We start from the raw sequence: 453,132 nt of genomic DNA, 5'->3' as shown, positions 1-453,132 counted from the left end.
TTAAATGGGAGCTGGGTCAGATGATGTGGCGTACCCATTTACACCGCCCTCTACCCAGGTCCTAGCCATGTTCTACCCAGGTCAGGACCTGGGTAGAAGTCCCATGTAAAAGGGCACAGCGTGTCCCATCTACACCGCCGCTGACCCGGGTCTGACCTGCCGAAGACCCAGGGTTTTGCGGCGGTGTAAAAGGGGTATAACAAATTATTTGCTGCATTTAACAGCTAAATGGATTGGAATATAAAGGGCAGTAAGTAATAAATGTTAAAAAATTTACTTCCACATACAGAACTTCCATAATACAGGTATTTATTTAAAAGGTCTTACAGTAAAAAAAAAAAAAAAAAAAAACTGACACGTATAAAGCGCCCAAGGGTGCCATATTTTAAAGAAAGTTTACTACATTACCTGTGAGAGGGAAACTTTTCCCTCAGAGCAGAAATGATGAGATCTTCCACATAATTGTCCGTCTCTGTCACTAGGTCCACCACAGATGTTTTGGTGGTCACTCTTTTTTCCTCCAGGAGAGCTTTTCTGACCACCTATCGGAACATAAATGTCAGTTTTTTACCCTGACAAACAGTAGCTCATTGGACAAAAGTACAAGTAGCAGGAGAGCAGATGGAATCAAAGCCTTTTACAATCACATTATGTTTATTGCAGTAACCATTGCTTATGCTGGATTCATTGGGCCAGATGTATCAAGCTTCAAAAGTGATAAAATGGAGAGAGACCAGGTTTTAGCGATATCCATGCTTGAGCACAGGTGACTTAAGTATTATTTACTTACTAACAGTTTCTTATGTAGCACACACATATTCCGCAGCGCGCCACAGAGAATATTTGAACATTCGCATCAGTCCCTGGCCACAGTGGCGCTTACAATCTATATTCCCTACCACAGGTACACGCACACTAGGGTTAATTTTGTTGGGAGCCAATTAACCTACAAGTATATTCTTGAAATGTGGTAAACCCATTGAATCACGGGGAAAATATACAAACTCCACACAGTTAGGGCCATGGTGGGAATCGAACCAATTATTTTGAGTTAGACATCTCAGCTGAAGCTTGGATATCACTGTAATGCATTTTGAGGACCAAGGTTGGAAATGCCTGGATTTACAAGGTCAATGTACAAATGCTAGCACACAGATGTTTTGTAGTACTGGGAAATACAATTTCATTAAAAACAAGAACTATGCAATCACTTTGCATCACTCCACAGCACCATATGCAACAGAAACTTCCTGACACAACTCTTTGAAATACAGGACACTCAAATTGCTAGGCTCATTGTTAAATTGTAGTATAAAAAATAAAAGCTGTTTTTGTTTTTTTAAATGAATCATTTACCAATTTAAATGAATACGGTCTACTAATCTGTGTGACTTGTAGCCTAAGCCATATTCAGCACCACAACAAACAAAGAGTTAAAGGAGATTATTTGGAGGTTGAAGCTAGGGGGGAGGATAAACTATTGTATGTCGTAGTTGTATAAAAATAGCTCAGCAGCCAGAAAGACGACTCAGTATCGGTGTCAGACAAATTAAGCAAAAGGAAATAGAAATACAGATTCTATTAATAGGAGAGTAAAGTACTGCAGAATATAAAAGGACTAAAAATATTACATTGTGTCAGCAGAGACAGACAAATATGTATCAGTGTACCTATGGCTAGCTATTACTCAGTAGGTGGAGAACCAGAGAACTTCCTATGGCAATAGTGCAGACCTACATAGTACTATTAAATAGATTACTGGTTTTAACCAGATATCAGAAGTTTTCCCAAAAACATCAAATTAAAAGTACAAAAGCAAGAAGTTATTGAGTGATGTGTGTATGCCCTTGTTATGTGACCTTAATGTTCTAGGGGACAAATTCTGATCACACAATTTATAGTGTTGTTTTTGCTGACATCAGTATCCTGGGTCATGATAAAAACACTGGGGAGAAAATGAGAAATATAGGTGGTTATTTGAACATATAGGAGCAGCTTTTTGAACATGGGGTATTTTGCTAATAAAAGCATTGTCCTTTTACATAATAAACACATCAACAAGCTGCACTTTAGTAAATAAACACCAAAGTGTGAATCTCAGCAGTATCAGGAGGAAGCCTGCACTGAAGCGGTGTAAACATTTAAAGATATATGCGCCAACCTGCCATCAGAAAAGTCAGACAGGTAAGTGCACACATTGTTCACTTATGTCAGGCTAGAGCTCACAACTGGTCAAGCATATGAATTTGGCCTCCAAGCTGTGATGTCATCGGCACACACAGCCAGACATGAGAATATATTGGCTGTACTGCATTTGTGAAGGACAGAATTCACAGACATCAGGCATACACACTTGTCATGAACTGCAGACAATTTGTCACTATAATGAATAATTTTTCTAGTGCATACCCAGATTAAAAGCCCATACACACTGGGTGACTTTCAGCTGAAAGCCGCTCAAAACAGCAAGTTTGAGCGGCTTTCAGCTCAAAGCCACCCAGTATGTATGGCCCGGCGATGAACTGTGAGCGCTGCTGCACGCTCCCGCATCATCGCTGGGGAAGTCGCTCACCTGCTGGTATTACCAGCATATGAGCGTCTTTGCATAGCACTGTGCTATGCAAAGCCGTCCTTCCACCGCTGATGGCGCCAGGCAGGGGGACAGCAGCTCAGTGTATATGCAGTGTATATGCAGGGCAGCCGAGAGGAATGCCGAGCCCCGGTAAAATGTGTGTGTGGGGGGGGGGGGGGGGGGGGGGAACCTCCCACACTTAGGCCATGCCCCCACAATGTTTAGAGGTGGGTGAAAGAGAACTCTAAAAACTAATCTCAGCAGCAGCACACACTGACAGCAGGCTCAGCATGACCTCTCACGCTGTCAGTGAGACACTCATGCAGAGCCTGCTGTCAGCACAGCACATGCTGTAGAAGTTTGTGCTGCTGTTGCTACCCGGGAGGGGCGGAGGGAAAAGGGAGGGGTTGGACCAGAGCCCCTGCTGGGCACCTCCAGCAAGCCTGAGCCCGGGTGATTAGTACCCCCCCCCTCGGCTGCCCTGTGTATACGCACTCAGCAGTTTACCCCCCTAGAGATGATAGCAATCATCACCGTCCATACACACTGGGCATAATTGCCCAGCGTGTATGGACCTTAAGAGTATAAAACATGTGGCGAACATCTACTGAGCAGATAAATTAAATGGATTCAAGATCTATGGAACAATAGTACACAATGCAAATAAAATAATATGGCCGTTCAACAGCACAATCTAAAGCCTTGAGAGACTTTCTTGGTAGCCACCTTTTGAGTCTATTACCTGTATAATCACCTTGTCAATAGCCAAAGTACGGTTTAGAACCATGCAGTTTCACTTTATGTTTAATATTAAAGTTCCTTCTGCTGCATTTAAAGGAGTCTTATTGCCCTTGTAATATGACCTTTTGTGCTCATAATGCACAGATATATTGTCTTTATAAATGTTACAGTGCTTCATTAATAATCAGACAATGCAGGATGGCCTATGGAACTGAATTATCACTGGGTTGCCACTGGAGACTCCAATACAGGCTACCAGTCACATCACTCTCATTTGACTAACAACTATAAAATTGGCTGGTCACTGTATAGGTGCCCATACTCTATGCGACTTCTCCCCTCAAAGAAGTCTCATCCAATCCGGGTGGCAGGAGTGCACACAATGTATGGCAATCCCCTTTCCCCACCACTGGGAGGGGGTTTGACCCAGAGATCTTAAGGTGGCCATACATCAGAAAGATATTGTACCCAATCATACAATCTCAACTGATTGTAAGATGGATTGTATGCAGATTGTGTGCACATCTTATGTACATAATCATACAATCAATCAGCAGATGGATTGTATGACTGATTGTAAGATGGATTGTATGCAGATTGTGTGCACATCTTGTGTACACAATCATGCAGTAGATGGATTGTATGATTGATTGTATGATCGATTGTGTGTAGGTTGTGTGTCCAAAAACCACCAAGGACTGCCGGGGATTTCAAGGGAAATTGGACACAATCATGAGCGCAATCGATCTTAAGATCGATCTTTCTGATGTATGGCCAGCTTAAGATGGATTGTATGCAGATTGTGTGCACATCTTATGTACATAATCATACAATCAATCAGCAGATGGATTGTATGACTGATTGTAAGATGGATTGTATGCAGATTGTGTGCACATCTTATGTACATAATCATACAATCAATCAGCAGATGGATTGTATGACTGATTGTAAGATGGATTGTATGCAGATTGTGTGCACATCTTGTGTACACAATCATGCAGTAGATGGATTGTATGATCGATTGTGTGTAGATTGTGTGTCCAAAAACCACCAAGGACTGCCGGGGATTTCAAGGGAAATTGTACACAATCATGAGCGCAATCGATCTTAAGATCGATCTTTCTGATGTATGGCCAGCTTTACATGCAGCACGCATGATCTCAGGCTCCAATGCGCAATGGACTGTGCATCGGATCGGATCTCACACACATGCCATTTGGGATGATTTCACATCCCAATCCACCCGAAGCTGTTCAAAATCAGGCAGAAATTACATGCACATGAATGGTGAGAACATCCATCTATAATTTAATAAAGAGGTGAAGCATAGTGCCCCATGCAATTCATTGGCACATTCCTACTTTGAGGGATATTTTTAGCAGAAAATATATTAGGAATCTCTGGAAATAACTGCAATAGGTCTTTTTATATACAGGATACAGGTTGTTTTACTTATATGAGGAATTTTTTTGTTCTTTTGTTTGATTGACTGTTATGATTATTAAGCAACTTTTAATAGTAATTATCTATATTTTTTCACTCTCTGTACTAGTTTATATATTGGAGTTTGTGAGTATCCCAGAATACTAATTGAGAGCATCAGCTCAGAGTGGTGCAATACTTTGATTTTAATCATTATGGTCAGATTGATATCTTGACACATTGTTCTACAAAATATAAGTATCATTTTTTACACCTGATATTAGTATAACTAATTAAATGGCATATACTAACATTTGGAAAGTGAAAGTGGAGAAAGATAATGACCAACCATTCAGATCCTCAAACACAGCCTGACAGTTAGGAGGTGATTAGTTATTACTTTATCTCTCTCCAATGGCATACCCCCCCCCCCCCCCCCTAAGTTTTCACTTCCTGCATATTCTTGAAATGTAGGCATTGAAAGCACATAACCACCAAAACAGTGATCAGTGATTGGTGACCTCATACATCAGAGTTTCCCAATCGGCCCAGGTAAGTATATCCATGGTGCCAGGGGCGGATTTAGGGGTGAGGGTGCCCATAGGCACAAAAATAACAGCCCCCCCAATAGTTTTTTTTTATTGATTAGTTATAAGCCCTCATTCAAGAATAGCCAATTCAATAGAAAAATTAAAACGCCACTAAATGTCACCTTTTCTAGAATGTATACATATTTACGATGTATGACAGCTTACAGGGGCAGTATCTGCATGTCCTATCCATTTACACACTATTCAAGATGGAATATGGTACAGTACAGTACAGTGGAAGTATTTTGCAGTTAATGGTACATTTCATGCTGAGAGTACTATCACAAGCATCCAAGTGCCGCCCCTAGGCACGTGCCTAATGGGAAATTCGGCACTGTGTGGTGCTACATGTGACTACACCGCAGTCAGTTTGATTTAGCAAGCAGCGCAGAACCATAGATATACTTAAAACCTGTGCCACTGGGGAGCCTTGATCACCGCATTTGGGAACTGCGTCATACGCAGCCATCATTAAACACTTATTACAAGCAGCAAACGTGTGACAGTAATGCAGGAGGGAGCTGGGGCCACAGATGTAGGCATAGCCACATTGGGGGGGGGGGCGCAGGGGATATGGTACCTGAGGCACCCCTCTGTCAGGGGGAAACCCCAGTCAGAGCACAGTGACATTACTAGCATCCTGATTCCTGTCCCAGTGTGTTAGTACTGACGCTGCTGCTATTTATGTGACAGATAGATGACACTGTCAAACTTATTTTTCTTTGTGTATTTTAAGGTTAAGTTGTCTTTGTTCCACTACAAGAAAACGTTATACAATCATTGCCTCTCAATTGGGTGGAGCTATAGATAGTACGCATTGTTATACAATTAACTGTAATATACACAATCCATACCAGGAAGGACAGAATGCTCTCTATTGGACTGCCCTCATACGTTATTATTGCTGTCACCTGTATTGAAAGTCCTTTATTATAAATTCAATAGTTTATCACAGGTGACAATAATCATATATTAAGAGAAAAGTTAAAAATACACAGCATTTTGTCCCTCCTTGAATGGGTCATGCTGCACAATCTAACATACCACCCCCCTAAACCTTAATCCGGCCTTGGATGCAAGCCCACATAGAGCCTGCTGCAGCCCGTCACGGATGTAGGCCTGTGAAACATATATACTCAGTACTTGTTTATGCAACCGTGTAATAGGATGACCCCATTATATACTATGACACTGTTGCAAAGATACCATCCAGAAATCCTCATTGAGACTATGGTCAGGTGTAAGAGGCAGCTGTAATGATGTGCTCGTATGGAGACACTATGGATTCTCACTGCCATGCATGTGTGCTCCTATAGGGGACAGGCGCTCACCTGGCCGGATGTGAGAGCTAGCTGTACGGCAGTGCTCATGCACTCCTCCCAGGGGTCCTCTGCATCCAGCCCCAAACAGCACGACGGCTGCACGGCCTCTCCTCCCGCGGCGGCCCCATCCTGCAGCCGTCTCCCGGCGCTCTCGCTGGGCTTCATGTCTCTTGCAGGGCGCACAGCTGTACTGAGGCTGCTCCTACTAGCACCGCTGAGGAGACGGGATGGGGAAGACTCGTTAGGATGACCCCAGGGTGGGTTCAGCCGCCGTCCTTACTGCGCCTGCGATGTTATATAAGGGGAATATATCAATATCTGTATCCCCTCTGTATGCTGCGTGCAATGTCTGCTGGTGTTCAATCTCAACAGCAGCAACCACTATCCCTTCTTATTTCTATATTATTACACAACTGCTGCCCGTACTCTGTCTCCTCCCCCTGTAGTCCGGCCCCTGCACCGCCCGCCCCCCGTTGTTACCTATTGCAATTGTGGCTTTAACACGCAGCCTTCCAGGGGGTCATGTACTGGGCATCTGAGGGCAGATCATCACATATGTAATAGATTTACTCGCTCCTGCAGTGTCTTGGATATGCAGTGCGGACCATGTTTAGTTTGTCCCCCCCCCACATCTTTGTTGGTAAACTTTGCCACAGGTGATGTTCTACTGACCAGGGGGCCATAACTAGTGTATTTAGGACAGTGCATGGTACAAAGCACATTTTGCCAAGGCACAGACTACATCCACGTGACAGCCATCATGTGGCCCACCCCGCGAGAACTGCAGTGTACCACCTGATGCATTGGTGCACATACACGGTACAATATTCCCTGTGCGTTTTAAATTAGATTGCATCGCATGCGATCAAATGCCATTTGCATGCGATGCAATTGGGACCTAGTTCAAAAAGCACTGGCTGCACAGACTTTATGTGCTGTGCGATGCCCACAGGAGGGTACATCGCATCGCACAGCACCATTGTACCGTGTATGGCCACCTAATAGTGGCCTTGCACCCAATTACACTCAGGTGTGTAACTCCCGAAGGCAATAGCAAGGCCGAAACTAGGATTCCTGGCGGCAGTAATTTGGTGCCCCTCCTCCCTTCCAAAAAAACTAAACATCACCACAATAAGGCCGGTTTCTGTCTATTAGTATATAGTCTATATAGCAACATTTATAATATTGCAACAATTATTATAAAAGTACACAGCCACACATAATTAGATTCATAAAAGGACCAGTAGTACTCACTTATCACATTTGCTGGCAGTGGCAGCCTGGCTGGCCTCTTGCCATAGGCTTTCAGTGCATGCAGCATGGCCTCTGCTCCCTGCCCCTCTCCTCTCTGCACCTCCACCTGCCGGCTCTTCCCACCTCACATGCACGGTGTGACAGAGGGAAGAGAATGGCATGTTCCGCTGTGTCAGAAACCACGGAGTACATTCGCATCTCTGCACACGATCGCGTGTGTCCTGCGGTGCAGGCCGGCCCTGAGGAAGCTAAACTGCGAAGCGCGTGCCGGCTAGCGGTGCGCAGGCAGTTTCCTGTTGCTGACTTTGTTACTTTTCATAATTGATTGATCTAAGCGCATTGTGAGACCTAATAGCCCTTATAAGGGCTCATACCTGTTTATGTGCTCCCAGTAGGAATACCCTGCACAGGGTTCCTTCCTTACTCTGCACAGTGGAGATTGCCCTGGAGGTTTTAGTGCTCCTGTCATTTATACAGGTCAGCTCTATACCCCAGAGGCGCCACTTTAATTGTGAATAATCTTGCTCATTTAAATACGTCTTTAAACTCTTTAACTGGCCACCCGGGGTTGAGGTCTCCCGGACATTTGTGCTAGGGAGACACCCCACTGACCAGGTTTCAGACCAACTATTTCGGTGATTCTAACCAAATGTCACAGGGATTCCATATATAGAGTTTCTTCTATTTCCAGTGTAACAAGCGTCTCTCCCAGAGTCCTGATATATACAGGACAAAGACTATACTACTGAGACGCTAATACACCTACTGTGAATACTAATAAACCTGTGACATAAGGTTCAGATCCTACTGACATCTAAATAGAGGGTATATATCCCATGATCCCCAGGATCTATATCCCGAATACCAGTGACCGTGATTAGCATAAACACAGCATCTGACACATGAGCAAAAACAAATCACAATCTAGGAGCACGTATTCAATCCATTCGGACTAGAGATTACGAATCCAATCCGTCAAGAGATTTAGCGTAACAGAAGAGGGTGTTGTGCTCGTATATATAATTGCAGAACCCACTGTACGAAACTATCTCTGTCTCACACGCTACGCCTCAACCATTACTTCATTATTACAAGTCCAACAGCAACCACTGCCTGCCACCTTATCTTAAAGTGTGTCTACCCACCCTTGTATGTTATATGTTTTTAAGACATTTCGCAGCCTTTTAAAATTATTACAATAAAGGTTAAATTTTATTAGTTGATTCTAATTTTCTCCAAGGTGCACCCACCCAGAGGACACTCTTCTCTTTCTTCGTTTTTGTCCTTAAATCTCTGTGTCCAAGGGTAGCACACCCCGCCTTTTGATAAATCGAATTTTCAATTGATGAATGTATAGGGGTCCTTTTTCACATCTCAGTCTTGTGCGATTGACCCCCAAAACCCCCCTTTTCTGAGTGGCATTACCCTGAGCTTTAGCCAGCGTCCCACACTGGTCCCGGACCGGACCCACATCGCATGGGCGCCACCATGACACCAGCAATTACATGACACTGTTGTCCAATGATTTTCCTGTGACCATGGGCCTTATTCGAGTTCACTCTTTCAGACAAAATCCTTCTTAGATGGACAAAACCATGTGCACTGCAGGGGGGCAGATGTATCTTGTGCAGATCTAATTAGATTTGGGTGGGGTTTTACTTCAAAGTGAGATCTATATTGCAGTGTTAAAATAAAGCAGCCAGTATTTACCCTGCAAAGAATCACCAAAAAATCACCAAATCTATTTCTATCTGTACATGTTACATCTGCCCCCCATGGTTTTGTCCATCTAAGAAGGATTTTGTCAGAAAGAGTGAACTCGAATAAGGCCCCTTGACACTCTGACCCATGTGACCAAAGCTGTGCACAGGTACTTCCTGGACTGAATTGCTGCTGCAGCTTGCAGCCAATCACAGGCCAGCATGGGGTATATAGTTGAGGCCTCTGGCCCATTACCCTCACCTTGAACAACTTGTCTGATCCCTGTGTGTATCCAGTCCTCAGTGGTCTAGTACCGATCTATGATTACCCTGTGAAACAAGGGCGTAACTACCATAGGTGCAAGGAGTGCAGCTGCTAGGGGGCCCAGAGCTGAATGGGGCCCATCTTACTGTTTAAGTAATGTTTTACATATATTTAGCACCATCAGTTAAATAGGGGGCCCTTAAAAACTTTTGCAATGGGGCCTACGAATGTCTAGTTACCCCCAATCTGCTGCTACCACCTGCTGTTACCAAAGCTCCTTGGCTCTCTCCACCTGCCAGGTTACCTTCCTCGCTGTTTACCAACACCAACTCCCAAGGGAAGAGGATAGAGCACTCCAGCATCCCTTAGCAGAGTTTGCTACTGGTCTTAAAGGCCCATACCAACTTCGACTCCTAAGTCGACACAGGTGTGAACTCTACAGCTTCCTGAATATCCCGTGTTGGCTCCCAGGCCGTCAACAGCCGTGTCGGCTCCCAGGCCGTCAACAGCCGTGTCGGCTCCCAGACCGTCAACAGCCATGTCGGCTCCCAGGCCGTCAACACTCCTCCGGCTTCCAGGCCTTCAACGTCCCTCCGGCCCCCAGGCCATCTACAGTCTGTGTCGACTCCCAGGTCGGCAACACTCCCTCCGGCTTCCAGGCCGTCGACTTCCCTTCGGATCCCAGGCCGTTGACTTCTCACTGGCGCCCAAGCGAGGGCTTAGGGGTTTATATGTCGAGGATGGCTTATTTTCGGCAAAGAAGAGCCATCCTCACATCCAACTCCCTCACCGCATTCAATGTTTGACCGGAATCGATGATCCCTTTAAACGGTGAGGTTCGCTGCAAATGCAGTGAGTGCATATTGTGGTGCTGAAAAGAACCAGCAAGGTGGAAATGGTGAGTGAAGGTGAGGCAGTTTAACCCTCTTTGACTTGCTGCCCTGCTTAGCATAGCAATGGTGAATAGCCTCTTCATCGGGAGAGAGGGATGGGGTGCATGCCAGCAGCTCACAGTCCTGTGGCCACCAGAAAGTTTGAAGGGAGGGCTGGCACCCAGATCTTGGAGGGGAGGGGGGTGCCAAGAAGTCTTACACCAGCTTTGTTGAAAGTTATGATGTTATGTGACCCTGTAGTTACATTAGTGTAGCTTACTGACCTGTGAGGTGTGTGTGTGTGTGTGTGTTTTCTGTGTTTTGTACTCACCAGCCTCCTGCATGACAATTTGTACATGCTGACATTTTCCTTGGTGCAGCAGCTGATGAAAAATGCAAATATAAAAAAAAAAATCAGTGCTGTTTAATGATTTGTAATACAAGTACTGTTTGCCGAATGTGCATTATAAAAGATAATAAACACCATCCATTACATGCTAATGGCCTTGCTTACACAAATAGGGTGACATTCTATGGGGTGAGATTTATAGACTTTTGCGAATTTTTTCGCAAAAACGGCCGAAATCGCATTTTTTTTACATTTTCGCATATTTAATGAGGTCCGAAAATGTGAAAAAAGTGCGATTTTTGCCAAGAAGTTGGACACACTGGAAATGCGATGGCTGCTTTTCGCAGCACATCGCATCCAGATGTTTTCACATGGAAAAGTATACAAATCGCATATTTAATGGTATGCGATTTGTATAAAGTGTGTCTATAATTCGCCCACAAAACAGACCAGGTTCTGATGGGCGAATTAGCCAGAACCCTGCACAGATCGCAATGTTCTGTGCAGGGTTCTGGTGTAAAAAAAAAAATAAACAGTTAAAATAAAAAAAAAAAACGAGCGCTGGGTCCCCCGCCAGAGCATAACCAGCCCCGGGCTTATTGAGCCGGTGCTGGTGACATAAAATCAGGGTCCCCGACAAATAGGGGTCCCCTTGATTTAATGAAACCAGCACCAGGCTCAAGGTCCGGCGCTGGTTCCCAAAATACGGGGGACAAAATGACTAGGGGTCCCCCGTATTTTAAGAACCAGCACCGGACCCAACCAGCCAGCAGGGTAATGCCACAGCCGGGGGACACTTATTATATAAGGTCCCGCGGCCAAAGCATTATCCCCGTGGCTGGTCAGCATGGGCAGGGGTCCTGGGGAAGTGGGGACCCCCCCAATGAAGGGGTCCCCCCCCTCCGGGACTTACCAGCCCATGCTGAAAGTCCGGGGCTGTCCCCGATGCCCCTGGGCGGTGGGCATCGGGCTGATGGATTGTGTAAAAAAAAGAAGATAAACTATTGTTTTCTACTGGCGAACTATGAGTCCCAGCAAGCCTACCCCGCATGCTGGGACTTGGAGAACCACAAGTCCCAGCATGCGGGGCATTAAAGGGCCCGCTGGCACTTGTAGTTCTACAGTACAAAAAATAGTTAAAAAAAACACACTGACACCCTGAAAAATAAGTTGCAGCCGGATCCCACCACTGGAAGGGATGGCTGCCGGGCTGTGGCCATCCTTACCATTGTAAACTGCTTGGTGAGGCACGGCTTCCTGGCCGTTCGGGGTTTCACCGCCCGGCAGGAGTCGGAATGTGTAAAAAAGCCCTTATGGGGTTTTAAATACATGGCCAGAAACCTTGGACAAGCATATATTTCATTTAATATATTAGTGGAGAGGCAGTCATATTATCATATTAATAACTCTCTCAAAATACTCAGGAAGCCGGGGCCCACAATATGTAGTATAAGCGTTGGCACTCGGGTTGAAATAATATTCCTGGGACACAGGTAGCGTTGAACATTTCAATGTTGTATGCCATTTCAAATCCCTGATGGCAAGGTGTTAGGCTATAGAAACATACTACAATTATGTTCTGCGCCAGTGGTTCTCAACCTTGGTACTCAAGGACCCCCAACAGTGCACGGTTTCCAGGTCACCTGTCAGGTGCACTCGTTAGTCACTGACACATTTTAAAAGATCACAGGTGGAGCTAATTATTTAACCTGTGATTCTGTGTGGTGACCAGGAAAATATGCATTGTTGGGAGTCCTAGAGGACCGAGGTTGAGAACCACTGCCCTACGCCATGCAGTCAGTCACTTTAGTCGGTGTTTACATTGTAGAAATGACTGCGTCTGTAGCTACAGTATTTCATGACCTTAGAAGAGCTAAGTTCTTATAAGGTTGTGACTTAAGGTGGCAATGTTAATCGTATCAAAAGATTATATTGCTTGTCAATGCATGTGCCACTAACCCCTGTGGCACATGTCTTGCCTTTTCCTCTTTGGAGTGTAAACAGTATTAGAACAAATCATGTTTAAATTAAAACTGTATTATTGCTCTCTGGTTTGTATAGAAATTATAGGACTGTCTGGAGATAAGCTATTTGTACATAAATGGTAAGGTTTGATTATGATGAAATATATTCTTTGTGATAATTTTTTCTTTTTTTTGTATTTAATAGCAAAATCATTTTTTTAGACCGTTTTAGAGGATGCTAGAGGAGGCCGACGCCTCCTCTAGCATCCACAAAAAGGGTGAGATTTAATAGGATGAGAGATACAGAAAGTGAGAGATTTGGTAAGAAATCTCCAGTTTTTTTAAAGGGGCAATCATTTACACTGCAAAATTGAACTGGTTTTGCAGTGGAAATGATTGCCGCTTTAAAAAAACTGGAGATTTCTTACCAAATCTCTCACTTTCTGAATCTCTCGTCCTATTAAATCTCACCCATTGTGTCTGCTCTAAGGGGGCGGACATTTTTTGAGGGTCATTTTCATTAAGCCTGCATGGAGGAGAGCCGTCTGGGACCGCAGACAAGAGACGAGTAGATCTGCGGGTCCCAGCGACGATGGCGGCGAGCAGAGGGGTAAGTAGCGGGTTTGCAAAACATAGTTACGCCACTGTACACAGGATCGGCCGTAATCTGTAATGTTTGTAAATTTCTCAAGACTTCACAGCTGGTTTAAGTGTGTGCCAATACACTGACTTCATCACCATTGATTTGCTAAAGTAGAAAATGTTGTTTAATTTTCTTTGTATGCAATTATTAATAACACTGCCAATACACTATTTTATCTTGTGTATATTATATTTGATGAGATTATTTTGTTTACAAACAGGACAATAAACTTCCAGGTTAGCTTATATCTTACAAAGGACTGCAAAGAAAATATAAATGGTCCTGTTTAATTTTATGTATTAAATAAAGCAGAAATGTAAATGTAGGCTGCTAAAACAGTTTGTTACATAACTCTGTGTTTCCATAGCAACCATGTTCATTTGAGAAATATATTTTTCTCTATCGTCCATCCTGGTGACACTGCTCAACCATGGAATGTAGTGGGGTCCATAGGAGCTAGACACCTATGCTATGCCTTTAAGAGGGGCCCATGATGCATCCCAGAAACTGCAGTTTAGTTTTAGGTGCCCACCGCAGTGGGTGCATATGCTGTGGGACTGCAAACTTATTCACACTGTTTGCTGCGCTGCAGGGGATGACAGTAGGTCTGCCTGTCAGCTCCCTGTGTGCTGTGAAGAAAGCAATGGTTTCTTCCTGCTCAGCGCACTGACTTCTCTTTAGAAAGAGGGTCACCTGGGCACTGGGGGGGGGGGGACCTTAAATCATATCTCTGCTAGAGAGGGGTCATGGATGGCAGAACCCCCTTATGGCGCCGCCATTTTCAGTGCACTTCATTTTGAGATGGAGAACAAGCTGGTTACTCCCAAGTGATTCCCAGTGGAGCAGAGACTTGGTCTCGGTACTTGTGTAGTTTCACGGCGCCGCCGCGCGCACAGTCTGTCTCAGAAACTTGGCAGCTTGCCAGAAGCTCTGTTTAACTGTGCGCGTGCCACTCTAGCTCTGTCTGGCTGTGCGCGTGTCGCTCTAGCTGTAAGCTACGTATTGTCAGCTACGTTATCAGCGTAGCGCCGGGCAGCAGCGCGCTGCCCTGGCGCTGACAGGTCACTGTGGTACTCGTAGTTCCACAGTGAAATAGGCAGCCCTGCGCACCGCTGACAATGGGGGCATGTGAAGTGGACACCCCGGCACACCGCTGTCATGTCAGGGCTTCTAAACTACACAGCCCGGCACACCGCTATCAAAGGGGGTGTCCCCCATGTAGACGCTAAATTTTAGGCGCAAAACCATCTGAATCCACACTGCCTGCAACCCGCTAAGAAGGGGGAGTCTGGATTTAGACGCTAAAGCGTCTGAATCCAGGCTCCCTGCAAGCCGCTAAGAAGGGGGGGTGTCTGGATTTAGACGCTAAAGCGTCTGAATCCAGGCTCCCTGCAAGCCGCTAAAATGCGGGGTTTCTGGATTTAGACGCTTACGCGTGGTGGGGCATCTAAATTTAGACGCTAAAGCATCTGCATTTAGTTGGGTGATGGGGTACATCTAAATTTAGACGCTAAAGCATCTAAATTTAGTTGGGTCGGTCTAGGGGTACACCAGGGTTCGCAAATACTCGCTATAGCGAGTATTTTACCCACTTTGGAGCACCAGGGACTCATTTTTTTGTGAATGGCTGGGTCCACTGGGACCCAGCCATTTCGGCGTGCACGCCGTGTTAATATGTGTGACAAGGGCGGAGGGATCGGTTTCCCCCTCAGTTGTGATGCGACCATGGAGAAGACACAGCGACTTACAGCCGCTTCACACATGTGCTGGGAGCAAAAATGAAAGGGTCCCTGTCACCACAGAGTCTTAGGCAGCAGTGCACGGAAGCCATGTAAGCTGGCTCCTGCACTGTGCCTCAACAACAGATGGCTGGAGCCAACACCAGAAGCAGCTGCTCAGCAGGGGAACAGCGTTGCGGCTGGTGTGAGGACGGAGCACGAAGAACTGAAACCAGCATTGGGGGCCAGAACTAGGGAGGTGTAACACTGAGGACGGAAAAGGGCCCGTGCAGGAAGTAGAGGTAAGAGGGGTGCGTGGTCCATTTAGTAGGCTGCTTGGCTGTGTCATGTAAGGGGATTTATTGCTAGCAGGACTCGGGCTGCAGACTTCCCTCATCCTCTCCTACCTCGCGGTGCTGCTCTCTTGTGTCACTGTCACCTCCTCCAGGCTCTGAGTGCTGGCTGTTAATGGCCCAATTGTCCCCTCCTCCCCTCACTGCACGGCTGGCAGAGAGGCTGCAGCTCACCAATTAACAGGCAGAGCTGCCTGTAGGAGAGGAGCCTATAGACTCTGCTGGGATTTCAATAACCCTATCCCTCCTGTTCCTGCTGCCATTACTTTTACAATCCTGATTGGTGCAGCACAGGTGTCCCTATCCGACATTATGCCTTTTTCTAGTATATGTGCATCTTGCTTTATGTGAGTGGGAAAATTGCCAATTGATTACCCCCCCCCCTCCCCCCACAATAACCACAGTTTTGGGGTGCCCAAATCTGTTTGCTTACCAAATAAAAAAATAGGCTCAGACTGGCCCTTGGCTCAGGGTATATTCCATATGGAAGAGAGGAAAAGACTTCTGTATGTGCCATGCTGGGGAAGGGGAGAGGAGGCTTTATTCCGTTGGGACCCAGAAAAGGTGAAGTAGGACCCCGATATTTGTAAGTGAGTGGTCCCAGGGACCCATAATTTTTGGGGGTTTTCGCGATCACTGTACACTATTAAAACCTGTCCACAATGACAGTCGACATTAGTCCACTATCCACGCCAACCCGAAGCGTGGCGATGGGCTGCGGTACGCGTCCTACGACTTTTTCATACCCCCACTATCCACGTCGGCGTGGAGTTGATTTTATAAAGTGTGGCGAGCACAGCGAGCCCCCGAGCCCGAAGCGTGGTGAGAGCAGCGAGCCCCGCGAGGGGATGCGGATACCTTCACAGGTATCCGCATCCCCTCGCGGGCTTCACAGGTATCCGCCTCCGCTCGCCACGCTTCGGGCTCGGTGGCTCGCTGAGCTCGCCACACTTTATAAAATCAACTCCACGCCGACGTGGATAGTGGGGGTATGAAAAAGTCGTAGAACGCGTACCGCAGCCCATCGCCATGCTTCGGGTTGGAGTGGATAGTGGTGCTGTTTCAGGAACACATTCACACCTGCACACTCATACACCTGAGACAGTAATGACGACATTTTTGGTAACTGTTAACTGTTTTTTAGTTAAAATTTAACTGTGAGAACTGAGGTAAAAATGATTCATGAACAGTAGCTAATCAAAGTTATGAACAGTCAAATTTAGGGAAAAGTCATGATTCATGAGAGGAACAGGAAGGTGCTGCTGCATCATCTGCTGCAGAGGAATCAGCTGCAGATGTGGAGGCTGTCGGCTCGGCGCTGTCATCATCCTTCTCGAGCAGGGGGAGCAGGGTCAGAGCATGTAGGATGCGCTTGAAGGGGTCCTGGGCGCCTAAACTCTGCCTCCACATGAACTCCTGGAGGTACGAGTCCAGGTGATGGCGCGCGGTCCCCCTTTGGCGCTTATTGTGCCACTTACAGCTGCCCCACAAGCGCTCAATGTTTTGGGTGTGCACCCCAGTGTCAGGATCCACAAAGTTATATCTGTGTTTTACTTTCCCGTGCTGGTACCTGGCCTGCTCCAGCTGCTGCGTGTTATAAGCCCTCCAGCAGTCTGTGAACACAGTGGTGCCCGGTTCCACATGGGCCTCAATGGCAGCCATCAGGGTGGTCGCATCCCGCCGCTCCACCGCAGTGATGAAGCACTGCCCAGTCTCCCTCGAGATGCCCCAGAACACCCATTGCTGGGGCAGGAGCCGTCGCACATTGCTCTTCCTCTTCACGTAGAGGCTTTCATCCACCTCCACGATGGTACCTGGGCCTCCGATCCGCTGCTGAGGTTGCGCTAGCAGGTTCACCGTGCAGGCCTCCCTCATCAGGTTGTTGTATTGGACCGCTGTTTTCTGCGAGATATTGAGCTGGCGGTCACAAAACTTTATGCTGGTCAGCTCTTCCGCCCAGCAATAGATGAACCGGATCAGGGTCACGAAGCTGAGGTGAGACCCCCTGAACCACTGCGCGGACCTTCTTCCGGCAGCTGCGAATGTGGCAGCGCCACATGTGCTCCTTCACGCTCAGCCTCATGGGGTGGCCATTGGGGCAGGTCTGGGTCTGCGGCAGGAACTGGTGGGCCTGCAGGAATGCCACCGCCTCCTCCTCTGTCTGCGGCAGACTAAACAGAGTTAGACGCTCCATCGCCATAGTCAGGTTCGCCACTGCCATTATACACCTCTGTCTCTCACACAGTGCTACTACTGACTGACTACGCTAACTGCGTAGCGCTCTGACTGACTACGTTACGCTGTCCGCGCGGTACTAAGCACAGACTGTGCGCGCGAAGTGCCGGGAGTGTGAATTCAGACGCTAAAAGCGCCTAAAATGTTAGCGTCTACATTGGGGACACCCCCTTTGATAGAGGTGTGCCGGGGTGTGTAGTTTAGAAGCCCTGTTTGTGTCCTGTTTATATGCTACATTTCATTACATTATAGCTAGAGTGGCACGTGCAGCGCTACGTTACATTACATTACATTATAGCTAGAGTGTCACTCGAGCTTCTGGCAAGCTGCCAAGTTTCTGAGACAGACTGTGCGCGCGGCGGCGCCGTGAAACTACACAAGTACCCAGGTCTCTTCCTGGCTGTAGTTGGGTGCACTTTCTTCCCATTCTGCAGAGCTGAAAGGAGTGATTTGGCTGTCAGCAAACTACAGTGTGAGATTCCTCTAGGGTGCCGTGATTCAAAAAAGTTTGGGAACCACTGATATAGCGTATTAACCCGAAAGGCACATACAATAAACGAATAATGGATCATAATCACAGATGAGAAGTACATCAAGAGGTTAGTCAACTGTCGGGAACCCTAAACCCACTAACTCTAATAAAGTAATCCCCCCCCCCAATCCCAAATCAACCCCCCACAGAACCCTCGACCCTGTACAACCCAGCCCCAACTGAGGCGTTCTTGGATCCTGTTTGCTACCCTTCTACTTCCTAGACTATTCTAAATTTACTAAACTCCCTCCCCCCTGTTATCAGGATATTATAGCAAGGATGTTCCGAGGGCATGGACTTAGAACACAGGCCTATACGGATCAAAATAGAACTCTCCCTTAATCATAACCACTGTTTACACATCCGTTACATACAAAATGTAATGTAAAAACACATATTGGAGAATAAGAATATCCACGGCACAGGGGTAAATAGAATATACAATATGGTTTAAAGTAATACCATATTAACTATATATAGAGAAACCCACACATATGTAGTGTAAGTGCACCACACATCATATTATAACAAGTAAAAGCAGTAAAAATAATAAAGTCCAAAGCAGGGCATAAGAGGCATTTTAAACGACTATGGCCCTTATTCTAATCTGTGCGGTACGGCCCGCGTGCGGCCGTTCCGCCGATGTTTTCACTCTGCACATGCGCAGAGGTCACTCTGCGCATGTGCAGGCGAAATCGCCGCACACAAAAATTATACGCCGCAAAGGGGGCGTATAGGGGCGTGAGGGGCTTGATAGCCTCATTTACCTATGTATACGCCCAGCGTTTCATGGGCGTTCCCATGCAAACGCGGGGCGTATGCATGGTAATGAGGCTATGACGCCAGTGATGGGGGCGGAAAGCTGACATCGCCGGATGTCAGCTCTCCGCCCCCAAACAAGCTTTCACACGGACAAGTGTCCGTGTGGTCTCAGCTTGCGTGAGCTGGTGGAGCGTGCGGCCCTGCCTTCGATGGTCGCCGACCATCGAATGCAGGGGGCAGCTCCCACCATGGTGGAGGCGTACGCCCCACCATTTTTCATGCGGATCGCCAGCCGTCCGCGTACGGACGGCCGTGGCGATCCGTATTGTAGGCGGGGATTGATTTGTGCGGCCGGAGCAACGTATGCGGCTCCGGCCGCACAGATCTGAATAAGGGCCTATATGATTAGAGTCACTAATCCGGCCAATACTACAGCTCCTGAGATGACAGAGATAAGCAAATGACAGCCCAGCTCTATATTTTTTTTACACACTGCAGCCTGCACGGATCTGACTGATCCGTGCAAACTGCCTATACAAATTTGTATTAGCAAAATTTTGCCTGTTGGGTAATGTGGGAAATAACCAATGGGTTAGGTATTATAATGTGATCCTCATTAATCTTGAAATATTACCAAGGTATAGGTATTGATGTAAAGGATTTTAATCATAGGAACTTTTTTTCCATGAAAACCATGTGTCTACAAGCAACAGGTGCTGCAACAGTATCAATTGCTTACTGCATACTTGCAATGTTAGCAGCTGTCAGACTAGGTGTAGGCAGAGGTGCCGGTATCAATGGCTAAGGGTTGTGTACATGAACGATCTTAGAATTATAAAGATCCACTGGATAAGTCCAGTGGTTATCTTTAGACCTAGCCGGCTTGTAATGAAAAGCTGCACTCAGGTCTGCCGCCGTCCTCACTTCCTCTGTCGAAAAGCAGTGTAGGTTACCAAGATTAAAATGGATGATCAGATCATGGGAGATGAGCAACGGTGTAGAGCAGCTACCTGGGAATGCCGGGGTAGAACCGTTGAGAGCAGCAGTGCAGCTACTCAGAATAGCGGTGGAGCCAGACAGTGCTAGAGATGGGATAGCACAGGAGTCTTTGGACAACCAGGAGCAGGATAGAAGACTGCATACACAGGGATGTACAACAAAGCACTGGCAATTCAAGAGCTAGAGGGCAGATTTATACTACTGGCTGAAAGGTGAATGGTCATGATACTTTAGCTAACCGGAGTCTGCGAGGTCACTGGGTCCAGAGTTGTCAGCTGAATCAGACTGTCATGGTCGCGCCCAGTATTGGGCCTGGAGGGAGACTCCTGTATAGCAAAAAAACACATGAAGACTGTAATATGTGTAGAGCAGGGCTGGGCAACACCGGCCCTCCAGATGTTAGTGAACTACACATCCCAGGATGCTTTGCATTAGTTTTGCTATGTGGCCATGCTGAAACTGATGCAAGGCATGCTGGGATGTGTAGTTCACTAACATCTGGAGGGCCGGTGTTGCCCAGCCCTGCTGTAGAGGCAGGGAAGGTCATGAACATGCTTGGATTCATGTACAGTATAAGGCCGGCAAGGACTGACACATGGAGCCAAAGTATATGACATGCATCTCTATCCACAACACAAACAGGTGAGTGCCCGGCAGGGCAGCGCTGCCAAACCACGCATTATGACACAGGGTAGCAGAACTGTACTGCTCAGGATACGTACTACTTTAGGGAAAGTAGTTTAGGAGCTCAGTATAGCTCCCTGAGCTCTGACGTACTGGCACCTTGCTAGAGCAAGTGGATGATACTTATACCCCTGGGTTAGTTGTGAGAGGCTAAGCAGAGACAGGTGATTCTGGGGTAGATTTAATAAATGTCGATCAGAGGGATATGCGCTATCCCCGTGCCTTATGGCAGGGGATAGCGCTTCCCCTGATCTATGACACCCGCTAAGCGGGTGTCTAGCGTGCAGTGGTGTGGGGCAGGAGGCATAGAGCAGCTACGATATTTTTTACTGCGCGCCTGCCTCCTGCCTAATTTATGAACGGTCAGCATCACTGACCGTTCTGCCACCTGCAGCTATCGACTTCGACAGCTGCAGGTGGCGATGCCCTATGCACACAGCAGGGACAGCGCTGTCCCTGCTGCTGACTCTGAGCTGCGCTGGGTATCTCGGGAGAGCCGGCTGGGGGGAGGAGACAGTGCATCAGTATTAACTGATGCGCTGTCTCCAGGAGGGGACACCGCCGGAGGGGAGAGTTAGCGCTCCCCCGCTTCGGCGGACAAGATGTTGATACATCTTGTCGGTCTCCCCTTCTGCTTCGCCTCGCTAATGAGGCGAAACAGGAACTGTTATAATAAATCTACCCCTCAAGGGGGCTCAGTCTGCCTTAGGATTAGATGGAGCTTGGTCTGGCGATTGTGACCTGTCTCAGCAGTACTCAAGGCTAGGGGGGTTATTCAGAGTTGAACACTGATGTGTGCCCCCCCTTAATGGAGTCACATTGACGAAACGTGTTGAGATACTCCATTTATCTACCTGAACCTCAACAGTAAGTTATATCCTCATTAACTTTAACCATTTATTGTATCCTCACCACTTTTTTAAAAAGCTCTTGGGCATTTGGATTTTTTTACATATTTTTTTTTTTTACTTATACAGTATCTGTCCTTTCATGTATTGTGGGCAGTTTTAGACAATATGTGTTAAATAATCTTTTTAATTGATATTCCTCTTTTTTTATTTAAGAAATTCCTTTTTAATATATAAAGTATGAGTTTATTCTCGATCCAACACCTACTGACACCTTGTGAAAACAGAGGATATAACTTCTAACAGCGCCACAAGAAAGGAGATGGTTAGATGCTAGATAAACAGCAAAATAATTAAACTATACTTCCATTAGCATGAACAATGGGCCTTATTCTAGTTCACTTTTTCTGACAAAATCCTTCTTAGATGGACAAAACCATGTGCACTGCAGGTGGGGCAGATGTTACTTGTGCAGAAAGAATTGGGTGGGGTTTTACTTCAAAGTGAGCTCTATATTGCAGTGTAAAAATAAAGCAGCCAGTATTTACCCTGCACAGAAACAAAATAACTCACCCAAATCTAATTCTCTCTGCACATTTTACATCTGCCCCCCTGCAGTGCACATGGTTTTGTCCATCTAAGAAGGATTTTGTCAGAAAGAGTGAACTAGAATAAGGCCCAATGTTTCATCCTGCTTCAGAATATTCTTATCAAATGGATGGATTTCTCACCCAAATCCGGTTCATATGCAGGAGGAAAGAAAGGCTCATGATGGTGAAGTCAGTTTTAATACAATCCAGGGGGTAGGAACAGAAGGGACAATTACCAGCAGGTGTATCAGAATTTTTTAAGCAGTTCTAAAAGAGTTTTTGTAAATATAGTCACCAGTCTTATGCCCGGGTGAAAGAACTTAGACAAGCAAGTTGTCCTTAGTTCCTTTTTGTCACGATCACAAATGCCTGTCTTACCTTGGTTGCGGTAGTCCTTTACCTTACTGTTACTATTTTTACTACCAGCAGCGGCTCACCACTGCTATTTTAGGACTGAGCTGACGCCCTTACACAAAGGGAGTGCTGACAGCGAGATTGATTCTTTTACATTTCATCACCAATACTATGATACCTTGGCACTATTATATACTCTTGTTGTAAATATACAGTTGTGCCCATGAGTTTACATACCCTAGCACAGGGGTCCTCAAACTATTTTGCTCTGGGACCCCATCAGACAATAAAACTAATTACAGGACCCCAGCAAGTGACTGCAGAAGGTCATCACATCACATGTGTAGTCAGCAGACAACACATACATGGCAGCATTGTGGAGGCACAGAGTGATGGGAGTAGTCTAAAATAACAGACAAGTCAACAGATTTTTCAGACTCCTTGAATCACTGACTGATATTAGAAAATGTATCAGCCTGATGGTCAGCAACATGGAGCCGTGACCCCATGCTGAGAATGTCGGACCCACTTTGGGGTCAGGACCCACAGTTTGAGAACCGCTGTCCTAGCAGAATTTGTATTTTTCTGGGCATTTGTAATAAAATATGAATGATAACTTTTCTTTCACTCACGGTTAGTGGTAGGGTGAAGCCATTTATTGCCAAACAACTTTGGGTACTAGTGTAGTACCAGGGCGCCCAATTAACATACGTACGCAAGCATAAGGAAATCGCATTGCATAGCACGGCCTGTTTTAGGTAGTTAATATGGTATGGACATTTCGTGGGTAGCTTAGCTGTGCTTTCTGAATAAGCCTAGGCTGCGCAAATAGCGTAGTCAGTCAGAACTTGCGTAAGTGTTCCCGGTCCCTATTAGAATCAGTCTGAGGTGAATAACTGAGAGTGATGGCTGCATCAGGGAGAGCTGATAACGCAACTGAGGTTACAGCGATGGCAGGTGAACCAGTCACCATGTTCACCTTGCCAAATTCAGAGGAGGAGGCTGTAATCTTTTTCCAGCGCCACCAGTTGCTGCTGGTCATGCAAAATTGTGTCAACGGGCACCCGATGCAGCTATCCGTGAAGGAAAGCATGTGGCGCTGCCACATAAAGGGGTTCCGCAAAAAGGTGAGCCTCAGAGCGGCGAACTGGTTCCCAGGGTGCCGGTTACCCTTCCTCACCCTTGTCCGCTTTATCTACTCATGGGCGGAGGAGATGACAAGTGTGCCATTTTGTGACCGGGAGCTGCACATGTCTAACAAAACTGCAGTGCAGTACAATGGCTTAATGCGGGAGGCATGCACTATGGACTTGATTTCTCAGCCCCATAGGCAAATTGGTGGTCCCGGCATGGTGGTTGAAGTTGACGAAAGTCTCTTTGTGAGGCGCAAAAATCATGTTGGAAGGATGCTGCCTCAGCAGTGGATTTTTGGAGGGATCTGCAGGGAGACTGGTGCCTGCTTTGTCACTGCAGTTGAGAAGAGAGATGCCAGTACGTTGATGGCCGCCATCAACGATTTTGTTGCTCCTGGATCCATGATCTATTCTGAATGTTGGAGGGCCTACAACACCGAGCAGCTTCAGCCAGCAGGCTATGAGCACTCGTGTGTGAACCATCGGTTCAACTTTGTGGACCCAGAGTCAGGGGTTTACACGCAGAATATAGAGCGGCTGCAGGGGGGGGGGGGGGGGCGTGTATATGGCGAAACAAGCGCCAAAGATGCACCTCCCGAAAAAACTTGGATTCGTACTTTAGAAGAGTTCATGTGGAGGAAGACTCTGGGAACTTCTAATCCCTTTAGCCACATTCTACATGCTCTGACGCTGCTTCCCAATGCAAATGAACAGCCTTCATAGTGACTCTATTAGTCTTCTTTTTTTTCTTTATTATTATCTTTAATATTCTTGTTTCACTTGATTACTGTGTATAAATGTAATTAATTAATGTGTTATCTTTATTCTTCATTATTAAGTAAATTGAAAGTTAATCTTTAACACATATCCTCATTACTGTGTCAGAAGTATGGTATGGCAGGTGTGAATGTGTTCCTAAAATCCCCTCACTATCCACGCCACCCTGAAGCGTGGCGAGTGCAGTGGAACGTGTCCTCCCGACCTTTTTCATACCCCCACTATCCACATCGGCGTGTAGTTGATTTTATATAGTGTGGCGAGCCACCGAGCCCGAAGCGTGGCGATCATGTATAGTAATCCGCGTCCCCTCGCGGGGCTCGCTGCGCTCACCACACTATATAAAATCAACTCCATGCCGATGTGGATAGTGAGGGTATGTGCTTGCTAACATATCCCCTGCGTAGCAAATCGCTGAAGATGGGATGCACTGTGACGTCAGCCGTCCGATCCGAGCAGGCATTGGCCCGCCTGAATTCCCGCGGGAATGCCCATGCTCTGGGCTGGTGTCCGCCTCCAACCCCTCCTCCACCCGTGAGAATGCAGTGGCGAGTGTGATACGCCAAAAGAGTTTGCACAGGGGGTGTGCACATGTGCAAATACTTACATGTGCAGACCCCCCTCACGATCGGAATGAGTCCAAATTCGGCCCCTTTTGAGTGGTACCGAAGCAGGCCAAATATACAATGAGTTTAAAAGGTGGAACTCACAGACTTAATGAGATCAATTTCAACCTTCCGTTTTATTCGCAACCATCGTCAGGAATAACCAAATGGATATAGAGGCTAATTACGGTGTTCCTGAATGGGTTAATTGAATGTCTATCCTTTAATACCTTTCTTTAACTTAGGATGTTCAAATATTCATGAAACTGTAGTGTATCATATTATTGTTGCTACTGGCCATCCATCTTTTTGTTTGATGCATGGTTTTAATCATGTATGCTTGTATTACATGTTTTTGTGCACTAATGGTTAACCTGGACACTGATATACTGTAGTCTTTGCAGTGGAGGAAGCATTTGATGACATCAGTATTATGCTGGAGGGCACTATGGGTGTTGTCAAGGTGTCTGTCTAGTCTGTATAAAGGTAACCTGTTTGCTACATTTTGGTTATTGCTGATGGCAGTTGTTAATAAATCGACCAAAATCTTGAGCTCTGAGTGTCATTAAGGGGGTGATTCTAGTCCCTTCGGATTGGGGCGAATTGTTGGGGGACTGCCCATGTGCAGGGTCTTTTATGCACATGTGCAGGTCCCCTTTGTGAATGGCTTGCATAGTCGCTGAGCAGTTAGCGGACACAGGCAGGGTCGGGTGTCGCCAGTGGGAACGGCCAGCGTGTCATGGGCATCCCTATGAAAACACACAGCGTTCCCATGGGAATGTAGGGAGGTGGCTGACGTCCCCGCTGTTTTTGTCCCGGGATACACAAATAACATTTGTTTGCGAGCCCAGGAGAAATCATTCTGTGGTCAGCAAACATCGATTGATTTCTCGTGCAGCGCACACATTCACAAGTGCGAATCATCACAGCACTGGGCGCACTTTAAAAAAATAAAAACTTTGATTCTCCTTTGCCATCGATGTAGGGAAACCATCTGGTTCTCCCACATCGATGGCAAAAGTATTCAACATCGACCATAAACATCGATGATTTCAAATAATCGATGGCCATCCTGAGCTCTTCCACAGCACCTTACCCTACCATGTGCAGGCTGCCTGCAGAATCCATTCCAGTCCCGGCAGCCAGGCTGCTACAGACACACAGTCAGACTCGCGAGATGATGAAATCATCATCCTCCCGATAGTGTCTGCAGTGCACTGAAGCTCCGCAGCGGTGGACGACTGCTGGATGCAGCAGCCACTACACACTGTGAGTGGCAGCCGACACGGGTAGCTCTCCTACTCGTCCATTATACCCGCCGCCCGTCCGCTCTCCCGCCACCGCCGCCGCTACAGCTGACCCGGGCGGGTGTTTGTGCGTCCCCGTACCCTCTCCCCCAGCCTCCACCCCTCTAGGCGGCTTTGAAGGGAGTAACCATAGAGACACACAAGCCGAGGCAGATCGGGCAAGTCACGTGTCACCACTTCCGAGTTCCCCCAGCTGAAGGAAGGTAGCCGGCACAGCGCCAGCACAGTGAGACCCATACGCTGTTCTGCGCAGAAATAACTGGAGCTGCATGCGTCAGGAAACATTACCTGGCTGGTCGCCCCCGCAGGTGACAGGTGCGCTATTCACTTTCACCTTCGCGCGTTTATTTCCCTGTTTCTCTCTCGCTTCCTGTAATGTACATTATATGTAGGGGCCCCCATAGGCTTTCTGTCTTCTTTCCTATGCCGGCTTTCTACAAAGGTTCACCATCAGAGAATTGTATAACTCCTACAGATGTGTATGTTGTTGTGCATTCACTAGAGCTCATACAGAGAGCTTTGGTGATTCCATTTCTGTAATGGCCTCATGAATTATGTTGGTGGTAATTCTGTTAATAAAAGAATTTAGCGGTGGCTCTTACAATCGACTATATTTAGAGATGGCTGTTGCACCGACCAAGGAATGCAGGGGGGTTGCATGTAATGTATGTGCTTTTGGGGTTATTGGTGAACAAGGAGAAGGTGCTGCCTCACAGCCCTGAGGTCATAAAATCATTTCCAGCTAGTCTGTAACCAATTTTGCGTAAGTTTTCTCCAGATATCCCCATTCCTCTCGCACTCTAAAATCATACTGATCGACTAAATGCATTAACATGTAATAATGGGATGCAGTTGAAATCCCGGCGGTCAAAATCCTGACGCCGAAATCCCAGCACGTTGTCCCTCTATGGGTGTCCACGACACCCATAGAGGGAGAATAAATTAGTGTGCCGATCCACATTCTCCCCTTGTCGGTATTTCGGCGGTCGGGATTCTGACCGCCGGGATTTCGTACCAATCCCGTTCCCGTAATTATAATGTGCTTTGTGGGTGTGTGTGTATGTGCCTTTGCATAGTAGGGAATATAAATGTATAAGATTTAATGGGGGCAAGGACTGATACATTTTCAGTACTGCTTAACTCATGGTGTATAATGTTTTGACTGAATACTTCTAATAGATCGTGACATATTTTTAGAAGTAAAACATGACTATAAATGCATAGTTATCCTATTAAAACAAATTATTTTCACTTCAAAAATAGAAAGTTATCTTGTGGATGTTCTTTTTAAACTCCTGGTTGGTATTGCTACCGCTCTTTCTATTAATAAAACACAACATTGGCTTTGTTCATGCAGATAACATGGAAACCTCTTGAATACAACGTTTGAGGAGCTAAATGACACAGATCAGTGCTGCGCACACAGAAATCTTCCCCGACCTCCACACACATGGCAATATTGAAGACTGCATTTGGAATGGAGAATTCCCGCCTTAACCGAAGAAATGTTTTCCTGTTGAAATTTCTGGGTCTCATTTTTATAATAGTTTTTTCCTGCGAGTTTTTACTGTACTACTTTGTTATAATCCAGTGCCAATGGCCAAGACTGAAGACAATGCCCAGTCCACGCGAATCATCACCGCTGAAAGCCATGTTCTTATCAGATACTCATCTTCTTGGAGAAATCACTGGTCATTGGTTTGATAAATTGAGAAGGTAAGCTGTCCCTGTATACTGGAAGATATTTAGGAAAACTTGTACAGGTACCGTATTTTTCGGACCATAAGATGCACGTTTTTCTCCCACAAAATGTGGGAGAAAAACGATGTGCTTCTTATGGACCGAATATGACATGTGAAGCAGACAGCTGGAGCTTACATGGAGCTTATGTAAGGGGCAGCGCTCCCACTGCTCTGGGTGGGAGAGCCCAGATAGAGTGGGCGGGGAGCGCTGGGTCCTGGATACTGCTGCTGCTGCGATGAAATCTCAGAGTGCGGCAGCAGAGCCCGACTTTTGAGAGCGCGGCAGCAGTGCGCCCACATCTCAGAGCCTAGCAGCATAGCCGGCACCATGTGACTCCCCTGCTCCCCCACCACCTCCTCCTTCCACAGGAGTGCACCGTGGGCAGTGTTAGCTGAGAGCCTGGATGCGGTAACCACTGGGTCTGTGTCTACAATACTGTCTACAGTATGTGTGTGTGCATGTATGCTGCCTCTGATGTGTGTGTCCATGTGTATGCTGGCTCTGATGTGTGTGTGTGTGTGTCTATGTGTATGCTCTATAAAGTGCAATATTACTGTCATTCAGTCCACACTACTCTGCTTTGACTTCTTGCCTTTAGTATACCCACTTTCAGTACTCAAAACCCCTGCTAACTTCATGTTCGTAAAAACTGACCAGAAGAATTATAATGCAATCTTCGTCTCAATTATTACACTATTTGGTTCAGAATATTTTTTTCCTGTTTTCCTCCTCTAAAACTAGGCGCGTCTTATGTTCAGGTGCGTCTTATGGTCCGAAAAGTACAGTAATTGTGTGATAAAAATGATATATCTATTGAAAAGTATTTGCTTTTATTTTGTAAACTGCACCAGAAAAAAATTAGGCAAAAGTGGGTTTAATACATCACAGAATTCCAGCCTGAAAGATACTAACAAGCATATTTTATCCTGATGTGGTGGAGTTTGTCCTTCCTCTGTTACTTCTTGAGTTTGTATTTACTTTTATTACATGAGGTCACAAGTTTCACCTAGTTAGTAATCAGCGCGTTACATAGTTTTTTTTTTACACAATAAGAATTTTCCCCTCAGTATTTGTAGTGTGTACTGTAGTGCCCAGAACCTTTTGAAGTCTCCAAAGATTCAAGAACTTTTACATGTAGAACATACACATGTTCTCTAATTACATGATTGTTTCTTTTATAGGTAGTGCCTTGCCAACTCACCCTTTGGAAAAAATAAAAGATTAGGGACTCGCACTAGTATAGACACGTGTTTGTTATATTGGTTATGTCATATATGAGGGAAGTCAAAACTGGCCTTTGGAGACTTGCTCCTTGTTGGTCACTTATTTCACATGTGGGTCAATCACCCCGTATGTGTTTTTTATGTGACGGACAGTGGTGCACCCCCGAGTTATACCTGATTACATTTAACCAAAACAAGAGAAAAAAGGGTACTTGTGAGTTATCCGGGCTGCCGATTTTGTCCTTAAGTTTAGTTAACTTAATGACACCCGACCGACGCGATGCCCGCGATTTAGCCCCAAATCTTGGGCATCGCGTCGGTCGTGGCCGTTATAAGAGGCCGCGACGCGATGCCCACGATTTTCCATAGACAGTAATGTTAAAAGACACGATGGACCCGATTTCCCATAGACAGTAATGTTAAAAGACGCGATGGACCCGATTTCCCATAGACAGCAATGTTAAAATAAAATGACAATGTGAAATTGGCCAATATGGCCATTTCACATTGGATATGTTTTAAAAAAAAATGTTTCATGGCCCCCCACCACCGTTAACGCCACCCCGCTATTGACGCCAACCCGAAGCGTGGAGAGCGCAGCGAGCCCGCGAGGGGCGGCGGTACGCGTCCTCCGACCTTTTCATACCCCTACTATCCACGTCGGTGTGGAGTTGAGAATAGAATAGTGTGGCGAGCCACCGAGCCCGAAGCGTGGCGAGCGCACGCGGATACCTTCACAGGTGTCCGCGTCCCCTCGCGGGGCTCGCTGCGCTCGCCACGCTTCGGGCTCGGTGGCTCGCTGCGCTCGCCACACTATTCTATTCTCAACTCCATGCCGATGTGGATAGTAGGGGTATGAAAAGGTCGGAGGACGCGTACCGCCGCCCCTCGTGGGCTCGCTGCGCTCGCCACGCTTCGGGTTGGCGTCAATAGCGGGGTGGCGTTAACGGTGGTGGGGGGCCATGAAACTTTTTTTAAAAAACATATCCAATGTGAAATGGCCATATTGGCCAATTTCACATTGTCATTTTATTTTAACATTGCTGTCTATGGGAAATCGGGTCCATCGCGTCGCGGCCCCTTATAACGGCCACGACCGACGCGATGCCCCCGATTTCAGGCGCGATTAAAAAATCGGCATCCCGGATAACTCACAAGTACCGAAAAAAGAAACTCGGGTGGGGTGCGCGCTAGACTCCCTCAAGGTGTTATGTCTTACTGCAAAAACATATTAAGTTAATTGGTTAGTTGTATATGGCCCCACACATTACTGCCAACAGGAAGGAGGGAGGGGAAAATAAAGGGGAAAAAGGGAAAGACAGGGCAAAGAAATGTAGATATTTCTGTATTTGTGCCTTAGTTGCGAATATTTATCAATAACCTGCTGGGTTAGGTATAGATATTAGGACTCATGGTGATCAGAAAAATTCTGATATAAAAGTGACCTTCATATTTCCTTACACTTGGTCGTGTGCCAGTGTTGGTTGCTTTCACTCATCGTTTAGTGTTAAGGATTTAATCATGGGTCACCATAGTATCTCCACTGTTTCTATTCTTTTTTTAGAAAAGTTGGGATTTCTATGTCCACAGAACTTCTGCTGCCCACTCGTCTTGCTTATTGTATAGGACGAGGGGTGAGAGCCCTGTGTACATACGGGGTCCCAGAGGGATAGTGTAGAAGGATGATCCCTTTAGACAGATCTCCTGGGTGTCCCCCTGTTGCTTGATGGCATTGCAGGGTAGGCAGTCCAGGTATATCTGCCCTGACCCTCCTTGAATATAGGTAAAGGGATAGTATCAAATTTCGTGTAGATTGAAATACAAATATTAGAACCTCTGTGGTACACTGTACTTCTGCTGCTCACTCGTCTTACTTATTCGCATAGAACGAGGAGTGAGAGAGTCCTGTGTCCATTTATGGTTCCAGAGTTAAAGAAGAGAAAGGTGGCCCCTAAGACGGGAAATCGGGGTGCCCCCCTGTTACTTTTGCATTGCAGGGTAGGCAAACCTGATACATCCGACGTGGACTCACCTTATAAATACAGGTCAAATAGGGGTGCAGTGTTCATAGGGGGTGGATTTATGCAGTTTAGAAGTCTTTATCCTGAGAAATTATGTTTAATTATTACACATTTTACTCCTGCGGTCATATATTGCAAATATATGGTTCTCAGTATTTTAACTGCAATTATCAGTGCAATTGGTTGTATCTCCTATACATCTGTATTAATGAAATATCACTCATTGTCATAACAACCAGTTTTGCATGTGATAAGGGGACAGAAATTCCCACACATTGATTTCCAAAACAGGCTACACACACTGACTCTGTTGTCAAATATCTGTTTTATATAATGTTGCCTCTCACAGTGAATGTTTAGCAGCAGAATTTGCTACTTTTAACCAACATTTTATCACAGAGTTGCTATTGTTATACAATGTTGCCTCTCACAGTTTGGTGCAGGAATACAGATTTTGTAAGGTAGCTATATACTCTTTATTGGCCAGACAAATGCTGTGATTGGCCCTTTACTACAATAGTGGTCAATATAAGATATGCCCCTCACAGAGAAACACCCCTATTAGTGTATCTCAACAATTTAAATCTACATGTGTTAGATCGGGTACACAGATAAATCATGCAATGTCCCCTTAACTGGATGCTTTTTAGCCGATCAATGCCTTTCTGCACCACAAAACCAGGGAGACGTATGCAATCAATCAATCAATCCCTTTTACATATCACCAATTCATACTTAGAAACAAGAATAAAATGACATATGGAATATAAGCCACGGTAAGGACTATGTCCGCCGTGAATCGTAATACATTACCGCCCTTATAAGGCTGATGCTGAGTTTCCTTTCTCTTCTTTAACTCTGGAACCATAAATGGACACAGGACTCTCTCACTCCTCGTTCTATGCGAATAAGTAAGACGAGTGAGCAGCAGAAGTACAGTGTACCACAGAGGTTCTAATATTTGTATTTCAATCTACACGAAATTTGATACTATCCCTTTACCTATATTCAAGGAGGGTCAGGGCAGATATACCTGGACTGCCTACCCTGCAATGCCATCAAGCAACAGGGGGACACCCAGGAGATCTGTCTAAAGGGATCATCCTTCTACACTATCCCTCTGGGACCCCGTATGTACACAGGGCTCTCACCCCTCGTCCTATACAATAAGCAAGACGAGTGGGCAGCAGAAGTTCTGTGGACATAGAAATCCCAACTTTTCTAAAAAAAGAATAGAAACAGTGGAGATACTATGGTGACCCATGATTAAATCCTTAACACTAAACGATGAGTGAAAGCAACCAACACTGGCACACGACCAAGTGTAAGGAAATATGAAGGTCACTTTTATATCAGAATTTTTCTGATCACCATGAGTCCTAATATCTATACCTAACCCAGCAGGTTATTGATAAATATTCGCAACTAAGGCACAAATACAGAAATATCTACATTTCTTTGCCCTGTCTTTCCCTTTTTCCCCTTTATTTTCCCCTCCCTCCTTCCTGTTAGCAGTAATGTGTGGGGCCATATACAACTAACCAATTAACTTAATATGTTTTTGCAGTAAGACATAACACCTTGAGGGAGTCTAGCGTGCACCCCACCCGAGTTTCTTTTTTCTCTTGTTTTGGTTAAATGCAACTCACCCTTTGTACAGAACTGTTATGCACATTAGATTGGTAGGGTAAACTCTTCTTGATTCTCCTGACTCTCATAGTCACATAGTAGATAAGGCTAAATAAAGACTTGCGTCCATCGATTTCAACCTAGGTTTATTTCGCTTATCTCTTGTTATATGTAGTGTATTCTGATAGTTTTAAAGACAGATTATGATTCTTATTTGTAACCCTGGATGTTTTTAACCAATAAATGTTTGTCCAACCTTATTTTAATTGTATTTAATGTGTTAGCCGACACCACCTCTCCAGGAAGAGAGTTCCATAGTTTGGCTGCCCTTACCGTGAAAAAAAAATCTTCTAATCTAAACTCGTTCCCACGTGTCCTAGAATCCCTGCTTGACCCACCTTAAACGTCTGTTCTCTAGCGTAAACAGTCCAAAATTGCGCAATCTGCTATGTGACATTGAGTGCTACACCCCAGTTTATCTATTTGGACTCCTAGATCCTTTTCAAGTACTGAATTACTCAATGCCTCCCCGCTTAGGTTATAACTAGCTCACTGGTTAGGTCTCCCAAGGTGCATAACCTTGCATTTATCCACATTGAAACTCATTTCCCACTTTTTTGCTCACTCATCTAGTTTATTAAGATCATTCTGAAGCGCAGAGACATCCTCGGTTGATCTAATTACTTTGCTCAGTTTTGTGTCATCCGCAATGATGGAAACATTTCTGAATATTCCCACCCCAATATTGTTGATAAATATGTTAAATATAAAATGGGCCCTAGTACCAAACCATGTGGAACTTCACAGTACTGTATCATATTTGACTGTTCACAACCACTCTCTGCTCTCTATTTCTTAGCCAGTTACCTACCCATCTACAAATTCTTACCCCTAATCCCAGGTCCTCCATTTTATTTATCTTGTGTGGCACTGAATCAAAAGCTTTAGCAAAATCTAGGAAGACCACATCTACAGCATCTCCTTGCACATCATTTTATGTCCCCACATGGCTTAAATACATAAACAAATAAGGAGATATGAGAAAATTCACCCCCCCCCCTTCCTAAAACAAAATAAGATGATGCCGGCCATACATCCGCACCTTCGGCTATCAAAACCACGGCTCGCCAAACATTGATGATTGGCGATCATTGCAAGATATTGGAATTCCCCAAACCTTATGGGCAACTGGGACAATCCATCGCAATGCATCATTTTTTTAATATATTTTATATATAATACTTCTTACACAACTAAGTGGATTTTTAGTTTTAGTTAGTTTTGTGTGATATTTGTGTATTAATAATCAGAGCATTAGATATTAGTTACTTATTTTGTAGTCGTTACCTTATACCTTAAGAGCAAAAAACTAATGTTTATTGTGCAAATGTTTCCATTTTGTTTTGTGTTTGTTAGAGAATGGCAAATGGAGAGGGCCTATCAGAGCGCCATTTGGCTACTGCAACCCGATATTGTTTTCATCCTTGGGGATCTGTTTGATGAAGGAAAATGGAGTAACTCTAAGGTGAGATTTGCAACAGAGGCAATTGGTAGGCATCTTGCATACACCTTGTCATGTGCGAAACAACTTTCCCATCTCAGAATCCTCCTCTCATTATATTTGTACAGGCTTTAAAAAAAGCTGATCTTACTTCAGTCCTTTTCTTTAAGGTGGTAATGGCCCTGTGCTAATTATGTAGATGTTTTGCACCTCCTGGTTCCCCCGTGTACATAAGTATGGTCTGATGAGAAATGCAGGGGTTTGTGGCCATACTGAATTTTTCTTTAAATTTACTTAAACCACCACCAGCATTAAACACACAGTACAAATGCATGGGCAGTGGTACATAAAAGTTGCAAGTGTTCTGGGATGTGACACATGACTGTCAAGCGAGAGGATCCTTATCGTTGGGATGTGATCTTACTCATTAAACTTTCAGTTTGCTGTGTATATATAAAGATTTACAGTAGTATTATATTTTTATTTATAAGGAGCCACAAGTGGTACGCAGCGCAGTACAAATAGAACACATTAGAACACTACAGGGTATACAGAACTATACATAACAGTGACAGAAGAACAAAAACAGAGCACAATTAAGGAGCCCATACACTGCCTGCGACGTCTCGCAGCAGTGTACGGACACCCGATGGACTGCTTGCCGCCGGGACCTTCCGGCGGCAGGGACACATGCGATCCGTTGTGATGGATCGCATGCGTCACTGCTTAGCGCCCGTCCCAGAACGGGTGGTCGGACGGCCAGCCGGTCTGACCACCTAGTCGGGTCCGATGCGCACGGGACCGCACATCGGACCCGACTACATGTCAGGGAGAGGGATTTGGTCCGATTTAACGGGCCGATTGGTCGCAATCAGCCGAAATCGGACCAAATCGCCTTGCTGTATGCCCAGCTTTAGTAGCACAATCCTTAGTACATAATACAGCTGAAATATAGGGAAATGAGTGAGAAGAGATGCAGGTATAGATTGTATGTAAGAGCTGTAATTGAAATGCAAGAAGAGTGCTGTGAGAACAAAAGGGAAGATGGCCCTGCTCCAAGGAGCTTATAGTCTAGAGGGAGGGGGAGACAGACCGGTGACATGAGGTGCAGGTAAGGAGACCTGAGGCAAGAAGTGAGCATGGCAGGGATGGTCATAAGGCAGCAGGTAGTGAGAATAGACAAAGTAGTCCTCTCCCTCTTCTATCATATCCCTCCTCCACCTGCATCCTTGACCCCTAACAGACCTAGGTACTCTTTACTTAGTTGGGCGCCCATCGCGGGCATCGCGGCCAGTACATTAATGGCCGCGACGCGATGCCTGCGATCCCCGCGATTTCCCATAGGGTTCAATGTTAAATTTAGTGCTGCCCGCGATTTTACATTCAATGCTTCAATGGCCGCGATTTGGCCATAGGAATCAATGTTAAATGGGCCACAGAGCCCAAATAGGCACAATTAACACTTAAATGTCCCCCAAAATTTTTAACGCCACCCCACGATCCACGCCAACCCGAAGCGTGGCGAGTGCAGCGGTACGCGTCCTCCGACCTTTTCATACCCCCACTATCCACGTCGGCGTGGAGTTGAGAATAGAATAGTGTGGCGAGCGCAGCGAGCCACCGAGCCCGAAGCGTGGCGAGGGGACGCGGACACCTGTGAAGCCCGCTAAGGAACGCGTTTACCTGTGAAGGTATCCGCGTCCCCTCGCGGGGCTCGCTGCGCTCGCCACGCTTCGGGCTCGATGGCTCGCCACACTATTCTATTCTCAACTCCACGCCGACGTGGATAGTGGGGGTATGAAAAGGTTGGAGGACGCGTACCGCCGCCCCTCGCGGGCTCGCTGCGCTCGCCACGCTTCGGGTTGGCGTGGATCGTGGGGTGGCGTTAAAAATTTTGGGGGACATTTAAGTGTTAATTGTGCCTATTTGGGCTCTGTGGCCCATTTAACATTGATTCCTATGGCCAAATCGCGGCCATTGAAGCATTGAATGTAAAATCGCGGGCAGCACTAAATTTAACATTGAACCCTATGGGAAATCGCGGGGATCGCGGGCATCGCGTCGCGGCCGTTAATGTACTGGCCGCGATGCCCGCGATCCCCGCGATTTCTTTACCCACGACGCCCGCGATGGAGATCGTGGGCGCCGTGATAGGTAAAGAGTACCCAGACCTACACTGTGACCCATTCCACAACACACCCTGCTAGGGGGGCAGAAAGCATGCAGAATGAATAGGTATACCACAGGATTGAGGAACCATGGCTCTGGTACAACAGTGTAGTTCAGAAAGATACAGAAAAATAAATACAGAGTTAGGCTAGGTAGTGTGGGAAACAGGTGTAGAGGGACATATACAATGCAGAGATAACTGATGTGGAATCTGGCACACTGAAATGGTTACAGAGAAAATACGACTAGTGATATTAGGTTGCCCAGAAAGTACTGGCTTTGAGCATAGGTCTTAGAGACCTGCAGACATGGAGCACAGTGAGGGCTGTCCAGGCTGTGTAATCAGTATGTGTTGAAGTCCTTAGCTCACTGTTGTATGTTGATAGCAGTCTGTTTGGGTGATCTTAGAAGGTAGATGGGTGTCCTCCTGTCCTCTCCTGTTTTATATCTGGAAAATCTCCAATATTCTCATTAATATTTCCTCACACTTTACACTACACACAACAACTTCTCAAGGCAACCAGCCGTCCAGATTCAGATTAAATAGAACTGCCTCAGACCTGTTTCTGGGCCTTAATTGATCGCCCCACCCACAATCAAAGGTTTGCTGGGAAGTGTGAATAGGGAAAATCCAATACACCCCCCACTAATCTGTCTGATACCCAGGACAAACTGCGATTAAATGAGTGTGGATTTATTTCTATTTAGCAAAAAAATTGTTTACCTTTTGGAAAAAAACTGGAAGAAAGTAGTTGGTGGTTTATGCAGTGTAAGCGAAGAGAACTAAAAACCAAAGAGCTTAATGTGAGTCATGTATTTGCTTAGATCAGAGTTGGACAATCTTTTCAGTTATGGGGCCACTTAACAAGCTTTATTAAATGGTTGAGAGAAGCGCACATCATTTTCCTTTACATTACAGAGCTGTGCTCCTAGATATTTTCGTACTGTCCTGGAACGTCCTTATATTTGAGTTGTTCATCCAAGGCTGTGCACAATGATCTGAGAGTATGTGGCACAGATGTGGTAATGGTATACTCAGGCAGTGCATAAAAGTGGATAAATCAATGGGGCACATTCGGATACATTCGAGGATACTAAAAAGCTTTAAGAAGTGCTATTAGCAGCATTAACCGAATTATTCAACCAGTCACTAGCTACAGGTGCAAATCCAAAGCGCGGCTGTTGTATCTCTGCTCAAAAGCGGAAGAAACAAGGGTACTCTTTACCTAGCACGGCGCCCATCGCGGGCATCGCGGCCATCAAATGCACTAAAAAACGGGTGCGATGCGATGCCCGCGATTTCCCATAGGGGACAATGTTAAAAGTGTGATTGGACACGATTTTACTGTTCAATGCCTCAATGCCCGCTATTTTTCCATATAAAACAATGTTAAATGGGCCACAGAGCCCAAATAGTCCCCCTGAAGTGTGAAATGGCCCCCACAATTATTAACGCCACCCCACGATCAACGTGAACCCGAAGCGTGGCGAGCGCAGCGAGCCCACGAGGGGCGGCGGTACGCGTCCTCCGACCTTTTCATACCCCCACTATCCACGTCGGCGTGGAGTTGAGAATAGAATAGTGTGGCGAGCCACCGAGCCCGAAGCGTGGCGAGCGCACGCGGATACCTTCACAGGTAAACGCGTCCCTTCGCGGGCTTCACAGGTAGTAGGGAAAATAATGGAAGAAAACAATATTAAAAAAAAGAGTTGTGGAATATTTCTTATTTTATTTTAATGAATGTATTATTTTGCTTCACTTTTATAATGTTCTTGAGCAAAAGAGGGGGGAAATAAATATCACAGAACCATAACAGTAAAGTCTGTAAGAAGTTACATACATAGGGTGCTATGTCTGAACGTATCACAATATAAATATAACATTGAAACTTATAGTGTTGATATAGCACAAGGTACCATAAATTGATATTATTCCAAACCTGACATATTTCCATAAATGCGATAAATGACTCATACATGCAGAGAGGTTATGGCCCAGGACATCTCCATTATTGCCGGTTCACTAATGTCATCCGGGGGCACATCGGAGCATCATCGGGGAAGGAGGCAACGCTTAGAGCTGCTCCAAGCACTGCCTCCTCCATTGGTGTGAACAGGAAACCGGTCGACCAGATTTAACCCATTCCGCAAAGCAACACTGCAACAAACTGGTAAGAACCTTTTTTTTTTACTGGTTCGTTTTGCAGGACCCGTTAACCCCTTTTACATCGCACCAATTACCGGGTTGAACCAGCAAGAAACCGGCATGAACCCGGTAATAAGGTGCGATGTGAAAGGGGTATCAGTGACCTTGCAAAGGTATTGGTTGCAAAGTATGCCTTTTTAAGGATGACACAAAGATGTGAAAAAGGGTAGACGCATTGGGAGAGGTAAAACAAATGAGTAATGATAATCTAGTTTAACTTGAGGAGAATGTGGCAACTACAGTTTAAAGCAAACAAATGCTAAATATCCACTTGGGTCTCAAAAGCCTAAATGCTCAATATAGTATAAAGGGTACTAGAGAAAGGGACAAGCACAAGGCCAGTCGAGCAGCGCTAAAGATGACACCGATTGATTGGAAATATATGAAATGTTTTACTTGCATATGAAAAAAAACATTAAAATACATATTAATACAATACACTATAACAATGTAGGGGGGGAAAGTAAAAGTAAATTGGAATGAAGGTAAAAACAATAGCCAAGCCTCAATGGATATTATGCAATGTGGGGCGGAAACAATCACTGATTGCAGTTGGTTGATGTATATTACCACATGTGGAACAGGTCCAGGTTTGGTGGAGAATAAGCTGAGAGCCTCACAATGGATGCGGTATTGCTGGATCACCGCTGGAGGATATATCAATCGCTGTAACTCACTGGTGAATGTTACCCATTCAATGGGAGAAGTAGGTTGTTGTAAAAGTCACCGAGGAGTCCTTTAACCCCTTCCCGCCGCAGCCTGTTTTTGCCTTCCTGACAGAGCCCTTTTTTTCAAATCTGACATGTATCACTTAAGTGGGGATAACTTTTTTTTGCTTTTACTTATCCCAGTGATTTTGAGATTGTTTTCTCGTGACACATTGTACTTCAAATTAGTGGTAAATTTGGGTCGATACAGTCTGTGTTTTTTTGTGAAAAATACCAAAATGTCGTAAAAAATTGGAAAATTTAGCAATTTTCAAAATGTTAAATTTTCTGCTTGAGACAAATAATCATACCACTCAAAATAGTTAATAACTAACATAGACTATATGTCTACTTTATGTTTCCATCATTATTTCAACCTCCTTTTAATTTTTTTGGACACTAGGAGGCTTAAAATATGAATAGCAAATTCTCAAATTTTCAAGAAAATTTCAAACACTGATTTTTTTTGGGACCAGTTCAGTTCTGATGTGACTTTGAGGGACTTGTATGTGAGACACCCCCATAAATGATGCCATTTCAAAAACTGCACCCCTCACAGTATTCAAAACAGCATTTTGGAAGTTTGTTAACCCTTTAGGTGTTTCACAGGAATTAAAAGAAAGTGTAGGTGAAATTTCAAAATTTCATTTTTTTTGCAGATTTTCAATTTTAATACATTTTTTCTAAGGAACACAGTAGATTTTACTAGAGAAATGTGACTAAAAATTGATTCCCCCAATTCTTTTGTTTTCATAAATATCCTATATGTGGCCCTAGTGTGCACGTTGACCAAACCACAGGCTTCATAATAGAAGGAGGACCTACTTGATTTTGGAGCCTCCTTTTTATGAGATTATTTTTTAGGCACCATAAGATGCTAAAAGTTAGGAACCCCCCCACAAGTGACCCCATTTTGCAAACTACACCCCTCAGGGAATTCATCTAGGGGTATAGTGTACATTTCAAACCCCCAGGGGTTTCACCAATTTTGATACAACTGGGCTGTGCAAATGAAAAATTACATTTTTTTACACAAAAATGCAGTTCTGGCTCAAAATTTTTCATTTTCATAAGGTATGAAGGAGAAAAAGCACCCCAAAATCTGTGCCCCAATTTCTCCCGAGTACGGCAATGCCTCACATGTGACCAAAAAATACCATTTGGGTGCATGGCAGGACTCAGAAGGGAAGGAGTGATTTTTGGATTTTGCAGCTCAGATTCTGGTGGAATGAATGGTGGGTGCTATGTCGCATTAGCAAGACCCCCGAAGCACCAATACAGTGGAACCCCCCCACAAGTGACCCCATTTTGCAACTACACCCCTCAGGGAATTCATCTAGTGGTATAGTGTACATTTCAAACCCCCAGGGGTTTCACCAATTGTGGTACAACTGGGCAGTGAAAATGAAAAATTAAATTTTTTACACAAAAATGCAGTTCTGGCTCAAAATTTTTCATTTTCACAAGGAATGAAGGAGACAAAGCACCCCAAAATCTGTGCCCCAATTTCTCCCGAGTACGGCAATGCCTCATGTGTGACCAAAAAATGGCAGGACTCAGAAGGGAAGGAGTGATATTTGGATTTTGCAGCACAGATTCTGGTGGAATGTTGGTGGGTGCTATGTCGCATTAGCAAGACCCCCAAAGCACCAATACAGTGGAACTACCCCACAAGTGACCCCATTTTGCAAACTACACCCCTTAGGGAATTCATCTAGGGGTATAGTGTACATTTCAAACCCCCAGGGGTTTCACCAATTTTGATACAACTGGGCTGTGCAAATGAAAAATTACATTTTTTTACACAAAAATGCAGTTCTGGCTCAAAATTTTTCATAAGGTATAAAGGAGAAAAAGCACCCCAACATCTGTGCCCCAATTTCTCCCGAGTATGGCAATGCCTCATATGTGACCAAAAAATACCAGTTGGGTGCATGGCAGGACTCAGAAGGGAAGGAGTGATTTTGGGATTTTGCAGCTCAGATTCTGGTGGAATGAATGGTGGGTGCTATGTGGCATTAGCAAGACCCCCCGAAGCACGGTGAAATGATGAACCTAATAATCCATAGATGTGTGGTATATTTTAAAACACTCCTTTATACATAGGCCGGGTTTGTCGGGGCAAGTTTCACAGTGGAAAATAGTATCCTTTCTTATTCCCTTTTTATAGCAAACTTTGCACCTTTTTTGTGTCCTGCCCTTTTTTGCAGTGGAGGGGATTTCGTTAGGAAAATGCTGCCCTGGTACAATACGGGGGCCAGTACTAGAAGTAATGGGGCCCTCTGCCTGCTGGTTCCCAAATATTAGGCCCTTTATGACTTCCTCTTGAAAGTGCATAAATGTCCCCCTCTGGCTGGTAGAACGGAATAGCACGTAAGCGTTATACAGTGCCATCTGGATGATATACACGGCCAGCTTCTTGTACCAGATTTTTGTTTTCCGCAGGGCACTGTACGGCTTCAGTACCTGATCTGAAAGATCCACTCCGCCCATGTACTTATTGTAATCTAGGATACAATTCGGTTTTGAGGTGTGGGTACTGGTACCTCGTACAGGGACGGAGGTGGTACTGTCTCCGTGAATTGTTGTCAGTATAAGGACATCCCTCTTGTCCTTATATTTGACCAACAACATATTTTCGGTGCATATTCCCCTGCTTTCACCCCTTCTCATTACTTGGGCAATGTGCGTTTTTGGGAGGCCTCTTTGGTTCTTGCGCACAGTACCGCAAGCTGCTGTACCTCTTGAACCAAGGGCCTTAAACAGGGGAATGCTAGTGTAAAAGTTATCCACATAGAGGTGATAACCTTTATCCAGGAAGGGGTGCACTAAATCCCAGACAATTTTTCCACTAACACCTACGAGGGAGGGGGGGCATTCTGGCGGTTCAATTCTTGAATCCTTCCCTTCATATACCCTAAACCTGTGGGTGTGTACCCTGAGGTGCTTTCACACAGTTTATACATTTTTATGCCATACCTTGCCCTCTTACTGGGAAGGTACTGGCGGAATTTAACCCTTCCTTTAAAATGTATAAGGGACTCGTCGATACAAATACATTTTTCAGGGATGTACAACTCTGCAAATTTGGCACTGAAATGATCAATGACCGGCCTGACTTTGAATAGCCGGTCAAAGGTGGGATCATCTCTGGGTGGGCACTGTGCATTATCGGTGTAATGTAAAAATTTAAGGATTATCTCAAAACGAGTCCGAGTCATGGCCATACGGTAAAGTGGGGTGCTGTACAGAACATCTGTACTCCAATATTGCCTAATTTCTGGCTTTTTTACTATGCCCATATGTAACACCAGACCCCAAAACGTCATCATCTCTTCTGCATCTACAGGGGTCCACCTAGCAAATGATGACGTGGGGTTTTGAGCAATAAACTGCTGGGCATATAAATTACTTTGGTCCACCATTAAATTTATAAAATCATCAGAGAAAAATAATTTGAAAAAGTCAATTTCTCTGAGACCTGTTGAATCAAATTGGATTCCTGGGATGGCCAAAAACTCAGGAACCTGGGGCTCTAAATTGTCTGGTGGTGGGGTCCATACGGGATCAATCATTTGGGGGGGGTCTCAGCTGCTCTACGGGGGCGTCTTTGAGGGGGTCCCTCATCACTAGAGGAGGAAGAGGAGCTTAAGACGAATCCTTCAAATTCCCCGCTTGCATCACTGGCTGTGTCAGAGTCAGAGGCAAGCATGGCATATGCCTCCTCCGCTGAATACATTCTTCTGGATGACTGGGATGACATTTGGGATGACATTTGGGATGCCATTTTTATTTTTGTGTTTCTGTAAGTGTAATGTTTCAACACGTGTATCGTGTAGGGGGGGTACAAACTTTATTTCAACACGGGGGGTATGTAGTGTGTAGTGTGTATGTAGTGCAGAAAAAAAAATACTTTATACAGGAATTTGATCCCAATAAAAAAAAAAAAATTGAAGGGGTAAAAAAAAAAAAAAAAGGTCCTGCGCCAAAAATTGAGCACAGATGTTGGTCAGTAACGTCCGTCACTGAACAGCGCTCAAAGGCAACAGGACACCCACAAAAGCAACGTGGGTGTAAAAACAATAATAAAAAAAAATAAACCACAGCACTCCCCCAAAAAAAAACAATTTAAAAAAACTGCAGAAAAAAAATGATATCAACCCTGTGCCAAAAATGCTGTTCAGTGATGTACGTCACTGATCAGTGGCCACAGGACACCCACAAAAGCAACGTGGGTGTAATAAACCACAGCACTCTCCAAAAAAAAAAACAATTTAAAAAAACTGCAGAAAAAAAATGATATCAACCCTGTGCCAAAAATGCTGTTCAGTGATGTACGTCACTGATCAGTGGCCACAGGACACCCACAAAAGCAACGTGGGTGTAATAAACACAGCACTCTCCAAAAAAAAAAAACAATTTAAAAAAACTGCAGAAAAAAAATGATATCAACCCTGTGCCAAAAATGCTGTTCAGTGATGTACGTCACTGATCAGCGGCCACAGGACACCCACAAAAGCAACGTGGGTGTAAAAACAAAACCCCACTGCAATCCCCCCCCCCCCCCCCAAAAAAAAAACTGCAGATCAGTGATGCAGTGATGCGCCACTGATTAGCAGTGAGGGGCAGCAGGCAGACAACTGTGGGTGCAACCTGACAGGGTATATATAAAAAAAAAAAACCTGGACCCCCAAAAAGTTGCTGATCAGTTCATTAATTTAAACTGATCAGCACAAAAGGGGGGGCAGCAGTCAGTTGCACAGGCAGCACAACCTTTGGTGCAACTGACAGGTATATATATAAAAAAAAAACCCAAAAAGTTGCTGATCAGCACAGATATACTGATCAGCACAAAAGGGGTGCAGCAGACACAAAATATAGCACTCTCTGTCACTCTGTCACTATCTGTCACTATCTCTCACGATCTGTGACTCTATGACACTGCAGCAGCATCAGGACACAGGAAGTCACAAGATCCAGGAAGCATCCAGCTGCTGGCAGCACGCTACCAGCGGTGATCAGGTAAGTATCAGGCAAGGTTCAGGTATGTATATCACGACAGAGTGGCCGGTGACCGCTCTGCACGCAATTCCAGACCGGAATGGCGTCTGCAGCGCAGTCACCGTTAGTTTAAATGACGCGCCTTGGCTGTGATTGGTCCGTCGGTCTGACGGACCAATCACAGCCTTGGGGGCAGGTGGGGTGAGGTGGGGTGAGGTGTCGTCGTCACCGATGACCCCTCTTATGCCCCCTCACACCCGGCGGTGATTGACACCTGTGTTACCGAGCGTCTGATTCGCTGGTAACACAGGAAAACGCTGCGACTGGCTGTTCACATTGAACAGCCAATCACAGCGATCGCCGACGGGGGGGAGGCATCGCCACCCCCCCTGGGCATGCAGGGACATGTCTGCTGTCAGGGACAGCAGACATGTTTAAACTGTCACCGCGTCTATAGACGCGGGGACAGTTTAACCCCTTCCCGACATTTGACGTACATTTACGTCATGGTCGGGAAGTACTTCCCGACACATGGCGTAAATGTACGTCATGGCTTGTAACTGTCACCGCGTCTATAGACGCGGTGACAGTTTCAACATGTCTGCTGTCCCTGACAGCAGACATGTCCCTGCATGCCCAGGGGGGGCTGCGATGCCGCCCCCCCGTCGGCGATCGCTGTGATTGGCTGTTCAGTGTGAACAGCCATTCACAGCGTTTTCTGTGTCACCGGCGAATAACGTTCGCCGGTGACACGCGATCGGAGGTGATTGGTGCTGTAAAGTACAGCACCAATCACCGCGGGGTGTAAGGGTGACACTGGTGTCACCCCACCTCACCCCGCCCGCCCCCAAAGGCCGTGATTGGTTCGTCGGACCGACGGACCAATCACAGCCAAGGAGGGGGATTTAAACTAACGGTGACTGCACTGCAGACGCCATTCCGGTCTGGAATTGCGTGCAGTGCGGTCACCGTGCCCAGCTGCCGCCATTTACTGACCTGAACCGAGCAAAATACTTACCTGATCACTGCTTCATCACTGCTTGTAGTGTGCTGGATGCTTCCTGGATCCTGTTACTACTTGTGACTTCCTGTGTTGTGAACTTGTGCTGCTGCAGTGTAATAGCGTTAGATAGAGAGAGATAGATAGAGAGAGATAGAGAGATAGAGAGAGATAGTGTCAGAGAGTGCTATATTTTGTGCTGCTGCAGTGTGATATAGTTAGATAGAGAGATAGAGAGAGAGAGATAGTGACAGATTGTGCTATATATTTTTTATATAACTGACTGCTGCCCCCCTTTTGTGCTGATCCGTATAAATTAACTGATCAGCAACTTTTTGGGGGCGCAGGTTTTTTTATATATATATATATATACCTGTCAGTGCTGCTGCTGCAGTGTCATAGAGTGATAGATAGTGAGAGATAGAGAGATAGAGAGAGATAGTGACAGAGAGTGATAGAGACTGCTATATTTTGTGTCTGCTGCCCCCCTTTTGTGCACCCCCAGCAACTTTTTGGGGGTGCAGGGGTTATTTTTCCTATATATAACTGTCAGTGCTGCTGCTGCAGTGTCATAGAGTGATAGATAGTGAGAGATAGAGAGAGATAGTGACAGAGAGTGATAGAGAGTGCTAAATTTTGTGTCTGCTGCCCCCGCCTTTTGTGCTGATCACTATATCTGAGGTGATCAGCAACTTTTTGGGGGTGCAGAGGTTTTTTTTTTTATATATACCTGTCAGTTGCTGCCAGTTGCACTGTCAGTTGCACCAAAGGTTGTGCACCTGCTGCCCCTCACTGGTAATCAGTGTCGCATCACTGATCACCTTTTTTTTTTTTGTGGGTGCTGTGGGGTCTTTTTTTAATTTTTTTTTTTTACACACACTGTGATTTTGTGGGTGTCCTGTGGCCACTGTGCGCTGATCAGTGACGTACATCACTGATCATCTTTTTCGGCACAGGGTTGATCTATTTATTTATTTTTTTTGATCAAATTCCTGTTGCCTTTGAGCGCTGTTCAGTGACGGACGTTACTGACCAACATCTGTGCTCAATTTTTGGAGCAGGACTTTTTTTTTTTTTTTTTTTAACCCCTTCAATTTTTTTTTTTTTAACCCCTTCAATTTTTTTTTTTTGTATAAAGTATTTTTTTTTTCTGCACTACATACACACTACACACTACATACCCCCCGGGTTGAAATAAAGTTTGTACCCCCCCCTACACTATACACGTGTTGAAACATTTCACTACCAGTAACACAAAAATAAAAATGGCATCCCAAATGTCATCCAGAAGAATGTATTCAGTGGAGGAGGCATATGCCATGCTTGCCTCTGACTCTGACACAGCCAGTGAGGCAAGCGGGGAATTTGAAGGATTCGTCTTAAGCTCCTCTTCCTCCTCTGGTGATGAGGGACCCCCTCAAAGACGCCCCCGTAGAGCAGCTGAGACCCCCCCCCCAATAATTGATCTCGTATGGACCCCACCACCAGACAATTTTGAGCCCCAGGTTCCTGAGTTTTTTTGGCCATGCCAGGAATCCAATTTGATTCCACAGGTCTCAGAGAAATTGACTTTTTCAAATTATTTTTCTCTGATGATTTTATAAATTTAATGGTGGACCAAACTAATTTATATGCCCAGCAGTTTATTGCTCAAAACCCCACGTCATCATTTGCTAGGTGGACCCCTGTAGATGCAGTAGAGATGATGACGTTTTGGGGTCTGGTGTTTCATATGGGCATAGTAAAAAAGCCAGAAATTAGGCAATATTGGAGTACAGATGTTCTGTACAGCACCCCATTTTACCGTATGGCCATGCCCCGGGCTCGATTTGAGACGATCCTTAAATTTTTGCATTACAACGATAATGCACAGTGCCCACCCAGAGATGATCCCACCTTTGACCGGCTATTCAAAGTCAGGCCGGTCATTGATCATTTCAGTGCCAAATTTGAAGATGTACATCCCAGATAAATTCATTTGCATAGACGAGTCCCTTATACATTTTAAAGGAAGGGTTAAATTCCGCCAGTACCTTCCCAGTAAGAGGGCAAGGTATGGCATAAAAATGTATAAGCTGTGTGAAAGCACCTCAGGGTACACTCACAGGTTTAGGGTATATGAAGGGAAGGATTCAAGAATTGAACTGCCAGAATGCCCCCCCTCCCTCGTAGGTGTTAGTGGAAAAATTGTCTGGGATTTAGTGCACCCCTTCCTGGATAAAGGTTATCACCTCTATGTGGATAACTTTTACACTAGCATCCCCCTGTTTAAGGCCCTTGGTTCAAGAGGTACAGCAGCTTGCGGTACTGTGCGCAAGAACCAAAGAGGCCTCCCAAAAACGCACATTGCCCAAGTAATGAGAAGGGGTGAAAGCAGGGGAATATGCACCGAAAATATGTTGTTGGTCAAATATAAGGACAAGAGGGATGTCCTTATACTGACAACAATTCACGGAGACAGTACCACCTCCGTCCCTGTACGAGGTACCAGTACCCACACCTCAAAACCTAATTGTATCCTGGATTACAATAGGTACATGGGCGGAGTGGATCTTTCAGATCAGGTACTGAAGCCGTACAGTGCCCTGCGGAAAACAAAAATCTGGTACAAGAAGCTGGCCGTGTATATCATCCAGATGGCACTGTATAACGCTTACGTGCTATTCCGTTCTACCGGCCAGAGGGGGACATTTATGCACTTTCAAGAGGAAGTCATAAAGGGCCTAATATTTGGGAACCAGCAGGCAGAGGGCCCCAGTACTTCTAGTACTGGCCCCCGTATTGTACCAGGGCAGCATTTTCCTGATGAAATCCCCTCCACTGGAAAAAAGGGCAGGACACAAAAAAGGTGCAAAGTTTGCTATAAAAAGGGAATAAGAAAGCAAACTATTTTCCAGTGTGACACTTGCCCCGACAAACCCGGCCTATGTATAAAGGAGTGTTTTAAATTATACCACACATTTATGGATTATTAGGTTAATAATTTCACCGTGCTTCGGGGGTCTTGCTAATGCCACATAGCACCCACCATTCATTTCACCAGAATCAGAGCCGCAAAATCCAAAAATCACTCCTTCCCTTCTGAGTCCTGCCATGCACCCAACTGGTATTTTTTGGTCACATATGAGGCATTGCCATACTCGGGAGAAATTGGGGCACAGATTTTGGGGTGCTTTTTCTCCTTTATACCTTCTGAAAATGAAAAATTTTGAGCCAGAACAGCATTTTTGTGTAAAAAAATTTAATTTTTCATTTGCACAGCCCAGTTGTATCAAAATTGGTGAAACCCCTGGGGGTTTGAAATGTACACTATACCCCTAGATGAATTCCCTGAGGGGTGTAGTTTGCAAAATGGGGTCACTTGTGGGGGGGTTCCACTGTATTGGTGCTTGGGGGGTCTTGCTAATGCGACATAGCACCCACCAAAATTCCACCAGAATCTGAGCTGCAAAATCCAAAAATCACTCCTTCCCTTCTGAGTCCTGCCATGCACCCAAATGGTATTTTTTGGTCACATGTGGGGCATTGCCGTACTTGGGAGAAATTGGGGCACAGATTTTGGGGTGCTTTTTCTCCTTCATACCTTCTGAAAATGAAATATTTTGAGCCAGAACTGCATTTTTGTGTAAAAAAATGTAATTTTTCATTTTCACTGCCCAGTTGTATCAAAATTGGTGAAACCCCTGGGGGTTTGAAATGTACACTATACCCCTAGATGAATTCCCTGAGGGGTGTAGTTTGCAAAATGGGGTCACTTGTGGGGGGGTTCCACTGTATTGGTGCTTTGGGGGTCTTGCTAATGCGACATAGCACCCACCAACAATCCACCACCAAAAATCACTCCTTCCCTTCTGAGTCCTGCCATGCACCCAACTGGTATTTTTTGGTCACATATGAGGCATTGCCATACTCGGGAGAAATTGGGGCACAGATTTTGGGGTGTTTTTTCTCCTTCATACCTTATGAAAATGAAAAATTTTGAGCCAGAACTGCATTTTTGTGTAAAAAAATGTAATTTTTCATTTTCACTGCCCAGTTGTATCAAAATTGGTGAAACCCCTGGGGGTTTGAAATGTACACTATACCCCTAGATGAATTCCCTGAGGGGTGTAGTTTGCAAAATGGGGTCACTTGTGGGGGGTTCCACTGTATTGGTGCTTGGGGGGTCTTGCTAATGCAACATAGCACCCACCAACATTCCACCAGAATCTGAGCTGCAAAATCCAAAAATCACTCCTTCCTTTCTGAGTCCTGCCATGCACCCAAATGGTATTTTTTGGTCACATGTGAGGCATTGCCGTACTCGGGAGAAATTGGGGCACAGATTTTGGGGTGCTTTTTCTCCTTCATACCTTCTGCCCAGTTGTACCACAATTGGTGAAACCCCTGGGGGTTTGAAATGTACACTATACCCCTAGATGAATTCCCTGAGGGGTGTAGTTTGCAAAATGGGGTCACTTGTGGGGGGGTTCCTAAATTTTAGCATCTTATGGTGCCTAGAAACCTACATGGTGCCTAAAAAATAATCTCATAAAAAGGAGGCTCCAAAATCAAGTAGGTGCTCCTTCTATTATGAAGCCTGTGGTTTGGTCAACGTGCACACTAGGGCCACATATAGGATATTTATGAAAACAAAAGAATTGGGGGAATCAATTTTTAGTCACATTTCTCTAGTAAAATGTACTGTGTTCCTTAGAAAAATGTATTAAAATTGCAAATCTGCAAAAAAAATGAAATTTTTAAATTTCACCTACACTTTGTTTTAATTCCTGTGAAACACCTAAAGGGTTAACAAACTTCCAAAATGCTGTTTTGAATACTGTGAGGGGTGCAGTTTTTGAAATGGTATCATTTATGGGGGTGTCTCACATACAAGTCCCTCAAAGTCACATCAGAACTGAACTGGTCCCTAAAAAAATCAGTGTTTGAAATTTTCTTGAAAATTTGAGAATTTGCTATTCATATTGTAAGCCTCCTAGTGTCCAAAAAAATTAAAAGGAAGTTGAAATAATGATGGAAACATAAAGTAGACATATGGTCTATGTTAGTTATTAACTATTTTGAGTGGTATGATTATTTGTCTCACAAGCAGAAAATTTAACATTTTGCAAATTGCTAAATTTTCCATTTTTTTACGACATTTTGGTTTTTTTCACAAAAAAACACAGACTGTATCGACCCAAATTTACCACTTATTTGAAGTACAATGTGTCACGAAAAAACAATCTCAAAATCACTGGGATAAGTAAAAGCAAAAAAAAGTTATCCCCACTTAAGTGATACATGTCAGATTTGAAAAAAAGGGCTCTGTCAGGAACGCAAAAACTGGCTCTGTCAGGAAGGGGTTAAAGTCATGACGTATATATACGTCATGTGTCGGGAAGTACATCCCGGCCATGACGTATATATACGTCAAATGTCGGGAAGGGGTTAAAGCGAACCACCACCTTGGGTATCTCTGGATGGATAAGAGATTCTGGCTTCAGTGCACAGTAGATGGTAGGCACATATGAGTGCAGGGATGTGTTAGTCAGATGTCCCAAATAAGCTGTGCACGGTGTCCGCCACTGAGTGAAGGGGTTCCAAATGGAAGGAGAATGAAGTCCACAATGTTGGAAGCAATAAATTGTAGGGTCCAGAGGCTGGGATAGGCACCTAATGCGTTTCACTGCGTCCTGCAGCTTTATCAAAGGTGTTTTGGCTATGTACCTGGTACAGGTATTTATACCTTACTTAATAGGGGAGTGAGTAACACCTGTGGGATCCAATCATCGGTTTTATTATGCAATTTTTTAATAAATGAATGTGGAGGCAGACATATATTCATAGGAAAGAATGCATGATTATCATTTACAATAAATATTACTATAAAAAACGTTAGTAGCAGTGTATAAGTTCCGTTCACATGATCGGGGTCATGAGTTCACAGTACATATATACAGCTAAATGTTTTTTTCTGGTGGGGAGTGACTACCCCCACATTTTGAGCAGCAGCTTTTATTGAAGCAATAGCTCACATCAAAGCGCCTGTACATTCCCTCGGGAATATTTTCTTATAAAGGTTACTATAAACTACTGAGGAAAAAAGGTATTTAGGAGTCACTATTTCAAGTCAGGGAAGCAGTGCAATTTGAAGAAAGGAAAGTCCAATGCATAAGGAAGAGGAATCGGTAGCAGGAACAAAAAAATAAGTAATAGCAAAAACCTATCGCCTTTACTGTGTCCAGTTCTGGAGACCATATTTCCAGCAGGAAATAAATACATTAGAGAGCATACAAAGAAGGGAAACTAACGGATTTAAAAAGAGGCATATTGGTTGGGCTAAATGTTTCCTATCTACTGTCAAATACTGTGTTTCTATGTAAGGACTGGGAGAACATGGCTCCTATGTTATAATGGTGTTCCCAGATGGTGTGTAAGGAGCAGGAGCATGGCAGTGTGTGGCTCAGATGTAGTAATAGTGGGGCAGATGTATTAAGCCTGGCGAAGAGATAAACTGGAGATAAAGTAGAAGGAGATAACGCACCAGCCAATCAGCTTCCAACTGTCATATTTTTAAACACTGCTGATTGTCTGGTGTGTTATCTCCTTCCACTTTTTCTCCACTTTATCTCCAGTTTATCTCTTCGCCAGGCTTAATACATCTGCCCCAGTGTTCCCAGGTGGTGCAGTAAGGAGTCAGGGGCAGGTAGCTCTGGTATGGTATGGTAGTTCCCAGGTAGTACACTAATTTGTTTTCAGGCATTGCATAATGAAGGAGCCAAATGGCTCATATATACTGTTGTAAGAGTTCTAGTGCTCTTGTATACTTATTATTTATTTATTTCCAGTTTCTTATATAGCGCAGCAGATTCCGTTGCGCTTTACAATAGTAGACAGTGATAAAACAAACTGGCTAACAACAGACAGACTTGTGGGTTAGAGGGCCCTGCTGCAAGCTTACAATCTATACTTGGCGGGTCACCCATAGGTTGTGGAGGAAAAAGTGGCGTTGCACTATTGTGTATTAAATACTCTCCATGTAGTGTAATAATTTCCCTGTAAACACACCCAGAAAGAAGTCTTTACTGGGCATATCCCCTAAACCCTAGTGAAATTTATTTCAGCAGATATGGGACTATTGCAAATTAAATTTGTTCACATCGCTCACCCTGGTTTGGGATTATCATAAACTTCTCCCTGGGCAGTCTACAGCCAGTCTGCACTGTATGAAATGTACACTTCTGCATATGGGCACATATACACCATTTTGTTTGTTAGAGCATGTGTCCAATTTTCATGCAACATTTTACCCATAACAGCGGAATATTTAGGTTCCTCCGTAGTGGGGAAAAAAAAATTTCCCAATTTCTTTCCTGAGAAAGAATAGGGTAAATATTGAGTCTTGGCAGTGCATACATGTTGGAAGGTCTCTCATTCCGGATTTCTTCGTCATCGCTGATTATTTGCATCCATACATTATGCATTTATTGTCCGATTTACCAAAAATAGTGTATATGCTCAAGACATTTAAAATAAGTTTTACCAATATTCCATTCATGTAGAATGTCTGATTACTTCTGGGCCTCTCAACTGATGTCTGGACAAGAATACATATACATTGGTAGTTCAGATTATTAATGCAGCTCCCATTGACCATTTCCCCAACACCCCTTCTAAGCAGCTTGTCTTTAAACTTATACGGTGCCCATGTCGACATAGGTACCAAAAACCTCGACTTTTGAGTGTTGACCATGTCTATGTTGACCTTAAGCTTGTGTCGACCTAGTGACTTTTGACCATTAGTGTTCCACCTAGTGACTGTCGACCTATTATAACGTAACCACAAAAACACTAAACAACAATAGAATTTTCAGTACTTGTGTATTATCACGGTGCTCACATTTTCCATCGTAGGGCATTGTACAACCAAAAAAATCACGTCGCATTGCATTGTATGTGATGCGATTGGACCCAATTTTTAATCGTACAGGCACCCCGATGCCTGATTCCTATGTTAAATGCCCCCCCACTATCAACGTCAATGCGTGGCGAGCGGACACAGATGACTTCACATATATTCCGCGGCCCCTCGCGGGGCTCGCTGCGCTCGCCACACTATATAATATCAACTCCACGCCAACGTGGATAGTGGGGGTATGAAAAGGTAGGAGGACGCGTACCGCTGCGCTCGCCACGCTTCGGGTTGGCGTTGATAGTGGGGTGGCGTTAACAATGGGGGGGGCATTTAACATAGTCATTACCCATCTGGGTGGGTATATAATTAAAAATCTGGTCTGGGGGGGCATGTAATATGGGAATAAGCGCAAATCGGGCATGATCGCGTCGCATCGCATGCCATTATAATGGCATGCGATGCGACGCGATATTAAAAATTGTATACTCACGCCTGGGGAAAAGCTCAAATCAGGTCCCATCGCATACCTTAATTAGTGGCATGCGATGCGATGGGTGCCGTGATAATACACAAGTACCGAATTTTCAAACATAATAGGCATCTAACCGGATGGTGACACATCTATAGAAAAACATTAGTGAAAATACGTGGCAGGAAAAAGTGCCACATTTTAGGAAATAAATGTCTCGTTTCTACCTGATTTTGATAACTTATGCCATCCTCTGTGTTGTCTATAGCTGTGTACACATGCTTAGATTTTTCCCTGTTTTCGATTCAATTTTGCATATAGAAGCAAAATCAAATCCACATCGAATGGTTTTTAGGACACTTTCGATCTGCATTCGATTCGATGCACGCTCCCGTTTTCTCAAAATCTAATAGAAAAATCTACTGTGCAGCCAAGGAAATCTCTAATTCCATCCAGTAAATCGAATGAGTACATTATGAAATCGAATTGAATGCAAAAGTACAGATCTAATGCCAAATCAAATGGGATGATCTAATGCCAGATCTAATAGAAAATCGAATCTAACATCAAATATAAAGCAAATCTAAGCGTGTGTACAGGGCTTATGTCTGTGCAGAATTGTACACACAGGTGTTTGAAAAATAATGCTTGTTAAAGCCAAGAAAAAACCTTGCATGCTAAAAACAGACTTTGAATGTCCTGCTAATAATGAGGACAAAGCCTGCAGCATAGTGTGCTGTGTAATTGCTGAGCACTGCCCTAGAAGTGAATGCAGCAGACTATATCGAAGCTGACCTTAAGAAAAATAAGTAAAGAAATAGTCTTTGTCACACAGGATGTTATTCTGGTTGGTGCGTAAATTTCCGAATTCTTTCGGAGCGGACCGCACGCCACGCTGTGCGGACATCGTACAAAGAAACGTCCTCCGCATTCGGACGGACTCACACTTTAAGAAGAGGGCGTGTTTACGGACAACATCCAAACCTTGCGTGTGCGGTGGACACACACATATTCTGCACGGTCTTACAGCGTCTGCGCGGGAACCTGCCCGTACGCACCGATGCGGTGTATTATCGCAAAACTCACCACTATTATCGGAACTCACAAATTGGTCACATGACCCACTTATGCAATTAGGCATCCTCATTAAAAAGTGTTTGTTTGGAATTGGAATCAATTAAATCCTAATAGATACTTAAACACATTACTACCACATTCATTACAGACATTAACCCTTACATCATGTGAAGTGCTATTTATTCATTGTCACCCCTTTATCTAGGTTTTATGTATGCATATTATATCATAATTGCACGTGAAATGCAATATTCTACAAAGTGCTAATTATTACTAACACATACTAAAGGAAACTGAACAACAGTTTTAAACACAGTGTGTGTGTGTATTTTGTTGTTTGCATAATGTTAATTGCTCTACAATTATAGTACATTTGTGTATTGCAAGGATGTGCACACTATAATAACATACATCTATATACAGTATGTACCTTTTTGCTACTGAAAAATATGCTAAACAATTTACACATATACTGTTTAATGTCAAAAAAACACAGACAACTTCTAACTGTGAACAACTATTTATTTTTTAAACAAAATATTGTAAAGTAAAAAATAAAAACTTTACAGCAGCAGGTCTGTTAAGTCCTGCAGGTCTGCCAGGACTAGGTGCAGGTGGTCCCTCAGTCGCAGGAGGGCCCCACGGACACCCTCATCTGCTTGGGTAGGCTCATCTGTGGGCATGTTAAAGGGGGTAAAATTAGGAATGATATTCATGAATACATTTAACATAGTCATACATAAATCTAATAAATGCAAGGTGACATGTATATGTATGTATGTATGTGTGTATGTATGTATGTATGTATGTATGTATATATATATATATATATATATATATACTAGGCTGACACAGCCTGGCTGACTATTGAAAGCTGACTATTGATATTTTGTCAGTTTTTAAAGTAGGAAGATTTTTAAGTAGGGAGAAAGTTACATAGATTAAAGATTGGACTTATTCTGGAACGACTGTGATGTAACGCCTGTCTTCTTCTTATTCATCTCATTACAGGTATTTAACCTTACATGCCATTGCCAGTATTGAGTCACCATCACTCTGCCTGCATATTGCATTCTTATAGGTATTTAACCTTACATGCCATTGCCAGTATTGAGTCACCATCACTCTGCCTGCATATTGCATTCTTATAGGTATTTAACCTTACATGCCATTGCCAGTATTGAGTCACCATCACTCTGCCTGCATATTGCATTCTTATAGGTATTTAACCTTACATGCCATTGCCAGTATTGAGTCACCATCACTCTGCCTGCATATTGCATTCTTATAGGTATTTAACCTTACATGCCATTGCCAGTATTGAGTCACCATCACTCTGCCTGCATATTGCATTCTTATAGGTATTTAACCTTACATGCCATTGCCAGTATTGAGTCACCATCACTCTGCCTGCATATTCCATTCTTATAGGTATTTAACCTTACATGCCATTGCCAGTATTGAGTCACCATCACTCTGCCTGCATATTGCATTCTTATAGGTATTTAACCTTACATGCCATTGCCAGTATTGAGTCACCATCACTCTGCCTGCATATTGCATTCTTATAGGTATTTAACCTTACATGCCATTGCCAGTATTGAGTCACCATCACTCTGCCTGCATATTGCATTCTTATAGGTATTTAACCTTACATGCCATTGCCAGTATTGAGTCACCATCACTCTGCCTGCATATTGCATTCTTATAGGTATTTGTGCAATTGTATTAAGAATTAAAGTGAGTTAGAATGTAATAGTGGCTGGGATGGTATGTAACCTCTTACCATTTGTTTATCTTAGTTTTATTGCTAGTGGGAGAGGGGCTCTGGCTGGGTGGGGTCTTAATCAATTAACTTAGAAACAGCTTTTAGTATTTAGTGAGAATACTAGGCTGACACAGCCTGGCTGACTATTGAAAGCTGACTATTGATATTTTGTCAGTTTTTAAAGTAGGAAGATTTTTAAGTAGGGAAAAAGTTACATAGATTAAAGATTGGACTTATTCTGGACTTAAACTGGACAGAAACTGCCAACCAACTTAACATCTTGATATCAAAGTGATTCAGAAAAACAGAAACTACAGCAACTCAGAAAACCAAGGGACTGCTTTGAGTGAGCTCACTTCATACTCACAACATACTACTCCTGGCTATCTGTATGTTCATCCAACTTATCACTATTTCTGCAACTGCTAAAACTTTGAATATCACTGTTAATGCTTGTATTTGCACTGTCTGTTTTGAAAATGCACAGCTGTACCTCTAATGACTTCACCACTTCTGCTCTTCCATTGATAGTAGGTGTCCCCCATCATTTTATTCTTGGTCCTCTTCTTCTCTATCTCTATATGTCCTCCCTGGGTGAGCTTATTTGCTCACTTAACTTCCACTATCACCTCGATGCTGATAATACTAAAATATACTGCTCCTTTCCTGATCTCTTTCCCTCTATCCTCACTCATATCTCCTACTGTCTCTCTGCTATCTACTCTTGGATGACCCAGCGCTTTTTTAGACTTAAAATATCAAAGACTAAGCTGTCATCTTCCCACCCTCCTGCATAAAACCTGACCATCGCTTATCCTTACCTACTGTTTATGCTCACTTCTTTCCCTTCTGTGTCACCCCTGTCTGTCTAACCCTCCCCTTTTAGAATGTAAGCTCTCACGAGCAGGGCCCTCTCTCCTCTTGTGCCTTTCTTAGAATATATAAACCTCTGCCACCCTGATGATTGCTTCAGTGTCCTGTCCCCTGATGCAACTATCCATTTTTACCATGTACTTGTCCTAAACTGTCTTGTACTGTAATTTGATATGTGTTTTTGCTCCTAATTATGCTTTGTAAAGCGCTGCGGAATCTGTGTGCGCTATATAAGAAACTGTTAATAAATAAATAAAATAATATATATATATATATATATATATATATATATATATATATATATATATATATATATATATATGAGATATATAAATATATAGACATATATAAATATATATGACACATACATATATACATACATGCATACATACTAAATGTAAAGCCTGTTTTTGTCCCTCTACACTTTACTCTGTAGAAGGCCTCACAGTCATAGTGCTCCTTCTGAATCCCAACCCACCCATGACTAAGCTATGAGAAGCATGTAATGAGCTCCACCAATAACAACTCATCAAAAACAGTGTCTGTTCTCTGATGCAACGTGGCATGGGACTTAGTCAACTCTCAGGAATGCACAGTACACTTGTGCAATCATGGATGGCTTGGCTGCTGATGGTCTGCTCCATAAATCATTGTCATATTGCCAGTTAGGTGAAGCTGCAGCACTATCCCACTCCCATGCACAAAATCATTATTAAGACAAAATCAACCAACAATTATGTTGCAAAAATACATGCCAACCACAGGAAGTGGCTAGCTAGAGAAGGGCCCAGGGGCACTGACCACTTGTGACTCCATTCTAAGCCACGCCTGTCCATACTCCATTTATGCCATACTTAATCTAGTTTAAAAATATGAATCAACTATAAACTGTATTCACCTATATGAGGCTACAGATTGTACGCTTGCAGCATGGGCATGTAACCCTAAGGTGAGCAAGTCATCCCTTTAATCCAGGATCCAGATTAACTACACAGGTTCTGTGGCAGTAAAAATCAAGCTGAAAGCCATCCCCAGAACCTGTGTAATTAAGAAATGTCCCGGATGAAAGGGATGACTTGGTCACCCTATCTGTGTGTCTGTTGCTACCCACTTTGTTTTATTACTTTATACTATTGTAAAACACAATTGATTCACCAGTGCTACATAACAAATAGTAGTCCAAAAAATGAGTTATGATGCATTATGTATACATACCACTTTCATCCACCTGCACCACCTCACAGGCCTCGACCTCCTCCACTTCATCACTGGCCTCCTCCACCTCCTCCGCCACTACCTCCTCCTCCACTTCCTCCGCCACCACCTCCTCCTCCACTTCCTCCGCCACCACCTCCTCCTCCACTTCCTCCGCCACCACCTCCTCCGGCACCACCTTCTCCTCCGGCACCTCCTCCCGGGCCTGCCCCGCCTCTGCCTCCTCCCGGGCCTGTAGTGCTCGATCCCGTGCTGTGTTGGAGAAAAGAACGATTAGTGCCAATTAAGGGTCATTGGGGCAGATGTATTAAGCCTTAACAAGAGATAAATGCAAGGGTGATAAGGAGAGATAAATGTCCAGCCAATCCGCTCCTTACTGTCTTTTTTCATACGCAGCCTGTAGCATGGCCGTGATGATGTGATTGGATGGACGTTTATCTCTCCTTATTACCCTTGGATTTATCTCTTGTTAAAGCTTAATACATCTGCCCCATTGTATGCATCACAATCAATAATCCTATACAATTACATATTATATCCACATGACTGCATGTCAAAGAGGAAGTAGCACACATATAGTGTATGTCATTTTAAACTCCTGATCAGCCAGTTTACCTTATTGACTTTAAAAAGTTATTTTAAGCAATCATTTAAAAATGTGCATTTATTGTGTAAACACTCACATTGAGCTATCCTGCCCCTTATTTGCTGGAGCAATTCTTGCTGTCGCCCCTGGAGGTCTGACCATCGCCTCTCCAGCTGGGCGATGGTCCTCCGCACCTGGGTGCGGGCGAATATTCGGCGGCGGGCCGCAGCATAAGTACTGCGCTTCTGCCTATTACTTATAAAAGGGCCCGCACGGCCCAGCCTACTCTCCATAACGGAGACCAGTGCCCTAAACTCCGCAGGCGAGAATGGGGCTGCTCTCCTATAGGCTGCCATCTTAGCAATGGCGCAATACAAGCAATCATGTCCTGTAATTGGTTGTTCACAGTGAAATTTGTTAATAACTTTATTGATCATTTTTACATTAACAGCGTGTATGCGCCACAACAAACAGCTAAAACATCGCATGGCAAAACAACACTTGCTGTAGGTTGGCATCGCTGAGCTAACCTTGGCAGTACTTAGTATATTCAAAACAGACAGGGTGAAAGAAGTTTGAAAACCAATATAATCACTAAACATGGCAGAAAACAACAGGTGAAATAGTGTGCCACAATATACAGTTACACATATCTGTACAAGGTACTACATTAGTCAGCCTTATTGTTCAGAAAGCAATACACCACTAACATACAAAATAGTGCTATACATTTTCCCATACTCATGGTGCCATTTATGTACCTAGCATCAAGGCAGTATTTATAGGCCTATCACATGTGATTTGGATGCAAGCAGTGATTACTAATGCATGAGTTGTGGACTGGATTAACATATGGAATGGGTTAGTGTCATTTGTTGGACATACCAAACAAGTGCACAGTACAAATGAACATTTACATATAGATTTTATATCTGGCCAAAGTTGTAGGTGTTTATTGGTGTTCAAATCTGGCAATGAGTACAAAATCAGACTTGGAAAGTATGCCTGGTTTTGTACATTTGTTTGTCCGCTGGTATGGGTGTGGCCTAAGCGCCGCACGGTGTACGTAGCCGTACGGAACGCTGCCGCACAGAACGCAGGGTGGGGCTGATGTACGCCTATTACATCAATGTGTATATATATAGGTGTGCACAAAATACAACTTTGTGCTGCAAACATGTCTGCTTCTCAATCAGAGGGAGAACAGGAGCATCAGCGCCTCCTAGCTCGCCTGGACTCTATCACCACCAATGTGGCCCTCACCAGAGACCAGACATTGGGAGGTGAGCAGGCAGCTGGCCAATCTACAGCTGCCCAACCTACAGCTGGGCCATGTTCTGCCTCAGCAGAATCATTGGGAACACAGCAGGTGGCTTCCCAAGAGAGTAGCCTGGCCAGCACTTCAAGTACAGCGACTGGTAGCCGTGGGCATGGCCAAAAGAGGCCAACAGAGGAACCAACCAGCAGTATCATGGCATTCGAACCGCAGGAGCTTGCCATACTGGTACCCCTTGCACGGGATTGGATAGAGTGTCCACAGGAGAGGTTGACACACACAAGGAGATGGAAGATTTGGGAGGACATAACTGTGGAGATTAACCCCTCCCCTAGTGCCCTGGTATTTCCGCTCCCCCCCCTCCCCTGGTACCTGGCAGTGCGGTAGGCAGCGGGCGTGCCAGGGCTCCTAGTCGACAGGTCCCCGACTGGTACCCTGCTCCCCCATCCCCTGGTACCTGGCAGCGATTCATCAGAGCAGTGGGGCAGTGCAGTAGGCAGCAGTGTGCCAGGGCTCCTAGTCGGCAGGTCCCCAACTGATGCATGAAAGCATCATGCAGAAGCAGGATGCAGGAGGAGGCTGCAGCTGGTGCACAGACAGCGGGGGCACTGGGGATCTGGGCAGGTCCGTGCTCAGGAGGAGGAAGTGGGTCTATTAGGAGATTGTTATTTCATCGGCTGGGTCCCTGCCGCAAATGGGAATTAGTGGGCCCACTCATTACATATGTGCATATGTAATGAGCGGATCATTACATATGCGCATATGTAATTAGAGGGTCAGCTAATTCCCATTTGTGGCAGGGATCAGGCCGATGCAATGACAATCTCTTAATGGACCCGCTTCCTCCTCCTGAGCATGGACAAGCCCGGATACACAGTGCCCCCGCTGTCTGTGCACCAGTCCGGGACCTGTGGACTAAAAGCCCTGGCATGCACTCAGCTGACCGCTCTGCTCGGATGGATTGTTGCCAGGTACCAGGGGAGGGAGGGGGGGGTGCGGGGCTACCAGGGGAGGGGAGACACACATGAGGTATCAGCTGCAAGTTACCAGGGGAGGAGGAAGGGGGGGGGGGGTTCCAGTGGCAAGGTACGGGGGGGGGGAAGACTAGTGTGGGATCTTGAATATAGTTTAAGGTCCTTTCCCACTGCCAAAAAAAGGGCTTTAAATGTGTAGGACACTGCTTTTTACCCGTTTAACAAATACCAGTATTTGTTAAATGGGTAAAGCACCCTGGAGCTTTCCCACTGGAAAAGGTTATCAGTGTGTAATCTTGTTGACTCCTACATTATGTAAGAATGCTAATATACTGTATTTTAAAATGAAGTAAATGCTAGTTTTAAATCGTGCATTCTTTCTCTTTCGTCCATCCTGGTGATACAGCTCGACATTGGGATGTAGAAGGGTCTGCAGGAGCCAAGGCACTTAATGCTGAAAGTATTTGGGGGCAGGCTCCTCCCTTCTGCATCCCATGAGGCTCCAGTTCGTTTTAGGTGCCCACAGGAGGAGCTGCTGCAGCCACCTTTTTTTCCTTTGGATTTTTTAAAAAGAGTAGTTAGGTTTTTCATTATTTTATTAACTCATTAGTTAGAGCAGGTTTTCCCAGTGTGTTACTTCTTACAGAAGTATACACACACTGAGAGCGCAGCAGAGGTTGACAGAAATGTGTTCTGTCAGCTCTATGTGTGCAGAGAGACGCTGTCTGCTCCCTCTGCACATCGCTTAACCTCTATGCAAGAGAGGTTTTCCTGAGCCCTGGGGGTGTCCTGAACCGGCTCCTTGCATAGAAGGGGATCATGGGGGATGGACCCCCTGCGATGGCGGCCGCCATCTTGGAAGGGCTTATAGAATGAAATCCCACTAGGGAGGTGAGGTCTATTACAGGAGCCCAGTGTTGCTGGGCAACTCCAAGTGGTCCCATAAATAAGGGAGGCACTAGAGGTAAGGAGAAAGACTTGTGGGAGCGGCTAAAGGGGGAAAGGAACCAAAAAGGCTATCCTTCCCCGCTGAAGCAGAGACTTGGGCTCTTCCTGCTCTGTGTACTGGCGCCATTTCTCTCCATCTTGCGGAGCTAAAACAAGGTTTTTTCTTCAGAGTACAGAGAGTGCAGTTTCTCCTGGAAAGCACTTCCCCTGCTAATCGCTGAGGTCACTGGCAGCAGAAAGCCAACAGATAAGTACACTGTTACATGATTGTGCATTGCCTGACATTGTGCACTGTGTATTAGACATGACTGAAGGGTGTAATGCTGCTGCCTTGGAGGAGGGAGCGCGTGCCATGTTACTTAACTGCAAGTTTTAAATTAACATGTGAACAGATGGATCAAGGGGACTTCTGCCCCTCATGTGAGTCTGTGCCCAGTGGAGTGCAAGCCCATAGGTCTGAACCTGCGTGGGCTGCTGCGTTGGGGAGGTCCATGAATGCCTTAGTAGAGGCTTTAAGCAGGCAGAGGGATAACTTAGTGAAGTCTCCTGGCCATATTTCTTCCTCCCAAACTTCTATGGGCTCCATTGCCCCGTCTCAGGGGGACCCTGTTTTATTGCAGGTCATGCAGGACACTGCACAAGGTGTTCATAAGATGAACTCCTTTGTGAAACAATTTGCCAAATCCTCTGAGATTATTTCTCCTAGACACCCATTTTTTACACCCCCACTTTTGAATTTGGATTCTGACGAAGAGGGTGTGTGTGAGGAGGATTTGGGCTAGGACCAGAGGGAAGATGCTGAAGCTTCGGTCCCTGGTATTGAGGATTTGATCCTGGCTGTAAAACAGACATTAAATCTGTCTGAGGAAGACAAGGTGCCTGAGCACTGTTTTTAAGAAAATTCGCAGGGATTCTGTGACTTTTCTTTCTGATAAGGGTATGGTTTCCGTGCTGGGAGAAGCATGGAAACTCCTGACAAAAGATTAATTATGCCCAAGAGATTTTCTAATATGTACCCCATGCCTGAGGAACATGTGAAGTTATGGGAAAAGGTTCCTCTGCACCTGTGGCTAGATTTTCCAAGGCTACGGCTTTGCCGGTTCAGGGGGGTGCGGTCTTTAAGGATCCAGTTGACAAAAAAGTGGAAGGATGTCTTAATGCAGTTTTTGAAGGAGTGGGTTTCATGCTTCCACCCATTATTGCCTCTGCTTGGGTTGCCAAGGCAATGACTAAGTGGGCAGAAGCCTAAGGCAGTCATCTCCAGCCTGTTTCAGAGGCCTTTACTTTAGCTGAAAAGCTTAGATGTGCAGCAGAGTACATTTGTGAGGCTGGGGAAGAAGGTGCAAGAATGGCGTCCAAGGTTTCCGCCACATCTGTTTCAGCTAGAAAAGCACTTTGGCTAAAACCCTGTGAAGCAGACAGCGAGTCCAAGAAGTCGCTTAAACTTTACCATTTAAAGGTGAGTTGCTTTTTGGGACAGAGCTGGAAGCCATTATAAAACAGGCTACGGGAGGGAAGAGTACATTTCTTCCCACTACACCTAAGACTTCAGGATCTAAATGTGGAGTTTTTAAACCTTCCTTTCGCTCCTCCTTTTGGGGCGTCGCGTCCACCAGAGGACAGGCAGGAAGAGGTAGGTTCCCAGCCGGTAGAGGGAAGGCACCCAAATCCTGATTTGGGGCCTTTACTAAGAAGGATGTGTCAAAAAGAGAGGATAAGTCCTCTGCATGATGGGGCGGAGACACCCCGTTCTGGGCTCAGAGACAGGTGGAAAAATCCCACCACGGATCCTTGGGTTTATTCAATTGTTTCCAAGGGTTACCAGATAAATCTCAGGGGGGTTCCCCCAAAGAAATTTCTCCCTCCACCTTTGCCACGGGCCACCAGTATGTGGACTGCCCTCTTGGGGGCAGCATTGAAAAAGGGGTAGTGGTCCTGGGTACCTCAGGAGGAAAGAAAGAAGGGATTTTATTCAATCCTTTTCTTAGTCCCCAAACCAGACGGGTCTTTCAGACCTATTCTAAATGTAAAATCTTTAAATCTTCATCTATGAGTGGATCTTTTTCGCATGGAGTCTCTACGTTCAGTGTTATTAAGCATGGAGCCAGGAGAATTTATAGCATACGTGGATATAGAGGATGCTTACCTACATGTACCCATCTGCAAGGAACATCAGTCCTTACACTGCTTTGGGATAGGGGAGACTCATTTGCAATTCCAAGCTCTTACGATTGGTCTGGCTACTGCCCCAAGGGTCTTTACAGAAGTGATGGCTGTCATAGCTGCGGCCCTCAGACTGAGAGGAATAGTGATTATACCTTATCTGGATGACCTTTTGTTCAAGGCGGAGTCTGCGGAAAATTTTCAGGAACATCTGAACATTGCGACGCAGTTTTTACAAGATCAAGGGTGGGTGTTAAACCTTCCCAAGTCTCATTTGACACCCACGCAGAGACTGCAGTTTCTGGGGGTGATTTTGGACACCCACTTTCACAGGGTGTTTCTGCTGGAATCCAAGGCAGTGGACATTTGTCAGCTGGTGTTGCTGATTTTACAAGCTCCTGCCCTTACAGGTTGGCAGGGAGTGAAATTACTCGGCAAGATGGTGGCAACCTTCGAGACACTTCAGTTTGCCAGGTTTCACTCAAGGATTTTTCAATGGAACATCCTATCATGTTGGTCAGGGAACGCAAAGACTATGAAACAGGAACAGTTGGTTCTGTCTCAGGAGTCAAGAGAATCCATGATCTGGTGGACAGACACAGAGACTTTGCAGCTGGGGCGTTCCCTTTGCTCATGGGATTGGCTGGTGATCACAACTGATGCCAGTCTCAGGGGTTGGGGGGCAGTAGCCCTTCACCTACGGTTGCAGGGTCTCTGGTCCAGTAAGGAATCCAGGCTGCCAATCAATATATTGGAACTTTGGGCAGTTTGGAACACCCTTCTGCAGGCAGAGGATCTTCTGAAGGGGCGCCTCTACGTGTGCAGTCAGACAATGCCATGACTGTGGCTTATCTGAATCATCAGGGCGGGACTCGCAGCAAAATGGCAATGCAGGAAGTCTTGCGGATTTTCAGCTGGGCAGAGATCAATATTCCTGCTCTATCGGCTGTGTTCATTCCAGGGATCCAGAATGTAGAAGCGGATTTCCTCAGTAGGGCGGATCTGCTGGAGGGAGAATGGGCACTTCATTAGGAGGTTTTCAAGGAGATTGTGGATCGCTAGGGGCTCCCAGAGGTTGACCTAATGGCGTCCAGGAACAACTGTCAGGTGCCGAGGTTTTGTTCTCGGACAAGGGAACCGACAGCTTGAGCAGTGGATGCCATGATAGATCCATGGCATTTTGGCCTGGTATATGTGTTCCCCCCCATTTCCAATGATTCCGCGGGTACTGAAGAGAGTGAAGTCCTAGAAGGTGCAGGCTATTCTGATTGCCCTGGACAGGCTCAGGAGGTCGTGGTACTCCGACATCCTAAGATTGTCAACGGAATCTTGTCGTCTTCCTCTTCGGCAGGATTTGCTAAGGCAAGGACCGTTTCTACACCTGGACCTAGCTCGTCTCAATTTGACGACGTGTTTTATGAAACCTCCCTATTAAAAAAGAAGGGATTTTCTGATCCAGTTATCCAGACTATCCTTAGGGCTCGTAAGCCTGTGTCAGCTGCAAATTACCATTGGGTATGGAAAATCTACATCAGGTGGTGTGAACGTCAGAGAGTTCACACTTCTAGGTTCAAGGTTTCTAGACTTTTGGAAATCCTGCAAGATGGATTCTCAGTCGGACTTGGTTTACAGTCCTTAAAGGTGCAACTATCTGCATTGTCTATTTTCTTTCAGAAGAGGGTAGCTCTGTTACCTGAGGTTCAGACCTTTTTACAGGGCGTGACCAGACTTAAACCTCATATAGGCAGCCTGTGGCGCCTTGGGATTTGTCTCTGGTTCTGATATGTATTACAGAATCCTCCTTTTGAACCATTAAGATCGGCTGATCTTAAATATGTTTCTTGGAAACTGGCTTTTTTGTTGGCCATTGCTTTGGCTAGGCATGTGTCAGAGTTTGGAGCCTTGTCCTGCAAGTCTACATTTTACATTTTTCATGATGATGGGGCTGTGTTTCGAACAGTGCCTAAGTTTCTACCTATGGTACCTTCCTTTCACTTATACCAGGAAATTGTGCTTCCTGTGTTTTCTCCGCCTGAGAGGGCAAGAAATAGGAACAAATTGAAAAAATTGGACGTTGTTCACGCCTTGCGAATTTACGTGGAAAGGGTAAAGGACATTTTCAAATCTGATTTGCTCCTGGTACTGTATGATGTGCATAAAATAGGGTAGCCTGCTTCTAAGCAGACAATTGCTAGATGGTTAAGGTCAGTGATTGCCTTCGCTTACACTAAGGTAGGTAGACCTGTTCCTTCACGGATCAATGCCCATACCACCAGGTCAGTTGCTTCCTCGTTGGCTGTGCGTCATGGGGCTACAGCGGAGCAGTTGTGTAGGGCTGCCACTTGGTCCTCTGTTCACACCTTTACCAAATTTTACAGATTTAATGAGTTTACATCGAAGGATGCTTCATTTGGGCAGGCAGTGATGAAAACTCAGTCTGAGTGTACCCTCCCAAAGAACCGGCTCCTGAACGTCCCAATGTCGAGCTGTCACCAGGATGGACGAAAGAGAAAAGGGGATTTTTGTAAGAACTTCAAACCCCCTTCTCTAAATCCATCCTGGTGACACAGGGATCCCTCCCTTACACTCAGTAAGTTATACCGTTCATGTAATATATACAAGTTATACCGTCATATAAGATGTTCAGGCATTGTACTGAGTTATGTATCCTAGTGTGCTTTAGAAGTTGAACTGAAGCATCATGGGATGCAGAAGGGAGGAGCCTGCTCCCAAAGACTTTCAGCATAGGTGCCTTGGCTCCTGCGGACTATCCTACATCCCAATGTCGAGCTGTGTCACCAGGATGGACTCAGAGAAAGGGGTTCGAACGGTAAGTTCTTACAAAAATCCCCTTTTTTTGTAATTGCAGGAAAAGGGTTTTATTCCGCACTGGGTTCGTCTTTCAATATTATAAGACAAAATGTGGTGTGATCTAGGCCAACATATATATATAATTGGGCCCTTTTACAGGGTTAATAGTTATGGTTGGTGGTGCACCCACGAGTCATGGTAATGGTAAGTCAAACGGGCAGATGTGTTAAGCCTGGAGAAGATATAAACTGGAGATAAAGTGAAAGGAGATAAAGCACCAGCCAATCAACTCCGAACTGTCATTTTCAACCACAGTTCATTGGCTGTTGCTTTATCTCTTTTCACTTTATCTCTTCTGTAGGCTTAATACATCTGCCCCAATGGGAGGCAAGGGCAAACGCAGGATTTTCAGAAGGGGGTTTCCAGAGGGGGCGGAGCAAAACACGGAGATGGACACTTAGGTGACCCAGTATATGCCAGGTCAGATAAAGTAATATAGATAGACCAAATGTATATAAATAATAATATATATATATATATATATATATATATACACAAACAGCGGAGTCAACAGCAGTGTAGACCCATGGGCTTAGCAATGTATTGGGGCCCCTACCGATCCTCCAGCGGTAGGGGTGGGGGAAGCTTTGATGGCCTGCGGGTGGTAGGGGGTATTATGTCAACCGCTCAGCATGTAGGGCCTGGATCAGTCATTTCCACTAATTACCCCTTTACTGCACAGATGGTGGGAGATGAGAAGGGGGCATTGGGCTGAATGAAGGGGCCCTGATACATAACTTCCAGGGTGGTGGAGGATGTTTAATATGCAGAGGAGGGGTGTATAGTGGAGTGGGCTTATTATTCATAATTTTCTTGTGGAATGACAGCTTGCTTGACTGCAGATATCTCCAGTTCCCGGAAATAAATGTCTTAGATTTTAATGGAATTAAAAACGAGAGAATCCCACCTACCAAATGGTACTGGCTACTGGGGACTAGGGGATCAGAGTTCAGAAGGCAGAGCAATCTGCCAATGAGTACAGTATATAAAACTACATACCAGGTGTGTGGAGCTGGAGCAGTAACCAGCTGCTGGAAGGCTGATATCTCTGGTTCTGGGAACTGTAGAGACAAGCTACTAGTGTTCCTCAAAGAGGGAGAGTCCCAGCTTTTGGAATATACCCTCAGAAAAACCAAAAGTCAGACAGAACCTGAAATATCTGACTTGGATGAGCAATTAACAGGCTTGGATGGGGACCACTGCTTTGAAGTCAGATATCTCCGGTTCCCAAGGGCCGATTTTTAAAATTCTTGTACCTATGGAAAGAGAGGACCCTCAGCTTTCAGCATAGGGTCCTTAGACTCCTGGGGGGGTTTCTGGGTACTCAGAAACCCCCCCTGCGTGCGCTACTGGGAGGAAAAAAAGGAAAGGACTCAGGTGTTGGGGCAGTCTTTTACAAAATTAGCTAATTCCTTTCCTTTTTTCCTCCCTGTGTGACTTACCATCTCTGTGTAATTGTTTGAGGGAAGAATTTTCTCTGTTCATATACTTTGGCAGATGTATTAAGCCTGGTAAAGTGATAAAAAGGTAATATAGTGTAAGGTGATTGGGCACCAGCCAATCAGCTGTGTTTTAAAAATGACAGTTAGGAGTTGATTGGCTGGTGCATTATGACCTTTCTCTTTATTACCGCACAATCACAACTTTATCACTCTACCAGGCGTAATACATCTGTCCCACAGTGACTTGTTGCAACAGGATTTCATCCTTTGTGTTAAGGATATAGGCTTCAGTTCAGCAAGTTCAATTGCACCAAGCATTTATCAGCATAGGAACTGAAGCAGCATGTTCACATTTGTTATAGTGATGCAAACTTCAATATGATTGTTCCATTTATGTCTTGTTTGGGAAAAAGTGTTTTTGTGTAGAGTTTTTTTTATTGTGATTTAATTAGTATACAGTGGAAATAAAGCCCATCCTGTAGTGTATATGATAGATTTTTACACAAAGGCAGCCATAAATGGTTCTCAGTCACTCCTCTTCTCCATATGCACATTTATTTACTGAAGTCCTGCTTATACCAACATTTTCTAATGTATGCTGGATGTGATCTATTGGTTACAGTGACCTCATACACCCTTGCAGCTGCATGTTATGTTCTCCATTGACACCCTGCCAGGCACTGGCTACCACGGCGTGTCAGACCGAGTTATGTTGGGAAACCAACCTTACATAAATGTCTGATCCCCTTGGGATAGAATGAGAGTTGTGTTTATAGAGCTGGGCATTTCATCAATCATCGATGGGTCTAAGGGAGCCCATACACGCTCCGTTCTGGGCGTCCGTTCTGTACTTTTAAAGTACACATCGCATTGCATCAGAGGCGTAGGGAGGGCGGAGCCACCGGAGCTCTTGCTCCGGGCGGCGATTGGTCGAATGGCGCCGCCGGCCCGCCCCCCCTCCGCAGAAATGATCATCTGTGCTAACGGCGGGCAGCGTGCGCCGGCGGCTGCCCTGCCCGGCGCCTGCCCAGCTGCCCTGGCCTGCTCGCCCGGTCCCTGACGCTTAGGGCGGCTGACAGTGACTCACTCCGTCCAATCTAATTGCTGCTGGTGCTGCTGCTGCTCGGACAGGCTTCCGGGCAGCGCAGCGCAGCGCAGCAGCACTCAGACTCATCAGAGTCGCCTGCCTCGGCTCTCACTCCCTCCTCCGTCATCAGCCACAGCCATCCCAAGCGCTGATGAGGAGAAAGTTTCTGCTGCTGCCGCCCTGCTATCATTATTCAAGGTGGATTTCTTTTTTTATTTTTTACAGCTAATTAATGATGAGGTTTAACTTGGGGTTTGGGTGATTCGTGTGTCCTGGGGGAGGGGAGGAGGGGGGGGGGGTGCAAAGTGAATCTCTCTGGCATCTGCTGCTAACCTGCTGTGCTGTATATATATTTATTTATTTACAGCTGTCAGCATCTTATATAGCGCAGCAGATTCCGTTACAGTGTATTATATAGCGCAGCAGAATCCGTTACAGTGTCTTCTATAGCGCAGCAGATTCCGTTACAGTGTCTTATATAGCGCAGCAGGTTCCGTTACAGTGTCTTATATAGTGCAGCAGAATCCGTTACAGTGTCTTATATAGCGCAGCAGATTCCGTTACAGTGTCTTATATAACGCAGCAGATTCCGTTACAGTGTCTTATATAGCGCAGCAGATTCCGTTACAGCGTCTTATATAGCGCAGCAGATTCCGTTACAGCGTCTTATATAGCGCAGCAGATTCCGTTACAGCGTCTTATATAGCGCGGCAGATTCCGTTACAGCGTCTTATATAGCGCAGCAGATTCCGTTACAGCGTCTTATATAGCGCAGCAGATTCCGTTACAGCGTCTTATATAGCGCAGCAGATTCCGTTACAGCGTCTTATATAGTGCAGCAGAATCCGTTACAGTTTCTTATATAGCGCAGCAGATTCCCTTACAGTGTCTTATATAGTGCAGCAGAATCCGTTACAGTGTCTTATATAGCGCAGAAGAATCCGTTACAGCGTCTTATATAGCGCAGCAGATTCCGTTACAGCGTCTTATATAGCGCAGCAGATTCCGTTACACTGTCTGATATAGCGCAGCAGATTCTGTTACAGCGTCTTATGTAGCGCAGCAGATTCCGTTACAGCGTCTTATATAGTGCAGCAGAATCCGTTACAGTTTCTTATATAGCGCAGCAGATTCCCTTACAGTGTCTTATATAGTGCAGCAGAATCCGTTACAGTGTCTTATATAGCGCAGAAGAATCCGTTACAGCGTCTTATATAGCGCAGCAGATTCCGTTACAGCGTCTTATATAGCCCAGCAGATTCTGTTACACTGTCTTATATAGCGCAGCAGATTCTGTTACAGTGTCTTATATAGTGTCTTATTTTTTAAGTTTTTTCTTTTGAAATGTAACATGCAAACACATGTTAGCCACGCCCCCAATTCATTACCGGGGTAGGGGGGCGCGAAATATGCCCTTGCTCCGGGCACCATGGCACCTAGCTACACCGCTGCATTGCATGCCAATGCGATGCGATACGATGTAAAGCTAGTACAAAAAGTATGTGCAGCACATACTTTTTGTACTGTACTATGAGATGCGCGGGAGCGCGCATCTCATAGTACAGAACTGTGGGAGCACAGAACGGAGCGTGTATGGGCTCCTTTAGATATGCTGTTCAGAGTCGACTGTACAGATATTTGTATTATTAAATATATAATTCCAGTAAATGTGAAAGTTTATAGCATTTGGTTAGTTACATCAGTGGTTCTCAAACTCTGTACTCATGACCCCACACAGTTCACATTTTCCAGGTCACCCGACAGGTGCACTCATTACTGACTGACACATTTTAAAAGAGCCACAGGTGAAGCTAATTATTTTACTTGATTCTGTTTAGGAGACCTGAAAAACGTGCACTGTGTGGGGTCCGGAGGACTGATTTCGAGAACCTGTGGTCTACATGTAACAGTGCTGTCATCTACATGTATTGCAGACATAATTTACAGTATGTGACTGGTTGCTGTATGTTCATTCTTTCCCCCAGGCATGGAAAAATGATGTTGCTCGCTTTCAGTCTATGTTCAGACACCCTCCTCATACAGAGCTTATAGTTGTTGTGGGAAATCATGACATTGGATTTCATTATGAGTAAGTACACAGCTTGATTTTGTGACTAAATGTTGCAAGTGCCAAAGTGATGAAATCAGGAAGATTAGGCGGGTTTTGGAAATTCTGATTGATATATGTACCGTACCTCTGCCTTGCTGGTAATACAATGGAATGCCAATAATGTAGAAGTATGAAGCTCCTCCCCCTCTACTACCCATCAGTCCCCAGTTAGGTGCCCTTGGGAACTTGTCCTTCTGGACTGTGCTTCAGCTTATTTTATTCTATTTTCTGTACCCTTACCCACTTATATCAAAAAGTTGAGTTTTGCGTGCCCCTGACATTCAGTCAGGCAGGCAGTTTTTCCCAGCTTCTACAAAAGCCACTGCCATACCTCTGTAAGACACTGCAGCCCCTCACAGTTCTAAAGAGAAAAGCATGAGTGCAAGCACTACTGTGAGAGACTGCTGCGCCATGCACTCCCCGCTCTCCCCTGACCTCCTTTCCTCCTGCGCTGCAGCCTCCACGTCAGTGAGTCGGATGTAGTGGTGCTATACAGATGAGCAGGCACAGCACTACTGTGTGATGTTAGCCCACTGATCTCTGTTAACATGTAGGCAGCAGGGATGCTGAGGAGGCCATGAGGAGCCATGGCTTTTCCATGGACTTTTTTAATTAGGCTGAGGAGTCAGAGGGAGGCTGAGCTTATCTTATCAGCCAGGGTGTGCTTGTTTCCGTCCCTGTGGCTTGCCCATTGGTTCTTCCTCTTAATACCTGTTCCTCTCCGTAGGCAGAGCATAGGTGCCATTTTATTTTGAGGCTAGCACTACTACCAATATGAGGCTGCAGGCTAAAAGGATTCTCCTGCTCCAAACTTTCATCCCATCTAAAATCATTGCAAGGGACTGAGTACACTGGAGTGGTGCACGGGATGGAGAAGGCAGGGTTTCCTTTATTGGCTGGTTGTTGTATGATCTATCCCTTTGGCCCAGATTGCATCAAACAGGACCCAGCCCAGTGAAACTTTTTGGAGAGTTGCAGGTTGTTTTTCCTGGGAACACATTTTGCAAATACCATCCTAGGCTCCAACACAACGTTCCCTCTAATTTTATGAAGGCTGTGTGCATCAAAAGATATTGCCTGTGCAACTTTGGAAGAAAATTAAATTTTTTGTGCGACACACACACACACACACACACACACACACACACACACATGGAAAACGACGTTCAGCATATGTGTTAATTTTACTTCAAAATTATATTAAACATTTAAACATTCAAAACACCTCACACAATGTAGTTAATGGGTGAAACACACATTAATTGAGTTCATAACTGCAAAAAGGGGACCACTGCTGCTTTGTGTGCTCTGTTGTAATGTCTGTGTGCACGCTCGTCGAGTTGTGTACACGCGCACAGCTTAGAGCAGTGGTAGCCAACCCTAGCCCTCGAGAGCTACCAATAGTTCACATTTTCCAGACAACCTACTGTAGCTGCTGCACTCATTAATCGCTGACACATTTTAACCCCTTCACGACAGAGCCAGTTTGTGCCTTCATGACAGAGCCCTTTTTTTCAAATCTGACATGTCTCACTTAAGTGGGGATAACTTTTTTTTGCTTTTACTTATCCCAGTGATTTTGAGATTGTTTTCTCGTGACACATTGTACTTCAAGTTAGTGGTAAATTTTGGTCGATACAGTCTGTGTTTTTTTGTGAAAAATACCAAAATATCGTGAAAAAATGGAAAATTTAGCAATATGCAAAATGTCACATTTTCTGCTTGTGAGACAAATAATCATACCACTCAAAATAGTTAATAACTAACAAAGACCATATGTCTACTTTATGTTGCAATCATTATTTCAACCTCCTTTTCATTTTTTTGGACACTAGGAGGCTTCAAATATGACTAGCAAATTCTAAAATTTTCAAGAAAATTTCAAACACTGATTTTTTTAGGGACCAGTTCAGTTCTGATGTGACTTTGAGGGACTTGTATGTGAGACACCCCCATAAATGATGCCATTTCAAAAACTGCACCCCTCACAGTATTCAAAACAGCATTTTGGAAGTTTGTTAACCCTTTAGGTGTTTCACAGGAATTAAAACAAAGTGTAGGTGAAATTTCAAAATTTCTTTTTTTTTGCAGAGTTTCAATTTTAATACATTTTTCTAACGAATACAGTAGATTTTACTAGAGAAATGTGACTAAAAATTGATTCCCCCAATTCTTTTGTTTTCAAAAATATCCTATATGTGGCCCTAGTGTGCACGTTGACCAAACCACAGGCTTCATAATAGAAGGAGCACCTACTTGATTTTGGAGCCTCCTTTTTATGAGATTTTTTTTTAGGCACCATGTAGGTTTCTAGGCACCATAAGTGCTAAAAGTTAGGAACCTCCCCCACAAGTCACCCCATTTTGCAATCTACACCCCTCAGGGAATTCATCTAAGGGTATAGTGTACATTTCAAACCCCCAGGGGTTTCACCAATTTTGGTACAACTGGGATGTGAAAATGGAAAATTAAATTTTTTTACACAAACATGCAGTTCTGGCTCAAAATTTTTCATTTTCACAAGGAATGAAGGAGACAAAGCACCCCAAAATCTGTGCCCCAATTTCTCCCGAGTACGGCAATGCCTCACATGTGACCAAAAAATACCAGTTGGGTGCATGGCAGGACTCAGAAGGGAAGGAGTGATTTTTGGATTTTGCAGCACAGATTTTGGTGGAATGAATGGTGGGTGCTATGTTGCACCAATACAGTGGAACCCCCCCACAAGTCACCCCATTTTGCAAACTACACCCCTCAGGGAATTCATCTAGGGGTATAGTGTACATTTCAAACCCCCAGGGGTTTCACCAATTTTGATACAACTGGGCTGTGAAAATGAAAAATTACATTTTTTTACACAAACATGCACTTCTGGCTCAAGATTTTTCATTTTCACAAGGAATGAAGGAGACAAAGCACCCCAAAGTCTGTGCCCCAATTTCTCCCGAGTACGGCAATGCCTCACATGTGACCAAAAAATACCAGTTGGGCGCATGGCAGGACTCAGAAGGGAAGGAGTGATTTTTGGATTTTGCAGCACAGATTTTGGTGGAATGAATGGTGGGTGCTATGTTGCATTAGCAAGACTCCCAAAGCACCAATACAGTGGAACCCCCCCACAAGTCACCCCATTTTGCAAAGTACACCCCTCAGGGAATTCATCTAGGGGTATAGTGTACATTTCAAACCCCCAGGGGTTTCACCAATTTTGGTACAACTGGGCTGTGAAAATGAAAAATTACATTTTTTTACACAAACATGCACTTCTGGCTCAAGATTTTTCATTTTCACAAGAAATGAAGGAGACAAAGCACCCCAAAGTCTGTGCCCCAATTTCTCCCGAGTACGGCAATGCCTCACATGTGACCAAAAAATACCAGTTGGGCGCATGGCAGGACTCAGAAGGGAAGGAGTGATTTTTGGATTTTGCAGCACAGATTTTGGTGGAATGAATGGTGGGTGCTATGTTGCATTAGCAAGACTCCCAAAGCACCAATACAGTGGAACCCCCCCACAAGTCACCCCATTTTGCAAAGTACACCCCTCAGGGAATTCATCTAGGGGTATAGTGTACATTTCAAACCCCCAGGGGTTTCACCAATTTTGGTACAACTGGGCTGTGAAAATGAAAAATTACATTTTTTTACACAAACATGCACTTCTGGCTCAAGATTTTTCATTTTAACAAGGAATGAAGGAGACAAAGCACCCCAAAGTCTGTGCCCCAATTTCTCCCGAGTACGGCAATGCCTCACATGTGACCAAAAAATACCAGTTGGGCGCATGGCAGGACTCAGAAGGGAAGGAGTGATTTTTGGATTTTGCAGCACAGATTTTGGTGGAATGAATGGTGGGTGCTATGTTGCATTAGCAAGACTCCCAAAGCACCAATACAGTGGAACCCCCCCACAAGTCACCCCATTTTGCAAAGTACACCCCTCAGGGAATTCATCTAGGGGTATAGTGTACATTTCAAACCCCCAGGGGTTTCACCAATTTTGGTGCAACTGGGCTGTGAAAATGAAAAATTACATTTTTTTACACAAAAATGTACTTCTGGCTCAAAATTTTTCATTTTCACAAGGAATGAAGGAGACAAAGCACCCCAAAATCTGTGCCCCCATTTCTCCAGAGTACGGCAATGCCTCACATGTGACCAAAAAATACCAGTTGGGTGCATGGCAGGACTTAGAAGGGAAGGAGTGATTTTTGGATTTTGGAGCACAGATTTTGGTGGAATGAATGGTGGGTGCTATGTTGCATTACCAATACAGTGGAACCCCCCCACAAGTGACCCCATTTTGCAAACTACACCCCTCAGGGAATTCATCTAGGGGTATAGTGTACATTTCAAACCCCCAGGGGTTTCACCAATTTTGGTACAACTGGGCTGTGAAAATGAAAAATTACATTTTTTTACACAAAAATGTACTTCTGGCTCAAAATTTTTCATTTTCACAAGGAATGAAGGAGACAAAGCACCCCAAAATCTGTGCCCCCATTTCTCCAGAGTACGGCAATGCCTCACATGTGACCAAAAAATACCAGTTGGGTGCATGGCAGGACTCAGAAGGGAAGGAGTGATTTTTGGATTTTGCAGCTCAGATTCTGGTGGAATGAATGGTGGGTGCTATGTGGCATTAGCAAGACCCCCGAAGCACGGTGAAATGATGAACCTAATAATCCATAGATGTGTGGTATATTTTGAAACACTCCTTTATACATAGGCCGGGTTTGTCGGGGCAAGTTTCACAGTGGAAAATAGTTTCCTTTCTTATTCCCTTTTTATAGCAAACTTTGCACCTTTTTTGTGTCCTGCCCTTTCTTGCAGTGGAGGGGATTTCGTTGGGAAAATGCTGCCCTGGTACAATACGGGGGCCAGTACTAGAAGTACTGGGGCCCTCTGCCTGCTGGTTCCCAAATATTAGGCCCTTTATGACTTCCTCTTGAAAGTGCATAAATGTCCCCCTCTGGCCGGTAGAACGGAATAGCACGTAAGCGTTATACAGTGCCATCTGGATGATATACACGGCCAGCTTCTTGTACCAGATATTTGTTTTCCGCAGGGCACTGTACGGCTTCAGTACCTGATCTGAAAGATCCACTCCGCCCATGTACTTATTGTAATCTAGGATACAATTTGGTTTTGAGGTGTGGGTACTGGTACCTCGTACAGGGATGGAGGTGGTACTGTCTCCATGAATTGTTGTCAGTATAAGGACATCCCTCTTGTCCTTATATTTGACCAACAACATATTTTCGGTGCATATTCCCCTGCTTTCACCCCTTCTTAGTACTTGGGCAATGTGCGTTTTGGGGAGGCCTCTTTGGTTCTTGCGCACAGTACCGCAAGCTGCTGTACCTCTTGAACCAAGGGCCTTAAACAGGGGGATGCTGGTGTAAAAGTTATCCACATAGAGGTGATAACCCTTATCCAGGAAGGGGTGCATTAAATCCCAGACAATTTTTCCACTAACACCTACGAGGGAGGGGGGGCATTCTGGCGGTTCAATTCTTGAATCCTTCCCTTCATATACCCTAAACTTGTGGGTGTACCCTGTGGTGCTTTCACACAGCTTATACATTTTTATGCCATACCTTGCCCTCTTACTGGGAAGGTACTGGCGGAATTTAACCCTTCCTTTAAAATGTATAAGGGACTCGTCGATACTAATACATTTATCAGGGATGTATAGCTCTGCAAATTTGGCACTGAAATGATCAATGACCGGCCTGACTTTGAATAGCCTGTCAAAGGTGGGATCATCTCTGGGTGGGCACTGTGCATTATCGGTGTAATGTATAAATTTATGGATTGCCTCAAAACGAGCCCGAGTCATGGCCATACGGTAAAATGGGGTGCTGTACAGAACATCTGTACTCCAATATTGCCTAATTTGTGGCTTTTTTACTATGCCCATATGAAACACCAGACCCCAAAACGTCATCATCTCTACTGCATCTACAGGGGTCCACCTAGCAAATGATGACGTGGGGTTTTGAGCAATAAACTGCTGGGCATATAAATTAGTTTGGTCCACCATTAAATTTATAAAATCATCAGAGAAAAATAATTTGAAAAAGTCAATTTCTCTGAGACCTGTGGAATCAAATTGGATTCCTGGCATGGCCAAAAACTCAGGAACCTGGGGCTCAAAATTGTCTGGTGGTGGGGTCCATACGAGATCAATTATTGGGGGGGGGTCTCAGCTGCTCTACGGGGGCGTCTTTGAGGGGGTCCCTCATCACCAGAGGAGGAAGAGGAGCTTAAGACGAATCCTTCAAATTCCCCGCTTGCCTCACTGGCTGTGTCAGAGTCAGAGGCAAGCATGGCATATGCCTCCTCCACTGAATACATTCTTCTGGATGACTGGGATGACATTTGGGATGACATTTGGGATGCCATTTTTATTTTTGTGTTACTGGTAGTGAAATGTTTCAACACGTGTATAGTGTAGGGGGGGGGGTACAAACTTTATTTCAACACGGGGGGTATGTAGTGTGTAGTGTGTATGTAGTGCAGAAAAAAAAAATACAAAAAGATTCAAAAAAAATAATTGAAGGGTTAAAAAAAAAAAATGAAGGGGTTAAAAAAACAGAAATTGAGCACAGATGTTGGTCAGTAACGTCCGTCACTGAACAGCGCTCAAAGGCAACAGGAATTTGATCAAAAAAAAAATAAAATAGATCAACCCTGTGCCGAAAAAGCTGATCAGTGATGTACGTCACTGATCAGCGCACAGTGGCCACAGGACACCCACAAAATCACAGTGTGTGTAAAAAAAAAATTAAAAAAAGACCCCACAGCACCCACAAAAAAAAAAAAGGTGATCAGTGATGCGACACTGATTACCAGTGAGGGGCAGCAGGTGCACAACCTTTGGTGCAACTGACAGTGCAACTGGCAGCAACTGACAGGTATATATATAAAAAAAAAACCTCTGCACCCCCAAAAAGTTGCTGATCACCTCAGATATAGTGATCAGCACAAAAGGCGGGGGCAGCAGACACAAAATTTAGCACTCTCTATCACTCTCTGTCACTATCTCTCTCTATCTCGCTATCTCTCACTATCTATCACTCTATGACACTGCAGCAGCAGCACTGACAGTTATATATATGAAAAATAACCCCTGCACCCCCAAAAAGTTGCTGGGGGTGCACAAAAGGGGGGCAGCAGACACAAAATATAGCAGTCTCTATCACTCTCTGTCACTATCTCTCTCTCTCTCTCTCTCTATCTCTCTATCTCTCACTATCTATCACTCTATGACACTGCAGCAGCAGCACTGACAGGTATATATATATATATATATATATATATATATAAAAAAAAACCTGCGCCCCCAAAAAGTTGCTGATCAGTTAATTTATACTGATCAGCACAAAAGGGGGGGCAGCAGTCAGTTATATAAAAAATATATAGCACAATCTGTCACTATCTCTCTATCTCTCTCTCTCTATCTCTCTCTATCTCTCTATCTATAACTCTATTACACTGCAGCAGCACAAAATATAGCACTCTCTGTCACTAGGCCTCTCTATCTCTCTCTCTCTATCTCTCTCTCTCTAACTCGATGACACTGCAGCAGCACAACACAGCACAACACAGCACAGGATGTCACAAGATGAAGCAAGATCCCAAGCAGTGATCAGGTAAGTATTGAGCAAGGTTCTGGTCAGTATATGGCGGCAGCTGGGCACGGTGACCGCACTGCACGCTATTCCAGACCGGAATGTCGTCTGCAGTGCAGTCACCGTTAGTTTAAACCCCCCTCCATGGCTGTGATTGGTCCGTCGGTCCGACAAACCAATCACGGCCTTTGGGGGCGGGCGGGGTGAGGTGGGGTGACACCAGTGTCACCCTTACACCCCGCGGTGATTGGTGCTGTACTTTACAGCACCAATCACCTCCGATCCCGTGTCACCGGCGAACGTTATTCGCCGGTGACACAGAAAACGCTGTAAATGGCTGTTCACACTGAACAGCCAATCACAGCGATCGCCGACGGGGGGGCGGCATCGCAGCCCCCCCTGGGCATGCAGGGACATGTCTGCTGTCAGGGACAGCAGACATCGTCCCTCTGTCACTGCGTCTCTAGACGCAGTGACAGTTTGAAGTCATGACGTATATATACGTCATGTGTCGGGAAGTACTTCCCGGCCATGACGTATATATACGTCAAATGTCGTGAAGGGGTTAAAAGATACACAGATGGAGCTAATTAGCTCACTTGTGATTCTGTGAGGAGACCTGCAAAACATGCACTGTTGGTAGCTCTCAAAGACTAGGGTTGGCTACCCCAGGCTTAAGAGCATTGATCTTCAAACTGTGGCCCTCCAGATGTTGTGAAACTACAAATCCCAGCATGCCTTGCCACAGTTTTAACACTCCCTTATAGCAAAACTTTGGCAAGGCATGCTGGGATTTGTAGTTTTACAACATCTGGAGGGCCACAGTTTAAAGACCCATGGCTTAGAGGGAACACTGCTCCAACACCGCCACTGGGTAGGGGAGGATCCTGTGTTCATTCAATGTATTGTTTATTATTCTATTTTACCTACATGTTTTTTAAGCAATAAATATTTTTGTGTAGTTCACCCAGTGTGCCAAGGGTCGTCTTTATTCACCTATTCAACTGAAATTTACTGTGGTCTTCCACTTTTTTATCCATTACCAATTGGTGACAGCATGGAAATAGCCAAGAAGCATTTCCAAGTTACCCACAATTCCTCTCCAACTACCCTTTTCAGCTTTTTTATGACTGAAAAGTAAGAATCTCGCCTCCTGTGAATGTGTCCATTTCCAGATTTTCAAAAAAAGACAACTCTACCTGTTCCCAGTGGAGGCGACGTTACATTCAATGTATACTACTGTATTGTTCATCTCAGACCAATGCTTACTAGTGCATGGGTGAACAAAGCAGAGGGGAAATAGGTGAAACAGTTGGTAGAGAGTCTGGACTCCGAGAACAGACCTCCGCGTTTTAGCGGAACTTATTTGTGAGTCTTATTTGGATGAAGCCGCTAAGGATATCAGTCGGGTTAGCCCCTGTATTTATGCCTCAGCTATTGCAGCTCGCAGAGCTCTGTGGTTACAGTCCTGGCAAGCGGATGTACAGTTTAAATGGGCTTTTGATACTCTCCCGTATACTGAAGAAATCCTGTTCAGCCCAAAATTTGATAAATTGATTTCCCAAGCCACAGACGGTAAGTCCACATTTTTACCATCAGCTGCCCCGCCTACCAGATAAGTCAACATGGGACCCACTTTTTTTAGTCCTTTTAAGCTGTGCAGTCCTTTATGGCATAGACGGGTGCTTCCACACATGTTAGAGGTGGCAGGGCACAAGATTGACTGCATGCTTGTTAAAATCAAGCCTTCTCCAAAACAGGTGGCATGAGTGTCTTCCGATCCACCTGGGGGACCCACATATGGGTGCTTGTCTGCAGAAATTTCAACACATTTGGAGCCAGTTATCCATGGTTCTGTGTATTTGCCATATAAATGTAAGTTTCTCCGCCAAACCTGGTGGATTAACCTTGAACCTTGCCTCTATGTCCTAATCTTCTACTGCAAGGCCCATTCATGCACCCCAATCTCACACTGCTCTGCTTAATGGGGTGGCTATTGAGCCTGCTATGTCAAGATTCATTCCTGCTATGCCATGCGCTGGGAAGCCGGTCACAGCTACGCATTACCAACGCATGTGTTATTGTTATGTAACGTAGTGTGAACGACTGTGCTTTCTTTCAAGAACATTTAGCCTAATTTGATTGTTGATTTTCCTACAAGATGGGCCGTATTCTGGTCTCTGAATACGGCCTGGTCGATGCTTTTCGTTTCCCAGGCAACCGGACCAAGACCCGTCTTGAAAAAGTTTCCGGTTGCCTGGGAAACTAAAAGCGTCAACGTCACTTCCGCCCTCATGCAGTGTCTCTCTGTGGTCACGATCCCCGAACACAGAGCCAGCTTGTTCTATCTGCCTTCTCCAAACCACCGGAGCCCGTCAGCCCTATCTCCAGATGCAAGCACCAGGGGCTCCGCTCTACGGCTTATCAATCTGCCACACCCCGCGGAGTGTTTACCTGACGGACTGCTACATCACTTGCACCGGGTTGAGCCGCTGTGTCATCTGGCTCCCCGGCAACTCCAAATTCTACATCTATACAAGGAGGGTGAGCATAACTAATGGAGTATACCTGTGCCTGAAAGACTGTATTTATGAGTTATATGCGCTAAAAGGTCACATCTATACCAACAACCTTGCTTGCCTGACTGACTTTTACTGTGCGTGCTTTACCCGCTAAACAGACTATTTCAGTACTAATATTCTGGCTTCATTAACCAACTGCTGGCTCTATACAGCTTTGTTATTAACTCTTTACTAACCTAATACCGTGACCCTAACAGAGTTTCCTACAGGAATTGTTTTATTATAATTGATATCACTATAGACATTGTCTACTATATGGGAATTTATATCTACATATAATTCCATATATATTTGATACTTCTTTTTACCTGTGTGTGTATCCCATTTGTATGTGGTTAATAATTATATGCTTTTTCTTTACTTAAAATATGTCCAGTGTCCTTTTATTCAGTGTGGTTCAACAAGCAATACTCTAAACACAGCGGTGCTTAGTGTTAAACACCCTCTTAGCTAGATGGGTTTGGCTAGCTATTTGTCAGGCCATATGAGACAAACTGCTTCATCCATTTTCGCACACTCCAGCAGATCGGTGGGTGTGTCTTGGGCAGCACGCCATGGTGCCTACACTGTGCAACATTGCAGTGTGATGACTTGGTCCTCGATTAATACTTTTTTGTCAAGATATAGACTTTTGTGACTTAGGCCTGCTTTTTGCAGATTCCTCAGAGCTCTCCCTCCAGTGGGGAAAACTTTGGGACATCTCCAGTGTCCCCTAGTGGATGAAAGAGAAAATAGGAGAAGTCAGGGTAAGTGTAGGGACAGTGTCTTTAGGTCTCACCTTATTTCGGCGGGACCTCCCCCCTATGAATGTTTTTAAACAAAAACTCATCTTTTTCTCCAAAGGACAAATGGAGTCATTACAGTCTGATTTCTGCAATAGAGAGGGACACGTTTTTTGGCATCTATATATGACTAAGACTCTTACTTGCAAGTCCCCATTTGGGACAGTGATCATAGCCTTCTCTGGTTTGCGATAGTGTAGGACCATTTCCCGTGCAGAGCACTGCTCTTTAGGTTGACCACAGGACCATGGGTCTGTACTTAGTATATGGCACTAAAGGCTTCCCCTCTTGTGGTCAGAAGGGATGATGGTCATTTCATACGTAGATGACCTAATGAAGTTCTTCTATTTATTCAGGTCACCTTCTTTTCACAATAGGGTCTTTGATGGATCACGGATTAATAATCAATTATCCCAAGTCTGAACTGGTTCACTCACAGGGTTTTGTTTTTCTGGGCCTTCTGTTTGACATCGGAGCCTTCTGGTAGTTCTTTCTTGAAGACAATATTTTAGCAGTGCAGAAACAGGTGTTTGCAATCCTAGGGTGCAGACAGGAACTTGAGTGCATGTGCTTGTTAGGGATGATGGCACCCTGCTTCCAATCAGTGCCCTACTTGCATTTCCATTCTCTGGCTTTTCGGTCTCAGTTGCTGGTCCAGGTTAAATCTGCATCTGGAGACTTAGTACTTCAAACCTTTCCCAGCAACTCATTAGTCCCTACTTTGATGGATAACCATGAGTTGGCTCTTGTCCGTAGATGCATGCACTATAATAACCTTGGACACCAGTCTCTCTGGCTGGAGAGCATTAACCTAGGACTTTGGAATGAGGGAATTACTCCTTGAGTCGATTCTTTCATTGCTAGGCTAGCAATTGCAACAACCATCCCAGTTTTATTTAATCCTGAATGATGATTCACATCGCAAGTGTGAAGGGGCAGTTAAGCTTGATGTGCTGTCACATTGACTCCTACACCTCTGTTGGAGTACAACAGGAAAAAATATTCCATTTGTGTTTTTTTGTTGTAATTGCTGTATGTCTTTAAACTCCCATATACTATAGGTGTGTTCAGAAATAATGTTTCCCCCAAGTTTCTACTTTGTGTAGAGTTTATCTCAGGATGTGTTAGTTTTAGCATTGAAATACATGCTCTTGCTAAATCATTAGAGAGCTGCTTTCAGAGAAATGGAAGCCAATGAAATTTGCTGAATTTACTCCAAAGTCTGGTAACTTCAGAAAATAAGTGTTCTTGTTAAGGAACAAGGTAAATAAGAAAAGGATCACATGTACTCGCCTGTCATTTTTAGTCACAGCATAAAGATTCCCCACAACTGTCATGGTCATGATTAAACAATTCATACAATTTATAGACAGAAAATAGTCAGGGACATGACTACTATAATTCACCACTTGGCTATACTGTTATGTTAACCAGAGTATTTGTTTCCTAACAGAATGACACTGCACAAACTAAGACGATTTGAGAAAGTATTTAATTTCACGTCTGGAAAGATAGTCTCTCGAAAAGGAATTAAGTAAGTAGATATGGAGTGATAGGTTATTGTGGTGTTTTTTTTTATTTTTCTTTAAATTATTTTAATTTTTGTACTTGTGTAGTTTCACGGTGGCACTTTCCAGCGGACGATTCGATCCGCAATGCGATTTAGCACACCCCTAGACACCAAACCCAAAGCATGGCGAATGCACGCAGAAAACGAGCCCAAAGCGTGGCGAGCGCATGCGGAATACACATCAAGGAATCAATGTCCCCTCGCGGGGCTTGCCACGCTTCGGGCTCATTTTCGGTGTCCATGCACGAAGCGTGGCGAGCAAAGCGAGCCCCTGCATCTCCAGCATCACACCCGCCACCTTCCTCCACTCCGTTGTCCGTTAGCATCCCTACTTGTTTGTTTTTATAATTAAGTTGAGAAATGAGAAAAAACATTTTCAAACCGTTTTATCACTTAAAACTTTACAATTCTTTGCTTGTTTACTCCCCCATTTTGACTCTCCTTTTCAGCTTTGTTTTAGTGAACAGTGTAGCCCTGGAGGGTGATGGCTGTGTGATTTGCAGAGCTGCTGAGAATCAAATCGTTGAAGTATCTCGGCGCCTCAATTGCTCCCGGATGGTGAGATTTACTCATTTTCTCATGCAGAGAAATTAACGCTTAAAATAAGAGAGTATGTTTAAATATTTAACCCCAAACACTGTTATGCCACGCCAAAGAAAGTGGGGAGGTGGCAAGATACTAGAATTGTACATCACCCTAAGAAGATGGCATGCTCTTCTGCTCCATGGAAGGTTTCTGTCCTCCATGAGTTCGCCTTAGTGCACCTGCATTACAATCTGACAGGTGTACTGCACCAGTCAAATTACACACCTGACACTGTCCAAAGAAAATGTAAAGGCTGATCATTGGCCATTCTGGTTAAGGTTTGGAGGATGCTGTGATTTTGGCCTATGTGTGTGACATACTTCATAGGTTACAATGATGTCATAAGTGATGTGACTGAAAGGCTCAAATTCTCTGATATGGATCGCTAATTTAAATCAATGCGTATTAGGCTGAGCTTGTGTGGCCATCTTACAGTAAGATGGTGGTGGTGTTGTATGTAAATAATGTTCCATAAAAGTGGTTTCCACTGAATTCTTATTGGGGCAATTGTTTTTGCTCTAATTACATTTGTAGCTTTTTTTCAGTTTATTACCACCTATGACATTGCTCTATAGCAGACATGTCCAAACTATTGCCCTCCAGCTGTTGTGAAACTACATGTCCCATCATGCCTTGCCACAGTTTTGCTATTAGGGAATTCCAAAACTATGGCAAGGCATGCTGGGGTGTGTAGTTTCACAACAGCTGGAGGGCCACAATTTGGACATGCTTGCTCTAAAGCAATTGGTACATGGTATATAAATATATCTGTTCCTGGAGTTCCCTGCCTTCCTTATATCTATACCTAATTCAATATTCAATTTTATCTGTAAAATATTAGGCATTACTTCAGGTCTCTTCAGGTGTCCATTGCTAAAACATGTTCTTTTTTTTCCTTATTGTGTTGCTTTATATCTACTGCTTTAACCCCTTCAGTGGTGGGTTTTGCTGGGGCAGTTTGTACGCCGGAGGCAGGGCTCCCCTGACGCCACTGCCCCAGCCGCCACTCACAGCAGAAACCTCAGGCGGCAGGTTCGGGATGACTCAGGCGCCCAAACTCCAGAGCACTCCCAAGTCCCACCGAACCGCCCCGAACATCTCCGATCCTGCTGCCTGGGGAAGTGGCAGGGGTCAAGGGAGCGCCGGCATCCAATTGCCGGAGCAGAGGTGATGGGGTGGGGGGGGACCCTAGAGGTGGTGCGCCAGTGGGTGCTACACAGCTGGAGGCACCACTGGCACACACCTACTGCATAGTGGTATGTCCGGAAATTTTCTGGGACAGCCCGCTGCGGCAGCGCATACCACAACAGTTAATGGCCATTCTGGCTCTGGTTTTCATTTATAAGCAAAGTTTTGTCTATAGTGTAGAGATGGGAAACGCTGTAAGGGATTCTTTGGCAGAGTGGAGAAACTTTGAAGAAGGAGAAGTGGGAAAAATTAAAAAGTGCAATACTAAAAGCAACAGAACTTTGTGTCAAAAGAGTTATTAAAAACACAAGAAAAAGAAACCAGTGTGGTTCGTGAAAGAAGTAGCAAGTATTGTGAAAGCAAAAAAGTTGGCCTTTTAGGAAATATAAGCAGACGCAGAATAATGAGGACAAAGAGGTGTATCTTGTTAGACAGAAGGAGGCTAAGCAGGTAATCAGATGTGCAAAAGCACTGGCTGAGGAGAAATGACCCAGTCAGTGGGTAAAGGGGGGGAAACTTTTTTTAGGTAGATAAGTGAAAAGAGAAAAACAAAAAGTGGAGTAAAAAGACTAAAAACAGAGAGTGTAAGTCTTCTTGAGGGAGACAATGTAATAGCAGATCATATGAATAATTATTTCTGCTCAGTATTCACTGCTGAAAGAGAGGTGAAGGGGCCACAGTTAAATTGCAAGTATAGTCAGAAAAAGAGGGAGAAACAAGTTCATTTACAGAGGAGAAAGTTCTAACAGAACTCTCAATACTGAAAGTGGATACATCCAAGGATACTTAAAGAGCTTAAAGGGGAGCTGGTAAAACCATTAACAGAATTATTCAACCAGTCACTAGCTACTGGAGTAATCCAAGAGGACAGGAAAAAAACAAATGTAGTCTCACTGCCCAAAAGTGGAAGCAAGGAAGAGGTAAGCAACTATCGACCAGTGAGTATGGAAATTTATGGAAACACTTAAAACAAAGAGTTGTAGAATATCTCAAACCCAGCAACTTACATGATCTGAAACAGCATGGGTTTTTCCTGGGGGAAGATCGTGTCAAACAAATCATATTGACTTTTTTGACTGGGTGACTAAAGTAATAGATCAAGGTGGGGCTGTAGATGTAGCTTATCTAGACTTTAGTAAGGATTTTGACACTGTCCCACATCGCAGACTGTTAAATAAACTTGAAAGCTTGGGATTGGATTTTAAGATAGTTGAATGGATACGAGCATGGTTGCAGGACAGAAAACAGAGAGTTGTAGTAAACAGAGTACAGTCAAGAGGGAAAGGTTACAAGTGGGGTACCCCATGGATCTGTACTTGGACCAGTGCTTTTTAATATCTTTATTGGTGATATTGCAAATGGAATTCAGGGTAAAATGTGCCTTTTTGCAGATGACACAAAGGTATGCAACAGGGTAGACACACCAGGAGGGGTACAACAAATGATCGATGATCTAGGTAGATTAGAGGAATGGTCAAGAGCATGGCAACTACAGTTTAATGCCAAAAATGGCAAAATCATGCACTTGGGTCTCAAAAATCCAAAGACTAAATCTAGTACAGCGGTTCTCAAACTGTGGTTCCCGACCTTCTTAGTATGGGGTCACGACTCCATGTTGCTGACCATCAGGATGATGACTTTTCTTTTCTCAGTCAAGTGTTCAAGGAGTCTGAAAAATCTGTTGAATTGTCTGTTATTTTATACTCCTTCCATCATGTTGTGCCTCCACAATGCTGCCATGTATGTGCTGTCTGATGACTACACATGTGATGTGATGACCTTCTGCAAAACTTGCTGGGGTCCTGTCATTATTTTTATTGTCTAATGGGGTCCCAGAGCAAAATAGTTTGAGGACCCCATATCTAGTATAAATGGCTCTATAATGGAAACTACTGAAGAAGAGAGGGATCTAGGTGTTACTATTTCAGGGGACTTAAAGGCAGGTAGGCAATGTCACAAAACGTACCAGGAAAGACTAAAATATCTTAATATGTATAATTTAGAGCAGAGAATTGAAAAGGGGGACATGATAGAAACTTTGAAATATATAAAGGGCTTTAACAAGATACAGGTGGGAGACATTCTTCACAGGAAGAGGATCAATAGAACACGAGGACATGCACTGAAACTAGAAGGAGGAAGATTCAGAGGAAATTTGAGGAAAACTTACTTCATAGAAAGAGTAGTGCATAAGTGAAATAGCCTCCCATCAGAGGTGGTAGAGGCAAATACAGTAGAATAATTTAAACATGCTTGGGATAAGCATATTGATATCCTTACAAAAAAATAAGGATCAAATATGGTTTGAGGTAACATGTTTAAAAAAGGGGCAGACTAGATGGGCCAAGTGGTTCTTATCTGCCGTCACATTCTATGTTTCTATGTAAGGCTGATTGAGGGAATGCCAAGAGTGTACAAAACTGTCATCAAAGAAAAAGGGGCTACTTTGAGGAATCTAAAATTGTATTCGTATTCTTGATACGAATGACTACGACTTGCATACGTCGTATGCAAAGTCGTGTTCTGGAAGGGAATTTACAAAGCAGTCAAATACTACTGCTTTGTAACCCTCCGATGTCGTATTAATTCGTATTAACGGCCGTATATACGGCCGCTAATACGAATTCCTATAGGCAGTCTGCACGGATCAGTGAGATCCCTGCAGGCTGCAAGGTGTAAAAAAAAAAATTGGTACTTGTGAGTTATCCGGGCTGCCGATTTTTTGATTGTATGCCTTAAGTTAAGGCATACAATCAGATGCGATGCGATGCGATATCGCATCGCATCGCATGCGACCATCGGATGCGATGACCCGATTTTTCCATAGGAATCAATGTTAAAATGATTCCTATGGAAAAAGGGGTCCTTTTCATACCCCTACTATCCAAGTGGGCATGGAGTTGGATATAAACCTGTGGCGAGCGTAGCGAGCCACCGAGCCCGAAGCGTGGCGAGCGAAGCGAGCCCCGCGAGGGGACGGTATTCTGTGTCCCCTCGCGGGGCTCGCTACGCTCGCCACGCTTCGGGCTCGGTGGCTTGCTACGCTCGCCACAGGTTTATATCCAACTCCATGCCCACTTGGATAGTAGGGGTATGAAAAGGACCCTTTTTCCCATTGAATTCCATGTTAAAATGGACTCAGTCCATTTTAACATTGATTCCTATGGAAAAATCGGGTCATCGCATCGCATCGCATCGCATCCGATGGTCGCATGCGATGCGATGTCCCGATCCGACCCGATTTAAAAATCGGACGCCCGGATAACTCATAAGTACCAAAAAATTTAACAAAAACGGCGTGGGGTCCCCCCCCCCAGCTATAGCCAGCACCAGGCTGAAAGAGCCGGGCCGGTAATAAAAAATCAGGAAACCCGGCAAATAGGGGTTACCCGTTTTTTTTTTAAACCAGCCCCAGGCTCCAGGTCCGGGGCTGGTTCCCAAAAGACCGGGGACAAAATGAGTAGGGGTCCCCCGTATTTTAAGAATCAGCCCCCGCCTATCGGCCAATCAGGATCAGACTTTCTCGGCTAGGCGGCAGAATCATTCAGAGGAGAGGCGCGGAAGATTACGAGGGTCACCAGGGACAGCACCAGGCTTAAGCCTGGTCATGTAAGTCCTGGAGGGAGGCTGACTGGTCAGTAGGGTGATGTTTTGGCCGCAGGACCTTATATAATAAGTGTCCCCCGGCTGTGACATTACCCTGCTGGCTGGTTTGGCCTGGGGCTGGTTCTTAAAATACCCCTAGTCATTTTGTCCCCCCGTATTTTGGTAACCAGACCTGGAGCCTGGGGCTGGTTTAAAAAAATCGGGGAACCCCTATTTGTGGGGTTTCCTGATTTTTATTTTTTATTTTTTTTATTATTACGGCCCTGGCTCTTTCCGCCTGCTGCTGGTTACGGCTGTGGGGTGGACCCCACGCTGGTTTTTTAAATTTATTTATTTATCTATTTTTTAACACTGAAGCCTGCACGGATCTGACTGATCCGTACAGGCTAAAGCCAAATACGACAGGAAAATAAAGTGTATTTTCCTGCCGTATATTCGTGGCCGTTTTACACTAATTAGCGGCCGTATTTTCAATACGGCCGCTTAGTAAATCAGGAACCACCATTCTTTTGAATGGTGATTCCTGGCGTATTCTATCGATGGTGTATTCATTCGTATTTGTAAATACAAATACGAATGTCCCATAAATATGAATATGAAAATTCTTATTTTTGGCATAGTAAATGCTCCAAAAAAAATCGTATTTTCGCATGGAAAAAACGATTTTTTTTTTTCCACAAATTTCCCCCAATATGTTTATAGTTAATCTGACTCTCTGGGGTGCATATCCTGCTCCTTATGGTCAGGTTTAGCTGCGCATAGGGTCTAAACTCAGCCAAACTAATGGGTGCGCCACAAAATGTCCCATTTGAGCTTTCCAACGGGTGACTTTTCGCAAACCTCAGCTCACCACCTGGCAGGGAATCCTTTGAATGCAATCCTTTGTATTGTAGCATTCCTGGCGATTAATCCTCTGGTTGATCTGTAATATTAAGCTTTCACAAGTCATTTCTGTATAGCAGTATATCAAATGTTCTACAGCTGAAATGTTGTCAGTTTGTATAGTACATACCAGTTCAACCAGTTCTCTTTGGGCCCATTTTCCATTTTGAAATGTAGGGCAGGATGTAATAGCGTCTGAGTTCAGCAGCCGTGCGGTATGCTGGGAAACATGCTGCTCTATTGGTTTTCAAATATTCATGGAAAATTGCATGAAAACTTTCCATTGGCCCAACCGTTAAACTTCATACCATTATTAACAGTAGGAAAGTAATGAAAGTTAGCATTTTACAATAGATGGACAACACACTACTCATTTAAATGTATATGCATTTGACATAATATACCAGATTGAGTTTTTACTGCTGTATGTTTTTATTTTTGACAGAAAGATCATCCAGACTTCGTGACAAAATGTGGAAATCTTGACCTGTTACCTTCATCAGCCTCCATCCTTTTACAGGTTAGAAACTGACAGTGACAGAGCATCATATAAACAATTTACTTTGAAAACTAAAGGTGCTGTGCCATGCCCATCCCATAGCATAGCACATAAAGTCTGTGCAGTCCGTGCTTTTTGAACTAGCTTCGGATCGCAGGCAATTGGCATGCGATTTCTGTGCAATGCGATCTAGTTCAAAATGCATGAAAATATTGTACAGTGTTTGGGCATCTTCAGAGACTTGAATTCATATTTACACGTTATCTTTTTTAATTTCCCAATTTTTATCTGTAAAGTTTAAAGTGGTCATTTTGAAGTAATAAAATAAATTAATGTATACCGGTGAAAACAGCCATTTAATGACCTCACTATGGGAAGCATTTCTGGGTATATTGTGTGATGTCTAATTTTCTAAAGGCTGCATATTTGCCATAGTAAGGGTCCTAGACGCAGAGCTGGGCGACCGTATATTGTCAGTGATTGAGACCTTTTACTCCTTTTTGTCAGGACAGTAAAAGAATAAAAAACAGGGGACCAACCTAATGTGAAGGTTGTAACTTGGGGCGTTTATTATGGGCTGAATCTCAGCTGCTGCTAGGGAACAGCAGTCAATCCTGCCTGTACATATTACCCAGTAGAAAAATAAAACCTTTTTTTTGTAATGCATCACACTGAAAGCTCACCCACACTGATACAGATCCCAAAGTGGTTGATAGGACATCACAATGTGTGCCGACTAACTCACAAGGGGCGTGTCTAAGAACAGGGTACTAAACTTAAGGAAACTAAACTGAAGTAAACAATTATGCCACAGAAAACAACATTGTTATTCAATGAAAAAACAATTTGATACAGGTAGGTAGTGTAATATTAGAGCAACACTAATGACAGATACATATTTAGCAATAATTATTAATATAAGCATTATCTAAGCAAATACTGACACATCGAGAACAAGCACACTGTTCTCCAATAAAAAATTAATGTTGACCCTTGCAATCTACAGGTTTGGGTTCTTGGGAAAATAATTTATATAAATCACAAAAATCAGTTATACAATATTATTTCATTCAAATCATAGGGTTGTGCAGTTTGTAGGATATATATAGAATCCACTTTATTTCTCTTTAAAGGAATACAGCATCACGATTACTTCCTCATCTTGTAGCATAAAGACGCCATGCTATATTTATCAGGAAAGCGGCTTGTAGTTTTACCGATATAGAAAGACCACATTGTAAAATCTAATACCTGGCTGCTGGAACAAGTCAGAGAAATTTTAATTTTGATATTTCTTACCAGACCTAGCATTTATTTTTTTTCCTGTTTCTAGATACTGTAACTTTATGCCAGTGTATTAAGTTTAAAACCACAACACCTTTATGGATAACTGTCCTTGATGTTTCTGCCTCTTTTGTAACAAGTCATAATTGGAATATTCATTATTGCTGAAAAAGTAGGATCAGTATTAACTAAAGGCCAGATCTTTCTGGCAGTCTTAACTAATTTCTCAGAATTAGTAGTGTATTGGTTTTTCCATATGATCTGATTGACAGTGTTCACCCACTGTTTTGGTTGTAAACATAGATTTCTGGTCTTCACTTACCTCAACATTTTCAGATGTCATCCCTTAGCAGAAATTAAGTCTTCATTCGATAAATATGGTTGACTGTGTCCATTCTGTTACTGCAATTTCTTAGGATTGCCTGAATATATCCAATTAGCCGCTATAAACTAGTGTGTACTATAGCTTTTCTTTTTTTAATATATTCTTTATTTTGGTTTTTCAGAGAAAAATGTAATTGTTTCAGACTTTTCAAACCTGTAAATATGTACAGACTAAGATATTATCATGACAAAAAACAGCATTATATTTACAGCAGTACAGTGAGTGCAATCATTTGAAATCATCCAAAGATACAATTTTGTCCTTGATTTTGTCCTTGTATATTAGAGAATAGCATCCTTGGTATTGGTGCTGGATGGTGTCCCGACAGTCAGGATCCCGACTGTTAAAATACAGACGCACGGGTTCCCGATGGCCACCGGCTATTCTCCCTCGTGGGGGTCCACGACCCCCACGAGGGAGAATAGAATAGGTAGCGAGCGTTGTGAGCCCGCAAGGGGCTTTGTTGCGCTTGCCACGCTGTCTGAGTCTGGCCAGTCGGGATCCCGACTGTCGGAACCCTGTACCACACCCCTTGGTATGTCTAGTCTTGGTATGTCTAGTTTGACCATCTGCACTTAGGACAGGCATGTCCAAACTATGGCCCTCCAGCTGTTGTGAAACTACACATCCCAGCATGCCTTGCCATAGTTTAAGCATTTCCTAATAGCAAAACTGTGGCAAGGCATGATGGGACTTGTAGTTTCACAACAGCTGAAGTGCCATAGTTTGGACATGCCTGACTTAGGACATAATGCTTTGAACTTTAGTTGTATTGATAGAGACCCCCCTGGGGTCTGCATATTCATATGGGTAATAGATAAGAATTATTACAAAGCACATATGAGCTAATAAATTTCACAATAAGTTAAACAATGTGATTTGTAAGCTGATATTTGGCTTTTGCAGCGTTTGCTGAAACATAAGAAGTTACACCTAGGTTTGAGGAAGTGCTGTGTTTCCAGACAGTGGTCAGTGACCACAAGAGGCAGCTAGAACCAGATTTCGGACCATGTAAGGCATAAGTTATTTACAGACAAACAGCATTAGGGGGCAGGAATATGGGAGGTCTAGGGTAATCCAGTTTACTGGAAGACCACTCCTTTGTTACAAAATGGAAGTGCACGTCTGCTACGCAAATCATGTTTGAACCAATATTCTGATTGAAGCCCAACCCTATTGAGGAGGGTCATAATGAATATGTATGAATTTCCTGTAAGACCTACCCCTGAAGGGAGGTTCCATGCTTTTGTTACTATGTATAAATATGTGTCCGTGCAAATAAACGATAGAATACTTGCAATGATGAACCTGTGTTGTTTATTATTCTTGTGTTCTCCTGATCAGATCAGTAAAGGTAAGGTAAACCAGAGGTGACTGAATATATCGAAGGTAATTATTTCACGCTATTATATGGGGGCTGCAAAGTCCGGGATGGCAAGCAAAGGGGAGATATCTAATGGTCTCAGTTCTATGCTGGATAACGCAGGGAGACTCTGACACAACCCCGGGTAAGCAAACAGAAGATTGGTTGCTTTACGATCACTGTTGCTTAGTCAGACCCTCTCTGTGCATCAGTCTAGCCACGTTTATATAGAACAAATTATACATTTATGTCACCCTTTTTACGCCATTTTTTAACCCGAAATATTCAGATCACACACATTTAACAATGCATTGTATTTTGAAATAGTTTTTTGTGACAGTAGAAATATTTCTTATACTGTTCTGTCTAAAGTAAATGTTGAATGAAGGCTGGACCACTATGGTTACCTTCACGGAACCAGCATGAAAGATTACACCCTGTGGTATCACTTCGGTAAAGGAAATCTGAAAAAATGTTTTGTGTTGTCTGACTGTCTGGTAAATATTAAGGTGAATAAGGTTCAGTGTCATCTAAAATTTCATGCTAAATTGTGCTGTGTGTACACAGTGTTATAATTGAACCAATTAGGACACAGCTCTTATGGATTAGTGGTCTCTATGACCTATGTCACTACGTGGAACTTGTGTAAAGTGTAGAAATAGTATAGTCCTATGTTATAAGATAAAAGATTATTATAGAGAATCACAATTGCGGTAGCAAGACCAACAGATTTTAAAACTACAGTTAATGTACAAAATGATGTGATCAGACAAACTTTCCTAGTATTGGGTTGTCATATTTGAAACAGAGGTTTTTGAAATGAATATACCTGTAATGAGGTTTTTTAATAGAGAATAAAGAAAGGAGACTTGCAAATTCACATTGTCACATTGCTCCATGTCACACCTTGTTCAGATTGTAAATGTAGTATTGTATTTTGGTTTGATAATTTTAGTGGGCATTATTTTAAGACAAAAATAACGAGTATAAATTCAGTCAACTGTTCAGGTCACTGATGAACACAAAGTAGTAGATTTTGTTATTATTGTTGGTTGTCATTTAGAGACAGAATTGGTGGAAAAAAGTTGAAGGTCAAATTTATTCTTGGTGTTTAAATGCATTCAAAATAGCAGCACTCTCACAGGTACTATTGGTCAATGTCTCATTCATAGAGCTAGATTGAGATGGTGGAAGGGGTTTGTTGATTTTCATACAGCAGCCTTAGACAGATCCATAACAAATCCGAAGCCAGTAATACACAGTTATACTTCCTTGCACAACATTACATCCTGCCTCGCCGCAAGTGGATAAGGCCACACTCATTGGATTTGATCAGTCCATTGGAGAGGGAGCAGGAGCTTGAATGGAGCGTTCCGATTGTCAGGTTGTTGCAGATAAAGAAAGGAAGGGGAGCCAGGTTATACACGGTTATTGGTTACAGGATTATTTGGGTATTTGAGACTTATCACAACAAGTATAATAGTATATGTACTTACAGCATTGTGATAAATGAACCCACCAGAGCACAATATTACTCAGTGTAGCGCAATCAGAACTCATACCACATACAAAAGACAGAGATGTATTTCACAGTCCAGATGCTTCCTGTGACACAAAATAAAAAAAAGGGGAACTAATTCCAAGACCTGAATGAAATGCTTAATATTTTTAAGTCCTCTAGAATTTAGTTATAATAAGCTATTGTTATGTATATGTATATGTATATATATGTGTATGTGTAGATTTTTGTTGAATAGATTTAGAGCACATTGTCAGAAGCAGACCATTTAAAATGGTACAGTAGAACACTATAATGACAAATGCTGCTAACTATAGATTGTTAGATGTTTTGTGCCAGGGTTTCTTTTTTCTTTTTGAATCACGGAACCCTAAAGCATTAAAATGTTTTCAAGGCACCCCTAGGCCAAATGTTTCTTATTCAGAAAATATATAAAATTATGTACATTGTGTTTATGTGTCACAGTTATCTGGTGAGGGACAGGATTTGCTCCTGTTTGTCTACATATATTATAATTAGCAGCCACCAGCACTGTTTTGCCTGTTACATTGCACATAACTGATATGAATTGATCCTGGTCCATCAACCCAAGGCACCCCTGCAAGTGTCCTGAGGCACCCCAGGGTGCCTAGGCACACAGTTTTGGGAACCACGGCTTTATGCCCTGAATTAAATTAGTTCATATGTAATATTAAGTGTAATTACAGATTTTTAAAGATTTAGAGGAAGTTGGAAAAAAAATATAGAAAAGAGGAAACATGTATATGTATTAGAACAAAGCACCCGTATAAAATGTTCAACTTTAGGGACAGACCTTATAGTTGATCATCAAATAAACCCAAAAGGTAATGTTTTAGCACAGATAGATATTCAAGGAAAAAGAACATCTTGACTAACCTCGTGGGAAGGTATGAAGATGCAGTACTCCATGTTGATCTTCACACAGGGCAGAAACTACAGTCTCTTAGTAATACAATTATGTGTAATGTCTGTGTGTGAAATAGAAGTAGCAAAAAATGAATTAAATGAGGAAGTACATTAAAAGGTACTTGGGTGGGCGGACAGACACTCCTACTCCAGAAGAGTAAGCCAACCCCTTAACCTATCAATGGTAAATGAACGCCCATACTAAGTATAATTCCTCACATCACTAACATGTTGTGTTAACCTATTAGGAGCTGATATTCTGCAATTTATGAACTCATCAAGGACAGGCATGAAATAAAAGTAATAGAAGTTGCTGTATTCTGTGCTCTTTTAGAAAGTTTTCCTTCAGACTTTGCTGATACCATGCTGCCCGATTTGGAAAGAAAAAAAAAAATGAATATTGGATGTCAGCATGCAACTGCAATGTCCACTCACCACAGAACAAACAGCAGCCAGCAGCCATCAGCAAATAAGTCCAAGCCTTCCTGTGGTCTGGTGTCCTTGTGCAGTGCAGATCTCCACAGCAATACACCTGTTCTGTCCAGAAATATGATGTCACCGGTTCTGGTGAAGTTCAATACAGACTGGTACAATAGAATCATTGAAAGACTGCTAATAAACTGTCTCATTGTGCCTAAAATCGACACACCTTGCTGGATCAGATCCCACCATCAGGGGCCTGGTTTACGGTGAATGATTGGCCAATGCACTCTGCTCTATGCTTATCATCAAAGACTCACAAGAACAAAATGCCATAAGGAGACAGTGTCCCTACTCAAGTTTCTAGAAGAACAAGACTGCAGGGCATCGAAAGACAAATTACAGCTCTGCAAACACAAAGTCATATTCTTGGGCCACTGCATTTCTCAAGGCATCAGATACCTGACAGAAGAGAGGAATAAGCTCATACTGCAAGCCAAGGTACCAAAGACTGTTAAACAAATAAGGTCATTCCTATGCCTGGCTGACTATTGCAGGGACTGGATCCCTCTTGCATCCGTTTATATGCAAACCTTGTACGATGCTATAAAGAAGTCCATGCCCATCAGATGAAGAAATGTCTCAAGCAATTCAGCAACTAAAGGCAGCCATAGCTTCTTCACTGGCTCTAGGCTTTACAGACTATTCAAAATCCTTTTTCCTCTACTGTCATAAGGAAAAGGAACACGCACTGGGAGTCCTTACGCAGCTACATGGGACAAGACCTCTTGCTTACTACTCCAGCAAGCCTGAAAATATTATCCAAGAAGCACCTGCGGCTGTATTAAAAGACATTGTTCTCAATCATGAACTGACTATACAAGTACCACATGTGGTAACTGAAATTCTGCAATAAGCCAGAACTAAGCACCTATCAGCAGCCAGACTCACCAAGTATGAAGTTCCATATTGAGTGCAACCAATGCGACAATAAAGAGATGCATCTTAACCCGCCAACAATTCTCGTGTGAACATCAAATGTTCAAAATGAGGGAGAATATTGGAACAAGCACCTTCTACAAGCACACCTTTATCTACAGCAGCCCAGAGAATGGAAGTAGATTCGGAAGAAGGTGGAGGTGAGAAGCGAATATTCATGTCATAAATTTTTCCCATGATTGACTTGCTTTGATGAAACAAGAGACTCAGACATTCCCATACGTCCATGACACCCCCATACCCAATGCTCATTATGAACTGTATGTTGATGGGTCCAGATATTATGAAGATGGCACACCCTACACTGACTATGATGTCACCACAGAGATTGAGGTGGTGATTTCTAGAGCCTTACCAGTACAGATGTCAGCATAGGCAGCAGAACTTGTGGCCCTCACTAAAGCATTGGAACATGCGAAGAACACAACAGCAAACCTTTATACAGATTCCAGATACAGCACGCTGACCTCATAAAAAAACTTTTCCAAGCATTGATGAAGTCATACAAAGATGATACAAGCACACACAGGGAACCAGACCAAAGAAAGCAATCTAGCAGATGCTGAAGCAAAGCAAGCTGCAATGACAAGTCCACAGAAAGAAAGAAGCAGTTACAGTACCAAAGAGCACAGAACTGCAGTATATGCCTGAACTACAAGTCCAACTGACTACTCCAACATCTGCAAAGCTCAAAAGCTGAAAGTTAAATTCAACGATGCAGTTTGCTAAAATGTTATTAAGGCCCAAACCTGATAAGGGTCTGAGGCTGTATTTTGTGCCTAGCAGCTACGATAAGTGACAGTAATATGGTTTATGGTAATGATAATGAAGATACCTGATTACGTTTCTGATAAAGCAGAGAAGCCTCAGACATGGGCTGACTCAAATAGTACAGGCCCATTACCAAGTAGCAAAAATTAAAATTAAGAGACTGCTGGGTCTGTTCACTTTCCCCTTTTAATTCAAGATCCATGCATTACCACAGAAAAGGACCTTGGTATGTTTCTGAGTGCTGAAACTCTAAATCAAATGGTCTTTCGGGTCCAAACGGTCCTCCCACATGGGGTACCAAAAAAAAAGAAAAACAAATTATACCCAACAATAGTGATATACTGTTTAAACGATAATTATCAATTAAAAGGAATATTGTCAGAAAATAGCGCATAGGGAGGGACAGTGAAGTCACCATAGGCACTCCGGATCCTCAGTATGAGGTCCAAATTCACTGTCCAAATGTATTATTATTATGCATAAGAAAAGACAAATAGGATGGTCTACAAAGAATTGCAGACAAAAATAGCATGGGTGGTTAAACAAAACAGGCCCTGATAAGTTCTCCTTCCCTTTGGATGGAATCCACTGCGCTGGTCCCCTTCTGGCCAACCGGTTTCGATAGACTAGCTATCTTTTTCAAGGCATGGGATCCAAGCGTTGGTTAGGAGTCCCATTAACTACTATAGAGTTGATAAATATTAGCATCACTGGGTATCTTTGTAACTCCTCACTAGCTAATAGACTAGGTAGACATTCTGATAAGTAGAATGACCAAAAAGGATTATTTTTATGTTAATGCCACAGATCAAAATTATTTGTAAATATTCAGATAGTACCGTGCAGCTAAAAAAACAGATATGTGTTTGGCTGTACCAAGAGCATGTTATAATTACCAGTCTGATGTAAATTGAAGATACTATAGAGCAGCGGTTCTAAAAAAAAAGTGGGTCCCGACTTTCTCAGCATGGGGTCATAACTCCCTATTGCTGCCCATCAAGCTGATTATTTTTCTAATCTCTGTCAGTGTTCAGGGAGTCTGGAACATATGTTGAATTGTCTGTTATTCTAGACTCCTCCAATCACTCTGTGCCTCCACAAATGCTGCCATGCATGTGCTGTCTGCTGACTACACATGTGATGTTATGACCTTCTGCAGTAACTTGCTGGGGTCCAGTCATTATTTCTATTTCCTGATGGGATCCCAGAGAAAGATAGTTTGAGGAGCCCTGCTATAGAGGAACACAGCTAGAGTCAAGGATTTGAAGAAGCAGATTATTAAAGGGAATTCAGGATGGTTAATTTAGCTTAATCCAGCAACATGGTTCTCAGGAATCAGTAGATGGGTTATAGGAATTCTCATGTTCGCCCTGAAAATTATAGGATTAGGTATATTTGCTTATATTGCCTTCAGAATACTAATGTGTGCTTTTTCTGTCCAATAGCATATATACAGCTTTCTGCATATTCATATCCATAATATATATATTGGTAATTGTAAAGGATTATTAAATTGATTGTGATATCATTTACAAAATGAGGGAATGATAGAGACCCCCCTGGGGTCTGCATATTCATATGGGTAATAGATAAGAATTATTACAAAGCACATATGAGCTAATAAATTTCACAATAAGTTAAACAATGTGATTTGTAAGCTGATATTTGGCTTTTGCAGCGTTTGCTGAAACATAAGAAGTTACACCTAGGTTTGAGGAAGTGCTGTGTTTCCAGACAGTGGTCAGTGACCACAAGAGGCAGCTAGAACCAGATTTCGGACCATGTAAGGCATAAGTTATTTACAGACAAACAGCATTAGGGGGCAGGAATATGGGAGGTCTAGGGTAATCCAGTTTACTGGAAGACCACTCCTTTGTTACAAAATGGAAGTGCACGTCTGCTACGCAAATCATGTTTGAACCAATATTCTGATTGAAGCCCAACCCTATTGAGGAGGGTCATAATGAATATGTATGAATTTCCTGTAAGACCTACCCCTGAAGGGAGGTTCCATGCTTTTGTTACTAAGTATAAATATGTGTCCGTGCAAATAAACGATAGAATATTTGCAATGATGAACCTGTGTTGTTTATTATTCTTGTGTTCTCCTGATCAGATCAGTAAAGGTAAGGTAAACCAGAGGTGACTGAATATATCGAAGGTAATTATTTCACGCTATTAGTATTAACAGCAAAATTGACAAGACAAAGGAGATAGAAAGGTGGAAAACCTTTCTGTGGTCTGTTTGATCGTTTATATTGGCAGTCAGAGTTATGGGCTTTATAGGTGGTAGTGGTTTTTAAAGTCGAGCCAGGTGGCTGCGTAGTCTGAGTGCTTTTCTAATGCTGAGTAATATATATCTGTCAGGGCTCGGGTCTTTGGTGATCCCGGCTGTGGCAGCAGTGGCCCAGTGGAGGATGCTGGGAACTTGAACACGGGAGGCTTTAAGTAAGGACGGTTCATATGAGTATCACTGGCACTGCGGGCACAGCTAGGTGGGGGGAGTTGACGAGACTCTCGTCAGAGGCGCGGAGTCTAACACCACTGACTGTTTTCACCAGGGACCCCCGCAAGGAGGTTTGGACTCTGCTATGTTCAGTGGTGAGGTCGGGGGCCTCTTACCTGATTTCCCCACAGCTAACTGGCTAGTCACAGGAGATGGATAATGACTAGTGGCAGCGAGCTTGGAGCTTCAAACTTGGTCTGCATTGGCCTGGGAGGCCGGAGAACAGTCGACGGCCTGGGAGCCGGAGGAGTGTTGACGACCTGGGAGTCGAAAGAAGCTTGTTGACGACCTGGGAAACTCCTTATCAATGGAATGAGGTGTTCCTTCGTTTGCCAGTGGGATTAAAATTAATGCTTATGTTCCTAATTGGATACTGTGAGTGCACATCTACTTTTATAATTGCCAAATAAATATTTGACCATCTGCACTAAAGGTACTCTTTGTTTCCTTGGCAATATGTTTGCTTTATTGGCTGAATAAAACCAAGGTTTTATCCACAGATAAATATTCATGGAAGTGGAAACAACATCACCAACTCTTATAGGGACAGTACATGACTTTGTTTCTTTAATACACATGGTGTAAATTGGGAGCGCTGTACTGAGTGTTTGCTTTTGTGTTCTATTGACCTGGGAGTTGACACGGGAGTTGACGGCCTGGGAGCCGACATGGCTGTTGAGGACCTGGGAGTCAACACAGGAGTTGACAGCTTGGGAACCGACACAGGGTATACAGGAACTGCAGAGTTGACACCTGTCGCAGATGGAATGGCCTTTAAGAGCAGTAGCAAACTCTGTTGAGGGATGCTGTAGTGCTCTTATCCTCCTCCCTTGGGAGCTGTAGATGGTAGACAGCGAGGAAGGTAACCTGGCAGGTGAGGAGAGCCAGGGAGCTTTACTATCAGCAGCAGATGACAGCAGCAGAATGCACAGGGTAACCACAGAGACTCTGAACAGGATCCTGGGGCGAAATGTATCAGGGTGCCATTTTTGGTCATCTTCAAATCGAATGTGCAAAAATCACACTTTTTGTAATAAATTCGCAAATGTAATAGGGTGCGATCTTTGACTTGCATTTTCAGTTCGCATGCGATTTTGTGCGATTTTTGGTCATGTAAAGTGTGATTTTTAGTCATGAAAGTGCGATTTTCTGCGCATGTGTGATTTTTTTTATCTGTTCTAGTGTGATTTTGGAGTCAGGTTAATGTGTGTCACTGCTTGCAGGAACTGGCTGGTAGCGTGTTGGTCCCGGCAGCGTCTGATGTCAGTAAGTGGCGCAGAGAGCGGACATCATCTCCGGCGTCTGACTTCGGGCAGATGGCGCCAGCCAGGCAAGCACGAGGAAGCCGGCATTTGACGTCATGGAAGGTGCCGGCCAGGATACCGGCATGAGGTGCCTGCAGGAGGAAAGCCTGTAGGAGGAGCCCGGGGGAGATTTAAGAAACCCTGCTTCCCCCAAGAGGTGTTTGAGGAAGACTCCTGTGATACTACAGACTGGGTAAGGCCCAGTGAACAGCGGTGCTGTGGGGGCACTGGTGATATATATCTCTTTGCATTAGAGATTGTCAGTAGCATTGGTACAATAAATGGAAGAGAGAAAGCAGCCAGCTACATCAGGGTAAGCCGGAAAGGGTGTAGTATGACCAGTTACTTATATTTGATTGTTGTTTATATGTAGATCTGAGACAATCAAGGACAAAGGCTAAACACAAAAAACTGCATACAGCTAAATGCACACTATGCGATAAAATATTGCCCGACAAATGCACATGATCAATTTGTGATAAATGCAAATGGTCTCTGAAAATGGGAATGTCTCAGATGTCAGAGATGGTGTCTATGCTAAAAACTGCCCTAGCTGACACATTTGTAACAAAAGAAGACCTACTGTAGCTAAAATGTCCTTAAAAAGGCCTAGAGAGCTAGTGTCAGAAGAATCGGATGATTCAGCTGAGGGTCAAGCATTTATAACAAAAGAGGAGATAGAGGAAGGTGAAATTATGCATGAAAAATCTGAGCTGGATTTTAATCCAGACTTGCTTGATAATTTATTGACTAATTGACAAATCCTTAAATATTGAGGACACTCTAGAGCAGTGATTTTCAACCTTTTTACCTTGCGGCACACTAAATAAGATTTTTAAATTGCCAAGGCACACCATGAGATCCCCACAGGGCAAAACACATTGGCCCCCACAGGAAAAAAAACAAACCTATTGGCTCCCATACAACAAACAATCACACTGGTCCCCACAGGTAACACAAATAAAATACACTGGCCCTTTATATGAAAATAAGAGACCAGTAAATAACAGCTGAACTGGTGGTGGCTGTAAACTGGTTTGGGCATCTCTAGATCTGAGGGCACATTTGAGAACAGCTCAAGGCACACTAGTGTGCCACGGCACAGTGGTTGAAAAACACTGCTCTAGAGGAAGGCAAATTACAAGATTTGCTATTTAAAGATAAAATAAAGAAATCTAAGACATTTCCTTTATCTAAAACTCTAAAAGAAGTGTTGGAGGATGAATGGGCACATCCGGACAAAAAAGTAGCAGTCCCACTAAGGGCCGCGAAAATGTATCCATTTGAGGCACAGCAGGTTAAAGCATGGGAGGAGGCTCCTAAGGTGGAAGCCGCAATTGTAAGAATATCTAGAAAAACCACTCTCCCATTGGAGGATGCTAATGTGTTTAAGGACTCCATGGAGAGAAAGATGGAGATGAACTTGCGCAAACAACAGGGGCAGCTATCAAGGTGGCATCTGCTATTGCAGTAACGTCAAGAATTTTGAGGTCCTGGTGTAAAGATCTAGAGTCTGACTTATTAGATGGCATAAAAAGGTCTGAGTTGTTGAAAATAGTGCAAAATATGCAAGTGGCTGTGGAATTTGTTTGTGATGCATCTTTGGATGCAGTGCGCTTAGCAGAAAGAACCAACGCCAATTCAGCGGTTGTTCGCAGAGCATTGTGGCTTAAACCATGGGCAGCTAACGCCCAGTCAAAAACAATTTGGTATCCCTTCCATTTCAAGGGGAATATCTGTTTGGACCGAAATTGGATGGCATTATAAGTAAAATTTCTGGTGGGAAATCTGTGTGGTTACCACAGGATAAAGGAATAAAGAAACCGTTTAATAGAACACAGCGTTATCAACCCATGGATTTTAAAGATGCCAGGGCATATAGGCCAGGCCAGGAAACTATAGAAGGCCTTGGTTTGGGAATAGAAATTCCTTTCGAGGACAAAGAGGCAAAAAGGAAGAATTGCCTTCAGACAAATGTCACAATGATGCCAGAGACCAGGTCGGAGGCAGGCTGTTATGGTTCAAACAGGCCTAGCTACGATCCACGGAGGACCGGTGGGTACGAGAAATCGTATCAGATGGATACAGAATAGAATTTGTTACAACACCAGGAAAGTGGATGGAGGAATCACCTATTCCGGTGTGTCAGAAGGAAAAAGAAGCGCTGCTAAGCAGCCTTCAAACCATGATGGCTCAATGTGTGGTGAAAAGGGTGCCAAAGGACCAAATAGGTCAGGGATGGCATTCCAGATTTTTCGTTGTCAAGAAAGCATCATGGGGGTTCAGAACCATATTGGACCTCAGGAGATTCAACTCTTACATTCGAGTGCAGAAGTTCAAGATGGAATCTGTAAGGACCATTCTACCAGATATCAAACAAAATTCCTTTCTCACAATAATAGACCTAAAAGATGCATACCTGCACATTCCAATTTTTAAGGACACCAGAAGTATCTAAGATCCAAGCTAAGAGGGATCACATACCAGTTCACTGCACTGCCGTTTGGACTTTCCACATCCCCAAGGACGTTCACCAAAGTTCTTGTGGTATTAATAGCCAAACTCAGAAAGGAGGGAATTACAATATGGCCGTACTTGGACGACTTGCTTATCATGGCAAAATCAGAAGATTTAGCAAGAGTTCATACAAAAAAGGTCTTCGACTACTTAGGACAACATGGATGGCTCATAAACATGCAGAAAAGTTATCTAAAACCAACAACAGTTGTTAAATTTCTGGGGGTTATGATAGATACAAGATCCATGACCGTCAGGAGGAACAAGTTAAGACAGGAGATCTTGGGCATCCTGGCAAAAAGATTAGTGCGGTCCGAAGATTGCTTAAAAATCCTAGGTCTGATGGTAGCGGCGTTAGATACGATCAAGTGGGCAAGATTCCATACAAGAGATCTACAAAGCTGTTTCCTCGCACAGTGGAACGGAGATGGAAAGAATTTAAGTCAAAGGATATCTCTTTCAGAAAAAGCAAGATCAAGCTTAACATGGTGGTTGAACATGGACAGACTGCGACAGGGAAAATCCTTTGCGGTGAAAGACCAACTGATAGTTACAACAGATGCCAGTCAGACTGGATGGGGAGCAGTTTGCGGAAGCATAACAGCTCAAGGAGAATGGAACATACCGGGCCCACTCGAACTTAAGAGAAATGAGGGTGATGCTGATGCCGTGCCAAGCTTTCCAAAATCAGTTGTGGCAGAAAGAAATGATTGTTAGGTCGGACAACCAGGCTGTAGTCGCATATATAAATCGGCAAGGTGGCACAAGAAGCGTAAAACTGATGAAGGAAGCAACAAAGGTACTGACATGGGCAGAACATCATGTACAAAGTATTTCAGCAGTGTTCATTGCAGGGAAAAGAAATCAATTGGCGTATGCACTGAGCAGGAATCCAATAAGACCAGGAGAAATGTTTGAGATAATAGCGGAGCATTGGGGTCGGCCACAGATAGACTTGATGGCAAAAAAAGCAATGCAAAAGTACCAGTGTTCATATCGAGACATTGGGAACAAGAAGCTTGGCAAACTGACACCCTGACATCCAAGTGGGGGACAGGGCTGATGTATGTGTTCCCTCCATTTACGGTCATTCCGAGATTGGTGAACAAAATACAGAGAGAAGAGGCAACAGTCATAGCCATTCTTCCATACTGGCCGAGAAGGGCCTGGTTTCCCAAATTGACAAGGATGGCAATAGAAGAGCCATGGAAGTTACCAGATCAAGGGGGCCTCATACAACAGTGGAGGTACTTTCAACAACAACCGAGGCATTGAAACTTGATGGTGTGGTTGTTGAAACTAGAATCTGGTAGACAGAGGTTTTTCAAGTAAAGTGGTGAATACACTTTTAAAAGCAAGAAAAACGGCCATGATGGCCTATCTAATGAATATTTTAAGATGTTACAGCATCAGGTTGCCCCAGCTCTTGTAGAGTTATTCAATGACCTCCTTCAAAATTGTACTCCGTTCCCACACCTCACGAACACCCATACGGTTCTAATACCCAAGCTGCATAGAGACCCCCAGCTAATAGAATCGCGCAGGCCGATCAGCCTAATTAACACTGACATCAAGCTCTTAGCCAAAATATTAGCGAACAGAATGCAGAGCGTACTCCCAAGCCTGATCTCATATAGTCAATTAGGATTTATCCGCAGCAGGCACTCTGTAAGGGGCATAAGGACAGCAATTGCTGCAGTGGCAGCGTCATCTTTAGCAAAGACACATAATAACATTCTACTGAGTCTAGACACAGTCAAGGCTTTTGACACAGGTCTTTGGCCTCATCTTATTATGACCCTTGAAAAAAGAGGATTTAACGAAATTTTTATCAACTCTATGAAATATTTATACACATCACCTATGACTAGAATCATAGTTAATGGTACGTGTAGTGCGCCTGTGGAAATGCATAGGGGAACCCGACAGGGATGCCCCCTATCGCCGTTACTATTCAATTTAACATTAGACCCCTTTCTGTGCCTCTTGGAATCTGACACAACCTTTTAAAGGAATATCTGTGGGTACCAAGGTAGTCAAATTAACCGCATTTGCGGATGATGTGCTTTTATATATTTCAAACCCATTAGAGTCCCTTGCCCATATTTTTGACTTATTTAGGATCTTTGAAGAGGTATCAGGTTTTGCAATCAACATGAATAAATCTATAGCCCTTTCTTTAACTGCCAAACCTTTCCCTCGTGAATTCCTAGAAAATGTCTCCATAAAATGGGCAACTGACTCGCTTACATATTTAGGAACTCAGATACCCCGTCAGTTATTAAATTTTTATAGACTAAATTATACCCCCCCTGTTCCAGCAAATATATAGGGAGCTGGAAAGTTGGAAGAATTTACCAATTTAAAATGGTATCATTCCCAAGAATAATGTATCCACTGCAGGCGTTACCATTATTTATCTCCCCAAAAGATATAAAAACCCTTAACCAAAACTTTAGGGATTTCATATGGAGAGGGGGAAGGCCCAAACTGAGCCTGAGTCGGCCTCCCAGATATAAGGCAGTATAACAAGGCAGCAATGTTTCGATACGTTTCCGACTGGGTGTCGGGATGTGAGGGTTACACATGTACTACGCTGGAGAGGGAGCTGTTAGAGGGGAGATGTCTCATGTCGTTCTTACATCTCCACGATCAGGAGGTCTCCTCGCATGTAAAAGAAAATCCATTATTATGGAACACTAAGAAAACGTGGCATTGGGTGAGACGCCAAAAGGGTCTCAACTCATATAAGTCACTGCACCTTCCACTCTTGAATAATCCAGACTTTCAAGATGGCAAGGCTGCATATCCTTTTAATATTTGGAGGGCAGGCGGGATCACCACACATAGGGGCAGATTTATTAAGCTTGGAGAAGAGATAAACTGGAGATAACGCAGAGAAAAGGTAAAATGAGATAAAGTATCAGCCAATCAACTCCCAACTGTCTTTTTCAAACACAGTTGATTGGCTGTGCTTTATCTACTTTTACCTTTTCTCCGCATTATCTCCAGTTTATCTCTTCTCCAAGCTTAATAAATCTGCCCCTTAGTGCCTTGGTAGATCGACCATCGCATAAAATATTGACATACATGGAGGCGGTGGAAAAATATCCTTGTCTGTTGGGATATCCCCTGGCCTTCTTACAGGTTAAACACTACCTTAGTTCGGTTATCCGTCAGTTCTCTAATGGCGATTGGAGTAATCCAATAGATACTATGTTGCTCCAAGGCCCTTTGGAAAAAAAGGCTATAACTCGTTACTATCAGCACTTCAGGACTATATTGGATTACTCCAAGTCAGGGACGGGAATGACGCAGTGGACCTCAAAGTTTCCAGATTATGAAGCAGAAGATCTTGTTAAGGCGTTAATCAAATCCTGTACGACAATATCTTCAACTATGTATGTTGAAATGTTCCTCAATATCTACCACGGAGCGTATATATCTCCCCATAGGAGTTATCTTATGGGTAACAAAGAAACCAGCGCATGTTACAGGTGTGGGGAGTTGGAGACGGATCTTTACCACTGCTTTTGGGCATGCCCGGTAGTGAGGGGATTCTGGAATCAAATAAGGAGGTATGTGAAATCTCAATTACTGAATTATGTTCCATTGACTGCTGAATGGGCAATACTAGGTATAATCCCACCAAATCTAAGAGTAAGCAAAGGAGGTTAAAGGCTACTCTTGGCCATTAGTGCAGCAGCCCGAAAAACAATTCTGCAAGAGTGGACGTCCACATCCGCTCCGTCTCTCCCATTATTTAAATGCAAATTATTCCATTAATTCAGAATGGACTGGGTGGAAACGTCCCTAAGCAAGGAGTCTAGAGTGGAAATTTTTTTTCAAATGTGGGAAAGTTACATCAACACACTTTCCATAGATATCAGGATGCAGATTCAGGAAAGCATGAAACATACATCCTGGTTTCTACTGCGGTCTTTGGCAGAAGATCCTCCAATAGATCTTGGGCAATAGTACCGAAATAGCTGCGGGGAGGGTGGGGGTCATGGGGGAGAGAGCATTATTATATTGTCATTTTTCGTTACGTCTTATTTGTTCTGATGTTTTCAAGCGATATATGTGCAACTAAATATTTGATATGTCAACTGTATGTGATATACAACAACAGACATGAGAAGAATTGCATCAAGAAGTCAAAATAAGAATTTTTATTTTGTAAATCAAAATATGTTATTGCAGGCCCCGTGGGCGGAAGAACCATTTCTACGAGGAAAAGGTTGGGTTAAGACAAACCCACATTTTTTGCCTAAAGTAGTCTCTCAGTTCCATATTAATCAGGAAATTGTGTTGCCATCCTTTTGCGTCAAACCTAGAAATGACAAGGAAGCCAGGTTACATAGTCTGGATGCCAAAAGAGCTCTAAAAGTATACCTTGATAGGGTAGAGTCTTGGAGGAAGACCAAAAGACTCTTCTTAGTGACAGAAGGCAGGAACAAAGGATTAGGGGCTACAAAAACGACTTTAGCCAGATGGATTAAAAATTGCATAACACAGGCCTGTAAAATTAAAAACCTAGATCCACGTAGAGGGATCAAAGCTCATTCGACCAGAGCAGTGGCAGAATCATGGGCCGAGAAAGGAGAATCCTCTATAGATGAACTGTGCAAAGCAGCGTGTTGGGCCTCAGCTCACACATTCACGAGACATTATAGAGTGGATGTGGGCTCATCAAGTGATGCTAGATTTGGACGAAAGATATTAAGTGCTGTAATAAAAGAAAAAGAAGAAAGAGAGAAGTAAAACTGGATAAGAAACTAATTATCCGGTGGAATAGGAGAAGATGAAATTGAACCTTGTATCCTTTTACGAATTTAAATTCTATACTTAATATATAAGTTAACCCACCCAGTGAAGTAACTGCTAGTGTATTACCCATATGTTGGCTGCCATGGGGAGGTAGAGGAAAGTACGGATTCTTACCGGTAATACGTTTTCCTCTACTCCACCATGGCAACGTTATTCCCACTCATATGATTATATGATAATGTTATGTACGTATATTATTGAAGCTGAGAATTGAAAGACACTGAGCCTAGAAGGGGAGGTCCTTATATAGGGGAGGTGTCTTTTCTTTCCTTTCCAGGTAGGGGAGAAATAGGGGACCTATAGGGGAGAAAACCCATATGTTGGCTGCCATGGTGGAGTAGAGGAAAGCGTATTACCGGTAAGAACCCGTGCTTTCAAACACATATCCCATTATAAGAAACAAATTGGTGTTTCTGAAATGTCTGACTACAACACTGTGCCTGTGCATCATCATATGAGGCAATGTGTATATGAATTTCTAAAACATGTATATAGTAAATAATATTGTCACTCAGGATCACATTCACAATAATGTTTGGGCCTGCATACACATGCACAGGTGCAACACAACAGCATTAAGCATGTGAGGTTGCTTCCATGTAAAAAAAAAAAAAAGTGAGAAATTAGTACGATGAGTCAGTTCACATGGGATGGTGCTATGGGTATCCAATCATATACTAACTGGTATGTTGTTAAACATGGTAAAGCAAAGGAAAGGCTTAGCAGTGGTTGCCCATAGCAACATTCCATCTGTGTTTGTAAGTCCAGCTAGCAGAGAAGTACAGTGCAGCCATGCAAACACTACAGCAACATAAGCAGTATGTTATGTAGGCTATACAGTACAATGTGTTTGGCTCAGGGTCCATCATGGCCTGCATACTTACATAAAGCAGCAGAACACTGTACATGTTAAGTGAAGTGATATTCCGTAGTCGCCATCCCTCTGGCATGTCTCCTCGATAGAATTTGGCATAGAGGGAAGACTGACTCAGTATATAGGAGTCATGGCAGGACCCGGGGTAGCCTGCCAACACACTGAGAATACGCATGTTCGCATCGGCCACCACCTGCACATTGAGGGAGTGATGGCCATGTCTATTCACAAACACGTACCCCCTCCTGTGCGGTTCCCGTATCTCAATGTGGGTGCAATCTATGGCTCCCAGCACATTAGGAAATGCTGAGAGCTGATAGAAAGCCACCTTCAGGTCCTGCTACTCGGACTCTGAGCGTGGAAATGAAATATATGTTCGCCACCGCTTCTTTAAGGCAGATAGCACTTGAGTCAAATGTCTGGAGAAAGTGGCCTGTGTGATCCCCAGTGACCAGGAGCTTACTGACTGGAATGACCCAGTAGCAAAGAAGTACAGGGCGCACATTAATTTATGCAGTCCAGGCACTGCATAATTACTACCAGCCAAAGGCTCCAAATCATCCCTCACCTGCTCATATAGGTTCAAGAGGTTTGTGTGAGTCAGCCTAAACATCTGCACAACCTCTTGATCTGAGAGGAAGGCTAGGTAGACCTTGTACGGTAAGTCCGTGCAGCACGAAGTGGAATGGGCACCTGGTTCTGGCCCTGCACCATCCTCCTGGGCAGCTCCAACACCACAAGCTCAAAGCCACACTGTCATATTTATAGGGGTGGTGTGAGCAATTCGTTTTTCACATTTGCAAACATGCCGACATTAAAATCGCCTGCCTTTTAAGCTAGTCTATTTTTGGGATTTTTGGTAAGCTGACACATGCTATTTTGGAAATCGAACCCTATTACATATGCGATTTACATACTTTATAATGGGAAAACATCTGGATACGATTTCTAGTGTGTGTAAAAAAACGCCAGGTTAAAATGTGCGCATTTTCGCGGTAAAAGTGTGATTTTTTTGCCGCAAATCGCACCCTATTACATGTGCGATTTTTGGAAAATGTGCAATTTCGGCCGTTTTTTGACCAAAAATCGCACATGTGTAAAAAAAACGACCACTATTGCATTTCGCCCCTGGAGCTTTGGAACGCTGAGGACTGGATACACACAAGGATCAGACAAGTTGTTCAAGGCATGTAAAATGGGCCACAGGCCTCAGCTATATCCCCCCTGCTGGCCTGTGATTGACTGCAAGTTGCAGCAGCAGTTAAGTCCAGGAAGTACCTGTGCACACCTTTGGTCACATGGGTCAGTGCACAGGTCAGAGTTTTAAGGTCACAGGGAAATCATTGGGCAACAGAGTCATGTGATTGCAGGTGTCATGGCGGCGCCCATGTGACGTGGGCACGGCCTGGGACCAGCGTGGGACGCTGGCAAGAGTTCAGGGTAATTCCACTCAGATCCTGCCATGGAGAGTACCCACGAGCTGGTGTGGAACGCAGACGCATGCGCAAATGCGAACGCGCACCTCGATTTCTGACTATCTTCCATGGCTCTATAGAACTCTATTCTCTGTAACCATTCCCAAATCGTGCGAGGATCTGGAAACCGTCAATGGACCAGTATCACAGCTCTTTCTGCTTTGTTAAGATGTTTAAGAAGAAGTGTGGGAGAGTAGCCAGAATTCAAGATTAAGGGGGGTTTGGAACCTCGTACCGAAGCTTTTTTGGGAGTTTGTTTCACTTGCCTCAAACAGGCGAAACCTAAACCTCGATAGCAGCCCTCTTTTCCAGCAGGGAAAAATAACAAAGCATCAGTTTTTCACTCCTGATGTTTCTCCAAGGCTAATTGGATACACCCAGTGCCTGTTTTTACCTATGGACTGCAGCCCCCCTAGGTAAAATCAGTCACTGTAGTGAAGCCAGATTCAGTCCTTGAGACTGCACTGACTTTACTGTGACTGGCAGTGACTTTCTATTGGAAGTCAGATCTGCCAGTCACCCAAGGCCTTTTTGACTTCTATGGACTGCAGTCTAAGCAGCTCATAGAACCTGGGGGTATGCGCATGCGCAGTACTAAAGATATTGCGCATGTGCCGGTCCCGGGGCCTATCATCTGCATTGCAGCTACGGGGAGCATCAGCAAGGCAGCAGTGTGTGTGGGGTGCTGGCATCGGGGCAACTGGCAGCCCCACTCCTACAATTAGTTATGGGCTGCCACTGGATACACCCCACAACAGTCATAAAAACTATAAATAGAAAAGGCAAAAGGCACGGTTTTTAAGAAGGTGGATGGTGACTTATTATTATTATTATTATGGTTATTATTATTATTTATAAAGGCGCCACAAGTGGTACGCATAACCGTACATATAGAACACATTAGAACAGTACAGGGTATACAGAACTAAACAGAACAGCAACCAAAGAACTCAAACCGTGCGCAATTAACAATTGGCAGGACAATTCTTAGTACACAATACGGCTGAGCTATAAGGAAGTGAGTGAGAAGAGGGTCATATACAGTGCAGAGAGAGAGAAGCAGGTGTAGAGGGACATATACAGTGCAGAGAGAGAAGCAGGTGTAGAGGGACATATACAGTGCAGAGAGAGAGAAGCAGGTGTAGAGGGACATATACAGTGCAGAGTGTAGAGGGACATATACAGTGCAGAGAGAACTGATGTGGAATGTGGCACACTGAAATGGTTACAGTGAAAATGTGACTAGTGATATTAGGTTAAACAGAAACCAATGGCTATGAGCATAGGTCTTAGAGACCTGCAGATAGGGAGTTCAGTGAGGGCTGTCCAGGCTGTGCATGAGGATGTGTTGGAGGTGGTAAAGTCCTAAACTCACTGTTGAATGTTGATAGCAGTATGTTTGGGGTATTTCAGAAGTTGATAGCCCCACCCAGAGCAAAAGGTTTGCTGCAAAGTGTGACTAGGGAAAGTCCAATATACCCCCAATAATACACAATCCCTTCCTGCCCAAATACAGACTAAAAATTAAAAATAATGGGGCAGATGTACTAACCAGCGTTAAGTGCATTTCGGCACTTAACGCTGGCTAACTGGGGGGGTGATTAAGTTTACCCAATGTATTACTAGCGCACCTAACGTGCGCTAGTGACAGCCCGCCGACTAACGCTCGGCGGGGCTGTCCCTGCAATCCCCCCCAGTGATTAGCGGCCGGGGAGATGTATTAACAGCCGCCCAGGCGTTAAATCGCCCCGGACGCTTCTCCAGCACAGGGCTAGCGTTGTCCTATCCCCCACTGTGGGGACAAAGCTAGCCCTGCTTCTGGCTTGGGCTGTGCTGGAGATCTTGCGGTTTTAGCGGATCTCCCGCATGCCCAGAAAGGCGGCCGGGGGGGGGGTGTGTGTGCCACGAGAGCGCATGCGCGGGGCGCCGATAAGGAGAGCCATTCACGCTGGGCATAACGGCTCTCCTTATCGGCTTGGGGGGAGGGGGGTTAATACATCTGCCTATAAAGTTTGCCCGCTTCTCCACGTTATGCTGGCGAAGCGGGACTCGTTATTTAAAAAACGTTATAGGCAGGTTGACACATCTGCCCCAATATAAGTTATTCATTCAATACGCAGGGATATTAGGAGTATGATTCCAAGTTACCTGTGGAGGACAAACCGAAGAAGGGAGTTAGATCAGATAAAGGATCTCCGGTATATCTACCATATTCTTATTAATATTTCCATACACTTTACGCTCCCACACCTCACAACAGCACACAACACAGCCGAACACACTTGTAGGTAAGCTTGGCTGGATTCACCGCTAGGCAACCTAAGCGCTCATCTAGGGCACAGCAGGTCCTTAGGGATCCGTGAATGGGCCTCTTGAAATCCTCCCCTGCACAGATGCCACTCGCCCCTTTCTCTTGGCCAGTCGTCCACCCACCTTCTTCCCTCTGCCGCCCGATGTTCAGCAAAGATCACATAGCATATGCGCATGTGCAGGTCCCCTTTGTGCACGGCTTTGGCGACTTGCATAGTCGCCAAACTGTTTGCAGGGATCGGGACGTGCCAGGAGTGTGCAGGGACAGGTGTCACCCATGGGAATGCCCAGTGCTCCATGGGAGTCCCCATGAAAATGCTGGGTGTTCCCATGGGAATGCGGGCAGGCTGATGTGTGCCAGGGCGGGTGGCTGAGGTCACAGGACCTAGGCCGCCTGCCCTGTCTTCGTCCCGGCACACGTAAATAAGTCCGTTCCACTGAGTTTTTTTTGCCAGAAATCATTTGACGGTCGGTGACCATTGAATGATTTCTCCTGCATCGGACACATGCGAGGGGATGTGTCTTCGGTACCCATCCCCTCCCATGGGAGTGGGGGGAATCGGCGGTGCAGGGTGGGCTGCTCTGGCACTCTGTAAACTGCGTTGTTTGCAGCTTATCGAGTCAACCAGAATCAGGCCCATAATGCCGCAGGTGCAGTGGAAGCTTATAGTGTGACTGCAACATATTCGTGCATACGGGGTGAGCCTCTTGTGCACAGACACACTCTGTCGGCCACCTACCTTCATAATCTTCAAGCTGGGTGCCTAGGATCCACGGCCTCAACAAACTAGAAATAAACACCTACAGTAGCAGCGTGCCTGAGCTGGCCCAATCTCCATTTACTCTGCCTAATCCAGCCTGTTCTGGCCCCTGCCCCTGCAAGCATAGAGTACTGCATGCGGAGTGCAGCAAGCCAGAGAAGCAGAGCCGGCCATTGATCCTAACTTCCAGGACTAGTAGCCCCTACTCACATACCGTACAAAAGTTCATTTAAGTACTGTTATTGTAAGAGATACAAGGATGGGGAATGGGGGTGGGGGGTGGAGGTAGTTGGGCATATTGTATGTAAAAGATGAGGGGGGGGGGGGAGCACCAAACATAAGGAGTGGGGTTATTAACATGAAATATAAAAGAAATGTTCTTCAGTCTTTTGCCTATTTACTGATTTGATTGATCGTTTTTCCAAAAGTTTTCTCTTTTTTCCAAAAGTGGTGTACTGTTAGGATTATTATTTTATATTAGCATAATGTTGCTTATATATGGTACCAGTGACTCCTGCCATACATCGTTATGCTTAATATGTGACTTTATACCTTTTTTTCTTTTGTGACATAAAATAATCTTGAATACAGTTCTTCATACACTAATAGCAAATTAAAAATCGGCAGCATAATGTCACAAATTTTTTGGAAATGTTCCGTTCCTTGACATTTCAGCGGAGCTATCCGTTAGCTCTTACTAACTGGGGTGTATTCAATGCTGCAGCAAGCGGCCGGCGAGGGGGTTAAACAGCGAGGATTGCAGAAAACCAGCGATCCTCGCTGTTTAACCCCCGCGTCAGCCGCTCGCTCTATTCAACGTTCTGGGGAAATCCTCGCCGTCACAGGACGGCGAGAATTCCCCAGAACAGCGAGACCCGCGGCTACTGCAGAAAACTCGCAGTTTTTAGCCGCGAGTCTCGCTGCTTCTGGAGCCGCATCCGCCAATTCTCCCTCGCTCAAAAAACGGAGCGAGGGGGAATTGGCGTATGCGGAGGGTGTGTTGAATGCTGTCAGGGTAAGTGGTGACAGCGAGCAGGAAGCCCTGCTCGCTGTCACCACTCGCAAACAGCATTGAATACCTGCCAATGCTGTTGGACTGACTATAAAAGCAATAACACAAATCTATACATTTGTGAGCCCTCATTCATTTTTTTTTTTTTTTAGCATTATCCACTGTATAGGAAAAGTGATTCTGACTGTACCGGTGAAGACTCTGCTTCTCTAGAAGAAAAGAAGGTTTTGTTTAAAGAGAAATATGATGTTCTCTCACAGGATGCTTCCCAAAAGGTTGGAGACTGAGCCATTGCCTATTGTTTTTAAAGTGTAGTCCGCATGGTCAATACCGATGAGTGACGCAGCATGAAAGATCTTGAACTTTATGTAGTAAATAAGTAATCCATGATGCCTGGTTGTGTCCATGCTGAATTATAGAGTTGCTCTGTTGTGTGTGTATAAGACTAGGGTCACCTTACACGTAGGGACTGATACTAGCGTTCAGTGTACAGAGTTTAACATACTCTAATGAAAAAGTAATTTGCCTTCTAAAAAAGAAAAGTAATGCATCAGCGATCTGAGTGTTTGTCTGAAAACACATCATCAGATCATCATCACAATCAGTCTGTGGAAGATACATTTTGCACAGACTGATCTTCATACTTGCCTACTTTTTTTTTTCTTCCTCCCCGGGAGAAGCCCCCAGAGGAGACCAGATAATACTTGTCGGGGGGACAGGACCAGGCTGACGTCAAGAAACCTTTGGCCATCAAACACAACAATTCACAAGTCCCTCGTCATGGACTAGCGAAACCCCAGTATTTGGTGCAGCAGGGAAGGGGGTTGCAGGGCGATGTGGGAAAATTGCCGACCATCCGGGGGGGCCGGGAGGGGGATACAATTTTCAGGAGCCTCCTGGCCATTCTGGTAGGGTAGGAAAGTATGCTGATCGTCTGAACCGCTCTGCCTGGTCCAGGACGTTTGTGTTCAACGTTTCAGGGCTTAAGCTTGGCATACCTATGAAAGAACGGTCTTGATTGCCTCCCCACTTCACCCTCCAAACTGTAGAGCTAAAGTGGAATGTGAGCCACTTTGCAGGACCTCCTTCTGCACATGTGCAGACAACCATTGGATTTGTCCATAACCTGACCGGTTTGCATACAGATCTGAATCTGGCACCTTGTACAACAGACTTTCCCCAGTTTGAAGTGGCATTGCACATACATATGTCCATGCGTAAGAAGCTTTGGGGTCTATGCACTCACCATATTGAACAGGCTCAGGTGGTTTAACCTTTTGCAGTACAAATTTTTTATTTATTTTTGCAATTCAGAGTCTGGTTTAAATGTTTGGATTTATTTAATTCAGAAAATGGTCTACGTTGAACGAAGTTAATCTTATCTTAAAGTGACTCACCATTGGATCTGCTACTAGCTCTAAGGCTGTTGAGCCTGACTAGACGATGGACTTGAAAAGGTTAAAAAACTTGATTCTGATTTGCAAAAACAAGCAAGCAACTGGGCGAAACCATTGTTGCACTGCAAGTGGGGATTTTAGATTTCTGTGGAGTGAGTCCAAACTGAAATCTAAATTGCATTGTAAAAATGAAGCTGTCTGATATATGTGAACTACATGCAGCCAGTATTTACCCAGCACAGAATTTTTTTTTATTTTATCCCCTTGCCTAACAAGGTTTGTTCTACACACAGTTACTTGCTTTATTTACAAATCTGAATCAAGGCAGCATGGTTAGCATTTCTGCTTCACAGCGCTGAGGTCATAAGTTCGATTCCCACCATGGCCTTAACTGTGTGGCGTTTGTATATTCTCCCTGTGCTTGCGTGGGTTTACTCTGGATACTCCAGTTTCCTCCCACAATCGAAAAACATACAGGTAGGTTATAAAATGCATCGTTGACTATTTGGCTGGTAGGTAGAAATTCCTTGTAGACCACGGTATCCGGACTATTTGTCTACAGCAAAAAGATAGACAACCATTAGGTAGACACCATTAGTTAGACATGCCATTAGGTCGACACTGCCATTAGGTCGACAGTGTCTAGGTCGACAGTCAAAATGTCGACATGGGTTTTTTCACAGTTTTTTTTGTGCCGACAGGCGGTATTTCATGCCCTACCATCCACTAGGGCGTGGTGTGAGAATAAAATAGTGTGCGATGCGAGGGGCTGCGGTTCACTACAAACTGTCCATGTCGAATTTAGGTCAAAAAGCAGTGAAAAACCCCATGTCGACCTTTCGGCATGTCGGCCTTTCGGCATGTCGGCCTTTCGGCATGTCTAACTAATGGTGTCTACCTAATGATGGTTTATCTTTTTGCTGTAGACAAATGGTCCCGCTTCCGTAGACCACACCCTTCAAGTAAGGATTTGGTCTTTGATTTGCTCATTCGGCCCTTTATTGGGCGAGACGAGGATGGTGTGTGCCACTTTGCGTACACTCTGGATACCAAAAAGCAAAGCGCAAAAATCACCTATTATCACTATCAAAAAATAAAAATTAGGCTCACTTTGCACACGCTTCAAACGTTTATGGGAAACTGAAACATTTTGCTAATTTCGACTTGTTGAAGGACGTCCAGAGTGTGGTTCCTCTTTTGTCTTCTCTGCTGTCCTTGAAGAATTTAAACCGGCGGTAAATGTGCGCCTTTGAAAAGGATTCCTCCCCAAAGGCTTTTTGAAGAATGGAAAGCATCTTGGTACCCGATTTTCCTGTTTAACACAAAACTTGTTTGCATATCATTGCTTGATGGTATGCTCCATCTTCAACCTCGACCGAAGTAAAAAACAGACACTACGTTTACAGCTTAATCCATATACTGTAAAAGCTCACTGGCAACTACCGCCAACAGGAATGTTTGGGAGCAGGGGGTATGGAGACCTGCGCTTTGGTACTGCTAACTGTGGGTGAACTATGCAGTATGAGTACTCGTGCAGGCTAATAGTGTGCTGTGACAGAATAAACTGATTTAACCAATAGAGATTGTGGGTGGGTCAAATCGCACAGGACAAATCTCAATATTTACACAAATATGGGATAGAGAGAGACCCCCCGTTAGCTCTATATACAAATTTATTGTGTAACGCTTGGGGGTGTGCTACCACTGGGACAAAAAATTATGATAATTGAAAGAGGAAAGAGCAGTTTGTCACGATAGTGGTGCACCACAGTAAATAAGAACGACTTAAAAAATAACTTTTATTAATTCAACATATAAAAGAGAGGATGCTGCGAAATATGACAGACTACATAAAACATATAACAAGGACAAGTGAACAAATAGTGCTAATTTAAAAACTAGGGCTCATGCGGCGTCCCTTAGCACTTAATTCCTTTTAATCATAAGTACAAAACGTCTCTTCCCTAAGTGTCGGCTGGACCGCCTGTTGACACCAGGGGGACGTGCTATCTTAGTATATACAGCTTAATCCATATACTGTAAAAGCTCACTGGCAACTACCGCCAACAGGAATGTTTGGGAGCAGGGGGTATGGAGACCTGCGCTTTGGTACTGCTAACTGTGGGTGAACTATGCAGTATGAGTACTCGTGCAGGCTAATAGTGTGCTGTGACAGAATAAACTGATTTAACCAATATACTGAGGCAGGTACTGAGTGAAGAGCTGTAAACAAGTGAATAAAGTAAAATAAATTTGCTTTATTTGGCTAATAGTACAGGAAGGAAGGGGGTGGTGATGAACCTAGGCTCAGGGCAGGGGATGGGCAGTGGGGGCAAAGTCACTGGGAGAGGCTTGCAACAGTTCCACTGGCAGGTAGTCGTGGAGCGGGAGGCTAGCGTCCCATCCTCCACGCGGTGCACGCTTACCTTGCTTCTTACGTCCCTCGGTGTCGGCTCTCTTGCCTGCGTCAGCTGCTGGTCCCCACAGTGTCTCACGGCTCAGGGGCGGCTTGCGAAACAGGACGGCGTCACTGGACTCCGTCTGCTTGCTGACCGAATCCCGGGCCGGGCGCTGTGCGCTCAACTCCACTTGACTGAGGAGACTTAGTGAGGGTTTCGGTATGTCTCTCCAACGCGTGTCAACCTTGCGGCCTTCTTCAGGGAGTTGCTGTGGTTTGAATGAGATGACCGGGGGTATTTCAAGGGGATCCTGTGGGCGTGTGTCAAAGCTGTCAAACGGCCATCTTTGATGTGGGAAAACATGCCCTTAAGTCTGTAGTGGATTCCCGCATTGTGAGAAATAGTCTTAGACGTATAGTGAGTAATATGTGCTTTCTCTAGAGAAAACACATATATTACTCACAAAGATGGCCGTTTGACCGCTTTGACACACGCCCACAGGATCCCCTTGAAATACCCCCGGTCATCTCATTCAAACCACAGCAACTCCTGAAGAAGGCCGCAAGGTCGACACACGTTGGAGAGACCTACCGAAACCCTCACTAAGTCTCCTCCGTCCAGTGGAGTTGAGCGCACAGCGCCCGGCCCGGGATTCGGTCAGCAAGCAGGCGGAGTCCAGTGACGCCGTCCTGTTTCGCAAGCCGCCCCTGAACCATGAGACGCTGTGGGGACCAGCAGCTGACACAGGCAAGAGAGCCGACACCGAGGGACGTAAGAAGCAAGGTAAGCGTGCACCGCGTGGAGGACGGGACGCCAGCCTCCCGCGCCACGACTACCCGCCAGTGGAACTGTTGCAAGCCGCTCCCAGTGCCTTTGCCCCCACTGCCCATCCACTCCCCTGCCCTGTCCTCAGCCTAGGTTCATCACCACCCCCTTCCTTCCTGTACTATTAGCCAAATAAAGCAAATTTATTTTACTTTATTCACTTGTTTACAGCTCTTCACTCAGTACCTGCCTCAGTATATTGGTTAAATCAGTTTATTCTGTCACAGCACACTATGACCCTGCACGAGTACTCATACTGCATAGTTCACCCACAGTTAGCAGTACCAAAGCGCAGGTCTCCATACCCCCTGCTCCCATATTATCTTTTTGGAGGGTGGCCTCCCTCCCTTGGAGACAAGCAGCTACCACAAGGTTGCATCAGTGAGCGCAGTGTCAACCCGCATACCCCCAACAGGAATGTTTAGTTGAGACACATTCTGGCATTATAGAAAACATGGAAAACATAAAAACTCCTCACAGATGGGGCCCCACGGAATTAAAACCATGATACCACTGTTGCGAGACAGCAAGACTAATAAATGCACCAGTGTGTTGCCCACATTTAAATGTCTTGTTATTATTTAACCATTCACATATTCTAGTTTGCCATTTTGATGTGGTGGATCAAGTGTCCAAATGTTTATAGATTCTCTGTGCTCTTTTATAGCTGCTGCAGTTGGTTCAACCAAGGCTGATCTTAAGTGGCCACACCCACAGTGCTTGCACCGTGCTCCATGGAGATATCCCAGAGATCAGTGTACCCTCGTTCAGCTGGAGGAATAGAAATAACCCGAGCTTCATGATGGTATGGCTCTGCTAGGCTTTTGAATATGTAAAGATAGATACGATTATATTAATTTGGGTAACAAAGAATACAATGGGGGAAATTTACTAAGATGTGTATTCTACTTCACATGTGATGTTGCTATGGGCAACCATTCAGAATCTACTTATTTATTTAGCACCCTTTAGAAGATAGTAGACAGGGTCTGATTGGTTGCCCAGAGCAACATCACATGTGAAGTAGAATACACATCTTAGTAAATTTCCCCCAATGTGTGTGTGTGTGTATAGATAGACAGAGGTGTTGCTCAGCACTCCTTTGGGATAGCATTTATTTTTTGTAGGCACCGGGTGCCTTCCCAGGTAGGGATTCAGTACTGAATCCCGGCGGTCGGGATCCCGGCGTTCAGAATCCCGACGCCGGAATCCCGACAGCCAAAATCCCGACAAGGGGGGGACGTGGATCGCCCCCCCTTGCGGGCTCGCTGCACTCGCCACGCAGCGGGCCCAGTGCCTCGCTACGCTCGGCACACTAATTTATTCTCCCTCCAGGGGTGTCGTGGACACCCACGGAGGAAGAATGTGTCGGGATTTCGGCGGTCGGGATTCCGGCGTCGGGATTCTGAATGCCGGGATCCAGACCGCTGGGATTTTAACTGCATCCCCCCAGGTAGTAGTATATATGTTCGTGGGTACAGGCCCAGGTAAAGGTGTTTCATTTCATTCAATCTTCTTCAGGAAAGTACCGTACATTTATATAGACAAATACAATCACAATTTGACAAATACACATAGACAAATACAAATACACATAGACAAATACAAATACACATAGACAAATACAATCGTTTAATTTGTTCATGATGTCATAACCTTGGGACCCGGGGATGACGACCGTACATAACACTTTCACACTGTACCACGGTACAGTGTGAAAGTGTTATGTACGGTCGTCATCCCCGGGTCCCAAGGTTATGACATCATGAACAAATTAAACGATTCCCATGGAAACATACTGTAGTCAAATAAAGTTGAAACAACTTGTATACAAAAAAATCCGGCAAACATGATAAAAATACATTATGCGGCAGAGCGGCATCATTGTTATATATGCATACAGTACAGAGAATGATAGTGAGACACCGAGAAACAGAGTATCTTTTAAATGAAACTGTTGAGAGATAATTGCTCGTTGAGCCCAAATGGTGCACCATCTGTACTGTATGCATATATACCAATGATGCTGCTCTGCCGTATATTGTATCTTTTCCATGTTTGCCGGAATTTTTTTTTTTTATATAGAAGTAATTTACAATTTCTTTGAGTACAGTATGTTTCCATTGTAATTTTTTATTTATTCATGACTTCATAACCTTGGGACCTGTCCGACGGGATATGACGCAGCATTTTCACACTGTACCACGTGGGGATTGTATTGGTCTCTATAAGTGTTCTGTACTTTCCTGAAGAAGATTGAATAAATCGAAACATTGTCCCTTATCTTGCTCCTCGGTGTCCGTGGCAGCCATCGGAATCCTCTTCAGCGGCATCTCTGGTCCCAGGGATGCATTATGCCATTGACGTCACCGGCGCGCTCGCACAATGCATCCTTGGGATCGGGGATGCCGCTGAAGAGGATTCCGATGGCCACTGTGGACACCAGGGGACAAGGTAAGTATGAAAAAAGAGGTGGGGAGGGGAACCAAAAAAACAAAACAAATACGGAATATTGTGAAAAATCACTGTTTTCGGAATATATCCGTTTTTTGGAATATACAATAAGGGAGACTCGACCTGTACTTGTGTCCTCTGCCATAAGTGTTGAAATAGCCATTCAGTATATTGAGGCCTATTGAGGCAAATGCTTTCAGATACAGAAAACCTAGCACGCATGTTTTATGTATACACTGATATATTGCTCAGGAATAACAAAGAAATGGGTAAATGAGTGTATAGTTAAGCACTTTTTGTTTTTTTATTTAAAGAAACCATTTTATTGTGATATTAAATACTTATTTATCTGGATTTTCTTTAAGTTCTCTCTACCTACAGACAGGTGTATTTTTACCTCTGATATTAACCTTTGTTTTTTATTTTTAAAACCCCTGGGCAATGGATTATGCTGCGCTATATAAGAAACTGTAAAAAAAAAAAATGCAATCTGCCAGCTTCCTTTTATTTAACAGGGATTTTTCAGGGGTCTGGGTAGATAAATTCCCACTATTAAAATATCTCTCTTTTTTTGGTTGCTGTAATCACATTAGCTCATAGGTCCAGGAACGTATTCTGGTTGTATGGATTAACCTGAAACAGGTGGAAAAAAAAAGAGGCTCTAAAAGAATAACCCCGAGCACCCTTCTTCTACTTCCCTATTAAATGAATGGGGCGAATTGAATTTTTCCTATGGCCTATTTGTATAAAGCGGCTTGGAGCTGAATATGTAAAGTGGCACTCAGCCAGTATAAACACGGGGCTAAATGTGAGCGGTGCTCAAATCCGTTGGGCAAAGGTAGCTTACTGTAGCCGCCACTTTGTACTGTAAACATAGCCATGTGGCTCAAGGCATGTTTATATCTGTCCCTTAGAAAGAGACAGAGTTGAGGAAAACTGAGAACAGTAAGGGACTTTCTGGTATTGTGCTGTTCTCAATAAGCCATACAGTACTCTGTTTTTTCTCATTTTACTCCAAATAAGTATGTTTGGGGCCTTGCACTATATACAGGTGTATTGCCTTATGTCGCCATCATATGAGCATGAGGAACAGACAGTATGAGGAATATACATGTGTATTGCCTTATGTTGCCATTATACCAGTACGAGGAACAGGCAGGACACAAATCACAGTATGAGCTTGGGATATAACCTTTATGGCTACAGTGGGTGTTCTCAGTACTATTTTCCTTTATATTTAATAAATATATAATTGCCACACACCAGGTGCATTATTACCATGGACATTATCAGATGTTAATGAATAAAAAATACTTTTGGGTCTACTTATCGCAGTCCCCATATTTAACATGTTTGTGATGAGAATTTATTGGGTACGTTTGTGAAGGGAAAATGTAATTTTGTCGATAGATGCAATGTTTTTCTTGCTGGGACAAGCTCTTATAGGAACCAAAGAGATGGAAGCAGATATAGATCACTGTGCTTCCCCGTCCGGCAGTGCATTTGTTAGTGAAGGAAGATGACAAGGTTCTCTTATAGAATAGCCAATCGGTTTACTTCGATTTTGCACAGATCCTCCAAAAATGGCTGTTCTTATGGGGGTTTCTTTCCATTTAGGGGGGTATGCAATCTGAGATCACGGCTGTCGATCCTCGCCGATAGCCCTGATCCTGGCCCGTTTGCGGTCAGATCGACTGCATAACGACAGATGGGATTCAATGTCCCGCCTGCCGATGGGCGCAAAGGGGGCGTGGCCGTGAAAACGCCCGTGGATTGTCGATCTGCGGCCCAGATAACGACAATCCACGGCTGTTATCGGCAGAACGGGCCCGACAGCTTCTGAAGTTGGGCCCGTTCTGCCATGATCCTGCATCATTGCTGTCGTTAATGACAGCATTTCTATTCCTTATACCATATCATTTTTATGCACAGTATTTAGGGAAATTTAGCATTATTCAATGCTGAAAATTCTAATATCATTGTGAGATTTCTACTATATTCTGGAGATGACGTGTGTGAGTTCCACGAACAGCTACAGTGGCGAGTATGCTTACTGTTGTGAAATACAATGTTTACATCACCCATGGGAAATAGTGACCTTGCCAAAATGTCTACCCGTCAGCCTAAAGCCAACAGTGACAGACTCATCTGAAAACCACAATTAGTCTCACCATGCTAAATGCCAACATAATTAAGCGGACCCATTCTGCCAGAGTATGGCTAGTGCTTCAGCGGGAGGTTGTTTGCCTTGGGACCATGGGTATTGCAGGTCCTCTGAGCCAAGCACCATGGAGTTCAAATTTCTGGCGTGCAGCACGGAGAGGCTCCTCCCCTCCTATGCCCAGCTTGCCACAGGCCAGACAGTTTGTTTCCTTGGTGCCTCAGGAAAGGGCACACTTTTAGGAGCATGCAGTTTTTAGCTCTGAATTCACTTTTTCCTCTACCTCCCCCATGGCAGCCATGACAAATGGGTTCCTCCCCACTGGGTAGTGCTTCGGAAAGGGAAAAAAAAGACACCAGCCCCTATAAGAAGGCACCACCTCCTATCTCCAGTGTCTTTTTTTTTTTTTCCCTTTCTGGGTAGTGTGAGGAGGTGGCTTACCCTGGGCTGTAAAGATTGTGATCCCTCTGCGGCAGCTCCGGTGGACCGGCAGAAGGGGAGGGCAGGCAGAGCCCTTAATGGAGGTGAGGAGATCTCCTGGCCGCATGCGGACCCCTCCGGGGGCAGCTACAAGTGGCGGCGTCCGCAGGCATGTTGCTCATGGCGGAGCGGGATAGCGTTGCCACAGCACGCCTGGCCTGGGTTAATCCATGGTGAAAGCGGGCGGACGTCAGCAGTGGTGCGTGGCACCGGCTGATGACGTCTTCCGTCCTATTAAGGGCGGAAGTAAGCCGGCGTCTGGGTCTGTGTTGTGCAGCGGCGTGTATGCAGCGCGTGTGATGGCGCCTTGAGAGATGCGGTTTTCTGTGCGGACTGTGGTGAGCCCTGAACTTTCTTTTTTCACAGCGGTATTACTTAGAAACACAGTGAAAGTGTGGCATGGTTCCAGCCTTGAGTTCCATGCCACACTAAATGTCTGGGTCCCTGGTGTCTGAATAAGTTTGTTCTTTTTATTGTGCAGGGAGTCGGATATTGTCTTGTTTGTGGAAGCATCCAAGTGTGTGTTCTGTTTGGAGCAGGTATACTCAGCAAGGATTTTTTGTGTTGCTGGGTTTTTTGGTCCTATGTATGAGAGATAATTGTTATCTGTTATTAAGGGCCTTATTCTGGTCTGTGCGGCCGGAGCCCCGCCTTCCGTACGGATCGCTCACTCCGTCCGAATGCGGTAAGCTGCTGACCGCACGGAGCACGAGTGGATTTCTCATGTATACACCTGCTCCATCTCTGGGAACCTCCCCCATCATTCGATGGTCGCATACCATCGAATGCAGGACTGAGCGGTCAGGCAGCTCCAGCGAGCTCAGACCACTCGGGCATTTCTCCGTGCAAAAGCAGAGATCTGGGTGGGCAGCTGACATCCGGCAATGTCATATGTCCGCCCCCTACACGTGCGTCACGGCCGCATTACCATACGTATGCCCAGCGTTTTCATGGGAACGCCCATGAAACGCGGGGCGTATGCATATGTTAATGAGGCCAAACAGCCCTTCACGCCCCTCTCCTCCCCCTGTTCGTAGTGTAAACAATTCATGCGGAATTTGGACGTATGTCCCTTTCGCACATGCGCAGATATGCCTCTGCACATGCGCAGACACAAACCATCGGCGGAACGAACGCACGCGGACATGTCCGCACCAACCAGAATAAGGGCCTTAGTGTTCAGAGCGCACCGCTGGTTGTAAAATGGAGGAGGAAAATCGTCAGGCAGCTAAAAAATCAGGGTAAGCCACAAGCAGAATTATTTTTGGTGTTTTTTTCTTTTAGTTTTGGTTTTGGAAAATCCTTTTTTTGTGCTCAAGGGGAAGGTGCATTTGGATGTGGAAGGATAATGAAACATGGTGTTTGGGCTGTTGCAGGTCAGAGGCCAGAAAGGAGAAGGAGAGTAAAGCCAAACACAAGAGGGTGCACTCATCTAAATGTATTGCATGCGATAAAGCTTTATCTGAAAAGCATGTGGGCAGCCTCTGTGAGGAGTGTAAGGCCCCTCAGCCTCTACCCATGGCTCAAATGACGAACCTGGTGTATATGCTGAAAACAGCATTAGCGGGGACATTTGTCACAAAGGAAGACCTGAGCAAGATGTCAGGGAAGAGAAAGCATGTGGTCTTAAGTGACGAGTCGGATGACTCTGTGGAGGACATAACCTGTGCTGGGTCAGGATCTGGATGAGAATCAGGACATATTTATTTATTTATTAACAGTTTCTTATATAGCGCAGCATATTCCGTTGCGCTTTACAATAGCAGACAGTGAAACAACAAAACAGGGTATTTACAGACAGTCAAAATGTAGGAGGGCCCTGCTCGCAAGCTTACAATCTATAGGGAAATAGGCATTGATACATAAGGACAGATACTGTATTCTTTATTGCATCGATTCCACCAGAACGCAAGGTTCTATGACTGGTTCTGGAATTTGATAAGCTTGCCTGAAGAGATGAGTCTTCAGGGAACGCTTATAGGTTTGGAGACTGGAGGAGAGTCTTATTGTGCTTGGGAGGGCATTCCACAGAGTGGGTGCAGCCCGAAGAAAGTCCTGCAGTCGGGAATGGGAGCGGGTAATGAGTGTGGATGAGAGACGCAGATCTTGGGAGCAGCGTAGAGGTCATGTTGGATGATATTTTGAGATAAGAGAGGATATGTATGTTGGTGTAGTTTGGTTTATGGCTTTGTGTGTAAGTAAAAGAATTTTGTATTGAATACGGTAGAATACAGGTAACCAATGAAGTGACTGACAGAGTAGCTTTGCAGACGATGAACGTCTGGCTAGGAAGATTAGCCTTGCAGCTGCATTCATAATGGACTGTAGTGGTGAGAGTCTGTATTGGGGAAGGCCAATAAGGAGACTATTGCAATAATCAATGCGTGAGATGATGAGAGCATGGATTAGAGTTTTTGCAGTGTCTTGTGTAAGGTAAGGGCGAATTTTAAATGTTTTTTAGGTGCATGTGGCATGATTTTGAGACAGATTGAATGTGGGGTACAAAGGAAAGTTCTGAGTCAAGGATAACACCTAGGCAGCGAGCTTGAGAGGTAGGAGTGATTGTCATCTTCTCAACAGCGATAGAGATATCAGGTTGGTAACTACTATTTATTGGCGGAAATATAATTAATTCTGTTTTTGAGATATTAAGTTTGAGGTGGCGAGATGACATCCAGGATGAAACAGCAGAAAGGCATTCAGAGACACGGCTCAATACAGATGGGGACAGGTCCGGGGAGGATAGGTAGAGCTGAGTATCATCCGCATATAGATGATACTGAAATCCAAAGGAGCTGATTAGTTTGCCAAGAGATGAGGTATAGATTGAGAAAAGCAGGGGACCTAAAACTGAACCCTGAGGTACTCCAACTGAAAGAGGTAGCGAAGAGGAGGTAGAATCAGAGAAACGAACACTAAAGGAGAGGTTAGAGAGGTAGGATGAGAACCAAGAGAGGGCTGTGTCTTTAAGACCTATGGATTGTAGTGTTTGTATGAGAAGTGTGTGGTCAACAGTGTCAAAAGCAGCAGAGAGATCTAGAAGAATTAGTAGTGAGTAGTGGCCTTTAGACTTAGCAGTGACCAGATCATTCACAACTTTAGTCAGTGCTGTCTCTGTGGAGTGTTGGGCACGAAAGCCTGACTGATGCGGGTCCATTAAGTTGTGCGAGTTAAGAAAGTGTGTGAGGCGAGTATAAGCAAGTCTTTCAAGTAGTTTGGAGGTGCATGGAAGTTGAGAAATGGGACGGTAGTTTGAGAGAGAGCTTGGATCAGAATTCTGTTTTTTTAGAATCGGAGTAATAACTGCTTGTTTGAACAATGAAGGAAAGACACCAGTAGAGAAAGAGAGGTTACAGATTTTAGTTAAGATTGGAATGAGCACAGGAGACAGAGATTTACTTATTTGCGAGGGTATAGGGTCAAGAGGAGAGGTAGTAGAGTGGGAGGCAGAGAAAAGTGCAGATACTTCATCTTCATTTGTGGGATCAAATGAAGCAAATGCTTCAGAGGGCTCAGGTATGGAATTGAGCATATCACCAACTGAGTTGGAGCATACCAATTCATCTCTGATCTTGTCAATCTTATCCCTGAAGTAGGAAGCAAGATCTTGTGCATGGATAGTGGTTGGTGGCTTGGGTGAGGGAGGGTTGAGAAGGGATTTAAATGTATTAAAAAGTCATTTTGGGTTAGAAGCTTGAGCAGAAATGAGAGTTTGGAAATATGTTTGTTTGGCAGTTTCCAGGGCATAACTATAGGACTGGTAGATATTCTTATATGTAAAGAAATCCATTGGACTGTGAGACATATCACAGGATAAGTTGGAGGACTTTAATCCAGATATGATTAATAACCTGCTAGAGCTTATTCATAGGGCTCTCAATATTGAGGACCAACAAGAGGATCTCAACTTACAAGAATTGTTGTTCAAAGACAAGAAAAGGAAGGGGAAAACTTTTCCCTTGTCTCAGACTTTTAAAGCAATTATTGCTGAGGAGTGGAAACACCCAGATAAGAGGGTGGCTGTATCCGCTAGAGTAACAAAGATGTATCCGTTCGACAAAGATCAGGTGTCGACATGGGAAGAGGCGCCAAAGGTTGACGCAGCTATTTCTAGAGTGTCAAAGAAAACTACACTTCCCTTGGAAGATGTCAATATCTTCAAAGATCCTATGGAGCGTAGGATTGAGTTGGGTCTAAAAAAGCAGTACATTGTGGCAGGGGCTTCCCTGATGCCGGCGGCTGCTATGGCAGTTACTTCTCGTGTAATGCGGGGTTGGTGCCAGCAACTAGAAGCGGACATTTTGGATGACATTAAGAGGTCTGAACTGATTAAAACAGTCCAAGATATTCAATTGGCTGTAGAATTTATGTGTGAGGTATCTATGGACTCCATACGCCTATCAGCTAGAGCAGGAGCCACAGCAGCAGCAGCACGTCAGGCTCTGTGGTTGAAACCATGGGCAGCTGACGTGCAGTCAAAGAATAAATTGTTATCCCTACCATTCCAAGGGGATTATCTGTTTGGGAAACAGCTTGACGAACTGATTACCAAAATCTCGGGGGGCAAATCAGTCTGGTTGCCCCAGGATAAAGCAGTCAAAAAGAGTGTTCCAGCGAAATTTAATAGATTTCAGCATCATGAATACAGAGATTCCAGGGCCTATAGGCCGGGAAGAGCTTATAGGAGAGGAAACTGGATGTCTAGGGCGTCCTTTCGTGGCCAAAGAGGGAAAGAAGGGAAGGCTCCTTTTCGAAAGGAGCAACAATGACGCCGTAATACAGAAAGTTGGCACCAGGCTCACTCAGTTTTATCAGGCTTGGCGAGAATCTACCACGGACAGGTGGGTTCTGGAAATAATTCAGTCCAGCTACAGAATAGAATTTATGAGACTTCCAGGAAGTCTTTTTGTGGAGTCTCCAGTACCCAACGACATGGAGGAGAGACAGGCGCTATTTGCAAGTCTGGAGGAAATGCTAAGGCAAGGAGTAGTCTAAGTGGTTCCGAAGGGGCAAGAAAAGCAGGGATGGTTTTCTCGCTTCTTCGTGGTAAAGAAGGCGTCAGGAGGCTTTCGAGCCATTCTAGACTTAAGACGCTTGAACAAGTTTGTATTAAGCCGAACATTTAAGATAGTCAGTGAGATCTATAATCCCGGACATAAAACGCGCGGATTACATGACGTCTATAGATTTGAAAGACGCCTATCTACATATACCTATCTACGCAAACCATCACCGGTTTCTCAGATTCCGTTTGCAGCAGGTCAGTTATCACTCGACCTCCCCAGAGTTAGTGCTCAAATGTTTGGAGCGCCATGGATGGCTAATAAATTTAAAAAAGAGTCAACTGGTGCCAGATACTCAAAACATGAGAGTTTCTCTCACGGTAGCCAGAAGAGAAAAGTTGGTACACAAGTGAGATCAATTATGAAGAGATCAGTTGTATTATCCCAAGACTGCATGGAGATGCTGGGATTGATGGCGGATGCATTAGAGCGAGTACCATGGGCAAGGTTCCACACAAGGAAGTTCCAAAGCTGTTTCCTTTCACAGTGGAACAAGAACAACAAAGATCTTACCCAGAGGATAATACTAACAAGGGCTGCAAAGTCAGATTTGGCCTGGTGGTCAGACGTGGAACGACTAGAAGCAGGAAAGTCATTTGCAGTAGTGAACCAGGTTACGGTAACAAATGCCAGCCAAGGAGGCTGGGGAGCGACATGCGGTCAGTTCATTGCACAAGGACGGTGGTCGCCAAGGTGGCAAGCAGCACATTCCAATCTCAGGGAAATGAAGGCGGTGGTCATGGTGTGTCAGGAGTTCCAGGACCAGCGTGTAGCCAAAGATGTAAATATAAGATCAGACAATCGAGCAGTAGTCTCATACTTAAACCGGCAAGGCGGGACGAGAAGTCGACGCCTCATGGAAATAACATTCCACTTATTGGAATGGGCAGAGTGTTATGTACACAGCATGTCGGCAGTTTTTCTAGCAGGGAAAGACAATCTGGTTGCAGACTCATTAAGCAGAACGGAGTGCCTGCCAGGCGAGTGGGCGATCAACGACAACCTGTTAAGTATGATAGTAGAAAAATGGGGGTGGCCACAGATCGCAACAAAAAAGTCCCAAGGTTCTTTTCAAGGTTGAGATCCACGAGAAGAGCAGGTGGATGCTCTGACAGCAGAGTGGAACACGTCCAGAGCATATGTCTTCCCGCCGATTCCAGTCATTCCACGCCTATTGAGGAAGATACAGAGAGAGGAGACTGAGGTAATAGCAATACTTCCGTATTGGCCAAGGAGGGCATGGTTTGCTACAGTGATGCAAATGGCAGTGGACGGACCATGGTTCCTGCCTTTGTGGCCCAATCTCCTAGGCCAAGGCCAAGTACGTCAACCGCAGCCACCAGCATGGAAACTGACGGCCTGGCTTCTGAAACCGCTACACTAAAATCTAAAGGCTTTGGTGATTCAGTAATTAGCACTTTACTGAAAGCAAGAAAACAATCAACATCTAGAGTATATTATCGAGTGTGGAAGAGATACTTGTCCTGGTGCAGTTCAAACCAACATATACCAAGTGAAGTGGCTTCAGTACTTGGGTTTTTACAGGCGGGCTAACAAATGGACTTGTCAGTAAGTACGTTGAAAGTGCAAGTATCAGCATTGGGAGCAATGCTAGATTGGGATCTGGCAGAGAACAGATACATACGCAGATTATCCAGGCTACGAAAAGGATAAAACCAAGGTTTCGATCGCCAGTGGCGCCGTGGGACATGAATTTAGTTTTAGGAGTTTTGACGGAAGCACCGTTTGAGCCGCTACAAGAGGCTACGCTGAAGTTACTTTCATGGAAAGTCAGTTTTTTTGTGGCAATAACCTCTGCAAGGAGGGTGTTGGAGTTGCAGGCACTCTGGGCGGAGGAGCCTTTTTTAAATTTTTTTGACGACAAGGTAGTGCTACGAACAAACCCTGAGTTTTTACCTAAAGTCGTATCGGACTTTCACATTTAATCAGGATATAGTCCTGCCTTCTTTTTGCGCCAATCCGGCAAATGTGAAAGAAGAGCAGTTACACAGGCTGGATGTTGTTAGAGCTCTGAAGATTTATGTGCAAACTGCAAGAAACATCCGAAAATCAAAGAATTTATTTGTTTTAACGGAAGGCGTGAACAAAGGTCATGCTGCATCAAAAGCTACATTGGATAGATGGATCAAGGCCTGTATCTGTAAGGCATATCAGATTAGGCAAAAAGAGCCTCCAGTGGGACTGAAGGCCCATTCCACAAGGGCAATTGCATCCTCCTGGGCAGAGAAGGGATCCGCCTCGGTATTGGAGTTATGCAAAGTGGCCGGATGGTCATCAATTCATACCTTCAAGAGACATTATCGTGTTGATGTGATGTCATCATCAGATGCTATGGTCGGGAGGAGTGTCCTTAGCGCAGTGATATAAGAAAAGGAGGCTGAAGCAGAACCTTATTATTTCATTTGAAGTCTGGAGTGAAGTAACTCTGGTTTGTGAGTATGCCCTCCCATTTATTAACTGCTAGGGTATTACCCATTTGTCATGGCTGCCATGGAAGAGGTAGAGGAAATATCAGATTATTACCTGGTAATATGTTTTCCTCTACTCCACCATGGCAGCATATATTCCCGTCCCGATATTTTGTGGCTGTTAACAATGTGTTATGCGGATTAATGATGTTTTTTGTCTTGAAGCTGGCGAATGCAAAGACACTGGAGATAGGAGGAGGTGCCTTCTTATAGGGGCTGGTGTCTTTTTTTTTTCCCTTTCCGAAGCACTACCCAGTGGGGAGGAACCCATTTGTCATGGCGGAGTAGAGGAAAACATATTACCAGGTAATAATCTGATATTTTTCACAGCTGCAGCTAGCGCATTCTATATACAATGCTACTGCATACAGCTTCTCCTGTGCTGTTGCCAAGCTAGATGCCCAGGACCCTCCACTGGGAGACCTGACGCTGCGCTGAACCCACGGGCAGATGGTAAGCGGAGCTCCGGCAGACCAGGGTTGTTGACCACATTCGGCGGCGGCAGGCAGCACTGGAGGTCCTGGAAGCAGGGGCTCCGATCATTCGGACCCCGTGCTAGGCCACCAGAGACAAAGCATTGCGCGAGGCAGTCCCCGGAATGGGCTCCAGAAGGGAGACTCAGAATGTCCCATAGATTCACCCTCCCAACCCTCTGCATGGGTCTCATTCAGCTTCCCGCTGAGGGCTTGTCACTCCCTCTCTCTCCTTTAGAGGTCCGCCTCCCTTCCTCAGCATGGCGGCCATTTTCTATTAGCTGAGGGGCTGCTGCTACCACTGCATGGTAGCAGTTTACAGTACAAGAGAGTGAAGTGCATTTGTGCACACCTGAGGTAAAGAAGCTTTCTGCAGAGCTCAGGAGAGAAATCCTGCCTTCCTGACAAGCACTGCCGTGGGCCAGGTTCTTGTTTTGCTACCTTACCTCATGATATTGGTGGCTGGGATCAAAATTGTACCCCCCTCTCTCTAGATACATATATAATATAGATTATAGAGTGATTGCTTTTTACACTGCATTGGAGGGATCTGTAGCAAGGACTCCTTGCTGGGTCTTTTGAGGGTTATACCTTCTAGATACTTAGTACTGCTGTTACCTTACAGCAGCTACTTCTGTGGTGGACTCAGTTACAGATACCTGCACCACTTACTTATTTGTTGTTTACCAATCCAGTGATTTTGCCCCTGTCATTACCCATTTTCCTTCTTTGATCTGGGTGTGAGTATTTATGAAATCCTTTTGCTATATCCTCTTGCGGAGAAAGTCTTCTAAAGGTGGGTCCAAATCCTCCCACAAGGGAAAGGAGGGCTCCCGGCTTTATGCCTATACTTGTATAGTTTGCAAGGAAAATGTTTCTGCCTCACCGGCCTTTGTGATTGTTGCTCTGCCGATGCACCCCGGGTGGTGGTCTCGGTCCGCATTACCCTGGAGGAACCAGAATGGGCAGTTTCCCTATCACAGGCGGTGCGTGATTTAGCAACGCAGCTAGCAAGTACTAGATCAGAGCTGACAGTGAGTGTTGCAATGAAGCAAGAGTAACTGGCTTGGGTTTAGGGCTTCTTACAATCTGTACAGAGTTTAATGCAAGTTAAAACTTGCTTTGGGATCTTCTGCTAAACACAAAAGACCCTCCCGCCCCTCCAGTACTTTAGAACAGACGGATGAACTATTGCCATTAGATGAGGAGGAAGAAGAGATGGGGAGATCCAGTCCAGGGAGGAGCATATAAAGTTTGTCAGAGTTGAAGCACTGGTAAAGACAGTCAGGGAGGTTCTGCAGATTACGGACACCGACCCTCCGCCACCATCTCAGATCCCTTTAAACACCAGAAGACAGTTACAGTTTTTTTTCCTCCTTCTCCGCAGTTATAGGACCTCTTTAAGGCATAGGCTCATCCAAATAAGAAGTTCCTTCTTACTAAGCATTTGTTCTTACCCTATGATAGAAAGCATTGGAAATCCCCACCTCCCATAGACGTGCACATTGCTTGTTTAGTGCAGATATCTACGCTCCCCATTCCTGAAGTTACATCCCTTAAGGAATCCACTGGCAGGAAAATTGAACAGTTTTTAAATCCATTTATTCCAAAGCTGGATAAGAAGTTCACCTGGCTTTCGCCGCAGCTTGGGTTTTCTTGGCTATTACTAGCTGGTTGGATGCCCTGTCTGGGGCAAATTTATCCAGCACCTTCCCCAGATAATTCCATTCTACTGAATCGAAGGCTTTGGTGGTAATCACTGAATTTAATCTAGTTGAAAGGATCTTAGCTAAGATTTTAACATCTGTTGATAGTAGCGAAATGGGTCTATAAGATTCAGTGAGGGTTGGATCTTTATCTGGTTTTAAAATTACTATAATGATGGCCTCTGACATGGAGGTTGGGATAGTACCGTGATTGAATTGTGTATTGAACAGATTCAGTAAATATGGACCGAAAAAATCTTTACATTTTTTATAAAGTTCTATGGGTATTCCATCGCTTCCTGGGGCCTTATTATTAGGAATTGATGTTATAGCATTTTCTACTTCTTTTAGCGTAAATGGAGAATCCAGTGCTGCTACTAAATACATAGATAGGGTAGGGAACGTAATCTGTTGAAGGTAATTATCCAGTTGTTGTTCTCTATATGTTGCCCTTGAGGCATATAAGTTTTTATAGTATGTAACAAACGCCTCAAGAATATCCGTAGATGTATTACATAAATCTCCTTCTAAATTATGAATCTGCTTAACCGTTATATTACTCCTATTGTCTCTCGAGAGAAAGGCCAGATATCGTCTCCCCACATCATTTTGTGAGTATAGATTATGCCTAGAGAATAACCGCCTTCTCCTAGATTTCTCCTGGAGATAGTCAGTCCATCTCTTGCTAGCCTCAGTCCACCGCTCTTGGTCTGCGGGGGATCTAGACCTCAGAAATTTCATTTCTAATTGGCGACACTCCTTCTCCAAATTAAGTTCCTTCCTTCTGCTTTCTCCCTTAATCCGGGCTACCCTCTTAATTAAAGTACCTCGGATTGTTGCTTTGAAGGCATCGTGTTTTACCGTGGGATCAGGATAAGAGGTATTATGTTCATGAAATTTATCCCATTCAGAGATTAATTCAACCCCTTCCCCCATTAATGACAACCAAAATGGATTCAATTTCCAAAATCTCACTCCTTGAGGGACTAGGCTTTCCAGAGTCAATACTAATGGTGAGTGATCAGATATTCCCTTTCCCAGATAATTCACCTCTGTAATCTTAGACATCAGATCAGGTGATACAAGGGCCATATCTATACGGGAGAAGGCATTAAAAGATGTTGAATAGCAGGAATATTGAGTATCCTGTGGAAAACGAAATCTCCAAATATCTATTAATCCTAGTTCTGATATCATTTTTGAAAAGGGTGTTGGAGACGTTCCTTTAGCATTAGCTTGTGTCTTAGGTCTCCATCTATCAAGTATAGCATCCATAATGTTATAATCACCGATACAAAGAATAGGTGTTGTATGTGACATCGCTATAAAGGAAATTGCTTTTCTCAAAATTTAATTATCATAGGGTGGGGGAATGTATATGGCGAGTATGTGTACCAGAGTGGAAGTAATAAATGCCCTCAAAAACACGTATCTGCCATATTGGTCTATTTGGCTACAATCTAGACTGAAGGGAACGGTCTTCTTAATCAAGACTGAAACCCCTCTTGAGTTCTGAGAAAATGTAGAGTGAAACTGCCATCCCACCCACGGTTTCTTTAGGGCTAGTACTTTGCTTCCAGTTATGCCCCTTTCCCACTGCAGCTAAAAAATGGTAAATTGCCGATTTTCAGCGCAATTTCCCGGTTTAAGGCTGCAGTGGGAAAGTGACAGAGTTGAAATACCGTTTAAAGTTAAATGGTATTTCAACACGTTTTTAAAGCAGAGTCCTACACGTTAAAATAACGTTTAAGAGGCAGTGGGAATGCCTCCTAAACGTTATTTAGCCTCCAGGCAGTCCCAGTGCCTGATAAGACCTTAGTAGTTCTCACTTTGTGCATGTGTAATGAGTGCACGTGCATACTAATGAGCTGCTCATTACATATGCGCATATGTAATGAGCAGCTCATTAGTATGCACGTGCACTCATTACATATGCGCAAAGTGAGAACTACTAGGTCTCATCAGGCACTGGGACTGCCTGTATCCTGCATGGACCCCCGCTGCCTCCCCACTGCCCACAGGTAAGTACAAGGGGAGGGGAGGTGGGGGTACGGGGGGGTTAGGCACTATTTACACTGGGGGGGGATTAGGCACTCTTTACACTGGGGGAAGGGGGGGTTAGGCACTCTACATTTTACACGGTTCACTGCAATGGGAATGGTACTTAAATGGTATTTAAAACGGTAATCTGCTGCAGTGGGAATGCTAATACCGTTTTAAATACCATTTAAGATTACCAGTACTTTAAGCTGGTCTGCAGTGGGAAAGCAGCATAAGATAGGTCTCAGAAAAACATGCAATATCTACTTTATGCAATTTAACTTGTGTGAGGACCAGAGCTCTCTTAATCTTATTATTTAAACCTCTCACATTCCAACCCATCAGTTTAAGATCCTTGTAGCTAGTCACCATCTATAGGCCAAAATTTATAAGGTCTAAGGATGAAAAAAAAAAAAAGTAAATAAAAAAATTTCAGAGAAAAGACGTCAAACCTGTTAAGGAGACAAAATATTGTCCTTCTTGCATATCTAAACTGTAGCACGTGGGATATCATAGTAAAAATATGCAGTTATTATATCACTTAATAGCATATGAAGCAGGGCTGTGGAGTCGGTAGATAAATGGCCCGACTCCGACGACTCATACGGCTGACCCCGACTCCTCGACTCCTCTGTATTAATATGCGAATGTATTTGATACATTCCTTGAAGGAAAGAAAGGCAACATACATATTATTACTACAGAAACTAGAGGCTAGGAAGCCAACAGTCTACTGTATTGAACAGTTTAAGCAAAGGACAAACACAATGTTTGTCCGCTGGTTTGCTTGCTTGTCACCGTTCAATTCACGGACACAAGGAACGATTTCTTTACCGAATCGTTACTGGCGACGAAAAATGGAGCCTGTACATCAATATGAACCAGCTTAGCCAAGGTAAACAAACAACCCCGCGCATGAAACAAGATCTTCATCCGCGTAAAAAGATGTTGTGCGTATGGTGGGAGAAGTTTGGTTGAATTAATTTTTCGAGGTATTGAAAACCTTATTGAACGTTTGAAATAAGTTGTAAACTACAAGGGAAAATACATTTATAAGTATTGGTGCTCCGAATTGTGCGTTGCGTGCCATATAGTGAAGCACATGAAAAGCATGCTTTTTCATGGTCACTTAACGTGTTCGTTTTGCGGTTACGTGAGGCACTGCATGCATTGGTCTTTATACTTACAGTAGAGAAGTCATTAATTATAATTTTCGGAGTTGGAGTCGGTGCATTGTTTGCCGACTCCGACCCCAGGTACTCAAAATTTGCTCCAACTCCGACTCCACAGCCCTGATATGAAGCTTATTTGTACATTGTGTGCACACCAGAAAATACATAGCATCCCTGGATAGACTAACACAAAACCATCCCTTCCTTTTGTAAAACTTAAGGATAGGGGTCAAAAGACTCAGGATCAAGAAATTAAACCTATCAGCGAGTAACACATTTAACAATCCAACATACTTAAGTTGTAGTGCATAAGACATCATAGAAATTGTAAGCAATTGTTGTATCATGTAGATAATATATGGGACATATTTGCCCATCACATGTAAGCAAAAAATAGAAAACTTTACATGACAAACTAACACAGACCCATCCCTTCCCTCCCTGTATATCCATAATAGGCTAAGATATACCTTTACCCGGACTGATGCGGGAAAAAAAATGAGGAAAAAAAAATGCAGCTGAATGATTTATCATATAACACCAGTATTTCAGTTACTATCTCCTCTCCAGCCATTTTTCTGCTTCTCCAGGCGAATTAAAGAAATGGGTTGTATTATCATGAATAACCCTGAGGCGGGCTGGAAATAGCATGGCATATTGGATTTGTTTTTCACGTAGTTTCTTCTTAACTGATACAAACTGTGATCTTGATTTTTGTACATCCATGGCAAAGTCTGGATACACTGCTTGGTGTGTTTCAAACATCAAGGGGCCATGTGTGCGTGCCAGGCGTAACAGTGTGTCACGATCTTTATAATGTAGCATTCTGGCTATAATTGTTCGAGCTGGCGCTCCTGGAGGCAATGCCCTAGAAGGTAGCCGATGTGCCCTCTTGATTGCGAATTGGGCAGAAAATTCCTCTCTGCGAAAAGATCTCAGCAGCCAATCCTCGAGGAATTTTTTCGTTTGCCAGCCTTCCGCTCGCGGATTCCAACAAGTCTGATGTTATTTCTCCTTAAGCGTCCTTCTATGTCTGATAGCTTAGATTTGACCACAGTCATTTGAGAGGATAATTCTGCTATTGTGTTTTTTAATGGGGCTGTAGCATCTTCAAGGTTACCAACCCTTTACTCAGCTTCACTCACTCTGTCGCGCAGTTTTTGCATATCATGTCGTATGAGTGACACGTCGGCCTGAACATGGCCTATTAGCTCAGTGACCTTTGTTTCGGATTTAGCAATCGCCTGGAGTATTTGCTGCGTTGATTGTGCGGTGCCCACCTCATTAGGATCTTCAGCGCTAGTTGACGGAGGGGGAGATAATGCTGACGTGTCCTGCTGTGTTGATGTATTTGACTGTGAGTTTCTGGCATATTTTGCCAGGCGTTGGGATGTGCTGGACGTTTGTCCTGTTTTTCCCATTTTTTTCCCCCTTTTCTGGCGACTTAGGAGATGTTGCACAATTCAGTGCTTAAATCCATTTATTCCAAAGCTGTATAAGAATTTCACCTGGCTTTCGCCGCAGCTTGGGTTTCCTTGGCTATTACTAGCTGGTTGGATGCCCTGTCTGAGGGGCATCCAAAAATAAGGTCCGTTCTGACCTTATGGGCCTGGTTGATAACATCAGGGAGGCCAGTGTCTATTTAAGGGAGACCGCCTTGGATTCAGGCTAAGCCTTTTCTTGGCTGCACAATGTGCATTATGGAATTGCTCATGGAGAAGTGGACAAGTGAGTCCAAGAAGGCCTTAAAGGCCCTTCTGTTTTCCGGGGAAGTTCTCTTTGGGCCGAGTTAGATTTCTGCTCTTAAGCCTTACATGGTTCTAATTTACATGGGCAAAACCATGTGCACTGCAGGTGGGGCAGATGTAACCTGTGCAAAGAGAGTTAAAATTGCATGGGGTGTGTTGAAACTGAAATCTAAATTGCAGTGTAAGAATAATGCAGCTAGTATTTACCCTGCACAGAAACAAAATAACTCACACAAATCTAACTCTCTCTATACATAAAGGAAAAGTGACCGCTTATTGAGTCAGCTGCAGCCACCTATCAGAGGAATTGTGTATATTTGCATAAGAAAGTATGTGGTGGTGACTCCTCTAGGTGTAGCTGCTGCACTCAAATAATATATACAACAATGGAGTAAGATTAATTTTATTACAAAAATTTTTTTTAATACTTTTCATATAGACCTAAGTGCACTTCAATTAATATTACATAGAAGACACACAACATATAACATATACATAAAAAACGAACATGAGGCAATCCTTTTTTGAGAGGCTTAGTTGGCTATAAGAAAAAATATTTGCCAGTTGGTACTAAACTGAGGCTATGATGTCAATCAGTTACCAGTCGTTTTTATGTATATGTTATATGTTGTGTGTATTGTATGTTCTATTAATTGAAGTGCACTTATGTCTTTATGAATTTTTTTTTTATATAAAAGAAAGAATCATATATATTATCTGAGTGCAGCAGCACCACCTAGAGGTGTCAGCTCATAGCTGTCACCACCATATACTCTCTCTATACATGTTACATTTTTTTTTTTTACAGAATCATTTTTATTGGGTTTTCAAAATAAAGGGAGGGGATGCAGAAAAAAGAGAAAGGAGGGGGTGGGGCACAGGGTACACATACTAATATGCAGAACGTAGCAGTCCAAGTGTATATTCATCAATAATAGGTGAAAAAAAAAAATCCTATTGGAAAAACATAGAGAAAACACAACTGCACATGTGACGAATGTCATGAACCTCTAGAGAGGAACTCCAGCCAACCAGACCATCTCTTAAGCAATGAGGTATGGGAAGGGGAATACTGGCAAAAAATGGTTTCCATAGTGTAATTGTAGGAAAGCTTCGTTTTAATGAGGTCCACAGGGGGAGGGATCGGTTGTTTCCAAAACTGTGCAATGGAGGTTTTAGTGGCAATAAAAATGTGAGTGATTAGATATAGATTATTAATGGGGATTGAATCTAGAAAAATATGAAGGAGTGTGACCTGTGGGGACAGGGAGACTTGAAGGCCAGTCACCTTTAGTATGAGGTCCTCAACCCAGGTCAACGGGTCCCGAAGCAATGGGCAAGACCAAAAAATGTGAATCACATCACCTACTGATCCACAACCTCGCCAGCATGACCTAGACTGTGCTGGCCAGAATTTGAGTAGTCTGGCAGGGGTTAAATATATACGGTAAAAGTTTTATATACATTTCAACATGGGAAATACATTTAGACATTTTAAAGACAGATGAAAACAGGTGGGACCACTCTTTAGCTTCTAAGGAGAAATTAAGATCACGTTCCCAGTTTGAATGCATCAGAGTTTTATCAGGTTGGGTGGAGTACCAAAAGGAGATGCCTCCCTTCCGGTAAGAAGTGAGACGAGAAAGGATGTGAGGGGGCACTTTTTTAAGAGGGGTCAAACAAAAGAGGGTATGATTGCAACCAATGCCTAATTTGTAGGTACTTATAAAAATCAGCAGCTGGGAGAGAAAAGGAGGTTTGTAGTTGTGAGAATGTCTTAAGGACACCATCTGAAAATAAGTCACTGATCCGTTTGGCGCCCTTGTTACTCAATGTAGACAAGTTTAAATCAGGAATTAAGGAGGAAAGACCTAGTTATGTCAAATTAGGTAAAGGTAATGGTAACAGTAAAAGTTTAGAGCGTTTGCCCCATGCTTTGAGGGTGTCCACAGAAGCTCTAGAAGCCTGCGTAGGAACCGATCTAACTTTGGGCGAGCACCATATTAGATCTATCAAGGAGAGGGGGTTTAACATGCTCGATTCCAGGGCCACCCATGGTTTAGGGCCAGAGGGTACTGACCAGTCGCTGATTTGGTTTGTTAAGCATGCCAGCTATTACAATTCTAGGTTGGGATAGGATAGACCCCCAAGTTCCTTGGGCATCATAAGGTACTTTTTTGCAATTTTAGGTTTTGCATTGTTCCATACATAATTATTGAGAACTGCCTGGAATTTATTAAGCCAAAAGGATGGCAGGAGTCTGGAGATAGACCTAAATGGATAAAGGATCTTGGGGAGGATCGTCATTTTAACTGTAGCCAGTCTACCCATCCAGGAAAACTCATGAGACAGCCAATCCTTAGTGATGGCCGTTATTTGTTTCAAAAGGGGGCCATAGTTAACCTCTGAGAGACTCCTTGGTAGCTGGTAAGCGTATACCCAAATAGCATAGGGAGTGGGTTTGCCAGCTATATTTATACTGCAAAGAGGTAATGTTACAGGTTACATTTTGAGAACAAATTTGTACTGCAATCAGAATGAGAAAAAGGGTCTTTGCCTGGTAGATAGGGTCTACCACCATGACTGTATTCTGTCTCCCCTACTAACTTTTCTACAGTCTGATTTGGATGGGGACCTTCGGTTGGCCAAAAGGCTCCTTTTGAGCCATTACCGGAGGTTGCTCTTCATTTTAACTTGGATAACTTTCTACCGGTGATTGCCTCCGCACACATTCTGATTTGGGGGCTCTATCTGTTAGAGACCCTTTCCTTGTGTTTCATCCTGATGGGACTGTTCTGCATATTTGTTTGGACTATTCCAAAAGTTGTTTACCTTTTTTTCATATTAATATTAATCAGGAAATTGTTGTTCCTTCTCACAAGACCGATTCATTGTTTGTATTGTATGACGATTACAAAAGAGGCTGGCCAGCTTCTAAATAGACTATTGCTCGCTGGATTTGGTCAGTCATTCGAGAGGCCTATTTACTTTCCGGTAAACTGGTTCCGCCAGGTGCTGCCTGGGCGGCTGGATGGAGTACATCTGCTGATCAGATTTGCAGGGTGGCCACATGTTCTTCTGTACACACCTTTCTCAAATTCTACAGATTTGACTATTTTGCTTCTGCAGCATTTGGCAGGGGAGTTCTCAATGCAGTTCGGGAGCGTTCCCACTCTTGAGGGACTGCTTTGGGACGTCCCATGGTCCCACTATAACACCATTGGCTGACAGAACAACAGATTTTTGTGTTACCTGTTAATTCTGTTTTTCTGAAGCCATGTTAAAACACTGGGCGCCCACTCTTCTCTGCTAGAGGTCTCTCTCTCCTTTGTTTGTCACCTTATAGCTGACCATGGTTGCTGTCTGTGGGTGTTTGGGTTCTGGTTCACCTTTCCTGTTAAGCTTTGGAAGAATAAACTGGCTGGCCTGGGGCAGGTTGGGTATAGGATGGGAGGAGCCTCTCCCTGCTGCACTCCAGAAGTTTAATCTCCTTGGTGCCCGGTCAGAGGACGACCTGCAATACCCATGGTCCCAGTGTTCCACCATGGCTTCAGAAAAACAGCCTTAACAGATAAGACCAAAATCCTGTTTTCTTAGACTCCAGCACTCTATTACATTTACCCTCTTGTGTATAACACCTTCCTCAGGAGAGCAGGGGTGCACTCATCAGTTGCAGAATAGATATATATCCTTTACTGGGCACGTTGGCAAATAGTTGCTGTTGACAGAAATCTTGGTGTTTCTATTAAAATATGGATCACAATCTGAGCACCATATATGAATGATACTGCTAGTTCTTGGATGTACTCCATTTACCAATTGTAACTGGAGTGATTGAGGGGTAGATGTATGAAGCAGTGGTAAGGGAGGAGAAGTGATAAAGTGCCTGGTACTTTATCACTGGCCAATCAGCTCCTTACTGTTCCTTTTTTAACCCAGCTTGTAACTTAACAGTCAAGAGCTAATTGTCTGGTGATAAAGTATCAGGCACTTTATCACTTCTACTCCCTTACCACTGGTTCATACATCTACCCGAGTGTGTTTGGTTATGATTATGTTGTACAGTATATTGGACGTCACAGAGTCCACTGAGGACTGAATCCATATAGTTTCTATCCCACAACTGGTGAGTGCACATTTTGCTTTATCTTGACTGGAGTGGTTCTCTCCATGTTCTTATATTGTGTGATATCTCAGGATATTGGTGATCTAGTTTATGTAATGATTGTTTGTTCCACATGAATGATTTCCAATCACTTACAGTCCATTTCTTGCGCAAACTGGAGGTGTTTAACCATGTGTACAGGTAGATATGGCAGACAGACAGTTCTTCTGTGAGCTGTATGTAGGGTTACCACCTAGTCCCTTTAATTCCGGACACATATTAATTACACAGGTTCTGTGGCTGGCTGACTTCAAGACTCCACTTCACCTGATTTTAAACTGCCACAGAACCTGTGTAAATTACATGTGCCCGGAATTAAAGGGACTAGGTGGTAACCCTAGCTGTGTGGTGTACTGTTTGTTGAGAGGTCATCTGAATTGAGGATACTGAATTAATGTTATCTGGAATTTGTCCATCTATGGGACTGAATAAGTCGGTTTGCCTTGTTCCACTCGAGCATCCATTAGTCCTTTATAATCACAGGCCTTGCACTCATTTTAACAATTGCCACCCTCAAACAATTGTTACCTTTATTTTTTTTTGAAGGTGATAGTTTTTCATTTGATGCCGCAGGTCAACTAGTGTCTATGCTGCTTTCCACTAGCCATATAGAACTACTCTAAATATGCATAGGGATGAAACTCTCATGTGCAGCATCAAAACTATATCAATATTTTTAATAAACGTCAATGGAAATCATACAAAGCATTAATTACTTTAAACCGTGTAATTTTTCCAGTTTCTAATTCAGTTAATGCAGTATATTTTAGATTTCAGTTTGGACACGTTCTTTTCACATCTATATCTCTGCACGTTACATAGGCCTCCCCTGCAGTGCAGTATGGCTTTGCCCAAGTGCAGATCTACTTCTTATTCTCAGTTCAGAATCAGGACCTTAAAGTATTTCAAGAAAGGGCACCCATTTATGGTGCACTACAAAGATTACAGTGGAAAAATCTATACCCCACGTAGCCTGGAGGTGACTTTTGAGTAATTATCTTGCAGTAGGATGAACTATTGACTGACTTGTCTTAGGCTAAAGGGTATTATTGGAGCTGCAACATACTTTGGTAGCCATTTTGATCTAGGATGCTGACTTCATCTTCCATAAGACTTTCAGTCTTCAGAAGTCCACTGTTGGTTGGAGCCCAGCGTAAACTCTTCCTTTTTTATTTTATATATTGCCAACTTGGCCATGACTTTCTTATTGTCACTTCACTTGTCCTGCAGCTTAAAGTCCTCTCTTAATGTTGGAAATTGAAGCTGTGAAGACCTGCATACACTAGTCTTATTTGGCCACTTTTCACACGATTTCGACAGATTGGGCCAAGAAAGAAAAGTGTCTAAATGCCGTGAACTGTTTGGGGGCCTGAGAATAGTTTGAGAACCTATGCTCTATAGAAAGGTTTACCAAACTCTGCTCAAGCAGGGATATCCTTAAAACCTTGCCTCTGATGGCGGAGTTGGTTTATCAGTCTTCCTTTGTTAATGGGTGAAGATCATTGACAAAAGGTCCACATGACACTTTCACTTTTTTTTGGGTGTCACTGACAACTACTGAGCCCATGGACCCCCAATTGGTGTAGCGCTCCGGGCACTGCTGCACCAGGCACATTTTAACATCCATGGATTCTGATTGGTTACGTATGAAAGTGAGAAAGCACAGTACGGAATGTAAGCGGACACCTACCATTGCTGCAGACAGCTTTAAGACATTTATCGCTGACTTAACATGAAATGGTATAACATGAACAGTAACAGGAGTTGAATTGCTTACATTTTAATAATATGGAGAAAATGAGGCTATTCTTAAACTATTGACCAGCATTGTGTGTGTTGGCAATTTTATGGACAGTAGCTCTGGCGCACTAATATAGGTCATCTGAATCTGTAAAAAAAAAAAAAACAGAAATGAAGAGGCTGATGAAGTATATCACTAATGAATTGATGGGTAAACAATGTGATGTGACTGACTTTGTACATGAAATGAGTTTTGGCACTTGCAGCGATACAGGCATTACCAAAACATCTGCACTAGTGACTTGGTTGAGTGTGGCAGTTGTTAAAGGATACACAGCAGACTAAAACCTAGCTCAGCTTGCCTATTTGTGATGTTAGTCCCGATGGATCAGGCAGTGTTTATGGAGAACACACTGCCCTATGCGTCTCTACATAGATCTACAGATATATCTACTAATGTGTACCCAGCTTTAGGGGTTATCTTGACGGGATATGGTTACTACTAGGTCGACATGCATTGGGTTGACCACTGAAGGTCAACATGTCATTAGGTCGACATGGTTTTTTTTCAGCTTTTGTAGCTGGCATGTGTCGACAGGAGGTATTTCATGCCCTACCATCCACTAGGGCATGGTGGGAGAATAAAACACTGTACCCGAAGCATGGTGAGCGCAGCGAGAGGACACAGTGTACTCTTTTAGTGTCCTGTGTCGACATTTGGGATACAAAATGTGAAAAATCCTATGTTGACCTTCTTGCTTTCCACCTAAGCCCTTGTCGATCTTCAGTGGTGGACCCAATGCATGTCCACCCTATGATTCATACCCATCTTGACCAATTTTATTTGAAGAACTGTCATGTCACATGACGAACTTTACAAATATTCTGTAACTAAAGGTATTGTAGTGAGGGAAGGTAAAAGAAAAATAATGTAAAATCTGAGCAAACACTTGTAGCCTGTGAAAGACAAAATGGAGCCTACTTCCAACAACAGCTTAGACCAACACTGGTGCATCAACAGTACAAATTTATCAAATATTTTTACTCCTTTCAAAAGTTGATGTGTTGGACTTTTTCCCACTTACTTGCAGTTGGGGTGGCTACCTTTGCTAGCGATTGTTTTCCATGGTCTTGCATGTACTACAGGCTATGGAGGATCTCAGTGACTGTGTACACTGGATGATATGAAGACTTTTGTCATTCCGAGCTGCCAACTTTGTTCATTTTAGCATATAGTGCAGTGGTTCCCAACTTGGGTACGCTGCAAACGGGTTGGGGTAATATTGCTAATAGTGGAAGAGGAAGAAGTTTCCTGTTGCTGTAAAGATGAACCAAGTTGCATCACTTCTGGTTCTATATGCACGGTCTCCTTGTGCTTTTGCCCAACTAGCAATCCACTGGGAGCTACCCGTGGTGCCCTCAAACATCATTGTTCATCTTCCCTGCACTGGCACAGTAAGTAGCAGCATTATTCCTTCAGGTGTGAGCAGGAGTCCGGGAGATAGTACACACAGCCAAACAGGTGGACCCAATTCCTGACTGCACATTACTCCTGTGCTGCTCCTTAATATGAGGACATACACACTGCTCACTTCCACTTCACTCGTCAGTACTAAGAGGAGGTACTCCTAAATGAAAATCCTAATCAAGGGGGGTACGGGAAAGGAAAAATGTTGCGAACCACACGTCTAATGTGTACCCAGCTTAAGACTATATTTGATAAGCGTCTCTGTACTATTGATGTGATAAGTGTGATACACCTTGATACTATTATCCTAGGAGCAGCTTTAGGTTTCTGAATTAAACAATATTATCCAGAACATATTTCTGACACCAAAGCCATCAGTTTCTATGATGGGTCAGGGTCATAGGGTTGACAGTCATTATGTCGACACAAGCATTAGGTCGGCATGGAAAAGAGCAGCATGAGTTTTTCATGTCTTATGGTGTCTTGTCAACTTAAGTCGACATGTACGCCTTATCAGTGTACCTCTTCGCTTGCCATGCTTCGGGCATGGTGCCTCGCTGCATTTGGCACACTACTATTCAATGGACATAGGGTGAGAATTTAATAAAAGTCTGAAAAAACAACCTTTTCCATGCCAACCTATTGCTTGGGTCGACCTATTTCATGTGTCACTTTAATGCCTGTCGCGCTAATGCTTGTAAACCTTGTGACCACATCCCTCTTGGATCATGCACATCCATAGTGACATATAATGTTAGTTACTGTAGGAAATATTCAGTCTACTATTTTGCATCCAAATAGCCTGTATACAGGCAGTTTGGCTGCTATGGTTAATCCCAATTTGGGTGCAAGTTGGAATTTGCCTTAAAAGACCAACTGAAATTGAGTTAACTGACTAGCAATGAAAATGGTATCCGGATGGCTGACAGACCATGTCTACGTCATCGACATGGTCAAAAGGTTGACAGAGAGGTAGTCTTTAATTTTTTGGTGTTTTTCATACTTTATTGTTCCCAATCAGAGGCTATGTGGATGGTAAAATGTGACAGCGGTACACTTATACCCCTTTCACACCAGCCTAAATCTCCAGGCCCGGGAACAATCCGCAACTATCGCTGGTGCGTAAGGTTCCCGGGAAAATTTCCCAGGATTGCAACCCTGCTATGGAGCAGGGTTGTTCCCGAGTTTAAGTGCACTAGCACCCGAGCATATACCTTTTACCTTTAAAAGTAATTTTATTTATGCTGCAATACTTTTACATTGGTCATATCATGTTTAATAAATAGTTTTTTTTATCTGTAAAACCAGTCCAATTGGTTTTAGAATATTTTGCACACATACGTAGCGCTGCTATTTGTACATTTTCTTGTTTTCTTCTAGTCTCTAAAGGGATTGACATGACAATCCCTTTACAGCAGCAGCTCAGTAAAGCTTTCTCAGTCAAGCGCCACCATCTCCCACTAGGGGGTGGTTGTTCCGGAGAGCCACACAGGTGGCAGGTGCAGAGGTGCCTCATCTGCGCCCACCACTTGTGTGGATCCTCGGCCTGCACCGAGGACCAGCAACCGGGGTGAGTACTTCCCACCCCCTTCATACACCAGAATATTCCTGGTGTGGATCACATGCTCAGATGTCAACATTGTCCCGAAATGTTGAAGACTCTTTTCTAACTTTTGCTTGTGTCAACTTTTTTCCCCAGTGCTAACCTGCTATACCCCTATTAATGAAAATGTAGGTTCTTCTGTAAAATAAAATGATTATATAATAAAAAATACATACGTTAGTACATGGCTGTATATGACAACGTTTGTATCATCATGTGAGACTAGCATGAAGCTACTGAAAGCAAACAATGGAAGCATAGTCGCCAGTAGACCACTGTAATGATGCAAAACTCCTGCAACACTGATGCTGGCAAACTGTGGCGTCAAACATACTGTACCTCTAGCTGAGAGAAAGTTGAAGCGCTTCAAATAGGGTCTTTTTAAATGTTTCTTCTTGCCATTATGTAATCCCTATCAAAATAGATGCCATTCTCTTAGGTGTGATGTGTGTTGACGGCAGGGTGTATGTCCATCACAGAGAACAGATGCGTTCAAATCCAACAGGCTGTGGTGATACATGTTTTTTTCATTTTTTAATTGTAATATGGCATGAGCCTCTTTCCCCTTCAGGCGATTGCATTTCACTTCCCCATTATCGCCCAGCAGTATAGACTGCGCAGGCAAAGAAATTTTGAGCAAGCCATACACACAGTATTCTTGGCCTGTGGCCAAATTGCACTTAAGGGGTGTACACACGGTGAGATTTTGACTAGTCAAAATCACCTTGAAGGTTAGCCAAAATCTCCCTTAGTCTATGTACAATCCAAAATTGCAGGAGAAAAAATATCATTACTTAGACAAACTTGCTTAGCCAAAATCTCTTCCAAATGGCTTAGTCAAAATTGTCCATTAGCCAATATCTCACTGTGGCCTTAGTCAAAATCACCTACAGTATTAACCACAATTCAACACTGTGCCCTTATGCCTTGGAGAGATAAAGTTGACAGAGATATAGCACCAACCAATGAACTTCTGTCATTTATCAAACAGTAACATGGCAGATAAGAACTGATTGGCTGGTACTTTATCTCTGACCACATTATCAGTATATAAACCCCATGGTGACATTTTATTAGTAATTTTCTCTTTTGTTTTACACCCCCAGGGCATTATCACAGCTGAAGACTTTTCGCTTGAAAAATGTTTTCTCCCCACAGAGAATACAGTCATCTATACCTACTGTGTGGCGAGTGCGCTGCTTTCTCTTTACATAATAACTTATTTGTTGCCACTGAACATTTGGAAATCCCTCTGTTACGCAACCAAAGAAAAGCCTGTGTAAAGACGCAAAGTGTCTACGTTCGGCCGAAACCGCCAAGGATTACGTGAAGATTTTTTTTTCTTGAATAGACCAGTAGATTTTACCAAATATATATTTATTAAATGATGTACCTGTACAATATGTGACTGTTACCTATAAATTAAAAAAAGAAATTTCCTTCATTGATTCAATTAGCCATTTCACCTTCAGGACAGTATATCTGCCCCATGTGACGGCACTTTAGAATCAGCCCATGGACACTGTTTCCTTCCAGTTTATTTGCATCCTAGTTCAGTAGAATAAATGTGATTGTCTATGATAATTATTGGGTAAGATTTCAATTCGGTAAAACTTCAGCCTCTTGTCGTAAGTCTTTAAAAATAAGTTAATGAAATGGGATGTAAACATAACTACAGATAGCAAAGTAACACACAAATAATATATAAATATCCTTTACGAAATGTTAAAGTTTCACTCATAAGAAACAGTCCTAATGCTTGTTATTTCAGGGGCATAATCCGCGGAACAAGATATGACGGTCTAAAAGTGGTTGCCATATGTTGCAGGATATTCCAGCACATACCCATAAAATACACCACTCTTTACTTTGGTACTCATTCCCACAGGGTTTAATGTGAGACATCTTTGCAGTCAGACACGTTATGTGGCAAAGAGCTCCAACCCAAACATCATTACAATCTTTTGTCTTGTAAATTAAGCTTACATTTTGTCATTTAAATGTCAAGCCAAATGGTTTCCTGGCCCAGACTGACAGGAAAACCACACTGACCAGAGTCTATGAAGGCGGGACTAAAGGGGAAACCTGCGTAACAACAGTAGCTGATAAGCGGCTGTGAATTACAAGCAGAATATGTATTTCAGAGCTCTTAAGCTAGTACATATAAAATGTCTGCTCTCCATACAAAAAGTGATGTTTTTGTTTCAATTACTGATGTGACAGGAAACTACATATTAATTCTATGCTGACCAATTTAACTGATTTGCTTTCCACATATCACAATGGTGGAGCATGCAAAGGAGTTGCAATCTCCTATAGTGCCCAACCAGTACTAATATATATATTTGAGAACTGGTTTTGGTTATGAAACTGTTTTTTCAGAATATAATCAAAAAGCTACACTGTCCCTCAGCCCCTTCAGTAAATAAGCTGAAAGGTCAGTTCCAGAGTGTAAATCATCTTTCTAGCTACTGTATTACCAAATTCTATGACCTGAAGTCAGGTGAATGGGGTGGTGGTGGGGCGGAGTCCAGCATTGACTGTGATCAGATTTTCTTCCAAGGTTTAGTGTCCAAATGCTTGCAAAATATTGCGTAGGGCCTTCCACATCCACATCATTCAGATGGCGACAAAGGGAGGGCTGATGTTATTCAACAAATCTTAAGTGATGTAGTCTAGTAAGACTCGTCCTAAACGCTGTTATTGCGACAGTAATTTTAGACAATGTACAGGTTATCTCTGACACAGATAATCTAGACTCACATACATAAAACACCTAGGTATAAAATATAAAGCCGTGTAGTAGTTACTAAAAAGGACATGCCTTATTGCTACAGCAGTTCTTGCTCATATTATATTATATATATCTATATATATATATATAATATTAGTATTGTACCACAACTTCGTTAGAGAACATTTGCATAAATTATTCAAGTTTGAGAAATATATTCACACATATCAATTCTATAATATTTAAAATAAACCAACTTTCTAATGTGTCTCTTTATTAAAAGAGAAATTAAAATGTCATCTTGTAATTTATCAGGCTAGACAAAGATTTCCACCTTTTTGTTTCCCCTCCTCGTCGTGCTGCTGCGAAAAAGGTAGACAAAGTTTTAACCAATGCTGCCATAGTATCGTTTTCTTTTAACATTCACAATATCATTGCGGCAGTACTGTGAATGTCGGATCCATGATGCAAAAATGATCAAAAAGGTTTTCTAAAAGAAATGTTTCAAAATAAGAATAAAATCCTTGGTTCCCACTGAAACACCAACTAGGCTGCAAATATGAACAAAGAAATGGATTCCAATATTTTTTTTTTTTCATTTTAAAGCTGAGTCTCCACTTCCTCCTGCGCCTGCACGTAAAAACAGAACAAAAGGAAAAAAAAAAAGGCATGTTTGCTGCAACAACTGGTCATTGTAGGACCTTATTTGTAAAGGTAAGTGGTTAATTTGCATAATTTATAATTTTTTTTTGTTTTCTTTTTTTTGTACTAAAGAGCATTTCCTTCTTTTTATATAAACCAGAAAAAAACTAAATTCTACAGATAGTTCCTACCCGCAGTCACAGCTGCAGGCAAGTTTTGACATCAAGCTGTACAGCGCAATCAAAAACATACTTACATCTTAGCTCATTTTACAGGTACAGCCATAATCAAGGCACAAAGATCTTCTACAAGTATTATTTTTTTCAATAAAGTTGTACAAAATAATATTACATTTTACATCTGTACATCATAATAAACCAGCAGTTAAAACAAAATCAAAAAGAAAAAAAAAAAATTCTATATAGAGGACTAACGCCCAACAATGATCTAAGGCTAAGAAGATCATCTATGGACAGAACGTATAATATCAGTGAGGGTGGTAATTTTTTTTCTTTTCTGCCTTGACATGAGAGGCTGAAAGCAGCTGCAGTATGAATGCCTGAGGTGTGCAGAAACACTTAGCCACAATATACCATAAAAAAAAGGTAAAAAAATTGCTTAACTTTGCCTCTTCATTACCTACTTCATGTACTGTTCCCGAAACATTCTTTAAACTATTCAGAGTCACAAAAGGCCTGCAGGCTACTGCTCTGCAATGTCTTACAAGCCTCCTCCTTCACCTGAAGGCATAACGAGCAGAGGTCACTTTTACCAGTTGACCTGCAACTCAACAATGCTAAAATTTGTGACACATTAATAAATATCTCTGGTGCTGCTACATTGTGTGTATAATTCCTCAACAGTTTTTTTTTGTTGTTTTTTTGTTTTTTGTTTTACCTGATACAAAGTGCATTATTTCTCTTTTTTTTCCCTCCATCAAGTACTCTTCAGTGTCATGTTAAAGAAAAATAGCTATAATAAAATAAAGAAAACCCACAAAGGGATAAGTCCGAGCATAGTGCCATCTCAAAGATGGGTACACGGTACATGGGCCGACGCCCGTAAGAAATAGAAAAACAAAACTAAAGAACAGAGGTAGCCTAAGGCTTAGTGGAATGGTATTAACCCTTTCTAGTCCAGAGAGCCACTTAAAGCAAAGCTACTGTTCAAAAATGTTTCTCCCCTATTGTCAGCCTAATATTAGATTGGCACCTCTAATCCTTACCTCTAGCAATAACTTTCTACATCCCATCCCTCACTCTAAATTGTATGCATGTGTAAATGTATGTATGTATGTATGTATGTATGTATATGTGTGTGTGTGTGTATATATATATATATATATATATATATATATATATTGATGTGAACATTAAAAAGATGCAGTGATATTAACAAATGAAGCTTTGATATTGCCTCTCAGGACATTCCATCTATTCATTCCAGAGACCGCTGCTTGCAATGTTATTATTCCTGTAGTAACTGGGAGTGTATAGAGGGAATACTATCACCTCTTAATTAATAAAGGATAAGAAGTTTTTTGTTGTTGAAACTTCCCTCCAAACAAATCCTGCTGAAATGACGGCGATGTGATCCCAACGCGTTATTGTGGTGAATGCACACTAACATGGGCAGTTCTATGTATGGTATGTTACACTGCACAAAGTGACTGACATTCTTGCCAACATCATGTATATAGTAATAGTGTATGTGTCACCTTGACACAGCGGAAGCAACAACCACGCTGTGGGCTGAGCCGATGTTGATGAGTAGGCAATCCCATCAATTCAGTAGGAATTATTAACATCACTGCGGAGTGAGGTACAAAGTGCCTCAACCTTCACTGAGTTCTTGCAGAATGAATATGCTAAATATAGGTTCAGCCCACAGAATTGCTGACTTCATCGTATGTAGGTCACAGGGACATTTTGAGTAACAGCAAAGTCTACTCTAATTAGAGTGAACATGTATTATCTTTTTTCCTTTATACATATACCCTGGATGAAGCAATAGTCAGTTCACTTTATGAGCATTAGTCCCTTTTAACAGGAAGGTGTATGTGACGTGACTGCCCGCTGCATGCTCAGCCTAGCAGGAAGAGGCATGCAGGAATTCTTTAGATGGCAAAGCTGCAGAACTGACAGTCTGGGGCACATTACATATGTTACGTTAGTCCTGGGTGCTATATTATGTTCCTGCCTTTTATAAAAGTGGCTACGCAGGTGAAAAGTGCTAGGGTACATGAGTTGCAAAAGCTAAAGTCTATGCTCTGAAAAAAAGGCCAATAGGTATCCTAGTTTACGGGAGTAAGCAGCACTGGTTTAGTGGAATGGTAAAAAAAGAAAGAAAAAAAGTGTCATGTGAAAGGAAAAACAAGGACACAAATCGCCCTTGTTCATAAACCGAAAGTAAAAAGTTGGTAAGAAAAAAATCCTTGCTGAAAAAAAATATCAAAGAAAAACTGAAAGAAGCCTAGAAAAAAAGTGCGCTGTAGGGATTTTCCACCCTGTGTGGAGCAGTACAGAGGAAAGAGACAGAAAAAGTAGCAAAGGATTTAAAACCACAGGCTCCACGGTGAATACGATTACAAGAGTTCATATTGGCGGAGGTGCATTCTCTGGATGATATCTCGACAGTCATTGAAAACTCTGCGAATGTTCTCCGTGTCTACGGCACAGGTAAAATGAGGATAGCAGTAATGTCTTCCGTCACCACTCGCCGTGCTTATCCTCTGCAGAAACACAAGAAAAACATGTAAGTATAGGTAATGTCAGAGCTATATTTACAAGACAAGATATATTGCAGGGAAATCTGGAGTAAAGTCCCCCGTACACAAAGCAATTTGCCTGCAAATTACAGGTGAATGACAGGAGGACTGATCGCACCAGAGCCTCTGAGTTGCACTGGCTGGAGAAGCAATCTGCAGGATTGCTGCTGAGCTCCAAGAAGCTTTGCCAACCATTACACAACTAGTTCAATGCTAACATGAGCCCCAAACTCCTGTTCTAGAGTCAATGCTTAAGGTGCATACACACTAGAATTTTTGACCAATATCATTAATTTTGGCCCTTCTGAATGATACTGGTCAAAATATCCTTCAGTGTGTATGCGGCAAATAACAAATGATGATGCGCATGCCCACCAGTTGTTCATCAAGGTTGTTCGTCAACTGTGCATGCAGCTCAATTTGGATATAAAAAAAAGCCTATAGACTGTAGCTAGATCGTTTGTCTTTTGTCAACATCTTTCGTCCAGGACACTGGGTTCAAGGTAAATTGGTCATCAATGTCTTTCAGTGTACACAATGAAAGATATTTTGACCAATATCGTTCAGAAGGGGCAAAATGAATGAATTGGTAAAAAAAAATTGTACAGTGTGTATGCATTATGCTTTCCCTATACCAGTGGTTCCCAACCCTGGTCCTCAAGTACTCCCAACAGTGCAGATCACCCAGCAGGTGCACTCATTATTCAGGCACATTTGAAAAGATCACAGGTGGAGCTAATTATCTCACCTGTGATTCTGTGTGGAGACCTGAAAAACGTGTACTGTTGAGGACCAGGGTTGGGAACTACTGCCCTATACAATGCAATTTCTCGAAAAGTATATACATGTGTGTGACCAGTCCCAGTGTATACTATCCTGCTGCACATTATTACATGCTTCGAAGTGAAGATTGTGTGTCTCGACATCTGTTTTCTTAAAATGCACAACTATTACAATACATATACACACACAGTCACATTATTATGACCACGTCTTGCATTTCATGTAGCCCATTAACCCCTTCACTGGTAATCCTGAGAATTTTTCGGGCTATGCCTTAATGCCCAGGCTGACCAGCCCAGGCAATTCTCGGGATTGCCAGTGATTATCACCGGCCATCGCTGAACTCAGCTGGCTTCAGCGCTGCCCGGCTCCCTCTCCACCACCACGCCCCCAGCTCACCCAGTGCCTCCTCTATCAGCATAAAGTTGTTGAAAACTATCGCTGAAAAACTGTGGTAAATAGGGGCACACATTGTTTGATTTGGAACGAGGGAGAAAATTCGATTCGCTCGAGGCTACCCCAAAAAATGAGGTAGCCTCAAAGTGGAGAAATATTGGCTAAACCACGAAAAATATTCACTGCTAATGTTTCTTTGGGGCTAAATGGATGATACCACCAAAGAATCCTAGTTTTCTGACCTGTGTGTTAACACTGCTGGCTGTGTGAAAAATGCCTACTTATCTGTGATTTTTTTTGAGAGCCAGCTAAAGTCCCAAAAAAGAAATCCTAATTGAGAGCTGCCAGCGCCTATGATTCCTGCTTCAAAACCAGGGTATCAGACAAACACTGGAGATCTACTAGATCTTGTGTATCAAGGAACACAGTTTATCGCTCTCAGAGACCCCTGTATGATCTTGTGGAGACGCCTATGGCTAGAAGGACAAATATGAAGCTCTCGGCGTGGTTTGCAGCTTCTTTTTGTTGCTCCTGATTACATCTAGCTCAGGGGCCACTTTAAACATAGGAGTAGATGCATCAAGCTTCTTGGAAATGCCAGAGACACTGCCCTGATTGATCGCTATGGGCAACTTACAAACTCTCCAGAAGGCCTGATACACACCGCTGTAGGGGTGTAAGATATCCTATAGTACATCCAGCTGCACAGTATTCTACAGTCTCTGAAAGTCTGAGGGGGGGTATGCAATCTGGGATCACGGCTGTTGTTCTCCACCAACAGCCGTGATCCTGGCCTTTTTGCGGTCAGATCGACCGCATAACGACAGATGTGGATTGTCGATCTGCGGCCCGGATAACATCAATCCACGGCCATTATCGGCAGAACGGGGCCGACAACTTCTGAAGAGGGGCCCGTTCGTTAATGACAGCATTGAATATGGAGCCGCCGCTATTTTAAAGGTAATACACTAGTATTACCAGTCACAATTAAGCAACCTGAATTATTATACAATTAAAAAATGATTAGATTACACTTTTTTTGTAGAATATAAATGAAAGCAACTTCATGTAAATGATAAATGAATGGTGGAGAACAGAACCAAAATAACCCACTCCACATCCAATACTCCTCATGTCATAGCTAACAAAATTGTGCGGTGTGAGATTCCATGGAAGATATTTATGTTGATTCTTTACGTTTTAGTGAGTAGTCTACTAACTTTTCCTATCGCAGATCAGAGGGAAACCAAGACGACAAAGTTTAATTTACATTACATTTTAATACTTACTAAAAACTCATCTCGGATGAAAAACTTGGCCCTCGTCACTTTGGGATCCTCTCCTGCATCTGGTGTTGCTATAAAGAAGATTTAGAGAAATAAAATGTTAGCAGACAACTGCAGAATACACATGTGAAGAGCATTTATACAGTGCTACCACATTACGCGGCACCATAGAGCACAAATGTAATTATTCCCACAACCCCATGCATACCTCCCAACTGTCACGATTACAGCGGGACAGTCCCGATTTCGGGTCCTGTCCCGCTGTCCCACCCGCGGCAGGCATTGTCCCGCTGCGGGGGGTGGCAGTTGGGAGACCCCACAATCTAATAGAATAGACGCTGTGCGCATGCGCACAGCGTCTATTCTCGCATGAAAATGAGGCCGCGGCTAATTAGCATAAGCCGCGTCCTCATTTGCATACGCCCCGCCCCTTTTCGGGAGCTCGGTCCCTATTTCATTGAATTAGAAGTTGGGAGGTATGCCCATGCCCCATTTGTACCTTATGGTTCAAACTCCCTACCATACAAGCATACAGTAGGGCTAAATATTGCTCACATAGCTCAGTACAAACACTGATATGGTTTTGTTTGTGAATATCTATTTTTAACCACAGTCATTTGCTATGTGACTCTGCACAGATGTCAGGACGGAAGTACCCAGACCAGACAGAGATGGGGGTCCAACCTGCTCCTACAACTGGAATCAAACAAAATGAATGCTGCGTTCTCATTGCCGCCCCTGCAAAATCTCAGGTTTTTCTTGCCGGATTTTTGGCGGGGCAAAGAGCTTCTCAGCTCAACAGACCCCCGTCATACTGCACCTCAGACCCAGGAATTTCCAGTGTCTGCCCCTTTCACACTGCTTTCCATGGTCTGCCTTCCAACAAGTGTTGCAGCTTTGATTGGTGTTGGGAAATTTGTACAAATTGCTGTGATTGGCTGTTTAAAAAAACTGCTTTTATTGGCTGGCTGTAATATCACATGATTACATCCCACAATGAGCTTGTTTTTTTGGCATCATGTGTGAGAAATAGGGGTCTGTGCTGTTAACATTGCCATACACCCGTGTATTACCCAGGAAAAACCCTGCAAAAAAACATGTGTCTAATTCCCAGGGCATAACACCCGGGAATTTCACAAAGACCTTTTCACACTGAGACAGGACATGGGAAATAACTGCTTGCCCTGGCAAATACCCGGGTTTTTGTGGCAAGGAGAACGGGGTATAACTCTTGTCTCACTGGACTCTGCTGGTACTGGTGATGATCCTGCAATCTTGTCTGTGGTGATGATTATGTGCAGCAAACACCTACAGTACTTTGAAACTACAAATCACAGCAGTCGCTGCTGTCCGGGACCAGACTATAGTATAAAGAAAGCCTGCTGCAGCTTTCGGGATATATGCTGCCCCCGACAGGAGAGGCCTTCTGGGAGGTGATGCACAGCTTATAAGAGAAGGAGGACTCCGTGAGTACAATTCTACTGTATGTTAGTGAGGGTCATGTCAGGGGGGCTCTTTCTCTTCCATTTCCGCCCATTCCATATCTCTCCACCATTTCCAACACTCTGGGCAGTATTCAATGCTCTTTTGCGAGCTGTGATGGCGAGCAGTGTTCATTGCTCGCTGTCACAGCTCGCAGGTCAGTATTCAACAGCGAGGTGGAAACTGAGTGTGCGGCCACTAAAACAGCAAGGCTCGTGGCTAAATACAGCGGGCTCCCAACATTAGCCGTGAGCCTCGCCGTTTGGGAAATCCTCGCTGACCTCAGACAGTGAGGATTCCCCTGGAAAGTTGAATAGGGTGATTGGCCGGTGCAGGGGTTAAACGGCAAGGATTTCTTGTTTTTGCCGTTCAACCCCCTTGCTGGCCGCATTGAATATGTCCCTCTGTATCTCTCCCATTTAAACTAATTCCTTTCCTATTCTTCCTCTCTCTTATCTACTCCATTTCTTCTATCTCACCCATCTCCCCCATTCCATCTCTCTCATTTTTTCATCCTATACCTCCCCTCTCATCTCCTCCTAGTCCTGGGGGGGGGGGGGGGGAGACGCCACACACCAAAAGCGCCCAAACCTGGATGTCTACACACATTACACAACTTTAGCTGTTTTGCACAGATATAACCATGTAACGTGCTAATGGGCTTCTGATCGGAGCAACAACTGAATAGCTCTATTATTATACCCATTAGGAGAGACATCCTCTTCTTCCCACTATTCTTCCTCAACACCCCCCACTCCCGCCTATTCCTTCTGTTTCTCACTATCTTTTCTCTCAATTCCTTCTTTCTTTCACTTACTCCTTATTTCCTCCCTCTTCCCCGTGGGAATCGCGACACGAGAAACCTGCCTATCTTGTTAGTCCGAGGCCTCACAATTGCTGATGGCAGCCCTGTATCTCCATACAAGCTCTGGAGAAATCATTCACATAGGATAATGGAGAATGTTAAACCAAGATTCTACTTCCTCTTGTTGGTAGTTTACTAGAAGTACATTATCCTAGACCGGTACAGTGGTGAACATGTATGAAGCAGTGAAAATAGTGGATAACAAAGCCAGTGGAGAAGTTGCCAATGGCAACCAATCAGCTGCTACTTATAATTTTATAGAGTGCACTTGATAAAGGTTTGCTCAATGCTGATTGGTTGCCATGACACACTTCTCCACTGGCTCACTGCTTCATACATCAGTATGTTTTTAGCATGCAACCTAACTTTCATTCTTACCATCGTCGGGTACAGTGTAACGCACGTATTCTGGGAAGTAATCTTCTATTTTTGATTTTCCCGCCAAAACTTTTTCAGCCAGCATGTCTTGTTTGTTCAAAAATAAAATTACGGAAATAGTTCTTAACCACCTGTTGAAAGGAAAACTATTTTTCAGACAGATTCTGTACCTTTTATCATGATCAGTGACTGAAGACTTAATTGAAACCAGAACAGAGAGGTGAAGAATTACTTAACTGCACTATACTGGTGAAAGAGCCCCATCTCTGAGGACTGTCATGCGCCCTGATTTGTGGGGGATAGTTGGAAGACTTTGCACTGCTGTATGCTATAGGATAAAGGGTCTACACAGCATGTAACATAAAGAAACATTTAGGGTGTTGCTACTGCCCCCAGTGTGCTATGGCCATGCCCCCCTGTATCTCGTACAAAGACTTTTAATGTATTTTGGCAGGTATGATATACAGGTTCCAGGGACTTCTAATGATTCAGTGCAAATCTAAACAAGTTTGTACTTGCATTAGAGCTAATTGTACCCTGATTCTAGATCTTTGCAATATACTGGACAAAAAAAAGACTCAGTACTTTCAACATGCATACATTCTGAAGCACTAATTACATGATATAAATGATCTGTTTCCCTAACACAAGATAATTTATGAAATACTTGTCTGGAGACATAAGTGGGAGAAATAAAATGGTCCAAAAAAATAATAAAAAATTTCATTAGGGGTTTGTACATTCAAAATACATTTTTACCGCCTATGAGTTTGCGGAATGTAAAATTGAAGTGGTGCACAACAACAAGGTATATTAAGTGCGCGCAAAGAATTTTGGGAGTAAGAACTAAGCCTTGGAGAGGGGGGAGAAAGTACCAGCCAATCAACTCCTACCTGTCATTTGTCAAACACAAGGTTCTATTTACTAAGCTTTGGATGGAGATAAAGTGGACGGACATAAAGTACCACACAAACACAGCCTGTATTGTGGCAGTTAGGAGCTGAATGTTTGACACTTTATTTCTGGACGCTTTATCATTTATGGCATTAATATATAGACCTCATAGTCCGTAGCATGAGAGATTGGAGTGGATTGTCTGGTATTTTATCTCCTCGGCTTAGTACATCTTCCGCATTATGTGCCAAAGATGTGCAGTATTTACATTCCTTATAACAGTGGTTCCCAATCCTTTTTGAACCACGGCACCCTAGAATATCACAATATTTTTCACGGCACCCCTAGGTCAAAAGTTTCTTGTTGATCATTTTATAAAATATATTAAATTAAGTAAATTGTGTTTATATGTTATCCTTCGGATCAACTATGTAGTGAGGAACCAGATTTGCTTTTGTTTGCCCACATATTTCATGATTGGCGTCCACCAACTCTGCTTTTGCCTATTTCTTTGCCCATGACTATTATGAATTTGTCCTAGACCACCAATACAAGGCACCCCTGCAAGTGTCCCAAGGCACCCCAGGGTGTCTAGGCACACAGTTTGGGAACCACTGTCTTATAATCTATTACAGGCAAAACACTAAATATCTCCTTTATCTGACTATAGCATTGAAATATATATGACACCCGGCACAAAAATAGATTATTAACAGCCTTTGCTTGGACAGATAGGGTGGTGGGATGCCTCAGCGGAACCCTCAGCTGGGTCCTTGGGTGTTTTCCAATGCACTGCCTATCTGACGAGGGCACTACTTGGGTGCTGACCAACAGATCGAGTCCAGGGTTGAGGACAATTTAGAAAATATGTAAGGCACTATACCTGTTGTTCCAGATACTTTTAAACAGGTCCAGTGCTTCTCGTAGTCGGTTTGTGTTATTATCTTCTCTTATAACCATGTTATAACTGCTACTCGCAACTACAAAAATTATAGCTGTGACATCTAGAACAAAGAAGAATAATAAGTAGAATATTCTGCATCTATCAGTTCATTAATGAAGCAAAACAGAGTTACTGTGCACAGATAATAGAGATAATATATTGGCATTGTTTAAGACAAGTGCATTGCCTAAGAAATAGTTGCATTAATAAATGCAGAAGATACCCCCAAATCCATGCTTCAGGCAAGCCCCAAAAGGTTTTTCAACAAAATTCAGATTTGGCCAAAACCTTAAAATCAATCTTGACATTTCTGCGATTTCAGTGCACAGGACAAACAGTAAGAGTTATCACTGACCTAAGAAATGAAATGACAAATCAGACATAGGGGTCTATATTCATTGTCAGGCGGAAGCTATTCCACCAGTTTGCGGATTTACAGAAAATCATTTGCTGAGAATCAAATGATTTGCCAGAAAATATGCCACCAAAATAGACCCAAGACCAACACTGAATATTCCCCATAACATTCATGCCTTGCTTAGCTGTAATGTGATAACCGATATCACTGGCTATTCATTCTAAAGTGGTGTATGTAAACATACTGTATAAAGTGGTCTTTAAACCCTGTGTAGACTGTGCCATGAGTACCTGCATTGATAATTATGAAAAATTAAAAGAGAATGGGAACCATTTTAGGGGAAAAAAATATAAATATCTTACCATTAAAACATTGGATCCATTTTCTTCTCTCATCTCTTTGTCCTCCTACATCAAACATGCTGTGGAAATATACAAATAACACAGTTAGCAGGAACAGTTCGCAAGGCTTTAGGAGACACAGGTGGTATATACCCATAACATACTCTATGTGATGAGCTTTACACTAACAGAAACAGGGAGGTGTTCCAGTATAATCTGCAGACATAGAGCCTATATTATTGAAAATGACAGTTGACCAAATAACTTTCTATTCAACACAATAAATTCCTCAACTAGTTTATTGTCACCAGTCCAAAGTACAGAACCTCTGGGATTCTATAGAGGATGCAATGAGTGTTTGCCAGAGGAACAGGCTGTTGGCCTGTTTCAGTGATGTACGTAAACCCGGTGGCTTACCTACATCTCAGATGCCACATTGCACATACGCAGGTCTCCTCCTGTGTATCATTTTGCAGTGCCCCCAAGGCAAAGCATGACTGACCTACTAAAGCCATTTGGGGGCCAGACAAGGCTACCTGCATGTTGGCCCATTTTCTGGGAGTGACCAGGATATTGTCTGCATCTTCTTGGGCCTGGCTTGCAGGAGGCGGCCATTCTGAGTACTTTTAAGTTTAAGCTTACTTACTTGCTCTCCATCTGTGGAAGAGAAGGCTGGCTTTTATTGGACTGTGGTCCCTTTTTTCTGTGATTGACATCCGAAATATTAGGAATGGAATCCTAGTGGTGCTTGTCACTAACTTGGCCTGATCGCTTTATATCTCTCTTGTCAATTCCAATATATATGTATGTATCTATGTGCGTATGTGGTAATCTGACTGATCCCAGCCCGTGCCTCCCCAACCAATGTTTTTGCCGAACTTCATGGCTTTGAACTAAATAATCAGAACATTCAGTATTTTAAATGCCACAAGTCTTGTATGAAAAAACACCAAAGATAATGAATTATAAAGGGAGTACTCACTGGAAATTTACTTTGTCTACTTGAAATCGCGTTTCAAAAATCCCTGATGTCAAAACTCTGCATCTTAATAAATCCTGGAAGATAATAACACTGATAAGAGACATACAATATATTACATCACACCACAATATACTAGTCCAACAGGATGAAGACTGGTAATGTCATTATTCTACCACCATACAATCCACCGCACTACTGCTTTCCCGGGAATGACTGGGGTAATTCCTGGGAAGTCTATGTTAGATCAGAGATTATGTTATTAGTACACAGACCATATTTGTGTAAGTGCTGCCACAGCTAATCCACATGACCAATCCTATCATATAGCACTCATGGATGTTATAACTAGCATACGATACTGCTCCCAGTTGCAGTACAATACATGATTTCTTGTTGTTTGTTTAGGCCCGGACCATTTAATGAGTCTTCCAGTTTACATAAGCATCAGCATTATGGAGACTGTAAAGGTGAGCACTTCTAAGCTGGGCTCACACTATACAATTCGATAACGATATCGGTAGTGCTAGCTGATAAACGATCTGGTGCAAACACACTGAATGGACACCCATAGAGGGAGAAAGTGTCGGCATTTCCACCGCCGGGATTATAACTGAATCCCTGCTTTAGTGCTCAAAAGGGTACTTATTTCCTAGCACGGCGCCCGCAATTTTGATTGTATTGATCGGGTCGGAAAAATCGCATGCCAACCAAATCGCATGCGATCGACCCGATTTTTACATTGGAATCAATGTAAAATGGTCCCTGAGACCCGATTTTACATTGATTTCAATGTAAAAAGCCCCCAAACCCCCCATTTTAATAGAAACCCCCCCCTAATGTTTTAAATGCCCCCCCAATGTTAACGCCACCCCACTATTGACGCCAACCCGAAGCGGGGCGAGCGCAGCGAGCCCGGGAGGGGCGGCTGTACGCGTCCTTCAACCTTTTCATACCCCCACTATCCACGTCGGCGTGGAGTTGAATTTATAAAGTGTGGCGAGCGCAGCGAGCCCGAAGCGCGGCGAGCGTAGCGAGCCCCGCGAAGGGACGCGCATAACTTCACAGGTATACGCGTCCGCTCGCCACACTTCGGGCTCGGTGGCTCGCCAAACTTTATAAAATCAACTCCACGCCGACGTCGGAGGACGCGTACCGCTGCGCTCGCCACGCTTCGGGTTGACGTCAATAGTGGGGTGGCGTTAACAATGGGGGGGCATTAACCATACTTTATAACCATACTCAATGAGAAATTGGCCATATTGGCCCATTTCCCATTGTCCCCTATGTAAAATAGCGTTGATCGCATCCGCGGCCCATTATAATGGGCCGCGACCGACACGATCAACCCGATTTTGACTTGAAAAATTATTTAACATTATTTTCTATGGGAAAATCGTGTTGATCGCGTCGGTCGCATCGCAGCTCATTATAATGGGCCTTATTATAATGGGCCTATATTATTAAAGTACCTCACACTTAAGGCATACAATCAATGAGACGGGCGCCGTGCTAGGAAATAAGTTCCCTCAAAAGTTACAAAAATAAAATAAATTAGTGTTGTCTGCAGCATTTACAAGCATGGACTTGTAAATGTCCATGCAGAATACTATAGGGTCTAAGGGAGCCATCAATATATCCAGCAAATATGCAAGAACACACTTTTGTACAAGATGGGTGCATTGTGCAATAGTGCTGAAAAAGTCACCCAAACTTTTTCACTGGCTGAACTGGCTGAAATCAACCCAACTTCACACAAGTGTTTGGAACCCTATGAGGCAAATCTGTGATGCCGTAAAGTGCGACCGCTGTTGCGATGACTCACACCTGTGAGATAATCAGACAATACAATTGATGCCTTTAACTTTAAAATATATATATATATATCTTAAAACCGGTGTGTACAAGCAAGGTAAAAATATTCCTATTTAAGGTGTTCACTACAAAACATCTTACCTGATCTGTTGGTGTGTAGTCATTTAGCCTGACATTATCGATTTTTTCTAGAAAGCTAAAAACAAAAACATAAATGGTTACCAATGGAGACATACATCTGTTTATTTCAAATGTACATATAAACATTACACATGAAATCTGTATGACATACAGTATGATGTTCTGTAAGCCAAACATAACATGATACATTAGAAGTTTGATTTGCGATATCTTTGTCTTAACCACTAGGTGGCAGAAGAGAGCTACTGCCTCCAGGACATGCACTGAAAGCTGAGGAAATGCTTATAGCAGCAGCTTCTCATTGCTTCCAGTGTGATTACACAAAACATACTAGGCCTCCACAGTGATCTTTTTTTTTTTCGCTCAAAGTATTAACTTGCACTTCTGATTTCCACATTAAGCACATAAATGACCAGCATACACTATATAGCTTTATACTTTCAGCATTTCACAAAACAATGTACAAAATATACTGGATATTTTGGGCTAAACAGCTTGATTTCATAACTATGACAAAAAAAATGTGAAAAACCCCATATCAACATAATGCTTGTGTCGACCTAACCCATGTTGACCTACAGTCATGTCGACCTTAATGCATGTTGACCTAATGGTTGTCAACCATCGTGCTGTCCACCCACTGATCCATACCCTACTATTTTGCCTTGCGATACGGACTACACGGGAGCATGCATCGCAAGGCAAAAAAAACAGTGTGATTTAAACTGGAGGCAATGGGACTTGAAGTAAAAAGTTCAAATTTAATGCGAGAACCGCACCGTGTGTGGGCACCATAAGTACTACTGCAGCCAGCTCTCTAGCAGATCCTTCCGGATAATCCAGTTTTACAGTGAGCATGCGCTTTCTCGCTCACTATGCTACCTATCACCATAATAACCCTCCTCATTGTAGGGTAGGCTGTGAATTAGCAGCATTGTTGCGCCCGTGCAATGTAAAATAGCTGTACATTTGTGTTAAACAAACAAGTAGTGTATACAACAACAATATTTGGACTGGCAAAACAACTTAAAACATGTATAATTAATTACAGAAACCTATTTCATGTATTCACTGTTGAGCAGTGGTACATATGTAGTCCAGTCTTCTGTATTGCCCTAGCGCATCACACACATGCAGATGCGTACTCATGTGGGTGCCGGATGATGCTCTGACAGTTGGGATACCGACTGCTGGTGCTCCGACAGGGGGGATCCTGGCTCACAGAGGCAATTCTCCCTTGTGGGGGTCCATGACCCCCATAGAGGGAGAATATAACCTGTAGCGAGCACACAAGGGGCTTCTTTGCGCTCGCCCCCCTGTCGGGATCCCCACTGTTGGAGCCCCGTACCACACCACTCATGTGAGGTGTGGCTATTAAATAATGAGATTGTACTATAGGGGAACATTTACGTAGGGGAACATTGACATTGGGCTATCAAAACTGTTTTGCAAGTGTCACCGCTCTCGCATGGATAGTTTGCGGTCACACAGAAATTGGGTTTTTGTCATGCTACATAAAAATGCTTAGATGAATAGTAGAGCAACGTGTTAACTTCAAATTTTTAGTTAAATTAATCAGAACACCCACAGTATCTTTCCGTCAGCTAACGGTGGCTTACCAGGCCGATTGTATGTCACATGCACGTGTGTTTGACTGGCACAAAAAAATGTAGTGACGGTCATGATGATGTGGAAGATGATTAACGTCCTGGAAGGCCTTGCATTCCAAAAGCAAGAAAAAAAACATTGTCCTGTGCAACTTCGCTATTATATGGAAATTATCGCATTTCAAAGCCAATGGAGATATCGATTTCCCCAGCGTTTTAGACTAGTTACTCAGGTACAATCCAGTACTGTGAACAACCGCATGAGTGCTATTTTGTTCACTACAAGCTGAGCCATGAGGGTTTCAGGACTGCAAGTCTGCCCATACCTTGAGTGGAGTCACGTTTAGTACATTGTTTTGGAGAATCCACTTGATAAGCTATTACAGTATCCCCCCCACCATAGCCATTTGTATTCACTATGTGATATCAAAAGAACAAATTAATCCAAGGAAAAAGGGGAACAGAAACAGTTCAATGGTTTGTTACTTCCTGCCCCAGACTATATCTAATGCCGTGTTCTTACTGCCGGGGACTGACGTGCTGGGCCCCCGTTCTCACTGCAAGGCAAATTCCCGGGTAAAGAAGTTCTACCCGGGAATTTGCCTTTAAACACAGGTTTTTCGGCAGTGTGAACTGGTCAACCCGTGTCTGCATATCCGGATCTCAGACACGGGTAAAAAGAAGGGTTTTACCCGTGTATGAAATCCGGATATGCGACCCGTTCACACTGCCAAAAATCCTGTGTTAAAAGAAAAATTCCCGGGTCTACATGCTAGACCCGGGAATTTGGCTGCAGTGAGAACGGGGTATAAGCTGTTATTTGCAGGACTCATACATGGAATTCATTTTCATCCCCCTTCCTCTCTAAGCCCTGAATGTCATGCGCTGGATGCAGACTTTTATCATAGTGTGTGGGCTTGTCCTATGGTTCATGGCTTTTGACCCACTAAAGCCAATATAGTTCATCGCAGTATGTTCCTCTTACTCCAGAGTGTGTCATGCTAGGATGGTTGCTAGGATACAGCAGCTATCCAACACATTTAATAGCTGTAAGTGATGCTAGGAAACTCACCTTGCCAGGCTCCTGCACCCCCCCCCCCCCCACCTCCCATTCCGGGCTTTTGGAGCTGGCCCTGGTTCCCAAAATACAGGGGACAAAGTGAGTGGGGGTCCCTTGTATTTTAGGGACCAACATCAGGATTTTGGAGCTGCCCTTGTTCCCAAAATACTGGGGACAAAGGGAGTGGGGGTCTCCTGTATTTTAGGGACCAGTACCGAACTCCTGAGTCAGCCCTGGTTCCCAAAATACGAGGGACAAAATTAGTGGGTGCCCCCCATATTTTAGGGAACAGCACCATGCTCTTGAGCCAGCCCTGGTTCCCAAAATACAGCCCCCCACCACCAGCCCGCACCTCATCCAGCCTGCTCATCAAACTTGTAACACTGAGCAGCAGTCACAGGCTGTCAGTATGGGACAGCCTGATCCGCTGTCCTATCATATCTGTCTCAGTGACAGGGGTGTTATTTGATGTGGGCTGAAAGCATGTCCTCGTCACTGAGGAAGAGGAGTAGGTGCCGCTTCCCCATTGTATTTCAAAGGGATTTTCAGCCTCTTTTATCCCTGTGGCTTAGCCCCACCCCCAGCTGCTGACATTTTTCAATTGTCTGTGGAAAGCGCAGCTGCCTCGCAAAACGTCTCTCACCTGTCATAAATTATAATTTTTTTTACAAAAAAACATATTTTTACAAAGTAATATGTTATGTTATAAATATCTTTGTATTTAAAAAAAAATCATTTACGACAGGTGAGGCCTTACCTCCTGACTGCACATCCCTGATTTCATCCTTTGTTCTTAGCATGTGTAGTAGGTAAATGGACCAGAGTTGTCTTCTGCAATTTTCTTCAAGCATGCGGCATTAATAAATGCTGGTATGCTTGCAATGATTGGCTGGATGTATCACATGCACAATGCAATGCGACATGCATCCCACCCAAGATGGGTTTTAGAACTGATTGTTATTTATCACAGTGTGCCAGAAATGTATTTGGGGTCTCATTATAAGTATAGGTCAGTGTAAAAATGGATTTCTAGGTCCACTTTGAAAAAAAAAAAAATCTACACCCACACCTCACATGCAATAAAAATGGTTATTGAAGGTGCAAATAAGACTTGATGGGGCAGGATTTTAGAGCAGGAGGAGGGGGGAACAAAACAAAACAAAAACTTTAGTCAACTGGAAGCAGAAGTTCTACAGGTATAAGAAGTGGTGACTATGATATGCTTCATTTGTGTACAACGTACGTCCTATAGATTGTGTGCACCTGGATGTGCACTGGATGGGTCAGTTGAGGAGGCACACTACAAAGCTGAGGCTTCTTAATGCTTATGCGGTGTACTGTGGGGTCTGCTATGTTAAAGCCTCGTTAAAGCTGTGGCAACAACTAGAACTCCACAGGCTTCATGTGTGTGCTTTATGTCTGCATGAATGACCACTTGCAGTAGGACATTGCTGAATATTAAGCAGAAGTTAGAAATGAAATAGCCTGAAGGTATTTTTTTTTACCTGCAAAAATAGATTAACAAACACCCCAAATGTACCCAGTATACTAAAATGTTGAGCCAGCAAGATTTATGTGGGAAACTGTGAAATCTGGATAGAATTCATACACATGTGTCATGGTATCTAAATATTGACACAGAAAAAGTTTAAACAGCATGGAATTACAGTAACACTGACATAACCGGAGGAAACGGAAACAATGAGGTTCTTAGGGGGGCTCATTAATTATATAAACTCTGAGAACTGTCCTCGCACTCAGTGATTTACTGCCTCCTCCTGGCCCCATGTCAGATAATACAGTATGAAGCAGCAGGATCTACCTGAGAGAGGTGATTCTCTCTCTCTCTGCACAACAATATAAGCATTACTAACTGTGTCAATGTCAGTGAGGTGTACAATGCCTTGAAAAGTTATAAAATGTAGAGTTATAAATGGCCAACCAATCAGCTCATAACTGTCATTTTTCAAATCCTGTCTGTAACATGACAGTTAGGAGATGACTGGTACTTTATGGGGGATATTCAATCACAGACGAGCATCTTCCCCGACAATATTGAGCAGGGTATCTCGGCAGAACGAGCCAGACATCACAAGCAGTCGGGCTCGTTCTGCCGAGAACGGCCGGGAAGTGACAAGCTGCCGGCTGCAGCTCGCCTCTTCCCAGCCCCAACTCGCTGCCACACCCCTTCTCGTCCCACTGCAGACAGGACATTGAATCCTTCCTGCATGTTCTTGGTCGAGCTGACCGAGAACGGGACGGTCACGGCGGTCGAGCAAACTCGACTGCTGTGACCCTCACATTGAATACCCCCCTATCACTCTCCATTTTATCACCTTTCAAGCTTAGTACATTTGGCCCCATGTGATAGAGAGGCTTATGTCAGGAGAAAGGACTAAATAATAAGGTATCATTGCTATAGTTTTACTTAAAAAAATAAATAAAATAAAAAACACTAAAATGTTATAGTTAATTCAGTTCAAGGGCGGGATGTTATAACATCCGCGGCCCCCCTTCGCCGGACATCGCATTTTTAATAACGGCATATGCTATAACATATGCCGTTATTCATGCAAGGGACAGCTCTTGCGGTAAGAGCTGTCCCTTGCGATGCGGTGCCGGCGCTGGACTTCCGGGTCTGTGACCCGGGAGTCCATCTGCGCATGCGCAGACCCCGGCGCCGGCCGCAGGGCACGCTGGGAGGGATCCGTGACGGATCCCTCAAACAGCGCTGCGGTAAGAAGCCCATAGGCTTCTGCAGGGATTCGCCAGCTTTAGCTGGCGATTCCCTCCGCAGCGCTGACACTGCGGAGGCGCCATATAGCATATAGAAATGCGGTAGAAACCCCGAAAACGGGGTTTTTACCGCATTTCTGCTATATAGCATCCCGCCCCATGTCACAAAATATAAAATGTGTTCTCTTGGCTAAGCAGTTGAGACACTTATTTTCTAGCTTTGGGTCAGGAAGGATGGTAAATCTGGTTAGACACCGTAAGGACATGCCCATATACTGAATGTGGTAATGGTGTGAAATGCTATGGCCTGCAGGTGAGCACCCAGCCCGAACTGTGTATGAACAGTGGCGGTCTTTACCTATGAGCTGCAAGTTTTCTGTGCTACTACAGGATGTGTCTACATGCACATAGCCCTCCTAGTCGCGCCATGTATCAACAGCGCTGGGCCTCTTTTTTGCTATTTTTTCTGTCAGTGTAAAATGGAGTGAATATGACACACAATCAGCTGCTGCTGATTACAATGATATGCAGCATTTATCCAGTGTGTGACTGCCACTATATCTGCATCAGAAATGGAACTTTACATTGTTTTCCTGGAAAACAACATTTGGATATACGTACCATGAAGTGCCCCAAATCACTACTCCAAGATCTATAACATTTCACATAAGGAATGAAAGGAGACAAACCAAAGGCGGCCTTAGCAGGCTTCAGTTTTTGCCAGACATTATTGGGCTAGAGAGAAAAATTAGCCCTACTTATTGTGCTTGTAAAAATCCATGTTGTTGGTCCTGCTGTAAATGGCCCTATTAATGTTCACCAAGCAGATTAGGATTTTGTTATTTTAAGTGCAAGATGGCAAATCAGAGAAGCGTAAACATCAATAGAAAAATCTTCTCAGCCTGCTGCAGTGTGGCCTAGATAAATGTTGTAGTTGTGCCAGCAGCTGACATTTCCCATCTAATGCCAAATGCTGGTCCTCTGCCAAAGCAGCCACACTCTTCCTCTCCAAAGCCTGGTATTGTTACCAGTTACAAGTATGCTTTAAAGTGGCTCACTGTCACCAATTAGTCCTACTTTATAAATTCTGTGGAGGACTAGTTCTTAAGCTTGCGCTTTCTTCATGCATTGGTTGTTTAATACTATTTTTTGCTGATAATTGTTCCTGCTTTGCAGAGTGGATAGAATTGCTGTGTTACATTGATGGAGGCATGAGCTTGGTTCATTTCATGTGCCTATCTCTCTGGATTTTGTATGATCTTCCATGTGTCTGTGAGCTTACCTGAATACCTTGAGTAAACCCACACATGCACCATACAAGGAAAGTGCTGTGTAATATGAAGACACTGTACAAGGGAAATTAAATGAAAGCGGTACATCTGTCAGAACAGACTTAGGTCTACAGTCATTAGGTCGCCCCCGGAAGGTCGACTGTCCCCAAGGTCAACAGGGTTAAAGGTCAACAGGGTTAAAGGTCGACATGGCTCAAGGTCGACATAACTCAAGGTCGACATGGTTTTAGGGCGACAGTCATTAGGTCGACATGAGTTTTCACTGTTTTTTTTTACCCGAATGTCGAAAGTCGACATGGACACATGGAGTCGAACCGCAGCCCCTCGCGATGCTTCGGGCACGGTGCCTCGCTGTGCTCGGCACACTATTTTATTCTCCCACCACGCCCTAGTGGATGGTAGGGCATGAAATACCGCCTGCCGGCACACGTTGGCTCAAAAAACAGTGAAAAACTCCATGTCGACCTAATGACTGTCGACCTAAAACCATGTCGACATTGAGCCATGTCGACCTTGGGGACAGTCGACCTTCCGGGGTCGACCTAAGTCTGGTCTGACAGATGACCGTTTCCCAATTAAATACAGTGTCCCGAAAATCTGATTAGAGCCTAATCCATCATGAAAACAGCAAGCAATCATTTAATTTAAATGTAATATACCATTGAATTTCAGATAGAATGCACAGGAAATGTAGGGATGACGGGTGCCATTATTGGCAGTCGTACAGTAACAGCAAATCACCAGAAGAATGCCACCACTCCTATAGAATGTAAGCTTGCGAGCAGGGCCCTCCTACCATTTTGACTGTCTGTAACAAGCCAGTTTGTTTTATCCCTATTTCCAATTGTAAAGTGCAACGGACTTTGCTGCGCTGTATAAGAAACTGTTAATAAATAAATAATATAGAAAACATACTGGGCAGGTGGGGGGGGGGGGCTTAGCGGTTCCGCGCATGAAAAGGGAAAATACGAATTTGATCTATTCTACGCAAAAACGGCAGAATCGGAATTATCGGAAATATTGTCCGAGATTAAATACCCACATATATTGCTCATTTTCAAAGCAAAGACACTGTCAATAATTGTGTATATGTACTGTATACACACACACACACTCACACATACATACACACACACACAAAGAAACTCCCCTACAAATCCCATTTATTTGTCCCTGCATCTCCATTACAATCTGTGCTGCAAGTATGGGTCATAGGGTCGACAGGGCTAATGTCGACAAACATTAGTTCGATAGTCAAAAGGTCGACATGAGTTTACTTTTTATTTCGATGTAAGTCCACATGGACACTATCAGTTTACTGCGTCCGCTCGGAACATTATATTCTCCCTCCACACCCTAGGACAGTGGTTTCCAAACTGTGTGCCGTGGCTCCCTGGGGTGCCTCGGGACTCATGCAGTTGGTCCAGGACCAACTGGAATTATTAATAGTTAATTATTTATGTGCAAAAACCAGTGCTGGTGGCTGCAAATCCTGCCCTTTACCACATAACTGACCCTGAGAATCGCGTATAAACCCAATGTAATTGTTTTTTTTTTTTTTTGGCCTAGGGGTGCCGTGAAAAAATTCTGATACTCTAGGGTGCCGTGATTCAAAAAAGATTGGGAACCCCTGCCCTAGGATATAAAATACTACTTATGGGCACAGAAATAAAACAAAAGTGGAAAACGTTGAATGTTGTGATGAATGAAAACAAAAATTTCCACTAACCATAGAATTTATTACATTACTGCCATAATGAAATTTGACAGAAAAACACAATAGTAATTACTGTACAAAAGAAAGGGAAAGGGAAGAAATGATCACACTTCATCTGATCTTCAGTCTAATGAGCTTTATCCGGTGAATGATCTGGTGTTGCAGAAAGAACACAACTAATGTTTTGCAACCAAGCTTGGAAAACTGTGGATTAAGTGCGCACAAGTCTAAACTACCAAACGTCTTTGTAATCCACTTTTACAAAGACAGCTGTTCAATTGTGGAGGATTAACATTTGTACCATGGTGTAAATTGGAACCAAGGAGTTAACAAAGACAGGACTATCTTACTGACAGTTATAAAATGCAGAGATAAGCATGGGGAGGCTGTAAATGATAAATGCATATACAGTATACATGCACAGACAAGAAGGCCAAAGTGTTCTAAAAATAACCTCAGTTGTATATCCTTCCAAAAAAAGTGTACTACGTAAACATGGCTGTGCAAACCCAAGTACCTGTTCTACGTCTAACCACACATGTATAAATAGGACAACGTTACATTAAACAGAGTATTTCATGCTCTTTCAGCTCTACTCTACCCAACATGAGACATCATTATTCAATATTTTATTTACAAATACAGGTAGTCGCTCCCGTATCCGGAGATCTCTTATCCAAAATATATTAGAATATTTCAGATTCTCCCCCCCCCCCCCCCCCGCTCTTTTTTAAAACCTACCAAGTCCCCCGATATCCACGACGGCCTTCTGTATCTTCTTCAGTGGTCCCATTGCACGGGCTCGCCTGCAAACTCGTGCAATGCACCCCTGGGACCGCTGAAGAAGATCCTGAAGGCCGCCGTGGGACCAGGTAAGTATGTTAAAAAAAAGCCCAAAAACTTAAAAATCCATTATCCGTGGTCCCGAACATTTCAGATAAGGGATACTCAACTTGTACTCTTAATGTCAGACTCTCTCTATATATCCTATTTAGCATGTTTGTGCAGGGTGCCGTACGGGATCCCGACAGTCATTTACCCGACGTCGGGATCCCGACTGTCAAAACGCTGACAGCCGGGTGCCCGATGGCCACCCGCTATTTTCCCTCGTAGGGGTCCACGACCCCCATAGACGGATAATAGAATAGGTGGCTCGCATAGCAAGCCACTAAGCCCGCAGCGTTGCGAGTGCATCGAGCCCGCAAGGGGCTTTTTTGCGCTTGCCATACTGTCTAACTCCGGGGAGTCGGGATCCCGACGTCGGGATAATGACTGTCGGGATCCCGACTGTCGGAGTCACATACCACACCTGTTTGTGCGTATATAGTATTTATAGGATGATATCCAATTTGTTTTGTATATTCTAAACAAACAAAAATGGCCTAATAATTAAATTAAAGATTATGTAACAACATTAATAAACCACATCATTGTTCTTCATATGCTTTGGCAGTGCTTGTCAAGTAGATGCTACAATGGCAGAAACACTCTCCTGACTCAGTGCCCCTCTGTGAGGTGCCAAGCAGGTAAGAAAGTCATGTCTGATATCCAGTTCCTTCCTTTTACCTGTAAAGAAAACAAACTGCTGAAGGTTCCGTGGCCGGGTTAATTTATCTCTGGCCTACTGTAGCTGGAATGCACTAATCTTATGACACATGTAGAGGGTTTAGCTACAATAAGCCATTACAGTAGTACCTCCTGTATCCAGAGAAAATAAAGGGGGGCGGTACTCAGATGTCCCCAGTGCTTTGTTTTGGATTACTACCTCATGGACTGTCCTGAATGGTTTACTTCATCCATATACCAGTGGATAGGAAAATGCAGGGCAGAGGCGTCAGCTTCTAAGCCTTTTATAAACATTTGCATAGTTAAGTACAGCACAGAAGGCCCTAACAGTCATCTGCAGCCCTGAGTGAACAAAGGAAGGTCAGAAATAGAACTTTTTTATTTTCTTAATTGTACTAATTAGCTTCCATTCCATTGAATAGTATAGTTTTGTTTGTTTATGTTAAGTGTACCATTGAAAGAAAAGTTTAATTATAACCCTTTCACACCACACAAATAATCCGGGTCAATCCAGGGGTTGCTGCTAGGTCAACCTGGGTCGGCGTAGCCATGTCGAATATCCCGGCAATCAGACCCGGGATAAAAGTAGTGTTATTCTCGGATCGGGTCCCCATTCACTTCCATGGAGGAGGCAGCACTGTGGTTATGCTGGCACCGCCTGAATGCGCTGCAGCTCCTCCCTGTCACCAGAGGATGTCAGCGATAAGCCGAGTCAATGTGAGCAGCAAACATCGCAAATGCCGGGTTGCTCGCGGTATAGACCTGTGTCCCAATTTCAGGTGAAAGGGGTATAAGTCTGGTGCAATACATGTTACTAAATAGTGAGCGATAGTAGTATTGGCAAGAATGAACAGCATCTTTTTTCGATTTCAACTAATATTATTATTTATTTACAGTTTCTTATATAGCGCAGCATATTCCATTGCACTTTACAATTGGAAATAACAGTGATAAAACAAACTGGGTAGAAACAAACCATCATATCACAGGCATGTCCAAACTGCGGCCCTCCAGCTGTTGTGAAACTACACATCCCAGCATGCCTTGCCATAATTTAACATTCCCAAATAGCAAAACTGTGGCAAAGCATGATGGAGGACCATAGTTTCGACATGCCTAATCTATAGAATGTGTTATTTGTCTTATAGTGAATGTGTAACTATTAATATTGTTGAGAGAAGTCCTATTTTTCTTCACCAGTTTTCCAAAGTCTGGCACTGCAACCTAGGTTTAATGGATTAATTAGCACATCAGTCAATTTGATTAAACATTTGGACTAAAGCATGGACATCCTCAAAACCTGAACTGTACTCTGCTCTACACTTTCGTTTTACTGTTTGAAGACCATATACTGTATACATTGATTATGGGGTTGGCCGCAGGGTAGCTGAATAATCTAATGCATATTTACCAAGAGCACACACCCTATTGAGGGGTTCTTACAGATACCATTGGTTGATGTAGATGTTCAGTTTTATGCATACAAAGGGTGATTTAAGGCTGCAGACACACACAGCGGCCACGTGGGACCAGTTTTCAGGAACTGCAGTCAAGCACTTGTAAAGCACAGTTGTTTACAAAGTACCTGTTTTCTGGAACTGTAGTCAATGTAATAGGAAAAATGAGTGCTCATAGCTGTCAAGCATAAACATGAACAAACAGAAGTGAATCTTGTCCCTCACCACATAATTCATCTTGAGGGTGAAAAATAAAAACGGATTTAATTTAATATTTTCTTATCCATGTGTCTAAGCGAGGGCCAGATGTTATCAAGCTTCAAATAATGATAAAATGTAGAGTGATAAACAATCAGCCAATCCGGCTGCTAAATGTCATGTTACCGGCTGGGTTTGGAGTCTCCTGGAGCGGATTGGCTGGTTGTTTATCACTCTCCATTTTAGCACTTTTTGAAGCTTGATATATTTATTTATTTACAGTTTCTTATATACAACTGGCCCTGGGGTGATGTGAATTTTTCATACTCTAGGATTCAAAAAGTTTTGGGAACCAATGGTATAACAAGAGGGCACATATAGTGGAGCACGTGTGTTTAAAAAAAGTTGTGTGTTTAAGAGGAGAGTGTATATAATACCCCTTTTACACCAAAAACCCTGGTCGGACCCTGGTCTTTGAATGCTGGAGTATCCAGGGTCTGACCCTGCTTTATACCCCATTTACACAGCACTTTGACCTGGGTCGGACCTGAGTCTGCACCATTTACACTGAACCTGGGTCAGCCCAGCCTTAAATAATATATATATATATATATATATATATATATATATATATAATATAAATATAATATATATATATATATATATAATATTTATATTATATATATATTATATTTATATAAATATAATATATATAATATATTTATAAATAATATATATTTAAGGCAGGGCTGACCCAGGTTCAGTGTTTTTTAGGGGGTAGATGGGGAGTGCTGTCCCCGGGTGCTGGGAGGAGGGGGGTCCCTGCGGTTGCTGAGGGGAGGGGGGTACCTGTCAGCCTGCGGTCGGATCTCACTCAGCAGAGGGGATGATGTGCGCCGCTGCTGTACCTCTCCCCGCAGCCGCGAAGTTCCTGCGGCGAATGTACAGTCAGTGGCGGGGGTCCCTCTGGCGCATGGGAACTAGTACTAGTTCCCATGCGCTGGAGGGACCGCCGACACTGACTGTCCATTCGCCGCAGGGACCGGCTACCGGGGGGTGGTACAGCAGCGGCACACATCATCCCCTCCGCTGAGCTCTGACCGCAGGCTGACAGGACAGGTACCTCCCCTCCCCTCAGCAGCCGCAGGGACCCCCCTCCTCCCGCAGCAGCTGGGCACATCTTCCTCATCGCTGCACGCTGTGGACCCACTGCGGGTGCCTGCACCCGCAGCGGGACTATTTACACCGCCATTTATACGGGTCCTATCTGGGTTCTATCCAGGTCAGGACCTAGGTAGAGGACCCGTGTAAATAGACACGGATATACCCCATTTACACCGCCGATGATCCGGGTCTGACCCGCAGCTGACCCAGAACTTTCGGCGGTGTAAAAGGGGTATTCGTTTCAATCAGAACAATAGACAGATAACTAGGAGGAAGATTACTATGGTAATTAAAAAGGATGTCGGCTAGACAACTTACATACTTGCTGAGATGTTTCAGTAAATCGTTCCATTATATCAACTGAACAGTGAGTGTTGCTCCTATTTATCTCTATGGCTGGCATTGAAACTGTCTAGGCGCGCGCACACACACACTCTTACAACTGTCCAATATACTACTGCTCTAGTGTCTGTATTTTCTGGAATACAATTATAAAATCGCCAGAAGGTGGCAATAGAGTCCTAGAAAGTAACAGGAGGAAGTAAGATAGACAGAGGATGGGGGTTCTGATCATATAACAGTTATATAGTAATAGGCTTCTATACAAAAAAACAAATGCAGTTAGTTGTAGAACATATTAAATAAAAATGTAATCCTTTATGGTACAATGGCACAAGGTTCCAGAGACGACGAGACGTGTGGCATGTGAGTACATAGTGCCCCACAAGGCTGCCAACTTTTGCATATGTTCCCTACTAATCTGAAAACTGTCTTTACCAGTGGTTCCCAAACTGTGTGCCTAGACACCCTGGGGTGCCTCGGATTGGTGGTCTAGGACAAATTCATAATAGTCATGGGCAAAGTAATAGGCAAAACCAGAGTTGGTGGCTGCCAATCATGAAATATGTGGGCAAACAAAAGCTTATCTGGTTCCTCACTACATAGTTGATCCGATGGATAACATATAAACACAATTTACTTAATTTAATATATTTTCTAAAATGATCAACAAGAAACTTTTGACCTAGGGGTGCCGTGAAAAATATTCTGATATTCTAGGGCGCCGTGGTTCAAACAGGATTGGGAACCACTGGTCTATACAGTGGTTAAACTCACAAACTGTATTCGGTATATGGTTATTCGGTCCACAGCACTAAGGTTGACACATGGGAAGGTCGACAGGGGGGTTTTCACCTTTTTTTGGAGTCGACATGTGTCGGCAGGTGGTATTTCATGCCCTACCATCCACTAAGGCAGGGGTGGGGAACCTTTTTTGTGTCAAGGGTCGTTTGTATGGGGGCCATATGTACAAATTTCTCTTACAAACTGTCCTGCTGCAGCCGCCCCACGCTCCGGTGGCTGCCGCTGATTAGAACTGAGAGTTTCCGGCTGCTCTTGCTTAAGAGGAATCTCGCGAGAATTCCCCTGTACTTGACTCCCGGCAAAGCCGCCTGGCGGGTGAGCGGGCCACTCAGACTGGCTACGTAGCAGACAGCTTTACATAGCGTGAGAGTCGCCCAGTGTGTGGGAAGAGTTTGAGAAAAACAGTTTTAATGGTTAAATGAAATACCTAGAGGTGCATGATTATTAATTCTGAGGAGTGTACCAGAAGTTTTGCACTGGATTTGACATTTGCACCATAAGAAAACAAAAGAAAACCCACCTTTTTAGCTGCTTGCAACAGATGGAAGGGGTGCACACTTCATCTATAAAACAATGCGAATTACATTGCAAATGAAAGCACTAGTTTGTCCTGACACGAGCCTGCAGGCCCAAACTGGCACTTCATTTCAATGAACTCATTGAGGGCAGCTGAGTACATATGATGTTTTCAACAAAACACCACCACACTGGTGAGAAATTGTGGTTTTATATTTATATGCAAAATGATTACATCATATCTTAGGCATTGGGGATTCGAAAGCGGATTCTGAGCAAAAGCAAGTTAATGTAACATGTTCTCTCACAGAGTTCCTGCTTCCTGCCAAGGTGGTTAGGTCACACCCACTCCTTACACTATCATATGCCCAGTACTGCTGCCAGAAAGACCAGTGTTACAGGAAACACTGAGAAGCTCTAGCTGTCAGAGTTTTACCTAGTGACAGAGCCTCAGCTACCAGGAGGATAGCTGCAACACACAGCATCACACTGAAAGGCTCCTATCTGTGCTATATAGTATTATTTAAAACATCTTTCTGCACAAACTACTAATGAAGGAAAACTAATAAATAAAAATAAGATACAAAGGGCGGTATTCAATGTGAATACCGGCGACGCGCAGCGAATCCTGTTTAGGATTCGCTGCACATTCGCCACTGCTCGCTGCGTCCTGGAGCCTCGCCGGCTCCGGTATTCAACGAGTCAGGGGCTCGGGGGTTAGGGGTATATTCACTACACCCGATCATGCATATGTAATGATCGGGTGAAGTGAATATATGAATATGTAATGAGCGGCTCGGCTCCGGCCCCCTTGCTGGCTGGTCTGTGTAAAAAAAAAAAGTTTTTTTTTTTTAAATTAAATATATATTCATGTGCTTACAGCACATGAATAAAAACAGCATGCCCCTTCTCAGAATAAAATTCCAGATTTTTTGACACCAATTGTAAAAAACAAAACACTTTATTTTAAAAGTTCACCTTCCACTTCACCATAAAAAGATAGTGATTGCTACTCGGTGAATCATGGCGAAAAAAAAACCTTGAAATGTATTCGCCATCTGGTCATTGAATAGGGTGATTCACCGTTTTAGTCAGAAATTCGCCTTACAGCACAAAATCGCCATAAAAAACCTGGCGAATCAGCCTCATTGAATACCGCCCAAAATGTTTTCCACACTGCAAAATACAGTAAACTATTTGTAGTAATGAAAGCAAACACTACAGTAAATGCATTTGAGTGTACTGATATGTACAATGTGCATTGTGCCCAATTACTGTAGGTACAGCCACTGTAATGCCAGGATGTAACTAATACACCACCATGGTGCTCCATGTGCAGATTGCATTTACCTACTTACATGTGTAACCTTCTTCTATTCAATATTTTTTAATGCAGAGCTCAACAAATACTGGTTGCCAAATCGACTAAGATTTTGGTCCTGTTTCGCGACTGCACATATACTTTTACGTGCACGTGCAGCCGCTCGGTGCGAGGCAAACTACTTGTTCGACGTGCCATTTGCACCTAGCAATGCAGGCGGTGGGAGGCGTTGGAGATGGGTTGCACCCATGGGTACACCTAGCAATTCATGGGCATTCCCGTGAAAATGTTGGGTGCTCAAATGGTAATTTCCAGATGACGTAGGGGCGGGCAGCTGACGTCAGCGGATGCCAGCTGCCTGCCCGCTTCCCGTACAGGGCACCTGCAGAGAGGTGTCTTACATCTGCGAGCACTGTGGAACTCATTCAATGATTGGCGACCATCAAATGATGTTTATGCTAAACATCAATTAGCACACGTGCGGGGAAACTCAGCGTGCGAGCGGCGTTTCAATGAGAAAACAAGGACTACTCATCATCATGGACAGTCCCTCTAGGAGAGCAGGAAGGAAAGAAAATCCTAGAGAGTTGAATAGGGCAAGTAGCCGGCGCGGTGGTTAAACAGCGAGGATCGCTTGTTTTCTGTAATCCACGCCGTTTGAACCCCCTCGCCGGCTGCATTGAATACAGGCCGTACTCTCAATAACACTGCCCCCACCCAGGTTATCCATCATTGGCTACTGCGATATAGCCGCACACATATACATAATATACAGGACTCTTTGGAGAGCTACAATCTCCAGTGTGTTGTTTCCCTGACAAATAACACACAAGGGCATTGTAGTGAAATCAATATGTATCCCTCTCCAAGAAAAACACTGATGCAACAGACCTGCTTGTTTGCATCTTCCCATGTCTAGTCAGGATTAACCCCTGGAAGTCTTGCAATTATCAACTGCCATAAGATGCAATATACTGAATGCCGTAGCCAATCAGTAACTCATTAATGTGAACTGTTTGGGCCTACAACACTTGTACAAAAATAGACAAGGACCAGATTCACTTGACACTATTGTACAGTGTTATAAATGTAGCTAAGGAGATTGTGTCGCACACCAGTTATTTTTTTTATACTGCAATGTATGCAGAAATGTGCAGTAAGAGCTGAACACAGGAACAGACCAAAAATAACAAAATCTTTCTCCACAGATTGCCATTCCTCACATCCCTGTTCTCCATAGAAGTGGATGCTGCAATACTGTGCAATCCGGTCTCCTAACAGAATGCAGTATCCTCTATTTCTCTTTTCGCCTCTGAGAGCAGATCTAGTCATGTGTGGTTTGTGAGGTTGGCTTAGGGGCGGCTCCTCAGGCACCCACGGCTTGCTTTCTGTTACTGACCTTTTGTTTACTGCATATTGCTGGGATACTCGCTTTTGATTCAGTCTGACACACGTGACCCTCAGCCAGTTCCTGCTCTGCAGTGCTGCTAAAAATAGCTGCAGTTTGCCTTGGCTCCACAGCTAGTTTAGAGAGGCTTGCACAGAAAAAGGCCTCAGTGAGTGGGAGAGTGACATACGGCTGTCTGCATCTACATTTCCATGACTATGACAGCATGTACAGCCAGGTACATGCAGATAGGGTAGATTTTAACAAGAACCAGTGTGCAACTTTTACGGTTTTGTTTATCAGTATTAATCCCAATTCACCTGCACAGGTGTAAAAACCTGATATTCTGTGTTCTTTCAAAACACATTTTGTTGCATCGACAAGTAGGTGATTCAAGAACCGAAATGTACAGCGCAATAGATGGGCAGCTAATGGAGGGATAATATCCAAAACATCGGTGTCCCCACACTGATAATGACAGGTAAGTATCGAAGTACAAGTAGGACAAATCCCGTTTACCAATGTATGTCATAAAGCTGACATACATCGGTGAATAGGAGACCCATATACTCTATAAGGGGCGTACGGTACCAGTCTCATCATCTCTCTAGGCGCTGGTGACGGGATTTTTTTCTACTTGTATTTCGACATTTAGTTGCATGAGGTCACATTTTTCAGCTCCACATGGCGTCTCCAATCTGTGACTCCATGACTCCTTGAGAGTAAGCTTCCCACCTATGGAAGTTTTAAACTTGGTACACACTATACGATCGGAGACACCTCCAATATCACTAACTATACAACAGTGCGGCCAGGCGAACAATCTAGCGCTAAAACACTGAATGATAGTTATTGTCCAACGACATCACCTGGACCCCCCGCTAAACATGCAGTTGAAGACTATATAGTCAGATTTGATCAGACGAGGGGACAGCTAATAACTGTTCGCATTACAGACTACATGCACTTTCCTTTTTGCCAAGGTGCTCACAGTCTGACTAACAGGCAGAGGGTGTTCCGGGGGGACCCCCAGGGTTTCATTGGCGTGCCCCAAAAAACAGTGGGCATGCCCATAGAAGCGCTGGGCAAGCACCATTTAACACAGGTGTTCCCTTGCTAAACGAATAGAAGTATATTAATAATAATAATTAATAATATATTAGTAAAAGAAGTATATTCAGATTGGTTGCCCATAGCACTCCCATCTTTGTAAATTTCCCTCAAAATATGTTAAATTGAGTGTGGACTGTATAGAAGGGATACATCCATATACATAGTGATAAAAAACAACTCAAATCCCCAGAGCATATAACAAAAGAAAAAAAGGGTTTATACAATACATCCTTTACCCTTGAAAAAGAAAACACCCGCAAATGAATACTTATGGGGTGATGATTACAGGTAGAATCATTAACAGACTACCCGCCTGAACTAGCAAAAAGATCATGGGTCCCAGAATTCCACCTGTACTAATCTGAAGGCTGCAGTACCTGGAGATTTAGCCGTTTTTCTTTTTTATATGAGTGAATTTGCAGGCAAGGTGTAATGTAACCTGCAAAACAGGAAGTCACCCACTTTTATTACATGGTGGGAGGAAATGATCATTTTACAGGTGTACCTCGAAGGTAATCAATGGCTTGTTAAGTGAACAGTAGGGACACACTATAAACCATTAGATGTAAAGATCATTTTGTACATTTACTGCACTTTATCCTTCCCTTAGTATTTAGTGTGAAACAATTATTGCTTTACATAGTTGAAACTATGCATCAAAAAAGGGTATTTTAATTATTTTACATCTGATCGTATCGGGATCGAAAGCACGGCTGTCGACCATGTGTACACACCATTAGAGGTGAGGAGCAGGGTACAGTTGGGTACACACTAGTAGATATATCTGCAGATCAATTGATCTAGAGCTATATCCACAGACAGATAGGGCAGTGTGTTCTCCATACACACTGCCCGATTCATCAAAACTGCAGCTCAGTGCCAACCACTTGTGATGTCAATCGCGGGCGGCTCCTGGCACGGGTGTATGGTCGGCTGGCAGCTCACCCATACACAGAGTATGATGCGCTGATATATCTCTAGATATATCGGGCATCGGCTGTGTTGCTGAGCCGACGCAATATATCTCAACGTCACACTGGCTGATGGTGCATCGATATATCGACCATTCAATTGGATCACTCGGTGTGTATGCTTTTTTCCCATATAGGATAGTAAATTTTACCATACTAAAACATTGCAGTCAGGACATATATTAAGTTGAAACATGGATTTTAGTATAACAGTGATACCATCCATGCATATGAAAGCACACCTTCACCAAGGAATAGTGCATTGCTGACAATGCTACCAGCACAACTGTGGCCTGACCGAAGAAGCATCTAATTTAGGTTGGCGGTAGCCGGGGAATGTAAACTGAAGCATAAACATAGGCTTCACAGACAGCGGTGAGTTACTGTACATACATACTAACTCCAATAGACACTACGTAGTCACTTTCTCTACGGTGAAAAAAAAAGTTTTAACCAGTATGCAAAATAATTTACTGATATATCAGCCTTACTCAACTTACCAATGGGGCACACCCTCTTATCAAGTTTTTACTGCTCATCCCTTTTTTGCGGTTTCTTTTTTAACTCTTGAATGCCTGATAAAATCAAACTGAGTGGAAGTTTCCTGCAGTTGTAATGGGGCCAAGAGCTTTCCATTAGCGTTGTCTACATGCAGATATTTGTGATCTTGACAGTATATTAAATATTCTTGTTGTGTGGTGATTGCATTATATTGGGAAGATTATTATTTCAGGAATTTGTATTTCTTTGAAGTGTGCAACAGATATTATAGTGTGCAATATGATTGGGAGCTAAGAATCAAATGATTCCTCCACACAACAGTTTGGATCGAACAGAGCAGAAAGATGTATTACTGTGATAGACGCAGGACAGTTCTTGAGGCATCGTGCCCGAAGCATGGCTAGCGCAGCGAGCCATTCGAGCGGACGCGGCGCAAAGATACAGTGCCAATGTCGACATTCAGGACAAAAATGCAAAAACGTGAAAAACTCATGTCGACATTTTGACTGTCAACCTTCTGTGGTCAACCTAATGCACTAAGTCAACCTAATAATCTTCACCCATTCTGGAATGTTAAATGTGCACATTATTTAATAAGCATCACATTAATCCTTTTGGATGAAGACTTTACACCAAAAGCAGTATCATCAATTATAAATGTTACCTAATTTACAGTCTGTAGGGAAATGTGGATAAATCCATTATGCCGCTAAATTGAAACATTTGGGCATGACAAACGCGGTAAGTAATAACCAACAATAAACAATTTAATAGGTCCATTGGGCCAACGGTTTGGTGCGCAAAAATAAATAAATAGGATTTTAGATACCTACCGGTAAATCCTTTTCTTCGTCCATATGGGATACTGGGGTTCAATACTATGGGGATAGAGATCCTCCGCAGGAGAGACAGGCAAATAAGATCTTTCAGTGTGGGTGTACTATCTCCCCCTCCACTAGTCAGTTAATGAAAAACTGTGCCGAAGGAGAGCAAATTATGTGAGGAGGTTAAGTTAACAAATACATGTTGTTAGATTCGTACCAGCACACCGTAACAAAAATATCAAAATAGGTGAACAAAGAACCTATGATAACACCTTACAGGTGAAACGTCACACGTTTCACAAGGCAACAAGCCAAACACAGGAAAACCGTTACCTGATGATAGGTAACCGCTTGCAGCAAAAAAACCAACGGGCTATAGTCTGTTTAGATGCTGGGGCACCCTTCTTTTGTGCATCATAGAGCACAAACAAACCATCTGTCTTCCGAAACCTAGAGGTTCGCCTGACATATACCTTTAGGGCATGAACAACATCCAAAGAAGCAGGAATCTCTGGATGAGCCAAACTGGATTGAACCACAATCGGTTAATTTAGGTGGAATGCCAACACAACCTTAGGCAGGAAATGCGGCCTGGTCCGCAACTCTGCCCTGTCGCCATGAAAAACTTGGTAAGGGCTCTTGCAAGAGAGGGCTCCAAGTTCGGACACCCTTTTGACCGAAGCCAAGGCCAGCAGGACCACAGTCTTCCATGTAAGATACCTTAATAACCATAACCCTGATCCAATGGTTCAAACCAGGAAGACTGTAAAAAGAATAAAACGACCTCCAAGTCCCATGGCGCAGTAGGCGGCACAAAACGGGGTTGAATTCTGAGTACCACTTGAAGAAAAGTCTGGACCTCAGGTAAAGACGCCAGTTTCCTCTGAAAAAAGACAGATATGGCCGAAACCTGGACCTTTAAGGAGCCTAATCTAAGTCCCTGGTCCAAACCTGCTTGAAGAAACCGCAAGAAATTGCCCAGTTTAAACACAGCCGGAGGTAGGCTCTTCTTTTCACACCAGGCCACATATCTTCTCCAAATGTAATGATAGTGGGATGCCGTCACCAGTTTCCTGGCTTGGGTCATGGTAGATATGACCGAGGGATGCAATCCCTTGTGGCTTAAGATCTGCCTCTCAACCTCCAGGCCGTTAAACGAAGATGGTGTAAGTCCTGGTAAATGAACGGCCCTTGAAGAAGAAGGTCTTCCCTGAGAGGCAGGCGCCAAGGGCCTTCCACCAGCATGGCCTGAAGATCCCCGTACCAGGCTCGCCGAGGCCAATCCGGCGCCACCAGGATTGCCCCTGCCCTTTGATTTCAGATCCTTTTTAACACTCTCGCCAGTAGCCGGAGTGGAGGGAAAAGATATACCAGCCGGTATTTCCAAGGCCAAGTTAGGGCATCCATTGCTTCCGTACAAGGATCCCTTGTCCGTGAGCAGTACCTGCTGAACTTGTGGTTCTGTCGAGAAGCCATGAGGTTTATCTGTGGGGTCCCCCACAGATCTGCAATGGCACCGAACTCCTCCTGATGCAGTTCCCATTCCCCAGGATGAAGGTCGTGGCGGCTGAGAAAATCCGCCTCCCAGTTGTCCACCCCCGGTACGAATATGGCGGACAACACCAGAACGTTTTGTTCCGCCCAAGAGATGATCCTGGCAGCCTCTCTCATGCATGCCATGCTCCTCGTTCCTCCTTGGCGGTTTATGTACGCGACCGTGGTCGGATTGTCGGACTGTACCTGCACAGCCCTGCCTTGGAGCATGGGGGCAGCCTTCAACAGTGCATAGTAGACCGCCTTCAATTCCAGTTTGTTGATATGCAACCTGGATTCCAATGGAGACCATCTGCCTTGAAGACTGACTCCCTGAACCACCGCTCCCCATCCTCTCAGACTGGCATCTGTGGTCCACAGAGGCCAATCCTGGATCTGGAAACAGCCAGAAGATTTGTCGAATCTAGCCATCATTGGAGCAACAGTCTGGTCTGTGCAGAGAGGTGAATCCTCCTGTGCATCTGGCGGGGACACCCTGACCACTTCGTCAGGATATCCAGTTGGAACATCCTGGTGTGAAACCTGGCGTATTGTATGGCCTCGAATGAGGCCACCATCTTGCCCAACAATCTTAAGCAAAGATGGACCGACACTTGAGGATTTGCCAACACCTCCACTACCAACTTGTTGAAAAATCTCTGGAGCTCCCAGAAGTGCAGCCTCGCCTAAGGCACATTTTTCTAAACTGACTAGTGAAGGGGAAGATAGAGGGAGGAGCCAGTACACCCACACTGAAAGATCTTATGTGCCTGTCTCTCCTGCGGAGGATCTCTATCCACATAGTATTGAACCCCAGTATCCCATAGGACGTTAGAGAAAATAGGTTGACCGGCAACATTTTGCATAAAACAATGGTGTTTTATGAATAGGGCTAGGCCCCCAAAATTGGCCCTCAGTGAGAATAGGGCAAATCCAGATTCTGCCTAAAAAACAGAGGCAAGTGCTGATCTTTTGCCTGGGTGAAAATCGGCACTAATTGACTAACCCCCTAAGTCAAAATATCTGAAACAACTACATTTTCCACTTTATATTGAAATGTAAGAATTTAAAGTCCCATGAATAACCTGAAAAGGTGCAAATCTAAGCAATTAACTGATCAAGGGTTTTATTTTTCAAATCATTTTTAGGTTGTCAAAATCTCAAACTAATATAAGTCAAGCATTATATAAATAAAAGAGGCCCTTCTCAGGTACCTAATATTGTGTTTAGAACATAGCTGTTCTTCAGAAATAAGATTTGCTTGGACTACAAAGCACTGGCAGCAGACTTTCGAAGACTGGGATAAAGTCTTACAGAATGATGACTCAATTTGTAATCTTTGGTTCATCATTGAAGACTGTCAAGGTGGCAAGCGTTCCAGAGTATGCAGGGTTTATTTATTAAATGTTGGTGTGCTTTCGCCCAAAATTTAAAAGTGCGATACTTTAACTATAAAAAAAAACATTGTCCTTTGTGACATGGACTGTAAAACATAGAGAAGGATGAGAAATGGTCTTCCTGGATCCTGAGTTGGCAATTTTCAAGGGTGTGGTATAGGTGGTCTAGGTTGACCCATAAAGGCCTATATGTATAAGTCAACAGAGGCAAAAGGTCAATACAAAAAGGTTGACACATGAAAAGGTCAACTTTTTTGGTGTCAATGTAGACACCTGATCATGTGGACCACCCAATTATTGTAAAGCTTTCCTCGACATGCTTTCGGCAGTGCCCGGCTCATTTATTGTCCCCAATTGGAGTTTAAGTGTATGGTACCAAAAAGTAAAATAATAAAACGGATAGAAAACTTGTGTTCCTTTTCATGTGTTGACCTAGACATTGTTTGACTGCCTTCCGGAAACCAATTTACAATGGTTACCTTAACTTAAAGAGTTACTGCAGTGCCAGGCAAAACCACCTTGATGGTCAAGGGTGAATCCTACAAGATATGGTTATGACCCCATATATATCTCATTAAAAAGCTACCTTTAGGGCACTGCTGGCCATTCCATTATTTAAAGCCTATTGTATTGTTCCTTTCCCCAGACTTAAACCCCAGCAATCTGTATTGGGATGAACTGAAAGGGGGGAGATAAAAAACACATTTGTGAACTTCTGGAATGGTGTTCAGAAGAACTTCCCGAAAAATATTTGTTGTTTCTACAAAAGGTGGATTCTTTAAGGAGTAAAAAAAAAATTGGTAAAATGATTCTATGATATTTTTATTTATCTTTAATTATGGTTTGCTCTATGCTTTGATTTAGGAATACATTAAGAATGTAAGTTGTAAAATTAAATAAAAAATTGAATTTTTTTTTTTTTATCAGTAGTGCATGAGTCGTAAGTCAAGCCAGATCAGCGTGGATGTGTGTGCACGGCAAACCTCAAATTATAGGTTGGAAAAACAAATGGGCAAAAGAGCATAGAAATAAACTAGCAAGATGAAACCATATACTAGTGAAAGAGGTGCCCATTAAATTAAAGCTTGTGAGCAGCGCCCTACATTTTTGACTTTCCGTAACTACCAAGTTTTTTTATCCCTATTCCCAATTTGTTCTTAAATAAATACTAAATAAAGTAAAGGGGCAAACACATGGGGCGATGTCCGCCCCATTTCTAAGCGATCTGACTAGACCGTTAGAAATGGCTCACTGATCGCTCCATGTGTATGCCCTGCAGCAATGGCGACGTGCCCACGCAGGGAAAGACCATTTTTGCACTGGCTTTCCTGTCAGAACACGGGGCTTTGCGTATAAACAATAGGCAAAGCCCCGCTCAGCACGATCGCTCAGCACACAGCATTGCGGGGTGCCACTGAGTGATAATGCTTAAGCCCATCGCTCACCACGGGAGACGGGTCCATCCTGTGTGTACGGGGCTTTAGGCTGAAATAACTGGCAATTAAATACAAAGTCACTGTTCGCCATGGAAAATATGCAATTCCCAAACCATCAAATGATTTCTTCGGTCTGTGCATATGTGAGTAAGTTAAAACCTACCGGTCATCTGCGACAGACAGGCTAATTAGGGCCAGTGCTTATGTCACAGACCCCCCCCCCCCTCTTAAAACGCTTGGCCATGCTTGAGTTTTTCAGACACGCTCTAAAAAAACCCGCCATAAATGTCTCGTTAACACAAAAGAGAGTGTTGATGATGGAAAGACTGTCATACTATTTGAGATATTGCTGCTAGTAAGATCAACAATTTATCAATCGAACAATTTATGAGATCATCAAGAAATTCAAAGGTTAGAGGGTCAGTAGTTGTAAATAAGGCTTCATGGCACCTAAGTACGTCCAGCAAGCGCCAGCACCATCTCCTAAAGTTGATTCAGCTGCGGGATCTGGGCACCACCAATGCAGAGCTTGCTGAGGAATGGCAGCAAGCATGTGACAGTGCATCTGAACACACAGGGCCTTATTTTGGTTCATTCTTTCTGACAAAATCCTTCTTAGATGGACAAAACCATGTGCACTGCAGGGGGGGCAGATATAACATGTGCAGAGAGAATTAGATTTGGGTGAGTAATTTTGTTTCTGTGCAGGGAAAATACTGACTGCTTTATTTTTACACTACAATATAGATCTCACTTTGAAGTAAAACCCCACCCAAATCTAATTCTCTCTGCACAAGTAACACCTGCCCCACCTGCAGTGCACATGGTTTTGCCCATCTAAGAAGGATTTTGTCAGAAAGAATGAACCAAAATAAGGCCCACAGTGAGGCATAAACTTTTGAAAGGGTGGCCTGCGTCACTTCACTCAGAAAAACAAAAATCAGGGACAGACTGAAATTCTGAAAAAAGTTACAGGGATTGGACTGCTGAAAATTCATTTGAATCCTCCTTCAGATTGTTGTTTGGTGTATTTGGAAAAACGTTTGTCCAGTGAAGGAAATGTGAATGCTTACATAAGTCTTGTATCATGCCAATAGTAAAGGATCCGGAGACAATTCATATGTGGAGTAGTTTCTCAGCCAAGGGAGTGGGCTCACTCACATCCAAGATGATGAACAATGCTTTTTCAAGCATGGTAGTTATTGCTCTTGCCTTATGCCAAGGTGCTCCAGGTGACTTGGGGGACCAAAACATCAAAATTTTGAGTCCATTGCTAGGCCAGGAAACTCCACAGACCGGGAAGATAGGCGACTAGTCAGATAGTTCGATTGTGGACAGAAGTGAATTGATCGAATGCCAGGGTGAATTGCAGGGGTCTTAAAAAGTGCAAACACTGACACTTTGCATACACTTATAGCAATTGTCAATAAAATCCTTTGGCACTTATGAAGTACTTGTAATTTTACTTCAGCATATAATGGTAACATCTGATAAAAAGGTCTAAAAACACTAAAGCAGCAGACATTTGTGAAAACCAAAACTTTTGAGCTATGGCTGTACCGCTTACCAATGTGGTGCCACACATCTTGCATAGTCAAATCAGAACTCAAAGTGCCCATGCATGGAGGAATGTGCTCCGTGCTTTTTGTACTAGATCCCATCACATCTAGTACAAAAAGCATGCGATGGGCTAAAGCAGCGTGCATGCAGTAGTATGCGCTGCACATACTATTTGTGCTGTGTATCGCTCTGGAAAACGCAGCGTGCATGGGTACCTTCATGGGATTGTCTTTCGGTCTCCTAAGAAATGCTTGTACAGACAACAGATTGTTAGATTTATACACATGGGTCATTATTTCCACCTGCATGAGCTGATATAATAGCCTAGCACAGTGCACCTAACAAACTAAACAAGCTAAGCCGGTGGTTCTTATTACCACAACTCTTTGTGTCCAGTAAGTTATTTAAATACAAGGAGAAAACAACTGGATATTTGCTATAATTCAGCTTAGCGATTTATTAAAGCATGGAATGGAATACAAGTAAATAGTGCATTTTACTTCAAGCTGCAAAAAGTGAAAATGACAATTCCTGGGACGAGTTATACAAAGAGTCAGCTGCTCTGGGGACACAAGACTGCATGTGAAGTTGTGAAGCAGGCATGCGGAGGCATCCAGCAGTCCTGTTTTGTCATGCTATTTCCTAACCAGGCCCAGCTAGGCAGAGCAGAAGGAAGCCTGCTTGCTGAGAACACAGCCATTTCTTTCATCCGCTGTATTCTCAAGGAGTTCCGGTGGAATGAATGATTAGCTCTTTGGCAGGGAAAAGGTTAACACAGCTTCCTTGTATTCAACACAGTGTTTGTGTAGATCTTCATATGAAACAGTGCTTTCTCTGTTCGTTATACAGAGCTATATTTAGTGCTAATCACTCATCATAGCTACATGACATCCCTTTCCTTTAGCAGAGTGTAGCAACATAAAGCAACACGGCTCTGGTAAGAAAAGCATTAGCACCACTAGCCTAGTTAACCAGAAAGGATCACGCTACTTTATAAACCCAGTTATGACCAAATCAGACACTACTGAACAAGAAACCAGTGCAATGCATACATCTACACATACAGTATGCATATGCACTACACTATAGAATTGTTTTTAATCAACTGTGAATTCAGCAAACACAAGGAAAGAACTTTTGTTCTTCTGTAAGCTTCACAAATGTTTCTGTTTTGCCACAAACGATGCTTGCTATCTACACAGACATGAGATCGGGTTTGAACTGTTTATTTACTGGGAGTCACATTCAGCCCACAATCCTTTCATGTGAACAGGAATCATTTCCCTCATTGGTCCGTTAGTGTTTCATACACTATACCAGGATGATCTTGTAAGAAACGGATCTCTGGGAATCAGAATAGACCATTATTAGGGGCCGATTCAGAACAGTTTGTTTGGGTCCGAATTCGTCCCTGATGTTGGGGGTTTGTGCAAACCCTGGGAGCGAAAGTGTCGCGTTTCACACTAGCTGACCCGTTCACTCGGGTACAAAGGCAGCAGAAGGGGAACGCCTGGTTTTATGGGCGTCCCTACGAACGCAGGCGTGGAGATGTCTGCTCAGGGCCGGTGCCTGATGTACCTTGATGCCAGCGCCAGCCCTGAATTTGGCAGATAGCGGCTGGAATAACAGTAAGTGTATACTGACTTATTAGCGAAGGGGAGAAAAATCATTCGATGTTGAGCGACTATTGAATGATCTCTCTCCCGTTCAGCCGCATGAGAGGGGATGTGTTAGCGGACACATCACCTTGCATGTTAGAGAGGGGATTCCATTTGGTGATGCAGTGTTTGCTAGGCTGCGAGTATATGCAGCCCGGCACACAGGTCTGAATCAGGAGCCAAGCGCACACAGCTGAAGATGACAGATACAATCATGGAATTTCATAGCCTACATTTTACTACAGATACAAACTGGGGAAACCTTTGTGTACCTAGGTCGGCATAAAAGGGCCTATAAAAATTGCTATGTTGTCAAAGCACTGTTATATGAAACTCTAACATGAGCTGGAGAAAAGACCTTGCCCTCATCATACCGCCTTATTATCGGAACAGGCAGAAAAAATTGCTTAGCACTGATAATAATGGTAACAGTACCTGTAAGTCAGGCTGGAAGTTGGGAGCAAAGGAAAAGAATAATTAAGAGTGAGGGGAAAGGGGGGGGGGGGGGGGGTGTACCGTTGTAGCAAAAGCACACAGTCATAGTATCTACCCTTGATGCAAAATACCAAAAAAAAGTATTTGTGCCCCATGCGGTGCGACATGGTTAGCCCTAGTGCATTTTCTTTGCTTTTATCTACTTTGCTAGAATATCAGCCCCAACATATGCAATCCTTTGTAACCCACCTACAGGTTGTATACCCATTCTGTCCAAACTAAAGGGCAGTTCTTACAAATGTGGATTACAACATTTCATAGCTCCAGAATCACTAGCCACATGCCGTGCAAATATTAGGGATAATATGCAAATTTTAAAAAGATTAAGGGAATATTTATTAAAGCTTGAAGATTGTGAGATATAAAGTACCAGCCAATATGCTTATGCCTTTCATTTTGCAGGCTTTTTTTTATTTAAAAAATGACTTTTAGGGGCTGATTGGTTGGTACTTCATCTCTGACAAAATGATCCCTCTACAAGCTTTAATAAATGGCAATTAAAATAATATACATAATATACAAGTTTTTCCACTTTCTACAATATTACCAAAACAATTATTGAATGTCCCTTAACCCACTTTAATTAGTCAATTCTCAAGTTGCAGGAACAGAGACCGAATACAGGTAGGTAGTGGTCATTTTATGAACTAGTGCTATAGACCCTTTTTATATTGTCCAGTATGCTGCCTTCAAGCCACGTGAGGTCAGCCAATGGGGAATGCTGCTTGGCAATTTATCTAGCACACAGGGTGCTTTCTGCTTGAGTCACTGCATGCAAAGAATTTGTTTTATTACCCAACTGCAATGTTAGTTTTGCATTAGTCAGTCAGTGTTACCTAGTCAGACCAGGAGATTTTAGAAAGGCCACTAAATCCATAGAATCTTATACTCTGAGATACAGGTTCAGTATCCCTTATTCAAAATGTTTAGGACCAGAAACATTACGGATAATAGATTATTCCGTATTTTGGAATATTTTTATATTTCAATTATGTATCTTGCATTTATGTTGTACAAACACATGAAATACACACAAATTTATTTTATTAGCGCATAAAACAAGGTTTCAAAACATGAAACAAAGTTTGTGCACAATCTCAGATACTGAATTTGAATGCCAAGCAATCATTTTCTGGCACATATGTAGTACCAGTTACATAGCATTTCCTCAGCAGTGCCAGTTACATATGTCCCCTGTAGTGCCAGTTACAGATGCCCCCAGTAGTATCAATTACATATCTTGTCCTCAGTAGTGCCAGTTAGTTGTCCCCAGTAGTGCCAGTTACATATCATGTCCCCTGTAGTGCCAGTTACAGATGTCCCCAGTAGTGCCAATTACATATCTTGTCCTCAGTAGTGCCAGTTACATATAATGTCCCCTGTAGTGCCAGTTACAGATGTCCCCAGTAGTGCCAGTTAGTTGTCCCCAGTAGTGCCAGTTACAGATCATGTCCCCAGTAGTGCCAGTTACATATCATGTCCTCAGTAGTACCAGTTACATATCATGTCCTCAGTAGTGATGTTACAGATGTCCCCAGTAGTGCCAGTTACATATCATGTCCTCAGTAGTGCTGTTACAGATGTCCCCAGTAGTGCCAGTTACATATCATGTCCTCAGTAGTGCCAGTTACAGATGTCCCCAGTAGTGCCAGTTACATATCATGTCCTCAGTAGTGCTGTTACAGATGTCCCCAGTAGTAACAGTTACATATCATGTCCTCAGTAGTGCTGTTATAGATGTCCCCAGTAGTGCCAGTTACATATCATGTCCTCAGTAGAGCTATACAGATGTCCCCAGTAGTGCCAGTTACATATCATGTCCTCATTAGTGCTGTTACAGATGTCCCCAGTAGTGCCAGTTACATATCATGTCCCCAGTAGTGGCAGTTACATATCATGTCCTCAGTAGTGCTGTTACAGATGTCCCCAGTAGTGCCAGTTACATATCATGTCCTCAGTAGTGCTGTTACAGATGTCCCCAGTAGTGCCAGTTACATATCATGTCCTCAGTAGTACTGTTACAGATGTCCCCAGTAGTGCTTTAACCCCTTCCCGACATATGACGTACATTTACGTCATATGTCGGTTGGGGGTGAATCAAGCCAGCTCACGGAGTGAGCTGGCTTGATAGAGAGCAGGTAATGGCTGTATATTACAGCCATGTCCCTGCTCTCACGGCCACGAGCGGCGAGTTCGCCGATCGCGGCCGTTTAACCCTTTAAGCACCGCGGGCAAAGCGCCCGCAGTGCTTAAATAGCTGATCGGAGGGGGGGCGCCCCCCTCCGGCGCCGATCGGGGCCCCCCGCAGCGCGATCGGAGGGTGCCGATCGGTTGCCATGGTAGCCAGGGGTCTAATGTAGACCCCTGTGCTGTCCGTGTATTCATACCTATTACATCCTGCCTCAGGCAGGATGTAATAGGAAGTGCAAAAAATCACTACGTTCAGCCATAGAGCTCTATGGCTGAACCTAGTACAGGCGATCGCGCCCCCTAGTGGTCAAGTACACTAGGGGGCCTTGTAGTAAAAGTAAAAAAAAAAAAAAAATAAAGTTTAAAAATAAAAAAAAAATAATAAAATATTAAAAGTTCAAATCACCCCCCTTTCCCTATTTCCCAAATAAAAATAAATAAATAATAAAAAAAATAAACATATTTGGTATCGCCGCGTTCCTAAAAGTCCGATCTATTAAAATATAACATTAGTTATCCCGCACGGTTAAAGGCGTAAACGGAAAATAATCCCCAACGCCAAAACTACGCTTTTTGGTCGCATCGCCTACCCAAAAAAAAATAGCTAAAAGAGATCAGAAAGTCGCCCATATCCCATAATGGTATTAATTAAAAAGAACACTTCAGCCCGCAAAAAATGAGCCCTCACCCAGGTCCGTAGGTGGAAAAATAAAAAAGTTATAAGCCGCAGAACATGGCGACGCGACGCAAATTCGAAAAACCGTAACATTTTCTATTTTTTTTTTTTAGTGGTAAAATGTAACGAAAACTATATAAGTTTGGTATTACCGGAATCGTAACGACCCATAGAATAAAGATAACCCATCATTTTAAACGAACTATGAACTCCAAAAAAAAACGTAACCAGCGCAAAATTGTGGAATTGCGTTTTTTTTTTTTTTTACCCCACATTGAATTATTTCCTGATTCCCCAGAATATTATACGGTATAGTAAATGGTACCATTAGAAAGTACAACTTGTCCCGCAAAAAAAAAGCCCTCATGTGTCTATATAGCCGGAAAATTAAAAAAGTTACGCTTATTTGAACACAAGGAGGAAAAAAAAAAAAAAAATTACCTTAAAAGGCAATGTCGGGAAGGGGTTAAGAAATATTTTTTTTTCCCACTTGCTGGAATGTATGGTTTTCGGAATAATTTGGATAATGGATATTTGGAAAAGGGATACTCAACCTGCAATTCTGAGATTAATAAATGATCCACTAGAACACTGAAGGCATTCTGTACCTGCCACCAACATACACACAGTAAAGGCAGCCATTTTGTCTTTTGGACAAATATTTTTAGAAGGGATGTGTCGGATGTGTTCCCGGTGGCGGAAGAAGCCTCCATTGCAATGGCGACGAACGACGTTGTGTCACTTCCGGTTCCTTCTGCATTGTCACCAGTCTCCTTGTGCTTTTTCCCAACCAGGAATCCACTAAGAGCTATCTGCACTGACATGGGTGGAAGAATCAGCGGCACTAATCCTACAGATGTTAGCGGGAACCCCAGACACAGTACACAGGAATACCGGATTCCTGACGGCTCATGACTCCTCAGCTACTTTCTAATATAAGGACACACATACCACTCACTTCCACTCCACTCGTAAGTGCTGTGGAAATTTTAAACGGAGAGGAGGGGGTACTCAAACGAAAAGCCTAATCAAAGGGTATGAGAGATAAAAAGTTGGGAACCACTGCACTAGTGGATATAGGCTCTTACAATTTGGCCCTACGCCAAATACATTCTACAGACCTGCACAGTATTTTTCTATGCCATACTGACTAAACGGCATTGAATACGGCTGAACACACTGCGATTCTGACTAACTTTCTATTCGATTTTGACTATGCAGTCAAAATTAAATAGCCAGAATCACACTGTGTATCCACAGCTTAAGACCTTGTCCAATAGGTTGTGTACATCTGCACCTGTGTGTAGGTGATGGGATATTGAGATTACAGTAATTTACTGACAAGCAGGTAGCTAAATTATACAAAAGTCTCACTTGCAGACAGTGTATTATAAAGTTTTGAGAAACAGCAATATAATCTTAATATACTGTAATATTATTAACCTTTTCTGGTTCACATTACTAACTTTGTTACTTCACTTGCAAATTACCTGATGAAAAGGCCAGATGGGGCCTTGAAACGTTGTCGTATCCACTTTGAACACCGTCTCTGAGTGCCACCTATTTCTTCCAGGTGATCCTGGTAACAATACCCCTCTATATTTATGAGGAAGGCACTGGGGCACCTTACTATATTCTCCGTAAGTGCCGAACAAATCTCTGGATATATATATATATATATATATATATATATATATATATATATATATATATATGCCCAGGTTTTGTTCATGCTTTCCATGAGTTTAGTTTAGAAGATGCAGACAGAGTTTCTCTTTCTGTAATGGTGTATACACATCCTATTGTAGTCATTGGGTCTACTGTTGTTAGTATATCATGATGGTCCTTGTGGGTGGAGAAAGCTGACCTTTACTAAAGCTGTGTATACATGCTTTGATTTTTGCCTGTTTTCGATTCAATTTTGCTTATAGAAGCAAAAGTGAATCCACATCGAATGGTTTTTAGGACACTTTCGATCTACATTCGATTCGATGCACGCTCCCGTTTTCTCAAAATCGAACAGAAGAATCTACTGTGCAGCCAAGGAAATATCGAATTCGATTCAGTAAATCGAATGTGTGCGATGTACCATGAATGTAAATTCGATATCTAATGCAAAAGTACAGATCTAATGCCAAATTTAATGGGAAGATCTAATGCCAGATCTAATAGAAAATCGAATCTAACATTGAATCAAAAGCAAATTAAAGTGTGTGTACATAGCTTAATTCGTACTTTTCATCTACGTCAAGAACACATGCTACCCACCACTCTGCATCATACACTCAAGTGACAAATCCTTTAATGTCTTTAAATTCGACTTCGTCCTCCAGCAAACAAACTCGTTCCACTTTCGAAGATGTAGTCTAGGAATAAACTTTAGTTGACAGAGTAGTTGTTTATAAGGGAATAAAGGAATGTAGTTTCTGGGTTCAAGCAATTGTGCGGGATTGCTCAAATCGAACTTCCATTCCAGGAACTTCTCTTCTGCCTCATGGTCAGCTGAACTGGCTGGAGACAGATGGGACATTCTCAACGGCCCAATCAAAAAATTGTCGAGGTGTCATTATTTGTTGATCGTGCGGCCTTTGGAGAATGGCTCGTGCAAGCTAATCTTTTTTTTTTTTTTACAGTGCCACCAACTCTCTCCATCACATGCCCCTTTTCCATGGGAGGTGGCTGAAAAGTGCCACTCGCTGGAATTCCAAAGTCTTGCTCATGACAGCAAATATTAATGAAATTCTTTCGATTTCGAGAGGCAGCTCCATCTGAGAAATAAATGATCTTTGTAACGATAGGATACTTTTACTTAAAAAAATGACATCTACATCTTCGAAAGTGGAAAGCGTTTGTTTACTGGAGGACAAGGTAGAATTTAATGACATTATGGGATAGATGTACTAAGCTTCAAAAGTAATAAAATGGAGAGTGATAAACCACCAGCTAATCTGTTCCTAACTGTCATGTTACAGGCTGGGTTTGAAAAATGACAGGAAGGAGCTGATTGGTTGGTAGTTTATCACTCTACATTTTATCACTTTTCAAGTTTAGTACATCTCGCCCTAAAGGATTTGTCACTTGTGTATGATGCAGAGTTTTGGGTAGCAACCCAACATTCTTCTAGTTCATCACTGTGATATACTATATAACAACAGTATACCAAATGACTACAATAGGCAGGCTTGCCTACCCCTCCCAGCGGGATGCAGTTAAAATCCCGGCGTTCAGAATCCCGACCGCCAAAATCCCGACACTTTCTCCCTCCAGGGGTGTCCACGACACCCCTGGAGGGAGAATAAATTTGCGTAGCGAGGCACCGGGCCCGCTGCGTGGCGAGCGCAGCGAGCCCGCAAGGGGGGGCGATCCACGTCCCCCCTTGTCGGGATTTCGGCGTCGGGATTTTGAACGCCGGGATTTCATACTGAATCCCTCCCAGCCCCCCGGGAAGGTCGGCAATCCTCCCGCAATTGCCAGGCAGCTCCCGCACCCCCCTTCCATGCCGCACTAATTACAGAGTGTACGCGGGTCCGCGGCAAGGGGCAGGATTAAAATTACGCAAATGGTGTCATTTTAGGGGCTTTCAGTCATCAGCCCCCCCCCCCCCCCCACACCTGGAGATCAGTCTGTCCTCTCCAGACTTCTCCCGGAGAGGCTATTTGAAAAGTCGGTAAGTATGACAATAGGACGTGTGTACACCATTACAGACAGAGAAACTCTATAAATAAAGGTTATATTGCTGTTTTGTTAAAACTTTATAATACACTGTCCGCAAGTGAGAATTTTGCATAATTTAGCTGCATGCTTATCAGTAAATTATTGTTGTTATCTCATTATCCCATGGGAGTCCCAAAATGAAATTTGGTACATGATTAAAAAAATATGGGAGAACTTACTTAAAAAAAAAAAATGCCTTTTAAAAAAAATGAGTTGAGGTCAAAGGTCATTGTGGAAAGTTCTTAAACTTTTTTTTAGTACTACCTTACTAAATTAACATTGAAATGAAAAGATCTGGTCATAAGCTTCAAAATGAAACTAATTTCATCTCTCTGGGCAGTATTCAATGAGAAAAATTTGCCGTGTTTTATGGCGAGTTTGTGCTATTTTCGCGTTGGAAGGAGCATTTTGCTCTCCAAAAGTGAACCACCCCAATGTGATATTTTCGCCGTCTTTAAGTGATTTTCGCCGTGTCTCTCCGTGTAGCAATTCTCCATCTTTTCATGGAGAACTGGAATGTGAACTTTTAAACTAAAAGTTTTTTTTTTTTAATTTTGGTGTAAAAAAAATCAGGATTTTTTTTCTGTGAAGGGGCATGTTATTTTTATTCATGTGCTTATAGCACATGAATATATATTTAATTTAAAAAAATATATATTTTTTTAATTTTTTTTTTTTTTTACACAGAGCAGCCAGCAGGGGGCCGGAGCTCTCGAGCCGCTCATTAGATATTCATATATTCACTGCACCCGATCATTACATATGCACGATCGGGTGCAGTGAATACTGGGTCCCCCGCTGGCTATAGGGGGGGGGGCAGCTTGTGCTGCCTGGGTCCCGGGGAGCCCTCCTCCCCTCCACATATGTTCTGGGGCAGCCAGGGAGACTTTAATCTCCCTGGCTGCCACGGTCCCCTGGCTCCCTGCCAGCTCCCTGCCGCGGACGCTCGTCCGTGGCAGGGGTTAAGACTCGCCGCGAGTGGCGGCGAGTCTTAACCACATTGAATAGTGGGAGCAGGAGTGGCAGCGAGCCCTCCGGAACAGGGCGAGTGCATGGCGAGAGAAAAAATCTCTCGCCATGCACGGAGAATTTTTGTCATTGAACACTGCCCTCTGTCTTAATTAGACCTTAAGTTACAGGCAAAGAAATTTGCAGTTCTGGAGGCCATATCTCCAGAAGGATATAAATACATTAGAGACTGTACAAAGAAGGGCAACTAAAATGGTGCATGGCCTACATCACAAAACGTACCAGGAAAGACTAAAAGATCTTAATATGTATAGTTTAGAGCAGAGAAGGGAAAGGGGGGACATGATAGAAACTTTCAAATATATCAAGGGTTTTAACAAGGTACAGGAGGGAGACATTCTTCACAGGAAGAGGAGCAACAGAACACGAAGACATGCACTGAAACTAGAGGGAGGAAGATTCAGGGGAAATGTGAGGAAGAATTAGTTCACAGAAAGAGTAGTTGATAAGTGGAATAGCCTCCCATCAGAGGTGGTAGACGCAAATACAGTAGCACAATTTAAACATGCTTGGGATAAGCATATTGATATCCTTACAAAAAAAATAAGGATCAAATATGGTTTTGAGGTAACATGTTTAAAAAAGGGGCAGACTAGATGGGCCAAGTGGTTCTTATCTGCCGTTAAATTCTATGTTTCTTATTTTGTTCATTTTTAAATGGCTCCCCCTCCAAAAATATCCAACCTATGATGTTAAAATTTGGTGTAGATTAGATTTCCCCCCATCCTACTGGTACACCAAATTTTATAAAAATCACAGAGGGTCAGTAAAATGTTTATATATTTTTTAGTTGATATGATATGGAATGACCCTACACAGATTTCTATTTCTAAGCTCTGTAATAATGAACAATACTAATACACCATCTATTGTAGCATATATGTATGTAGTCTATTAGGAACAAGTGTCACTAATATTGATGCATTATTGTGTATACATAGCGATATTAAAAACCACTTTGGAGTGAATACAATCAGATTATTATTATTGTTTATTTATATGGTGCCACAAGGGTTCCGCAGCGCCCGACATAGATGAGCAAAGGAACAAAACAAGAAAAATAGTGATTTACAGTACAAATGCAAATTAGGACAAGTACATGGTAAATAAATAAAAAAGACAGTTGCAGCAGCCGACACTGATGCAATTATAACCGTGGCAGAGGGCTCTGCCCGTTAGAGCTTACATTTTAAAGGTAAGGGGCAGATAAACAGGATGAGAAATGGTTAGATTTAATGAAGTGGGTCTTGAGAGCCCGTTTTAAGTTTTGTAGGGAGGTGGCAAGTCTGATAGGGAGTGGTAGATAATTTCAGAGACACAGAGCACAACGACCAAAGGGAAAGGGGAGCCAGTGCAGGGCTTTTTAAGGCCCCCATACACTATGCGATTTTCGGCCGATTTCATCCGATTTCAGCCCTTTGGGCCGATAAATCGGGTGAAATCGGACCAAAATCGCATGTGTTTGACATCTGATCTGATCTGCGGGCCCGCGCGCATCGGATCGGATCACGGCGTTGGATCTGCAGAACACAAGATATATCGGAATTTGAGCCATCATGGGTGCTTTTTAGCACCCACAATGTTCAGATCCGATATATCTTTATATACAGCCCCCCTGTCTTACTAGCAGCGCTCCCCCCCCCCGCATTGACGGCTCCCGGCGGAGGTAGTGCAGGCGGGGACCGCAGGTGTCGCAGAGCAGAGACCGTCGGCGCAGCGGGAGAATAGGAAGAAATCCTATTCAAAAGACCGGGCGGCCGCTGATTGGCTGAGCTTAGTAGCCGCCCTGTCTTTTGAATAAGATTTCTTTCTATTCTCCAGGCGCAATTGACAGTCTCTGCTCTGTGACGCCTGCGCGGTCCCCGCCTGCACTACCTCCGCCGCTGCTAGTAAGACAGGGGGGCGCTGCGGGGGACACAGAGTTGGCAGTACAAGAACCGGGCAGGAAAAGCTGTCAGCGCTGGAAAAAAAAGCCCCTACAATGAATGGGCAGCTTGTGATAGGCTGAGCGCTCTCTCAGCCAGTCAGCAATTGGCTGAGAGAGCGCTCAGCCAATCACAGGCTGCCCATTCATTGTATGGGCTTTTTTTTCCAGCACTGACAGCTCCTGCCTCCCCCTGCCCGGCTCTGTCACTGTCCCCCGCAGCGTCCCCTGCACGCTGCCTTAGCAGCGCCCCCCACCAGCAGCCCTGTTCTGCAGCCCCCCCCTGCTCCCCGGTTTACATGTGATAAATCGAGACGATTTATCACATGTAAAAAATGGCACATCAAGTGCCAATCTTATCAAGCTCCCCCGGGGAGCTGCTGGGGAAGCTCAGGGGGAAGTCGGGGGCAACTTGTCCTCAGGACAAGTCGCCCTAGTGTATGGGGGCCTTAAGAGGGGAGGTGGACAATCAGATGCAAGGTTATGCATCTGATTATATTATAATAATGTAATTTGTACTTTTATTACCTGAGATATGGTTGTTACTTTGCATGTAACATTGTCAATTCATTACAGATTAGGAACAAGTGTCTCTAATATTAATGCATTATTGTGTATACATCTAGACATTAAAAACCACTTTGGAGTCAATACAATCACATGCAAGGTAAGATTTAATGAAGTGGGTCTTGAAAGCCCATTTAAAGTTTTGTAGGGAGGCGGCAAGTCTGATAGGGAGAGGTTGAGAATTTCAGAGATACGGAGCACAACAACCAAAGTCCTGGATGCGGAATGGGAGGAAGTAACCAGTTTGCAGAAGAGGCGACGTGCATTTGTGGAGCGGAGAGGGCGGGTGGGAGTGTGAAAAGGCACAAAGTCAGATATGTAGGTGGGAGAGGAATTGGTGATGGCTTTGTACGGGAGTGTAAGGAGCTTGAATTCTATTCTGAAGGGAAAGGGGAGCCAGTGCCGGGCTTTTAAGAGGGGAGGTGGACAATCAGAGGCAAGGTTATGCATCGGATTATATTATAAAAAGTTAATTTGTGCTTTTATTACCCGAGATATGGTTGTTACTTTGCATGTTCCATTGTCAATTCATTACAGATTAGGAACAAGTGTCCCTAATATTAATGCATTATTTTGTATACATATAGACATTAAAAAACACTTTATGCATCCGATTGTAATAAGAAATTTGATTTATACTTTTATTACCTCAAATATAGTCATTCATTTACATGTTCCATTGTAATGGTTACAGATTCGGTCCCATTAAAAACCACTTTGGAGTCATTACAATCAGATGCAAGGTTATGCATGATTCACTTGTACTTAGTTTTTCAACAAACTGAAAAAGTTTTTTTTTTGGGGGGGGGGGGGGGGGGGGGGGAACGTAGATTCTGTAAACATACTGATAATTAGACAAATAGGCCGTGGCATATACAGTGCACCATACATAATAAACATAAACACAGGTAACAATGTAGCGTGGAGAGCAAATGATGAGTGTTAGGCTGCCCAAACACCTATGCAATCGGATTCAATGCAACATTGAAGTGCGATGTCCATCGAACCTGATCACATCTTGTGATGCAAAAAGTGCCCCAGTACAGCACTTGATGTCGCATGCCACCGTGGGATGGCACATCGGGTGATGGAAGAGAGTGAGCAGAGGGCTGCCCAGTGTTTTAAACAATTCTGCAGCCACCGCTGACCACCACCGCCCGCTAGCCTACTGTGGTGGGAGAAGTGTGTAAAACACTGGGCAGCCCTCTCATTGGCTGAGCTATCTCAGCCAGAGGACTGCTCATTGTTTTAAACACTTCTCCCGCCACCATTGACCCCCGCTGCCCACTAGCGTTCTGCTACAATGCTGCCCTCTGCCCTCCCTCTCCCACGATTGCCAGTGGTCCCTCCACCCCTCACAAGCAGATTGCATTCAAGCGATCACATGTGGTGAAAAAATCACATGCAATCCTGCAATTCGATAGATTGTGCGCAGCACATAAGATCTAGCGACGCAACATTCGACGGCGTGCCCGTGCATCGCGTCAAAACATCCCTTAAAAATGCAGACAATCATTCGATTTATCGGCCAGATGTGGTCAACATCGAATGATTGCATTGCAATATCTCACAAGCGTATGGGCAGCATAACAGTATTGTCAGGGGCAGTGCAAATTACAGGTTGTGCAGATTAAAACATAGGTGGACAGGGTTATATAAAATTAGGAGGTGAATCTATTGTTAAGGCTGAATTAACGGGGGGTCATTAGGAGCTGATTTAGGCAAGTGTTGGGAACCCTCACCATCTGTAACATAGTTGTGCCAGCAATATACTCCATTTCCATAGTGTAATTGAAAATTATTTTTTGGGATAACTTTTAAGAGCTCGGGAGGTGCAGACTGTTCCCAGCACTGAGCTAGGGTTGAACAGGCTGAAATAAAAATATGTCCAAGAACATCTCTCTTATGGAGTGGGACACTATCTGGGAATATATTTAGTAATGCTTCTGAGGGGGTAGGTGGTAACGAAAAATCAAGAACTAGATCAAATACATCCTTTCAAAATGGAGGGGCAGGACCAAAATATATATGTGGCCAATTTCCCCACATTGCCTCCAACAGAGCTTAGAGCATGCGGGCAAGAAGGCATTTAATCTATCTGGGGTCAGGTAGAGTCTATATATCCGTTTTATATGCATGTGCATGTATGTGGTAGGGAATATAGATTGTAAGCTCCACTGGGGCAGGGACTGATGTGAACGTTCAAATATTCTCTGTAAAGCGCTGCGGAATATCTGTGCGCTACATAAGAAACTGTTAATAAATAAAATAAATACATTTCAGTGTGATTTAAGCATCTAGACATGGAATAAAAGGTAAGATTTTACTCCATTGGGCGACTAAAAGCGTTATACTAGGTCCTTTTCCCTTTTTTTTCTGCACGTTTGATTTAGGGGTAACTGATAGGTCTAAAAGCATTTTGTACCAGAACGTGATGTCCCCTTTTGAGTTGGGTTGACTAAGACGGGTATAGATCTGTGGGTTTAGAGCGTTAAGCTGGTTATCCCTATAATGAACACTGTTCCACCATTGATTGATTTGAAACTAGTGAAAGAGTTCAGAACTGGGTAATGTACATTTTTGCTGCAGATGAGGGAATGGCATTAGTTGTTGGCCATCCAGGATATCTCATAGTTATGTTACTCCGGAGATAAACCAATGGGCAAGTTGGGTATCAATTTTGACAATTTCCTCAGTGAGATGTGTGGAAGCTGTGACGTGGGTAGGGAGAGTTTAACAGTCCCATACCACTGGCGGAGAGGAGAAGCGTACTTAAATTGGGCCTAAGTGGTTTGGGGAACCCATAAAAGTTCCTCAACAGGGATTGATGTACAGATGGTGCCGGCCTCTTTATTGCAGGGGCTGGTGATACTTTCGTCAGCCCCCACCAATCGACGGCTCTCGCCAGGGGGCGCGTGTGCACGAGACTCTCGCGTGCCCCCGTGGCAACGGAGCTTGCCCCAGGTCCTCGCCGCATGTCCCTCTCGCCACCTCGGACCCCCCTAACCCTGCCCATCTCCCTGAAGCGGAGATGGGTAGGGACCCGCAGCGCCGCCGTCGAGAGACTGAGACGCGTCCGAGTTCAGTGTAGCCCCTGTCCGCCAGCGCTCGCCAGAGGGGAGGGTCTGGCGAGCCCCGGCCAATGAAGATTGGGAAAATGTCGAGATAGGGTCCGAGACAATGAGGAGGAATTCATCCGCAAAAAGGCTTAGCATATGTATAGAGGGGCCAATTTGTACTCCAGGAAATGCAGGGTCGTTGTGGATTTTAGAGGCTAGGGGTTCAATGGCCAACACAAAAATTAAAGGGGAGAGAAGGCAGCCCTGCCTTGTACCATTAGAGTTCAAAAAGGAATTTGATAGAAAACCATTGCTGAACACTCAGGCCGAGGGTATACTGTATAAGGCATGGGCAGACGATCGTATTGTCTTAAAAGCCGAATCCGGAGAGGACTTCACGCACATAAACCCAATTCAAATGATCGGAGGCCATCTACGCATCTAATGATAGCAGCAGAAGGCCCTGATCCTGCACTATGGAATCAATCCGATTAAACACTTTATGAGTATCTTCCGGGTACAAACCCAGTCTGGTCTGCGTGTATCAGCGAAGGTAGATAAGCTTTAAGCCGCACAGCGATAAGTTTTGCAAATAATTTTATATCACTATTCAGTACAGCTTTTGTGAGGTAGTTGTGGCAATAGGCAAGGTATTTTCCAGGTTTAGGTATGGTTACAATTTGTGCCTCTAACAGTTCCCAGGGGAGGTAGCCTAGGAAAGTAATGGTGTTAAAAAGGTCTGTCAAATACAGTGAAAGGATGTTGCGGAAAATAACATAGAAATCATTAATAAACCCATCAGGTCCTGGGGCTTGACCTCAAGGTAGAGACTTAATTGCAGTTTCAACTTTGAGAGGGGTCCAGGGAGCATTTAGAGTATCTAAATGAGCGGCAGTAAGTAAGAAGGGCAACTAAAATGGTACATGGCCTACATCACAAAACGTACCAGGAAAGACTAAAAGATCTTAATATGTATAGTTTAGAGCAGAGAAGGGAAAGGGGGTGCATGACAGAAACTTTGAAATATTTCAAGGGCTTTAACAAGGTACAGGTGGGAGACATTCTTCACAGGAAGAGGAGCAACAGAACACGAGGACATGCACTGAAACTAGAGGAAGGAAGATTCATGGGAAATGTGAGGAAGAATTATTTCACAGAAAGAGTACTAGATAAGTTGAATAGCCTCCCATCAGAGGTGGTAGAGGCGAATACAGTAGTACAATTTAAACATGCTTGATATAGGCATATTGATATCCTTACAAAAAAATAAGGATCAAATATGGTTTGATGTAACATGTTTAGGGGCAGACTAGATGGGCCAAGTGGTTCTTATCTGCCAACAAATTCTATGTTTCTAGGTTTCAAATTTTAAGAAAGGGCAGGTGTTTGCCATCTAAAAAGGAGGAAGTGGAAGCTAGTGTGGGTTTCAGGGTCTTGGGGTAAATTGTAAAGCTGGGAGAAATAATTAGCAAATTGGTTGGATATGTCTCGCGGGTTAATGAGGTTTTCGTTTGAGGGCGAATGGACAAGATTACTTCTATTTTTAGCATATGCCGGATTTATTCCCAGATAAGTCAAATTTGACGTAACTTATTTAGAGCTGATTGTGTTTGCGCTAGGAGCAATTTCTGTAGTTGGCTGCAAACTTCTGAAAGTTCTTTCCAGAGGACAGGGGAAGGGAAAGATTTATTTTTGCAATCTAGATCTTTAAGTTTATTTTCCAATTCCATTTGCCTTTGAATATTTTGTTTTTTAAGGGTTGTGCCAGCCTGGATAGCCGCACCTCAGGTGACCGCCTTAAAGGCAGACCAGTGATTTAAAATGAATGTGTCCCGGGCATATTTAGTTTTGAAGTAAGAAGTAATGCTATCAGAAAACATGGCTTTGGACAGTGGGTCTACTAAGAGGTGTGTGTGTGGGGGGGGGGGGGGGGGGACTATGAGAATTCAATAGCCATTTCCATGATATTGGGGCATGGTCTGAGCAGGTAATAGGAAGAATTTTTATCTTTAGACTGCTGTAGTGTCCATTTATCACATAAGAGCAGGTCAATTCTTGAGTAGGAATTGTGGACAGGGGAATAAAATGTGTATTCACGGCCAGTGGGGTTATGGGTTCTCCATCATAAAGGCCAAATTCGTATAATAGGTTACGAAATGCTAAAGAGGGTCAAGTGAGGGATTTAATACTAATTTGAAGTCGCTGATAATCAGTAAGGAGCCTTTAATGGACCTACGAATGAATTTGCGCAGGAAAGGGACTTGACTCGAATTAGGGGCATAGACAGATACAAGATTAACCGGTTTGTCTTCTAGTATCCCCATCAAGATAAAGTAACAGCCATTCCTATCAGCAATTTGAGAGTGTTGCACAAAAGATATGTTATTGCTTAAGAGTATAGCAACTCCGTTACGCTTAAAGGGACCATTAGCAAGGAAACCTAGGGAGTACCTGTTATCTTTAAATAAGGGGGTGTTCACAGATGAAAAATGACCCCACAATGTAACCCCACAATGTCAGCTTTTGTTTAAGGAAAAATGTAGGCGCTAGCCTACCTTTATTAGGGGAATTTAGTCCCTTGACATTTAGAGAGAGAACCCTAGTCATTGTATAACCATTGGGAGAAACAGATGAGCATGGAAACTAGTAATTTACATAGGGAGAACACAACAAATAAAGTGCCTATGGCCTGAGATAAAGTGTAGTATCGAAGTGAGGGGAAAAAAATGCAACAACTGGAAGGGGAAAGAAAGTGGTAAAACAATGATAGGGGAAGAAATAACCAAAACTGTCCAGTATAGCGGACCAACATGACTACTGGAGGGAGAAAAATAAGTGCAGTAGTATGGGGAAAGTAGGTGCTTGTTGAGTGGCCTAGCCACATCACCCATATACACCTATCAAATAAATAGTAAGTCAGTTAATGTACCCAATTACGAAGAGCAACTGAGTAACAGTAGGTAGAAGACAAGGCTGTAAATGCATTAACACATGAAAGAGCATAACAGGCTTAAACTTTGCCACTGTATACGGGGCTAGGTTGAAATGTGTAAAACCGGAAGACAGCAATAATAGAAAAATAAATAAAACAACATGACTAAATATATGCAAGTTTGAATATAATAAGGAATAATACTTGACCATGAGTCCATGTCCCAGAGGAGTTTGGCTGCAAAATGGTTGTGCCACAAGAATGTCCTACATAGTCGTTCAGGTGGTTGACAATTTTGTGTGGTGTGTTGAGTTTGGCTTGGGAGCAGGAGGACAATTCACCACAATGTCCCATTTGAGGAGGAGCTTGACTCCTGCATCTAGGAAACAGTGTAGGAAGAGTTCTCATGGGTAATTTATTTATTTATTTACAGTTTCTTATATAGCGCAGCAGATTCCGTTGCACTTTACAATAGAATAAGAAGCTTTACAGGAAACCCCCCAACGGGAGGGAATTTCATAGGCGTGAGGGATGCTGTGATCGGGGCTAATGATCTTCTTCTAGCCAGTGTCAATACAGAGAAATCCAGAAAAAGCTGTAGGCATCCCAAGGTATCAGAGTCGCTGACTGATCGCGCAGCTCTCACGAAGTGGGCACGGAGTAGAGTTTCTCTAGGAAAAGCCGAAGAGACTGTACGAGGTCTGGGAATCCGGTGAACACGATAAGAATGCAAGCAGAAATATGTGTCACCCAGGGCAGTAGAAAGCCAGGAACGTGACTAAATAATCCACTGAGGCTGACAAAATATAATTGTAGTTATAATAAACGTAGGCGGCCAGCAATGGGGGCAGAGAGGCTCCAGCAGTGTGAAACCGACAGAGTTAAAAAATTATTATAACTGGTGCAGACTAATATAAAAAGTGCAAGATTGGCACCGCTAGGGATAGAAGAGTGCACAGCTGTTCTACAGGGCTTGATTCCCAAGGTGGCCAGGGGTGGAAGTCAGAGGGGACCAGGTAGTAAGGTAGTTGCTTACCACCGATTGCAGGAGACCGCTTGTGCGAGGACCACAGATCTAATCCGCCACTGCATGGAGTTAGGCCACCGGGAGCTGAAGCAAATAGAGGCCCAGGATTCACAGAGGATGAGAAATGAGGAGGGTACACTGCGCTGTACAATATGGAAATAACTGAATTAAATTAAAATAAATTAAATGCAATTAAAATTAAAATCAAATACCGTAGTGCAGTGGTTCCCAAACTTTTTTGAACCACGGCACTCTAGACTATCAGAATATTTTTCAAGGCACCCCTAGGTCAAAAGTTTGTTGTTGAGAAGTTTAGAAAAAATATAAAATTAAGTATATTGTGTTTATATATCAACCTTAGGATCAATTATGTAGTGAGGAACAATATTCGCTTTTGCTTGCCACATATTTCATGATTGGCGGCCACAAACTCTGCTTTTGCCTATTGAATTTGTCCTAGACCACCAATCCAAGGCACCCCTGCAAGTGTCTCGAGGCACCCCAGGGTGCCTAGGCACACAGTTTGGGAACCACTGCCATAGTGCCAATTATGTTTAAAATACAGTGACATTTAATAAAAAAAAACATGTAGACATTATAGTATATCATGAAAAAATAAATGAATAAAAATGAATGGATAAAAAAAAGGTCTGTAGTATAACAGAGGAAACCAAAAATTAGTATCAGTAATAATTAGTACAGACCTTTTTTATCCATTCATTTTTATTCTTTATTTTTTTTTTCATGATATACTATACTATAATGTCTACATGTTTTTTTTTTATTAAATGTCACTGTGTTTTAAATCTAATTGGCACTACGGTATTTGATTTTAATTCAATTTATTTTAATTTAACTCCGTTATTTACATATTGTACAGCGCAGTGTACCTTCCTCTTTTCTCTAGCAATTTATAAGGGGCCGACTACCCCTCACCCACACTGCAGCTTGACAAGGCATCTCATATACCTTGCGCCCCTACCACGTGTTGATAACTCATTATCAACCCTTCTCTGTCCATTCACAGAGAATGAGGCCGCAGCGCCTCTGCAGGCACAGCGGGACAGGCTGGCTGCAGGGGTAATCAGAGGGCGCTCTCCGCCGGGAGAATCGCCACCTCTTGTGGAGCTGGGACCGTGACTCGGGGAGCACTGCAGGCCGCAACCCGTAGGAAGGCACCAGGTCCTTCCCTGGCTCCTAGGTCAACACAGCAGGCTCCTGAGGTCGTCCAGAGAGGGTGAGGGCACTGAAAGATGGGCTGGCCGGGCGCTGAGAGGGCTAAAAGCCCAACACAGGCAGGATCAGACTTGTTACACATCCGCACCTAATGGCTTCCATGCCATGACCCCACTTCATTTGTACTTTTATGGTCATTACTTTGCATGTTCCATAGTCATGGTTACATTCACACTGTCGACATATTAACATGTGTATTGTCGACCGCACCCCACCCCCTTGAAATTCTGGTGTGCAAAAAGTTACCGTGGCCCACACCAGCGATGAGCAACAAGGCAACCCTCCCAATCCTTCACCTTTGACCTCCAATTCCTTCCCTCCTTTTTTTGTTATAGCTTGGTACAATGGGGTAGATTTATCATGGCAGACTATTAGAAAAGTAAGGGAAAATGTTTATTTTGATGTAAAAATTTGTACTTGTTTCCTAGCACGGCGCCCAATATATTCATCTTATGGCATCTTATGCGATCGCATCGCATGCCATATAGCCGCATACGATGCATGCGATGCGATGGTATACAATTTTTTATTGTACAACTACCCTGATGGGTCCTTACAATGTTAAATGGCCCCTCATAGTCAACGCCACCCCCACGATCAATAGCAACCCGAAGCGTGGTGAGCACAGCGAGCTCACGAGGGGCGGCGGTACGCGTCCTCCGACCTTTTCATACCCCCACTATCCACGTCGGCGTGGAGTTGATTTTAGATAGTGTGGCGAACGCAGCGAGCCCCATGAGGGGACATGGAATACGAGCCACAGCATGGCGAGCGAAGCGAGCCCCTCGAGGGGACGCGCAATACATGTAAAGTAATCCGTGTCCGCTCACCGCGCTTCGGGCTCGATGGCTCGCCACACTAACTTAAATCAACTCCACCCCGACGTGGATAGTGGGGCTATGAAAAGGTCGGAGGACGAGTACCACCGCCTCTCGCGGGCTCGCCACGCTTCGGGTTGGCGTTGATCGTGGGGGTGGCGTTGACTATGGGGGGCCATTTAACATTGTAAGGACCTATCAGGGTGGTTGTACAATAAAAAATTATATACCATCGCATCGCATACACCGTATGCGGCTATATGGCACCAATTTTTACATCAAAATAAACATGTTCCCTTACTTTTCTAATAGTCTGGAGCTGCACACTAAATCAAATCAAAGGTAATAGGATATCGGCCTTAGAAGTCAATAGAGGACAATGTAATTATTTAGTCGGCACGGGGCGGTGCAATTTATATGTTGCTCTAACGGGGCACAAGTGCCACATTTCTGCTCACAGCCTCTCTGGAGGGCAGAAATGTGCAAAAAGCCTGCAATTTGGGTGCCCAAACTGCACTTTTCCGATTGTTTAGACAATTTCTGCGGCTAGACCATGTGCTTTTTTAGTGTGATAATCAACGAATGCCCAAACGTACTGACGTCGAGCACCCGTTAATTATCACCGTCCGTAAAAATGAACTGCTCCTAAGATCTCAAAATCACCTAAATGTCCACAATCCCTTTAAGAATGTCTAGTTTACCTAAATCTCAGGGCATTGCTACATGCTAGACATTCAGAGCATTCCATGCGTGTTCTTTATCATGCAATGCCCATTCAGTGTACTGTACTATTTATTCTGCTGCCCTACCAGAAGAGATAATGTGCTGTGTATGCGGTTTTAGATCAAGGTTTGGTGTATCTATTCTGTTGGTTCTTTGCAGAAGTCATTGTTTAGCATTGTTTTCCAGAGCATGTAAAGCACGGCAGGAAAAAGCTGCAGTCTGAGATAACTACCGCAGGATTAGAGCACAGATCAGCAAGATCCCTACACCTGTGTTTTCATATGTATTTGCTACACTATATCTTCTGTTCAAAAGCCAAGAACAATATTTTCTTAATTCATCCAATTCAAGATAGAAATCGAACTTTTACAAGAAGTAGTCTGATAACTAAATAGTCTAAAGCTTATGTTCCCACAAGATTTAAGTTCCCATAACCTGCCCTAGAGAAGTTCACTACATGTCAAGTGTTTAAATGGGTCTATTCAATGGGAATTTAAACCTACTTAACCATTTCAATGAACTTCATACCAACCAAGCAATCAGGCTTTAAAAGACTGGCATAATCACCACAAGGAGAACCAGTTCCTCCGGTGATGCTTAGAATAGCAATCTTCAAAAGATGTATTATAAAGTTAAACAGAAAACAGTATGTTCACGTATTAAAGGTTTAAATCTATTTTTACCTAAAAACAGCTGATTACAAAAGAAAAAATATGGTTCACAATCTTCAAATCAAGAAAAAATAAATAGTATTACATTTAGTTATGTAGAACTAAAGTCTGTACATCCTGTAACATTCACCTTGCTCAACCGTGTGTACCCTGTGTATTATCCAATCAGATCACTGTTATATTTACGGCATAGACAATCAGAATATCAGAACGTTCACATTGACAAGAGATAGATCTACTTATGTGTGACATAGCGCTCAGGTCACCCATGTAATTGTGTAAGCGCAGGGCTGCATGTTACAGAGGTGCTGTCATTATGTGAGGTGTGTAATGCACAGTTATACAGAGTAGCCCAGCCCACAGCCGGGACCGAACAATGATACAAAAAAATGGACATGATTTTGGAGGTAAAATTGTGGTAGAAATAGGATTTTTTAAGAGCAAGCTACAGTACTTGCTAATTGTTATCGCGTTTACTCTGAAGAAAGTTTTAGCTGAATTTTCATAAGACAACACAACGTGGCTTGGCTGTGACAGCTTCTTTGTTCATTTGTATTTTTATTGTGTATAACACCATTTTGTCTTTGCTTCACAATTGTGGAGATGAACATAAAAGAAGGAGACATATGGGAACACTTACTATTGTGCGCAGTCGATAAGTTGGTATTCATTTGACCTCTCATAGCAGGCCTTCACACCATCATCATCCCAAAGCTTTTGTGCGTGTTCAAAAAACTCCTAAAAAGGCAGAAAGAAAGTAATTTAGACACAAACCAATTCTGTTCTAAAAATAATTGAATAAAATGAAAGTCCAATAGTTATTTGAAGGATTTTATACCAAAGAATGCTGGACTTTGTAGTCAAAACTACTGTTAGAGAACATAAATTAATGCATGTTTTATAAACCTATGACATTTGCAAGAAGGATTGGCCAGCGTATTGGGTCTATTTTTACATGACTGCTGTAGTCTGGGGCTGGGCAATGAAGACCATTAGTTAATATGTCAGTAGTGTAGCCAAAACAATACACGACAGATAGTTGTATATGGTTAGCACCACAGTAATAACCGTACCGCATTTTCTTACAATTTGCTGTGTATGAATTTAATCTGTACACAATACACAACACAGTTCAAATTCTCCAACATGACCCATTCCATTAGGTACAAAATGCTCTGCTCCTGAAATTCCCTCTTACTGTATGATTGCCGTCACCAGTGTTGAAAATACCCTTCTTATCGATTAACTAGTTATACACAGGTGATGGCAATCATACATTTAGCAGACATTTACTACAACACCCCAATATCAAAAGCTTGGACATACCCTATAATGGTGTATAGAAACCCTAAAACAAATGTATTTGTGTTTAAATAATGCTACAAATGGTAAGATACCACCAGCTCTGTGGAGTTTGGAATGCTAATAAAAAAAATACACACAATCCCGTTGTAAAAAAAAAGATCATATGCATAGCCAGTGCTAAATAAAAACAAAACATAACTTGTCTGTAATAACATTAGCACATATATTGGCGTGTATAACCCGTACCACACACGCTGAGCATTTAAGTGCAATAAAGAATGAAAAGAGTTAGTCACACAGTCACAATGCATCTAATGTGGTCACTTCTGCATAGCTTTTTGTTTTGATCTTAAGAGCCACAACAATTCAGTTTTTATTGATCATTTGTTTAATAAAATAACTTTACCATGGAATGGCAAAACATTCACTCAGTTGTCTGTGCTAGTTTGACATCATTCTAATTTTGGATATCACTTTTGCCTGTGGAGAAAGGATAAATTCTGACTCAGAGTTGACGCTTCCTTAGGCCTTGGATAACTATGTACCTAATGGAGCAAATATAGGCCCTATATGATTTTAGCCCGATAGCTCTAGATAGCTTCTACATTAAAGCACAGATAGCTCTGTGTGTATGTCCCTGAGCGAGGGAGCCTGACTAGATCTAGACTACATTTAGTCAAGTTGTAGTCAGATCTCCAGTGTTCTAACCACAGAACAGCGGTAAGCACATATCTCTTATCACACAATGCTGGTGCATAGCATGTGCATCAGCGATGTGTGCTAAACTACATCGCTCAGCCTAGGGCTGAAGTCATCCTACTGTATGTGAATGCCCCCTAAGTCAGTAAGGAGACAGATTTGGGGTTTCTAGATGACTCGAGTACACTTGTAAATATCTGAAACACAGGTCACATGGAAAATGGGTATGCAATATAAAGTACGTGTAAATTCCAGGTCATGTGAGGTTTACACATTATTCAAGCCATAACAGGTATCAGAAAAAAAAGAGAGGTAAAACGATCAGTGTCCCCACTGTCCTCAGAACTGCATTTCATAACCTTACATGTTCAGACGCTGCCTTGAAATGTCCCAAGTACATAAAAAACAATATACGATGAGTGTCATCATTCTGTTTAGCTGGCTGTATACAGTAGTTTGCCTTGTTTACAATGAATACACTGATCTCACCAAAGAGGGGCATTGAGGAGGAATACTGTGAAATCAGCAGGGCTATTTTTGGCTCCTGGTCATGCTTACAGAGATTAGCAGTTTCTATTGTGCTAGTTTAATAGTTTGCACATAATGTTTTATTTACAGCGAATGTGCTAACGTAAAAGTGTGTTTTCAGCCATGCTAAATATATACAGGGATTTCATAAGAAGTTTTTCCCGTTGGACTCGAAAACACACACAAAAAACATTGACCGCTAAAATCGACCAAGCAGATGGCTCTATAGAAAATCCTTCAAGTAACTATCAAAGATAAAAGTTTCTTCATATTGGCTATTAAGGCACAGTACAACATATCTAGCCATTTTTATTGGATGCACATACTACAGTATATAGATTCATCTTCTGGGGTGTGTTTTTCCTTTCAGAACAAGCTAAAAAGCCGAAGGTAGAAATGAAACAAACCCACCCAATACTACAAAAAACCCCAGTATGGTAGCATAGTGTTAGCATTGCTTCCTGGCAGTGCCGAGGCTCTGGGTTCATGGTTTATTGAACACGACCGTGGGCTTTGCACAAACAAAATCGTTTATTATCAGACAGCCTGCCCTGGCACTTCAGAAAAGTTCATATCAGGTCAGAGGGAAAAAACAGGAGAGAAAAAAAGTCACCAGGAATGTTCTTAATGTTGTACAATATTATTATGTGACTTAACTTCAAAGGGGAACATTTGCAAGAACTGGTACAAAGGGGAAAGGTGCTACAGATAATCACATTCTCACAACAATTTATCTAGTACATATTAGAAAATGTGAGCAAATATCGGAGTGCTATTATCTAGAACACTAGCAGTGTCACTACTGGTGAAGACAATGCACCGACATACTGTACTGCTGACGGTAAATGTATTTTTGACAGTAAAAGGAATGAACACTAACAATGGTTCCACAAGAACTTGATAAGCTGCACAAGATCAGATTCACAAATAGGTATACCAAGTTTAACTCCGTAAACACTATCTACTGTAAGCCGTATAAGAAATAGTTTAGATTGGTGGTGTTCCCGCTGCATTTTCTATAATTGTACATAGTATTATTTAGTAGTTATTAGAAGAAAACTATTTGGGAGCAATCATGTGAAAAACTAGTTAACACTAAGGGGCTATGTATCAAAGCTTGGAGAGACAGAACAATGGGTGATATGGAGAGATAAACGTCCAGCCAATCACCTGCTAACCGCCATATTACAGCCTCAGTTTGAAAAAAGTCCGTAAAGAGGTGATTGGCTGGACATTTATCTCTCCTTTTCACTCTTGCATTTATCTCTTGTTAAGGCTTAATACATCTGCCCTATTATGAGAGAAAGTATCACTTGATCAGTTCCTGTCACTTTTTTAAACAGAACCTTTAAAGCAGGTCTGTCCATCCTGCGGCTCTTCAGCTGTTGCAAAACTACATATCCTAGCATGCATTGCCACACTATTGCTGTCAGTAAATGCTAAAACTGTGGCAGGGCATGCTGGGATTTGTAGCTTCACAACAGCTGGGGGCCGCAGGTTGGACAGGCTGCTTTAAAGTGTAAGGCAGAAGCGGATTGATTGGCTGCTACTGTACATTTCACAATTGTATCTCTGTCCGAGCTTTGATAAATACCACCCTATATTATACACTGTTTATTTATAGCTGAATTAATATAAGCAAGCAACCAAAAGAAACAAATAGACATAAAAGTACCTAAAACAGGCAAATAGAGAACATATCACATGTCAAGAACCCTTAGAAATGGTCTTAGTTCAGAGTAAAATTTAGACACATTCTTCAGCGTAAAGGCATAAAATATTATAGAAACGCTCAATTGCCTTTCTAGGTTTTCTATGAAATATAAAACCGATTCACGACATTTGTGCTCAGTAAACGTTTAGTCACCGCAGTATTCAGTAAAATTTGTAGACAATAACTATGCAATTGGAGAGTGTGTAATTAATATATGAGGTAGGTACTACTTTGTAAGAAACAAATGAGAATAATGACACGTTGTACAAATAATGTCAGATCAATTTCTGTTCATCATATTTTCAGTAAATCATACGAATGTGCTAAAAACCCAAGTACACACATGCTTTACAATATGACATGATCAACTACAGAATAATAATATGAGGAAGGGCATCTTAAAGCTGTGAAACTTACCATTCTTTAAATAGGTTAATCATACAAAAAGTCACACAACCAAGTTAAACCGACACTTCCCTTTAAGACTTAAGTATTAAAACGACCAACATAGAATTCCAAACAATATACCGAGATGTCCATCAATTACAGGCAACTCTTGGCATCCCCAAGTGTATCTAGAAGGCGGTCTACTTCTATTCTGTATATTTGTTCCCAATTTTTGAGGGTTGAGTATTCCTTTAAATAGCGGTATATTGGAGTGATGGGTGTTTCAGCGTTTAGTCATTTTTCGAAAGTATTTAGAAGGCCGACTAGTGGTCATAACAGTGTAGGCCAGCTCTCTGCAAACAACCCATAAACCAGTAAAGGAATTAAAGGTGGTCTATGTAGCCCCCAGAAGAAAGATGAAGTGGATGGAGTACCAGCCAATCAGCTCCTAACTGCCACATTACATACTGTGTAACCAGTTAAGTGCTGGATAGCTGGTTTTATCTCTTTCTTCAAGGGTTATATTTACTAAAGGTCAATTTAAAATCTATTATAATCAATGTTGGGCTTTCAGGGCTAAAACACACATTTACTGATGAATGTCGATTTTTTGCATTTTCATTTTATATGTTAATGTGTGTCAAAGCCTTAAAAGGTTATCATCAATTGAGATCAATTTTAAATCAAATCAACAAAGATTTTTAGTAAATAAACCCCCCTAGATGTATTAAGAAGGAAATGCTGTGGGGGAACAAACCATTGAATCCAAAGACCTAATGTGCTGTCATTTTTCAACACCTTCTTTGATTAAACATTCACTTTTATCAATTCAGCCCTCCTAAATAGCTTATAATGACATACATTATACTTAAAATAAAGCTTTACATTAAATGGCTTGGAGTACACCTAGAAAGGCACTTGCATGCCAAAGCATCAAAAAAAGCATAAAAAGTTAATTCAATCAAAAGTTCAGGAAAACCATGAAAACGTCCAGTTCAAAGAGCAAGGAGTAAAAATAAAAAAATAAAAAATAATTGACACTACACTAAGGTTTTGTCCTTTCCGACCACCAATCTCCATTCAATAAAACTTTCCCTATAAATGAAATACTTTTATTGCACTGCTGGTAAAAACTGCACGTGCTACTTTTCTTTGCCGGCATAAAAAATGCCCTTCACACAGTAAAATCCTGTAACTCTTGACCTGTTCATGATATTACCGTTGTACTATATAAATAGGTAGCAAACCATTGGTGTGCTCCTATGCTCCTGGGAAACGTTCTTTTTCTGAAGTAGCCAAACTTGGGCCCATGCATCATTCTCATAACATTATTTCAACACACTGCACACTTTACTGCGTCATTCCTATTGGTTCCTGTCCCAGTAGAGCTTACAATCTATATTCCATGCCTTTCTTTTACATAACAAGTGATCAAACCCATAAACAATACTGTAATCTATTGATTCAGTAATAATTAGAAGTATGACCAAGGCATGAGGTTATTTGTGCCACAGTGTTTGGAGTTTTTAACTAACCTACAAAATGGCTGTTTCCAACATATGTATGCAAATGGCAACTTTAATAAATTAAAACCTAATAAGGTTTGTCGTCTTATCAGGTAATTATCTATATTGTTGTTAGAAGTAATTTTTCTCTACACTATACTTTTACTGTTAAAAATATTAAAAGCTTATAAACAAGTGGTAAATCAACCTACTTATTCATATTGTTATATTGGGAACTGTGTGTTATCCTGTAGGCCAGGCATCTCCAAACTATGGCTCTCCAGCTATTTATTTATTAGCAGTTTCTTATATAGCGCACACATATTCAGCAGCGCTTTACAGAGAATATTTGACCATTCACATCAGTCCCTGCCCCAGTGGAGCTTACAATCTATATTCCCTACCACATGTACACACAGACATTCTAGGGTTAATTCTTTGGGATCCAATTAACCTACCAGTATATTTTTGGATTGTGGAAGGAAACCGGAGTAACCGGAGGAAACCCACGCAAGTACAGGGAGAATATACAAACTCCGCACAGTTAGGGCCATTTTGGGTATTGAAGCCATGACCTCAGTGCTGTGAGGCAGTAATGCTAGCCATTACACCATCCATACTGTAGCTATTGTGAAATTACACATCCCAGCATGCCTTGCCAAAGTTTTGCTATTAGGGAATGCTAAAACTAGGGCAAGGCATGCATGTGTAGTTTCACAACAGCTGGAAGGCCATAGTTTGGACATGCCTGCTGTAGGCAAATGTTTTCTAGCTACCAAAAGTTTAAATACATTATTCAATACATCCAAACATTTAAAGCGTTACAGGTGAGGTGTTTACAAAAAACAAACTTTGCTTAACCCATATGCAGTTTTTTTATTATACAGACTAAATGGGCATCCCCCCCTTGAACACTATACTCAGTACTGTAATATCTGGGGAGGCAGACAACTGCGCCACCTGTATTATCTGCGCTAACTGATGGCAGACATCGCAGCACGAAGGTCCAATCTCATGTGGAAGGGAAAACGACCTCATACAGGTCATAAAGGTCCGCCAGTAAGATTGTACCATGTTACAGTTTGGTTACACCACTGGTCCTTAACAATATGAAACACACTTCAATGCTGGAGATTTGCTCTGTGTTGCAGATTTTGTGGCTTCTAATATACGGCCAGAGTTATTAAACAGCCGGCCAATCAGCTCCTACCTGTCATTTTTCAAACCCAGCCCGTAGCATGACAGGTAGGAGCTGATTGGCTGGCTGTTTCTCACTCTCTACTTTATGATATTTTGAAGCTTGATACATCAGGCCCATAAAAACAAATTCAAAGCAAAAAAAAAAAATGTTACCCACCACGTGGCATTCTGTTATTATTGCCCCTAGTACCTCTACAAATAGAAAAGGGCTGAAAGCACACACAATTAAACATACCAGAATAGTCACATTAAGCCATGTTTCCTTATAAGAGCCTATGGCGCACATGTTTGTATTGGGTAGTCCATGCACACTACACAGAGAATGCAGTCACAATCTCACCTTGTCTTGAAGGACATGCTAACCGACTGGGAGCCTAAGGCTCAAAGAAAAAATGTGACTTGGCCTCAGTCACAACAGAATAAGACCTTTGTATTTGGCCCTTTACAATTTCTGGTTCCAAACTGTAAAGACTTACCACAAATAAATATACTATAAAACAGAATGAAGAGGTCATGATGGTTCCTTACTAAAAGTAATGAGCAAGGCACAGCTTGCAAATGCGTTTTACATGCTTTACTAAAACAATCATACATTTTACTCCCATACTGTACATCCAGTTAGAAAATGCAGTTTAGAACATTCTTTTTTACACGGTCCTAACTTTAGTCCAGACAAATGAGCATTTTCTTACTTCTGGAACAGAAAACATTTAACATTTTTATTTTGCTTCTTTTAGAGAAACCAGGGTAATTACAGAATGGAAATAACTGGAGAGCGCTATATTTAGAGTCCGCATTAAAAACGCTGCAGGAGCAGTTTGAAAGACAATTGTAAATAACAACATACAGTCTTTTGTCCCAGTAATAACATTTCATTGATGTACTAATGTGCACAGTTGACAGTACTGACATATTTGTGGGGAGTGTGTGTGTGTGTTTTGCCACCCAACTCTTTCTTTTTAAAAGTGAAAACAGATAAGGTTCCTTTGAATTTCAGAATGGTCTCCTGCGGTTTCCGTGAACAAACCTGAGACTTGATCAGTCCCTTGGCTTAAGATCATGTGCAATACTCCTCTGTGGCAATACCCAAAGTCCCAAAATGCCTGAGGTACCGCAGCAACAACGTCCAAACAGAGAAGTGTTACCACTTAAAATAAACCACCACCATTAGCTGCCTTTAATTTTTCATCAGCACTTTCATCAAATCGTTCATTAGCACTCATGTTATGGCAGAGGATTCATTAAAGCCATTAAAGAGCAGCTACCTTAGTACCCAAAGGATTTGCTTAATGATAACAATGTCAGCCGCCTTATACACCTGCTCTGGTGCCAGCTTCATTAACTGGCCACCCTAGGGAGGGGACAAGTTCCACTGCACCCCCAACTGAGTATGTTTTTCTGCTGTAACTTCTACACATGCAATAGTCTTGCAATTATCTCGCAATTATCTTACTAATTAGTGAAGTATTTTAGTAAGCAAAGTCAACAGTTTGCATGCCTGCAGTTACCAAGAAACCGCTAACAAGCCGTCAGTGACATAAGGCATAAAATGCAAACTCCAACTCAAAGTTCGATGTCTCTGTAAACAGCATGTTCCGTTCACACAAGACACATGCAATGATAATGATGATACATTGTAACCAAGGCTAATGGTGCTAGTGGTTTTCCACACTGCCGTTGCTACACTAAATATGTATTAACACCTTTTATTTGTAAGAGATATAGAGTGTCTGCAACGACGTACAAGGGGTAAACAAAGAAACATAAAATGACAGGACATGGGTACACTGCATGGCCATGGCAGCTGTTCTTTGTATTTACCACCTTCACTTACCGCTCCCCAAAACTTCATAATATCTGTACAGTGATCTTATATTTGGGGGACACTAGGGCTGTATCCCCACTGTTTATACTAAACCAAAGGAGAGGGGCACATTTTCTTGTAATGCACACACTTATTTAAAGCCACAAGTAATAACAACTTCCCCACACAATGCTAATATTTCAGGAACTTGCTGGAATTAAAGTTATGGGAAACACAGCAGTGAGAATGTGGGAGGGATTCTTTTTATGCATTCCAGTCTACAGTTCTGTAAGTCTATTGAAGGGCATTGTAGAAAGTCACTCAGAGGCTAAACATTTGATAACAGTAGCTATGCAGGCACTTTGCTATATAGAACGTTCACCTACAATGTCATATGTGGAGAGCAGTTTTAGAATGTTATGGTTTCTATGTATTTCTAACAGCAAACAGTCCCTTCAAAAACTATTTTCCTATTAAAGATTTAAAATAAAAACGTACAATTTTATTCCATAAAACTGAAGTAAAAGTTAATTTTAAATGCTATAGGTGGGATCTTCTTTGGTACAACATACATCGTACCTGTATTCTTACTATGGACAGAAAACGGAGACTGCTCACAATACCAAAAATGTATCGCTACAGAGGGTCCACTGCAGTGTTTGTTAGCATTATCACAGTCATATTCAGTGTGCAATACCTCTTAGAAGGGGCACATACTGCACATTTTTAAACAAATCAAGTTTTCTCATTGGAAACTGCTAAACCTTTTATAATTTAGGTTTAAAACTAGGTGCTATGCGACACATATGCAACCTTTATCTTCTGAACCCATAGAGATTAATAAGAACTTGCGTACAAGAAAACCAAGCTGCCGTGGGGAAATTTGTTGATGATTTGTAAACAGCATGTCCTTGGGGGGACGTGTCAGAGCAAATCTGTGGTTCTATATAGTAGAAGCTGGTTCCAGGGGGAGTCATTAGATGCCACAAAACGCAAAGCTTGTCCCATATGGACATTCACAATGCAGAATAGCACCCTTTGTAGTTGTGACAAAGCTAGACATATAGAAATATGTATATACATGACAAAGTGTGTGTGTTATGTGTGCAGTTACAGTATGTCACATATAGCATGATGTGGAGCTTCCTGCTGGGAGGGGGACAACGACGACAAAAGAGCAGTTCTATACATAACAGAATTAAACATGTGCAGTGGTCACTTACTACATAACGGAAAATCTCCAAAACTGTATATTTTTGTTATGTGTTTATAATCGCTAATTGAACCTGATTCAATGTGTTTTATTTTTATAAATATGTGGATTTGTAAATACATTAATACAATATTAAGTTTAAATAAGTGTTGTTTTGCAGTCTGATATAAGAGGCTATTAAATAGCGAGACTGTACTGCGCAATTTAAAAGGCAGTGGACGCCTATAGACTATACCAAAAGCTTTTTGCAAGTATCACCACTCTCGCACATATATATAGGGGGAAATTTACTAAGATGGGAGTTCTATATCAGATGGGATGGTGCTATAGGCAACCAATCAGATACTATCTATTCTGTTATAGAAAGTGCTAAATAGATTGTTATTGGTTGCCCATAGCAACATCCCATGTGAAATAGAACTCCCATCTTCGTAAAATTCGCCCATAGTTTGTGTCCACACGTTGTTCAAAGGAGCCGTGTTTTTACCATGCATCATAAAAATGCTTATTTTAAAAGTAATTTTTACATTGGACAAAATGCCAACTGAATCTGCATGGTAGCCGAGGCCTACTGGTCAGACTATGTCACATGCACGTTTGTGAGTGGTACAAAGGATTTAGGTCTATACATGAAGCAGAGAAGAGAGTGGGGAAGGGAGCCAGTGGAGAAGTTGCCCATGGCAACCTATCAAGCTTTGAAGTAACATTTAACAAGTGCATTCGATAAAATGATACATGGCAACTGATTGATTTCCAATTTCTCCACTGGCTTACTTTTTACGTTCATGAATAGACCCCTTAGTGACACTTGTGAGGACGTTGAAATGTGAAAAGAATTGAGAAAATTGTTCGAACTGCCACCAACTCGGCATCTGAATGATATCAGAAATGGTAAACATCGACAATTTTATTATTTATTTATTAACAGTTTCTTATATAGCGCACACATATTCCACAGCGCTTTACAGAGTATAGTTGAACACTCACATCAGTCCCTGCCCCAGTGGAGCTTACAATCTATATTCCCTACCACATGCACACACAGATATTCTAGGGTTAATTTTGTTAGCAGCCAATTAACCTACCTGTAGATTTTTTGGTTTGTGGGAGGAAACTGTAGTACCCAGAGGAAACCCACGCAAACACGGTGAGAATATACAAACTCCACACAGCCATGGTGGGGATCGAACCCATGACCTCAGCGCTGTGAGGCAGTACTGCTAACTATTAGACCATCTGTACTGCCCCATAATTAATACAGATACACAAATTTAGCATCAAGGCCTTAACAAGACAAAAATGTTTGTGCTTAGATGGATCGAAGGCTTCTTACTGCCAAGCAGAAAGCAAATTTGTACAAACATTTTTGAACAAATTCAAGATTCACATGTTATGAACTAAGTAACTACCTTTGATGAAACATGATTATTCCAGTACCATCACCAAGAATGATGCTCATTCACTTTGCATTTTGTTAATTCATAAAAAAAAAACACTTTTACACAGTATTGCGTGTGTGTGTGTGTGTGTGTGTGTGTGTGCGCATATCTTGACGTAGGATCAGCCATACCAAAATGAATAGTAAGTATTTAACTCTCTGCGCACGGAGGGGAGCAGCTAACTCTCTCTACCAGGAGCTACCTCCCTGGTGACAGATATATAGAAAAAGAAAAAGTAGTAATGAGCGCTCTCTTGGTGGAGTTGGAGGGATCCATTTAAAATGGGGATATCCTGGGAGCTAATACCAGAAAATATACCTTTATATGTGCGGTACCCTATTGCCAATGTAAGCTTAAAGTAAGCAACTCATCCTATCTTGAAACACAGAATGTGGACCAAAAAAATTGTTAAAATCAACATCACCCCTTTATTTGGATATAGGGTGTTCAAAGATTTTGTATTTTGGAAAGACTTTCAGAAAGACTCAAAATATCTCTATTTTGTATTTTTGTTCTTGCTCTCTACAGTATTTACATCTACTGACATACAACTATTGGGAGGAAATAAGGTTTCTGTAAAAAGCCCAGCTTGACGTGGTTGCATCGGACGCAACCACATCAGACAAGTGGTTAAAAGAGCTCCAGACAAGCAGGACCTTCACAGTTGCGGAGACTTTCTCTTCTCTGTATCCAATTTTCATAGTGTATGACATCCTGGTGAACACTGATTGTGTAAGAGGGGCGTATGTGTGAAGCAGTTGTAACCATTTTATGGGCACTAAGTGAAAAAAGCAGTAACGCATGCTCCTCGTTCATTTCATCTCCATGTTGGTCATGCATGCAGCTCAATATAATGAATTTAACAACAGCAGCATACTCCTGGATCTGGCCACTGATGATAAAACTTTAGATCATTTGTAAATGTACTGCCTTGAAAAGTTATATAATGGAGAGTGATCAACAATGTAAGACCTGTGTAAGCAGTAGTAGCCAAGTGTATAATATTATTGTATATTTAATCGATACTAACCTGGAACATGCTGCTGATTTTATTTAGCTTTTTAAGAATAGCCCATTTTATAGTGACTCTAAGGGGCGGAGTCCATCACAAACAAGCTACTCACAGTAGACGGAGTTGCACAATTTTCAGTCAGTTGCTGTAGGTAGATTCTGTTCGCATCTCCATAGGGCGAGTGCAGAATCTGCCATATACAATAACACTTGGAGGCAGCTAATACCCGTACAGGCAGTTTCTTCTGTAAGTGAATTAGACACTAAGGGGCAGAGTCAACTAGGCATGGTAGGTGCCTGAACGGATTCCTGCAGCAGTGCACACTGACTGACAACAGGCTATTTGCAGCCTTTGGAGACGCATCTCGAGCTGCCACTGGATGAACAATAAAGATTAAAAAAAAAAAAAAAGGTACTTGTTTCCTAGCACGGCCACACCGATTAAGATCGGGGTGGTCGTGCTGAAAAAAATCGGGTCGATCGCATCGCATGCGATTTGGTCGCATGCGATGCGATCGACGCGACCGACCGATTTTTGACCCGATTTTTTCATTAAATCCAATGTAAATTGGGTCCCTGGGACCCAATTTTACATTGGATTGAATGAAAAAAATTCCAAACCCCCCCAAATTGAAGCGCGTACACAGCGCCCCACGATAGACGGCAACCCGAAGCGTGGCGAGCGCAGCGGTACGCGTCCTCCGACCTTTTCATGCCCTACTATCCACTAGGGCGTGGAGTGAGAATAGAATAGTGTGGCGAGCGCAGCGAGCCACCGAGCCCGAAGCGTGGCGAGCGCAGCGAGCCCCGCGAGGGGACGCGGATACCTTCACAGGTAATCGCGTCCCTTCGCGGGCTTCACAGGTGTCCGCGTCGCCACGGACACCTGTGAAGCCCGCGAAGGGACGCGTTTACCTGTGAAGGTATCCGCGTCCCCTCGCGGGGCTCGCTGCGCTCGCCACGCTTCGGGCTCGGTGGCTCGCTGCGCTCGCCACACTATTCTATTCTCACTCCACGCCCTAGTGGATAGTAGGGCATGAAAAGGTCGGAGGACGCGTACCGCCGCCCCTCGCGGGCTCGCTGCGCTCGCCACGCTTCGGGTTGCCGTCTATCGTGGGGCGACGACGGGGACATTTATAATGTGAAATGGGTCATATTGACCCATTTCACATTTTTTTACATTTTTACACCATTTCAATGTTAAAAATTTTTTTAACATTGAATCCTATGTAAAAATCGGGTGCATCGCGTCGGGACCAATGTTAATGGTCCCGACCGACGCGATGCCCCCGATATTTTACCGTTCCCGACAAGATTTCAATGTTAAAATTTTTTTTAACATTGAAGTCAATGCAAATATCGGGGGCATCGCGTCGGTCGCGTCGGGACCAATGTTAATGGTCCCGACCGACGCGATGCCCCCGATTTTTGTTTCCTAGCCGGCAAAATGGACCTGATTTCAAAAGAAATCGGGTCCATCGGGGTAATCGTGTCCCTTAATTAAGGGACACGATTACTTAAGATTGTGGCCGTGCTAGGAAACAAGTACCAAAAAAAATCCTAGCTACAATTTCACAGAGACACTTGCTCACAGATTGTATAAATATAATTTTCAGTATCAAATGAAAGGAGATATTCAGAATTAAACAATAAAAAAAGTTCACGTTTTAGTTCCCAATTTTAGGATAAACTTACAAAGGTATTTGCTTCATCTTGGCTCTCTAAAAAGGATGTATACCAGTATTGGAGAACCATCCTCCTAGTCAGTCACAGAAAGGCAGTAAGCATCAACAGGGGAGGACAACCATAGACCTGATCCATAACAGTGGTGGGTATTAAAGGTCATATGTTCAAAAATAGTGCCACGGTGGCCATACCAGTAGTGTTCATTCTAGCACCTGCTAGCATTGAAAACCCATGCAGTTCCTGTTCCCTGTCTGGGGTGTTGTGGTCTGCTGTGGTGTTTCTAGCACAGGTCTGGTTTGCATATCAGTGCTGATATACAGACCACACTGTGCTAGATGCACTACAGCAGACAGCGACACCCCAGGCAGGGAAGAGGAACTGCATGGATCTCAAAAAATCTCAAAACTACTGAGGAGGAAAGGGCTCTAGAAGTCTCTATTTCAGGTTACAACTTAAAGGTAGGTAAAGCAACTGTAGAAAGCAATGAGGAAGGTAATGCTGTGTACACACGGGGCGATAGGGGCTATAATCGCAGGCGACCATATTGCCAGTGATTGGAGTGCGCACCAGCGATAAATCGCCGGGTGCGCGCTCCCGTTTTCTGCCACATTGTAATCGCTGGTCGCAGGAGCTTGCTCCTGCGACCAGCTAATTACCTCTGCAGCTCCCCCAGCAGAGGTTCCTTTTCATCAGCGACCATCTCTGGTCGCTGATGCAAAGGAGACACTGGGCAATATATTGCTCAGGAATATATTGCTAGCAATATATTGCTGGGCAATAAATCTCCCCCCCCGTGTGTACGGGGCTTCAGTCAGATGCTAGATTGCATAGGGAGAAGGGATTTGCAGCAGAAAATAGTAATAATGCCACTGTATATGTCATTGGTACGACCTCTTCTAGAATACGGTGTCCAGTTCTGGAGGCAAGATCTCCACAAGGATATAAATACATTAGAGACAGTACAAAGAAGGGCAACTAAAATGGTGCATGGCCTACATCACAAAACTTACCCAGAAAGATGAAAAATTCTCAATATCTATTTTTTGAAACAGAGGTGGGAAAGGGGGGACATGATAGAAACGTTCAAATATATCAAAGGTTTTAACAAGGTTCAAGAGAGAAACATTCTTCAAATGAAGAGAAGTATTGGAACACGATACGCACTGAAACTGGGGGAGGTGCAAGAGAAATCTGATCAAAAATTAAGAAAAGATAGTGGACAAATGGAATAGACTCCCATCAGAGGAGGTAGAGGCTAACAGTAGAGCAATGTAAATATGCATGGGATAAACGTAACAATAACCTTACAAAGAAATGAGGATCAAACAGGGTTTAAGGGTAACAATATGTCTAAAATAGGGGCAGACTCCTGTCAATTTCTATGTTTCTATATTACTTTTGTAACATATTAAACATTAAAAAAAACTAAATCTTTTTGTTATCACAATTTAAAGCAATGTAGCCTAGGACTTTTAGAAGCACATGTAGACCTGACAAGTAAATCTAGCACTGATTAAGCTGGAGTACGAGATGAAGAAACCATTTCTGAGGGGTCACACATAAGAGGGTTTAAAAACAATTGCTAGCTAAAAGCGTAAAAAAATGACTATGGAACTGCCCTTTACCGCTTCAGGCAATACTGAAACAGACACAAAGCTAAGAATTCACTTACATACAGTTTTGATCCATCGGTGTCAAAGGGTGTTGAATAGGCTTTACGAACCTGCACAACATGAACACCTGAGGCCTTACCGAAAGCAATAAAGAAACAAATCTATTTAACACAACCACCTCGTCTGGAAAATTCATCTTATTAGATCACATTTTGCCCCACCCTAAAACTCACAACAATCTGCATGTGCCGTGGCAATGTTCTTACTTGCCATACACCCCTTTTGACTTTTACAAATTGGGACTATAGAATGACATTTATTTTTACAGCAACACGCTGTAGAGTTTTAATGCCAGTTTCCATATAATCAATATAATTGATTGGCTGGGCATACACTACTGCGATTTCTGATATGCTGGGCAGTGTATGCCCATCCAATCACACGCGAGGAGCCCAGGCCGGGTCACGTGTGATCCATCACATGCGGTCCTTTAACTTGTGATGGATCGCATGCCGGTCGGGAATCTGAGGTCGGGCCTGCATGACGGTCTGGCCACCGGCTCAGGTCGGATGCGCATGGGGCCATGAATAGGACCTGAGGGGACATCACACTGAACCAATTTTGGCTGATTTCTCTACCCATTCCACCAGGAACAGGTGAAATCTGCCAATATCGAGTTAGTGTATGGGGACCTTCAGGCTTGCAGTCTAATAAGTAACAGAAACATAATAGTATTCAATAACGGGTAAAATTATGCCGAAATACAACATTGTTTACTTGATATTTAAACGGTTTAAAAAGCATTTGTAAATGTGGTCAAGCAAAGTGTCAAATACTGTACTGTGATGTATTCACCAAATGCGATAAGCATTAATTCTAAAAATAAATCTCCCATTCAATAAAATGATCTAAATTTAACACTTCAGCCTGATTGCGTTGTATTTGCTTTCCTCAGATTACGTAGCAGCTGTACGTTTCCTTTACCTCATCACTTCACCTGAGTTTGTGTCTCAACAAACACTCAATGTAACATGGAACAAAAGGGCTCACGCAAGTAAACAAACCTGATGTGATTAGGTGCCTACGCTGCCTGCTGTAAAATGATGATGGTGTACAAGTGCAGTTTACATTAGGTGTCACAAGCAGGCCCACTTCTCTACCCCATCTCATGTCTACCATTCTCCAACAGCCCCGTACTTCCTTTCTAGGATTTTTTTTGTATGATTTCTTAACGGCGGGTAAGTGTCCCCCGCATGCAATGTCTTAATGTAATATATGTAATTCCCCCCCCCCCCCATCATCCCTGCTTGATGCTGCACTGTAATCCACAAAAAAGTCCTAGTGTGTGTAAGCACACATGGCCAATAAAGTTTATTCGATTCTATCTAAATTATACAGAAATACGGACCTATTTTTGTACTGTAGCTTGTTAAGGCACAGCTGTGAATGCATTACAGTACAGTACATCCTTAGATCAGGCTCAATTTCCAATATCTTCAAGTATATATGGTCAAATAAACAGGTATAGGTCCTATAAAGGTTGACATACTTTAGGTCCACAAGTGAAATAGGTTGACATGGCTAAGGTTGACAAAGTTGGAAGGCCAACACAAGCATTAAGTCGACAATGGAAAGATCGGTGAGAATTTTTCACTTTTTTTGTAGCGAAATTGGACACAAGTCGACACGGACACCGTATCAGTGTACCGCTGCACTCGCCATGCTTCGGGCACTATTATATACTCCCTCCATGCCCTAGTGGATAGTAGGGTATGAAATACCGCCTGTCGGCAAAAGTCGATTAAGAAAAAAAAACACTGAAAAACGCATGTCGACCTTTGGACCTTCACATTGTCAACATAATACTGGTCTCAACCTACCGACCATGTTGGCCTTAGCCATGTCAACCTATTTCACGTGTTGCCCTTAGCCCTCGACATAATGTATGTTGAATTTCACAGTGTTGAACTAGGGTTTGTATCCAACATGACTTGCATTTACCCAACATCAGATTTAGGTGTTCTGAAACAATTACAATTTCTAATCAGTCAAAGTATAACTGCAGAAATTAAGTGAAATTATATTGTAAAATGATGTTAGATGAAGTAAATCCATCCACAATTCTCATTCCATTTAATCAATCAAAATTGGGAATGATTTCAAACAAAACCATACCTGTAAAAAGATCTTAAAGTCTGTACCAAAAGAAAAAAAATGAACCCAAAATGACTTCTAGAAAAATAAAAAATTTAAAATACACATGTTCTAAGCCTCAAATGACGTTTGACTTCATTATTAAAACATTTTAAAACTACATTTTTAATCTAAATATAATTTACAAATATGACCAGAACAATTTTATAATGAGGGTTATTTGATCAAAATTTAGGGCATTTCAAAACAAGACAAGACATTAAACAATTATTTTAGCAGAAGATATTTATTCTTAAATACAGCACTAACTATTCAATATGACTCACCATACTGTATCCCAACTTTCCACCAGTCCCATATCCCAGGTAGTCATGCTCCTACAGCTGCTGTTGCCTAATAATAATTGCAGGGTCCTCTCAAGAGGGAACCAGTCACATGGTCAACCGTAAAAATATTGCCATTTATAATGTTGACACTACTATGTAGACATGGGGCATTTATGTTGACATGCTCAGAATGTCTACATCTGAAATGTTAACATTCTCCAATAGCTGCTGGTTATGGTTGGGCACTACCGGGCATGATGAATGTCAATCTAACAAGCAACACCCATGTCAAGATCATGCTGAATTCTACATTTTTGAACTCCTGAATAAAAACCCATCTGAGACTAGGATTTAATGGGTAATATTTAAATGGGTCAAGTTCATATATAATCTGCAATAAAGCAAATATGACCCCCAAGAACAGTGTCTATTGTTGTTACTTGATAATTATGTGACTGCAAGCTCCAGTAAGAGTGTTTTGGGTTTTTTATAGCTCACTTACAGTGGCATAATAGTACTGGCGCCAATGTAGATTTCATAATAAGCAGATTTGTTTAGTAAAAATGTGCTGTTTTTATATAGTACATCAGCCCAAAAATTGTTACACAACCCTACTTAGTGCTTACACCTCTAAAAGGTGGCATTCAGTACAGTAATTTCTCGCAGCAGTGTATGGGACCTTCCCGGGCAGCAGGATTGCATGCGATACATTGTATACGGTACTTCTGCATGTGATGTATCGACACATGCAACCCCGTTCCACGCCTCTGGGATGGGGACAGAGCCATAGGTCAGATGTGCAGACAGGTCCGACCTCCGACGCACACAGGACCACGCATTGGATGCGATGTCAAACACATGCGATTTGGGCAGATTTCAAGGCCTGATCCTTAAAAATCGTGTGAAATCATCCCAAATCGTACAAGTATTTTATCAATTTTAAACCAAGAAGCATAATTATAAGACCCCGCTATGTTGAAGGAATATATTGTGTACGCAGGTAGTTAAAAGGTCAACAATGTCGACAGCTATGATCTTATGTTAAAAAGTAGACCGGCATTCTCAATAGGATATAAATGGCCGCATTCAATCATGTAAACATTTCATCATCGTCTACCCGATTAATGGCGACATTTCACCACACAACCCATGCACATTGTGAAATGCAACTTTAGCATTTACAAAACCACTCACAATCAACAGTTTTTGTATACACCAGGCACATAAAACATTGGTTTCTTCTGGTGTCAGCATGCTACATATACATGTAATTTTGTGATCTCCTGGTGCAGAACTGGCATATAGGTTATGATAATAGACCTGGGTGCATCAGTGTTTTGACAAGTTTGACAAACTTCAAAATGCATTTTAAATGCAGGGAATTTTATACATGTTCTTTGTGGAACTGTGTCTAACTTTGCATGAGGCCCCCTGCAGTGGTTACCAAGAATTACAGGTGCATTAAATGCTATGATTCTCTTTTCTGTGATCTCACAATCACACTGCCTCTAGCCTGGGAGGAGCAGCTGGTTATTGCATCTTCCTTGCACAGTTGCAGAGAAAGTAAAATATAATGGAGCTTAAAGAATGATGTGACAGGACACAGTCCTAAGGCTGCATTTCTGTTGCACAGAGCAAACAAAACAATATTACAACACAGAGGCCGGGCAGCGCAGTCCTCGAACGCTCACAGAAATCCAGTAACAATAACAAAAATGGATATTTTGGTCTATGAAATGTAAATGGTTACCGATTGTTTGGAGTAGAGTAGACTAACAATTATTAAAAAGTAGCCAAATGCTCTAGAAAAGGCATGTCCAACTTTGGCCCTACAGCTGTTCTGAAACACATCCCAGCATGCCCAGTTTTAGCATTCTTTAGCATCATAGGTATAAATATTAATTAAGCCCACAAAATATATATAACTTTTTTGTAGACTGAAAGTCATAGGGGGGTATATGCGTTTTAGCGAGCTATGATGGCGAGCAGTACCTATAGCTCAGATTTTCGAGGGGTGGGAGGTTTCTTGTGCGCTCCTGTGGTGGCTGCTTGTTTGGAGAAAAAAAATGGAGAGCCTAACTTGGTGCCTCCCCTGTATGGACAATTGATGGATGTAAAATAATGATATAATAATGGAGTGATACTTCCTTTTTCGGAGATTAGGTATTCAATTCTCTCAGCTTTTGATGGTAATTCCTCAAGATGTTAACGACCAAGATATGTGAATGAAAAATTAGAAAAAACAACAATGTGTATATCTGCCACATAAAATATTTTCCTCTTTTCAGTATGGTGCACAACAGAAAGGTGCGCACCTAACTTACACAATATAAGTTGGTAAAACACATATAAAGGTATCTTTGTTAATGTTGATAATGGGTAGCGTACAAGTACTCACAGTGTAAAGGCTTGTCTCACTCGCATAAAGGTATCTTTAGATTTTCTTGTATAAAAAATATTTATTTTGACAGAAGACCAGATAAAAATTATTGTGGGCACAGGAGAATAGGCAGGGTCCTGAGGCTGTTGGAATAGCCCGCAAATTAACTCGATGCGGAAAAGAACAGATGCTGAATGACAAACAAACTCGCCCCAAGTCTTAAGGTGCCCATACACTGCCTGTGACATCTCGCAGCAGTGTACAGACACCCGACAGAGTTTTACATCCATCAAGGTGCCAAGTTAGGCTCTCCATTTTTTCTCCCATTAGTGCCTATAGCTCGCCATCAGTATTCAAATGACCCCCCTTCACTCGCCATTTCCACCTCACTGGTTATTTTCAGCGAGATGAAAACGGAGAATGCGGACGTCAAAATGGCGAGGCTTGCTGCTATATGCGGTGAACCTCGCAGTTACGGGAAAACCGAGCGGTTTACTGACAGCGAGGATATCCCCAGAACATAGAAGAAGGCGAGCGGGTTAAACGTCGAGGATGGCTTGTTTTCGCCAATCCTCGTCAAAAACAAGCCGTCCTTTCCAAATAAACCCCCTTGCCGACAGCATTGAATACCTTCCATAGAGTAAACTATCCCTCATGTGCAAATTATTCATGTATTAGGATGTTTATTATCCTTTTTTACATCCCCAGGAACATCTGGGAGAATCCAGAATGTCGTAATGAAGCAAAAGGTCTGGGGGCTTAATGACTCAATGTGTGCCTTTATGGATCACTCTGCTACATAATGCCACGAAAGAAATACACCTCTCCCACACACACTTGGGCTTCCCCTTCAGGATCTCACAGGAGACCACTGATATATGAGGTATATACATAACACAAGTTAATGTGAAGGAAGTGCTCTACTTTCTGCACAACAAACAGGAACAATGGTTCTGTTAGCAAAACAAAAATAAACAGAATTCATTAATCAAAAGATGAAAAACAAATACATCATGTTTTGAGCAGAAAAATAAAAACAGAAATTTAGTTGTGTACACCAAGTATCTAGTGATCATAATGTAGTGTAACACTGCAATAAACATGTATGAACATCAAAATGATCTAGTGAAGAGGGAGGGAGGGAAGGGGTACAGAAAACATGAAACCCACATTACATATAGCAACACACACATATAAACACGCTTTATAAAATAATATTTACAGTCATATCAGGAGAATATAAATATAAACTGCAAAAGTTCCTTTTTATTTTCAGCCTTCAATTAGTATTTTAAGGACCTGCACTGAAACTGGAGGGAGGTAGTTTCAGACAAAACATGAGGAAAAATGAAAGGGTAGTGGATAAGTGGAATAGCCCCAGTCAGAGGTGGTAAAGCAATTTCAGCATACTTGGTATAGATATCAGGATATCCTTACTGCACATGGTTTTGTCCATCTAAGAAGAAATGGTACTCTTTACTTAGTTGGGCGCCCGTCGCGGTCATCGCGGGTACATTTATGTCTAGCCGCGACGCGACCGACGCGATGCCCGCGATTTCCCATTGAAACCCATGTTAAACATGGAAATCGTGTCGGTCGCGTCGCGGCCGGCCATAAATGTACCCGCGATGCCCGCGACGCGATGCTCCTGATTTACCATAGGAATCAATGTTAAAAGGCGCGATGGACCCGATTTTACTGTTAAATGGCTCAATGGACCCGATTTGGCCATAGGAATCAATGTTAAATGGGCCACAGAGCCCATTAACCCTTAAATGTCCCCCCCAATTTTTAACGCCACCCCACGATCCACGCCAACCCGAAGCGTGGCGAGCGCAGCGAGCCCGCGAGGGGCGGCGGTACGCGTCCTCCGACCTTTTCATGCCCTACTATCCACTAGGGCGTGGAGTGAGAATATAATAGTGTGGCGAGCGCAGCGAGCCACCGAGCCCGAAGCGTGGCGAGCGCAGCAAACCCCGCCAGGGGACGCGGATACCTTCACAGGTAGACGCGTCCCCTCGCGGGCTTCACAGGTGTCGGCGTCGCCACGGACACCTGTGAAGCCCGCGAGGGGACGCGTATAACTGTGAAGGTATCCGCGTCCGCTCGCCACGCTTCGGGCTCGGTGGCTCGCTGCGCTCGCCACAATATTATATTCTCACTTCACGCCCTAGTGGATAGTAGGGCATGAAAAGGTCGGAGGACGCGTACCGCCGCCCCTCGCGGGCTCGCTGCGCTCGCCACGCTTCGGGTTGGCGTGGATCGTGGGGTGGCGTTAAAAATTGGGGGGGACATTTAAGGGTTAATTGTGCCTATTTGGGCTCTGTGGCCCATTTAACATTGATTCCTATGGCCAAATCGGGTCCATTGAGGCATTTAACAGTAAAATCGCGGTCAATCAGCCTTTTTAACATTGTTCCCTATGGAAAAATCGCGGTCATCGCGGGCATCCCGATTTGCCCGCGATTTTTACCCCCGACGCCCGCGATTTCAATCGCTGGCGCCCATCTAGGTAAAGAGTACCGAAGGAATTTCTCCAGAAGGAGTGAACCAGAATAACCCCCTAAGAACTATGGCACTCATTCTGATCTGCTCGGTAAGTGGCGAAGCTCAAACAGTTGTAGTGACACCCCCCCCCCCACCACCACCACCACTGTATCCTATCGCAACCATGCAATGAAAATACATCCCCTCGTATGTGCCGCTGCTGGAGAAATCAATCGATGGTTGATGACCATCCAATGATTTCTCCAGAGCTCGCAAATATAAGTGAGTGGAGACTGGTATACTGATATATATTTGCGGGCTTCTCCTGAAGACAGGGTGGGCAACATGCAACGCCAGCCGCACGCCCATGGGAACGTCCATGCAACTCTGGGCGTTCCCATGAGTGACACCTGACTACGCCGTCACACCCCCACGGGCTGCACTGCTCCGTGCAAACGGCTCGGTGACTATGCAAGTCACAGAGGCTGCTCACCCAGATATCCTGCACATGTGCACAAACCATTATGCGCCCAAGAAAATCATCGGTACCCCGTGCCACCGAAGTAATCAGAATGAGGTTCTAAGGATCAAAAAGGGTTTGAGGCAACAATAAGGTTAAAAATGCAGTAGGCAGAAAACTCTTGGAAAAGTGCAAACCCTGTTTAAAAAAAACCTAAAAAAAACAACAACTCCTAGTTGCCCCTTGGAATAAGCCTTTACTTATTTTTTTGCTTTTTATAAAAGGAATAAAAACTCAAAGTTCTAAGAGAAAACAAGAATAACTCCATATTCCACAATATGAGGAATGGAATACCATAGCTCCAGGTGATACATTCCTAATAATTTTACAGTCTCAGTAACAATATAAATGTATCTATATATTAATAGCAGAAGGACAACTTTTATGAGTGACGCATTTCTATGGTGCTGTTGTCTGAGTAGTGCACATGATCTACTAAATTAAAGGTTGTGGTCCACAGCTTGCGGACAATGTTTTGGCATTGTCATTAGCTGCTCCAATTAGGAGATGTAGCTAAACACCCACTTGCCATTTACTGTGCATCATCACTTCTCTCTGGAAAATGGTAAACTTTCCCTGTGAACCTTCTGGGTGGCCTGAAAACGGTGACAGTTATTTGCAGCCAACCACAGAGCGGGAATTTTTAAATTTCAACTCCTAAGGGGGTAAAATATTCCACCCAGCAAACCTTTACCAGGAAGATTACCTAGTTAGTCCAATTGTTTCTCCCATTTAACCCTCTCCACCTATGCAGCATCAAAAGGTTTTTGTTCTCAACCAGAACAGAGGCCAACCACGAAGCCCTGGGAAAACAGACGCAGTGAGAAGAAAAGAGTACCCCATACGTAAACCACCGCCACACTTCCTTCGACGGCATCTTATCCTTCGGCACCCTAATACTTATTTTAGTATAACGTGCTGATGCAGCTACGTTTATATACAGTCTGGAACTATAATTCACAGTTTACATGTTTTGCGGTTTATATAGTCTGTAACCGTGTGCTGTCATTTCCCTTTTGATGCCATATACATAAAGGGCTTACTAATAATAATAAGAAGAATAAAAGAGCACAAAAGCAGAGGACTCCTCTAGACCCAGCAGAAATGGGGGCTCAGTTTTGATAAATGGTGTAGGACAGTTACGAATGCAAGCAAGAAGTTCACAGACATGCTTTATTTCTTCGACCTTCCACCTGGTCTCGTTCCCACCACACTGCGCCCCCCAATGGCAGGACAGACATGTCAATCACCAGTGATTGCATTATTATTACTGGATGGCTGATGAAGCTGCTGCTCCACAATATTCACATGAATGCGGATATTGCTGAGGTCCTACAATTGTTATTCCATATTAAATATTCAGCATACCTTAGATTGGAAGTTCAATTTGGTCAAACAGAAAATGACATGAAAGAAAAGCAAAGCATTATGTTAGAAGTATAATTAAAACCAACAAAATAAAACAAGCCACTAAAGCCAAGCTACTTTAATGTGGATGTACTACAAATAACATTCATTACAATATCAGTTTATTTGTTTCACATGTTGTAATATTAGGTCACTGGGCCCAAGTGCCCATTACTTAGCATGAATTTCTGCTCAAAGTATGGTACCGGGCACCTTAACTGTGACGGCAGATGAGAGAATCTGCTTTACACAGCTAGTACTCTGGATTTTAGATGTGACATAGGTGATAATTAAGGGGCACCTGTGGCACAAACAACTGAAAATATTCTTCCTGTAAAGGTCATCATGATAAAACAATGGAATTCCCCTTCCTATAGCGTAACACATGTGCCTTATAGTGATATTTACATAAGCACAGTAGCAAAAACTCTATCAGTTCTATGAACAACTGCATTGCATGAGAAATATAAAAATAGTTATACTTACAATAAACAAATTGGCATAATTAAAGACATAAATAACAAGGCAATGTAAGGCCAATAAACTTTTGAGAATTTTTTAAGATTTTGAAACAAAACACATACAAAAGAAAACGGGGTGGAAAAAGTTATTGGGTTTTGTGCGGTCCTTATCCGTATAGTGTGATGATTGATGTCATTATGGGGTCACCTCGTGCATAAGAATGGTATGTATCAGTTACAGATTAAGGTCCACATGGGCCTGGAGCTGAAATTTATTATGGACCTATGGGGGCATTACAACAGAGTGGGAAACCAACATGGTGGGGTTGTAACTACTGACATGGTGGAGAGGCCAGGGCTTAAAGTGGTTCTGGAGAGGTGATGGAACACAATTCAGGCCAGTTTTTGGCAAAAATCTAACTTTGTGCTCTACCTCTGATATTTTACAAAGGGACAATGGTCTCACAAGGAAGGGACATGGTTGTGTGTAATCTAGTACCCTCTCAACAGCCTGTGTTTTTGTGCGCCACTCCCAGAAAACGCTGGGGTGCAGCCACAAAGTAAAGTTACCTTGCTTCTAGCCTATCCCCCCCCCCACCAACAGCGTAACCTTAATCCCCCCGCAGCCAGACCATAACTCTTCATGTCTTCATGCTAGTGCCTTACCACCGTGCCCTGCAGCCTAACCCGAACCCCACCAAGAAGCCTAACCCTAAGGCTGGAATCTACAGTATGGATTTCTCTACGCCATAAAATCCTCCCAGGGAAGAGTAATTCAGGGGTAGATTTATTATAGCGGCGCCTATCGCGCCGCTATAACAGTTCCTGCTTCGCCTCATTAGCGAGGCGAAGCAGGAGGGGACACCGACAAGATCTATTAACATCTTGCCGCCGGAGTAGGGAGCGCTAACTCCCCCCTCCGGCGATGTCCCTCCTGGAGACAGCACATCAGTTAATACTGATGCGCCGTCTCCTCCCCCCCCCCGGCTCACTGCGCATGCGCGGGATCTCGCTAGTCTCGCGAGATCCCAGCGCAGCTCAGCGCCAGCAGCAGGGACAGCGCTGTCCCTGCTGTTAGGTATAGGGCATCGCCGCCTGCAGCTGGCGAAGTCGACAGCTGCAGGCGGCGGAATGGTCAGCGATGCTGACCGTTCATAAATCTGGCAGGGGCGCAGTGCAAGATATCACCCCTGCGCTATGCCTCCTGCCCCACACCGCCGGCGTTAGAGTAAACGCTCGGCGGGTGTGATAGATCAGGGGAAGCGCTATCCCCTGCTATAACGCACGGGGATAGCGCAGATTCCCCTGATCGCCTAGTAATAAATCTACCCCTAACTGTGGGTAAACCTAGTGGCTAATAGCTTCTGCCCCAGAGTTTCAAAGCTGGGACAGTAGGTCACCCTAGTCCTGTGAGGTGTGTAGGTGTTTACACACTGTCTGTAGATGGCCTGTGCCGAGTAGGCATGATGCAGCAGACATCTATCAAGATGAAGGTAAGTGGAGGTGTTGTCTATGGCAATCAAACAGCGTGTAACCTTCTCTTACCTAGTACATTCCATGTAATGATAGACACGGATTAGTTGCTATGGGTAACTTCTCCACAATTCCTTAATATAGAAAAATTATTTGGCGCAGTAGTTGCCTACATTACTATATCCTGTGACACCCCACTCAGAGTAAAGGGGTGTACACACGGAGCAATCCTTCTAAGTGATTTTGACTACATAGTCAAAATTGCTTAGAAGGTTAGTAAAGATCTCTGTCTAGGTTAGACAAATCTCCCTATAATATCGCTTAGAAAAAAAAGTGGTCAGACAAGAACATTTTGACTGAATCGCTGGCTGGCTAGTCAAAATCGCTGGTGTTCACTGCTGAGGGAGATATTCACTAGGCGATCTGCAATGAATACCAACCAAGTATGTTACTCTTCTAGTATAGTCAAAATCGCCCAAAGACAAAATCGCTGGTGCATTTAGTCAAAGTCGCTTACTAGCAAAATCGATACCCCTTAAAGCATCGGTCCACCTGTGCACTTTCCATTGATGATAATGATCTTAACCTGTATGAAAATACATAAAGGAGCTGTGGGTTGATCGGGGGGGGGGGGGGGGGGGTTCTTTTGGATGTGACAAGTGCAAAACAAAACTAGGAACCCAGCACCAGAACATACATTTGCCCACCACCCCGTCGGGTGATATGCTGTGTCGAGGTGTTGAGAAACTTTTGGCTCGCCCCCATGGAGTCCCATGATTACTTGCTTTGGCACAATTACTATACTTTTTTCAAATAATTCCAGTTCATATCTCAAATGACATTCGAAATTAATTTCCTAATTGGTGTTGGTGATTAAGCCATCCAGAATGAGATTTTCCACCTCAATTAGAGGCTTCCATAATACAGTCAAAGTTATCCTGGATATGACCAACTATTATACTACCGATCAAGGTCACATTTTTTTAGTGTGTCAGCACTGATCCCAATGAGCATGGGAAAGCAACCTAGTCACTGTACTTTCCTGTGTCATTGTACAAAATGTCTCTCTTACTAGGTATCCATTTCATCATCAGATACATAGATTATGTAACACATCTTTTCCACAAGAGCTCATGGTGTTTTTCACATATATGGAAATATTTCCCTGATTTGGCGATGATTTTATAGATAGGTCACAGAAGAGTTCAACAGTGTCGCTGTTAAAATACAACTTTGGATTCTTCTTATGGATTATAAGCTTTTAGGTATGTCTTGCCCCCTTATGTAAACCACTGTCAACTTGCTTGAATACTGAAGCATGTTATTAAATAATAACACTGTATTCAGTTTGTAAATGTACATGCTGGACATGTTTTAATTTCCTTTTCATGAAATTATAATAAAAAAAAAAAAAACAAAGCACAAGAAAAAGAGTATCAAATACTGAAGTACTCCACTCAGAAAAAGAAACCCCAAACTTGTGTGACTAATAACAATAACTGGCTACAGGAATGTGTATGTAACTGATTCTAAGCATTACGCTGCCATGGACACCCCACTAGATGAGGAGAAACAATCTTTAGTAAGTTAATATTTAATAATAACCCAGCACATAATTTCCATTAGGAGGGAACTGGTGAAGCGCTTCTTCACAGGTAATTGCTGTAATGATCAACAAGGACAAATAAACCACAGTATGTAACTATATTCTTTGTATTTTTTTTATTGGTCAGATCTTGAACATTCGCCCATATAAGCTGACCAACCAGACAGAGAGGATGTGGTTTGAATTTCCATGTTACTGATAATCATTGAGGCCGGCATGAGTATTAAACCATACAAAGAAGAGTTAGGCAGAAGTATCAATTCTACGATACAGGAATATATGGGATTTAAATATAAATCAAATTAAGAGTCTTCAATGATCAAAATCTAGATTTCCTTTTGGAAACCCAATGCACAAGGTAAGTGTCCATGGAGGCCCATAAAGCTATAGATTAACCGTGAGGGAACTCAAGCACTGGTAATATGTCACCAAGCATCCTTAACAGATATCAGACATTTACAGTATACCCTGCACGCGCCAATAAGGTCCAATGCAAAACTTCCAATGTAGATGATCACAATTTGCCATTCTGGAATGACAAATAGCGTACATCAGGCTGAATTCTAGTCCAGAAGTAGAAAAAAAAAAGACAACAAACGTGTGTAGAAGGATATACATACTGGTCTGAGAAGCACTGCTGCATAAATGTGCTCAGATCACTCAAGCATTTCAATGTGTCCAAGTTCCAAGTTGCACGGTTAAGCTGACCAGAGCTATTTGGAGAAATTTAACTCTCCTTTTTAAATCCCTTTGATTGGTAAATTTTGGAATAACAGATTGAGTATCCCTCATCCGAAATAAGATTGTTCCGGATTTCATACAATTTTATTTTATTTTTTTACATACTCGCCTGGTCCCCCTACGTCCACGGTGACTATCGGATTTGTCTTCAGCGTCATCTCCGGTTCCAAGTATGCAGTGAGCATATGCACGGATGACAACAACGCCGCACTGGGGATGTTGCCAAAGATTAATCCAATGGGCGCTGTAGAAACTGGGGGACGAGGTAAGTATGACAAAAAGTGCCGCGGGGACAACCAAAAATTCTGAAAACCTAAATTGTTTTGGAATATTTTAGTTTTGGGAAATCCGGATAAAGGATATACATCAGCCCTACTACAGGTGCAGTTTCTCCATTTGAGGATGACCTCCTATGTGAGCAGCTGTGAGTCTGTGTACGCTGACATGAAAAATCCATAATGCATCCATTTTGCATGCATTAATAGCAAACACCCAGGAACTGCATTTACTTTATATCACAATGGCAGCAGTGCATGTTGTGCACACACTCTGTGAATTGCATGGTCCATAGGAACATTTTCCTCTGCAATCAACATTGCACGCTACTAAGTCAGGCCCTTAGGGTTCATATGACCAAAGACAGTTCTTCAGCTTATTTGCACGCCAATGGGTATTTGTTTCAGTAAAAGCCAGCAAGGAAAGGAGGGGTATATGAGGAACATCTGCATGTCCCCAAACTTATAGATTAACTAACCTATTCAAACGGTTAGGACAGTTTATTTAATATAATATAATGCATCAAATCAGACTATAGAGTCATATCATCTGTGACTACCTGTTCTGCCTCAATAATTAGTGGTGTGTGTGTGTGTGTGTGTGTTTGTGTGTGTGTTTGTGTGTGTGTGAGAAGTAGGGACCATACAGGTCTTGCCATGTGACTAAAATAATAATTCCACCTTTACTGATGTGGCACAATGCACAATCAGACAACATGGTTCTCCAGCTCATAGCCGTAAAGATAATATGGTACTTATGTATTATCTGGGCTCCCATGTTAAATGCACCCCATTTTTTCATACCCCTACTATCCAACTACGCATCGAGTTGATTTTATATAGTGTGGTGAGCGCAGCGAGCCACCGTGCCCGAAGCGTGGCGAGCGCAGCGAGCGGACACGGTCTCATAAGAAAAACGGGAGCCCAGATATTACATAAGTTCCGATAATATATATATACTATGACATAGCTACCAAAGTCATGATGTGTGTAAATAGCCAGCAAAGGCTCCACTTGGATGTGTGTGTTACTCCTTCTCTACACAGGTAAAGCTTTGTCCAACAGCATATATACCTTGTATATATTTTATACAGTGGAACCCTACAAAGGCCATGTTGTCTTTTTCTGAACTCATTTAAGCAAGAAAACTGATAATACTCCCATAAAACAATATTACCCAAAATCTACCTTTTCTGCACCCACCCTCTCCGTTTAAGTTACAATGCCATATTACGTTTTGATTTAGATGTAGGCAAGTCAGAAGATACTGGGCATTTATAATAATGTAAAATGACCTCTCTGCCAGCGAGGCTGCACTACATTGGTCTCCTGTGCCAATATCTATTCAGCATGGATAAACAAAAGTTAAACAAAAGCAAACATGTTTAACTATTACATACAGGCCTTGTACAAACGAAGCATTGCATAACGCATGTCGCTGAACTCTCGCCTTCACACATACACTAAAAACAAAAACATTTGTTTAACTCAAAAGTTCATTTCAGGCTACAGGGGGAAAAAGGTTTGTTATGTTTTAACAGGTTTGTAACTCACCTTTAAAACAAAACAACAAAAACTCACCACTGCATTTTACCATTGTTTTCACAATTATACAGTACAATATGCAAACTTGTGATTACTAAAATATAAATCATATCTTAGTCTGGTATAAAATGTTACTGATTTAACATCAGGCCTGTGGAGTCAGTGTAGATGGAAGAAATATACAGATTCCCGATCAGAATGAAAGCTTCTTATTAAAATATCAGGGATGGCCGTGTCCAGGTTAAAACCAAAAAAGGTAGCTATGCACAGGGTCAACAGTGTAAAAGGCTGATTTTTGACCTACCATCCAGATTCTCATTAGCACATGTACAGGTTTGTTGTCCGTGCTACCGGGGATAGGCTGAGTACTATCGATGGCCCGGACTTGAGGCCCATACACACTGGGCGACTTTGAGCTGAAAGCCGCTGAAAACAGCAGCTCAAAGCCGCCCAGTGTGTTTGCCCCAGCGGTGAGCGCTGCTGCGCGCTCCCGCATCATCGCCGGGAAAGCCGCTCCTCTGCTGGTAATACCAGCAGAGGAGCGGCTTTGAGGACGGCTTTGCATAGCTCTGTGCTATGCAAAGCGGTCCTCTCCCTCCGTCAGCGACAGGCAGGGGGGAAAGCCGCTCAGTGTGTATGCACTGAGCGGCTTTCCCCGCAGCAGTGATGGTCATCATCGCTGTCCATACACACTGGGCATAGTCGCCCAGTGTGTATGGACCTTAACAGTAATGCATGGCATATTAGAAGCAAGGTGTCTGCCTGATTTTATATGCTGTATGCACACACTGGTCAATGATATTTTATGTTTTATGCTACCTTTAGCATTAGGTCAGTCTGTGCCTCTATAATAACTTTTATATTTGGCAGTACGGATGGAGTAATGGTTAGCATTACTGCCTCACAGCACTGAGGTCATGGGTTCGATACCCACCATGGCTCTAACTGTGCGGAGTTTGTATATTCTCCCCGTACTTGCGTGGGTTTCCTCCGGGTACTCCGGTTTCCTCCCACAATCCAAAAATATACTGGTAGGTTAATTGGCTCCCAACAAAATTAACCCTATAATGTCTGTGTGTGCGTGTGGTAGGGAATGTAGATTGTAAGCTCCATTGGGGCAGGGACTGATCTGAATGTTCAACTATACTCTGTAAAGCGCTGCGGAATATGTATGCGCTATATAAGAAACTGTTAATAAATAAAATAAATAAATAAAATATTATATTTTTCCATGATTCTACCTGCAACATAGAATGGTTTTCCAGATGCAAACTACACCCACTTTGGCTTAACACTAAAGCTGTGTACACACACACACACACACACACACGGCGGATCAGAACTATTTATAATAGCATTGTATAATTGTACACCCGATTTTGCGTTCACAGCAGTCATTCATCACATCTTCCCATCAATGACATGCAGTAGCGATAAATGACATGGCCGTACACTGGATCATGCAGGGTGTATGGCACACGTTATGTATTGTTACACCACATTGTGATGTCAGCTGAGTTACATATCCACCAGTATGTACCCAGCTTAAATCTGCTCCAATGTTACTACTGTAAATATGTCACATAATATACATAATACACATTTGGAACATAATACAGTATTCAGGAATTAGCCAAAGGGCTCAATCCAATTAGCCACGTCTGCATTCACCGTGCGAGTAACCAGCTGAATGCCACACTTACGGTATAGCACAGATTTTTATCATAGCACCACAGGGCTGCTGACAACATTCTGAGAGTACGAGATGAGATTGGGCCATGAGATAAGCTAGTTGCAGTGCCATGGCATCTACGCCATTGCAATGGCAACTAGCTCCCTTCACACTTAATTGAATTGAGCCTAGAGTAGTAAAACAGAAGACCCCATGTTTAATATTCCAAACAGTAATGTATCTCAATGAAATCAAACTATAGCAACAAAGTATTATTTCAATGGATCCCTACAGAGAGAAACAGAAAGCAATAATATACTTCAGATTTCTAAAAATTAAGTAACTAGAATTTTTTAAAAGCTTATTACACATATATATATATATATTGGGCTATTAATATTGTTTTGCCGTCGTTGACACTTTATCTCAGGTGCCATTTATTTTATTTCAATCGTCTTCATTTATAGGATTTCAAATCCACACTGCTGTACTCCACTTTGTGAACCAACCCTAATTGGAAATTGATTTTAAACCGATGCATGAAATACGATTATTGCAGATAGTTCACAAGCTTTCTCCCAGGGCTTTAGCAATTTGAGACATGTACTAAAGGATACCTGAAGTATGAATGGATAAAAAGAGTATGCCTTACTTTTAAATAAGCATAAGCCTTAATAAGTAAATTTTCATAGCCCTTGTATATATCCAATGGTCAAACAAACGCAGTAACACTATAAAAACACCCTCTTTTGGTTCACTCCATGCCAAGCCGTTTTCTTTCTATTTTTGTCCAGAGCAAAAGGCATAAGCACCATAGCAGCAGGTGTTTCAACTGCTACAAAGACTACAACTGTCCAGCAGCAGCAGGAAGGGATTCAGCTGCCCTACTTGGCTCCCCTTTATTAAAAAAGCTATTTGATGCAGACTATTACTCAAGAACAGATCTGTGCTTCTAGCTCAATAAAAGTAAGTATGTTTTTTATTGTAATTTAAATGAATTGGGAGTGTAGGAGACAGAAGCTGTAGGGCTTGGAAAAGTCAGCCCAGTGCAACATTGCAAGCATGTGGAAAGGGCTGTGAGATAGAACAGGTAAATTGGTACAGTAATAATAACGGCTGAAACGGTAGCATCTAGTTACGTGCATCCCCTTCTAGTACATACTGAAATATCTTATTTGTCATAAAACAGCAAGACATGTTTCTATATGTTACAGGGAGGACAGCTGGAACTACAGATGCGTCCTCATATCTAGCATCAACACAGCATGCAGCAAGCAATGCTGGTAGCGAGTGAGCTGCCAGGTCCAGTGAAACTCTGCTAACATCAGGCATTTTTTGAGGAATATGCATCTAAAGCTGTGTACACACAGTACACTTATCGCTAGCAATATTGCCAGCGAATGGAGTGCGCGCCGGCGATAAATCGCCAGGTGCGCGTTTCCGTTTTCAGCCCCCTAATGGCCGCTGGTCGGAGGAGCATACTCCTACTCCTCCGACCAGCGACTTTCCCTGCCTCTTCTCCCGGCAGTGTGTCATTTTCATCAGCGACCCTCTCTGGTCGCAGATGAAAACTGGACACTGAGCAATTGTAGCACTTTGTATACATATTCAGAGGCTCTACACAGATGTAAAAGTGTTGTATAACAGATTAACCAGTACAGTCTTCTGGGGCATCTTAGCTGTATCGCAACTTAAGATGCATTTTCTGCTAAAATGACACCTGACACAAGCAGAGTCTCACGGGCCCTGGCTGAGGATGTTTAGTGCGACTGCAGCAATGAAGTATGAGGATAAATCTGCATGGCCAGACTGCAGAATTAACAAGTTAAAACAGATAACATACAAGATGCGTGCAGTAACTTCCCAGTGACCTAACATGTTACAGCTGCCCCCAGTGCCACGGAAAGGCCAGAATGGAGAAGGTTACCGGGGCAACCACGCCCACTACACAAATCCTACTGCTATGCTGCTGGTTTGTGTGCACATTATGGACAGTAACAGTCAGGTAGGGAAATAGACATTTCTTCGGCTCCCAAGCAAATGGGAAAACTTGAGGGTGGTCAGAAATTGTTGGTGTACATTGCATAAGCCCAATGAGGCACGCAGATACCTTAACTGCAACTCCACAAAACAATCACTGATCCGATATGTAAAATGCTGCCCAGTATTTCTATTTACAAGGAAGAACTGCAAATAATTGCAGAGAGGCGGCGGGGGGAGGGGTTATTGGGCAGAAAGAGCCCAGCAAATTTAAAAAAGAATAAAAATACCCATACAAATAAATAGCCAGCTGCTGATTGGCTTAGTGAGCTCTCAGCCAATCAGCAGCTGCACAGAGGCCACTGATTGGATGAGAGAGCTCTCAGATAATCAGTGGCTGCCCATTCATTTGTATGAATATTTTCTTCTTTTAAATTTGCACGGCTGCCCCAGCCGCCTATTTGTGTCCCCCCACCTGGCACCTGGCTCCCCCACCTCCCCACCCCCACATATGATTTATAGCATGTAAAAAATGGCACATCAAGGTGCTAATCGTGTCTGATCTGTCCCGGGGAGCTACTGGGAAAATTAGGTCCGACTTGTCCGAATGTAACAGGTGTTTTTATATGTTGTTTTGTATGTAGATGAGCATCTATATTGATTGAGCCGATTATATATTTTAAATTTTTATTATTTTGAGAAAACCGGTTTGTAATACTAAAAAGAAGTCCTGCAGTAGTCATTGGGGATTTGCCCTCAAAGTGTGGGCTCCATATGAGATCTTGTTATACACTCAGCAGTAACTTTATTTGATACATCAGCGCTTTCTCTTCATTCATGTGGCAACAACTAAATGCATAAAAACAGGTCAAGAGTATCAGTGGTTTTTCCGGACAAACACCATCTAAATGACTGACTGTGGGACAAACACAAAAGTCTCTACTGTTTACAGTGCAAAGCAACAAGTGGGAGGCAGCTCTGTTGGCAAAAACACTTCTTTAATAAGAGAAGCCAAAGAAGAATGGCTAGACTGGTTCAAACCGTCAGGTAGATAAAAGTCAGTCAAAAAGACAAGAGAACATCACTGAATGAACAGCATTGCGAATCTGCTGATGTAGTTAATCCACTCCAAGAAGACCACCTTGGTTCTAGGCTGGTATGAAAAGAGGATTAATATAAGGCTATAGTGAGCAAAGAATTTTCAGAAGTCTATAATATCATGGTTAAAGGCTGATGATGGTGGGGAAATAGGGCCTTATTCTAGTTCACTCTTTCTGACAAAATCCTTCTTAGATGGACAAAACCATGTGCACTGCAGGTGTGGCAGATGTTACTTGTGCAGAGAGAATTAGATTAGGGTGGGGTTATACTTCAAAGTGAGATCTATATTGCAATGTAAAAATAAAGCAGCTAGTATTTACCCTGCACAGAAACAAAATAACTCACCAAAATCTCTCTACACATTTTACATCTGCCCCCCTTCAGTGCACATGGTTTTGTCTATCCAAGAAGGATTTTGTCAGGAAGCGTGAACTAGAATAAGGCCCATAGTGTGGAGAATGTTTTCTTGACATCATAAATTGGGCCTCTGAATACCAATGATCCTCATTTAAATTCCAAGCCTACATAATAATTATTGCCGCTGACCATGGACATTAGTCAACGGACACAACTGAAGCATCTTATAATGGCTACTTATACCAGGATAACATGTCACAAAGTCACATATCAAGCTGGTTCCATGAACATGACAATGACCTCAATCAACAGTCTCAAGCTAAAGCTGGGTACACACCTAAAGATTTAGCTATCCAATCCATCTGGTGGGAACAAAAATCTGGAAATGTAATCAAACATTTGCTCCCAAAACTGGGAAACAGATGGTCATTCAGACAAATGAGTTCAATCATTTGATTTAAGAAATTAATACCAACAATTTATTATAACCATTTTCCAGGATTTGGGAGCCAATGGTTGTCATATGCTTCCATATATTACCAGATGTTTGTTCCCACCAGACAGATACATCTGTTGGTTTGTACCCAGATTTATAGAGAACCTTTTAATATATGTGGTCAAATGGGAGGTTTAGCCATCAATTCAGCATGTACCATCATTTTGTGTTTCCATTACCATGTTGAAATCAATGTGTTATTGTCAAATGGGTACCGCTACCCAGTACTAAAAAGCTGTACCTATTCAAGTGGCCTCTGAGAGTATACTGTCCTAGTTGATGACATTGATGTAAAGAGATTAATACACACACAGTTCGATATGAGCTACAGTACCAATTTTTACTATATACTGTAGTCGAGATTGGTAGAAAACAGCAAATATCGCACAGTGGCACAGATGAATTAAGCCTTATAAAGACAAATGTGAGGGTGATAAAGTGATAAACACCCAGCCAATCAGCTCCTGACTGATATTTTTAAAACGAAGCCAATAACATGACAGGAGCTGGACATTTATCACTCTGCATTACCCTGGGGTTTATCTCTTTTTAAGGCTTAATACATCTGCCCCTGTGTGTACAATTGACACTTGCTTCTAAACATGGAAACAGACACAAATTGGTCCTACAGACAAATTGGTCAATGTAAGGCCTATACACACTATAAGATATGAAAGACGAAAGATATTGGTAAAAATTTCCCTTGCGCTGATCATGAAAGACAATGTGCATACACATTGAACACTGGGTGCAAATGGCATGATCAATATTGGCAGATTGACCTGCATGTCCGGAAGATGTTAATATTGTTAACAATGAGCAGGGGGGGGGGGGGGTCGCATTGTTAAAGATATTAGGCATACACACAATTGAAGATTTTACCATCAATATCGTTCAGAAGCCCCTTTATGAATGAGATTGATGCCAATAATCTTCTAGTGTGTACGGGCCTTATGCAGGGCCAGCTCTACCATTAGGCAGCTGCCTAGGGCGCCAGGTTCTGGGGGGGGGGGGCACCACCAAGTCTGCCTACCAAAAAATTAAGAATGTTTTTGAGGATCCTTTTGTACTTAATGCAGGTAGTAGCAGTGGAACCTCTAACCTCCATACTTTTCCTTGAGGCATACTTCCCTACTTCGCTGCCCCTTACTCCTTGTACTCTGTTGTGGGTGGCAAAAGGAGGCCTTCAGGGAAAGTAGGGGACTTTCCCACCTTCCTGGGGGGCTGGAAAGTGGGTATTGGTGGCAGTATGGGGGGACGACGACAGTAGGTCGAAGTTTTGCCTAGGGTGCGGAGAAGCCTTACACCGGCCCTGGCAGATGACTGCTTTTGTCCATTTTCTAGCGTTTGGGAGAAAACGGTTGATTGTAATTTGATCCCAGAAATTTTCAGATTTTCATTCCAAGCAGCCAGATTGGAAATATAATCTTCTACTGTGGATGGGCCTTAAGGCTAACCCTTCTTAGGCACAGGTGGCTTAATTAGTACCTTTGTTTGATTATACCATCTATACACAGCCAGGGATATCCCTAAAATCTGGACTGTTGGGGTGCCCTAGGGTTTTTCTTTGAGAGCAAGTTATCTATTGATATTGGCGCCCATACAGTATATATTACCAGATATTTGTCTCAACCAGCCAGATTGGACAATAAATCTGGAGGTTTATGGTCAGCTTAAACTAGTCACAGAACATGTGTAAATTGAATGTACTGATTAAAAGGGATAGTACAGTATGTACAGACTCTCAACTCCATTCCTCAATTACTACTAACAGGACATGTTTTATGGATTCCTTTGATCATGTACAGGTGACAATCTACATTACTGGGTTAATAATTATCGCACCTGCTTCCACAGATGGAAATTCTCAAATTGGTAAAACTGAGGATTTAGGTTAAGAATCCCAAGTATATTGCTACCATAATGGCGAGAAAATGGCAATTTTACAGTATAAAAGGGAGACCTGCAAACCATTATAACCTTAAAAACCTTTACAGAAATTTTAAAGAAAGCCAATGTATTGGTGAGTTCAGCTTCCTACACCATCAAAGGGCGCTTTTAAACTGGAGGATCCGGACAGGAAGAGGTCAGACGAACCCAAAGCCACAGAACCTGAAGACAAGTTTCTACTTGTCAGCAACCTGCATGACAAGCTATCATAGGAGAACAGCTTCAAGCACAGCTTAACAATGAAGTAAGCAAGTCTGAGTTTCAACTGTGAAGAAAAGATTTTAAGCTGCAAGTTGGAAATCAAACAAGGAGGAGGAAGCAAGATAGTCTGCGGGTCTTCTGCTTGATCCTGGGTTGGCAACTTCAGCAAAGTGGATACCACAGCATTTTTTGTTCCATTGCAAGCATGCCCCTTTTTTATTTTTTATTTTATTTAGCACTTTATTTAGCATATTCTGCTTATTGCCTCTGATGGGCCAAGCAGAATTAATGGGGGCCAAATTATGTACACTGGATCAGACCAACAACTGTATTGCTTTGACAAGAGCAGGGTGTCCCAAAAAACTAAATTCCCCCCAATTGACTCAAAATATACATCCTGGCTACAGCAGAACCATATCCAAGGAAACAGCCAGCATAGTTTCTACCCAGCTGGTTTGGAGTAAACTGGACTGAAGGGTGAAAGCGCAACACATATTGGCCTTTATTCAGATCCGATCGCAGTACAAATTTGTTTGGAAAATGGGCAAAACCATGTGCACTGCAGGTGGGGCAGATGTAACATGTGCAGAGAGAGTTAGATTTATGTGAGTTATTTTGTATCTGTGCAGGGTAAATACTGGCTGCATTATTTCTACACTGAAATTTAGATTTCAGTTTCAACACACCCCACCCAAATGTTACTCTCTGCCCCATCTGCAGTGCACATGGTTTTGCCCATTTTCCAAACAAATTTGTACTGCGATCAGATCTGAATAAGGGCCATTGTGAGAACTACAACTGAGTTGGGATGAAGGTGCAAAACAATATTTGATAGCCACTGTTGAATGAATGCAATAATGTTCTGCAAAAAGTGGGCTACTTTGAGGAATTTTTATATTACAGTATTGGCCCAGGATTGTGGAAAAGAAACAAATTAAGAGAAGTAGGGACACAAAAAATTTGGCGGTGGCAGGGTGCATATTGTTTTATAGTTTTATTTAAGACTACAAAAAGGTTTTAATTGTTTTGTAGTTATTTTTTGATGGAACTTGGCTGAGGTGAGCGCAATTTATGTTTGTGCATATTTGTGTGTTATAATGGCCAAGGGGTGGAGATAGGGCAGGGATAAAGTGTTACAAAAGAACGGGTTATAAAAGTTAAAACTAGGCCTTTTCAGAGCACTTATAAGGTTTTGACAAATAAACCATGAGTTTCTATGGGTTGGGATCATTTGGTCTATTGCATTATGGTCGAAAGTCATTAGGTCGAATCCATTAGGTCGACATGCTAAAAGGTCGACATGATTCTAGGTCGAAAGGTCATTAGTTCGACAGGTCATTAGTTCGACAAGGTCATTAGTTCGACATTGTCTATGTCGACATTCACAAGGTCGACATGGGGTTTTTCACTGTTTTTTTACCTGAATGTCAACACAGTCGACATGGACACAGTTTAAAGTGCACTGCATCCCCTCGCATCGCTCGCTGCGCTCGCGATGCGTCGGGCACGGTGCCTCGCTACGCTCGGCACACTATTTTATTCTCCCACCACGCCCTAGTGGATGGTAGGGCATGAAATACCGCCTGTCGGCACATGTTGGCTCAAAAAACAGTGAATGTCGACATAGACAATGTCGAACTAATGACCTTGTCGAACTAATGACCTGTCGAACTAATGACCTTTCGAACTAGAATCATGTCGACCTTTTCCCATGTCGACCTAGAGTCATGTCGACCTTTTAGCATGTCGACCTAATGGATTCGACCTAATGACTTTCGACCATAATGCAGTAGACCAAATGACCGCATCCCGTTTCTATGGTCTTGAATTCTCTCCCTCTGGCACTGCAATACCTGCATGAAATGTATTGCTACGACGGATTACATGAAAAGGGACACATCGCATGTCGTTTACCAGCGACTGCATTCCTGTGCACCTCACATCAGTCGCAGATCCTACGGTCTACCATGAATATTTGTCGCAGCCCATAGTCCTTGCTAGGATCACATATGATACATTGTATGCAAAAGGACCTCATACAATGTATCGTATGCAATCATGTCCCCAGGTGAGTTGGCACGGTATCGCATGTGATACCTCCTCTTAGTGGATAGAGGCCTTACAGCAGGCATAAAAAGGTTCGGTACTTATGAGTTATCTGGGCGCCCGATTTTTTGATTGTATGCCTTAAGTTAAGGCATACAATCAGATGCGATGCGATATCGCATCGCATGCGACCATCGGATGCGATGACCCGATTTTTCCATAGGAATCAATGTTAAAATGGACAGAGTCCATTTTAACATGGAATTCAATGGGAAAAAGGGGTCCTCTTCATACCCCTACTATCCAAGTGGGCATGGAGTTGGATATAAACCTGTGGCGAGCGTAGCGAGCCACCGAGCCCGAAGCGTGGCGAGCGAAGCGAGCCCCGCGAGGGGACGGTATTCTATGTCCCCTCGCGGGGCTCGCTACGCTCGCCACGCTTCGGGCTCGGTGGCTCGCTACGCTCGCCACAGGTTTATATCCAACTCCATGCCCACTTGGATAGTAGGGGTATGAAAAGGACCCCTTTTTCCCATTGAATTCCATGTTAAAATGGACTCTGTCCATTTTAACATTGATTCCTATGGAAAAATCGGGTCATCGCATCGCATCGCATCCGATGGTCGCATGCGATGCGATGTGCCCGATCCGACCCGATTTAGAAATCGGGCGCCCGGATAACTCATAAGTACCAAAGGTTCCCGTACACGGTACAATAGTCCCTTGCTTTTTGAACTAAATGGCATCACATGCGATTTGCATGCCATGCGATCGGGAACTAGTTAAAAAAGCAGACACTTTATGCGCTGTGTGATGGGATGGGATGCCCGCAGGAGCGCGCATGGCACAGGACCATCGTACCATGTATGGGCACCCTCAGATATGTATCGAGATAAGAATCACAGGTTCTAGTCAAAGTATTAATCATAGCTATGGCTAGTGGCATATTACAAGACTTGCAAATTTTGGCTTTAGGTCTTTACATTCATAAAGCATCCGATTTAACAAATATATAGCTCTTTGTTGATATGTTCTACTTAGCCCCCCCCAGGAAAGTAGCCAAGTCTCTTGAATCCTGCTCCCCCACAAAACCAGTTGAATCCAGCTACTGGTGGTTCAAGGGGCAATGGTGTCATTCGTTGCGGGCCGTGATGACGTGAACAAGTGTCCACGCCCCCCCCCCCCACTGTGCATCATGCTAAGCCCCTTCCTGCACCTCCTGGATAATATGTAATATGGTCAGGGGCTGTAGCACAGTTCCAAACGGATTCACTGGCAGTTGGTGTGGCTCCCCTATTAGAATTTTGGGTACTTATGTATTATCTGGGCTCCCATGTTAAATGCACACCATTTTTTCATACCCCTACTATCCAACTACGCATGGAGTTGATTTTATATAGTGTGGCGAGCGCAGCGAGCCACCGTGCCCGAAGCGTGGCAAGCGCAGCGAGCCCCGCGAGGGGACGCGGTCTCATAAGAAAAACGGGAGCCCAGATATTACATAAGTACCGAATTTTGAAATGTGCTGCTGCCCCTCCTTTGCAGCCACCACTGGATATGGTTATTGTATTGAATGCCTCAGCTTGTACACAGCCTCAAAATCAGATGTGACCAGACGTATCCCAGCTATGTTTATTCCGACACTAAAGTAAACAGTACTAGGATAAATAAGAAAACATAAAACATTCAAAGTCTACTATTCAGCAAAGGATATACACTTAATTGTGCTTTGCTGATGAACTTGCATGCTATCTTTAATACGCTTGCCACTTACAACTCTGTCACCATGAGAGGAAACGCGATTACAAATCTATGACATCAGCAGTTTTGATTTGCAGGTGCTTTGCCAACTATGACAAAGTATTTCAGTCAACAGTTGGAACAGCTGAATCTTGCTGTTTGGATAAGTGAAGCGTAATGGTCAGAATGGCATTTAGCCGAATAGGAAAGAGGAAAAAAAAATATCTTCTTCTGTTGACCCAACTTATATTGTCCAAATCAGCCAGATAAGTGTACAGTAGCTATCAGAAGAAAGGATTCATATCTCTCTCATATCTCTCTACGGAAGGTGCTGCAACCCAGCGGCACTTCTTTAATGTGGAAGTTAAATCAAAATATACGAATGCCAAAACCATGATCTTGCTCATATTAAATAACTATGTTAAGTATACACATCTATTCCTGCAAAAACATAATGCCACAAGAGCACTGTAGTGATCCACTGTCAACATTTACTTATGCAAGATCTTCCAGCCCATAGTTACTTAGTAACACAAACATCTAGCACAATAACATGACCTGCGCATACAGGATATGGAGAATTTTATGCTAGTCCAAGAAACCCATCATATCAGGAGTGGGGCGAGGGGGGGTGTAAAATAATAATTTTGAAGAGGAATAGTAGAAGTACATAAGGCACATGTTTAATAGCTTCTCTATAGTTTCCACACTTGTATTGATACTGCACTCTCAGGAAACCAATATAACTCCTCACTCTAAAAGGGGTATTTATCAAAGCTCAGCAAAAGATACAATTGTGAGAGCAAGTACTAGCCAATCAGATTTTGCCTCATGTTCGTTTTTATAGTTAGGAGCACGTTACTGTACTTTATCTCTCACAATTTTATCTCTGAGCTTTTGATAAATACCCCCCTTAGGTTTCAGTGTTTATACTTTCTGGGGGAAAATCAATAAATTGTAAAATTTAACATGCGAACAGAGGGGACTGTGCATATGCATGACCGTGATGTGTCACTCATTTAGAAGGCGAGCCAAGGCCAGGTTCTGCTTTTCCTGGGCACAGCAGAGGCGTTCCACCACCCTTTCGAAGTGAGAGTAGATGGACGCAGGTGGGCAGCGACTACCATTATCTTAAGATGCCGCGCTTAATCACCAGTGAATGCATCTGTTACTTTTCTTCAGATGCCTCCTGTGGCAATAGAATCCATGTCAGAATCACGGCCCAAAGTAAATAAAATAAATTAGTTTGCATTAGTTTGACACTGACAAACACTGACAAAAGCTCAACACAAGCAATAGGTTGACATGGCTATGGCCGGCACAGGAAACGGTCAACATGTTTTCTCGTGTTTTTTTTCAACCCTAATAGCTTGATCATACTTTATGATCCATGTTGACTACAATTGGGAATTTCTATTCCAACCTATTCCTTGTGTCGACTTTTTGGTTATGGCAACCTTTTCACTGTCGACCATTCGAAGGACTGGCAACCTAGACACTGTTAACCTACTGATCCACAACCCTATTACCTGGTAACTGTGCCATGCCAACAGATCCATCAAGTAAAGCCATACAGCAGAAAAATTGTAACCACCAGCTGAGATCAGAAACTGGATGTCATGCCTATAGATTGTGAGCTTGCAGCAGGGCCCTCCTACCTCCAAGTCTGTCTGTTGTTACCCAGTTTGTTTTATCACTGTCTACTATTGTAAAGCGCAACGTAATCTGCTGCGCTATATAAGAAACTGTAAATAAATAAATTGGAGATAGCAGTATGATGAAAAGATGGAGGAAACATATGGACATATTTATTTATTTAATAACGGTTTCTTATGTAGCGAACACATATTCTGCAGCCGTTTACAGAGTATAGTTGAACATTCACATCAGTCCCTGCCCCAGTGGAGCTTACAATCTACATTCCCTACCACATGTAACGCACACTCATTCATTCTAGGGTTAATACTGTTGGAAGCCAATTAACCTGCCTGCATATTTTTGGAATGTGGGTAGAAACTGGAGTACACGGAGTAAACCCACGCAAGCACGGGGAGAATATACAAACTCCGCACAGTTAGAGCCATAGTGGGAATTTAATCCATGGCCTCAGTGCCGTGAGGCAGTAATGCTAACCACTACACTGTCCGTACAGCCCTAATATGGTCATATGGGCAGTACTTCGGCAGCAGTGTGATCGATTAGCACAGAAGCCACTGGTTTCCAAATGCAATAGTAATAATAATCTAATGGATAAGTGATAAATTGGTAGGTGAAAACACACTAACCAATCAACTGAACGGTTGAGGTGCTTTGAGGACCACATTTGGGTCACACTGTCCTAGGCTAACATCTCAATGCTACAGCTGCAATGACAAATGTGTGATACTGGCTGAGTATCCCTTATCCAGATGGTATACGATCATTAGGTTGACATACTAAAGGTCGACATACATTGGGTCGACCACTGAAGGTCAACATCTGAAATAGGTCACTATGGTTGGAAGGTCAACACAAGCATTATGTTGACAATGTCTAAGTCGACAGTCAAAAGGTCGACATGGGTCTTTTAATTATTATTTTTTGAGCCGACAGGTGGTACTTCGTGCAGTACCAAACACTAGACGCTGAAGGGAGAATATAATAGCGTGTCCGAATACGGTGTCCATGTCGACCTTTTGACGGTTGACCTAGACACTATCGACATAATGCTTGTGTAGACCTTCCAAACATGTCGCCTTATTTCAGGTGTTGACCTAGCCCATGTCGACCTTCAGTTGGTCAACCCAATGACCCATACCCATCCAGATGTCAGTTATCCAAATTATTACGAAAACCAATTTCCAGAATATACTTTGTTGTTTTTTTGCTTTTTTGGTAAAAGCACAACTGGGGACGGGATCTGTAAACTGGCACTACCGGGGACGGGATCTGTAAACTGGCACTACCGGGGACGGGATCTGTAAACTGGCACTACCGGGGACGGGATCTGTAAACTGGCACTACCGGGGACGGGATCTGTAAACTGGCACAACCGGGGACGGGATCTGTAAACTGGCACTACCGGGGACGGGATCTGTAAACTGGCACTACCGGGGACGGGATCTGTAAACTGGCACTACCGGGGACGGGATCTGTAAACTGGCACTACCGGGGACGGGATCTGTAAACTGGCACTACCGGGGACGGGATCTGTAAACTGGCACTACCGGGGACGGGATCTGTAAACTGGCACTACCGGGGACGGGATCTGTAAACTGGCACTACCGGGGACGGGATCTGTAAACTGGCACTACCGGGGACGGGATCTGTAACCTGGCACTACCGGGGACAGGATCTGTAAACTGGCACTACCGGGGACAGGATCTGTAAACTGGCACTACCGGGGACAGGATCTGTAACCTGGCACTACCGGGGACAGGATCTGTAACCTGGCACTACCGGGGACAGGATCTGTAACCTGGCACTACCGGGGACAGGATCTGTAAACTGGCACTACCGGGGACAGGATCTGTAAACTGGCACTACCGGGGACAGGATCTGTAACCTGGCACTACCGGGGACAGGATCTGTAACCTGGCACTACCGGGGACAGGATCTGTAACCTGGCACTACCGGGGACAGGATCTGTAACCTGGCACTACCGGGGACAGGATCTGTAAACTGGCACTACCGGGGACAGGATCTGTAAACTGGCACTACCGGGGACAGGATCTGTAAACTGGCACTACCGGGGACAGGATCTGTAACTGGCACTACCGGGGACAGGATCTGTAACTGGCACTACCGGGGACAGGATCTGTAACTGGCACTACCGGGGACAGGATCTGTAACTGGCACTACCGGGGACAGGATCTGTAACTGGCACTACCGGGGACAGGATCTGTAACTGGCACTACCGGGGACAGGATCTGTAACTGGCACTACCGGGGACAGGATCTGTAACTGGCACTACCGGGGACAGGATCTGTAACTGGCACTACCGGGGACAGGATCTGTAACTGGCACTACCGGGGACAGGATCTGTAAACTGGCACTACCGGGGACAGGATCTGTAAACTGGCACTACCGGGGACAGGATCTGTAAACTGGAACTACCGGGGACATGATCTGTAACTGGCACTAAATATGTGAAATACATTGATTGCTTGGCATTCGCATGCAGTGCTTGAGATAGTACACAAACTTTGCTTTATGCACGAATAAAATATATTTTTGTGCATTTTGTGAGTTTGATGTGTTTATATAACATAAATGCAAGACACCTCACTGAAATATAAAAATATTCTGGATAAGGGATACTCAACCTGTATCAACACCATTAGAAAAAGTGAACATGGCACAACATTTAACAAATGTGACGTGGCTGCATTTAAGAGAGAGCTACATCAGCAGGCCCAGGTTCAAGTAAGATACAACTGTAAATGGAGCATTCAAAGCTTTGAAGAGAAGTGTATTTTTACATTATGACAACCTCATTAAAAGGAAAAACGATAATTGTATTAAAAAATATATAAAACCTTTACACATTACATTTGTGTTGCTCTCCTATTTTACTGCTTTTGTGATGTGTCTATACACCTGTTCTTTTATTAGCAAGCCAACTTGCTGAACTTGAAAGGCATAAAATGCTTCACATTTAATGTGGTGTCTGTGCATAGAAGCACGGTATCACAGATAAAAGAAGCTTCAAAATAATGCAATTGCGAATGGATTTAATGTAAGGGTCTTGCACTGTCCGTACAGCCCTAATATGGTCATATGGGCAGTACTTCGGCAGCAGTGTGATCGATTAGCACAGAAGCCACTGGTTTCCAAATGCAATAGTAATAATAATCTAATGGATAAGTGATAAATTGGTAGGTGAAAACACACTAACCAATCAACTGAACGGTTGAGGTGCTTTGAGGACCACATTTGGGTCACACTGTCCTAGGCTAACATCTCAATGCTACAGCTGCAATGACAAATGTGTGATACTGGCTGAGTATCCCTTATCCAGATGGTATACGATCATTAGGTTGACATACTAAAGGTCGACATACATTGGGTCGACCACTGAAGGTCAACATCTGAAATAGGTCACTATGGTTGGAAGGTCAACACAAGCATTATGTTGACAATGTCTAAGTCGACAGTCAAAAGGTCGACATGGGTCTTTTAATTATTATTTTTTGAGCCGACAGGTGGTACTTCGTGCAGTACCAAACACTAGACGCTGAAGGGAGAATATAATAGCGTGTCCGAATACGGTGTCCATGTCGACCTTTTGACGGTTGACCTAGACACTATCGACATAATGCTTGTGTAGACCTTCCAAACATGTCGCCTTATTTCAGGTGTTGACCTAGCCCATGTCGACCTTCAGTTGGTCAACCCAATGACCCATACCCATCCAGATGTCAGTTATCCAAATTATTACGAAAACCAATTTCCAGAATATACTTTGTTGTTTTTTTGCTTTTTTGGTAAAAGCACAACTGGGGACGGGATCTGTAAACTGGCACTACCGGGGACGGGATCTGTAAACTGGCACTACCGGGGACGGGATCTGTAAACTGGCACTACCGGGGACGGGATCTGTAAACTGGCACTACCGGGGACGGGATCTGTAAACTGGCACAACCGGGGACGGGATCTGTAAACTGGCACTACCGGGGACGGGATCTGTAAACTGGCACTACCGGGGACGGGATCTGTAAACTGGCACTACCGGGGACGGGATCTGTAAACTGGCACTACCGGGGACGGGATCTGTAAACTGGCACTACCGGGGACGGGATCTGTAAACTGGCACTACCGGGGACGGGATCTGTAAACTGGCACTACCGGGGACGGGATCTGTAAACTGGCACTACCGGGGACGGGATCTGTAAACTGGCACTACCGGGGACGGGATCTGTAACCTGGCACTACCGGGGACAGGATCTGTAAACTGGCACTACCGGGGACAGGATCTGTAACTGGCACTACCGGGGACAGGATCTGTAACTGGCACTACCGGGGACAGGATCTGTAAACTGGCACTACCGGGGACAGGATCTGTAAACTGGCACTACCGGGGACAGGATCTGTAAACTGGAACTACCGGGGACATGATCTGTAACTGGCACTAAATATGTGAAATACATTGATTGCTTGGCATTCGCATGCAGTGCTTGAGATAGTACACAAACTTTGCTTTATGCACGAATAAAATATATTTTTGTGCATTTTGTGAGTTTGATGTGTTTATATAACATAAATGCAAGACACCTCACTGAAATATAAAAATATTCTGGATAAGGGATACTCAACCTGTATCAACACCATTAGAAAAAGTGAACATGGCACAACATTTAACAAATGTGACGTGGCTGCATTTAAGAGAGAGCTACATCAGCAGGCCCAGGTTCAAGTAAGATACAACTGTAAATGGAGCATTCAAAGCTTTGAAGAGAAGTGTATTTTTACATTATGACAACCTCATTAAAAGGAAAAACGATAATTGTATTAAAAAATATATAAAACCTTTACACATTACATTTGTGTTGCTCTCCTATTTTACTGCTTTTGTGATGTGTCTATACACCTGTTCTTTTATTAGCAAGCCAACTTGCTGAACTTGAAAGGCATAAAATGCTTCACATTTAATGTGGTGTCTGTGCATAGAAGCACGGTATCACAGATAAAAGAAGCTTCAAAATAATGCAATTGCGAATGGATTTAATGTAAGGGTCTTGCTAACAAGCAGAATATATCCTCTATGCAGCGGGAATATTTTATAAACGCCACCTCCTTTGTTCCCTGTAACTAAGTTTCTGGTGACTTCAAATTTCTGTGTTGCTGGGGCCCTGAAAGAAAATGAGCATCCACAAAGAAAATGGCTTGTAGCAGCCTGAAGATTTCACAATAGGATTGCTTATATAATGGTGGCAACATTATATTCCATTCATATTTTAAGTGTTGGCAGCTATAGCAGCATGATGAAGCAGGTTGGGCTAACATATTATGGCGCAAATTTGCTATAAATCAAAGTTATTACCAAAGCTTCAGTATGCGACCAGCACATAGGGATAAGTATGGCCAACATTATTAATACATAACAGTATACAAGCTTAATCTTAAGAACAGCGGTGCATATTGGCAGGCTATTGTGATAACAAACTTAGGGGATCTATGAACTTTTATATTATAGCCCAGAGGTTCCCAATCTTTTTTGATTCACGGCACCCTAGAGAATCAGAATTTTTTTCAAGGCACCCCTAGGTCCAAAAAAATTAATTTGATTGGGTTTATATGCGATTCTTAGCGGCAGTTATGTGGTAAAGGGCAGGATTTGCTTCTGTTTGTACACATTCTATGATTGGCAGCCACCAGCACTGGTTTTGCTCCTAAATAATGAACCATTAATAATTTGAGTTGGTCCTGGACCACCAAGCCGCGGCACCCCTGCATGTGTCCCGAGGCACCCCAGGGAGCCATGGCACACAGTTTGGGAACCACTGTTATAGCCTATTATATGCAATTTGCTGTTGCCACCGGATCTTGCACCCTTTGTGGGTTTCAGCCCTGTGGGTTTCAGAAAGTGAGAGATTTGGTTAAGAAATCTCCAGGTTTTTTTTTAAAGTGGCAATCATTTACACTTCAAAATCAAACTGGTTTTGCCGTGTAAATGATTGCCACTTTAAAAAAAAAACCTGGAGATTTCTTACCAAATCTCTCACTTTCGGAATCTCTCATCCTATTAATTTTCACCCAAAATGTCTCACTGCCCAATGGCACAGCGAGTACTTTTGTGCAAATTCCGGACACCGTAAAGTGCATCCGCTGCCCCAATGATTCATTGCAGCTAATAGGTTTGACCCTTAAGCTTTGGAGAGAAATAAAGTGGATGGGGGTAAACTCTCATCCAATCAGCAACTGCCACATCACAGGCTGTGTGTGAAAAGTAGCAGGAGCTGGATGGCTGGTACTTTTATCTTGTGACACAGATACTCTTGAAAAAAATGTTAGAATATAACCTACAATCAAGATTTAAACGGATTATGAATCCTTGCCTAAAATGATCATCATAAATTCTGTCTGTGCATGTAGCAATTAATTCATAGCTTCAATTCAGGAATGAACAGTCGCATCACACTCAACTACTGATACCATTCTGTATTTTCTTAAGATGTGCAAGTTTGGTGCGTGACTTTTTTTAAATTTTTACTTTTACTATGCGTTTCTGAGCTCACTACGAAGCAATCATATGTATGTGGGTTTTACCATCTGACTCATGCACCTGTACGTATTAGAGATGGGTCGATCGCGAACGAAGTGGATCTTTTGGTCGGTTCCCATAAAAAAAGAGTAAGACGCCGATCCCAAAAAGGTGAACTGTCATTCTTTTACTTTCAGTTTAGTTTTTCATTGCATTACAATGCATTTGCCTGAGCTCAGCACTGCCACCTGTGGCAGCTGAGATGTACTAACTCCGGAGACTGAGTACAGTGCTGCCACTGCAAGTGAAAGACAGAATAACAAAGCTGCTGCTGCTAGGGATGGCCATCAATGGTTGCCATCAATGGAGATTCTGCACGCAGCCATAGATCAGTGTTTTAAGCTGTCATGTATGTTCTTATTTGTTCAGCTCACTATTAAAAAAAAAAATACACATTTTTTTTATTTTACCGTTTATGGCAATAAATGATTGTAAAACAAATTATGCTTCGTTATTATTAGATCACCCCTTTTTTCAAAGTGAGCTGATGATCCGTCTAAAAGGTCTTTTCACGGAATGATCACTTGATCCCAGCTCTTTCTAGTGACCCGTTTTGCCCATCTCTAGTATGTACTGATGCAGTTTCTTCTTAGGCTACTTCAGTTTTTTTTTTTTTTATAACAAGACTAGAACTGACAATGTGGCATACACATGGGGTAGTGAGAGTTAAGGGAGTATTGAGTATAAACATCCCAATTGTTAAAAAAAAACAGTACATACAGTATAAAAAACAGTATATGGATTAAATTGATTTGTTTTTGGCCAATTTCTGGAATAAAAAAAATTCTGAAAAAGTTTGTTGTTGTCTTTTTAACATGCAGACTTTTCAACAAGCCTAAAGTGTGCACATAATCTAAGCAACATAACAGATATGAGAAGTAAATACAGGTTGAGTATCCCGTATCCAAAATGCTCGGGACCAGGAGAATTTTGGATAACGGATTATTCCGTATTTCGGAATATTTTAATATTTCAATTATGTATTTTGAAGTATCTTGCATGTATGCTGTATAAACACATAAAATACACACAAATATATTTTATTACCACATAAAATACACACAAATATATTTTATTTGTTCAAAAAACAAGGATTCAAAACATGAAACAAAATTTGTGTACTATCTCAGATATTGAATTTGAATGCCAAGCAATCATTTTCTTGCACATATATAGTGCCAGTTACATATCATGTCACCAGTAGTGCTGTTACAAATGTCCCCAGTGAGTTTTTAGCAAAAAAAAAATTCACTTTCTGGAATGTATGGTTTTCGGAATAATTCGGATAACGGATTCCCTGGATACGGGATACTCAACCTGTATACATATAGCTTTCTATTCCCAGGACATGCTACACATTTTATTGTACCTAAATTTCAAATGATGTGATAAGAAACAGCTAAAGAAAATAAGTTACACACAGTATATGTGGTGTGCCCAGTACAATTTGCCGTTTTCCCGCTTTCAAATTTCATATCAAATTTATTTTTTTTTTTTTGGTAACAGTTTGTCCCATATTGTTCCTGTTGGCATTAGTAGTGCTCCAGAGTATCTCTGGCCTAGATAAAATAGCAAATGAGAACGCAGCTTGTCCGAGCACGATAAGAACTAGTAATGCCACACAGACAGGAGACACAAAAGAACACATTAAGGAATCAAAATACACTGTAGAATTCACTGTAGCACACTCCTAACTCAGCTGAGAAAATATATGGTTGTCAAAAGGGGAATGAAAGTGACTGTGAGAAACTGAAGGGAAGACTGGAAAGGAAAGATACAGTGCACAATGTAACAAGTATAGTCAGCTATACAGCCAAGACATGAGGAGAGTGGATGTTCGAATAAGACATTAAAATAAAGGGAAATACATGAACAGTGACAGTGTATCGGAAGGAGAAAGTGCTGCAGCTTCCGTATGTATTTTCACCCTTTCAAAAGAGGCCCTTTCACTTTAGCCGTATTCTTCTCAAAAGTGGGGCACTCCTGCCTTAAGCTTTTACATAACACTGCAACAATATCCCTGCAACAGTGTATTATGACAGATGGGCTCAGTAGTATATAAGGAAACATTGCAGACCAATCTACCGGAGTGCACTGAAATATGAAGCGTATTTAACCAAATAGCAAAACTTATGTAACAATCACTACAAAGGACCTAGATCACTGATCCATTTATTGAGGGCATCTGAAAAAGCAAAAAAAAAAAATGGATCTCACTATTTAAACGTTATAACAAGATCAGCGCAGCCTGCCTTTTTTAGTCACAGTGTGGATGAGTCCGAGCTGCTAGTTACTGGAGCAGTGACAATGGGTAATGTACATGGCAAGTGGTGAAGAGCTGAAATATACAAAATTAAACCTAGAAGCCAAGAGAGACAAGGGCAGACCAATGGATCCATTGGACATATTACTGGCCTTTCCCCAGGATACAATTTGTTCCTTCCAAAAACACTATATACTTCCTTTATGTATTGTATGTTCAATAACCAATTACGTTTACCAAGCATCTGCTGCCCTTTCATATACTTCATACTTTTTTTAACCCGATCATATAACCAACATTTCTAATCACCAGTTTCAAATCATATTCTATTGTTAGTGAAGTCTGTACAAGACTGCCTCTTACATATAAAACAGTAAAAGAAATAAACTGCGCAAAAATAAAACATAGCTACTCACAGATAAATATATGGCCCTATCCACTTGTCTAGCTACTGTACTTGTGAGATTTCAACCAACAGGTGCTGTATAAAATAACTTCTAAGGAGCAGTTCATTTGTTTTGCACGATCATGTATGAGGCTGCACTGATCAAATATTTTTGCTTGCACCATACTGAGGTAAAGTAGGATTTGAGTGCAGGTCAAAGTAGCCTACCCAATCACTTAACATACAAAATGCTGCTTGACATAGCTAATCCAGTGCATAAAGACATGAGAAAGGGGCCATCACAGGTATTAATGGGCAATTCAATTCCAACCAAACAATGAAATCACCCTGTTAGGCTGGGTAGACTAGGTAATATTTTTGGCTGATTTGGCGCCTTGAGACAAATTGTAATGGTCCACATCATCCAGTGTGTACAGACTATAGTGCGCTCCTGTGTATCGTAGAAATGGCGGCTTGCACCTGGGATTTGGACAAGTGCAATAAGCCGGGTCGCTCACATCAGACGGGTGTGGGGGAGGAGGCAGCGTTTGGAGCTGATCCAGTCTCCAAGCGCCGGCTCCTCCATAATGTGAATGGTAACCAGGTCGCTCGACCCGGGTTAACAGTTCACGCTGCACAGCAACCCGGGTTGTGACCAAGGGTTGACATGCCGAGTTGCACGTACCAGGAATTTGGTCAGTGGTCCTTTCACAACGCAAATCAACCCTGGATGACACGGAAATAAACCGGGTGGTGTGAAAGGGGTATTACTTGGTACAGCTAACAATGTGCCCTTAGCAAAATTCAGAATATAGCAAAAAAAAAAAAAAAACAGCAAATGTATATTTGTGCGTCACATATTCCTACATTTAGAGGGGAAGCTGCTTTGATAAAAGCCAATAAAGGCTGAAACGTTAGCATAACACAGCTATGTGTATTTGCTTGTCTGGGAGAGTCTCAAGTGCCGCGGCGTGTGTGTTTGTGTATATATATATATATATATATACATATACATACATACATATACACACACACACACACACATATATATATATGTAGTCTTGCCTTAATTAAATGTAAACCACATGACTAGGAAACTGCATCATTGCCTGTACTTCGAGGTTCTGATGAACTGGTAGCATGGACGCACTTTCCAACTCACGTCTATTTAAGGTAAGATATTTATACAGTAAAGTTGGTCACACCTTAATAAAGAGGCTCCACCTTGAAATGTTGGAATATATGACACACAAATATACATTTTCTGCACCAATCACTGATGCCCCTTTCAGACCGCACAAATTAAACGGTATATTGCCGTTTCTTTACCGTTTCAAAACGGTAATAGGTGCGGTCTGAAAGGTCCAGAGTGAATTTACCGTTTTAAAATAACCGGTATTTTAAAACGGTAAAAAAGCAGGGCCCTACACGTTTCAGACCCCCTTTTTTTTTTTGCAGTCTGAAATGGTACCCAGGGAGCAGTGGGCACTATTGGTCTCCATTGCCTGCATATTTAATGAGCCGGCCGCTAATTACATATATGCATATGTAATTAGCCGCTCATTACATATGAGCATATGTAATGCACTGCCGGCTCGTTAAATATTCACTGCGCTGGTTCAGAGGGACCCCAATGTGTTTAAGAAAACCACCGTGCCTCGTGCTTTACGATCCCTGCTGTCGGCTCCTGCTCCTGTCGGCTCCTGCTGCTTATTAAAAAAAAAAGTGACTTTCGGAAAATCACTGCCCCGTAGGAAAGACTGTTTAAAAAAACTGTCTTTGGTATGGGGGCAGCCATTTTCCGAAAGTCACTTTTTTTTTTATAAGCAGCAGGAGTCTGCACAGCCGGGATCCGCAAGGCATGAGGTACTGGCTGCACGGGGGCAGGTGGGTGGGTGTTAGCCCTATTGGTTGGGGGGGGGGGGGGGGGGTGTTAACTGTAACACGCTGCCACACAGCGTGTTACGGGGGGGGGCGGGTTTGCTGAAGACCGCACTGGCTTTGATCCTGTATTTGGAAAGTTTCCAAAAACGGGTCTGCCAGTGTCAAAAAACGGCACTTAAAGTTTTTAGCAACGTTTCAAAATACCTGGTGCAAAGCCAGTTTTGCGGTCTGAAAGCAGCATGAGTTTCACTGCAGTCTTTTTTTTTTATATATAATTTGCCAATTTATGTTGAATCCCCAAGGGGTAAACTTGTCCTCCATTACACAAGGCTTTACAGTTATCAAAACGGTCTTAATTCAAACATCATACGTCAAATTTTGGGGAGTGTATCCCCGTATTCTGCAGACTATACGATACACAATATATTGTTTGGTCGTTTGTACAAGACTGACCAGTGTGTATGCACTATATAATTTGTCCAGGTGTTTAAAGCGAAATTGGGACGACCATCATGTTGGTCATCATCTAGTGTGTACCCAGCTTTAGAAGGAATGTACTTTGGCTTTCACATCTCCTACACTGAGGATAGGAGTTGGAAGGCAGCAATGACAACAGGCTTAAGATTCATTATCTTGCATTATACTTGATTCCAAATATTTATATGCAGCGAAGAGTAATGCGTGCCCAATGGAACTATTCAATTGTTTTGCCGGGCATGACTGCATTGCTTATCAGGCTTGTTGCGCCACTGAGCATAGATGTGTAAAGTGGCTAAAACTGTGCAAAAGCCTTGTTAGCCTAAACAGTTGGCAGCAATCAGAAATCATGCACATGTCTGATTGGACAAATACTAAATTCGCTGCCACTGTGCCTTAAACAACAATTTGATTCCCCCATGTTACATGCAAAATAATTTCCACCTGAGGCAGGAAGCCAAGCAACTCAAGATTTTCACACTATTAACCCTAGTAGACTCCTGCTCAGTAAAGGAGCACAGAGAAGGGAACAGTTGAATTGTCATACACACTATGGCAGGGGTTCCCAATCTTTTTTGAATCACGGCACCCTAGAGTATTAGAATTTTTTCACGGCACCCCTAAGCCAAAAATAAAATAATTAGACTGGGTTTATATGTGATTCTTAAGGTCAGTTATGTGGTAAAGGACAGGATTTGCTTCTGTTTGTACACCATTTATGATTGGCAGCCACCAGCACTGGTTTTGCTCATAAATAATGAACCATTAATAATCCTGGACCACCAACCCAGGGCACCCCTGCATGTGTCCCGAGGCACCCCAGGGAGCCACGGCACACAGTTTGGGAACCTCTGCACTATGGGATTGCACTAACAAACCATGTAACCTTTTATTTTCCAAACTGCTCAACTAAGATCCTTGAAATGACCAACACGTCATCTTCATGTACAAATCCAACAGCTTTTCCAAACTGGGTGGCCAACATTAGCTTGCTTGCTTGGCTCCATGGCTGCTTATGTGAATATTCAGTCAATAAGGCACATGTCACATTGTCTCTCTCACCAATTTCTACAGATGCTGACCTTGCCTAAAAAAGTTAAAACCATCAAAACTAAATCGTCTGTAGAAATCTATTGGCTCTTCCCCAAAAGGAGCGGAGATCGGGAGTGCTGTGCCTCCATGGAAACAATTATTTCATTTGAATAATCAGTGGCAGCTCCAGATGTGGGGATGCAGCTAAGTTTAAATTTAAATAGGTGTCACACTAACTGCCACTGCCACACAGCACCAACTGGGACTCCCTGGCAGGTGGTGTGTTTCAACGATTTAAATTTTGAACGTCACTGCAGCCCCACTGCTTAACAATAATGTTCCCCTACCCCAAGATACGCTGGCAAGGTACTGCTTTTTAAATCATAAAGAAAAATTAGAGATCAGAGTCTAAAGCTTCTAAACACAGCACACGCTCAGCGCAATATCACAACTCCATGTTTTTTTCTACCAACCAATAAATGGCACACAAACGGTAAACATTAATCAATAAAAGCAGCTAACATTCTTTCACACAAAATTGCACCAAGACAAAACCATGTTGAACTTAAAATCAATATTGTTTAAACATTACATTCTGAATGTATGGCTTCGTCGGTATGGCAACACTAAGCAAACGCAGTCAATCTGATAAGTACAATGGCTTACTGGCAATTATTCATTAATTTATGACTTAAAAAAAGAGGAATTAAATACTTCAAAGCAGAGCACGACACCAAAGACATTCTCAGTTTCTTATTCCCAGGTTCTGATTTTCCCCAGACACGCATGGTTCCAAATGTTTCCTTGTTTAAATAGATTGGTCTACACTAGTTGTTGGTTCCACTTTGGTGAAATATTAATGTTAATGCTAATGTTCGCAAATTATCATTTTACACAGTCTGTACAATGGAACGAGTCTTATTGTGGCCAATTACTTACTCAAAACATTCAAGTTCTGGTAAAATAAAAATTCTTATTGCCAAAATGGCTAGGGCCAATGTGCCCTCAACCTTACACCAACCACTTGTTACATGAAAATGCTTCCTCGAGTGTGGGAATGTAAATACTGTATGTAGTATGGAGCCACTGTCACCGGTAAAGGAATTCCCTCTATAACAACAAAATCAAATGTAAGTCCTCACGAGCAGGGCCCTCTTTCCTCATGTGCTGCTTTTTGAGCACTGTGTTACTGAAGAAAAGGTTTTATTACGTTATCTTAAAACCACAAATATTCTTTTCAAGGTCTGGTGATCAGACCTTGAAAAAGACTCCAGGGGGAGTTTAAACACGTTGGTCATCAGGAGTGGAATCCTGTGATTGGAGGTTGGGTCGCCATTGGTGTTTGCAACAGGATATTACACCCAAGCACTTATAGAACCATTTGTCAGTTCCAACAAAGCAGGTAATTGACCATTAATCCAGCCATTCCAGGAGAACATTCTTTTATTCCTATACAGATGTTGCACGGTGTTAAGTTGTATGAGGGGACTGCTGACATGCAAGAACGTTTTTCTTGAAGCGCTAGAGAAGTTGTGGGTTACATTTTATTTTGTGTATTATTATTGGTGAAGGGTTGATGCGAACCTTCGTAAACACGCAATTTGTCAGCAGCTGAGTGCACCTTGTGTTACACCACTTTGATACTACAATGACCATGAACCATTTGAATTGATCCACCAACCCAATGCAATGCAAGGGATCCAAGGCCCTAATGGGAAAATGATAGAGGCCACAAAGCCAGTCACTGAGTTGCTGTAAAATTACTGGCCCTGTTGCAATGTATGAATCTAGCACCTCCTTTATACACGATGGCTTCTGGCATAGCAGATAGAACATACTGGGCATATGTCCCTCAGAAAGATGACAAAGCACCAACCACACAACATGCTGTAATGTCCAGGAAGTTCAGTAAAAGTCAATGCAATAAGTGAGAATTGCACTAAAAACAGGAAACCTAAAAACCTTACTGTTATTCAGTAGGTCTGTATATAACTTTATTACTTAAGTCACAAACAGATGCTGCCTGCAAACTTCTGTTTATTTACAATATACTTTATTTCTTCTGAGGTGCTATTCCATAGATAAACTTTCATTGTAAAAGATAAAATAATATTCCTATGCCTATGTTTGGCAGTTGCATCTTAAAGTCCTATTTATTTAATGAGACTAGACTATAAACAAAGATTAACAATAAGGGAATACAATGCCACGCAGAAGCAAAAATCTGCTGCTGGTCTGTATCCTCTTATGTAGTCTTTTCAAAATCACAGTGTAGACTGAAGGCTACCGCACATCTAAAGTCTGTTCCACCGATTACGTGACCTGTTTGGCATCCATGAATGATTGGGGATATGTTGTGTGAAATCGGGGAAAAGCTTACTTTTTGTAGTTAATAAAAAGAATCGAGATCAGTTTCAAGGCCTTTACACTAAACGAGATCCCCCGCTGTAGATATGAGCAGAGTGGCGGACCCAGGCATAGGCAAATGCATACACACCTGACGATGCCTGATCTGGGGTGAGCAACGGCAGGGGGAGGGACAGCCATGCTGCCGCTGCAGGATGGCCATTGTTAACGATGACCTTGCTCCGGACATGCTTGGACGAGGGAAGGAGTCATTAACGATGCGCAGGAGTGCACATCGTTAACAAGGAGAGTACACACTAGCCGATATTGCCCACAATAGCACTCAGAAAGCCCTTTCTGAACAATATTGTGACCAATATTATTTCCAATTCATTGACCCAGCTGTCATGGGATTTGGACAATTCTTTAATTTCTCAGTAATATGTAGTAGTAACATATGCCCAATGAGCAGTGGTTTGTAATCTGCAATGTCATTAACTTTGAATGCATCCACTAGTAGAAAAAATAGAATAGTATGTAGACCAACTAATGCATAGCAGTAAAAGATATAGGGTGAGATTTACTAAGATGTGAAATGCACTTCACAGGTCATGTTGCTATGGGCAACCAATCACATCCTGTCTACTATCTTCTAGAGGGTGATAAATAAATAAGAAGTAGATTCTGATTGGTTGCTCAACATGACCTGTGAAGTGTATTTCACATCTTAGTAAATTTCACCCATAATGTCCAAAAACCCCTGATGAAAGTTTAAATAATAAACTTAAACACTGGATTTATTCATATTGACCATATGATATAAAGCTAGAATTTAGTCGTTAGCCATACTTACCAACATTCATCAATGAGCAGCTGCAATTATGGAATCTATCGTTGACCCTTTTGCTAACACTCTGGAGATGTGTATACCTGCAAGTACAAAACCGGTACCTAAGGGAAGCAAAACTGATTCTACATTGAAAAGTGCCCCATATGTAGAGATGTGCCCTAGCACATCTTTCAGCTTAGCAGCTGCAAAAGCGGGCAATGTGCACTCCCCATCCATGGGATCACATGGCATATGCTCCAGTGAACGGGTCGCTGCTTGCCCCCAAAAAGTCACAAGAGGATTCCTCTTCAATGCTTTTCTACAGGAGACAGGTAAAAATAAAATACATTCCCTTTATATTATGGTGAATCATAATGCCATCTACATATACTGGATAGTGGTATGTGTCTTTTAGAATCAGAACCAGCTTTATTTGGCCAGGTATACTTATGTATACTAGGAATTAGATTTGGATTGCTGTGCAACAGCCAGGTAGGTAACATGTAACCATTGACAGTACAGATATATATAACACTTACAGATATGTACCCTGGGGAGGGTGATGGACACGGACATGTGGAGACACGGGGAAAATATATATATGCTGGGCTGCGCAGCACCTAGGCAGACATCAGTATATATCTTGAGTCAGTGAGGCCTGGGGCTGAGCCCTCTCTGGGCTGAGGTCCACTGCTGCTGCCCCCAATTCTAGAGCCATACCTCCTCCTTGGGGGTGCTTTTATGATCCTGCATCCCCCATTGGCTTAAATGGAGACTGTTCCTACCCAGCCCCAATTAAATATAATGGGAGCGGCAGAATCACGAATGCAGAAATGAAAAGGATGACAAACCGTTGCTTTCTCTGCACTTTTAAATTGAGTAAATATAGAGAAAAGTATAAAACTCTGTACACATGGGGCGTTGCCGCCTCCATGCTGAGCGAGGTGCTTAAGCACAGATCGCACGGCACACCAGCGTTGCATCTGCGATGTGTGCTAAGCAGTGCTTTGCCGATCTAGCAGTATAGACAGTGCATGCATGGTCTATCTCTGCGGGAGATGGCGATGTGCTGTCACAATAGGGCATACACACAGAGCAATCCGTGCTTCATTTCTAAGCGATCTAGTCAGATCGCTTAGAAGTGGTGCTTAAATTGCCCCGTGTGTATGCTCCATAACTATCTCCAGCTAAAATTCTGGAGCTGTTTAAGTTTATTATATAGAGTCAATTGAAACTACTAGTTTATATAAAACTTTCATTGTAGTAGGAGATAAATAAAAGATTGAGACAAGAAATAAGAGAGTTCTCTTTAAATCTACAGTATTTTGAAAATCTATACCTGTATTTTGTTTTCTATGGTAAAATAGTTTGTATTAGGACAGGGGGCATAATTGCTGCAACATTAGTTTGTTTATTGCAGTGTAACAAGAATAAACACTGTCCTGGACAACCCTGGAGATCTAAAGGAAAGACATTAATGAAACTCTTGTATCACCAGAGAGATAGAATGTTCTCTCAAGGGGCAACATGCACATAAATATTTTGAATGATTACTTATCAAGCGTGCATTTATTTAACTCTATCAGGCACTTATTTCAAGAAACATGACATATTTACAGCCAGATTCATTTTATGAGCCTAACCTGCCGGGCTTAATGAATACTGTACCTCTGACACTTCTGTTCTAAAGCTCGGAAACGTGAACGCAGTACAACTAAAGCAGAATAAGTGATTATTATTCAAAAGAAAAGTAGAGTGCAGCCTTTTAGTTTTATTCAAAAAGCCTATCTCCGGTTAGTCACCGAGAGGTCCAGACGTTGTTTGTAGTACGTACATGATTACATATCACAGCTTACATATTCTCCACTGAGTATACTGTATGTGCCATGGGTTAGCAAGTATGAAACACGTATGGGGCCCACACACACGGGGTGATAGGGGCAAATCCGCGCATTGCTATGGCCCCATGATTAAAATCCAGCATACTGGAAAAAATGTAGTTACATCGCCGGAGAACACTGGACCGGACAGATTGCTCAGCATACATCACTGTGTGCTGAGCATTCTACATTGCTCAGATCACTCAGCAACATCTCCCCATGTGTAGGCCCCTTTAGTTCCTATAGAACCCCACCAAAACATCTCTCTCAGCATTTTCCAGAATAATAAGAAGTGAATTGACAAACAGCAGGAGCACCACAGGTATGGGAAATAACCACTTCCATACACAGTGACAAGACTTTTACTTGAGGCGATTGGGGACAGGGGATAACTACAATCTCTATATTTGCTTTTGGTCCTATTTTTCTATGTTAATTTTTGCCATTGGGTAGTACAGGGCGTGTTTACAAGGATCCAAATAGGACTACAGACATTCCTAACTTAACTACCTACCTGTTTATCGACCACCCAGACTTACGACCCGGGCCTTCGTTTAGCGTCCGTGCTGTGACTGCTCGGACTTACGACCATGCCTGCTCGGATTTACAACCTGCCCGCCTACCCTCTCGCAGTTACAACCTGCCCAGACTGTTTAGCGACCCGCGTCTCAGTAGTATTAAGGGGTTTTATATAGGTTCGTTTAACAACCAATTTGCTTAACAACTGGGTCGTAGGAACGGAACCTGGTTGTTGAGTGAGGAATGTCTGTATGTACACCCTTGAGTGGGGGTTCTTACTACATGGGTAATTACAGCTTACACTGTACAGTACTGTGTGTGTCAACAAAAATAATGCTAATACATTAACCGCTAACCCTGAACTAACCCCACCTAATACCATAAGCCAAACTGATAAACCAACCCTCATACCCAAGCCCCAACCCTCAAACTATCACAAACCACTAAAACAACCCTAATAACCTATTCCAAAGAACAAAAATCCTGACCCTAATACACTAATGGGCAGACCATATGGTTCTAATCTACCATCAAGTTCTATCTTTCTATGCAACATCTGCAATGGATATACGTTATCCATCTACATTACATTCTTTTATATTACGTTTTGAAAAGTTCAAATTTCTGTTTTTCCCTCATTTTTTGTTTCTTTTCCATCTTACTTCCCAACTCATTTAAATTTTTCCCTTTTTATGATTGAAGTTAAGTACTTTTTCTTTCCACAATGGTTGACAAATGTGAAAATAAGTGGCGGTCTCTACCTTAGTGCCTTAAGTTGGGTACATATACTGGCCTTAATTGAGGACACTGATGGAACACTTAAGCTGGCCATAGATTTGAACGACCAGCATATGATGCAGATCGTATGATTGATCGAATTATCGATTGCATGTGCTAAAACCACATGGGGCGAGATTTAGTGGGTTGACAGTTTTTGAGAAAATGCAATTTTTTTTCTCAACTCGCCCTATATCGCTGTTTTTTAAAATCACATTTTTGCCGCGAATTCGCATATTTAATGAGGTGTGTATTCCGGCATGAAAAGTGCGAAAAAGTGCGATATAGGGTGATTTTCGGAATGAAAAAGTGCGATTTTTAGTCATGAAAAGGTGCGATTTTGGTGAAATGTGCGTGAGGTCCCCCCTCCTGTACATAACCAGCCCTGGACTCTTGGACCGGTCCTTGTTCCAAAAATACGGGGGACAAAAAATCTGGGGGTCACCCGTATTTTGAAACCAGCACCGGGCTCCAACAGCCCGCAGTGTCATGCCACAGCCGGGGGACACTTTTTACACAAGGTCCCCCGGCCGTACCATGAGCACCGTGGCTGGTCAGCCTTGGACGGGGTACCTGGAGGAGTGGGGACCCCCCCCCCCAATAAAGGGCCCCCCCCCAGGCTTCACCCATCCAGGGCTGAAGCCCGGGGCTGTCGCCGGCGTCCCTGGCCATTGGACGCCGGCCTGATAGGGTTAAATTCACATTCCTAACATTGCTTAATACAGGAGAACTACAAGTGCCAGCAGACCTCCCCCGCATGCTGGGACTTGGAGAACCATAAGTCCCAGCATTCGGGGCATTAATGGGCCCGCTGGGACAACGCGACAGAAGCGGTTAGCTGCATCGGAGAAAGACGGTTCTCCCCGCTGTCAGTGCGGGGGTAGCCGGCTCTGCTGCAGAAGGGAGACCAGCGCTGGATCCGGGATCGGTATGTATATTGGTGTAAAATTGAAGTTTGTGGATGCGTATGTAATAAAGTTTTACTTTTCTGTGTGTGTGTGTTTTATTTTAACATTCTTTTTACAGGTGGACTACAAGTCCCAGCGGGCCCATTAAAGCCCCGCATGCTGGGACTTGTGGTTCTCCAAGTCCCAGCATGCAGGGGAGGTCTGCTGGCACTTGTAGTTCTGCTGTATTAAGCAATGTTAGGAATGTGAATTTAACCCTATCAGGCCGGCGTCCAATGGCCAGGGACACCGGTGACAGCCCCGGGCTTCAGCCCTGGATGGGTGAAGCCTGGGGTGGGACCCCTTTATTGGGGGGGGGGGTCCCCACTCCTCCAGGTACCCCGTCCAAGGCTGACCAGCCACGGTGCTCATAGTACGCCGGGGGACCTTGTGTAAAAAGTGTCCCCCGGCTGTGGCATGACACTGCGGGCTGTTGGAGCCCGGTGCTGGTTTCAAAATACGGGGGACCCCCAGATTTTTGGAACCAGGACCGGTCCAAGAGTCCGGGGCTGGTTTCAGAAATAAGGGGGACCCCTATGCTCTTTGTCCCCCGTATTTTTGGAACCAGGTCCAGCTCAATGAGCCTGGGGCTGGTTATGTTCAGGAGGGGGGACCCCACGCCGTTTTTTTTTTTTTTTTACTTTTACCATACACAGATCACAATGATCTGTGCATGGTTCTGACAAAATCGCCAGTCAGGATCAGGTCTATTTTTTTTTTTTATGTTTAGACCATTTTTTTTGACGATTTCCAAATTCGCATCTCATTAAATATGCGAATTGTATATTTTTCAATGGGGAAAACATCTGGATGCGAATTCCGGAGTTAAAAAAAAAAAAATCGCACTTTCAGAAAGTGCGATTTCGCGGCAAATCCTGCATTTTTTGCCGATTTTCGCATCTCATTAATTATGCGAATTCAGGAAAAAGTGCGAAAAACGGCCGTTTTTGCGATAAAAATCGCCAAAAACCCAACATCGACCTCTAATAAATGTCACCCATGATCTTCTTACGTCCACAACCTATTCTGACTGATCATAGGAGCGCCCTCAGGACCTGCAGAACCGCAAATCGCATAGTCATCGTACATAAATACCTCATAATGTGCACACATTGTATGATCTGTTAAAATTGTGCGCTTAGACCTAAAAAATAGTTTTTTTTTTTTTACATCGTTTCCTTGCTTTCAGATATACATTTAGTGGGTTTTTTGTTTTCCAAGTGCGCATTACCACTTATTGCAGTACGGGTCTTTACTCATTTTCCTGCACATCTTTTGTATCAGAGAAGATGCTGTACATCACAGCAGAGTGTCTATTGTCGTTCCAGTGGCACTCCACAGTATATCGCATAGCATTGGCTCACCACCAAGAGTGCAGGTCAGTTTTCTCAGTGAATTTCTAGGCCATATTCTCTTGAATATTGGCACAGCCTACCAACTGTATTTTTCAGACCATAAATGGTTCTTTATTTTTCAACTGAAAAGTCTGTGAAGGATTCATCCACATAGTCAGATCTTTTGGGAAAGACACAAAGATGTTTTCCTACGGTGCTTTGAGAGAGATGGATAGAAAATATTTTTAACTAAAAAGTTTAATTAAGATTACCAATTGCACAATTTATGCAGCCACAGCCAAAAAGATTTGCCGGTAGCCATGTCTATTCCCATTTTGTCAGTCATATATAACTGCATGTAGTACAGTAAATTAATGAGAAACGAACTCCAAAAATAAGCACAGATTTGCAACTCCAGTTCTAAAAGAACACTTAAAGATATATGGGGGTATTTAATCTACTTATTTAATGCGGCCATTTTTGTTTGACTTTTCCAGGAATGCAAGTTTGAAATAGTCGAGAAAGGCTGCCATTTCCACTAAAACACATGGATCCGCGAGTAATTCACTGATGCACGTTTTTTTAACTATGCCAATTTTTTTGGGCAGTCAAAAAAATCAGCACTTGGCTTGAATACGTTGAATGTAAATGTGATCGAAAATCCACAAAATAAAAAAATTGCAGTGTTTTTACAAACAGAAATTAAGCAAACGTAACCTACTGCAATAAAATATTGGGGGCTGGTTTATTAAAGCTTGGAGTAAGATAAAGTACTAAAAAATGTGCTTCGTTCATATTCCAAGCACAGACTGACATAAGTCAGGAGCTGATTGGTTGCTACTTTATCTGATTGGTTGGCAAATCATCAACCCTTGATAAATCTGCACCATATACCTGTAGCTTAGGGATATTGGTCATAGGGTCGACACCTTAGAACAGTGGTTTCAAACTCATCGCCCTCCAGCTGTTGTAGGACTACACGTCCCAGCATGACCTGCCAGTTTTAGCAACCCATTATATAAAACCTGTGGCAGAGCATGCTGGGACGTGTAGTTCTACAACAGCTGAAGGGCCATGAGTTTGACACCACTGCCTTAGAAGGTCGACTTGGGGTTAGGTCAACAGGGTTGTTAGGTCTACACAAGCATTAGGTCGACATGGGGAAGGTTGACCGTCAAAAAGGTCAACATGGGGTTTTTCAGGTTTTGTCCTGAATGTCGACAGTATCGACATGGAAATGTAACATTGCATTGCGTCCCCTCCGCCCGGCACACTATTTTATTGTCCCACATAGTGGTTGGTAGGGCGTGAAATACCCCATATCGACCATTTGACCTAATGCATGTGTTGACCCAATGGCCCTGTCGACCTTCTGAGGTGTTGACCTTGGTGCAGATCGACCTTCAGTGGTTGAACCAATGCATGTTGACCTTCCTCTTGTCGATCTAACGACTGTATACCGTAGCTTAGTAATGTAAGCAACACATAGCTATGTGTATGGAGGCTGCTTACTAAACTAATCTAGTGCTAGAAACTTTCCTGAAACTAAAGTGTATGGCACAAAGCTTACCATCCACTCAACAATGTCACACACATACTCCTAATTGGTCATAAATGTTTTTCATACAGTACGAGTAATGTATAGTCTGGACCAATCTAGATTACCCCTACAGTACATTCCCCTCTACAAACTTAGGTTCCCGGCGCATGCACCTCTGAGTTCTGGTATTATGTGTGCTATAAATATATGCTCCAAGTAGGTCATCAGATACTTGTCAGCTAGCTATACAATACTTAGCATATTTGCAATGCTTCAATCTTTGGCATGTGTTAGGTGGCAAAAATGTACATTCTGGTATAATAAACCACCACACAGATTGCCACTTACTGGTATTATTAGTATTATTTTATTTATATAGCAACACAAGGGATCGGCAGCGCCCAATTACCGAGTACATGAATGAATACGGAAACTAGTGACTTACAGTTCAATATAATAGAGAACAAGCACAGGGAGAGTACATAATACTACAGATGCAGCATGACAGTCGCGCCCCCCGCCATCGCTTCCAGACGTCCCCAAAATTGGCAAGTGTTTGCCATTTTCAAAGGCCAAACAAGATTGGACACATGCATTGGCATTCAAAAAACCTTACAGTTCAGGTATGTAAACAATATAAATACATTAGAAAACACAAAAGGACGAATGTGTTATGCCCGGTACACACCAGGACGACCCACTCACGATGCAAAGAGTGAGCGGGTCATCAGTGTCTCGTCCGACCCACTCACAAGCACACGGAGCCCATGACCATGTGCATCGTGAGCAGGTTCCGATCCGATCGCGACCCGCACCCAGGTGTATTGTCGTTTTCAAATACTACCTGCTGCAGGAAGGATCTGAACAACGACCGACCCGCGGGGCCGTGCATCCGATCGGAACAGGACAGAAAAGGGCCCAATCAACATACAATATACATCCAATCGGTCGGAATTGGATCTAGATTGATGGGATCAGACCCTCGTCGTCCTGGTGTGTACCCAGCATAAGTGTTATAATTTGCCCCGGCAGTATAACTCTACCGGTATGGCCGTTACCAAAGAGATAGTTGATCTCTATGGCAAACACATGCTCTCAGTACACACTTGTGCACTGGGTGCACCTGTAACACAGCATGTTCTATTTTCAGGGAATGAGGTTATAAAGAAGACATATTTAAATACAATCTCTATGATAAAGGCAATTTTTTTTCTAGTGTGTAGAATCCGCGCAAGTTCAGTAGCAGCTCCAAGATGAACATACTTCAGACACTGGGGGGTATGCAGTCCCGAGTCTGGACTGTTGGTACGTCCAGTCGGGACCCAGGTCCATTTTCAGCCCGCTTGCCAGTTTATCGGCAGGTGGGATTCAATGTCCCGTCTGTTGATCGGTAAAAAGGGGGCTTATCTGCGTAAATGGATGTGGATTGTCGATATACGGCCGTGATCTTCACAATGCACAGTCATTTTCGGCAAAACGGGCCCAACTGCTTTTAAAGTCGGGTGCGTTCTGTTGATCTGCCTCTTCAATGCGGTCGGGAATGACAACATTGAATAGGCACCCACTGCTATTTCACCCATCGGAAATAGGAGTGGGGATAGAATACCGCCCACTAGCTCGCTTAAGTCTTAGAATTAGAACACACACAAATGTTCATTTTACCAATACAAACATTAACTGGGCAATTCTGAGGCTGGTACACACCATGCATTGTGTATTCTGCCAATATGTTGGCCTGACGTGATCATAGGTTTACCAGAAATCATCAGGACTGTAATTTCATTGTTGTTCATCAAATAAGATGTTGCCCAGCTGGCAATGTCTGTATGTGACTGGGCATTTCAGGGGCACTGATCCAAATCCTGCAAGGAGTGGCCGTACTGCTCAGCGCATATCTCTGGGAATTGTAGGAGGCACCGTATCCCTGACCTGCAACTCCATGGTGTGCATGTTTTGCTCAGGGTGTGTCATCAGGCACTGTAGGATGCACCTGAACCTCAGTCCTGGACCTTCAAAGTGTAGCTGTACTGTTCCCAGGGCATTGCAGGAGGCATCTGATCCCAGTCCTGTACCTCTATGGTCTGGCTGTACTGCTCAGTGTGTGTATCTTCTGGAATTGTAGGAGGCACCGGTTCCCAGTCCTGCACTTCCATGTTCTGGCTATACTGCTCAATGTGTGTCACCTGGAATTGTAGGAGGCACCAGATCCCAATCCTGCACCTCCATGGTGTGGCTGTACTGCTCAATGTGTGTCACCTGGAATTGTATGAGGCACCAGATGTCAATCCTGCAACTTCATGGTGTGGCTTTACTGCTCAGTGTATATCATCTGGAATTGTATGAGGCACCAGATGCCAATCCTGCAACTTAATGGTGTGGCTGTACTGCTCCCTATATCACATGGCATTTCAGGAGGCATTTTATCTCAGTCCAAAAGGTTTTACTCAAACAGAGCAATATACAACACTGCCAATAGTGCACAGCTGTTGTGAAAAGAAAAAGCATGGACTTTTCTATAATTGTAAAATGACATATTGTGTATTTTATAAGGTGGTTTCAATGATGTCAGACAAGTTTGTATTCCTAAATGATTTTCAGATTTCCCGAGATATAAACTTTATCATTTGCAACATTGTTTCAAGTTCACAGTCAATGTAAATGTGAAAAATATAAACAGGATTAATGTTTACTTAGTGTGTGCACTAATAACGCAATGTAAAAAACAATGACACAGGACATCTATTACCATTGTGTAATGCCTCTTTTACTGCTTTGGTACAGTAAACAAAAACACAAAAAAAAAAATCAATACAGCTCTTAAGAAACAAAACAGCAAAAGGCTGTCCTGGCAGTATCCCTGCATAAGTGCGCGGTCCCCAAAACAGAGACCCTCTACGCCAGGGCTGGGCAACACTGGCCCTCCAGATGTTAGTGAACTACACATCCCAGGATGCTTTGCATTAGTTTTGCTATGTGGCCATGCTGAAACTGATGCAAGGCATGCTGGGATGTGTAGTTCACTAACATCTGGAGGGCCGGTGTTGCCCAGCCCTGCTCTACGCAATACTGTAGTTGTGAAATTTAAATATGGACCTCAGCACCTCTGAGGGATCCTCTGTTAGATAGGATCCAGGAAATAGAAATGAGAAAGAAAGGGGGGTTTCAGAGGGCTCTAGAATAACACAGCAATTTAGATAAAAGAATTGTATTTAATACAGAAGGATTAAGAATGGAATTTCACATGAATCACCCTATATCGGGTGTAACAAATAAACACAAGTGTTACAACAATATGCCACTTCTGGTGGGTAGATGAATTGCTCAAAAGATGTTCACAAATGTATGCACAACTCTGGTGGGTTGATGGTGGAAAGCCCAACGCGTTTCGTCATTCTCATGACTTCAGGGGCATTTTCATCAGGAGCAACAGAGCGACCGATACAGCTATGTCAATCCAAATCAAAAATATATATCCAGATAGAGTTTCTCATAGATAACTAGATAGATAACTAGATAGGCAAACTCCAACAGAAGCAAAAGAGCTTGATTTACTCCAGAAACAAAAGGTGATAGGCTCAGTGGTATGAGACCCACACAATAATGAAGTCAAGAGGGAGTGTGCACAGCTAGAGTCCACCTCAGTGAATGAATATGGATATAGCTGCTGGCTGAACTTGGGTGGGGTGGGGGTGGATAACTTAGAATCTCATCTAGCTGTTTTACTGTACCCTACAATTGCAAACTGTCAATGTTGCATTGATAAACACTGGATACATGCTGTATACACAGCATATGGTTATGTTCAGTGGTATTGCAGCTATAACTGTGAAGTAGCAATATTTATTTAGAAAGCAGGGGACTTCTTCCCATACAAATTTTTGCAGAACCAACCTCATATCCGGGAGGCTTTCATACAGTCTGAAAAGGAAGTCCAACGGAAGAAACAAATGGAGTGAAATAATTCCCATAAATTGACTACCATGACAGGCTACCCACCACAGTAACAATGTTTACCCTCTTATTGCCACAAGTGTATTATAAAATCGGCAGGATTTGAATGCCAGGATTGAGGCTTCCAATCCCGGGATTCTAGGATTAGTACCCACATTGAAAATTCACTTTTTAAAAAAGCAAAAAACTGGGCAGCGCTGAGCACCTTAGTATATGGCTCAGGTGCTGCAGGCTGACTGCTACTGACCCCCTGGCGGTACCGTTGTGCCTAACAGCGTGCAGTGCTGACAGGTATGGCGGCGGCCGTGCTGCGCAGCGTGACCTCTGACATCACGTCATGCTGGAGATGGTTGGACGGTCCTGCTGCTTCCTATCCCCACCACCGCTGTGTAAGTGACAGTGCAGGGCAGGGGGGATAGGGAGGATTGGCGGGAGATTTAGTAGGCCTTCATAGTGATATATGCAGGTGGGCAGTTTGGGATGCGGGGTCTTTTATTTTATTATTTAATGGTAAAGTGTCACATCCCGGGATTGAGCATTTTTTAAATCCTGAATCCCAGGATTGAAAAAATGCCCCGGGCTTGGCATCCCTATCTATACAATCTCAAGATGGATTAAACAAACAGGACCAAGCATAAAGGCCAAATAGCAGTCTGCATTGAAAGCAACCTTCTGCAACAGATGTATGTGAACTCTACTGAATTAGAGCCAGATGTACTAAGCTGGAAAAGTGATAAAATACAGAGTGATAAACTACTAGCCAATCAGCTCCTACATGCGAGGTCACAGGCTGTGTTTAAAAAATGTCAGATAGTAGCTGATTGGTTGGTGGTTTCTCACTCTCCATTGCTTAGTTCAGTGATGGCTAACCTTGACACTCCAGCTGTTGTTGAACTACACATTCTAACATGCCCTGCTAAAGTTTTACCATTTGGCCATGCTAAAACTGATGCAGGGCATGCTGGGATGTGTAGTTCAACAGCTGGAGTGTCAAGGTTAGACATCATTGGCTTAGTACATCTCGCCCTTGGGCTGTTAGCAGAAAACAATTTAAACTGATCCAACGTAATGTCTTGCTAATAATGTAGCCATTCACTAATACATAGAGGTGTATGAAGGTCACTCTGCTCACTTCTACACTATTTGCTTGCAGTATAAAGCTAAAGATCCTGTGCCCAGATCTGCAGTAAGAGATGTACAAGAGGAAGCGGAAGCTGGGCAGGAAAGGAGGGGGAGATGACAAAACGCAATGACACAAGAGAGAGTCCCTGTCCATTACTGTATAGTCAGTCCATGCAGAGAATACAAGCTTAATCTGTTGAGTCTAAAGGACTTCATGAAAACCAAGGAGGGAATATGTATGTATGTATGTATGTATGTATGTATGTATGTATGTATGTATGTATGAAACATTCTTTTGCTACATGGTGAGCATGTGTGTACGTTTTGCAAGCACACACACAACGGGGAGTTGGGAACACTTCAGCACAGGCACCTGTTTGCGGACATAAATTAGCCAACAAGCTTCCCTCATTTTAAAAAAAAAAAACTCTTTCCAAAGAGCTGCTATTTGATCTTCCATAATTATGTTGTTTTTGTTTTTCAATAGGTTTGCCTGAAATTTTCAAGGAATTTGAGGAGAGTAGTGGAAAAAGGTAGAGTGTTTGTTTGTAGTAAATAATACTAGATATTTTAACCCTAGTGCTACAAATACAGAGATTTCCACTTTAAATACAGTAATGCTGGACTTTGCTAGTAGGAAAAGTGAAATTCATTGTGGTTTATTAACATTATATTAATGGAGCAAATTGGTTCCCTATAGCAGTGCGGGGGGGGGGGGGGGGGGGGGGGGGGGGGCTCGTCAAATTACAACTCCCGACATGCTCTGCCCTCGGCCAATGTGAAAAATGAAAGCTGGGAGTATAGTATTGGAACAATGTTCCAAGACTGTAAAGTGATAAAGTGGAGAGTGATAAACCATCAGCTAATAGGCTCCTAACTTCCATGTCACAGGCAGTGTTTAAAAAAAAATGACAGGTAGGAGCTGATTGGTTGATGGTTGATGGTTTATCGCTCTCCATTTTATCACTTTTTCAAGTACATCTGGTCCAATAACATTGTTTTTGTGAAACTGGAAATCTGGCCAGAAAAAAAAGTCTACAGATTATTTAATTACAGTTTCTTATATAGCGCTGCAGATTCCGTTGCGATTTACAATTGTAGACAGTGATAAAACAAACTTGGTAGATACAAACCTACATGGAGGTAGGAGGGCCCTGCTCGCAAGCTAACAATCTATAGGGATAATAGGAGGGATACATAAGGATAGAATTCCATAGCATGGCAGTCCCGCCAGATTACAAGACAGGCCTGATGGGATGCAATTAGATATAAATGCTACTGGAAGTTGTGTGGGGGTCCTGAATATGAAAAGCTTGGAATTAAGAGGGCCCTGCTACAAGCTTACAATCTATAGGGACATACAGATGGAGCCGGCCTCATTCAATGGCGGCGCCCGCCAGATCCTCTCCTCTGGCGATAGGGATTGGGACGCACGCGCGTCCCAGTATCATGGCGGTTGGGCAGCGTCTCCCTGCCCGTCTCCGCTTCAGAGAGGGGGCGGGGGCCGCGGGGCAAGCTCTGTTGCCATTGGACGCACAAGCGTCTCGTGGGCACCCCTGGCAGGAGCCGACCGCTGGCGGGGGCTGGCGATACTTTTGCAAGCCCCTGCAAAGATTAGGCCGGCTCCATCTGTAGGAGGGAAACACAAGGACAGGCACCAGTAATAGCACAGCAATCCCACCAAGTTGCAAGTCCAGAAGGGAAGCTATATACAGTAATTCATAAGTGCCTCAGAGGGTTATGCATGCGGTACTTAAAAATTAGAGGTGAGTTTTCAGGGAACACTTGAAAGTGTGGAGGCTAGTAGAGAGTCTTATTGTGTGTGGAAGGGCATTCATTCCATAGGGTGGGGGCAGCCCAGTGAAAGTCCTGTAATAGTGAATGGGAGCTGGTGATCCGTGCAGAGCAGAGTGGCGGAGATGGGAGATATTTTGTGATAAGTAAAGAGATCTATGCTGGTGCAGAATGGTTAATAGCTTTATATGTGAGTAGAAGCATTTTATATTGAATACGGTAAAATACAGGCAACCAATGGAGGGACTGGCAGAGCGGATCAGCAGACGATGAGCATCTTGCAAGTAACAGTATCAGCCTAGCAGCAGCATTTAAAATGGATTGCAGTAGCGGAAGTCTATTCTTGGGAAGACCAGTTAGGAGACTATTGCAATAGTCAAAGCGGGATATATAGAGCCATCCTCATATATCCCTTTAATAGGATTAAGTGAGCCAGAGCTGTTGGACTTAATCCTATGCTAATCCGCTACTGCAATGGTTCCCAAACTGTGCGCCGTGGCACCCTGGGAGACTTGGGAGACTTGCAGGGGTGCCCTGTGTTTATGGACAAGGACCAATTCAAGTTAGTTATATCCAATATAATAGTCAAATTATGGACAAACAGAAGTACACTTTGGCCATTACAGCATAACGGATCCTAAGGATGAGATAAAAACACAATTTATTTAATTGAATATTTGTTTCTGACTTTCTCAATGAGAAACCTTTAGCCTAGGGGTGCCGCGAAAAAGTTTGATGCTTCAGGGTGCCAGGAGTCAAAAAAGTTTGGAACACCCTGCCCTACTGTATTGTTCTATGTATTGTACTGCAGCTGAGAACAATAGGCCAGAGATAACTAGTTGAAAAAGGCTCCATCTGTATGTTAATATTGTAATTAGCCACAAATATCTAAATGTATGGGCATTAGATCCCAATCTACCAGAATGTGCAGTAGATGCAGTTTTTTTTTTGCCAAATGCAGTCAATTTATTAAAGATTTTTATTGGCAATCTACACTTATGGGGCCCCACGGGCTTCAAATCAGTCCAACTTAGTCATCCATGTGCATCTCCAGAATCGAGTTTCGAGGACCATTTCTCAGAGGAAGTGTCCCAGGGATACAGTCTTGAAGCTCTGCTTATAATTTGAGGTTTTGCAGCATAGTGCGGTATCGTGTTTTGACCAACAAAGTATCAGAATTGCCTTCAAACTCCATCATATTGTCCAGGGTTAACAATTATGAATGCTGCAGCCAATGCTAAAAATAAGCAATAGGAAGAGGACTCTTCTTAGAAAGTAAGTGCATACAGGTCCATTCAATTACATTATTCTAAGGAGGCCATGCATCAGAAGGTGTTTAACCCTTTGAGTGCCGTTACTGTGTGAAATTAACAAAATATACGCTAAAAATGCCAGTCAAGGAATAAGAATCACTTTAGTTAATGCCGGCAAATGATCTGAAGTTAATTGACGTTTAGTTAAATATCGCACACCGCACAAAAGGGTGAAAAAACGCTGTAAGCGAGGCTGCCATTTTTAGTGGCTATTTTGGACATCTCTCATAGCAAAATTGGCACTCAATGGGTTAATAGGTTTTATTTATGCATGCAGACTAATTCTGAGTGCATGATTTTAACACCCGTGTTCTAGCACTCCTGTTTCCTGACCCAGGCACAAGAACTAGAAAGGGAGAGGAAGTCCTCTCTAATGCAGCCAAGTATTCTGTACTGAGCAAGCATATTGGAGGATGGGACATTTCATACTGTACAGCAAACTGTGCTTGACAGGTTTGGTAGAAGTACTATGGGCCGGATTCTGGCTGACCGGTCAAGCTGCAAAGATCGCAGCTTACCGAGTCCCAGACTGCCCGCCCCACCATAAAAAGCCCCGCCCCTCCCGCCACATTCCCTCGCAACCATGCGAGGGGATGTGTTATGAAAACACATCCCTTCACATGTGCTCGCAGCTGGAGACCTCATTCGATGGTCGCAACCTTCAAATGATTTCTCCTGGGCTCGCAAATATAAGTCAGTGGAGACTGACTTATATTTGCAGGCTCCGGGATGAAGACAGGGCGTGTGCCTCACGTGACGCAAGTCAGCCACATGCCCCCACCCAGCAACACGGCCTCATTTACATGTGAACGCCCAGCGTCTGCATGGGATCGTCCATAAAAATCTGGATGTGGGTGTTTATGGTAAGGAAATGTTAAAACAGGTTTGTTTACTGCATGGTGCAGTAAGGAACAAGAAACTCCTTTTTGGGGCACACAAAATATGTTGTAAGTAGCTGATAATGCCATAATATTATCTTATTTCTGAAATAAATGATTTAATACAAAAATGACATATGTTGAAAATTGGTAGGTAATACCTAGTGTGTGGTTTTGTAGGGCATAAACATCACTGGCACAATAATGAAAAAAAAAATGTTCAGCAAAAATAAATTCGGAATAAATCCGGCTGAATATTACCAATATTTCTACAAGATTTCCACTGATGGTAGATTCCGCTACATTTAGACATGAGGAAACGGTCAGTCAGAATTGTGAAAAAACAACAACAAAAAAAAAGTGTTATTTTTACAAATGCCTGTAACAAGAAAACAATGAACGGTGTTAAAATATTCTAATACTTTATTTCATGGGCAAATTTTGCTTCTCATAATAATAAAGGGGAGTATTTATAAAAGATAGAATTATCTCCCAGCACCTCAACCCTTCCACATGTAATATGCACACAAATATAATGCAGAAATTCTTATCTTAGAATGTTCAAATTGATGGGATAAGGTTCCTCCTTCAAATCTCTCCAATGAGTATCATGCGAATGGGAGATATAAAGAAACCATCATAGCGCAAACAGATTTATTCACATACAATGCACACTTTAAAAAAGAATCCTTAACAAAGGATTTAACAAGTACTATAAAAGATGGAGAACTATAGTCAAACAGTTCTCATAAAAGCATGAAACATAAAAGGCAATCCACTCCAGATATATCCCATAGAAAGAAGGTAAGTCAAATGCAAGTTACCAGATGGTGTGGAGATTCAGTGGGCCACTAGAATCTCATATGAGCAATATGCACGACCCTGTGCTGATCCTGGACCTCTGCAGTTGGTCACCGGGCAGCAAGTTCCTTCTTCTACTTCTACCTCCAGGGTGGGCTTCCTCCGGATCTCCTTAAAGGGCCAACGCGTTTCGACCACGTCCGTGGTCTTTTTCAAGGCTTCAGGAATGTTCTGAACATTCCTGAAGCCTTGAAAAAGACCACGGACGTGGTCGAAACGCGTTGGCCCTTTAAGGAGATCCGGAGGAAGCCCACCCTGGAGGTAGAAGTAGAAGAAGGAACTTGCTGCCCGGTGACCAACTGCAGAGGTCCAGGATCAGCACAGGGTCGTGCATATTGCTCATATGAGATTCTAGTGGCCCACTGAATCTCCACACCATCTGGTAACTTGCATTTGACTTACCTTCTTTCTATGGGATATATCTGGAGTGGATTGCCTTTTATGTTTCATGCTTTTATGAGAACTGTTTGACTATAGTTCTCCATCTTTTATGGTACTTGTTAAATCCTTTGTTAAGGATTCTTTTTTAAAGTGTGCATTGTATGTGAATAAATCTGTTTGCGCTATGATGGTTTCTTTATATCTCCCATTCGCATGATACTCATTGGAGAGATTTGAAGGAGGAACCTTATCCCATCAATTTGAACATTCTAAGATAAGAATTTCTGCATTATATTTGTGTGCATATTACATGTGGAAGGGTTGAGGCGCTGAGGTGCTGGGAGATAATTCTATCTTTTTCACTGTGTTTTGGGAGGATTGTGGAATACCTCCATTTTATCTCACTAGCAGACTTGCTGCCCACCTGAGAGCGCACTATCTGTGATTCTGAAACCTCTTTGGAGTATTTATAAAAGCTTAAATATAGAGAAACAAAGTACTAACCAATCAGCTCCTGTCTTTCATTTTACAGACGGTTTGAAAAATGACTAGAGCCAATTGGTTGTTAGAATCCCTAGCCAAGCTTTGAAATATATTACACCGATACCTAATAATTATAATGAATATAATAAAGTTCCAAGTGAATTTGTCAAAATAGGTGTGAAAATTGCAAAGCAAACCTTTTTTATTCCTCATAATCACCTGTAATGTTTACCTTATACAGGAAATATATATATATTTTTGACACAATATTTTTATTTGAATTTATATAACAAATGAGAGCGACGCTGGCATTTTTAGTGGCTATGTTCATCTCACAGAGAGGTTGGCGATCAAATGGTTACACCTAATGTCTGTATAACTTTTCTCCCTGATTATTTTCTGCTAGTATCTGGCTGCTAGTCATTCTTAACTTCCTAATTGTAATCCTGAGATATTGTACCACTCAATACTGTACATCAAGAGGCAATGTGTGCCGCTCCTGGTAACCTAACTGCATAACTCAGAATCAACTGTGCAAGTCCTCCACTGCGCTCCACACATTTAAGGAAGTACTTCATGATTTAAAGGCAAGGTTTGTGACACGTGGTTTGTATATGGTAGCATTGGACAGACTTGCGCTGATTGAAGACATGATGCTGCCAGAAGTGGGCTGTATTCCTTGTGCATATCAACTGTATATCTAGACTGTGAGATCATGCAAGTAATAGGTTTTCCCATCATTGTCTCAACAGCAATATATATATATATATATATATATATATATATATATATATATATATATATATATATAATTTTTTTTTTTTTATTCCAATCTACACAATGCACAGCTTAAAACTAGGGCAAACAGATGCCGGAAGCCAGGTAGCCAAGAAGTCTAAAATAAATGACTTCATATGCCCCGTGCTCATAGATTTTATTTGCTTCCCCTTAATTGTACATTAATGTCTATACATGAGTTAAGAGCAAGGTGTGACTAACAAGGAGCGTAGAAGCCAGTGGGATAGCCAAGACCACTCCTAACTTCTTCAGAAACTAAATGAATCTAATGTTCCAAAATAGACGTTACATGTAAACCATAGTAAGTAAAAGACTGCTGAACATTATGGAAGATACCCAAATGCATGATTTCCGGGATTATTTCTATAAAGATGTTCAGCATTTGGAAATTATTCTTAAAGAACCTTTTTTAAAGTTCAGAATAGGCAAAATCCAACAACTCACTTGTGGTCTCCTAGGTAACAAGATGCTTGTAAAGATTTATTGAGTCACATATAACAGGATGTCAAGTTTAACAGGAAATATAAAACATGCCACACTATTCACACTTAAATCATGAACAGTGCCATACAAAAATCTATGTCAAAAGGGAAATACACATGCAGCAAATATATGCCACACTATACAGGCCAAAATTTTAGAAAAAATTATAGATAGGGTATATGGATGACACAAACGCCTTAAAAAAGGGACGCAAGGAGTTGGAAAGACTTTATACATTAATTTTACTCCTGCAGATCATCATCAGGATGGGAAAAAAAAAAAACTTTATGCTTCACAGAAAAACGTTTCCATTTTTGTGTTTGGCTGTCCTTTAAGTGCCCTTCGTCACAATCATTACTGTGTGAACGCATTGAGCTGCCCTCTATCCCTGCACTGAGCCTCTCCTCTCGCATGCTCTGAGCTAGAGATTACAAGAGAAACCGCATGTATTTATGCTTAAAACAGGAACCTTATAGCATGCTCCTACTGGATCTGAAAATTTACGCATTATCATATTTGCCATATAAAAAGCAAATACAAAAAAAGACTAAAGTGTACAAAATGCTAAATTTAAAAAGAAAACACATTTCCATAGAAATTTGTTTTTGTCCTGAACAAAAGTAAATTTTTCCTTACTTATGCAACAAAGTGTCAGAGATCTTCTGTCCTAAAACTTTGTTTTGTGAAAGAGATGTATTGCAGTGTAAAGCCTAGTTATAATTACACTGTCTCAATTTTAAAAAGCTGAAAGCACTCACTATTAATCCAATGTAGGTATCAGACGATACAGCAAACTGATATACAATACAAGTAATTATTATTATTATATTTTGCCACTGAACCAGTTGACATATAACTATTTAATGTAGTTCAGTGGTTCCCAACCCTGGTGCCCAAGTACCACCAACAGTTCACGTTTTCCAGGTCACCTGTGGAAATGTGACAGTTGATGATACAGTGCACTGCCTAGGTGACTCGGGAAAACCTGAACTGTTAGGGATACTTGAGGACCAGGGTTGGAAACCACTGATATTGTAGTGGATACCCCACATACGTTCTCACACAGGTGTGTCCACAAACTGAAAGGTCCAGCTCTTCAGGGCTCAAACAAACAGACATAATTATAAGTCACCTAGTCAAGTGCAGATTGCAGAGTGATCATGTGACTGCATTCTCTGCCAGTAATGGATGACATCCAATAATCTCCTACAAGACGGTATTCATTCATATAAGCTTTGGGTCTATAGCTTCAGTAAATTTGACTTAAAAATATTGGAAACAAAATCACCAAATTGGCAGAACAATGCATTTATGGAAATCTTAAGAACACATGAAAGAGCAGAAATCTAAAATAGTCATTTCCACAATTTTAAATCATTCAAGATAAAAAAAAACAGCCCATAGCCAATCGGATCATCTACACTCTCTCAGCAAAAGATAATTTTAGGACACATTATGAAGCTGTTTTGGGGGAGGCAATTCTACATCAGTGGGGGTATAATGGTCTATGATACAGACAGGGTTACAATGAAGACAGCTATAGACTGACAGCTTGATAGAAGGAGCATAAATTCCCACACTTTCAGAGTATGTTAGTGATGGGGGGAATTTAATACAGGAAGATTTAGAGGCACCTCTGCATAAATAACCTGCATAACACCCAGCAAGTTAAAACCTCTACACAAGCCAACAAAACTGCAGGTCACCTTATAAACTGGGCAACGTCTCTAATGAGGGGGGAACTGTAAATCTTGGAAATGAAAGACCGGATCATAGTGAATTCAGAACTACTGTAGCTGCATCAATGACTTCAGAACTATATGTAAAAAAAAAAAAAATATGAACAGGGCAAGTATTAATTTGTAAAATCTCTCCCAGTTTCTGTAACACAAGTTTGCAAAAACTTAGCTTGTTGTCAAAGTTCTGTATTAAGCAGAATGAAATTCTGAGAAATAAAGTACTAACCAATCCAGTTCTAGTTTACATTTGGCAGGAGCCGATTGGTTAGTACTTTATCAAAGCTTGGCAAGAGAATAATTGTGAGCACTAAATACCTCCCTATGAGTTGCATATAAAAGAGATTTTGCTTTTGATCTACTATCTTATATTAAATTGTATCCCCTATAAAAGCAAAGGATAAAACATTTTGTCTACTCGTCGTTAAATTGAAAACACACAAACTTCTACATATGATCCCAATTATACCTTGAAACCTTAAAGTCTTCAAAATGACCACATAAATTAGGCTTAAAATAATTTTGCTGTCGAAAACAAACATCTACTTGGCTTACTAAAGGTGCCCACACACTATCGCGACTTCTCGGAGGGGAGAAGTCACATTGAATCCTCCTTGATCCCCCGGGAAGGCTTCCCTGGCGGCCGAATAGCATACGATACACAGTATGCGGGTCCTTTTGCATACAATGTATCCTATGTGATCCTAGCAAGGGCTGTGAGAGCAGATACCTATAGTGCAGCCCTTGTGACCTCCGGCTCCGATGTCCACGGGACAGTGCATTAACTGAGATCAGACATAGGTGATTTGACACACTATCAGAATTATCTGCCCGATGAATCAAAATCAGATGAAAAGTGCCCAAATCGCACGAGTGTATGGGCACCTTTGGTGAAAACCAATGATAAATAATATTTCACAGGTGCAAAATTAAATAAATAATATATATTATAAACACATATAACAACTTGCGTTTTTTGAATTTAAATGAAGCTATATTGAGTATAAACTTTTTTTTTAAGTTAATTTTCTGTCTGCTCTCTGTATTGTTCACAAAATCAGCCTCCAATCAGCTTTGAGGAAGGAAGAAGTTATTGCAATACTAACTGTTAACGGTGGGAGGAGTAAAAAAAATGCAGATAAACTAAAACATTATTAAGAGAGGTCTACCGAATTACAAAAAGGGTTTTTCACTGGAGCCCATGTAAAGCGTGGGACAGTCCCTTGTTAACAAAGTCATCGGCTATGAGTAGTGGGTGTTTGCTGCACTTTGCAGAGCGCACCCACTTGTAGTGGAAAACTGTTTGAAGTTGCATATTCTTTAGAGAGAATGCATCTGTCATACGGTCTATATTAATTACTTGCATTAAGCTCTACCTTAGATAAGCACTTAATGTGTTTTTAGCCACCTCATGTCAAGTCATGTCAAGTTGAAGCAGCGTAACATGCTTTCATTCCTTCGAGGACTTTGCATTCAGTAAAGCAGGCATGTGTGCATTAGGGTAGGAAAAGGCACCCTTGTAGCAAAATCAGGAACACATACTGTAAGAACAGTTTTAAAATAAAGTGTCAAAACTTGCAAGTTCTGTAATACCAGTTAGACCTTGATAACTGTTACAGCAGCATCACTATTAAGCATTAATATTATATAATTACACTAAGCTACTGCTCATTAGGGAAAAGGGCAAATGTAGTGGATACTCCAATTGAAAAGGGACCATTGAATGTTCATATAAATGAATACAACATCCAACCTTCCGACGCGCAACAAGTATCTGAAATGGGCACAACGTCCTCTATGTACAGAGCTGTAAATAAAAGATCTCTAACATCATACAAGTATTCATTTGGTACCCTTTAACGCTATGCTGTCTCTACAATTCTTACTTCTCATTGCTCAATGTGTGCCCTATAAAAGCAGCCAGGAACCACATTCCACATATAGACAAAGTATAAATTGTATAAAAGTTAAGTTACAGTTACATGTTACCATTTTATGCAACTTTAGATGCGGACTCGCCATTACATTTTTGCAAGCATCATTTATAAGTGCTATTAAATGGAATGTAGCACAAATATATTTGCCAGTATATATACATGCAGAGATCTTGAATAAATACTATGAACTATGCCAAAATTATTAAAAGTGGAAGAGGCAAAGAGACTTCGTAGATACAAAAACAAGCCAGAGTGGTAAAACTAAAACTCCCTATTCTTTGGCATAAGAAAGAAGCTCCCCAAAATCGAAGATGTATCATGGTGAATAATATGACTACCTCCCAATGTACACACGAGCAACTATTAAAAACTAACCTACAGTATTCAAAATGTCTACAGCATTCATTGTAAAACAGCATATGGTATAATGATCGTAACCGTGAGGCAACCCCTGCAGTAAATGATGCTAAGTGATTGGGCCAAAAAAAAACAAAAAGGGATCTCTCTGCAGCCAAACAATGCACTATATACACATTTGATATATATAGATATATATATATCTATATCTATATATATATATATATATCGAGAGAGAGAGAGAGAGAGAGAGAGAGAGAGAGAGAGAGAGAGAGAAAGAAAGAGAGACCAAAATAATATGTAAAATATTGGATCACAAATTAATGTACTTTGAGACACTCCAAACATTAAAATGTTTACACAGTCATCACAAATATAATCAAACTGAATGAATATAAAACATTTAAAACAACTTTTAATTATGTGTATGCAACCCTTTTGGGTTTACAATAAGGGGGCCTGAATTTTTAGGCAGCTAAAACTTTTTTTCGATAATTAATCCAAGAAGTTATTGTAATCTATTCTTTAGTTACAATGCAAAATAATCATGTATTTTTGTAATAAAAAAAAATGAAACAAGTAAAAAAAATATATATAAAATAAATCTGCACATGCTAAAAACAAAACAGGAGATATGTTTAATGTATGAAATATCTACCTTGATTTTTTAGGCAGTAAAATGTGCAATAATACCAATTAATTTCTTAGGTTTTATTTTACCAACCAATTTCTTGGGTTTTCTTTTTATTTTATTGATTTGTTTTTTATGCATGACAAATCTGACTTTGTTTGTGCAGAATGTATATTGCAATATTTGTACAGATTTCAAAATAGTGATGAAACACTGCAAGAAAATACCTGCTAATTTAAGTCAAAAAGACATGGGGGACACACTTAACCTCACAACTGCCAATTAAACTTGCAATGTTTTTCTCTCATTTTCCTCTATCTGATAATTAGAGCACAAGGGACTGTCTACTTAGCGTGTTATTGGTAACGTGTGCCACCATCAAAACACAACACAGAGTTTGTAACATACTACTGTATTTGTATTCTTTGCACACTATTTCCACAACCTACTAAGAAATTGACTATGTTCTTTATATGAACTTTTACCCGTATCTAGGTTGTTCTGTAATGCAATTTCATTTGAAACCATGCAGAACCTTCAATAATCAAACATGGTTCTACAGAGGACTAGATATATAGGGCAGTATTTATCAAAACATAAGGAGAGATAACATTGAGAAATAGAGTACTAGCAAATCAGCTACTTCCATACATTTTACAGACTGTAGAAATGAAAGTTCGGAGCTGATTAGTTGGTACTTTATTTCTCAGAATTGTATTACTCTCTTAGCTTTGATACATACTAATTTAGTGACCAGATGGACTGATCGGTAGGCAAGGACATCAACATGTATTTCCCGCATTAAGCAATGCAAAATTATGTGAATACTGCACATTAACATACATGTCTTTGTTTTATCACGCTTTGAGTAAATACGTATAGCAAGGTAGGGGAGGAATTAAAGTCTAAACAAACACATGTGACTGAAGGGCATTCATATCATTTTGTTCACATTTGCTAATAGAAAACAATACAACAATTGTGATTTTTTTTTTTGGTAGTACATAATGAAAAACAGAGACCTCTGTGTTAATCTCTGATTTCTAAATTAGACGAACCTGCCTTTAAGTCAGCGGTGCCAAACTTTATGTGAGAAAAAAAAATGAATGAAAAGTACAGGATGGACTTATTACAACAATTTTACCAAATATTTAAATTTAAAAAAAAATCAACATAGTTTTTAACTGAATATAATTTTGTTCTGAAACTAAACCACCATGTCAGATTATTCCACTATCACACTACAACTATTTCTTCTCATCAGTGTATTGAGAAAGATCAAGGAAAACACTGAAGTTGGCAAAACTACTGTTAGAATGCATTTCAATTTGCAATCTAACATTTGAGCGGAGAGAGATTTTCAAATGTGCCATGACATAACCTTTACCCCAAATGTTTCTCTGGCTATTTATATTACATAACGTAAACCCTTGATCTATAAATGTTAAACTCCTGTTCACCTATTATGTATAATTATACAATGAAGTAGATAATTCACTAGCTGTTTAACCCCTTCCCGACATTTGACGTATATATACGTCATGGTCGGGAAGTACTTCCCGACACATGACGTATATATACGTCATGGCTGAAAACTGTCACTGCGTCTAGAGACGCAGTGACAGAGGGACAATGTCTGCTGTCCCTGACAGCAGACATGTCCCTGCGTGCCCGGGGGGGGCTGCGATGCCGCCCCCCCGTCGCCGATCACTGTGATTGGCTGTTCAGTGTGAACAGCCAATTACAGCGTTTTCTGTGTCACCGGCGAATAACGTTCGCCGGTGACATGGGATCGGAGGTGATTGGTGCTGTAAAGTACAGCACCAATCACCGTGGGGTGTAAGGGTGACACTGGTGTCACCCCACCTCACCCCGCCCGCCCCCAAAGGCCGTGATTGGTTCGTCGGACCGACGGACCAATCACAGCCATGGAGGGGGGTTTAAACTAACGGTGACTGCACTGCAGACGCCATTCCGGTCTGGAATTGCGTGCAGTGTGGTCACCGTGCCTGGCTGCCGCAGTATACTGACCTGATCCGTGCAAACCGTGCAAAATACTTACCTGATCACTGCCTGGATCTTGCTACTTGTGTTGTGCTGTGTTGTGCTGTGTTGTGCTGCTGCAGTTAGCTAGAGAGAGAGAGAGATAGAGAGAGATAGAGAGAGATAGAGAGAGATAGAGAGAGATAGAGAGAGATAGAGAGGCCTAGTGACAGAGAGTGCTATATTTTGCTGCAGTGTAATAGAGTTATAGATAGAGAGAGAGATAGAGAGAGAGAGATAGAGAGATAGTGACAGATTGTGATATATATTTTTTATATAACTGACTGCTGCCCCCCCTTTTGTGCTGATCACTATATCTGAGGTGATCAGCAACTTTTTTGGGGGTGCAGGGGTTTGCTGCAGTGTCATAGAGTGATAGATAGTGAGAGATAGAGAGATAGAGAGAGAGAGTGATAGAGAGTGCTAAATTTTGTGTCTGCTGCCCCCGCCTTTTGTGCTGATCACTATATCTGAGGTGATCAGCAACTTTTTTGGGGGTGCAGGGGTTTGTAAATTCCTGTCAGTGCTGCAGTGTCATAGAGTGATAGATAGTGAGAGATAGAGAGAGAGAGTGATAGAGAGTGCTAAATTTTGTGTCTGCTGCCCCCGCCTTTTGTGCTGATCACTATATCTGAGGTGATCAGCAACTTTTTTGGGGGTGCAGGGGTTTGTTTTTTAAATTCCTGTCAGTGCTGCAGTGTCATAGAGTGATAGATAGTGAGAGATAGAGAGAGAGAGTGACAGAGAGTGATAGAGTGCTATATTTTGTGTCTGCAGGAAATATATACCTGCCAGTTGCACCAAAGGTTGTGCACCTGCTGCCCCTCACCTTTTTTTTTTTTTTAAAGGTTCTGTGGGTATTTTTACACACACTGTGATTTTGTGGGTGTCCTGTGGCCACTGTGCGCTGATCAGTGACGTACATCACTGATCAGCTTTTTCGGCACAGGGTTGATTTTTTTTTTTTTTTTTTTTAATAAATTCCTGTTGCCTTTGAGCGCTGTTCAGTGACGGTCGTTACTGACTAACATCTGTGCTCAATTTTTGGTGCAGGACCTTTTTTTTTTTTTTTTTTTTTTAATAAATTCCTGTTGCCTTTGAGCGCTGTTCAGTGACGGTCGTTACTGACTAACATCTGTGCTCAATTTTTGGTGCAGGACCTTTTTTTTTTTTTTTTTTTTTTTCTGCACTACATACACACTACCTGGTTGAAATAAAGTTTGTACCCCCCCCTACACTATACACGTGTTGAAACATTTCACAACCACAAACACAAAAATAAAAATGGCATCCCAAAGGTCATCCCAAATGTCATCCCAGTCATCCAGAAGAATGTACTCAGCGGAGGAGGCATATGCCATGCTTGCCTCTGACAGTGACACAGACAGTGATGCAAGCGGGGAATTTGAAGGATTTGTGTTAACCTCATCTTCCTCCTCTAGTGATGAGGGACCCCCTCAAAGACGCCCCCGTAGAGCAGCTGAGACCCCCCCCCCAATGATTGATCCCGTATGGATCCCACCACCAGCCAATTTTGAGCCCCAGGTTCCTGAGTTTTTGGCCATCCCAGGAATCCAATTTGATTCCACAGGTCTCAGAGAAATTGACTTCTTCAAATTATTTTTCTCTGATGATTTTATAAATTTAATGGTGGACCAAACTAATTTATATGCCCAGCAGTTTATTGCTCAAAACCCCACGTCATCATTTGCTAGGTGGACCCCTGTAGATGCAGTAGAGATGATGGCGTTTTGGGGTCTGGTGTTTCATATGGGCATAGTAAAAAAGCCAGAAATTAGGCAATATTGGAGTACAGATGTTCTGTACAGCACCCCATTTTACCGTATGGCCATGACCCGGACTCGTTTTGAGATGATCCTTAAATTTCTGCATTACAGCGATAATGCACAGTGCCCACCCAGAGATGATCCCACCTTTGACCGGCTATTCAAAGTCAGGCCGGTCATTGATCATTTCAGCGCCAAATTTGAGGAGATGTACATCCCCCAACAATTCATTTGTGTGGACGAGTCCCTTTTACATTTTAAAGGAAGGGTTAAATTCCGCCAGTACCTTCCCAATAAGAGGGCAAGGTATGGCATAAAATTGTATAAACTGTGTGAAAGCACCTCAGGGTACACCCACAGGTTTAGGGTATATGAAGGGAAGGATTCAAGTATTGAACCGCCAGAATGCCCCCCCTCCCTCGTAGGTGTTAGTGGAAAAATTGTCTGGGATTTAGTGCACCCCTTCCTGGATAAAGGTTATCACCTCTATGTGGATAACTTTTACACTAGCATCCCCCTGTTTAAGGCCCTTGGTTCAAGAGGTACAGCAGCTTGCGGTACTGTGCGCAAGAACCAAAGAGGCCTCCCAAAAACGCACATTGCCCAAGTAATGAGAAGGGGTGAAAGCAGGGGAATATGCACTGAAAATATGTTGTTGGTCAAATATAAGGACAAGAGGGATGTCCTTATACTGACAACAATTCACGGAGACAGTACCACCTCCGTCCCTGTACGAGGTACCAGTACCCACACCTCAAAACCTAATTGTATCCTGGATTACAATAGGTACATGGGCGGAGTGGATCTTTCAGATCAGGTACTGAAGCCGTACAGTGCCCTGCGGAAAACAAAAATCTGGTACAAGAAGCTGGCCGTGTATATCATCCAGATGGCACTGTATAACGCTTACGTGCTATTCCGTTCTACCGGCCAGAGGGGGACATTTATGCACTTTCAAGAGGAAGTCATAAAGGGCCTGATATTTGGGAACCAGCAGGCAGAGGGCCCCAGTACTTCTAGTACTGGCCCCCGTATTGTACCAGGGCAGCATTTTCCCAACGAAATCCCCTCCACTGCAAAAAAGGGCAGGACACAAAAAAGGTGCAAAGTTTGTTATAAAAGGGGAATAAGAAAGGAAACTATTTTCCACTGTGAAACTTGCCCTGACAAACCCGGCCTTTGCATAAAGGAGTGTTTTAAAATATACCACACATCTATGGATTATTAGGTCCATCAATTCACCGTGCATCGGGGGTCTTGCTAATGCCACATAGCACCCACCATTCATTCCACCTGAATCTGAGCCGCAAAATCCAAAAATCACTCCTTCCCTTCTGAGTCCTGCCATGCACCCAACTGGTATTTTTTGGTCACATATGAGGCATTGCCATACTCGGGAGAAATTGGGGCATATATTTTGGGGTGCTTTTTCTCCTTCAAACCTTGTGAAAATGAAAAATTTTGAGCCAGAACTGCATTTTTGTGTAAAAAAATGTAATTTTGCCCAGTTGTATCAAAATTGGTGAAACCCCTGGGGGTTTGAAATGTACATTATACCCCTAGATGAATTCCCTGAGTGGTGTAGTTTGCAAAATGGGGTTACTTGTGGGGGGTTCCACTGTATTGGTGCTTGGGGGGTCTTGCTAATGCGACATAGCACCCACCATCATTCCACCAGAATTTGTGCTGCAAAATCCAAATATCACTCCTTCCCTTCTGAGTCCTGCCACTTTTTGGTCACACATGAGGCATTGCCGTACTCGGGAGAAATTGGGGCACAGATTTTGGGGTGCTTTGTCTCCTTCATTCCTTGTGAAAATGAAAAATTTTGAGCCAGAACTGCATTTTTGTGTAAAAAAATGTAATTTTTCATTTTCACTGCCCACTTGTATCAAAATTGGTGAAACCCCTGGGGGTTTGAAATGTACACTATACCCCTAGATGAATTCCCTGAGGGGTGTAGTTTGCAAAATGAGGTGACTTGTGGGGGGGTTCCACTGTATTGGTGCAACATAGCACCCACCATTCATTCCACCAGAATCTGTGCTGCAAAATCCAAAAATCACTCCTTCCCTTCTGAGTCCTGCCATGCACCCAACTGGTATTTTTTGGTCACATGTGAGGCATTGCCGTACTCGGGAGAAATTGGGGCACAGATTTTGGGGTGCTTTTTCTCCTTCATACCTTCTGAAAATGAAAAATTTTGAGCCAGAACTGCATTTTTGTGTAAAAAATGTAATTTTTCATGTTCACTGCCCACTTGTATCAAAATTGGTGAAACCCCTGGGGGTTTGAAATGTACACTATACCCCTAGATGAATTCCCTGAGGGGTGTAGTTTGCAAAATGGGGTGACTTGTGGGGGGGTTCCACTGTATTGGTGCTTGGGGGGTCTTGCTAATGCGACATAGCACCCACCAAAATTCCACCAGAATCTGAGCTGCAAAATCCAAAAATCACTCCTTCCCTTCTGAGTCCTGCCATGCACCCAAATGGTATTTTTTGGTCACATGTGAGGCATTGCCGTACTCGGGAGAAATTGGGGCACAGATTTTGGGGTGCTTTGTCTCCTTCATACCTTCTGAAAATGACAAATTTTGAGCCAGAACTGCATTTTTGTGTAAAAAAAATGTAATTTTTCATTTTCACTGCCCACTTGTATCAAAATTGGTGAAACCCCTGGGGGTTTGAAATGTACACTATACCCCTAGATGAATTCCCTGAGGGGTGTACTTTGCAAAATGGGGTGACTTGTGGGGGGGTTCCACTGTATTGGTGCAACATAGCACCCACCATTCATTCCACCAAAATCTGTGCTGCAAAATCCAAAAATCACTCCTTCCGTTCTGAGTCCTGCCATGCACCCAACTGGTATTTTTTGGTCACATGTGAGGCATTGCCGTACTCGGGAGAAATTGGGGCACAGATTTTGGGGTGCTTTTTCTCCTTCATACCTTCTGAAAATGAAAAATTTCGAGCCAGAACTGCATTTTTGTGTAAAAAAATGTAATTTTTCATTTTCACTGCCCACTTGTATCAAAATTGGTGAAACCCCTGGGGGTTTGAAATGTACACTATACCCCTAGATGAATTCCCTGAGGGGTGTAGTTTGCAAAATGGGGTGACTTGTGGGGGGGTTCCACTGTATTGGTGCTTGGGGGGTCTTGCTAATGCGACATAGCACCCACCAAAATTCCACCAGAATCTGAGCTGCAAAATCCAAAAATCACTCCTTCCCTTCTGAGTCCTGCCATGCACCCAACTGGTATTTTTTGGTCACATGTGAGGCATTGCCGTACTCGGGAGAAATTGGGGCACAGATTTTGGGGTGCTTTTTCTCCTTCATACCTTCTGAAAATGAAAAATTTCGAGCCAGAACTGCATTTTTGTGTAAAAAAATGTAATTTTTCATTTTCACTGCCCACTTGTATCAAAATTGGTGAAACCCCTGGGGGTTTGAAATGTACACTATACCCCTAGATGAATTCCCTGAGGGGTGTAGTTTGCAAAATGGGGTGACTTGTGGGGGGGTTCCACTGTATTGGTGCTTGGGGGGTCTTGCTAATGCGACATAGCACCCACCAAAATTCCACCAGAATCTGAGCTGCAAAATCCAAAAATCACTCCTTCCCTTCTGAGTCCTGCCATGCACCCAACTGGTATTTTTTGGTCACATGTGAGGCATTGCCGTACTCGGGAGAAATTGGGGCACAGATTTTGGGGTGCTTTTTCTCCTTCATACCTTCTGAAAATGAAAAATTTCGAGCCAGAACTGCATTTTTGTGTAAAAAATGTAATTTTTCATTTTCACTGCCCACTTGTATCAAAATTGGTGAAACCCCTGGGGGTTTGAAATGTACACTATACCCCTAGATGAATTCCCTGAGGGGTGTAGTTTGCAAAATGGGGTGACTTGTGGGGGGGTTCCACTGTATTGGTGCTTGGGGGGTCTTGCTAATGCGACATAGCACCCACCAAAATTCCACCAGAATCTGAGCTGCAAAATCCAAAAATCACTCCTTCCCTTCTGAGTCCTGCCATGCACCCAACTGGTATTTTTTGGTCACATGTGAGGCATTGCCGTACTCGGGAGAAATTGGGGCACATATTTTGGGGTGCTTTTTCTCCTTCATACCTTCTGAAAATGAAAAATTGTGAGCCAGAACTGCATTTTTGTGTAAAAAAATGTAATTTTTCATTTTCACTGCCCACTTGTATCAAAATTGGTGAAACCCCTGGGGGTTTGAAATGTACACTATACCCCTAGATGAATTCCCTGAGGGGTGTACTTTGCAAAATGGGGTGACTTGTGGGGGGGTTCCACTGTATTGGTGCAACATAGCACCCACCATTCATTCCACCAGAATCTGTGCTGCAAAATCCAAAAATCACTCCTTCCCTTCTGAGTCCTGCCATGCACCCAACTGGTATTTTTTGGTCACATGTGAGGCATTGCCGTACTCGGGAGAAATTGGGGCACAGATTTTGGGGTGCTTTTTCTCCTTCATACCTTCTGAAAATGAAAAATTTTGAGCCAGAACTGCATTTTTGTGTAAAAAAATGTAATTTTTCATTTTCAATGCCCACTTGTATCAAAATTGGTGAAACCCCTGGGGGTTTGAAATGTACACTATACCCCTAGATGAATTCCCTGAGGGGTGTAGTTTGCAAAATGGGGTGACTTGTGGGGGGGTTCCACTGTATTGGTGCTTGGGGGGTCTTGCTAATGCGACATAGCACCCACCAAAATTCCACCAAAATCTGAGCTGCAAAATCCAAAAATCACTCCTTCCCTTCTGAGTCCTGCCATGCACCCAACTGGTATTTTTTGGTCACATGTGAGGCATTGCCGTACTCGGGAGAAATTGGGGCACAGATTTTGGGGTGCTTTGTCTCCTTCATACCTTCTGAAAATGACAAATTTGGAGCCAGAACTGCATTTTTGTGTAAAAAAAATAATTTTTCATTTTCACTGCCCAGTTGTACCACAATTGGTGAAACCCCTGGGGGTTTGAAATGTACACTATACCCCTAGATGAATTCCCTGAGGGGTGTAGTTTGCAAAATGGGGTCACTTGTGGGGGGGTTCCTAACTTTTAGCATCTTATGGTGCCTAGAAACTTACATGGTGCCTAAAAAATAATCTCATAAAAAGGAGGCTCCAAAATCAAGTAGGTGCTCCTTCTATTATGAAGCCTGTGGTTTGGTCACCGTGCACACTAGGGCCACATATAGGATATTTATGAAAACAAAAGAATTGGGGGAATCAATTTTTAGTCACATTTCTCTAGTAAAATGTACTGTGTTCCTTAGAAAAATGTATTAAAATTGCAAATCTGCAAAAAAAAAGAAATTTTGAAATTTCACCTACACTTTGTTTTAATTCCTGTGAAACACCTAAAGGGTTAACAAACTTCCAAAATGCTGTTTTGAATACTGTGAGAGGTGCAGTTTTTTGAAATGGCATCATTTATGGGGGTGTCTCACATACAAGTCCCTCAAAGTCACATCAGAACTGAACTGGTCCCTAAAAAAATCAGTGTTTGAAATTTTCTTGAAAATTTGAGAATTTGCTATTCATATTGTAAGCCTCCTAGTGTCCCAAAAAATTAAAAGGAAGTTGAAATAATGATGTCAACATAAAGTAGACATATGGTCTATGTTAGTTATTCACTATTTTGAGTGGTAAGATTATTTGTCTCACAAGCAGAAAATTTAACATTTTGCAAATCGCTAAATTTTCCATTTTTTCACGATATTTTGGTATTTTTCACAAAAAAACACAGACTGTATTCACGAAAATTTACCACTAACTTGAAGTACAATGTGTCACGAGAAAACAATCTCAAAATCACTGGGATAAGTAAAAGCAAAAAAAAGTTATCCCCACTTAAGTGAGACATGTCAGATTTGAAAAAAATGGCTCTGTCAGGAACGCAAAAACTAGCTCTGTCAGGAAGGGGTTAATGACACAAATTATTACGTATATAAACAACTGGTTAATCTAATAAAGTGGGCAAAACTTACTTAAACTTCTAGCTTTTGGAAATCATCCAAAAACAAGTGTCACATGGGTGTCTTGCAGACACAAAGAAATGAGCCCTTCAGAAGCTTGTGTGTGATCGGTCTGAATGCGAGTTATTGAATTCCTAAGTGCCGTGATCTCCCAGACACGGGTGCACAAAATACAGCATGACACTAGTGTACATGAAAGGGGTATTAAAATGTTATAAGAAAAATAAATAATTATACTTTACAAAACTTAAATACATAATTTTGTCATCTAGATTAGGACCTGATATTATATTTTATAATAAAAACTGGTTACAATTACAAGAAGATAGTTTACTACACTGTACATAAAAAGTACTTACAGGTGGAGTATCCCTTATTTCGGGACCAGAAGCATTTTGGATAACGGATTGTTCCGTATTCTGGTATATTTTTATATTTCAATGTGAAATCTTGTGGTATCTTGCATTTAAGATGTACAAACACATCAAACAAATGAAATACACACAAATATATTTGAAATTTTTTCAAAAAACAAGGTTTCAAAATATAAGACAGAGTTTGTTTACTAATCTCAGGCACTGAATTTGAATGCCAAGAAAAAAATTTTCATGTTCTTAAACATATTTAGTGCTACTTACACATCATGATCTCAGTAGTGCTTATACCAAAAAAAAAAAAAGTACATTTTGGAATGTATAGTTTTCAGAATATATATGTGTAGGAAAGAGAAAGACAGAATATATATGTGTAGGAAAGAGAAAGTTTGTCCCGAATCTGGTGCACCAGATTCGGGACAAACTTTCTCTTTCCTACACATATATACTAATATTTTTTGTCCAATGGTAGAACACCCTCGTGACTTACAGAAACTTATTTGGTTACATTCATTCTGAGGGTCCTCTGTCATCTATACGTGTCCTGTGCGATTGGCACCCTATCCCTTTGTGCCTGGTTTTCAGAATTTGGATAAGGGATACTCAACCTGTATTATTTGTGTGCCAGACATCAGTATAGGAGCTCTGACAGCCATAAACCCAAATGTATCACATAAGCCGTAGTCCCACAACAACAAGATAATTTTGTCTAATGAACCTTTTATACTATACACATAAATTGCATGGGAGATTCCTATAGTAACTTTGTCCTACAAAACACAGAGTCTAGCATAGTATGCAGCCATGACACTACTCTAGGGTTCATTCTAGCACCCGCCATCATTGAAAACCCATGCAGCTCCTCTTCCCTGCCTGGGGTGTCGCTGTCTGCTGTAGTGCTTCTAGCACAGTGTGGTCTGTATATCAGCACTGATATGCAAACCAGACCTGTGCTAGAAACACCACAGCAAAACAGCGACACCCCAGGCAGGGAAGAGGAACTACATGGGTTTTCAAAGATGGCGGGTGCTAGAATGAACACTATACTCCACTTTACCGCCAACCATAGCAGGCACCAGAACAATGCAGATGAAGAAAGGTGATTATGTAATGTACCATGAACACTTTCCACAGCTACTAGCGCAATGTGCCCTTAATATGTTAACGCTACAAAGGGCATAAAATAGATCAATAAATCAGTATTAAAAATGAAACCAGTCAATTCCTGTAAACTTGAACAAATGTCAGTCAGAACTTGGTCAACATAAGATTGGTAAACGGGTGCACCGTAGTTACTGTGACGTACCCACACACACAGTTTTAGAACCGTGAATAATAAACATGTGATGATGCAACTAGTGATGACACTTCTTAAATGTTTTAAGCACCTATTTTGGAAAAGTATAGAGTAATGAACAATGCAAAATAATAATATAGTAACACATACCAAGTGAATATGCTAATTTATTATGCACGCATAGGCTAGATTCCCCATCTAAAATATACAAAGGATATTTCCACTGCAGAAAAAGCATTAGTACTTTACAAGTAGTAGTAAAAAAAAAAAAAAATAATAATAATAATAATAAAAAAAACAAAATCACAAAAAAAAAAAAAAACAGTAAAATCAGGAGCGGTAAACGCAAATTTTCTTGCAAAAAAACAGAGTTTGGGGGACTTTGTTTTGCCTGTCTGAAGCCCATTAAGTGGCGGCTCATGATTGCTTTTTGGGGCTAGTTGGATAGCCCTGGGTAAACTCATCAGCCACGAGAAAATATTGGGGCTAATTGTATATAACATATAAGCAGTTCCTAGCACAGGACACACGCTTTATAGTATCTTGGCTCTATAGTTTCATATGGGGATTTCATTTTCAGGACAAAACCCATACTTCAGAGAAAAGGTCACTTTCTTTTATTATACCGTCGACTGAGTTTTCTTAGTGCATGTCCCGTAAGAAGCAGGACAATCTAATCTGACATTTCATTAAACAGACTTCTGCTTATCAAGTGTGTGTTTAAAACAAACAGTCAAATAGTTTATTTTCTTTATAAATCAATAGTGTCAGAGTTTTTGTTATGAACCATAACAACCCCCATCTGATGTTATAGGCCAGGTTTAATGCTTGTGTCCTATGCTAGGTTTCCTGGTGGCCCTGTGAATACATTGTAGGTAACATTTATATTGCTGATCCTTGGTTTTAACTCTCCCTATACACAATCTGTGTAAAACCAGGAATAAAGTGCAATCTACATATCATCATTCATTAAGTTCAGGCTCAAAAAGCAATTTCTAACATTAACATATCCTGTAACCAAGAGTAATGGTCCAATGATCTGGCACAACCATATTTTTCACCTATATCATGTACTAATCAAACAACGTAGGACACAGGAAGAATACAACTTGGTGTCAACATACTGGTAGAAAAAGGATTAGAGACACTGTGGAGGGTAGTTTTTAAAGCTTTGAGAGAGATACAATTGTGTGAGAAGTTACTAGCCAATCAGCTTCTAATTTAAATTTTACAGGCTATGGGCCAGATTCTCTAAGCTTCAAAAGTGATAAAATGGAGAGTTATGAACAGGCAATCAGCTCCTGCCTGACATTTTCCAAACACAGTCTGTGACATGGCAGGTAGGAGCTGATTGGCTGGCTGTTTATCACTCACAGGTCATCGCTCTCAAAGCTTTTATAAATACCCCTTAAGAATTGCTCTATAAAGGTTCACAATATTGTGAAGAACAAAAGGTGGACATTGATAATATATTATATTAACCAAATAAATATAACAGGTCCGACAAACTTTACTTAGACATAGGAATGACATTCTGGAATGAGGCTATCGCTCTCGATAACAACCTCTGTGGCAGAGGGAAGAGGTGGCAATTACCCCATGCAGTCAAAGCTGGTACTTTTATATACACTTTGTTTACAAGGTGTACAAATATGGGAAACGGCATAATGGAGTCTATTACAAACAGAGTAACGACAAATGACACCTTGTTCAATCCAAATAGAAGATGTTTCCTAAAAAAATAAAGCAAAAAATAAAAAAGAATAGATAGTGGGAAGACCAACATCCAATCTTCACAGCATTTTGACAACACGCTGTACATAGTGTAATATAGAATGTAAAATAATTATGGAAAAGCAAAGAACTTGGATTTGTCCTTCTGTGAGACATCCACATCTTATTAATGATATCATGTGCAATGAAGATACTGTACAATAAAATGGGAGCAACCAATCAAACTAAAACAAAATCACTTGTTTAGGCGACACATTGGACGAAATGAAATGATCTCCGAGATGCCGGATTTGGCTCGCAAATAACTGCTGGAGAAAGTCCTGCACATCGGAGTATTTGGAGGCGATTACATGTAGCCCCTTATATCTGCAGGTATCACAACATCGCTATATCCATTTTTAGGAATCAGCTGCAATTTTTAACACTTTTACTTCAAAGTGTTTCACCTGCAATATCTTTGTTAAATCTTAGACACAATCAGTTTAAAAACAGTGCGACTACACATTGAGAGTCACAAAATTCTAAAACAAGTCGCAATTATATTTATTAGACAATCCTGTAACCAAAGTAATGTACAAGTTGATTTCATTAATGATACTAATTTCTTCCCTTAGGTTTACTTATTACTTTGACTTCGCAACAATGCAAGATTCAGGCATTCGAACATCATTTCCGTATACACATCCGTCCATGTTGATGCCCTTATTGAGTATTATAAACTTTCAACATCTGTAATCTACAACATGGCTGCCAGGCCAATAACTGTGCTAGATGAGGAGCCAAACAGACATCTTTAGCTCAGGTAAAATAAAGTCTGTATCCCACCAACAAGCCCCCTACAAGCCTTCTCGAAGACTCTCATACAACATGAACAGGAAATATACACAGGTTTTAAACGACGTTCTGCCGAGGCTCCGCCATCGGCACACAGATTCAGGAGGTGATGACACCGTCTTTGCAGATTATAAAGAAAGTCACTCAACAACAAACATTACAACACAGTCTCCTGAAACCAAAACTAACTGTAAAGAATGCATTATGTAACAATAAAACTTTCTTTGTGTGCAACCATTCCAATGTTTGCATAGTCAGATGAGAGCAGTTGCTGTATGGTAACTATCAATAATAAATCACATAACTTGGGCATAACAATTCTAACAAATCACTTTTATAGGTCTGCTCAAAGAGTAGGCTAAAAGGTGCCCATACACGTTACAATTATTGTACACAATACCGCATCTCGGTTTTGCGATGATATGAGATCTAGTACAAAAAGTATGTGCAGCACATACTTTTTGTACTAGATCTCATCTTATCGCAAAACCGAGATGTGGTATTGTATACAATATTGTATACAATAATTGTAACATGTATGGGCACCTTTAGTCAAGTATCGGCATCTGTTATGGAACTAGAAGTCTCAGCATACCTTGACATGCTCTAGGACTTATATTCTGACAAGAGCTAAAAAAAAAGGTACAAGTCACCAACCTCTGTTCTATAATTCCATTAAGTATATAACTTGCTAACCATTTCCATATTTCATGTAAGTTCAATACCGGTCACTATACAATACAGGTACAGAGCCAACAAATTCATGAGATTTTAAAAACAAAGCAGATTTATGTGCCACTGACACTATTCAAGCACTGACAGAGGAAAACCCATAATAAAGACTGACTACAGTGAATATATGTGGTAATTGGCTCTATTCTATAAACCGGCATGAGACATAAAATAAGTTGCAACAAAATTTAACAGTGATTTTAACTGTGGATCTTGCAAGAAAGGTCTGGCAGCTGCCGTAATAAGATTATTTGATTGTGTACTGTACTGTACTATAGCCAATACCTTCTCAAATGATCACTTAAATGGGCATTTCTTACTTCACTTTTTTTGTTGTTATTAGCAGTAACTGGTTCACCCTTCTGCCATCACATACCAGTTATTCTCACATTGAAAAAAAATCCACACAAAACTATAAGCAAAATCCAAACTGGCATTACAATAGTAAAACATTTTACCTCAATATACCCGAGAGTATACAGCCAGCTTAAATAAGTAAGTAACAATACATGGTTGCTCCCAGCACACTTAAGTAGCATGAACCAGTTATCTTACCTGTGTATAATCAAAATCTGACAGTGGAGCTATACTCTTGATGTAGTCAATTCGGAACTGGTTTTCAGGGTTGGCCAGTGGAACTGGGGGTATTAATGTGCCCATTGCCGATACTATTGTCTGTGGAATAATAAAATGAACATCAGCACTGTATAAGTAACTAAACAAAACATGGTTGTGTTCTTCACTACTCTAATAGCAAAAGGGCATAATACAAGTGTGTCCTGTGCTGAGAGTTAGTAATGTACAGTACCATGAATTATTGCAACAATAGACTGGTCAACTCTCAGGATTCAAGGGCTCTTAAAGGGTACTGAATAGCAATACCAATTTAATCATACAGAACTAGTTATAATGATGGTATACATACCAATGCCTATAGCACGGATGGTGTAATGGTTAGCATTACTGCCTCACAGCACTGAGGTCATGGGTTCGATTCCCACTATGGCCCTAACTGTGCAGAGTTTGTATATTCTCCCGGTGCTTGTGTGGGTTTACTCTGGGTACTGCAGTTTCCTCCCACAGTCCAAAAATATACTGGTAAGTTAATTGGCTCCCAACAAAATGAACCCTAGAATGTCTGTGTGTGCGTGTGTGCGTGTACATGTAGTAGGGAACATAGATTGTAAGCTCCACTGGGTCAGGGACTGACGTGAATGTTCAACTATACTCTGTAAAGTGCTGTGGAATATGTGTGCGCTATATATAAATAACTGGTAATAAATAAATAGGAATAGCACCTTTTAGGACAAATACAAAAGAGTAACCATACCATGGGGTCTATCCAATACATAGCAGGTGCGAGTTAGGGTGCGAGTTAGCCCAGCAACCGCCGCACTTTAAAGCAGACGGTTGGGTTTAATTTGGGCCACGATGGGTGCGAGATGCAGGTCCGTGTTGGCACTATAACACCACAGCAACAGCAACTCCATTATTTTGCAGGTAAATGGATTGACCAATGTATGTTCTAAACTTTTGTACATATGATATACTAAACTTGAACAATTTCACAAGCGGTCTACGTGGAAGCCTAAAGTAATACATATAGAGGGTGATTATAATACAGACTTAGGCCACACACATGTGAACATATTAAAGCTCAAGCACTGTGAAACATGCATAATTAGAACTCACCACAATGGCGTCTTTAACGTTTTTCCGAATGTCCTGAATTTTCTGTCTCTTTTCTCTGTATCGGAGATAAAATATGTAAGCAAAATTTCCTTACAGACACACACATGCTTGTTGTACATTACTTTTTAAATTCTCATGCTAACACAGCTCTTAAATCATTAATTTTGTTCATGAAAAGCTACCTGTCAAAAACCATGGGGTCAATCCTATGGCTTGCAAAGGGTGCAATGTGCCATTGCTGCAGCATTTTAATGCAGGCAGAGACACCCAAACTCGTACGCTGAAATTAGCCCACCTTCGCAAAAAAATAGTTTGAAGCCCTATGGGGAAGCGAGCACTATTGTGTTAATGTAGGCCACCATAGAGTGCAGCTCCACAATATCATTCTGTGTTTCACACTTAGGAGCTGATTGGCTTGATACATCAAGCCCTAACTACCATGTTACAGACTGGGTTTGAAAAATGACAGGTAGGAGCTGATTGGCTGGTTGTTTATCACTGTTCTTCATCACTTTTTTTAGGCTTGATACAGTAAAAAGTTTTCCTTTACACTGAGGGGTTCATTTACTAAAGGTAATAAAAATGTGATCAGATTGTGTCTGTCATTTCTCTATTGCATCCTAGAAAATAATAGGCAATGGGCGACATCACCACTTTTTAGAAGCTTTCGAAAATTTGTGAGATTAACTACCAGCGAATCAGCTTCTGCTTTACATTTTACAGGCTGTGTTTAAAAACAACGTCATGAGCGGTTTGGTTGGGACTATCTCTCACAATTTGTTTTTCTCCAAGCTTTGATATTTCTTAAAACTCAGAGATAAAACAGTGAAAGATAAAACAATGAGATAAAAGGCACTAGCCAACCAGCCTCGGCCTGTATTTATCAAAACTCTGAAAAAGATAAAATTGTGAGACAAAGTACTAGCCAATCAGCTTCTACCTTACATTTTACAGGCGGTATTTGAGCCTGATTGGTTGGTACTTTATCTCTCACTCAGAGCTTTGATAAATGACCCCCCTTAATGTTCTTTATATATAAGGCTGACTTGCTGCTTCATACACCAAGCTTCATAAGGCACTACGCAGCGCTGCAGCCCTGGCAACTTCTGGGACCATGTCAGTACATGAGGGAAGGTGGGAGGGATTTCATACTATATACCAAGTCCCCATACCTTCAGGTAATATAATGGTATTAAGTCTGTGGAAACAAGAACTTAACATCGACTGAGTAATATAAATTGTGCCCAGTCATCACTGCTACTGAATAAATACATATGATGGCTGACCATTAACACTGCAGTCAACAGTGACACTAATTCTGATAAGTCATAAAACCTATTGCTGATGGTTACAAAAATGGACAGAAGGACCATCAGAAAAAAATGACTACATGTGAAGGGAACTGTGTGATCAGTCCCAGCTACATCTGACACTGCAGCGAGAAATGACTACACATTAACTATTTGAGAATTGTGATATCTGACTTATTTAAACGGTGTAGACTGCAAAAGCGCCACATCCTCAGCTGTTATTGTTACTGCCTCCCTCCTGCACACACAGACACAGAATTTAGATATTTGCTGCTATGTAAAAGTGTAGTCGCCATGTTGTTGCTACACAAGGGCCTGTCAAACGCTGCAGTAGCAACAGCAGAAAATTCAGTAGAGAAGCCTACAGGGTAGGAAAACACACAGTCGGGCATGCACAATGGAAGTATTACGGTGTTTTACTGCAGGCTGTTTAACTATCAATTTGCTAACACATAAGAAATAAAGAGATCATAGAGAGACCAGAGACACAGAGCAATATTGAGCTGGAAGAAAATACATTTATATGATGCAGCATCCTTACTCTGAATTAAATCCATTGACATGGAGAATCCTCATCTGTTTCACAATCGTGCTTTTTCCTGACTCACCAGCACCTGCCAAAACATATACATAATAATGCACACTGAGAATGGTAGCAATCCGTCCCCTTGCAGCAGGCCCTGGGCTCCCCCATACACCACTGCAGAGCACAGCACCTCTACATGGACTTAACAACAATGTGCTGATCATCAGTCACACATACACAAGGCCAATGCACACATGCTGTATAGGGTAGTACCACACCGGGGAGAGTACACACACATATACAGTGTAAGGGTACCATCAGCACTGTGTGCTCAGTAACATACATATAGCCGGCATGTATATAGGACTTGGTACATGGCGGTGGGGACCAATAGGAGGACCCGTGTAAGCAGCATGTGTAATAGGATCCAGCAGCAGCAGCTCCCAGCCTCTGCAGCACGCCGCCTGCCCCTGATGGTGGTGGTGCCCCATGCCCGGCCCGGGCTGCACCTTACCCAGCAGCAGCAGCCGGTGTGTCGCCTTGTACGCGAGCCGCTCCTTCTGCAGCTGCTTCTCTATCTTCTTGTTGGCCTCTCGCTGCGCTTTCTCATCAATGCGCTGATCCTCCGTCTTGCTGTTGCCCAAACACCCCATGTTATATCTCCTTCTCCTGCAGAGCCTCAGGAGGATGTGTGTACAGCGGCGGCGGGGAGGTGTATATGCGCTGCTCCCTCTCCACCGATTCCCCCGCAGATGTCCGTCCAAGTAACAACAATAATAATAATAATCCTATATAAAATGAAAAATAAAAAAAAAGCGCAGTAGTCCTATGCGGGCACTGTCCCAGCACAGCAGCCTCCCCTAGATCTCTATGTGAAAGAGGAATTTATATTCCTGCGACGGGAAGACCGCCGCTAAAAATAGTCCTGGTGCCTCTCTCTCTCTCTCTGATCAATCAGTTTGGCTTCCTCCCTCTCTCTCTCCTCTGCCCCTCTGCTCCCCTCCCCGGCTCCTCTCCTCCAGGTGTCAGCAATGCCGGGGAAACATCGCGTCGCCAAAGGAAAATAGCTATGAAGGAAATCAGTATAAAAAAGGAGAGTCTATAAATAACACAAAGAGAGAGAGAGGGAGAGAGAGAGAGGGGGAGAGAGAGAGAGAAAGAAGAGCTCCTCCTGGAAACCAGCCTAATGCTGCTCTCCCTCCCCTCATACACAATCCTATATTCTCTGCAAATTTCTGGCTATTTTTGTCTCTCCAACTCAGCACTGCCTCTTTCTGCAAGACTAGGAAATAAAGCCATGGGCACACCACTCCCCCTGAGCATGCATATGTACACATGCAGCCTCCTCCTTCCTCCTCCTGACACAGCCCAGCCCGTCACACAACGATGCACATACTGTATATGCATGCGTGCAAAACCTATCATCAGCACATAGTGCATGCTGGGCTTCCCTAGTCTTCCTCCCGATCATGTACTGGACGCTTCCTCCTCCTCCTCCTCTGCAGTAACCCTTACTACGCTACACACACCCGCTCTGCTGCTGGCTGCTACAGCGCTCACTCCCTATCGATACGCTCCGGGCTGCGCAGGCGGGCGGCATCTAGTGGCTGATATGTGGTACTACTGTATCTGTACTCGCAAGCTTCCAGCTGCTGTAGTCCTGGCACCGGTAGTGTACTAGTATGTCGCTAACACCGGCTGGACGAAAAGAACCATTACCCTTGAATTTAGGGCTTTGGGCACTCTCGAGAAAATAAGTCCTGGCTTTTGGAGCATTGAGAGATAACTGAAAAGTGGACAAAAAGGTAAAAAGTTCAATAACAAGCAAACATGTTTCAAAGATGTAAGGTAGAACGTTGGAAAATGAATATTAAAAAATAAAATTATTAAAAAGTAGATACAGATGCAAATCTATTGGGATTGCAGCCTTTTCTTTAATCCAAAATTATCTTAAATTATTTATATATTTGACAAATACTATATCTATCTATCTATCTATCTACACACACACATATATACATACATAGATACACACACACAGTATCTATCTCAAACAATATATTCATCTATCCATATGCACACACACATCACTGATCTTGTTTGACAGTGTTATTCAGTGAATATGCATCATTGATATCGGTGTAACCTATATTGTAGGGGTGCAGGAAAAAGCCAATGTACTCATGCTTACATGGAGCATATAAACCGCAGGACACTGCCGACACAGGACGGGACAGTCACAATTTAACAGGACTGTCTTGCGAAAATCGGCAACAGTTGAGAGGTGTGCATGTGCACAGAGTTACATTTGAGTGAGGTATGTTGAAACTAAATCACAGTGCAAGACTAAAAGCAGCAATTATTTACCCTGCACAGCAACAAAATAACTCACCCAAATCTCTCTGCACGTGTTACTACCCCCCACCTGCAGTGCACATGGTTTTACCCATTTTGAGAACAAATTTGTTCGGCAAACAGGTCTGTTGGGTTGGGTACCCGCTAAATGATTTGTAATGCATTCATGGATACCAGTGACCACTCTCCACAACTATCATGTAGTGCAATCAGGGCCAGGGCCGCCGACAGGGGGGTGCCAGGGGTACAGCGGTCCCCGGCCTCTGAAGGGGCCCGGGCACCTGCCCACAGTGATACGTCACCACCCACCCGCACGCATCCCCCCACCTTGCGCCGACGGCCAGGCGCGCACAATAGACAGTGCAGCCTGCAGAGGGCCAAACCTAGGATAAAGAGGGTCTCGGCGCTCTGCAGGGGGTGTCCGGGCAGCACAGAGCTGTGACCTCCTTCTCCCTGCACTATGATCCTCTTCCGGGTGCAGGGGGAGGAGAGCCCGGCGCAGCAGTAGCAGCGCCGGGTAAGGGAGGGAGGGGGGAGCCGCCGGGGGGGCGCAGTCTCCCACCGCAAAGGACAGCTCTTAACGCAAGAGCTGTCCTTTGCCATAATTATTGCATAGGTTAGAGCATATGCAATAATTATGTTTGCGGTAGCTGGCGGTAAGGGGGCGCGGATGTTAGAGTATCCCCCCTTGGTGTGTTCAGTTTTCAACAAAACCAAACAACTTATCTCCAACTAAGTTGCACTAAAGGGACTAGGACAACCTTCCTTTATTAAATTCCCAGCTATCCTCTTTTCTGTGCCCTTCATCTGTTCATTCAGATCATCCTGCATAAAACATTACCCAGAGACTAAACACTGTGTCTTGTTGCCATACTTACATTACATATAATGTTTGTGAGATCATTTACTACAAGAGGGAGCTGCAATACATAGGTCCCAATCTTAGCAACCATACTATTTATGTTCTGAATCAAAGCAAAGTTTTTATTAACGCTCACTACTATACTCATTACTAACAAGAACCATGCCTCGCCTATAAGAAAAATCACTGAAATGCGTACCAATACCTTTAAAATTTTTGCAATAAAATAGTAAACTACTATAAAAATACTCCTGGTTTTAACAATCTGATGCATTGCATTCCTACATCTAAAATAATAAAATCACATCTGCTGACACGTCATACGTACACTTACCTACAGACATAGCGCTGTGATCACTGAAGGTAAGCCCAGCTGGTGGTAGGTCATGATCCTTGATAGGATAGGCTTCCACCTATTTACGTAGGATCACGGCACTACATGTAACCCCACACCGCTTTTTCTGTTGTTATCGTTGCATGATTAAAACAAATACAAATTATTGAACACTATGCGTTACTATTGAATATATTATTTTTAAATATTTATTTGTTTTGACTAATCAAAAATATATAATTATCCGGTAAGAGCCGGATTGTTCACACTAGCAGTCTGAACACAGCATTATTTTACTTTACGTGGAAAAATGGAACAAGTATTGTAGAAATACTTGTTAGACCATTAGGTCTACACTGGCCAGCCATATTATTAAAACCACTGACAGACGAAGTGAACACCATCATCTCGGTACAATCGTACCTCTCAAGGGGGAAAAAGAATACTCAGATATTGGAGTTGATGTGTTGGAAGCTGGGAAAATGGTCAAGAGGATCTCAGGGACTTCTAAAGAGGCCAACTGATGGCGTCAGAGCATGTCATGTGGCATGTAGTGGTGAACAGAGCATGTCATGTGGCATGCAGTGGTGAACACCTACTAAAAGTGGTCCAAGTTCACAATGTCATGGGCATGACTAACAGCAGTGTAGGCCCTGTGCAAACCAATGCACTGTTGTTTCTACCCACCCTGACTCAGTGAATGGCTACTGCCCACCAAGCCTGTGTGTACATGGCTGCTACTTGCAACCCAAACCCCATCCCCTGACTATGTGCATGGCTGCTGTAACCCCCCCTTATTAATACAAAGGCCTCATAACACCTAGATAAAGTCGACTGGCAAGCCACAGACCAAGACATATTGCTAAAGACAAGCGATTTGGTGAAGTTTTTACAACTTCACTTGTAGCTTTATTTCTATCCTCCACAATCCCAACTCTGCCTGTAATTACTTTACAACCAATTTGTGTTTAAAAAAGAAAAACATTTGTAATGCCATTATTTGCTTGGCATTGCAAATACTTGGGTTAGAAATTGATGTTTGCATAACTAAACAGTGTCATTTTACACCTTTCAAAAACTATACATTTGCCTCACTGGTAACCTGTGTAAATTAACCATAGTCTACAGAATTAACCCAGTGTGAATTAACTTTGAACTACGATCTTATGCATTTCTGCAAATCTATTGCTTTTTCTCTTATTCAGACACCACTTCTATTTCTAAATTTTTAACCCATATTTTCTTCATCTACACCAGGGATGGGGAACCTTTGGCCCACCAGCTGTTGCTTAACTACACATCCCAGCATGCACTGCTACAGCTATATGGCCATGCTAAAACTATAGTAAAGCATTCTGGGATGTGTAGTTCAACAGCAGCTGGAGGGCCCAAGGTTCCCCATCCCGATCTACGCTATGTCCAGGCTTGTAACACCACCCAACACTTCTTGTCTACCTAAACCTTTAGTTTGCCCCATGTTACTACCTCTATCCTTCTCTCTTCCTCTCCCAGCCTCCCCACTGCTTCCCTTTCCACTCTCGCCTGTTATCTCACTGACATTCACTTCTGCTCCACAACAGGCCCTCAATCCCACCTATCAGCCCTGCTCTCTCTCTCCTCCCACGGTCACCTCACCTCTCCGCAATCAGTATAATACATTATTCCCTCTTCTCGACTCTCGCAATTTCCCTTCCTAGCTCAGTGGCTAACACCATCATTACACTCTTTGTATCCCAGCCTTCCAAATAATTATCTTCTCAGCGCTATAGCAACCCTGATATCATTCACATCTCTCCCAAAAACTCATACCCCTTATCCTGTGCCCTATGGAATTCCACATTATTTGTAACAAACTGATCTCCATTCATGACCTTTTCAGTTCCAATGCCCTTCATCTCTTAGCCATTACTGAAACCTGGATTATCCCCCTCTGACTCTACTTCTCAGGAAACTCTCTCTGCTGGAGGCCTCACATTCTCACACCGACGGAGGGTAACGATTACCCTCTAGCTGCTCCTATCAACTCATACCCCCAGAATCATCCTTAACTTACTCCAAATTTAAGGTCCATGCTATACACCTCTTCCAACCTATACATCTTTAATTTAATGTCCCCCCAGCACGCCCTAGTGTTATTTCTGATTTCTCTAACTCTCCATTTTCCCACTCTGACTAAACTATCTTTCTGCCTTTCCATCTCTACCTCATTAGGCTACCACCATTAAGCGTAACATTGAGGCTATTGACACCACCCACCTCCCTAGCCTCTCCTTCTTCATCTCTCTTCTTTCCCCCATTCCCTCTCATGCCCTGAACAAGCCACTTTCCTATAATGCTTCCCTTACTTCAGCTCATGATTCTGTCGCTCCACCAACCACTATTCACCCTCTCAGAATAATACCTCAACCCTGGCAAACCAGGTGCACCGATATCTAAAAAAATGCTTGCGTCTTGCTGAGAGACAGTGGAGGAAATAACACACTCTAAGGCAGACTTCCTCTATTTCAAACGTATGCTTTTATCATTCAGTGCGTCCCTTGCTAAACAATCATACTTCAGTCTAAAAACCTCTGGCGCCTCTTTGCCACCATCAACACCCTTCTCTGCCCACTTTTCTCTCTGCTCTTGACCTTACCACTTATTTCTCATCCAAAATTGAATCCATACGTCAGGACATCACATCCCACCAGACCATCAGCAATCAACCAAATCCCCTTACCATCCCTCTGGAAGAAAATTTTGGGCTGGCATCTGGACGTGGGGCCCCCCGGGCTGTTCTGGCTGGACTGTCTCAGGGCATCACTACTTAAATACACACTTACTTTTTATATCATGCTTGTTTATTATTCATGTATGCACATTTTTTTAACACACTCTTTACCTCTGAACACATAGTAGGGACCTTCAGTAGTCCCACACACATTTATGTGTATACAGTCAGAAAGTCCCATTCCTCTTTTTGACATAGTCTCTTCCCAGCATATTTCCACTATGCAGTCAGCCTTTTCCGGCAACAAATCTTGAGCAACGGGTGGGAACATGCTGCTCACATCTTCCTCCTACCTCACTGACTATTTATTTTCTTTCATGACTCTACCTTCTTCCCACTTCCAAGCAAGTGTCCCTTAATGTTCTGTTCTCAAGATTCCAGTTCTCTCATTTTGTCTCTATACATGTCCTCTTTAGGTGAACTCATTGTCTCCTTTGACTTTAAATATCATCTTTATGCTAATGATACCCAAATATATTTTTCCTCCCCCTCTCTCCTCACTCCTATTTCCAACTGGTACTCTGCTCCTTCTTCTTGGATGTCCGAATGCTTTCTTAAACCCAACTTGTCTAACTACTCAGCTGATCATCTTCCAACCCTCCAACACTATCTCTCCTACCACAATATAATCTATTCGTGGAACCATTTCCTCTAGCCCCCATTGTCTTGGAGTAATCCTTGAAATCTCACCTTCAGCGCTTCTCAAAAACCTAAAGCTTTTATCTCAAAAATATTTCCAGGATCAGACCTTTTCCCACCCAGGAAGCTACCAAGACCCTTATCCACTCTTGTCATCTCCAGACTGGACTAATGCAATCTTCTCCTATGTGGCATCATTCACAAATTGCTTTCTCCACTTCAATCTATCCCACAACCTGACTCATCCTCTTTACCAAACGCACTACCTCCACTCACCTACAAGCCCTTCACTGGCTTCCCTTCACTTTCTCACTTAGAAAGCCCTCACCCACTCCTCTCCCATTTACATCTATGACCTCATCTCCCCTTACATTCCTCCTTGTCCTCTTCGCTCCACTAATACATGCCTCTCCTGACTACTGATTTCTTCTTACCACTCCTAATAAGATGTCTCCCTTTGGAATTATCTACCTCTCTCCCTTATACTTTCCACCTCTCTACAAAGCTTTAAACAGGCACTCAAGACCCACTTTTTAACCAAACCCAGACAAAACTCACTTCAACCCTCTATTCCAGTGATTCCCAACCCTGGTCCTCAAGAACCCCCAACAGTGCACATTTTTGCAGGTCACCTGGGAGGTGCACTCATTATTCAGATACATTTTAAAATATCCACAGGTGGAGCTAATTATTTTGCCTGTGATTCGGTGTGGAGACCTGGAAAATGTGCACGGTTGGGGGTACTTGAGGACCAGGGTTGGGAACCACTGCTCTATTCCATGCTCACTGTCTCCCCCATGTACCCCAAAATGTCTTTAGGGTGTCTCAAAGAAGATACATCCCATAGGAATACCCCATAGCGGCTGTTCATGATTAGCAATCGGACACACACACTGAACAGCCCAAAAATACTCACAGGAATCCAGCTTTAGAGGCACCTAAACCCCAGCTTGGTCTGTGGTTATATAATCTGTGCCTGCAAATCCTCCTGTGGTCTCGCAATGGCTGATGGGATGGGAGCTGTTGCTGATGGGCATGCGTAACAGCTCCCATTTAAGCCAATATTAAGACACTGAAGGGCTGCTCAATATGGAAAGTAGCTTTACAGATGCCAATGTGATGCCTCTTCTGCTCCTAATGGGTGGTCTGATGCACATCCACACCACCTCAGGGGGGAGTGGTCTGCCAAAATGCCTGGGCCCCTAGAATTATAGGGGCCCTTGGCCAACTCTCCACTACCCCATAAGAAAAGGTGGCCCTGATCCAGGGCGACAAAGGCTCATTGATGCACATGGCGAAAGAAAGCCAACCTATCTGGTCTATTCTAACAAAGAGCTACTGTAGCACAAACCGCTGAAACAATTAATGCTGCCTATGTTCTAACACAGTACATCATAGCTAAGTGCCCATGCTGACCCTCTCCACCACCGAAAGCGATTTACAAGAGTCATGTGAGCAACAGAACCGGACCATGGAGAAATGAAAAAGGTGGCCTGGTCTCATGAGTCACACTATCTTGTGAACAACCATGTGAGGGAGGGAGAGAGTGTGTGTGTCGACAATCGAAACATTGTTGCTGTATATCCTTTCATGGCAACAGTATTGCTTAGGATGTGCTGGATCTGTGGGATGTGCTGGAAAAACAGGTCCATGCCACAGGGTTGGCTTGTTGAAACCAAATTTTTTTTGGTTTTGTGTGTTTATTTGAAAAGTTATTTTCCATTTTGTATCACTTTAAAGTCTTTTTGGGGGTCTGCGCACTGTCCTTTCTTGTGCGGTGCTAGCTGATTCACTACCCAGTTGACCACTCTGGGTTGGGTTAACAAATTCTAAAGGTAAAATTTTAGTGTAGCGCTCTGCTTCTTTGGTGTGAGTAGTGTGATTGGTATAGGATTTGATGACTAATTAATAGCTGTGTGTGCAGAATACATTTTTACTTCAAATGGTGCAAGTACTGTATACATACATTCACATTTACAATTAAGGAGATATTACAGGATATTCAGTACAGTAAATTGGAAATAATACAATACAGTAATAGTGCAGATTATTGTACTGGTACTGTGCGGGTTTTCTCTGGGTATGGTGGTCTAGCTTTAAAACAAATCTGTCCGACTCCTGTTAGTCTGGACTTCTGTGGGTATGGGGGGATGGGGGTTGGGGTGTCCTCGGGATTTGAAGGGGTATAGGGAGGTTACAGTTCAGGTTTGGGTTGGTGTGCTCCTACGGCTGCAGGGTCCCGCTGCGCCGTGTTCCTGATACTGCACTATTAGTGACCGGCTAACGGGTGACCGGCTGACAGGTGTTGCGAGACCACAACCTAGACCACCATACCCAGCGAAAACCCGCACAATACCAGTACAATAATCTGCACTATTACTGTATTGTATTATTTCCAATTTACTGTATTATTTCCAATTTACTGTACTGAATAGCCTGTAATATCTTCTTAATTGTAAATGTATGTATACAGTACTTGCACCATTTGAAGTAAAAATTTATTCTGCACACAAACCTATTAAAATTATTCATCAAATCCTATACCAATCACACTACTCACACCAAAGGAGCAGAGCGCTACACTAAAATGTTACCATTTTGTATTATTATTTAGATTTAATTATAATAAGTAGGACTTATTTTTATTATTTTCAATTGCATAAATCTCTGAATTTACTTTGTATTAATATGTACATGTGTATATGATTCTCTACATATATTCAGATGTAATGGGAATATGCTACCAACATTTTTATTGAAAGATGTAAGGTAAATCAAAACCTAACAATAATGTTTAAAAGCATTAAAACATGGTTGATCAAGGTTTCTAATACACAATTCATTTTTCCCAATAAAATATTAATGCAACCCCCCCCCCACCCACAAAAAATAAAAATAAAAAAAGGTTTCAACAAAAAAATATTCCAACCTTGCCATGTCATAGGAGGTCCCACCTCAGAAGTTACAGGACCTACGGAATCTTCTGCTATCGTCTTGGTGCTAGATACCACAGGACATATTTAAAGATCATGTGGAGTGAAGGTCTCAGTGGGTCTCAGCTGTTTCTCAGGGTGGCAAATATAGAAAAAGCTATTAGAAACTAATAGAATAAAATTAGAAATGCTACATTACACTGTTTCCCAGGAACGCTGTAATGTTCCACTTCTTATGCAAATACAACGGCAGTCACACAGTGAATATAGACATGCAGCATATTTTAATCAACAGAAGCTGCTTGTGCCTCCTATTCACTCCATTATTTAATAGAAAAAGTCACACACAAAAAAGATGCCTAGCGCTTCATTGTCACAAGGAGCTCACAAATTATTTATAACGTGACTTGTGTTGCATGGAGGATTTTATGTTGAATTTTTCTTATACTGCCCATGCGCCTTGATTGAGTTTGAGTCACAGTAGCAATTTCAGGTGCAAGCACACAGAGAGGGGGGTATTCAATGTAAGGGTCACGGCAGTCGAGCTTGCTCGACCGCCATGTCCCAGTCCTGTTCTTGGTAAGCTTGACCGAGAACATGCAGGCAGGATTCAATGTTCCGACTGCCGGGGAGCGAGGAGGGGACGTGGCCGCGAGTTGTGACCGGGAAGAGGCGAGCTGCAGCCGGCAGCTCGTCACTTCCTGGCCATTCTCGGCAGAACGAGCCCGACAGCTTGTGATGTTGGGCTTGATATGCGGAGATACCCTGCTCAATGCTGTCGGGGAAGACAGCATTGAATAGGACCCGGCGGGCATCTCCCCGATGGGAGACGCTCGCCAGTGATTGAATATCCCCTCAGAAACTAAAATTGCCAAAAGAATGGTGCAAATTTGATTGTGTGTCAGATCATGGTGTCTAAATGTAATTTTAGCATATCAGGATGCTGCAAGTGGGCACCTCATTACTTACACATACGGATGCAGCGGTACCCCCACAAAAGGGCATTGCAATATATGGCATGCGACCAGCAGAATACGCAGACATGGAATTTGCCCCTTAGTGCCATTCACAGCTAAGGAAAACTTAGGTTTTCTGTAATACACTGGGATATTGGTCATTGACATAGCATTAACCTCTGAAATAATGGAAGTCGGGATGGGATGTACCAGATACCATGGTTTTCTGCAATGTAGAGGTTATTGTCCAGTGATCCCTAGGCATCAGACAACAACTTATTTGGTGGATGCTAGTTTAAAAGGGGGGACTCTCCTCTTTCAAATTAGTTTTATATGTACCAGGGTGGTACAATAAAAGACATTGTCCCCACACCAAAGAACTTTGCCCTCAGTGATGTCATCACACAGGATGACACTGTCACTAGTGCTGCCTGTTCCCTACCAGTACACCAAGGTTAGTTGTTTTTTTCCAATTTCCTTGCTTGACTGCAGGTAATGAGGCATAGGAATAGCCCCACTTGTCATCTGCAGTGAAGTGATTAAACAGAAAACAAACTTTTATGACAGTCTACTTCATCAAGGTCTGTACAGTATGCTCTTCAGAGGTCTGTCCAGTAGAGCAGGCATGTCCAAACTATGGCCCTCCAGCTGTTTTGAAACTACAAGTCCCATCATGCCTTGCCACAGTTTTGCTGTGAAATTATGAAATTTCAAAAAATATGGCAATGCATGCTGGTTTATGTAATTTTGCAACAGCTGGAGGGCCACAGTTTGGACATGCCTGCAGTAGAGGATGGACCAGGGATTACAAACAACCTGTGACTAATGCAGAAGCTTGCTTAATTCTGTGCTGAAAGACACTTTATAAATCCAATTTCTAAACAAAATCAAAGTTACTGTAATCTTTTTCATCGAATAAAAAGTTAGCAGGTGTCAGGCTAAGACTAGACTTATTCCATTGTTGAAGAATTCTGCTCCTTTATACTGTGCTGCCAAAATCTCTGGTAGGCTAAAAATAAATGAGAACAATAACTTAATACCGGAAAGTTTGCACAATATGCCCAGCTTGGCACCACAGGGAGTTCTGAATGTAACTGTATTTTCTATTTATACACATATTTTAGACTTTCTATACAGTATATTTACAAAACGGTTGTCTCACTTTTAGTAGACCGACACAGTTGTTGTTTTTTCTTCTTCTATTACAAATGAAATTGTGAATCAGCATGTAATGAATTGTATAACCCTATATAATAAAAGGCTAACTAAGCTCCTCACCTCTTTAGGGAAAATTCAAGATGGCACCCGATGAAGCAAAACAATTATCGCTCCATTTGGCCGCACACAGCTGCTGACATTGCTGTCATGTTGTTCTGTCATTTTGATGGGCTGGGAACTAGTTATTTAATATATAACAAATCCAAATTCATTCATAAAAGGAACTGGGGCTATCCTTGTTTATTAGGAATTTTCATACACAAATTCCAGGTGCTCACAAAAAAAAAGCTTCACTTTAGAGCGTGTGCACTCAGGTATGTGTCACATATACTTATACCCACATTTTTAGCCATCTGTTTTGCTAGCAAAATACGCAAATACTGTTAGTAGGGATGCCAATCCTGGGGCATTTTTTTCAGTCCCTAATGGTGTTGGCCTCCCTAATGAACCCCCCCATTGCCCATGCCCATGGGGCATTCGCACATTTACTCACATGGCGGAGGTTCTGGAGTGCAGCAGGGAGCAGTGCGGTGAGACCGGGCAACAACCAAATGATTTCTCCTCTGTGCGGGCACGTACGAACGGATTTTGTGTGTGTGTGTGTGTGTGGGGGGGGGGGGGGGGGGGGGGGGGTGTTTGCATTCACCTGGGTGGCGTTTGCATTCACCTGGGTGGCGTTAACCTGCTCGCTGGGCTCCAAACACACACATCCTAGCGAGCAGGTCTGAATCTGGCCCCTAAGTCTGATTGCCTCTTACTCTCGGGGTGCATGTGGGTGTTTCATACCAAAATATGCTAAACAATCCGGCTAGTCAGGATGCTGCCCAACCTTTTTCTTATAGTCATAAAGAACAAAAAAATCTTGGCTTTAAGGGCCATGCCATTTGATATTGATGTCAATATTTTCTAGTGTGTATGCCTAATATGCTTTAACGATGCGTGCCCACGTGCACGGTTAACCATATTGATGCCAGCTGTACATGCAGCTCAATCCCCCAATATTGTTCATGCGGTTTGTGCAGATGTGCGACAAACTGCATGAACGATATATCCCCCCTTTAGCCTCCCACCTCCAGACCCTACCCACCGCTCACCTCCTGAGGACACTCTGCGCTGCCGCCGCTCACTTTCTGAGGACTCTCCCTGCCCGGCAAAAACAAAAGAGAAACCAGCTGAAGTTGTGGATGAGCTGCTGCAGGGTTTCTGCATTCTGCTGATAAGTATAGGAATGCCACTGGCAACCAATGCTTGCACAGTGCATATTGTATGCCACTAGCCACCAATGTTAAGGACAATGGCCACAAATGTTAGGGCACCGACAACCAATGTTTAATTATAAGGGCACTGACCACCAATGTTAGGGCACTGACTACCTAGGTTTTTACTCTTTACAATCAATCAGCCTGGCGCCCACTGCCCAGGGGCGTCAGGGACAGCCTTGGGCTTCAGCCTGAGCAGGTGGGGGGGGAGGGGGAATCCCTTTATTGGATCACTCCCCCAGGGACCTGGCCCAGGCTGTCTAGCCACAGAGGTAATGCTTTTGGCCGTGGGACCTTATATAACAAGTGTCCTCCAGCTGTGGCATTACCCTGATGGCTTTATGAGCCTGGTTTTGCTTTCCAAAATGGAGGGGGCCCTACTCCTTTTGTCGCCTGTAGTTTAAGAACCAGAACTGGGACAAGAGCCTGGTGCTGGTTTCTTGAATATAGGGGGACCTTATTTAATTTTTCCTCTGATATTCGAGAAACCAGGAACAGCTTAAAGAGGCCTGGGCTGGTCATGCTTTTGTTTTTGAAATAAGATCAGATCTAGCTTTGATTCCAGATCTTTCTTGATGCATTCCCCTGGAATTATGTACAAAATAGTCATTCTTCCAATTTTTCATTTCTGGAATAAATACTGCAGATACTGTATCACTGTAGAATTTAATCTTACCCAAGAATAGATCTGAAAATATTTGATCACTGCCAGGGAACTTTTTTTGCCCCTTGATAATTTATGTATGTCTTATCTTATGGGTACTGTACGTTGAAGTAGACATCCTTAATATCAAAAATTTACTTTCATTTGAGTGTTCTTACAGATTTCTTCCAGAATTGGTATACCTGCAGTTTTGAAATCGAAATTTAAAATAGGTCTGAGACTTCCATCTTGTTTTCAACTAAAACAGATTGTAATAAAATCCCCACTTATCTTTGACTGACTGGTCAATCTTTCTGGACAGGTTAAATAATTAGCCATTTTATTTTCTTTAGCACATACTCAAACTCTTCACTTTGATTATTGTGCGCATGAACAAATTTCTAATTGAAAATATAATTATAAATGAATAGGAAAACCTAAAATATATGTTCCAAGGAGGTATATTTTTTATAAATCTATGGGTATTTAACCAGGATGAAAATCCGTTTAGTACATCATCCCAGTATGTTTTCACTGCTGGGATTTTTAGAGGTAGACCCTCAACTAATGGCATTCTGAGCAAAAATGGACTTTGCTCTTCTCAAGGAGATAATCTGGTATTAGTGAATTTAGTATTGTTAAAATTGCAAAATGCTTTCAAATACCAAGTACTGTATGTGAAATTTGTGCGTGTCAGACTGTACTGTAACTTGTGCTGTTAATAAAGAAAAATATTTTAGTGGAATGCTGGTTATGTAGGGATACTGGTCATGCAGGGATTCCCGTGGCATACAATTGTTTGGAGAATCAAAACGATCAGTTTGTATGCACAAAGGAAAAAATACAGGTGTAAAAGACAAACTTTATGATTGATCGATATAAAACAGCCGGTGACTGCACTGAGTCGGGAGAGTATATCACTGCTACCACACAGTACACACAGTTCGATGGTGTCTATTTTTCTATCTGATTTTCCTTATATAAGCAAAATCAAATCAAATCGAACAAAAATGAAACGCTTTCAATTTGATCCCGATGTTGGCCTCAAAATTGAATAGAAAAATAGACTATGTAGGCAAGACTATATAGTCCAAATCAAATGCATTTGCCATGCTATGCGATTCGATCCCAGTATTACAAGACAAGCTTGAAGACACTGGACTCAACCCCAGCTGGAGAACTGAAGGATGGATAAGAGTTTAGCACTTATCAGGTACTCATAGGATCCAAACAAACTCATTTTGAAACCCAATAATTATTTTAACCAATAAAGGGAGAGATTCACCAAACTGAAAATGCCGTAAAAACCCAGTTTTTGGGGTTTTTACCGCATTTTAATATGCAGCAAAGCCCCACCACTGGGGCTTTACTGCGGGGGGTTACGCCAGTCCTAGATGGCGTAATCCCATGGAAGCCTATGGGCTTCCCTTTGCGTCCCCCGCCGATCCGCGACGCACCCCCCTCACCTGTGTCCGGGCAGCCTCCTGCTGTGCTGCCCGGACCAGTGATCTCCTCCTCCCTGCACCTCTTCCGAGTGCAGGGAGCAGGAAACTGAGCCTTTACAGCCGTGTAAGGGTGCAGGCAGGGAGGGGGGAACCCGCTGCACATCGCCGGCCATCGCATTTGAGTTAATAATCGCATATGTTAGTGCATATGCGATTATTAACAATGCGAATGCCGGCGATGTGCAGCAGGGGTTATTAGTGAATCCCGCCCAAAATGTCTTTAAAAATGACAAATTATTCTCAATTGAAGGTATTGGTAATAAGTAGCATACATATATTCTTCAGAAGTCATTAGAGATACAATCATCTAGATCAGAGGTTCTCAATTCAAGTACCTCCCCCCAGACACACACTCGAACAAGTAATGTTTTGGGGCTTTCGGTCTGTGTAAACATGATCTGATAATTACTGACCCAGGCAACTGCTTCTCCCATGTCATACACTTCCTCGGCTCACTGGAACTCAGGAAGCTGCATGGTAAGTCATGGCTTCTGCCAGCTTACTGAAGGGACTAGCTGCACGGTGCCCAGTGCCAAGCTTAATTGCATTTCACACTGCAGCCCAGATCTTCTTGGTTCCAGCTGTAGTGCATTGTACAACATTGCCAAGACTCAATTTTTTTAATAAGCCAGTTTTAAACATTTGTACTCCCATGCATTTAATGTTTACACATACCAGGCCCAATATTCCTTACCAAGTATACCCTATGTTATCATTGTGTAAATGTATTTCAACTTCACCAACATTTCTTTGCATAAACCAAGTAACCTTTTATCTTTCATGGTAAATTATTACTAGTTCTTTTTTCTATAATGTAGTTTTCCCTGATTACATTAATTATTTAGTTTTTCGTTTTTGATAACCAAACATAAGCCTCCTAAACGTGGCAAAACCCCCAACCCGGTCTCTTAGGTGGCCTTCTTTAAGCCCTCCCCTGTTAGGCCCAAGAAAGTCGGCGAAGATGGTCAGCAACCTCACAAAAAGAATTTGCCTAGCCCCTCGGGGTCAGCTGCTTCACCAACAGAAAAATCTGTTCCAGGAGCGATTGCCCTGGATGATAACCAAGCACTTACTGTGGGTTCTATGAAGCTACTGCTTTCCCAATTTAAAACAGAGGTAGCCGAAGAGTTTAAAGCTACACTTCGGGAGTGTCAGAAATCAATTGACGACCTTGGTGAACGTACTGATCATATTGAAACCAAAATGGAAGAAGTTGTCACCTCCCATAATGATCTAATCTCTTCCCACGATGCCCTAGAAGCTGAGGTTGCTGCCCTGCGAGATAAAGTTTCAGATCTGGAGGACAGATCGAGACGGAACAACATTAAACTGCGTGGAGTCCCAGAAACAATATCAAACAGTGGTTTGAATGACTTCGCTGTCAAGATCTTCCAGAAACTTCTACCCGACAAGTCCACCACAGACCTTTTGATAGACAGGATCCACAGGTTACCCAAAGCCAGAAGCGCCCCGGTGGACTCCCCGCGGGATGTACTGATGCGGATCCACTTTTTCCATGTGAAGGAGGCGATACTTAAAGCTGCCAGACCGTCCGAAGATGCCTCCAGAATACTGGGGCCACTCCAAATCTTTGGAGATCTATCTCAAGCTACTCTGGCTAAGAGACGTTCTTTCCAAACCATAACAGCTGGTCTACGTAAAGAAAATATCCTCTATAGATGGGGGTTCCCCACGAAACTGCTAATCAATCGAGAGGGTACTACTATTGTGCTGTCTTCAGTGGATGAAGGGAAACGTTTCCTCTCCACACTGCAATCAGTGAGCTCTTCCCATCCCCCATCGCCTGAGCGCGGACTCCAGCGGGACTGGTCTGCGTCAGGATCTGATCACTAATATTGCTCCAAGTGGTAAAGCTAATACTTCTATACGTACCGCATGTTTACAGTTTTTGTGCTAACTTATAGAAATTTATCTATTTATCAAGCGGTCATCTATCACTGTTTTTTTTTTCTACGGAAGATGCCCCACTGTTATATTTGTTATATTTGTAATTCCTTCTGGTTTTCTTATATTTCCTTGACAGGTTGTTATTGTTCTACTATATGGTATTTAGTCTGTTTTAGGTGCACTCTTTATCTGGCCTAGAGAAATTACCTTCTGACATGTAGTTTATCGCTTTCGACCACCCGGATTCCCTTAGGGGATCTGTTTGTTGTGACAATCCCTATGTTCTTAACGGCCGATAATAGCTTAGGCTTCATATTATGTTATTATGTTACATATTGAGTAACAGACTGGGTATAGATCCAGGTGTACATATGTTCTCCACTACCCCCCACACCTCCTTAGAGTGTCGCCATGGCACGGCGTCCAACTTTACCCCCGGATGGGGGTCCCCACCTCCTTTCCCTTTTCCCTCCCCTCCCTTTTTACCCCCCTGTTGTCTCCCCGGATCACAATCAAGATGTTACTTACATTTACTCTAGTACAACTTTTTGTCTGTATCTGACGCCTCAAGCTGCCCTTCCAATTGAGGATCATGGTTAATGTTATCTCCATCAACGCCAAAGGCCTTAACTCCCCTAATAAGAGGAGGCTAGCTCTTCAATATTTTCATAAACATAAAGTCCATATTGCAGCTGTCCAAGAAACACATTTTATAAACTCAGCCCCCCCATTATTCCATGACAGAAACTACCCGCACTGCTACATGGCTAACGGTCCATCTAAAAGAGCCGGAGTTGCGATTTTATTCTCACAACACTGTACATTTTCCCTCTCATCCCAATACTCTGACCCTGAAGGTAGATTCCTAATTTTAACAGGCTCTCTCGACAGTCGAGATGTTACTATTGTGTCCTGTTATGCCCCTAACACTAGGCAACTCCCATTTTGTAGAAAACTCTGCACCAAAATCCAACAACTGCTTAAGGGAGCCTTACTGCTCTTGGGAGACTTTAACTTGGTTCCAGATCCCGCTATAGATAGTACGTGCGCTCGCCCCGGGTTCTCCAGTCGGCCCCGCAATCCCTCTAAGGGTCTCCGCCAGTTGCTAGCAGAATATGATCTCTTTGATATATGGCGGGTCAAAAACCCTTCAGTAAGGGACTATACGTTCTATTCACACGTTCATGGCACCTACTCGAGAATCGACCTTGCCATATCAGACAAATGGTCTTTAGACTCTTTTCACAAGGTCAAAATCCTCCCCAGATCATGGTCGGATCACTCCCCGGTTTATATTGAGTGGGAAATAATGAGTAGGAAGACAGCCCCCGGCCCATGGCGCATGGGCCGTCAGACTTTGGTTCAGCTGGAGGCTCAGCAGGCTATCCGTTCGGCAATAGACTATTATGTACAGGAGAACTCCCCTGAGACCACCTCTACCTTTAACCATTGGTGCGCTCTTAAAGCGGTTGTTCGAGGTTCAGCAATCCAAATAGCCGCCAAACTGAAAAAAGATTATAAGAAATCTTTAGTACAAGCTGAACTGGAGCTCACTACTCTTGAAGCTGCCCATAAATCCAACCCAGCTGATAAATCACTGTTTAAACTATTAAATGAGGCTAGGGATAAAGTTAATGGTTTTTATCTGGCAGAAGTCCAACGTAATGTCAGTAGACTAAATCAGAGATTCTACCAACTTGGAAACCGGTCAGGTAGACTATTGGCTAGAAAGCTAAGAGGAAAGAGAGCAAAGGAAAAAATTCACATGATCTATTCTGGCCGGGGTTCAAAAGTATATGATCCAAATGAGATAGCCAACGTCTTCTCAGAGTATTACTCTAAACTCTATAACTTGAAGGATGACCCCTCCACCCCCCAACCACACCACGAGAAGATCCAAAGCTTTCTGAGCAGGATCAACCTCCCTGCGTTGTCCCCAGAGACATGTCTGTCCCTTAACGCACCCTGGTCACTAGAAGAGGTCCAAACTGGTATTGACTCCTTACCATCGGACAAGGCCCCCGGACCCGATGGGTTCCCATCTAATTTCTACAAAACTTTCAAAGCCCAATTGTCACCAGTGTTACTCAAGGTATTTAATGAGGCCTCTTTGGTAAAACACTTCCCCTCTGAAATGCTGGAATCCCGCATCATTACCATCCCTAAACCAGGGAAACCCCAAACAGCAGTCCAAAACTATAGACCCATTGCGCTTCTCAACTCAGATCTGAAATTATATGCTAAATTAGTTGCTAACCGCATAAGCCCACTACTCCCCTCTCTCATTAAAAATGATCAGGTGGGTTTTGTTTTAAACAGACAGGCCCCGGACAACACGCGCAGGGTGCTAGGTGTCATCGAATTCTGCACGTCTAAGAAAACCCCACTTTTAGTCTTGTCATTGGATGCCGAGAAGGCCTTTGATAGGCTCCACTGGGGATTTATGCAGGCGGCCCTGGAAAAATTTGGATTTAATGGGCGGATTCTAGATTCGATCCTAGCTCTTTATTCCTGTCCCTTCGCTAGGGTATTTACAAATGGCTGTACTTCCTCAGGTTTCAAAATTTCTAACGGTACCCGCCAGGGGTGCCCGCTTTCCCCCTTGATTTTTGCTTTGGCGGTTGAGCCTCTAGCTGAACATATTAGATGTAATGACTTTATTAAGGGCCCTGTAATAGGTGGCTCGTCTCATAAAATTAGCCTTTTTGCGGATGATGTCTTAGTGTGTTTATTAGAACCTGAAAACTCTCTGCCTGCTCTACACAGGGTGCTACAAGACTACTCTGAAGTTTCATTCTATAAATTGAACACTGGCAAGACGGAGGCTCTACCCCTGGGGCTCCCCTCTGATATTATCACTAGGTTAAAAGAAAAGTTCAATTACTCATGGCAAACCCGCTCACTGAGATACCTAGGAATTAATTTGGCACTAGAAAACCATCTACTTGAGTGCAACTATAACCCCCTGTTGAGGGCCTTTGCGGAGCTGACTGGAGAATGGATGATGCACGATGTATCGTGGCTGGGGAGGGTGGCTGCGGCTAAAATGGTCCTCTTACCGAAATTGATGTACTTATTTCGTTCTATCCCAAGACCCCCTCCCAAAAACATTCTGAACAAATTTAACCAACTTCTAGCTAAGTATATCTGGAGAGGGGCCAAACCAAGAATCGCAAAGAAGATTTTGGTGCGGTCTAAATCTGAAGGTGGTTTTGCCTATCCCGATATTGAAACTTACTACTCCTCTTGTATGCTGAGCCAGGCCAGGGATTGGTTTGATCTTAATGACCCAAAACCGTGGGTGATATTGGAAAGTACTTACTCCCATCCTACACCTATCGCTGACCTGGTATGGCTCCCACATACTGAAACGAAAAAATTCTTAGCCCTGTGTAAATCTATTAAGGCCACCCTAGAAGTCTGGTATAAAATGACAGCTTCTATGGAAAAGACAGCCCTACCGGCCCCCTTTTTATCATTAAAAGCCTTGAAGTCTTTAATCCCCAATTTGCCAGTAGACAGATGGATTAATCAGGGAATAAGTTCAGTGGGAGACCTGTTTGTCGGGGATAATTTTGTACCCTTCAACTATTTACAAAATAACTTTAACATCCCCAAACAGGACTTCTTCATCTATCTACAGATTAGGAGCTGGTTACATTCACATCTAACTACATCTAATAAAAAACCAGCATTCCCTGCCTTTGTTAAAGCTAGGTTAAGCGCCTATTCCCACAAAGGCGGCATTTCGTGGTGGTACTCCCACTTACTCTCTATCAATGTAAGGGATAAACTGAAATCTCAATCCCTATGGGAGAGGGATTTGAACAGATCTCTAAATGAGGAAGATTGGGAGAACATCTTTAGATCATGTTTCAAGATATCTCGATGTATAAATCATTCTGAAATGTTTTTCAAGCTTATCCACAGGGCCTACTTCACCCCAGCCAGGTTGCATAAGATTTGGCCATCTTCCCCTAACTCCTGTTGGAGAAAATGTGGGAACATCGGAGATATTTTCCACATATTTTGGGCGTGCCCATGCCTGCGGCCTCTCTGGGGGGAAGTATTCCAGTTAATGAGTCTGATATCAAACCAACCTATTCTTCCTGACCCGGCCCTAGCGCTGCTCCATATTTTCCCAATACATTTCTCAGCAGCTGACAGGTATATGCTGGGGCATGTCCTCATAGCCACCAAGACAATTATTGCTAAACTGTGGAAATCGGATACTCTACCATCCATAGAGGCTATCCGGAATAAGGTCCACAGCCACTTTATATACGAGACTGCCGATGCCAAGTACTCTTCTTCCCCAAACTCATCAGTTATGAAATGGCATGGCTGGTCGCTTTATAATGAAAAAATGGGTCGCCCGACTACACACAACAGCCCTCCTGATTTATCTGTACTAAATTCTCAACAGATAAATGCTAATCGGTAATGTGAAGATGTACTGTTCTATACAGATGCAGAATACACGGTTTGTGTACTTTTTGTGCATTATTCAGATCTGATGTGATTTGTGAGACAACTATTATTTATTTATTTACCATTCACTGTTTTCTTTTGTCCCCCACCCTCCCTTCTTTCCTTCTGTACCCCCCCCCCCCCCCCCCAGATACCCCCTGGAAAAATTCACAATAAAAATTTAATGTTAAAAAAAAATAACCAAACATAAGTGGGGTGATACGGAAAAATGTATCTATATTATGCCTCTGATGGGAATCTCTGGGAATAATTCCTCAGGCTGAGAAACCCAAGTTCAGAATAAACACTGGTAGGGACAGTCTGTGCCGTTCTCTGACAATCTAGTTGGAATTACAGTACTTTGCTAAATCTTCAAGAAACAGCCTATAGGTGAGATGCAAGAGTAAATGGGGGATCGGACAATTACATAGTTACATAGTAGTTAAGGCTGAATAAAGACTTTCATCCATCAAGTTCAACCTTCATTATTGAGGCCCATAGACACTTAAGGTCCATACACACTGGGCGACTATGCCCAGCGTGTATGGACAGCAATGATCGCATTCATCGCTGGGGGGAAAACCACTCATTGCATACACACTGAGCGGCTTTCCCCCTGCCCGAAGCAGACGGAGGGTGGGGGATGGGGCGGCGTTGCATAGCTGAGCACTAAAGACTTTCATGAAAATATTCCGGTACTTGTGTAGTTTCATGGCGCCGTGCGTCTGAGTCCCCTTGCGGGGCTCGCTTCGCTCACTCGCCAACCGGAAGTAGCACGGCACCATGAATCTACACAAGTACCAATATTTCATTATAAAAGGATATTTACATAATGGGCGGGGTTTTTATTCCAAGGGTGGAAGCAGGGGCCCTTTAATTTCAGTGCATTTCTGTTATTGGGGCCTGATTCAGAACTGATCGCTGGGCTGAGTATATTCAGAGCCCAACGATCAGAAAATCGCCGCCCCGGCCGTTACCGTCATAATGTACATTGGTGGGCAGTGGCTGCAGTAATGCATACATTGCCGGCCTGCGCCAGCAATATATGCATTTCCGCTATACCACATTGGTGGGCTTTGGTGTCATAACGCATACATTGTTGGCCTGCGGCAGCAATGTATGCATTATCGCCATATAATACATTGGTGGACAGTAGCTGCAGTAACACGGCCTTTGCCAACAATGTATGTGTTGCATTTCTGCCATAATATAAATTGGTTGGCAGTGGTGCCTCATATAAATATATATAAGGAGACAAAAGGGATACCCAGCCAATGACCAGTGTGTACACCCTACTTTGGTGACAGATATATCTTTCAGAGATTTTGGCAAAGTCTTTGCCAATGACCTGTCAACCTAGACCCATGTAGTTCTAAATGTCGACATGGAAAATGTCGCTCAGACAAGGTACTCCAATTAATCTGTTTATTTTAAACAATTTGACTGTTTTTGTCATTTGCTCCTATACAGTGCCAGATTTTAAGTCCAACCAACCAACTAGTTGGATGAAATAGAGTCTAATGCAGGGGTCCTCAAACTATTTTTTGAATCAATGACTGAGATAAGAATAATCATCAGCCTGACGTTCAGCAACATGGAATGCAACCCCATGCTGAGAAGGGTGGAACCCAATTTGGGGTCAGGACCCACAGTTTGAGAACCACTGGTCTAGTTATACCCCTTTTACACCAAGGAATAACCCAGGTTGGACCCAGGTCGGACCCAGGTCAATGTTGGTGTAAAAGGGGTCAACCCAGGTCCAGTAACACTGGTCTCCTACCCAGGTCTTGACCAGGGTTGAACACTGGTTGGACCTGGGTCGTGGGTGGTGTAAATGGTCCCAACCCAGGTTGGGACATCCGGGTAGTGCTGAAAGGATACCAGAAGTGCTGGTCGCCTTTCCACAGTGTGCTGCAGTGGCAAAAGACAGCAGCCAGGAAGGATACGGGCAGTGCACACAGAAATCATAATTGGGTGCAGTATCATTTATATTATAATTTTTTTTCGGGGGGGGGGGGGGGGGACTGGGGGGAGCACATGGGAGATTCGGTCGGCTGCTGCAGGGGAAGGGGCTGGGGAGAGCACATGTGTGATGCTGCACTTTTATACCGCTATGTAGGCTTGAGCACTGAATAAAACTTTTTGAAAAATATTTTACAAAATAAACAAACCAACATAGAAATGTCTTTTAATTTTTATTTTAAATCATTAAAGGAAGGTTGGCTGGCAGTTTATCATTTTTAATGTCATCCATAGGGAAAAGCAGTGCTGACCCAGGTTCAGTGTAAACGGCGCAGACCTGGGTCCGACCTGGGTCACAGTGCTGTGTAAATGGGGTATAAAGCTGGGTCCAACCCTGGAAACTCCTGTGTTCAAAGACCAGGGTCCGACCAGGGATTTTGGTGTAAAAGGGGTATTAGTGTATGGCCAGCATTAGGTTGCATCTGTGTGGGTAGTCTATATCTACATGTGAGATAAGACCCATTTGCGTTTAGATTTCAGTCTTCTTATTGTCCTGACAAGTGTCTACATAATTTATTGATGTTTATGACAAGTGTTTACATAATGATTGTAGGGCGGGCTGTATCACACTGCATTAGCTACACTAAAGGGTCAAATTTTGTCATGAACTCAATTATGAATACCTGCCATATGGGTGCGACCGGGCTTTCCTAAACAAAATGATATGCTTTGTCTCTTACACCATTATCTACACATTCCTGCCTTCACTATTATCTGATTTCATAACTCCAGAAGAGACTTTGGTTACTCCGTGACCTCTCTCAAAGTACAATAGAATTCTCTGATTAGCGATCCATACTGTTATTTTTGCAAAAGCAAATTTTGGTTTAACTTGATTATATCAACTGATTGTATGTGGTGTTGCGTGATCTGTGCAATCCATTGTTCTTTATATTTTTTCCCCAAAACCATAAATAATGACGACCGAAAAAACAATGGAGTACGAACCAACATTTTTAAAGTGATTGGTTAATGGAATCAATGGCTGCTCCAGCCTTTGTATGTCAGGGGGGCAGCCGGTGAAGCAAACCTCTCACCTTGGTACTGCTTGTATGACTATGTTAGCAGGGAGCACTTCTATTAACAAACTACCCTCTGAGGTGTGGGCAGAAACTCAACATAACTGGTGCCGGCTTGCCCACCCATGTTAACCGCATTGCACCCAGCTAGAGACTGCTGTTTACACCAACTAAACTAAATTTTTTAGGCTTGGTAACCTGCATCTCAGGACCAGGTAACAGCTCCAGGCACTCCTTGAATTCCACCCACTGTCTTATACAGACTGGTAGATTTGACTGAGGGAGCTGCATCCATAATGTAAAATCTGCCACTGCCTGGGACCCAAATAATTAAGAGCTCAGTGCGATCACTAGTATTCTGGTGCACATGCAACAATTATGAAAGTACAAAGAGTAGAACTGAAGTTTCCCACTGAACATCTGCAATTTGAGAGCCGCTGCAGTAGAGGGATTAAGGATCAGTCCCCTCTGAGACGTATATAGACATATATTATATATATATATGACCTCTGTAGTTATATAATATTGATGTTATCTGAAGTTCTTGTAAAGCCCAGTTATATAAGACACATTAGATGAGGTTTCTCCAAATATAAACACATCACAGTCCTTTGAATATATTCAACATAATTAACCCCTGGTGACTATCACAGGATGGAAACAACTCCCACATGGGGATTGAACATTTATACATTTTTTTTATTAACTCCTTATTATGCCATAAACATAACAATAATCTTAAATGTTGTTGTTACACATACTGTACTACATTACATGCACCTGCCTAAGTCAAACACTGTAGCTGAACAATGGAAAATGTAAGAGAAGTGGCAAAGTTTATAGACCCAGCCTTCCAGTACTGTAAGAAATCCATGCAAAGGAAAAGTGTATGTGTAAAAGTGTCTAGGTACAATTCAAATATGCGTGTGGCGCAATTACGCCAACAGACTGACCAGACAGGTTCTCTTGTATGTCCTCTACAGCAAAAATACAACTATTTCACTACTATTAACATGGTGCGCTGGGCTATTAGAAAATGTACAGGAGGGGATTACCTGTTTTTTACACTTTCATTTCAGAATACGGTTTGCACTCTCTCTGCCAGAACAACCATTTTCTTTTGCTTTGTTACCCCTGCCAGCCAGCAATCATAAGTGATCCTTTAAGGCTTGGTTGGTTTATTCAAAGCTTCAAGACCAGGGCAGTCTTTTCATCAGGATACGCAGCTATACAGAAAATATATATATATATATGTGTTGCACTTTGTTAAAAACTTCTGGTCCTGACGAAGGGTTCATCCCGAAACGGCGTTGACCGTAAAGAAGGAATAAACTTCACCTGTTTGCACCAAGTCCCGGAGTGACGCCCATCATTGGGAGACTGTATTGGTGGTGAGCACGCCACAGGGGAAGGCACCCGGGCACAGTACACGGTCAGTAAGCGGGGAGTGCCGGACATTCCAAGGCTATATATATATTTTATATATAATAATTGCTTAACTGTCCTGATTTTTTTTTTGTGTGCTTTGCTTTGGAGTTACAAGGTTTAAAAATCAGTGTGGTCAGTTGTTTCACTATCTATTTTAATACAATAAAAAAAAAATGAAACCATTCCATGTACATCTTTAAATATAGGACGGTTTTAGGAGTTTGGATCAGTGTATTGATTTGTATATCGTATTACATGCATGTCATATTGGCAGCTACTGTATATTTAGACCCAGCGTCCAAAAATAATAACAAATTTCCTCTTCTGGAAAAAAGTAGCTGCAGCTTTATTTGAATTATTTTCACTGCAGCTCAATTTCAAATATAAATTTGGTGTGAACAATAAAAAAAAATGAATATTTAGATTTTCTCTGTCCTCGGTTATTATATTTAGGATTGTACGCTAGAATCTGCAATAGGTTTATAAATCCAGTACCAGACCTAAATATAATCAATACATATTAGCCAATTCTGTAAAGGACCTCTGATTGGCCATCCCTGCATGTCACATCGGGATCTCTCTTTTTAATTTATTTATTTACAGTTTATTTTACAGCGCAGCAGATTCCGTTGCGCTTTACAATAGTAGACAGTGATAAAACAAACTTGGTAACAACAGACAGACTTGTAGGCAAGAGGGCCCAGCTGCAAACTTACAATCTATAGGGATATAGGAGGGAAACACAAGGACAGGCACTAGTAATAGCATAGCAGTCCCACCAAGTTACAAGTCCAGAAGGGAAACTATATAATACAGAAGTGCCTCAGAGGGTTATGTGTGGAGAACTTAAATAGGATAGGCTTGCCTAAAGAGGTGAGTTTTCAGGGAACACTTGAAAGTTTGGAGACTAGTGGAGAGTCTTATTGTGCGTGGAAGGGCATTCCATAGGATGGGAGCAGCCCGATGAAAGTCCTGTAATAGTGAATGGGAGCTAGTGATCCGTGCGGAAGAGAGACGGAGATCTTGTGTAGAGCGGAGTGGCTGAGATGGGAGATATTTTGTGATAAGTAAAGAGATATATGCTGGTGCAGTATGGTTAAGGGCTTTATATGCTAGTAGAAGCAGTGGTCGAAGTGGGGCGGTATACGGGGGTATGGCATACCCCCACTTTAATCTGAAGATAAAAAAAAAAAAGTTTTTTTTCCCCCTCAGGATGCTCTCTGATCACTCAGCAGCACATATTGTGCTTTTGTAATACCCCTGTACAACGGGGCAGTCTGGCAGGGGACGTTGATGGACAGGGGGGTGTCCGAAGGTGCGCACTATATTCACTCTTTTCTTTTCCATACCCCCACTTCAAAATTTCCATACCCCCACTTCAAAATTTCCACTTCGACCACTGAGTAGAAGTATTTTATATTGAATACGGTAAGATACAGGCAACCAATGAAGGGACTGGCAGAGTGGATCAGCAGACGATGAGCGTCTTGCAAAGAAGATCAGCCTAGCAGCAGCATTTAAAATGGATTGCAGTGGTGAGTATCTGTTCTTGGGAAGACCAGTTAGGTGACAAAGCCATAATTCTGGTAATCATGGCTGGAGTCGCATTCTCCTATAGAAAATTCTTATAAATGGAGTTTCGTACTCCCATAGATAATCAATATAGCTTATATTCTGTAACCAGCTGGAAAACTGCTGAATCATCATTATAAGTATTTTCTGCCTTAGTGTGAACGTGAACACATATTCTCCAAAACCACAGAACAAACAACATTCTATGTGATATGCCAGTACTGTATGTCTGGTTTTTAGGCCAGAGATGGCGAAAATAGACTTCCGGTCAGAATGGCTCCTATCTCATAAAAATCTGCAAATAATGATTTTTTTTTTTTTTTTAATTTTTATTGAATTTTGAAGTATGCAAAATAAACTGCCGATACGGACATAGGGCATTGCAGACACAGACAATGGAATCCACTAGCGATAAGACAACAACACATGGTGCTAATACAACAATGATGCATGTAAGCAACAGTAAAATACGGGTAGTATGTGTGGTCGAATCAGGAAAAATCTCTGCATTACAGAATAAGTCAAGTCCTATTGCCCAGGGGCGCCATCTGGGTTCCAGGTACTATCGGGTATCAGACACATATACATGCAGATTAAAATACCACACCAAAATATAGCAAAAGTATGACAGTACGGATAGTAAAGTCTGAAAGGACAGTATATTTCCCAGCTAAGAAAAGTTACTAAACTATAAGAAATTATCGCAGCAGAGTCAAAAGTCCGGTCCGACAGAGGGAATGAAAAATATAAATAAGTAACCCACTATCTAAGTATGCTACCTATACTACCCAAAGCAAAACCCCCAAAAAGCCCAAAATAAACCTCCCCAAATAACCCCCCACCCTGTATGACCTAACCCAACCTAGGTATACCTGGATCCCGAAATACCTACCCTCCCCCAAGCTATCTATGCTACTTTCCCTAAAAGGGGATAAATTAGTGGCCTTTAGCTTATATTAGCTAACCTAGCCTACATCCTAATTCACCCCTTCCTCCCACCCACCCGCCCTACACTAAGTATCTATCTAAATGCCCCCCCCCATATACAGATGATAAACAGAACGAATGCCTAACAGGGGCAGTACAAAGCAGGATCACATTACTTTAAGATAGGATTTAAACATCGCTTCAGTTTGGCAGCTATATGTGGTATAATCATTTAGTCCGGCCAGGTGTCAACGTGTTTCAGGTGTGTAGGTACAATGATTCTAAAGGCAAATCCAGGACCTGGAGGGTAATCAGAAGGACAACCAAGAAGGATAAAGTATGGTCTCCACAATTGTACAGATGTAGTTAGGAGAACTAGATCATTTCCAAAGGACACCGCAGCATCTTCCAGCTGCATAGATGTAGGATTCCAAGCATGTCGAGAAGTATGCAGGTGTTTTCAAGAGTTCTCAGCTGACAGGGGAACAATAATAGTTGCTGCAGGAGTCTCAGGTGTATGGCACTGATGTAGAATCTTGTTGTCCCTGGCATTACACTCCCCGAACTCAGACAAGATAGGGGAATCATCCCTCTGCAGTGTAGTCAATTTATTAATAAGCCTGTCAGTAGAGGCGTATATGGCCAACAGTATTTGTTGGACAGATGTGTCCATTGTTAAGGCGATGACAGTCCCCACTAGGGTGTAAATTAAAGGAGAGCAGGCAAGCTGCTGCTGAAGGAGTCTTGTTAAACGGTGGAGGCGGCTAGCACACCTCCAATCCTGCGCAGGTTAATAGCAGCAGCACAGTCAAGTCACAGGGACGCAAGTCTCATATATTGCTACAACCCAGACAGACAGAGGTTGAAGCAGGAGGAGGATAATGGTGCCTAATGAGCTGGCCCCCCCAAGTCCAAAATGGCTGCGGAGTTTACCTTACCCTGACAAAGTACAGCTGGGCTATGACATCTCCAGGCGGCAGGATGTAGAAGTAAGTGCAGTAAGCCAGCACATGCAGGGCGGCAGAACAGCAGCAAGGAGACCCGGATAGGGCAAAACAGGAGCTAGGGTGCCGGGAGCGCCGGGTCTTAACATGCAGAAGCAGCCGCAAAATGGCGCCGATACCCGGCCCCCGCCCAGGATTCACACCACGGCAGGTCAAATATCTCGGGAATGGAGGGCTGCGCTCAGAAACCACGGTGACCAGCGTGTGCCCGGAGGTCTCCTCCACCACTGTAGGCGGCCAAATAGAAGTTAGCTTGTGCAGGATGGGTAAGCAGGATCAGTATAGCGGGGAGCAGCAGGAGAGCACGTCCGCTCACTCAGCCGTCGAAGCCACGCCCCCCTGCAACTAATGATTTAATCAGATGACTATATATGTATTTATTCCGTGTCCGTATTAAAATATGTTATGAAACCCTTGTGTAATGGGGGGAGGTTAATATCAAATATATCTGAATTGTATGGCACTGTATGCCATTCTATCACATATACAATGGTATACGATTTAAAATTGTATAAGCACCCTAATGGGTTTTCCCATGTTAAAAGTGGCCCCTATAAGTTAAACGTGTTGGGTGCTTAATATGTTAAAAGCACCCCCCAACGGCACCCCCACTATCAACGCCAAGTGGGCAAATCCATTTACATGCACCTGCCCACTGAGCTGTTAATCACTGGCGGCTCCTGGCACAGCTGTACCGGCGGTCAACAGATGGGACTGCCCACTTGTGATGTCAGCTCCAAGAGATCGGGAAGTTTGAATGGAGAACACGCTGCCAGATCAGTTTGTAGAGAGATATATATATAGATAGATATATATATATATATATATTTGTAGATCAATTGATCGCTAGAAATGTCAGGCATCGGCTGTGTTGCAGAGCCAACGCGATATAGCCGAACGATGCGTTCACAGATATATCGCTCGTACACACTGGCCTAGGGTGCATGGATATATCAGCAATTCAATAGAGTGGCCGATATACTGGTCAGTGTGTCCGCACCTTTACTCTTTATCTATATCAACTCCCTGGAAGGTTTGTCTGTCTGTCAAGGGCATTACAGTGTATGCCATAATGTGTAAAGGGCATTATTTGGTTATTAGGCAGATATTGTTTTATTTTAGTAGTTCTTCGGGTGTTTTACTTTGCTGAGAGTAGCTCACACCCCAAAAAAAGTTGGAGACCACTGTTTTACAATTTTATAGAGCATTTGTCAAGAAAGGTGAATGAAACATTAATCTATGAGAAAAGGGAACTGAGCAGTGACGATTTCAGTAAGAGGGACAATTTCAGTAAGAGAAGAATGGTAGTGCTCTACACTGCACACAATGGGCAAGAGTGGTACTGCAGTAGCTGTGTTGTAGGGATGATTAAATGGATCTGAAAATATAAGATGTGTTTGTCTGGTGGTGAATGCTGTGCTGGAGGAGATTTTGGTACTCTTTACCTAGAGGGGCGCCCGTCGCTGGCATCGCATGCCATTATAATGGCATGCGATGCGACCGATGCGATGCCCGCGATTTTACATAGAAATGCGTTTTAAATTGGAAATCGCGTCGGTCGCATCGCATGCAACCAAAAAATTGCATGCGATGCGACCAACGCGATTACCGCGATTTTACATAGGGAACAATGTTAAATGGGTCAATTGACCCGATTTAACATAGGGAACAATGTTAAATGGCCCACAGACCCCAAATAGCCACCCTGGGCCCCCCCAATTGTTAACGCCACCCCACGATCAACGTGAACCCGAAGCGTGGCGAGCGCAGCCAGCCCGCTAGGGGAGGCGGTACGCGTCCTCCGACCTTTTCATACCCCCCACTATCCACGTCGGCGTGGAGTTGAGAATAGAAAGTGTGGCGAGCGCAGCGAGCCACCGAGCCCGAAGCGTCGCGAGCCCCGCGGATACCTTCACAGGTATCCGCGTCCCCTTGCGGGCTTCACAGGTATCCGCGTCCGCTCGCCACGCTTCGGGCTCGGTGGCTCGCTGCGCTCGCCACACTTTCTATTCTCAACTCCACGCCGACGTGGATAGTGGGGGTATGAAAAGGTCAGAGGACGCGTTGATCGTGGAGTGGCGTTAACAATTGGGGGGGCCTAGGGTGGCTATTTGGGGTCTGTGGGCCATTTAACATTGTTCCCTATGTAAAATCGCGGTAATCGCGTCGGTCGCATCGCATGCGATTTTTTTTGGTTGCATGCGATGCGACCGACGCGGGTTTTTTTACCTGCGATGCCTATGATCAAAATCGTGGGCGCCCTTCTAGGTAAAGAGTACCGAGATTTTAAATCACTCCACTGATATGATAAACCACTTATCTTACTGTAATTGCCTATATGTACTGTACTGTAATGCATCTTCAGCTGGACTTATTTTTTATCTGTCTCCATCCTCTACCTCCCACCTTCCTTCCCAGGCAATGTGCAAATACACTGAATGCATAGTGCTGATGGTGTTATGAGGGGTACTGAGACCTAAATTACTGATGGGGGATTTTACAGATCCCTGCGATCAGATAGCCGCCGGCTAGAGAAAAATGCTACCCTTGCAAGGCATCACTATTGATTTTATTTTAGTTACAATAGAAACCCAGGATTTACCTATGCATCAGGTTAAGAACCTGCCCAAAAACAGACCTCACACATGATGATAGAAACAGTCATACCATACTAACATGGAAGAGGGAGAGCTTAATGCAGTGGTTACAAAACCTCCTCTCTTGGCAAACTAATCAGCTCTTTCGGATTTCAGTATCACTTGTATGCGGATGATACTCAAATCTATCTATCAGAGAGTTGCCACCACTGGTTTTGGGTCGAGTTTCTGAATGTCTCTTTGCCATCTCTCCTTGGATGTCTTCTCGCCAACTCAAACTCAATATTTCCAAAACGGAATTACTTACATTCTCGCCAACTAAGAACAGTTACCATCCTGATATCTCCATCACTGTTGACAACTCTACAATCTACCCTACCCCACAAGCTCGTTGCCTAGGGGTCATCCTTCACTCTAAACTGTCCTTAGTTCCCCACATTCAATCTGTCGCAAAATCATGTTACATGCATCTAAAAAACATATCCAAAATACAACCCTATCTCGCACAAAACACTTCTAAATCTCTTATCAATGCACTCTTTATATCTCGCATTGATTATTGCAATAGTCTTCCCAAGAACAGACTCTCGCCACTGCAATCCCTTTTAAATGCTGCTGCTAGGCTGATCTTCCTAGCAAGATGCTCATCGCTCTTCCAGTCCTTCCATTGGTTACCTGTATTTTACCGTATTCAATATAAAACACTTCTACTCGCACATAAAGCTATTAACCATACTGCTCCAGCATATATCTCTCTACTTATCACAAAATATCTTCCATCTTAACCACTCAGCTCTGCACAAGATCTCTGTCTCTCTTCTGCATGGATCACTAGCTCCTATTCACTATTACAGGACTTTCATCGGGCTGCTCCCATCCTATGGAATGCCCTTCCACACACAATAAGACTCTCCATTAGCCTCCACACTTTCAAGCGTTCCCTGAAAACTCACCTCTTCAGGCAAGCCATCATATTTAAGTTCTACACGCATAACCCTCTGAAGCACTTATGTATTATATAGCTTCCCTTCTGGACTTGTAACTTGGTGGGACTGCTATGCTATTACTGGTGCCTGTCCTTGTGTTTCTCTCCTATGTCCCTATAGATTGTAAGCTTGCAGCAGGGCCCTCTAACCCCCAAGTCTGTATGTTATTACCCAGTTTTATCACTGTCTACTATTGTAAAGCGCAACGGAATCTGCTGCACTACAGTATATAGGCAACTGTTAATAAATAAATTGTTATTCATAATCACACCTAGGATAATACGTTTATTAATACATTTGGAAAAAAAATTACAATTAAGTAAATTGTGCTTACCTGTCATCCTTAGGTTCAATTATGTGGTGTACAGTTGTGCTTCTGATTGTCCACATTTTATGATTGGCAGCAACTAGAACTGGTTTTGCCTGTAACTTTGATTATGAATAATTGGATTGGGTCCTAGTCCACCAACCCGAGCCAAGCCTGCAAGAGCCTCATGACGCATCATGGAGCCTAGGCAAATAGATTGGCAACTGCTGGCTTAATGTACACTGCTCAAAAAAATAAAGGGAACACTTAAACAACACAATGTTACTCCAAGTCAATCACACTTCTGTGAAATCAAACTGTCCACTTAGGAAGCAACACTGATTGACAATCAATTTCACATGCTGTTTTGCAAATGGAATAGACAACAGGTGGAAATTATAGGCAATTAGCAGGACACCTCCAATAAAGGAGTTGTTCTGCAGGTGGTGACCACAGACCACTTCTCAGCTCCTATGCTTTCTGACTGATGTTTTGGTCACCTTTGAAAGCTGGCGGTGCTTTCACTCTAGTGGTAGCATGAGACAGAGTCTACAACCCACAAAAGTGGCTCAGGTAGTGCAGCTCATCCAGGATGGCACATCAATGCGAGCTGTGGCAAGAAGGTTTGCTGTGTCTGTCAGCGTAGTGTCTAAAGCATGGAGGCGCTACCAGGAGACAGGCCACATTAGGAGACGTGGAGGAGGGCAACAACACAGCAGCAGCCAAGCTACCTCCGCCTTCGTGCAAGAAGGAGCACTGCAAGAGCCCTGCAAAATGACCTCCAGCAGGCCACAAATGTGCCTGTGTCTACTCAAACGGTCATAAACAGACTCCACAAGGTGATATGAGGGCCCGATGTCAACAGGTGGGGATTGTGCTTACAGCCCAACACCGTGCAGGATGTTTGGCATTTGCCAGAGAAAACCAAGATTGGCAAATTCGCCACTGGCGCCTGTGCTCTTCACAGATGAAAGCAGGTTCACACTGAACACGTGACAGAGTCTGGAGATGCCAAGGAGAACATTCTGCTGCCTGCAACATCCTCCAGCATGACCGGTTTGGCAGTGAGTCAGTAATGGTATGGGGTGACATTTTTTTGGGGGGCCGTACAGCCCTCCATGTGCTCGCCAGAGGTAGCCTGACTGCCATTTGGTACTGAGATGAGTTCCTCAGACCCCTTGTGAGACCATATGCTGGAGTGGTTGGTCCTGGGTTCCTCCTAATTTAAGACAATGCTAGACCTCATGTGGCTGGAGTGTGTCAGCAGTTCCTTCAAGACAAAGGCATTGATGCTATGGACTGGCCCGCCCGTTCCCCAGCCCTGAATCCAACTTCTGGGGCATCATGTCATCCATCCACCAACGCCACCTTGCACCACAGACTGTAAAGGAGTTGGTGGATGCTTTAGTCCAGGTCTGGGAGGAGAACCTTAAGGAGACCATCAGTCACCTCGTCAGGAGCATGCCCAGGCGTTGTAGGGAGGTCATGGCCACACACACTACTGAGCCTGAACTATTTTGACTTGTTTTAAGAACATTACATCAAAGTTGGATCAGCCTGTAGTGTTTTTCCACTTAAAGGGGTGACCTATATCCAGACCTCCATGGGTTAAATAAATTTGATTTTCATTGATAATTTTTATGTGATATTGTTGTCAGCACATTCAACTATGTAAAGAACAAAGTATTTAATAACAATATTTAGTACTTGTTTAGTTTCACGGCGACAGATATATTGCATGTGATTTGCGCTGCGATTTAGTACCTGTTCATAACCCCACTATCCACTACGGCATGGAGTTGATCTTATATAGTGTGGCGAGCGCAGCGAGCCCGAAGTGTGGCGAGCACCGCGAGGGGACTCTGATTACTGTACATGTATTCTGCGTCTGCTTGCCACAGAATACATGTAAAGAAATCCGCGTCCGCTCCCCACGCTTCGGGCTCGCCACACTATATAAAATCAACTCCATGCCGTAGTGGATAGTGGGGTTATGAACAGGTACTAAATCGCATCGCACATCAAATTGCATGCAAATCATATGCAAATCGCATGCGATATCTGCCGCTGTGAAACTAAACAAGTACCCAATATTTCATTCATTCAGATCTAGGATGTGTTATATTAGTGTTCCCTTTATTTTTTTGAGCAGTGTATTATATGTAAATAAGGAAATCATTAGTTGCCAACACCAAATGACTGCAAGAAAGATATTGCTACCATTAGCCAGCCTGATTTACATTTGTACCGGATCAATGTACAATCCATATGATGTACAATGGTTGGATAGTACACTTGACATAAAAAGTAGTGTTCCCGCTAAGCTTCTTTTGCAGGTCCCAGCCTGGTGTTTAAACTTCTAAACGCACGCTGCCCCCTTCCCTGCTGACATGCCATTGAGTGACCAGGTTCTGAAAGCTGCTACTGCAGAAGCAGCAGCCTGTCGCCGTGGACACGGAGCCGCCAGGTGTCTCATCCAGTATCACTGCCAGTTTAGCTCAACAGCAGAAATGAATACAGTTCTGCTGTGCTGCCTGCTCCGTGAATGCGGATGGCTCCTCCCCCTTAGCATGTGTAATGAGCAGGCAAGAAGTAGATAGTGCCAACAGTGGTGCGCAATTAAAACAGTGTGCAGCTAATGTGAATTCACCAAGGGGTATAACATCCAAATACACCCACAGGGGATACAACAAATACAAAAGACGGTGTTTCACATACAGCGCTCAATGTAACCATAAAAATAAGACTGAATATCACCATAGAATTCCACAGATTTCCTTGATGGAAAGCTCAATCAGGATAGGCTTGATATCTGAAATAACATCTACCTAGCCTCACAATTTATTGTGGGCAGGTAGAAAGATAGAAAGCAAACATAGTGCAGATTAACCTTTTAGTAACAATATTTTTATTATTTGTCCGCACTTACTCAGTGAAGACTTTTTAAACAGCGTAGGATATCAAAAACCAGGCAAGGCAGCTCACAGTCCGATGAGTATAACTTCCCAAGGCTAACAGCCAGATGGTATAATTCGATCAGGTAAATGTAATACCTATAACGATATCCACCAATTCTCACAATCCATGTGAGTTGGTGGAATAAAATACAATATACTGTAGTGCAAATTATCTTTTGGTTAAAAAAGACATTTAATATATGTCCACACTTACACAATGTAGACTAGTAAAAAAGCATAAGGAGTATAAGCCAAGGCAAAGCAGCTACAGATCAGATGGTAAATGACGGAACACACGCAGGTCCATATACCCGTCCGGAGCTTTGGGGGATGGTACCACAGTCCGTTCCTCAGATCGTCAATAGAAGCTTCTTCCTGGCGGGGTCCTTATCCAAACACTCAACGCGTTTCGGGATACCTTCTTCAGGAGTGTATGGTTCCCTGAGTCCATGGGCATATATTTATAGTCCATATCATTTATTAAGAACCCGGTACAGGTGCGATTCCGCAAACCACATACCGGATATCCGGGTACAAATCCCGGAAACACGTCATGTTTTGCGTGTCAAGAGACAATAATATAATAAAAAAGATGGCGGTGCGTGTCACCGTTCCGTGACTTGGAACGCAGCACAGATATTAAGCTACTGAAAGCGTGCATCCTAATTGGATGTTAGCGTGCTGATCCATAAGCAGGAGGCTAATGTTAGGTGTTACATATCACCAATTTTATGGAACGCACATATAGTTTAAAGAAAACATATAATGATCCACAAAAATATATAAAAATAGATCTAAAAGAACAGCCATCTTTTTTATATATATCAAATAGTTGCATAATACAGTACAATTTAATATGTATCATAAGAATATGGCTGATAGAGAAATATATGAAAAATATAAAAAAACATATATAAAAAAAAAAAAAACTTTTATAAAAAAACAGCCACTTTCTTATATACTTACAGATAAACAAACATTAAAATTAATATGGATAATATTACACTTGAAATATATTTTTCTTTAAATGATCTAAAAAAGAGAAAAATGTGAATAGACAGATATTGCATATATTGTATAGAATACATAAACCCATAGTGCAAGAGAGAGAAGGAAAGAATTTTCAGGTATAAGGGGAACAAGAAACAATGAAGTGAAAAAATGGACGAACTGTATTTAAATGAGGAAAGGTTTCAATTCAAATTCACCGTTGAGGCCCTGTGGAACCAGGGTCCTCAAACGGTGAATCCACCTCATTTCTGTTTGAGACAGTTTCGTGTCTATTTCACAGGATCGCCAATTAGCTGTGACTTGTTCAATCCCCCAGAAATTAATTAATTTACATGGGTTACAGTTGTGATGGAAATCCATCTCGCAGAACACACATATAACATTAAAAAAGGTTTACTAAACCACACTGTCTGCCCACTTTAAGATCCATCACAACTGTAACCCATGTAAATTAATTAATTTCTGGGGGATTGAACAAGTCACAGCTAATTGGCGATCCTGTGAAATAGACACGAAACTGTCTCAAACAGAAATGAGGTGGATTCACCGTTTGAGGACCCTGGTTCCACAGGGCCTCAACGGTGAATTTGAATTGAAACCTTTCCTCATTTAAATACAGTTCGTCCATTTTTTCACTTAATTGTTTCTTGTTCCCCTTATACCTGAAAATTCTTTCCTTCTCTCTCTTGCACTATGGGTTTATGTATTCTATACAATATATGCAATATCTGTCTATTCACATTTTTCTCTTTTTTAGATCATTTAAAGAAAAATATATTTCAAGTGTAATATTATCCATATTAATTTTAATGTTTGTTTATCTGTAAGTATATAAGAAAGTGGCTGTTTTTTTATAAAAGTTTTTTTTTTTTTATTTATGTTTTTTTTATATTTTTCATATATTTCTCTATCAGCCATATTCTTATGATACATATTAAATTGTACTGTATTATGCAACTATTTGATATATATAAAAAGGATGGCTGTTCTTTTAGATCTATTTTTATATATTTTTGTGGATCATTATATGTTTTCTTTAAACTATATGTGCGTTCCATAAAATTGGTGATCTGTAACACCTAACATTAGCCTCCTGCTTATGGATCAGCACGCTAACATCCAATTAGGATGCACGCTTTCAGTAGCTTAATATCTGTGCTGCGTTCCAAGTCACGGAACGGTGACACGCACCGCCATCTTTTTTATTATATTATTGTCTCTTGACACGCAAAACATGACGTGTTTCCGGGATTTGTACCCGGATATCCGGTATGTGGTTTGCGGAATCGCACCTGTACCGGGTTCTTAATAAATGATATGGACTATAAATATATGCCCATGGACTCAGGGAACCATACACTCCTGAAGAAGGTATCCCGAAACGCGTTGAGTGTTTGGATAAGGACCCCGCCAGGAAGAAGCTTCTATTGACGATCTGACGAACGGACTGTGGTACCATCCCCCAAAGCTCCGGACGGGTATATGGACCTGCGTGTGTTCCGTCATTTACCATCTGATCTGTAGCTGCTTTGCCTTGGCTTATACTCCTTATGCTTTTTTACTAGTCTACATTGTGTAAGTGTGGACATATATTAAATGTCTTTTTTAACCAAAAGATAATTTGCACTATATTGTATTTTATTCCACCAACTCACATGGATTGTGAGAATTGGTGGATATCGTTATAGGTATTACATTTACCTGATCGAATTATACCATCTGGCTGTTAGCCTTGGGAAGTTATACTCATCGGACTGTGAGCTGCCGTGCCTGGTTTTTGATATCCTACGCTGTTTAAAATGTCTTCACTGAGTAAGTGCGGACAAATAATAAAAATATTGTTACTAAAAGGTTAATCTGCACTATGTTTGCTTTCTATCTTTCTACCTGCCCACAATAAATTGTGAGGCTAGGTAGATGTTATTTCAGATATCAAGCCTATCCTGATTGAGCTTTCCATCAAGGAAATCTGTGGAATTCTATGGTGATATTCAGTCTTATTTTTATGGTTACATTGAGCGCTGTATGTGAAACACCGTCTTTTGTATGTGTAATGAGCAGTTGGCCGGGATCTCAAGACGCCACAGCGCTCAATACATTGTGCGCAATGTGTGCTGGGCCAGAACGATGGTCACCAGCACCACGTAGAGGAAATATTTTCCCTGCCCATTGATCAGAACCCTGCCCTAAAAAATTCCTAGAGTGAACACTAAAATGGCTACACATGGTCTTATCGTACCACAAGACTAGACAAATGGCAAAATAATAGATCACACATGAAGTGTGGATGAAAGATGACCACATAACGATTAATATTAGTTATACCCCAATTGCATATGAGATATTCTGACCAAAGCGGGACCCATGTTTATTTTGTAGTCAGATTTAGATGCAGCAATGGCATTCGATTGACCTTGATGTTTAGAAAACAGTTCTAAAAGTTTATCATTTCCAATTTCAAAACCATTTTACTTAGTTCTTCAACATATTATATATAAGAAATGCAAACAACATGGGGAATTGTCTTCAAACGCAAAGTCCTTTCCTGTTAATACTTTCTCATTTATACTTCCTTTTTAGTTTGTGTTTTCTATGAAATGCTCAATATTATGCACTTATTGAATACGAACAATGAAAAACTATATATACTGTATATGTAATCATCTTCTAAAAGGTATGCACGTGATTAACAAGAGGGCATTTCTCCCATCTGCACTAAACATATTTTTAAAAGATCAGGAAAGTTCTGCTACTTGAAAGACAATTTCCAATGCTCCCAACATTTCTGCATAAAAAGAAGCTCTCTTAAAGAATAAATTACAATTTACTATGTTACGTATTCTGATTTCTAACAATACACATAGACATTGTGTTCTTCTGTTTATAGTCTGCATGAGTAGATTTCATTTCTGCACTTTAAAAGCAACATTGTCCTGTATAAGTAGCAGCAATTTTAGAACAGCTGTCCATTGATCAATGAAAAACTATATTGTGTGTAAATAAAATTATATTTGAATATTCCAATACCAAGTTCACAAACCGTACAACCACTTCCCAAGCAAAATAAAAGAAATCCAGATGATTTCACGCATGCCTTTTATACCGTACTGCAGCGCATGAGACAGTCTCTTACCATTGCTGACAATGCAATCCCCATCAAATACTGTACCTTCCTACTTTGCAGAGCTGAGAGGGCAAATCTAGGGGTGTCTAGCACATTGTAAGTCCTAGGCTGCACCATACCCACACTCCCTCACGCATTATATTGCCCCTGAGTGCAGTTTGGTTCACCCTTTATGTAGTTTGGTAAATTACTGCACCTTTTAATGTATATGAATATATATTGTATGTATATTTTAGAACTTTGCTCAAAAATACCTTTACTTTTGGAAAATGCAAGGTGCTACAATGAAGACTATATCCTTGAAGGCAAGAGTCAGCGGTAGCCCAAGCAAAGCACATGGAAGCCTATTTAACAAGTATTTAAGGATGACAATACGAGTTACCAAAAAAATAAATATTTATTGTAATCATGCATATTGGGTAACAGCATGGTGTGTGCAGAAGGTACTTGTTTCCTAGCACGGCGCCCATCGCATACCATACTTAGTGGTGTGCGATGCGTACAATGCGATGTGATATTCATGTTAAATTAACAGGAGTGCTTGTACAATGAAATATCGCATAGCATTGCATGCCAGCAAATGGCATGCGATGTGATGCGATTTTAAATTGTACAAGCACCCCGATGGGTGCTTTCAATGTTAAATGCACCCCCATTGGCAACGCCACCCCCACTATCAATGCCAACCCAAAGCGTGGCTAGCGCAGTGAGCCCGCAAGAGGCGGCGGAACGCGTCCTCCGACCTTTTTATTCCCCCACTATCCACGTCGGCGTGGAGTCGATTTAATATAGTGTGGCGAACGCAGCGAGCCCCACGAGAGGACGTGGAATACGAGCCCGAAGTGTGGTGAGCGCAGCGAGCCCCGCGGAATACATGTCAAGTAATCCGTGTGCGCTCACCACGCTTCGGGTTCGCCACACTATCTAAAATCAACTCCACGCCGACGTGGATAGTGGGGGTATGAAAAGGTCGGAGGACGTGTACCGCTGCCTCTCGCGGGCTCGCCATGCTTCGGGTTGGCGTTGATAGTGGGGGTGGTGTTGCCAATGGGGGTGCATTTAACATTCAAAGCACCCATCAGGATGCCGCTATATTGCATGCGATGCGATTGTATAATATGTAAAATATTGGGCGCCGTGCTAGGAAACAAGTACCGTGCAGAATATCTTTTTCACATCAAGCATGGACATGAAAAAAATCCAGGTCGTCTGTCGGTGTAAATGCGTCTAGTCTGAGTCGGATAGGCTGCGGGGTGAAAGGCTGTTCATGGGAAACTTTACCCAAGTTACGTAAAAAACAGAAAAATAAAATCCTTTTAAATACCCCTTTCACTTTGAGGCATGTTGTCAGGTAAAACCCTGGTGTTGACCAGGGTCAAAAAATAAATAAAAAAGTCACGACAAACCCAGTTAGGCCCATTTATACAGAAATGCAGCCTGGGATTTTCCGGGTCCTTGCCTCAGTGTGAAATGAGTATCAACATGGGTTGAAACAGTGTTTATGATCCTAGTTTAGACCTGGGTATAACGATGGCGACATTTGCCAGCGAAAGCTTTTATTTTTGATTCTGGGAGATGCAAATACTGTATTAACATATGTAGGCATCACTAAGTTAGCAGGCATACAGGACACACAAGTCTGGCCTTCTTGGCTAAGGAGAATAAAAGTTCTCCTATTTTAAAAAACAATGAAAGCAAGGCCCCGGACTCTGCAGCCCCGGACCCAGGGACCTACTGACAGGATCAAGGTAACAGGGACGTGCAGTCAGGGGAGGCAGTGCCTCCCCTGTCATTAATGATTAAAACAATACAAAGAAGATACTTATGACACAAATTCTGTGTCATAAGTATCTTCTTTATATTAATTTAATCATTTGCATTGTTATATAATGTTTAAATTCAAATCGGAGGCACCTTAAGCGGTGCCTCCTGCTTCCCATTATATTAGCTGGAAGCAGGGGGCGGGCAGGGGGCTGAAACAAGCGGCGGGCTGTAAAAGCCCATTTAAAAACCTATTGAAAGCGGCACCGTTACAAGTGCCTCAGTGACAGGGGATATGCTTTCAGCCAATATGAAAGCTTGCCCCTGTCACTGTAGCCGATGTGATTGGGCACAGGCAGCAGTGCTCAAGTGGACTTCCGCTGCCGCACAGACAGTCATTATTTTTTTTTAAAGATAGCGGCAAGTCCAGGATCGTCCTGAGTGGAACAGCGACAGTAAAACACTCATCTACCTGGGTGCTGTCATACTCCCTGCCACAGCCGCAGAGTCACGCACCTGTTCCACAAAGCCAGGACACGGGGCAGTGACTGAGGCTGCTAACCGGAGACCAGGCAGCAAGGAGAAGGAGACTTGCAGTCAGTGAGTACTCACACAGCTGCCTGCACGGCAGAGACCGCTTAATCAATCCTGCACCCGTGTTGTAGAGGAGGACACGGTCCGGTGTCAGCGGCGCGGGTGGGGGGGGGGTGTGAGGTTTGAGGGGGTGCGATGGTGGCTGTGACTGTGCGCCTCTGTTCACAGCCACCACCGCACGTCACTGATAGGTAAGTATCTGTATGTGTGGGCTTTGGATGTATTAAAGTTTTATTTTTCCTGTGTGTGTGTATATTTTATTATTTTTCATACTGTGGAAATACAAGTGCCAGCGGGCCCTTTAATGACCCGCATGCTGGGACTTGTGGTTCTCCAAGTCCCAGCTTGTGAGGGAGGCTTGCTGGGACTCATAGTTCCACAGTATTAAACAATAGTTAATTCTTGTTTTTACACTGAATCAGCCCAGTGACCACCGCTCCAGGGTCACCGGGGACAGCACCAGGCTTCAGCCTGGTCAGGTAAGTCCCGGAGGGGGGGGACCCCTTTATTGGGGGGGTCCCCACTCCCCCTGGCCTGGCTGACTGCTCCGTAGGGTTAATGTTTTGGCCGCGGGAAATTATATAATAAGTGTCCCCCGGCTGTGACATAAGCCTGCTGGCTGGTTTGGTCTGGGGCTGGTTCTTAAAATACGGGGGACCCCTAGTCATTTTGTCCCCTGTATTTTGGGAACCAGCCCCGGACCTGGTTTAAAAAAAACCGGGGAACCCCTATTTGCCGGGTTTCCTGATTTTTTAATACTAGCCCCGTCTCTTTCAGCCTGGTGCTGGTTATGGCTGTGGGGGGGGGGACCCCACGCCGTTTTTTTTTTTTTTTTGCCTATACGAATTCGTATTAGTGGCCGTATATACGGCTGCTAATGCGAATGGTTTCATCATCAGAGGGTTACAAAGCAGTCGTATTTGACTGCTTTGTAAATTCCCCTCCGGAATACAACTTTGCATACGGCTAAAACAGCCATATGCAGTCGTATTCATTCATATTAAGAATACGAATACGAAATTTTGTATTCTTAGTAAATTTCCCCCATTGTGTTTTTTTCTTTTTTTTTTCACATTACCTCGGATCATCCATCAGAGTATACAACATCATTCTATGAAGGATAAATAGCCCCAATAGGACCCAAGGATTGTTCCTTTACTTTTTGGATAGTATCCCACTTAAATTTTTTGATGCACATTGATTTGTATCCATCACCAACATGCACGATAGATAATTAACACTTACGATTGTTTTTGTTATTCACAATTTTTTGTTTGCACCATTGTGGGTTTCTTGGTGAAAACCCTTACGAATTTAAAAAACTCCACATAGCTGCTTTAGCGCACAATTTCAGTTACACTAACAATTTTCCTAGTCCATTTGAGATGTCAGTCACCAGCAGTGCCTGCACCAAGTGTTGCCTGTACACACAGCCAGATGTGCCCATATATCTGTATATGTAATCAGCCAATGGCTGTGCTGCAGGGCCAGCGTGATATGTCTAGGAAGGACATAAATCACAAACATATCAGGGTATACATCCACTCACAGGCTAGCGATATATAAATGGACTCATGCCTTTTTTTCAACATCACAAACTATGTCTACATATTGGATGTTTAATTGAGTAGGCGATAGGATACACACTGAGCAATTTCAGTGTCACGTCTGGCAAGTTCCAAAATCTGCTGTCCTGTTTTATTATTCATTTTGGTGGAAGGGAACAGATCACGGTACTTGTATATTATCACGGCGCCTACAATTTCCATCGTAGGGCATTGTACGACCAAAAAATCATGTTGGGGCGGCGGTACGCGTCCTCTGATCTTTTCATACCCCCACTACCCATGTTGGCGTGGAGTTGATTTTATATAGTGTGGCGAGCCCCGCGAGCCACCGAGCCCGAAGCGTAGCGACCCCAGCGAGGGGACGCAGATGACTTCACATATATTCTGCTGCGCTCGCCACGCTCCAGGCTAGTGCGCTCGCCACACTATATACAATCAACTCCACATCGACGTGGATAGTGGGGGTATGAAAAGGTCGGAGGACGCGTACCGCCACTCGCCACGCTTCGGGTTGGCGTTGATAGTGGGGTGGCGTTAACAATGGGGGGGTCATTTAAAATATTCATTACCAATCAGGGTGGGTGTACAATTAAAAACCGGGTCTAGGGGGGCATTTAACATGGGAATAAACCCAAATCGGGCATGATCGCATACCATTATAATGGCATGCGATGCGACGACATATTAAAATTGTATACTCAGCCCGGGGAAAGGCTGAAATCGGGTCCCATCGCATACCTTAATTAGTGGTATGCGATGCGATGGGCGCCGTGATAATACACAAGTACCCAGATCACAAAAAAAGTCTACCATATATTATAAGTTGAGAAAACAGTTGGTACCTTTCAGTACTTTCAACAGATAAGAATTATCTATTCTACTGCATAGATTACATGACCGTTGATGCTGTGCTTTTCTATGTAATGAGAGAAAGTGTTTGTGTCTGCCCTTTATGCAAGGCCAGAGTTTTCTACTTCGCTCCACTGAATTTGGTGTGGTGGATTAGGTTTCTGCCTAGGTTTGAATTGCATTAGGGCCCTGAAGATCTACGTGGTGGCCACCAACTTGGCTGTGGAGACTGAATTGAAATTTTCGCTCAAGAAACTTTTCTCAAGATGTCTCCCACTGCTGAAAAATGCACGGATCTGAAAGTACGGTCTGATATGTAACAGTGTAGGGGGGGAAAACCAGTGATCCAATAGAAAAGCAGTGAATCAGAGGAAAAACTGTCACACTGCACCTGCACTGACAGTTACTAGCCATGGTCTCTAATGTTGGTCTGCAGAGATTTCTGCTTGCCAATGAATTCTGACACCACAGTAGTTTTGGAAGCTATACTGATTTTGTTCTGTAATTCAGTCTGTTCCTGATAGATATAGCATGTCCCAAAGAGATCAGATGCACTAAGCTTCAAAAGTGATAAAATGGAGAGTGATAAACAGCCAGCCAATCAACTCCAACCTGCCATGTCATAGACTGTAAATACGAGGTAGCGTGGTTGGCGCTCAAGTGACACCTGTGTAAAGGGGCTGCAGGACCAGAGTTGTCCAAGCTCTTAAATGCAGTATGAAAAACAGGAATGGGTACTGCGCTCGCCTTCTTGGGTGCTAAGGTGGTGGTTAGTCAGTAACTAATACCCAGTTTTGAAGAAATTGATATACTGTCCCAATATTTAAATACTGGTGTGCTGCTGTGGCTAACGACGGAAGAAATAACTATGCAAAAAATATGGGTGTTTAAAGAGAATAATTTATTAATGAGTAATTAACAGTGATTCATGAGGGATGTACCCTGCTGAAAAGTGAGGGGTAAAAATCACTGTGCTGCTTCCACTCACTTGGAGTGGAAGCTTCACAGTGATTTTTACCCCTCACTTTTCAGCAGGGTACATCCCTCATGTATCACTGTTAATTACTCATTAATAAATTATTCTCTTTAAACACCCATATTTTTAGCATAGTTATTTCATCCGTCGTTAGCCACAGCAGCACACCAGTATTTAAATATTGGGACAGTATATCAATATCGTTCAAAACTGGGTATTAGTTACTGACTAACCACCACCGGGATGCAGTTAATTTGCCGGCGGTCGGAATCCCGACACTGGAATCCCGACCGCCGAAATCCCGAAACTTTTTCCCTCTGTGGGTGTCCACGACACCCATAGAGGGAGAATAAAATAGCGTGCCGAGCGTAGCGAGGCACCGGGCCCGCTGCGTGGCGAGCGCAGCGAGCCCGCAAGGGGGGGCGATCCATGTCCCCCCCCCTTGTCGGGATTCCGACCGCCGGGATCCCGACCACCGGCAAATCGTATCGGATCTCCACCACCTTAGCACCCAAGAAGGCGAGCGCATTACCAATTCCTGTTTTTCATGTCACAGACTGTGTTTGAAAAATGTCAGGCAGGAGCTGATTGGCTGGCTGTTTATCATTCTACATTTTTATCACTTTTGAAGCTTAGTGCATCTGGCCCTGGAGCTGATTGGCTGGCTGTTTATCACTCTCCATTTCAGCACTTTTGAAACTTAGTGCATCTGGCCCATAGGCAGAGAAGCAACTGGTATGTGTTCCTGTGAGGACAAGGTGAAACTCCTTACACTCTCGGACTCACCAGAGTCACTGAAGTCTCGGATTGCTGGAATAAACAAGAATTTAAAAGTGTTTTGCTCAGACATTTGAAAATGTAACTGCTCTCCAAATAAGATCCTTTAAGGTGCCCATACACTGTGTTTTCCCTTGATCACAGGTCCTTTTTCAGCCAAAAAGCAATGTCCGGTAATTGGATACCACAAAAATAAATACGCCAATAATTTAACACAGAGCGATTTTAATGTTTTTTAAATTGTGTATGTAGTGTATATTTCACTTAAACTGGTTTTAATTAAGATACAATTAAAAGGTACATTTTAGATTTAATTTCTGATGGTGTGTACACACGGTGAGATCCCCTTGCTATTCGACTTAAGATTCGAGTGCTATACAATCTTTGCTATCTCTGTACTATTTACATACAATCAGCTTTAGATTTGCACTATATAGTCATTGCTGCCCTGTCTATCTGGGTTTCGATATGTGCTGCCACAGGAGCGCGCATCGGGAGCGCAAGGTAAAAAACCTGTGCGATCTGCATGCGATTTTGACTATATAGTCAATATCTAATGTCAAATCTCACCGTGTGTACACAGCATTACTCTTTTTCCATCAGTGTGCCAGCAAGAGAGACAATCCTTTTTCTTTATACCATAATAATGAACATTGGTCATTAATCGCCAAATCCGGCTATTTTTAGCAGCTGAAACCACATAAGGGCTGATAACGCCAAATGTGTTAACATTGGCTTCATGCTGAATTAAGCCCACCCTGGGTGTCCCAATTTTGTATCAAAACATTGATCTTGTAATCAGGAAACTAAAAAGCTGCAACGTTACTGGTTTACCATGTATTTAAAATATACCAATATTATTATTCTGAGATGGCAAAGATAATGTTGTGAACATGCATACATTTATTAATTTAAAAAAAAAACTATAATTAAGCCTTACATATACATTCATTTATTTAGTAAGAGTTTCTTATATAGCGCACACATATTCCACCGCGCTTTACAGACTATAATTGAACATTCACATCAGTCCCTGTTCATGTGGAGCTTGCAATCAATATTTCCTAACATGTACACACACAGACACTCTAGAGTCAATTAACCTACCAGTATATTTTTGGATTGTGGGAGGAAACCAGAGTACCCGTAGGAAACCCACGCAAGTACGGGGAGAATATACAAACTCTGCACAGTTAGGGCCATGGTGGGAATCGAACCCATGACCTCAGCACTGTGAGGCAGTAATGCTAACCATCAGTACTGCCCATACTTTTGAAGGGTGCCGGATGGCTCCCCGACAGTCGGGATTCCGACAGTCATTCCTCCGACGTCGGAATCCCGACTGCTCCCTCGTGGGGGTCCACGACCCCCATAGAGGGAGAATAAAATAGGTGGCGAGCGCAGTGAGCCCACAAGGGGCTTCGTTGCGCTCCCACCCCCGCTGTGCAGTCGGGATTCCGACGTCTGAGTAATGACTGTCGGAATCCCGACTGTCGTGGAAATATACCACACCCCTTTTGAAATGATACTACCAATATTATAGATGAATGAGTTGGTATAATTGTCTTTAATTCTGAAAATAATGCAAGGAATGTGCATTAAATATAGTTAATTGATTAATATGAAAACACACTTTAAAATGATAGCGCATCATAGTCTGCATAAGGATTTCAAAAGACTCAATAAAAACATTTTATTCAGGTACATATGAAGAAATTAATCTCACCCTGTAAAAACTAGTACCAGATGACTTACACTTAAGGAGCGTACACTCTAGATATTTTAAAAGATATGCACAATAACAACATTTTGTGATGACTTTTTTGTGTATATCGTCGAGTGTGTACACAATATGGGGCTAATTCAGCTAACTCCACGGATTACCGAAAATCACTTAATCAAGAACTTCGTCTATGTGCAAGGCATTAAACTACAATCACATTTCTAAAAATGTGACTAAAGTACATTGTGGGGTGGCAACCGAGCATTAAATGTAGCCACTGCAACCCAGAAACTGGCCACTCCATGACTGGCTTCGAAGCTAGGCCGCAAAGCCAGGAGACTACACCCTAATGTGCGAGTGCTTCGATGTCTAGTCTTGTGCGCGCTGTATAATAATGAAAATGCTACATTTGCTTCCCATAGATGGTCCCAGCAAGCGTCTCTGCCTGGACTTACGCTGGACGGCCCTGTGTCATCTAACATGTACCCAGCAGGAAAGGCACACATTTAACATATATGGAGAGAAATCCTCAACTTAATTTGTTACTATACAGCACACTTGTCAAGATCAGTTCTGTTTATGAATAAATACAGTGTCTGTGATCAGAAAAGCCATTAAATAAATAAAAAGTACGTTTTTATATATACAGACTAGTTTTATCAATGATATATATACATTTCTATTTTTACACACCAACACAGATCAATTAAAAACGGCACTAAATATATAAATATATATTATGTAACAAAGTATACAATAAAGTATCACTACAAATAGCTGAGATGTTCAAGTGATCACTTAGTCTTTGCTGCCACCACATGGACAAAAGTAGCCAGAGACATTATAATAATAATAATAGAAATGTAACGATACATTCTGATATTATAGTATTTATATGGCACCAGAATATCACTGGTGGTGCACAATTAAATAAAAAATTAGAGCAGACATAATAAAGTCCCAGAACCCAGGGAAGGCTCCACAAAAGTTTTTGTCAATAAAATAATAAGGGGAAAACTTACTATGCAGCGCTTTTCAAAGCCACTGTTATCTTTTACTTCCAGAATTAAAAGGGCCAATTAAACGGTTTTGTATTTAATATTATTGCTCCTTTAACGACAGCATTTGAGGCCGCTGGAGATTTTGTGGTTTAATAAAATGACACAGTAAATTTCCTCTTAAATCTTATTATGTAGTTACAGCGGTTCCCTGTTTTCTCTCCTGTACCCCTTTATAAAGTACCTCCCTCCTCTCAATTTGAAATATCCAAAGTACTTATGAGTGGAGTGTGAGTGAACGGTATGCGTATCCTTATGTGTGTCCTTATAATAATGAGTAGCGGAGGAGTAGTGTGCGGTCAGGAAACGGGTCCCTCGGTCTCTGGCTGTATACTGTCTCCAGGGTTCCCGCTAATGCCTTTAGAATTAATGCTGCTGCTTCCTCCACCCGTGTCAGAGCGGGGCAGATGAATGCTGAGGTCTGAGGGCAGCGTGGGTAGCTACCAGTGGATTGCTGGTTGGGCAAAAGCAAGAGGAGACTGCAGATGGAACCGGACACGACACAACACAACGTGGTTCGTATCCGTGGCAATGGGAGACTTCTTTTGCAATATGGAGATTATTTTTTCCGCCATTACCAATATTATTTTCAAGTACCACCCACCAGTCCCGCAGTGTACACCAGGTTGGGAGCAGCGATCTAGTACATGGGGCCTAATTCAGACCTGATCGCAGGAAAATTTGTTCTCAAAATTGACAAAACCATGTGCACTGCAGGTGAGGCGAAGGTGTCATGTGCAGACAGAGTTAGATTTTCTAGAGTTACTTTGTTTCTGTGCAGGGCAAATGTTGCTGCTTTATTCTTATACTGCAATTTAGATTTCAATTTGAAATCTAAAGCCCGTGGCACATGGGGCGATTCCTGCTAACCAGCATGCTGAGCGATGCAGGTTAGGTAAATTGCCTTGTGCTTTCCAGCGGCTAGATCGCCCATACATTAGTAGTGATGTGTGCTAACCAGTGTTCTCTGTTTAGAATACTGGCAATCTGACGTGTAATCAAGATCTAGTCAGGCGATGACAGCGCGTGTGACTGCTCTGCGCAGTCGCTCGGAGGAATACACACAGAGCGATCCATGTTTAATTTGTAAGCAGACAAATTGCTTAGAAATAGGGCTAAAATCGCCCAGTGTGAATGCCCCCTAGCTCTCTGCTCATGTTACATTTGCCCCACCTGCAGTGCCCATGGTTTTGCCCATTTTGAGAACTAATTTGCCCTGTAAGCATGTCTGAATAAGGCCCATGGTCCAATTTTGAAGATATGAATACAGTTGTCTTCGGTTTGTAATAATACAATATTTCATATTAATATAATTAACATACACCTGTCATGTGAATAAGGAACACATTTTAAAGTTACAATAGAACAACTTTCAGATGCTAAAAATAAGTTAAACCTGTAGCACCCTGCTGTCCAAATTTATTTAGCAGACTAAGGGCAGCTGAAGTCGAGTTTGAGAGCATTTGCGTCGAAAGATATAAATTCTTTGGCTAAAAAGAACTCCATTGTGTTTATCAAGGGCACATCACGAGAGGAGGAGTAATGTATACAGTCTACATCCGGCCCTCTCCTCTCTAGACGGTAGTGACTGGGCACTAGGATCACTAGGAGACCCTAGCAGGTCCATAAAGTCTAGTGTGCATGCACAGGTTTCCACAGCACAGCAGTTTATGCAAAGCACACAGGCCTCTGAGGTCCAATGGAGCCCATACCGCACACATTTCTTGAAATGACAGCAGCTGCGCATTAACAACTAGGAAAATGGCCACTGTGATTTTCTTATTGCACACGTGAAAAAAAAATGGGTGCACCCATTATAGGTACACTTTATTTCTATTTACGTACCATAGGTTAAAGTGGATAACAAACAATATAAAACTTTCAAAATGTTACATAAAGTATTGTGCATGGCAAAAAACTGGCCTCATATGAATGTTGGCCCATCTAATAACATCCATTGTGAACAATATGGTGATAGAGGGCAATGTAAATTCAAGGAACTGAACTGTCATCAATGAGGGCCATGCTGCTCATCTACAACCTACCACATACTGTACATTCTTCTAAAGTTCATCTACAAGCTTCCACATATTTGACTAATATACCCTAACAATAATCAATGCAGACATTTTTCAAGTGCACCAGGACTGCCACCACTTCCAAATGGCAGCAGAATGGGTAAGAGTGGTCATAATCCATCCAAAACTGAACATTCTTTTGAAATGTCAAGGCACAGAAGCATACATAAGCAGCACTGCACAACAAAGAAGTCAGCATAGTCACTTCCTTCATAAACTCGTTATTAAGCTCAACAGAGGCCACTAGAGAACCTTGATTTCTATGACTACAACAGTGGTCTTTGACAGCTGGAGTTTTGAACAATTGCGAACTGCTTTTGAGAAAGAAGTGCTGAACCAATGTTTAAGTGGTTTGCAGAATTTTGACGTGAGAAATGGTGCCTGGAAGTTGAGGTGCGCAGCACCCAACCGGAGTCCACCATCATCAAGGACAACACTGCTACCATTCAGGTAATAAGTAGTTGAGGTACACCCCAGGGTTATTGTGGTCTAGTAAGAGAAAGATATATTGATCTCATTGGGATTCATACACCATTAAATGTTTTGGCTCGAGCAAGGTTTCTGCACACTGGGTGCCTCATCAGCAGACACAAATGCAGAGATGATCCGTGACAATGAATCCTGGATCTACAGTTTTGATCCCGAGACCGACAATGATCTGCCCAGTGGACCCCAGTTGGTGGGTGCACCACCACAGAAGTTTTGACAGGAGTGCAACATTACCAAGCAGATTGTACTGTTTTTGTGGCCAAAATTGGTCATGTAGCTACCGTACTACTTCTGAAACCGTGCACTGTCACTGGTACACCAAGCAATGCCTGCCACAAGTTCCAGAAATGTCTAGTTGCCATCCAAGAACTCGCACTAGTGCTGCATTTCTCCATCACAACTATGCACTTGCCCATGGGTCCAAGAAATACTGTAATTAGATTTTCTGGCCTATAACACACCCAGGAGCTTGATCTTCCACCATACAGTCCAGACCTTTTTTCTTGCTACTTCTTAATTTCCCCATAAATGAAGCGCAAGATGCATGCTATTCTTTTTGAGTCGCTGGAAATGGCAACCCTCATTCAGCATGTACAAACCATACCTGCTTAGGTCTAGCTGCTCCACCAAGTGGTTTGAGCACATGCAAGTTTGCATAGACTCCTCTGGCGAACACTTTGAAAAAAATGTAATGTTCACTTTGTAAATAATACATTTTGTCCATCCGGAAACTTATTGCACACCCCTCTTATGTGAGAATTAGGTCTGTGGGCTGTCATGGAATTGCAATAGAAAATAAGTGAAATTTTTAATGTTGCAAATAAAACAGTCTTTTTTTATGGCATATTCAAGCCTTTCGCAATGAGGAACTTTAATCTTGACCAATAAAATACCATACATACTGTATGTATATCTTTTGAGACATCCCAGTTATAAATTCAAAAATATTTGTAGTTTAATCGTGGGTCTAAAGGTCGATACACACTGGGCAACAGCCCAGCATGTATGGACAGCGATAATCACTATCATCGCTGGGGGGAAAGCTGCTCAGTACATATACATTGAGTGGCTTTCCCCCTGCCTGGCGCCATCAGTAGGGAGAGGATGGATTTGCATAGTGCAGCGCTATGCACAGCCGTCCTCAAAGCCGCTCATCTGCTGGTAATACCAGCAGATGAACGGCTTTCCCGGCGATGATGCAGGAGCGCGCAGCAGCGCTCATCACCAGGGCATACACACTGGACATTTTGAGCGGTTTTCAGCTCAAAGTCAACAGTAAAAAAAGGGGGGTAGAAAAGTCCCAAGGCGCTATTTATCCTTGCTGCCACTGGACCAAAAGGAGACCCACTGTAGTAGTCCTGCTTCAAGAAAAAAAGGAGGTCTGGTGGCGCTGAATATTGTGTAGTCCACAGGATGATGTTATCTCGTAAAGCAGAGAAACAAAATAAATGGAAAACTTGTGTTAGAATTAAAAAACACAATATAGAGTGTTTAAAGTGAGACACCCATAGAAGGGGGATCCGTACCCAGACTCACCTGTGAGTCTGGATACGGATCCCCCTTCTATGGATGTCTCACTTTAAACACTCCATATTGTGTTTTTTAATTCTAACACAAGTTTTCCATTTATTGTGTTTCTCTGCTTTAGCTCAAAGTCACCCAGTGTGTGTGGGCCTTTATGGTAAATTTTGTATCAAACCATTAAGTACTTAATTTATTGTTTTCTACTAAATGCAGGCCTTTGTTTTACGTTCTGTAAGAAATTGTGTTGTAATATTGACCTTGTAGAGTGTATGAACTAATGAACCCAGCTGGAGTTCATATTGGAAGGAATGCTATTCTATTGTTAGCTGTACATAACACCTTTGAACAATGTAATCTAATGCCCTTGGGCTAAGTTACCTTATCATTTCATATCTCCAGTGGCACTGCACTCTTATTATTTAAATTCTATTGTGCTTGATAATGCTTTTGAGTTTTATATTGGTGGATAAATAATTTTTCAAGAACAAATCCCAACAAATCCCACTTAGCCTTCTGTTATTCAGTATATAACGAAATTATTTATTTCAGTGTCGCCTTAAGAATAAAAAGTCAATCAAGAAATCTTGTTAAAAAGGTAACCACCCTAAGGCCAGTATTCAATTCTAATTATCGCTATGTGCAGCGAATCCTGTTTACGATTCGCTGCACATTCGCAGGGTTCTGGAGGGCTGGAGCATTCGCTGCCAGCTGTCCCGCTCCCCCTATTCAACGCCTCAGGGTCTCGCTGCCCCTGACGGCAATCGTTAACCTCCCGCCAAATGCCGCAGAGAGCCGGGGGGGAAGGCAGGGAGATGGTGGCCTCCCTGCCTGCACTGGAATGTGTGGGGGAGAAGGAGGGCTCCCGGGGACACAGGAGATCTGGCAGGGGACGTGGTGGAGGGAGCGCTGCGCTGGTCCCACTCCATGCATATGTAATGAGTGGGACCAGTGTGCAGTGAATATGTAATGAGCGGCTCCTCGCCCCCTGCTGACAATGCGTTAAAAAAAAAAAAAATATTAAATATATATTCATGTGCTGCAAGCAAACATTGAATAGGGCGAAACAAATTTTCAGTGAAAAAGATTCACCGTAGATAGTGAAAACAGCCCGATTCGCGCCGCCCCCCCCCCCCCCCCCCCCAAAAAAAAACCGGGGAATCAGGAGAACTGAATACTGCTCTAAGAGTTTGAAAACATTGTTCTATGCAAAATATGAGTTTTCATTTTGCCAACTTATATTGATGCAACCAACAACAAGGTGCAGAGTCAAACGTACAAGTGATCCCAGCAAGGATGTTTGGCCAGTTATAACCTGCATGCAGGTCGTGCATCCCAAAGTTGGTTCCTAGTGTGGCAGACTGGGGAGTAGTCAGATATAGTTTGGTATAAAAAGCTATTGCAGGATGAAACATTGTGGCTCGCAATACAAGGTCTTCTAAAGGGTGCTGGGTGACGGCCCGACAGTCAGTATCACAATGGTGAGTATACCAACATTGGAATCCTGACTGTTCAAATGCCAGACAGTCGGGATCCTGACTGACAGGGGCTATTCTCCCTTGAGGTGGTCCACGACCCTCATAGAGGGAGAATAGAACCTTTGGCAAGCGCACAAGGAGCTACTTTGTGCTTGCCCCTCTGTTGGAGAACCGACTGTCAGTATACTGACCGTCGGAATCCTCACTGTTGGCCTTTCTTTTCTATCTTTTATTATTCCTTAGTGCAATAGGTAATTACGTAATTATCATTCTTTCCTCTCCTGAATTTTTAATTTATATGTTTTTGTTTCTATTGAGGTGATGCACGTGTACATGCATCTAACTTATGCCCGGTACACACCAGGAAGACCCACTCACGATGACGCATAGCGCATGACCCGCTCACGATGCACGACCCGCTCACGATGTGCATCGTGAGCGGATTCCGATCCAATCGCGACCCGCACCCTGGAGAATGGACGTTTTCAGATCCTACCTGCTGCAGGTAGGATCTGAAGAACGACCGACCTGCGGGGCCACGCATCCGATCGGGATCGGATTGGGACAGGACAGAAAATCAACATACAATCTACATCCAATCGGTCGGAATTGGATCTAGATTGATGGGATCGGACCCTCATCGTCCTGGTGTGTACCCTGCATAAGATCCAAGGAGCCAGAGAGCACATACCAGCAGGAAAAGGGTTCCAAACAGCACAATTGGTACATAGTACCTAACCTCCAGACACTAACATATTTGGTTTCTGCTCTGATATGACCTCACAACTCTCATCTGCAGCTTTACACAGCTCCAATGTTTATGCAGCTTTGAGGAGAATCACAGTTTAAAACTTTGGGTACCTGTATAAACATAATGCACTTAATTTAATATTTTTTTCTGAATATCTCAATAAGAAGCATTTGGCCTAGGGGTGCCTTGAAAATATTTTGGTGCTTTAGGGTGCCGTGATTCAAAAAAGTTTGGGAACCACTGCCTTAGTCAAAAACACCCACTCAACGCAAGCATCATTTCTGTCTTGGAACATCTTTGAATGCACTATCGAAATGAGCACCAGCCATATAGCAGGTGCAGTTTCCTCATCAGAGTACGGCCCCCTGTATGAATCCACAGGCCTTGCAAGTGATTGTGTACTACAGCTCCAATCTCTACATTGTGAGAGGTGGAGTAGAGTGCACACAATAGTGAAGCCACTGTGTGTCCTGCAATATTTAAGTGTCCAGTCCTAGAAGCGAAACAAAATTAAAGTGACTAGTCTCGGACAGATTGGAGGATGGAAGAGGGGGCCCAAATTATATTTTTGCACCTGGACCATCCACTCACAAGTTAAATGACTCGGTGTAGGTGTAAGTTATCATAACACCTCAGAGCTAAGACATCCTGCATCGCTGCAATAAAGTGGTTATGAAAGAAGTCCTGAGAAAAGGGACAGGAGAATTACATTTGTTACTGTATCCTTCAGGTGTGTATCCACTACAAAATTAGCTAATAGATAGCAGTCTCTTTAGTCACAATATTTACACAGATACACGCACTACATAGGACATCTAATTTATTCCGGAATTCCTACCATTAATGAACACAAACAAGAATAATAATAAAAAAAAAAAATTACAAATGAATAGTATATAAAAAGGTACTTGGAAATACTTAGCCTCTGTTAAAAAAAATTAAATAAAACTGATCTGTAAATAATGGTCTTGCTGATTCACTTGGTATATACTGTAGCAATCGGTTAGATTTATTTTTGGTTACAACTTGTGCAAAAGGAGAAGTTTAAAAAAAGGGAAAGATAAAAAGTAAAAACCAGTACAAGATTTTCCATGAAGATAAGCCACTGCTATTCTTTGCTCTGGGTATGAAAAATGGGGAACAAGAAACATGTTTTGTTATATAAGGTTAACTTTACATGTACAATAATAATTGCCTGGTTAATGTTTATAAGACTATTGCACTGATCAAATTCATATTGTTTTCAGTGTTGCTAACATACACTTCACTATCCCTATGTCCATCTACTATACAGATATTCCATGAAACCATATATTCATTCATGCATTCTTGCCCCAACATTTCCTATTCTATTTTCAGATTTTCTCAGACAGGGGTCAAATGGGTGCAAGATGGGTTCTGTGAGCCATTCTCATGGTGAACTTGGATAACAAATTATTTATGCAGTTTAATTCCAAACTCACATTACTAAGAAAGTAATCTGTTTTTTTTTTTGTGCAGGCGCAAAGGTATGGAAAATCTATATTTGATGTTAAAAATTTAAAACAGAGTTTAAATCAAATATGTATTTGTACTACGCTGTCTACAATATATTTATTAGTATCAGCTTGTCACATTGGGGTGTAGGGACTTCATCAACAGTCCCGTAACGGCACAGAAACTCCTTCTGATTGTGCTTAAACAGGTCCAAACACTGCTTTGAAGCTGTGATTCGATTCCGCTTGTTGTCCACAGTGAGAAAATGCGGCAGCCATCTTGCTGATAGCTTTGGCATGCCCAAATGTTCATGTAGGATGAATGCATTGAAATGAGATGCCTATGATCTCAACAATCTCTCTGATCTTCACTTGCCGGTCTGCCAATACCATATCATGGATATTGTTGACCATTTCATCAGTAGTCACCTCAATTAAGGACCTGGACACACTTCATCGAGGACAGATGTACAACCACACTTGACTTCAGTGAACCAATATCTGACGTTTGTCATTGAAGGTGAAAGTTCCCCATAACAGGCTTCCAACTTCTTTGATTTGCTCACACGTCTTCCCATCAAAAAACAAGAATCTAAGTCACTGATCGGTAATGCACTTTCTCCGTGGTTAGAAAAAGCTCAAACTTGTTCACTTCCAACTGCTACCAAAATAAAAAGTATATGAATGTATCTGAAATTCTGACAGTCGTTTGACAGATGACACTAAACAATGATATACAGGTTTGACACCCGTGGTACCATCTGTCTTCAAACATGGGTAGTTTTCAATCACCCCTTGTACTTGAGAACATATTTTGGCAATGTATTCTGTTGACTCTCTATTCCCTGGGATCTATTGTAGCATCTCACTGAAAGCCAAAAATAGTGGTGGAACATGGATCAACATAAGTATTCAATGCCTGAGGGTCTATCCCATTGTCTTGATACTTATAAGTATACTTTGCGCAAACACTTTCCACTTCTTGTGTCTCCTGGTGGTTAAATTTTTTTCTGTTTATTCACCGCTCCATAACACTCGTCCACCCCAATTATTTTTAAGAATACTTTACAAGCCTTTTGTAGCTTTATGTTCCATTCATTTTTGCAGATATTGCCTGTGAGCCTCTCTGAGAATTTGAGAGATGCATATTTGATACTTTTATTATTGTTAGTTGAACAACTTCTTTGCGTTTCTGGATTTTTTGAGGAGCTTGGTGGTGTATCCTCTGCTACTTCTAGCAGGGATTTCAGACCATAGAAAATATAGAGGTGAAATTCATACATTGTCTTTAGAGACTCCAATTCAACAATGAAGCTTTAGGTGCTACTTTTTGGCTAGGACGGTCAGAAACTGAAATTCTGAGAGCCTCCATCTTCTTCTAGCTCCCATGTAGAAAGGTGGATATCTGGTTCAGTGAGCATGCCAAAGACAACTGAAAAGCTTGGGGTACTATTAGGAGTCACCTCAATTTAAGTCAATTGTACCCCACTCAATGCAAACTGAGCTCTGAAATTCGTGTTTAATGCAAGAGTACAAGTGGTTCAAGAGTAGACTTTAGGGTCTATATAGTCAGACTTGGAGAGAGATAAACAAACAAATAGCCCTTAACTGTCATTTTCAAACTCAGTCTGCAACATGGCAGTTATGAGCCAATTGGCTGGTACTTCATCTACTTTCTCTCCCTCCGATGCTTAGTATTATAGACTCCTATGTCTGTATTGTTAATGACAAGATCTGGGTGCAGTATGTTCTAATGGGTAGGGAAATGGCTGGATCTAGCTGATTAAGTGGCCATTAATCGGGAGAAAACAAAAGGAGAGGCTGCTTAGATAATCAAAAACAAGTCTAATATGAAAATAAATGTTCAGTCCCTATTGTATTTTAATGAGATGTTAACATGGACATTGGTCAATTTTGTAGAGCCAAAGCAGAAAGCTGTATACGTAGGCGTGTGCTCCACAAAAAACATGTAAAGTCTACAGTTGGAGCCACACTCATCTAGCCTGCCTATTGCATTTGGCCCGCCAACTCTCCACATCGTGCCTAGTTGCAAGGCAGCGAAATAAGTAGCATAGCTTGGCATATGGCATTATTGGATGAGTGCAATAACAGCGATCATCCACCAGATGTCGCTTTTTAAAATCACCACTACGCATGCATAGTGTCTAATGCAAAGCTATAGATAAACTGTTTAGTATGTTACCCTTCTTTTTTTTTAATAAATACTACTACATTGACGTGCGTCTCATTACGCTATTTATAACGGTCTATGGGGATAAGTGAGTGAGTGAGTATACAGTACTTTTGCAGAGAATGGGATGCGTGCGAGACACTCATGCGTCCCCTCCTCGGCAAACGGCATGCCAAGACAGGTCGCTGTGGCGTGAAAGCAGCAAAGACAACAGCGGATCCATACTGTAGGTCCCACTTGTGTAAAGACACTGCTGTCTGTGCGTCTCATTAAGCTACACTGGTTAAACACAGATTTACACTACAGTAGGAATGTCATACAGTACAAGCAAACCAGACTCGCTACCGGGTGCAAGCCAGGGCTTCAAGGGAGCCTACAACTACGTAGCTAGCAACGGTATGAGTTGCACTTGTGTAAGGGCACCGCTGTACATGCATCTCGTTACGCTTCACTGGTTAAACCAAGAATTACGCCAGACTTGACCACAGAGGGTAAATAAAATGGCTACCGGGTGCCAGCCAGGGCTTCAAGGGAGCCTACAACTACGTAGCTAGCAACGGTATGAGTTGCACTTGTGTAATGGCACCGCTGTACATGCATCTCGTTACGCTTCACTAGTTAAACCAAGAATTACGCCAGACTTGACCACAGAGGGTAAACAAAATGGCTTTTGGCATTCAGCCATAGCTACATGGGAGCCCACATCTATGAATCTAATCGACAGCATAGGTTACACTTGTGTAAGGGCACTGCTGTACGTGCGTCTCATTACGCTACACTGGTTAATCACAGAATTATGCTACAGTATGAATGACATACAGTACGAGCAGGCCAGACTCGTGCACCAAGTGGGTTAATAAAATGGCTATCAAGCGTGAGCCAGGTTTTCGTGGAAGCCCACATCTATGGAACAAGCAACTGCATAGGTTTTACATGTTTAAGGGGAATACTGAAGGTTCATCTCATTACGCTAGTTAACACACAGGGGTTGCTGAGAAAGGCACAGTTGCTGCAATGATCAACCCACACCGCTGTCCAGGTTTGGGCAAACCAGCTGTGCAACAGGGAGCTGATCCAGCTGAGCCGGGATTTCTCACCATCACCTCCCTGCAGTCTGGCAATGAAGCTCTGGCTGCAGAGGAAGCCAGAAGCCCCTGCAAGCTAAGCAGACAATTGTAGGGGACCCCAAAGGGGGTTACTTACATACTAAGTAGCACATTGCGTACGGAGTAGCACATTGCGTACGGAGTAGCACATTGCGTACGGAGTAGCACGAACAGCATTTAATGTACTGGTCTGTAACAGCTAAAGCTATATGTAATATCTCTAGAAGTATAATGGGGAGAGATAAAAGCTCCTCCCCAAGTTCCTGATGCCAAAACACTGTGCTTAGCGTCTCCATATAGTTCTTCCTTGGTGGGTCTGAATTAACGGGCCCATTATAGTCTATGTGTCCATTTTGCACCCTGATATCTCCAGTTCTAGGTGGAGTTCTAGAGACTCGAGACTGGTACCATATAAAATAGGAGACTCTTGGCTTTCGGGACAGACTGGGTTCTAGTTTATGTGATACTGGCAAGGGAAGCGTCAAGCAGCGTCCCTTCCATTTGTCTACCCAATTTGCAGGGGTTTCTGGCTAGGATACGTAAGACACTACTTACAGTATTCATACTGGCTTCCTTGACTGTGAAAAGAACAAGTCTCCCAGGGGCGGGGAGAGGTGGGGGTGACAAGTCAGCATCAACCAGAATCTCATTACGCTAGCTAAAACACTGACAATGGGGAAGTTGAATGATAATCTGTCCTTCTCTAATTTTATAGTCCAGCATGTGTTAAAGTGTCAGCACCGTTGGTGTAAAAGCACGCTGCTATAGAATTGCTATAGCCGAACCCTACCGATAAATTAAAATTGGTTTAATGCCTAATTTAACCAGTTTCGGTGGTCCAATCAGCTCAGCACCAGGTTTTTATGGAAGAAAAGTCATTTGGCTACCAGAGAACATAAACCCTACATTTCTGAGACCCCCACAAAGGGATGCCCATACAACACTAGGCGGGCGGCGGCGGGGATCGCCTATGGAAACAAACAGTGTTTTATAGGCATCCCCATGAAAATGCTGGGTGTTTTCACAGGTGATCCCAGTCAGCCCTGCCCCAATATTTGCGAACTATGAGCTAAAGCAATTCGAAAAGGGGTGCTGCACATGCGCATTATAGGCCATGCCCAGTCCAAAACCATCGGGACGGGGCCGAACACATGAATCAGAAACACCCTCTTTATCATAATCGATATGCAAGCCCAGTGTGCAACCAGAATTAGTCAGGGATTTCAAAAATACAGTGAGGCAGACATAATGCAATGCCTATCTTCTTGATACACCAAAATGCCTGATAATTTTATTATTCATAAGAATTAAATTATAGCAGGTATCATGCTAGTTGTAGGCCAAGCATTAGAAATGACGGATTCTAATACAGATCTGAAACTTTAGGCCTTATTCTAGTTCACTCTTTCTGACAAAATCCTTCTTAGACAGACAAAACCATGTGCACTGCAGGTGGGGCAGATGTAACTTGTGCAGAGAGAATTCGATTTGGGCAGGGTAAATACTGGCTGCTTTTATTTTTACACTGCAATATAGATCTCACTTTGTAGTAAAACCTCACCCAAATCTAATTCTATCTGCACAAGTAACATCTGCCCGCCTGCAGTGCACATGGTTTTGTCCATCTAAGAAGGATTTTGTCAGAAAGAGTGAACTAGAATAAGGCCCTTTATGCCAAATTGGTTGCTAATTGTATCAGCCCGTTACTCCCTTTCCTTATCAAACATGATCAAGTTAGCTTTGTTTTAAACAGCCAGGCCCCGTTAGATGTTATTGAATTCTGCTCTACAAAAAAGGCCACCCTAATAATGTTATCGTTAGACACAGAAAAGGCCTTTGATAGGCTCCATTGGGGATTTATGCAATCAGCCTCAGTAAAATTTGGTTTCAACGGACAGATACTAGATTCCATCATGGCTCTCTATTCCCATCCCTCTGCTAAAGTGTTCACTAATGGGTGCACCTCCTCCAGATTCAAAATTTCTAAGGGTACCTGACAAGAATTCCCACCTTCTCTTCTGATATTTGCGCTGGCGGTCGAGCCTCTGGCTGAAGGTATTGGATGTAATGACGACATTCGGTGCCCGGCAATTGGCAACTCACCCCATAAAAGTCTTTTTGCCGATGATGTCCTATTATGTATACTAGATCCTGTAAATTCTCTTCCTTCCCTTCACGGCGTATTACAGGAATACTCAGAAGTCTCAGAAGTCTCATATAAACATATAAACTGAACTATAGCTATTCGTGGCAAACCCACTCTCTGAGATATTTAGCGATTAATTTGGCACCAGAAAAACACATTATTGAATGTAACTATAACCTCCTGTTTAGGGCGTTTGCAGAGCTGACTGGAGACTGGATTCTACACAGTGGGTGAGATTTAATAGGATGAGAGTTTCAGAAAGTGAGAGATTTGGGAAGAAATCTCCAGTTTTTTTAAAGCAGCAATCATTTACACTGCAAAACCAGTTTGATTGTGCAGTGTAAATGATTGCTGCTTTAAAAAAAACTGGAGATTTCTTCCCAAATCTTTCACTTTCTGAAACTCTCATCCTATTAAATCTCACCCAATGTCTCTTGGCTGGGGAGAATTGCAGCGGATAAAATGTTCCTTTTACCCAAATTAACGTAATTCTTGGCTAAATATATATAGAAGGGGGCCAAGCCTAGGATTGCAAAGAAACTTCTGATTCGCTCTAGGATAGAGGGAGGTGTTGCATATCCAGATATTGAAACTTACTACTCTTCATGCTTGCTAAACCAGGCTAGAGATTGGTTCACTGCTAAAGACCCTAAGCCGTGGGTGTTTCTAGAAAGCACTTACACCCATCCTACTCCTATTCTTAAGGCCCCCTTACATTATGCGATTTGGGCACGATTTTGCCCGATTCGGATGAATCGGCCCGTGAAATCGTCACAAATCGCATATGGAGACATCCCCTCCGACCTGATGCGCGGCCCCGTGCGCATCGGATCTGAGTCGGGAGGTCGGACGGGCTGCACATAAGATTTGCTAAATCTTATGAGCTGCCCGGAGCCATGTTCCCCCGCAACAGGGGACCTACCAGAGCCGGGCGGAGGGATCAGGCGCAGGGACCCGGGCACAGGAGGAAGCCGCTGCCATCAGCGGGAGCAGGGGGGGGGCGGCGCAGAGTATCAGGGAGCCGGGCAGGAGAAGACGCTGCAGCAGCAGTGCGAGTGGCTAGGGCAGCAGCAGAGCACTTCCACAAAAAAAATAGCCCATACAAACGCATAGGAAGCCATTGATTGGCTGAGACCTCTCTCAGCCAATCGCTCATTGGCTGAGAGAGGTCTCAGCCAATCAATGGCTTCCTATGCGTTTGTATGGGCTTTTTTTTTTTTGTGGAAGTGCTCTTCTGCTCCCGCCACTCGCGCTGCTGCTGCATCATCTTCTCCTGCCAGGATCCCTAGTACTCTGCGCCCCCCCCCCCCGGCCGCTCTCTGGTCGCCACTGCTGTCCCCCGCTCCCATTGTCCCTGCAGCTTCCCGGGAGTTACATGTGATAAATCGCATGCGATTTATCACATGCAAAACTTGGCACATGAAGTGCCATCGCATGTGATCCCTCCCGGGGAGCTGCTGGGACAATCGGGTCCGACTTGTCGTCATGACAATTCAGACAAATGTAAGGGGGCCTTAAGTGTTCATTCTAGCACCCACCATCTTTGGAAACCCATGCAGTTCCTCTTCCCTGCCAGGGGTGTGACGGTCTGCTGTGGTGTTTCTAGCACAGGTCTGGTTTGCATATCAGGGCTGATATACAGACCACTATGGCGGGTGCTAGAATTAATACTATATTCCTATTGCAGACCTACTGTGCCTTCCACCATCTGCAACGTGGAAGTATTCCGTCCTCTGCAAATCTATCAAATTGACCCTTGACAGCTGGCATAAAATGTTAACTTCTGTAGAGAAGGCAGCATTACCAGCTCCTTGCTTATCTCTACAGGCATTGAAGTCTATAATCCCCAACCTAAAAGTGGATAGATGGATTAAACAAGGAATAATGTCAGTTGGGGATTTATATGTTGAAGACAATTTAGTGTCCTTTACATATCTACAAGACAATTATCAGATTCCAAGGCAAGATGACTTTTATTTATTTACAGATAAGAAGTTGGCTTCATTCTCACTTTCCCTTGCCAGCCAATAAACCTAGTTTTCCTGCCTTCCTTAAAGCTAAGGCGACCGCCTCTTCTCACAAAGGAGGCAATTCATGGTGTTATTCACAATTACTTTCGGCTAATGGTACACATAAAGTGAACTCCCAGACCAGAAGAGATCTGAACAGAACTCTCGATGACTCTCAGTGGTTGTTGCAGCGTTTGACTTTTATTATATAGGATATGTAACTTCCTTGGTTCAACAGATGTTGAATCTATAATTCCTATAGATGATCCTATTTCATACTTGCCAACTTTCTGGCTGCCCTCTCCGGAAGGGCAGCTCAGTGAGGGAGGGGGGCGGCGCAGTGTGAAAAAAGGAAGAACCACAGGAGGGCTGACTTGTTTGGAGGCGTAGCGAGAGTGACTGCACTGCACTGCGTGGCCGGGGCTGAAATGAAGCGTCATTTGACCCACGCACCACCCTTTACCTCCGCGAGCCAAGGGAGGGGCAAACAATTTCCTGGACGCTCCCGGCCCTATTTCTGCCTGGACAAACTAATCAAAAAAAAAAAATACAAATTTCTACACACTAGAAGCATTACTTAGTTAATAACCATTCCCCACATCAGATGTATTTTGGACCTAGTGACAGCTTGTTAAATAGACACAACCAGACAAGGAACCAGGCTGACACGGAGGACAGGTCCTTACAGGAAAACTCATCACTCACAAGGCCATGAATAATACCTGTTAATTATTTACTCTCATGTATTGTTGTTTCTAGCACCATCAATGCTATACTAGAAACAACAATACAGGCGGTTTCAGAAAACTAAAACACCAGTCTCCATTAATTGGTATCATTTTATTTTGTGTAAATGAGGTTTCCTCAATTCCTGTAATTCTGTGTTTTGGAAAACTTCAATGTCAAACCTTTGACATGGTTTCCAAATGGGTACGTGGAGATATGCATTTTTAATTTCCAATGCTTACAGCCCAGCAATGACCTCCTGAATGGATTCCATTTCGAATTTGTGGTAAGCAGGGTATGGGTTCAAGGTCTTGAGATTCAATATAGTCCGAACTGTCTGGCTTTGGTACCACAATAAGACTGGAATAAAAAGCATAGGCTCTGTTTCCCAAACCTTTTCGAATTGGAGTATTAGAAATGTTGGTACTTATGTATTAGCCGGGCTACGTTGTCGGCATAGCCATTGCCGGGCGGGGGGATCACTAACAGCGGCCATTGCCAGACATGGGGGGTTCACTTACAGTGGCTGGGGGTGAAGGACGGGCGGCGGTGATTGAGCGGTGGCTGGGCAGGGGGGGGGGGTTAGATCTAGGCGGCGGTGCAGCAATGGGCGCCATTCAGCGTAGTCACCGCTGGGGGAGCATCACATGCTTTCCCAGCTCCCCCAGCGGCACTATGTTAATAGCATACATTGCTGCCTACTAACACAATCATATCCCCACTATCCATGGGGATATGGGCGTGGAGTTAATTTAAGAAAGCGTGGCGAGCGCAGCGAACCCCGCCAGGGAGTGTAGTCTTCCTAGATAATCTAGACATTGAGGGGTTAGCTGGGGGGGTTTTCTACTAGAGATGGGACTACAGTGTAAATACCTAATTTATTTTAAAACATTTTGATAGCCAACATATTTTGATCAGGAGTCTGCCATGCAGTCAAAAAGGGACCCTGTTCCTGTGAATCTGGGAAGGTAACCATGGTTTTATTGGATGCACCACTTTTAAAATAGACACCAGAGCTGGAGGCTGAGGGTCAGTAAGATTAAAGGTCCATTTAAGTGTCCAAATAAGTACATCTATGTCCTGAGCATATATTCTCCAGCTCCTCCTCTAAAGGATTTTCTGGGTCAGACCCATGTAGAAATTTCCTTTCCACCGAGACAGATCCTTCATCTTCCTCAGATACGTCAGATTGTATTAATGAAGGAATACTCCTCTTCTTTATAGGAAGGAGGCCGAAGGTTAGGGAACCGTGGAGAAAAACACAGTTTTGGGGGGGGGGGGGGGGGGGGGGCATCCCAATAAAACGGGACGGCCCCACGAAAAACGGGACTGTTGGGAGGTATGGGGAGGATCCTGCCACAAACAGAATTTTTAAAGTGCCCACTCCTATCACCAATCTATCCCCAATGTATGAGGACTGCAGTGTCTCCTGGTGGATGAAGGAAAAATATAATCTGTTCTTCTAGTACAGTCTGGTGTGCATGGAGATGCAGGCCACAAGGTGATAGAGACACCGCAACAGCGACGTCCCAGCCAGGGAAGAGAAACTGCACGTTTTGAAAGTTGCACGGTGCTAGAATGAACACTAAAATTGCATTAAAAATATAAGTGGTGCTGCTGTGCTTACTGATTATATCCAATTAGTTGCAGTAAATTTCCAAAGCTATTGGATTGACCCCCAGGGTTATCCAATTAGCCTCAATACCCATTACTTATTGCATATAATGCTTAGGGTGCCTCAAGCACCCCAAGCATAATCCCCAATAAGCAGCCTGTAAATCCCCAATAGCAAATAGGTCCAGAAAGTTATCCTGGATGCCATGTGCCATCGCCTGAAAACGGGACCTTTTTGCCTGAAAAAGGACTCCAATTGCATAGTCCCATAATGACCAACTCTCGAATCTCAGTATAAGACCATTTTTGATCAGGCAAAAAAAGTATCAGGGTTAATTTAATACCATTCTTCAACTGCTTCCATGTGTAGCACAAAACCTCATAGGCCAGATAACCTGTTATGCAGCCAAAACCCCTCTATAAAGCCTGATGGGGTTCAATGACATCCAATATTGCCACCAGACTGAGAAAGGTAAGTAAAACATAGGATTTAAGATAAGATAAGATAACAATTTATTGCCATTGCAAGCAATATAAAAATTGACCAGCAACGAAATTACAATCCAGAACAAAGTAGGAAAACACTTAACAATCAAGATAAAAATGAGTAATTGCCATAGGGAAAAAGCTATTTCTCATACGTGTAGTTCTAATCTTGGGGAACCTTAGCCGTTTCTTTGATGGTAAAAAAGAAAAGATATAATTATGAGGATGAGAAAGATCTTGCATAATACTCTCTCTCTTATGCTGGCAGTTTTTAACAAAAATCTCCTCGGTAAAGGGCAAGTCACAGCCAATAATGGTCGCTGCAGAATGAATCACCCTATACAACTTCTTAAGATCTTTTTTTGTACTATTTTAGTACCAACCGGTAAATACTTTTCTCGGAGTCCATATGGGATACTGGGATTCGTCAAAGCGTATGGGAGACAGGCACACAGAAACTCTTTGACTGGGTGTACTGGATCCTCCCCTCTACTTCCTCCCCACAAGCCAGTTAACATGAAAACTGTGCCCAAAGGAATGGAAAGTATATGAGAAAAGGATATAACTATGTGGAACATATAGAAAGATAAAATGTGGTGATATGCAACAAGCCCACCCATAACACAAATGGCCAAGAATGTTTTTGACAAATATGAACCATAACTCAACGAGAACAGTAACAGGACCAGATATCCAGGGCCAACAAAGCAGCAAGATACCGCACTGAAGTGGGTGCCCAGTATCCCATATGGACTCAGAGAAAAGGATTTACCAGTAGGTACTAAAATTCAATTTTCTCTATAATCCATATGGGATACTGGGATTCATCAGAACGTGCAGAGATTGCTGCAGCACCGATTTCCTAAACTGAATGTCCTCCTTGGCAATGGTGTCAAATTTATAAAACTTGACGAAAGTATGTTGGCTCGACCATGTAGCTGCCCTACATAGCTGCAGAGCCAAAACACCCCGGGCAGCCACACAGGATGATCCCACCACCCTGGTAGAATGAACCCTAACTGTTGCAGGAACGGGCAGGCCAGCCACGCCATAGGCCTGTTTGATAGTAACACAAAGCCACCGAGCAATAGATTGCTTTGAGGCCGGATTACCTTTTTTCAGATTATTACCGGGCACTGACATGTCCTACTAGCAGTATAAATAGCCTTAAGGGTAGCTTCTACTTTTTTTTTATCAGAGCTGTCCATAAGTGACGAGGGCCCTAGTACCGGTAGTACCACCCTTGTACATTTCCACAATAGGGGGCTCCTCCCACATTTTCGGCCTGCCGGCTCGAAGGGGAAGGCAGACACAAAGAGCTTTGTAAGCTTAAAACTTTGTTCAGGGGACATCCAGGCCATCTTGAATGTGCCCTCTAAATCAGCCTGTTCTGGATAGACAAAAGGCTGCTTTTTCTGGGCCCCAAAGAATGGATCACCCACCACAGACTCAGTTAAAGGGAGGTCTAATACCTCCCGAACGGCCATAATGAGTGGTTCAGTGCCTCTAGGCATAGGCTGAGAGTGCTGTAAGGGCTCATCTAAATCATACCCACCATCTGACTCCTCATCCGTATCAAGAGGGTCAGCATTTGTGCCCCGTTTCCGGGATTGCGCAGGATTGGGGGTTAAATTATACACTCTGGCCGCCAGATAGTTAGGTCCCGTCTCACTCTTTGTGTCTGAGTAGTGTTTGCAGCTAACTGTGAAGCTCCTGAGAGTCAGACTGCAAATTCCCACTGGGCTGGGGTGAGACACCACTGAGCCTGGGAGCTATACAAGCTTCACTTGTGATGTAGAGCCAGGAGAAAATTTCACCTGCATAACATACAGGTTATTTTCCTGACCATGTTGGGGGATAACAACCTTCACCCACACACTCACAGTGATTGTATATAGACGTACTGCATATAACAATATGTGACAAGGTATATGCTCTAGTTCTATGTAGCACAACCTATAGAGTGAAACAGCTTAACAAGCCTGTGGGTACGACTCAGAGGTACTGAGGGGGACCTGTACACCAATAACCTAGCTCACAGATTGGAGAGAGATGGTAAAAGTATATATAAACCACAGAGGTATATATACAGTTATTAACCCTTCACAGCGGTTAAAAACGCAAAAAACCTGTGCTGTCACTGCTGCAGAACCTCCATCCATTCCCCATTACTGAGGAGTGTCCCAGGTGGTGATTAATGGTGATTACAGAGCCAGGGAGAAGCAGGAAGCTGCGGTTTGACACCCTCAGAGGTCAGGTCCCACTCTGAGTTAGCCCCGCCCCTCTGCATAGCGATGGGGCTACAACATATATTTAAACTGGTATATGGCAATACGAGCCCTGAAGTACAGTGGCAGCACCTAATTCCAGTCAGTGACAGAGCTGCGTGGTCCCTGTGCAGGGACACGCGATGTGACGCATCACATACCGGGGTGCCCTCTGAGGGAACTCCGGGTCCTACTCTCAAAAGATTTCTTCAGGCTGAACTATTTAAGCCCCGAACAGCAGATCCAAAATAACAAACAAAATGAAACTGAAGAACTAAAACTGGAGAAAAAAAAATCTCTGGAGCTTCACAGTGAACACCCTTTCTTGGGGGCACAGGAAAGGGTGAGGCTGAGGTTCTTAAACTGGCTTGTGGGGAGGAAGTAGAGGGGAGGAGCCAGTACACCCAGTCAAAGAGCTTCTATGTGCCTGTCTCCTGCAGATAGCACTCTTCTCCCATACTTTCTGACAAATCCCAGTATCCCATATGGATGATAGAGAAATACAGATATTATAATATAGGAATAAGAAATTGAATGTATGCTGAATCAGAAAGTGGAAATGTACCTCTTATTACAGTTAGGTGTGAGCACCACTTAGTGTACCAGATGGAGAATCAGGTAAGTAAAATCTATAGAAGTGACAAAAAGAGCCTATTATCAATAATTCATACAGAAAGTCAAAATTTGTTAAATAAATGCGTACCAAAAATTCAAACTATTAGAACACAACATAGACAACATCCAGTCAAAATTGAATTAAGCCTATACCGAAGTCCTCCATATCATATGAGGATTTGGGCAGAGTGAATATTAACATGGGCTCCTTCTATAGGATGTGCTAAACAGGCCTGAAGGGAAATGTTATGGGGGATACACATGGGCAATTTCAGCGATCTCACTAAATCACTTTGAAAATGCCCCTACATCGCTCCATGTGCAGGGGTCATAGCAACAGCACTGTTTGCTGAGAGTTCTACAATGCTCAGATCGCTCAGCAACATCTCCCAGTCTGTAGGCCCATTTAGATTTTAAACAAATGCATTTAATCTAACAAGACTTCATCCACTGATTGATTGATTGATTGATTGATTGAAAAGAGATCTTATAGGATTGGAAACATTCCCGCTTCGCTAATGTTATGTGAAGTGCTGTCTGATTATACTAGGGTTACCACCTCATCCCTTTAATTCTGGACACATACAGGTTCTGTGGCTGGCTGACTTCAAGACTCCATTTCACCTGGTTATGACACAGAACATGTGTAAGTAATATGCGTCCAGAATTCAGAGGATGAGGTGGTAACCCTAGATTATATTCTTATTAGGAAATGCGGTCTCTAGGTCTACAGTAACTAGTCCAACACATGAAATAGGTTGACATGGTCATTAGGTCGACAAGTAATTTTCGGGGTTTTTTTAAGGTGGTTTTTCACACTTTCCTATCCAAGTGGGCAGAGTGAGAATATAACAGTGTGCCGAGCGTAGCAAGGTCCTGCGCCCGCAGCATGGCGAGCAAAGCGCACCATGTGAGGGGATGCAGTACCCTTTTACGGTGTCCATGTCGACTAAGACACTAAAGAACACAGAAAACTCATGATGACCTTTTCCATGTCGACATAATGCTTGTGTTAACCTATTTCATGTGTCGACCAAGTGTCTGTCTACCCAATTCTGTCAACCCTATGACCCATACCCTCTTATTAGTGTACTGAAACTGACTCTGTGATTGTACGATTAATTAATGTCGGACAATTGTTTAGAAACTATATAGGATCACATTACAGCAGGTTAGTAGAATTCAAAAGTGGTCAAAAGACTTTCTCATTAAAAGAGGAAAAAAACTTGTACAGGCAGAGACTGAAGTAATTACACTATCCAGACACTTACTACTTGCACTAAACGAGATGGTATCCATTAGTGTAATGTGTCTGATGTCGTTCATAACATACTTGGCGGCTTTGAAAATGAATTTCAGGGACTTTGTGTAAGAACACCTAAGCCCCACTGCTCCAGGACCCATCTTCTTCTCTAGGAGTCAGGTTCCATCCTGTGCACTCAAACTACACTTTATTACTCTATTAAAGTACCAGTTACCTGGTGGAGCAGGCAGGGTGCTTAGTTGATGTCCATAGAAACTGCAACATGATCCTCCAAATAATTAGCCAAGAATTTGTGAAGGCAGGCCAAAACCGCGCGGGTGGATAAAGCATGAGCATCTGCAACTGTAGTTCATTTAAGCAATGCAGACACACACTATCAGATTTGCGCTGTACAATAATAGACCATGTCCCCCCTCTGGCATGGGGCGGGAATAGCCAAAAACTGTTGAATCAAACGCGAGTCAGAATGGATATACAGACTCAACACCCTTGCACCGACCGGATTGAATGAGACTTTGAACGCCTTGCATTGAACGCCTTTATATAGAGCACCGTTTCTATATACAGGTTGAGTATCCCGTATCCAAAATGCTCGGGACCAGGAGAATTTTGGATAACGGATTATTCCGTATTTCGGAATATTTTAATATTTCAATGATGTATTTTGAAGTATCTTGCATGTATGCTGTATAAACACATAATATACACACAAATATATTTTATTACCACATAAAACACACACAAATATATTTTAATTGTTCAAAAAACAAGGTTTCAAAACGTGAAACAAAATGTGTGTACTATCTTAGCACTGAATTTGAATGCCAAGCAATCATTGTCTTGCACATATATAGTGCCAGTTACATATCATGTCCCCAGTGATGCTGTTACAAATGTCCCCAGTGAGTTTTTAGCAAAAAAAAATTTTTTTTTTTCACTTTATGGAATGTCCGTATTTCGGAATAATTCGGATAACGGATACTCGGATACGGGATACTCGACCTGTACATGTTGAACTTTTTTTAAATCGGTTATTTGTGTTGTCCCGGTCCCCTTTTTTTCAAAAGCTGTATATTCTGGAGTATCGTCTTAGGACATCTATATAAGGAAGTGTAGCAACCAGTATTGCAAATCAAGCATATTAATGTATATCCATTAAGATGCTTTTGTCTTAGAACCTTATATAAGGTAACAATTGTTAATAGGAAACAATTCACTTTGGATCAGCAGCAGTGCCGAACTACCATACACACATATACATATTACACACATTATTTGTGTAAATTTTATAATTAAATACATTAGATAAAAAACAGACAATTCATAAAAATAATCATAAAAATAAAAAAATAATAAATTTAAAAAATAATAAGATATAGAAAATACAGTACACTATACAACTAATGAACAAATAGTAATTAGCAATCCTAATTGGGATCAAGACTAGGCGTTAGTGGCTTAGGGGTGCACCGCTGTAGGTAGGTATTAAACGTAGTTTGGAGTTGAATAATAAATGCTGTTTATATTATTGTTAGAAGGGTGGTTAGTAAAGCTCAGTCCAATGCAGGTTATTGTAATGAAGATGAGATTAGCAGTAATCAACAGTCATTTATGACGATGAGATGAATGAGGTAAAAGTCAGATGCGACTAATTTCCACACCAATATGAATGTATATACCAGCGACAGTCTGATAAGCAGCACTGGGGTGCAGGGGATTTTAAGTTGGTTATCTCACCCTGTTTCGATAGTGGCTTTGAATGGTCTGTTGGTTGCTCCGTGTACGGGGGCGGGCAGCCGCCGGTAGTTGTCCTCTGTGGGTCACCTTCGAATAGGTGCCGGCGGGCATCGGCTTCTCCTCCCGATAAATGGAGCGTCCAAGGTAAGCAGACTGCGGTGATGTGAAAGAAAGGCGCTGGTTGGTAGTGGAGACGCTGTAAAGCTGTAGTCAGTGTAGTTACACCTGGGTCAGCGGTCAGCCTCTAACGTCAGTATACAATGACGTCAACGCGTTTCGTCTCCTGCGTTGTATGGAGACTTTCTCAAGACGGATACTCGCTGTTGTGCTTGTATCCTATTTATACGTTTACATGTGCAATGAGGAGCTCAATTAAGCCAATTATCCTATTATTATAGATAATTGGCTTAATTGAGCTCCTCATTGCACATGTAAACGTATAAATAGGATACAAGCACAACAGCGAGTATCCGTCTTGAGAAAGTCTCCATACAACGCAGGAGACGAAACGCGTTGACGTCATTGTATACTGACGTTAGAGGCTGACCGCTGACCCAGGTGTAACTACGCTGACTACAGCTTTACAGCGTCTCCACTACCAACCAGCGCCTTTCTTTCACATCACCGCAGTCTGCTTACCTTGGACGCTCCATTTATCGGGAGGAGAAGCCGATGCCCGCCGGCACCTATTCGAAGGTGACCCACAGAGGACAACTACCGGCGGCCGCCCGCCCCCGTACACGGAGCAACCAACAGACCATTCAAAGCCACTATCGAAACAGGGTGAGATAACCAACTTAAAATCCCCTGCACCCCAGTGCTGCTTATCAGACTGTCGCTGGTATATACATTCATATTGGTGTGGAAATTAGTCGCATCTGACTTTTACCTCATTCATCTCATCGTCATAAATGACTGTTGATTACTGCTAATCTCATCTTCATTACAATAACCTGCATTGGACTGAGCTTTACTAACCACCCTTCTAACAATAATATAAACAGCATTTATTATTCAACTCCAAACTACGTTTAATACCTACCTACAGCGGTGCACCCCTAAGCCACTAACGCCTAGTCTTGATCCCAATTAGGATTGCTAATTACTATTTGTTCATTAGTTGTATAGTGTACTGTATTTTCTATATCTTATTATTTTTTAAATTTATTATTTTTTTATTTTTATGCTTATTTTTATGAATTGTCTGTTTTTTATCTAATGTATTTAATTATAAAATTTATACTTTTTCTAAAGCAGTGTGTCCGCTTCATCTTTGCACGTTGGTTACTGAATATCTGTATTTCTACAGACCAATTTATAGTTAGCAGCGCAGAGCACACCACTTCTTCTCTCTTTTTTTCTTTTTTTAGTACTAAACTTTGTGGGTATAGGCAATCCCCACAGGTGTGAACTGCAGCAGCTACTACTAATTGATTCCACTAGAGTTATATTAAAGAGCGCTGGGGTTCCTGCAGACTGTGTTTTTGGTTTATCCCCAAACTCACAGCCTGTAAGGTTATACCTACATTATTTGTGTGTGTGAGTGTGAGTGAAACCTCCCCTCAAACATTTCCAGTAACTTTCTCACATTTTGGGAGTATTAAAGAAACGCTGGGAGTGAAAACAACTGAAGATTCACATTTTTTTTCCCGGACCATCCAATTAGATTACCCAACAAAAATATAAATTTTGTCCCAAACACACACAGGTTCATTAAAACCTGTGTGTTTTCGCTAGGAACAGCCCAGTTTACGGCTTATCAGGGATTTTGGGGGTTTCTCAGGATTTTGCTTCAAAATCCCTGATAAGCCACAGCTCACCACAGCTCATCAGGGTTTATTGAATAGACCTGGTGACAATTGAATTCCCCCTTTCGCTCACAGCTTCTTCGCATTCCACTAACTTAATCCATCTTTCTGACTAGCTCTCCTTCCTTTTTCAGCCCCAGTTTTTTCCTCTATATTACCCAAATAAAAGAGGATTCAAAAATAAAAACTTAAATAGCACTTAAAAATATGATCATACTAGATGGCGTGAAATGTAATAGGGTGAGAGAATCAGAAAGTGAGAGATTTGGTGATAAATTTCTTTTTTTTTTTCCTTAAAGCGGCAATCATTCACACTGCAAAACCAGTGGATATTTCTTACCAAATCTCACTTTCTGATTCTCTCGCCCTACTACATCTCACCCTTGGAATTTAAGAAAATGATGGACAAAATGTAATACAGTAGGTTGCAAAAACTCTACAATCACCCTATTTAACAGGCTGGAGGACATGTAAACTGACATCAAGCTTGAAATAACTGTTCACAAAAGCAACACACATCATCAACAAGTTGTTCATGTAAAATAGACAACTCACCTGATGTAATAGGTTGAGAGTCGTAAAATCACACAACTCACAAAAATAAACTTCTGTAAAAATAGATTGTTCTCAGGCTGGAGAGTTAATGTGTGCGTTTACTGTAAATCCACATCCGTGGCCATTGGTTTACTGTAAATTCTGTGCATACAGTGCAGGAGCTTTTACAGCCAACATGTACTCTACACTGCATCACAATCATGGTCCTAAATGGGCACTCTATGGGGGGTATTCAATCTTGGGTTCCAACAGTCAGAATCCTGGCCCATATTCGTCCAACTCAACAGTTTCTCGACAGGCGAAACTCAATGTTCCGTCTGTTGAAAAAGGTGGCATGTCTGCAAAAATGGCCAGGGATTGCTGAGAAACGGCTTTGAATTTGACAATCCACATCAGTTTCCCAAAAAACTTCGCCTTCAATGCTGTCGGAAATGGCAGCATTAAATAGGCGGAGGGCGCTATTTCCCCTGTCGGAAATAGTGCCCAACATTGAATACCACCACATCTATTTAGAAAAAGGTTGAAATGAGCACCAACTATTTAAAACTGGAATGGTTCTAAACTATTGGGGCAACCATCTATTTTATGTAATTTCTTTGTATTGTACTTTATTACTCCAGCATATTATTGTTCTGAAGTCTTCACAAAGATTATAATTCATGTAAATGCTTATGAAAACTTTGACTTTAAACCATTGTATTACTGCTTGATGTATTGTATGTGAACCTGGCACTTGATGCTTCAATATAAACATTTTACCCAAAAAGATTGAAATGCGAGTTATAAATTAACAGGAAAATAAATGTGAATCCAATCCAGTAAGTATACTCTGTTAGACTGACAATTAAATATTGAGTCACTCTCATAGATTTCAGCCCCAGTTTATCTTCCATTTATATTCCCAAACATATGTACTAGAAAAACACATTTGAATAGTGTTCTCTGTGGATGATGAAGCGGAGTGGCTTACAGAATTACTAACTGGAGTGCAGACCAGGTGAAAATGTTAAAGATGTAAAGAATTGGATAGAACTGAAAGTAATGCATACTGAAATAATAAATAGGAGGCCGAATAAAAAAACAAAACACACATTTGGGCAAGTTGGAGAGAGTTGTAAAAAGAGACTTCGGAGTATAAAAGAAATAAACAAAATAAATAAAAAAAATAAAGTGAACAGGAAACACATTAACCCCTTCAGTGGTGGGGTTTTTAGGGAGCGCTCCCCACTGGGCAAGTTTTTCTGGGGTGCGCTCCCTAAAAAAAACACCGCTGTGTCCTTGGGTCCGGGCAGCGCCACTGAACTATCAACCCTCAATCAGCCGCTGCCTGGCCCTGCGCCCTGGCCCTACATAGCAACCCGGCTTGTCATAAGATGGCTCCACAGGCTGTAATTCAATAGGTGGGGGGGGAGGTGAGCCGGGGGCGCGGCGGTGGAGAGGGAGCCGGAAAGCCACCTGAGTTCAGCGATGAACTCAGCAGCACTGCCCGGCGCTAATCGCTGGCAATCCTGCGAATTTTCCGGGCTTACCAGTCTGGGCATTAAGGCATAGCCCGGAAAATTCTAGGGATTACCAGTGAAGGGGTTGAGAGATTGAGATCTCTACAAGATGAAACACTACAAGATGCTCCCTGCATTATATGGTGGGCATTCCAACACACCGTGAATTATTTGGTGGTCACTGGTGCTCCATGTATTATATGGTGGGCATTGTGATGCTTTTTGCATTATATGGAGACCATTGCAACACTCTGCATTATATGGCATTCCCCTTGTCTTTTACTAAAGCAGTTCTGTTGTGGTGTGTACTCAATTGATATTTAGCTTCTTATATCAAGAGGAATGGCATACTGTACTAAGAGGAAGCATACATGCATTATTCATGTAGTATCAAAGTATTGATTGCTACTCACTGACTTCACCTCTACTGGACCACGTGCATCTGTATGCACTAATTCCAGCAGTACTCTAAATCTGTGTGCTGATTTAGGATAGGGACAATGCACTTGCTTAAGCTTCACACTTTGGTCTTTCTGATTTGTTCACCGACAACCCATATAGAAGGTTCTACAAATTGTTGTACACTGATGTCAAAAGTTGCCATCACACAAGTTCTTTTGTTACACACAGATCCTATACAAATTGGACTTTGTATCCCTCATTTTACAGTACACCGATGGAAATCAAACTATTTTCCAAATCTGGTACAAAGAACAACAACTATGTCTGTAACAACAGCTTTGACTTTAATTATCATTCATATAGGGGGTTATTCTGATTAACACGGAAAGGCACAATCACTCTCTAATGGACAAAAACCATATGCACTGCAGGTGGGGCTGATGTAACATGTGCAGAGATTTAGATTTGGGTGGGGGTTTACTTCAAACTGATATCTACTGTATATTGCAGTGTAAGAATAAAGCAGCCAGTATTAACCCTGCACAGACACAATAAAACACAGAAATCTAACGCTACCTGACCGGATACCCATATATGGTCATGGGCCGGTTACTACTGGGCCAGATTCATATGTTTTGATCACATGCTGTGAATGAACCACATACAGGATACGAACTGAATTGTATTTGTTTGCTTTTATCTTTTGTATACAAAATATTATAAAGGTAAAACCTGTTATAAATAAATATTTTTTACATGATATGCATATTAGTATACCATAAGCGCACTCTGTACCCTCTCTTTGTTCATCTCTAAATTTTGGGTCCCGTCTAACAGGGGATCCAACAGGGTTGCTGCTCCAGGATATCAAGGCGCAGATTGGGGTACCCCCCCCTTCCTGTGTCAATTACCGCGGTGCAGGAGAAGCAGGTATCATAGAAAACGAATAACCCACACCCATCGGATTTCTTGCTGCATAAATGATCACTCAGACGCCAAAAGCTTTAAAGCAACGTTTTGGGGCTTGTTACAAGCTTGAGGACGGGAATAAACCCCCGAAACGTTGCTTAAAGCTTTTGGCGTCTGAGTGATCATTTATGCAGCAAGAAATCCGATGGGTGCGGGTTATTTGTTATATATATATATATATATATTTGAACAGCAAGAATGGTGTAATGCTTACCATTATTGCCTTACAGCAGCGAGGTTATTGCCCTAACTGTATGGGCACTTGCATATTCTTTATGTGCTTTCTTCTCGCAATCCAAAAATATACCAGTAGGTTAACAGATTACCAACAAGAGTGTACAATGTACATGTAGAAAGGAATTTAGATTGTAAGATTCACTGGGGAATGTGAATGGGCAAAATATTCTCTGTAAAGCATTGAGGAACAGGTGTGCACTATAGAAATAACTGAAAATTAATAAATAACATGGCGCACGCTTTAAACATTAGCCAGATAGGAAACTTTGCAACTGCAGATTTCAGTGACCTTCCTTCTTTATTGATGGTTGCATCATGACCCAAGAAACCCAAATGTTTGCTAACTATTATTTGGAAACAATGAAAAAAATCAAAGTGAGAATACAGGAGTGTAGTGTGGAGCCATGGCGCACCCCCTTAATATTTACACAAATGCACACATTGCCTCCGACATTGACCCCTACGGAGAAAAAAAAGCCATAAAATAGCCCTACAAAAGGGGGAAAAAATTCCGCCAGTGGAATAAAAGCACACAAATTAGCTCCTAGTCACAGACATCTAGATTTAATAATTGCTCCCACAGGAAACAAAATAACAAAATTGATTCAGTGGGGCAGATGTATTAAGCCTTAACAAGAGATAAATGCAAGGGTGATAAGGAGAGATAAATGTCCAGCCAATCAGCTCCTTACTGACTTTTTTCAAACACAGCCTGTAACATGGCAGTTAGCAGCTGATTGGCTGGACGTTTATCTCTCCTTATCACCCTTGGATTTATCTCTTGTTAAAGCTTAATACATCTGCCCCATTGCCACCAGTTAGAAAAAAAAATAATAAAGCAAACATGAATTCCGCAGCCCCCTACAGAAGACTTACCTCACCTTCTGGTTTGTTACAGTTACTTTAGCTGCAGAGTTAATCACAGGAGTGAAGCCTTGAGTCACTCCAGAGAGTCCAGGCCAGGTCAGAAAGTTAAAATTTGGTCCCACACCTTCCATCCATCCATGGGTCCTCATTACCATCCTCAGCCCTCATCACCTCAGCATCTCATTACCTTCCCCAGCCACATACACAGCCCCCATCATCTTTCCTCAGCCCCCCCATTAGCTTCCTTAGCCACATTACCTTCCTCATCTACAGCCCTATTACCTTCCTCAGCCACAGGCCCACCACTTTCCACCACAGCCTACCGTGTCATGGATATGATCATGATGTGTTTGCCTCAGTACAGATGAGGGTGATATTCGGCGAGATGACCCATGATGTCAGACCCCTAAATCACCAAGTGTAGGTGCACTGCAAGCACAGAAGAACCCACTTGCCAGGCCAAGCTTCAAGGGAGCATGGGTAAGGATCAAGGCAGCAGCCACAAGGCCCCCTTTTAAGCTTTGGGCAACTGGAGCTCGTGCTCCACCAGAACACCCACCCTACACTCCTGTGTGTATATTTCCCTTTAAAGTAAAAGTAAGAGAAAAACAATTTGTTCATGATCAGAGTTTTACTAAAGAAAGAAAGCATATTATTTTCAGCAGGGACACTCTCTCTTAGAGTCTTCTAAAAGACCCCAGGTGACAAAAGTTTTTGCCTCAATCTCTCTAGCAAATGTTCTTCAGGGTGGTGAGCATAAATAGAAAATAAAATGCCTATTAAGTAAATACCATGTGTGCCAGCCACTCTAGTATTGGCAAAAACATTGGCAACAATTTGCAGAATGCAATCCCTAACTTTTTATAATGGCTTAGTCAAAATGATAGTTTCATACTCTTGCACTACATGGGGGAAAAAGACAAAAACCATCTAAAAATAAGACGTGGTATGAAGCGGACTAGAAGATGGGGTAACAGAAAATGCTTTATAATTATGTTCTAACCTTATCTAACTATATATAAAATTTTCTTTTGTACAGCATCTAATTACTTGCCTTGCGTATTTCCTGCATGGGAGGGGGGGACCAAATGATCGCGTCAAATTTTACTTCAAACTAACAGGTTTTTTTTTTTTTTTTAAAGACCTGTCAATGCAAAATGTACCCACCATCATACAAACACACACACAGGATCTGTGATGACTTCCCAAATCAATGTTTTTTTTAAATGATGGGTGCGAAGATAAGGTATCTTGTTCTTACACTGTGCAGGTAAAATAAAATCTGCGGCTAATTGAATCCCCCCCCAATCTACCTGCATCGTACTGCACTAGTTTGGATTCAACTTTCAGATGCCAAACGGTTAATACTTCATTTGATTTTGCCAAAGTGCTGAAACAGTCACAAGAAGAGGAAATTGATGATCAGTTAAATATAGAACACAAACATATTTACAACATGTTTGTATCTTTTAACAGGATGAAGAGAACAATATTGTACTATTAGGCTATGAAAAAATTGCAGCAAGTAATGCATGATAGCAATAGATATGGATTAAATGGAGCATCTGGTGACAGATATAGGTTAGGTGATAATAGCTCGGGTCTTTCAATCTGAAAACCCAATCTGCACCAGTCAGACCAATACAGTTTGCTTCCTCTGGCTCTCGGTTTAACCTTTTTTTTTTTTTTTTTAAATGTCAGAATTATGGCAGGTAATGGGGTGCATGAAGTTTTATTTGAAGGAACAGGGCAAAAGAATGCTTTAGAAGTGCTAAAATTACCCTGGGAGAGGGTCCACATCTACTGTAACAGACAAACCATCCAAGGCAACACAGCTATCTATGCAAGGTCCCGAATTAGAGCTTTTGGATGTTTGGAGCAACGATTTTGCTATGATTCATTGTATGAGCATGGTGACCGGGATTAGTTTTAGCCGTACTACTAGGAATAAGAAGTTTAATGATGGGAGATCATCCTAAATAAATCATTCAAGATGCCCAGGAATCGTGCTACTGTGTCTTAGGCACAATGCATTTTAAAAGGATGTCGTTAGCATCCCGATGCTCAGAATGTTGGCGGACAGAGAACTGGTGCTTGAAACCCCGACAGTCAAAATCCTGAATATATATGGGCCAGGGAGGGTTAGGCTGTCGGGAGGAAGGGTTAAGCTGCAGACAGGGATGGTGGGTTAGGGAGAGGGTAAGGATTAAGTTTATGATCTTTAAGGGAAAAAAATGATGGTATTCTCACTTTTGGGATGCCAGCTTTGGTATTCCAACCGACGGCAGCCTTAACACCAGGATTCCATATAACACCCATTTTAATAGGTGCTTTATTAACTACTTGCACATTCTAACAACAAAAAAAAAGGTTAGTTGCACAGGGCAGTACCCACTAATGTAAGCTCCACAACCACATCCATCATCAGATCGGAACTGTCCAGTAAGGCTCAGGACACCTGGATAGTATGTAGAAAGAGCAGCAAGCCATGGAAACTATCTGGCATTGGGCTTAAAAAATCCATCCAACCAGCCCCAACTGTCATTGTTCAAACCCGGTATGTGGCATGGCAGTTAGGAGCTGATTGGCTGGTTATGTATCACTCTCCACTTTTTAAAGATTGTCCCATCGGATCCATTAACTTGATGGGTCTGACAGTTAAACCCACAAAAAGGACTATGTACATGTACATTTATATCTATAAATAGCACTCATCGTCTTGACACAAAATTACTACTGCCAGTTGCTTTTAGATACAGGATGAGCAGTAACCATGCAAAGTTGCTGTGGAATTTCAAGCAAATTATATGTGGTGCCAGAACAGGGCATGTCACACAGGCACAAACATTGAGTTTGTCTCTTGCTTCACTGTAGCAATCATTCCGCACTTTATTTGTACATTTCATATTTTATCTTCTACCATTGCAGACGCTCTCTCTGAAAAGTGAAAATACTTCCCCCTAGAAATGTATCCACTCTACCTGCAGCGGCCTATAGACTCATCTACAGCAGCATTAAAATCTCCCATACATAACAGGTATTGCAGAGAGAAACTCATAGCACTAAGTACTAAAAACAGGAAGGAATCTACGTCACTAAAATAACAAAATGGAGAGGCATGTGAAGTACCAGTTAGGCACATGCAGTGCCAACTAGGCAAGTAAAGGGTCAGTCTGAACTTTAGTAGTTACTTAATAGAGATTCATGCATCCAAATAGAGACCACTCTTTGAATTGGTGCCACCGTACCCATGACATTTTAATTAACAAATACCCTACTTCACACATAATGGGTTTCCAAAACAAATGCAATACTAGGTTTCGGGGTTTCCATGGGGTGTGGTATATTAGCCCGACAGTCGGGATTCTGACAGTCATTAGTCAGACGTCGGACTCCCGACTGCACAGAGTGGGGAGCGCAATGAAGCCCCTTGCGGGCACGGTGGCGAACTGCGCTCGAAACCTATTTTAGTCTCCCTCTATGGACCCCCACAAGGGAGCAGTCGGGATTTCGACGTTGGATGAATGACTGTCGGAATCCCAACTGTCGGGGAGCCGTCCAGCACCCGTTTCCATGGACCTCTTCATTCTGTGATGTTTTAGGCCCTTCTCATTCCAGGTTAGGATCCTCAACATAGATACACAATGTCATATAATAACTGAATAAGAAAAGAAGTGAAGGAAATGTAACAGGTGAGCCTATACATATAGACCACAGGACATTCCTAGAGAACTTAGCAGCATACGAAAATAAAATAAACCAAAGAACATGCAACCCACCCACTCCATGTACCCAAACTGCTATACCCAATCTGTAACCCACCCTCCCCAGCCATACTATCTAACACAGGGTTAGGGCGAGGACAGTAAACCAAAGTCCATGTAATTTCTAGCCTTAGAAGCGGCCACAGAGGCAGAACTCTGGGAGGCAATGGAGTCATCTGCCGCCGGGCTCCTGCTCCCAAGGGGGCACCTCTCCTCCCCTGCAAGTGTCTCTCTCTCTCTATATCTATCTATCTATATATATATATATATCTACAGACAAATATAGAGAGCGATATACTGTAGATATAAATTGAACACATATAAATCAGAACAGATATATATTAAGTGGTGGCGGGCGGGGGCACAATATATATATATCTTGCCTCCGGGCAACTGGAGCGAACTTACGCCACTGGGCGGCCATGGGATATCTCCCCAAGAAAACTAATATAAACAGGATACTACCAAAACAGAAAATAGTATGCGGACCATACAAACTATGGATGTCTACATTATGCTACAGCTAAATGTTTAAGAAACATTAAAAAAAAAAAATGAATAATAGTACTGTATATCACAATAATAGAGATTTAGTCCATAGCCAGGAGCCCAAAAATCTATCCAGGATGCAGCTTCACAAAAGTCAAGGTGTTTTCTGCAACCAGAAGCAACACACATACAAACAGGGAATAATATTGCATAGGAAAGTTATAAGTCCCAGAGACATTGGGGTATATTCAATGCCATGAGGGCGAACTATGACGGGGAGCAGTGACGACAGCTCACCCCCAGTATTCAACCCACCCCCCTTCACTCGTTTCCACCGCGCTGGTTCTTTTCAGTGAGGTGGAAATGGCGAGTGCGGCCATCAAAACGGCTGGGCTCGCCACAAAATGCAGCAGGCTTTCAGTATTTGCGATGAACCTCACCGTTTTAGGAAATCCTCGTGGTCCTCCCTGAAACAATGAATACAGCAAGCAGCTGTTGTGGGGTTTTGACAGCTAGGGTGGCTTGTTATTTGTAAACCTTGGCAAAAACAAGCCACACTCACCGCTCCAACCCCCTCGCTGGCGGCATTGAATACCGCCCATTGTTTTAATTGAGTAAATTTAGAAGGTTTCTGGACATGCCACAAAAGAAGACTGGGTGGGAGCAGTGTGGGATTAGTTTTCCAGACAGGCAGCTGCCAGGGCCTGGGACTATCTGACCATCATTCATTGCAAAAGAGAGAACAGGAACAGCACAATCAGTACAAGATGGGTAAGACTAACATGGGAAAAAGGTCAGCATAATAATGTAATGAGGCCTATGTGGCCAGGAGAACTAACTGCCCATGTAATGTAACACTGCCCCTGCAGGTGAGACAAATATAAAAACCTAGAGGGCAGGAATACAAAAACTATAACACAGCTCCTACAGAGGAAATAAACACAGACTGAGAGGGCAGAAAAGCTAATTATACGTATATTGTAATATGATAATGTACCCATAGGTGACATGATAAGCAGACTCAGAGGGAAGGAGTACCAGCAGTGTACAAAATGTAAAACAGGATGTCATTGGACCAGCAGACAGGGAGTGGAGCCTTATCCAAGATGGAGAGTGGTGATTTTCAAGGGCAATCCACTGCCCATCTCATCAGTGGCGAAGTGACACCAAGTCAAAACCAATATAGGGCCCAAACACCTATTAACCAATGGCTAGTCCCTAGGCTGTCAGGTATTTTGGGGTTCAGCCTAGTCAGCCTTGTGTATAATACGGACCTACTGAGGCCCAGCAGAGGACAACACTCTTAGGCACACACAGCACACCCATCACACAAGGTTAATGTTACTGTAGATGCTAGCCCAGATTACTAGAAAAGCCACAGGAAGTAGCAGCAGGTTCTGCACAACTACAAGACAGAAGACAACTCTCCAGTGCACAGGTTGGCAGTAGGCGGTTGTGTGGGAGATGTCCAGTGGCCACAGGGTGAGGTACAGGATCTACGGTGTGGAGAACACTGCAAGATGTGACTCACTTGACTAACTTTATGCCTGGTCCGGACACACCCTTTTTTATGATGATGTTGCAAGATATTAGTAGTAGGAGTCAAGCACATATAATATTTTACAGAACAGTTTTGCATAAGCCCGAACCAGCTACAACCTGTTCGGTTAGTACTTTAGGCCTGATTCATGACTAAGTAAAGCGAGCACACTACTGAGCAAAACTATGTCGTATTACAGGTGGGGCTGCTGTAACATGTGTAGGGCGATTTAGGTAAGTGTGGGTTATGTTTTCAGTGCAGGGTAAATATCAGCTGCTTTTGTATGTAGCCCACAAACATTGGACAGCTTTATTTTTACACTGCAATTTAGATTTCAGTTTTAACACATCCCATCCAGATCTGCACGTGTTTTTTTATTTACTTACAACACAAAATCAGCCCCTTTTGGAATTTATTGGCCAATATTTTTAAAAGACAATCTTAGTCATTGTGCAGTTGCACCAGGAGTACTCTTGCCAATCTGATCACACCTCAGTCAAGTCAAGTTATCTGGTTTCCTATTGTGTTTAAAATACTGTACACTCGACATGTCAAGTTATCTGGTTTCCTTTTGTGTTTAAAATACTGTACACTCGACATGTCCCTATACAGGGAATTTAAGTTATGTCCATACCTGACTATCTAACCTCTCCTCAGTTCTAACCCCAAATACTATTTACAGATCGGAGAAAGGGTTAATGACTATTACTATATTGTAATATAAAAGTGTACATCTAAGTGACTTTGCCAGTCTGTAGGCTTGGCTAATGTACCCCCCCCCCCCACCACCACCACCACCACGCCCAATCCATTAATAAAAAATGGCATGACCTAACATTCAAAGGGTACAGAAGTCTGAAAGCAATTGTAATCTTCCTGAACCAATCAGAAGCTACTATCAGTCAGTTTTCCTGTTTTGGAAAGTGCAGAGAAACAGGATTAGGAATCGCATACAATGTATATAACTTGTAGTATAGAAAAGTGGTAAAAGAGGTGACAAGGAAACAATATGCATACTGCACACAGTTCAGCAACAGTTTGGTTTGCTTAAACTACAGTATGTGCTGTATTACATCCTTTCTGGCGGGTCGCCAGAACGTACGCGCTGGCGACCCGCCAGCAGCCTCGCCAGCGAGGAGACTGAGACGCGCGTGCGTCTCACGCGCACGCGCGTCTCAGTCTCCGTCGCTAGCGCGACGGAAACCCTGTCCGTCTCCGCCTCAGGGAGACGGACAGGGTTAGGGGGGGTTAGGGGGGGTGCGGGCAGGCGGCGGGGACCCCGGGTTACCGCCGGCAAGCCGGCGGGGACCCGGGGGAACGGATAGTAGCGCCGTCGGAAGGGGACGCGCGCGCCGCTCGTGCGCGCGCGTCCCCTTCTCACCATCGCCATGGCGCTGGCGGGGGATGGCGGCTGGCGACGCCAGCGCCATCCCCTGCAAAGATGGGACAAGACCCATCTGTAACACCGCTTTCCTTGCATCGCACCTGTATAACCGTGTTATGATCACACATTGTGCTTAAATACTTGGTACCAGCTCTGGGTTCTTTCACCATCCTAAATAAACCATGTCGGTGCGGTCTTTGTTCCAGCAGTAATTGGGTCAGCTTTCTTACCACAGCACTGCTTGAACATATGACTGCACAGCATCAACCTACTTCAAGGCTCCTAATAAATAATACATAGATTCAAGTGGAGAGCGAAATGCAGCACAGATCCTGTGCACATTTACAGACAGGGCCGCATTTACCAAGCAGTGCTTACAGTTTATTACAGCCTGTTGACTTCATTAAATTAATACCTATCATCATGTAATTTCTGAGGAGTGGGACATTGAAAATCCATACCCATCTCCCTGTGCTAGAATACCTGCAAATATTAGGCCTCAGAAATTGATATTCTTTAAGCATTGTTGTATGAATCAATTTGGGAACCTCCAGGTGGAAGTTTTCTTGATAAATGCACAAAATCATGAACTCACTCACTCACCCATTGCATAATACTAACTACATATAGTAAATGAAGATAAATAAAGAGGTAATGTAAACATTTACATAAAAAGATCATTATATCTAAACATCAGTTTAGAACAATTCTAACTAACCCCTATCTTATATTACACACACACACTATATATAGGACCTTATTCCAGTACATTCGGCCATGGGTCGCACGGGTTCGATGTCTCAGCAACAAGCATGCGCATTTCTTTGCATGTGCTGGGAGTGTGCAGCCATGGCGAACAGACTGGGGGGGTGTGGGCCGGCAGAGCAGGGCACCCACCCATGGGAAATCGCAGTGTTTCATGAGCGTTCCCATGTGGTGGGTAGCGGACATCACCGAATGTCAGTTGCCCGCCCAGTTCCTCCCGAATGTGCACGCATATATAAGTCACTTTCTATATGCGTGCACACACCACATCTTTCGATGGTCATCGACCATCGAAAGATGTGTGAGTTTCACCCGGCCTGTGAGTGGATTGTTTATGTAAAACATCCATTCGCAGGCCATGCGAAAGTGCACGACGTGCGAATGGGGGGCGGGTGGCCTGCCATTCACAGGGTAGGTTCTGGTGGACTCGCAAGGGTGCGATTTTGCATTTGAGCGAGTCAACCAGAATAACCCCCATAATATATAATCATCTATATAGATAGCCTATGACCTCATGCTGAAATAAATAAATAGGGGGCTAAACACTCACCATAATAAACTAACTCACCTTAATACATAAATAATCAAATAAATAATGGAGTTTTAGTTCCTAGACCTGTGTTAGCTGCTTCCTTAGTGCTAATTCAGGAGTTGCGTTGGTGATCGGCAGATGACAGATGAGCTTTAAAACCAGAAAACAAGTTCATTTTAGCTATGTGTCAGCAGTTGCCAGGTTCTTTAAGAGACTGATTATTAGAGTAGGAATGGGGTCCCTTGGCGATGGGCTGCAAGCTTAAATGCATTGATCAATTCATGAACTAAAACCCTATTATTTATTTAATTATTTGTCTATTAAGGCGAGTTAGGTTATATGAAGCAAAATTTTATAGAAAAATAGACTAAATTGAACAGAGTGTACACTACATAACTCTTTAAGAATGAATTTGAACAGTTTATATTATTCCATTTAAATTACAACTGCAATAACATATGTTTTAGCTCAAAACTGAGAAACGCTAAAAATTCCTTGTGCTGGTCAACTTGACTAAACAAACTTTTGGTTAATTTACATTGGAAATTGTTTATGCCATGGGTCTGAATGCCCTATTGACATTTTCATTCATGGCATTATATAATTTGTAATATATTGTAAACTGAATAGTATTATGGACCTGTCATTCATTGGTTACTAGCTGTTGTGACCAGGTTGCCATTTTTCCTCTCTTTGCCTGTGCCCCTCCTTTTCTCCAATGCACCCCTCTTGTCCCATGCCTTATCCAGCCCGCTCCATGCCTTCCCTTTCCCTCTCTTGTAATCCATCTCTCTTGCCCCCTTCTGCCTCATCTCTCTGCTCACTTTCTACCATCTTTTCCAGAGCCGACCCAAACCATTTTGATGCCCTAGGAAAGATTTTGGCTGGTGCCCCCCATAGAACCACCGCTAGTTTCACCTCTCACCCAGCTACCCTCTCCCACCCCAGCACGAATCATCCAGCAGCACAGATCACAGCAGCCAGCATCACCCATCTACCCACATCCATAGCAATCCTCACCCACAGAGCCATTATTAGACATTTTGGTGCCCTTTGCCAGCAAGAGAACTGGGGTTCACACCCCCATATTTTAAATCGATCCAAAAAGTAGTTTGATCTTGCTGGGTAGGGGTGTGGTCATACAACCGTAACCCCAAGTCAAATTATGCCACATAGTAGTCCAACCTCTTTTGCATTACATTACAGGACAGTGCCCCTTATTCACACAGTAGTATCCCATTACCTTATCTATTTTAGACTTTTCAGTAGTGCCCCTTATTCATTTTGCAAGAACGGCAATTGGTCCTTATTCACATTACACCACACTGTAATGTTCCTTATACACATAATGCCATGCAGTAGTAGAACTCCTCATACACTTAATGCCTTACAGCAGGATTTCCCAACCACGGTCCTCAAGGCACACCAACAGTGCAGGTTTTGTAGATATCCAGGCTTGAGCACAGGTGACTTAATTAGTACCTGAGTGATTCTGATTAAACCATCTGTGCTGAAGCCAGGATATCTCTAAAACCTGCACTGTTGGTGTGCCTTGAGGACCATGGTTGGGAAAGCCTGCCTTACAGTAATGCTTTAGCTAACAGCCCCTGCCCCCACTGTCACTGCCTTTCCCCACTTTCACATGCACAGACAGTGTTCATTCTAGCACCCTGCACCTTTTAAAGCCTGTGCAGTTCCTCTCTCCTGCCTGGGTTGTAGCGGTCAGCTTTGGTGCTTCTAGTACAGTATTTTCTGTATTGAGATACAGTCCCCAATGTGATAAGGACACCACAGCAGATGGTGATAGACCAGGCAGGAAAGAGGAACTGAACAGCTTTTGAAAGGTGATGGGTGCTAGAATGAACACTTCACAGAAATCCAGAATCCATACTAAATATATAGGGAAAGCAACCCCAATCCCAACATCAACTCTTGTAACAAGCTGCATAAACCTAACCTTCCCTGCCCCCCAGCCTAACTCTTACCCCATCCTCCCCCGCAGCCTAACCCCTTTCTCACGCCGCAGCCTAACCCTAACCTCTTCCTTCCGCCGCAGCCTAACCCTAACCTCTTCCTTCAGCCGCAGCCTAACCCTAAGCTCTTCCTCCCCCTGCAGCCCAACCCTAGCCTTTTCCTCCACCGCAGCCTAACCCTAAGTCACCCCCTAGTGCCTAAACCTAACCCACCCTACACACATATGATTGGGATGCCGGTAGATGGAATTCCAGCATTGGGATCCTCATCGATGTCAGGATTTTGGCAGAGGTCTTTTGGCCTCTAGTCAGGATGTCGACATCAGTTCTCATTGGCATCCCGTCAGCAGTTAGAATATCTTACAAATATATTCTGACTTCTACTATATTACAAAAAACATTTAAATAAAAATACACTGAAAAAGCCAAAAGGCTGTGATTGAGAGAGAGAGTGACTGTGTCGGTAGCAGGGTAAAGGTATGGAGTGATGGGCAGTGACCAGGGAACAGAGAGTGTAGAGTGGTAGTCTGTGGGTGGTAGCAGGTGTGAGAGGGAACAATGGGTGTGGGGTGAAGGACTGTGACTGGTGAGTAGTGGGTGTGCGGACTACAGGACATGAGAGGGGAGAGGAAGGGCAGGAGAAAAAATAAATAAAGAAATTAAATATACTCACCTGAAATCTATAAGATGAATTAAAAACAATCCCCTTCCCTAGCACAAGTCCACAGCTCCACCAAAGGGCTTTCTTCCATGTGACATTGAGTGCACATAAAGGATATCATCAAATCACACGCATACCAGGGGTTTCCACATTGATTAGAACGCAGGGAGGCTGAGCTGCAGGGAAATCAGGGCCGTTGGTGATAGCTGGTCCTGCCGGTCCATGAGGAGCAATGCAATGCAATCTTGAGTGGACTGTGATGTGGCTAATGTGTGGTCTGGTGCGCATCCGGACCACCCAGTACTGCCTGTGTGTGCCTGGGTGTAAGGGAAGCAGGCCCTGGAGACAGCCCAAGTCTTTAACAGCTGTATCCCCAGCACTAACCATGGTTACACCACTAGCCAGAACCCCCTACCCACACCTAGGTGCCCCCGCTGCCTTATCTATAAATCAGGCCTTGGTGGTAGGACAGCAAAAGCATCATCCCAGCCCTTCCCCTGCTAGGGCTCAAGCCCAAACTAGGGCTCAAGCTTAAATGGCCCTAGTTTGCCTATGCCTAGGCAGTATAAAGAAAATTAGGGCTGATGGCTCAGTATATAACATATAAGAGAACTGAGGGCACAGTATACAGATATTTAGGGCTGAGTACAGTGTGTATATATAAATGGTTTCAAACAGGGTAACCTTTCACAGTGCGCAGAACCACCAGGGATCCATAAATTCCCAGGGAGGGTCCCCTGACTTTCATCATGGGGGAGCCTGTCATAGCTGCAGTCTAGGTACTGTAGATATGGAGCTAGTGGCTGGCATGCAGGGAGTTGGGGGAGAGCAGAGCGGATTCTGCCGGAACCAGGTAGATGATATAACTCTGTGCACACCCCAGCAGCAGTCAAGCCATGCCCCCAGAATCTCTGTACACACTTAGCACAGTACAGGGAGGTAAGTTGCCAGGAGGCACTGCTGCTTGGGTGGGCTGGCCCTGCAGATGTCGGTTTTGGCGCTTGCCGGGTGTAGGGACAGACGCTGCCCAGCAACTCCTACTGCGCACACTCACTAGTACAGGCAGAGCAGCCAGGCAGCTTCTTCTGTCTGTCTCCCAGTCACCAGGCCTGTAAGGAATGTGCGGCTGAAGAGCTTTTAGCCACCCGGTGGGCAGACCTCACCCCTCCAGCTCAGCTTGTGTCTGCCTCCACCGACTGTGCCGCACCTGCTGCAGACAGTATATAGAGCTGCCTGATCGGAGAGGAGCCACTATGCATATGTCCCAAACAACTGTCGGCCCTGCGGTAGGCTTGGTATGCCATTAGGCATACCAAATGCCCTAGGCAATTGCCTATGCCTAGAGCCTGCTCTGATCTTAACCATCGCAATATCAATCTTTGCTCCTTTTTTCATCTTCCCTACTGCTAATCCTGTTGTAGTTTGATATAAAAGTCCTGCCATCTTTATAGTCTCAGCTCTAGATTGATAATGCTGATATATTGGCCTGTGACTGTGCAATGGAAACCAAACAGAATTAATAGGGGTAAGCTGCCCAGTATCCTTTGTGCATGCAAACATCCCATTATCATTAAACTGGTTGTTCAGGAGTGGTTTGGTGATTGGAGGCTGGACGTTGGGTCAGGCAGGTAGTCCAGAGTCTGGCTCAGCGGCACACTGCTCCCTCTGCTGCCATCTTATATGACAGAGATGATGTAGGCTTAAGAGAGCTGTGGCAACAACCATCCTGGGCCACAGCCAGTAGGGTTGTGGTGTAGGTGGGGATGGGTCATACAAATGAAGGTGGAGCTGTAGTAGCAGGGTACGGAAGGGTGGTCGATATAATTACAGCAGTGATGGACAGGATTAGATTACAGATATACAATCTGTAAAGCAGGTTTGTAACTAGCAAAAACAGCAAGCACCTAAATAAAACCATGCTGCACTGCAGATGGGGCCAATGTAACCTGCTGAGAGATTAGATTTGTGAGGGGTGTGTCCACACTGAAATCTAAGCTGCAGTGTAAAAATAACATTAGTGGGAAACATGTAAAAAGGTACCCAGTATTTATAATGCACATAAAAAAATCTAAATACATCTGCTCCCCTTACATGGCAATATGGTTTGTTCCAGACACAGTTCCTTTTTTTTTTTTTTTTGCTTAAAACCCGAATCAGGCCCTATGTAAGCAAATGTGAATATTTTCTGAATCATAAATTGACCGCTTCGGAGTGACTCTTAACATAAGGTCATGGAAAATATAAAATACAACTCGATAAGCTTTGTTTTTATATTTTATCTTTAGTTTGTTAGTTTTAAAAACCTTTATCAGCAATGATTTTCTCTTCCGCAGCGGTGATTGCACACATGCTTATTGAGTGTGAGCCAAAGACATTACACATGCACCTGCTAGTAATTTATTAAATAAACAAATTCTGGACTCTAATCCACAGAGTGCCAAAAATAGACTACAAGACTGCAACTAACCATCACATTACTAAATAACCCAGTTTCATCTCAGAAACCTTCCCATCCTCCCATCTGTTCTCAAAATAGTCCGTTTACTGTTTTTTTTCTTAGTCAGGGAGAAGTTATTGTGTTACCATTATTCCCAAGGAAAAGAGGAAAGAACTTGCTCTAATACTGGGCGTACACAGTGCAATTACCTGCGCAATTCAGCCAGAGAAACGTACTAAAGAAACCGCAAATAAAAATCGACCGGACATGCAGAATTATCCAGGTGGTGCATGCATTGATGCAGCGGACTGACTGAAATTTCCCATGTTCCTTCACATGTAAGGAATGGAGAATATCTTCTCTTCAGGGGAGAAACCCAGATATCGTGCTGCCCTACACTCTAAAAGCCCCCATACACTATGAGATTTGGGCCTGAATTCACCTGATTTCAGGGGATCGGGCTGAGAAATTGGGTGAAATCATCCCAAATCGCATGTGTGTGACATTCGATCGGCGGTCACGTGTGTATTGCTCGGAGCGGGAGATCATATGTGCTGCACATAAATCTTATGTGCAGCCATCAGCGGCAGATCGCAGGTGCTTTTTAGCAATAGCTACATATTATATCTGATGCAATGTAATGGGTATTACGGTGTATGCCATGATGTGTAATGGGAATTATACTGTGTGGTATAATGTGTGATTGTCATAATGACAGAGTATGTAATGGGCATAGCAGAGCATGACCATGTTTAATTGGCGTAATCCTAGTACAGTGTCCAATTTAAAAAAAAAAAAAATGTTTCTAATGTAAAATTTCTAATATAAAATGTGCCCTCCCGATTGACAAAAGTGCCCTCCCCGGTGGTCAGCACCCATCCCATGCAGATCGCACAGGTTTTTTTTACCTTGCAATACCAGGACAGCACAAATGGAAACCTAGATAAACAGGGCAGCAATGACTATACAGTGCAAATCTAATGCAGATTGTATGAATTGTATGTAAATAGTACAGAGATAGCAAAGATTGCACCGCACTTAAATCTTAAGTCGAATAGCAAGGGAATCTCACTGTGTGTACACACCATTAAGTCGAATAGCAAGGGAATCTCACGTGTGTACACAGCATTAAGTCGAATAGCAAAGGAATCTCACTGTGTGTACACAGCATTAGTCTTCAGGTGCTTTAAGGTTCTGCAATGACTTCTGTGAACTAAATCAAGTATCCTGGTTTGATTCTTACCCTATGCCCCGGGTTGGGGAGTTAGAAGAAAATTAGCCAATAGTCAGTATCTTACTACACTTATATTGACAAAAGGTTATTGGCAGATTCCGTTAACAGATGCTGCTAAGGCAAAAACAGCCTTCTCTTCCCCAGAGGGCTTATTTCAGTATAAAATGCTCACATTTGGTTTACATGGTGCCCCAGCAACCTTCCAGAGAGTAATGAATAAGTTGCTGTGGCGCTACAAGGTAGAAGATGTTTTAAAGTCTCTACAGGCTCACGGGTTAACTGCCAACCCTGAGAAATGTGCCATTGGTATGGTAGAAGCCAAGCATTTGGGGTACATTGTGGGCAGAGGACAGGTTAAACCTCAGCCTCCAAAGAGTCCAAAGACTCAATATAGTATAAATGGCACTATAATGGAAACTACTGAGGAAGAGAGGGATTTAGGTGTCACTATTTCAGGGGACTTAAAAGCAGGTAGGCAATGTAACAAAGCAATGAAGAAGGCAAGTCAGATGCTTGGTTGCATAGGGAGAGGTATCAGCAGTAGAAAGAAAGAGGTAATAATGCCACTGTATAGGTCATTGGTATGACCTCATCTAGAGTATTGTGTTCAGTTCTGGAGGCCATATCTCCAGAAGGATATAAATACATTAGAGACTGTACAAAGTCTGTGTGATCCTTGTCACAGTATAAAGAACTTAACTTTACAGTAACTGAGAAAAAGAAACAGAGCAAATATAACAGCCCCACAGTTCTCAACACACAATACAGTTGAGATGCAAGGAAGCAAATAAATAACGGACATACTACTAGTTGAAGGCAGCCATTAGAGGTGATGAATGTTTCTTAGCTAGACGAAATGTGGGTATTTCTGGTTGCTGAGTGAAAGAGAGCTGTAATGGAAGTGTAAGAAAAAAGGGCAAGGAGAACAGGATGTAAGAGGTTCTCATGGTGGTGGTGTAGGGATTCTACTACCTTTGAGTAAAAGGTAGTAACCTCTTTGAACTTGTCATCTATCAACCACTCTTTCCCTATAGACAAATTCCTTGGAAACGTTGCCTCTTCCTCTCTTTAGACTTTCCCTCCCTTATACCCAGGTGACTTTAACATACCCATTGATGTACCCACTTCTACCTCTAAACTCCTTACCAAACCATGTAAATGGACACTCCTTTGATCTGGTCTTCACTCTTCTTTCTTTTAACCACACTCTTTCTTCACCTCTAACTTCCATTGCTAGCATCACCAAGCATAACCTAGAAACGATTGACTCTAGGTTACTCTGGATATTAGCCTCTCTGCTACATTCCAAGTGTCTACTTTACTTATGCTCATTCTGTTGCACCAGCAGTCCTTACTCACTTTTGCAGATTCACACTTCAACTATGGCAATTTATGCAAACTTCTTCCATTACAAAGTTATGCTGATTCCGCAGTGCTGCTATTTCACTCCCTTAGCAATTTTATTTGAAGACCTTTAACTCCTACCAATTATCCAATCCCCATCATTTCTATGCTACAGTACTTTCAACTATCTACTATGCATCCCCTCTTCACTCTGTTATTGACTTTACCACCCACCCACTCACTATCTAAATCTGATCCCATACTTAAGACATCACATCCTACTAGACCCTGTTTCCTTCTTTTCTAGACTGCTTTGTCCCCATCTTTCTAATTGGCCAACTCTGACTTCTTTCTCTCCATTATTTAGAGCGTAATACCCCTTTTACACCGCCGAAAAATCAGGGTCAGACCCGGATCTTCGGCGGTGTAAATCCCTAACGCCGTGTCCCTTTACACGGGACTTCTACCCAGGTCCTGACCTGGGTAGAACACTGCTAGGACCTGGGTAGAGGGCGGTGTAAATGGGAACGCCGGGTCGGATGACCCGGCTCCCATTTACATGAATGGGGAACGTCCAACCTGCGGACCGCAGCGTCCGCAGGTTGGACGGGTTGTCAGCCTGACACTGACAGCCGGCGCTGCTGTCTGCTATACCCTGCAGACAGCAGCGGCGGCGGGGGAGGGAGGTGAACGGATGCCTGTGTGCAGCATCCATTCACCTCCTGTGCGACGGCGGGGGGAGTGTGCGCGGGGACTGAGGGCAGCCCAGCAGCTTACCTTAGTGCTGGGCTGCCCCCAGCAGCGTTCCGGTCCGGCGGCAGCGGTGATTGGCGCTTGGAGCTGACATCATCCTGTCATCTCCAAGCACGGGGGGGGGGGGGGGGCAGGTGCGGGCCGGGCTGTCCGCCCGGTGTAAATTGCACTAAACGCCGGGTCGTACCCGGCTTGAACCTGGGTCTAAAAAAGCCGTGTGTGACCCGGCGTTTTGGTGTATAAGGGGTATTCGTCATGGCCATATCCCATCCCTCCTTCTCCCTTCTCTCCTGTTGCCTGATTCTACCTTGACCATTTCTTCAATCTCTCCCTCTGATCAGGTATTGTGTCCTCTGAAATCAAGCATGACCTCATCCCCCCATTCTTAACACACCTCACCTTTGATCCCGACACACTCCAATTTCCACCCCAACCACCCTATCTCCTTTGCCTCTAATCTACTTGCAAAAATGATTTACAGTACAACTGCCTTACCACCTTTCCTTCCTCTCACTCCCATATTGTCCCTTTTCGGGATGGCTTTCATAACCTCCACACAACAGAAACCACCCCCACTAAAGTCAACAATGACCTCCATGCTGCCAAATCCAAGGGCCAGAACTCTTAACTGCTTTTGACACATTGGACCACCCTCTACACCTGCAAATCCTTCGCTCCTTCAGTTGTATGACACTGTCCTCTCCTGGCTGTCCACCTACCTCTGACTGTTCTTTCTCATTCATTTCTAACGACTCCACTTCTTCCCCACTTCCTCTAGCAGATGGTGTCCACGGAGGATCTGTTCTTGGACCTCTCAGATTCTCCCTTTAAATAGCCTCAATAGATAATCTCTTCAGCTCTTTTGGCTTCAAGTTTCATCTCTATTCTGATGACACTCAAATCCACCTTTCTCCCACATCCAGCAGGGGACACTGCCTTATACCATGGGGATTGGAATGTGGTCTGGAGGAGCCGGCACTTTAAGAAAATCTGTCCTGCTGGCTACTTCCCCTCCCATTCCTCATCAGACTCCAGTCTTTGGAAAAAAGTGTCCGGAGGAGTCCCGGCCACGTCTCTCTGGAGACCGAAGATTTTTTATTTTTATTTTTGTAGCAATAGTCTACGGTACCTTAGGGGGGAGCCAGGTCGGCGCTGCTTGCAGGGCACCTCCTGGACTCGGCCACCGGAGTTATCTTTTGAAGAAATCCCGGGGGACCGCCGCAGCTGCACGCGGCTTGCGTTACGGTCCCATAGGCTATCCCACACACCCCTTATAGGATTTTTATTTTTTGGTGTGGTCCTGGCATTGCTGGGATATAGGCAGCACCCGGGCCCTGTTCCAACTAATTGTTGGCGAGCAGCGGCATGACTGATATGCGGGGCACGCTTACCTGAGCGTGTGTAGGTTCTGGCCGGCGTCTTGGTTCCGTGTGCACTGTTCCCGGAGGGGAGGTTTACAGGGCGGACGGCTGGCTGGAAACAGGAAGTAGGCCTTAAAGCCGGAAGGGCAGTTCACTGAAGTGAGTCTGCCTTCTGGTCGGCGTAGCATACAGTCGATAAGCGGTGTCTGGTCTCCTCAGCAGCGGCAGCTCCCAGTGGCAGGGTACCTGCGCTGTATGATTCGTTTGTCCCTCTCCTATCCCCAAGAAAGGTATTGTGGTCTGGGGAGTTGGACTGGGGGGTGGAAGAAAAAGCAGGGTTGCTGGAGCTTCTCACCTGTTCCCTGACAGACACAGCATAGATTTACTGTGGGTGTGCACTGTGAATGATCATGGCTGAAAGGAGGGCTTCTAAGGCTTCTCTCAAGCGTTATACATGTAAGAAATGCAAGGTGCAGTTTAAACAGCATCTAGAAGGTGTGTCTGTTTGTGAGTCATGTTATAATGCACCGCAGTCTGCAGGTATGCATCAGCAGACGTCGGACTTAACTGCAGTTCTGGCAAATCTAACAGCAGAACTGGCAGCGTCTCGCAGAGAAAGAGAAGTTCTGCATACTCAGATACAGTCCCTATCATCAGCCGAGCCTCCCTGGGCGACATCTCTTTTGAGGTCAGTAGATTCTTTAGCAAGATCTTTTCCCTCTGTTTCTCAGGGCTCTCCTAGGATTAGGAGGGCTGAGGTTTTATTTCAGTCAGATGAGGATAATTCCTCGGCTGAAGAGGGTGAAGTTGCTGGAGAATACTTTGAGGCTCCAGTGGAGGAATTTATTGAGGAGGATCCTCAGGGCATGGACGCTCTTATAAGGACAGTAAAAGAGACCTTGGAAGTCTCTGATCCAGAGATCCCGGCTCCGGTGTCCATTTTTGGGAAGATTCCTAAACGTCAGGTTTATTTTCCTGAATCTCCTGAACTGGATAGAATTTTATTGGAGGCTTGGCAGTCTCCAGATAAAAAGTTCCAAGTTTCCAGGAGGTTTAAAATTTTGTATCCCTTTGCACAGGATTCTAGGAATAGATGGGAATCCCCGCCTCCGGCGGATACATCTGTGTCCAGGCTGTCAAAACGCACAACCCTTCCTATTCCAGGGGCTATAGCGCTAAAGGAAGCTCCAAATCGTAGACTGGAGTCTACTCTGAAGTCTATTTACTCAGCCTCTGGTTTTCTCCTAAGACCCGCTTTGGCGGGAGCGTGGGTGAGTAAGGCGGTTGAGAAATGGGCAGCCCAATTGGCGGCGGGCCTGAAAGGTGATAGGCCTAGATCGGAGCTGATACCTTTGGCTGAGTATATCCAGGATGCAGCTGGATATTTGGTGGAGGCCGCCACGGATTCAGCTACCTTAGGTGCCAAGATTTCTGCATCCTCGGTGCTGGCCAGGCGTTCTCTGTGGCTCCGTTCTTGGCAAGCGGAAGCAGAGATTAAAAAGGCAGTGGAGGCTCTTCCATTTAATGGAGAAATTTTGTTCGGTCCTGAGTTAGACAAATTAATTTCCCAGGCCACAGGTGGGAAGTCGACTTTTTTGCCGACTCAGGCACCAGCTTCCAAGAGACCTTATGGCGGTCCTTCCTTTCGGGCCTTTCGAGGTGCAGGGGCGAACAGAGGTAGAGGCAGAGGGTTTTCTGCCTTCAGAGGTAAACGCGGCAGAGGAGCAGCCGTGTCTTTGCCTGCAGCGCCCTCAGCTCGCCGTCAGGAGCAGAAGCCCCCTGAGAAGCCCGTTGCATGACGGGTTGCCCGACCATCTGGGGAGTTCCCAGGTGGGTGCAAGGCTGCTGTCATTCGTAGGAGTTTGGCAGCAGGTTTGTATAGATCCTTGGATTCTCCAAGTTATTTCAGAGGGTTATCGACTGGAGCTTACAGCGTTCCCTCCCAAAAAAAAATTTTCTACAGGTCTCCCGTTAAGAGAGCAAAAGAGAGAAGCTCTCAAGCTGGCAGTAGAAAAACTGGTACAATCAAGGGTAATTGTGACAGTTCCAGCAGATCAACGGGGGCTAGGATTTTATTCAAATCTATTTCTAGTGCCCAAAACAAATGGGACGTTTCGACCAGTTCTCAACCTAAAGAGCTTAAATCAGTTAATTTTGTACCGCAGATTCAAAATGGAATCAGTGCGGTCGGTAGTGGCAAGTCTAGAGCCAGGGGAATTTTTTATGTCCCTGGATATAAGAGACGCTTATCTCCACATTCCCATTTGGGAACATCATCAGCAGTTTCTTCGGTTCGCTATTCAGGAAACTCATTTCCAGTTTCGCGCTCTCCCATTCGGCCTGTCGTCTGCGCCTCGGATTTTCACAAAGATAATGGCCTGCATGGTGGCAGCGCTTCGTCGGCAAGGGATTGTGATCATACCATATTTGGACGATCTACTGATCAAGGCTCCATCGAAGGAGAAGTTGATGTCAGATTCTTTACTCACTCACCGTTTTCTGATACAGCACGGGTGGATAATAAATTTCCCAAAGTCTCAGTTGCATCCGACACAGACCCTGGTGTTCCTAGGGCTGTTATTGGACACGGTCCAACAGAGGATTTACCTTCCTCGGGAGAAGATCTTGTCCCTGCAGACAATGGTGAAGCGGGTACTGGAAGAGAAATTCTTAACAGTTCATCTGGCCATCAAGCTTCTGGGGAAGATGGTATCCTCGTTCGAAGCCCTACAATACGGGAGGTTCCGATCCAGGGAGTTCCAGTTGGATATCCTTTCCCAGTGGTCGGGGTCTCACCTCCACATGAAAAAACGGATAAGGCTGAAGCCCAGTACGAGGCTGTCCTTGCTGTGGTGGTTGGACAGGGACCATCTGTCAGAGGGTCGCCAATTCGGTCCTACGGATTGGACATTGGTGACAACCGATGCCAGCACCAGAGGCTGGGGAGTGGTGGTCATGGGTCATTCATTTCAGGGTCGTTGGTCCTGGCAGGAAGCCCAGGTTCACATCAATATTCTCGAATTGAGGGCAATTCGGTTGGTATTGTTTCATGCATCCCAGCTTCTTCAGGGAAGAGCGATCCAAGTTCAATCCGACAATGCCACGGCAGTGGCCTACCTCAACAGGCAAGGAGGCACGAGGAGTCGTGCAGCAATGAAGGAGGTTCGGCCAATTTTTCAGTGGGCAGAGCGGCATGCCTTGAGCCTGTCAGCTGTGTTCATCCCGGGGGTGGACAATTGGGAAGCGGATTATTTGAGTCGGAAAGATCTTCACCCCGGAGAATGGGAATTGAATCCAGAGGTGTTCCACCAGTTGACGGTCAGGTGGGGGGTGCCTCAGGTCGACCTGATGGCATCCAGAAGGAACAACAAGGTGCCTCAGTATTTTGCTCGGTCCAGAGACCCGGTGGCAGTGGCGACAGACGTATTCTCCATTCAGTGGCAATTCAAGCTAGCCTATGCATTCCCGCCTTTCCCGCTTCTTCCTCGGTTGCTCAAGAAGATCAAGAGAGAGTCATCAATAGTCATTCTGATCGCTCCAGATTGGCCGATGAGATCGTGGTACGCAGACCTGCGAGGCCTACTGGTGGACGATCCATACAGACTACCGCTGAGAGAGGATTTGCTTCTTCAAGGGCCGTGCATTTACCCAGGCTTACGTCGGCTTCATTTAACGGCCTGGCTGTTGAGTCCGAATTACTGAGAAGGCGAGGTATTCCGTCCGCAGTAATTCCTACGATGGTGAGAGCAAGGAAGGATGTCACTTCAGCCCATTATCATAGGATCTGGAAGGCATACATTGTGTGGTGCGAGGGTCAGCAGCTTCCAAAGGCAGTATTCTCTTTGCCTCGGTTTCTACGTTTTTTGCAATCAGGATTTTCGTCTGGTTTGAGTTTGAGCACTTTAAAGGTTCAAGTGTCAGCTCTATCAGTCTTCTTTCATAGAAGGTTGGCTCTGATTCCAGAAGTGCAGACGTTCTTGAAGGGGGTGCTTAGATTAAGACCACCTTTTTCTGCACCCACAGAACCATGGGACCTTGGTTTAGTTTTGGATTTCCTACGGTCAGAAAGATTTGAGCCTTTGGAAGTGGTGGATCTACGATATCTGACATGGAAGACTCTGATGCTTCTGGCGTTAGCTTCAGCGCGTAGAGTCTCAGATCTAGGCGCCTGATCTTGTTGTTCGCCTTTTCTAGTTTTCCATCCAGACAGAGCGGAGCTCAGAACTCGACAGGATTTTTTACCGAAGGTTGTCTCGGCATTTCATATTAATGAGCCGATTGTAGTACCAGCATTTTCAGGAGAATTGGCATCCTTGGATGTCGTCCGAGCATTAAGGTGCTACGTGCGACGTACAGAATCGGTCAGGAGGACTGATTCCTTGTTTGTCCTTTATGATGCAGCAAAAAGGGGATATCCAGCGTCTAAGGCGACATTAGCTCGCTGGATATGCCTAGCTATTCGAGAGGCTTATTGTTTTGCTTCTCAGCCAACTCCGGCAGGAGTGTCAGCCCACTCCACTAGGTCAGTGGGGACGTCTTGGGCGGCAGCCAGAGGAGTGTCCTTATCCCAGGTATGCCGGGCGGCTACTTGGGCAGGGTCAAATACTTTTGTCAGGTTTTACAAATTTGACACTTTTGCACGGCCAGAGGCAAATTTTGGCAGGGCCGTGTTGCAGGGAGAGTAGCGCTGACCCACTCGTGGGGGTAGCTTTGGTAATATCCCCATGGTATAAGGCAGTGTCCCCTGCTGGATGTGGGAGAAAAGAGGAATTTGGTACTCACCGGTAATTCCGTTTCTCCTAATCCGCAAGCGACACTGCGCGCCCTCCCAGCGCTTCTTCTTTTTTTCTTATCATATTTTTGGTTATGTCTAATTTACTGCATGGACCAGTAAGAAAGTGTGTCTGAGTGATTTCACTGGTGATGGTTTTTTTGTTGGTAATATTAACTGTTGGCTTTCCTCTCTGAGGTTCCGGGTCTCCTCTCCTCTCGGACACAGTTTTTTCCGTAAGACTGGAGTCTGATGGGGAATGGGAGGGGAAGTAGCCAGCAGGACAGATTTTCTTAAAGTGCCGGCTCCTCCAGACCACATCCCAATCCCCATGGTATAAGGCAGTGTCCCCTGCGGATTAGGAAAACCGAATTACCGGTGAGTACCAAATTCCTCTTTTCCTATCCTGGCTGTCTCTGTACATCTCTTCCTGGATGTTCCAGTGATTTCTAAAACTTAACATGTCTAAGACTGAACTTATAATCATTCCACCCTTCCAAATAATCTCACCCCCATCAATTTCCTTATTGACAGCAACACCATCTCCTCTGTCTGTATGTGTGCTGTCTAGAAGTATTTCCTCTCGTTGAAAGTATAATTTCATTATTCATCTTTGGCAATCCTGCCATTTCCATCTAAAAATATCACCAGTATAAGACCCTCTCTCATTCACCCACTGTCTTCTCCAGACTGGACTAATTATTTCATCCACCGGCAAGATTTGACGCATGATGCTCCCTACCTCAGAAACTATTACCCTCTCCGTTTCAACATTTATCAAGATTCATTTCTACTGAAGGCTTCCAGCTGTTACCTTATTCCACTTCTCCATAGTCCTTCCTCACAGTCTCTTGTCTGTCACCTGCCTTTCTGCCCTGCCCCTTTACACTGTAAAATTCAGATTGATTGGGCCAATGTATCTGACAAACTCTGATGTGCCTGATGTGTAGGACCCAATGCCCAATCCCGTGCGCATTGGGTCTAAATCAAGAGATTGATCCTCCTGCCCATAGGATAAACCTCAAATCATCAGGTCCAACTCGTTGGACAAGTGTAAGGGGGCCTTAAGCCCTCACAAGCAAGGCCATCTTCCCAGGTGAATGTTCACCAACTGTCACATTTTCCAAAGCACAATGGCGATGCATTGAAAATGGTACAGAGGAGAGCGTCTCCATCTGTAGGCTGACATTGTGCCACATAACTCTAAATAAAGCAACCGATTACAATGCCAAATATTTATCTACAGACTCTTTTGCTATTTATTGTGCCCTGCTCAGACAACCGCATCATAGAAATAGGTCAATCATAAAAGTCTGCTATTAATACGATAAACATAACCACAACAATATAAAGAAGCAAAAAAGATTATAAGCACGCATAGAAGGGAAATTTCTTTGCACTCTAAACTACAAACACATTTTTAGATTCCCATAAGGGAATCAGGGTAGTGATAATCCTTTAAATGCATCTCAAATTTAACCAAACTTTAGAATCTGTAGAAAATAACAAACCAAAGTAAATTAAAGGGTCTATTTATTAGCCTTCATTCTAGCACCCGCTATCTTTGAAAACCCATGCAGTTCCTGTTCCCTGCCTGGGGTGTCACTGCCTGCTGTAGTGCTTCTAGTTCAGTGTGGTCTGTATATCAGCACTGATAATCAAACCAGACCTGAGCGAGAAGCACCACAGCAGACAGCGCCCCCCCTGGCAGGGAACAGGAACTGCATGGGTTTTCAAAGATAGCGGGTGCTAGAATGAACACTATTTATGATAGTAAGAAAAACTCTATTCATTGGAACCAAAAATTCTTCTGGTGGTCTGAAAGGGCACAAAAGTATTCTGAAGAGTGTGGGCTGTGCTAAACAGGACATATGGATGGGAGCGTAAGACGAACAACTGCCAACATTGTTAAAATATCAATCTTTTTATAACATTGATATTGAACATACCAACACCAGATGTAGACACACCGGGGTTTTTTGTCTGTTTACATATTTTAGCCTACGGTTAACCAGAAACCTAACCCTAAAGTTAGAAAAATGTACGGTCAACATTTTGGTGCCAACATATAAAATGGCGGCATTTTCATTAAGTTGACATTTAACCTTGTCAATTGAATATCTATATAGACATAGTAAATGTAGAATTGAATACACATAACAAACAGATGAGCGAGAAGAGCATAATATAGGCTATACAGATTTATTCTACATACAAATCAGAGAGTATTTGAGCTGTCTGATGGGCGGAATAAGTGGCATGCTAAAAAAAAAAAAAAACATGGACTGTTGAGTCTAATTTTCCATGTTGTCTCCCATTACATCAAAAGCTAGCTTTCTCCAACTTAAGAATACCCCCAGACGATGATAACCATCTCCAATTATTGCATGAGGAAGCTTATTAAAGCACAGCAGTAGTCCTCTTAGTGCTAGTGATGGCGATAGCACAAAACTCAGTGATGAGATAGATATTTTTATGCTTTTAAATAAAAGACCAATACAACTATTTTTCAGTTTTTACAAAATTTGTATGATTTTATCTGTGTGTGTGTGTGTGTGTGTGTGTGTGTGTGTGTGTGTGTGTGTGTGTGTGTGTGTGTGTGTGTGTGAGAATCTGCTACTAGAGTGATTCGAGTAGGACGTTGTAAGTGGTTCTGAAGCAAATCCCAACAATTTTTTCGTTAAATAATAATTTAAGAGAAAAAAAAAAAAAAGCTGTGTTAATTTTCACGTGCTTCAACTGAGTAGGAAAAACTTGTGACTGCAGGAAAATTCCAGCGCTGTGGGGTCGGGTGTGGATCAGTTGGTCACCAGCAAGTTACTAGACAGTCAGTAGGTCGACACCATTAGGTTGACATGAGTCTAGGTCAACAGGGTCATTATGTCGACATGGGGTTTTTCACTGTTTTAAAAAAAGAATCTGGTAATGTATGGGAACAAATGACAAATCAATATTTGCAACCAAACACTGGAAAATGGACAAAAACAATTCTTTGGGGTACTTCTTTACTTTCACGGCGCCAGCATGGCGCCGTGCTACTTCCGGCTTCTACGCTCGCCACAAACTATGTAAAATAAAGGAACTTAACGCCATGCCAACATGGATAGTTCATACCTCCACTATCCATGTTGGCATGGAGTTGATTTTAAATAGTGTGGCGAGCGTAGCGAGCCACCGAGCCCGCAGCGTGGGCGAGCGAAGCGAGCCCCGCAAGGGGACTCAGACGCATGGCGCCATGCAGGCGCCGTGAAAGTAAAGAAGTACCTTCTTTGGATAAATTTGTATGATCTTAGATTTAACTAATTTGAACGACGATTGACTGTTTTTCAGTACTTGGAATAAATGTTTGATTGTCATTTGCTTCTATACATTACCAGCTTTTTGTTCTCCCCAGACAGATTGGACAGATAACTCTTTAGGTGTGTCTTCAGCTTTGGAAAATTGTTTTAAAAGGGGGAAGTCATTTCCAAATGATAAGATTTCATCAGTGATAACAGTCAGCCAATGTTTTGCATTTACACTATTTTGTGATTTGTTTTGACACAAGGAACTAGATTAAACATTAACTGCTCACTCAAGGTAAACCATTCTGGTCTGTTCTCCGAAATACATGTGAAGAATTGCAATTCTTTATAAGAATATGTGTGAAAATAACAAAGAAGAAGAAAAACAATTTAGTACATTTGTGTACAAGGATCCATGCATCAGGCATCCATCAGGGTAAACTCTTATTTTGCCAATCCCTGAGTCGGGTGATCTGCATAAACCAACATGTAATAGCGTGTACACATGGCACAATTTTGCTTGCGATTCAATACAGATTTGATTGGGATCGAATGGAACTGTACTCAAAATGCATTTGATTTGGCCCATATAGTGCAGATCTGTACTATATAGTCTTTTCCATAAGACTATTCTATTGTATAAGACTATTTTTCTATTCGATTCACACCCGAGTGCGCACGAGGATCGAATCTACATAAAATACTGGTTAAAGCATTCGACGTGCATTCGATTTCTATTCAATTTTGCTTCTATATGCAAAATCGAACAGAACAATAGTGCATATCTCACTGTGTGTACGCACTATTAGTATCTATTCACTGATTCCAACCCAAAAAATTACGTTTACAATACCAACTTCTGAAGCCTGATGATCAAAATACAGACAACGCCCGAAGGGATGTATTAAAATTAGGCTGCGAGAGGGGACAATGGGGCAGATGTATTAATCCTGGAGAAGATATAAACTGGAGATAAAGTGAAAGGAGATAAAACACCAGCCAATCAACTGTGTTTGAAAATGACAGTTGGGAGTTGATTGGCTGGTGCTTTATCTCCTCTCACTTTATTTCCAGTTTATCTCTTCTCCAGGCTTAAAACATCTGCCCCAACGTGTGCTGAGTGATCTGTCACGGCCGGTGAACACTGGCGATGACTAGATTTATTATACTGCATGCAGTATATATCTAGTCAGGCGATAACGATGCGTGGGACCACGCATTGCTGTGGGCCATACACATGGAGCAATCTGAGCTTTATTTCTAAGCGATATAGTCAGGTCCAGGGCCGGATTAAGATTTGTGGGGGCCCAGGACAACACAAGGCCAGTTGGTCGGTTAGAGGCACAGTCCCACACAGACACACCATCCCCAATCCCCCCAGACGGTGCCTTGCAGGGATCGGTGCTGCACTGGGTCCTTGCGGCAGATGGGAACTACTAGTTCCCATCCACCGCAGGGACCCCGGGGTGGACCTCACATACACCTCAGGGACACGCTGCCTGGCACCCACCCGCCACCGCCGCAGCAGTGGGGTAATCCGCCACTGGTCAGGTCACTTAGAAGTGGGGCTTTAAACACCCCATGTGTATGGCCCATCAGAGTTAGGCTGCGGGAAGGGACATTTAGAGCCAGGGTTAGAATACGCACAAACATGTGTTGGGATTCTGCAGTCGGGATTGTAGTCATTGGCTCACCACCAGGATATTGTACCCAATCAGTCCCATCCTGTCACAAACAGCCTTCTACAGAAAAAGGTGAAGAGCAAGGCCAGTTTACGGGAGGATAACCTTTGTATAGTATATACTAATTATGCAGTATTTATCCAATTTTAAATGGTATACATACTACATATTAATGGGAAAAATACTACATAAAAATGATATACAGAATACTAAATATTTATGGCCTATGGAGTTATTATAGGGAATTCTGCTGTAGAGAAGGACTTGGGGGTCAACATAGATGAAAAATTGGGTAATAGGGCACACTGCTCAGGTGCAGCAGCAAAATCAAACCGGACACTGGCATGCATTAAAAGGGGAATGGATTCAAGGGATGCCAAAGTGATAGTGCCTCTTTACAGGGCATTGGTGAGGCCACACTCGGAATACTGTGTTATGTAGTATTTATCTCCCATTTTAACACAATAGCTATTCCATTATAATTTATGAAATGGCGAGCATGGCAGCCTGAACGAGAACAAGAAAGCAGGTCCAATAAATGAGAAAGGAAAACCCACATAATTGTAAATCAGTCCGGTCATAATCTAGACATTATGACCGGACTGACTGACAGGGCACAGCCTGTGACCCTGGACTGGACTTGCACAAGTTAGCAGTCTTCTTGGATAAGTGCAGCGCATGGAAATGGCACTTGATGTCCCATTTTTTCACATGCAATAAATTGCATGACATTTCTTGCATGTAAATGTCTTAACCCTTTGAGTGCCAACATTTCAAAGAAATGTGCAAAATATCTGCTAAAATGCCAGCGTCCCTCACATTATAATGTTATATCAATTCAAATAAAAAACATTGTGCAAAAAAAAACAAAAAAACATGATATTTCCTATATAAAAAGGTAAACATTACAGGTCATTACTTTGAGTAAAAATGTTTGGTGGGCAATTTTCACACCAATTTTGATAAATTCACTTGGCACTCAAAGGGTTAAGGGAAATCAGATGCTATACATCACGGGTGCTAAAAAGTACCCGCGATGTCCACCTTAAGGCTGCACATACGATTTACTGTACTGTATCTTATGTGCAGCACATCGGACCTCAGACTCGGACATGATGTGCATAGGACTGCGCACCTGGTCGATTCAGATGTCAAACGCATGCAATCTGGCCTGATATCAGCCAATTTCTCAGCCCGATCTGTCAGAATCGGGTGAAAACAGGCACTAGTGTAGGGCCGTTACGTTTTCATCCTGCGCAAATGTGATCCAGGGGTGAGAAAAACATGTAAGGAATTTCAGTCTGCTCGTGGGATGAAATCAAGGCAAGGTATATTTTAGGTGTACAGAATTGTGTTACAGATTTATACATTTTGTGGGGCAGTTTCCTACTTTGTCTATTGATTTTACTTTTTGTACAGAACATCCTGCACTGTCATTATAAAAATACGATTATACTTCGACATCCTCAGGAGTTTTATACACACATGAAACAAGAGAGCCAAGATTATCATGCAAAACAGTGAATGTAATTACTGTTTTGATTCCTATTTTATAGTAACATTGTTTCCAAAATATACAAAGAGCATAAAATTGAAAAAGATATAGCTGCCATTTCAATTTGATTAGAGGTGGACAGATCTATAAATGCAGTGTACACCGTACTTGTCTTAGTCCCTTAGATTGTGAAGTTACATTTCACATAATTGGTAACATTTCTGTTTTTAGGCCATTTTCAGCACCGTTTTCAGATTATCTTTGTTTTGTTCCAGGTGATCTGTAGCAGGAATAGCTCATCATGAGGGAGTAGGGTTTGGGTGAGGGCCAACTCCTGTACTTTTGATTAACTGTAGACTCCACAGAAAGGATACAAACACCAATTAGGACAAATAGTTACATTTCTGCAGTCAAACCCAAAACACATGATGCAGATCTTTTTGTTTGAATCACACCTAATGAATATAGTTCATATCATCCAAAGGGGTACCTTATATATTAAACGTTCACCGTGCCCGCTCGAACCAAGCATATGCAGATGCTAAAAATATCGGTCCGCCATGCAAACACGCAGGGGATCAATTCAACTAGAATAACCCCCATACCGTGATGTTTGAAAATGTACTGAAATCATTTTGAAACAAATATCATCATTTTAAGCTGCGTTAATTTGTATAGAAATTAATGAGACTGATTTTTCTCCTTTAACGGAGAAGGAAAAACCCAGTGCTGTGGGTTTCCAAAACTTTTGCCTGCAATTGACTATTTCCCCCTATCCTCCTGCAACGATGCTTCATAGTAATAGTATGCCGGCGCCGGGATCCCAACTGCCTTCAGAAGATCTGTTCCGGAACCCTGAATAGATAAGGATGGATGCAGGAACCCTGACAGTCTCTATCTCTATCAGCAGATATGCAGACCGCTAGCTTTCAAAGGTGGAAAGGGTTAGGTTTAGGCCAGGGATGGGGACCCTTCGGAACAACAGTACCCAGCATGCCCTGCTACAATTTTTCTATTTGGCAATGCTAAACCTGTTGCAGGGCATTCTGGGATGTGCAGTTCAACAACAGCTGGAGGGCCGAAGGTTCCCAATCCCTGGTTTAGGCACTGCTGAGGGGAACTAGGGCTAGGTTGGGGGAAGGTTAGGTTTAGGCACTTACGAGGGGGTATTAGGGTTAGGGTGCAGGGTGGGGATGTTGAGTTTGGGTGGCAGGGGTTAGGTTGATACAAGGGAAGGTTGCAGGGGAAGGGACCTTGCGTTCCAAGTCCCTGCCAGGGTCTTATTTATCCCATAGATTATATATTACATATAGACACACAGAGGTTTATTTACTAAGATGGGAGTTCTATTTAAGATGGGATGTTGCTATGGGCAACAAATTAGATTATATTTTCGGTACTTGTGTAATATTTTCATTGTATTGCATCGCACTAGAATAGAATAATAGAATAGAATGCCCCGCGAGGGGACGCAGAATACATGTAAAGCAATCTGCGTCCCCTCGCTGCGCTCGCCACGCTTCGGGCTCGGTGGTTCGCTGCGCTCGCCACACTATATAAAATCAACTCCATGCGTAGTTGGATAGTGGGGGTATGAAATCACCCATGGGTGACTATACAATTAAAAATCTGGTCTTTACAATGAAAAAAAATCGTGCGCCCAGATAATACACAAGTACCTTATTTTCTTCTAGAAGGTGTTAAATAAATAAGTATCTGATTAGGATCTATCAGATTCTTCTTATTTATTTAGCCCCTTCTAGAAGAAAATATAATCTAATTTGTTGCCCATAGCAACATCCCATCTTTAATAGAACTCCCAACTTGGAAAATAAACCCCACTGTATATGCTGTTCTCCATGTAATGCTATTGACTGTAAAACTTGTCGCTTTGTCAATCTATGAGGCACAAAACAGGATAAACCCAAAAGTGTGATACTGATGCCCTATTCCTGCAATAGGAAGAGCAGCATGTGTTATACGCTGGGTACACACTATACAATTCGTGGCACAGCCGATACCATTAACGATGTCTGCAATGTGACCAGACAAACGATCTATCACTAAAACACTGAACAATATAATTTAGTGACATCACGAGAACTCCGCCAAATATGCAGTTGCTGACGATCAAGTCAGATTTGACTTCAGGTTCAGACAACAAGTGAGAACGATAACAACGCGCAGGAGCATGCATCATTAACAATATAGTGGGGAGAAACTAAATGATATGCATGATAACATCGTTAAAGAAATCATTATTGTGTATACGGTTTGCAAATATATTCTAGGTTTTACCCAGCTTTAGAGGATAGCTATATACAAAAACATAATCAAATGCTATATATTAATTATTTAGTCAGTCATGGGGTTTCTGAAGTGATTTCTTCCTTTTGGGTAGATGTATTAAGCCTGGTGAAGTAATAAAGTGGTGATAAAGTAGAAGTAGAAGGTGACATTGCAGCAGCCAGCCAATCAACCCCTAACTGCCACATTACAGACTAGATTTAAAAAATGACAGTTATGGGTCAAAGGCTGCTTAATTTATCTGCCCCTTTATGAGCCATTTTGTTACATACCTGTTTCACCCACCAGGTAAAAGCCACCAACAGCTGTTTTCTATATGCCCTACCCATAGTACTAATAAAGGTAGCTTTGTTTTCCTCTTAATAGAGGGGAGCTTAACATTCAATTTCAGTTGCACTATGGGGGTTATTCAGATCTGATCGCTGCTCTGCTAATTTGCTGAGCCATACGATCAGGTATGTGCCACCCAGCCAGCCTGAAATCCTGCCTCGTGCAAGCCTTCTGCTGGATCGGCGATTCACTACTATCCATTCGCAAGCCGCTCATTCAATCTCAAATATTTTTCCTCTGTGTGTAACCAAGGACTTACTCGGCAGCTGCGATAGAAGCGGCCGGAGCCGACGTCAAACACCATCCCCTCAAACGCCTGTGTTTTCCCTGACACTTCTAGCAAACCGTCCGGATGACAACCAAAAACGCCGGCTCTCTTGAGTACAGCCAGTGATAAAAATAATTATCAAGATTAAAGTATTGTAACTTAATTTGTTAATTAGTCATAATATTTATAAAAATGTATATATATATATATATATAGATAGATAGATAGATAGATAGATAGATAGATAGATAGATAGATAGATAGATAAATGGTACAGTGCAAAATCACAAACCAACCAACCGTTTGTGATTTTGCACTGTACCATTTGCACTGAGACCTGATGAAAAGACCAATATGGGTCTTGAAACGTCGTCTTAACCTGGTGTAATGAATTTTTTACCTATACAAATATAACACTGAATTTAAAGCCCGACGAGTGCCGCCTCTTCTTTCTGACAGAACACCCGGCTGGGTACTGGAAGAAAAACCTGCGTTTGTATATCCTTCTATTGGAAGGCACCCCGGCATTTGTTTTATTCATCTCGAGTGCCAAACAACTCCGATACTAGATAGATATAGATAGATATAGATAGAGAGATAGAGAGATATAGAGAGATATAGAGAGATATAGATAGATAGAGAGATAGAGATAGATAGAGATATATATAGAGAGATAGAGATAGATAGAGATAGATATAGAGAGATAGATATAGAGAGATAGATATAGAGAGATAGATATAGAGAGATAGATAGATATAGAGAGATAGATATAGATAGAGAGATAGATATAGAGATAGAGAGATATAGATAGAGAGATATAGATAGAGAGATAGAGATAGAGAGATAGAGATAGAGAGATATACACACACGGTACTTGTGTAGTTTCACGGCGCCACCGCGCGCACAGTCTGTTAGAAACTTGGCAGCTTGCCAGCCTCTGTGCGCGTGCCGCTCTAGCTGTTCTCAGCGCTACGTTACCAGCGTAGCGTGTGCGCGTGCCACTCTAGCTGTTCTCAGCGCAGCGCTACGTTATCAGCGTAGCGTAATGTACCCGCTACAATTGAGACGCTTTAGCGTCTGAATCCCGAGTCCTTGCAAGCCGCTAAGAAGGGTGTTATCTGTCAACTATTTGTCAGCTCACCTTCCCCGGCGTCCCCCGCCCGCTGACCCTGCCCGGAGACTGCACATAAGATTTAGGAAATCTTATGTGCAGCCGGTGCGACTGCCCGACTCCGATCCGATGCGCACGGGACCACGCATCGGTTAGGATAGGGTGTCAAAACATGCGATTTGGGACGAAATCACAGCACGATTCATCCGAATCGGGTAAAATCGGGCCCAAATCGCATAATGTATGGGGGCCTTTACTTCACATCACCCTTTATGGAATCTGTCAAGGCTTGTCACTGCCAGTATACTAAAGCCCATACAACCAATTATGCTACTTCACACCTCTTTCTGATCCCACTCTTGACCCCAGAGTTGTTGAGCCACATGTAATTTTGTTGGTAACAAATTTGTTGAGGGTACTGTACATCATGTGCAACAATATGACCCATTTTGCTGTTTATAGAATTCATATAGCACAACCTGGTTAATGCATAAACTAATATGTGATTACTGACCTCCTTTCAGTGAGCCAATCGCAAATGGCTAACGTCAGAGTTTTTTAAGCTAGCCACACATTGGCAGTCACATAACATGACTCCCAGTGTTAGTCCCAATAAAGCCCTGTACACATGCATAGATTTTTCCCGATTTTCAAATCGATTTTGCTTATAGAAGCAAAATCGAATCGAATCCTAAATGAAATCGAATGGTTTTTGTGTCACTTTCGATCTACATTCGATTCGATGCGCGCTCCCGTTTTCACAAAATCGAACAGAAAAATCTACTGTGCAGCCAAGGAAATATCGAATTCAATCTAGTAAATCGAATGTGTACAAATGTACCATAAATGTATATCGAATTCGATATCGAATTCAATATCTAATGCAAAGGTACAGATCTAATGCCAAATCGAATAGAAGATCTAATGCCAGATCTAATAGAAAATCGAATCTAACATCGAATCAAAAGCAATTCGATGTGTGTGTACAGGGCTTAAGTCTGATTATACAAGCTGGACACAGTAAAGCTGTGTACACATGCTTTGATTTTTCCCTGTTTTCGATTCGATTTTGCTTCTAGAAGCAAAATCGAATCCACATCGATTGGTTTTTGTGTCACTTTCGATCTACAGAAATATCTACTGTGCTGCCAAGGAAATATCGATATCGATCTAGTAAATCGAATGTATATCGAATTTGATATTGAATGCAAAAGTACAGATCAAATGCCAAATCAAATGGAAAGATCTAATTCCCGATCTAATAGAAAATCGAATTTAACATCGAATCAAAAGCACATTGATGCGTGTGTACAGGGCTTAACACTAGATACTGCACAAATCAGCAGGAACACTATACTAGAGAAAAAAGTTGCTTAGAAGATCTTCTTCACTACATACAAAATCAGATCATAATTTTAGATATGAAAAAGATATTAAATTAAAGTATAAGACTGGGCGATTTTGAGCTAAATGCAGATCAGTTTTGCTGCTTTCAGCTCAAAAGCCACCCAGTGTGTACAGCCCAGCAAGTGAGCGGGGATGCACACTCCCACATCATCGCCACCTGCAGATGAGCGGCAGGTGGGGTAGACAGCTTTCCACAGCATCCTGCTATAAAAAGCCATCCATCCCCAAGAAAAAAAATTGATTAGACGGTAAAAACACCCAGTGTATATGCAACATTAGGATTATCTTGTTAGTACCTTTCTATGATACTTAGGGGTAAATGCATTAGGATGTTGCCCATAGCAACCAATTTATTTAGCACCTTCTACAAGATAAAATATATAATCTGGTTGGTTGGCCATAGCAACATCCCACCTTCAATAGAAATCCTATCTTAGTAAACTTTTCCCTTAGCTTTTACTCACACATGGTGCATGGAGCCAAGATGAACAGAAGTAGCTTGTCAGTTTGCTAAAAACTATGATGATAACCATCATCAACCCACAAAATGGATGCCTTCAATGTGAGAGTGATGGAGGAACCAAGATTAGAACCAAGGAATAGATGTATGAATCAGTGATAAGGGAGGCGTGAGCCAGAGGAAAATGGTCCATGGCAACCAGTCAGCACTGAAGTAACATCTATAATTTGCATACTATAAATTATACAAAGCAGCTGATTGGTTGCTATGGGCCACTTATCTTCCCTTAACACTGCTTCATTCACATTGGGCAGGATGTTCTAACCCCTACTGCCCACCTCTGCATCGAAACTAATCGCATATGCTCTAACACAGGCATGTCCAAAATATGGCCCTCCCGCTGTTGTGAAACTACACATGCCAGCATGCATTGCCATAGTTTTAGCATTCCCTAGAAGCCAAACTGTTGCAAGGCATGATGAGAATTGTAGTTTCACAACAGCGGGAGGGCCATAGTTTGGAAACACCTGCTCTAACATATGTGATTAGTAAAGCAAAGGACAGCCTTCACACAGTGCTGCGGGGAGAAGCCCATAGGCTTCTACAGGGTATCTACAACAAAAGCTGGCGATTTCCTCAGCAGCGCTGTTCCTGGCGCATGGGCAATAGAGTATGCGAAAATGCAGCAAAATCCCTGATTGCGAAAATGGGTCCGAAACATGTGGTACACGATACCCTCAGTCATTTGTGGGATACAAAATTAATAGGAAGAGAAGTGTTGCCAGTCTTTCTATAATAGAATTCAGTGTACTGCATGCATAGAGGGTCCGAAAATGCTGGTACTGCACATGATGCAAAGGAGACTTATTTAGGGGCATAAGATTAGGCCTGGATCAGCAGCTCACATGGACCACAGTACCTGCCCTTTTCTCTACCAAGAGACATTATACGTTTGTAGTGAAAGCAAAGTGGCAATGCACAATGACATATCCCAGAGGATTATATTACCGCTGATTTATCAATTACAGACTCACCTTTCTATTCCCCTGATGCAAGGTAGTGGGAATTGACAATGGCACAGCCAGCAAACACATGATATATTTTTTTTGAAGGTATAAATATCCCATAAAAATGCTGCAAGATTGATTTTGTTTTACAGTCTCTTTGAATACATATCGTCCAATATTCTGATGATTAAATATCCAATGCTTTTTCATCCACAATCTGCCCAACTAATTTCTGCCAATGAAACACCCCCCTTGACTGCCGCTTGGGTGGGGTATCACCTTTATGGTCATCAGAACTGCCAGCAACTACCACATCATAAGGAAATGGACAACACAGCAGACACGCACACACATAATTACAGCAGATAAATATTGGTGTACACTTACAGTAAATGCTGCATTTATATTACAGACACTTCTTGCAATCACACTACATACACCAGTAATATACACATGCATCAGATGTGAAGCTTAGGGCCCAGACCTTCATGGACAGACAGTACACACTGCCTTGTACAACCAAATGTATACAGTGCAGGGCACACTGCATCGGTCTGCAGGCCTTTCATGCAATATAAATGATCTACAATCAGATACACAGGGCAATCAAAAAGGCTCAAGGGCAACATACAACAAATACAGTATAGAGAAGGGCAATAGTAAGCATCTATTAGTAGATACTTTATGGCAGGATGTATAAAGCCCCCACAGACTGAAGAAGCCTTACCTAGCAGCAGCAGTCTGTGCGTCTGCTTGTATTCCCTCTTCTGCTCCTTTAGTACCCGGTCTATGCTTTTGCTGACTTTTTTGGCCTCCTTCTCAGCCTCCTTCTCCTCCAACCGGAGTTTGTCCCATCCTTTCTGCAGTGGATACTGCTGGAGCATTTGCTGCTGCAGCTGCTGGGGCTGCTGTACTTTGCTGGGTTTGTGCTGCTGTTGCTGCTGCTTGCCGTCCCCGGTGGTGGTGGTGGTGCTGCTGCCTCCTCCATTCTGTAGCAACAGCAGCAGCCCATCCGGACTGTCCCCCCTACCACCGGGCTTACACTGGTCCCCTCGGCGGGGCTGCCCATCCCTGCATTGGGCATGAGGCTGCTGCTGCGCCGTTTCCCCTGTAGATGCTCCCGGCCGATGCAGATCCCCATGCCGCAGGTCCCCGGCTCGCATGGGCACTGACAGCTCCGGGGGCTGCTCTGTGTCCGAGTTGGTGGCAGCATTGGAGATGGAGCCGCTGGGATCACCGAACAGCCGCGGCCGGAGGCTGTAACACAGCCCCATGGCTCTGGCAACCTACACGTGCTGTGCCCCGGCGATCAATAGCAGCAGCAGATCGATTGCCAGATAGCGTGTATAATAGCAGCAGATCGGGGGCGTACAAGGGTAGGCGAATGGACGCAGCCCGGATTCCTGATGATATAACAGATGCTAGAACGATGTCAGTGTGTGCCGTGATGTGATCAGCAGGATGGAGCTTAGCTCTTCATTATCCACACGGGAATCCCAGGAGCAGGGGAAGCAGCCGGGATCCGCTCACATTCCCAACGTGCCATTTTGCATTTTCTCCAGTCGGCTGGTGCACACATCCACACACGCAGCAGCAGCAGCAACACCCGCCGCCGGATCACCTGACACTCACACACTGCTGCTGCAGCTCACTAGTCTCCCTCCACTGTACTGGACTCAGCAGCAGCAGCAGCGCCAGCGAGTCGGTCCACCTTACCGTAAACACTGCAGCGTGCGCACGCAATCCTGAGCCAGCGTGTGCAAAGCCAGGTCCGTGCGCCACTCTATACCATAGAATACATCCATGTTCCCATGCTGACTCCTCTACACATTCTATTCACATTCTACTAGAGAACGTTAATTTTAGCATCTGTATCCCAATATAGTACAGTAACAGGTGAAGGTGTATATATAGTCTCATCTTCCATCAGAACCTTGTATACATACACTGCCTTGTAGGAAATGCAGGTAACTTATTATTGTCAATTCATTATATCACCTGAATTTAGGGCAGAAAAAAATTGGCAAGAGTTTTGCTGTAATTTACTACCCAAATAAAAAAGGACAGGATTTCCGCTCAATGCTTTTTGTATAGATAAAAATAACGAGATTGGCATGTTATTTATCAAATATTGTACCCCTTATCCAAATTGTGCGATCTTATTGCAAATCCACATAACACACCCTACTGAATGACACCTACACCATTGAAATTGGTGTTGTTGTTGCGGAGTAGTTGCTCTCACATAAAAATATTTAGGGACCCATTTATCATTTAATATTTCTGGCTAAGTTTCCGAAAACGGTTAGCTGCAGATATTAACAATTACTTCAATGCATAGGTACCCACGACACAATTATTGTATACAATATTGTATAGAATATCACAGTTTTACGATGAGATGAGATCTAGTACAAAAGTATGTGCTGCACATACTTTTTGAACTAGATCTCATCTCATCGCAAAACCAAGATGCGATGAGATGCAATATTGTATACAATATTGTATACATTAATTATAATGTCCAGCACCGTCGCCGGACACATCCCTCTTAGGTTACTATGGGAGATGCTAAGCTGCCCGATGTATCAACATCAGAAAGTATCGCTTCAGGTCCCTGGGCTACCGCCATTCTGGGGGGTCAGTGCTAACCACGCATGCGCAGACACCCCCCCCCCCCCCCCCCCCCCCCCGGCACCCTGTTGAGTTCATCGCAGGGATGAGCTCCTTTCGGAGCCCTGCCCCTGTGCTTGCAGGATGATACATCCCTGCAATAGGACCCTGTATTACAATTTGAATCCCGGGTGGTAACATTTTGCGATCCTTAATAAATGGGCTATATAGCCTATTAAGGTTATGTTTGTAGTTTGGGTTGTGGGGCACATTTTCACAGAAATATGTCAGTGCTAGAGAACCTTTGTCTGCAAGAAGCTCAGGTCAAGTTTTAGGGTATATTTGGTATGAGAGTAATTTCCAAATATACTCAAAAGTAAAAGAAAACAACTTCTGAAATGGTCTCACTGCTTTTGCTCTGAAGTCTAAAATAGTCAAAAAGGTTACATAGGGGGTTATTTTGATTCATTCGGAAAGGCACAATCACTCTCTAATGGACAAAACCATGTGCGCCGCAGGTGGGGATGATGTAACATGTGCAGAGAGTTAGATTTGGATGTTTTATTGTTTCTGTGCAGGGTAAATACTGGCTGCTATATTTTTTCACTGCAATATAGATATCAATTTGAAGTACACCCCCCACCCAAATCTAACTCTCTCTGCACATGTTACATCAGCCCCACATGCGGTGCATATGGTTTTGTCCATTAGAGAGTGGATTGTGCCTTTCCGAGTGAATCAGAATAACCCCCACAGTACGTTATTGCCTGCTTCTGTCATACTTGCCTACTTTCAAATTCACCTCTCTGGGAGAAGCCCGGAGAGGCAACATGTCAGGGGGGCGGGAGCAAGGATGACATCACTTGACCCCGCCCCCATGCCAGAAAACTCAGTGATTCATGGGCCGCGGTGAGGGGGTGGGGCTTAAATGACACAAAATGCAGCGATCGTGCCATTTTATCCCGCCCCCTATTTGCGAACTCGTGATTTCTGGTAATTAAACCAGCGGGCATGAGGGGATCGGGGACTATTACCACAAAGTGGGAGGCCATTCTGGGAGGATAGGCAAGTCTGGCTTCTATGAACCTATGAAAACACAGAAATCTTACAAAAGAAAAACGGTACTTGTTTCCTAGCACAGCGCCAGCAATAAAAATTGTATCCATCGGGAACCCCCATGCAACCAAATCGCATTTGATGCAATCAACGCGATTTTTACATTGGAATCAATGTAAAATGGTCCCTGAGACACGATTTTACATTGGCCCCAATGTTAAATGGCCCCCAGACCCCAATTTTTATTGTTTCCCAACCCTGATGGGTCAAATGCCCCCCCCACTGTTAACGCAACCCCACAATCAACGCCAACCCGAAGCATGGCGAGCGCAGCGCGCCCGTGAGGGGCGGCTGTACGCGTACTCCGACCTTTTCATACCCCCACTATCCACGTCGGCGTGGAGTTCATTTTATACAGTGTGGCGAGCGCAGCGAGCCACTGAGCCCGAAGCGTGGCGAGCGGACGCGCATTACTTCACAGTTATTACGCGTCCGCTCGCCACGTTTCGGGCTCGGTGGCTCGCTGCACTCGCCACACTATATGAAATCAACTCCACGCCGACGTGGATAGTGGGGGTATGAAAAGGTCGGAGGATGCGTACCGCCGCCCCTCGCGGGCTCGCTGCGCTCGCCACTCTTCGGGTTGGCGTTCATCGTGGGGTGGCGTTAACAATGGGGGGGCATTTGTCATGTAAAATACCCATAAGGGTGGGTATACAATGAAAAATCTGGTCCATTGGCCCATTAACCTTGTTTCCTATGTAAAATCGCGTCCATCACATCGGTCGCATCGCATGCCTTAACTTAAGACATGCGATGGACGCAATTTTTTAATTGTCGGGGAAAAGGCTAAAAATAGCCTATGACGGGCGCTGTGCTAGGAAACAAGTACCAGAAAAACAATATTGTGACACTTGCAAAAAGAGATAAAGTAATGGGCCTGATTCATAGATGGACTCACTACAAACAATACAATGCAAACTACTCTGAGTTAGGTAATTCTACATATTAATGTTTTATTTTTTTATTGCTTGTTTTCAACGTAAATCCAAAGGATTGCAAGTATTTGTTGGAACAGCTGTTGTTGAAGATAAATACATACTATTATTATTATTATTATTATTATTATTATTATTAAAAGTTTCTTAGGCACTTATTTCCTAGCACGGCGCCCCCGATTTTGATTGTATTACATCTTATAAAATCGCGATCCAATTTTTTATTGTACAAGCACCCTGATGGGTGCTTTTAATGTTAAATGCACCCCCATTGGCAACGCCACCCCCACTATCAACGCCAACCCGAAGCGTGGCGAGCGGAGCAAGCCCGCGAGGGGCGGCGGTACGCGTCTTCTGACCTTTTCATACCCCCACTATCCACGTTGGCGTGGAGTTGATTTTAGATAGTGCCCGAAGCGTGATGAGCGCAGCGAGCCCCGCGAGGGGCCACGGATTACTTTACATGTATAGCGCGTCCGCTCGCCACACCATTCGGGCTCATATTCCGCGGCCGCTCGCCACACCATATAAAATCAACTCCACGCCGACGTGGATAGTGGGGGTATGAAAAGGTATGAAAAGGTCCAAGGACGCGTACCGCCGATCCTCGCGGGATCGCTGCGCTTGCCACGCTTCGGGTTGGCGTTGATAGTGGGGGTGGCATTGACAATGGGGGTGCATTTAGCATTGTAAGCACCCATCAGGGTGCTTGTACAATTAAAAATCGCATTGCATGCCATTTGCTGGCATGCAATGCTATGTGATATTTCATTCTACAAGCACTCCTTTTAATTTAGCCTGAATATCGCATCGCAACGCACGCATCGCATACCACTAAGTATGCTATGCGATGGGCGCAGTGCTAGGAAACAAGTACCATTTCTTATATAATATCACAGCATATTCTATTGTGCTTTACAATAGGAGACAGTGATACAACAAACTGGATTTTCACAGACAGTCAAAGATATGAGGGCCCTACTTGCAAGCTTACGGTCTATAAGGAAATAGGCATTTGACATCTGGAACTGTGAAGCTGTCAAATTTACCAAGCTTTTCCGGAGTTTGACAGTGGACCCAATCTGAAGTTACATTTCACACAAAAAAACATAGAGGAATTTTGTACTTACTGGTAGGGATGCCAATCCCGGGGCAATTTTTAAATCCTGGGATTCGGGAGTGAAAAATGCCAAAACGGAATTCCTGGGATTGGCATTCCTAATAAAAAAATTGCCCCTGTCCCCCACATTAATTTACTTTTGGGAGCGGGGAAGCGGCACAGGTGGCAGCATTGCGGTGCAACAGCCAGGAGGAGAAGGTCGGCGAGTGCTATGCTGGGCTCGTGTGACATCCTATGTGCCGCCGCAAGAAATCGTCACAATGCGGTGGGTCCGTTGGCGGAGGTGCGGCCTGCGCAGCGTGACCTATAACCTAGTCTGGCATTAGACTGCGCATGCGCAGACTAATCCCAAAATCCAAGGATTGGATACTCCAATCCCAGGATTGAAATCCCGGATATTTTGGGGCCAAATCCTGGGATACCGCCAGTTCCGATCCTGGATTGGCCACTCTACTTCCATTTCTCCGATTCCAAAGGGGACACTGCATACTTATTTAAACTGGGGATAGAGTGGTAGACAGATAGGAGTCAGCACTTTAAATTTACTTACTTACTGGCTGGCTCCTCCCCTCACCCTCTAAAACTGTGTCCAAGAGGAAAAGAGACCAGGTAATCTCCAAAAATGGAGGCATAGTTCCACAGCACATGCAGCGACGCACACACCCACACAGACAACAAGCTGGGTGACACAGCGCTGGGAGCAGTGTTCCCTCTAAGCTGTGCACGCGTGCGCGCGCACACAACTCGAAGAGCGTGCGCACAGACATTACAACAGAGCGCACAAAGCAGCAGTGGTCCCTTTTTCCAGTTGTGGACTCCAATTAATGTGTGTTTCACCCATTAACTACATTGTGTGCTGTGTTTTGAATGTTCAAATGTTTAATATCATTTTTAAGTAAAGTGAACACAAATGCTGAATGTCATTTTACAGTTATATATAAGTGACGCACAAAAATGTAAATTTCCTTCCAAAGTTGCACAGCCAAAATCTTTTGCCGCACACAGCCTTCGTAAAATTAGAGGGAACATTGGCTGGGAGGCCATGCAGTGTCCCCTGGTGTATTACCGGTAAGTACCAAATTCCTCTTTTCTCCTTCATCCGACAGGGGACACTGCAGGCTGATTATGCTATGGACATCCCAAAGGGTGGAGGGCACTGGGAGCCCTGTAACACTGCACGTCCAAAACACTGCCGACGCAGCAAAAGTGTCAAAACTGTGAAATTTGAAAAAGGTATTGTGACCCTTCCAAGTGGTGGCCCTGCACACCTGTGATAAGGGGACTCCCTTAGCCAGGGCTGGGCAATTGCGGCCCTCCAGATGTTGATGAACTACACATTCCAGCATGCCTTGCATCAGTTTCAGCATGGCCACATAGCAAAACGTATGCAAAGCATCCTTGGATGTGTAGTTCATCAACATCTGGAGGGCCGCAATTGCCCAGCCCTGCCCTTAGCCATAGTCTAAGATGAGCTAACCGGGTGAAATGGGTTGAAACTACTGGCGTAAGTCTCCGGGAAGACGCCTCATAAGTGCATTTAATGGAAAGGCAAAGACACCTTGCCAATGTCTGTTTCGTAGCTGGCCAACCTCTCTTGGCTACATCATAGAGCACAAAAAAGCGAATCTGACTTTCGTAAGGACTCTGTCTGCTCCACGTAGATCTGTAAAGCACGAACAACGTCCAATAAAACCGAATCACCCGAGAGGTAAAGAGAACAGCAAGAGAGCCCCCCAAGATCGGACACCTGTCTTGCTGATGCCTAGCAAGAACACCATCTTCAAAGTTAAGAATCGCAAGTCCACAACATCCAAAGGCTCAAAAGTGGCAGTTTTGAGGTAGGAGATAACTAAATCCAAGTCCCAGGGCTCCGTGGGTGCAACAAAGGGAGGCTGAAGTCGTAGGACTCCCTTGATATACGTCTGGACCTGAGCAATGATAGCCAGACACCAGTGAAAGAAAACTAATAATGCAGACACCTGAACCTTAAGCAAGTTCAGGCATAGGCCAGCAGCAAAACTCGTTTGAAAAACCCCAAAGAGACTTGACAACGCAAACACAGCGGAAAGATGCTGGCACTGCTAGCACCAAGCTATGTAACTCTTCCAAATGTGATGACAATGGTTCGAGGGAACCTCCTTCCTGGCCCGCAACATGGTTGGAATCATAGCAAGGTGTTTCAACAGCCATGCCGTTAAACGGAGACGCAGTAAGTTTGGGAAGATGAATGGTCATTGATGGAGCAGAACGTCTCGCAAGGGTGGACACTAGTGGTTGTCTGTGACTAAAAGGCTGAGATCTGTGTACCATGCCCTCCAAGGGATCTGGTGTAATCAATATCATGGAAGTGGATAGCGCACCCACTGCTACTGCTGCTAAGTCCTGAGAATGAGAGCAGTAATGCAGCAGTGTGAAAGACATCTGGATGTAAAGCCCACCCCCCGAGTGCAGATCCTGATGGCAGAGATAATCCGCCTCCTAATTGTCCACACCTGGGATAAACACTGCTGAGAGACTTGTCACATAACGTTCTGCCCAGGGAAGAATTGGTTGAGCCTCTCCCTTGGCTCTCCGGCTTCTAGTGCCTCCTTGGTGATTGATATATACCACTACTGTTGCGTTGTTTGATTGCACCCTGATTGCCTTGCCTCTTAGCAGATGATCTGCTTGCAACAAAGCAAGACAAATGGCCCATAATTTTAGGACTTTGATGGACAGCCTTGTTTCCTGGGTGGACCGTCGGCCCTGAAACTGACGGCCTAAAATAAGCGGTCCCCAACCTCTGAGACTGACATCCATCTTCAAAACAGTCCAGTCCCAAATGCCGAATCGGCGACCCTGAAGGAGATTGGACTTGTTCATCCACCACTGAAGAGATAGACATGTCTCCGGCGTCAGAGTTACCGTCCGATAAATATGCAGATGGTAACCCGTCCACTGATTGAGTAGGTCCCACTGGAAGATCCTGGACTGATAATGTCCGTACGAAAGTGCTTTGAAGGAAGATACCACCTTTCCCATGAGTCATATACAAAGGTGAATCAAAACTCTCCTGGGTGCCAGGAGAACAGGCATGAAAAATCTCTGTTGTTCCACATCCAGTAGGAGACCCAGAACAAGCCTTGTGACGGTGTCAACTGGGATTTTTCAGAAATTGATGATCCAACCACAGTGAATCAAAAATCTGAATTTCCTTTGTGGAAGCCTTTAGAATGAGATCATCAAAATAAGGCAATATGGTGATGCCCCTGAGTCTGAGGGATGCCACCATATAGTTTAGTAAATATGCGAGATGTGGAAGAAAGACCGAATGGAAGAAATCTGAATTGAAAGTGGAGATCTCAAACTGCAAATCTCAAGTCATTTGATGTTGCTCCCAAATTGGCATATGGAGATAAGTGTCCTTTATATCCTGTTCCAGACTGGCAATCGCTGACTGTATGGATTCCATTTTTAATCGATGGTCCACTACGTAGTGATTTAAGACTTTTAAATTCAGGATTGGGTGCACTGAACCGCCTGGCTTCAATACCACAAAGAGATTTGAATAGAATCCATTTCCGTGTTGGTCTAGCGGTACTGGAACAATAACGCCATAGACCGTGATTCCTGGGATTGGCCTCCTGATATGCCCAATGATGAATAAGTTACCTCTCTGGCCACATGACAGGTGGGAGAAAAGGTGCAGTGGAGGAGGCGAGGTGACTCAAGGAGACTCGGCTGGCCGGGGAGGAGATTAAATACAAATCTTTTATAGTTTCATAGCAGCAAGAAGGTTGGTTTTGCCATGGAGGGTAAGACAAACCCAGCCTTCCTGTCTCACCAGAGAACTCAGCAGGAGGGCAGATGGAAGAGCTGAAAGCCACTGTTACCAATGAGTTCAGTGATGTGTCAGTGCTGCAGGGGGCAGCTAGAAGAAATGACAGCCACAGTCCGAGGAGGCAAGTGACAGTGCCGCGAGTGTGGGAGCCACATCTCATTTAGAAAAGAGCCTCACTCCACGCTGCGGGCACTTTGGTTCACTACGATCGCCACCTCTTCTATTCTCCCTCATGGGGGTCGTGGACCCCCACGAGGGAGAATAGCCAGTTCTCCGTCGGGACCCCGAGTGTCAGGGTTTTAACAGTCGGGATCCCGACGTCGGGGTAATGACTGTCAGGATCCCAACTGTCGGGAAACTGTCCGGCACCCGGTTTTAGGCAACAATTTAAATTGCTTGTTAAAAAAAGTGTAAATTTTTACACTATTATAAATGGTTTAAATAAGCCACAAACTGGCACCAATATTTATCTTGCCTCCGGGCAACTGGGACGAACTTACTCCACTTATGCTTCGGGTGCCTGAAGCAAGCGAAGCATAATCTCTGATAAGTGCTGGGTATCAGGACTAATTGGATAGCCCCTGGCAATCCATTACCTGTGGTAAATTACCTCAGCTACTTGGATACCGCCCAATGTATGAATTTGTTTACTATTGTCCTTTTCTCAGCTTGTGGTTATGCTTATAATGGCAGCAACACAGTGCACTGGTATGTTGTCAAAAAAATGTCACAGTGAAAAACATCTAAAGAGAATATACAGCAAAACATTATCCATGTGTATTACCTCATAGGGGCGGATTCAATGCTTGCCGATATTTCCAACAGTCGTAATTATTGTCACTTTTCAATAAGAGTATATAGAATTTACATCCAAACTATTTAATCTTTTCCAGGGATGAAAACACTGTGGATCGCCGAAAATGGCTGCAGATTGTCCAAAAAGTTTGGACAATTTAGCGGTCGTTTTCCACAATGCAGATTCCAAGAATGGCTGCATTGAATAGGTGTGTACCGATATTACTGACTGTCAGAAATATCAGCACACAATGAATCCCCTTAAGAGTACACATAGGGAGTTTTTATGTCTGTATTACTTCTACTCATATATTATTAATATTGAGTAATTGCATAATAACGTAATGTACACTGAGGGGTTTCTCTTACTAATATCCCTTTCACATTGCACAAATAACCCGGGTCGATCCTGGGTTGTTGCTGGGTTGACCCGGCAATCCAACCCAGGATAAAAGCAGTGTTATTCGGACCTGGATTGCTGGACAGTGTGAACAGGAGACCCAGGTCCCGTTCACTTCTATGGAGGAGGCAGCAGCATCACCCCATTGCGGCGTTCTCCCCCGCTACTGCCTGGTGCTCCACACTCTGGATGATGTCAATGACCAGACAATACGCCGGGTCGCTGTGGGCAGGAAATAGCGCAAATGCCTGGTAGCTCCCGTGACGTACCCATGTCCAAATCCTGGGTGTGACCTGGCATTTGCAATGTGAAAGGGGTATTAATGGGAGTTCTATTGAAGATGGGATGTTGCCCATAGTAACCAATCAGAATCTACTTATTTAATAGCACCTTCTAGAAGATAATAGACAGAGGGCCAGATGCACTAAGCTTCAAAAGTGATAAAATGGAGAGCGATAAATAGCCAGCCAATCAGCTCCTACCTGCCATGTCACAGGCTGGGTTTGCAAAATGTTAAGCAGTAGCTGATTGGCTGGCTGTTTATCACTCTCCATTTTATCACTTTTGAAGCTTAGTGCATCTGGCCCAGAATCTGATTGGTTGCCCATAGCAACATCCCTTCTTCAATAGAACTCTCATTTTAGTAAAAAAAAAAAACCTAAGTTTTCAGGTTGACACTACAAATCATTGAATATGCTGCTGAGCCAATAGTTGCCATACGTATCCCAGAACATGCTAGGAACAAAGTTATCTGCCTTCTACATTTGGATATGATATAGCTCATCTATTATTAGCTGTATGGTTGCTATGGTGGACTCACAGCAACATGGTGGGAATTCTACTTAAGATATCTGCCACCCACTGATACTGTACCTTCACTGACTCAGTATCTGTTGGCAAGGATTATCAGTACTATACATGAAAAGAATATAAATAATATATAGATCACAAATGCATTTTGTTATCTGTTAGGAATTAAATTAATGAAGAAAAAAATAAGTCTATGTTTTTAATAGGCTGTATGCAAGAAATGTGCTTACTGTCTGCACTCATTTATCAAATGACCTCTTCACTCTCCTCTTATCATGTATGTTCTCCAACCAGGCAGCAGCCACTGATGATGTCACTCTATACAGACTGCTCACATCATGGATCAGCAGCCTGAGCTGTGTAATGCAGCACAGAGGCACAGGGAGGGTGGCTCTGGTGGAGTGCGAGCTCGAGGAGCCAAGGAGGAGAGAGGACTGCTGGTCTCCATTCCTCCCTCCTATGCTGCTCCAGAGAAAAGAAATCAAAGAACATGTGCCTTTTTAAAAAATGTCCGCCGCCTTTGAGGAGATAGACGTTATAGTACTAGACCACTATCGTCTGTAGGGTGAGCACAGCAGGTACATCGCTACCGAGAAGTGCGGAATTTAGGACTGTTGGCAAGCTGCGACCATGAAACCATCTGGCAATGTAAAGCCACTGGCAATGAGCATATAACCTCCCGGCAACAAGTAATTAGAAGCCTTACAGTGGGGTAATAATTGTAAGGGGCATTTTTGTGTTGGACATACAATAGTGTCAGTGGTATAACTGTGTGTGGCATAATATGTAATAGGTATTATGGTGTGTGGCATAAAGTGAAATAAGCATTATGGTGTATGGAATAATGTGTAATGGGCATTAGGATGTGTGGCATAAAGTGAAATACACATTACGGTGTGTGGCATAATGTGTAATGGGCATTACGGTGTGTGGCATAAAATGAAATAAGCATAATCTTGCTCTGGGAACCATGTGCCTTATTCTGGTTCACTCTTAGAGGCAAATTCCTTCTCAAATGGACAAAACCAAATGCAATGCAGGTGGAGAACAGAGGCGGATTGGCCCACCGGGAAACCGGGCCGTTTCCCGGTGGGCCGGACCAGATTTCACTCTGGCTGGGCCGCTTACCTTTGTTAGAAGCGGCCGCAGCCCAGCCTGGTCAAAAACGGCAGCATTGCCCAAAACAAATATGGCCGCCGCATATATGCATATATTAAATGCATATATTAAATGCATATATGCGGCGGCCATATTTGTTTTGGGCAAGGCTGCACTCTCTGCAGCCGCTGGATGCCGGCGGAAGCGCGGCGCCCCCCCCCCCCCTCACACATGAACACCCGCCCCGCCGCCCGTACGTTCGCCGCCCTCCTCACTGACCTGACTGACTGTCAGTTAGTCAGTCCGCCCGGCACCCACCTTCCCTGCCGCTTGCTGCTCCGCCCACTCCCGCCCGTTCAAACCCTCCAGCCAGCTCACCCCCCCGCAACAGCAGGAACCCAGGTAGAAACTTTGTGAGTAGTCGCCCACTGCCACCAATGACATGTGTTTATTGTTAAAAGTATAAGGCACATAAAATATATACACACAAATATATATATATATATATATATATATATATATATATAGAGAGTGTATATATATATATATGTGACAGTGCCCCTGTACGGTGTGGTGCAAGATGGCGTACCTTAATCTGGAGCTGGTGACTGCGGCGGCTTCTGGATTCTTCGCGGTTTCTGCTGGAGAACCTGTGGCAGGGAACGGCACAACCCAAGGGACCCACAAAAGACAACGCTACTTCGGGAAACAGCGACAAATATTTATTAAAGAAAAACAACTGCACTAGTCGCTGTGATATACTCCTACACATATGCAAACATCAATAACCAAGACAAAGACATTTAAAGAAAATACTATTAAAGAGAGAAATATTAAAGACAATAATATGACACTAAAATGCTTAACTACACCTGTACTGCTATAAATCAGATTGTCCACTGGGTGGCGCTGCACACCCGGTAACTTCAGTCTCAGATACCATACAGAGTTCCTGAGGGCAATAACGGTCCCACGACGCACAAATCCTCACTCTGAATTAGGCCCTAACAGTGTGCACACTACTTTTAGAGATATCAATAAAACAATCCTCATTCAGAGGGACAAGCCGATTCCCGTTACCTAGGGTAACCGCTTGTATTTAAAGGCAAAAAGACAGGCTTCAGGCACACTCTCTTTTATAAAGCTCTATCAGCAAGGAGTCTCACTGGATGCCTGGTGCAGGGCTTTCAGGACAGCAATGGGACAACACAATATCCCTGTAGCTGGGGGTGACTTGGGGAATCTGTGATGGGGCAATATGGGTACAGGCTGGGTGGGGTATAGAGCACTCCAGTACCTTATATGTTGCTGGCTCCTGCCAGTTGGACCACCAGCTGTGCTGCTCTTGTGTCTCCAGGTGCACCATGCACCACCATGCGGCTCCCAGCTCTCTGTATCACATGCAGGGGTATGGGTCTTGATGTGTGCCTCTCCACTGTTCTCCTCTCTCCCTCTGCAGGGTCACTCTTCTGCCTGCTTCCAGGTTCAAGCTACAAGCTGTCCTCTTCTCCCATTACTCTCTGGGCTGCTCTTCACATATCCAGCACACTGCTCTGCTTTGATGCTCTCTCTCTTGGTCTCTCCTGGCTGCTGCACTTCACGCTGCCCAGCTCTGGCTACTGGACACACACTACACAGTGTCTCCTCTCTGGCAGCCCATGAGTCTCTTCTCTCTCACGCTGCTGCAGACTTCTCCCTCTCATCAGTTTCAGTTTCAGTTCCTCCTCACGCTCCCTCAGCCAGCTAATCAGGAAGGTGTCAGGTTCTCTGCACGTGGATGTGAGCTGGGTCTGTTAACCCCTCACATCCCTGCAGTGTCTATGAAGCTGCAGTCTTTCCTAACAGCAGCATTGGCTGCAATTAAATCCTTGTGGCACAGTCACACCTCTGGGGTGGACTGCCACATACCTCCCTGCTAGAAATTTGCCTGTCCGCAGGCAACTGTACCAGGACCAATAAGTTCCGGGCAAAGTCCTGTCAATGTCCATGACAAAGTATTTAAACGCTAAATGAAAACAGGTGTGAACAATTATACATTACATAACCATTACAAGTATCACTACCTTCCTATCTAATGTGGGCTCCCCGGGTCAACCATCCCTCCGCCACAGGACTCCATCCCTCTGCGGTCCAGCTTCTCCACTGCTGTCAACGGATGGCACCCACTCTCACGACTTGCACTCAGCTTTAGGCACGTCTCGCCTCTCGATCTTGCCTCTTCGACCTCTGTATTGCTTGCTGGATTCTGAAGGCGAATTCTTCTCCAGAGATGGTCGTGTACTCGCCGTCCGTTGCAGGCTTCCCATTGATGAAACAGGTCTCTGCCTTTTCATCTCTCTCTGCTGGTTCTATCTTGGCCTTGGGTTCAGGCAACGGTATAGCTGGTTCCACTTCTGATGGCTCCACGGTCTCTGTCACGGCCATAGGGACCACAATTTTGGAGTTTCTCTCTGGTTCAGCCATTCTGATATTTCTTGGCCCTAGGTTCGCCGCTCGGTAATTGGCATCGTCCATCCTGGGCACATACTCCCGCGTCGGCTCTGGAAGTTGAGGCCTGGTCGCTTCTTGCCAGTTCTGATGGACTGCCTCACTCCGCACGACCGGTTTCTTGCTTGACCTCGTGATGTCAGGTTCTGGTGGGCGGGGCATCTGTCCTGGTCGAGGAGGGTTGGTGTTGACCCTTTCGTTCTCCTGCTTGACCTCTCTCGGTTCAACTCTGCTTCCGCTATATTGGTGGTAGGGTGGAGGCTCTTTACGGTGCGGGTAGTGCCACTGTTGTTCCGGGGCATGTCTATTGCGTAGCACCGGCGTTCCATTCGGCCCAGTCACTTTTGCGGCCTTGGTGCCTTTCTTCCCGCTTGTTAATTCAAATTCGACGGTTTCACCATCGCTAAGGCTCCGGAAGCAATTCTGGGGGTCTTCGTTCTGTATGGCGGTGTAATGGACATAGACGCTACGCCCGTTGTCTGCACGTCTAATGTATCCATATCCGCGTGGCACATCAAACCACAGGACACGACCTGTGATCCTTCTTGGGCCGGTTCGCGGCCTATCGGTAATCTGAGTTACACCGGATGCTCTTGACGCGTTCTGGAACACTGCCGGTGGACCTCTTTTCCCGTGCCTTCTCACAGTCTGTGGGCATACATTGGCTCGGTCACTGTGTAGTCGTTCCGACCTCCATTGGTGATTCTGTTGGCATCTATGCCTTCTGCCACCTTCACGTCGCTGTCTTTCCTTTTCATCCTCCGCCCATTCCTGACGCATCTCACGGATCATCCTGGTCATTTCAGTCATCGCTTCGATGATTGCCCCAATCGAGTTCTGATTGGCTTGGGCTGGTGGAGTGGCGGTTCTTCGCATCTCCAGCGGTTCTATGTACTGCGATCGCCACATCTTGCCGTTCACAGGGGTCTTGTGCAATCCTGTTCGTAGACGCCAAGTGTGACAGTGCCCCTGTACGGTGTGGTGCAAGATGGCGTACCTTAATCTGGAGCTGGTGACTGCGGCGGCTTCTGGATTCTTCGCGGTTTCTGCTGGAGAACCTGTGGCAGGGAACGGCACAACCCAAGGGACCCACAAAAGACAACGCTACTTCGGGAAACAGCGACAAATATTTATTAAAGAAAAACAACTGCACTAGTCGCTGTGATATACTCCTACACATATGCAAACATCAATAACCAAGACAAAGACATTTAAAGAAAATACTATTAAAGAGAGAAATATTAAAGACAATAATATGACACTAAAATGCTTAACTACACCTGTACTGCTATAAATCAGATTGTCCACTGGGTGGCGCTGCACACCCGGTAACTTCAGTCTCAGATACCATACAGAGTTCCTGAGGGCAATAACGGTCCCACGACGCACAAATCCTCACTCTGAATTAGGCCCTAACAGTGTGCACACTACTTTTAGAGATATCAATAAAACAATCCTCATTCAGAGGGACAAGCCGATTCCCGTTACCTAGGGTAACCGCTTGTATTTAAAGGCAAAAAGACAGGCTTCAGGCACACTCTCTTTTATAAAGCTCTATCAGCAAGGAGTCTCACTGGATGCCTGGTGCAGGGCTTTCAGGACAGCAATGGGACAACACAATATCCCTGTAGCTGGGGGTGACTTGGGGAATCTGTGATGGGGCAATATGGGTACAGGCTGGGTGGGGTATAGAGCACTCCAGTACCTTATATGTTGCTGGCTCCTGCCAGTTGGACCACCAGCTGTGCTGCTCTTGTGTCTCCAGGTGCACCATGCACCACCATGCGGCTCCCAGCTCTCTGTATCACATGCAGGGGTATGGGTCTTGATGTGTGCCTCTCCACTGTTCTCCTCTCTCCCTCTGCAGGGTCACTCTTCTGCCTGCTTCCAGGTTCAAGCTACAAGCTGTCCTCTTCTCCCATTACTCTCTGGGCTGCTCTTCACATATCCAGCACACTGCTCTGCTTTGATGCTCTCTCTCTTGGTCTCTCCTGGCTGCTGCACTTCACGCTGCCCAGCTCTGGCTACTGGACACACACTACACAGTGTCTCCTCTCTGGCAGCCCATGAGTCTCTTCTCTCTCACGCTGC

At 43.2% G+C, this 453,132-nt stretch overlaps 3 protein-coding genes and 2 long non-coding RNA genes across 9 annotated transcripts in view; 2 read left to right on the top strand and 3 right to left on the bottom strand.

The window, feature by feature from the left end:
• IMPA2 (inositol monophosphatase 2) overlaps positions 1–7,091 on the bottom strand; it is a 27,166-nt gene extending 20,075 nt beyond the window's left edge. The window contains 2 exon segments of the mRNA XM_083145143.1: positions 409–542; positions 6,657–7,091. Of these exon segments, the coding sequence (XP_083001269.1) occupies positions 409–542; positions 6,657–6,812 (290 nt within the window). The 5' untranslated portion in view covers positions 6,813–7,091.
• A 19,313-nt stretch (positions 7,092–26,404) lies between these two features.
• On the top strand, positions 26,405–151,955 carry MPPE1 (metallophosphoesterase 1). Of its 3 annotated transcripts, none has more exons than XM_083187668.1 (10): positions 26,405–26,553; positions 27,949–28,307; positions 34,624–34,732; positions 72,423–72,526; positions 85,000–85,080; positions 85,566–85,674; positions 91,823–91,897; positions 117,286–117,408; positions 122,422–122,559; positions 151,623–151,955. In XM_083187668.1, the coding sequence occupies exons 2-10, from the start codon at positions 28,042–28,044 to the stop codon at positions 151,797–151,799; spliced, it is 1,182 nt and encodes a 393-aa protein (XP_083043794.1). In that variant the 5' UTR covers positions 26,405–26,553; positions 27,949–28,041; the 3' UTR covers positions 151,800–151,955. The 3 variants fall into 3 exon arrangements, with proteins under 3 accessions (XP_083043794.1, XP_083043795.1, XP_083043793.1); XM_083187667.1 differs by lacking the exon at positions 26,405–26,553 and adding an exon at positions 26,580–26,906; XM_083187669.1 differs by lacking the exons at positions 26,405–26,553; positions 117,286–117,408 and adding an exon at positions 26,578–26,906.
• On the bottom strand, positions 95,980–97,422 carry LOC146080403 (uncharacterized). Of its 2 annotated transcripts, XR_014474870.1 has the most exons (3): positions 97,325–97,422; positions 96,405–96,513; positions 95,980–96,266 (listed from the first exon to the last, which is right to left on the bottom strand). It is a non-coding gene; the product is annotated as an uncharacterized LOC146080403 (long non-coding RNA). The 2 variants fall into 2 exon arrangements; XR_014474869.1 differs by having other exon boundaries at positions 95,980–96,513.
• A 2,238-nt stretch (positions 151,956–154,193) lies between the features above and the next one.
• Positions 154,194–437,527, bottom strand: GNAL (G protein subunit alpha L). 2 transcript variants are annotated; one of them, XM_083187665.1, is made up of 12 exons: positions 436,572–437,527; positions 319,099–319,171; positions 317,248–317,302; positions 316,111–316,230; positions 217,179–217,276; positions 167,321–167,375; positions 165,368–165,441; positions 164,407–164,465; positions 163,627–163,747; positions 161,850–161,980; positions 159,128–159,195; positions 154,194–156,623 (listed from the first exon to the last, which is right to left on the bottom strand). In XM_083187665.1, exons 1-12 carry the CDS (start codon positions 437,116–437,118, stop codon positions 156,477–156,479), a joined length of 1,548 nt encoding a protein of 515 aa, XP_083043791.1. In that variant the 5' UTR covers positions 437,119–437,527; the 3' UTR covers positions 154,194–156,476. The 2 variants fall into 2 exon arrangements, with proteins under 2 accessions (XP_083043791.1, XP_083043792.1); XM_083187666.1 differs by lacking the exon at positions 436,572–437,527 and adding an exon at positions 319,598–320,543.
• Positions 289,248–315,060, top strand: LOC146079504 (uncharacterized). Its single transcript, XR_014474573.1, has 3 exons — positions 289,248–289,324; positions 289,576–289,621; positions 314,604–315,060. It is a non-coding gene; the product is annotated as an uncharacterized LOC146079504 (long non-coding RNA).
• Positions 437,528–453,132: the final 15,605 nt, after the last annotated feature.

This window comes from Crinia signifera, chromosome 5 (assembly GCF_055691185.1).
Source record: "Crinia signifera chromosome 5, ASM5569118v1, whole genome shotgun sequence".
Taxonomy (NCBI): domain Eukaryota; kingdom Metazoa; phylum Chordata; class Amphibia; order Anura; family Myobatrachidae; genus Crinia; species Crinia signifera.
This window is presented reverse-complemented; position numbering and strand designations above follow the sequence as displayed.

Coding starts and splice junctions, on each gene's coding strand:
- MPPE1 (XM_083187668.1), top strand. CDS start 28,042: ATGGCAATATTGAAGACTGCATTTGGAATGGAGAATTCCCGCCTTAAC. Junction 91,898..117,285: donor CAGCCTCCATCCTTTTACAG/GTTAGAAACTGA, acceptor TTTTTTTTTTAG/CATTATCCACTGTATAGGAA. Junction 117,409..122,421: donor CACAGGATGCTTCCCAAAAG/GTTGGAGACTGA, acceptor GCTCTTTTATAG/CTGCTGCAGTTGGTTCAACC.
- GNAL (XM_083187665.1), bottom strand. CDS start 437,118: ATGGGGCTGTGTTACAGCCTCCGGCCGCGGCTGTTCGGTGATCCCAGC. Junction 319,172..436,571: donor GCACAGACTGCTGCTGCTAG/GTAAGGCTTCTT, acceptor ATGTTTTGGCAG/GTGCTGGTGAGTCAGGAAAA. Junction 317,303..319,098: donor GTCAATGGATTTAATTCAGA/GTAAGGATGCTG, acceptor TCTCCGATACAG/AGAAAAGAGACAGAAAATTC.